This window comes from Scyliorhinus canicula, chromosome 24, assembly GCF_902713615.1.
Source record: "Scyliorhinus canicula chromosome 24, sScyCan1.1, whole genome shotgun sequence".
In the NCBI taxonomy this organism is placed as follows: Eukaryota; Metazoa; Chordata; class Chondrichthyes; order Carcharhiniformes; family Scyliorhinidae; genus Scyliorhinus; species Scyliorhinus canicula.
Genome location: NC_052169.1, coordinates 12,146,368 through 12,723,083, shown reverse-complemented (window position 1 = coordinate 12,723,083; position 576,716 = coordinate 12,146,368). Strand labels below are relative to the sequence as shown.

The 576,716-nt window shown below is 48.2% G+C and overlaps 2 protein-coding genes and 1 pseudogene across 2 annotated transcripts; all 3 read left to right on the top strand.

The window, feature by feature from the left end:
- The first annotated feature begins 36,574 nt into the window (after window positions 1–36,574).
- On the top strand, window positions 36,575–36,764 carry LOC119956966 (annotated as a pseudogene).
- A 50,185-nt stretch (window positions 36,765–86,949) lies between these two features.
- LOC119956723 (dual oxidase 2-like) lies at window positions 86,950–193,977 on the top strand. The gene is made up of 34 exons (XM_038784060.1): window positions 86,950–86,972; window positions 91,725–91,869; window positions 95,636–95,713; window positions 100,649–100,813; window positions 104,550–104,737; window positions 111,888–112,089; window positions 119,506–119,672; window positions 123,288–123,348; window positions 123,470–123,566; window positions 125,231–125,318; window positions 126,885–126,987; window positions 128,767–128,939; window positions 131,744–131,919; window positions 132,744–132,862; window positions 138,192–138,329; window positions 140,939–141,052; window positions 142,403–142,605; window positions 144,950–145,135; window positions 146,065–146,290; window positions 150,173–150,266; window positions 151,010–151,185; window positions 154,142–154,205; window positions 158,090–158,188; window positions 159,728–159,906; window positions 161,761–161,982; window positions 162,682–162,781; window positions 165,868–165,917; window positions 167,227–167,354; window positions 169,630–169,783; window positions 172,917–173,149; window positions 181,658–181,816; window positions 190,242–190,397; window positions 191,819–191,947; window positions 193,772–193,977. The coding sequence occupies exons 2-34, from the start codon at window positions 91,794–91,796 to the stop codon at window positions 193,892–193,894; spliced, it is 4,626 nt and encodes a 1,541-aa protein (XP_038639988.1). The 5' UTR covers window positions 86,950–86,972; window positions 91,725–91,793; the 3' UTR covers window positions 193,895–193,977.
- Window positions 193,978–224,211: 30,234 nt separating this feature from the next.
- hcn4 (hyperpolarization activated cyclic nucleotide-gated potassium channel 4) lies at window positions 224,212–554,179 on the top strand. Its single transcript, XM_038784491.1, has 8 exons — window positions 224,212–225,002; window positions 292,249–292,672; window positions 369,127–369,288; window positions 430,058–430,276; window positions 491,892–492,038; window positions 498,157–498,397; window positions 504,816–504,980; window positions 552,495–554,179. Exons 1-8 carry the CDS (start codon window positions 224,308–224,310, stop codon window positions 554,057–554,059), a joined length of 3,618 nt encoding a protein of 1,205 aa, XP_038640419.1. The 5' UTR covers window positions 224,212–224,307; the 3' UTR covers window positions 554,060–554,179.
- The last annotated feature ends 22,537 nt before the right edge of the window (window positions 554,180–576,716 follow it).

The window sequence follows — 576,716 nt, the reverse complement described above, 5'->3', positions numbered from 1 at the left end:
ATTGATCGGCAGACAGTTTGGCTGAATTGAATGAATTATAAATTAGTTAAAGCCAATTGGATGTGAAAGGATGGCGAGACCATAAAATAATAATATCTTAAGAATCACTTGCCGGGATGGAAAAATTTATTCCGGAATCAATCTATCTTTTTCTAAAACCTATTTCCTTGCTGCTTTGCTAAGTCGCCATCTTTCTTTTGTTTAAATCACTTTATTCTGTGTATTAAGATTTGAAGAATTACCACAATCTCTATTTTAAAACGTAACCACTGTATTCGTTAAAGACAATCAATCTGACGAGCTTGCTAAAGGGCTAGTCGGAACTCTCTAAATGTTATATTGAAAATAAAGTTACCAGTGGGCACTACAGCTGACAAATAAAGTTCCAGTGAACTTTGCCAAAAATCACAGACTTGACCTCTGTTATTTGGAAACTGAGAAGGGATAACGGATATCCAGGGTTCCGAATAGACACAGAGACCCATCACCTTCCCTCCCTCCAGGTAACCAGTGCCAGCTGCTCTGGGTGTCTGAATACACCTCCATTCCTGCTCCTCTTGGATTTAATTGAAGTGTAGGTCCTGTGGCAGTACCTCTCAGCCAGAAGTTCAGGGTTTGAATCCCACCTCAAGATTTGATGGTCATGGAGGTTGTGCAGGTAATGTGGCAAGCAGGTTGATTGTCAACCTATAAATTACTCTGGTCACTGTAAATCCTTCTGATACACTAAACCGCAGCTGGTAAGTGGGGGAGAGTTTCCTCGTCAGAACCATGTGGTAGCTGCAGCACTACAGCCTTCCCACACTAAAAGACTCCGGATGCAAGCTCTTGCTTTGGGCTCAATGATGAGTATCCAAGGGCCTGATATATGTGGAGAGAGAGCTTTATTGGACAGGAAACTCATCTTCGCATCAATTAAGAGCTTTCCCCTCTGTAAATCTGAACTTCACTTAGTTTCCCACCATAGATCAGTTCCTGGCACAAAAACAGACCTTTGTTCTGTTTCCCACCTCCATTGAAAAGAATCAGCCCCAGTACTTGCTGTTTAGTCGGTAAGAAAAGGGGTAGCTAAGAGTCAACCACAATACTGTGGGTCTGGAGTCACATGTAGGCCAGTCCAGGTAAGGGTGACAGATTTCCCCCCCTAAAGGAGATTAGTGAGCCACATGGTTTTTTACAAGAATTGATGGCAGTTTCATGACTACCATTACTGAGGCACGCTTTCTATTCCAGATTTAGTAATTGAATTTGAATTCCACCAGCTGCAATGACGGAATGCAAACCCTTGTGACCAGGGCATTCGCTGAGATCTGAATTACTATTTGGGTGACGCTACCGTCTGCCCACAACTACTGGAAATTATATACACAGATACAGTAAAGGTCCATGCTAGAAGCTGTCTCCATGCTTGCTTCTATACCCAGCTCTGTCCAATATTGTGCTGCTCTCCTGCGCTGCTCTCCATATGACATTGGGGTAGCATTGGTGGGACGATGGCATGGTAAGGCCGATGGCCTACATGTCCAGAATCCTGGCTGATGTGGGACCGCCGTTTGTGCAGATTGAACAGGAAGGTATGGCCGTTACTTTTTCAGTTAAGAAATTCCATCAGTACATCTAACGGGCATCATTTTATTGTAATCACGGACCGTAAACCCCCTGCTCAGTCTATACAAGGAGGATAAACTGATACCGGCGATAGCTTTGGCCAGGTTTCAAGGGTGGCTTTGCTGCTGGCGGCATGCGAATACATGTTTGAATATCGTCCAGCCACACAGATTGTGCATGCAGTAGCAGTTAGCTGACTCCCGCTGCCTGTAAGCCCGCCGTCCCTGCCAATAGCGGACACAGTAGTGTTTCATGGACATTTTACCGGTCACGGTTGCTCAGATCTGTGCGTGGACCCAAAAGGACCCTACACTGGCAAATCCACGCCATCTCGTCCAACATGGCAGATTGCAGGGGAAGCTCACTTGGAAACTGTGGGCTTGCGTGACAAAACAGTGTGGAGGTTGACATCATCCTGTGTGGAGCCCATGTGGTCAGCGAACTACCTTGCAGGACTTGCAGAACAGACACCGAGGAGTTTCTAAAATAAAGATGCTCGTCAGGATTTACGTGTGGTGGCCAGGGCTCGACGGCGACACAGAGCGACTGGTGCAGCAATGCGCGGCTTTCCAGCCGCACCAGAAACTCCCTTCATCAGCCTCTCCCGTGGGAGTGGCCTGAATGCCACTGGGTGCGACTGCACGCTGACTTCGCTCCTGATTGGCGGCCACACAACATGGATGGACGTGCACCGAATGACTTCCATCACTTTGCGTGCCACCGTAGGGAGGTTGCGCCAGTCCTGAGCACCCACTGGGTTCCAGAGGTGATTGTCACTGGTGCCCGAGAGACCTTCGGACATTGGGGGTGGAACGTAATAACCCTCAAGTGACCCATGGGTCACCCCAAAATGAGATGCTCCGTTAGTGGATGGAGGCTCGTGGAAACCGCCTTATAAACGGCAGTCGAGTTTGGGACCATGGAACAATAAGCCACATTGCAGCCTTTACTTTTGTTGTCGAATTGAACCTCTTTTGGATTTCCCTTCTCGGGCCTACTGAGCTTTTACACGAAGGCAGCAATCAATAGATTTTTGAACACAAAGGAAATTTAGGGATTTGGGTTTAGTGGCGGAAGGGAGAGTTGATGCAGAAGGTCAGCGACGATTTGTTTGAATGGCGGAGAGGACCTGAAGGGCAGAATGGCCGACGCCAGCTCCGTTTTCATATATTCTTACGAGTATGCGCCCGAACAAAACTTAACGCAATAGGAGAAGGTTGAAAACTTCTTTTTAAAGAAGAAGATCGTTTCTCATCTCCGCAAGCTTGACCTGAGTTTAGCTGTGATCTACTGTTTCAATCAAGAAATTTAATTAACATTCCAGTAAACATCAAACTGCTCTTGGATTATGCCAAGATGACAGTGTTATGTGGGTCAGGAAAAACACAGCAGAGCAGAGACCCAAAGCAATTAATATACATCCATGTTCTTTGACAATCGTAGACGCCATGTTGGGAAAATACCTTCACTTGATCTTTCACTCATTGATTTCTTTTTAATTTGTGCAAAATAACAAAGCTTTTTACTTTAATTTCTGCATTCCATAGCTTAAAGATATCCAGGAAATTAGTTAAAAGTATTTCAATGTGAATCGATCTGTTTTAACAGATATCTTTAATTAAAATGAATTCCTGTCAGGAAATTTTTTTTACTGTTAAACTTACTACAAAGAATGTACAGCGCAGAAGCAGGATTTTCACCTAAACCAGTCCAATGTTTGTGCTCCCCTCAAGTCTTCTCATGCCTCTTTTCATCATTATGTTCTTCTATCCCTTTCTCCTTCATTCTGTTTTCTATCTTTCGTAGAATGTGAGTGTCACTGACGAGACCAGCATTTTGTGCCCATCCCTAATTGCTCTTGAGAACATGGTGGTGGGCCGCTGACTCGAGCCGCTGCAGGTCATCTGGGGCAGGTGCATCCACAGTGCTGTTTGGAAGGGAGTTCGAGGAATACTGACCCAGTGACAATGAAGGAATCATAGAATTCCTGCAGTGCAGAAGGAGGCCATTCGGCCCACCAGGCCTGCACCGACCCTCTGAAAGAGCACCCGACCCAGGTCCACCTCCTCTTCCCTATCCCTGTTACCCTGTAACTGGGTGCTCCGGCTTTTGAGAGATTGCAGAATGTTGAGATGTAGCGGGATCTGGGTGTCCGAGTGCACAAATCTAAAATCTCAAAGGGTCAATATACAGCAATCAGGAAAGCTAATAGAATGTTATTGTTTATTAAATAAATACATATATATATTTATTTATTTTAAAAAAAAATTGTTATTGTTATTGTTTATTGTGAGGGGAATTGGATACAAGAGTAGGGACGTTACGCTTCAGTTATACAGTGTATTGGTGAGACCACATCTGAAGTACTGTGTAAAGTATTGGGGCGCGATTCTCCGCTCCCCACGCCGGGTGGGAGAATCGCGGGAGGGCCGGGCGACTCACGACAGGCCGCCCTGGCACTCCCAGCGATTCTCCCACCCCCGCTGGGAGAATCGCCGCTCGCCAAGCGACCTGACGTTCCCAACCTGTTCACGCCGGCGGCAACCACACCTCGTCGCTGCCGTCGTGAACATGGCGCCAAAGGTTCATTTGTGGCTTGTGGGGGGCGGAGAGGGGAGTGAGGACCACGGACGTGCTTGGGAGGGGACTGGCCCGCGATCGGTGCCCACCGATCATCGGGCCGGCGTCTCCAAGAGACGCACTCTTTGCCCTCCACCGCCCCGCAAGATCAAGCCGCCACGTCTTGCGGGGCAGCGGAGGGGAAGACAGCAACCGCGCATGCGCGGGTTGGAGCCGGCCAACCTGCGCATGAGCGGCTGACGTCACTTAGGCACCGCCGTCGTGTCATTCTCGGCGCACCCTCTTGACACAGCCGATATTTATGGAGCGCCGCTCCCAGCCCCCTGGGGAGGGGGGGGGGGGGATACGGTGCGAGGAGCGGCCTCTGAGGCCGGGCGGGAGCGGAGAATTCCGCCCTTGATCTCTTTATTTAAGAAAGGATGTAAAAGTGTTGGGAGCAGTACAGGGAAGCTTTATTAGACTAATACCTGGAATGGGGGGCTTGTCATCTAAGGAAAGATTGAACAGACTAGGTTTGTATCAGCTGAAGTTTAGAAGAGGAAGAGGTGACTTGATTGAAACACAAGACCCTGAGGAGCCTTGACAGGGGAATGTGGAGAGGATGATTCTTCTTGTAGGAAAATCTAGAACTGGAAGTCACTGTTCAAAAATAAGAGATCGCCCATTTGAAAGAGATGAGGAGAAATGTTTTTGCTCCGAACTTTCTCCCTCAGAAGGCGGTGTAAGCAGAGTTTTTGAATATTTTTGAGACAAAGATGGATAGATTCTTGACAAGCAAGGTGAAAGGGTTTCCGGGGGTCGGCAAGAATGAGGAGATGAAGTTAAAATCAGATCAGCAATGATCTTGTTGAATGGCGAGGTAGGCTGAAGGGGCCGAATGGCCTACCCCAGCTCCTAATTCATGTGTTTGCATAGACATCAATGTGAAAGTGACCAGAACACGTGTTTCAGTGTTGGTTGTGGGATAGGTATTGGCTTGAATACTGGCTGAACTCCCGTGTTCCTCTTTGAATTCTGAAATGGGACTCCTCGTGTGCAATGTGGGAGTTCAGGGACGCGGCCGATGCCCCTGACTTCTTCATGTGCGGGAAGTGTGTCCAGCTGCAGCTCCTGTTAGACTGCATGATGGCTCTGGAGCTGCGGATGGACTCACTTTGGAGCATCCGCGATGCTGAGGAGGTCGTGGATAGCACGTTCAGTGAGTTGGTCACACCGCAGATTAGGATTGGTGACGGAAACAGGGAATGGGTGACCAAAAGGCAGAGAAAGAGCAGGAAGGCAGTGCAGGTGTCCCCTGCGGTCATCTCCCTCCAAAACAGGTATACCGTTTTGGATACTATTGGGGGAGATCTTACCAGGGGAAGGCAGTAGTAGCCAGGCTCATGGCACCGTGGCTAGCTCTGCTGCACAGAAGGGTGGGAAAAAGACTGGCAGGGCTACAGTCATAGGGGATTCAATTGTAAGGGGAGTAGACAGGCATTTCTGTGGTCGAAAACGAGACTCCCGAATGGTATGTTGCCTCCCGGGTGCTCGGGTCAGGGATGTCTCCGATCGGCTGCAGGACATACTGAAGAGGGAGGGTGAACAGCCAGTTGTCGTGGTGCATATAGGCACCAACGATATAGGTAAAAAAAGGGATGAGGTCCTACAATCAGAATTTAGGGAGTTAGGAGATAAGTTAAAAAGTAGGACCTCAAAGGTAGTAATCTCAGGATTGCTACCAGTGCCACGGGACAGTCAGAGTAGAAATTCAAGAATAGTCAGAATGAATACGTGGCTTGAGAGATGGTGCAGGAGGGAAGGGTTCAGATTTTTGGGACATTGAAACCGGTTCTGGGGGCGGTGGGGCCATTACAAACCGGATGGTCTACACCTGGGCAGGACTGGAACCAATGTCCTAGGGGGTGCTTTTGCTAACACTGTTGGGGTGGTTTTAAACTAATGTGGCAGGGGGATGGGAACCAGATCAGGAAGTTAGAGGTCAGTAAAGAAGCAGCAACTAAAGCCAGTAAGGTACGAGACAATAAACTCAATGTGACTAAGGGGAAGAGTAGACAGGGAAGAGATGATGAACGCAAAGGTGGTCTGAGGTGCATTTGTTTTAATGTGAGAAGTGTAGCAGGTAAGGCAGATGAACTTAGGGCTTGGATCAGTACCTGGGAATATGATGTTATTGGTATTACTGAGACTTGGTTGAGGGAAGGGCAGGACTGGCAACTGAATATCCCAGGGTATAGATGCTACAGGAGGGATAGAGAGGGAGGTAGAAGGGGTGGAGGAGTTGCATTACTCGTCAAAGATGATATCATAGCTGTGATTAAGGAGGACATGATGGAGGATTCGAGCACTGAGGCAATATGAGTGGAGATGAGAAATAGTCAGGGTGCAGTAACATTGTTGGGACTTTACTACAGGCCTCCCAAAAGCGAGCATGAAGTAGAGGTACAAATATGCAGACAGATTATAGAAAAATGTAGGAGCAATAGGGTTGTTGTGATGGGAGATTTTAACTTCCCCAACATTGAATGGGATTCGTGTAGTGTTGGAGGCATAGATGGAACAGAGTTTGTAAGGAGCATCCAGGAGAGTTTTTTAGAGCAGTATGTAAATAGTCCAACTCGGGAAGGGGCCATACTGGACCTGGTATTGGGGAATGATCCCGGCCAGGTGGTTGATGTTTCAGTCGGTGATTACTTTGGGAATAGCGATCACAATTCCGTAAGTTTTAGAATATTCATGGACAAGGACAAGAGGGGTCCGAAAGGAAGAGTACTAAATTGGGGAAAGGCAGAGTATAACAAAATTCGGCAGGAGCTAGGGAATGTGGATTGGAAGCAGCTGTTTAAGGGTAAATCCACATTTGAATTGTGGAAGTCTTTTAAGGAGAGGTTGATTAGAGTGCAGGACAGACATGTTCCTGTGAAAATGAAAGATAAAAATGGCAAGATTAGGGAACCATGGATGACGGGTGAAATTGTGAGACTAGCTAAGATGAAAAAGGAAGCATACATAGGATCGAGGCAACTCAAAACTGATGAAGCTTTGGAGGAATATCGGGAAAGTAGGACGAATCTCAAACGCGCAATAAAGAGGGCTAAAAGGGGTAATGAAATATCTTTGGCTAACAGGGTTAAGGAAAATCCCAAAGCATTTTATTTGTATGTAAGGAGCAAGAGGGTAACTAGAGAAAGGATTGGCCCACTTAAAGACAAAAGAGGGAATTTATGCGTGGACTCAAAGGAAATGGGTGAGATTCTTAATGAGTACTTTGCATCGGTATTCACAAAGGAGAGGGACAAGATGGATGTTGAGGCTAGGGATGGATGTTTAAATACTCTCGGTCAAGTTGTCATACGGAAGGGGGAAGTTTTGGATATTCTGAAAGACATTAAGGTGGACAAGTCCCCAGGACTGGATGGGATCTATCCCAGGTTACTGAGGGAAGCGAGGGTCAAAATAGCTGGGGCCTTAACAGATATCTTTGCAGCATCCTTGAGCACGGTGAGGTCCCGGAGGACTGGAGAATTGCTAATGTTGTCCCTTTGTTTAAGAAGGGTAGCAGGGATAATCCAGGGAATAATAGACCTGTGAGCTTGACGTCAGTGGTAGGCAAACTGTTGGAGAAGATTACATAGAATTTACAGTGTAGAAGGAGGCCATTCAGCCCATCGAGTCTGCACCGGCTCTTGGAAAGAGCACCCTACCCCAAGGTTAACACCTCCACCCTATCCCCATAACTCAGTAACCCCACACTAAGGGAAATTTTGGACACTAAGGGTAATTTTGGACACTAAGGGAAATTTATCATGGCCAATCCACCTAACCCGTACATCTTTGGACTGTGGGAGGAAACCGGAGCACCCAGAGGAAACCCACGCACACACGGGGAGGATGTGCAGACTCCGCACAGGAAGCGACCCAAGCCGGAATCGAACCTGTGACCCTGGAGCTGTGAAGCGATTGTGCTATCCACAATGCTACCGTGCTGCCCCTGAGATACTGAGGGATAGGATCTATTCACATCTGGAAGAAAATAGACTTATCAGTGATAGGCAGCATGGTTTTGTGCAGGGAAGGTCATGTCTTACAAACCTAATAGAATTCTTTGAGGAAGTGACAAAGTTAATTGATGAGGGAAGGGCTGTAGATGTCGTATACATGGACTTTAGTAAGGTGTTTGATAAGGTTTCCCATGGCAGGTTTATGGAAAAAGTGACGTTGTATGGGGTTCAGGGTGTACTAGCTAGATGGATAAAGAACTGGCTGGGCAACAGGAGACAGAGAGTAGTGGTGGAAGGGAATGTCTCAAAATGGAGATGGGTGACTAGTGGTGTTCCACAGGGATCCGTGCTCGGACCACTGCTGTTTGTGATCTACATAAATGACCTGGAGGAAGGTATAGGTGGTCTGATTAGCAAGTTTGCAGATGATACTAAGATTGGTGGAGTTGCAGATAGCGAGGAGGACTGTCAGAGAATACAACAAAATATAGATAGATTGGAGAGTTGGGCAGAGAAATGGCAGATGGAGTTCAATCCAGGCAAATGCGAGGTGATGCATGTTGGAAGATCAAATTCAAGAGCGGACTATATGGTCAATGGAAGGGTCTTGGGGAAAATTGATGTGCAGAGAGATCTGGGAGTTAGGTCCATTGTACCCTGAAGGTGGCAACGCAGGTTGATAGAGTGGTCAAGAAGGCATACACCATGCTTGCCTTCATCGGACGGGGTATTGAGTACAAGAATTGGCAGGTCATGTTACAGTTGTATAGGACTTTGGTTCGGCCACATTTGGAATACTGCGTGCAGTTCTGGTCGCCACATTACCAGAAGGATGTGGATGCCTTGGAGAGGGTGCAGAGGAGGTTCACCAGGATGTTGCCTGGTATGGAGGGTGCTAGCTATGAAGAAAGGTGAGTAGATTAGGATTGTTTTCACTGGAAAGACGGAGGTTAAGGGGGGACCTGATTGAGGTCTACAAAATTATGAGAGGTATGGACTGGGTGGATAGCAACAAGCTTTTCCCAAGAGTGGGGGTGTCAGTTACAAGGGGTCATGATTTCAAGGTGAGAGGGGGAATGTTTAAGGGAGATGTGTGTCGAAAGCTTTTTACGCAGAGGGTGGTGGGTGCCTGGAACGCTTTACCAGCGGAGGTGGTAGAGGCGGGCACGATAGCATCATTTAAGAAGCATCTAGACAGGTATGTGAATGGGTGGGAACAGAGGGAAGTAGACCTTGGAAAATAGGAGACAGGTTTAGATAAAGGATCTGGATCGGCGCAGGCTGGGAGGGCCGAAGGGCCTGTTCCTGTGCTGTAATTTTCTTTGTTCTTTGTTTACATTCACCTGAGAAGGCAGGCAGCAACTTGGTTTAGCATCTCATTTGGAATTAAAAAATAAGTTGTGATAGCGCAGTAGCTGATTCGGTGGTCAGGTCTCTGGAGTGAAATTGGATTCTCTGACTTATTTGTTGTTTATATTAGTGATTTAGATGTGAATTTAGGAGGCTTGGTTAGTAAGTTTGCAGATGACACCAGGATTGCTGCATGGTGGACAGTGAAGGAGGTTATCTCGGGTTGCAATGGGATCTTGATCAATTGGGCCAGTGGGCTGATAAATGGCAGATGGAGTTTAATTTATATAAATGTGAGGGGATGCGTTTTGTTAGATCGAATCGGGGAAGGATCTACTCAGTTAATGGTAGTGAGTTGGGGAGAGTTATAGAACAAAGAGATCTAGGAATACAGGTTCATAGCTCCTTGAAAGTGAAGTCACAGGTGGACAGGGTGGTGAAGAAGTCATTCAGCATGCTTGTTTTCATTGGTCAGAACATTGAATACATGAGTTGGGTCTTGCTGAAGACTGGAATACTGTGTACAGTTATGGTCACCCTATTATAAGAAAGATATTGTTAAACTAGAAAGAGAGCAGAAAAGAAACTGGGATGCCACTGGAAGTGAGTTACAGGGAGAGATTGGATAGACTGGGACGTTTTTCCCTGGAGCATAGGAGGCTTAGGGCTGATCTTATAGAGGTTGATAAAATAATGAGGAGCACAGATGAGGTAGATAGTCAACATCTTTTCCCAAAGGTAGGGGAGTCTAAAACTCGAGGGCACAGATTTAAGGTGAGAGGGGGAGAGATACAAAAGGGTCCAGAGGGGCAATTGTTTCACCCAGAGGGTGGTGAGTGTCTGAAATGAGCTGAGGCTCATAGAGGCGGGTACAATTGTGTCTTCCAGAAAGCATTTAGACAGTTATATGGGAAAGATGGGTATAGAGGGCCTCATGCGGGCAATTGGGACGAGCATAGTGGTTAAAAACTGGGCGGCGTGGACAAGTTGGGCCGAAGGGTCTGTTTTCATGCTGTAAACCTCTATGACTCCGAGGTGAGTGTGCGACCACTGGGCCAGGATTGACGCCTTTTTATGACAATGTGCTCAGTGGCAGAAGAGGGGACCTGATGAGCGAGAAGCCAAATCCTCACTGAAAGTTTGATAGAATGAGAGTGACAGACAGAGGACTGATGTGCTGCCAGAGAGATAACATTAGTATGTTGCGAAAGGAAGAAGGTGAGTAGGCAGATAGACATTTGCATTTGGGCTTTGAAATCTGATGTCCAATCCCACTGTATTGAATTATTGGAAAGGATTATGCTGCTGAGTTGAAGATGCACCGATTTTAATCCAGAACAGCGATTCCACAGTCATTTTTAGAATGACCTGTGTTCAAGTGCTCACTGATTCTTCTTCAGGTCCCGGGACAGAATCTGGAACAGAGTGAACAACATGCAACCTTTAGCATAGTAACACAATGCACAGAGCTTCACTGGAGTGCTTTTTAATCGGGTTGTGGATGTTGCTGCATTGTATTGTCTATTCCGAATGTTTAAGGTGGTTGAAGGTGTGACAGTCAGCTTTGTCCCGGATGGTGTTGACCTTCCCGAGTGTTGTTGGAGCCGGGCAAATGGAGAGTATTCCATCACGCCTCTGATTTTTGCCCTCTAGGTAGTGGAAAAGCTTTGGGGGCGGACAGGGCCAGTGAGGTGAGTGACTCGCCACAGAATAACCTGACCTCTGACCCGCACTTGCAGTCAAAGTACTTATGTGGCTCGGCTGGTCCAGTTATGTTTCTGGTCAGTGGTAATCCACAGGATACAGATGGAGGCAGATTTAGTGACAGTAATGCTGTTGAATGTCAAGGGAAGGCGGTTAGACTATTGTTGCCAGTGATACTTAATCTGAAATTGAAGAGAAAAAGATTGACGACGAGCCGACCAAAAGCTTTGGTCAGGAGATTGGTTTTGAAGAACATTGTTAAAGGAAGGGAGTGAGGTGGAGAAGTGCAGAGAGGATATTCCAGAGCTTAAGCCTAATGCCTTTTGGGGATGAAATAGGTCATCATTATCTGGCCTGGCCTACATGTGACTCCTGACCCATAGCGATGCGGTTGTCTCTTGAATATACAACCTGCAGTACAGTGCTGTCAGAAAGCTATCATTAAATGAGCACAAAGTGATTCCATGTTTTACATTGTGTAAATGCTTTATAAACTGGATTCAGTCCAATTTGGTAAACAATCTCTCTCTCAGGAGTCACATGTAGGCCAGGCCAGATAATGATGACCTATTTCATCCCCAAAAGGCATTAGGCTTAAGCTCTGGAATATCCTCTCTGCACTTCTCCACCTCACTCCCTTCCTTTAACAACGTTCTTCAAAACCAATCTCCTGACCAAAGCTTTTGGTCGGCTCGGCGTCAATCTTTTTCTCTTCAATTTCAGATTAAGTATCACTGGCAACAATAGTCTAACCGCCTTCCCTTGACATTCAACAGCATTACTGTCACTAAATCTGCCTCCATCTGTATCCTGTGGATTACCACTGACCAGAAACGTAACTGGACCAGCCGAGCCACATAAATACTTTGACTGCAAGTGCGGGTCAGAGGTCAGGTTATTCTGTGGCGAGTCACTCACCTCACTGGCCTTGAATATTCTCTGAACTGATAAATGCAGCACAGAGTGGGGACCATTCGGTCCATCTTGTCCATACCGACCCAAAGACGTCCTGATGCTTTTTCTAATCCTATCTTCCTGCACACAGCCTATAGCCCTGCATCTTACAGCACTTAAGGTGCAGATCCTGGTACTTTTTAGAAAAGTTTAGGGTCTCTGCCTCCACCACCACTTCGGGCAGCGAATTCCAGCCACTCACCACCCTCTGCGTGAAAATGTTTTCCCTCCTGTCCTCTCTAATCCATCTGCCGCTAAGCTTGAATCCGTGACCCCTGGGTTTTGAACTCTCTGCCAAGGGAAACAGGTTCCTCCAACCAACCAACCAACCCTATCTCTTACTCCTCACAATTCTGTGCACCTCAATCATGCCACTTGCTCAGCCTTCTCCGCTCCAGTCTGATCTAATTAGCCACTCAGTTCATCGGCAATTAGGCATGTGGGGAACCGAGGAATAAAATAATGTCAAAGTGTTCTGCTGCCAAAGCTTCAGGTGGGGGGAAATGGGGTCAGCAGAGAAAGATTGTTTACCAAATTGGACTGAATCCAGTTTATAAAGCATTTACACAATGTAAAACATGGAATCATTTTGTGCTCATTTAATGATAGCTTTCTGGCAGCTCTGTACTGCAGGTTGTACAATCTGCTTTCCATGTGACAGACTTTAAAATGCTGCGGCACTGAGGGACCCGAGTGACCTTGAACATGAATTCTTAAATGTTAACATGCAGGTACGGCAGGGAATCAGGACGGCCAATGGGATGTTGGCCTATATTCAGAGGAAGATGTAGTGTAAAAGCACGGATGTCTGGAAAGCGGGCAGCATAATCAAAGATCCCTCCCACCCGGCTTACTCACTCTTCCAACTTCTTCCATCGGGCAGGAGATACAAAAGGCTGAGAACACGCACTAACAGATTCAAAAACAGCTTCTTCCCCGCTGTTACCAGACTCCTAAACAACCCTCTTATGCACTTGTGGACTGATCTGATCTCTTCACACATCTTGTCAACTGAATAGTACAAGACGAGGTTCAGGAATTTCTTCAGCCAGAGGGTGGTGAATCTGTGGAACTATTGGCCGCTGAAGGCTATGGAGGCCAAATCACGGAGTGTCTTTGATAATAATCTTTTATTGTCACAAGTATGAAGTTAAAGGTAAGGGGTTGGAGTGAGTTATCGAACAAAGAGATCTAGGATTACAGGCACTTAGCTCCTTGAAAGTGGAGTCACAGGGTGGTGAAGAAGGCATTCGCCAAGCTTGGTTTTATTGGTCAGAACATTGAATACACGAGTTGGGACATCTTGCTGAAGTTGTACAAGACATTAGTAAGTCCACACTTTGAAAACCGTGTACAGTTCTGGTCACCCTATAATAAGGTTGGCAATTTAGACATTGTTTGCCCTTAAAAGTTATGAATTATAAATTAAATTATGAATTATCCAATAATCTGAATGATAGAAAGTCAATTCTAAGAAATGAAATTTCAAATCATTTTACTGAAGCGACTTTAAGTGTAGACACAAATATCTGACTCTTTGGTTTAGTTCCTTGATTGCATCACATTAGACTTTACTGATCCTGTCACTGATTGAAGACTGACGCAAAAAACACATTATTTCAATTTCCTTCGACAACCTACCTTCCTGGAGTGGAAGTTAAATTGCTACCTGTTCAATGTGTTATGGGCCAGGGTTTAGAAAACTCCAAAGTATATCATGGAGTTCACCTGAACTACAACTGGTTATCAAATTTGGCTAGGATGAGCACAAGAGCCTGCCTTTCAGGTGTTATTCAATGGAGGTCTATGGCGCTTTTAATAAAAAAAACTTTATTCTATAAATGTAGTTAACATTTGTAGAACCACACACATGCAAGAATTTTTATCAACTACAAACATAAATACCCGAGTAATCTATTTATAACCCTTAACAAATCTCCCTTAACTGTTCCAATTTAATAACAAGAACCAAATACAAACCAGAACCCCCTTTACAAAGATGTGGCCCAGTATATGGCGCTCTTACTGGTATAAGACTTGGTATCGATACTCTTGTTTCATTTCCAAACAGCAGGTTTTAATTCCTTCCAGAAAACAATTATTTCTTTTAAGTTATCAAACAGTCAGGAAATAGCTTTTAAAATGAAGATAGAGAAACCTTTATTTCAACCTGTGCAGTACAAACCAGTCCAAAGTCAAAGCGAAAGTCAAAAACACAAGTAAACTCAGAGCCACAGCCCAGCTCCACCCACACAATGACATCATTGAAGTCATGTGAAAAGACAAAACATTTCTTAAAGGGACATTCACATTACAAGTGTTCATAATGGGACCATAATTATACAACTTCAAGTTACTTTCCTCCGTTGTGCGAGCTGTTTCTCAGGTTGCAAGTTGAAGGCTATCAATTGTGACCCTTTTGAGAGAGGAAAACACGGATCTGCTACAAAACGCGGAATCTTACTCGATGAATATGGACCATATTCCTCAGGAAGACTGGCTCCCGTTCACAGGACTCTTCACTTGTGTATTATTGCAGAACTGAGAAAACGTCACACTCTACAATAGAATCCCTAAAGTGCAGGAGGAGGCCATTCGGCACATCGAGCTTGCCCCGACCCTCTGAAAGAGCACCCTATCTAGACCCACTCTCCCCACCCTATCCCCGTAACTCCACTTAACCTGTACACCCCTGGACTCTTCAGGAACAATTTAGCATGGCCAATCCACCTGCATGTCTTTGACTGTGGGAGGAAACTGGAGCATCAGGGGGAAACCACGTAGGCACGGGGAGAAAGTGCAAACGCCACACTGTCACCAAAAGGCAGAATTTAACCCGGGTCCCTGGTGCTGTGAGGCAGCAGTGCTAACCACTGTGCTGTTTGATTCTCACCTGAATCAAAGCGATGCGGACCCTGCAGTATTAGGGGTAACTGCATTGCTCTGTCCAATTTAATTAGAGTAATTAGGCTGGAAGCAATTTGTGAGCGATATCTTAATTAGCACAAGCTGCTGCAGGCTACTTTGCACATTAAGAATAGCATGTATCGCTCAGGCAACACAATTTCATTAAGTTCTGGCCTATTCGATGCTCCCCCCCCCCCCCCCCCCCCCCCCCCACCCCCTGCCCCCACTCCCAGTTTACAGATCCTTACAATTGAAAAGTAGCACCCAGGGGAGGCAAGTCAGATTTTCAGATTACACTACGAGATTGGTCACAACAGCGCCCTGTTATCTGTGCTCAATGGGATTCACCCCCCCCCCCCCCCCCCCCCCCCGGCTTCAGATCTAAATTCTGGTGCATCGCTCGTGTTGCTGCTGTAACAGTGAATATAATGATTGAAAATACTAGTGCTCAACTGTAGCTTCCACACGGGATTGGGATTGCACCTTCAGCATAGTACACCATCTCAATAATAAGAATCTAATAATAATGTTTATTATTGTCACAAGTAGGCTTATCTTAAGACTGCAATGAAGTTACTGTGAAAATCCCCAAGTTGCCATAATTCTGGTGTCTGTTCGGGTACACTGAGGGAGAATTCAGAATGTCCAATTCACCTAACAAGCATGTCTTTTGGGACTTGTGGAAGGAAACCGGAGCGCCCGGAGGAAACCAATGCAGGACACGGGGAGAACGTGCAAACTTCGCATAGACAGTGACCCAAGCCGGGAATCGAACGTGGGACCCTGGAGCTGTGAATTAACAGTGCTAACCATTGCGCTCCTGTGCCTCACCTGAGGTTTATCGAACAAAATCTTGGCACCGGACTTCATAAGGAAACCATTATGTCAGCTGACCAAATGCTGTTTCAAAGGGGTAGCTTTGAAGGAGCATCTTAAAGGCGGAGTGAGAGAGATGTGAAAGTGGATAATTTTAAGGCGGGAACGACAAGAGCTTAGAGCTTTGGCAACTGATGACGTGGCTGCCAGCGGTGGAGAGATTTAATAATCAGCGATGAGCAAGAAGCCAGAATTGGTGGGGGAGGATGGTCGGAGATTTTGGACGTTTGTAGGGTTGGGAAAGGGAACAGATGCAGGGAGTGGGTGAGGCTACGGAGGGATCTGAAAATAAGGATGGTGATTTTAAAATTGAAGCATTGCTTGACCAGGAGCTATGTCGGTTGGTGAGCACAGTGGACCAGCAAAGTCTCGGCATTAGTTACGATGCAGGCATTAAGCTTTGGAGGAGCAAGGGAGAGAAGATGGGAAGCTGGTGAATAGAATGTTGGAATTGTCACTCCTGGAGCTGACAAAGGCATGGCTGACAGCAGCAGCCGAGCAAAGGCAGGGAATAGAATGGAGAGCCAGGGACGCATGGAGGGCACCCGAGGATTCTTGAATTCATGGCCCCAAGCTGCTACCTGTAAAGTACAAGCCCCGAGCATTGCTTACAAGCATGGTCGTCCCCAGATCGAACTTCTCCGCCAACTGAGTGATGTGGACAGACACCAAGGGATTTTTATCAGTCTCCTCAACTTCACGGATGATGTCCTCCAGCCTCTCAAACTGCCTCTGTGTCCGAGTCACCCAGATGAAGTAGACCTGGAAATGGGGAAGTAGTAAAATGTGATTAAAGCAAAGCAAATGGATCTGCATTAATGTAGGAAGACCTGGAATTAACCCAGAGTCTCCAAGAAGGTGAAGCTTCATCCAGATCGCAAAGCCCTGAATATTTAATGCAGATGCAAGCCATGCACTCCATGAATATTGCTAAGGGTTATGTTCCCTCCTTTGGATAACCTCCATACAATAGCTCAGGAGATCAAAGGTGATTCAAACGGAGATTTGTTCTCACAAGAAAAGGCCCTAATGCAGCGTACAGCATGTAGATCCTAATCGGGACGACCAATCATTTAAAAAAATATAAATTTAGAGTACCCAATTAATTGTTCCCAATTAAGGACCAATTTAGCATGGCCAATCCATCTACTCTGCACATCTTTGGGTTGTGGGGGTGAAACCCACGCAAACACAAGAAGAATGTGCAAACTCCACACGGACAGTGACCCGGCCTGGCATCGAACCTGGGACCTCAGCGTCGTGAGGCAGGAGTGCTAACCACTACACCAACGTGTTGCCCTGGGCGACCAATCATCCGGTCCCAATCAAGGATGGCGTTTAAGGGTTGATTCGGGATCACTGGTCATCCCTGGGGGCAGTCAGTGAAATCTCAGATCCAATAAATACTGTCCAGAAACCCGCTTCATGTCACTAAATGTGAAAGCAGTTCAAAGTTCCCAAGACAACACAGCCTCCAACCAGTGCCAGGAAATCAAGAGGAATCTTTTTTTTTCACAATGCGTTCGCTACTTTTGGATTCTTGGAACACAGATTGTCAGCGTTATCGTGAATCGCCTCCAGCTAACCAGCTAGGAGTGACTAATGTTCCTCAGATGCCACAGCACGCAAAACAGAAGGATTGATCCCCGCCTCGCCTTTGAATAAAAATAAAACTAGTCAGGTTTGTTGGAAAGATTGCCCTATTAGTCAAGGTGATCGATCATCATGTAAGTTCTCAAGGACGTTGCTGAACACAAGAGTGTTCAAATAAATGTCATTATAAAATTTATTGCTTCCTTGTTTCCTGAAAACATCTTTAATATGATATATGCATGAGGAACATGAAAATGATGTTGTACTTGGCTCTACTCGTTCAACTGGATTTGTTAAACAAAGACCACATTGTGATGTGGGCCCTCCATAGTTAGATTATTCTCTCCCTTTGTGACTTGACTGAGTGCTCTGTTGGTGTGATACAGATCTAAAGACCAGAAGGTCCCTCATTCGATCCACAGTTCAAGCGACAGGAGCTAATCACTGCCGCTGCAGAATTTTCTTTCCTCATTCACATTTCTAGCAAAGTAGGCACACCATGGAAAATTCACCACAATACTGTAGTTTCTGCATCGCCATTACTGATAATGGATTTATTTAATTCCTCTAAATTGCCATGGTAGGATTTGAACTTGTGTCTCCCGATCATTAATTAACGTCTCTGGAATGCTAGTCCAATAACATGACCACTCGGCTCCCATTCCCCCATAACTGACTCCATTGTATCGAGACGAGAGGAAGGCAACAGAAAAAACTTCCATTTAATCCACTCTGGAGATCTTTCCCAAGTCCTTTGTTGTGAAACTTGCGGGTGGTGCATGAACCCACAGCTGGACTCAATTGCTGACCTCTGTGGTCGAATAGCACATTGCCGCTCTCTATACAGGCAAACACATGATAGTCACATGGGTTCCGTACCATGGGACTGCCAACGCCCATGTTGATAAGAGTCAGGGGGAGAAGGGGACGGAATCTGGGGTAAAAGATGCTTGGGAACGGACCAGGACTATGTGAGAGCAGGTTTACCTTTTTACACAGTATTTTGTTGTTGATAATCGACTTGAAGACAAGATCTTTGAGGATCGACGCGAAAAGTGTGACACCAATCCCTCCTCCCACTAGAATGGACACCTCGAACTTGTTCCACTCTTGGTGTCCCTCACCAAATGGCCCGTCCAGGTAAATCTGAGGAAAACAATTTGGTGTTTCAGCCTTTGGTCACAGACACTGTGTTACTGTTACGTTTGTGGTTTGAATGCTCATGGGAAGTGTTCAGTCAGCTGTCCCAATATCTCCTGAGGCGGCTCACCGTCAAATTCAGTTTGGTAACATTTCTCAGAAGTGTTTTTACTGCATTAAAGCCACTAAATAAATACAAGTTGGTGTTGTGGTGGAAAATAATTTGACTCCAGTGAACTGAGGGTTGTTTTCTTTTTTTTCATTCATTCATGGGGTTTGGTCACGGGCCAGCAATTAACGGCCATTTCTAATTGCCCCTGAGAAGGTGGTGTTGAGGGGCCTTCTTGAACCACAGACATTCACGTGGCGTTGGGGAGTGCTAACGGTGATGTTAGGGAGGGGGTTCCAGCTTCCATAGTCACCACTCTCCACATGAGAGCGGCGGCGTGGTACCCTGACTCATCACAATGCACATCTCTCTCCACACGCACCCTACCCTGTCCAGCCCGCACCATGGAAATACTGATCTGTGTTTTCAGAAATGCATTTCACAACGTAGTGACCACAGGAACTCTTTTCCCCGCCCCTCACCCACACCATTGCAAGACCAGCAAATCTGAAATTCTCCAGGCCTGCTGTCATTTATAAACCCTAATAAAAATTATTGTTTATATGCACCAAATTTAAGTTGCTATACCCTTTTCATTTCACATTGCCATTCTAACTCTTTGGGTGAGAGCAGAGATTTTCCTTATTTGGTCATGGGTGGGAAAATCACTGAGCAGGCCATCGTCAAATGGCCATCGGTTCGATTCCCGGCTTGGGTCACTGTCTGCGCGGAGTCTGCACATTCTCCTCGTGTCTGCGTGGGTTTGTTCCGGGTACTCCAGTTTCCTCCCACAGTCTAAAGATGTGCAGGTTAGGTGGATTGGCCATGCTTAAGTGCCCTTAGTGTCCAAAAAAAAAAGGTTAGGTGGGGTGACTGGGATACAGGGATCGGTTGGAAGTGTGGGCTTAAGTGGGGTGCTCTTTTCAAGGACCGGTGCAGACTTGATGGGCCGAATGGCCTCCTTCTGCACTGTAAATTCTATGATTCTATGAACCAGGTTCCCTGGAACTGTGAGACAGCGATGCTAACTGATGCTCCACTGTGCTGCCCTTTATGATGTCAAAGATATTGTCCAAATGTAATTTGTTACTGTAGATTTACTGATCCAACTAAGTAGTAAATATAGTATCATACTTCTGACATGAGTATTGTGGATGGCGAATGAGAGTTGGCGGGTTAGGGGGTGAGCCACTTATCAAAGGCCACCCAGACTGCCTTCTTTTTCCAAATAAGGGGCAATTTTAGCGTGGCCAATCCACCTACCCTGCACATCTTTGCGTTGTGGGGGTGAGATCCACGCAGACACGGGGAGAATGTGCAAACTCCACATGGATAGTGACCCAGGGTCGGGATCGAACCCCAGTCCTCGGCGCAGTGAGGCAACAGTGCTAACCACTGTGCCACCCACATTTCTTCATTTTCTTCATTTTTTTTTAAAATAATTTTTATTGAAGAGATATTTTACATGAAAATACTTACCCCCCTAACCAAAGACTATTACACAATATTCCCTCTTAACAGATATTCCCCCCCCGCCCGACCCCCGCGCGCACTGTCCCTCCCCCCCCCTCCCCCCCCCCCAAAACCAAACAGAGCAACAATTAACATCAAACATGAACTGCAAACAAATTTGTCCGCATTACAACCTTAAATAACCCACCACCCCCGTTGTTGCAACCCCCCCCCCTCCCCCACCCCCCCCCCCCCCCCCCCCCCGGGTTGCTGCTGTTGCGACCTCTGCACCCTATCTTTGAGCCAAAAAGTCGAGGAAAGGCTGCCACCGCCTGAAGAACCCTTGTACCGAGCCTCTCAGGGCGAATTTGACCCTTTCCAACTGGATAAAGCTTGCTATGTCATTAATCCAAGTTTCCACGCTTGGAGGCCTCGCATCCTTCCACTGTATCAGTATCCTTCTTCGTGCAACTAGGGACGCAAAGGCCAGTATTCCGGCCTCTCTCGCCTCCTGTACCCCCGGCTCCACCCCAACCCCAAAGATCGCTAGTCCCCATCCTGGTTTGACCCTGGATCCCACCACCCTCGACACCGTCCTTGCCACCCCCTTCCAGAACTCCTCCAGTGCCGGACATGCCCAAAACATATGGACATGGTTCGCTGGGCTTCCCGAACACCTGACACATCTGTCCTCACCCCCAAAGAACTGACTCATCCTTGTCCCCGTCATATGGGCTCTATGTAGCACCTTAAATTGAATGAGGCTAAGCCTCGCACACGAGGAGGCAGAATTAACCCTCTCCAGGGCATCAGCCCATGTCCCATCCTCTATCTGCTCTCCCAGCTCCCCCTCCCACTTGGCCTTCAACTCCTCTACTGATGCCTCCTCAGCCTCCTGCATTACTTTGTATATGTCCGATATCCTCCCCCCTCTGACCCAGACCCCCGATAGCACCCTATTGCTCGGCCCCCTGCTGGGGAGCAAGGGGAACCCTTCCACCTGGCGGCTAGCAAATGCCTTCACCTGCAAATGTCGAAACACGTTTCCCGGGGGAAGCCCGAATTTCTCCTCCAGCTCTCTCAGGCTCGCAAACCTCCCATCTACAAACAGATCCTTCAGCTACCTGATGCCCACCCTGTGCCAGCTCTGAAATCCCCCGTCCATGCTCCCCGGGATGAATCTATGGTTCCCTCTTAACGGTGCCTCCATCAGACCTCCCACTTCCCCCCTGTGTCGCCTCCACTGCCCCCAGATCTTGAGGGTGGCCGCCACCACCGGGCTCGTGGTGTACCTCGTGGGAGGGAGCAGCCATGGCGCCGTTACTAGGGCCCCCAGGCTTATGTTGCCACAGGACGCCCTCTCCATTCGTTTCCAAGCTGCCCCCTCCCCTTCCATCATCCACTTGCGCACCATCGACACATTAGCCGCCCAGTAATACCCCAAAAGGTTGGGTAATGCCAGCCCTCCACTCTCCCTACTCCGCTCCAAGAAGACCCTCCTCACCCTTGGGGCGCCGTGCGCCCACACGTAGCTCATGATGCTGCTCGTCACCTTTTTGAAGAAGGCCCTAGGGAGGAAGATGGGCAAGCACTGAAATAAAAACAAAAACCTTGGGAGGACCGTCATTTTAACGGACTGCACTCTGCCCGCCAGCGACAGCGGCACCATGTCCCACCTTTTAAATTCCTCCTCCATCTTTTCCACTAGCCTAGAGAAGTTCAACTTGTGGAGAGTCCCCCAGTTCCTTGCCACCTGCACCCCTAAATATCTAAAACTCTTTCCTGCTCTCTTCAACGGGAGTCTCCCGATTCCCTCTTCCTGGTCCCCTGGGTGTATCACAAATACCTCACTCTTACCCAAGTTTAGCTTGTACCCCGAAAAGTCCCCGAATTCTGCTAGCAGTTCCATCACCTCCGGCATTCCCCCTTCTGGGTCTGCCACGTATAGCAGCAGGTCGTCCTCGTATAACGATACCCGGTGCTCCTCCCCACCCCTTATCAGCCCTCTCCACCTCCCTGAGCCCCTTAGTGCCATCGCCAACGGTTCAATTGCCAGTGCGAAGAGCAGGGGGGACAAGGGGCACCCCTGTCTGGTCCCCCGGTGGAGCCCAAAATACTCCGATCTCCTACCATTCGTCACTACACTTGCCGTCGGGGCCGAATATAGCAGCTTCACCCATTTAATAAATCCCTCCCCAAATCCAAACCGCTCCAGCGTCTCCCACAGGTACTTCCACTCCACCCTATCAAATGCTTTCTCCGCGTCCAATGCCACCACTATCTCCGCCTCCCCCTCCACTGCCGGCATCATGATGACGTTTAGCAGTCTCCGCACGTTCGTATTAAGCTGCCGCCCTTTCACAAAATCCGTCTGGTCCTCGTGTATCACCCCTGGCACACAATCCTCTATCCTGGTAGCCAGGATCTTTGCCAGCAGCTTGGCGTCCACATTCAGGAGCGAGATAGGCCTATATGACCCACACTGCACGGGGTCCTTGTCCCGCTTCAAGATCAGAGAGATCAGTGCCTGCGACTTTGTCGGGGGCAGAGCCCCCCCCTCCCATGCCTCGTTGAAGGCTCGCACCAGCACAGGGCCCACCAAATCCGCATATTTTTTGTAAAATTCCACCGGGAACCCGTCTGGCCCCGGCGCCTTCCCCGACTGCATATACCCAATCCCCTTGACTAGCTCCTCTAACCCTATCTACGCCCCCAGCCCCTCTACCAGCTCCTCTTGGACCTTGGGGAACCTCAGTTTGTTCAAGAAGCCCTCCATCCCCCCTCCCCTCGTCGGCGGCTCTGACCGATACAGCTCCTTATAGAAGTCTCTGAAAACCCCATTTACTTCTGGCCCCTTCTGCACTATGTTCCCACCCCTCTCCCTTACTCCCCCAATTTCTCTAGCCGCATCCCGCTTGCGGAGCTGATGCGCCAGCATCCTACTCGCCTTCTCCCCATACTCATAAACCGCGCCCTGCGCCCTTCTCCACTGTGTCTCCGCCTTTCTGGTGGTCAACAGGTCAAACTTAGCCTGCAAACTACGCCGTTCCCCCAGCAGTCCCTCCTATGGTGCCTCCGCATATTTCCTATCCACGTCCAGAAGCTCCCCCACCAGCCTCTCCCTCTCCTGTCTCTCCCTCCTTTCCCTATGTGCCCGTATGGAGATCAGCTCCCCCCGGATCACCGCCTTCAGGGCCTCCCATACCATCCCCACCTGCACCTCCCCCGTGTCATTAATGTCCAGATATCTCTCAATGCTCTTCCGGACCCTCTTACACACCTCCTCATCCGCCAGCAACCCCACATCCAGACGCCACAGCGGACGCTGGTCTCGCACCTCTCCCATTTCCAAATCTACCCAGTGTGGCGCGTGGTCTGAGACCGCTATGGCCGAGTACTCCACTTCCCGTACTTTCGGGATCAGTCCCCTGCTCAATACAAAGAAGTCAATTCTAGAATAGACTCTGTGGACGTGGGAGAAAAAGGAATACTCCCTCGCCCTCGGCCTCCCAAACCTCCAGGGATCTACCCCTCCCATCTGCTCCATAAACCCCTTTAACACTTCTGCCGCTGCCGGCCTCCTACTCGTCCTTGAACTCGATCTGTCCAGCACGGGGTCCAGCACTGTGTTGAAGTCCCCCCCCATGATCAGGCCCCCTGCCTCCAGGTCCGGAATGAGGCCCAGTAGGCGCCTCATGAAGCCCGCGTCGTCCCAGTTCGGGGCATACACGTTAACTATCACCACTTTCTCCCCCTGCAGCCTACCCTTCACCATGACATATCTACCCTCTTTATCCGCCACCACCTCTGCCGCCACGAACGACACCCTCTTCCCTACCAGGATCGCCACCCCTCGGTTCTTTACGTCCAGTCCTGAGTGGAACACTTGTCCCACCCACCCCCTTCTCAGGCGGACCTGGTCCGCCACCTTCAAATGGGTCTCTTGTAGCATTGCTACATCCGCCTTCAGCCCCTTCAAATGCGAGATTACTCTCGTTCTCTTGACCGGCCCATTCAGCCCCCTCACATTCCAAGTGATCAGCCGGGTCGAAGGGCAGCCCGCCCCTTTCCCCCGCCGACTAGCCATATCCTGTCACCTGCTCGCCCCGAGTCAGCCCTCCCTTTATGACCCGCTCCCCATGGCGATGGCGCCCCCCCCCCCCCCCCACCCCTCCAGTCCTCAACTTCTCCTCCCTGGCCTTTTCAGCAGCAACCCGGTGGCCCCCCTTCCCCCCTCCCCCCCCCCCCCACCCCCCTCCCCCCCCCCCCCCCCACCCCCCTCCCCCCCCCCCAGACTAGGACCCTTCCTAGCCGCGACGCACCCTCCATAGTACTTCCGTGAGTCAGCTGGTTTACGCTGACCCGGCTGCCCCTGCCACACTCCGGCTCCTCCCGGCATGGGGGACGTCCCCCCCCCTTACCACCCCTCCTTGACCCCGCTCCAGCGCGGGAAAGGGAGCCATTGCTGACCACGCCCCTTACTCCCACCCCCCTCCCTCCTCTGCCCCGTGCGCGGGAAACCAGAGGAAAGCCCGCGCTTTCGCCCTGCCCCTCCCCGCCCCTCCATCTTCAGTTCCACCCCCGTCCCCGATCTCCCACCGATAAATACAAAACAACCAAAAACCCCACAAGAAACACATACCCCCGGCACACCCCGCCCTCCCACCATAACATTATAAATAACAGGAAAAAGAGAGAAAAAACTGGTATAGAGAACAAAAAGGGTCCAAAAATACGGCCAAGTGAAAATCCAACCAACAGAAAGCCACGTGTCCAGCTTAAAGTACCAGAGCGGCAACGACCGCCAAGTATCCCCTGGTTCTAGTTCGAGTCCAGCTTTTCTTCCTGAACAAAGGCCCACACCTCCTCCGGGGACTCGAAATAGTGGTGCTGGTCCTTGTAGGTCACCCACAAGCGCGCTGGCTGCAGCATCCCGAATCTAATTCTCTTGGCATGCAGCACCGCCTTCGTCCGGTTGAACCGGGCCCGCCGCTTTGCCACCTCCGCACTCCAGTCCTGAAAGATCCTCACCGTCGAGTTCTCCCATTTGCTGCTCCTCTCTCTCTTGGCCCACCTCAGCACCCTCTCCCGGTCACTGAATCGCTGGAACCGAACCAGCACCGCCCTCGGGGGTTCGTTTGCTCTTGGCTTCCTGGCCATTACTCTGTAGGCCTCCTCCAATTCCAGGGGCGAAGGGACGGCCCCTGCCCCCATCAGTGAGCCCAGCATTTCTGCCACATACCCCTGGAGGTCCGACCCTTCCAGCCCTTCTGCCAGGCCCAGGATCCTCAGGTTTTTCCGCCTCATGCGGGTATCCATCTCCTCCAATCGGTTTTGCCATCTCAGGTGGAGTGCCTCGTGCACCTCCACCTTTCCCACGAGGACCGTGGCCTCCTCCTCCCTCACAGTCATCTCCTGCTGCAGCTCCCGAATTGACGCCTCTTGGGTCGCCTGTGCCCCCATCAGCCTGGTGGTCGTCGCGTTCATCGACTCCAGCAGCTCCACTTTCAGCTCTGTGAAGAAGCGCAGGAGAGCGGCCTGCTGCTCCTCCGCCCATTTCCTCCAGTCCTCGGGTGCGCCGCCGGCCGCCATTTTGGATTTCTTCCCCCGCTTTTTTCGGGGAGCTGCTGCCGCTTTTTTTCCTGCCCCACTTCGGGTGACGACCATAAATTTGACGGGGTTCTCCTCTGGGAACCTTCCCCCACCGGGAATTGCCGTTCCAGCGCCGTTAGGGGCCCTCCAATCGGCCCGAAAACACCTTCCTAACAGGAGCAGCCAAACGTGCGACTTAGCTGGTCATAGCCGCAACCGGAAGTCCCTCATTTTCTTCATTTGAAGCCTACTCGTGACAATAAGCGATTTTCACTTTTTTCACTTTCACCCTGTCGCCCAGCACCCAGACTGACCTGCACTATAACCATGGCTGCCCTAGTTCAGCTTCAACATCGTATTTTTCAACTTGTGGCATGGTTAAGAAAGACGGGCTGGCATTTATATAGCACCTCTCACAACTACCGGACATCCCAAAGGGCTTTACAGTGAATGAAACACTTTTTTAAAGCGCAGTACATTGCCGTAAAGTCAGAAATGCAAAAGCCAATTGACGAACAGTAAGGTCACACAACCAGCAACGTGATAATGTCCAGATTACCTATGTTTGCACATTGATTTGAGGGACAAATATTAGGCAGGAGATCTCCCCAGCTCTTCTTCAAGGTCATGCCTGGGGTCTTTGGCATCCACTCAAGAGGGGGCTGCAGTTGAGCATCTCTACCCCACCCCCTCCACAAAAAAAACAGCACCTCTGGGAGTGCAGCATTCTCTCAGTCCAGCACCGGATCATCTTTGATTTTCTTTGTGCTCAATTCTTGGAGCGGGACTGGAACCCGGGACCTTACAACCCAGACACAGCAGAGCCACCGACTGAGCCACGAGCGAAAAGTAGGAGCAAGCCTGGCAAAATGTCACGGTTCCAGCCCACAATTGTGTCAACAGGTGGAAAATAACAGCTGGAAATTCAGAATTTAGGGAAAAGTGGAGTCTTGGTTTCACTTAATATAAAAGGAAAACAAAGTAAATTTTATCTGGTCTCGACAGTTAAATCACTCATTGGCGAGATCTCAGACGGTGACAGCGTGGCCCACTGCAGCTGATCCATCAGCTTAGTCACATATCTGAATTGTCTGTGAAGACATTCCTGCGTCTTTATCAATTGCTGTCTATTGGCGATCAATGAGCCAAGTTGCAGGACAAAAGTATAAAAGGCCATGCTAGAATTTTGAGGAGCGCTGGAGCTGAAAATAAACTTAATGATGATTGAAATAACTGGTATTTCACAAAGTCCTGTTGAATCGAACGGTACAGAGCAAAAATCAGTTCCATTTGCAAGTGGACCAACTTGTACATTTCAGCAGTTTTAAAAGTTTCCTCGACCTGGTAATACAGGCCAATAATTGCACCATTCTCTATCGATTCTATGTTGATACTTTAAAAAAGCGGTATCTGTGGAGTTATGGGGAAAGAACAGGGAAGTGGGACTAATTGGATCACTCTTTCAGAGGGTTGACACATGCATGATGGGCCAAATGGCCTCTTTCCAATGCTGTCTCATTCTTTGGCCTGGAGGGAAGCAGTTTCTAACATACCGAGAAGGTCACATTGACTCCAGTGCAAGCAGAACAATCGTCTCTGAATAAAACAAATTGTCCATGGTGTGCCAATGCTGAAATGATCATTAGTGTGGAGAGGGTACTTTGGACATGGTACATTCTCCTCACTTTCCAGCTCGATAATGTGGCCCACAGAGTGGCATCGTCTGTGCAGTCAAACCCCAGAATTGCAATTGCAGTGGTGATACTCGGGGACTGCATGGCCCTGATACTAAAACCCAAAGACGGATGGGCAGATCGTGAGACAAAGGAAGAACTTGCATTTTGACATCGCCAATTATCCCTTTACCGCAAACCACTTTTCACCTATTGAATTGTTTATGAAATGCAGTCACTGTTGACGTACAGGCAATTTGCTCAGTAGTCATCGTTATGTGCAAATGGCTGGTGATAGATATTATGGCTATTGATTTCGAGAGATGCATTATCCAGAACAATAGAAAAATTATTTGCTCTCCTTCTACTGCACCTTGATATCTTTCACATCTCCCTGAACAAGCAGATGGGGGTCCTCAGTATTTCACCTCGTCTGAAAGGTGGCACCTCCAGCAACGCAGTGCTCAGTACTCCATTGAGGTGACAGCCTAGTTTAGCTGATGACGTTTTTAACGTGGGGCTTGAACGGGCAACCTTCAGATACAAAGGTGAAGGCACTGCCAACTGAGCCGGCTGTAACTGAAAATGGTGGGAAAAGAGCAGAAACCATAATGCCACAATTGACAGGAAATTTTCTTTCTGATGTTGGTGATAGCTTACGATAAAGATGTCAACTGTATAAATAGATCCTTTAACAAGTACAATTGTCCGCGTGTGTGGGATGTTAAGGTTCCACTCGCCGCCAGGGCTGGCCAGACCCGTCAAACTTCAATGGACATTTGGCTGGGCCGTCAAGTCTCCCGCGGCGGGTTCCGCCATGACTGTGCCGGAAAATCCCAGTCCGGTCAGTAATACGTTATGGATGTGAAGCTTGAAACATCAGGAGAGAGGGAGGGAGAGGAAGAAACGAAAACAGCTTTGAAATGCGGGGCTTAGGAAGAATCTGGAATCTGAAGAGTAAATTGGACGGAGGTGCCAAGTGGGAAGAACAAGAGATGTCTTAAACAATATCGAAAGACGAGCTCCCCTGTATCTCCAGACATGTTGGCTGAAATCCTCTGTCCTCGTCCACGGCTGGGACTTTCCGGTGCCGAGAGCGAATGGAGCTTTGGCTGGAACGCCAAATTTTCCGTTTTCGCACACAAAGGGTCCCGCCAAGGGAGAGTCACACCCTTACCTGTGCCGAAGAATTTGGAGTACCTAATAACCATGGACGAAGAGCAAGAGGCCAACAGTTAAGGAAGCAGCTAGACAACATTTAAGACTGGCTTTACCAGAACTCTAACAAGGTTATCCACTGTTGCTATAATCAAAACGTTTGGCACACGATAGTTGCATCCGCCACTTGCTTTGGCAATGGCAAACTAGTAAAATAAATTTATTGCTGATAGATGGAAATCTCTATACTTTCCTTACATTTGGGTATTTACCTAGGGCCGATATATTTTCCTGAGAGTATATTTCCCGCAATCGGGTTGTCCATGATCCCACTGCCCGGATGTGAAGACTGAGGGTGTCTTCATGTGGAGCTGAAGTCAAGGTGAAAGGATGATACTCATTTGTCCCCAACAGAAGGTTGGTAATGTGTACCCACTGGCCAGACTTGTAGTCAAAATCTTGGGGACGTTCAAATTCAAGGGGCTGAATTCTCCGCTCCCCACCTGGCGTGGGAGAATCGTGGGAGGGCCTCCCGACATTTTTTACGCCCCCCTGGCGCCCCCAGCGATTTCCCCCCCCCCCGGCCCGATGGGCCGAGCGGCTGGCCATTCACGCCCGTTTTACCATGGCAGCAACCACACCTGGTCGCTGCATTCATGAAACGGGTGCCAGATGCCCGTTTGGGGCATCTAGGGGCCCGATTGGCACGGGAGCACCACGACTGTGCTCGGGAGGGGACAGGCCAGCGATTGGTGCCCACCGATCATCGGGCCAGCGTCCAAAACGGACGCACTCTTTCCCCTCCGTCGCCTGGCAAGATCAAGCCGCCACGTCTTGCCGGGCGGTTGAGGAGAAAGACGGCCACCGCGCATGCATGGTTCGCGCCGTCTGCGCGATGAGGTAATCCGCGCATGCACGGGTTGGAACCGGCAACCCGCGCATGTGCAGATGACCTCACAAATGCTCCGTTTTGCGCGTCATTTCCAGCGCAACGAGGTCGCGGCCGGGAAAGACGGAGGCCCGCTCTTAGCCCCCCGGGTGGGGTGAATTAGGTGCGGGGAGCGGGCCCCGAGGCCGTCGTGAACCTCGGCCGATTTTCACGATGGCCATCCCGATTTTTATCGGGAGCGGAGGATACCGCCCAAGGTGGGTGACACCTGAAAAATAAAAGCAACGGTTTATTCACTTGTGCCTTCTTCATATGCAAAAGCCTGGCTTTTATTGTAACTATAGCAACAGGCTTGTTTGGACAATAAAACCTTTGGAGTAAATTTAATTCAGATGTCTCAACACAGATCGCGGCCGTAACTGACGAATCTCAGCCAGAGAAGCCACATTTGGTGAATTCAGAATTCTAAATGTTCTCAGTAGTGAATGTAAACCTAATGTGCTTCTGTTAAAAGGTGTTTCTTTTGTCTCAGGATGTTGTTTGGGAAGTTATTAAGGATTACTTAGTGTTGTATTCTTTGGGGGTTGTATTTGAATTGATGGTTGCTAAGATGTTCACGGTATGTTTTGAAAAGGTTAACTATAGTTCATAGAATAAACATTGTTTTGCTTTAAAAAAAATACGTTTCCATTTCTGCCGTACCACACCTGTAGAGTGGGCCGTGTGCTCCCCATACCACAATCTATTAAAAGTTGTGGGTCAGGTGAACTCCATGATACACTTTGGGGTTCTCTAAACCCTGGCCCATAACATATATATATATATATATATATATATATGCAGATCACTACATACCCCCTTCTTTCTTTTACATATTTTCTGTACAGTGTTAAAGAAAATTGTACAAAACAGTTAGATTAATTATGATATGTATATCTGTCCAAGTTGTGATGATATTGGTTATTATACAAGTCAATTAATATTTATGAGTCCAATCTGAATAAAAATATTTATGAGTCAAACTTTATGAATTTATTTGGTTGAGGCTATTTTCCTTTCTTCTGTTGTTGACGTGGTGATGTAGATATTGTAATTTTTTTTGAATTTCGTCAGTTTTCTGTTTTTAAATAGCCAAGAAGTAATCACGAGGTGTTTGAATGGTCGAACCACTGATGTTGACTGACGTGGACTTTTTTCTGTGCTTATGGTATCGATTTAGTGTGTCATCTGCCTTGAAAGCTGGTGTACTCGTTTGTTCTGGAGCCAATGGGAATTCATTAGATTAGTTGTCATGCCAAGGTATTCTGATGGCGTCACCTATTGTCAGTGGCTTGAGTGGAATCGCATGTTGATCGTTGTATAGTTTTTGTTTGGAGCATAGTGCCCGCATGTCGGTGAGAACCGGTGCGTTGCCGGGGTCTCTAAATTGCTTTGCCGGTGGGGTTGTCCGGATATCTCTGCCGAAGAGCATTTGCGCTGGTGACAGTTCTGAGCTCAATGGGGTTGCTCGGTATGATAACAGAGCTAGGTTGATGTCGGAACGTGACTTGGCTGCTTTGCAGATGAGTCGTTTAATGATGTGGACACCTTTTCCCCCTGTTCCATTTGATTGCGGGTAGCGATTCTGTGTCGCACCATTACCTGACCTCGCATTTTTCCTGTGTTTGTGGTATTGATTCTGTATGTCATCGTTCGTGAGAGCTGTTTTGCTTGTTTGTTCTGGAACAGATGTGAATTCATGAGATTCTTTATCATGCCATGGCATTTTTGTAGTCTTGTCATTGTTTTGGAGTGTGCTGTTGCATTGTCCTCCATGTGCAGAGTTGTACCATGTTGTACAGGTCATTGTTTCATTGTTTTTTCTGTCGTTTATGTCTTTGTTGTTTTTGTTGTCATTCTGGTTGTTGTTTTTGTTGTGCTTGTTTCTGTTTTTGTTGTTGTCGCTGTTCTTGTTCTTTTTGTGCTTGTTGTTGCTGCTGTTGTCTTTGTTATGCTTCTTGTTGTTCTTTTTGTTGTTGTCTTGTAGTTTTTCTTGTTGTTCTTGTGCTTCTTGTTGTCTTTGTTGTTGCTGTTGCTCTTGTTTCTGTTGTGTTTATTCTGGTTTTTGTTGTCCTTGTGCTCAATGACTGTTCCATGTGGATAATTTGAGTAATTCTCAAACTTATTGGTGTCAGTGTCCTTTGTGGTATCTGATGTTTCATTGAGCATTTCTTCTTGATGTTTGTTAGAATGATCTGATGTTGCATTGATCTTGGCGACATCAGTCATTTGTGGTTGATTTGATTCCTCTTTGCTTCCTTGGTGCTCTCCTTCTGGAGCCATTTCTGATTGATCTGATTCACCTCTGATCTCTCTGTGCTCCTCTTCTGGAGTCATTTCTGGTTCATTTGCATCATCTTTGGTTTCTTGGTGCTCCTTTTTTGGAGTCAAAACCTTCAAGATTTCATTTTCTTGTGTGTAGTTTAGAGTAGATGAGATTTCAATTGACATGGTCTCACTGGACTCATGAGTAGCCCTACTCTGATTGTTGAGTGCTTCAGTACAGCTGAGCTGAGATCTGTCAGTCTCACTGTGATCATGCACATCTTGTATGTCGATTGTGATCACATTGTCACTTGTTTCACATACAGTGGGTAGACTTACATTGTCTTATTGTTGTGCATGTGAGCTTGGTAGACTTTCATAGTCTGCTTCTGGTTGCTTAGATACGGTGGGTAGACCTTCACGGTCTTGATCATGCATGGCGTTCGCTATGGAGTGTTTAATTGCTTCCATTTTGGAGTCTGTCAATGAGCTCCTTGTGGAAGCTTGTGTCGCTCTCTCTGTGGAGTCTTTCATCGCTCTGTGTGGAGTCATGCAGTGTACTCTCTGTGGAGTCGATCTGTGCTCTCGCAACACAGTCGTTCAGTACTCTCTGAGTGGTGTCCTGTTCTTCTTGGGTATTTGACACGTTGCTGTCATCCAATGTATCGACGATCTGCCATTGCATCATGGTATTGGATTAATCTACCATGAGTAGAGTCGTGTTGAGCTTTTCAACCGTGTTGTTGATGCTATGATTAGCATATCCGAATAACTCAGCCATGTCTGAGTAGTATTTTTCAATAACCAAGTCATCTTTTGTTGTTTTGGATTTGTTATTGTGCTCTTCATGTTCAATGAACAAATCATCTTCTTTGGTTTTGGGTTTGTCACTGTGCTCTTCACTTTGAGTGGTGCAAACTGCTTGTTCCAGGGTGATGTGGAAGATATGTTCAACTGCTGGTAGAAGTTCAGGCGATGTTGTACCTTTTTGAGGTTGATTGTTTTGATTTTGTGCCTTTAAGAGTCTTGTTTGTAATTTTCAGGCATTTCCCCTTTAAGTGGGCGTGGTCTGAGTCTTCTGACGTCATGACGCTCGTGACGTAAAGCGTAGGAATCGATTGGACATGCGCAAATCGATTTTCCTTTACTGTACGCTTTTTCTTTAACAGATCCATCTTGGAACTGTGCGCTCTCTTTGTCCAACTGCGCATCCGCTTTTTTAGAATAAATTTAGAGTACCCAAGTAAGGGGCAATTTAGCGTGGCCAATCCACCTAACCTGAACATCTTTGGGTTGTGGGTGTGAAACCCAGGCAGACACGGGGAGAATGTGCAAACTCCGCACAGACTGTGACCCAGGGCCGGGATCGAACCTGGAACCTCAGTGCCGTCGACAGCAGTGCTAACCACTGCACCACCGTGCCCCCCTATACGGGCTTTCCTTGACTGGAGATAAATGTTAGGTGTCAGTGTTTCATTTAACTGGTAATTGTTAGCTATTTTATTTGTGATGTTAAAGTTCGCAATGCTGTGTTAGTAATACGTTTGTTTTAATATACCATAGCCCTATTTGTGAGTGGAGTCACTCCTGGAGTGAAGTATTCTTTCCTCACAGTCTTACAAATTAAATAAAATACTGGGGTTTCTGTCTAATATCCTGGCAACTGTTGGGGTCTGGTCCCTGATCATAACACGATTTGTCTCAATTAGGTATTTTTACTCAAATGCCAATCGTCACTTTCCTGAGTTTATTTTGCAAGGCATTTAAAACAAATTAAATTCATTCATGGGATGTGGGCATCACTGGCATTTGTTGCCCATCCCTGATTTCCCTTGAACTAAGTGGCTTGTGAGGCAATTTTAGAGGGCATTTAAGTGCCAACCATATTTCTGATCTGGAGTCACATGTAGGCCAGATCAGGTAAGGATGACAGATTTCCCTCCCTAAGGGACATTATTGAACCAGATGGGTTTATACGACAATCGACAAAGGGTTTCTGGGCATCATTAGACTTTTATTGCAGATTTTTAAATTAAATTCAAATTTCACTGGCGGGATTCGAACCCAGATCTCAAGAGCATTACGCTGGGTCTCTGAATTACTAGTCCAGAGAAACCACCACAGCCTCCCCCCCGCCATCCCCTTGACCTGGGAAGATGCAGGAATTCTGCAGAAGTCCCCAAGATTCAATCCAGTTTACCAAAGTAAACAAACAGCACCATCCTGTTTCTGTCACACGGTATTCCCGATAATCCCCGCATTGCCACATTGCTGATTCTCCGGGGGTTGGGTAGCTCTGGTTCCTGTATAGCTTTGAGCACTCCATCAGCATAATTAGCAGGAAGCAGACGTACAAAGGGGGCACCTAGACGGAATGCAGCAAGACAAAATATTTTTGACAAAAGCCATCAAACCATCTCACATAAAACTTTAGCCGGCATGGCACCAGAACTGAGAGGCTACAACTAAAAGGAAGAACTGAACAGGTTAAAACAGAAGATTAATCGGCAATTTTTAAAGGTCTTTAAAATTATGAGAGAGCCTGAACAGGTAGATGTAGAGATGTATTCCCTTTGGGCGGCATGGTAGCACAGTGGTTAGCACTGCTGCCTCACAGCACCAGGGAGCCGGACTCGATTCCGGCCTCGGCTGATTGGCTGTGTGGAATTTTCACATTGTCTCCGTACCTGTGTGGGTTTCCTCCGAGTGCTCCAGTTTCCTCTCACAGTCCAAGTGGATTGGCCATGATCAATGCACGAGGTTACGGGGATGGGGTGGGCGAGCGGTCCTGGGTGGAGTGCTGTTTCAGAGGGTCGTTGCAGACTCAAGGGGCTGAATGGTCTTCTTCTGCACTGTAGAGTTTCAATTTAAGACCCAAACTTGGAGCCATACATGTATAGTCATCACTAATAAAACTAATGGGGAACTTAAGAGAAATGTTGTTCCCCAGAGAGTCATTAGAATGTGGAACTATCTACCATGTGGGGTAGTTAAAGCAAACAGTATAAGTGGAGGCGACATAAGGACAAGAGGGAGCAAGGAATAGAGGGACATGCTGGTAGGGTGAGATGAAGTAGGGTAGGAGGAGGCCCATGTGGTGCATTGACCAGTTGGGCCCAATGACCTATTTCTGTGTTGTAAAATTCGATGTAAAACCTTTTACTATGGAGTGGTTAGCTCAGTTGGCTCGATGGCTGGTTCATGATGCAGGTGGCGACAACAGTGTGGGTTTGATTCCCGTACCGGCTGAGATTATTCATGACGCCTCCCTTCTCAAACTTACTCCTCACCCGAGGTGTGGTGGCCCGCAGGTTAAATCACCACCAGTTATCTCTCCCTCAAAGGAGAGAGCAGCCTATGGTCCTCTGGGACTGTGGCAACATTTACTCCTTCACCTCACCTATATTTTCACAAATTTTAAAAAAAAAATTCCAATTAAGGGGCAATTTAGCACGGCCAATCCACCTACCCTGCGCATCTTTAGGTTGTGGGGGTGAGACCCACGCAGACATGGGACAAATGTGTAAACTCCACACAAACAGTGACCCGGGGCTGAGATCGAACCTGGGCCCCCCGCATAGTGAGGCAGCAGTGTTCTTGGGAAGCACACAGTCCGTGTAAACCAACAGGCCAACTGTGGTCAGACCATCCCCACCCAGAAACCAGGATGTAGATGCCACCCAATATAGCTTCAGTGGTTTTCTCTTCAATTCCCCCCGGATGTTCATCCCACGGTGAGCCAATTGGTCTCAGGGGAACCTGACTTCTAATCGGCCATTTCCAAACTCCCCTCTCCTTGGAATCTTCTCCTTAAGAACGCTTCCTTTCCGATGCCTCCAACAAAGATCCGCTTCCAGGATTTCCATCTCTCCTATCATTATTCCTCTCCTTGGATTTCCATGTGTATTCAAACTTCCACACAATCTCTCTGGTACCCGGCCATGTCAGCAGAACACCACTGCCTCACAGGCTGCATAAAGTTGTCACCTATCGAAGTGTTACTTCAGATGTTTGGTTTCCCACTTTAAATCTGGTTACTGCCGCTGTCTCTTTAACATAGAGCACCCTCTCAGTTTGTTACTTTATCTTCACCCATCAGGACCTTCTTCAACTGCTTGTGGATTGTTCCCTTGACTTAACTGTCTTCCTGAGGCATTTATCTTGTTCCAATTCCCATGTTGTCTGGACATTGTCTCGTACTTCTGGGAAGTCTGCATTTCCCCGCAGCTCCTTTGTCCTGTCCAGCTTCTTCGGGCTCCAGCTTAAAACTCAACTCAAAAGTTCTTTCTAACCCATGGTGGCCCCTGGTTGCTAAGCAACAGCCTCGTGTTTCTGTAGGCCTGTTTACTTTCACGTCGTAAACCCTTTCATCGCAATGCAGCCACGGTTCGAAATGAAACCAAAAACCACAGACCTGTGGCCTAGTGGTTAGCACAACCGCTTCACGGCGCTGAGGTCCCAGGTTCGATCCCGGCTCTGGGTCACTGTCCATGTGGAGTTTGCACATTCTCCCCCTGTCTGCGTGGGTTTCGCCCCCACAACCCAAAAATGTGCAGAGTAGGTGGATTGGCGACTCTAAAAATTGCCCCTTAATTGGAAAAAATAATTGGGTAAACTAAATTTAAAAAAAAAAAAACCACAGACCTGCAGGTACCTTTGTACTCACTTCACACCCAAAAATACAAACAGAGATTACTTGAAACTACCTCTGTTTCTTGACAAGCGTTAAAGTAAGAGCACTTCTCCAATTAAAGGTGTTTGAGTCATTGGCGTGTCAAAGTAATATACCTGCACGGTAACCCCTTGTTCTGTCGTGAATAAACTGTTACTTCAGGCTGTTTTTGACATTAGGATTTCGCTGCTGTGTGGAGCATGTTTGTCATAAAATTCATCTGGTTTAAATCTTGCAATGAAGGGTGCGGTGTAACGGAAACATTTCTAAGTGTCATTTGTGGCGGGCGTTGCTAGGAGTTTCCAGAACTGGCGAGTTCCCCACCGCTATCTAACGATGCATTTTGGGCCTTGGGGAGTTTCTCACTGCCTGAGCCCACACATGGAATTATTTTTATCACTGGGGAGCTGAACTCAGAGGTCGGGCTGCCATTTTCAAAGGGTGTCTCGCTCCTCAAGTGATATCATGGGCACTGTCTTCCCCCCCACCCAAAGCAGGGGCATTACCCCACCCCCACCCCCCCCCATCTGCCCAAGTGAGGACACCCCACTATGGGGTCCCTGGGAGGGGGGGTCCCTGTGAGGGGGGCTCCCCTCTTCAGGCCTCCCCCACACCCCCTTCCAAGACCCCCTTCCAGACACCCACCCGATACCCGTCCACCAGTAGATCACAGGTCAGTGGCCTTGGTATGTTTAAGGCCTACTTCTGCAGGCGTGGCTTGGTCCTGCCCATTGCAGGCAAGTTCCTGATCCCGCAAGTTGCAGCGACTGTCTGATCCAACTTCTTTGTGTACGTTAGTGCTGTCCATTGTTCCATACTGGGCTTTGGCTCTTGGGTCAGCAAGCATCGAAGAATAATTGCGACAATTAAAAACAAAGGAACAGCACTTTGGTCGTGTATGCTCTGCCCAAAGGCAGGTCCTTAGCACATTGGCAGCTCAAACTGTTTTCTTGTCAGCTTTTGGCACTGGTGGTTTGCCAATGCCTTCCACCGTCAGGGACACGGTGAGGAGGCAGGTCCTCGATCTACCTCGGCCAGAATGGAAACTGAACCCACACTTTTGGCATTAATCGAACCACGCGCCGGCCAGCTGGGCCAACAGGCAGCTCCAGGAGACTATAGGGGCGAGAATGATCTGGTGAGAGGCTCTTAAGTCAACTGGTTTTGCAACCACAGCCAATCTTCTTCCCACTGGAGTTCACAGGACTATAGCTCAGACTCTTTTCACAGAGATTTGTTTCCTTGTCTCACTGCCGCTTTTAAGTGGATGGAAAGTAAATAATTCCTGGCAATATCTTCCAAGGCAAAATAAAGTTAAAAAACTGGCCTCGTGGAAAACCAGCCTACTTTCCGCTGTTGGCACAGACTAGTTTCATTCCCTATGAACCCATTGGAGCTCGCTAGTGCTCCCTCCATTGAAATCAGCAGATTGAGTAAAAATCCGGGGGTGAAACTAGAACTCTTCCTCACCTGCGTGATTTGGTGACAGACAGCTCAACCCTATTATGGAGTGAAACAGCATGGAAGGCCATTTGGCCATCGTGCCTGTGCTGGGATTTCTACTTATTGTCAGTGTATGTTTTCACAAATGTTTCCAAGAAAATTACAATTTGGGTGTGTTACAATTGGATGTGCTTCAAATTTCACTGTGATCAAAGGAATCCTTTCTCACAGTCGCGCATGAAGATGACAGTGATTAGACAAGCCTGGCCTACCAAACATTTTCTCCCTGACTAACATAGGACCAAAAAAAAATCTCTTACCCACGGTGCCCCTGCTGTGATATGCGAGATTGTTGTACCATCCATCGTAACGCTGAATCTCCCAGTTCAACACAGCACCTAAACCAAAACGAGACAGCCCAATTAAAGGTGCATAGAGCGTCTTCATTAATACGTTGCTCAATTTTCATTGTCAATCATAGAATTTACAGTGCAAAAGGGAAGCCATTTGGCCCATTGAGTCTGCACCGGCCGTTGCAAAGAGCACCCTACCTAAGCCCACAGCTCCACCCTAACCTCATAACCCAGTAACCCCACATATCCTTTTTGGACACGAAGAGCAATCAATCCACATAACCTGCACATCTTTGAACTATGGAAGGAAAACGGAGCACCCGGAGGAAACCCACGCTAACATGGGGAGAACGTGCAAACTCCAGAGAGTGACCCAAGCCAGGAATTTAACCGGGGACCCTGGAGCTGTGAATCAACAGCGCTAACCACTGTGCTACCATGCCGCCCTTATACTAAATGAAAACATAAAATGGTAGTATTTCAAACAATATAGGAAGATCACACTGAAATATTATAAAAGATATAGCAGGACTTGTATTTATATGACGTCTTTCACAATCATCGGCCACTCTTAGAAACCCCACAGTTCAGAAGGAGGCGACTCGGCTCATTGAGTCGGCACCGACCCATCAGAAGAGGATCTCTCCGCATCCATAATAATAATCGCTGTGTCACAAGTAGGCTTCAATGAAGTTACTGTGAAAAACCTTTGGTCGCCTTGTTCTGCATTACAAGCCAGCTGTTTAGCCCACAGTGCTAAATCAGCCCCTAACCCTATCCCTGTAACCTCATCTAACCTGCATATCTTTGGACTGTGGGAGGAAACCGGAGCACCCGAAGGAAACCCCACGCAGACATGAGGAGAATGTGTAAACGCCACACAGAAAGTCACCCAAAGCCAGAATTGAACCCGGGTCCCTGGCACTTTGAGGCAACAGTGCTAAGCACTGTGCCACCCCCAGCAGGAAATCCCCAACTTGTGAACTTCTTAGGAGAAGACGGACGAATGAAGAGATCTCTGTCAGGTCAAATTTCACCAGATGTGTTCCATACACACGTATCACATCCTCATCTGTGGGCAGAGATGCACATACATGTCAATAAACAAATGAGAAAAACCATTTTTTTTTCATTCTGTCACGAGACGTGGGCATTCCTGGGCATTTGTTGCCGCCGATTCCTTCATTGCCCTTGAACTGAGTTGCTCATTAGGGCCATTACAGAGGGGCAGTTAAGAGTTAAACACATTGCTGTTTATTCAAAGTCACATGTGGGCCAGACGAGGGAAGGATGGCACATTTCCTTCCCTAAGGGACATCAGTGAATCGGGTGCATTTCTATGATGATCGATGATTGTTGCCATGGGTCACGATGGCCAAGGCTAACTTTCAATTCCAGATTTAGCAATTGAATTTAAAATCCACCAGCTGCCGTGAGGGATTTGAACCCATGTCCCCAGGGCTTTACCCTGGGCCTCAGGATTACCAGTCCAGTGCCATTACCACAACGCAGTCATCGCCCCCACCATCGCTGCAGAAACGTGTGTCAGTGAAATTCAAGCCCCTTCCTATTAGTCTGTCCGAATTTCTATTATCTTTCATTTCTTGACATTTTAATCTCAAGCAGTCATTTTAAATTTAGGGGGGTTAAATTTCGAATGAAAATTCCGAAGAGCGCTTTGCATCACTGCAGTTTCCTGTCGCCAAAACTTTGAGAGCTGCTTGAAAATCCGGTCAGCATTTCGGGGTCACGATTCTGTGCGTCAACAAGCTGCGTTTCTGTTAAATTATATGCGCAACTTTCTGTTGCCCCCAACACAGGGTTAACTTCCCTGCAGATGTACAGATTTGCACCTGGAACTACGAATACTTATGACCTGGTGACAGCGCTATTCGGATTGGGTTTGGATAGGTTCCGAGCCATTTAGGACAGGATTCGGCAAGTTCACAAAAATCGCCCCTCAAACATCTAATTGTTCATGTGCTTTACAAAGAACAAAGGGAAGTACAGCACAGGAACAGCCCCTTCGGCCCGACAAGCCTGTGTCGATCATGATGCATTAACTAAAAACAAAACCTTCTCCCTTACTCGGTCCGTATCCCTCTATATCCTCCCTATTCATGTACCCATCCAGATACCTCTTAGATGTTGTTAATGTGCCAACTTCCACCACATCCTCTGGCAGTGCGTTCCAGACACCTTCTCTTTGCATGAAAAACGTACCCTGTATATCTCCCTTAAACCTTCCCCCTCTCACCTTGAACCTGTGCCCCCATTGTAACTGACACTTCCACCCTTGGAAAAAGCCTCCGACTATCCACCCTGTTTGTGCCTTATGTTATTCCCTAAGTCTGAATAAAGATTGTAGACTTCCAGTTCACACAAATACTTTATTCTGTTTATTCTGTTTCCAGAGCTTAACTAGAAATAATACAGTCAAGAGGTCTTACCAGTGAAGCTAAGGTAAGCTGCCTATGCTGAACATCTCTCTGTGTGCTGCTGCTCACTTGCCCTGTGCTTCTAAAGTAGGCGGATCCTGCCTTGGGCTCGACCCTTTATACCCGACTCTGATGCTGCCCTCTAGTGGTGCTGTGGCTGTTACATCTGTGCTGCAGTCCCTGGTGTATGTGCAGATAGATGTACAGGTCACTACATCTGCCCCCTTTTGATTTGATATGTTTTCTAGATTGGCCGCAAGAAAACTGTACAGAACAAGTGGTGAGAATAAGCAAATCTGCACATTGCGAAAATGATAAAGTAATACAGAAATAATAAACAGTGTTATGATTCCATCGTGAGAAATGTTCATATTCGTCTTGTGGTTGTGTTGAATTGTCATTACAAATCTATTGGTCGGGTGCCTTACGGCTTCTGCTGGAGCGTCTTAACGGTGGTAGTAGGGATGATGGTTTAATGTCATCAAGAGCCCTGTCTGGCGTTGTGTGGCGAGGAACGTCCTGTGGAAAAATGGACTCGGTCAAGTCCAGTGTGGGAAATACTGCCATTGTAGGTCGAATCTCGAATAGATCCCGGCGGTTGCGGCAAAAATGTACTCCCGCAAACGATTTGACAATGTAGGACCGCGGTACCTCCTGCCTGATCACCGTAGCTGACTCATACCATCCGCCTTCTGGGTCCCTTATTCTGATGGCGTCACCTATTGTCAGTGGCTTGCGTGGAATCGCATGTTGATCGTAGTATAGTTTTTGTTTGGAGCATAGTGCCCGCATGTCGTCGAGAACCAGTCCGTTGCCGGGGTCTCGAAATTTCTTTGCCGGTTGGGTTGTCCGGATGTCTCTGCCGAAGAGCATTTGCGCTGGTGACAGTTCTGAGCTCAATGGGGTTGCTCGGTATGATAACAGAGCTAGGTTGATGTCGGAACGTGACTCGGCTGCTTTGCAAATGAGTCGTTTAATGATGTGGACACCTTTTCCCCCTGTTCCATTTGATTGCGGGTAGCGATTCAGTGTCGCACCATTGTCTGACCTCGACTTTTTCCTGTGTTTGTGGTATTGATTCTGTATGTCATCGTTCTTGAGAGCTGTTTTGCTTGTTTGTTCTGGAACAGATGTGAATTCATGAGATTCTTTATCATGCCATGGCATTTTTGTAGTCTTGTCATTGTTTCGCAGTGCGCTGTGGCATTGTCCTTCACGTGCAGAGTTGTACCATGGTGTACAGGTCGTTTTTTCATTGTTGTTTCTGTCGTTTCTGTCTTTGTTGTTTTCATTGTCGTTCTTGTTGTTTTTGTCGTTTCTGTCTTGGTTGTTTGCGTTGGCATTCTTGTTGCTGTCATTCTTGTTCTTTTTGTCGCGCTTGTTGATTCTGTTGTCGTTGTTTTCGCTTTTATTCTTGTTCTTGTCGTGCTTGTTGTTTCTGGGATGCTTCTTGTTGCTTTTGTCGATCTTGTTGCGCTGCATGTTGTTTTTGTTGTTGCTGTTCTTCTTGTTTCTGCTGTGCTTCTTGTGGTTTTGGTTGTTCTTGTTGTGCTCAATGAGTGTGCCATGTGGATGATTTGAGTCATTGTCACAGTTATTGGTGTCAGTGTCCTTTGCGGTATCTGCTACATTGAGCGTTTCTTCTTGAGAATTGTGAGAATGATTTGATGTTGCATTGATGTTGGTGACATCAGTCATTTGTGGTGGATTCGATTCCTCTTCTTTGCTTACTTGGTACTCCTCTTCAAGAGTCATTTCTGGTTCACTTGAATCATCATTGATTTCTAGGTGCTCCTCTTTTGGAGTCATTTCCGGTTCACTTGAATTATCATTGAGTTCTTGGTGCTCCTCTTTTGGAGTCATTTCAGGTTCATTTGAATAATCTTTGATCTCTTTGTGCTCCTTTTCTGGAGTCAAAATCTTCACGATTTCATTTTGTTGTGGGTTGCGGTGCTCCTTTTCTGCATCAAAATCTTCAAGATTTCTATTAACATGGTCTCTCTGGACTCTTGGTGCTCCTCTTCTGGAGTCAAAATCTTCAAGGTTTCAATTGACGTGGTCTCTCTGGACTCATGGGTGGCCGTACTCTGATTATTGAGTGCTTCTGTGCAGACAAGCTGAGATATATCAGTCTCGCTGTGATCCTGCGCATCCTGTATGGGAATTGTGATTTCTTCGTCACTTGTCTCACATACAGTGGGTAGACATTCAGTGTCTTCTTCTGGTGGCTCAAATAAGCTTGATAGATCTTCAGAGTCTTGTACATGCATGGCGTTCGCTGTGGAGTGTTTGCTTGCTTCCATTTTTGAGTCTGTCACCGAGCTGTCTGTGGAGGCATACGTCACTCTCTTTGTGGAGGCTTCGTCGCTCTCTTTGTGGAGTCCTTCATCGCTCTCTCTGTGGAGTTTGTCATCACTCTCCCTGTGGAGTCTGTCATTGCTCTCTCTGTGGTGTCTGTCATCGCTCTCTCTGTGGTGTCTGTCATCGCTCTCTCTGGAGTCAGTCATCGCTCTCTTTGTGGAGTCGTGCAGTGTTCTAGCTGTAGAGTCGATCTGTGCTCTCTCAAAGGAGTTGTTCTGTGCTCTCTGTGTAGCGTCATCTTCATCTTGTGTATTGCTGTCATCCAATGTACCGACGATCTGCCATGGCATCATGGTATTGGATTCATCTACCATGAGAAGAGGATCTACGAATAACTCAGCCATGTCTGAGCAGTATTGTGTGTCTTGTTCATTGGAAAAATCATTGCTTTTTGTTTCGGAGTTGTGATCTTTCTCTTCATGTTCAATGAACAAATCATCTTGTGTGGAGGCTGGGACCCTTCGTGGTGCATAGGCCACTCTCTGTTTCTTGGCATCAGGCCACAGCATAATCCTGCACTCTCGAGTCGGGATGTCATATATGCTGGGCTGAAGATTCCCCATTCCGAAGAACTCATCGTCGGGTCTTCACGGTACAACACCTCTAGTTGCAGTTTAGATTTGGTACTGGGTAGCTATCTCCCAAGATGAAATCTTTGTCTGAGTTGTAGTCTACAAGGACCATATCATCTTCTAGGGCGGTGCTAACTGCTTGTTCCAGGGTGTTGTGGAAGTAATTTTCAACTGCTTGTGTAAGTTCGGGCATTGTTCTGTCTTTTGAGGCAAGACAATTGGGTTTTGCAGCTTTAAATTACGTTTTGTTCATTTTCGTGCATTTCCCTTTTAAGTGGGCATGGTCCTGGTCCTCTGACGTCATGCTCGTGACGTCATGCGTAGGACTCGATTGCCCATGCGCACACAGAGTTTCCTGTGCTATGCCCTCTTTTCGCAACTGAGCATGTGCGGCTCCTTTCCCAAGATGGCTGTCACTCAGAACCTCCGTTTCCACCTCGTGGTGAGTGTTCGTGCCATTTTTACCGATTTTGTTTTCTAAATGATGATTCTGTGTTTGTAGAGACTCAAAGTCCTGATTTAGTTTTTGTTCATAAGCAAGGCATTTTTGTATAGCGATTTCTAGATACTTATTTCGTGAAAGTTCTTCCTTCAAATTTTTATCAGATAGTCCAGAAATTAATTGATGCATTATCACAGTGTCTCTGAAATCAGCACAATCACAACCTTGTGGTATTAACTTGAGATTTGTAATAAAATCAGAGATGGGCCCTCCGTTTCTCTGACAAGAGTTACATCTTTCCAGCATCTCACCAGCCTGACTGTTACAGCGTTTAGCAAATTTTTTGAGTATGACGTCTAATTTGGTGTTGTCCTCACCTTCGAAGTAATTAAAGCAATTATAGATTTCTCCAGCTTCATGCCACTGCTGATAAAGAGAATCAAAACACCTGTGCTGTTTATGGATTGGTGGCGAGGAGATTAGCGCTGTTTAAAATAACCTCCCCCCCATCATAACAGTGGTAATATAATCACATGTGGTACACAATCCGTACAAAGCAAAGCCTTACAAACGGCAACAAGAAAATCTATTTTGTTTTTTGTTGGTTGAAGGATTAGCAGGGGCTTAGCCAAAATGTGGCACATCTGGCAATGCAACATTCCTTCAGTCTTGCACTCAAATATCTCAAGCATGTGCTCAAGTCCTGGCTGTGGCTTAGAGGTGAGAATGCTGCCACTGCACCGGGGCTGTCGCTATGTTGTGGGTTTTCAACTCACAGTCTGAGTATTAAAACTGGAGATCAGCTGTCCACTATGGAAACTGCCTGTTTGTCATTGAGATCAAACTAAATGAAAATCGAGTGATTATCACATCAAGCGGCTGGTTTAGAATGCCAGTTCGCCACCTGGGTAGTGAGTTTATGTTTGCAAGACCGGTCCCCACCATAAACTCTCACCGCCCATTTACTCCCACTGAAATGAGAAAACAAGAAAAAACAACATTCGGCCCATTGTTCCAACACCGTTCAACCAGGGTCTGACTGCATAATCCCGTTTTATAGTCAGAGAGACAGAAGGGAATGGAAAATGAAGAGCAGCAAAGTGTAGCGGAAAACAAGTGCTGAAATAGCGGAAGCATGTGATTGGGGATAATGGAAATCAGCAACAGAACAGCAGCTCATGAGGTGTTACAGATGAGGGGAGAGAGAGAGATAGAAAATAAAACGAATAAGATGAAAAAATTAACCGAATCATCCTGAACATTGTTCTGCATTCTATATCTTATACAGCATTAACAATGTCAGTTTATGAATGAAAATATTGATTTCCATTCGTACCTACTATATATATATATATATATATATATATATATATATATAGTGCTACTTTTGATATTCATTAAAATGTTTTTAGATTATTATAAATTGTTTTGATGTATGTAACTTTTACATTGCATGTGAATTTCAGACGTTGCTCTTCATTTACGTAAAAGGTAAAGAAATAAATAATGGAATCAAAAATGTTGTAAAGTAGATGCTAAAGGAGACAAGAACATACCTTTGTGAAAACTTGCATGCCATCTGTTATACATACAGTCTCACAATCAACGGACGGCTAGATCACCTATGCTGATTGGCTACACACCGCTTGCTTCAAAGTCGATAAAGAACAATTTGGTCTGGGCTGATTTATATTCCTTCCAAAGAGGCTCAGGAGGAACGATTTGGGATCGCGTGAAATCTGTGACGACCGCATTGTGACATATACTGCAAAGGAACACTCATTTAAAGGTGCCACTCAAGTCACTGTTGAAATGATTTCTGAAATGATTTTTAAATGACGTAACAAAAGTATGCATCAAATATTTTAAACTAGTTTTATTTCACTCACTTTCTCCTTCCTACACTGTCTTTCACTCTCTTTTTCCTTCCTACACTCTCTTTCACTCTCTTTCCCCTTACTACACTCTCTTTCTTGTTCCTACACTCTCTTTCACTCTCTTTCTCCTTCCTACACTGTCTTTCACTCTCTTTCTCCTTCCTACACTCTCTTTCACTCTCTTTCTCCTTCCTACACTCTCTTTCTTGTTCCTACACTCTCTTTCACTCTCTTTCTCCGTCCTACGCTCTATATCTCCTTGCCACAATCTCTTTCACTCTCTTTCTCCTTCCTACACTCTCTTTCACTCTCTTTCACCTTCCTACACTCTCTTTCACTCGCTTTCTCCTTCCTACACTCACTTTCAATCTCTTTCTCCTTCCTACACTCTCTTTCACTCTCTTTCTCCTTCCTACACTCTATTTCACTCTCTTTCTCCTTCCTACACTCTCTTTCTTGTTCCTACACTCTCTTTCACTCTCTTTCTCCGTCCTACGCTCTATATCTCCTTCCCACAATCTCTTTCACTCTCTTTCTCCTTCCTACACTCTCTTTCACTCTCTTCTCCTTCCTACACTCTCTTTCACTCTCTTTCTCCTTCCTACACTCTCTTTCAATCGCCTTCTCCTTCCTACACTGTCTCTTTCACTGTCTTTCTCCTTCCGAGACTCTCTTTCACTCTCCTTCTCCTTCCTACACTCTCTTTCACTCTCTTTCTCCTTCCTAGACTCTCTTCACTCTCTTTCTCCTTCCTACACTCTCTTTCACTCTCTTTCTACTTCCTACACTCTCTTTCACACTCTTTCTCCTTCCTACACTGTCTTTCACTCTCTTTCTCCTTCCTACACTCTCTTTCACCTTCCTGCACTCTCTTTCAATCTCTTTCTCCTTCCTACACTCTCTTACACTCTCTTTCTCCTTCTTACACTCTCTTTCACTCTCGTTCTCCTTCCTACACTATATTTCACTCTCTTTCTCCTTCCTACACTCTCCTTCACTCACTTTCTCCTTCCTACACTCTCTTTCACTCTCTTTCTCCGTCCTACACTCTCTTTCACTCTCTTTCCCCTTCCTACACTTCCTTTCACTCTTTCTCCTTCCTACACCTCTTTCACTCTCTTCTCCTTCCTACACTCCTTTCACTCTCTTTCTCCTTCCTACATCTCTTTACTTCTTCTCTTCTCACTCTCTTTCCTCCCTTCCTATACTCTCTTCACTCTCTTTCTCCTTCCTACACTCTCTTCACTCTCTTTCTCCTTCCTACACTCTCTTTCACTCTCTTTCCTCTTCCTACCCTCTCCTTCACTCTCTTTCTCCTTCCTACACTCTCTTTCACTCTCTTTCGCCTCCTACACTCTCTTTCACTCTCTTTCTCCACCCCTCACGCTCTTTCACTCTCTTTCTCTTCCTACACTCTCTTCCACTCTCTTTCTCCTTCCTACACTCTCTTTCACTCTCTTCTCCTTACTAAACTCTCTTCACTCTCTCCTTCGTACACTCTCTTTCACTCGCCTTCTCCTTCCTACAGTCTCTTTCACTCTCTTTCTCCTTCCTACACTCTCTTTCACTCTCTTTCACCTTCCTAGACTCTCTTCACTCTCTTTCTCCTTCCTACACTCTCTTTCACTCTCTTTCTCCTTCCTACACTCTCTTTCACTCTCTTTCTCCTTCCTACACTCTCGTTCACTCTCTTTCTCCTTCCTACACTCTCTTTCACTCTCTTTCTCCTTCCTACACTCTCTTTCCCTCTCTTTCTCCTTCCTACACTCTCTTTCACTCTCTTTCTCCTTCCTACACTCTCTTTCACTCTCTTTCTCCTTCCTACACTCTCTTTCACTCTCTTTCTCCTTCCTACACTCTCTTTCACTCTCTTTCTCCTTCCTACACTCTCTTTCACTCTCTTTCTCTTCTACACTCTCTTTCACTCTCTTTCTCCTTCCTACACTCTCTTTCTCCTTCCTACACTCTCTTTCACTCTCTTTCTCCTTCCTACACTCTCTTTCACTCTCTTTCTCTTTCCTACACTCTCTTTCACTCTCTTTCTCCTTCCTACACTCTATTTCACTCTCTTTCTCCTTCCTACACTCTCTTTCCCCTTCCTACACTCAATTTCACTCTCTTTCTCCTTCCTACACTCCGTTTCACTCTCTTTCTCCTTCCTTCACTCTCTTTCACATTCCTGCACTCTCTTTCACTCTCTTTTTCCTGCCTGCACTCTCTTTCACTTTCTTTCTCCTTCCTACTCTTTCTTTCACTCTCTTTCTCCTTCCTACACTCTCTTTCACTCTCATAGAACAGTACAGCACAGAACAGGCCCTTCGGCCCTCAATGTTGTGCCGAGCCATGATTACACTACTCAAACCCACGTATCCACCCTATACCCGTAACCCAACAACCCCCCCTTAACCTTACTTTTTTATTAGGACACTACGGGCAATTTAGCATGGCCAATCCACCTAACCCGCACATCTTTGGACTGTGGGAGGAAACCGGAGCACCCGGAGGAAACCCACGCACACAGGGGGAGGACGTGCAGACTCCACACAGACAGTGACCCAGCCGGGAATTGAACCTGGGACCCTGGAGCTGTGAAGCATTTATGCTAACCACCATGCTACCCTGCTGCCCCAATAAAGAAGTTACTGTGAAAAGCCCCTCTCATTCTTCTTCCTACAATCTCTTTCACTCTCTTGCACCTTCCTACACTCTCTTTGTCCTTCCTGCACTCTCTTTCACTCTCTTTCTACTTCCTACACTCTCTTTCACTCCCTTTCTCCTCCCTACACACTCTTTCACTCTCTTTCTCCTTCCTACACTCTCTTTCACTCTCTTTCTCTTTCCTATACTTTCTTTCACTCTCTTTCTCCTTCCTACACTCTCTTTCTCCTTCCAAGGAGAAAGAGAGGAGAAAGTGGAAGAAGTACATGGGCCACGGTTTTCCAATCCCCACGCCGGGGGGGTGAATCGTGGGTGGGCCGTGCCAATCATGCCACGCCGCCCTGGCACCCCCCACAATTCTCCCACCTCCCCCCCCCCCCAAAATTGTGTGTCGCGTATTGCGACACGCCGCTCGGAGAATCGCCGCTCGCCGCTTTTCCCGTCGACCGGCGATTCTCCGGCCCAAGTGGGCTGAGCAGCCTGACTACCCCAACCGGTTCACGCCGGCAGCAACCACACCTGGTCGCTGCCGGCATGAACAGCGCACGACAGGTAAGTGTGGGGCCTGTGGGGGGCGGAGAGAGGATCGAGCAACACGGGCGTGCTCATCAGATGTCTGGCCCGCGATCGGTGCCCACCGATCGTCGGGCCGGCGTCTCTAAGAGACGCACTCTTTTCCCTCCGCCGCCCCGCAATATCAGGCCGCCATGTCTTGCAGGGCAGCGGAGGGGAAGACGGCAACCGCGCATGCACGGGTTGGAGCCAGCCAACCTGCGCATGCGCGGCTGACGTCACTTAGGCACCGCCGGCCGCGTCATTCTTGGCGCGCCGCTTTGACGCAAGCGTCAAGGTTCGGACGCCCAAGGTTCATGCAATGCCGCTCCTAATCCCCAGGGGAGGAGAATAGGGGGCGAGGAGCGGCCTCCGACGCCGGAGTGAAACACTCTGGGTTTCACTCCGGCGTCGGCTATTTCTCTCCGTTTCGGAGAATCGCGCCCAAGGTATAGTTTGAGATGGTTTCCTCATTGATTCAGTGATTATTTCCTCGGGAGGATGTAGCTGTTACAAGGGGACATAACTATAAGGTTCAGGGTGGGAGATACAGGAGGGATGTCCGAGGTAGGTTCTTTACTCAGAGAGTGGAATGGACTGTCTGCTCTGATAGTGGAGTCGGACACTTTAGGAAATTTCAAGCGGTTATTGGATGGAGCACACCAGAATGGCGGGGAGTGGGATAGCTTGATCTTGGTTTCGGACAAGGCTTGGCACAACATCGAGGGCCGAATGGCCTGTTTTGTGCTGTACTGTTCCATGTTCTACGATTGAAATGTAGCTTTGACTCGCACGGTGGGCGGAATCTTATAATTTCTCCAGCTGCACAGACTAGTTTTCCAGAGAATCCTTTGAAGCCCTTCCAGTGCAGAAGGAGGCCATTCAGCCCATCAAGTCTGCACCGACCCTCTGAAAGAGTTTTTGACGCTAAAGGGACATTTGAGCAGGGCCAATCCACCTAACCACATCTTTGGACTGTGGGTGGAAACATAGAACATAGAACATAGAACATAGAAGAGTACAGAACAGGCCCTTCAGCCCTCAATGTTGTGCCGAGCCATGGTCACCCTACTCAAACTCACGTATCTACCCTATACCCGTAACCCTTAACCTTACTTTTATTACTAAACCGGAGCGCCCGGAGGACCCAACACAGTCAGAGGGAGAACGTGCAAATACCACACCCCTCACCCCCTGTTCAGAGTCAAATCCGGATCCCTGGCGCTGTGAGGCAGGAGTGCTAACTGCCACTCCAGATCTTGGGCCTTTCTGAGTGTGTGTGGTTTATGTCGTTACCTTGGCAGAACGGAGCCTGATAGAGGTGGCAAGGCCGGCTCCACAGCGATCGAGTGCCATATTTAAAGGACACCCCGTTCAGCACAAAATCTGAACGGCCCCAGTCTTCCCCAACCATAAATATTAGGACCCCCCCCACTCACAAAAATCGCTCCCCCCCAATCGCAGAAGAAGCCACGAGGCTCTCACCCCACAGAACAGCAATATGGGGGGGCACCACACCGCCACTTGTAAACATCGGGGCAACTGCCCTATCCTCCCCCCACACTTACCACCACATTCTTAGAGTCTCACCCTCCCTCCCCCCTCCCCCTTCACAGGCCCTCTCCAACAGACGTAAGGGCCAGGGTGCTTACCGGGCTTGTCCCTTCCCCCCCGGGGCTTGTGCCCTCTGACTGAACCTCCTTTTTCAAAACATCACGGTTTGAATATTTAGTTTGGTGGGGAGGGAAATCATGTGAAGGGGCTGGTTAATATTAAAATGCGTGCAAAATCATTAACATTAGGTTCCAGGCCTTTGTGAGCATCAACCTCGTGACGTCACCCGCAAGGGGCGTGGAAAATCAGGAAACGAGATCTCGTTTAGCGATTCTCTCCGGATTTTCCTCCTGCGTCTGCGATTCGCGGACCGCTAATGCGGGCTCAAATTCGCCCCCAGTATCTGCTACCTGCAAGTTATTCACACAGGAGCTCCTTGATTCTGAGAGAAACTTGCAATTCCGCACTTGGGAGATAACCTTATCCAAGCAGTATTGTGAAATGTTTATGAACTAACACAACTCTCTGATCTGCAGTCTGTAGATGCTTTAAATGGGGAGAAAAAAGGACTTGGCTCAGTGCATTTTACATAAAGAGCAGTCCTTTGTTGTGACATTCTTCTACCTATAAGAAGAACTACATCGACCTTCAGAAACCAGAATGATCATCGCTACCACACATTCATTAAAAGAATGTAAACTTTTGCCATGACAAGACCATTGCGGAGATGCCTGCATTTGTGGGCCTCTCATGCCCTCTTCTGTTCAATGATGCAATCTGCAACACCAGTTTACTTACTGTCCAGAAGGCAGAATGATTTCGGAGTGTTTCCGGCTATATTGTGCTGCGGCACACTGAGTGGCCGCCATTAAGATGACAGTACAGGTTAACGGGCATCCATCAAAGATGGAGCTCGATACAGACGCCACCGTTTCCATTGTGGGCAAGCAGACCTTTGATAAGATAAAATCGGGGCTACGACACTTGGACCTGAGAGACGCTGGCGTTAGGCTGGCAACTTGCACGGTCCAAACATGTGCAGGTTAGGTGGGTTGGCCATGATTAATTATCCCTTACTGTTCAAAGGTTAGGGGGGGTTACAGAGATGGGACAGGGGAGTGGGCCTGTGTAGGTTGCTCGTTCAGAGGGTCGTGGCAGACTCAATGGGCCACATGGCCTCCTTCTGGACTGCAGGTATTCTGTGATTCTATTCTATGATTCTAGGTAAGCCATTGGTCATTGCTGGGAAAACCATGACCTCAGTAGTTTACGTAACCAGTCAGTGTGCCTTCCATTAATTGTGGTCAAGGGACGTGGCCCCAGCTTGCTAGGCCGTGATTGGCTGAAGCGCCTGCATTTGGCAAGGCAACAGATTTTTCAGATGGGGCCCCGGGGCCTCTGTGAAATATCCCAAAGTTTTTCCACCCGGGTTGGGAAAAATAAAAGGAACCGTGACGAAGATCCACGTCAATCTGGATGCCCACCGCAGATACTTCAGAACTCGCCCAGTTCGCTACGCTCTATTGACAAGAGTGGAAGCTGAGATTAGCAGGCTCGAGGGCCTAGGGATCATCAGAACGGTGCACTTTTCCGACTGGCCGGAGCCAGTGGTCCCAGTTCTCAAACCAGATAAGTTAGTCAGGTTATGTGGGGACTAGTTAACCAGGCTTCCCGTCTAAAACACTACCCCGATGCCCCTCAAAGAGGACGTCAATGCAAAGTTGGCCGGTGGACACTCAACACCAAGCTCAATATGAGCAATGTGCATTTCAATTAGAATTGGATCTGGCCACCCGCAAATACGTCGCCATCAACACTGATCAAGGCCTGTTACGAATATACCAGGCTGACATGGGCCTGCATCAATTTCAGCGGGTGGTATAAAATAAATGACAATTACCGTGAGTGGCTGTATATTTGGATGACGTGCTGGTCACAGGAGTGACCGAGCAGGAGAATTTGAGTAATTTGGACAAAGAACTCTGTCGCTTTTCAGAAGCAGGTGTTCGCCTACAGAGAGGGAAGTGTGTTTTCCATGCGAGGGAAGTGGTGTATCTGGGCTACCGGGTGGACCAAGAGGGATCACAGCCGGTTGCAGAAAACGTTCGGGCCATTCAACAGGCCCCTACCCCTACAAATGCCACGGAACTAAGTTCTCTCCTGGGGTTGCTAGGCTATTATGGCACGTTCATCCCCAGCCTCGTGATAATGTTAGCCTCCTTGCATATCCTCTTGAAAAAAGAATCGGGAATGGGCATGGAAAAAGCAGCAGGAAGCAGTTGACGTCTTCCGGGTTATGGACGCACTACGATTCCACCAAACCTCTGATCATCATGTTTGATGCATCACCATATGGCATTGGCGCATTTTATGGCATCAAATGAAAGGTAGAAGAGAGAGGCCGATCGCTTTTGCCTCCTGGACTTTGGCAATTGCCGGGCGTAACAACATGCAAATTGAAGAAGGTCTGGCAGCCATCTTTGCCGTAAACAAGTTCCATCAGTACATGTATGGTCGAAGATTCACAATTATTGCGGACCACAAGCCACTCCTGTGTCTTTTTACAGAAGACTAGGCTATCCCGGCCATCGCTTCTGGATGATCTAACATTGGGCCCTCCTGCTGGCTGCCTGCGAGTACACATTTGAGCATTGCCCTGGTACCCAGAACATAAACTCGGATGCGTTGAGCAGACTGCCCTTGCCGGCGTGTCCGCCTTCTCCTACTCCCAGGGCAGATGAGGTTGTGGCCACGCTCAACTCCATGAACTCCTTACCGGTGACAGTATCCCAAATCCGAGAGTATACTCAGACCGACCCGACCCAGTTCTATCAAAAGTTCAGCACGTAGTCCAATGCGGGGGTGGGGGGTCAACATAGACGCATAGACGTCTCCCAGGTGAATTGAGGGCATTCACGAATAAGATGTCTGGGTTCAATGTAGAGGACGGCATCTTCCTGTAGGGGGACGTGCATCGTTGTCCCAGAAGAAGAGCCAGGAATGAATCTTGCCCGATCTGCATAATGGGACACCCAGAGGTATTGAAAATGAAAATGATAACCAGGCCTGTATGCTGATATTTGTAATGTAGCCCTGTCATGCGGCGTATATTAGGAGCATCAGAAACTTCCACCAGCCGCAGACCTTCACCCGTGGGAATGGCCAGGACGACTGCGGGCACGGTTACACACCGACTCTGCGGGAGCATTTCAAGGCTCAATGTTTTTCATCCGCATCGATGCCCACCCAAAATGGATAGGCGTTCATAGGATTATGGGTACCACTTTCAGCACCACCAAAGAGACGTTGAGTCTGATTTTCAGTACCCATGGCAAACCTGAGATGTTGGTTACTGATAATGGTAAAACATTCACAAGTGAAGAGCTCTCGTTTCTTGGAGAATAACGGGGTGCGTCACTTTCGTACGGCTTGGTGTCATCCAGCCACCAGCGGACTGGCAGAAAAGATTGTTCAGACGTGGATTCAAAAAGCAAACACCATGGTCGATTGAGATGTGGCTGGCTCAGTTGTTGGTTTGCGACAGGACCACTCCACACGCTGTGACGGAAGTAGTGCCAGCTGAATTGCTCATTGGCTGGAGGCTTCGCACTCGTCTTAGTTTAGTCTTCCCTGATATAGATGGGAAAGTGCAGCACAGCAAGGAGCTGCAAGGACGTTGCCCATTTAACCGCCGAGATCCTTCCTTACTAGTGATTCAGTCTATGTCAGAAACTTTGTAGACAGTGCCCAGTGGATCTTGTGATGATATGCATCACTGTAAGTACACAAGGAGTTAATGTAAATACACGTAGACTAGATAGACACTAGAGAGTACCAGAGACATGACACACAGACATTCAACCAATAGGTCAGTAAGATAGGATACAACCAATGGGCATTCACGACACACACAGAGGTGACACTACCACAGGAGGGCATTACACCAACCTATATAAAAGGACACAGCACACATGATCTTCCTCTTTCCAGTGGAGACATTCAGTGAGTACAGACACAGGGTTGATTGAATATCACACCTACCATGAGGATTGTAGCAGACTGGTTCGTCAGTCTCAGTCGCTATAGAAAGATTAACAGTAGAGTCGAATCCAAGTAGGAGAATTGTTAATAGTTCAATAAACGTGTTGAAGCTATCTCCACGTCTGAACCTTCCTTTGTCAGAGTGCACATCAAGGAAGCAGCTTATGCTACGCCAAGAGCATAACAAAACATGGTACCAGTGAGTGACTGTTTCAATCCATATAGTTACAACTCAGCAAACAGTGACAACCAGCAACAACACCCAGGCAAGATGATTGAGATTCCGGTTCCACAGCGGCTCAAGTGCCACGGCAATCTCTGCGAAAACTAGCCTGCATTCAGGCAAAGGTTTGAGGAATTTCTGGTAGCAGCCGACCTACAAGACGTGGCCGATACTGAAAAGACAGAGCTTCTGCTCACCATCAGCGGTGCCAGAGCAGAAGAAATCTTCAAAACATTCAAGTTCTCCAAAGGGCAAAACAGGTGTGACTTTCAGGCAGTCCTGGACAAATTCAAACAATACTGTGAGGACAACACAAACAAACCAACAGAAAACGGTAAGAGAGGCACCAGTACTTACCACGAGGCCGAGGTCCTGGAGCAGAGAACGACAATTTTGATCGGCGGCCATCTTGGTAAAGGTGCTGCACATGCGCAGTTGAGAAAAAGGCCCCAAGTAAGGGAACGCCGATCTGAGCATGGCCAATCGCTTCCTACGAACCACGTCACACACATCATGACTTCAGAAGCCCCAGACCACGCCCACTTATAGGGGACATGCCCCAAAACACAAAAAAAAAATTAAAGTCGTAAAAGCTGATTCTTTCACCTGGAACGACAGCACAATGCCTGAAATTCGACCAGTAGCTGAAAGCAACCTCCGCAGAACCCTGTAACAAGCAGTTAGCACCGCCCAAAGAGATGATACCATCCTTGAAGACTATGACTCAAACCTTGAATTCTTCTTTGGACATCGCGAGCCCAATGCCAGCTCCGACACCAAACGTGAAGATATAGTCATGGAAAACAATGACTCGGACGAAGGTTTCACCTTGGGAGGTGGCTACCCCAGTACCAAATCTGAACCGAAACTAGACATGTTGTACATTCACGACCCTGACGATGAGTTCTTCGGATTGGGGAATCTTCAGCCCAGCATATATGACATCCCGACTCATGCGTGCAGGATTATGCTGCGGCCTGATGCCAAGAGACAGAGAGCAGTACAAGCCCACACAGAGCAGCCTGCTGCCCCACAGAGAGTGGTCCGCGCACCGCAAAGAGTCCCCGACTCCACACAGAGAGTGGTCCACGCACCGCAAAGAGTCCCCGACTCCACACAGAGAGTGCTCCATGCACCATAAAGGGTCCCAGCCTCTACACAGAAAGCGATGAAAGACTCCACAGCGAGACAACTGCATGTCTCCATACAAGAAGTGACTCCAGTGACACAAGCCTCCACAGCGAGCTCGTGGACAGACTCCACGATAGAAGCAATGCAAGACTCCACAGCACAGTCCTTGCATGAACAAGAAGTGACTCGAGTGACACAAGCCTCCACAGCGAGCTCATGGACAGCCTCCACGATAGAAGCAACGCAAGACTCCAAAGCGCAGTCCTTGCATGAACAAGACCATGAGGATCTAGCAACCTCCTCTGAGCAACCAGCAACAGACAATGCAAGTCTGCCACGCTCAAGTGAACTACAGAAAGACTATGACAGTCTGCCATGCTCAACTACACAGCAAGAAGACTATGACAGTCTACAACGCTCCAGTGCACAGCAATAAGACTGTGACAGTCTACCATGCTCCAGTGAACAACAAAGCAACTATAACAGTCCACCCAGATTGTTTGAGCCACAAGAAGAAGACTCTGACAGTCTCCCCAGCTCAAGTGACCACAAGAAGCTACTGAGGTTCTACCCACTGTATGTGCGACAAGTGACGACGGCATCCCACTTCCCATACAAGATGTGCAATATGACAGACCTCAGCTAGTGTGTACAGAGGCACTCAACAATCACAGTGAGACTACTGGTGACTCCGGTGACACCACGTTACTTCAAACCTCATTCGCTCGAGCCTCTCCACAAGCAAATGCATTCCTGAACGTTTTGACTCCGGACGTGGAGCATCAAAAACCTTAGCTGACTCAAGTGAACCTGAAATGACACCGGACAGGGAGCATCAAGAAACCTCAGCTGACACAGCTATACCTGAAAGGGCTCCAGACGGGGAGCATCGACAAACCAAAACTGACTCAGGTGAAACAGACCAGACTCCGGACGGAGAATTAACAAGCCAAAGCTGATTCAAGAAAGCCGGACATGACTCCAGACAGGGAGCACCACAAACTCAGTGACGGCACACTCAAGAAAACAACAGATGCCACAAAGCACGCTGACACGTGTAACTGTGTGAAGGACTCGTATTATCCACAGAGTGTGGTCCTTGAGCACAGCAAACACGGCAACAAAACCAACCGACACAACAACACAACCTATGAAAACCATATCAAAGACAACGACACGACGCGTACCAAAGGCAACATCGTCGACAGCAAGCACGACAAAGACTACACCAATGGAACTACGACTGCTACGACATGGTACAACACTGCCCATGAGGGACACTGTTACTGCTCAGCTCAGTACAATGACAGACCATGGCAGGACAGTGCATCTTTCCACTTCACATTTGCTGCACTACCAACAGGCAACCTGGCTTTCAGGACAGATGCCATCCAACATCGCTACCACAAGCATCGGAAGAAAAAAATACTCCAAACCAGACAACAAAGTGATTTGACCACTTCTTGGTTCCTCCAAGAGGAACAGAAACAAGGATGGCGTTTACAATGCAATGCCACCATCAACATCACCACCTCACCAACCCAATAAGAAAGACATTCGACCATGATAGTTGATGAGTTTTGGACTAATGAATATGATTTAGACTTATTGTTTAATGATCACTGCGATCATAACTTGTACAGAGCATCACTTATCTACCTGTTTTTGTTAAATTTTCTTTAACAGTGCACAGAAAATATGTAACACAAAAAAAAGGGGATGTGGTGATATGCATCACTGTAAATACACAAGGAGTTAATGTAAATACACGTAGACTAGATAGACACTAGAGGGAGCACTAGAGACATGACACACAGACATTCAACCAATAGGTCAGTAAGATAGGACACGACCAATGGGCATTCACGATACACACAGAGGTGACACTACCACAGGGGGGCATTACACCAACCCATATATAAAGGACACAGCACACATGATCTTCCTCTTTCCAGTGGAGACACTCAGTGAGTACAGACACAGGGTTGATTCAACATCACACCCACCACGTGGATTGTAGCAGACTGGTTCGTCAGTCTGAGTAGCAATGAAGGATTAACAGTAGAGTTGAATCTAAGTAGGAGAATTGTTAATAGTTTAATAAACGTGTTGAAGTTCTCTCCACGTCTGAACTTTCCTTTGTCAGAGTGCACATCAAGGAAGCAGCTTATGCTACGCCAAGAGCATAACAAAACAGATCTCTGGGACAATCATCCGCTAGACAGGGCCTGTCCCTTATCTAGTACAAGGTCGAATCATGCCTGAAGCACTTCGAACATGTTCGGTCCAGACACCCAGTTCTTTGCAAAGTACTCGAGAGGAAAGCTATCGTCAAAACACATCCAATGCCTGAGGAGGCCGCGGCATTACCGCTAGGGCAGGGAAAGGCAAGAGTCGGGGGTCTCCGATGGGGAGCAAGCGGTGCAGCGGCCTCAGCCAGTGAATCCATCATGATGTGTCCCATCCAGGGACACACCGGCAGATCCAGATACGTGGATGCATGATGCACACTGCATGTGAAGAGAGTCCGATGCCCTCCTACTTTGCAGTCGTCAGAGGAATCGTCGGACTTTGGAGGTGGAAGGAGGGATGTTAAAACCCGTACGAGGCTTACCGAGTTGGCAAATCCGTGTCTCTGTGAACCTCGCAGAATACGAGCTCCCCTGATCACTTGGGGGTTGAGATCAATGTAAAATTGGGCAGAATGTGTACTGACCAGACAGACACGGCAGTGTAAATGCTGTTGCACATAATAAAATACATTCTGTTTGAAGCAACTCGGTCCAGACCCGTTTGTGGGCTCCAAAAACTCCATCGACTGCAAAACACTTTGGGACGTTGTGAAGTCCGTGAAAGGTGCTATATAAATGCAAGTCTTTTCAATGCCTTTTTCCAGCTGGAAGAATCCAAACGGGCTCCCTCATTTGTAATTATCCTGTCATCTTTGATAAATTACCATGGTGGATAATTAAAAATATCCAGTTCGCTATAAGCTGACGTTATTCAAACATTTTGTTTAAAGGGGGTGGGGGTATGGGGGGGGGGGGGGGGGGGGGGTATAACATAAGCCATTACAAATGTAAATGAATCTGACTTGTTATTCTTGGTGCGAGAGTTCTGGAATAACAGAACATTTTGATGTGCGCAGTACAGGAAAATAATGGTGACCGCTGTAGTGACAGCGAGGGCTGATTTTTATTGAAACAGAAATGACCTGTGTTGAAGAAGGAAGAATTTAACACCAGGTTAAATTCCAGCAGGTTTATTTGAAATCACGAGCTTTTGGAGCGCGGCCACTTCACCCGATGAAGGAGCGACTTTAACCTGGTGTTTGTGAGACTTCTTACCGTGCCCACTCCAGTCCAACACCGGCATTTCAACCTTGTGTGTTAAATAAGACCTTAAGTTTGAGCATTAATTTTTTTATTTAGTAGGAGAAAAGACTCGGACTGAAATGTAACAATGCAGCAGAGTCCCTGAAAGATGAGAAATGATGAGACTGGGAATCACGTGTGTATGTTCCATTCCCGCTGCACGCCAGTGTTCCGTTCCCACGAACTCTCGCAAACTATAAAATCGCAAACGGTGAACTTGCGCAGGTGTAACGACGCCGTTTGCACTGTGCGCGGTCTCGACGTAGGTACAACACGGGAAAGGTGAGAGATTAACGTTCTAAAGTTGAGGTTTTGGGTCCGCGCACCACGATGACAGTAGAACCACACTCATGCAGGTAAACATACATAGATACATGGAACATACAGTGCAGAAGGAGGCCATTCAGCCCATCGAGTCTGCACCGACCCACTTAAACCCTCACTGCCACCCTATCCCCGTAGGCAATTTAGCATGGCCAATCCACCTAACCTGCACATCTTTGGACTGTGGGAGGAAACCGGAGCACCCGGAGGAAACCCACGCACACACGGGGAGAACGTGCAGACTCCACACAGACAGTGACCCAGCGGGGAATGGAACTGAGACCCTGGCGCTGTGAAGCCACAGTGCTATCCACTTGTGCTACCTTGCTGCCCATATTTGCGATGTGGTGGGGGGAGGGGGGGGGGGGGGGGTCACGAACGGTGGAAGTTGACTGTAATTAGTATCTGGCGAAATCTAATGTAGGGTGGAGGTAACAATGGTCTGCACTGAACACGGCTACATAACAACCCGTCTCACAAGGATAGTCAGCTGACCAGGAGAACAGCACTGATAACTGCAGTTGGCTGGACAGCTGGTTTGTGATGCACGGCAAAGTCCACTGTGCAAGTTCAATCCCCGTACCGCCTGAGGTGTGGTGATCCTCAGGAAAAATCACCGCCAGTCAGCTCGTCCCCTTAAAGGGGTAAGCAGTCTAAGGTCTTCTGGGACCCCGACGACTTTACGTGCATTACTTATGCCTTCCAGGCTGGGAAGCCTGCATGTTTTTGTTAATCCAAGCTCTGCTCAGTAGTATGCACAGTTATTTTAAAATGATTTATCAGTAAGAAATAATAGCATCCTGTGCATATTCATGAAATCTTGCATAATAATAAGGGAAGCTGTGCACATCACATGGATAATCTGTATTCCTATCAGCGTGCCACGCTTGAAGTAAATAAATTAGTTATTCTTTCTCTGATCAGTCAAGCAGGAGAGTAAAAATCAGTTCATGCATAGCATGTCCGTTAATGAAAGTGTTCTTTCACGTCTTCCCAGAAAAGTCTTCCGCAGTCCAGTTTCCCAAATTTGCTAACTGCTTATGACTTTGAGGGGGAGAGCTGACTGGCGGTGATTTTTCCTGAGGATCACCGCACCTCAGGCGGTACGGGGATTGAACCTGCGCAGTGGACTTTGCTGTGCATCACAAATCAGCTGTCCAGACTAATGGGAGGTGTGGAATGCGGGCATGAGGACGCTCGCTTTGGGAGCATGTCAGAGATCCTGAAGACCAGTCACGCGATTGAAATCTCGCGCAATGCTAACTTTGCACCGAATATTGTACTGATGTCCTTAATTTTTCAGGAAGGATTATCCTTGATTGAGGGTCACAAATGGTGGAAAGCTGTACGTAGAGCAGATTGTGTGCTCTTCGGATCCAAAGTTACTGTAAGAAGTTTCAGGTAATTTTTTTTCCCCAAACCAATGGGCCCCACCCTATTCCAGCTTTTGTTTTAATTTTAAGCTTGATTGCCTCTGACTAATGTAAGTATTTTCACATTCTTTGCTTCTCTTTGCTGTTGAATTTCCATTGTCTGGTACAATGTTTCTCGCACAGGGATTCCCACTGGGACTTCCTCTCTTTTCTTTTTCTTCCCCTTTCCACTTAATCTGGTACTATTGCAGTCTTTAAATTTTTCACTTCACCGCCACCAAGCGACACGGCAGCACAATAGTTAGCACTGTTGCTTCACAGCATCAGGGTCCCAGGTTCAGTACCCGGCTTGGGTCACTCTTTATGCAGAGTCTGCACTTTCTCCCTGTGCCTGCGTGGGTTTCCTCTGGGTGCTCCGGCTTCCTCGCATAAGTCCCGAAAGACGTGCTTGTTAGATGAATTGGACATTCTGAATTCTCCCTCCGTGTACCCGAACAGGCGGCGGAGTGTGGTGACTCGGGGCTTTTCTCACTAACTTCATTGCGGTGTCAATGTAAGCCTACTTGTGACAGTAATAAAGATTATAAAGTGCAGCATTACATGACCAGCGACTCAATTTTCCTTGACTATAACCTGCCTTGAATTTACCTCAATGGAAGTTTTATTTTACATTGTGGTACAGAAGTTAATAAGTCTTTTATTCAAGCTCAGTATCAAATAAATGAATTCACCAAATCGCAAAATTGTTACAACAGAGTAGGAGGCCATTCAGCCCATCGTGGCTGCACTGATCCTCTGAAGTGAGTTAGTGCCATTTGCCCGCCTTCTCCCCGTAACCCGGCACATTCTTCCTTTTTAGATAATCTCATTGCCTTTTGAAAGCCTGGTTTGAACCTGTCTCCACCATTGCCTCGGATAGCGCATTCCAGATCCTACATGGAAATGTTTATCCTCGGGTCTCCATTGCTTCTTTTGCCAATTACCTTAAATCGGTGCCTCCTCGTTCTCGGTGGGAACAGTTCCTCCTGACCTACTCTTGTCTTGACTCCCCCCCTGATTTTGAGTCTCTCTATTGAATCGTGTTTCAGCTAGTCTTCTCCAACAGAAACAATTCCAATCTCCCTGGAACCAATCTCGTGAATCTCTTCATTTTGTCCAATGCATTCTCATCTTTCTGAATGTATGGCACGTATAATTGGTTGCAATAGTCCAGTTGAGGCCAAACTATTGTTTTCTGCAAGATAACAGCCCGCTCACCGGGGGCCTCCTTACCCTTGTGCACTGTGGTCCTGTCAATAAAGCCGAGGAAGCTATATGCTTCATTAATCATGCTTTTAACTTATCCTCATACCTACAGTGACATAGTTACATGTATATCCTGGGGTCCATCTGCCCCTGACCCCTTCTCGAATTGTATCTTTTACTTTATATTGTACCTCCATGCTCTTCCTACCAGAATGTATCGCTTCACAATTTTATGCATTGACGTTCATCTGCCATTTGTCCCCCAACTTGTCTATGTCCTTTTGAAGTTCTGTGCTATCCTCATAGTTCTCAATGCTTCCAAATCTTGTACCATCCACAAATGTTAAAATTGTACTCTGGACACCAGGGTTTTGGTCTATCAGGAAGAGCAAAAGTGTCAACATTGACCCCTGGGGAACTCCACTACAAACCTTCCTCCCATCCAAAAAACATCCATTCACCTGGACTCGCTGTTTTCGATGTCCATCTTGCTCTTGTCCCTTTTATTCCATTCACTTCCATTATATTTTGATATAACTATAGAACTTTACAACTTGGAACAAGACCATTTGTGCTAATGCGGTCAAAATTCAACTATGGCATTTGCAGAATCCAATAATGGATTGGTCACCAGTTATACCCCATTTTGAGGGATTTATATTTGTATTGTAAACATTAGAAATAAGGTAGAGCTTTAAGTGGGTTTAATTTAATGTTTCTGTAACTGGAAGGGTAAAACTTATCGTTAGATTAATGCCGCTGGACAAAGGTATTTGTATGTGTAGGGTTGGTTTCAGTTCCAACCATGATTCGGTTGTGCTCAGAGAGGGCTACAACGTGAAGAGTAAATAAACCAGCAGTGGCTGCTCAGCAACTGGGATCTTATATGGTCGAGACGCTTTTAAGTTTTGGTTTGGCAAGTTTGATTGTAGTTGGCGATAGGTAGTGAGGGAGAAGGCAGCTTTCACAGCTCTCCGAGAAGCAATTGGTTTTTGAAGACTAAAGAGGGAACATCTGTCTCAGCCTTGCGAGAAGAAAAGCCATACCATGGAGTAATGTTTAAGAAAACAGATGCTGCAAATCTGAAGTCCAGCTTGTTCAGGAAACTAGAGAAATGAAGAAAAGTGTCCAAGACATCTGGAGTTAAGTGGGGCGGCACGGTGGCGCAGTGGTTAGCACTGCTGCCTACGGCGCTGAGGACCCGGGTTTATCCTGGCCCCAGGTCACTGTCTGTGTGGAGTTTGCACATTCTCCCCGTGTCTGCGTGGGTTTCACCCCCACAGCACAAAGATGTGCAGGTTAGGTGGATTGGCCACGTTAAATTGCCCCTTATTTGGAAAAAAAATAATTAGGTATTCTAAGTGTAGTTTAAAAAAGTCTGGAGTTAAGTGAATAGAAACCAAGGTATTGTTGGAAGAATTCGGGGAAGTGTGAATGAAGGGTGAAAGAGGCAATGCAGTAACTGGATTTAAAGTAGGACAACAGGCACCTGAGGTTTTAATGCAGCCTGGGAATTGAAAGTTAAATCAATTGTGAGCAGTTTGCACAGCAGGCAACACAAAGAAATCTCAAAAGGGTTAGTGCAAAATCCCGGATTGGATTTGCTATTAAGTGGAGCAGAGGCTTTGTTTAAAAGTGTAATTTGAAGAATGGGATGGGATTCTCCATTAATGGTGCTATGTCCCCACGCCCATGCGAAACCAGGCGCGAATCACTCCGGACTTTTTTCTAGAAAGTCCGGAGTGATTCTCTGTTTTTAAGGGATCTGGCAGGGCCCTGGAGTGCTCCATGCAGCTCCAGCTGCCGATACGGGGTCCTGCACTTCCGGCCGCTGGTCCGCTCATGCGCGTGGCAGCCGCCTGCAGAACCGGCCCCCGCGCGACATGGCAGACCCACACAGCGGGCTGGCGCTGAAGAAGTAGCACCCCCCCCCCCCCCCCCCCCAGCCAGATAGAGCCTGCCGATCGGCGTCCCCCGGTCGCGTGCCTGGTGCCGTGGAGGCCCCCCTCCCCCGCACCCCGGTGATGGATCTCCCCCCACCCCCACCAGGACGGCCAATGCAGCCACGACTCCGAGCTCCAGCCAGGTGGAACCATACGTGAACCACGCTGGCGGGAACTCGGTCAGTTGTATGCAGAGAATCGCCGCGGGCGCCTCTTTCAATGACCCCGACCAGTGCCGTATCGACTGCACGCACACGACTGGCGGCGATTCTCCGGTCGCCGGAGAATCGCGGGAATGCGTCGAACCCCCGATTGGGGGCCTGACACCCCATTCTCCACCCCCGTTCTGGGCGCAATTGCGGCGCAGTGGCTGAGAGAATCCCAGCGCCGATCTGCATTTTGCAGTGCAAATCACTGGGGGATAGCATACTTGGATTGGATTTGTTTATTGTCACATGTAACGAGCAGCTCAAACAGATCACGAAATACATGAAAATAAAATAAAAGAAAAAACATAATGGGGCAACACAAGGTACACAATGTATATACATAAGACACCAGCATCAGCTGAAGCATTCAGGAGTGTAGTATTAATCAGGAGAGTCCATAAGAAGGGTTGTTTAGGAGTCTGGTAACAGCGGCGAAGCAGCTGTTTTTTTTATAAATGTTTTTTATTGAGTTTTCATGTTTTATATTGAACAAATTACAAATTATTAGAGAGAGATAAAAAAAAACGCAAAAATTAACATATATATTTACAGGTAAGCATCTTCGTAATAACAACTGTGGCCGCCCCCCCTTTAGCCGGCATACATATTTTACATTCCCCAATATGGCCGAGGCACATGTTTATAGGCATTTATTTACAGTTTGGTTTTGGGCCTTAGCTAGCCATCAAACCCCCATAACGAACCCGTAGCCCTCCCCCCCCCCCCCCCCCCCCCCACTCCACCGGCCACCTTCCCCTGATTCCCGTCCATTTTCCCCTGATTCTTGGCCACTCGACTATTCTTCCTCTTGTACGTTGGCCACAAACAGGTCCCGGAACAATTGCATGAATGGCTCCCACGTTCTGTGGAAGCCGTCGTCTGACCCTTGGATGGCGAATTTGATTTTCTCCATTTGGAGAGATTCCGAGAGGTCGGACAGCCAGTCAGCAGCTCTGGGCAGTGCTGCTGACCGCCAGCCAAACAGGATTCTACGGCGGGCGATCAGGGAGGCAAAGGCAAGGGCGTCCGCCCTCCTCCCCAGGAATAGATCTGGCTGGTCTGAAACCCCGAAGACCGCCACTATCGAGCATGGCTCCACCCTCACCCCCACCACTTTGGACATAGCCTCGAAGAAGGCTGTCCAGTAATCCACAAGTCTGGGGCAAGACCAGAACATGTGGGCGTGGTTGGCCGGGCCTCTTTGGCACCGTTCACATCTGTCCTCCACCTCAGGGAAGAACCTACTCATAGGGTTTCTCGTTAAGTGGGCTCTATGTACCACTTTTAGTTGCGTCAGGCTGAGCCTTGCGCACGTGGAGGTGGAGTTGACCCTATGCAGTGCTTCGCTCCAGAGTCCCCACCCTATCTCCATCCCCAGGTCGTCCTCCCATTTCCTTCTTGTTGCATCCAGCACGGTGTCGTCCCTTTCTACCAGTCGGTCATACATGTCGCTACAGTTCCCTTTCTCTAGGATACTTGCGTCCAGTAGGTCTTCCAGTAGTGTCTGTCGTGGCGGTTGTGGGTATGTCCTTGTCTCCTTTCGTAGAAAGTTTTTGAGCTGCAGGTACCGTAGCTCGTTCCCCCCAGCTAGCTGAAATTTCCCTGTCAGTTCGTCCAGTGTTGCGATCCTGTCGTCCGTGTATAGGTCCCTGACTGTCAGTGTCCCCCCGTCCTGCCTCCACCTTTTGAAGGTGGCATCAGTCAGTGCTGGTGTGAACCTATGGTTGTTGCAGATGGGAGCCTTGTCCGACATTTTGGTCAGGCCAAATTGCTGCCGCAGTTGGTTCCAGGATTGGAGGGTGGCTGTCACCACTGGGCTGCTGGAGTGTTTTTTGGGTGGGGATGGGAGTGCTGCCGTGGCGAGGGCCCGGAGGGAGGTCCCCATGCAGGAGGCCTCCTCCGCACACACCCAGTCAGCTTCTGGCTCCTGGATCCATCCCCTTACTCGCTCGGCTGTTGCCGCCCAGTGGTAGAATTGTAGAGTGGAGATGGAGTTGACCTTTTGTAGTGCTTCGCTCCAGAGTCCCCACCCTATCTCAGTCCCCAGGTCGTCCTCCCACTTCCTTCTTGTTGCGTCCAGTACGGTGTCGTTCCTTTCTACCAGTCAGTCATACATGTCGCTACAGTTCTCTTGCTCTAGGATACTTGCATCCAGTAGGTCTTCCAGTAGTGTCTGTCGTGGCGGTTGTGGGTACGTCCTGGTCTCCTTTCGTAGGAAGTTTTTGAGCTAGAGGTACCGTAGCTCGTTCCCCCCAGCTAGCTGAAATTTCTCTGTCAGTTCGTCCAGTGTTGCGATCCTGTCGTCCGTGTATAGGTCCCTGACTGTCAGTGTCCCCCCGTCAGGGCCCGGAGGGAGGTCCCCATGCAGAAGGCCTCCTCCGCACGCACCCACTCGGCTTCTGGCTCCTGGATCCATCCCCTTACTCGCTCGGCTGTTGCCACCCAGTGGTAGAATTGTAGATTCCGGAGAGCTAGCCCCCCCCCTGGATTTTGTTTTTTGTAGGACCTTCTTTGGGATCCTAGCATTTTTAACCCCCCCCCCCCCCCCCCCCCATACGAACGCCATGATAAGTTTGTCCAGCACTTTGAAAAAGGCCTTGGGGTTGTAGATCGGAATGGATCTAAACAGGAAGAGGAACCTGGGCAGTACGTTCATTTTGATCATCTGGACTCTCCCCGCGAGGGAGAGTGGGAGTGTGTTCCATCTTTGCAGGTCCTTTTTTACTTCTTCCGTCAGGCTGGTGAGGTTCCATTTGTGGATCCCTTTCCAGTCATGGGCTATTTGGATCCCCAGGTAGAGGAATTTATGTCGGGCTTGTTTGAACGGCAGCCCCTTTAGTGCTGCCCCCCCCCCCCCCCCCCCCCCCCCCCCCCTTGCTGGTGTACTGGGAAGATCTCGCTTTTGCTCATGTTGAGTTTGTAGCCCAAGAAGGCTCCAAACTCTTTCAGGAGCGCGATGATTACGTCCATGCTGCTTTGTGGGTCCGAGATGTAGAGGAGCAGATCATCTGCATAGAGTGAGACTCTGTGCTCTCTGCCTCCCCTTCGGATCCCCCTCCAATTGTTTGCTGCCCTGAGCGCGATTGCTAGCGGTTCGATTGCTAGTGCGAACAGCAGCGGGGACAGTGGGCATCCTTGTCTGGTGCCCCTGTGCAGCTGGAAGTATTGGGAGTTGGTATTGTTGGTCCGTACACTTGCCATAGGAGCTTTACCCAAGCGGTGAACCCTGTTCCAAGCCCAAACCGCTCCAGTACCTCTATGAGGTATTTCCATTCGACTCTGTCGAAGGCCTTTTCTGCGTCCAGGGAGACGATCACCTCTTGTGTTCTCTCCCCGGAGGGGGTGAAGCAGCTGTTTTTGAGGGAATATGAGAGAAGATCTGAAAGCATGCTTTTCGGAGTGGAGATTGGAAACTCTAATGTGATGATTATCTGGGGGATTTTGAGGAGAAATCCACAGACAATAATTTGGATTCAGAGCGGAGTGTGTATTTGACCACAGTCATTTTGTGTGCTTAAAAGGGACGTTTTGTGTTAATGAGACCATTGTAGCTTTAGATGTATTTTGTAGTCATGTTAATCTTTAAATCGGTGTGGATTTGTGAAGTGAAGGGAGGAGTATTGCATTATAATCCAATTTTTTAGTGGCAATAAATATTTTCTTCTTGTTGTTGAAATTAATTAACAATCCTGTGACTCTGTTCCTCCACATTTTATAAAGAAAATCAAAAGTTATGGTCTTTTGAGCCAGGGTACCATTCTGGGATCTTCCCATCCAGTTATAACATCAACTGGGATTGTTACAATACACAGGATAATAATGGTAGAGGTGCCAACTTCCTTCTATCACATGACTGACCAAGAACAGCCCCTGCACTTACCACCTGCCATTGATGCAGTCGCAGGTTGATAATCAACCTGTTGTGGCCACATTATGACCACACCTTCCTTGGCCATCAAGTCTTGGGGTGGAACCCACACCTGGAGCTTTGACTCAGGCTTTCTGCAGTTGGTGAAAGAGAAAGTGAGAGCGCTTAGCATTGTTGAAGTGGCCAGCAGCTGTCAGTCAGAACAAGAATGTTTATAAACATTGCAGTTAGGATTGATAGAGGATACGTCAGATGGGTTCAAGCGGGAAGGGAAAGATAAATGAACAAACCTTCCTGGCAGTTGCGTTTAAACCTGATGGTCAACTAAAGGCTAGTTAAAGGTACTGCACTGTGAAATTGAATGCGAGGCATTTCAAAGGATCTAGGCAGATTTCAAGGCTTTTCAAGAGATGTGGGCTTTCTCGGAAGGCTCTGACACTTGAAAAAGCAGCAGTTAATAGAATCATCATAGAATTTACAGTGCATAATTTACAGTTGAACAGCATTGGGTTGGGGGAGCAGATGTGAGGCAGGAAAAGTATTCCTGGCTTGCATCCTCAATGAACCGTCTGATCTGCTCATTAGCCGTCTTATCTCATAATAATGATCTTTATTGTCACAAGTAGGCTCACATTTACACTGCAATGAAGATACTGTGAAAAGCCCCTAGTCGCCACATACCGGTGCATGTTCGGGCACACGGAGGGAGAATTCAGAATGTCCAATTCACCTAACAAGCAAGTCTTTCGGGACTTGTGGGAGGAAACCGGAGCACGCAGATGAAACCCACGCAGACAAGGGGGGAACGTGTTGACTCCGCACAGACAGTGACCCAAGCCAGGAATCAAACCTGGGACCCTGGCGCTGTGAAGCAACATTGCTACCCACTGTGCTACTGTGCCACCCAGCTGTCAGGCAGAGCAGTTCAGAGTGAGAAGGTCACTTCAGAGTTTAAGCAGGTTAGATAAGGATGACGATTTTGAACAGAGGGAGGGATTGCCTGTGATTACCATGCCGAGAGTGATCTTCAGGTTGCCCAGGACTGGAAGGGGCAGACCAAACACTGGTCCCCCACCCCAGGGAGAGTCCCGGGGTCAATTCCTTATCCACAGCCCGGACTCACCCAACCCCTGGTCCCGAGGTGCGTCCTCCCTCTGCAGCCTGGCTGATGTAGAGGGGCACTTAAGTAATGGGCTTTATCCCTCCTTGGTGTCCAGCAAGCCAGGACAGCGCACGTTAATGCTTGCACCAAGACCTGCCCGGTGCAGCTCGGAGCATAACAAGGCAGGTGAATCGGACTTCCAGCATGTTAATCACATTCTAATCAATAAATAGCTGTTTGCATGCTCCCACTATTCCTGCTTTGCGTGAATAAGGATTTGGGTTGTGTTTCATGGGTTGAGCTCGTCTACGGTAAATATCTGGCTGGATTTTGGGTTTTTTCCGAAGTTGTCACCATTTGGCAGATCCCACATGTAAAATTTTCAGTCACAATGCCTGCATGCAAGGCATTGACATCGGCATCTGTCCTTGGGACAGAACTTCTTGGGTGTTGATTTTCTCTGTTGAACATACTTAGTGGTGAGCATTCCATCTTGCACCTGGCCTGAGTACTGTAGACAGTGAAGAGATTTTGGGGGCCACAAGATGACCATCAAGACCATCGTTGCCTGGCACTTGTGTCACGCCAGTGTTACCTATCGCCCGTCAGCTCAGGTTGGCATGCCGCCGAGGTCCTGCTGGAGAGAATGACACAATGTCATGAATCCCACTTTTTCCAAACTTCTTCCCGCCCTCTTTTATCCAGCATTTCTCCCATTCTCTCTCTTTCCCCGCGGTCTGATAAACTGTTGATGTTCCAGCTGCTTCCACCTACCTGCCTACTGTCGCCGAGAGAAAGCGCAAGATTGAAATTAAAGCAGGATTTGATAGTAGTTGCGAAAAATCCCTTTTAGATCAGCAGGCCCTATTATTTAAATGGAGGGATTTTGTTATTGCCTTACATGACGGCATAGCCCCGTCTACAGAGAGATCTCCTCTGCTGGGAGAGCTCAAAATGCCACAAAACTCAGAGACACGTAGTTGGCAGGTGGGAGGAGGGCAGGGCAAAGGTAGCCGAGTTGACGAACCTGCATGTTCTCGTTTTTTCTATGTTGGAAAACACACCTAAGAATTCATCTTTCAGACTTGCTTTTGTTTCAGGAAAGTAATAAATACGAACGAGTGACTAATAATTCCCTGCGTAATCTGGAACATGATCAGGGATTATATATGTTGGATAACGAGGAAGCTGAAAATCTAAAAACATCTCCAATACATAATTTAATTCATCCAGCTGAACTGAATACTTGTTCCTTTGCATCTCCTTGAAATAAAAAAGAATCCATTCCCATTGAAGTCAGAATGAGTGGATATACATGCAAAACAGACATTTATAGGCAGGAGCAGCTCACTGGCTTTTTCCATGATTGGGTAGTAATTACAAGGCAATTTTACCATCAGTTTTATTCAAGGTATTCCCCCTGGAGATATGAATTATTCAAAGCCATGATAACATTGGCATTTACAGTGAGTGGCCTGAATGTGTCGATGTACAGTGCATAAAAAGTAGTTAGCACTGGGTTCAGGCTGCCTGATCCTCGGAGGCCCCAGTGTCAGTTGTGCTGGTGGGAGGAGGCAGCAGCCTTGCTGACGTCCACAGGAGAGGGAAAGCCAGAAAGAGAATCACCTCTCAATTTCTCGTGTGGCTTGTTTGTGATCTGCACAGGCAGCCCACCTGCCGTAAGGCGAACTCTGGTTTAAAGCCGCTAACAATTGCAACAGTTATCACACAGGTACTGCTGAGATTAGCTCTGTGCGCACAGATGCTAACTACACAGTAGCTACAAAGCTTTGATTTGACATTTGCCACACGGCACTCCTCCTTGAGGCGATTCTGTCATCAGCTTTAGCATTTTAACATTCTGACTCCTAATCTTTTAGTCACAGGGACGAGGCCTGGAGGTGGGGCAAATAGAAGCACAAAGTACCCTTCTTGAGGGTAGGGTATCTATCAAACAACTAGCAAAGGTATGTAGGAGCAACCAACCTCCTTCAACTATGTGCAAAATCTGCAACTAGAATCAAGTCCTCTTCTAATTTTTGTAAATCAGTCCAGACGGAAGGTACTCGGAATGGATGCTGGGTCGATTTCATGCTGTGTGAACCTCCTTGTTCCAATGGCGTTACGGCATTTCCAGACCAGGAGGGTGATTAAAATTGCTTTTGAAAGCCAAATGTGGTCTTCTGACTCGCGGCTCAACTCTAAATGATGAATTTGGGCTCAAGCTCAGTCTGGGTGGTTCATGAAAGATTCGGGAGCCGAATATGAAAGTCACCCAGATGTTCTTAAAAAGTTTATCTTATTTTTGCCATTTGGTATCTTCCTCTGTGTCATATTTCACTGCACACCAGCAGTGAAAAACGTTTAGAAGGGTTTCGATTTTAAGCAATTTAGGAGACCTAGTGTATTTTGTTTTATTTGTTCTCGGGAAGTTGGCGTCGGAGGCTGGGCCAGCACTTTTTGTCCATCCCTAACTGCCCTTGAGGGAGCATTTAAGTGTCAACCACATTGCTGTGGGTCTGGAGTCACATGTGGGCCAGACCAGGTAAGGTAAGGACCACAGATTTCCTTCCCTAAAGGACATTAGTGAACCAGATGGGCTTTTACGACAATCAACAATGGTCATCAATGGTCTATGCATGCGCATTGTGTATTTATTGTATGTCCTATGTTTTTCCATGTCTGGACCAATCTTCCTGGACTGTACGCTGAACAATACATTTCACTGTACCTCGGCATACATGACAATAAATCAAATCCGATGCAATATTTTGATTCAACACTTTGCAGCTTTTGGACTCGGCCTCGAGTTTGCCAATTTCAGACTGTAAACTCCCTTCACATGGGCAAGTCTTAATCTTATTTTTCACGTTTTTGTTTTCAGACACAACTGTCGATTAACCTGCCATGCAGACCCACTTTGGGCAAATCTTATGACAGTCGTTGCCACTCCATTTGCCCTTTTGTACCATGAAATCTTCAGATAATTAATCCCTCCACCCTATAACAGACTTTCCGTTTTGTTTGCCCCTTCCTCACCCCCTTCACTCGCACCTATTACATTTCTCCCTTCGGTTCTGTAAACAGGCCCTTGGCCTGTAACGTTAACTCTATTTCTCACTCACAGATGCTGTCTCACGAGGTGAGAAGTTACCAGTTGATCTTCCTTCAACTTCAAGTTGAAAAGCAGAGTTAATTTGGGAGTTTTATTGATATAGATACTGCATTCCGGTAAAAGCTATGGAAGCTTGAGAGAGCATAATTGAATGACAAAATATTTAGATCTGTTAAAATAGTTTCAATTCTGTAACCTGGGCTTTTCTTCCCTAGTCCATGCTGGGAGCGACATCGCCTGAGCTGCCATTGGCCTATCAGCAATCAACATTGAACGTGGATGAGTTGGGTCCTTTCCTGTGACTCTGTCTTCTGGATCAGGGTTTCCCAGAATTTGTGGAACAGGTGGAGCAGGAAATTTAAAAATTGATAGACGCGTGACCAGGAATACATTCGGCTTTTCTCCAGTTCGTGAAGAACAAGATCCAGCTGGAAAAAGAGCTTACTTCAAATTGCATTCAGCTTTTTTAATTCATCCCGTGTTTGAATTTCTTCTGGACAATGGGCGAAATTCTCCCATCGGGAGGCTACGGCGGAATTCTCCGCTCCCGGGAAAAATCGGGAGGGCCGTCGTGAACTCGGCTGAACTCCCCGCGGCCGAGATTTACAGATGGCAGTGACCAGGTGTGGTTGCCGCCGCCGTGCAACGGTCGCGAACGGCAGGCCGCTCGGCCCATCCGGGTCGGAGAATCGCCGGTCGCCGTCAAAAAAAGGCGACCAGCAATTCTTCCGAGCTGGGGGGGGGGGGGGGGGGCGGAGAGAAGAATTGCGGGGGGCGCGAGGGGGGCGTGAAATTTGTCGGGGGGCCCTCCCGCGATTCTTCCACACGGTGTGGGGCGCGGAGAAACGCGCCCTAAGTCCCGACGCCGTAGTGAAAACCGGAGTGTTTCACTCTGGAGTCGGAGGCCACTCCTCACCCCATATTCTCCCACCCCCGGGGGGCTAGGAGTGGCGCCACGTCATTTATGCGTGCAGGGCCTTGGCGCCGCATAAAAGCGGCGCCGCATAAATTACGTAAATGACATCACCCGCGCATGCGCAGGTTGGCGTCCTCCCCGTGGCCGCCCCACAAGAAATGTCGGATGGATCTTGCGGGGTGGCGGAGGAAAGGAGGTTCTCATTCAGAGAGGTGGGCACCGATTGCGGACCAGACCCCTTTTGAGGCCCACCGGTGCAAGAACCACCCTCCCCCTCCCACAGGCTACCCCCCCAGCATTGCCGCGCTGTTCCCGCTGGCAGTGACCAGGTGTGGAGGGTACCGGCAGGAACCCGTCGTATTGGGCAGGCTGCTCGGCCCATCCGGGCCGGAGAAGAATCGCCGCTCGCCCATTACAAACGGCAAGCGGCGATTCTCCCAGCGGCCAGCCGTAAATCTCGCCGCGCCGGTTTGGGGGGGTGGGAGAATCACGTGAGGGTGCCGGAGCGGCGTGGCGGGACTCATGCGGCGCCCCAGCGATTCTCCATCCCGGCGTGGGGGGGGGGGGGGAGAATTCTGCCCAATGTATCTGTGGCAGCACCGTCTCTATTTAGTTTAAACCTTGGCCTGACCTCTCCAGCCGTTGGGGTTCTCTTTTCCCACTGGCAGCGCACCCCCGGCGGCGTGGGGTGGCTTTAGTGGGAAATCCCCATTCGCCAGCGGCGGAAAGAAAGAATCCTGGCGAACAGCGAGCCGCGGAAAAACACATCACTGGGAGACCTGAGAATTCAGCCCATTTTTATTTCTGAACCATATTTTGCCAGAGCGTTAAACAATAATAAATTATTTAACCGACTTCAGCCTTTATTTATTTGTTTTCAAGAAGTCAAATTCAATCACTTTGTTAAGGTTTTCAAAACTCGTGTGAGTAAGTTGTTTAGGGATGTGTCGCACCTTAATTCCGGCTGTAGGTTTCTCATTTCTATCTGGTGCTGCTGCTTTTCCCCTGCGGGCTGGCCCAGGAGGTGGAGACACAGCCTGCGGCAGCAAAGGCTGCAAATTCAGCTCATTTATTAGTGCCACCAGGAGGCTTACATTAACGCTGCAATGAAGTTACTGTGAAAATACCCTTGTCGCCACACTCCGCCGCTTGTTCAGGTACACTGAGGGAGAATTCGGAATGTCCAATTCACCGAACAAGCACGTCCTTCGGGACTTGTGGGAGAAAACCGGAGCACCCGGAGGAAACCCACGCAGACACGGGGAGAACGTACCGACTCCTCACAGACAGTGAACCAAGCCGGGAATCAAACCCGGGTCCCTGGCGCTGTGAATTGCGCTTAGGTGAACATTAAATGCCTCCTGAATTTCCAGTTGGATCATTGTCATTGGTCTCAATGTCCCAGGATGATGTGAGAAAACAATGAATCAGGCTTCCCAAGTTCTAAACCTGAAAGTGTGTTGCTGTGTTTTAAGTAGCCGACTGAACCTCGCTCTCGAGGGGTTGCGTGTGAAGTTCTGCCCACTGGCTGAAAGCTTAAGAGTGGAAACCAAGGGATCAGATGGGGAACAAAAACAAGAAAGCAAATCAACTTTATTCAAATCAATGTCTGAATTTAAGGAGTCGTGGGAATAAACACCTGGAGGCAGTGTTGCACAAAGATGCCTTAAGGTTTGAAGATTTGTACAACTTTTAGAGAAATGTTTTTCATCTGTCTAAAAGTAACATTGATAAATTTCCAAAGCCTATTGAACGAGAACCTTTCAACAACTTTTTTTTGATATTGCGTACGAGGAAGAATATCAATTGCTCTGCATTATGTAAAAGGAGGAGGAAATGTAATTACTGTGGAATTTAGCAATTCTTCCTTGTCGCTGGCATCGACGTGTAGAGTTCAGCCAGACAAAGACATGTTGTCATCATCCTTGTCGCATTCATTGCTCGCAGGCATATTCCTGACCGATTGTTTGGCAGTGACACCGGCCAGAAATTGCTGTAATGGTGGGTTTGGTGGTAGGCAGTGTTAATTGGTTATTTCCACTCAACACTAATGTCAAACAGTATTTGCAGCGCACCTCGCTGGAACACTGAAGCAGAGCAATGAATGTCATGGGGCCAGAGTTTGGTGAGAAGGCAGAACTGTGGACCATTGACGGTAATTTGGCTTTCCCCCGAACTGCGCGTCAAATGTTTTTGCTGCGAATCGCTAGGATGCTGAACTAGCAATGCTGAAATGACGGGGGAGGAGGGAGGGCTCAGTTGTAGGGGAAAAACCCAATTTAAATGAGGAGGTGAGAGTGCAGGTTAGCAATGTGGTGGATGGTTCCCAGAAAATTAAAGTGAGGTACAGAACAGGTGAATGTCTTTATACAGCAAGGAATTATGGAAGAGTAGGGGAGAGTGCGTCTCATGTTTTTGCTGCAAATCGCTAGGATGTTGAAATAGCAATGCTGAAATGACGGGGGAGGAGGGAGGCTATACACCTATGACTGTGTAGCCAAATTCGCAATCAACTCGATTTTCAATTTTACGGATGACACCACCGTAGCAGGTCGGATTTCAAACAATGATGAGACAGAGTACAGGAGTGAGATAGAGAACCTGGTGAACTGGTGCGACAACAATAATCTCTCCCTCAATGTCAACAAAACGAAGGAGTTTGTCATCAACTTCAGGAAACGTAGTGGAGTACATGCCCCTGTCTACATCAATGGGAACGATGTAGAAAGGGTCGAGAGCTTCAAGTTTTTAGGTGCACAGATCACCAACAGCCTGTCCTGGTCTCCCCATGCTGACACTAAGAAAGCCCACCAACAACTCTACTTTCTCAGAAGACTAAGGAAATTCGGCATGTCAGCTACAACCCTCACCAACTTCTGCAGATGCACCATAGAAAGCATTCTTTCTGGTTGTATCACAGCTTGGTATGGAGCCTGCTCTGCCCAAGACCGCAGGAAACTACAAAAGGTTGTGAATGTCGCCCAGTCCATCACGCAAACCAGCCTCCCATCCATTGACTCTATCTATAATTCTTGCTGCCTCAGAAAGGCAGCCAGCATAATTAAGGACCCCACGCATCTGGGACATACCCTCTTCCACCTTCTTCCATCAGGAAAAAGATACCAAAGTTTGAGGTCACGTTCCAACCGACTCAAGAACAGCTTCTTCCCTGCTGCCATCAGACTTTGGAATGGATCTACCTCGTATTAAGTTGATCTTTTCTCTTCACCTTGCTATAACTGTAACATTATATTCTGCAGTCTCTCCTTCCTTTCCTATGTACGGTATGCATTGTTTGTACAGCATGCAAGAAACAATACTTTTCACTGTATACTAATACATGTGACAATAATAAATCAAATCAAACCAAACGGTTCCGTTGTAGGGGAAATTAGAAAACCCAATTTAAATGAGGAGGTGAGAGTGCAGGTTAGCGATGTGGTGGATGGTTCCCAGAAAATTAAAGTGAGGGACAGAACAGGTGAATGCCTTTATGCAGCAAGGAATTATAGAGAGTAGGGAAATCTAACATTCAAACAAATTTAAAAGCTTTGTATTGAGATGCAAAACGCATCCGTAACAAACTTAATGAGATGATGACGCAAATGGCGGCACAAGAGCACAGTGGCTAGCACTGTTGCTTCACAGCGCCAGGGTCCCAGATTTGATGCCGAGCTTGGTCCCTGTCTGTGCGGAGTCGCCTGTTCTCCCCGTGTCTGCGTGGGTTTCCTCCAGGCGCTCCGGTTTCTTCCCACAAGTCCCGAAAGACATGCTTGTTCGGTGAATTGGACATCCTGAATTCTCCCTCAGTGTACCCGGACAGGCGGCGGAGTGTGGCGTCTAAATGATTTTTCAGTAACTTCACTGCAGTGTTAATGTAAGCCTACCTGTGACACTAATAAAGATTATTATCATTATTAAATATAAACAAAGGTGGGGATCACTGAAACGTGGTCACAGGGAGACCAGGTTGGGGAATAGAGTATCCAAGGGTACACAGTATTTCGGAAAGATAGGGTGAAAGGAAAATGAGGTGGCATACCCCTGCTGGTGAGGAAAGGGATTGGTGAAATGACATAAGGACTGGAGATCAAGGAGTTGAATCAGTCTGGGTAGAAATAAGAAATAAGAAAGGGAAGAAGCCGTTGGTAGGAGTAATCTATAGGTCCTAAACAGTAGTTCCGCAGTGAGGCACAGTATAGGCCAGGAAATACTGGGGTACGGCAATAATAATGGGTGATTTTAATATGCACAGAAACTGGAGGAATCAAATTAGCAAGGGTAACCTGGAGCCAGAGTTCATTGAATGTATTAGAGATTATATCCTGGAGCAGTATGTTGGGGAACAAACCAGGGAGGAGGCTACTCTTAATTTCGTATTCTGTAATGAGGAGGGATTAATTAATGACCTCATAATTAAGGATCTACTCGGGAGTAGTGACCATAGTATGTTAGAATTCAAGATTCAGTTTTGGGGTGAGAAAATGGAATCCCACACTAGTGTTCTGGAATTAAACAAAGGAAGTTACATAAGTCTGACGACAGACCTGGCCCATATAGACTGGGCGGGAAAGCTAAAAGGGAGGTCAGCTGATGAGCAGTGACAGTTGTTTCAGGAGATACTCAATTCCTCACAACTAAAATATATCCCAGTGAGGAAGAAAGATGGGAAGAGAGGTAAAAATAAACATGCATTACTAAACAGGGAGGTCATGGTCATTATAAAGACAGAAACTGGGGGCAGCATGTGGCACAATGGTTAGCTTTGCTGCCTACGGCACTGAGGACCCGGGTTCGAATCCCGGCCCTGGGTCACGGTCCATGTGGAGTTTGCACATTGTCTGCGTGGGTTTCACCCCCATAACCCAAAGATGTGCAGGTTAGATGGATTGGCCACGCTAAATTGCTCCTTAATTGGAAAAAAAAAATTGGGTACTCTAAATTTATATATTAATAAAATAAAGACAGAAACTGAGTAATATCATATTGCAAAGGCCAGTGGCAGGCTGGAAGATTGGGAAACGTTCAAACATAAACAAAGGGGTGCTAAAAAAGTAATAAGAGTTAAGGTAGATTACGAAAAACAACAAGCTCAGAATATTAAAAAGGGTACAAAAGCTTCTCCAGGTATTTAAAAGGGAAGAGAGTCACTTAGGTGAAGGTTGGCCCCTTGGAAGATGAAACTGGCCAAGAACACGGAAATGGCAGCGATTATAAATAAATACTTTGACTCAGTTTTCACGATGGAGGACACTAATTCCAATGGGAACGGGCAATTCAGAGGTAATAGGGTGGAACTTGGAACAATCAGCATCACTAGGGGAACGGGACTCAACAAACTCTTGAGATTGAGGGCAGACAAGTCCCCAGGGCCTGATGGCCTACATCCTTGGGTGTTAAAGGAAGTGGCAGCAGAGATAGTGGATCCATTGGTTATGATATTCCAAAATTCCATGGACATGGGGAAGGTTTTAGTGGATTGGAAAAATGATAACGTTATTCAAAAAGGGAGGGAGGCAGAACGTGGGAAATTACAGACCTGTTAGTTAAACATCTGGTGTCGGAAAATTGTTAGAATCAATTACCAAGGACTTAATATCAGGACATTTGGAAAGCTAAAGTGCTATCCATCAGAGGCAGCATGGTTTTATGAAGGGCAAATCATGTTTGACTAATTTGCTTGAATTCTTCGAAGATGTAACAAGCAAAGTGGATAAGGGGAATACTGTAAATGTAATATATCTGGACTTCCGAAAGGCGTTTGATAAGGTGCCACACAGAAGGTTAATTCACAAGCTGAGATCACATGGGATTAGGGATAACGTATTCGCTTGGTTAGAAGACTGGCTGACGGACAGGCGACAGAGTCAGGATAAAAGAGTCTTTTTCTGGATGGCAAGTTGCAAGTAGTGGGGTGTCACAGGGTTCGGCCCCAGCTATTTGCAGTCTATATTAACGACTTGGATACAGGGATAGAAGGTTCTATAGCCAAATTCGCAGATGACACAAAAATAGGCCAGGCAGTAAACTGCAATGAGGATATAAGAACCTTTCAAATGGATATAGATAGTTTAGGAGAGTGGGCCAAAATGTGGCAGATGGAGTTTAACATGGATAAATGTGAGGTCATGCATTTTGATCGAAAACATGGAAAGGCAACTTATTATCTAAATGGGGAGAGACTTCGGGGCGCTCCAATGCAGAGGGATCTGGGTGTCCTTGTGCATGAGTCACAGAAAACGAGCATGCAGGTGCGGCAGGTAATAAAGAAAGTGAATGGAATGTTGGCATTTATAGCAAAAGAAATTGGGTATAAAGATAAGGAAGTGTTGTTGCAACTATACAAGACATTGGTAAGACCGCACCTGGAGTATTGTGCACAGTTTTGGTCCCCTTATTTGAGGAAAGATGTAGTGGCATTGGAGGCAGTTCAGAGAAGGTTCACTGGGTTGTTTCCAGAGATGAGGGGTTTAGGCCTATACTCTCTAGAGTTTAGAAGAATGAGGGGAGATCAAATCGAGGTATACAAGATGCTAAAAGGTCTGGATAAAGGAGACATGGAGCAGATGCTTCCTCTTGTGGCGCATTCTAAAATGAAAGGACATAAACTTGGAAGAAGAGGTAGCAACTTTAAAACAGATTTGAGGAGAAACTACTTCTCCCTAAGGGTTGTGGATCTGTGGAATTCGCTACCCCAGAGGACGGTGGATGCAGGGACAGTGAGTAAAGAAAGGAGGAGTTAGATTTTTAATTGGTAATGGGTTGAAGGGTTATGGAGATCAGGCAGGAATGTGAAGTTGTGGCCTGGATGGGATCAGCCATGATCACATTGAGGGTGTTCGGCTCAGGAGGCTAAATTGCCGACTCCCACTCCGAGGTCATGTGTTCTAGGTAGGAGATGCTCTGGCTGATTTTGCAATCCAGCTCTTGCAGTGTGATGTTGCAGATGGTACACACGGCTGCCACTGTTCACCGGTGGTAGAGGGTTTGAATGTTTGTGGAAGAGAGAGCAATCAAGCGGGCTGCTTTGTCCTGGATGGTGTTGAGCTTTTTAAGTTTTGTAGGAGCTGCACTCATCCAGGCAAGTGGAGAGTAGTCCATCACACTCCTGATTTGTGCCTTGGAGATGGACAGACTTTGGGGAGTCAGGAGGTGAGTTATTCTCTGTAGGATTCCTAGCCTTTGAACTGCACTTGCAGCCATAGTATTTATATAGCTAGTCCAGTTCAGTTTCTGATCAATAGTTAACCCCAGGATGTTGATAATGGAGGAATCAGCAATGGTAATGCCATTGAATGTCAATTGGCAACCAGACCTGGACAGCATTCAGGCTTGAAAGATCTTGGACAATTGGTTCTCTGGTGGTTATTCCTCTGGAAAGAATGCTAGTATTGTCTCATGATTTGGCACTTTGATGAGATCTACAGCACTGTGGGTGTACCCACACCACATGGACTGCAGCGGTTCAAGAAGGCAGCTCACCACCACCCTCTCAAGGGCAACTAGGGATGGGCAATAAAAAAGCACGCCATCACGGGACTTCTTCAGTATCTGATCTCTGTAATTCAACCCATGTTAGACCCCAAACTCCAATGAGGCCTGAGGCAAAGTTGAATCCAAAGTGGGGGGGTGGGGGGGGGGTTAGGCTACATTGTTTTTAGGGTGAGCAGGATGAGCGAAAGATGGAGAGATGTTGTTTGCACTATGTTTATATTTGAATTTGTACCGTTTAATGTTATAAAATTATAAATGCCAAAATAAAATGTTTAAAAAAAAAACACAAACAATGCAGGTCATCTTATCCATTGAGCTAGTGGTGCCCAGTCCAACTGCACCCCCGACAATAATGAGCTGGAGCTTCAGCCTCGCATTTTGCCCTCCAAAGTTTCTTCAGCTGGTCTTCGAACCCAGAATCTTCTGATTGTGAAGCAGTAGTGAGTGGGAGTGTGTGTGTGTGCGTGTGTGTGCGCACTGAGCTGCAACAACAACTGGATTGTTATAGCAACCCTTCACACAAAGTATCACAGATAGATAGATAGAGATAAAGATAGAGAAATACAGCACAGAACAGGCCCTTCGGCCCACGATGTTGTGCCGAACTTTTGTTCTAGGTTAATCATAGAATTTTGGATACTAAGGGCAATTTATCATGGCCAATCCACCCAACCTGCACATCTTTGGACTGTGGGAGGAAACCAGAGACTCCAAACAGACAGTGACCAAAGTCAAAATCGAACTTGGGACCCTGGAGCTGTGAAGCAATTGTGCTATCCACAATGCTACCGTGCTGCCCTTAAGAAGAAGTTAATCTACACTCCATTATTCTACCCTAATCCATGTACCTATCCAATAGCCGCTTGAAGGTCCCTAACGTTTCCGACTCAACTACTTCCACAGGCAGTGCATTCCATGCCCCCACTACTCTCTGGATAAATAACCTACCTCTGACATCCCCTCTATATCTTCCACCATTTATCTTAAATTTATGTCCCCTTGCAATGGTGTGTTCCACCCAGGGAAAAAGTCTCTGACTGTCTACTCTATCTATTCCCCTGATCATCTTATAAACCTCTATCAAGTCGCCCCTCATCCTTCTCCGTTCTAATGAGAAAAGGCCTAGCACCCTCAACCTTTCCTCGTATGACCTACTCTCCATTCCAGGCAACATCCTGGTAAATCTCCTTTGCACCTTTTCCAAAGCTTCCACATCCTTCCTAAAATGAGGCGACCAGAACTGCACACAGTACTCCAAATGTGGCCTGACCAAGGTTTTGTACAGCTGCATCATCACCTCACGGCTCTTAAATTCAATCCCTCTGCTCATGAATACCAGCACACCATAGGCCTTCTTCACAGCTCTATCCACTTGAGTGGCATCTTTCAAAGATCTATGAACATAGACCCCAAGATCTCTCTGCTCCTCTACATTGCCAAGAACCCTACCGTTAACCATGTATTCCGCATTCATATTTGTCCTTCCAAAATGGACAACCTCACACTTGTCAGGGTTAAACTCCATCTGCCACTTCTCAGCCCAGCTCTGCATCCTATCTATGTCTCTTTGAAGCCGACAACAGCCCTCCTCACAATCCACAACTCCACCAATCTTCGTATCATCTGCAAATTTACTGACCCACCCTTCAACTCCCTCATCCAAGTCGTTAATGAAAATCACAACAGCAGAGGACCCAGAACTGATCCCTGCTGTACGCCACTGGTAACTGAGCTCCAGGCTGAATATTTGCCATCCACCACCACTCTCTGTCTTCTATCGGTTAGCCAGTTTGTTATCCAACTGGCCAAATTTCCCACTATCCTATGCCACCTTACTTTCTGCACAAGCCTACAATGGGGAACCTTATCGAATGCATTACTAAAATCCATGTACACTACATCCACTGCTTTACCTTCATCCACATGCTTGGTCACCTCCTCAAAGAAGTCAATAAGACTTGTAAGGCAAGACCTACCCCTCATAAATCTGTGCTGACTATCCCTAATCAAGCAGTGTCTTTCCAGATGCTCAGAAATTCTATCCCTCAGTACCCTTTCCATTACTTTGCCTACCACCGAAGTAAGACTAACTGGCCTGTAATTCCCAGGGTTATCCCTATTCCCTTTTTTGAACAGGGGCACGACATTTGCCACTCTCCAATCCTCTGGTACCACCCTGTTGACAGTGAGGACGAAAAGATCATTGCCAACGGCTCTGCAATTTCATTTCTTGCTTCCCATAGAAGCCTTGCATATATCTCGTCAGGCCCGGAGGACTTGTCTATCGTCAAGTTTTTCAAAACGCCCAACACATCTTCCTTCCTAACAAGTATCTCCTCGAGCTTATCAGTCTGTTTCACACTGTCCTCGCCAACAATATGCCCCCTCTTGTTTGTAAATACTGAAGAAAAATACTTGTTCAAGACCTCCCCTATCGCTTCAGACTCAATAACAATCTCCTGCTACTGTCCTTGATCGGACCTACCCTCGCTCTAGTCTTTCTCATATTTCTCACATATGTGTAAAAGGCCTTGGGGTTTTCCTTGATCCTGCCCACCAAAGATTTTTCATGCCCTCTCTTAGCTCTCCTAATCCCTTTCTTCAGTTCCCTCCTGGCTATCTTGTATCCCTCCAGCGCCCTGTCTGAACCTTGTTCCTTCAGCCTTACATAAGTCTCCTTCTTCCTCTTAACAAGACATTCAACCTCTCTTGTCAAGCATGGTTCATTCACTCGACCGTCTCTTCCCTGCCTGACAGGGACATACATATCAAAGACACGCAATACCTGTTCCTTGAACAAGTTCCACATTTCACTTGTGTCCTTCCCTGACAGCCTATGTTCCCAACTTCTGCACTTCAATTCTTGTCTGACAGCATTGTATTTACCCTTCCCCCAATTGTAAACCTTGCCCTGTTACACGCACCTATCCCTCTCCATAACTAAAGTGAAAGTCACAGAATTGTGGGTCACTACCTCCAAAATGCTCCCCCACTAACAAATCTATCACCTGCCCTGGTTCATTACCAAGTACTAAATCCAATATGGCCTCCCCTCTGGTCGGACAATCTACATACTATGTTAGAAAAGCTTCCTGGACACACTGCACAAACACTACCCCATCCAAACTATTTGATCTAAAGAGTTTCCACTCAATGTTTGGGAAGTTGAAGTCACCCATGTCTACTACCCTGTGACTTCTGCACCTTTCCAAAATATGTTTCCCAATCTGTTCCTCCACATCTCTGCTGCTATTGGGGGGCCTATAGAAAACTCCCAACAAGGTGACTGCTCCTTTCCTATTTCTGACTTCAACCCATATTACCTCAGTAGGCAGATCCCACTCGAACTGCCTTTCTGCAGCTGTTATACTATCTCTAATTAACAATGCCACCCCCCCCCCCCCCCACCTCTTTTACCATCCTCCCTAATCTTGTTGAAACATCTATAACCAGGGACCTCCAACAACCATTTCTGCCCCTCTTCTATCCAAGTTTCCGTGATGGCCACCACATCGTAGTCCCAAGTACCGATCCATGCCTTAAGTTCACCCACCTTATTCCTGATGCTTCTTGCATTAAAGTATACACACTTCAACCCATCTCCTTGCCTGCAAGTACTCTCCTTTGTCAGTGTTACCTTCCCCACTGCATCACTACGTGTTTTGGCGTCCTGAATATCGGCTTCCTTAGTTGCTGGACTATCCGGTTCCCATTCCCCTGCCAAATTAGTTTAAACCCTCCCGAAGAGTACTAGAAAACCTCCCCCCCAGGATATTGGTGCCCCTCTGGTTCAGATGCAACCCATCCTGCTTGTACAGGTCCCACCTTCCCCAGAATGCGCTCCAATTATCCAAATATCTGAAGCCCTCCCTCCCCATTCCTGCAGCCACGTGTTCAACTGCACTCTCCCCCTATTCCCAGCCTCGTTATCACGTGGCACCGGCAACAAACCAGAGATGACAACTCTGTCTGTCCTGGCCTTTAACTTCCAGCCTAACTCCCTAAACTTGTTTATTACCTCCACACCCTTTTTCCTACCTACGTCGTTGGTACCAATGTGCACCACGACTTCTGGCTACTCACACTCCCCCTTCAGGATCCTGAAGACACGATCCGAGACTTCCCTGGCCCTGGCACCCGGGAGGCAACATACCTTTCGGGAGTCTCGCTCGCGACCACAAAATCTCCTATCTATTCGCCTAAACATTGAATCTCCTATTACTATTGCTATTCTATGCTCCCCCCTTCCCTTCTGAGCCCCAGAGCCAGACTCAGTGCCAGAGACCTGGCCGCTGGGGCCTTTCCCTGGTAGGTCATCCCCCCCAACAGCATCCAAAACGGTATACTTGTTTTGAAGGGGAACGGCCACGAGGGATCCCTGCACTGTCTGCCTGCTAGTTTTCTTTCCCCTGACTGTAACCCAGCTACTCTTGTCCTGTACCTTGGGTGTGGCTACCACCCTGTAACTCTTCTTGATAACCCTCTCTGCCTCCCTGGTGATCCAAAGTTCATCCCGCTCCAGCTCCAGTTCCTTAAAACGGTCTCTGAGGAGCTGGAGTTGGGTGCACTTCCCGCAGGTATAGTCAGCGGGAACACCAATGGTATTCCTCACCACCCACATCCTACAGGAGGAGCATGCAACTGCCCTAGCCTCCATCCCCTCTTACTTTACAGAATTCGCTGCCCCGTGGACCAACTGGACCTCCGCCCTCCGACTCTGCTTCCAGTCAGCTGTACTCTAAACTCCTGGCTCCCTTCACGCTCTTTGATAAATATAGGAAATTAAACGTAAGGAGCAACTTACTCGCTCCTCACCTAACTCCCTCAGTCACCAAACTCTCACTGTAGCACTCAAATGCCACAAGCTCAGCACTCCAGTGCAAACTAAGTCTGCACTTTAACTAGCTCCGATTTATACTGTGAATCTAGCCTCTGAAAACTGGCCTAATCCAAGTAACTAATTAACAAGCTCCAGCTGCAAGTAAGTACAAGTAGAACCTTGTTTAAAGCTGATTCAAAATTCACCTTTTTATAGACCAAACAGCAACTTTTAAGTTAATTAACTTAATAAAAGAAATACTAGACTTTAAATAAAAATGAACCCTTATACTCCCTCAGTCACCAAACTCTCACTGTGGCACTCAAATGCAACAAGCTCAGCACTCCAGTGCAAACAATGTGAAATTCAGTCATTATTCAAACAGACAGAAACTGCAGCGGGATCCCCTCAGGAGCAATGAGATGCCAGATCAAATAATCCGAGTATTTGTTTTTGGTGTCCTGGACAGTGGGGATAATATTTGAGCACCAGGAGAATACTCTGCCCTAATTTGAAATCCAGCCCCGAATGTTGGTATGAAATGGGTTGCGGTATTGATTCAGATAAGCGGAAAATCTACTATTGCAGAAAATCAAAGGGGAAACAGGATTGAAAATATTTTTATTTGGCAGGACGTTTTTGACTTCGAGACAATCATTTTGGTGGCAGGAGAGGATTCACAAAATAAAACTGGTTTAAAATATTTGATGCATACTTTTGTTACGTCATTTAAAAATAATTTCAGGAATCATTTCAACTGTGACTCGAGTAACACCTTTAAAGGAGTGTTCCTTTGCAGTATATGTCACAATCCCAAATCGGTCCTCCTGAGCCTCTATCAAAGGAATATAAATCAGCCCAGACCAAATTGTTCTTTATCGACTTTAAAGCAAGCGCTGTGCAGCAAATCAGCAGGGGTGATCTAGCCATCCGTTGATTGTGAGACAGTATCTATAACAGATAGCAAGCAAGTTTTCACAAAGGTATGTTCTTGTCTCCTTTTGAGGCTACTTTACAATATTTTTGATTCCATTATTTAATTTTTTTACCTTTTACGTTGTAAACGAAGAGCAAAGTCTGAAATTCACATGCAATGTAAAAGTTACATACATCAAATCAATTTATAATAATCTAAAAACATTTTCATGCACAGCAAAGGTAGCACTATATATGTAGAGTCGGTACGAATGGAAATCAATTTTTTCATTCCTAAACTGACATTGTTAATGCTGTGTAAGATATAGAATGCAGAACAATGTTCAGGATGATTCAGTGAATTTTTTTGTCTCATTCATTTTATTTTCTATCTCTCTCTCTCCCCTCGTCTGTAACATCTCATGAGCTGGTGTTCTGTTGCTGATTTTCATTATTCCCAATCAAATGCTTCTGCTATTTCAGAATTTGTTTTCCGCTACACTTTGCTGCTCTTCATTTTCTCTGTCTTTCCCTTCCTTTCCTCTGCTTGGTTTTAAAATGCTGTTTACTTGAGGTTAAATAAATCTTTCCGTACTCATGACTGTGAGAACAGAGTTCCGGGCAAACGATGAAGAGCGAAAAGTAAAATATACACAGCAAAAAAGATAAAATAGAGGAGAATACATTAGAATTTGTAACTGGGGTGATGGACACAACTCTGCTACTGGACAATTTCTCAGGTATATGGCTTGAGACTGAAATCTGTGTCTCTCTGATCTTCACCCTCCTGTTTACAAGAGCCAAATTCTCTCTCCTCTGAATTCACAGTAATACCCTACCTCTGACTGAGATTTGGTTTGTTTATGGGATATGGTTGTCCGTAGCAAGGCCGGCATTTATTACCCATCGCGAATTGCGTACGGGAAGGTGGTGGTGACTGCCTTCTTGAACCGCTGCAGACTGTAAGGTGTAGGGGCACCTACAGTGCTGTGAGGGAGGGAGTTCCAGGATGTGAGGGGCGACCTGATAGAGGTCCACAAAATTATGAGGGGCTTTGACAGGGTGGATAGTCAGAGACTTTTTCCCAGGGTAGACGGGTCAATTAGGGGGCATAGGTTTAAGGTGCAAGGGGCAAGGTTTAGAGGAGATGTACGAGGCAAGTTCGTTTACACAGAGGGTAGTGGGTGCCTGGAACTCGCTGCCGGAGGAGGTGGTGGAAACAGGGACGATAGTGATGTTTAAGGGGCATCTTGACAAATACATGAATAGGAGGCAAATAGAGGGACACGTCCCCAGAAGTGCAGAAGATTTTAGTTTAGATGGGCAGCATGGTCGGCGCAGGCTTGGAGGGCTGTCGTTTTCTTTGTTCTTTGTTTGTTCTGTCTCTCTGACTGGAAGACAGGAATAGTGTAGTCAGATCCTGGTTGAATGGCATGGAAACAATGGGTCGAATGGCCATCTCTTGTGTTCTTTTTTCTTGTTTTCTCATTTCGGTGGGAGTTAATGGGCAGTGGGACTTCATGGTGGGGACCGGTCTGGCAAACATAAACTCACTACCCGGGCGCCGAACTGGCATCGTAAACCAGCCGCTTGATATGATAATCACTTGATTTTCATTTAGTTTGATCTCAATGACGAACAGGCAGTTTCCATAGTGGACAGCTGATCTCCAGTTTTAATACTCAGACTGTGAGTTGAAAACCCACAACATAGCGACAGTCCCGGTGCAGTGGCAGCATTCTCACCTCTAAGCCACAGCCAGGACTTGAGCACATACTTGAGATATTTGAGTCCAGGACTGAGGGAATGTTGCATTGCCAGATGTGCTACCTTTTGGCTAAGCCCCTGTTAATCCTTCAACCAACAATATAGATTTGCTTGTTGCCGTTTGTAAGGCTTTGCTTTGTACGGATTGTGTACCACATGTGAATATATTACAACTGTTATGATGGGGGGGGGGGGGGTTTATTTTAAACGGCACTAATCTCCTAGCCACCAATCCATAAACAGCAAAGGTGTTTTGATTCTCTTTATCAGCAGTGATATATTTCTCAACCCCTTTGTTTTGATGTGGTCCACTTCTCTACTAATAACCACACAGCAAACTTCGGATAGGATGAACTTAAAGGGTTAGTTTATTTCCAAATACTCGGTTGGCTGGATGGCTGGTTTGTAATGTGGGAGCAATGCCAACAGCATAGGTTCAATTCCTGTCTGGACTGAGGTTATTCATGAAGGCCCTGCCTTCTCAATTTTGCCCCTTGCCCTGATGTCAGCTCTCAAAAGGGGAGAGCGGACTGTGGTTATATTTACATTTTTATGAATTGTGGATAGACATGTTAAATATTGTGTTGTTTCTGGTGGGTCACGGCTGGTTAAGTGCAACTGTAAGCAGCAGTAAGACAAGGACGGATGCTGGATGAATCTGTTTTCGAGAGCAGCATTTTGGGGGGAACGACGGCCGTAAGTAGCTCTGACATGATTCAACAGCCAGGAAAACCTCATCATCTATTGTCAGGAGTAATACACAGAGAAAATGTATGATAGGGATTCTGAGGAATGAAAACTATTGGTTGCAGATGAGTTTGAACCATGAGTGAATGGACCTCATAATGGGCTTTGGATCCAACTTCCCACAGAGAAGACACTGGTTTGAATAACTGCAAGGGTATAATCATAGAATTTACAGTGCAGAAGGAGGCCATTCGGCCCATCGAGTCTGCACCGGCTCTTGGAAAGAGCATCCTACCCAAGGTCAACACCTCCACCCTATCACCACAACCCAGTAACCCCACCCAACACTAAGGGCAATTTTGTACACTAAGGGCAATTTAGCATGGCCAATCCACCTAACCTGCATATCTTTGGATTGTGGGAGGAAACTGGAACACCCGGAGGAAACCCACGCACACACGGGGAGAATGTGCAGACTCTGCACAGACAGTGACCCAAGCTGGGAATCGAACCTGGGACCCTGGAGCTGTGAAGCAATTGTGCTATCCACAATGCTACCGTGCTGCCTCACGGCAGCGAGGACCCAGGTTCGATAAAGGCAAAATATGATGGTCAACTTATTAAAACAAAGTGGTGTAAATTCCTTATTTATGTTAACCTTTAAACGTGAATATTACTCTGTTGCTTCGAGATGGGACTTCTCAGGGTGACACCGGTAATGAGTGATAAAAACTGCTGGGAAACACTGAATGGGCAGGGCCCTTTTCTCTGGCAAGAAAGCGGCTCAGGATAACCTAATCACAGTGTTTAAAATCATAAATGGATTTGATTTGAGTAGAATCAGAGGAGGGGGCTAAAAAACAAGGGACCATCAAAATCAGATGGTCACCAATAAATCCACGCGGGAAATTGACAATGTTAGAAATGGTGGTCCCTGGGCGGCACAATGGTTAGAATTGCTGCCTCGCAGCGGCGAGGACCCGGGTTCGATCCCGGCACTGGGTCACTGTCCATCTGGAGTTTGCACATTCTCCCCATGTCTGTGTGGGTCTCACGCCCACAACCCAGAGATGTGCAGGGGAGGTGGATTGGCCACGCTTAATTGCCCCTTAATTGGAAAAAAATGAATTGGATACTTTAAATTTATTGATAAAATAAATGGTGGTCCCTGTCAGAGTGAACCAGGACTAGCTTCAGAGAGGAAAATGAGAGCAGGTGATGCCCCACTGATGTAGGAGCTGGCTTTTCCCCCCAGTAGGCGCGTCACATTTTGGACAGGGAGCGGATCCAGAAGGGTAGAGTGGAAAGCAGTGTTTGTCCTCAATTATCACCATAAAACAGTTGTAAACCACCAGAAGGTCTCCTGCTGCCTAATTTGGTAGATTGGATATTCAGCTGTTTGACAGAAATAAGGAGAAATTTCCTTCCCCAGAATGGTTAGAATGTATGGGGACTGAAATAAATGCCAAATATGTCTTCAGGGGGAAGTTAGATGAGTGCGTGTAGAACAGAAAGAAATGGAAGATTATAGAGATAAGGTTACATGAATTGGGCTGGGAGAAGGTTAATGTAGAACATTAATCTGATGAGCTGACAGCCTGTTCTGCTACTTCTCTTATCATGTTATGTCACCGATATTGAATGGTACACCCATACTATCTGATTTCCAAGAAATACAACATCTAAAAACACTGAAGCCTGTGTTGTTTGAAGAGGGAATGCCTTCTTTAACCTTAGATCGTCACAATCTTGCCGAGGTATTGGTCACCAGCAAGTGACAAACAGCGGTAGGCGATGGGTTTTTGTGATCACTTCACATAATTTAGTCCAACGCGCATGCTGCAGAAATAGGCCATGTGGCCCAGGTGGTTTGTGCCTCCTCATCCCACTTCATCAGTCCTAATGCATCAATATTATTTTCCTCTCCAGGGAAAGTATTTCCTCCTGAATTCTCAAGTTGGATTTATTGGTGACTATCTCCTATGTATGTTCCCTGGGTTGGAATTGCATGCCCTCACAAATGAAGCAACTATCAAACGCTTTCATCATTTTAGAGAGCTTCTTACCAGTTCACACCTGATTGTCTTTTTTTACCCAAAGAACCCCAGTCTGGTCAATCTTTGCTAACAGTCATTAGTTGACAACTCTGGTGTCATCTTTGTCATTTCCTTTCTGGCATCTTCGCCAGCGTTTCTCTGTACCGTCCATCACAGTTGTGGTAACTGCCCCCCACCCCCTCCCACCCCCCCACCCCACCCCGTGACTGCATCAATTGAATTGCACCGGCGTCAGATTTCATGTCATTGCATTTAAAAGAGTAACAGCGAGTTCCACACAGGTTACAACATTAACACTTTCTTTTTCAGGTCCGTTTCTTTTGACAGATGCGGGCGGTGACACCAAATTCCACAGGACTAAACCTTTGAACTTGGAAGATGGAGAAAGTAACGAATAATTTAATACCACGGGCCATTTCCTGGACTCTGTTCCTGTGTTGCTCTCCATTTACCAGTAAGTTGCTACTCCCAATGCATTTTGGGAGATGGAACATGAGCAATAGAAATGGTGGCATTTATTGCTGCCATCCTTTCAAAAAAAGGAGGCCCAAAGAAGAAGGTATTTGCGCCTGATTAAATAAGGCATATGGTATGCTTACCTTCATCAGCAGGGGCATTGAGTACAAGAGTTGGGAAATCATGTTGCAGCTGGATAAGACCTTGGTGAGGCCACATTTGGAGTATTGCGTGCAGTTCTGATCACCACATTATCAGAAGGAAGTGGAAGCTTTGGAGAGAGTGCAAAGAAGGTTCACCAGGATGTTGCCTGGTCTCGAGGGTGTTGGTTGAATAAACTAGGATTGTTTTCACTGGAAAGACAGAGGATGAAGGGAGACCTGACAGAGGTCTACAAAATGATGAGAGGCATAGACAGGAGGCTTTTTCCAAAGGGTGGAAGTGTCAGTTACAATGGGGGAACAGGTTCAAGGTGAGTGGGGGAAGGTTTAAGGGAGATATGCAGGGTACGTTCATGCAAAGAGTGGTGGATGCCTGGAACGCACTGCCAGAGGATGTGGTGGAAGCAGGCACATTAACAATATCTAAGAGGCATCTGGATGGGTGCATGGGGGCAGCACAGTAGCATTGTGGATAGCACAATCGCTTCACAGCTCCAGGGTCCCAGGTTCGATTCCGGCTTGGGTCACTGTCTGTGAGGAGTCTGCACATCCTCCCCGTGTGCGCGTGGGTTTCCTCCGGGTGCTCCGGTTTCCTCCCACAAGTCCTGAAAGACGTGCTGTTAGGCAATTTGGACATCCTGAATTCTTCCTCTGTGTACCCGAACAGGTGCCGGAGTGTGACGACTAGGGGATTTTCACAGTAACCTCATTGCAGTGTTAATGTAAGCCTACTTGTGACAATAAAGACTATTATTATTACCAATCCAGCGACGATACAACTACGTCACCACCTCCCCTATGCGCCAAGCTAACGAAGTTGCCTACTCCAAGATACATCACCGAGCAACAGTGGACGTTTGACATGTGACAGGAACATGACAATCAGCACTGATGGGGTAGCCTTGGCTGAATATAAGATCTATGTAATCACCCCCATCAACCCAGTGCCTGAAGTATACAGTGTCTGTGCCTGTTCAGCCAACCAGTAATTGGATGGGAAAATCCCGTGGAAGTAGCAACTGTCAAAGATTGAGTTATTTTCCAGAAATTAGAGGAATGCGAGCACATATCCCCGTGTGTGCGTGGGTTTCCTCAGGGTGCTCCGGTTTCCTCCCACAGTCCAAAGATGTGCAGGTTAGGTGGATTGGCCATGATAAATTGCCCTTAGTGTCCAAAATTGCCCTTAGTGTTGGGTGGGGTTACTGGGTTATGGGGTTACTGGGTTATGGGGATAGGGTGGAGGTGTTAACCTTGGGTAGGGTGCTCTTTCCAGGAGCCGGTGGAGACTCGATGGGTCGAATGGCCTCCTTCTGCACTGTAAATTCTATGAATAGGGAGGAAATAGAGGTATACGGACCAAATAAGGGAGAAGGTTTTATTTTTAGTTAGGGCATCAAGATCGGCACAGGCTTGTCGGGCCGAAGGGGCTGTTCCTGTGCTGTACTTCTCTTTGTTCTTTGTAAAACACATGAACAATTATATGTTTGAGGGGCGATTTTTGTGAACTTGCCGAATCCTGTCGTAAATGGCTCGGAACCTATCCGAACCCAATCCGAATAGCCCTGTCTCCAGGTCATAAGTATTCATAGTTCCAGGTGCAAATTTGTACATCTGCAGGGAAGTTAACCCTGTGTTGGGGGCAACAGAAAGATGCGCATAAAATTTAACAGATACACAGCTAGTTGACGCACAGAATCGTGACCCCGAAATGCTGACGGATTTTCAAGCAGCTCTCAAAGTTTTGGCGACAGGAAACTGCAGTGATGCAAAGCGCTCTTCGGAATTTTCATTCGAAATTTAACCCCCCTAAATTTAGAATGACTGCTTGAGATTAAAATGTCAAGAAATGAAAGATGATAGAAATTCGGACAGACTAATAGGAAGGGGCTTGAATTTCACTGACACATGTTTCTGCAGCGATGGTGGGGGCGATGACTGCGTTGTGGTCATGGCACTGGACTGGTAATCCTGAGGCCCAAGGTAAAGCCCTGGGGACATGGGTTCAAATCCCTCTAGGCAGCTGGTGGATTTTAAATTCAATTGCTAAATCTGGAATTGAAAGTTAGTCTTGGTCATCGTGACCCATGGCAACTATCATCGATCATCATAGAAATGCACCTGATTCACTGATGTCCCTTAGGGAAGGAAATATGCCGTCCTTCCCTCGTCTGGCCCACATGTGACTTTGAACAAACAGCAATGTGTTTAACTCTTAACTCCCCTCTGTAATGGCCCTAATGAGCAACTCAGTTCAAGGGCAATGAAGAAATCAGCGACAAATGCCCAGGAATGCCCACATCCCGTGACAGAAGAATGAAAAAAATATACTTTTTTTCTAATTTGTTTATTGACATGTCTGTGCACCTCTGCCCACAGATGAGGATGTGATACGTGTGTATGAAATGAAATGAAATGAAAATTGCTTATAGTCACGAGTAGGCTTCAATGAAGTTACTGTGAAAAGCCCCTAGTCGCCACATTCCGGTGCCTGTCAGGGGAGGCTGGTCCGGGAATCGAACCGTGCTGCTGGCCTGCTTGGTCTGCTTTAAAAGCCAGCGATTTAGCCCAGTGAGCTAAACCACGGAACACATCAGGTGAAATTTGACCTGACAGAGATCTCTTCATTCGTCCGTCTTTTCCTAAGAAGTTCATAAGTTGGGGATTTCCTGCTGGGGGTGGCACAGTACTTTGCAGTGTTGACTCACAGTGCCAGGGACCTGGGTTCAATTCTGGTTTTGGGTGACTTTCTGTGTGGCGTTTACACATTCTCCTCATGTCTGCGTGGGGTTTCCTCCGGGTGCTCCGGTTTCCTCCCACAGTCGAAAGATGTGCAGGTTAGGTGAGGTTACAGGGATAGGGTTAGGGGCTGATTTAGCACTGTGGGCTAAACAGCTGGCTTGCATTGCAGAACAAGGCGACCAAAGGCTTTTCACAGTAACTTCATTGAAGCCTACTTGTGACACAGCGATTATTATTATTATGGATGGGGAGAGGTCCTCTTCTGAAGTGTCGGTGCCGGTTCGATGAGCCGAGTGACCTCCCTCTGCACTGTAGGGATTCCATGGCTGACCGAAGATTGTGAAAGGCGTTATATAAATGCAAGTCCTTCTATATCTTTTATCATATTTCAGTGTGATCTTCCTATATTGTTTGAAATGTCACCCTTTTATGTGTTCATTTCAATATAAGGCGGCATGGCAGTACAGTGGTTAGCACTGTTACTTTACAGCTCCAGGGTCCCAGGTTCAATTCCCGGCTTGGGTCACTGTCTGTGCGGATCTGCATGTTCTCCCCATATCTGCGTGGGTTTCCTCCGGGTGCTCTGTTTTCCTCCCACAGTCCAAAGATGTGCAGGTTTGGTGGACTGGCCATGCTAAATTGCTCTTAGTGTCCAAAAAGGATAAGGTAGGGTTACTGGGTTACAAGGTTAGGGTGGAACTGTGGGCTTAGGTCGGGTGTTCTTTCCAACGGCCAGTGCAGACCCGATGGGCCGAATGGCCTCCCTTTGGCACTGTAAATTCTATGATTGACAATGAAAATTGAGCAACGTATTAATGAATACGATCTATTCACCTATAATCGGGCTGTCTCTTTTTGGTTTAGGTGCTGTGTTGAACTGGGAGATTCAGCGTTACGATGGATGGTACAACAATCTCGCACATCACAGCAGGGGCACCGTGGGTAAGAGATGTTTTTTTGGTCCCTATGTTAGTCAGGGAGAAAATGTTTGGTAGGCCAGGCTTGTCTAATCACTGTCATCTTCATGCGCGACTGTGAGAAAGGATTCCTTTGATCACAGTGAAATTTGAAGTACATCCAATTGTAACACACCCAAATTGTAATTTTCTTGGAAACATTTGTGAAAACAGTAGTTTCACGCTGACAATAAGCAGAAATCCCAGCACAGGCACGACGGCCAAATTGCCTTCCATGCTGTTTCACTCCATAATAGGGTTGAGCTGTCTGTCACCAAATCACGCAGGTAAGGAAGAGTTCTAGTTTCACACCCGGATTTTTACTCAATCTGTTGATTTCAATGGAGGGAGCACTAGCGAGCTCCAATGGGTTCATAGGGAATGAAACTAGTCTGTGCCAACAGCAGAAAGTAGGCTGGTTGCTAATTGGCAGCCTGTTTTCCACTAGGCCGTTTTTTTAAACTTTATTTTGCCTTGCAAGATATTGCCAGGAATTATTTACTTTCCATCCACTTAAAAGCGGCAGTGAGACTAGGAAACAAATCTCTGTGAAAAGAGTCTGAGCTATAGATGTATTGGGGCAGCACGGTAGCATAGTGGTTAGCATAAATGCTTCACAGCTCCAGGGTCCCAGGTTCGATTCCCGGCTGGGTCACTGTCTGTGCGGAGTCTGCACGTCCTCCCCGTGTGTGCGTGGGTTTTCTCCGGGTGCTCCGGTTTCCTCCCACAGTCCAAAGATGTGCGGGTTAGGTGGATTGGCCATGCTAAATTGCCCGTAGTGTAAGGTTAATGGGGGGGATTGTCGGGTTACGGGTATAGGGTGGATACGTGGGTTTGAGTAGGGTGATCATTGCTCGGCTCAACATCGAGGGCCGAAGGGCCTGTACTGTGCTGTACTGTTCTATGTTCTATGTTCTATAGTCCTGTGAACTCCAGTGGGAAGAAGATTGGCTGTGATTGAAAAACCAGTTGACTTAAGAGCCTCTCACTAAATCATTCTCGCCCCTATAGTCTCCTGGAGCTGCCTGTTGGCCCAGCTGGCCGGCGCGTGGTTCGATTAATGCCAAAAGCGTAGGTTCAGTTTCCATTCTGGCTGAGGTAGATCGAGGACCTGCCTCCTCACCGTGTCCCTGATGGTGGAAGGTATTGGCAAACCACCAACGCCAAAAACAGACAAGAAAATAGTTCGAGCTGCCAATGTGCCAAGAACATAGAACATAGAACATTACAGCGCAGTACGGGCCCTTCGGCCCTCGATGTTGCGCCGACCTGTGAAACCATCTGAAGCCTATCTGACCTACACTATTCCATTTTCATCCATATGTCTATCCAGTGACCACTTAAATGCCCTTAAAGTTGGCGAGTCTACTACTGTTGCAGGCAGGGCGTTCCACACCCCTACTACTCTCTGAGTAAAGAAACTGCCTCTGACATCTGTCCTATATCTACCACCCCTCAATTTAAAGCTATGTCCCCTCGTGTTGGTCATCACCATCTGAGGAAAAAGACTCTCACTGTCCACCCTATCTAACCCTCTGACTATCTTATATGTCTCTATTAAGTCACCTCTCAGCCTTCTCCTCTCTAACGAAAACAACTTCAAGTCCTTGAGCCTTTCCTCGTAAGACCTTCCCTCCATACCAGGCAACATCCTAGTAAATCTCCTCTGAACCTTTTCCAAAGCTTCCACATCCTTCCTATAATGTGGTGACCAGAACTGCACGCAGTGCTCCAGGTGCGGCCGCACCAGAGTTATATACAGCTGCAGCATGACCTTGTGGCTCCGAAACTCAATCCCCCTGCTGATAAAGGCTAGCACACCATATGCCTTCTTAACAGCCCTATTACCCTGGGTGGCAACTTTCAGGGATTTATGGACCTGGATGCCGAGATCTCTCTGTTCATCTACACTACCAAGAATCTTGCCATTAGCCCAGTACTCTGCATTCCTGTTACTCCTTCCAAAGTGAACCACCTCACACTTTTCCGCATTAAACTCCATCTGCCACCTCTCAGCCCAGCTCTGCAGCTTATCTATGTCCCTCTGTATCCTATAACATCCTTCAGCACTATCCACAACTCCACCGACCTTCGTGTCATCTGCAAATTTACTAACCCATCCTTCTACACCCTCTTCCAGGTCATTTATAAAAAATGACAAACAGCAGTGGCCCCAAAACAGATCCTTGCGGTACACCACTAGTAACTGAACTCCAGGATGAACATTTGCTATCAACCACCACCCTCTGTCTTCTTTCAGCTAGCCAATTACTGATCCAAACCGCTAAAACACCTTCAATCCCATACTTCCTTATTTTCTGCAATAGCCTACCGTGAGGAACCTTATCAAATGCCTTACTGAAATCCATATACACCACATCAACCACTTTACCCTCATCCACTTGTTTGGTCACCTTCTCAAAAAACTCAAAAAGGTTTGTGAGGCATGACCTACCCTTCACAAAACAGTGTTGACTATCGCTAATCAACTTGTTCTTTTCAAGATGATTATAAACCCTATCTCTTATAACCTTTTCAAACATTTTACCCACAACCGAAGTAAGGCTTACAGGTTTATAAGGATCTGCCTTTGAGCAGAGCATACACGAGCAAAGTGCTGTTCCGTTTTTTTGATTGTCGCAAATATTCTTTAATGCTTGCTGACCCAACAGGCAAAGCCCAGTATGGAACAACCGACAGCACTAACATTTACAAAGAAGTTCTCTTGGTTCAGACAGTCACTGCACCTTGCAGGATCAGGAACCCACCTACAATTGGCAGGACCAAGCCACACTCACAGAAGTAGGCCTTAATCATACTGAGGCCACATACCCGCGATCTACCGGCGTCCCCTAATGCCTCCACAGGGAGTCACCAGCCGGGTGCCGTTCAGTACTGGCCCACACTAACGTGGACCCGGCAGAACAGAACCCAAAGGGTTGACAGGCCATCGGAGACCCCTGGTTGGCCAAGGATAGTGCATGGTGGCCCCCTGACCAACCCCCTGGAACATGGACAACTTGGCACTGCCAAGGAGATTTGGTGGCACTGACACGCTGGCAGGAGCACTGCCAGGGTTCCTGGGTGGCAGTGCACGGGGTCCCGGGTGGCACTGCCAAGGGCCAGTGCCCAAGGAGGGGAGGGGGGGCATATCCACAAAGGAGGGTGGGGGGAGGTATGAAGGGTGGGGAGGTGCAGGGCAGGTAATGAGGGGCCTCTGGAAATTTGAGGAGGGGTAATGGGTGTGTGACTGGGAGGGGGTCCTGAAAGGGGGTGTGGGGGAGGCCTGAAGAGGGGAGCCCCCCTCCTGGGGACCCCCCTCCTGGGGACCCCATAGTGGGGTGTCCTCACTTGGGGAAATGGGGGACATGGGGGTGGGGTAATGCCCCTGCGTGCGGGGGGATGGGGGGGGTTTGACAATGCCCACTATGCCGAGGGCCCAGAACAAGGGGTTACCGTGCAGATATATTACTTTGATACGCCAATGACTCAAACACCTTTGACTGGAGAAGTGCTCTTACTTTAACACTTGTCATGAAAAAGAGGAAGTTTTAAGCGGTCAGACCACAGTTGGCCTGTTGGTTTACAAGGACTGTGTACTTACCAAGAACATTACACAGTACAGGATATATTTTGTAATTTGTGTCACCCTTAAAAAAAAAATCTGTGAAGTGGCGCAGTGGTTAGCACCGCTGCCTCACTATGCCAAGGGCCCAGGTTCGATCACAGCCCCGGGTCACTGTTTGTGTGGACTTTACATATTCGTCCCATGTCTGCATGGGTGTCACCCCCACAACCTAAAGATGCACAGGGTAGGTGGATTGGCCATGCTAAATTGCCCCTTAATTGGAATTTCTTTTTTAATTTGTGAAAATATAGGTGAGGTGAAGGAGTAAATGTCGCCACAGTCCCAGAGGACCATAGGCTGCTCTCTCCTTTGAGGGAGAGATAACTGATGGTGAATTTGGCCTGCGGGCCACCACACCTCGGGTGAGGAGTAAGTTTGTGAAGGGACGTGTCATGAATAATCTCAGCCGGTGCGGGAATCAAACCCACATGGTTGTCGCCACCTGCATCATGAACCAGCCATCGAGCCAACTGAGCTAACCACTCTATAGTAAAAAGTTTTACATTGAATTTTCAGCACAGAAATAGGTCATTGGGCCCAACTGGTCAATGCACCACATGGGCCTCCTCCTACCCTACTTCATCTCACCCTACCAGCATGTCCCTCTATTCCTTGCTCCCTCTTGTCCTTATGTCGCCTCCACTTATATTGTTTGCTTTAACTACCCCACATGGTAGATAGTTCCACATTCTAATGACTCTCAGGGGAACAACATTTCTCTTAAGTTCCCCATTAGTTTTATTAGTGAGGACTCTACATGTATGGCTCCAAGTTTGGGTCTTCTATCGAAACCCTACAGTGCAGAAGGAGTCCATTTGGCCCCTTGAGTCTGCACCGACCCTCTGAAACAGCACTCTACCCAGGACCGCTCCCCCACCCCATCCCCGTAACCCCGTGCATTGACCACGGCCAATCCACTTGGACTGTGAGAGGAAACTGGAGCACTCGGAGGAAACCCACACAGATACGGAAACAATGTGAAAATTCCACACAGCCAAACACCCGAGGCCGGAATCGAGTCTGGCTCCCTGGTGCTGCGAGGCAGCAGTGCTAACCACTGTGCTACCATGCCGCCCAAAGGAGTTACATCTCTACATCTAGCTGTTCAGGCTCTCTCATAATTTTAAAGACCTCTAAAAATTGCCTATTAATCTTCTGTTTTAACCTGTTTTCTTCTGGTTCCTTCCTTTTAGTTGTAGCCTCTCAGTTCTGGTGCCATGCTGGCCAAAGTTTTATGTGAGGTGTTTTGATGGCTTTTGTCAAAACCATTTTGTCTTGCTGCATTCCGTCTAGGTGCCCCCTTTGTACGTCTGCTTCCTGCTAATTATGCTGATGGAGTGCTCGAAGCTATACAGGAACCAGAGCTACCCAACCCCCGGAGAATCAGCAATGTGGCAATGCGGGGATTATCGGGAATACCGTGTGACAGAAACAGGACGGTGCTGTTTGTTTACTTTGGTAAGCTGGATTAAATCCTGGGGACTTCCGCAGAATTCCTGCATCTTCCCAGGTCAAGGGGATGGGGGAGGCAGTGGTGGTTTCTCTGGACAAGTAATGCTCTGCAGATCTGGGTTCGAATCCCACCATGGCAGACAGTGAAATTTGAATTTAATAAAAAAATCTGCAATAAAAGTCTAATGATGCCCAGAAACCCTTTGTCGATTGTTGTATAAACCCACCAGGTTCATTAATGTCAGAGAAGGAAATCTGTCATCCATAACCATTCTGGCCTTCAGTGTGACTCTAGGTCAGAAATATGGTTGGCACTTATGTGGGCACGGGGAGGACCGATTCTGGCCCCCACAGGGGGCCAGCATGGCGCTGGAGTGGTTCACGCCGCTCTAGCCTCCCTTCCCGACGCCAAATGAGTGCCGCGCCAACCCGCGCATGCGCAGTTGGGCTGCCTCAACCTGCGCATGCGCGGGGGACTTCTTACGTTCGCCGGCTCCAACTCAACATGGCGTCAGTGTTCAGGAGCCGGCCGCGCAGGAAAGTAGGTCCGGTGGGGGGGGGGGAGAGGCCGGCCCGCCGATTGGTGGGCCCCAATTGCGGGCCGGACCCCATCGGAGGCCGGATGGATCCCCCCTCCCCCCACCACAGGCCGCACCCTGGGCCTTCGCACGGGGTTCCCGCTGGCAGTGACCAGGGGTGAACGGCGCCGGCGGGACTCTGTCGTATCCACATGGCCACTCGGCCCATCCGGGTCGGAGAATCGGCGACATCGCCGATTCCAGTGGTCCACGGCCGGCGCCGCGTCAAACGAGCCGGTGCCAATGGCGCCGATTCTCCGCACCTCAGAGAATCGCGCGCCGGCATCGGGGTGTCGTGGCGCGGTTGTGGCGATTCTCCAGCCCAGCGCTCGGAGAATCGCCCCCATCGTGTTATGATCCCAGACCAGACCTCAACAGTTGCTCAGATGTTAGACAGAAACCCTAGTATTTAATTTAATTTGTAAGACTGTGAAGAAAGAATACTTCGCTCCAGGAGTGATTGACTCCACAGAGAGAACACTGCACGACTCCACACAGGGAGTGATGAAAGACTCCACAGAGAGAGTGACGCAAGCCTTCACAGAGAGCACATTGACAGACTCCAAAATGGAAGCAATTAAACACTCCATAGCGAACGCCATGCATGATCAAGACCATGAAGGTCTATCCACCATATCTGAGCAACCAGAAGCAGACTATGAAAGTGTACCAAGCTCACATGAAACAGAAGACAATGTAAGTCTACCCTCTGTATGTGAGACAAGTGACAATGTGATCACAATCGACATACAAGATGTGCAAGATCACGGCGAGACTGACAGATCTCAGCTCGTCTGTACAGAAGCACTCAACAATCAGAGTTGGGCTACTCATGAGTCCAGTGAGACCACATCTATTGAAATCTCATCTACTCTAAACTACCCACAAGAAAATGAAATCTTGAAGATTTTGACTCCAGAAGAGGAGCACCAAGAAACCAAAGATGATGCAAATGAACCAGAAATGACTCCAGAAGAGGAGCCCCAAGAGATCAGAGGTGAAGCAGATCAACCAGAAATGACTCCAGAAGAGGAGCACCAAGGAAGCAAAGAGGAATCAAATCAACCACAAATGACTGATGTCACCAAGATCAATGCAACATCAGGTCATTCTCGCAAACATCAAGAATAAACACTCAATGAAACATCAGATAACTCAAAGGGCATTGACACCAATAACTTTGAGAATTACTCAAATTATCCACATGGAACAGTCATTGAGCGTAACAAGGACAACAAAAACCATAAGAAGCACACCAAGAACAACAATAAAAACTACAAGCACAACGACAATAACTACAAGAACAACAAAACTACAAGAACAACAATAGGAAGCATAACAAAGACAACAACAGCAACAACAAGTACAAAAAGATCAACAAGAACAATGAAAACAACAAAAACAGAAACAACAAGCACGAAAAAACAACAACAAGAACGACAACGAAAACAACAGACAGAACCGACAGAAACAACAACAATGAAACAACGACCTGTACAACATGGTACAACTCTGCACATGAAGGACAATGCAACAGCACACTCCAAAGCAATGACAAGACTACAAACATACCTTGGCATGTCAACGAATCTAAAGAATTCACATTTTCTCCAGAACAAACATGCACACCAGCTTTCAAGGCAGATACCATGAGCACAGAAAAACGTCCACGTCAGTCAACATCAGTGGTTCGACCATTCGAACAACTCATGATGACTTGTTGGTTATTTAAAAAAAAGAAAACTGATGACATTCAAAAAAAATTACAATATCAACATCACCTCGTCAACAACAGAAGGAAAAAAAACTGAACCAAATAAGTTCATAAAGTTGGACTCATAAATGTTTTTATTAAGATTGGACTCATAAATATTAATTGGCTTTGGATAATAACCAATAGCATCAGAACTTGTACAGATATACATATCATAATTAATCTAATTGTTTTGTACAATTTTCTTCAACACTGTACAGAAAATATGTAAAAGAAGAAAGCGGGCATGTCTGTACATATACAAGGGGTCAATGTAAATGCACTACAACTAAGCAATCACTACAGGGAGGACAGGAGATGTATAAATATAGACAGACAGGAAGTCAGAGGCACTCTTCACAGGAACAGCAGTTGATGAGCAGGACACAGAGAGGCAGCTAAGATGTAACATATAGTATAAGCGCTGGAGAGAGAACAAACTCACACAAATAAAGCATCTACTTCAACTGTAAGACAATGAACTTTATTCAGACACAAGGAATAATACAAGATAAGAGCATAAAATGTTTCTGTGGCAAAGTATGAAATCTCGCATGTGTTGCTTCTACTGTCCTTGAAACAGCAGGAGTGTTCAATTAATCATTTTCTACTATATCTCCGAACACTACTTTCCCATGAGGAGAATGCTGGGAACTAAAGACAACTGGCAGTCATGGAGAAATTCAAGAGATTGTTACAAATAAGTATTGATAACACAGGGGTTATGTGGGGCATGCAGTATGTCGCCAAAAAACAGCTCAAGCATGATTCATTTTATTAAATCGTGCAAGGTAGCAGATTTTCTAATTAAAAGGGCGGGCATACCTTTGCACAAAATCAAAGTGCACCAAAATAAATAACCAATTTACGGATCCATGCCCTAAGCAAGTTAAATACTCATGTCGGATGAAGAAAACGTCTGGAATTTTATTCTTGTCATATTCCTGGCGGCATGGCGGCACAGTGGGTAGCACTGTTGCTTCACAGCTCCTGGATCCCACGTTCAATTCCCGGTTGGGTCACTGACTGTGCGGAGTCTGCACGTTCTACCTGTGTCTGTGTGGATTTCCTCCGGGTGCTCCGGCTTCATCCCACAGTCCAAAGATGTGAGGGTTAGATGGATTGGCCACGCTAAAATTAACCCCTCGTGATTATGTTGTGGGGATATGATGGTAGGGTGGGGTGGACAGGAGAGTGGAGACAGGTAGAGTGCTCTTTCGAAGGGTCGGTGCAGACTCGATGGGCAGAATGGCCATCTTTTGCGCTATAGGGATTCTATGGCTCTACGAACTGGCTCCAGAGGGAGACAGTGGATGAACTCAATATTGATCCCTCAAGTTAGTTAAGATTTTCTTTTAAAAATTCCTGAACTTTGACAATGAATGTTCTCCACCTTGTTTGAACCTTTCAGGGTTTCACGTCATTGACGAAATTTTGGAAGTAACAGGGTCCGGTTGTCCACCTGAATTCCTAAACATTCATATTCCTTCCGGAGACCCGGTTTTTGATCCTAACAACACAGGGAATGTTCAGTTGCCATTCCAGCGAAGCCAGTGGACAACAAGGTCAGGCCAAAGTCCAAACAACCCCCGACTGCAGGTACGTTTCGCCACGAGATGCTGCACCCTCATTGCTCTGATGAATAATGCATTTTTCTAATTTTTCAAGTTCACAGGTAACAGAACTGCTAGAATGAGGTGCACTTTCCCAGTTCTCAACTTCCCCATCTCGACCCTTTTTGCTTCGGTAAGGGGCGGGACAAGGGTGGGTTCAGTGTCGGGGAGGAGAAAAATCACTTTTTGCTGCTCATCGCCACCACCTAGTGGCTGCACATGAATCAGCAGATGGAAAGAGCCTGTCAGCAACATTCCTTACAGAATGGAACCTCTTCAATGCAGAAGGAGGCCATTGGGCCCATCAGGCCTGCAGCGACCCTCTGAAAGACCACACTACCTAGGCACACCCCCCGCCCTAACCCTGTAATCTCCACCTAACCTGTACAACCCTGGACACTAAGGGCCAATTTATCATGGCCAATCCACCTAACCTGAACAAAGAACAAAGAAAAAGTACAGCACAGGAACAGGCCCTTCGGCCCTCCATGCCTGTGCCGACCATGCTTCCCCGTCTAAACTAAAATCTTCTACACTATCGTCCCTGCTTCCACCACCTCCTCCGGCAGCGAGTTCCAGGCACCCACTACCCTCTGTGTAAAACACTTGCCTCGTACACCTCCTCTCAATCTTGCCCCTCGAACCTTAAACCTATGCCCCTGAGTAATTGACCCCTCTACCCTGGGAAAATGCCTCTGACTATCCACTCTGTCTATGCCCCTCATAATTTTGTAGACCTCCATCAGATCGCCCCTCAACCTCTGTCGTTCTAGTGAGAACAAACCGAGTTTACTCAACCTCTCCTCATAGCTAATGCCCTCCATACCAGGCAACATCCTGGTAAATCTCTTCTGCACCCTCTCTAAAGGGAATCTATGTGTGGAGCCAGAGGAAGTGGGCGAGGCACTAAATGAATACTTTGCATCAGCATTCACCAAAGAGAAGGAATTGTTGGATGTTAAGTCTGGAGAAGGGTGTGTAGATAGCCTGGGTCTCATTGAGATCCAAAAAGATGAGGTGTTGGGCATCTTGAAAAATATTAAGGTAGATAAGTCCCCAGGACCTGATAGGATCTACGCCAGAATACTGAAGGAGGCTAGAGAGGAAATTGCTGAGGCCTTGACAAAAATCTTTGGATCCTCACTGTCTTCAGGTGATATCCCGGAGGACTGGAGAATAGCCAATGTTGTTCCTTTGTTTAAGAAGGGTAGCAAGGATAATCCAGGGAACTACAGGCCTGTGAGCCTTACGTCAGTGGTAGGGAAATTACTGGAGAGAATTTTTCGAGCCAGGGTCTACTCCCATTTGGAAGCAAATGGACGTATTAGTGAGAGGCAGCTTGGTTTTGTCAAGGGGAGGTCGTGTCTCACTAACTTGATAGAGTTTTTCAAAGAGGTCACAAAGATGATTGATGCTGGTAGGGCAATGGATGTTGTCTATATGGACTTCAGTAAGGCCTTTGACAAGGTCCCTCATGGTAAACTGGTACAAAAGGTGAAGTCAGAGATCAGAGCTGAGCTGACAAGATGGATACAGAACTGGCTAGGTCATAAAGTAGCAATGGAAGGGTGCTTTTCTAATTGGAGGGCTGTGACCAGTGGTGTTCGACAGGGATCAGGGACCTTTGCTGTTCATAGTATATATAAATGATTTGGAGAAAAATGTAACTGGTCTGATTAGTAAATTTGCAGACAACACAATGGTTGGTGGAATTGCGGATAGCGATGAGGACTGTCAGAGGATACAGCATGATTTAGATTATTTAGAGTCATGGGCGGAGAGATGGCAGATGCCGTTTAATCCGGACAAATGAGAGGTAATGTATTTTGGAAGGTCTAATGCAGGTAGGGGATATACAGTGAATGTTAGAACCCTCAAGAGTATTGAAAGTCAGAGAGATCTAGGTGTACAGGGCCACAGGTCACTAAAAGGGGCAACACAGGTGGAGAAGGTAGTCAAGAAGGCATATGGCATGCTTGCCTTCATTGGCTGGGGCATTGAGAATAAGAATTGGTAAGTCATATTGCAGCTGTGTAGAACCATAGTTAGGCCACACTGGGATAATTGAACACTATACTCCCAGTGTGGCCTAACTATGGTTCTACACAGCTGCAATATGACTTACCAATTCTTATACTCAATGCCCCAGCCAATGAAGGCAAGCATACCATATGCCTTCTTGCCTTTTACGTACGTGTAGAAAGCCTTGGGATTTTCCTTAACCGATTTGCCAATGACTTTTCATGTCCCCTTCTGGCCCTCCTGACTCCTTGCTTAAGTTTCTTCCCACTTTCCTTATATTCCACACAGGCTTCGTCTGTTCCCAGCCTTCTAGCCCTGACAAATCCCTCCTTTTTCTTTTTGACGAGGCCCACAATATCTCTCGTTATCCAAGGTTCCCGATGTTTGCCGTATTTATCCTTCCGCACAGGATCATGCCGGTCCTGAATTCCTTTCAACTGACATTTGAAAGCCTCGCACATGTCAGATGTTGATTTATCCTCAAACATCCGCCCCCAACCTGGGTTCTTCAGTTCCCGCCTAATATTGTTATAATTAGCCATCCCCCAATTGAGCACATTCACCCTAGGACCACTCTTATCCTTGACCACCAGCTCTTTAAAACTTACTGAATTGTGGTCACTGTTCCCGAAATGCTCCCCTACTGAAACGTCTACCACCTGGCCGGGCTCATTCCCCAATACCAGGTCCAGTACAGCCCCTTCCCTAGTTGGACTATGTACATATTGCTTTAAGAAGCCCTTCTGGATGCTACTTACAAACTCTGCCCCGTCAACGCCCCTAGCACTAAGTGAGTCCCAGTCAATATTGGGGAAGTTGAAGTCTCCCATCACAACAACCCTGTTGTTTATACTCGTTTCCAAAATCTGTCTACCTTTCTGCTCCTCTATCTCCTGCTGGCTGTTGGTTGGCCTGTAGTAAACCCCCAACATTGTGACTCCACCCTTCTTATTCCTGATCTCTACCCATATAGCCTCGCTGCCCTCTGAGGTGTCCTCGCGTAGTACAGCTGTGATATTCTCCCTAACCAGTAGTGCAATTCCGCCACCCCTTTTACATCCCCCTCTATCCCACCTGAAACATCTCAATCCTGGAACGTTTAGCTACCAATCCTGTCCTTCCCTCAACCAGGTCCCTGTAATGACAACAACATCATAGTTCCAAGTACTAATCCAAGCTCTAAGTTCATCTGCCTTATCCGTAATACTTCTTGCATTAGAACATATGCACTTCAGGCCACCAGACCCGCTGTTTTCCGGAAACATCTCCCTGTCTGCTCTTAGTAAGAAGTCTTAGAACACCAGGTTAATGTCCAACAGGTTTGTTTCAAACACGAGCTTTCAGAGCATTGCTCCTTCCTCAGGTGAATGGAGAGGTATGTTCCAGAATCATTTATATAGACAAAATCAGAGATGCCAGACAATGCTTGGAATGCATTTGCGGGTAATCAAATCATTACGATCCAGAGATAGGGGTAATCCCAGGTTAAAGGGGTGTGAATTGTCTCAAGCCAGGACAGTTGGTAGGATTTTGCAAGTCCAGGCCAGATGGTGGGGGGTGAATGGAATGCCACATCAATCCCAGGTCCCAGTTGAGGCTGCACTCATGTGTGCGGAATTTAGCTATAAGTTTTTGCTCGACACTGCTGCGTTGTCGCGTGTCCTGAAGACAAATCAGACACTAAGCTACACACTGCCCTTTGGACTGAAAAACAGCAGAATTAGACAAACCACTTACCTTTCATGATTACCTGCATATCTTTGGACTGTGGGAGGAAATCAGAACGCCCGGAGGAAACCCACACAGCATATAATTGTGTCTTAAATAATTAAGTAGTTTTTTTGTCTCCAATACACATCTTACAGTCTATTTAATGTCGATACTCTTGTTTGAAGAAGGACCTCCTGAACTCTGCCTTTCCATTTTTGCTGTTTACGCCAATGTCCCTCTCCTATCCTGTTTACTGTACTTGGAAATCATGTTCTAAATAATCTTTTGGTCACTTGTTGTCTTGTTTGCTTTGCTTGACTTCGTCACTTCATTTCAAGGGTAAAGGGACCAGGTTTCTTTCGACTTTGCTGATAACTACATTAAGCATCAAGCTCATTACTGTTTACTGTATTATCTCTAGGTGCGTTAATGTCTCTAGTTAAGGTCCTGGACGAGACCCCAACATTTTTCAGGATACCGTATATGAACCCCAAATATATTTTATTTATATTTTAAAACTGTGAGGAGAGGATACTTCGATCGAGGAGTGATTCCACTGACCAATTTGAAAAATGAAATGAAAATCGCTTATTGTCACGAGTAGGTTTCAATGAAGTTACTGTGAAAAGCCCCTAGCTTTACATTAAAGCAAACTTTATTCCTGACACAGGATTAAACACATTAACATCACAAAATATAGCCTTCAATTAACAATTAACAATTCTTAAAATAAAAGGAAAATTAAACCCTTTTTACTCCTGACTTATACCTTCTCTATCTCCAATTAAGCAAAACCCATCACAGGTCAAAGGCCACTTATAAATAAAGTTAGCGAACACAGGGTGCTCGCTGTCCACTTCTAGTGATTTATTGGAAAGACTGCTTGAAGAGAGTGAGGTTGTACCTTGCAGGAAACAGCCTGCAGATACTTCTGCCTATGTCAGACCACTGCTCAACCTGACGGCATTTCGCAAGAGCTGCTGCTCAACTTAAAACTCCCAGCAGACAGCCAAACCTATAATCAAACTGCAATACTACAGACAGACCTGGCTCCTCACATTAATTACATTACCTTTATCCAACTCACCTAAATCTAAATATCTGCTCACCAAAATCGAAATACAATGCCTCAAAATATCCACCCTCGAGGGAATATCCAGCAAATATAAAATTGCATTGGGCCTCTCTTTGTAAACAATTATGAGTTGGAATGAATGACGATGTTACTTTTACGACATCTTAATTGCACATTTTTCAGACACACCACCTGCCTGTGTGTTAAACCAGGATTTATTACAAATATTACTGCAAAAAGATACATATTATAAATAATGTGATCTATATAAAAAAATTCTACACTCATCACACTTTCCTGTATTTGAATCAGTTACCAAAACTTGACATAATGTACATGTGCAGCCCTACTATAGTGCTGTTATGGTGGTATCATGACTAATTCCTTATTATCAGGCTACAGCTGTGGTTCAGTTGTTGGCACTCTTGTCTCTGGGTCGGAATGTTGAGCATCCCCCCCCCCCAACCCGGGTCTGAAGGTTATGGGTTCAATATCCCACCCTGGGATCGGAAGGTTAAAATTTCAGCCACCCCCTCCGTCTCTGGGGTCAGAGGTTATAGGTTCAGCAGCACCCGCCACCCTCCCCGGGGTCAGCAGGATATAGGTACATCCTCCCCTGGGGGTCAGACGGTTATAGATTCAGAGTCCCACCTGGGGTCGGAAGGTTATAGATTCAGCATCCCCCCCTCCCTCCCCCCTCTCCCGGGGTCATAAGGTTATAGGCTCAGCATTTTGCCATGAAAACCTAGGCTGACACTTCAGTGCAGTACTGAAGGTGTACTGCACTGTCACTGGCACAACTTTTAACACCATTGATAATGTACATTTAAATATAACTAAGTAAATATTTAGCAGGCTGAAAGTAGATACACGCGCCATCATAAATGAACCTAAATGCACATGCTTTTTTTTCATGTTCAGCTCCTGAGACGGGGCATCTACGCTTCAGGGGTATCTATTTTTGGTGATGGTGTTTAGGAAGGAACGTGGGGAGGCTACCAGACCTTCTTCAAGTCAAGCCAGGGAATTATCTTTGATGGGACATACCCCATCCCTAACAGCACTGTGGATGTACCTACACCACAGGGACCGCAGTGGTTCAAGAAGGTGGCTCACCACCACCTTCTCAAGGGCAGTAAGGGATGGGTAACAAATGCTGGCCTGGCCAGCGAAACCTACACCCATAAAAACTGATTTTTTTAAAAAATGATTTCACACCTATTTTGAACCTCCACTGTTACAATAATAATTACAAAAAAATAGAGGCTAAGATTGAGGTACACCACAGAAATGATTCAGATTGTAACCAAGTTGTGTTGTCTGATGGAAAACATTGTCTTATTATTGGATGCAGTAGATGGCTACACATTATAAACACGAAAAAATACATCCAAAACAATTGGTGGAGATGTGTGTGGTGCTCTGCTCGCTGAGTGACAATCGCTCCCAGTCAAGCAAATTCTCATCCTTGTTTTCAAATCTCTTCATGGCATTGCCCCTCCCTATCTCTGCAAGCCCCTCCAGCCCCACAACTCTCCAAAATATTTGCGCGCCTTCAATTCTGAAATCGCGCACGCCACTGATTTCACTCCAGCTGACTGGGACCCAAGATCTGGGATTTGCTCCCTGCACACAAGGCTACGCATCAACTGCTGGAATATGCGATTCGAACTGATAGGTGCTTGATGGCCGGCACAGGAACGATGGGCTGAATGGCCTCTTTCTATGCTGTAAAGCTCTGACTCTAAGGCATCGCCGCCTCTCTATCTCGCTTTTCCCCTTTAAGGTACTCTTTAAGACCATATCATAGAATCGCAACAGTGCAGAAGGAGGCCATTCGGCCCCTCGGGTCTGCACCGACCCTCTGAAAGTGCACCTACTTAGGCCCTCTCCCCCACCCTATCCCTTTACCCCTGTAAATTCACCGAACCATTGGACAATAAGGGGCAATTTAGCGTAGCCAATGCACCTAACCTGCACATCTTTGGACTGTGGGAGGAATCCGGAGCACTCGGAGGAATCTCAGGCAGATTCTGGCAGAATGTGCACACGCCACACAGACAGTCATCCAAAGGCCGGAATCGAACCTGGGACCCTGGAGCTGAGAGACAGCAGTGCATACCACTGTGCCGCCGTGCTGCCTCTAATGTACCTCTGATCAAACATTTGGTCCTCTGACTAACAATTTCCTTATGTCGGTTTGTTTTATCCTTTGTTTTTCCATGCTCCTGCCTAAGGGTTCTCTGAAGTGTTGCATGTGCCACTGGAATGTAAATTGCTGCTGTTGTTGTTGATAACTTGCATCTGTCTTGTTGTTGATGTCATCCAGATAAACCACGCCACTACATGGATCGATGGGAGCTCTATCTATGGGTCGTCCCATTCCTGGAGTGACGCCCTGCGTACCTTTTCTGACGGCCTTTTGGCTTCTGGCCCAGACAAACTGTTACCGAGGCAAACTACCGGCTTGATTCGTTTGTGGAAAATGGCAGATCCTGCATCCAGGAGACATGGACTACAGGGACTTTTTGGTAACCACCTTGTCTCCTCAGCATGTCTTGTTTGGTGATCGCGTCGCTGAGGCATTACTTTTTAAAAAATTTTTGAGTACCCAATCATTTTTTTTCCAATTAATGGGCAATTTAGCGTGGCCAATCCACCGAACCTGCACATCTTTTGGGTTGTGGGATGAAACCCACGCAGACACGGGAAGAATGTGCAAACTCCACACGGACAGTGACCCGGGGCCGGGATCGACCCCGGGCCCTCAGCGCTGTAGGCAGCAGTGCTAACCACTGCACCACCGTGTCACCCCATCAATGAGGAATTACAACTGACGTCCGCTAATACTTCCAATTTTTGCTCCAAAGGTGAAGCTAAAATTGGCACTCGTAGAGAATCACAAATGAGCTTATTCGCCAGAAAAATCTGAATGGAGTGTCCAGATGGAAAGTTGGGGCTTCCAATTTGGCTGCACACGACAATATCTGTCTTTTTTTCTCTTAGTCTCTGTTATGTGTGCGCTACTTTTGGCAAATACCGAGGAGAAAGCAAGTTGTGGTCCCTCTGAAAATATTTTAAATGCAATGCAAAAAAAGCCCTGTAAATTTGAGGCATCGGTGTGCATCCATTCTACTGAGGAAATGTAAAAGTAACAGCTCGATAGATGACAAAGATTTGGCGCAGTTTAGCGGGCCTGTTAACCAGAGGCCGAATCCCGTCACGGCTACAAAATCTCACAAGGGGCCAAAAGCAGGATTTGGCCGGCGAGATTTCAGAACACAATCCTCCCCGGCCCTCCCCGATGACTCAATCAGGCTCACGCCCAGGAAGTGAGTGAACCTTATTTGCATCAATATACTCAGCGTGGTTAAAGTCGCATTTTCAGCCCTCACTGAATCAGCCCACATCCCAGGCGAGAAGTCAGATTGCCGCGAATTACTACAACTTTTTAATGATAATAATCTTTACTGTCACAAGTCGACTTTCATTAACACTGCAATAACGTTACCGTGAAAATCCCCCAGTCGCCACACTCTGGTGCCTGTGCGGGTACACAGAGGGAGAACTCAGAAAGTCCAATTCACCTAACAAGCACGTCTTTTGGGACTTGTGGGAGCAAACCGGTGCACCCGGAGGAAACCCACACACACACAGCGAGAATATTCAGACTCTGCACAGACAGTGAGCCACGCTGGGAATCGATCCTGGGACCCTGGTGCTGTGAAGCAACAGTACTAAACACTGTGCTATCATACAAACAGGAGCCAGTCGGCATGACCTCTGAGAGGGAGGAAGGAAGTGAGCATCACTGTCTCCAAGGGGCTAGAGACTGCTGGCCAGCTACAAAGAAGGGTTTGGGGGTGTCCCGAGCGGGGGATAACTGGGATGGTGGTCATGGCTCGTGTGGGTAGCCGTGAGGTCTACTGCGCTGTTTTAAAGCTCTTAGAGGACGGTGTCACTCTGCTGTCTGTGGCACCGGGAATTGGGGCAGCTGTGGCAGTGCGCCACATGGGGTGGGGTGTGATGAGAGTCAAGGAGGGCGAGCCTTATGGGCTGGGCGGATGAGACCCTGAAAGAGAAGGCAAAATGGTGCTCAGCCTGGATGAGCCGTCCGGGAGTCTTAAGTGTTGTGGCATGACAGCAATGAGATCTCCGAATGATGTAAGAAGGGTGCCTATTAGCTTTGCCTATCCCTGATGCAGAAAGCAATTGTACCCTCAAACATTCCAGACATTCATGCTCGTCAAACTAATTGGTCGACAAGAGTTAACTCTTTATCAATTTCAGCTGTCAAGAGGTACAAACTTGAGGAATATTCAGAGGAGTTCAAACTCGAGGAATGGAGTCACGGCTCTTGGACACATAGGATCGAGTGGCATATCCTCTCTTTGCTCTCCAAATTGTTTTCTCATTTTGTTCTCCAATTAAGGCGCCATTTAACGTGGCCAATCCACCTACCCATGCACATCGTTTTGTGTTGTGGGGGTGAGACCCACGCAGACATGGGGAGAATGTGCAAACTCCACATGGATAGTGACCCAAGGGCGGGGATCAAACCCGGGTCCTCAGCGCCGTAGTCCCAGTGCTAACCACTGCACTGCATGCCACCTCTAATTATTTTCTTAAGTTCCCCCCTGCACTCTCTGTACTCCACTATGACTTCTTCCCTTTGTACGTGCAAAAAGCCTCTCTTTTCTTTCTTATCCAGTTCTGAATATTCTTTGGCATCCAGGCTTCTACATAGAACATAGAACGATACAGCGCAGTACAGGCCCTTCGGCCCTCGATGTTGCACCGATATGGAAAAAAACTAATGGCCATCTAACCGACACTATGCCCTTATCATAAATATGCTTATCCAATAAACTTTTAAATGCCCTCAATGTTGGCGAGTTCACTACTGTTGCAGGTAGGGCATTCCACGGCCTCACCACTCTTTGCGTAAAAAACCCACCTCTGACCTCTGTCCTATATCTATTACCCCTCAATTTAAGGCTATGTCCCCTCGTGCTAGCCACCTCCATCCGCGGGAGAAGGCTCTTGCTGTCCACCCTATCTAACCCTCTGATCATTTTGTATGCCTCTATTGAGTCACCTCTTAACCTTCTTCTCTCTAACGAAAACAACCTCAAGTCCATCAGCATTTCCTCATAAGATTTTCCCTCCATACCAGGCAACATCCAGGTAAATCTCCTCTGCACCCGTTCCAAAGCTTCCACGTCCTTCCTATAATGAGGCGACCAGAACTGTACGCAATACTCCAAATGCGGCCGTACTAGAGTTTTGTACAACTGCAACATGACCTCATGGCTCCGGAACTCAATCCCTCTACCAATAAAGGCCAACACACCATAGGCCTTCTTCACAACCCTATCAACCTGGGTGGCAACTTTCAGGGATCTATGTACATGGACACCGAGATCCCTCTGCTCATCCACACTACCAAGAATTTTACCATGAGCCAAATATTCCGCATTCCTGTTATTCTTTCCAAAGTGAATCACCTCACACTTCTCCACATTAAACTCCATTTGCCACCTCTCAGCCCAGCTCTGCAGCTTATCTATGTCCCTCTGTAACCTGCAACATCCTTCCGCACTGTCTACAACTCCACCGACTTTAGTGTCGTCTGCAAATTTACTCACCCATCCTTCTGCGCCCTCCTCTAGGTCATTTATAAAAATGACAAACAGCAACGGCCCCAGAACAGATCCTTGTGGTACGCCACTCGTAACTGAACTCCATTCTGAACATTTCCCATCAACTACCACTCTGTCTTCTTTCAACTAGCCAATTTCTGATCCACATCTCTAAATCACCCTCAATCCCCAGCCTCCGTATTTTCTGCAATAGCCGACCGTGGGGAACCTTATCAAACGCTTTACTGAAATCCATATACACCACATCAACTGCTCTACCCTCGTTTACCTGTTCAGTCACCTTCTCAAAGAACTCAATAAGGTTTGTGAGGCATGACCTACCCTTCAAAAAAACCATGCTGACTATCCCTAATCATATTATTCCTATCTAGATGATTATAAATCATATCTTTTATAATCCTCTCCAAGACTTTACCCACCACAGACGTTAGGCTCACCGGCCTATAGTTACCGGGGTTATCTCTACTCCCCTGGGAGTAGAGATAAGCTCCTCTGGGTTTGTTGCTCCTATGCTTCATCCTAAAGCTTGCTGGGCCTGTACTCTCCCCATTTCCCCTTTGAACCTCCCCAACCAATGCTCTCATAGATTTTCCCACAAGAAGCTGTTTCCAGTCTACTTTGACCAGATCCTGCTTTATTTTAATAAAATCAGCCTTCCCCAAATCCAAAACATTTTTTTTCCAGACCATCATTTTCCTTTTCCATAACAAACTTAAATCGTACTGTGTTGTGATCGCTGTCACTAAAATGCTCCCACACTGTAACCTCGAACACCGGACTGTCTTCATTCTCCAGAATTCGATCCAGCACTGCGCCATTCCTTCTTGGACCTTCTATAGATTGACATAAAAAGTTCTCCTGAATACATTTCATGAGATCCACACATCTGAACCTTTGATACCACGATTATCCCAATCCAGGTTGAAGTTGAAATCCCCGAATATAATTACCCTATTATTATTATTTTTATACACCTCAGTGAATTCTCTACATATATGCTTCTCATTTGCCTGCTGAGTGTGTGGGGGGCTATAATACATTTCCAGCAATGTGACCACCCCCTCCTTATCCCTAATGTTTACCCACAAAGCCTCATTTGAAGACCTTGCCAAGATATCGTTACTCACCCAATCAGCTGCTTCCTCTTGCCCTTCGCCACTTTCTGAATCCTGACGTCACCTCAGGAATTCCACCTCGGGATTCAGTGGCGGTTCACTGTGCTGCTCTTTTTAAAGTGCGTCACTCCGATGTGCTGCTCCCCACCAGGATCGCTCTCTCTCTTTCTCCGGCCTCCGGTGCATTGGGACTCTTCCATCCAGCCTCGCAGTCACAGGAATGGTACTGACACCCTCTCCTGGTATTCCCGGCTCTGCGATTTGCATCTCCAGCAGCTGCAGGGCGGACATGTCCAGGGGCACGGCACCTGGCTGGGGCACAGCAGAGTCCTGGGATCCAGGAGTCCTCTGACTGCCCGATCGCTGGGACCTTCCTGAATCCACCTGATGTGCATCAGAAGCAGTGTGGTGCTCACCGGATAGTGACTCAGAAGCCTGTCTACGAAGTTCACCAACCAAAGTTTCATTCGATGTGATGGTGGATGTTGCAGGTGATAGCTGTGACACCTCAGCTGTATCCTCCTCCGAGATCTCTTCCGAGATGGTGTTGAGGATGGGGGTGGAATACAGCTCGTAGATGGTCCAGTCTCTTTGGTTGATGTGCCTGCAAGGTTCATGGTTTTAGTACATGGCCTGGTCAACGGTTTGAACTACACAGAACTCATTTGAGCCTGATCATCTGGATGAAGGTTCAGTCGCCCCTTGCTTTTCTCTTGCAGGCCCACCTCAGTCTCAGTGCTGGCTGAGACCTGCTGCTCCTCCCCTGCAAGCTGCATGGCCCTCACATCGTACAGAGTCAGGATCCTCATTTCAAGCATCCCACCACCTTTCAACTCACTCGTGGCGGTTGTGGGCAAGCCTCTCCTGCAGGAACACAAATGATGGGGGGGAGGGGGGGGTGGTCAGCACTGCTACCTCATGGTGCCGAAGACCGGGATTCGATCCCAGCCTCGGGTCACTGTCCGTGTGGGGTTTGCACACGTGTACTGGGGTCCTGTGAGGTGGCGGCTTGTGGGTTAACGGTGACATTCCGGAGGGGTGACGGAAGGGTAGCGTGCAGAGAAGAGACAAGGAGCACCTGGATAGCAGGCGTACAGTTCGTCACATATTGAGTAGCTCCTTACTCAATAGTAATTAATACTAGTTAATCATAGTTATTTGTATTTAGCCATTGAATCCAACTGTACTCATACTTCACTAATGTTTAGTTTGGCGATATATAGTTCTGTTCTTTAACAAAGCCTTATGTTCCTGTTTCATTCAGCCACAAAGATATCGTCATCCGTGAATATAGAGAACATTACACTCCCCCATCATTTAATTGCTCAGATACTCCCCTCCCCCCTCCAACGCGGGCGAATCAGGCCCTTCACACCTCAGGTGCGGTGTTTTTCATGTGGGGAAATATTTTAGTTTCAAAGTGCCTGAAAATTGTGGTGCAGACCGCCAATTTTCTTGCCGGGGGCTGGGGGGGGGGGGGGGGGGGGAATTCCGTTCCTCGCGGCACATGTTCCAGGTATAGTTTTTCCCGTTCCTATCCTGATACAGTTAACTTCCTTCCTCCCCCTATCCCAATAACCCAGGGCAATTTTGGACACTAAGGGCAATTTATCATGGCCAATCCACCTAACCTGCACATCTTTGGACTGTGGGAGGAAACTGGAGCACCCGGAGGAAACCCACGCACACACGGGGAGGATGTGCAGACTCCGCACAGACAGTGACCCAAGCCAGAATCGAACCTGGGGCCCTGGAGCTGTGAAGCCATTGTGCTATCCACAATGCTACCGTGTTGCCCGTAAATCATGGCCGGGATTCTCCCTTACCCGGCAGGACGGGGGGTCCCGGCGTACCGGAGTGGCGAGATCCACTCCGGCGTCGGGCCTCCCCAAAGGTTCGGAATTCTCCGCACCTTTAGGGCTAGGCCCGCGCCGGAGTGGCTCCCACTCCGCCGGCCATCGCCAACGACCTTTGGCACCCGGCCGACTGGCGGCGGGGCTGGCCGAAAGGCCTTCGCCGGTCGGCATGAGTCTGCGCATGTGCCGGAGCGTCAGCGGTCGCTGACGTCACCACCGGCGCATGCGCGCTGGGGGATTCTCTTCCGCCTCTGCCATGGTGGAGGCCGTGGCGGTGGCGGGAGAAAAAGAGTGCCCCCCACGGCACAGGCCTGCCCGCCGATTGGTGGGCCCCTGGGGTCCGATAACCCCGCGCACTCCCCTAGGATCCTGGGGCCTGCTCGCGCCACCTGCTCCTGCCAGCACCAGAGGTGGTTTAAACCACGTCGGCGGGAGATGCCTGACAGCGGCAAGACACCGTCAATTCCTGGGTGGCGGGATTTACGAAGGCCCCGGGCGATTCCCCGACCCTGCGGGAGGGTCGGAGAATTCCGCCCCATGTGTGCTGTATTCTTTTATATGGGTTGGTGTAATGCCCTCCTGTGGCAGTGTCACCTCTGTGTGTGTCATGATTGCCCATTGGTTGTGTCCTATCTTACTGACGTATTGGTTGAATGTCTGTGTGTCCTGTCTCTGGTGCTCCCTCTCGTGTCTAGCTAGTCTACGTGTACTTACATTAACCCCTTGTGTATTTACAGTAATGCATATCACCACAGGTGGGGGGAAGGTTTGGGATATTAGCTTCATCGTTAGGTTGGAGAGGCTGGGGTGAGGGGGAGTGAGGATTTTATGGAGGTACACAAGATTCGGGCAGGTTGAACTGAGGTAGGCGAAGACGAACTGTTTGCGCGGAAGGAAATAGCCTTGCAGGGGCTCTGGGGATAGAGTGGGGAAAATGGGACGACGCTACAGCGAGCCGGCGTGGACTCGATGGGCTGAATGGCCCCATTCTTTGTCTGTACGCCGCAAGCTGGGAGGGATTTAAGAAGAGAATTCCGGAGTATGGAGTGGGGGGTGGATCGGATGTGGGATTGGCAGGGTGGGGAAGGGGTCAGAAATTCCTGCATTTCCCAACCGGCTACTGGCAATTGCTTCTCCAAACTGGAGGAAACCCATATACAGAATTGTGGCAGCTCATGCGCTTATAACATGTGCTTTTTCATAAATATAGATAAGCTTTGAGAGAGGGAAAAATGCAATGCTGATTGAAAATGTGAACAATAAATTCCACCAAATCTTCACAATGTTCTTTTTTTTTCATGACCCGCTAAAAGATTTTGGAAATGCAAGGGCAAACGAGAGTCCCTTCCTGCAAGCGGAAAGTATCATCTGGTTCAGATACCACAACTACCTGGCTGGCCAGCTTAAGTCCCAGAACCCCACGTGGACCGATGAAGAGTTATTCCAGAATGCTCGGAAGCGAGTCATTGCCACCTTCCAGGTAACGTCAAATCGCGGAATTGCTGCTCATTTATATTCCTGTGGCTCATTTGCTGGGATAGATTGGGAACATTCTTCATCGACTCCGTTGGCTATTGAGGTCGAATTAATTCACCTGAGGAAGGAGCTGCCGCTCTTTGCCAAGTATTATCATGAACCAATCCAATGGAAGCTCATGGTCACCAATGCCATTTTTGGGCCTGGCAGCTCAAAAAAGGAGACATGTAGAAACATGAGGATTCACTTAAAGAAGAGACATTCAATAATAATCATAATCTTTATTGTCACAAGTAGGCTTACATTGCAATAAAGTTACTGTGAAAAGCCCCTAGTCGCCACATTCCGTCGTCTGTCCGGGTACACAGAGGGAGAATTCAGAATGTCCAATTCACCGAACAAGTACACCTTTCGTAAACTTGTGGGAGGAAACCGGAGCACCCGGAGCTAACCCACGCAGACACAGGGAGAAGGTGCAGACTCCGCACAGACAGTAACCCAAGCCAGGAATCAAACCTGGGACACTGGCGCTGTGAAGCCACAGTGCTAACCACTGTGCTACCATGCTGCCCATGAAAGCCGATAACAGACAATCCCAGGGGTGTAAGTACATAATTTGCTGAGAGTGCATGTCCGAAGTGATAAAACGAGGAGCACCTTTGCCTCGAGACGTACGCCCTGTTTTAGAAAGGATATCAAAACTATCACGATGTTAGTGCTACTACTATTTGTTTGGTAGTTGGAGTGAGGACCAGTGTTCAATCCAATTATTTTACTTGGACAACTTGTTATTCTTTCTCCCTTTCAGATCCTGGGTGGGATTCTTTCACCCTGGGGCCGGGCCGGAGAATCGTTGGGACCGGCGCGACTCGCGGCACGCCGCCACGGCCCGGTCCGCCGATTCCTGGAGAGCGGAGAATCAGCATCATTGACACTGGCGCAGTCGGTGTGGCGCCGGTCGGGGACCGCTCTACGGGCTCCCCCCCCCCCCCCCCCGGCAATTCTCCGCCTGGGATGGCCACGCAAAAAAAACGAGACCCGCCGGCACCATTCATACCTGCTCTTACCCGGCGGGACCTCGGTGTGGATGCATCCGGTGGCGGCCTGGGGAGGGGGGGGGGGGGGGGGGGGGGCGGGCCTCCGTTGTGGCCTGGCTCTCGAACGGGGCCAACCGATTGACGGGACGGCACGTCGGGCTGGGGACCTCTTTTGTTCCACGCCGGCCCCTGTATCCCTTCACCATGTTGCGTCGGGGCTGGCGCGGAGATGGAGGCACAGCGCATGGGCGCATTGTCGCCGGTCCCACTGCGCAGGCACAGACCCGCGGTGCCCATCTGACGCTGGCAATCGGCACCTGGAGCGGCGTGAGTCGCTCCTGTGCCGTGCTGGCCCCCTGTAGGGGTCAGAATCGCTGCTCCTGAGGCCGTGTTGATGCCGTTGAGAAACGCGACGGCATCAACACTTAGCCTCAGGATCAAAAAATCCCGTCCTCAATATTAAAAAAAAAACATGTGGGTGCTGATACTCTATAATACAAACATCAAATGTTGAAAAAATATGGCAGGCCAGTGAGGAGAATTGAACTCGCGGGTTACCTCAAAGAAACAAAAACGACTTACTGCAGATGCCGAAAGTCTGAAATAAAAATGAAAAGAAAGTATTCGAGAAGAATCTCTGGAGAGGAACAGAGTTAATGGGCGCGATTCTCCGTTGCAATGCACTCAGACGGAGCACAACACGTCCAAAGTATCGCGGGAGAGCCCTCCAGCAGACCTACCAACAGCCTGTGCGCCTCGTGAGAGTCAGAACTCCGCCCAAAATAGGCGGGACCAAATGATGCTTACGGAAGAAGGTCGTATACTTACTTACAAACTACCTTCCCGGGATCCACCGGCCTCTGTCAATTCTCCGGATAAAAAAAAATTTGAAGTGTGGGCAGCACGTTAGCACAAGTGGATAATGCTGTGGCTTCACAGTGCCAGGGTCCCAGGTTCGATTCCCTGCTGGGTCACTGTCTGTGCGGAATCTGCATGTTCTCCCCATGTCTGCGTGGGTTTCCACTGTCTGCGGAATCTGCACGTTCTCCTCATGTCTGCGTGGGTTTCCTCCAGGTGCTCCGGTTTCCTCCTACAGTCCAAAGACGTGCAGGTTAGGTGGATTGGCCATGATAAATTGCCCTTAATAACCAAAAAAGGTTAGGAGGGGTTATTGGGGTACGAGGGAAGGGTGGAAGTGAGGGCTTAAGTCGGTCGGTGCAGACTCGATGGGCTGAATGGCCTCCTTCTGCACTGTATGTTCCATTTCTAAATCAGTGACAAACTCCCCAGGGCTCCAAGAAGTGACTAAGTGTCATTGAATAGCGGCTGGGAACTCGCCAGCCGAGCCGACGGGAAACCCCCTGAAAATCCCACCACAAATTAACTTCGAAATTTTACCGGTGAATCGCTTCCAGTGGCCGGGATTTTCTGGTCCCCACCCACCATGGGATTGGGAATTCACACCCAACGTCAACAGACCTCTGGCTGGTCCACTGAATTTTCCATCCTGCCCACAGGAATTCCTGTCGCAGTCGGGATTCGAAAACCCCAGCCATCATTTCAGGTCGAGATGACCTTTCATCAGATTCCGATGAAACTTCCAGGAACTCTGGTGTTTTCCTCAGAGCTCCGTCACAGATAAAGGTCATTTGTGCTGTTTGCCAAATTGATCACTATCCATAGAAACCACTGAATTACTACAGTGCAGAAGGAGGCCATTCAGCCCGTCGACTCTACACTGGCCTGCCAAAAGAGCACTCCATCAAGGCCCACTTCCTTGCCATAACCACATAGCCCACCAAACCCTCCTAACATCTTTGGACATGAAGGGGCAATTTAGCCTGGCCAATCCACCTAATCTGCATATCTTTGGACTATCGTTGTATTCAATCGCAAGTGAATATGCATAATGAGGGCCCAACATTCCTACTTGGTTGAAGATTGTGACTTGGCTTGTTTGGAAAGAATTTTTACTGATGTTACAAAAACCCTGCAAAGTACGTACTGTTGCAGCTTTTCATCTTGCACTCATCAGGGTAGCTGCTCAAGATAAACCAACAGTAAAGGGAACAACAATTTATACTGTATGAGAAGAGAGTGCTGATTAGTTGGCAACGGACTCTGATAGCTACAGGTATTGCCTTGGAGAATGCAGCAGAGCACAGTTAACTGCCACAAAGTATTCCTCATGGTGATTTTGAGATAAATTAGGTTACTCCAGGGCTGCATAACTTGGACTTCTTTAAAATAGGTTCTTTGCTGGTTTCCAAACTATATTTTATTCACATTTGAAAACAGGTTCAGTTAATACAGGAGTGAGAAACTGGCCCAATCATTCTTCCCTTACATGCTAGATTAAATTGAAAGGCTCATTACTGGTTAAATGTATCAGAATAATGGGCTGGAACTTGATCCAGGTGACGGGGGCCTTGCTGTTTGGAGAGCTGACAAGAGACCCCCTTTGAGGAAGGCAAGCTGTATTAAGTGCCAATTAGACACGTATATAGTCAACGGTGGGATCGAGCACGTCGCATTTTCACACTGAGGAAATCTCGGCTGACACTGTTTTCTTACCCTTGCAGCGCATCATACTTTACGAGTGGCTGCCGGCCTTCATTGGACAGAATGTGAGCACATATGGAGGTCAGTGTGGTTTATGCTTTCACAGCAACTCCATTGTGGCAAGTTAAAACAAGCAACTCACAAACGTTTCCTGAAAGTGATGAAAGTCGCATTTCCTACTGGCTTTCTGTTTTTTTTTCAGGCTACCAGAAACAAGTAGATCCGGGTATCTCACCTGAATTTCAGTCGGCGGCTATTAGAATAATCAACTCCCTGGTTCCACCAGGCATCTACAGGAGGTAGAGACGAGGATTACGCTGGCTTAATATTTCTCTGCATTTTTATGGGTGACCCAGTGTGCTCGCTTGGCTTCTATTGCTTTGCTGGAATCTTTAATTCAGTGTGTAGTATAAGGGCATGGTAGATAAAGGGTGCGATCCAACGGCCATGCTGTACCCGAAAAGCAATCCCCTCCCCCCCCACCTCCTGCCCTCCCAGCTCCAAGGATCAACCCGGCAAGCGTTGCGATATGAATCCCACTCGCAATGGGGGGCGGGATCATTTTTGGCAAATCTGCGTATTAGAGTGAGGCAGTAAGCCTCATTCTAATGTTCAGATTCCCGAGGAACCTGAGACTTTGGCATTCAACCCCTTCACCTCAGAGGCCTCGGGCGAGCGCCGTTTGGTAATGATCCCCACAGAGAGGGACCAATAGGAACGGCACTCATGGGGGTCTCCCAAGGGATCAGAGGCCCCCAGCTGCATGCCCTTTGGGCAGGGCAGTGCCCTGGCAATGCTGGTGCCACCTGGTCACCCTGGCAGTGCCAGCCTGGCACCTGGACAGTGCCACCTGGGTGTTAGCCTGGCACTGCCAAGGTGCCCAGGTGGCATTGCCAGCTGGCCCGGGCACTGCCAGGGTGCCAGGTTGGCAATGCCAATGTGTCAAGCTGGCATATTTTGCACCTGAATGATCGGACCTGGGTTGCCTGGCATGGATGTAGCGTGGGGGGGGGGGTCTGGTGGTGGCTGCGAGGGGGCGGGGGGGGGCAGGGACTCTCCTATACTGTGTTCAGGCTGTTGGGGATCATTTTGGGGGCCTCGGAGATCAGGACCCATTTAAAAATGGCGCCCCGATCTCTCGCTACAATGGGGAGTTCTGGCGAGCGAAGCTCCCCACTGTACAAAATGGGGCGATGCGCGGCCTCGACTGCGCGTTTTCCATTCAGGCCCCCTATTCAATATGAGTCGTGGACAATGGCGGGACAAACAATGCGCACTCGGGCAGGCATGGAAAATCCCACCCAATGTGTCTACATTTCTCTAAATAACACCAGTAACTCAACTTCAAGATCAATTCACAGAATTATAGAATCCCTACAGTGCAGAAGGAGGCCATTCAGCCCATTGAGTCAACACTGACCCTCTGAAAAAGCACCTGAACCTAGACTCACTCCCCCACCCCATTCCCACAACCTCGCCTCACCCTTGGACACGAAGGGACAATTTATCCTGGCCAAACCACCTAACCTACACATCTTTGGACTGTGGGAGGAAACCGGAGCGCCTGGAGAAATCCCACGCAGACACAGGGAGAGCGTGCAAATGACATACTCACAGTCCCCCAAAGCCGGAATCGAACCCAGGTCCCCGATGCTGCGTGGCAGCAGTGCGAACCAGTGTGCCACCATGCCGATAATCTATGAAACGCTTTTTGACATTTCTCATGTGTGGGGATGTTGTAAACCAGTTGATAGAGATTGCTTGATTTGACTAGTAATGAACCCCATTAACACTGAACGATGTGTTGCCAGAATAATAAGACGAACTCGCTCGGACCGTGTTTTATTTCTGCATCGAGAAATTCCTAAATTCTAATTGCTTCGCAACTGGATGCAAGTGAAATGCATAAACTGTTCTGAAATTGAGTGAAATGCCAATACTATCTCCTATTTGGCTCTTCCAGGACCAAAGAGTGCCAGTTTCAAAATGTTATGAATGTTAACAGAGAAGATCGAGCTTTTCGAGTGTGTAATAACTTCTGGAGCAGAGAGGTACGATGATGTAATGGTCACAGGACAGAATGGGAAATTGAAATGGCGTGACTTTAAATACACATCATAGCAAGTTGTGAACTGGAGATTAATAAACCTGCTTATCGGAGGAATGGTAACAGAAAGAGAAAACGTATCCCGATGCAGATGGAATACCATGTGGCAGGCGCTATCTAATTTGGTCTGAGAGATTTAAAAATAGAAAACAGATCATTTTGAAGGTTGAGATACTGGAAAGTGTTTGCACGTGGAGGGACCTGGGTGTCCTCGTACATGAATGGCCGAAAGTTACATTCAGGTGCAGCAAGCAATTAGGATGGCAAATGGTGGGTTAGCATTCGTCACCAAGAGCTGGATTTTACTGCATGCCATTTTTCCCACCCACACCCCCTTCCCCCACCCAGACTAAAAACTGGGTAGTGGATTGCCCGCCCCCACAAAGGCCGACGGCCGGACGGCCATTTTACGAAATGGAAGCAGAATTAATTGTCGAGAGGGCCAATGTCCCACCTCAGAGAGCTGTCTGCCAATCTGATTGGCCGGCAGCTGCGTATCGCAGAAATGTTACGGCCCAGAAGGAAGCCATCGGCCCATCGTGTCTGCACCGGCTCTCCAAGCGAGCACCGTGACTTAGTGCCATTCCCCTGTGATTTCCCCAGTACCCCGGCACATTGTTTCTATTCAAGTGATCATCCAATGCCCTCTTGAATGCCTCGATTGAACCCTCCTCCCTCACACTTCCAGGCCGTGCGTCCCCGACCCGAAACTCTCTCAACAAAGTTTCTTCTTTTGCAAAGCACTTTAAACCTGTGCCCCCTCGTTCATGATCCTTTTACGAGCGGGGAGCAGTTTCTTCCCGTCTACTCTGTCCAGCCCCTTCATGATTTAAAACATATCGATCGACCCCCCCCTCTTGGTTGTCTTCTCTCCCAGGAGAACAGTCCCAACCTCTCCAATCTATCCTCATCACTGAAGTTTCTCATCCCTGGAACCACTACCTCTTCTGCACTCTCTCCAATGCGTTCACATCCTTCACTGTGGTGAACTATAGTTTCTTGGAGGGTCGAAGGGCCTGTTCCTGTGCTGTATAGTCCCAGCAGTGCGAGACTCACTAGCATCTTTTCCTGGGCAACTAGGTGAATAATAACTCTGGCCTTGCCAGCGACGCCCACATCCCGTGGAATAATCTTTAAAAAGGCCCACAGCAATGTTGTTGACTCTCAACTTCCCTCTGAAATATTTGCCACCTCTTGGCTGCCACCAGCATCCTCTAAAGGGCAATTAGGGATGGGCATTATAGAGTGATGGCCTTACCAGCAAAGCCCACATCCTGAAAATAAATACCAATGTCACCCTCTCATTTTAGGTTAATATTATGAAGGGCAAGATCAGAGCAGTAATAAAAGTTTGCGGCACTTTTTGCTGATGTGTAAATCAAAATACAATCAATACACGTTCTTACAACTGTTAATCTACTTCAAGGATATTTATTTGCGGCACATAATCGTTACTGGTTGATATTTCTCACCCATTTACTTGCAAGCTTTGTTATTTTCTTGCTGCTAGAATCCGAATTTCAAAGGACCACAGGACATAGATGACGTGATTCTGGGGATGGCTTCTCAAATTGCAGAACGGGAGGACAATATTGTGGTGTCAGATCTAAGAGGTAAAAATCTTTGAATCAGGGTTTAAAGAAAGTTGACGGGTTTAATTCGAGAGATGCCAGAAATTAACTGGGGCCCTTTGAGGGCCGAAAGCAAGTTAAAGATGTGCATGGAATCCCTTGGGACATGCAAATTGGACCTACCTATTTTAGTCATATTTGTGTGTCAGTAAACAGAATGTGTGTTAACTGCAACAGCAACTGGCTGCTGCGGCAATTGGTGGTTCACTGAGGTGCTCTCCTTCCTGGTACAAAGCGCATTAAACAGATACCCCAGAAAGCCCTATAATGCTTTTTAAATGTTGCGTGATGCAAGCATTATTTAGCGTTGAACGATAAAGGTTCTATGTTACTTCAAAATATTTAAGCTTCACGCACCCGCGGTCAAGCTGTATCAAGTGGAAAGAAATGGGTTATAATGACTGAAAATGCTGTCTGCTTAAATCGGACACAAATGAGGGCAATTCCCCGACCACATTGTGCCCAAAGCAAATCCCGCTATGTTGGGAGAATTGCGGGAGAGCCCCAAAATGGGATTTGCGCCGCGCTCAAATCAGTTCTCTCAGCCGTTCCAGCTGACGTGATCAGGATGCTGCCCAGAACCCGATCACAGCTCATTTCCATTTATTTTAATCTCTTCAACGAGATTAAAGTTTAATCCTGGTATTCACCTCCCCCCACCCCACATCCCCCCCCCCCCCCCACCGCCCACAAGCGAGAATTGACCCGGGCGTGATTTATGACTGGACCCTAAAAGTGGGGACCAGGCACCAGGGACACTGTGGAACAAGGAGGTGAGTACCCTCTCTATATTTACCTCCAGGGTGCAGAGGTGGGGGTCTTGGGCTGGCTTTAGCGGCTCAGGCCGAGGGTCTTTCCCGGGAATGGGGGCCTTGTGGCAAGGCTTTCCTCTATAGCCTTGAAAACTATTAAACTCTCTTCTAGAAAGTCAATTTAAATGATCTGTTGGATGAAGGTAAAAGTCTTCCTTCTGTAGCCTTCAAACCTTTGTCTCTTCCAGCATGTCAATATCAATGCTCTGTCAGATGAAGGTAAAGGTCTTGCTTTTGATGTGTTATAAACCTTTGAAGTGTTTTTTTCACATTCAATTCCATTCCCCTTTAACGTTTTCAAGCCTTTGGGCATACTGAGAAACCTAAAATCTTTGAACTGCATTATGTACATTCAATTTCACAGTCCATTGCCTTTTGGCAGCCTCTTGATTGACAGGTATAGGCTATTTCAAAGGAAGTATGGGCTTTGTTTGCTTTTATCTCTCTTCATAGTCCATAAACTCTGAAGTGCTTCCCCTTTTGAGCAGATGCTGTTTCTAACTGCAGTTTATTTCTGCTGGGGTTTCCTCTGTTCTGAAATCCTTCCTAGAAAGACCAGGTGTTTTGACTGAGTCCTTCCCCCTCACACACAGGCAGTGTCAAATTGGCAGTGCCAACCTGGTGACAACAGTGCCCTGGTATATTCTCCATGGCAACATCTCAGCCAATCAGAAGCAACTAATCAACCATTCAGCGCCTTTTTCTCATGCAGTGCATATGCTGTTTCTTCTGAAATCTTCTGAAATCTGACATTGTTGCCTCTGTCCTGCTAAGTGCAAGATGAAAAGCTTCGACAGCGTATCTCTTTATTCATCAATATTAAAATCTGACCAGTTTTCATTCTTTTTTTGCACTGTTGTATTGGTGTGGAAACTACTGTTCTTCTCTTGTTATTTGGCTTTTTAAAATAGTATGTAGTCTTGCTAATTGAGGTATTTACCTATTACAGATTACATGTATGGACCTCTGAGGTTTACAAGATCAGACTTGGTTGCTCTCGATATCCAGAGTGGGAGAGACAGTGGTCTTCAAAGTTACAACCAAGCTCGTCGACTGTTTGATCTCCGGCCGATTACAAACTGGTCAAATATCGACACACGCCTCCACAGTGAGAATCCAGAGGTTAGATTACTGCTGTCCCCTGTCTTGAAAAGAATAAACGTTGCTTAATGTAAAGCAATGTGCCTGTTTTAAAATACAATTCTCCACAGAGTCAAAAGCACCAGTGATTTATAATAATAATCTTTATTATTATCACAAGTAGCCTTACATTAACACTGTGAAATTACATTAGTTACTGTGAAAAGCCCCTACTCGCCCCTACATTCCGGCACCTGTTCAGGTACACGGAGGGAGAATTCAGAATGTTCAAGTTACCTAATAGCATGTCTTTTGGGACTTGTGGAAGGAAACTGGAGCACCCGGAGGAAACCCATGCAGACACAGGGAGAACATACAGACTCCGCACAGACAGTAACCCAAACCAGGAATTGAACCTGGGACCCTGGTGCTGTGAAGCCACAGTGGTAACCACTGTGCTACTGTGCTGCCCACTTAATGTCCACTTAATGCCCACTTAAATCTGCCTCTTAATGCAATAATTGTCCAAAATATTCCACCACTACATCAATTTGAAGTGCACGGGGCAATTCCACCTTTCCTAGGATCTCAAAATAACAAATGCATCATCCTCCTTTGCCTCTGCTATCATCAAATGTTGCCTCATGAAGGCCATTCAGCCCATTGTGCCTATGCTAGCCCTTTGAAAGAGCTGTTAAATTAGCCACATTCCCTCACTCCCCATCGCCCTGCAATATTTTCCATTTCCAGTACATATTCAATTTGTTCTTGAAAGTTTTTATAAATTAAGGGGGAATTTAGTGTGGCCAAATCCACCGATCCTGCATGTCTTTGGGTTGTGGGGGGTGGGGTGGGTGGGGGGGGGGGGGGTGAAGGCCCAGCTAGACACGTGGAGAATGTGCAAACTCCACGCGGACAGAGACCCGGGGGCCGGGATCGAACCCAGGTCCTTGGCCTCGTGCTAACCACTGCGCCACCGTGCCGCCCTCTGTTCTTGAAAGTTGCTGTTGAATCCAGATGATCACCCCTCAGTGTTAAATAAAGATTGTTGCCATCTCCCCTCTGGTTCTTTCATCAATGTTGTGACTTCTGATTATTAACACAACAAGCAGTGGAAAAAGTTTTTCCCTAATTACTGTAGTAAAACTCCACGTAATTTTGAAGACCTCTATTAAATCACCCCTTAACTGCCTTTGCTATAACGAGAACAATCCCAACTCCTTTCTTTTCTGCACCACACTGATATTATTTTGGCAAATCTCCTCCACACACCAGTCAAATTCTTGACATCCAGAACAGGACACTAAGTTGAGGATTAAACAGTAATTTAGAAATGTTTAGCATAATTTCCCTGTTTTTATACTCCACAAACTATTAAAACTGAACCTTGGCACCACTAACCAAGATTTTCGACCTGCGGTCTGGTGCACAGAGTCGGGGAATTTCACGGCTCGACTAACCCAAGCTAAAAAGGCCTGTACATCAGATTTTCAATCGGGGGGGGGGGGGGGGGGGGGGGGTGGGGTTGGGGGGGGGGGGGGGGGTGCGTGGCAGGAACCAGTGAGGAGGCTGCCTGGTGTGGGGCAGGCTGGGCAGAAGATCTGCCTTTATGCTCTGGCACAATGTTTGAATTAATTTTGAAAAAGAATAAAACAAAAAAAAAATCCTTCAAGTTCTCACTCCTCTCACTTTCCCACGCTCACCCCATGCCCCATCTATGCCAACTCATAGCTCCTGACCACCTTCCCATGGTTCCAGGTACACCCATGCCAACTTAGTGGCAGCACATGTGGCATGCACCTCCCCCCCTCCCATCTTTTTCCCTTACCCCCGCGATGTCAACTCACCCAGCATGCTTGGATACTTCCTTGACAGCTTCCACACTTCCTTGACAGCTTTGACACTTCCTTGACAGTTTCAGAAACTGAACAGTCCTTTAACTTGGGTTTGTGCATAAACGGTGCATCATCTGTTTATTTGTAACAATCCGAAAGGGTGCTTTACTTCTCACAAAGCGGTCCTGGGACCCTATCCAAAGAGGTACTTTACAATTCCAAAAGAATACCTGGCTATCCAAATGAGTGCAGCAAGTTCAGATCTCTCCTTATCTGGTCTAATCTTCACACTCTGGGTTTCACACTCCTGGCCTACCAAAATCGTATTGGAGGCAGCGGCGAACGGTGCTTGTCCAACACCTGGCCCAACTCCCCCTTCTGCCCCTGCGAAGGTGGGAAATGTCAGATTAGGGGGTGGTTCCTATAAATTTTGGCCATTTTGGGGCCGAAGACTTCCTGATTTACTTTGCTTTCAGCTCCTATTGTCTACGCCCGCAATGCTGTTCCACATCATGCCCGTAGGCCACTTCATCAAGGCTCCTCAGCAGAAAAGGCAGACCACCAGCAGAATCGTGCCCCCCAAAGCAGAAAAATGAAGAAAATGAATGAGTGAACAGAGGGAGGGAAGCTATTTCCATTTGTGTCAGCTCTAGCTCCATGGTGGTTCTTCTGAAGCAGAAATCCATGAGTTAAGTTCCAATCCAGGGAATTGACCACAGACTCCAGGATGTCACTGAATCTGGCGCAGTACTGAGGGAGTGCTGCACTGTCTATGGGAGTGGAGGGGGGGTGCGGGGGAGTTCAGATCAGGTGTTAAAATGAAGCCTCATCTGCTCCCTCTGATGGGAGATCCCATGGCATTTTAGGAGATCCCATGGCATTTTAGGAGATCCCGTGGCATTTTAGGTTCCTACGTAAATAGCATTCATATATTCAGACTCTTGGGTATGTAACAAATGAATCATTTTGCTGATCTTCCTTGACTGATGTATTGTCTCTCCTGTACCCCAGCTCTTCAACCAGTTGGCAGCACTGTACAAGAACGATATTTCCAAACTGGAGATGCTGGTTGGAGGCTTTCTAGAAAGTGGTGGCGACTCCGAGCGACTCTTCCCCACCCTCATCAGAGACCAGTTTGAACGCTTACGGGACGGAGATAGATTCTGGTTCGAAAATACCAAGAATGGGTGAGCAGCGGCCACGTTTGTTTATTCTTCCCGCTTGGAAATTAGTGAGGGCTGTTAGTAAGTCGTGACAAATTTTCCTATAGCCCACTCTGGAGAGAAAGCTGCAGTCTGGGAGGACTATTGACATTGCTCCAGTTGAGCTGTTTTTAAAGAAAACGACGTGGTCATCAGGGTGCCCTCTGGTGCCGCTGTCTTTAAAGGTGGTGGAAAATCTAGATAAGGATGTTAATTCTGACACTCTCCTCAGGAATCACCTTACTCCCCAACAATCCAGCAGCCTAATCTTGAACTCGAGAAAGGAGTTTCTGCCTGGTTGATGTTGGTCTTTTAAAAAAAATCAGTAAACAGTCTTTCGCACTCCAGCCCTTGAAGGAATACATTGATAAAGTACAGAATGTGACATTTTGACGAGTGCTTTTGACAAGTGACACATTAATTCGTTCCCCGTAGGCTACTGTGTATTTTTCTTTGACAAGAGCTTTTTACTATATTTAATGCCTATTATAATCCACACGCTACTTTCAAGGAATAGCATTTTTGCTTGAGAGCCAGTGGTTGAATTAGGGAGCATTTGCTGTAACTGAGAGATTTGGCTACATGCACAGCTTGAACATTTACACTCTGCATAACAGACGCAATTATGAACAGATCCTATTACCAGGCATATCTATCCATACATCTGGCATCAATTGGAGGAGGGGGTCTTAAACAGGGGGCTGGTAAAAAATAAAAGTGTAGGTGTAGGACTGGAAGCACAATCTCAGTGACAATTAAAAGGAGTGCTCATTGACTGGCTGATAACCTATAAATTGCATCTCCTCTAGACTTTTCACACCAAGTGAACTTGAAGATATTTGGAATACCAAATATGCTGATGTGTTACTGGTGACAACAAATGCAGAGCCTCAGCATATTCAGCGTGACGTTTTCTACTTGAAGGACGGTAAGCAGCATGCGCCGAAGCAAAGCAGTCCTTCAGCAATAATGTTAATTTAAATATCTAACAATAGTTAGACTCTGGAGTCTTTTAAATAGAAAGGCAAAACTGAGATGGGCAGCACGGTAGCATAGTGGTTAGCACAATTGCTTCACAGCTCCAGGGCCCCAGGTTGCATTCCCGGCTTGGGTCACTTTCTGTGTGGGGTCTGCATGTTCTCCCCGTGTCTGCGTGAGTTTCCTCCGGGTGCTCCGGTTTCCTCCCACAGTCCAAAGATGTGCAGGTTAGGTGACTTGGCCATACTAAGTTGCACTTAGTGTCCAAAATTTCCCTTAGTGTTGGGTGGGGTTGTTGGGTGATGGGGATAGGGTGGAGGTGTGGGCTTGGGTAGGGTGTACTTTCCAAGAGCTGGTGCAGACTCAATGGGCCAAATGGCCTCCTTCTGCACTGCAAATCCTATGATCTGTTGCGAAGTCTAGGTTAGTCCCAGAAATGGCAACATTTCCTCTTCAGTTGTCTGGAAATGTGCAGCTCCAACAACACTCAATGAGCTCGCACCACCCAGGACAAAGCACGCCGCTTAATTGGCACCCCATCCACCATCTTGAACATTCGGCCCCTCTGCTGTCCGTGTACCATTAATCACTGTATATGGCAATCGCAAGTAAAACGCGTGACATTGATTATCCTATCAAGGGCTGAGTGGCGGCGCAGTGGTTAGCACTACAGACTCGCGGCGCTGAGGACCCAGGTTCAATCCCGGCCCTGGGTCACTGCTCATGTGGAGTTTGCCCATTCTCTCCGTGTCAGGGTAGGTGGATTGGCCACACTAAATTGCCCCTTAATTGGAAAAAAAAGAATTGGCTACTCTAAATTTATAAAAAGAAAAGATTATCCTATCACTGCAGACAGCTGGAACACCTTGGTGTGAGTGATTCTTGTGAATTAGTAGCTGCGAGGGAGTGTCTTACAATAAACCTGAACCTGAAAGACCAGTCTGGATTGCTTCTTCAACCTTGGGCCCTGGTTGTAAGTAACAAAGGGGCTGGTTTAGCACACTGGGCTAAATAGCTGGCTTTTAAAGCAGACCAAGGCAGGCCAGCAGCACGGTTCAATTCCTGTACCAGCCTCCCTGAACAGGCGCCGGAACGTGGCGACTCGGGGCTTTTCACAATAACATTGTTTGAAACCTACTTATGACAATAAGCGATTTTCATTTAATTTCAATGATAGTGGAGGATGAACTTTAAGCTTGATGATTGACTACTGTATATGAAACCTTTTGTCTCAATCCTCTGAGGAAAAGCAAATGTGCTGTTGCTGACAATGCAAGTCACGGAGTGGCGGAAGTACGGTGCAGGATTGCAAGTTTGTGACTGTCCAGCTGTTATTTTCTGACTCTGAACCATGTCAGCGATGGAAAGCTGAAGTTGAAATGTGGACGTGGGTCACTTCCGTAAGCCTGAAAGAAGCAGTGTATGAAATTCGCATTATCGTTACCAGCCAAACGTAAGATCAGGAGTAAAGTATTTTGAGAGTGAAAAGTGGATGATCTGTCAGGGGACTGAGCATAAACTCCAGTCGGACAGTGAACCGGATGCAGACCTGAGGGAGTGCTGCACTGTCTGGGCAAGGGGTTCAGATCAGCTGAACCTTCTGTAACAATTTTTGGATACATTTAACAAAGAGGACGAGTTACTTGAAGCAGACGAAACCTGGTAATCTTCGATGGGTTTAGGAAATCAGAGCATCAGTCCATGGAAAAACATGTCATGGATTTTGATAAATGTTACAGGAGACGACAGAGATGTGCACTTGAAAATCCAGAATCCGAATTAAATTCCTGGGTCATGCCCGGATTTTCCATGTTTGTAGTGGAGTTCCCTAGGGGTCAGTGTTGGCACTCTTGCTCTTCCAGATACGACCTAGACCTTGGTGTGCGTGGCAGAATTTAAACATTTGTGGATGGTACAAGATTTGGAAGCATTGCGAACTGTGAGGATAGCACAGAACTTCAAAAGGACATAGGCAAGGGGTGGCACGTGGCATGTTGGTTAGCACTGCTGCCTAAGGCACTGAGGACCCGTTTTCGAATCCCGGCCCCGGGTCACTGTCCGTGTGGAGTTTGCATATATTCTCCCCGTGTCTGTGTGGGTTTCATCCCCACAACCCAAAGATGAGCAGGTTAGGTGGATTGGACACGCTAAATTGCCCCTTAATTGGAAAAAAGATAATTGGATACTCTACATTTATAAAAAATAAGGAAATAGGCAAGTTTGGGGACAAATGGAAGATGAACGTCAATGCAGAGCAGTGATGCATTCTGGTAGGAAGAACACGGAGGGTCAATATAAAGTAAAAGGTGCCATTCGAAAGGCGTACAGGGGCAGAGAGACCAGGATATAGAACATACAGTGCAGAAGGAGGCCATTCGGCCCATCAAGTCTGCACCAACCCACTTAAGCTCTCTCTTCCACCCGATCCCAGTAACCAATAACACCTAACCTTTTGGACACTTAGGGCAATTTATCATGGCTAATCCACCTAATCTTTGGACTGTGGGAGGAAACCGGAGCACCCGGAGGAAACCCACGTAGACACGGGGAGAACGTGCAGACTATGCACAGAAAGTGTGCCAGCGGGGAATCGAACCTGGGACTCTGGTGCTGTGAAGACACAGTGCTAGTCACTTGTGCTACTGTGCTGGCCTGTATATATACGTAACTAAGTCACTATTGGTGTCTGGATAAGTTAAAAGCATGCTTAATGAAGCTTTCTAGCTCCCTCGGCTTTGTTGACAGGGGCATAGTGCACAAGGGTAAGGAGGCCCCCAGTGAGGAGGCTGTTATCTTGCAGAAAACAATAGTTTGGCCTCAAACGGACTATTGCAACCATTTATACGTGCCATACATTCAGAAAGATGTGAATGCATTGGACAAAATGAAGAGATTCGCGAGATTGATTCCAGGGAGATTGGAATTGTTTCTGTTGGAGAAGACAAGCTGAAAGGCGATTCAATAGAGAGACTCAAAATCAGGAGGGGGTCTAGACAAGAGTAGGTAAGTAAGAACTGTTCCCACCGAGAATGAGGAGGCACCGATTTAAGGTAATTGGCAAAAGAAGCAATGGCGACATGCGGAAAAACATTTCCATGTAGCAAGTGTTTAGGATCTGGGATGCGCTGCCCCAGAGCACTGGTGGAGGCAGGTTCGAACCAGGCTTTCAAAAGGGAATGAGATTGTTATGCAAAAAGGAAGAATGTGCAAGGGTCATGGGGAGAAGGCATTTTATGTTAAAATGATGAGGGGGAAATAATTTCTGTTTCTTTCACAATGGCTTATGTATATTTGGTGAAGGAATTGTGGGATTCATAGGTATGCAAATGTGGGTTAATTTATTTCTGTTTCGATTCAAAAGAATGTTCTTTGATTTATTTTCCTTCGAAATTCAAGGAATAGCGGGAATCTGTCAATGTCCTGTTAATCATTGTGTGCACCAAATACCTTGTTAAGGGAACGGATAGTTAAACACGTGACATTGATTATCCTATAAATACAGATATTTGGAACACTTTGGCTGAAGAGTGTCTTGTGGGTTAGTAGTTGTGAGGACGTGATTTACAATAAACCAGCTTGAACCTGAAAGAGCTGTATGAATTGATTCTTCCACCATCTCCCCGGGTGTAAGTAACATCCACCACCGATGCACAATGGCAGCCACGTGTGCACTCGACACAATGTGCTGCAGCAACTAACCAAGGCACCTTTGACAACACCTTCCAAATGTGTGACCTCTACCACTTAGAAGGATGCAGGTGCCTGGGAACCCCTCTATCTGCAAGTTCCCCTCTGTAATACATACCCTTCCAAAATACACACCATCCTAACTTGGAAACATAAGACCATAAGATATAGGAGCAGAATTAGGCCACTCAGCCCATCATGTCAACTCCGCCATTCAATCATGGCTGATATTTTTCTCATCCCCATTCTCCTGCCTTCTCCCCATTACCCCTGATCCCCTTATTAATCAAGAAACTATCCATCTTTGTCTTAAAGACACTCCGTGATTTGGCCTCCACAGCTTTCTGCGGCAAAGAGTTCCACAGATTCACCACTCTCTGGTTAAAGAAATTCCACCTCATCTATGTTTCAAAGGATCGTCCCTTTAGAGTTAGATTGTATCCTCTGGTACTGGTTTTTCCTACGACTGGAAACATCCTCTCCACATTCCCCTATCCAGGTCTCGTAGTATCCTGTAAGTTTCAATAAGATCCCCCCTTATCCTTCTCAACTCCAATGAATACAGACCCAGAATCCTGAACCATTCCTCTTACGACAAGTTCTTCATTCTAGGGATCATTCTTGTGAACCTCCTCTGGACCCTTTCCAAGACCAGCACATCCTTCCTTAGATACAGGGCACAAAACTTCTCACAGTACTCCAAATGGGGTCAGACCAGAGCCCTTCCAGCCTCAGAAGTACATCCCTGCTCTTGTACTCTAGCCCTCTTGACATGAATGCCAACATTGCATTTGCCTTCCGAGCTGCCGACTGAACCTGCACGTTAACCTTGAGAGAATCTTGAACAAGGACTCCCAAGTCACTTTGTACTTCTGATTTCCTCAGCACTTCCCCATTTAGAAAATAGTCTATGCCTCCATTCCTCCTTCCAAAGTGCATGACCTCACACTTTTCCACATTGTATTCCACCTGCCACTTCTTTGCCCACTCTCCTAGCCTGTTAAAGTCCTTCTGCAGCCCCCCCCCCCCGCTTCCTCAATCCTCACTGTCCCTCTACATATCCCTGTATCAATGTCGATGTTCCTTCACTGTCGCTGGGCGAAAAGCCTGGATCTCCCTCCCTAACAGCACAGCGGGTGTACCTACACCTCATGAAGTGCAGCGGTTCAAGAATTCAGCTCACCACCTCCTCTTCACGGGAAATTAGGGATGGGCAATAAAATGCTGGCCTGGCCAGCACTGCCCACTTCTCGTGAAAGAATAAAAATAACATTTTCTATTTGCATATCGTCATGTCCAATGTTTCAAAGAAAAACAAGTCCAGACATTGTGTCATATCATCAGTACTCTAATCTTTAAGATGCAAGAATACACATGAATGCAGAGTTCATTTACCAAGAAATTCTCCAACTATTCGATTGTGTAACCGTTTTATTTTTATTTTGATACTCTCAACAGATAACATTTAGAAAAGTGATCCTCACGCTCGTCCGTCTGAATATTTTGAAAAATCAAAGCAATTCCTGCGTTGGTATGTTTAAGAAGTGTTTCATCGCAATTCCCTTACTCATTCTTATTTTTTATGCCTGCAGGTGACCCATGTGTTCAACCCAAGCAGTTGGATGACACTGACCTGGAGCCCTGTGTAAAAGTCAGCACAATGCATTATTTTGAAGGCAGCGGAGCAGGCTTTGGAATCCTTATTGTGGCACTTTGTTGCTTCCCCTTAGGTTTGTACATGTGGGGCTGGATTATTCGTTTGGGAGGCTAAGTGCTGATGCCAGCGGAGCATGTGTGGTCTTTTACCACCGAAAAATAGGCGTGAAACCCTCACCGTTTCCAGTGGTACCGGTGAGGGGTTAGCACCGGCGCCGACTGAAACCCCCGGCGCACGTGCCGAAAACGGCCGGAGAATGGCCGTATCCCGGGACGTGCATGAGCACGGCTGACGACCTGCACCGGTCGTGCCGTACCAAATGGCGTCAGCCATGCGTGACCCCAGCCCACCAACTGCGAGCCCATAGCCCACCCCTCTGGACACCCCCCCAGTGCCTCAGCCCAGGAAGAAGCCCCCTCCCCCCCGGCCAGCGGCATGGATTCACTGCCGAGTGTGGCGGTGCTGGACACATTCCCGCAGCCTTCACGCCGGGTCCCCGCAGGATTGGGACCACCCGTGGCCCGCACCGTCGGGAATTCCACCCATCGGGGACGGCGCATCGTGTGTGGGCTGGCCGAAGACATCCAACGCCATTGAAATGGAGCGCAGCGTGTGTCACGATGATGCTAGTTTGGAGGGGGCAGAGCATGGCGGACTGGAGTCAACCCGGCGCCGGCCCCAATTTTGTCGCAAAAATCCTTTCTCCGCCCGATCGCCACAGACGATTTCATCATCGGGCTACAGAGAATCCAGCCCAATATCTTTATATGACAGAGAAGTGGACACGCCATGTATGTTCATTGTAGATTGTGAGCTCTGATTACTGCATCCAATGCTGGATGAGCAGAAACTTTTTCTGACCATGTATTGGAAAGAGCAAAGTCATTGGCTTCAGACCTTGCCACCAACTCTAGCACTCTCCCTAGCAGCTGTCTGAAGCTGAACCAGACTGTTTACGACCTTGGAGTCACATTTGACCCTGAGTCCAGCGACAACGCCATCAGAACTGTGTATTTCCATCTCCGTAACTCCACCTCACCTCACCTCGTCTCCTCCTCAAACCCTCATTTGCTACCACCAGACTTGAACAATCAAACACACACCTAGCAGGTATCCTATCTTCAGCCCTCCATGAACTTGAGATGATGCAAAACTCTACTGGCCCTGTCCTTACTCGCACCAAGTTCCGCTCCCTGTCACCCCGGTGCTCGCTGACCTACTCCATCTTTCAGTCGAGCATCGCCTCGATTTTAAAATTCTCATCCTTGCATTCAGATCCCTTGCTTCCCCCCACCCCCCACATCTCTGCAATTTCCTCCAGCTCTACAACATTCCCAAGTATCTGCGCTCCCATAATTCAGCAAATCCCAGATTTTAATCGTTCCACCGTTGGTGGCCATGCCTTCGGCTGCCAAGACCCTAAGTGCTGGGACATCGCTGCAGGAGTTCCTTAGGGTAGTGTCCCAGGAACACCTGTCTCACCGATGACTTTCCCTCCATTATGAAGGCAGAGAATGTTGCTGCCAGCTGGCACAAGAGCAAACCATCCCATCATTCTGTCGAGATTTGAATGAGAGTTCCAGAGGTGGCAGACCAGAAGACAACTTCGTCCCAAAGTCTCGCATCCATCTCCTGATTCATTTTACACTCTGTGGTGCCTTGAATGCGTTCCGGGTTCTCGCAACATCGGGCTAAACCTGTACTTTGTAATGAAGAATTCTGAATCTCAACACAGTGCGTGTGAATTCAGAACTTCGCTTTTTGGATGTTTGGCCCCAACAGGTTTGATTCACAATTTTATAATTATAGTAATTCCAGGTGCCTCACCTGTTCCACATTCAATGCTACCCCTTAAGTTTTGAGCTATTGGGCGTGATTCTCCATTGCCCCAGTCGCGTTTCCCGGTAGCGCCACGATTCTCTACTCCCGCTGAAGTCACCCCACGGCACCTGGAAACCCCGGGTCGTGCGGGTGCATTGCCAGCGGGAACTGGGAATCCCAATGGCCGGAGAATCCCAGCCAATAAGTCTGTCTAGATTCGGAACAGTCCAACTTAGGTCGCATTGGATTCGAAAAGAACTTTACAATTCATAGTTCTAATCCAGAAAACCAGGAGCTGAAGAGTGGGACTGAAGCCAACCTTTACACATTTTGAGCTTTTGCTTACAGAGATATATTTGACATAGAACACAGAATTTACAGTGCAGAAGGAGGCTATTCGGCCCATCGAGTCTGCACTGGCTCTTGGAAAGAGCACCATACTTTGGCCCACGCTGCCACTCTATCCCCGCAACCCAGTAACGACACCTAACCTTTTTATTGGACACCAAGGGAAATTTATCACGGCCAATCCACCTAACCTGCACATCTTTGGACTGTGGGAGGAAACCAACCCAGACAGGAGGAGAAGGTGTAGACTCCGCACAGACAGTGCCCCAAGCCGGGAATCGAACCTGGGTCCCTGGAGCTGTGAAGCAACCGTGCTGACCACTGTGCTACCGTGACAAGCATGCACCTCCAAACCCAACAACCACATTTTCTGTCTCCTGCCTGTGTATAGGAGCACAAGTGAATCCCGAATTAAAGTCCGCTACCGTACCACACTGAAATACTCAATAACTATGCAATTAGTATTGATCTCTGCTTTAATACAACATAATAAATTATGTTTTTTATCACCAGCGGCATTGTTACTGGCTTTCTCTGTAGCTGCTGTTCAAAAGAATGAAAGTAATAAGTTGCGGAAAAAGAAAGTTTTTGTGAAGTCATCAACAGATTCGGAAAATAAAATCCGAGGTATTACTTATAAAATTGCAAAATAAAATATTTTATGTGGTAGAGTTGCAACTTTGATTGCTGACTAGACCTTCTCGTTGCTAATCATGGATGACCGGTTTCACCCCACTTTTGAATTTATTCGAGGCAGAGCTGGACAGCGTTTTCTGGTGGACGAGGGGTCAACGGCTGTGGAGCGGGCAGGCAGGAAAGAGGAATCAAACTGATCAGCCATGCTCTTATTGAATGGCGGAGCAGGCTCGAAGGGCTGAATGGCCTTCCCCCTCACCGAAGTCCTGCGTTCCATTTAATGGAGGCAGTTCCCCGAAATATTGCAAACGTTTTGAGATGCCAGATGGGTGCGAACTGAAAGCACGCCACGTTGTCGGGAAACCTGTGGGCGGGGGATGTGCTGCCGGCGGGGCCAGAGAATGCCGCCGTCAGCGTACGGCCTGAGTATTCCGGCCCATATATGTCATATTTTCCGCGGATCATTCAAACTTGTCATCCAATAAGTGTTTCAGGACTTTGGCATTTGTGCGAGGTGGTGGGCATTCGTTGGAATTTCATTTGAGAGCATATAAATTAAGGCCTATTGATTCAGTGGGGTGGTTGGGTTCGGAGGCTCAGGCGTATAATATTTGACCCTGTAAATAAATGTAAGACTGAGTAAATATTGACCATGAGTTACACATTAACAAAACTCTACTGTTTTCTTCAACATAGCTCTGTGGAGAACCTCTTGCATTTTTCATGTTGAATGGCATTGCCAAGTTACAGATGACATGTGTCAGCACCCACCACTGAAAACCATGTTCCCTTCACTTGAAAACATTCATGTCAGCAGAAAGACCTGAAGAGACATTGACTTGGCCTGAGAAATGAAAGGACTGCATTTCCCAACCCTTATGTATTATAAACCTTAAACTACTAAACTTTCACCAAAATAGGTTACTGTTTTTAGGCATTTTGAAGGTGGGCCCTGCATCTTGAGTAAATATAGGAAAAGGGGGCAGGCTAGGAGTGTATGACCCTAAAACATTCTTATGTTCCAACAAAGCTTTTCTGGTTGTCCATTAATTTGCGTTGACAGAAAAACCGGGAGGCATCTTCACTGGGAGGCATCTTAACTGGGAGGCATCTTCACTGGGATTATGTTCCTCCTTGCTTACTCTTCCCCAATTCACTAAATCCCCCCCCCCCCCCCAGCTACCCAATAACTCACAAGTACATGGAAAGGAATACTCTATCCTCACTTATTTTGGGACACGATTCCATGTTCCATAATCTCGACGTTGACATTGTTAAGGGGATCTTCTGTTATCGTCTGTAATCTTCCTCACCTGATGTATGTTCTCACATTACATTTAGTTTCTGAGTGGCAAGGACCCAAAGAGCCACTCCGGCCTGTCACCGTTATCTTTGACACCGAGAAGTGCATTAAAGTCATGGACAGCAAACGGGCTCTTATCCGAAACATCAACCTGTGTAACGGGGGCTTCACTGATATTATTCAATCCACCAATAATGGAGAAAAAGCGTTGATGCTGAAGGTTCCCAAGGAATATGATCTGGTAAGCAAGATCTCAGCCTTGCAGTGCACTTGTTTGTCTCTGAATGTTGTTTTCAGTCTTCAAGAGCTCCCGCCTCTCCGTTGTGGTTCGGATGCGCGCTACCAACGGTTACACAACTGGGCGTTCCAAGATTTGATTTGCCTGCTGACCTGCATTGTGCTCAGATCGCTTCAAGGCCTCACCCTTTCCGATCTCTGTAACGGCCTCGAGATCTTCAACTCTCCGAGGACTCCTGCCATTTTTAAATCCTGGTTTCTCGTGCATCCTCAATTTACTTTGTTGGCCTGAGAAATGAAAGGACGGCAAGGTTACTGGTTACCTTGTTCCTAAGCTCTAGAATTCCTTCCTTAAAACTTTTCATCTCCTCATCTCTCTCTTCTTTAGGATGCTCATTAAAACTTACATCTCCCGAACTCCCCCCCCCCCCCCCCCCCCCCCCCCATTCCCCGCCCCATCCTAATATATCCTTATAAGACTCAGGGCTGGATTTTCCGGCGCACTGCGGCCTGTTTTCCGATAGATGAGGCGGCCTGCCATTGGGCTCCAGCAGGATTTTCCGTCACGCCGTTGTCGAAAGTGTTTTGTGTGGTTCACATCCCCCGCTGCTGGGGAACTGACGTGGCGGGAGGTGTTGGGGGGGGGGGGGGGCCGGGGGGGGGGGGGGGGGGAGACAGGAAGATCCCGCTGGTGGGAAAGGCTGGCAACCTGAGCAATCGGTGTCAAAATTTGGTTGAGCGTTCTGCTTGGAAGCATCTTGGGGTTTTCAACTGCGTTTCTAGGCTTCGTATAATTGAAAATTGTTGGTCAAGTTCGACCCTGACGAGTCTCAAACAGGTTGCATTAAAGAGGGCATCAGTACGGTCCTATATCCTCATTGCCTTCCAATGAACCTGGTTGAAGATCTATATGGGATGGTACAGATAGCTTTAAGAGTCTGCAAGTCAGGAACAGTAAACAGGTCGCTATCGTAAAAACAGGAAATGGGGGCTGAGGTGGACCACTCGGCCCCTCGAGCCTGCCCCACAATTCGATATGGTAATGGCTGATACTTCACCTCAACTCCACTTTCCCATTCACCACCCCCATCATCCCTTGATTCCCTGGAGAGACCAATAATCTATTATCATGCTCAACGTTATCCACAACATGCTGAGATAGGCAACCCAAAGGTTCACAACCAGAAATTATTGTTAAAAATGCCGACAAGTCAAAGCTGAATGAAGTCAAAATTATTCTCAACGGCCACACCTTCCAGCTTGAGCAGCTGATTACCAATCAACCCAAGGCCATAATACCAACATGCTCACTGTGCTTAGGCTCTGTAGCTCAGAAAGGGCCACTTTCTTGCGGGAATGCGTGGTAAAGAGAACAATAGCATGCAACTAGAACACAGGGTTTAATAAGCATTGAAGTTCCAAGGGTTCGCCCAGACGGCCCATGGTTGTATCTTATTGAACTTTGTCATTTATCTTGGTAGCAAATACTACTCATTAATTGATTAGGGACCAGTCCTGCCTCTGGGAATCAATCTGGCCAATCGGCTTGCTTTGCTGAGCTCCATACAATGCTGAATGACAGCTTATTTTTATAACTGATAAGCCATTGATACTGCGGTGTCTTTGAACTTCTAGAGGGCCAAAAAGAAAAGGTAATGTTGACTTCATGCTTGACTTCTCGCATGTTCAAAGCTGCTCCAGCTTACAACTGGTGTGTCTTACACAGAATGGATTCACCAACTCACAAAGGAGTTGCCCAACTGGTTTTGGGCCGGTTTCCGCATTCATTCGCCAACAATGGATGTCAAAACTGAAAATTTATTTTAAGTCCGTTTTTAAAACGTATCTATTCATTTGTGGGAATTGGGGGTCGTTGAAAAGGGTTGAGCTATAATTGTTTAATAGACCACACTTATTGTTTGATCGACTGCACTTAAATATGAAGGGGACACAGGTGGCACTGTGGAGTTGGAGGAGAAGTGATTGTACAACACAATAAAACTGGAGCTGATGAAGACAAGGCTTCCTTTCTAGTTCTTACTACAGAGATACCATCGGACCTTAACACCACTGTCCCCCAGGGAAGAGAATTCCACAGTCTAACAGCCCTCGTAGAGAAAGAAAATTCTCATCTTGGTCTTAAAAATGAGGCCCTCTTATTTTTAAAATACCCAAGCGCCCGCCCCCTAGTTCTAGTATACTTCACAAGTGAAAACATTCTCCTGATATCGACCCTGTCAAGTCCCCTCAGGATCTTAAATACTTAATGCATCTGCCTCAATGTTTTTGGTAATATATAAAATGTGGCATCCCATGAACCTGATCTGAATGTGACGTCTTGTACGCAGGTGTTGATGTTTGAAGGGGCAGAAGATCGTAGCGCCTTTGTGGAAGATTTTAAAGCACATATAGACATGCATGGCATAAGTCTGATGATCCAGGAAGTGAAAGAGCGTACACTTTTGAAAGAAGCCGTGACAAAGCAGCAGCGGATTAAGATCTTGGATACATTTTTCCGCCATGTGTTTGCACAGGTATAGTTGCAGTTGCATCGATTTTGACGTTCGTCTTGTGCATGCGTACTGACCAATTTGTTTCAGTTTAATATTGCAAAGATATGGATGTGCAGTGTTACCCCAGTTGTGATTAGAATTTCATGTGCTGAAAGCTGTGATAAATTACAGTTAAAGGTCTCGATGGGTGGCACGGTAGAACAGTGGTTAGCACTGTTGTGCAAACCCTGACTGAAATGGAAATAGCATTCGGGGCACCACCCAATTTATTTGAATTCAATAAAAATCTAGAATTAAAAGTTAAAATGATGACCATGAAACCATTGTCGATTATCGTAAAAACCCATCTGGTTCACTCATGTCCTTTAGGGAAGGAAATCTGCCGTCCTTACCTGGTCTGGCCTACATGTGACTCCAGACCCACAGTAATGTGGTTGACTCTTAAATGACCCCCTCAAGGGCAATTAGGGATGGGCAATAAATGCTGGCACAGCCTGCGACGCCCCCATGATCGAAAAAAAAATGTAAATGGGTGTTGGGATCCGTCAACCCTGGTAGAAGTACGGAGGCTCCCAGGTGTGGAAGGGGACGGGATGGAAGACTTGCCTTTGTGGTACAGGGTTCAAGATGTTCATCAAAGCCGTAGAGTAAAAAGGAAGCCTGACAGCTCTCCCCTCCTCCACACTGCCCATGTCTTAGCCATTCCAGTCCAGGCCACCGCAATTAACCTATTTGTAATATATTCTTCTGCTTGTCATTTCAAAGCAGGTTAAGTTTATTTTAACAGTTTAATGCTTCCAGCAAAAACAGCCAAATAAATGCGAGGCAAACGTTGATTTGCTAATATTGTCGACAATAATAACCAGCTTATATTTAAATGCCTTTACGCGATGAACAGTCCCAAATGATTACTGTGTACCATTTATTTCTGTGCTGGTCGCCACCTTTAGGTCCTGGAGATTGACGGGTCAAACGCTGGTGACCTTGACAGTGAATTGTCGAAGAAGGCGAAGGAGACTCTGAAATGCGAGCTGACGCGCGCGGAGTTTGCTGATGCGCTGGGACTAAAGGAGGGCTCCATGTTTGTGGAGCAGATGTTTTCGTTGGCTGACCAGGATGGAAACGGCTACCTCTCATTCCGGGAGTTCCTCGACATCTTTGTCGTCCTGATGAAAGGTAATTCCGAGCTGGGGACATGAGGGCGGGCTGTAACTCCGCTGGACGTTTGCTGTGGCTTAGAGACTGACCAGTAGGGGTGCCAGTGACAAAGATTGGAAACCGGCAGAGTAGCCTATGGTATTATCGTAACTATCAGCATTACAAGGGTTAATGTAGTGTTGAGAGTCGCCACTAGAGGGAGATGGAGATACAACTATATAAGGCAGTGATGCTAGACCTTAGGGAAGGAGTGTATGCAGGAGGTAGCGAGTGAAGGTCATGAGAGCAGATAGTGTGAGCAAGGTTAGAGTATAGTTTATACCAGTAGTGAGATTAGCAATAGGTGAGTATAGTTAGATGTTATTGATCAGTTGTGTATTCTTAAGGACTGTGGGCGCGATTCTCCCAAACAGGGAGAAATCGTAAGGCTGGCGTCAAAAACGGGCGGGTTTGACGCCAGCCGCCCCCCCCCCCCCCCCCCCCCCCCCCCGGACCGGGAACCGATTCTGGGCCCCGGTCGGAGCTAGCATGCCGCGGCCGTGAACTTCGGCATCACGGGCTTAACGAATTTCGTTAAGCCCACTTGTCAGAGTTTGCGACGACTGACGCGTCACATGACGTCAGCCGCGCATGCGCGGATTGGAAGACTCCAACCCGCGCATGCGCGGATGACGTCATCGCGCATTTGCGCGAAACCCGCGCATGCGCGGGCCGGGATGCCCCTCAGCCGCCCCGCGAATGGATACAGCGGGGCGGCGGAAGGACAAAGAGTGCGCGGGAATCTGACCCGCTGCCCGCGATTGGTGCACACCGATCGCGGGCCCATGGCACCCTTGGCACGGCCGTGGTACTGCCGTGCCAATCGGTGCCATGGTTGCCAAGATCCAAACTTTACGGCCGTTTTTACGAACGGTCAGACCAGGTGTGTTTGACGTTCGTAAAAACGGCCGTAAAGGGCTTGGACTTCGGCCCATCAGCCAGCTGAGAATCGCTGCTCGCCGTAAAAAAACGGCGGCAGCGATTCGTGTCGGGAGTCGGGCGTGGGGGGGGGGGGAGAATAGCGGGAGGGAGTCAGACTAGCGTGGCCATAAACATTTACGACCCCCGCTATTCTCCGCACCGTCGTGAGTGCGGAGAATTGCGCCCTAAGTGTCAAATCCCTGTTTAGTAGTGTAAATAAAATCATAGCTTTGTTCAAGTTAAAAGTGATTCTGTGCTCTTTGTGAACACTACGCCAAATATCCTGAAATAAGCAACACAAAGAACACCACACAGCCCTGTGATATAGTGGACCTACTTGACTCTCTGTCCTCAATATATTCATGATGTGGAGATGCCGGTGTTGGACTGGGGTGAGCACAGTAAGAAGTCTTACAACACCAGGTTAAAGTCCAACAGGTTTGTTTCAAACACTAGCTTTCGGAGCAGTGCTGGACTTTAACCTGGTGTTGTAAGACTTCTTACTGTGCTCAATATATTCATTGCTGTTTTTTGGGAGATGAATCTCATCTATTTTGTCTTGTCTTAAATCTCATAGTTGCTGTCGGGTCAGGGAACCATTAAGTTGAGAGGCAGTACAAGAACCATGGGCAGGTGGTGTATGTATCTCAACGCCAAAGATTAACTAATGTGGATTGCTAGGGAATACAGTCCCTGATGGAGATGAGGACACATTATCAACGATAGTTACACATGTGATATGAAGGTGATCCACTAACTTCCCTTGATTCTCAACAGTTTAGCCAATATATTTTTAACCTCCTGATTTTTAATGTTCCATCAGTCCCACTGATTGCAGATGATGTGGCGTGTTGTGCTCTAACTCAGTCCATCTTTACATAGAAACCACACAGTACAGAAGGAGGCCGTTCGGCCCATCGAGCCTGCACCAACCCTCCGAAAGATCACCCTACCAAGGCTCACTCCCCCACCCTATCCCCTAACCCCATCTAACCTGCACATCCTTGGACTCTAAGGGGCAATTTTAGCCTGGCCATCCACCTAACCTGCGCATTTTTTGGACTGTGGGAGGAAACCGAAGAACCCGGATGAAACCCGCGCATGTGGTATTATAACTATCAGCATTGCAAGAGTTAATGTAGTGTCAAGAGTAGCCACTAGCGGGAGCTAGTTACAACTATATAAGGCAGTGATGCTAGACCTTTGGGGAGGAGCACATGCAGGAGGTAGCTAGTGAAGGTTAGAAGAGCAGAAAGTGTAAGTGAGTGTAGATCATAGTCTAAACCAGTAGTGAGATCAGCTGTAAATGTTATTAATCAACTGTGTATTCTTAAAGAGTCGGGGTCGAATCCAGGTTAGAAGTGTAAATAAATTAATAGCTTTGTTTAATTTAAAGCTATTTTGTGATCTTTCTGAACACTACACCAATCATCCTGAATGAAGCAATACAAAGAACAGCACAGTGCAGACACTGGGAGAACGTGCAAACTCCGCACAGTTACCCAAGGCTGGAATTGAACCCGGATCTCTGGCGCTGCGAGGCAGCAGTGCTAACCACTGTGCTACCGTGCCGCCCTTTGTTTGCAGTGATCTTTGAAAACATTGGAAACAAAGGTCCTGCCGTGATTGGAGGGTAGGCAGTTGGGTAGATCAGCTACAGTAATGACATCAGTCACAGCAGGAACAAGTGTGTTTTCCAAAACAGTTTTTGCAGGGACCACTCAGCAGAAGGCTGAGAACATATTTACAGTCCAACGATGGGGTAGTGGTCGACTGAAAGCATTAAAACATTTCGGCATTGATTGTTTGGGCGTCACTGGAGCCAGTGCAGGTGGTTTAATAAGCAATTACTTATTAATTAAATTGCACGGCTCACAATTTGGTACGGATATTTCTCGTGCTTCAAGTATGCCTGGCCACTGAATCAAGGAGTTCATTTGCAGCATGTTATTCTGGCACCACAATGTGCTTGACCCAAAACCCCAGGTGTTTAATTTACAAGCTGCCCGCATTTGTAACTCGTGGCCACTTCTCCGTTTCCCTTGGGTAAATTGACTAGTGCAATACAAGTCAGTGTTTCCGTATAAACTTAGGTCGATGGATATCCTGGTAGACCCTCTTTTCTTGGATCAAGTGACCAAATCGGTTCTCCATTCCTGATTAGCTGGCCCCTATCGAAGGGGTAGTGGATCAAACAGTCTAACTTTGTCCACAAGACCATTGCCCTTTGCACCGACTGTACCCAGGAAATCAGCTAGTATTGAAAAAAGACTGACCATTCGTGTTTTGTTTGAAACTCTACCTCAGAAGGTTGTACAGAACTTGAAGTTTTGATTTATTGCATAACGCCCTCTACCGCATCACTATATTACTGAACTGGATGTAAATAATGATGCATATAGATGACACTCTTTTTAAAAAATATATTCTATGTGGGCGTGACTGCTGAGGTAAACATTTATCTTCCATTTCCAATTGCACTTTAGAAGGTGAGTTGCTGCCTTGAACGGCTGCCATACCATGGGATGTAGGCACACCCACAGTGCTGCTAGGTAGAGAATTCCAGAGTTTTGACCCAGTAGTGATGGGACGGCGATTTGGTGCCAAGTCAGGATGGTGAGTGGCTTGGAGGGGGAACTTGCAGGCGGTGGTTGTTCCCATGCATCTGCTGCCCTTGTCTTTCTTTGGTGGCGGGGTTTGTGGGTTTGGGAAGTGCCGCTGAAGAATTAATGAGTTGCACATTGGGTCAGAATGAATAAATGGGATAGCGCACTTCCCGTACGCTGGCATTGAACTGTTTTTTTTCAATTTAAGAAGTGCCAGTCAGAGAGTTTCACTCTGCCCCCGAGACATTCAACTGGTATCGGAGGTCAGCCTCCTGTCACAGATACTGTTGCATTTTTTGGAACAATGAAAAATATCCCATTTGTCTTTGTGCAGGTTCCCCCGAGGCAAAATCCAAGCTCATGTTTACAATGTATGATGTAGATGGGAACGGCTCCATGTCGAAGGACGAATTCTCACAACTACTAAGGTACACCAATTGAACTTCACTTGCATTACTTTGATACATTATAGTACCATGGTTCTCTCTGCAGTCTGTAGAAGTCGGCAGTTCAGCCCTTTGAGCCTGCTCCGCCATTCAATCAGATCATGGCTGATCTCTTCCTGGTCTCAAATTCACCTTCCTGCCTGTTCCCCATACCCCTTTAACCCGTTTTATATGCAGAAATATATCTACCTCCTTCTTGAAACCATTTAATGACTCAGACTCCACCCCACTTTGGGGCAGCCAGTTCCACAAATTCACCAACCTCTGCAAAAAGTAGTTCCTCCTCATCTCAGTTCTTAATCTATCATCTCTCAACCTATACTTCTCATTCTGGATTGCCCCACAAGGGGAAACACTTGGTCCATATTTACTTCACCAATCCCTCTTAGTATTTTATATAGGGGAGAGAGTTGGGGAATGGCACAAGGTCCATGGCTGGTTCAGAGAGATGGGGCCCTTCTGTAATGTAGCCATTCTGTGACGGTTTTAGAGTCATCGAACAAATCTTTCAATCTTTACATCTTTCAGATGTAAAAGGATTTTTTTGCAATAGCTTCGACAGTGCTGTCTACAGATAGCAGCTCGGTGGAGAATGGTGACTCCTTGGTACTCAAGCATGTCCAAGCTGTAACTGACCTAATTGTCTTCAGTGGCCAACTTGTAATTACTGAAGAGCCTTGTTTCATTTGATTTAAGCAAGAACTCTTTACCCTCTAATGTTTTAGGTCTTTCATTGAGATCTCGAACAACTGCTTGCCAAAGGAACAGATACAGAATGTGATAGAGTCAATGTTCAAAGATGCAGGATTTGAAGACAAAGAGGAGTTAATGTGGGAGGATTTCCACTACTTGTTCCGGGATCACTACCATGAGTTGGAGCTAGCTCAGCTGAATCTGAAAGGTCAGTAAAATATTCAACCATTAAGAACTATTAAAGAGTGGACGTTCAGAGACTATTTTCTCGGGTGGATGTAGCTGTTACAAGGAGGCATAACTATAAGATTCAGGGTGGGCGATATAGGAGGGATATCCAAGGTAGGTTCTTTACTCAGAGAGTGGTTAGGGTGTGGAATGGACTGCCTGCTGTGATAGTGGAGTCGGACACTTTAGGAACTTTCAAGTGGTTATTGGATAGGCACATGGAACACACCAGAATGGCAGGGAGTGGGATAGCTTAATCTTAGTTTCGGACAATGCTCAGCACAACATCGAGGGCTGAAGGGCCTGTTCTGTGCTGTACTGTTCTATGTTCTATTGTATTTCAAAATAGCAAATGCAAACAAGGAATTGCCATTATAATCAGGATCTACAGCTTTTTAATTTTGAGGATGGAATCTGTTGTCTCACTCACCAAATCAATGATCTGACATCTCTTCTTTCAATCTTCACAATGTTGACTTATCCCTCCCATGATTTTCCATCCATAGAACAGTTGGGCACTCGAATCAGAAGTAGATGCTTAGTTTGTGGTAGTATCTGTGAAGGTGAGAAACAGTTTAGCGTTTCAGGTCAATGATCTTTCAGCAGAAACGTTAATGCTATTTCTTTCACCATGAATCCCCCCAGTACTTCTTTTTGAAATTTGTTCATGGGGACTAAGCGTCGCTCGCAAGGCCAGCATTCATTGCCCGTCCCTGCTTGCCTTTGTGAAAGAGGTGGTGAGCCGCCTTCTTGAACCGTTGCAGTCCAATGTGGTGTAGGTACACCCACCATGCTGTCAGGGAGGGGGGTTCCAGGATATTAAACCCAGGATGATAAAGAAACCGCCGACAAGGACAGGTCAGGAGTTTGTTTTTTTTGCTGCAGGTTAACTCGCCTCCTGACTCCCCAAAGCTTATCCAACCATCTGCAAGGCGCAAGCCAGGAGTGTGATGACAGACACGCCTCTTGCCTGGAGGAGTGAAACTCCAACAACACCCGAGAAGCTTGACATCAACCAGGGCAAAGACGTCCGCTTGATCGACTGCCCATTCACCACCTTAAACATTAAATTCCCTCTACCACCTGCAGTGTATACCATCTACATGATGCACTGCAGCAACACACCACGGCTCCTTCGACAACACCCGTGACCTCTACCACCGAGAAGGACCACGGCACTGACATGGAACTATATCTCCATTTCATCACTGTTGTTGCCCTCACTAAACACCACAGTGGGTGTGACTGAATGGAGAGCAGACATTAAAGACGATAGTTCACCTCCATCTACTCAAGAGCAATTAGGGAGCTGGGTAATACATTGGTGCCCACAACCTATGAACAAATTTTAAAAAGACAGTCAGATTTCCAGTGGAATGCGCATCAATGGATAATTGGGCAGTACAAAATATTTGAGACAATTTCCTATATCTGCTATGAGAAACTGATAACGATGAATCAATTATCTCTTGATTACGTGCAGAAGGTTCTGCATGTGCTAAACCTATTTCCGAAATTATTTTTGGCCGTACTAAACAGTTCTTAATGTGGGCGATGGGGAGACGGGTGTAGGGGCAAGTCTTGGGAGTTTTTTGACAAGGTAAATGTTAAAAGGTCTTTCTCCTTGTTGTGGAGTCCAATACCATGGATCAATATACGACGGTCACTAATGTAACGATTAAGCTCCGGCTGGTTCGTTACACAGAACGGGGCCAACAGCACAGGTTCAATTTCCGTACCAGTTGCTGTTATTCATGAAGCCCCCCATCCCCCACCACCCCCCCCCCCCCCCCCCTCCTTGCCCCTTCTCAACCTGGATCCTCGCCTGAGGTGTGGTGACATTCTGAATACTCCCTCCGTGTACCCAAGCAGGCGCCGGAATATGGCGACTTGGCGGCGTTTTGCACAGTAACTTCATTGCAGTGTTTATCTAAGCCTACTTGTGACAATAAAGATTATTATTATTATCCTCAGGTTAAACCACCACCCTATGGCCATCTGGAACTATGGTGATATGGTGATTTTACTTTGATGAAGGTCCAATGCTGTGAGAGACATGTACTATTTTATTCTGATTACTTTCTGTGTCAGTTTTTGACTGGGCAGGAAGTGTTACTTTACCGGCCTCAGTAGCATGGCACAGTAGCACAGTGGTTAGCACTGTTGCTTCACAGCACCCAGGGTCCCAGGTTTGATTCCCGTTTGGGTCACTGTCTGTGCGGAGTCTGCACGTTCCGTGCCTGCGTGGGGGTCCTCTGGGTGCTCCGGTTTCCTCCCACAAGTCCCGAAAGACAAGCTTGTTAGGTGTATTAGACATTCTGAAATCTCCCTCTGTGTCCTCGAACAGGCGCCGGGCTGTGGCGACTGGGGGATTTTCACAGTAACTTCATTGCAGTGTTAATGTCAGCCTACTTGTGACAACAAAGATTATGGTGTTTATTATAAATCCACCATAGAATCGCTACCTTACAGGAGGAGCCCATTCGGCCCATTGAGTCTCCACTGACCTTCCAAAAGAGCACCTGTTAATATGAGCCTACTTGTGACAATAATAAAGATTACTATTATTTTTATTATTTTAGTGGTGGGTTTCTGAGCTCTTGGTTACCTTGTATCAATATCTGCTGGCTTTGGACTGATTAAGAATTGTATTGGTTCGACCTGTGGTAATTTAGCTAGTAGGTTTAGTGTGTGCGCAATCTTCTGCACTGAATCAAGAAAGAAGTGTTCATTATTTTGGGAGAGACGGTGGTGTCATGGTGTAGGAGATCAGTAATGTTAATGCTCCGGGGACAGAGGGTTCAACTGATGGCGAAGCAGCTGGTCACGCTATCCTAAATGCTGAAGTTATGTTAGGGGGGAGAGTATGACAATGGGCGCTTTTATTAAGCTGCAGCCTGGTAGATTGGCTACTGACCATTTGTTTATTGTTCCAGGTATTGAAGGACAGAAACGGGGAACGGCAACCCGGGTTTCATGCATAGTTCGTAAAAAAGAGGAGTAAGTAACCCACAGGCGATTGGTCCAATTATGCAGCGGTTCGTTAGGGTGGACACAGAGACGATGCTTCCAACAGGGATGGTGGGGGTGGGGGGGGGGGGATGCTTCCAACAGGGATGGTGGGGGGGGGAGGGGTCATGGGATGGCATCCAAAACTGTTGAACTCACTGACACTAAGTGGTTGCGAGGAATGGCGTAGGTGCACTGAAGGGGAGGTTAGGTAAATATGTGAAGAAATAGGAGAAACGTTGATCAGATCAGAAGAAGGGAGGAGGCTCAGGAATAGCACAAATACCAACACGTACCTGCTGTGCCAACTTCCCTGTTTCTATATAGTAAATTATGTGCATTCCAGGGCAGCACGGTGGCACAGTGGTTAGCATTGCTGCCTCCGGCGCTGAGGACCCGGCTTCGAATCCCGGTCCTGGGTCACTGTCCGTGTGGAGTTTGCACATTCTCCCCGTGTCTGCGTGGTTTCACCCCCACAACCCAAAGATGTGCAATATAGGTAGATTGGCCACTCTAAATTGCCCCTTAATTGGAAAAAATAATTGGATACTCTAAATTTTTTTTTTTTTTAATTATGTGCATTCCCTATATGTGGGAGGTGTATCGTCACTGGACTAGTAACCTCTGGGACCTGGGTTCGTTCCCACCTCAGAAAAATTCATTGAAAGTTCAATGATGGCCATGAAACTATTGTAAAAATCTCCCCCTCTGGGAGAGGAAACCTTTTGTCCTACATGTGACTCAGGAAACACACCAGAAATATGGTTGACTCTTAAATGGCCAAGCCAGCCACACTCGCTAGGGATGGGCAATTAATTCTGGCTTCCCGGGCAATGGCCACAATCAACAAATGAAAAAATATATATAACTGATAACAAAGCAGAAAACAAAGTGTCATAGAGCAGACTTCCATCTAAATTGTGGGCCATCAGTAGTGTGGGTAGGTGAACCTCCCCTCATACTCTTAACTAGAGAGTCTGACCTGAACCCATCCAACTGAATAAGAAGAGAACGGTCAAGGTTGTATTCCTCGTGTTAATCTGAGATCTGTACCCGGCACATTTGCCGAAATTTTGAAATTCCCGCAAAATTGGCTTAATTTGGCTGCCTCTCAGCCAGCAGTGATTCTCACCTCCATTGGGGCTGAAAACTCCCTTGACGTGGCGAAGGGAAGTGGACAGAATAATTGTCCTTTCCCCGGCCCGATTGGAAAAATTGCACAAACAGAAGGTCTCCAGATAGAGCCTGTTCTTGCCATAGTCTCAGGTGTGTTGGCCAATATTCCAGCCATGACCAGATCAGAATTTTAGATCCCAAGATTGAAATGTGATTAGATTTATTGATTAAAACTGATATTTATTTTTTAAAATGTTAGCAAGGCATTTGTGGCTCCGCAATCTCCCCTGTCAATGTGCTAATTTGAGGTATCAAAGGGCCTGTTGTTCTCACCATTCATTCTCCCGTCGCTGAGGTATGCCTTGTCTAAGTGCGCCAAGAATCTGGGCAATTTTCAGCACCTAAGAGACTGGCACATACCCCTCTTATCAAGATTGGCTTCTATCCATGGGCATTTTCAAAAACTGGTTTCCACCGGAGTCCGTCTGTGTACTTGGTGGAAGGAAGCCATGCAGAGTTGTGAAGCTTTTCGAGGGAGGGAGGCAGAAATGTGCAATATACAAGTGTCCCATTTTTGTCCTCCCACACACAAACTTCGATAACGACCCCTTTCACCTTTCCCAAAGTAAACAGTTTTTTAACTGCGTCATTTGTTTCCTGACATCCAGCAAGTTTGTTTTCAGTTCATATTCCACAGAATCCAAAGAATCCCTACAGAGCAGAAGGAGGCCTTTTGGCCCATCAAGCCTGCAGCGATCCCCCCATGAAAGAGCACCCTACCCCAAGCCCGCTCGCCTGCCCTGTCACCATAATCCTGCACATTCATCATGGTCAATCCAGCTGACATGCACACCCTTTAGGTGCAATTTCGCGTGGCCAATCAACCTCACCTGCACATCTTTGGACACTTTCCAAGGGCCGGTGCAGACTCAAGGGGCCAAATGACCTCCTTCTGCACTGTAAATTTGATGACTAAGGGGTAATTTAGCATGGCCAATCCACCTAACCTTTGTGTTCACATCTTTGGACACTATGGGGCAATTTAGTATGGTCAATCCACCTGCCCTTCATATTTTTGGGCATTAAGGGACAATTTAGCATGGCCAGTCCATCTAACCTGCACATCTTTGGACTGTGGGAGGAAACCGGAGCAGCCGAAGGAAACCCACCAGACAGGGGGAAAACGTGCAAACTCCACACAGTCACCCAAGGTCGGAATCAAACCCGGGTCCCTGGCGCTGTGAGACAGCAGTGCTAACCGCTATGCCATCCCTAAATAATAGCTGCCCACTAGCTTCATATTCCAGATTTTTAGAAGTAAATTGAACCCCTGTTGCCGGAGCATTTGCCTGGGCCTCTGCATTTCCCCGTGATGTTACCATTACAATACTACCATGGCATTAATTTTCCAAATATACATATGTATAAATTTCAGAGGTTCCTGGTTTAATCCTGGCCTTGAGACTATTTAATGTTTGGTGTTTCTTATATTTCTCATCACACTGTATCGCTTACTCATAACAGGATCAGGTGGAGTTTGAACATGATTTTGTGAGAGTACGGAAATTTACTAAAATAAAGCCACAGACGTCTCCTTGTCTGCGTGAACCTTGGGATCAATAGATAATTTTGAAAATACCATTGATTATTATGTTAGTTTTAGGGTTTTTCCAAAATGAGTTACTCGAAGGGCATTTTACAGGAATGTGTTGCATTGTTTCTCTGTCACAGGGCAGATCAGAATCTGTTACAGCGAGGGATTAATAGCCCTCTCACCTTTGAGGAGCAGTTCAAGCCCTTCCCACAGCTTGAAAGGGCTGTTCCATCAGTGCAGTACTGAAGGACTGCTGCACTGGCAGAGGTGCCATATTTGGATAAAGTTGTTAATGAGGCTTTATTTGACAGTTTAAGAGGGGGTGAAAAAGATCCACCAGTGCTATTCCACGTGTACAGACCGGCGTCCAGCTCTCAAGCAGATGGTAGGCCAAATGTCATAGTGGCAATGTCATTGGATTCGTATTCCAGAGGCACAGCTAAATACCTGAGAGACATGTGTTCATATCTCGCCAGGGAAGCTGTTGAACTCTGATTTCAGTTCATTAAAATCAGTTAGGGCAACTGTAAAACTATCATTTATTGGTGTCAAAAAAAAACCTCATCTGATTCACTAATGTTACTTACCTGATATGTGACTCCAGATCCAGCGCCATGTGGTTGACCTTTAACTGCCCTGTGAAATGGGTGAGGAAGCCACTCAGTTGCAGGGCAATGAGGGATGGCAACAAATGTTGGCCCTCCCAAGCGCATGGCCAAGGCAGAGTGCTCTGTCAGAGAGTCGGTGAAGACTCGATGGGCCGAATGGCCTCCCTCCATCAACACTGTCGGGATTCTATGAAAGAATAAAGTCAAATTAACGCCACCAAATTGGATTAATCGACGGTTCATCATCATTGCTGCATTTCTGCGAGCACGCTTTGCATGAATTCAGCTTCCATATATGCCTGTACAGCAACTGTACTTGAATTTATTAGCTGTGAATCACTGCGGGAGGTTTTGAGATTGTGGAGGGTGCTACTATAAATGTAAATTTGTTATTTCTATTGCACAATTTTGTGTGTCCTACTTGTTCGCTATCTCCCTGTATAAAGCTGCTAAAGCTTGTTTAGGCAGTAGCTGGGGAAGCAGCTCAGGCGTGGGGAGCTGGGTCAGGCTACGTTTTCCTTTAAACCTGACACACATCATTCTCTGACATTTTTCAGAGCGCCAAGGAGTGAAGCAAACCAACTAGAACCCAGCCCACAAAAGACCAGCCCACAGGAAACCTCAGGCCTGGATTTGCGCAAGCGGTTTGGCAAGAAGTAAGTCTGATGTCAGCTGTATAACAAAGCCTCAGAAATATCCATGCCCCGATCTGCCGATGTGGGGAACGGCAGTACCTGTATCCTCTGCAAACGTCTCCAATGCTGAGCTTGACGCAGAGACTTTGGACAGTTCAGCCGTCTTTACCGGGATAGTTACCCAGGGAATGTTGGACAGATCCCAGTCACGTGGTTATCTGCAGAACTGACCCCCAGTCATTCATGATGATCCGCCCATCCAAACTTCCCCTTAACCCTCTACCTCCATTACCCCGGACTCCCTTGCTACCTGACTAACCCCGTGACCAGCCAGTTATCCACCTTGACAGTGCCCTGGACACCCAACTACCCACAACCCACCGGGCTAAACCAACTACTGCCCCCGCGCCCCCAACCTACTTGCCACATTTCCCACCGACCATGCCACCCTCCGCCACCTGCCACCTACAGACCTGCCATCCTATTACCACACCCACCTGCCATCCCCTTGACCTGCCATCTGAACCACCGCTGTACCAATCAATCACCTCACCCAGCTCCCACTCTACCCACCTACTCCCTCACCCATGCCACCCACTTGGCCTCGCCCACTTGCCACCCTACCCACTCACTCACTTCCTAATCCACCCACCCATTCACTAACGTCCACACTGGACTTTAAAATTCACTTTTTGGCAGCTTGTGCGGTGAAAAAGGAGGCTTATCCTGTACCCCCTTCCCCCCCCCCCCGCCTCCCCCCACCCCGCACCCCCGCCCCGCCCCGCCCCTTCCGATTCTACTGCTCTGGTTTTCCGGGTTCAGAAGAGCCAGTGAGGAATGCGGGAGCAGTGCCGAGGTGGGAGAAAGTTTGAGGTGGAGGGGCCATCGATGGGGTAGGCATCTGGGCCATGGTGTTGTTGGATCGAGCTGACGTTACAAATAGCTGTTGGTTCAGAACCAAATCGTCACCAAAGTTCAGACTGGGGAGAAGAGGAAATTTGCAGGACTCTGAAAACTCTGGGGTAACCATTTTCTTTTCCTCTTACAAGATGTACACATAATTCCAATTCATCTTTTTTATTTCATGATTTCGCTGCACAAAACTTTTAGACTTGCTCAATGTCTCTCAGATCATAGACCAAAGAAGTGAAAGCCCAAGGGATCTGCTTTAATAGTTTCATAAAAGGTCTTTTTAGATCCGTTGATTTGAAACATATTTTTCCTCGAAGTATGTCATCTTGGGCGAAAATAACGAAGTGTCGCCTTGATGAGGCAACATTAAAGCCAAGACCTCTCAGGTTATGGCCTATTTTGAAGACGGGTAGGGTAGTTCTCCAGCTGTCCTGGCCAATATTTATTCATCAGTCAATGTTACTAAAGAAGTAAATTATTTAGTCATTATCTGATTGCTGCTTGTGGGAGCTTGCTGTCCACAAATTGGTTGTCACTTTAACGACTTTATTCCCTTCCCTGTGAAGTGTGCGGGACATACTAAAGTCACAAAAGCCACTATTGTTTCTATTCTGTGAGTGTTGCTTTCTTCTCTTTTTATCTTTCAAGATCTTCTCAAGGCGTGAGTAAAGTCTTCGCAGAACCAAAGCGGGATAAGTATACCAAAAACAAATTTCAACAGAAATACAACGAGTGCAGGCAATATATTCAAAACCATCAACGACATATATTCTGTGGCATCATTTTCTTTGGGATTACTGCGGGCGTCTTTGTTGAGCGTGCCTATTGTAAGTACACATTGTACAGTCGCTCGTTCTTGAATTAAAAACCATGGGCAGAATTCTCTGGTCCGGTAGCCCCGTTTTCCTTCGTGGCGCGCCGCTCACGGGATTCTCCGTTCTCGCAGACGGCCAATGGCGTTTCCCCTTCACCTCACTCCATCGGGAAACGCATGGGCATGGGTGCATTGGCGGCGGGCCGGAAGATCCCGCCATTGGAGAATTCCACTGCATGTTACGACAAGAGCATAGCAACAGAAAGAGGGTGGGCGTGATTCTCTGCACCTGGGAGAAATCGTGAGGCTGGCGTCAAAAATGGGCGGGTTTGACGCCAGCCTCCGGCCCCCGACCGGGAACCGATTCTGGTCCCCGGTCGGGGCTAGCATCCCGCGGCCGTGAACTCCGGCATCGCGGGCTTAACGAATTTCGTTAAGCCCACTAGCCAGAGTTTGCGATGGCTGACGCGTCACATGACGTCAGCCGCGCATGCGCGGATTGGAAGACTCCAACCCGCGCATGCGCGGATGACGTCATCACGCATTTGCGTGAAACCCGCGCATGCGCGGGTCAGTATGCCCCTCAGCCGCCCCGCGAATGGATACAGCGGGGCGGCGGAAGGATAAAGAGTGCACGGGGTAAGTACCCGCTGCCCGCGATCGGTGGGCACCGATCGCGGGCCCATGGCACCCTTGGCACGGCCGTGGTACTGCCAGATCAGGACTTTACGGCCGTTTTTATGAATGGTCAGACCAGATGTGTTTGACGTTCATAAAAATGGTCGTAAAGGCCTTGGAATTCGGCCCATCGGCCAGCTGAGAATCGCTGCTCGCCGTAAAAAAACGGCAGGCAGCGATTTGTGTCGGGAGGCGGGCGTGGGGGGGGGAGAATAGCGGGAGGGCGTCAGACCAGCGTGGCCGTAAAAATTTACGACGCCCACTATTCTCCGCACCGTCGTGAGTGCGGAGAATTGCGCCTGGTATTTTTCTTGCATTCGATTAAATTGTGGCTTATTTTTGCCTTAATTCCATTTATCCATCACCTTGATCCTATATCCGTTTATACCCTTACTCAACAGAAAGCTATCAATCTGAAATTTTCAACCCCCGCCCCAGCCTCAGGAACTTTTGAGGGAGAAAATCCAGATTTCCAAAACTCCTTATGCGAAGAAGTAGCTTCCAGTACACAGAAATGGACCACAACTGCAGACCCAACTGACAATCTTAAATTACTAATTTTTAGTACATATCTCAATACACAGGGTTGTGTTCTTTGCAGACAGAAATATTACGTACGTAAACTGCATCTGTTTCAGCTAAACAAAACAAGTGATGGCTGTGGCGCTGAGGACCTGGGTTCGATCCCGGCTTTAGCTCATGATCTGTACTCTAAATTTATTTTTTTTTATATGAGAAATAAATTTATCATGTGATGGCCACTTTCTGGTTCACTCTTCAGGGCATTGCCTCAAGAAATCAGAGTCAAGCTGCCTGGTTTAAGTTTCAAACAATACTTGGCAGTTAACGGTCAGTCAACAGGTGCATTGTCAATAGCAATGCTTCAATCAATCAGAGTCCATTTGTCAATCAATTAATACCCTTCTCATACAGTATAAATTTGTTGATTCCCTTTGATTTGTATTCTTATAGACCTGATGAGTATAAGATGAAAAGTTTCAACACAAAATTGGCTCTTGTTTTCAGGAATACTCAAGTTCTGTATTACCAAATGTTCAAAATTACCTATTAATTACCTATGTTCACAATTATGAACAGATTACATATTCTGGACATGTTGAACTGGGGTAAATAAATTCAATGTTTGTGACAAGCTAATAAATGCACTCTTTCTCTTCTGTCTATGCAGTATTGAGCGAGCACTCAGGAGTGCCTCAGACCACAAGAGTTGGTATCATCATTGCCCGCGGATCTGCAGCTGCTGTCTCCTTCTTGTACTCGTACATCCTTCTCACCATGTGTCGGAACCTCATCACAATCCTGCGGGAGACATTCCTCAATAATTTCATTCCTTTTGATTCGGCCGTGGATTTCCACCGTTGGATTGCGATGGCTGCTGCCTGTTTCTCAGGTGAGAGGTGGGGGGGGGGTGTACCGGCCCATCCTGCTGACGACAGCCGCTGCTTAAAACGGCTCCGCGCCACCCGGCCGTGGCTCAGTTGGTCGCGCTCTCGCCCCCGAGTCACCACGTTCTGGGTTCATCTCCCACTCCAGAACAAAACTCAAGCTGGCATTCCAGCGGGTACGCACTGCGGCCCCACACGCCTCCCGCGGCACCACTGCGAAGGGAATAACCTTAAGAGAACCCAATTTGTTTTTTCCCCCTAATTAAGGAGTAATTTAGCGTGGCCAATCCATCTACCCTGCACATCTTTGTGGGCTGTGGGAGTGATACTCACGCAGACACGGAGGAATGTGCAAACTCCACACGGACAGAGACCGGGGGCCAGGATCAAACCCAGGTCCTCAATGCCGTGAGGCAGCAGTGCTAACCGCTGCGCCGCCTTGCCGCCCTGAATCGTGCCATAATAATAGATTTGGGAATCAGTGCAATCCCAGTAACTGAGTGAATTCCCCAGCCTAATAGTAACCGATAAACCGAGGAAACCCTAGTCTCAGCAGTCTGGCTTCGATTTTAATTCAGGTCAGTGGTGAGAGGCATCTGTTTAATCCACCGCACCGCTACACCTCAATTGTTTATGGATTGCGGCACTCTGAATTGTCTTGCACTTCATCATGCATCCTATTCATCTGACTTTTATTTTCACAGCACTCCACAGTGCAGCTCACGCGGTCAATATTTACGCTTTCTCTGTCAGCCCACTCAGCATTCTAGCCTGCCTATTCCCTGAGGCAGTCCATGATGATGGGTAAGTTGAACTATTACTAAATAAGGAAGCATTTAAGAGCATAAGATACAGGAGCAAAGGGTCCTCGGGCCTGCTCCACCATTCGGTACCACCGTGGCTGATTGGATTGATAATAAAACAATCTGGAATTGAAAGTTAGTGCCATGAAACTTCATCGATTGTTGTAAAAACAGATCTGCTTTATGAATCCCCTCGAGTGATGAAAATCTGCCTCATTTACCTGGTATGGCCAACATCTGACTCCAGTCCCACAGTAATATGGTTGACTCTTAATTGCCCTCTGAAAAATGCTCAGTTCAAGGCCAATTGGGAACGGGCAACAAAGGCTGGCCTTGTCAATGATGTCCAGATTCCATGGAAAAATGAAAAGAAGTTCAGAGCTCCCTTAGTTAATTTAACAAGCTACTGGCTCCTCTTGAGCTTTCTGAGGCACTTCACCAGCAAACAGGATATTGTTATGGGGAGAGGTGTTTTCAGAACCCCAAAATGTATCATGGAGTTCAACCAACCCCCACCTTTAATAGATTGTTGCTTTTGAAGCACACAGCTTCTTCCCCAGGTGTGGTATTACAATTATAGACACATGATTTTTAAAACAAAACAATGTTTATTCCATGAACTCAAATTAACCTTTTAAATAAACATTGGATCTCTTAACACCCCTTACTTCAAAGATAACCCCAAAAATAATACAACACTACCCAATCCTGCAAACTGTTCCTTTACACATCCAAAAGACTTAACAAATCCTTCAAACAGAAGCACATTAGATTTATATTCAATACTGAGATCTTTTTACAATTCCAATTTCATCAAAGGATTAAGAGATAGTCCTTCCTGGCAGAGATCACCAGCAATGCAGCTCACAGCCACACCCAAGCTTTCTTCAAACTGAAACTAAAACTCCCAAAAAGCAGAAGTGAGCTCAGCTCCCCCCTGTGACATCACTTCAGTAATATGATCAGCTTCATTTCTTAAAGATCAAATTCTTAAAGGCACTCTCAGATGACAATATCAATACTGAGCAAGCAGTTGCTGAGTTGGCATCAGCCTTCGGACAGATCCTGGCTAGCGGAAGAGAGGGCTGCGTGAGAGTCGGCCATGTAAGGGGAAGGAGATTTCGGGGGAGGATTTGAGGGAAGTATTTTTCACCTAGAGGGTGGTGAGAATCTGGAACTCGCTGCTTGAAAAGGGTGATGGAGGTGAGAACCCTCACAACATTTAATAAACATTTAGACGAACATTTGAAATGCCACAGCATACAAGGCTGTGGACCAAATGCTGGAAATTGGGATGAGAGTAGGTAGCTGCTTGATGGGCCGGCGCAGACATGGCGGGCTGAAGGGCCTCTTTCCGTACGGTAAAACTCTATGTTCTTTGGGATAAATGTGGGACTGGGGAGAACAGGGTTCCCCACATTCAGTATTTCCTTCAAACCTTAACTTTTTCTCGATGGTGGTCTGTCTTTAACAGTCTAAGCAGGGCTGGCAGTATCTGTGCAGAGAGAAACAGTTAATGTGTCGAGTCCATATGACTCTTCCTCAGTGCCAAGAGCTCGAGTCATATGTGTCAATGTACCATTAATCACGGAGTATCTCAATTACTTTGTTACGTGAATTGCAAGTTAAACATGTGCCATTGATTATCCAATGAATACAGATAGCTGGGGCACTTTGGTGTGAGAGCTTATTGTGGGTTAGCCGTTGTGTGGAAGTGTCTCACAATAAACCAAGGTTGAACCTATAAAGATCACAGTAAGAAGTCTTACAACACCAGGTTACAGTCCAACAGGTTTATTTGGAATCGCGAGCTTTTGGAGCACTGCTCCTTCATCAGACGAGTCATCAGGTGAGTCCTGATGAAGGAGCTACGCTCCGAAAGCTCATGATTCCAAACAAACCTGTTGGACTTTAACCGGGTGTTGTAAGACTTCTTACTGTGCCCACCCCAGTCCAATGCCAGCATCTCCACATCATGGCTAAAAAGATCAGACTGGATTGATTCTTCCACCATAACCCCTGGTTGTGAGCAACAATACGGACTGGCTCTCTCCACAACCAGACCTGCTGAGTTTTCCCAGCATGTTGTTTGTTGTTATTTCAGATTTCCGGCATTCGCAGTATTTTGTTTTTATTGAAGGATCTCCGCCGCTGCCGCATGTGGACCTGATCATCCCGAACATAGCCGGCTCGTTGTGGGGTCAGGCCTTCCCAATTTTGGGAAGGAGTCCCAAACCAGACATTGGGATTAAAGCAAAATTACTGAAACAATAGCAGAAAATGCTGGAGAATCTCACCAGGTCTGACGGCACCCATGGAGAGAGAGAGCAGAGCTAACGTTCTGACTCTGGATGAATCTTTGTCAGGCATTAGTGTGGTGTTCTTTGTGATTCTTATTATTAGGATGGCTGTCGTAGTGTTCACAAAGACCACAGAAGCTACGTTCAATAACAAAGCTAACTTTTATTTACACTACTTATTAAACTTTGACCACTTACTCTTCTAGCAAGCAATAATCTAGTAATCTGCACTCTACTAACACTATTCTCGACACTCTATCTGTAACTGTACTCTGCACTCTCTAGACCTCTCCTCTGCACTCTCTCCAGTCCTCTCCCTGAAGCTGAGTGTCAGTGCTTTATACAGTTCTGCATCTAGCTCCATCTAGTGGTCAATTAAGATATTACATTAACCCTTTTTATTCTAGACATTCCACATAATGTCACAATTAGGATCCTTTATTTGTAAATGGAAAGTCCGTCATGAGGCCTGGACCACCTGCTGGAGGCTTTATTGATATGACAGGGGGCACACTTTCGGTGTTGAATGTGCACATGTACATCACCCACCATAGTGGACAGCGAGGTGCCAATTTTTGGACTTGTACAAATGAGCAATGCAAACTAATTTCGAGGCTGGGGAGTGATTAACATTAGCCTACCTGTATTGCTTCGCACCTGGAGTGGTATTAGGATGGTTGTAATGGTTCATTAAACCATTGGTCGGGATGACAATGTGTCCGACTACAACAACACCTTTGATGAACCCTTGCCACATTTCATCACTGATGATGTCTTTTCCTCGTAGGTCTGAGATTCCTCTCACGTATTACTGGTGGTTCTTTCATAATATTACAGGTACTCGTATCGTTCCTCAAGCTGAACTTTATAAAGTGAGATTTGCGTTCAAAGTAATTGGCTTGCGATACCACGTAATGTCTTCAGTTGGGCCAGCTCATTTTCACCCAAGTGACCATCGCAGGGCACTGAGTGTTGACGCCTCTTTCTCTGGGTGGGGGAAGGGAGCATTACAACCAAGTGTGTCTTGACCGCAAACTCACTTATCCTGGCTAACAATCTGGAGTGCAACTCCTAGTTCATTTTCTATCTCCCCCCCCCCCCCCGGCTTCCTCCCGCATGGACTGCTGTTAGCTTTCAGGCAGGGGTGACTAAAAGGGATCTCTGATGGGGGAGTTCAGTGGGGGGGGGGGTTGGGTACTCTCATCCATGAGTGCTGGGGGGCGGGGTCGCCCATTATTCCTGTGGTGGGGGCGGGGGGAGGCTGCCCCTACTTGTCAGCGGAGGTTGGGGAGGGGGGGCGATAAAAATCCAGCGGGCTCGCCACCATCCATACACTTGCACAGTTAAGGAGAGAGAGAGACTCGCACCAGGGCCCCTGCACCCAGCACCAGCAGAGACCAGCCCCCATCCTCCACTGGTCGGAACACTTCAACTCCAGAACGGAGAATCCCGGCCCAGATACCTCACGATTCAGTGAAACCTCGGAAAAGCCCTCAAATTTGTGGTGTTACCGATCACTCAGGGAGCCTGGGTTTCGGTGGCAACATGCACTTTTGCATGCATGCTGTAACCTGAAGCTGTGGTGGAAACTCCAGCCTACTTTGCGAGGTGCAGCAAGCCAGAAATCGTCCCCACCTTTGGCCACCTGCCGTCGGTGTGTGTTGGAAGGATTTGCAGATTGACACTCAAACCTGTTTGGCCACTTAGTGCAGGCTCCTTCCTTGGCCACCAAGTCCTGGAGTGGGACTGGAACCGCGAGCTTCTGCTTCAGAAGCAGGGGTCACCCACTCCGCGAAAAGACCTCCTGAACTTAAAACAGTGTAACAGGAGTAAATTCATCTCTCGTCAAGTTGCATTGGACCGTAGACCCCCGCCTATTGGAAATTTGATAAAATTAACCCAAAGCCATTGAATTTGTAACCATAGCATTAATAGGGGAAAAGGTGGAGCTCTTGGCTGTGAACTTGGACTGGATTCAGCTCCCAGTATTTTGTTGCGTTGCTCAACCTGATGACTATCAATGTTTCCTCTTGAATCCCAAAGACTGGCAAAGAAATGTCAGCTTTTTCTCAGCCATGCATTAGTGAAGAGTAATCCGTCAGGCAGAACTTTAATCCGTGGTCATGATATGTCTTTTGTTTTTCAGGGATGACGGGAGTTCTTCTAATTTTTGTCCTTTCTATTCTTCACGTCTTTGCCTTGCACTATTTCCGCCGCATTAGCTTCAAAGCATTCTGGATGTCCCATCACCTCTACTTGGCAACATACATCCTGGTAAGGTGACATCTTTACTGATTCATAACCTCTAGTCAAAATCCAGGTGGGAACCAAAGATTAGATTAATGTAGATGTAATTATCTGAAAGCGTTTGGGCAGCAGTGTATTTTTCCCACTGCCAGTGTATTTTTCCCACTGCCGGTGTATTTTTCCCACTGCCAGTGTATTTTGCCCACTATCGGTGTATGTGTATGATGCAGTATTAAAGCCATTGTGGTGCTAAAACACCAATCCAGAGACGGGGGAAAGTTGATATGTTTGACCAGTTCATTGTAGAATCCCTACAGTGCAAACGGAGGCCATTCGGCCCATCGCGTCTGCACCGATCCTCCGAAAGAGCACCCTACCGAGGCCCACTCCCCACCCTAACCCTAATTTTGGACGCTAAGGGGAAATTTAACATGTCCAATCCACCTAATCTTCAATGTCTTTGGACTGTGGGAGGAAACCAGAGCATCCGGAGGAAACCCATGCAGACACAGGAAGAATGAGCAAACTCCACACAGACAGCTACCCAAGGCTGGAATTGAACCATGGTTCCGAAGCTCTCTGAGGCAGCAATGCTAACCACTGTGCCACCGTGCCGTCCGATGGGTTGGAATTTAGGGAGAGATTGACAAAGGTATCATGGATGTGAGATAAAGCAGGTGTTAATGGTGGCACTAAAGATTGATAGTGCTAATTGGTTGTATGAATGAATTACTCACACCACTCCCTTCCCTTGGGGAGATTCCTTTTATCATTTCATAGACGGGACTATTGCCCGGAAATGATCTTGCATCAACTAGCAAGGTGACTGTACAAACACAGTTTTGTTTTTTTAACAACTCGTAATCTGCTTCTTCTTTTATTAGCCACGTGGGTAATTTTTCAACTGACTTGATTAGAATTGATTAGAATTATTGTGCGCGAGCAATAAGTGAAATTGCAAATGCCCCGATAGCGAGGAAATTTACTATGGATTCACGCCGATCGTCCCCCACTTAATCGGTTTCTTTTAATGGATTGGTGCTAATTAGCAGGAACTAAATGACTGGTATTTCATTTCAGTTTGACTAGTATTGATTTCTGTGCCAGACTTTGTGAGCTGAAAACAGACAAAAAGGTTTACTCAGTCAAAGAAGAACTTTCTCGAACTTTGGGTAACAATCCAGTGGATTCCTGAAACTGCAGTCAAAACTTCAAGATCTTCTGGTTTACGTATAGCTACATTGACATCTTGCATCACAAAGGACAGCTTTTGACATATAATTAAATACTCCTGCATTGCAATATCTAACAAATCAACCCACGATCACAGAATAAGCTGAATAATACTGGAGCTGAATAATACTAAAGCTCAGTTAAACCCCGGCTCTGGGTCACTGTCCGTGTGGAGTTTGCACATTCTCCCCGTGTCTGTGTGGGTCTTATCCCCACAACCCAAAGATGTGCAGGGATTAGCCACTCTGAATTGCCCCTTAATTGGAAAAGAAAATTGGGTACTCTAAATTTTAAAAAAAGACATTCAAAGACTCTGCTTCCATCGCCGATTCAGGAAGAGAGTTGAAAAGACTCGCAACCCTCAGTGAAAGATTTTTGCCTCATCTCCGTTTTAAATGGGTGACCCCTTATTTTTAAACCATGACCCCAAGTTATGGGTTCTCCCACAAGAGGAAACACCCTCTCCACGTCCACCCTGTGAAGACCCCCCTCAGGCTCTTGTGCGTTTCAGTCAAGTCCCCCCTTTACTCTTCTAAACTCGAACTGATGCAAGTCTAGCCTGTCCAAACTTTCCTCGAAAAACAATCCACCTTTTCCAGGTATTAGTCTGGTGGAACATTCTCTGAACTGCTACCAGCACATTCTAACATTCTTCCTTAAATAAGGTGACCAATAGCGCACACAGTACTCCAGATGTGGCCTCACGGCATTTTGCTCACCGATGCAAGAGCGTAAATGGGAATATTGCGACCCTTGTGGAAAATCTCAGCCCACTTCTGAAGGAATGTCAGCTGCAGTTTAAGAACACATCTACAATTGGTTCAACTATTTGGCAACTCTTAATGAAAATGGAGTTCACTGAACTTAAAGCTCTGCAACTCCTGGTACAACAAAGATGTCTAGGTTGTGGGATATTGCGGTGGGGGGCACGCGGAGTGATCCTATGTACGGTGCCCTTTCAGAGGCTGGGTGCAGACTCGATGGGCCAAATGGCCTCCTTCTGCACTATAAGAATTCTATGGTTCGGAGAAAGCAAATTAACTTGAGTGTTTATGTCATTTTGAAACAGTTGATTTTACACGGCAGCGCTGCCCTTATTCAGCTACAGAGATTCCACCTGTATTTCATCATCCCCACCCTGATCTTTGTTGGAGACAAATGCATCAGCTACAGCAGGAGGAAAATCGAAATTGCAGTCGTCAAGGCTGAGCTCTTGCCGTCAGGTAGGATGGTAGCTACATTCATGTGACATTCCGAAGCAATCCTATTCGCCTGATTTTTTTCTTTTTCTTTTGACTGTATTATGGCCAGAGTTTGGAGAACACCAGAGTATATCATGGAGTTCACATGACCGACAACGTTTAATAGATTTTGGTTATGGGGAGCACAAAGGCCCACTTTCCAGGTGTTATGCAACAGAGATCTAAAGTATTGATAAACAAAAACTATGTTTATTGTATGAATCCAGTTAACATTTTATAAACACACAGTAACCATCTTGTCAACTATCAACACTGATACCCCCCAAATATACAGTACTCTATAGGTAACCCTTAGTAATTTTCCTAACAACATCCATAAGTCAATGACAATATTTAACAAAGACAATAGGTTTGCATTCCTTACAGAAATAGGCATTACTTTGAAATCATCAAGTGAACTAGAGACATTCTTTAACATGCAGAGAGAGAGAGAGACCAAAATACACCTTCTTGGTTTGAATGCAACTCTCCAACTGAAAACAAAACTAAAACTCAGAGCCAAAACAGCTTCCAGCTCAAAACGAAAGTTAAAAAGCAGAGCCAGAGCCCACCTCTACCCACACAATGACATCACTGTAGCCACTTGAGAAGACAAACATTTCTTAAAGTGACATTCCCATGACAACTGTTTTTTTTCCAATTCGGTGCAACATTTACCAGATTATTATAGAATCATAGAATTTACAGTGCAGAAGGAGGCCATTTAGCCCATCGAGTCTGCACCGGCTCTTGGAAAGAACACCCTAACCAAGCCCACACCGCCACCCCATCCCCATAACCCAATAACCCCACCCAACACTAAGGGCAATTCTGGACACTCAGGGCAATTTAGCATAGCTGATCCACCTAACCTGCACATCTTTGGACTGTGGGAGGAAACCGGAGCACCCGGAGGAAACCCACGCAGACACAGGGAGAACGTGCAGACTCTGCACAGACAGTGACCCATGCCAGGAATCAAACCTGGGACCTTGGAGCTGTGAAGCAATTGTGCTGACCACAATGATACTGTGCTGCCCACGTCAAGTGTCAGCCTGGCTCAGCTCGAGTTGGAAGGCAGCGTGTTATCACGACAAATGTTCCCTTCAATCCCTGTGCATGCACCGCTGTGCCGCAGTCATGAAGGCAGCGTCCCCTCCAAAATAAACACCCACGCACTGCCACAAAAACTTTTTTTTCTTTTTGAAGGCTTTGTGGATTGAAATGAGCAGCGTGCGTGCACGCACGGCAGAGAAAATGTGAAGAGGCCAAATTTTCCCAGAAACAGGTTGGCAAGTTAGGAGGCAGGAAAAGCAACATGATTAGGTGTTCCAACCCTTTCACACAGATAACATGTCCGAAGAACTCCATTTGTCTTCTTTTGTTCTTCTGACCTCAATCGATAATTCTTCATTTAGTAATTTTCTCTACCGGCTTGCCCTCGGGATCCTTATTAAGACCCTATTTGCGGAGGTCTTTATTTTCATTCCTAATGTTACGAGCTTGACATATATAACTCACGACTGGCCAACATAACGTTTTAGTACAATCTTTACCAGTTTAAAGGAGCTATTTGTACAGTGGAGCAGTTTTGCGGTAAAGCATCGCCAACATCAGGACAAAATTCCCATCGCCGATTGATGGCATTTAATACCAAATTCAGGGTAATTTTTGATGATCGCCATAATTTCGTTGGAGGTGGCTTCCTGCCCTGTGGGGAGGCCGCCATCTTAACAGAGGTGACGTCCCTGTGGCAGTCCAGAGGGCCATCGGAGACGGCGGCTCCGGCCTCCAAAGGTGGTGGCGCCAGCGGGAAGCGCCGAGCCATGGCCTCAATGTTGTCGCTGGAGGGGCCTGTAAGTGGATTAACGCCTCCGGAACACCCCGGCTGCCTTGGCCGTTTTGCTTTCGAAGGCACCTCCATTTTGAGGTGGCAGAAGGGGGAGGCAGGGGTGGAGGGAAATGAAAGGGGGAGGGGAGGGAAGGGGGCGCTGTCCATTGTCCATCATTAGCCGGCAAGCTTAGGGGCAGCCAATTAGAAATCGTATCCAGGAATATTGCTGAGCTGGTCTCCCTCTGGGTAAGTGAGGGTTTGGGACCATCAGTGGGCTGGGGGGGTGGGGAATTCCAGAAGGCAGTGGAAAAAACAGGCCTCAGTGTCGGATTTAAATAAAAGCTGGCCAAACGGAGTACCATACACAGAATCCCTACAGTGCAGAGGGAGGCCATTCGGCCCATCAGGTCTGCATTGCACCTTCAAAAGAACACCCTACCTCGGCCCACGCTTCCCTGTAACTTCACCCGATGCGCACAACCAAGGGGCAATTTTGCATGGCCAATCCACCTAACGCAGCAGGGTAGCATGGTGATTAGCATAAGTGCTTCACAGCTCCAGGGTCCCAGGTTCGATTCCCGGCTGGGTCACTGTCTGTGTGGAGTCTGCACGTCCTCCCCCTGTGTGCGTGGGTTTCCTCCGGGTGCTCTGGTTTCCTCCCACAGTCCAAAGATGTGCGGGTTAGGTGGATTGGCCATGTTAAATTGCCCGTAGTGTCCTAATAAAAGTAAGGTTAAGGGGGGGGGGGGGGTTGTTGGGTTACGGGTATAGGGTGGATACGTGGGTTTGAGTAGGGTGATCATGGCTCGGCACAACATTGAGGGCCGAAGGGCCTGTTCTGTGCTGTACTGTTCTATGTTCTATAATGTGCACATCTTTGGGCTGTGGGAGGAAGCCAGAGCACCCGGAGGAAACCCACGCACACACAGGGAGAACATACAAAATTCACACGGTCACCCAAGGCCAGAATTGAACCCGGTTTCTGGTGCTGTGACACTGCAGTGGGATGTCGATGGAAGCTCCCTGTACCCTGCAGGATTCTTGAAAGAACTTTCCCAGCAGAGCCAGTGCACCAATTTTACCCACCTTAATCCAGCCAGCCTGAGGCTTCTCTGGCTGAGATTTGTCAGTTACGGCCGGGATCTAGGTTGAGACATCTGAATTAAATTTACTCCAAAGGTTTCATTGTCCAAACAAGCCTGTTGCTATAGTTACAATAAAAGCCAGGCTTTTGCGTCTGAAGGAGACCCCAGCGAATAAACCATTGCTTTTATTTTTCAGGTGTCACCCATCTTGAATTTAAACGTCCCCAAGATTTTGATTACAAGTCTGGCCAGTGGGTACGTATTGCCAACCTTCTGTTGGGGACAAATGAGTATCATCCTTTCACCTTGACTTCAGCTCCACATGAAGACACCCTCAGTCTTCACATCCGGGCCGTGGGACCATGGACAACCCGATTGCGGGAAATATACTCTCAGGAAAATATATCGGCCCTTGGTAAATACCCAAAGGTAAGGAAAGTATAGAGATTTCCATCTATCAGCAATCAATTTCATTTTACGAGTTTGTAATTGCCTAAGTGCCAAAGCAAGTGGCATAGCAACTATGGTGTGCCAAACGCTTTGCTCACAGCAACAGTGGATAACACTGTTGGAGTTCTGGTAAAGCCAGTCTTAAATGTTGTCTAGCTGCTTCCTTAACTGTTGGCCTCTTGCTCTTCGTCCATGGTTATTAGGTACACCAAATTCTTCGGCACAGGTAAGGTTGTGACTCTCCCTTGGCGGGACCCTGTGTGAGCGAAAACGGAAAATTTGGCGTTCCAGCCAAAGCTCCATTCGCTCTCGGCACCGGAAAGTCCCAGCCGCGGACGAGGACAGAGGATTTCGGCCAACATGTCTGGAGATACAGGGGAGCTCGTCTTTCGATATTGTTTAAGACTTCTCTTGTTCTTCCCACCTCACTCGCCACCTCCGTCCAATTTACTCTTCAGATTCTTCCTAAGCCCCGCATTTCGAAGCTGCGGGAGACTTGGCGGCCCAGCCAAATGTCCATTGACTTTAGGCAGGACTGGACCTTAAAATCGCACCCACGCGTACAATTGGAGGCAGCACGGTAGCATTGTGGATAGCATAATTGCTTCACAGCTCCAGGGTCCCAGGTTCGATTCCGGCTTGGGTCACTGTCTGTGCGGAGTCTGCACATCCTCCCCGTGTGTGCGTGGGTTTCCTCTGGGTGCTCCGGTTTCCTCCCATAGTCCAAAGATGTGGAGGGTAGGTGGATTGGCCATGATAAATTGCTCTTAGTGTCCAAAATTGCCCTTAGTGTTGGGTGGGGTTGCTGGGTTATGGAGATAGGGTGGAAATGTTGACTTTGGGTAGGGTGCTCTTTCCAAGAGCGGGTGCAGACTCGATGGGCCGAATGGCCTCCTTCTGCACTGTAAATTCTATGGCTATGGTAATTGTACTTGTTAAAGGATCTATTTATACAGTTGAGCATCTTTATCATAAGGTATCGCCAACATCAGAAAGAAAATTTCCTATCAATTGTGCCATTATGGTTTCTGCTCTTTTCTCATCATTTTCAGTGACAGCCTGGCTCAGTTGGCAGTGCCTTCACCTTTGTGTCCGAAGGTTGTGCATTCAAGCCCCACGTTAAAAACGTCATCAGCCAGGCTGTCACCTCAATGGAGTACTGAACACTGCGTTGCTGGAGGTGCCACCTTTCAGACGAGGTGAAATACTGAGGACCCCATCTGCTTGTTCAGGGAGATGTGAAAGATATCAAGGTGCAGTAGAAGGAGAGGAAATAATTTTTCCATTGTTCTAGATAATGCATCTCTCGAAATTTACAGCCATAAAATCTATCACCAGCCATTTGCACTTAACGATGACTACTGTGCAAATCGCCTGTACATTTGTCTGTACGTCAACAGTGACTGCATTTCATAGGCCATTCACTCGGTGAAAAATGGTTTGCAGCATCCTTAAAGGCATGATTGGCGATGTCAAAATGCAAGTTCTTCCTTTGTCTCTCGATCTGCCTATCCGTCTTTGGGTTTTAGTATCAGGGCCATGCAGTCCCTGAGTATCACCACTACAATTCTGGGGTTTGACTGCACAGACGATGCCACTCTGTGGGCCACATTATCCAGCTGGAAAGTGAGGGGAATGTACAAAGTCCAAAGTACCCTCTCCACACTAACGATCATTTCAGCATTGGCACACCATGGACAATTCGTTTTATCCAGAGACGATTGTTCTGCTTGCACTGGAGTCAATGTGACCTTCTCGGTATGTTAGAAACCGCTTCCCTCCAGGCCAAAGAATGAGACAGCATTGGAAAGAGGCCATTTGGCCCATCATGCATGTGTCAACCCTCTGAAAGAGCAATCCAATTAATCCCACTTCTCTGTTCTTTCCCCATAACTCCACTGATACCGCTTTTTTAAAGTATCTGTGGTGACATGCATCACTGTAAATACACAAGGGGTTAATGTAAATACACGTCGACTAGATAGACACTAGAGAGAGTACCAGAGACATGACACGCAGACATTCGACCAATAGGTCAGTAAAATAGGACACGACCAATGGGCATTCACGACACACAGAGAGGTGACACTACCACAGGAGGGCATTACACCAACCCATATAACAGGACACAGCACACATGATCTTCTTCTTTCCAGTGGAGACACTCAGTGAGTACACAGGGTTAATTTGAAACACATCACACCCACCACGTGGATTGTAGCAGACTGGTTCGTCAGTCTGAGTAGCTATAGCAGGATTAACAGGAGAGTTGAATCCAAGTAGGAGAATTGTCAACAGTTTAAATAAATGTGTTAAAGCTATCTCCAAGTCTGAACCTTCCTTTGTCAGAGTGCACATCAAGTAAGCAGCTTATGCTACATCAAGAGCATAACAAAACAGTATCAGCATAGAATCGAAAGAGAATGGTGCAATTATTGTCCAGACCTGTATTGCCAGGTCCGGGAAACTTTTAAAACTGCTGAAATGTACAAGTTGGTCCACTTACAAGTGGAATTGAGTTTTGCTCTGTCCCATTCAATTCAATAGGACTTTGTGAAATACCGGTTATTTCAATCATCATTAAGTTTATTTTCAGCTCCAGCGCTCCTCAAAATTCTAGCATGGCCTTTAGTCCTTTTGTCCTGCAACTTGGCTCATTGATCGCCAATAGACAGCAATTGATAAAGACGTGGGAATGTCTTCACAGACAATTCAGATATGTGACTAAGCTGATGGATCAGCTGCAGTGGGCCACGCTGTCATCGTCTGAGATCTCGCCAATGAGTGATTTAACTGTCGAGACCAAATAAAATTTACTTTGTTTTCCTTTTATATTAAGTGAAATCAAGACTCCATTTTTCCCTCAATTCTGCATTTCCAGCTTTTATTTTCCACCTGTTGACACAATTGTGGGCTGGAACCGTGACTTTTTCCCAGGCTTACTCCTACTTTTCGCTCGTGGCTCAGTCGGTGGCTCTGCTGTGTCTGGGTTGTAAGGTCCCGGGTTTCTGTCCCACTCCAGGACTTCAGCACAAATTGAAGATGACCCGGTGCTGTACTGAGAGAATGCTGCACTCCCAGAGGAGCTGTTTTTTTTGTGTGGGGGGGGGGGAAATATGTTAAACTGCTGCCCCCTCTTGAGTGGATGCCAAAGACCCCAGACATGACCTTGAATAAGAGCTGGGGAGATTTCCTGCCTAACAATTATCCCTCAAATCAATGTGCAAACATAGGTAATCTGGACATTATCACATTGCTGGTTGTGTGAGCTTGCTGTTCGTAAATTGGCTTTTGCATTTCTGACTTTACGGCAATGCACTGCACTTTTAAAAAGTGTTTCATTCGCTGTAAAGCCCTTTGGGATGTCCGGTAGTTGTGAGAGGTGCTATATAAATGCAAGCCCTTCTTTCTTAACCATGCCACAAGTTGAAAAATACCATGTTGAAGCAGAACTAGGGCAGCCATGGTTATGGTGCAGGTCAGTCTGGGTGCTGGGCCACAGGGTAGCACAGTGGTTAGCACTGTTGCCTCACGGCACCGAAGACCAGGGTTCGATCCCGGCCCAGGGTCACTATCCATGTGGAGTTTGCACATTCTCCCCGTGTCTGCGTGGATCTCACCCCCACAACGCAAAGATGTGCAGGGTAGGTGGATTGGCCACGCTAAAATTGCCCCTTATTTGGAAACAAAAGTCAGTTCGGATCGCCTTTGATAAGTGGCTCACCCCCTAACCCGCCAACTCTCATTCGCCATCCACAATACTCATGTCAGAAGTGTGATACTATATTCACCACTTAGTTAGATCAGTAAACCTACAATAACAAATTATATTTGTACAGTATCTTTAACATCATAAAGGGCAGCACAGTGGAGCATCAGTTAGCACTGCTGTCTCACAGTTCCAGGAACCAAGGTTCATAGAATAATAGAATTTACAGTGCAGAAGGAGGCCATTCGGCCCATCGAGTCTGCACCGTTCCTTGGGAAGAACACCCCACTTAGGCCCACACTTCCAACCTATCCCTGTAACCCAGTAACCCCACCTATCCTTTTTTTTGGACACTGAGAGCAATTTAGCATGGCCAATCTACCTGACCTGCACATCTTTAGACTGTGGGAGGAAACCGGAGCATCCGGAGGAAACCCACGCGGACACAGGGAGAACGTGCAGACTCTGCACAGACAGTGACCCAAGCCGGGAATCGAACCTGGGACCTTGGAGCTGTGAAGCAACTGTGCTAACCACTGTGCTACTGGTTCAGTTCCGGTCTCGGGTCTGTCTGTGCGGAGTTTGGACATCCCGCTGTGTCTGCGTGGGGTTCCACCGGGTCCTCCCACAGAATAAGACATGCAGGTTAGGTAGATTCGCCGTGATAAATTGCCCTCTTAGTTTGCCTGCGTGTGAGTGTGGCTATGCTTAATGTGCTGTAACGCCCCTCACACGATAAACTCCTGGAGACAGACTAGCGTGTCAGGGAAAAATCTGGAAAGTTGGACCTATGCACCATCAGGGGGCAGAAAGGTTGAGAGAGAGGGAACTTTATAAAAGTTCCAAAAACGTTTCACAGGAGGATCGTAAAACAAAGTATGACACCAAGCCACGTAAGGAGGTATTAAGCCAGATAATCAAATTCTTGGTAGTTTTTAAGGAATGTCTTCAAGGAGAAAAGCGGGGTAGGAAGTGGAGAGATGTAGGAAGATACATCTCAGGGCCAAGGCTATGGAAGGCACAGGGCAAAGGAATTAAAATCAGAAATGTTCAAAAGCCCTGAATTAAGCAAGTGCAGATACTGTGGGCAGGATTCTCCGTTTCTGAGACTAAGGGCGGAATTCTCCGCTCCCGGAAAAAATCGGGAGGGCCGTCGTGAACTCGGCCGCTCCTCACCCCATATTCTCCCCTCCCGGCGGGGCTAGGAGCGGCGCTCCGTAACTCTCGGCCGCGGGAGCGTCGCACCAAGAATGATGTGGCCGGCGCGCCTAATGACGTCAGCCGTGCATGCACAGGTTGGCCGGCTCCAACCCGCGCATGCGCGGCTGACGTCATGACGCTGACGGCACGAACCCGCGCATGCGCGGTGGCCGTCTTTCCCCTCAGCCGCCCCGCAAGACGTGGCGACTTGATCTTGCGGGGCGGAGGGGAAATAGTGCGTCCGATTTGGTGGGCACTGATCGCGGGCCTGTCCCCTCCCGAGCACAGTCGTGGTGCTCTTTCCTTGCTAGGCCACCTACAAGCCCCAATCGCGGGGGGACACCAGGGGGGCGTGAAATTTGTCGGGGGGCCCTCCCGCAATTCTCCCACCCAGTGTGGGGAGAGGAGAATCGCGCCCTAAGTGTTGACGCCAAAGCAGAATTCGTGGACTTTCACGACAGAAAGACTGGCGCCTCAGCTGGACCGATTCAGCTACTACGAAGGGGCTAGTACCGGTGCCGCCTGGAACACAATCGATTCCAATGAAAAACGCTGCAGGATTCGCCGGGTCCATGATTTACACTCGGGAAGCTGACAAGCTGCAGCCGCACACACACATTACACTCCCCACGCACACTCATCCCAGCCAACAAGATGGCGCTGGTTGTGCTGGAGTGCGCCCTTAAAACTGATGGCTCAGCTGGGGACAGAGGGCAGCCCCTGGGGGAGGCCGTTCACCCCGACCCCACAGCCCACCGCCTGCCCACCCCTCACTACTCCCCTCGGCCCTGTCAGGAGCCCCCCAGCCAGCTGCACAACTGTCGGTAAACTATGGTGATGTTGGATACATTCCGTACCCCGTCTCTCTCCCTCAGCAGCCGCCACACCGGTTTCACAACTTTTAAAAGCACAAGTAAACCGTGCTGTCAGCAACTCGGACCATCGGAGGCGAAGAATTGCGGAGTTCCCGGAGAATATCGGGTTGGGCCGCCCGATTATTTGAAAATGGCGTCTATTGTACGGGGCGTTCCGGAATGCATTGGCGGCACTGGAGAGCATTGCGATTTTGGCATCGGAACAGACTCTCCGCCCAATCACCTTTCCCGATTTCGGCGTCGGCTAATGGAGAATCTCGTCCTGTATCTCAGAGAGGTTTGAGGCTGGAGGAGATTACAGAGACTGAGAGGGACAAGAAGGCCAGGTTGGGATCTGAAAACAAATGTGAGAATTTTTGAAATCAAGGTGTTGTCAGACCGGGAACCAATGCGGGTCAGCGAGCACAGGGAAGGAGAAGGTGGAATAGGGGAGAGGTGTACCAGTCTTAAGACGGCAGCAGACTTTGGATATTCTCAAGCCGATGGCGGGTCGAATGTGGGAGACCTGCCAGGAGCTGGAATAGTTGAGTCGAGAGGTAACAAGGGCATGAATGAGGCGGAGGGGGTTACCACTGACCAGAAGCTTAACTGGACCAACACGACAAATACTGTGGCTCAAAGAGCAGGTTGGCGACTCGGAATCCTGTGACAACTCGCCTCTTAACTCCGAAGAGTTTTCCACCGCTTACAAAGCACAAGTCAGGAGAGTGATGGAGAATTATTCACTGGCTTGAGCAGAGCTCCAGCTATAGGAGCTTGACACCATCCAGCTAAAAAAAAAGCCTGCTTGATCGGCACCCTATCCACCACCTTAAACATTGGCTTTCCCTCACCACCGACGCATTGTTCGCCATCTACAAGTTCACTGCAGCAACTCGCCAAGGCTCCTTCGACAGCACCTTCTAAGCCGACACGTTCTGTACCAGCTGGAGGAACAGAGACAACAGGCACTTGCGGCCAGCACCACCTCCAAGCCACAAACCATCCTGACTCACAACCATGGGGCAGTCTTCCCAAAACGGAACAAAGTTCCCGAGCGAGCGCGGTCAGCTGCGTGTTTACTGTCACTCTCAGTGCCGGGAACCACGTGGCTATTCAACGCGACTCTCTTTGAATAAGAGGCCTGAACAGGGGCCATGGCCGCACATAGCCCCGTTTTTTAACCCACTCGCCGGAACTCCCCGTTGCAACGAGACATCAGGACGCTATTTTTAAATGGGGTCCCAATCTTCGAGGCCCACAAAATAAATTCTTAACCTCCCCAGCCCGAACGCAACATGGGAGGGGCTCCCAGCCCCCCACGCACTCCCCTATACCCACGCTGGGCAGCCCCGGCCTGATCACGTGCGCACAACAAATGCCAGCATGGCACCTTGGCAGTGTCAACCTGGCTGTACCCCTGCCAGTTGGCAACAGCAGTGCCAGGGCACCACCCTGCCCAAAGGGCATGCAGCTGGGAGCCTCTGATCCCCTTGGCGACCTCCGTGGGTGCCGTTCCATCTGATCCCCGTTTGTGGGGACCAGTAACAAACGGCGCTCACTCGAGGTCCTCAAGGCGAAGGGATTGAATCCCAAAGCCTCAGGTACTTGGGGAATCTGCACATTAGAGTGAGGCTTACTGCTTCGCCAAAAACTGATCCCGCCCAGTGTGCGGTCTCCCGGCTTTCACGGGCCATGCTGCGCTGCGGCGAGATTCTTTTCCGGCGTAGCGTGGCCGGATGATCAAGCCCAATATCTCCAATCCTTCAGTGTTAAAGTCCTGGAATTCCCTTCCCAATAGCACTGCTGGTGTACCTGCACCGGATGGGCTGCAGTGATTCAAGAAGGTGGTTCACAACCTCAGGGGGTAATTAAAGATAGCCATTTGACGCTGGCCTGGTCAGTGATACTCACACTCAAGACCAAATAAAGCTCTCACCCAAAGAGTTAGAATGGCAATGTGAAATGAAAAGGGGACACAAATTTAAATTTGGAGCAGATAAATTAATCATTTGGGTTTATAAACGACAGCAGGCCTGGAGAATTTCAGATTTGCTGGTCATGCAATGGTGTGGATGAGGGGCGGGGTAAAGAGTTCCTGTGGTCACTACGTTGTGAAATGCGTTTCTGAAAACACAGCAGATCAGTATTTCCATGGTGCGGGCTGGGCAGGGTAGGGTGCGTGTGGACAGAGATGTGCACTGTGATGAGTCAGGGTACCACGCCGCCGCTCTCATGTGGAGAGTGGTGACTGTGGAACCTGGAACCCCCTCCCTAACGTCACTGTCAGCACTCCCCAACGCCACGTGAATGTCTGTGGTTCAAGAAGGCAGCTCAACACCACCTTCTCAGGGGCAATTTGAGATGGCCATTAAATGCTGGCCCGTGACCAAACCCCATGAATGATTGAAAAAAATAGAAAACAACCCTCAGTTCACAGGCGTCAAGTTATTTTCCACCACAACACCAACTTGTATTTATTTAGTGACTTTAATGCAGTAAAAACACTTCTGAGGAGTGTTACCAAACTGAATTTGATAGTGAGCCGCCTCAGGAGATATTAGGACAGCTGACTGAACACTTAATCAAAGTGGTCGGTTTTAAAAATCGTCCTGGATTGTGAAAGACATAAACAGCTCAATTCCCCCAAGCATTCAAACCACAAACGTAACAGTAACACAGTGTCTGTGACCAAAGGCTGAAACACCAAATTGTTTTCCTCAGATTTACCTGGACGGGCCATTTGGTGAGGGACACCAAGAGTGGAACAAGTTCGAGGTGTCCATTCTGGTGGGAGGAGGGATTGGTGTCACACCTTTCGCGTCGATCCTCAAAGATCTTGTCTTCAAGTCGACTATCAACAGCAAAATACTGTGTAAAAAGGTAAATCTGCTCTCACATAGTCCTGGTCCGTTCCCAAGCATCTTTTACCCCAGATTCCGTCCCCCTTCTCCCCCTGAAGGTGCCTGACTCTTATCAACATTGGCGTTGGCAGTCCCATGGCACGGAACCCATGTGGCTATCATCTGTTTGCCTATATAGAGAGCGTCAACGTGCAATTCGACCGCTGAGGTCAGCACTTGAGTCCAGCTGTAGGTTCATGCACCACCCACAAGCTTAACAACAAAGGACTTGGGAAAGCTCTCCAGAATGGATTAAATGGATGTTTTCCTGGTGCCTTCCTCTCGTCCCGATACAATGGAGTCAGTTATGGGGGAATGGGAGCCTAGTGGTCATGTTATTGGACTAGCATTCCAGAGACGTTAATTAATGATCGGGAGACACAAGTCAAAATCCGACCATGGCAATTTGGAGGAATTAAATAAATCTATTATCAGTAATGGCGATCCAGAAACTACTGTATTGTGGTGACCACCTGGTTCTGTAACTGTCTTTCGGGATGGAAATCTGCCAACATTACCTGGTCTGGCTGAGATGGCGGTGGCATGGTGGCACAATGGTTAGCACTACTGTCTCACGGTGCCTGGGATCCGGGTTCGACTCTGACCTCGGGTGACTGCCTGTGTAGAGTTTGCATGTTCTTGCCATGTCCACGTGGGTTTCCTCCGGGTGCTCTGGTTTCCTCCCACAGTCCAAAGATGTGCAGGTTAGGTGGAATGGCCACGCTCAATTGACCCGTTTGTGTCCAAAACGTTAGGTGGGGTTACGGGGCTGGGGTGGAGGATTGGGCCCAGGCGGGGTGCTCTTTTGGAGGGTCGGTGCTGACTGGATGGGCAGAATGGCCTCCTTGTGCAGTGTAGGGATCTTATATGTGTCTCCAAGCTCACAACAATATGGTTGACTCTTAACTGCCCTCTGAGTTTGCCTAGCAAACCCACTCAGTTGTATTCAAGAATGTGGCTCATTACCCACCCCCTCCAGGGCAATTAGGGATGGGCAATAAAGGCTAGCTTTGCTAGCAATGCGACTGAGGAAATAAAATTCTGCTGTAGCTGTGATTACCTCCTGTAGCCTGAACCGTGGATCGAATGAGGGATCTTGTGGTCTTTAGATCTGTATCACACCAACAGAGCACTCAGTCAAGTCACAAAGGGAGAGAATAATGTAATTATGGAGGGCCATATCACAATGTGGTCTTTGTTTAACCAATCCAGTTGAACGAGTCGAGCCAAGTACATCATTTTCATGTTCCTCATGCATATATAATATTAAAGGTGTTTTCAGGAAACAAGGAAGCAATAAATTTTATAATGACATTTATTTGAACACTCTTGTGTTCAGCCACGTCCTTGAGAACTTGCATGATGATCAATTGTCATAAGATCCACTCATGTATATAATGAGGTGCAGACAGGCAGTGATTGACACATTGGATGATGAAAACACAACACAGAACAACCAATCACCAGACAGGACACCACCACTATAAAGCCCACAAGGCATTAAGACTCTCCCACTCTCAGGGCCCAGCTACTGAGACAGTCAGAGTGCACAAGCTAGTGAGCACTATCACCATGCGGTAGCTAGTAAGTCTGGTCAAGCCAGTAAGAGGTCATCAGTAGGATTAGTAGAGTGTCAACCCACAGCTGGACATGTACAGCTGTTCATAGTTAAATAAAACAGTGTTGGATCATCTCCGGTGTCAGACGTTTGTTTCCAGCTTCCCTGCATCCAGTTGCAGTCAACGTCGAACCAACCTGCCGAAGACATCATGGTACCAGAGTGCTATTAATTCTGCCGAACCTACCTCGAGTGAATCTGCAACGGCCAGCAAGCAGCCATCCAGTGAAATGGAAAACATCCAGCCCCCTCCGCAGCACCGCATCTCCGGCAACCTCATCGCCAATTGGAAAATCTTCAAGCAAAAGTTCCTCCTGTATATCGAGGCCTCTGACCTCGAGGCAGCATCGGATGCCAGGAAGATCATGAAAAATGAATGAAAATCGCTTATTGTCATGAGTAGGCTACAATGAAGTTACTGTGAACAGTCCCTAGTCGCCACATTCCGGCACCTGTCCAGGGAGGCTGGTACGGGAATCAAACCGTGCTGCTGGCCTGCTTGGTCTGCTTTAAAAGCCAGCGATTTAGCCCAGTGAGCTAAACCAGCCCCTCATGCTATCGTGCTATTCCTGTCGACTGTGGGGGATCACGCCATCCATATCTACAACTCGCTTACATTTGCCGATGGTGAAGACAAGACAAAGTTCAAGACAGTTCTACTAAAATTCGACAGCCACTGCGACATTGAGGTGAATGAGAGCTTTGAACCGTACATCTTCCAACAGAGGCTTCAGAGTAAGGATGAACCTTTTCAGTCCAGCCTGACCCATCTCCGCATCCTAGCGCAGTCATGTAACTATGATTCAATGGCTGATTCCATAATCCGGGATCAGATCGTTTTCGGGGTCCACTCCGACTCCCTGCGGCAGCAGCTCCTCAAAATCAAATAGTTGACCCTCTCTGTCGCTATTGAGACGTGCGTAGTCCATGAGCATGCCAAGAATTGTTACTCCCACATCAGGGCGGCATAAACTGCAAACCTGGCCTCCCATGAGGCAGAACGGGTGCAGGACATTGCAAAAATGCCAAGCCTGACCATCAAGGAGAATGACTGTTTCGCGTGCTTTTCCCGGGTCCCTACACATGCGCACCACAACCGGGTGGACAACGAGGCCGAAAACCCTAACCCGTAGGTGCGTATGTCGGCCGACCGCACTGCGCATGCGCGATAGTGCACGGAACGCGCTGATGTCAGCGTCATAACGTGTCCGAATTGTAGCTCCGCCCATTTAAAGCAGCAATGTCCAGCCAAAGGACGGCGATGTATACAGTGTGGGAAGCCTGGCCATTAGGTGGCCTTCTGCAGGTCCGCTCCACCGATCATCAGCCAGCGATCCCAGGTGAGACCCAGAAGTGTCCGCTCGGTACAACAAGGCATGCAAGATTCTGATCCCGACAGCCCAACAGACCCCGATGCTGACTGCCTCGAGTGTCCATATCGGGTGGGCATCATAACCACACGCGAACTGGTCTCCACTGCACCTGCAACCTGCCTTCCGATCCTCAGTGTGGATCTCGACGACGGGTGGTGTGCTGTCTTCACAGTCAACCAGGCTCGCATCCGATTTAAACTAGATATCGGCCCGTCTGTGCACCTCGTATCACAGTCAAATCTCGACAGCATCCGTGACCAACCAAGCATTCTTCCACCAGCCTGCCAACTCCTTGACTACAATGGCAATGCCATAGCCACCAGTGTATCATGTCAGCTGGGGGTACCTCACAAGGCAATCAAGGCAACATTACGATTCAAGATCGTCCAGCCTGACAGGACGTCCCTGCTCAGTGCTCACGCCTACAAGCTCCTGAAACTGTTCCAGCGAGTTAACACCATGTCCTCGACACCGGCGACTGCCTCACCTGATGTGAATCTTCAGGCCGAAATAGATGACATTTTCATACAATACCACAACATGTTTGATGGAATGGGCATGCTCCCATATCGCCAGAAGAAATTGCTCAAGCCGAACGCCACCCCAGTGCACTACGCCTGGTGCCAGCTCCTCTCAAGACTCGTCTGAAAAAGCAGCTACAAGACCTCCACGACCAGGGCATCATCTCAAAGGTCACGGAACCAACAGACTGGGTCAGCTCCGTACGTAAAAAAAACCCTCTGGTGAACTCGCATTTGCATTGATCCCAACTGAACCGCAATATCATGCGAAAGCACTACCCGATCCCAAAGCGTGAAGAGTTAACCAGTGAGATGGCTCATGTCAAATTCTTTACCAAGCTGGACGCCTCCCGTGGCTTCTGGCAAATACAGCTGGACACGTCGAGTCGGAAGCTGTGCACATTTAACAGTCTGTTCGGCCGCTATTGGGGCTGGTTTAGCACACTGGGCTAAATCGCTGGCTTTGAAAGCAGACCCAGGCAGGCCAGCAGCACGGTCCAATTCCCATACCAGCCTCCCCGAACAGGCACCGGAATGTGGCGACTAGGGGCTTTTCACAGTAACTTCATTGAAGCCTGCTTGTGACAATAAGCGATTTTCATTCATTTTCATTTTCATTCATTTCATATTGCTACAACCGCATGCCTTTGGGTATCATATCAGCTTCCGAAGTATTTCATCGTCGAATGGAGCAAATGATGGAGAGCATCGAGGGGGTGCGAGTCTATGTGGACGACGTGATCATCTGGTCGACAACGACCGAGGATCACATTGCCCGCCTCAAACAAGTTTTCCTGCGGTTTCATGAAAATGGCCTCCAGCTCAACAGGGCCAAATGCTCATTTGGTCGGTCCGCTATCAAGTTTCTGGGTGACCACATTTCACAGCAGGGTGTGCATCCTGACGCCGGCAAGGTGCTGGCAATCAACGCCATGAAGACCCCGGAGGACAAGAAGGCGGTCCTCCGCATCCTCAGGATGGTAAATTTCTCAGGAAATTCATTCCCAATATAACAGCCCACACCACGGCCCCCCGGCATCTCGTAAAGAACTCAACAGTGTTCCAGTGGCTGCCCCCACATGAAAAGGAGTGGCTGGAGCTGAAGGCGAAGCTCACCACAACCCCAGTACTGGCATTCTTTGACCCAACCAGGGCCACCAAGATATCTACTGACGCTAGCCAGGACGGCATTGGGGCGGTGCTCCTCCAGCGAGACGACTCCTCATCCTGGGCTCCAGTGGCATATGCCTCCAGGGCCATGACGTCAATCGAGCAACGGTATGCCCAGATCGAAAAGGAGTGCTTGGGTCTCCTGACAGGAATAGTCAAGTTTCATGACTACGTATGCGGCCTGCCGAAGTTCACGGTGGAAACAGACCACAGGCCTTTAGTCCACATAATCCAGAAGGATTTAAATGACATGACACCTCGGCTACAGCGAATTCTTCTTCGTCTCCGCCGATATGACTTTGAACTCGTCTGCACATCGGGTAAGAAGCTGATCTTTACGGATGCTCTATCCCGATCCATCACCACGCCGTGTTAACAGGACGACTTCCTCTGCCACGTAGAGGCACAGGTGCAGTTGTATGTAGCAACTTAACAGCCACCGATGAACGAGTGGTCCAAGTACGTGAAGGATCCTCTACTGCAGCGCGTGATGCAACACATCGCTCATGGCTGGCAAAAGAAGCAATGTCCCCAGTTCTTTAACGCATAGGACGAGTTAACGGTCATTTGCGGGAATCCTTCACAACCTGCCAGAAGTTTCAACCGGCTCAGCCCAAGGAAGCACTGCAACAGCACGAGATTGTGACCTCTCCGTGGTCTAAAGTGGCTGGGCAGCACGGTGGCCTAGTGGTTAGCACAACCGCCTCACGGCGCTGAGGTCCCAGGTTCGATCCCGGCTCTGGGTCACTGTCTGTGTGGAGTTTGCACATTCTCCCCGTGTCTGCGTGGGTTTCACCCCCACAACCCAAAAATGTGCAGAGTAGGTGGATTGACCACGCTAAATTGCCCCTTAATAGAAAAAATAATTGGGTAATCTAAATTTAAAAAAAATAAACAATAAAAAATAAAGTGGGGATGGACCTCTTTCATGCCAATGGCCGTGACTACATGCTCTTGGTCGACAACTTCTCCAGTTAACCGGAAGTGGTGAAATTGTTGGACCTCACGTCCAAGTCAGTCATCAAAGCCTGCAAAGAGACGTTTGCCAGGCATGGGATACCACTCACAGTAATGAGTGACAACGGTCCATGTTTCTACAACCAAGAGTGGTTCGACTTTGCATGATCCTACAACGTCAGTCATATCACCTCCAGTCCCCATTACCTGCAATCAAACAGAAAGGCCGAAAAAGGGGTTATTGTCAAGCTATTGTTGTGCAAGGCTGCAGATTCAGCCTCCGATTTCAACTTGGCGCTGCTGGCCTACAGGGCAACCCCTCTGTCGACTGGTTTGTCTCTGGCACAGATGCTCATGAACAGCAACCTGAGGACGACTGTTCCAGCCATTCATATTCCAGACCTTGACCACCTCACGGTGCTGCAAAAGGTACATCAGTCCAGGGACCAGCAGAAGGTCACGTATGATGCTCATGCCACGGATCTGCCTGAGCTGGCTCCAACAGATGTTGTTCACATCCAGTTGCCTGAAGGAGGTTGGTCAGCCCCAGCTGTTGTTGTCAGGAAGGCCGCCCCAAAGTCTTTCATTGTTCAAGTTGGCTGACGGCTCCATTCTCCGGCGCAGCAGGAGGACGCTGCAGAGAGATCCCCGCCCATCATCTGACCACATTGCTCCGCCGGTGATCATGCTTCCTCCGGACGTCTCCTGCCATGAGGCCACCGATCTGCCAGTGATCCCGCCTGTCGACGAAACCACTGCAATGGGAGCAATTCGCCTGTTCAAGTGCCGGCGTCTCCTGCTCCACCTCCGCGGTGATCGACAAGAATTTGTCGCCCGCCTCAACGACTGAATCCACAGATTTAACTCTTGTACATTTTGTTCAGTTTGCTCTGTATCTGCACGATAGACACCTTCCCATGTATATATGTTCATTAACTCACCACTTGTACATAGTCACGTATGTATATACCTCCACGTTCCAAAATTTATTTTTAAAAAAGGGGAGATGTCATAATATCCATTCATGTATCTAATAAGATGCAGACAGGCAGTGATTGACACACAGGGTGACCAATGAACACACACGACACAGAACAACCAATCACCAGACAGGACACCACCACTATAAAGCCCACAGGGCATTAAGAATCTCCCACTCTCAGGACCTAGCTACTGAGACAGTCAGAGTGCACAAGCTAGTGAGAATTATTACCATGCGGTAGCTAGTAAGTCTGGTCAAGCTAGTAAGTGGTCATCAGTTAGATTAGTAGAGTGTAAACATGTACAGCAGTCCACCAGTTACATAAAACAGCGTTGGATCATCTCCTGTGTCAGACGTCTGCTTCACTGCATCCAGTTGCCGTCAACGTCGAACCAACCTGCCTCACACATCATCGGTGACCTTGACTAATGGGGAATTCCTTCCAACAACCTTGACTATTTTTATTTTTTGCAAGATGAGGCGGGAATCATTCCTTCAGTATCGCGTGCTGTGGCATCTGAGGAACATTAGTCACTCCAAGCTGGTTAACTGGTGACGATTCACGATAATGCTGTGAATCTGTGTTCCAAGAATCCAAAAGTTGCGAACGCATTGTGAAAAAAAAGATTCCTCTTGATTTCCTGGCACTGGTTCGGAGGCTGTGTTGTCTTGGGAACTTTGAACTGCGTTCCCATCTAGTAACATGAAGTGGGTTTCTAGAAAATATTTATTGGATCTGAGATTTCACTTACTGCCCCCAGGGATGACCAGTGGTTCCAGATTGTAAATATGTCATGTGATTAAGGGCTGGGCATTCCCTCTGACTGGTCTAGCCACCCTCCCCACACAGCCCTGCACATTCCTCCCCACTGCAAGCTCGATCTCTACCCATGATTTTCCGCCCTTTCGTTCCAAAGACCGACGATGGCTACAAGCCCCGTGCAACTTCCTGATGTGATAAGGGCACCACGGTCACACAGTGGTTAGCACAATTGCTTCACAGCTCCAGGGTCCCAGGTTCGATTCCCGGCTTGGGACACTGTCTGTGCGGAGTCTGCACTTTCTCCCCGTGTCTGCGTGGGTTTCCTCCGGGTGCTCGGGTTTCCTCCCACAGTCCAAAAATGTGCAGGTTAGGTCACTTGGCCATGCTACATTGCCTATAGTGTCCAATAAAGGTTAGATGGGGTTACGGGAATAGGGTGGAGGTGTGGGCATAGGTAGGGTGTTCTTTCTAAGGGCCAGTGCAGACTCGATGGCCAGATGGCCTTCTGCATTGTAAATTCTATCTATTCTATCAGCGAGCAGGAGAGTCATTTTGCTTGTGTAGTAACCCTCACCAAACCCATGGGGATGACCTGATTGATCACCCTGTGAGGTGCATGGAATACGAGCTTCCCCACTGACGGGCGGAGGCCCAGAAGCTGGGGGCTCATGGAATCAACCCTTAAAAACCAGCCAGGATTGGGACCGGCATGATTGGTAGACCCGGTTGGGAACTACGTGCTGTACGCCACTTTGCAGCCTTTTTTAGTTACAAACAAATGTCTGTTTGAGTCGGCTTTGATCTCCTGAGCTTTTGTATGGTGGTTACGCAAAGGAGGGAACATAACCCTTGGCAGTATTCATGGAGTGCATGACTTGCATCTGCATTAAATATTCAGGGCTTTGCGATCTGGAGGAAACTTCACCTTCTTCGAGGCTCTGGGCTAATTCCAGGTCTTCCTACATTTGCACGGATCTATTTGCTTTGCTTTAATCACGTTTTACTACTCCCCCATTTCCAGATCTACTTCATCTGGGTGACTCGGACACAGAGGCAGTTTGAATGGATGGAGGACGTCATCCGTGAAGTTGAGGAGACTGATAAAAATTCCTTGGTGTCTGTCCACATCTACATCACTCAGTTGGCGGAGAAGTTCGATCTGAGGACGACCATGCTTGTAAGCAATGCTCGGGGTTTGCACTTTACAGGTAGCAGCTTGGGGCCATGAATTCAAGAATCCTCGGGTGCCCTCCATGCGTCCCTGGCTCTCCATTCTATTCCCTGCCTTTGCTCGGCTGCTGCTGTCAGCCATGCCTTTGTCAGCTCCAGGAGTGACTATTCCAACATTCTATTCACCAGCTTCCCATCTTCTCCCGCTTGCTCCTCCAAAGTTTAATGCCTGCATCATAACTAATGCCGAGAGTTTGCTGGTCACCTGTGCTCGCCAACCTACATAGCTCCCGGTCAAGCAATGCTTCAATTTTAAAATCACCATCCTTGTTTTCAGATCCCTCCGTAGCCTCACCCACTCCCTACATATGTTCCCTTTCCCAACCCTACAGACGTCCAAAATCTCCGACCACCCTCCCCCACCAATTCTGGCTTCTTGCACATCGCTGATTTTTAAATCACTCCACCGCTGGCAGCCACACTATCGGCTGCCAAAGCTCTAAGCTCTTGTCATTACTGCCCTAAAATTATCCACTTTCACCTCTCTCTCACTCCGCCTTTAAGATGCTCCTTCAAAGCTACCCCTTTGAAACAGCATTTGATCAGCTGCCATAATGGTTTCCTTAAGAAGTCCGGTGCCACGTTTTTGTTCGATAAACCTCAGGTGAGGCACAGGAGCACAGGGCTTAGCACTGTTAATTCACAGCTCCAGGGTCCCAGGTTTGATCCCCGGCTTGGGTCACTGTCTGTGGGGTGTTTGCACGCGCTCCCCGTGTCTGCGTGAGTTTCCTCCGGGCGCTCCGGTTTCCTCCCACAAGTCCCAAAAGACGTGCTTGTTAAGGTGAATTGGACATTCTGAATTCTCCCTCAGTGTACCCGAACAGGCGCCGGAATATGGCGACTAGGGGCTTTTCACAGTAACTTCATTGCATTTTTAAGGTAAGCCTACTTGTGACAATAATAAACATTATTATTAGATTCTTATTATTGAGATGGTGTACTATGCTGAAGGTGCAATCCCGTGTGGAAGCTGCAGCTGAGCGCCAGTGTTTCCATTCATTATGTTCGCCGTTACCGCAACAACACGAGCGATGCACCAGAATTTAGATCTGAAGGGGAGGGGGTGAATGTTGGTTTTGCTTGAATGGGTTTTTCACACACGGCTATCCTAACCTTGTCGTGACCAAGTGTAGTTGGCCTGTACCAACATTAGGGAAGTCCCACGGTCAAAACGACAGCCCCGCAATGCTCTTTAGAATAAATGTGAATGCACACGGGGTTCTGGGCGTACACAGTTGACCTGGCATCGAAGAACCTGCTCTGATTATCAATGGAGCGCGGTCAGCGCTAAGCGGATCCGTTACTTGTTGAACTTTCCTCCCCCCCTGCCCTTCCGTGAATGATTCGGTGTCTTGTTTCCTGCTCTAGTACATTTGCGAACGTCACTTCCAGAAGGTGTCAAACCGGAGCTTGTTCACCGGACTTCGCTCCATCACCCACTTCGGACGCCCCCAGTTTGTCCCCTTCTTCAACTCGCTGATGGAAGTACACCCTGAGGTGAGTGCTGCCATTGCGGAAGCTCAACTATATTTAACGCTGTTGATACTTCACCGTGAGCAACTTGATCACCTCCCTTCAACTTGGGATGGTGGTGATGTTGGAATGGAAGTATTTGGATAGATTTATAAATTTGTTACAGTTTGAGACCGCCCCCCCCCCCCCCCCCCCTCCCCATCCCCTCACCAAGTTGAGAACCTATAATGGGTGCCTCAGAATTTAGAGTGTAAGCTTTCATACTTTTGTAGGTTTGAGTGGCTGAGTTGGCAGCACTCTTGCCTTTGAGTTATGAGGTTCAGGTTCCAGTCCCCACTCCATGGTTTGAGCAGACAGACCAGTGCTGTACCGAGGGAGTGCTGCACTATCGGGGGGTGCTGTCTTTCAGATGAGATGCTGAACCTGCCTGTACAGATGGATGTGAAAGACCCCTTGCCAAAAGAGCAATGTATCTTGGCCAATATTTACCCCTCAATCAACATTACAAGATGATGGAACCATCAATTCACGAGGCACGTGCTTTAAGATATGAACAGTGGTTTTAATCTACTTACTACAGAGCCAGCCTGTTACCCGTTGAACTCTCGATGAACTGCAGGCTGGCTCTGGACAGCTCTGTTATTTATACAGCAGTCAACGGGGAGGAGTCGTGGGCGGAGCCAAGGGTGGAGCCCTGTACAAACTCCTGAGCATTCCCAGAGCTACTCCCCCTAGTGGTCGGATAACACTACTGCGCTTACAATAGTATTGGTAAATACAGTGTGAATTACTACGTTACATTCACCACACAAGAGAAAAAAAAACCTGTTTGATCTGTATTTGCGTTTAGGTGGTTAGCCCTTCTGCCCCCATCCCACCTCCAGGAAAGTGGCCAGGGAATGTGCTGGGAATCGAGCACACCAGCGACGTGGGCATTCGCGCCTGCTGCCCATTTTTACTTGTCCCATTGAGGGGTGAAAATTGAGCCATTGATGCCAACACAGTGATTGGTTATGCAGGAAGAAGAAAAGGCATGTAGGGTGGTCAAATAATCACTTGGTAATACGGAACTTGAGTCTTGGTGAGAAAAGAGACGGCTGTCGAAGCTTTTCATCTTGTACACATCAGGATGGACTCAAGAATGCCAAATTTCAAAGGTAGAGACAACTGACACTGCACTATTGTTTGAACAATAAACTATTCTTGTTGACAGTTGAATAGTTCATTGTACATTGATTTTTTTTAGTTTTTATAAATTTAGAGTCCCCAATTTTTTTTTTCCAATTAAGGGGCAATCTAGCGTGGCCAATCCACCTAACCAGCACATCTTTGGGTTGTGGGGGTGAAACCCACGCAGACTAGGGGAGAATATGAAAACTCCACACGGACAGTGACCCAATGCCAGGATTCGAACCCGGGTCCGCAGCGCTGTAGTCCCAGTGCTAACCACTACGCCATCGTGCTGCCCCATTGGACATTGATAATAGTGTACTCTTCATGGGAACGCCTCAACCAGAGTCAATTGCCAATTAACCGGCACCCTTTGCTCATGCTGCATAACCTTTTGTTCCCTTTGAAATTTGGCATTCTTGAGTGAGTTCCAAGATAAAAAGCTTTAACGACGTGTCTCTCTCTTCAGCAGTTCTCACGTCAAACATGCCTTAGGACCTTTAGGGTGTCAAGGTTTGGATGAACACCAGGCTCCATGGATAAAACGGGGCCAAAAAGGGTTCAATAGGAGGCACACAGAGAGAAAGATTGACAATCATTCTGTTTCCTGCTCAGCGTCGGGCGAGGGAGCCCTGAATTCCGGTCAGGAGTGAACTAATCTTTTGTCCGTTTGAACAGGTTACGAAGGTTGGAGTGTTCAGCTGTGGGCCCCCTGGAATGACCATAAACGTGGAAAAGGCTTGCAAACAGATGAGCAAGCGGCACGCGATCCAATTTAGCCACCACTATGAGAACTTCTAGACCCGTGACAGATTATGAAACTGCCCGCTCGCATTTCGCAATGTCCAATTTTGTAACTTTTTCTTCCATTGACAGATAATTTTTTTTGATGAATCGTGAAAATGTTTTGTCTCTTTCCCATTGAGCACAGATAACAGGGTGCTGGCTAATTGTGACCAATCTCATAGTGTGATCTGAAAATCTGACTTGCCTCCGCTGGGTGTTATTTTTCAATTGTAAGGATCTGTAAACTGTGGGGTGGGGGTGGGGGAAGCATCTAATAGGCAAGAACTTGATGAAGGTGTATTGCCTGAGCGATACATGCTGTTCTTAATGTGCAAAGTAGCCAGCAGCAGCTTATGCTAAGTAAGATATCGCTCACGAATTGCCTCCAGCCTAATTACTGTAATTAAACTGGGCAGAGCAATGCAGTTACCCCTAATGCTGCAGGGTCCACATCGCATTGATTCAGGTGAGAATCAGACAGCACAGTGGTTAGCACTGCTGCCTCACAGCACCAGGGACCCGGGGTCAATTCCGGCTTTTGGTGACAGTGTGGCATTTGCGCTTTCTCCCCGTGCCTACGTGGTTTCCCCCTGATGCTCCGGTTTCCTCCCACAGTCCAAAGACGTGCAGGTGGATTGGCCACGATAAATTGCTCCTTAAGAGTCCAGGGATAAGAGTCCAGGTTAAGTGGGGTTACGGGGATAGGTTGGGGAGAGTGGGCCTGGGTAGGGTGCTCTTTCAGAGGGTCGGGGCTGGCTCGATGGGCCGAATGGCCTCCTCCTGCACTTTAGGGATTCTATTGTAGAGTGTGACGTTTTCTCAGTTCCGCGATAATACACAAGCGGAGAGCTGTGAACGGGAGCCAGTCTTCCTAAGGAATATGGTCCATATTCATCGAGCAAGATCCCGCATTTTGTAGCAGATCCGTGTTTTCCTCTCTCAAAAGGGTCACAATTGATAGCCTTCAACTTGCAACCTGAGAAACAGCTCGCACAACGGAGGAAAGTAACTTGAAGTTGTATAATTATGGTCTCATTATGAACACTTGTAATGTGAATGTCCCTTTAAGAAATGTTTTGTCTTTTCAAATGACTTCAATGATGTCATTGTGTGGGCGGAGCTGGGCTGTGGCTCTGAGTTTACTTTTGTTTTTGACTTTTACTTTCGCTTTGACTTTGGACTGGTTTGTACTGCACAGGTTGAAATAAAGGTTTCTCTATCTTCACTTTAAAAGCTATTTCCTGACTGTTTGATAACTTAAAAGAAATAATTGTTTTCTGGAAGGAATTCAAACCTGCTGTTTGGAAATGAAACAAGGGTATCGATACCAAGTCTTATACCAGTAAGAGCGCCATATGCTGGGCCACATCTTTGTAAAGGGGGCCGGGATTCTCCCCTACCCGGCGGGGCGGGGGGTCCCGGTGTGATGGAATGGCATGAACCACTCCTGCGTTGGGCTGTCCCAAAGGTGGGAACGGCCTTTGGCGCCACGCCAGCCGAGGCCGAAGGGACTTCGCCGGCTGGCGGAAGTCCGCTCTTGCGCCGAAGCATCAGCGACTGCTGACGTCAACCCCGTGCATGCGCAGGGGAGGGGTCACTTCCGCCTCCGCCATCGTGAAGACCATGGTGAAGGCAGAAGGAAAAGAGAGCCCGCACGGCACAGGCCCGCCCGCCGATCGGTGGGCCCCGATCGCGGGCCAGGCCACCGTGGGGGGCACACCCCGGGGCCAGATCGCCCCCCCCCCCCCCCCCCCCCCAGGACCCACGTTTGATCCACGCCAGTGGGACGAGCATGACAGCGGCGGGACTTCGGCCCATCGCGGGCCGGAGAATCACGGGGGAGGGGGGGGCGCCGACTGGCGCAGCGCAATTCCCGCCCCCGGCGAATCTCCGGTGTCGGAGACTTCGGGACACGGAGGTGTCGGGATTGACGCCGGCCACCGGCGATTCTCCGACCCGGCGGGGAGCCGGAGAATCCCGCCCGGGGGGTTCTGGTTTTTATCTGGATCTTGTTAATAAATTGGAACAGTTAAGGGGGATTCATTAATGGTTATAAATAGATTACTGGGGTATTTATGTTTGTAGTTGATAAAAATTCTTGCATGTGTGTGGTTCTACAAATGTTATCTAAATTTGTAGAATAAAGTTTGTTTTTTTGATTAAAAGTACCAAAGACCTCCGTTGAATAACACCTGAAAGGCAGGCTCTTGTACTCATTTGAGTCAAATTTGATAACCAGTTGTAGTTCAGGTGAACTCCATGATATACTTTTGAGTTTTCTAAACCCTGGCCCATAACACATTGAACAGGTAGCAATTTAACTTCTGTTCCAGGAAGGTAGGTTGTCGAAGGAAATGGAAATAATGTGTTTTTTGCATCAATCTTCAATCAGTGACAGGATCAGCAAAGTCTAATATGATGCAATCAAGGAACTAAATCAAAGAGTCGGATATTTGTATCTACACTTAAAGTCGCTTCAGTAAAATGATTTGAGAATGCATTTCTTAGAAGTAGTAACATTGCTGTGTTTTTGACCTTCTTTCATTCAGATTATTGGATAATTCATAATCTAATTAATAATTCAAAACTTTGTAGGGCAAACAATGTCTAAATTGCCAACCGTACAATAGGGTGACCAGAACCGTACACGGTTTTCCAAGTGTGAACTTACTAATGTCTTGTACAACTTCAGCAAGATGTCCCAACTCATGTATTCAATGTTCTGACCAATAAAACCAAGCTTGGCGAATGCCTTCTTCACCACCCTGTGACTCCACTTTCAAGGAGCTATGAGCCTGTACTCCTAGATCTCTTTGATCTATAACTCACTCCAACCCCCTACCATTAACTTCATACTTGTGACAATTAAAAGACACTCAGTGATTTGGCCTCCACAGCCTTCAGCGGTCAATAGTTCCACAGATTCACTACCCTCTGGCTGAAGAAATTCCTGAAGCACGTCTTGTACTACTCAGTTGACAAGATGTGCGAAGAGATCAGATCAGTCCACAAGAGGGTCATTTAGGAGTCTGGTAACAGCGGGGAAGAAGCTGTTTTTGAATCTGTTAGTGCGTGTTCTCAGACTTATGTATCTCCTGCCCGATGGAAGAAGTTGGAAGAGTGAGGAAGCCATGTGGGAGGGATCTTTGATTATGCTGCCCGCTTTCCAGTCATCCATGCTTTTACACTCCATCTTCCTCTGAATATAGGCCAACATCCCATTAGCCTTCCTGATTCCCTGCCATACCTGCGCGTTAGCATTTAAGAATTCATGTTCAAGGTCACTCGGGTCCCTCAGTGCCGCAGCATTTTAAAGTCTGTCACATGGAAAGCAGATTGTACAACCTGCAGTACAGATCTGCCAGAAAGCTATCATTAAATGAGCACAAAGTGATTCCATGTTTTGCATTGTGTAAATGCTTTATAAACTGGATTCAGACCAGTTTGGTAAACAATCTCTCTCTTTCTGCTGACCCCATTTCCCCCCACCTGAAGCTTTGGCAGCAGAACACTTTTACATTATTTATTTCCTCGGTTCCCCACATGCCTAATTGCCGATGAACTGAGTGGCTAATTAGATCAGACTGGAGCGCAGAAGGCTGAGTAAGTGGCATGATTGAGGTGCACAAAATTGTGAGGGGTAAGATGTGTGAGGCAGGTTGGTTCGACGCTGACTGCAACTGGATGCAGTGAAACTAGAAACAGACGTCTGACAGAGGAGATGATCCAACACTGTTTTCTTTAACTAGTACATGTACATGTTCAGCTGTGGACACTCTACTAATCTAACTGATGACCTCTTACTGGCTTGACCAGACTTACTAGCTACCGCATGGTGATAGTGCTCACTAGCTTGTGCACTCTGACTGTCTCAGTAGCTGGGTCCTGAGAGAGGGAGAGTCTTAATGCCCTGTGGGCTTTATAGTGGTGCTGTCCTGTCTGGTGATTGGTTGTTCTGTGTTGTGGTATTCATTGGTCATCCTGTGTGTCAATCACTGCCTGTCTGCACCTCATTATATAAATGAGTGGATAGTATGACAAGGTAGAGATGAGGTTGGTTGTTTGGAGGAACCTGTTTTACTTGGCAGAGAGTTCAAAACCCAGGGGTCACAGATTCAAGCTTAGCGGCAGATGGATTAGAGGGGACAGGAGGGAAAACATTTTCACGCAGAGGGTGGTGAGTGGCTGGAATTCGCTGACGAGTTGGTGGTGGAGGCAGAGACCCTAAACTCTTCTAAAAAGTACCTGGATCTGCACCTTAAGTGCTGTAAGCAGCAGGGCTATGGGCTGTGTGCAAGAAGATGGGATTAGAAAAAGCATCAGGGCGTCTTTGGGTCGGTATAGACAAGATGGACCAAATGGTCCCCACTCTGTGCTGCATTTATCAGTTCAGAGAATATTCAAGAGACAATCGCATAGCTATGGGTCAGGAGTCACATGTAGGCCAGGCCAGATAATGATGACCTATTTCATCCCCAAAGGGCATTAGTCCTAAGCTCTGGAATTCCCTCTCTGAACCTCTCCGCCTCGCTCCCTTCCTTTAACAATGTTCTTCAAAACCAATCTCCAGACCAAAGCTTTTGGTCAGCTCAACGTCAATCTTTTTCTCTTCAATTTCAGATTAAGTATCATTGGCAACAATAGTCTAACCGCCTTCCCTTGACATTCAACAGCATTACTGTCACTAAATTTCCCTCCATCTGTATCCTGTGGATTACCACTGACCAGAAACGTAACTGGACCAGCCGAGCCACATAAGTACTTTAATTACAAGAGCGGGTCAGAGGTCAGGTTATTCTGTGGCAAGTCACTCACCTCACTGGCCCTGTCCGCCCCCAAAGCTTTTCCACTACCTAGAGGGCAAAAATCAGAGGCGTGATGGAATACTCTCCATTTGCCCGGCTCCAACAACACCCGGGAAGGTCAACATCATCCGGGACAAAGCTGACTGTCACCCCTTCAACCACCTTAAGCATTCGGAATAGACAATACAATGCAGCAACATCCACAACCCGATTAAAAAGCACTCCAGTGAAGCTCTGTGCATTGTTTTACTATGATAAAGGTTGCATGTTGTTCACTGTGTTCCAGATTCTGTCCCGGGACCTGAAGAAGAATCAGTGAGCACTTGAACACAGGTCATTCTAAAAATGACTGTGGAATCGCTGTTCTGGATTAAAATAGGTGCATCTTCAACTCAGCAGCATAATCCTTTTCAATAATTCAGTACAGTGGGATTGGACATCTGATTTCAAAGCCCAAATGGAAATGTCTATCTGCCTACTCATCTTCTTCCTTGAGCAACATACTAATGTTACCTCTCTGGCAGCACCTCAGTCCTCTGTCACTCTCATTCTATCAAACTTTCAGTGAGTATTTGGCTTCTCGCTCATCAGGTCCCCTCTTCTGCCACTGAGCACATTGTCATAAAAAGGCGTCAATCCTGGCCCTGTGGTCGCACACTCACCTCGGAGTCATAGAGGTTTACAGCATGAAAACAGACCCTTCGGCCCAACTTGTCCACGCCGCCCAGTTTTTAACCACTAAGCTCGTCTCTATACCCATATTTCCCATATAACTATCTAAATGCTTTCTGAAAGACAAAATTGTACCCGCCTCTATGAGCCTCAGCTCCATAGAGGCTGGTTTAGCTCACTAGGCTAAATCGCTGGCTTTTAAAGCAGACAAAGCAGACCAGCAGCACGGTTCGATTCCCGTACCAACCTCCCCGGACAGGCGCCGGAATGTGGCGACTAGGGGCTTTTCACAGTGACTTCATTGAAGCCTACTCGTGACAATAAAGCGATTTTCATTTAATTTCATTCCAGACACTCACCACCTTCTGGGTGAAACAATTGCCCCTCTGGACCCTTTTGTATCTCTCCCCCTCTCGTCTTAAATCTATGCCCTCTAGTTTTAGACTCCCCTACCTTTGGGAAAAGATGTTGACTATCTACCTCATCTGTGCCCCTCATTATTTTATCAACCTCTATAAGATCACCCCTAAGCCTCCTATGCTCCAGGGAAAAATGTCCCAGTCTATCCAATCTCTCCCTATAACTCAGTTCCGGTGGCATCCTAGTTTCTTTTCTGCTCTCTTTCTAGTTTAATAATATATTTTCTATAATAGTGTGACCAGAACTGTACACAGTATTCCAGTCTTCGGCAAGACATCCCAACTCGTGTATTCAATGTTCAATGAAAACAAGCATGAGATGCAAGCCTTCTTTACCACCCTGTCCACCTGTGACTTCACTTGCAAGGAGCTATGAACCTGTATTCCTAGATCTCTTTGTTCTATAACTCTCCCCAACTCACTACCATTAACTGAGTAGACCCTTCCCCGATTCGATCTACCAAAACGCATCCCCTCACATTTATATAAATTAAACTCCATCTGCCATTTATCAGCCCACTGGCCCAATTGATCAAGATCCCATTGCAACCCGAGATAACCTCCTTCACTGTCCACCATGCACCAATCCTGGTGTCATCTGCAAATTTACTAACCATGCCTCCTAACTTCTCATCTAAATCACTAATACAAACAACAAATAAGTCATAGGATCCAATTTTGCTTCTGAGATCTGACCACCGAATCAGCTACTGCGCGATCACAACTTATTTTTTAATTCCAAATGAGATGCTAAACCAAGTTGCTGCCTGCCCTCTCAGGTGAATGTTAAAGATCCCATTTCAGAATTCAAAGAAGAACAGGGGAGTTCAGTCAGTATTCAAGCCAATACCTATCCCACAACCAACACTGAAACACGTGTTCTGGTCACTTTCACAGTGATGTCTATGCAAACACATGAATTAGGAGCGGGGTTAGGCCATTCGGCCCCTCCAGCCTGCCTCACCATTCAATAAGATCATGGCTGATCTGATTTTAACTTCATCTCCTCATTCTTGCCTACGCCCGGAAACCCTTTCACCTTGCTTGTCAAGGATCTATCCATCTTTGACGCAAAAATATTCAAAGACTCTGCTCCCACCGCCTTCTGAGGGAGAAAGTTCGGAGCGAAAACATTTCTCCTCATCTCTTTCAAATGGGCGATCTCTTATTTTTGAACAGTGACTTCCAGTTCTAGATTCTCCTACAAGAAGAAACATCCTCTCCACATTCCACCACGTCAAGGCCCCTCAGGGCCTTGTGTTTCAATCAAGTCACCTCTTCCTCTTCTAAACTCCAGCTGATACAAACCTAGTCTGTTCAATCTTTCCTTCGTTGACAAGGCCCCCATTCCAGGTATTAGTCTAATAAAGCTTCCCTGTACTGCTTCCAACAATTTTACATCCTTTCTCAAATAAAGTGACCAATACTTTACACAGTACTTCAGATGTGGTCTCACCAATACACTGTATAACTGAAGCATAACTTCCCTACTTTTGTTTTCCCCTCACAATAAACAGTAACAATATTTTTTTTAAAAATAAATATATAATATGTATTTATTTAATAAACAATAACATTCTATTAGCTTTCCTGATTGCTGTACCTGCATACTGACCTTTTGAGATTTGTGCACTACGACACCCAGATCCCTCTACATCTCAGAGTTCTGCAATCTCTCAAAACTTACACAATATACTAATTATTTTACTCTTCCTGACAAAATGGACAATTTCACATTTTCCCACATTATCCGCCATTTGCCAGATCTCTGGCCACTTACTCAACTTATCTATATCCCTGTGTAGCCTCCTTATGTCCCCTTCACAACTTGTTATCCTACATACCTATGTCTCATCGGAAAATTTAGCAACCACAGTCTGGAGTTTGTGTTTTGCCAAGTTTGAATTTCTCATTGGCTTGGTTTTGAGATTCTAAGGCACTGTGTTAATTGTTTTCCACCAGCCACATATCTGTCTGACTTTAAAAACTGTTAATATTATCAATGCTGGCGGCTAACTTAGGTAAGCAAGACACAAAGCATGTATCCACGTATCCATTGATTAATTTAAGGGGAAGCTTGATCACAGAATTGTGACGGTGCAGAAGGAGGCCATTCAGCCCATCATGACTGCACCGGCTCTCCAAATAAGCATTCTGACTCAGTGCCATTTCTCCTGCCTTTTCCCCACAACCTTTCACATTGTTCCTACATAAATAATGTCCTCTTGAATGCCTCAGTCGAGCCCCATCTCCAGCGCACTTCAAGCCGTGCAGCAGATAAACAGATCACACCATCCTGACTTGAAACTCTACTGCTGTTTGTGGGCGGCACAGTGGCAGTGTCAGGGACCCGGGTTCAATTCCAGCCTTGGGTGACTGTCTAGTGTGGAGTTTGCACGTTCTCCCCTTATCTGCGTGCGTTTTCTCCGGGTGCTCCAGTCCCCCCCCCCCCCCCCCCCACAGTCCAAAGATGTGCAGGTTAGACGGATTGGCCATGATAAAATTGAGCCTTAGTATCCAAGGATGTGGAGGTTAGGTGGGGGTTTTTTTCATAGAATTTACAGTGCAGAAGGAGGCCATTTGGCCCATCGAGTCTGCACCAGCTCTTGGAAAGAGCACCCCACCCAACCCCACGCCTCCACCCTATCCTCATAATCCAGTTACCCCCACCCAACACTAAGGGCAATTTTAGGCACTAAGGGCAATTTAGCATGGCCAATCCACCTAACCTGCACATCTTTGGACAGTGGGAGGAAACCGGAGCACCCGGTCATAGGGTAACAGGGATAGGGAGGAGGAGGTGGACCTGGGTCGGGTGCTCTTTCAGAGGGTCGGTGCAGGCCCGCTGGGCCGAATGGCCTCCTTCTTCTGCGCTGCAGGAATTCTATGATTCCTTCATTGTCGCTGGGTCAGTATTCCTCGAACTCCCTTCCAAACAGCACTGTGGATGCACCTGCCCCAGATGACCTGCAGCGGCTCAAGGCAGTGGCCCACCACCACGTTCTCAAGAGCAATTAGGGATGGGCACAAAATGCTGGTCTCGTCAGTGACACTCACATTCCACGAAAGATAGAAAACAGAATGAAGGAGAAAGGGATAGAAGAACATAATGATGAAAAGAGGCATGAGAAGACTTGAGGGGAGCACAAACATTGGACTGGTTTAGGTGAAAATCCTGCTTCTGCGCTGTACATTCTTTGTAGTAAGTTTAACAGTAAAAATTGAATAATCTTTTTTCCTGACAGGAATTCATTTTAATTAAATATCTTTGTTAAAAACAGATCAATTCTCATCGAAATACTTTGAACTCACTCCCTGGATATCTTTAAACTATGGAATGCAGAAATTAAAATAAAAAGCTTTATTATTTTGCATAAATTAAAAAGAAATCAGTGAGTGAAAGATCAACTTGTCAAGTGAAGGTATTTTCCCATCATGGCTTCTACCAATGAATTATTAAAGAACATGGATGTAAATTAATTGCTTTGGTTCTCTGCTCTGCTGGGTTTTCCCTGCCCCACATAACACTGTCATTTTAACATAATCCAAGAGCAGTTTGATGTTTACTGGGATGTTAATTAAATTTCTTGATTGAAACAGTAGATCACAGCTAAACTCAGGTAAAGCCTGCGGAGGTGAGAAACTATCTTCTTTAAAAAGAAGCTTTCTACCTTCTCCTATTGCGTTAAGCTTTGTTCGGGCGCATACTCGTAAGAATCTAAGAAATCGGAGCTGGAGTCAGCCATTTTGCCCTTCAGGTCCTCTCCGCCATTCAAACAGATCGTCGCTGACCTTCTGCATCAACTCTCCCTTCCGCCACTAAACCCAAATCCCTAAATTTCCTTTGTGTTCAAAAATCTGTTGATTGCTGCCTTCGTGTAAAAGCTCAGGAGGCCCGAGAAGGGAAATCCAAAAGAGGTTCAATTCGACAACAAAGGTACCAGCCGCAATGTGGCTTATAGTTCCAAGGTCCCAAATGCAACTGCCGTTTATAAGGCGATTTCCACGAGCCTCCATCCACTAACGGAGCATCTCGTTTTGGAGTGACCCATGGGTCACTTGACGGTTATTATGTTCCACCCCCAAGGTCCGAAGGTCTCTCGGGTGCCAGTTGCAGAAGGGGTCTCCTTCGCCGTTTTGCCCATGACCGTGCTACTTACAACTGTGGGGACGGGTCGAGGGTGTGTGTCGTGTCGGGAGCGCCTTTTTCACGCCGAAAGTCAAGGGGGCCCCGTTGGAGGTCCGTATCCGACCATAATGTTGACTGAAAGTACTGAGGATTTCTCCATATCAGGCGCTGAGTCGCATGCATCCTGCTGGCCTGGGCACAGGTCCCTGGTGAGGAGTGTCCCTTGGTTCGGGGATGGCAAAGGGTGGGGTGCGAGGGACCGATTCATCTGGCGTGGATTGCTCTGGGGCAGGCTCCCGGCCTTTGAGGTGGTCATCAAGCTTGCGCACGGTTTTGACCGTGTAAGAGATTGGTCCTGTTCTCTTCACTGTGGTCCCTGGGGCCCACCGGGCATCGTCCCCGCAATTCCCAACGTGGGCCGCACCCCACCCCCTCCCCCAGTTTAAATCCTCTGTCGTACGGTCGATGATCGTGGTACTTCCTCTGAAGTCCCTGCTTCTTTACCACCTTCCTGCCAAGGTTCATGAACGTCAAACATAGGCGGGTCCAGAGGCACGGCCCGTCAGCAGCTCTGGCGGCGCTACACCGGTTGTAGCATGTGGCATAGTCCGGTAAGTAAACAGGAGTCATGCCAGATATGTATCATTGTATTCTTCAGTCTGCTTTTTTATGCCCCATTTAAATGTCTGTGAACTGCCCGTTCTGCCAGACCATTGGAAGATGGGTGATATGGCGCAGTTCTGATATCTTTCACCGCATTAGTGTGTATAAATCCTTGAAATGCCTTAATGGTGAAAGGGGTCCCCCATTGCCAGTGACAATCACCTCTGGAACCCAGTGGGTGCTCAGGACTGGCACAACCTCTCTAAGGTGGCACACAAAGTGATGGACGTCATTCGGTGCACGTCCATCCGTGTTGTGTGGCCGCCAATCAGGAGCGAAGTCAGCGTGCAGTCGCACCCAGTGGCATTCCGGCCACTCTCACGGGAGAGGCTGATGAAGGGAGTTTGTGGTGCGGCTGGAAAGCCGCGCATTGCTGCACCAGTCGCTCTGTGTCGCCGTCGAGCCCAGGCCACCACACGTAACTCCTGCCGAGCATCTTTACTTTAGAAACTCCTGGGTGTCTGTTCTGCAAGTCCTGCAAGGTAGTTCGCTGACCACATGGGCTCCACACAGGATGATGTCGACCTCCGCACTGTTTTGTCACGCAGGCCCGCAGCTTCTCCGGGAGCTTCCCCCGCAATCTGTCATGTTGGCTCCATGCACGTATTTGAGCAACCGTGACCGGTAAAGTGTCCATAAAACACTACTGTGGTCCGCTATTGGCGGGGACGGCGGGCTTACAGGCAGCGGGAGTCGGCTAACTGCTTCCGCATGCACAATCTGTGCGGCTGGACGATATTCAAACATGTATTCTCATGCCGCCAGCAGCAAAGCCACCCTTGAAACCTGGCCAAAGCTATCGGCGGTATCAGTTTATCCTCCTTGTATCGACTGAGCAGGGGGTTTACGGTCCGTGATTACAATAAAATGATGCCCGTTAGATGTACTGATGGAATTTCTTAACTGAAAAAGTAACGGCCATACCTTCCTGTTCAATCTGCACATAACGGCGGTCCCACATCAGCCAGGATTCTGGACGTGTAGGCCATCGGCCTTACCATGCCATCGTCCCACCAATGCTACCCCAATGCCATATGAAGAGAGAGTTGAGCAGCGCAATATTGGACAGAGCTGGGTATAGAAGCAAGCATGGAGACAGCTTCTAGCATGGACCTTTACTGTATCTGTGTATATAATTTCCAGTAGTTGTGGGCAGACGGTAGCGTCACTCAACTAGTAATTCAGATCTCAGCGAATGCCCTGGTCACAAGGGTTTGCATTCCGTCATTGCAGCTGGTGGAATTCAAATTCAATTACTAAATCTGGAATAGAAAGCGTGCCTCAGTAATGGTAGTCATGACACTGCCATCAATTCTTGTAAAAAACCATGTGGCTCACTAATCTCCTTTAGGGGGGGGAAATCTGTCACCCTTACCTGGACTGGCCTACATGTGACTCCAGACCCACAGTATTGTGGTTGACTCTTAGCTACCCCTTTTACCGACTAAACAGCCAGTACGGGGCTGATTCTTTTCAATGGAGGTGGGAAACAGAACAAAGGTCTTTTTTTGTGCCAGGAACTGATCTATGGTGGGAAACTAAGTGAAGTTCAGATTTTCATAGGGGAAAGCTCTTAATTGATACGAAGATGAGTTTCCTGCCCAATAAAGCTCTCTCTCCACGTCTATCAGTCCCTTGGATGCTCGTCATAGAGCCCATAGCAAGAGCTTGCACCCGGAGTTAAGGGACAATTTAGCGTGGCCAATCCACCTACCCTGCACATCTTTGGGTTGTGGGGGTGAAACCCACACAAACACGGCGAGAATGTGCAAACTCCGCACGGACAGTGACCCAGAGCTGGGATCGAACCTGGGACCTCGGCGCCGTGAGACTGCAGTGCTACCACTGTGCCACCGTGCTGCCCCCCCAGAGTCTTTTAATGTGGGAAGGCTGCAGCTACCACATGATTCTTGCTGAAGAGGAAACTCTCCCCCTCTTACCAGCTGCGGTTTAGTGTATCAGAAGGATTTACAGGGACCAGAGTAATTTACAGCTTGACAATCAACCTGCTTGCCATATTACCAATGCAACCTCCATGACCATCAAATCTTGAGGTGGGATTCGAACCTTGAATTTCTGGCTGAGAGGTACTGCCACAGGACCTACACTTCAATTAAATCCAAGAGGAGCAGGAATGGAGGTGGATTCAGAAACCCAGAGCAGCTGTCACTGTCGCCACTGGTGACCTGGAGGGAGGGAAGGTGATGGATCTCTGTGTCTATTCGGAACCCTGGATATCCGTTATCCCTTCTCAGTTCCCAAATAACAGAGGTCAAGTCTGTCCTTTTTGGCAAAGTCCACTGGAACTTTATTCGGCAGCTGTAGTGCCCACTGGTAACTTTATTTTCAATATAACATTTGGAGAGTTCCGACTAGCCCTTTAGCAAGCTCGTCAGTTGAATGCCTTTAGTGAATACAGTGGTTGAGTTTTAAAATAGAGATTGTGGTAATTCTTCAAATCTTAATACACAGAATAAAATGACAGTGTGATTTAAACAAAAGAAAGATGGCGATTTTGCAAAATCAGCACGGAAATACGTTTTAGAAAAAGATAGATTGATTCGGGAATGAAATTTTCCATCCCGGCAAGTGATTCTTAAGGAGATTATTATCTTAAGGTCTCGCCTTCTTTTCACCCCTGATTGGCTTTAACTAATTTATAATTCACTCAATTCGGCCAAACTGTCAAGCGATATATGTATTTAAATATCTTGGTGCGACTTTCCCATACCATCGCTTGCCAATTTTCGTTCAGAAAGTATCTCTCGACTAGCTGTTTCCATAGAACCGGAACTACTTGTGCTGTCCAACAATGGGGCCTTTTAGCTAGTTGACCTCACTGTAGTTTCAAGCTGCTTGCAAGATGTAAAACGAAATAAATGAGAGAGTGTTATCTGGATTAACCCTTAGTGGGTTCTCAGCCATTTATTGCACTGATGTACTGCCTAATATGATTATATATTTTTTTTCATCAATTTAGAGTATCCAATTTTTTTTCCAATTAAGGGGCAATTTAGCGTGGCCAATCCACCGACACTGCACATCTTGTGTTGTGGGGGCGAAACCCACACAAACACGGGGACAATGTGCAAACTCCACACGGACAGTGACCCAGGGCCGGGATCGAACCTGGGACCTCGGCGCCGTGAGGCAGCAGTGCTAATCTCTGCGCCACCGTGCTGCCCTGTTAATTTCTTCCTCATGAGTTCTCATTTAAACCTCTTACATCTGACTAGAAAAGTCAATTTCTATCAGAAGGTTTGTGCCAAAGCCGGCCCCTACACCACAGGGAAGCAAGATAGCACAGTGGAGCCAGAGATCTGTCATCCATGCGGGAGAGTAGCGGTGCCTCCTTCCCAGCAGTTAGCATGAAGAGGCCAAATTATCAGGCAGCAGGAACACGTGTCTGTTCAGCGCCATATCCCTCTGTCTCTATTTCAAGCTTTCTTACCTTCTTGCTCCTCCCCCAGTCAGCTGATCCCTTCGAAGGTCGTGGCATCCTCAAGGTTCTTGGTCATGTTATTGGAGACCGCAGCAGAACACTAGAATGACAGAGAGGCTTTACAAGGCACCGATATTCCCAATATTCCAATATTCCACTGCACGATGCCTTACAATTGGTAATCAGCTGAAATTATTCAAGATGTACAGCTCTTATCATGAGAAACAGGCACTTGACTTATGTAAATGTGTCTACAGCTTGCAGGTCTCTGTAAAGGGCACAAAGCAGCAATGAAAGTCAAGATGTCTTATTCCAGCAAAACTGTTTGTTTAAGAAAGACGTGGAACAACTTCAAAAATATTTTTAATCAGCAGAGCATTGGAGAATTGTCCAACACCCACAAACGTCAAAAGACCTCGATCATCATTTCCTGAAACTTGAGCAAAATATCTCAAGCTGCAACATGTGCAAAGGACTCCAAGAAGCCTTGGACAAAATTCTCCGACCCCCCCGCAGGGTCGGAGAATCGCCCGGGACCGGCGAAAATCCCGCCCCCGCCGTGACCGGAATTCTCCGCCACCCGGGTATTGGCGGGGGAGGGAATCACGCCCCGCCGATCGGCGTGCACTCTGCGGCGATTCTCCGGCCCGCGATGGACCAAAGTCCCGCCGCTGAGAGGTCTCTCCCGCCGCCGTGGTTTGAAGCACCTCTGGTGGCGGTGAGATCGGCGGCGCGAGCGGGCCCCCGGCGTCCTGGGGGGGGGGGGGCGCGGGGCGATCGGAACCCGGGGGGTGCCCCCACGGTGGCCAGGCCCACAATCGGGGCCCACCGATCGGCGGGCGGGCCAGTGCCGTGGGGGCACTCTTTTTCTTCCACAGCCGCCACGGCCTCCACCATGGCGGAAGCGGAAGAGAATCCCCCTACCGCGCATGCGCCGGTGGTGACGTCAGCGGCAGCTGACGCACCGCCGCATTCGCGAACCGGCAAAGGCCTTTCGGCCAGCCCCGATGCTGAGGGGCAGGCGCCAAAGGCCGTTGGCGCCGGTTTTGGCGCCAGTCAGTGTAGCTCAACCACTCCGGCGTGGGCCTAGCCCGCACCTTTGGGGAGGCCCGACGCCGGAGTGATTGGCGCCACTCCGCTACGCCGGGACCCACCGCCCCGCCGGGTAGGGCAGAATCCCGCCCCTTGTTAGTAACTCCAAGGGCCGGTGCAGACTCAGACTGAATGGCCTTCTTCTACTTTGTAAGTTCTACGATTCTATGACAGATGCTCATTTTATTTTAATTAACAGGGTTTCCCTCTTGAAATAAAGAACTAGTTTTCTCGATGGTGAAGGCATGCAAGCAATTAACTGGGAAAACCATTTAGAATAGTGGAACGGTGACAGCACCCAAGGAGGCCGTTTGCCCACTGTGTCTGTGCTGGCCCTCTGGAGGAGCAATTCACCTCGTGCTTTTCCCCCCATAGCTTTGAAAATTTATCCTTTTCAGACAATGGTCCAATTTCCTGAAAGTCTTGATTGACCCTGCCTCCCCCACACACTCAGGCAGTGCCTTCCAGATCCTAACCACCCGCTGCACTAAAAGCTTTACCTCGTGAATATTGCTTCTCTAGCTGAACACCTTAAATCCGTGACCTCTGGTTTTTAATCCTTTAACCGATGGGAGGCTTCTCCCCATCTGCTATTGTCATAATATACACCAGTATATCATGGTGCAGACACACACTGATGGACACACAAAGGGACCAATCAACATGTACAAACACCGCAGCCAATCACCAGTTAGAATACACACACTATAAAGGCAGAGGGCACCATGGTTCCCGCTCATTCTTGAGTGCTGCCTCTCAGTGTAACAAGAACTCATCCAGCCCAGCACAGACTTACAACACGTGCTGTGAGAATCAACTGGTTCGGACAAGGCTTAGGTCTCCAGTTTAAATTAGCGTCATTAAGACCCCCAGTCATCGTGTGTTAGTTAGTTAGAAGTAGTTAATAAAATTGAGTTGAATCTTCATCAGTATTGGAACTGTCTGTTCATCTCTCAAGTCTACACTAGCCAACACTTCAGCTATGTCCAGACCGCTCATGTTTTGAATATTCCCATCAAATCTCTCCTCAGCCTTCTCTCCTGCAAGGAAAACAGTCCCGACTTCTCAAATCTTCAAACGCAACTCAGGTCCCTTATCCCTGGAAACCTTTGCTACATTCTTGCCAATACCCTCACATCCCTCTGAAAGTGTGGCGCTGCCCAGAACTGCAAGCGATACTGCAGTTGCGGCTGAGCTAATGTTCCAAACCGGTTTAACGTAACTTCTTTGCTTAGCACTGCTGCCTCACGTCGCCACGGACCCGGGTTCGCTCCCAGCCCCGGCTCACTGTCCGTGTGAAGTTTGCACATTCTCTCCGTGACTGCGTGGGTCTCACCCCCACAACTCAAAGATGTGGAGGGTCGGTGGATTGGCCACCGTGCTGCCTTTCAGAGGGTCAGTGCAGATTTGATGGGCCAAATGGCCTTCTTCTGCACTGTACAAATGTTATGGTTCTAATAGCAAAGCAGCATGTTATTTAAATGGCAAGAGATTACAGATCTCTGTGGTAGAGGGGGATTTGGGTGTCCTGGTAAATGACTAATCTGCGTGATTAGGAAGGAAGGCAAACAAGATGTTGTTGGTTGCGCAGGGAATGGTAAAAGTAGGAATATTTTCTACCAGGTCTGGTGTGCAATTTAGATCGTCTTATTCAAGAAAGCATATAATTCCATTGAAAGCAGAGTGAACATTCACCCGGCAGATTGCTGGGATGAAAGGGTTGGCTTATGAGAAAAGGTTGGGCCTTTTTCCATTGGCGTTTGGAAGAATGAAAAGCGATCTTATTGAAACATACAAGGTCCTGATGGGGCTTGGCAGGGTAACCGCTGAATGAATGTTCTCTCAGAGACCAGAACGAGGGGACACAGATCAAAAAAAGGGTCACCCATGAGACATAGATATGAGGAGAATATTCTTCTCTCAGAGACTACGTGGAATTCTTCGTAGAGTGGTGGAGGCAGAGTCAATGTATATTGTATATTTGTAAGACTGAGTTTATAGATTATTGACTCACAAGGAAGTCATGGGGAATTTGGGGGGGGGGGGGCAGGAAAGTAGAGGCCACAATCAGATCAACCGCGATCTCATCAAATGGCAGAGTGGATTCAAGAGATCCAAGTAGGTGGGTCTGTATGTATACCGCAGCCCCCAATATAGCCCTCCCACTTGACGTTCCCCCATGGTGGCACAGTGGTTAGCGCTGCTGCCTCACAGCACCAGGGACCGGGGTTCAATTCCGGCCTTGTGCGACTGTCTGTATGGAGTTTGCACATTCTCCCTGTGTCTGTGTACGTTTCCTTCGGGTGCTCTGGTTTTCTCCAACAGTTCAAAGATGTGGTGAGATGGATTGACCATGCTAGATTTCCCCTTAGCATCCAAAGGCTCTTTCAGAGGGTCAGTACTGACTCGATGAACCGAATGGTCTCCTTGTGACTGTGGGGATTCTACGAATACATCCATTCCTCCCCTACAGCCCTCAAATATATCTTCTACCAAACATTTTCCTCCCCTCTCAAAATGTTCACACCTGAACCAGCTCCGCCCAAAATGTCCCTCACTGCCCAACGCCCCCAAAATACCCCACCCCACAAAAACTCCGACACCACACCCCCTCCCAATAAACACCTACCCCACAGCCTGAAAATATTCCCTCCTACCCCAAACCCCCACCAAATATCCCTTGCTACCCCACACAACCCCAATATCCCTTCCTAGTGATACCAATCAATCCAATCGAAACGGTAGTTAACAAGAACTGTGGTTTTAATCAGCTAGAATGTGCCCACCAGTAGCTCCTCCCACACTGAGAGGCTGTCCCGGATCAATGGATTATATACCTTCTCAGAGGGGGGGAGCCACAGGCGAAGCCAACAACATCAACACAACAACAGTAACAGTGAGTAAATACAATAATATATACATCAGCCATACGTGGCTCACCACACACACACCAATAATGTAGGTGAGGGCTTGGGGAAGATGGGGAAGGCGGTAGGAGGGACAGAGTTGGGGTAGAAGGAGGTATATTGGGTGTGAGAGGTATATTGGAGTGTGGGGATAGGAGGAGGTACATTGAGTGGGGAGTATATGAGGAGGTATATTGGGTGTAAGTTATATAGGGTGTGGGGAGTATGTTGAGGGGATTTATTGGGTGTGAGGTATATAGGGTGTGCGGGTAGGAGGAGGTATATTGGGTCGGGTTGTATGAGGGTGAATTGGATGTGAGGTATATAGGGTGTGCGGGTAGGAGGGGGTGTATTGGGTGTGAGGTATATAAGGTATGGGGAAGGAGGGGGTATATTGGGTCGGGGTGTATGAGGGGGTGTATTGGGTCTGAGGTATATAGGGTTGTGGGGGTAGGAGGAGGTATATTGGGTCGGGTTGTATGAGGGTGAATTGGATGTGAGGTATATAAGGTGTGGGGGTAGGAGGGGGTATATTGGGTTGGGGTGTATGAGGGGGTGTATTGGGTGTGAGGTATATAGGGTGTGGGGGTAGGAGGGGGTATATTGGGTGTGAGGTATATTGGGTGTGCGGGTAGGAGGAGGTATATTGGGTCGGGTTGTATGAGGGTGAATTGGATGTGAGGTATATAAGGTGTGGGGGTAGGAGGGGGTATATTGGGTCGGGGTGTATGAGGGGGTGTATTGGGTCTGAGGTATATAGGGTCGTGGGGGTAGGAGGAGGTATATTGGGTCGGGTTGTATGAGGGTGAATTGGATGTGAGGTATATAAGGTGTGGGGGTAGGAGGGGTTATATTGGGTTGGGGTGTATGAGGGTGTGTATTGGGTGTGAGGCATATAGGGTGTGGGGGTAGGAGGGGGTATATTGGGTTGGGGTGTATGAGGGGGTGTATTGGGTGTGAGGTATATAGGGTGTGGGGGTAGGAGGGGGTATATTGGGTCGGGGTGTATGAGGAGGTGTATTGGGTCTGAGGTATACGGGTGTGGGGGTAGGAGGGTTATATTGGGTGCGAGGGGTATATTGGAGCATGGGGGTTATATTAAGGTGTGGGGTTAGGAGGGGGTTTATTGGAGTGTGATGTTAGATGGGATTATATTGGGTGTGGGGGTATATTGGAGTGTGGGGCTAGGAGCAGACCTATTAGGGCGGGGTATATACGGGAGTCTGGGGCTAGATGGGGCATATTGGGTTTGCGGGTAGGAAAGAGAATATTGGGGCATCAGGGCTATATTAGGGTGTGAGGGTGGTGGGGTATATTTGAATATGGGTAGGAGTGGTATATTGGGGTGAAAGGTAGGTGGGCTATAGTGGGGTGTGGGAGTTAAGAGGAGACATATTGCAAAGATGTGGAGTAGGTAGGATATATATTGGTATGTGGGATAAAAGGGAGATTTAAAAAACTTTTCACAGCCAATCAGCCCCCTTCGCAGGGTAACTGGCATAAAAGATCAGATTGTGTCCAATGCAAATCAAGTTTCTGCCATCTTTTGTGTTACTCTATAAAAGATAGTGCGACAAACCAACCCCTCCTGCAAGCTGAACACATTTCCCGGGTGAAATAATCGGCATTTCAATGTTGCGGCTAATTGTGCTCATTTGCAAACCTTCCAAGAAGCTTTAAAAATTAAGCTTCTTTTAGACAAGGGCATTAATGCAAGGTTTCAAAGCGCTTTGATTTTTAAAAAATTTAGAATGCCACTAAATATTAGATATCAATATAACTAACAGGTGTTCAGTATATTTTTAAAATTAATTTCTGGCTGTTTAAAATCAACTACTTCACAGTTGGTGAATTGGCTGAATAAAATAGCTAATGTTTTCTTATAGACCTGTGATGAATCTATTTTCAGATATATTAATCGAACTGCACCTCTCCTAAATTTATATCAAGGGCCATTTTTATCACTCCTAAATTTATATTGAGGACTATTTCTAAAGCAATTTTTTTTTATAGAAAAGATACATGTTGATGCTTTTCACCTGCAGTAATCAGGACAGATGCAAGAATGTCAAATTTCAAAGGGTACAACAATTTATGTGCATATCGCTGAAAAAAGGTGAAGTGAAAAAGTGAAAATTGCTTATTGTCACGAGTAGGCTTTATATGAAGTTACTGTGAAAAGACCCTAGTCGCCGCATTCCGGCGCCTGTTCGGGGAGGCTGTTATGGGAATCGAACCGCGCTGCTGGCCTGCTTGGTCTGCTTTCAAAGCCAGCGATTTATCCCTATGCTAAACAGCCCCAGGTTGCATGTTGACAAAGATTTTTGAATCACACTCATCAGGGCAATTTGCACGAATACCAAAGGCACAATGCGTTCAACTAAACAAAACAGGCAACAGCCATTCCCGGGTTCATTCCCCAGGCAATGCCTTGACCAATCAGATTCAACCAGCCTGGTTAGAATTTGAACATAGCTTGGCATTTAACTGTCAGTCATGAGTTAGCTGATGCATTCTCCCATGTCAGTGCCTCGACCAATCAGAGTCCATTTGCCAATCAATCAGCACTCTCTCCTCATGCAGTACAAATTGTTGGCATTCCTGTGAATTGTCTTGATTAGTGCAAGATGTGAAACTTCAATATTGTGCGCTCATTGTGTGCCTTCCTAACTGCCGACTGAATCTGCACGTTAACCTTAAGAGAATCGTGAACAGGGACTCCCAAGTTCCTTTGTGCTTCTGATTCCCTAAGCATTTCCCCTATTTAGAAAATAATCTATGCCTCCATTCCTCCTTCCAAAGTGCACAACCTCACTTTCCCACATTGTATTCCACCTGCCACTTCTTTGCCCACTCTCCTAGCCTGTTCAAGTCCTTCTGCAGTCCCCCTGCTTCCGCAATACTAACTGTCCCCTACAGAGGGTGTAAATATCCTTATTCCACAACTTTTCTTATTCTTCAACTTTCATAAACTTTGTTTTTTCCCTTTGATGAACGGAATGGGATTTTAACTTACCAAGAAGGAATTTCCACTTCAAGATACTCTAACTAATCAAAGAACAGTTTTGTTAATTATACCCTTTCTCGGGTGTTTTGCAAATACATAGACTGTAGGAACTGGAGATCCTGGAAAAAGCAACTCATTGGCACTCTGCTGGTTTGCAAATTAAACAGTAATAACACAAAGCTCAAATAGTCAGTAAAAATAAAACCAATAGTGTAAACGCCTTACATGTGTGATATACAAAATCTGTCATTCCTTATGATATTTTATACCAACATATCTTTCTGTTTATGTAGTGAAATCAACATTTCAACTGGGGGTTACCATTGATCAGAAACTGAACTGGACTAGCCATAACAATACTGCGGCTACCCGGGCAATTTAAAGGCTAGGAATCCACTGCTGTAAATCACCTCCTGATCCCCCCCAAAGTCTGTCCATCATCTCCAAGGCACAAGTCAGGAGTGTGATGGAATATTCTCCATTTGCTTGGATGAGTACAGCTCCACCAACATTCAAGATACTCAACACCATCAAAGACAAAACAGCCCGCTTGATTGCTCCCCTTTACATAAACACTCACTCCCTCCACCACCGACGAACAGTGGCAGCCGTGTGTACCATCTACAAGATGCAGTGCAGCAATTCACCAAGGTTCCTCAGACAGCACCTTGCAAACCCATGACCACTACCATCCAGAAGGACAAGAGCAGCAGATACCTGGGAAACCCATCTCCTAAAGGTCCCCTGCAAGTCACCCACTACCCTGACTTGGAAATATATCACCGTTCCTTCACTGTCGCTGGAACAAAATCCTGGAACTCCCTCCCTAACAGAACTGTGGGTATATCTACACCTCAGCGACTGCAGCGGTTCAAGAAGGCGGCTCACCACCACCTTCTGAAGGGCAACTAGGGATGGGCAATAAATTATGGCCTCACCCATAAATACATTTTTTTAAAAGAAATTGCTTGATTGAAAATACTATTGAAACATTTGAAAGTATGAGCATATCGATCGCCTGTACTCTGCACATTTAAACTTAATTAAAGATGGCCGGGTCCGATTGAGGAAATCTTCACAAGGCAACCTTGACAACCAGCCACACCCCCGTTACCATGTCGGAAAGGTTCGCCCTACAGTCTGAGCCTTGCGATAGCTATTTATCGCAATGACAAAAGAGCTGAAAAATGAAGTGCCCACTCTGAAGGTAGCAAAAGCTGGGATTAAGCTGACTGCAATTTTGCCTCTCCCTCACAGGGGATTTAAGGGCAGCGAGCTGATTGTAAAAATAATACCAGAAAGACACTCCTGTCCTCAAGTCCCTGATAAAGTACAGGTTGTATTTATTATTGATTTAAGGGAAAGAAACCTAACAGCAGCTTGTGCAGACAAAAAGTCCTTATACAGCTTGTAGGGCCAAATAACCTGTTTCTGTACTGTTCTATGATTGTGTGTTGAAAGCACTTCTCCAATATCTATTTTGCTCAAGTGACATTCTTTTGTCCATTATGTTAATACAGGCATTAATTGTTTATTTCAATGGGTTGATGCTTCCACTAAAAACTGGAGACAAAAGAATGTCATTTGATCCATTAAGATGATCAAAAGTCACTTCTGGGCTAAAATGTAACTGCAATGCCTAAATGATGAGATGATATTCAACCCCGTGTCCTGTTATACGGAACCTGTTTGGGAATGATGAATGCAGTGATTTAAAAGACCTTTTAAATACATTATCGATGGCACATGGTCGATGAATACATGAGTAGTTTTGGATCACAGCAATCGGATCTTTGCAGGAAATTGAAGAAACTTGATAAATCTCTTTGAGGAATCAGCTTATTAAATGTAAAAGATGGATGACTGTCACTGAGTCATGAAGAGAAATGAAAGCATGACAGTAAATCTCACTGTTATTGCAACTAATCCACATGGGCATTGGGAGAATCACGATAATTACTAGGTGCGATTATAGTACTTGTCTTGTAATCTCCACAAGTATTAGAAAAGTAGCGATCATGCTGAATAGTTCAATGCCACAGGGGTCAACGTAAGCAGGTGGGGTTTCAGGATCAATCACTATATATAATTAAACTTGCAGGTGAATTGTATTTTGATGTTTGGGGTGAGTGCAAAAGGATAGGTGAAAATCATTTTCTAAATTCGGGTGATGATATTGGTTCTTGGTTGGGCTAAGGGAGAATTATTTCCCGAATTATGGAAAGATAGGCAGGATTCTCCGGATCCCCAGCCGCAAGTTTCTCAGCGGCGCGGCGTCCGCTGGTGCCGGTATTCTATCTTCCCGTCACTCGTCATTGAGATTTCCGATTGAGGCCACCCCATCCTGCCTGGACACCCACGGGCAGGGGTGCGCTGTGGGCAGGAAAAATGAATCGCAAAGGCCAGGAGAATTGGGGCCAACATTTTTAATAATCCTTATTATTGTCACAACTGGACTTACATTAACACTGCAGTGAAGTTACTGTGAAAGTCCTCTAGTCGCCACACTCCGGCTCCAGTTCGGGTACACGGATGGAGAATTCAGAACGTCCAAATTACCTAACAAGCACGTCTTTCGGGACTGTGGGAGGAAACTGGAGCACCCGGAGGAAAGTCACGCAGACACGGGGAGAACGTGCAGATTCCGCACAGACAGTGACCCAAGCCAGGAATCGAACCTGGGATCCTAGGGCTGTCAAGCAACAGTGCTACCATGCCGTCCATGCTATGTTGTTCAACAACGTGCCAGTACATTGTTCAACAACATGCTGGAGGGCTGATTCTCTGTTATAACCTGACCGGACCCTATTGGCTTGGGACAATTGGTTACCCCGTGACTCTTTTTTAAAATTTAGAATACCCAATTCATTTTCTCCAATTAAGGGGCAATTTAATGTGGCCAATTGACCTACCCTGCACATCTTTGGGTTGTGGGGGCGAAACCCACGCAGACACGGGGAGAATGTGCAAACTCCACACGGAGAGTGACCCAGAGCCGGGATCGAACCTGGGACCTCGGCGCCGTGAGGCAGCAGGGCTAACCCACTGCGCCACCGTGCTGCCCACCCCGTGACTCTTGAGGAATATGAACTCCCCCAATGAGGGGAGCGGGGCAATCATTTACCTTTCATTTGTGTAAATAGAGCTGGCCAGTGTGGTACTGGCTAGAGAGAGAAAACCAGCCGTGAACTACTGGTGCTGTGTAAACATTGTTGTAAATAAAAGTTACTTTCCATTTGACTCTACAAAATCATGCTAGACTCTTTGCAGCCGTCACAAAACTCTGGCAACTTAGAAAATGGCATGTGCGGTAAAAATGTTGCACATCACGAATGAGGAACTGGCTTCACTGGATTCAGCAAGGCCAGCTCATTTTAATAGTTATTATTTGAATAACTCCATGAGCACCAGGCGGCACTCTGGCTAAACGTCAACATGATTGAAAAGGGTACATGGAACATACAGTGCAGAAGGAGGCCATTTGGCCCATCGAATCTGCATCGACCCACTTAAGCCCTCCCTTCCACCCTATCCCCGTAACCCAATAACCCCACCCAAGCCTTTTGGTCACAAAGGGCAATTTATCATGGCCAATCCACCTAACTTGCACGTCTTTGGACTGTGGGAGGAAACCGGAGCACCCGGAGGAAACCCATGCAGTCACGGGGAGAACGTGCAGACACCGCACATACAGTGACTCAGCAGGGAATCAAACCTGGGACCCTGGAGCTGGGTAGCAGTTCTTAAAGCAGTGCTGCTCATTTAAAATTAGTCTGTTATTCTGTGATAATGCGAAGCACTGAGGACAGAACTGACCTCGTCAATGTAAAGGTTTTAGATGTGAATGCAAGCGAGGCACTAGGGTAGGGGAGGGGGCGACTGATATTGGATCAGAATGACACAACCCTTCTTTTTGTCTCTTTTTAAAGGTAAAGGTGACCAACAGATGAAGAGCGGGGGGAAAAAATGATTAAAATTCATATAACATCTCTAATATAGCAAAAATGACTCCAAGCACTTTACAGGAGGAATATTAAACAAAACAGGATACAGCGCCACCTAAAGACATATTAGAACACCTGACCAAAAACTTGGTCAAAGAGGAGGTTTTAAGCAGCGAGTTAATGGAAGAGAGAGATATAATGAGGCAGAGAGTTAAGAGAGGGAATGGAAAAGGTAAGGACCTAGGTAGCTGAAGGTGTGGTCAGCAATGTCAGGGCCTAAGAAATTGGGGATGCACAAAGAGGACAGAATTGGAGGCGGGCAATAATTTCGGGAGGTTTTAGGAGGTATCAAAGAAAGGGAAGGGAGAGGACATAGTGGAATTTGAGCACAAGGGCGAGACTATAAAATTCAAGCATTCCCAGTCTGGATCCAACAAACGAGAGCAAGAACCAGGACAATGGGTGAAAGCAAGGGGTTGGTGCATATCAAGAAATGGGCAGAGTTTCCTGTGAAACACAGGCTGTGAGTGGCTGAATTTCACCACTGACACAATTTCAACTTCAATGACGAGGTTGGTACCAACTGGTTTTGTGTCAATACCGGTGAGGGGCAAAATGGGTGTGTTTAGTCCTGAAGTGGTGGGTAAATCACAGCGGCATTTTTATAGACAATTATTTTAATTCTATCCCGTAAATGTGATGACGTTTATTTTCGCCAATGGTGAAGGCCTGATAGGGCGCTGCACAAATGGGACGCATTTAAAAGTTGTGATCCGTCGCATGATTCTGGTCTTACTTGCCCATTATGCTGGTTATGGAGACGGGGGTGCAGAACAAAGAACAAAGAACAAAGAAAAGTATAGCACAGGAACAGGCCCTTCGGCCCTCCAAGCCTGCACCGACCATGCTGCCCGCCTAAACTAAAATCTTCTACACTTCCAGGGTCCGTATCCCTCTATTCCCATCGTATTCATGTATTTGTCAAGATGCCCCTTAAAGGTCACTATCATCCCTGCTTCCACCACCTCCTCTGGCAGCGAGTTCCAGGTACCCACTCCCCTCTGTGTAAAAACCTTGCCTCGCACATCTCCTCTAAAGCTTGCCCCTCTCACCTTAAACCTATGCCTCCTAGTAATTGACCCCTCTACCCTTGGAAAAAGCCTCTGACTATCCACTCTGTCTATGCCCCTCATAATTCTGTAGACCTCTATCAGGTCGCCCCTCAACCTCCGAGTTTATTCAACCTATCCTCATAGCTAATGCCCGCCATCCCAGACAAGATCCTGGTAAATCTCTTTTGGTGTGGGGCAACGGAGAATCCCGCCCAGGATCTATAAAGCCAGGTTGCATCCTGGAATCTGATTTTCCCAGTAGCAGCATCAACTGGGATTGGAACGCAGTGCACCGTGCAAATGGTACAAACGGCTGCAACTATGCCTTGGTGTTGGAGGTAGTGAATGTTTGTGGGGGGGCAGGGGGGTGCTGAACAAGCTGGGCTGCTTTGTGTCAGATAGTGTCAAGTATCTTGAGTGTTTTTGGAGCCTCACTCATCCAGGCAAGTGGAGAGTATTCCATCACACTCACGATTTGTGCATAATAGATTGTGGACAGGCTTTGGGGAGTCAGGAGGTGAATACTCACCACAGGATTCCTCGCCCTCTGACCTGCTCTCATAGCCACAGAAATCAGATGAGGGAATAGGATGTTCTCCTAATAGGGTGAAACGAAGAGGAATTTGGGGTGGGGGTTGGGGAGAATGAATAGCAGCTGGAACCAGTTGTCTGCTCTGCAACTTCGAAGTGCTTTCAGCACCAATCTTAAAGAAAACCACTACGTGCTGGAAATTCTCAGCAGCAACTATAGAGAGAGAAAAAGAGAGTGAACGTTTCAAGTTGAATATGTCTCTCAGAGTTGACTTCAAACATTAACTCTGATTCTCTCTCCACACATGCTGAGTTTATCCAGCATTTTCTGTTTTCTCTTCCAGAATCGCCAGTATATTATGTTTATACCCATTTTAAACTCTTATTTTTGGAAACAGATGTACCACTTGATATAACCTGTTAGGGTCTCAGGGGTAGGGACGATCCACTACCTCGAGGAGTTTTCAGAATACGGGCTCCCCCGGTAAGGGGTGAGGGACCCTCAACTGAGACATTGTGGCCGAAATTCTCCCAAAGGGAGACTAAGTGCCGACGCCGGAGTGAAAACCAGTGTGTTTCACTCCGGCATCGGAAGCCGCTCCTGGCCCCCTATTCTCCCACCCCCAGGGGGCTAGGAGGGGCGCCGCGTCAATTACGCGCACCGGGCCTTGGTGCCACTTGAAAGCGGTGCCAGGTACATTACGCGGCCGGCGTCGCGTAAATTACATCACCCGCACATGCACAGTTGCCGCCCTCCCCGCGGGCACCCCGCAAGACATGGAGGATTGATCTAGTGGGGCGGCGGAGGAAAAGAGTGCGTCCTTTAAAGACGCCGGCCCGACAATCGGTGGGCACCGATCGCGGGCCAGACCCCTACTGAGCGCCCCCCTGGTGCTCGATCCTCCCTCCCCCCCCCCCCCCACAGGCTGCACACACAGCGTTCGCGCACTGTTCACGCCAGCAATGACCTGGTTGGTGCCGGCGTGAACCCATTGGATTGGTCAGGCCGCTCGGCCCATCCGGCCGGAGAATCGCCTCTCACCTGCTACAAACGGCGAGCGCCGATTCTCCGAGCGCCCTGTCGTGAAACGCAGCACGCCGTTTTGGGGGGGGGGGAGATTCGCGTGCGGGTGCCAGAGTGGCATGGCGGGAATCGCCCTGCACTCCCGCGATTCTCCCACCCGGCATGGAGGTTGGAGAATTACGCCCTGTGACTTTGTAAAACAGAACAGGCCAGTCAGGCACCATAGAGCAGACCCAACAGGGAACTACTGGAGATGTGAATATAGTTCCCGTGTTAAATAAAAATAAGTTTGCTTCTCTCGACAACCCTTTCGTTACCCCTTACAAAACCACTTTTCCCCCTTAGAGAAGGATAGCCAAGGCGCATAGAGTTAAGGTAAGGGGCAGGCGATCATAAAATCTGCAGTGCAGAAGGAGGCTATTCGGCCCATTGAGTCTGCATCAGAAAGAGCCCATACCTCCACCCTATCCCTGTAATCCAGTACCTACCTAACCTTTTTTGGACACTAAAGGGCAATTTAGCAATGGCCAATCCACCTAACCTGCACATCTTTGGACTGGGGGAGGAAACCGGAGCACTCGGAGGAAACCCCACACAGACAGGGGGAGAACATGCAGACTCTGCACAGATAGTGACCCAAGCCCGGAATCGAACCTGAGATCCTGGAGCTGTGAAGCAACAGTGCTAACCACTGTGCTGCCGTGGGGCCCAGATTTGAGAGGGGGAAAAATTCACCCATAGGATGGTGGGAATCTGGAATTCGGCAGAGGGAGGGAGCCCACACGACATTTAAGAAGCAACGAGATAAGCATTTGAAGCTAAGGAGCAGACAAGGCTGAGGGGAGCTAGTGCTGGGAAATGGGATTAGAATAGATCGGTGCTTGATGGCCGCCCCAGGCACGATGGGCCGAAGGGACTCGTTCCGTGCTGTAAAATGTAAAATATGAAGTTTAACAGTGAGGGAGAAAGTTCAGTCCCGGGCAGGGGACAAATCTGTCTCTGATCACCTCAATGCAAAGAGGCCAGTAATAATGCTAGTCTAATGAGTGGTGTTTCAGGCAGGGTGGGAAAGGGGGGCTTCTGCTTTGACTAGTTATCCTGTAACTCGTGCTACATTCAAGCCAGCTCCATGGTTTGAGCTGGTAGAATCTGGCGTGAGTGTATCACTGGCGAGGAAGCGCTCCATGGTTACTGTGGTGCCTTCAATAACACATCAGACGGAGGCGCTGTCACTTTAACCATTCCGCTGTTCCTCAGCCCCGACAATAACATCAACCTACACCAACCGGCTCATTGCTATCTGTGGGATCTCCCTGTGCGCAAAAAACAGCCCACCTCTAAAGCGGTGCATTTGACATGTTTTGAGGCGTTTCTGACAGAATGAAGGTGTTCCACCCCACACATCTTTTCAATGCCAATTACATTTCTCCCAGTTCGCACCGTGTTCATGTTATTTTACTGATTAGGACGGATATGCCCTCGGCTTAAGAACCCCTCCAAGGTCGGACTTTATGGCAGAACAGTCCAAAGGTGTGCAGGTTAGGTGGATTGGTCGTGCTAAATTGCCCCTTAGTGTCCAAAATGTCAGATGGGGTTGACAGGGATGGGGGGGGGTGGGGGTCTAGGTAGGAATGCTCCTTCGGAGGATCGCGTGCAGACTCGATGGGCCGAACGGCCTCCTTCTGACTGCAGCGATTCTGTGGATTGTGCGAATATTTTAGCTGCTGAACAATTGCAGTGGGGGACGGCAGGAATGTTACTGAGGCAGATTTGATTGTTTTTTTTTAAACTTGGGAAGCTTCAATCCAAGTTGGGTAGAAAATTGTACAATGGTTGAGGATTATGCCCCCCTGCCCCCCCCCCCCCCCCCACACACACACACACAACAGACACAAACCCTCACACCTTCCCCTGTCAAGCTATGTTCCTGGACTGTTGCAACAACTACTTCACCTGGGGAGTAGGCAGACAGCAGCATTCCCTGTGGATGGGTGCAATGCCAGTTTATAACACAGGTGGGTGGGTATGAAAGGTGGATATGAGCGGAGGGGAGTGCCTCACACAGAGACACACACACACACATACACACAGACAAGGGGCTAGCTCCTATGACAACCCAATGGATCGTGTTTGCTGACACAGTGAGCCCAGCCTGCGTGTGAGAAAGTGTGCAGACAGCTGGCTCCTCCATGGCAAAGGAAGACTTCCTCCGGCTCCGCGTTCATTTTTACTTGTTTTTTATTTTGCTTTGCAACCTCACCCAGCGCTGGAAAGGCTCGGGAGAGCTGGGATGGAGTCGCGCAGTCGGGCAAGGACACCAGAGACAGGCTCGGTGCTCTAAAGGATGAACGTCTCCTGATTTCTTCCCTCACTGCATCTCAATCTTTCGGCATGAGCTTTGTTCTTCATCTGATTCCAGACTCGCCTCTTGCTTCCCAACTTAATAAGTAGTTGGGGGGGGGGGGGGGGGGGAGAGGAGAACATCAGGATTACGATAGAGGGGCAGAGGAGGGGAGGGTGGGTGAGGGGGGAAGGGGGTGGGGAGGGGAGGGGGGGTGAAGATGAGTTGTTTGCTGGATGCATCACTGAGTGGGGTTAGGATGTGCTGTGGAATTGAGACCCTGTGGCTGAGATGCCCGTGACAGCTCCACACTCTGCACATCAGACGCCACCCGGAGCTGGATGCTGGAGGAGGGGGAGACGTTTGGGGCTGGGGCCATGGACAAGCTGCCCTCCTCGATGAGGAAGAGGCTGTACAGCCTGCCCCAGCAGATGGGGGCCAAAGGCGGCATGCTGGAGGAGGAGGAAGACGCTGGGGACGCGGCCAGGAGGAGCATTAAGCTGAGACCCCTGCCCTCGCCCCCGGGGCTGAGCGGGGACGCCAGGGCGGCTGGAGAGGGCTACACGGCGGAGACCGAGGCGGGCAGCCGGCCCCTGAAGACCAGCACCAACGGCGACTTGCGGCGCTTCCGAGGGAGCCTCTCCTCGGCGGGCAGCAGGCACCTCCCCGACCCGGGGGACATGGCGGAGGAGAAGCGGCTGATCGTGGAGGGCCAGTCCACCCCCAGCGAGGACACCAACCCCAGCAGTTCGGCGTCCGACCAGAGCAGCGAACTGGACACCAAACAGGGGGCAGCAGGCGAGCGGGAGCCCAACCTGGCTTATCTCAAAGTGGACGGCACCGAGCAGATCTTCCTGGATGAGGATCTGCGGGCCAGCCAAGCGGGCTTCATGCAAAGACAGTTTGGGGCCATGCTGCAGCCGGGAGTTAACAAGTTTTCCCTCAGGATGTTTGGCAGCCAAAAGGCAGTGGAGAGGGAGCAGGAGCGCGTGAAATCAGCTGGATTCTGGATAATCCACCCATACAGCGACTTCAGGTACTGTCTCCTCACTGCCCCTATCTCTCACTTCTGTCAAAAGTTCTTATTTTCTCTGCATGTCAGTGAACGGCTCATAATATCATTTAGAAACAGTTTAGCCCTCAAGTTCCAGGCAGAAACACGACTGTCAGCCAAACCCCCAGAGAAAGGTTGCATCAAATGGACTCTGTTGACGGGGCAAGATAGCTGCATGCAATCTAATCTCAGTTTACTTTGCAACGATTTCCAAAGTTTTACGGTTTTACTTAAGTGCTGGGTAAGATTTGCTAGATGTCTGATTGGATGTCATGAAAACTTGTGGCGTGTGTATACTGTGGGCGATGCCCTGTACATGACCAGGGGGAGTTCATATCTGCCCCTGCCTCCTGCACCCCACAAATCTGCCCACTTTCCAATCTGCCACAAAGTCACAGATTAGTGTTTATTGTCATGAGGGCGGCTGGCTTAAGCGTCTTAACGGATCTATGGGAATTCAGTCATTTTCCATTTTGCAAGAGCCCTTTAGTTCCCCTGTTCTTTTCAACACACAGATGAACCACATGCCCCCTCCTCCCCACCCAAATCAGGCGTTATTCCCTTTTGGATTTGCATTTTGTTTATTGTCACGTGTACCGAGGTGCAGTGAAAAGTATTTTTCTGTGAGCAGCTCAACAGATCATTAAAAGGAAATAAAAGAAAATACATAATAGGGCAATACAAGGTACACAATGGAACTGCATAACACCGGCATCGGGTGAAGCATACAGGGTGTAGTGTTAATGAGGTCAGTCCATAAGAGGATCGTTTTGGAGTCTGGTAACAGTGGGGAAGAAGCTTTTTTTGAATCTGTTCCTGCCTGTTCTCAGACTTTTGTATTTCCTGCCCGATGGAAGAAGTTGGAAGAGTGAGTAAGCCGGGTGGGAGGGGTCTTTGATTATGCTGCCCGCTTTTCCCAGGCAGCAGGAGGTGTAGATGGAGTCAATGGATGTGAGGCAGGTTGGTGTGATGGACTGGGCTGTGTTCACAGCTCTCGGAAGTTTCTTGCAGTCTTGGGCCCTGCAGTTGCCATACCAGGCTATGATACAGCCAGATAGGATGTTTTCTATGGTGCATCTATAAAAGTTGGTAAGAGTTAATGTGGACATGCCGAATTTCCTTAGTTTCCTGAGGAAGTATAGGCCCTTTGTGTGTCTATGTGCGTAGATCGACTGCCAAGTTTCCTTGCAAAGTTTGGTTCAATTATCCACCGCCCATGCTGCTCCCGATCTCTCCCCTCTCCTGTTCCCATTCACCCAGAAGTAAGCCCCCAGGGTGCAGGGAGAGATGAGAGAATGCAGAGAATGCTGGGGGAGTATGTGTGTGTGATTCCATTAAAGCTCTGGGATCCAGCCAACCAATTTCACACGTTTCAAAAGGTGTCAGCTAGCTTAGGGAAGGGAGGGGAGGTTGGATGAGCTGTTGGACAAGCTCATCCAACAATCACTGAATCCCAAAATGTGCGTTTGAAAGCAAAATGGGGTGGGGGTGGGGGCAAGGAGGTGTTGGAGGAGAGGATTCTGAAAGCTTTGAGCTCAGGAATGCAGGATTTGGAACCTGTAGCTGGGTATTTGCCGCCTTGCGGCTGGCGGCTGCTGTCCGAGGTGCTGAAAGTTTTCTTAAATCTCTGCCTCGCCGGCTCAGCCCAAGGCTTGCGTGGCAAACATGCGCCTTGGGAGTTGAATACTTGGTGCATTGAACCGAGATCATTAACTCAAGTAACTGCCCCATTGCAGAGACAGGCGGACTGGAGAGGGGTATTCCACACTCGGGCACCATCAGTTCATTCAGCGGCAATACTAAAGTCAGCATTAAAATGCAAACAAACAATTGCGGAGGTGGGGAGAAATCGCCAATTTAAACCTGACGATGCAATTTGACTTTTTTTGTCCATGTTTAGATGTGTAAAAGCTCAGCACCGTAGAACTTAAACAACGTGAACCCGAGACTCATATTTAGTCCTATCTGCCTCTCATAACATGCACGGATATTTCTACTCCTTGCAGTCAGCTGTAGATTACCACCTTAGAAACTTGCACCGATTCCCTCGCAATTACTTAATCTTCGACAGAACCCCTCATTCAAGGCCATCACGGACTGCAGAGACAGCTTGCCACTGGCAATGTCTGCATTGCTTTTTCTTCAGACTGATGCCAGAGGTAGGTTCTTTACCCAGAGAGTAGTGGGGGCATGGAATGCACTGCCTGTGGAACTAGTTGAGTCAGAAACGTTAGGGACCTTCAAGCAGCTATTGGATAGGTACATGGATTAAGGTAGAATGATGGGGTGCAGATTAATTTGTTCTTAATCTAGGTCAGAAGTTCGGCACAACATCATGGGCCGAAGGGCCTGTTCTGTGCTGTATTTTTCTATGTTCTATGTTCACATAAATGGGTGAATAGCAGCGATTACAAGACTATAATATTGCCCATTTGTTCAGGTGGCCAAGTAGCAATAATGTACAACTGTCAGCTGGGACCTTGGATGAGATTCCATCCGTGTGATCGCTCCCATTATTCTATAAAGCAGAGTTCAAAAGATGACACCATGTCACATTCGCCCAATGTTCTCACACGAAATTGACGCGCCCGCTTTGTTAACGGAGGCATCGAGCCACTTATTAACTACTGTCTTTAATTTCCATCTTATTATTCCATAATAATTATTGTCTTTAATTCCCATCCTTGCAAACACATGATTACCGAGTATCTGGTTTATAAACTGACTGTGTCAAACACACGATACAATCCCAATATCCATCATCATGCTTATCACAGAACAAGTCACGGTGAGGAAAAGGATCACATTTCCGCCGGCACCTGACACACCGATTAGAAATACGGATGAAAACGATTCAATTCGCCAGCAGAGAAGGGCTATTTCTCGTCAGGCTGCCTGAATTACCCAGTGTTGACTTTGTCACTTGTATGCCATCCAATCAAACATTGCATGCAGAGATATTGGTCGTATCATTATGGCAGGCCTTTAATCGATTTAATAAGTAGTGGTTACTGCTCATTAAGTAGCATAAAGGAGTAGCTCGTTTGTAATTAAATAGTGAGCAGTAATCCTTGAATAATGAGAACGTCCAGTAATATTCTATAAAGATATTAAGGACGAGCTTATGTTTCTGCAGCTCGATTCACATTTTGTCATATTGTCTTTGCGTAACCCGATGTCACAATTGAAATCTGATTAAGTTTATTGCAAACACAATTAATGGCTTGCTGAAGTTTAAATCATTCTGGATGTTGAAGTGTGTGAGCAGACGAGGATGTTGCCTTGGAACGTGTTGTGACAGTTTCGGTGTAAAAATATATTATTCTTTCAATCATTGAAACCTGCCCCAGCTGATGAAACATTAAATGTTCCGAACAACGCCGATTGTAAAGCTCGGCTGTGGTTTTTTCTTTAATAAGTCACAGACAATTTCAATGTGATACCTTTCCTCACCTCCTCTTCATGTTTAGTACACTGCAGGGTGTGTAGCATGTGAGAAGCACTGCCGTTTCATTGCTGTAAGTGAGAGGCAGTTTTGCTTCACTCGTCCCGAGCGTGTGAATGGAAAAGCTTCGGCAATGCGTCTGGTTTAAGTTAAGGAGCAAAATCACCAAGTCTCAATTTAGAGTGATGCTCCGCTGCAGTACTGAGGGAGTGCTGCAGTACTGGAGGAGTGCTGCAGTATTGAGGGAGTGCTGCAGTACTGAGGGAGCGCTGCAGTCCTGGGGGAGTGCGGCAGTACGGAGGGAGTGTTGCAGCATTGAGGGAGTGCTGCAGTACTGAGGGAGTGCTGCAGTACCGAGGGAGTGCGGCAGTACAGAGGGACTGTTGCAGTATTGAGGGAGTGCAGCAGCATTGAGGGAGTGCTGCAGTACTGAGGGAGTGTGGTACTGAGGGAGTGCGGCAGCGTTGAGGGAGTGCTGCAGCATTGAGGGCGTGCTGCAGTACTGAGGGAGTGCTGCAGTACCGAGGGAGTGCGGCAGTACAGAGGGAGTGCGGCAGCATTGAGGGAGTGCTGCAGCATTGAGGGAGTGCTGCAGTACTGAGGGAGTGCGGCAGTACTGAGGGAGTGCGGCAGCATTGAGGGAGTGCTGCAGTACTGAGGGTGTGCGGCAGTACTGAGGGAGTGCGGCAGTACTGAGGGAGTGCGGCAGTACTGAGGGAGTACGGCAGTACTGAGGGAGTACGGCAGTACTGAGGCAGTGCGGCAGTACTGAGGGAGTGCTGCAGTACTGAGGGAGTGCGGCAGCGTTGAGGGAGTGCTGCAGCATTGAGGGCGTGCTGCAGTACTGAGGGAGTGCTGCAGTACCGAGGGAGTGCGGCAGTACAGAGGGAGTACGGCAGCATTGAGGGAGTGCTGCAGCATTGAGGGAGTGCTGCAGTACTGAGGGAGTGCTGCAGTACCGAGGGAGTTCGGCAGCATTGAGGGAGTGCTGCAGTACTGAGGGTGTGCGGCAGTACTGAGGGAGTGCGGCAGTACTGAGGGAGTACGGCAGTACTGAGGGAGTGCGGCAGTACTGAGGGAGTGCGGCAGTACTGAGGGAGTGCGGCAGTACTGAGGGAGTACGGCAGTACTGAGGGAGTGCTGCACTCCCGGAGATATCCACTTTCGGACGATGACACACCAGCAGTTAACAAAACAACCTTTGGTGCTGTTCCTGTTTTACTCCCTTTATTCCGAGAATAATATTTCTGTCAGCATATTGGAATTGGACCAGTTTATTGTCACGTGTACGGAGGTACAGTGAAAAGTATTTTTCAACATACAGCTCAAACAGATCATTAAGTACATGAAAAGAAAATACGCAATAGCACAACACAAGGTACACAATGTAAATACGTAGCCACAGGCATGGGGTGAAGCATACAGGAGTGCAGTATTAATCAGATCAGTCCATTTAGGAGTCTGGTAACAGCTGGGAAGAAGCTGTTTTTGAATCTATTTGTGCGTGTTCTCGGACTTTTTAATCTCCTGTCCGATGGAAGAGTGAGTATGCTGGATGGGTGAAGTCTTTGATTTTGCAGCCCGCTTTCCCAAGGCAGTGGGAGGTGTAGGCAGAGTCAATGGATGGGAGGCGTGTTCGTGTGATGGACTGGGCTGTGTTCATGACTGTCTGGAGTTTCTTGCGGTCTTGGGCCAAGCAGTTGCCATAACCAGGCTGCGATGCAGCCAGAAATGATGCTTTCTACGGTGTCCCTGTTAATTACTTTATCATTAATTCCCTCCCTAAACGTGTTGATTTTTTTGGTGAGTAGGGGTAGAGTTCCATAGGCACCAGTCTCTGGTACAGCATCCCAAGTGGCAATTATTCATATAAAAATGAAGAAATAATTGCATTCATGTGATTCTTCTCCTGCACACTGGAGGTCTCAATGTTAAAATGAGATGCCCCCTGCTCCAAAAGGTGGATGGAACAAATCCCATGGGGCATTTTTGAAGAAAAGCAGGAGACTACTCACATTAGTCTGGTCCATATTATCTGGTCACTATCTCATTCCTATTTAGGGATTTTACTCTTTTAAAATTGTTTGCTGCATCGTAACAGTGAGTGAAAAAAAAATCAAAAAGGTACTTAGTGTGCTGTAAAAGGCTTTGGGATATCTTACGGGTACGCAACGCACTGTATATATGTAAACTAATTTTCTATTTTGAAGGCATGACAAAGGGTAGGATAGGTCGTTGAGTGAGGTTCATGATTCCAACATGCTATTTTTCAGATCTCTACACAGTGAGAGGTCGAGTGAAAGGAAAGATACATTTCTGTCGGGAGGAAGGGAAAACAAGCAGAGCATTCACTCTGGACTGTAGCTCTTAATGGTGGGAAGCAAAACAGCATTAGAAGAGACTGACATGTGGTCAGCCGTCTGGGCTTGGACGGGACACAGTGGTTAGCACTGCCGCCCCACAGCGCAAGGGACCCGGGTTCGATTCCGACCTTGGGTGACTTTCTGTGTGGAGTTTGCACTTTCTCCCCATGTCTGTGTGGGTTTCCTCCGGGTGCTCTGGTTTAATCTTTATTATTGTCATGAGTAGGTTGACATGAACACTGCAATGAAGTTACTGTGAAAATCCTCTAGCCGCCACACTCTGGCGCCTGTTCGGGTACACTGAGGGAGAATTCAAAATGTCCAATTCACCTGACAAGCACGTCTTTCGGGACTTGTGGTAGGAAACCTGAGCACCTGGCGGAAACCCGGAAGGCTTGAGACCAGATGAAAAGATCCTTAGTGCATGCCCTAACTTCCGCGGGATTGGAAGAGGAATGGGGTGACTGACAGGAGGAGGTGGAGAATGATGGGCAACCAAATTTTTGGTGACCCTGAGGAAAATGAGGGATGCCGGGAGATGGGGGGAAAAAAGATCATATCATAGCTCATTAAAACACCTTCAGAATAAGAACGTATGGAGATGTGATTTTCTAACGTTAAGAAATCCAAGGCAATCTGTCTCTAACTCTGGGATCAGTAATAATTTACCCTCAATGTCCAGTGGCTCTGTTCCCAGTTGCTGAATGAGATAGGAGTGTGCAGGATTGGGGGGGGGGGGGGGGGGGGGGGGGTGGAAATATTTTCAGCTGGACATGAGTGGAAAGAGGATCCCAACCAGCAAGTCAATTCAGGAATGGAACTTAAAACCTGCTTTTAGAGATGGATGCAGTGTTAAAATGCGGATGGACCCAAGTGTATCAAAATGAAACATACTTTCAAATGCAAGCTGTGAATGAAATGCTGGTCTTGGAACGCTGGACAGGTTGTTGGTGCCAGGGATGTCAATCCAATGTTGCCAAATGGAATACAGCTTTTAAAATTTAAAGAACAAAATAACTTGAAAAAATATTTATGTGGACAATTACAGAGTAAAATGAACACTAAATAACAAGTGACGGAACAGCATAAATGAACAAAATAGAGAGGAGTCTTTACTTTCTTTATTTACCAACTTTATTCCAAGAAGAATATTTCTGTCAACACATATATTCTCTTTACCATCAATTCTCTCCCTTCACATCCTGAATGCATTCATTCCTGTTGGGTTAGAGCTCCATAGGCACCACTTATTTGCCAGTTGAACACCCCAAGTGGCAATTATTCATATTACAAAAAGGAAGAAAAACTGGCATTTATGCATTTTTTTCATGTATACTAGACGTCCGAAAGTACTTTACAGCTAATGAGGAAACACGGCAGCCAATTTGTAAACTTTCACAAATAGCAATGTGATAAAGGCCAGTTAATCTGCTTTTTGTGATGCTTAATGAAGAATACGTATGGCCAGGGCACCAAGGGGAATTCCCTGCTCTTCTTCAAGATAATGCAATGGGATCTTTTACATCCACCCAACAGGCAAACCAGGCCTTTATTTCCTCAGCTAAGTGACAGTACCTCCAATAGGGTAGTGCTCCCATAGTATTGCACTGAAGTAGAAAATTGAGTTTCGTTTTTGTACTTGAGCCACGGGGTGGGACCTAAACCTGGAACCTTGTGATTCAGAGGCGAAAATGTGACCAACTGAGCCCACAGGTGACACAGTATGCAAGTGCATTTTATTCAAAACAAAACCAGAAAATGCTGGACAATCTCAGCAGGTCTGGCAGCATCTGTGGAGAGAGAAGGGAGCTAACATTTTGAGTCTGGATGACTCTGTGTCAAAGCTGGGGAGAACTGGAAATAGGATGATATTTATACTGTTGTGCGGGGGATGTGGAGGGCGGATGTGAAATAGTGAGGCTCGATTGAGGGCCAGCGATAGGTGTAGATTAACAAAGGTGCCGTGGACAAAAAGACAAAGGAAATGTACATGGTGGTGATCATGGCTAAGAAGAGTGTTGATAATGGCACATTAAGAGATCATAATGTGTTAATGGCAGAACAGAGGGGCAATTTATTGGTGAGTTTCAATCTTGGGGACATTGGTGCCAAGCTCAATCCTGTCCTTGCCCAACATCCATAGACCCTTTGAATGAGGCTCAGTAATTGCTGCTCTGGTCAACTTTCACCTTCTTAATTGTTACTGGGGATAATTATAACCCTGTTACTAACACTCTGGCCAAGATCAGCCAGGTAGTATACACCAGGGATCAAACCTTTAACTTGTTCCTCATGGCTCAGCATCTCCTATTATTTCACTGTATAAGGCTATACGTGTCCTTACTTGAAATGTCAAAATAGTATCTTTTAACAATAGTGCAGGTAGGCTTACATTAACATGGCAATGAAGTTACTGTGAAAAGCCCCGAGTCGCCACACTCCGGCGCCTGTTCACGTACACAGAGGGAGAATTTGAATGTCCAATTAACTAACAGCACGCGTTTCGGGACCTGAGAGAGGAAACTGGAGCACCCGGAGAAAACCCACACAGATATAGGGGAACTCCGCACAGACAGTGACCCAAGCCGGGAATCGAAGCTGGGACCCTGACTCTGTGAAGCAACAGTGATGACTACTGTGCTACCCTGCCACCCATTGTTACAGCACAGGAGGCCATTTAGCCCATTGTCTACAGCGACCCTCCAAGTATTAGAATCATAGAATCATAGAATTTACAGTGCAGAAGGAGGCCATTCGGCCCATCGAGTCTGCATCGGCTCTTTGAAAGAGCACCCTACCCAAGCCCACACCTCCACCCTATCCCCATAACCCAGTAACCCCACCCAACACTAAGGACACTTTTGGACACTAAGGCAATTTAGCATGACCAATCCACCTAACCTGCACATCTTTGGACTGTGGGAGGAAACCAAGTCGTGACTGTCCTGCCATTTCCCCCTAACCTTGCACATTGTTTTGATAGAAATAGTCATCTCATGCCCTCTTGAATACCTCAGTTGAACCTGCCTCCACCACAGTTCCAGTTAGTGCATTCCAGACCCCAATCACTCGCTTTATCAAAACAAAATTTGGACATCACATTTGCATTCAGTGTTAGAATACTGAAAGAGGATAATGAAATGCAAAGCATAGATGCAGAAAGCATAATTTTAAAAAAAGGGAAATAAAGTTCTCGGGTGTGTTAAACGCATTTATGCCGAAGTTCCACACCTTGAGTATTGTGTGCAGTTTAGGTCTCCTCGTTTGAGGAAGGACATCCCGGGCTGTCCAGCGAAGGTTCACCAGACTAATTCCCGGGATGGCAGGAATGACAGATGAAGAAAGACTGGATCAACTGGGCTTGTACTCACTGGAATTTAGAAGAATGAGAAGGTTCTCATAGAAACATATAAAATCCTGATGGGACTGGACAGGCCAGACGCGGGAAGAATGTTCCCGATGTTGGGGACATCCAGAACTAGGAGTCACAGCCTTAGAATAAGGGGTAAGCCATTCAGGACTGAGATGAGGAAGGCCTTCTTCTCTCAGAGAGTTGCAAACTTGTAGAATTCTCTACCACAGAAAGCTGTTGGGGCCAGTGCATTGGATGTATTCAAGAGAGAGCTGGACGTGGCCCTTGTGGCTAAAGTGATCAAGGGGTATGGAGAGAAAGTGGGAGTGGATACTGAATTTGCATGATCAGCCATGATCATATTGAACGGTGGTGCAGGGCCGAATGGCCTATTCCTGCACCTATTCTCTATGTTCCTATGTTGTCCTCCCCTGTGTTTTCCTGTGTCACGAGTCGACCACTCAGCAGTGAGGGAAAATCGGAATGTCTGTCACTTACTTCCCCTCTGAAACCAGCCTGTAAAATGCTTAGAAGAGTTTCCCAGGATTAGTCTTCCTCCTCAGGGTTATGCCTGAAATTGGGACCTCACTCCTGGGAAACCTCAGGAATAAGCCGGAATCTGCGCTTGGACATTACTGAGGGATACAGAATTCTCCACGAGCTGGCAATCAGGTGCTTTCTCTCGTCACTATACCCTTCAAGTGTTGTCTTCTCAAAGCTGTCATCTGCTTCAGACTGATAGTTCAGCAACCTCCGGTGTCTGATACAGAGGGCAACGCGGGGCCATCGCGAGGAACTGTTATAAACAACATAAATTCATCCCATTTGTCCACTGCAAAACCCCAGCAGTAAAAGTGCCGAGTCAGAGAAATCTCACTCAAAGTTATTGGATCGGATGCATTCTGATGGAGTTGTAGTGCATTTGTACTCTACAACCTATGGCAGTGAAGCAACTGAGAATCTGGACCTTAGAGTATAACTTGTGACACTGAACAAACAGCACACCATGATTGATAACTCATCTAGCAGATGTTTTTGGTTGATGTGCAAAGTTAGATTGATGTTGTTTGTGTACGAGTGACTCTCACATTGTTCCACATGGCCAGCGGAGATGTTGCACTCCCCAGTCACAGTATATTATCAAACCAGTGGAAATCCATGGCGACAGTGACTACAGTAAAGAAAGTGTTAAAATTATGATTGGATTTTGTAAATGTAGTTCAGACATTTTTTTCCACCCAACCATTGCTGCCCCCTGCCCTCTGGTTTGGTAGTTATTTTGGCCGTGGTTTGCACTCCCGTTCGGCGTGAGCACAAATGTCGCAAGACTCGGAAAAGGCGAATCTCACCGGCAACATCTCGTACTTTGATTCTCCCCGTCCTTCCTCACTGGTGATGTCATGAGGTTCCCACCCAGGAAGATCAGAGAACTCATTTAAATACTTTTCGGTATGATTAGCGGTCTTCCACTCCATCCATCCACACTTGAAATTTCCCCCTTGCCGACGTGATGTCAGGGATGTTTACAAACTGCTTTTTAAAAATGGGGACTAGAGGAAGGGAACACATTGGAGGCGCACAGGAAGGCATCAACCCTGGGGGGAGAGGGACATGCTTGTACAGTACCCTGGCAATGTTCCCTAGCACTTCCCCTTGACATTGTCCACTAGTACTACCTTCGACATCCTGGAAATGCCTCCTGTGCCAAGGTGGATTGGACATGCCAAATTGGCCCTTAATTGGAAAAATTAAACAAAAGTAAAAATATAGAGCACAACAGATAATGGGGAGATGAGGAGAACTTTGAAAATGGGCGGCAGGGTGACACAGTGGTTAACGGGCAACGCCATCTGGGCTGTTTAGCACACTGGGCTAAATCGCTGGCTTTGAAAGCAGACCAAGGCAGGCCAGCAGCATGGTTCGATTCCTGTAACAGCCTCCCCGAACAGGCGCCGGGATGTGGCAACTAGGGGCTTTTCACAGTAACTTCATTGAAGCCTACTCGTGACAATAAGTGATTTTCATTTCATTTCACTTTCATAGTGTCAGGGGATAGTGCCTACACACAGACGGTCACCTGACATCGAAACCGAACCCGGGTCCCTGGCTCTGTGAGGCAGCAGTGCTAACAACTGTGTCACCCTGCCGCCCATTTTCAAAGTTCTCCTCATCTCCTCATTATCTGCTGTGCTCTTTATTTTTACTTTTATTTAATTTTTCCAATTAAGGGTCAATTTAGCATGGCCAATCCACCTACCCTGCACATCTTTGGGTTGTGGGGGTGAGATCCACGCAGGCACGGGGAGAATGTGCAAACTCCACACGGACAGTGACCCAGGGCCGGGATTGAACCCGGGTCCTTGGCGACGTGAGGCAGCAGCGCTAACCACTGTGCCACCATGCTGCCCGGAGATGTGGTCTCACCACCGCCCTACAGAACTGAGGTAAAAACCTCACCTTCCACAATTGTGCAAATGAATGGGGAAAAAACACAGTTCAGTGAATTGACCTGTACATTTTCCCATTTAACTGTACCATTGTGGGAACTTCAGGAAAGAGGGGCTTCACCCACATCCCGGGATTCGAATCTCCTCGTTAAGAATTCACTTCTAATCATTTGTAATTTATATCCAAAGGAATGGATGCACAGGTTATGTGAATTCTCACTTACAAAAGTTAACAATAAGACAATTAATATTTTATCTGAGATTAATGAGTTGAAGTTACCTGATACATAATTAATTTGTTTCGAGTGGAATTCTTAATGTGGAAGCTGTGAAGGGCAGGAAAGCCAATAAAACAATCCGTGAGGGTACATATTATTGAATTAATTGTGCAATAAGATCTTTTTGTGAGCATTAAAACAACTTTTGCAGTTTGACATACCAAAGAGGTTCATCCCTATGTTTGTCCTAAACACATATATGTTTTGTAAAATCCCCATTATAATTCCTGTTGATAAAATGAATGATAAATTGCAATTTAACCATTCATCTTACCTTCGATCAACTTTCATTCCTCAGGTATTAATATTACAGAATATGAAAGAACTGTGAACCTGCAAAATAATGGTTTTGTTTAGATGGAAGAAAATTGAGATTCCCTCTTCTTAGCGTTAAACGTTAAATTGTTTATGGTTAAATTCTGTCTCTCTGGATGAGCCATGTTTCCTATTTCACGCTTTCTGCAGCTGAAATAAATATTAACCTTGCAAGATCAAATCTACTCAAATGTCAAAATAGATGTGTTCCCGCAATATTAACTATACACTACCAATATCAAAACAACATATAACTTATGATGAATTTTACTTGTTGACACCCATTCTTTTGTTCTACCAATCCACATTGCTTCATCTTATCCTCTCTCAATTTTTATCTCCACTTCTTATCTGAATACTTTACTGCATTTTAAATACATTTTCCTGTTACCTTTAACGTGTCACAGTTTTTAAACTTAATCCGTAGAATCCCTCCTATGCAGAAGGAGGTCATTCAGTCCATCGAGTCTGCACTGGCCCTCTGAAAGAGCATCCTACCTAGGCACAGTCCCCTGCCCTATCCCCGTAACCCCACCTAATGCGCGCGTCTTTGGACTGTGGGTGCAAACGGGAGTACCCGGAGGAATACCAGGCAGATATGGGAAGGAAATGCAAACTACACAGACAGTCACCCAAGGCGGAATGCAATGGATCTCCCATGCTGTGTGGCAGCAGTGCTAACCACTGTGCCAACTTGCCACCCATTTAAAAAATATATAAATTTAGAGTACCCAATTCATTTTTTCCACTTAATGGGCAATTTAGCGTGGCCAATCCACCTACCCTGCACATCTTTGGGGGTGAAACCCACCGAAACACGGGGAGAATGTGCAAACTCCACATGGACAGTGACCCGAGGCCAGGATCGAACCTGGATCCTCGGCGCCGTGAGACAACAGTCTTAACCACTGCGTCATCGTGCCGCCTCTTTTTGTATTTTAACAAGATTAATGATGCATAAAAATGATTATCCAATATAATAAATGACAATATTTTAACGTATGGTGCATGGAACTCACTGCCTGGGAGGGTGGCAGAGGTGGGTTGCATCACATCCTTTAAAAAGTACCTGGATGGGTTTTTGCGCATGTTGGATTCTCTGGTGCTTAAAATGTTAAAATTATAAATGCCTCAATAAAATATTTTCTAAAAAAAAAAGTACCTGGATGAACACTTGGCACATCTTAACATTCGAGGCAATGGGCCAAGTGCTGGCAAATGGGATTAGGATTGGCAGATCAGGTGCCTTTCATAGAAGTTACAGTGCAGAAGGAGGCCATTCGGCCCATCGAGTCTGCACCGGCTCTCGGAAAGAGCACCCTATCCAAGCCCACACCTCCACCCTATCCCCAGTAATCCAGTAACCCCACCCAACACTAAGGGCAATTTTGGACACGAAGGGCAATACAGCATGGCTAATCCACCTAACCTGCACATCTTTGGACTGTGGGAGGAAACCGCAGCACCAGGAGGAAACCCACACACTCACGGGGAGAACATGCAGACTCCGCACAGACAGTGACCCAAGTTGGGAATCGAACCTGGGACACTGGAGCTGTGAAGCAATTGTGCTAACCACTAGGCTACCATGCTGCCCTTTCATGTGGCGTTGCAGACCCGATGGGCCGAAGGGCCTTTTCTGCACTGTTTTTTTGTTGTGATTCTGTGATAAGGTGGCTGTTAGTCAGTTGTGAGATTGTCATTCAGTCTTGATGTTCTGCATGTATTTTTTTCTCGGAATTCCTTGCCTTATGAGAGTAACAGCATTTAACCCCAGTCTTATGTCTCTGACCTTCATGTATTCATCAATTTGTGTCATACAGGGCAACATATGTTATTATGTACCAGATACAAACTTGTTTATTCATTCATGGCTGTGGGGGGTCAACATTTATTACCCATCTCTAATTGCCCTGGAGAAGGTAGTGATGAATTGCTTCCCTGAGTACAATGCAATGGTCCACTGGGCCATTTCGGAGTGCAGCTAAGAATCAACGACGTTGCTGTCGGACTGGAGTTAGATATAGGTCAGACTGGGTAAGTATGGCAAATTTCATTCCCTGAAAGAGATTACTGAGCCAGATTGGTTTTACAACAATCCAATTGTTTCATGGTCACCATTCTGAGCTTTTTATTAAAGATTTGTTTCATTAATTGTATTTAAATTTCCCAGCTGCCATAATAGATTGAACCCATGTCTCTGGATTAGTAGTGCAAGCCTTTGAATGAAGGGCATGTAATGTAACCACTGTGCCACCATATCTGAATAGCACTGCACCAAACCAGATGAAAATGAGATATGGATATTTCCACACCCATTTTACTTCTGTTAGGGACTATATTTCTTGCATTTGCCAAGAGCGTTCATTTTTTTTTTGCGTTCATTCTTTTTTTAAATACCCAATTTTTTTTCCCAATTAAGTGGCAATTTAGCGTGGCCAATCCACCCGCTCTGCACGTTTTTGGGTTGTGGGATGAGACCCACAAAGGGGAGAATGTGCAAACTGCACGTGGACAGTGACCCGAAGCCGGGATCGAACCTGAGTCCGCGGCGCCACAAGGCAGCAGTGCTAACCACTGTGCCACCATGCCACCCATACAATGTGGTTGACGCTTAACTGGCATCTGTGATTGCCTTGTAAGCCACTCAGTTTGAGGACAATTAGGGATGGGCAACGTATGCCAGTCTTGGCAGTATGGCCTACACCCCAGAAAAGAACAAAATACTTTGGGGGACTGTTGCAATTATGGCAGGGGGAAATGATCTTTGAATTTTTAAGCCATTTCCTTTACATCATGATACAAATTTGAAGTCACATAAATCGACAGTGAAAAGCGCATTTTTGTTTTGTAAGAGTTATCAATGCAGCCAGATTAAATAACGTTTTATTGTTATGACATCAGCGTTTTTATCTTATAATCTTATTATTGTCACAAGCAGGCTTACATTAACACTGCAATGAAGTTACAGTGAAAATCCCCTAGCCGCCACACTCCAGCGCCTGTTCAGGTACACAGAGGGAGAATTCAGAATATCCAATTCACCCAACAAGCACGTCTTTCGGGGCTTGTGGGAGGAAACCGGAGCACCTGGAGGAAACCCATGCAGACATGGGGAGACTCCGCACAGACAGTGACTCAAGCCGGGAATCGAACCGAGGACCCTGGAGTTGTGAAACAACAGTGCTACCCACTGTGCTACCATGTTGCCACTGTCCTTGGTGGGAACAGGGTGCTGATCAACTAAGTAGACTACACTTCCAGTTTGAGCCTTGCCCCAGTCCTTCGCCTGTGGTTTGCAGTCCAACTGTAGTTAACCTGTTGAATCCTCTATCACAAAAGAATGTGGAAGCCAAGCCTCTGAATATATTTAAGAAGGAAATAGATTTCTTTCGCTGGACCCTAAAGGCTGCAAGGGATATGGGTGGAGAATGGGAGTATGCCGTTGAGACAGAAGATCAGACAAGATCATATTAGATTTGGATTTGATTTATTGTCACGTGTACCCAGGTACAGTGAAAAGTATTGTTCTGTGTACAGCACAGACCGATCGTTCCATGCATGAAAAAACATAGGACATACATAAATACACAATGTAAATATATAGGCACAGACATCGGGTGAAGCATGCGGAGTGTAGTACTACTCAGTAATGTAGATGTGTGAAGAGATCAGTTCAATACATAAGAAGGTCATTCAGGAGTATTGAATGGCAGAGCAGGCTCGAGGGGCCGAATGGCCGACTCGTGCTCCTATGTTTCTATACTCCATAAGCATACCAGTTTTGTCATATGAGTAGAGACTAAATCGGTTAGGATTATATTCATTGGAGTTTAGAGAGTGAGAGGGGATCTCATAGAAATGTATACAATTCTAACTGGTTTAGACAGGGCAGATTCAGAAAAAATCTTCCCGGTGGTGGGAGAGTCCAGAACTAGGGGTCATAGTTTGAGGATAGGGGTTTTAGGACTGAGGTGAGGAGAAATGTCTTCACCCAGAGAGTGGTGAATCTGTGGAATTCGCGACTACAGAAAGTAGTTGAGGCCAAAACGTGCAATTTCATGAAGGAGGTAGCCATCGCTCCAGGGGTTAAAAGGATCAAGGGATATGTGATGTGGGGTAAGGTGGGATCAGGGTATTGAACTTGATGATCAGGGTATTGATCATGAATGGGGGAGCAAGCTCAAAGGGCTGAATGGCCTCCTCCTGTTTCTATTTTCTATGTTTCTCTTATACGTCTTTACTAATGGTTGAGTATGGATCAGCAAGGCCAATTTAGCAATTAGCTCCTTCTTAACCCCCTAAACACAGAATGTCACTCACTGGAGAACACTAGGCTTGCTCACCTAATGTTCCCATCTTTTTTGAACACAAAATAAGCTCCAAGGAAGCAGTGGGGATCGGCCACCCCCAACCTGGCAACATGGATTAATAGTTGGAATAACATGCAGCACAGTGACGCAGTAGTTAGCACTGCTGCCTCACCGCGCCAGGGACCCAGGTTCAATTCCGGCCTTGGATCACTGTCTATGCGGAGTTTGCACGTTCTCCCTGTGTCTGCGTGGGTTTCCTGCGGGTGCACCGGTTTCGTCCCACAGTCCACGGATGTGCAGGTCAGGTGGATTGGCCATGCTAAATTGCCCCTCAGTGTCCAAGAAAATGTCCATGTTAGATTAAGGGGTTAATGGGATAGGATGGGGGGTGAGTGTGTTGAAGTACCCTTTCAGAGGGTCGGTGTAGACACGATGGACCGAATGGCCTCCTTCTACACTGTAGCAATTCTATGCTTCTAATTGAAAAACCATTTGAACTGAGCTCAGAAGCAAAGTTTGCTATGAGCGCTATGAGCAAGTAGAAGGAAAATGTCAGAGGCCTTTGCACCTTTTTTACTGCATTTCTTCCAAATAATGGTGATCACAGCAAGAGATACCGCCCACAGTTTCTATTCACACTCTGGCAAACAGCTAGGCAGCATACAAAGACTTTCAGCCCAGAGACAGTCCTGCAAATTACAGTCTTTATTATTAATGTCGACCCACTGATGATTACTCTTAACAGGAAAATACACTAGCGAGCCACTCATTAATAGTCCATCAAATCTGTATCATTTGAGTGCTTTTCACAACTTCCAACATCCGCATTAGGGCTCGACACCGGTTGGAGGTGAAGCTACATTTTGCATCATCTCAGGAGGGAGGTGAGTAACATTTTCAATTAGACAAAATGAGTTATCCTGTTGTGAACGAGACAACATGAAATTGGCATGCAGCCACAGGACAAAGACTCCCCAACACAAAGACTTAAGTCATTCTTTTTTTTAAAGTCAGGTATCTTTCATCCAGCTAATATCACAGAAAATGAAGGCAAAAAAGTCCAGGAGAAAACAGTCTTCAACGAAAATACTTGTGCCACCAGGGAAGCATGGTTTTAAATATGATATGGTTCTGTTGCAAAAAAAAACTTTTCCAAAATCTATTTGAATTTTACAGATGAGACAATCTGGGAAACCAGGAACAAAAATTGAATATTTATTTTCTGTCTGATTTTAGAATCCGTAACTTAAGTTTGGTATTCTATCTCAAAGTGGGAATGAGCATGACTCCCAACTTTGCAGTTTTATTGAGGGGGATAGGGGTGAGACAGGCTAACTTTTTGCTGCACCCGTAAAGGACCTTGGAAGCAGTAAGCAAGGGTCACAAACTGGCAATACTAGCTGACTTGCCAGCCGAGCAGGTAACTGCACTTGTTCCACAGCAGTTATGACAGCTTTCGGCACAGTCTCAAGCCAGTCTGGTCGTCAATATAAACATTTTTGCAAAATGGGCACTGCCACTAAAACTGATCATCAGGTGTAGAAGTCAGGTATTTTAAATACACTTAATATAGGTAAGAAGACTGTTTAAGACAGAAATATTAAATCCCAGTTTTAAAATGAAAGAAATATACAACTTCCAAACTCAGACATGTGTTTGGGAAAAACAGAACCACTGATAAAAACATCACATTCTTTCAAGGGCAGCAGCGAAATCCCATGGGTTTTAAGGTGGTATAATCAAAGGATCCATTGTTCTGATTTCTGGCCACTTGTGATAACAGCCTGAACCACATTCCATAACGTATGCAAGCTGAAACATTTTAGACTGTGTCAAAATACAGTTTCATATATATTTTCGAAATAATAGCATGATGAGATGACATAATGTCTTAATTGTTGCAGATAAGCAACAATTGGAAGTGGCGTTGCATTGGGAGGATGGATGGCTTGTTATCAAATCAAATGTGTTTTGAATATAGCTTAAACCAATTAGGATTATATTGGGGTGTGATCGGATCGCTTAAGACAGATATGAAAGAGTATATCCATGGATGATCTGGCCACCATTTTAGACAAGAAGACAGACAAGAAGAAAGAAGAAAGAAAGACAGAAGAAAGAAAGACAGAAAGACACAGAGAGAAAGAGACAGGAAAGAGACAAAGAGAACAAGACAGAGACAGAGAGAGAGAGAGAAAGTAAAGGAAGAGAATTAGAAAAGAGTTCTGTATTCCTATTTCATTTTCATACTTTGACTTCAGCCTTTGACTTTTAAAGTTGTGTTCAGGCTATTGTCTCAGAAGATAATTCCTGTGATTCTTTGAAGAAAATCAAATTATCTACAAACTACCTTTTAAATCATTTTCAAGTTGTAACCAATGAACTTCAATAAAACAATTCTTATTTGCACCTGACAAGTTTTTAACTTGAATTTCTACTGAGTTTCAGCAATGTCTCAACAACAACCGGCAACCGTAAATTAAACAAAACTTCATCAAATTCTAAGATACTACATCAGGTCAATATCACATTGCCGCTTGTTGCAGCTTACTGCGTGCAAATTGACTCCCTAATTTCCTAAGTTACGACAATGAATATGCTTCTAAAGTGTTGCTCTGGTGGTAAAGTCTACTGGAATGTCTTCGGGTTGTGAAAGTCTCTGTATAAACGTCGTTTTCTTAAATTTTGTGATTGCTACCTCCCCCGCTCCCCCAAGATTGTCTACTTTCATTTCAAATGTCAGCCCATGGTGTCTGCATATATCGTCTTCAGCAATCAGTTTTGCCTGGCGGGAAGCTCAGTTGAGACTTTGCTGTCATTATTCTCATTGTGTGGAGATGCCGGCGTTGGACTGGGGTGGGCACAGTAAGAAGTCTTATAACACCAGGTTAAAGTCCAACAGGTTTATTTGGAATCACGAGCTTTCGGAGCGTAGCTCCTTCATTTGGTGAGTGAAGAGATAGGTGACAAAAACACAGCAAATGTAGATGAAGCCAACGATGCAAGATGATACTTTGAATGCGAGTCTTTGAAGGTAATTAAGTCAATTAAGTCAATTAATCACCTGCAATGACTCGCATTCAAAGTATCATCTTGCATTGTTGGCTTTTCCTATGTATGCTGTATTGGTGTAACCGACCTCTTTACTCACCCGACAAAGGAGCTATGCTCCGAAGGTTCGTGATTCCAAATCAACCTGTTGGATCTTAACCTGGTGTTGCAAGACATCTTATCATTCTCATTGGTATAAACTTGTAAATTGCTCAAATTCATATTTTGGTTCACTTAGTCTAAGCTTTGGGTATAGATTTGTTAGTGGAGACAGGAAAGAAAGCAGTTTGTAAATTCATAGAATCCTAGCATCATAGAATTTACAGTGCAGAAAGAGGCCATTCGGCCCATCAAGTCTGCACCGGCCCTTGGAAAGAGCAACCTACTCAAGCCCACATATCTACCCTATCCCCGCAACCCAGTAACCCCACCTACCCTGTATTTTGAGCACTAAGTGCAATTTATCATGGCCAATCCACCTAACCTGCACATATTTGGATTAGATTCTAGGATTCTGAGATATGAAGAGATATTTTGAAAATATGCAGCAGCATAGCCAGTAACTAATGAATGGATGGAAGGTTAACGATGTTTTGAAAAGGGTCATTCGTCAGAACTGATGAATAAGTTAAAGGGAAAAGTACTGCTCAAACGATTTCAGTCATCTCAAAGACATAATGCCTTTTCCTTGTTTCTTTAGTGTGAGTGCGGCAAAAACATGTTCCACGGCTTTATGAATAAAGATCAGTTGATAAGAGCTAAACCCAAGGGAATCCCTTACTCAGGAGCCTCTTTGACTGACTCTGCATACTTACAAATCTCTCATGATTACAGCACTAGCCTGCACCAGGCTGACAATTTCTGTCGAGAAGATTTCCAATACTTCCAGATGAATTCACAGTGCCTGGTTAATGCTTTCAGTACCCAGGACAAACTCATTATTTTTTCCTGTCCTTTGCTATTTCACAATTTCATTTTGTGATGCTGGGATTTGCTCGATGATTCACTTGATTGATGTTTCAGCCATGCATTATTTTACAGGGGAGTGTGCTGTATTTACATGTGGGGTGGCGTGGGCTGTATTGATGGGGGGAGGGGGGGGGGGGCGGTGCTGTATTTACAGGGGGTTATGTGCTGTATTTACATGGGGTGGTGGGCATGTGCTGCATTTACAGTGGCGTAGGGCATGTGGTGTATTTACAGGGATTTGTTGTAATGACATACCAGGCCTTTGAGATTGGCCAATTGGAATAGGAGTTCCCTGATTAGTGGGCCAATCAGGGATCCTCTTCTTCGCATATAACAGGGAGGATACACATCTCCAAAATTCTGTCCTGTTCCACCCATGTCGACGCTACCACCAAGCCAGCACAACAGCGCCTATACTTCCTCAGGAAACGAAGGAAATTCGGCATGTCCACATTAACTCTTCCCTACCTTTACAGATGCAGTATAGAAAGCATCCTATCGGGCTGCATCACAGCCTGGTATGGCAACTGTTCGGCTCAAGGCCGCAAGAAACTTCAGAGTTGTGAACACAGCCCAGTCCATCGCATGAACCTGCCTCCCATCCATTGACTCCATCTACACCTCCCGCTGCCTGGGGAAAGCGAGCAGCATAATCAAAGGCCCTCCCACCCGGCTTACTCACTCTTCCAACTTCTTCCATTGGGTAGGAGATACAAAAGTCTGAGAACACGCATGAACAGACTCAAAAACAGCTTCTACCCACTGTTACCAGACTCCTAAACAACCCTTTTATGGACTGATGTCATTAACTCTACACCCCTGTATGCTTCATCCGATGCCGGTGCTTATGTAGTTACATTGTATACCTTGTGTTGCCCTATTATGTATTTTCTTTTTTTTCCTTTTCTTTTCATGTGCTTAATGATCTGTTGAGCTGCTCGCGGAAAAATACTTTTCACTGTACCTCGGTACATGTGACAATAAACAAATCCAAATCCGAGTGTCAGATCCTCTGCACTCCCAGTGTGGATAGCAAGCAGAATGCACATGGCCATACTGCTGTTGGTTTCGTTAATAAAAGGTATTCTGGTGAAGCGACGTCTGCCTTCGTGGGCTTTTACAGTTGTGCTGTATTTACATGGGGTGGAGGGCATGTGGTGTATTTACAGAGGGTGTGCTGTTTTTACATGGGGTTGGGGACATGTGGTGTATTTACGGGGGGGGGGGGGATATTTATATAGGGGGTGACGTGCTGTATTTACAGGGGTGTGTGCTGTATTTACATGGGGGTGGGGGGCATGTGGTGTATTTACATGAGGGTGTGCTGTGTTTACAGGATAGGGTGCTGTGTTGTTGGAGGTGTGCTGAATTTCTGGAGCAGCCCGTTGATTTTCTTTGGGGGGGGGGGGTGGTGGTGCTAGGGTTTGCTGTAATTGCTGGGTGTGTTGTACTGACAAGGAAGTGTGCTATACGTATAGGGGTGTGTGATAAAAGTTGAGGGTGTGTGATCTATTCACAGGTGTGTGTGATGTATTTACAGGATGGTGCGCTGTACTATGATGGTGCGCTGCATTTTTTAATGATGTGGCCATCGTATGTCTGGCCCTATTTTTATGGTGCGTCATTAGTATTTTTGGCTGTATTTTTTGTGATGTTTCCATTGTATCGTTGGGTGAGGTGATGAATCTTTGGGGCAATCTGCAGTTTTTATTTGGAGGGGGTGAGTTCCTGTATGAACTGGGCCTGCTATACTTACAGGGATGTGTGCTATATTCACAGGGGTGTGTTGGGCTGTAATTACAGAAATTGCTGTAATTACAGGGTAGTGTGACATTTTTACAGGAGACTGTGCGGCACATATCTGCTTGATGTCCATAACCTTCCAAGTTCCTCATGCTTGTCTCTATGAAAATTAATTGTGGCATCAGTTTCCACCCTCTTTTCAACGTGGGCAAGCCCCAATAACTCTCTGTGTGAAAATATCCTCCTCCTCCCCTTTCAAGATCATTTGCCAATTTAAAAAAATTCTTCCATGGGGAGGGTAATGCTGGCTTGATCGGCATTTTTATTGCCCTTCCTTAATTGCCAGTGAGAAGGTGGTGGGTGAGCTGCCTTCTTGAACCGCTGCAGTCGGTGAGCTGCCTTCTTGAACCGCTGCAGTCCATGTGGGGTAGGAACACCGACAGTGCTGTTAGGGAGGGAGTTCCGGGATTTTGGCCCAGCGACAGTGAAGGAATGGCCGATTTATTTCCAAGTCAGGATGGTGAGTGGCTTGGAGGGGAACTTGCAGGTAGCGGTGTTCCCATGTCTCTGCTGCCCTTGTCCTTCTCGATGGTAAAGGTTGTCAAAGAGCCTTGGTGAGTTGCGACAATGCATCTTGTAGATGGTATGCACAGCTGCCATTATGTGTCTGCGGTGGACAGAGTAAATGCTGGAAATTGTGGAAGGGGTGCCAATCAAGCGGAGTGCTTTGTCCTGGATGCTGTCGAGCTTCTTGATCATTGTTGGAGCTGCACTCATCCAGGCAGGTGGGCAGTATTCCATCACATTCCTGATCTGTGCCTTGTAGATGGTGGTCAGGCTTTGGAAAGTCAGGAGGTGAGTTACTCTGCACAGAATTTTCAGCCTCTGACCTGCTCCTGTAGCCACAGTATTTAAACGGCTGGTCTAGTTCCATTTCTGGTCAATAGTAACTCCCTGGGTGTTGATACTGGGTTTACCATTGATCATTTAATCTCTGATCTCGAGTTATTGACCTATTTGTCAGAGGGAATAGTTCATTTTATCTGCAGTTGTCATTTTATTTTGCTAATTTAATTAGTAAAATGAAACAATAAAACCTGTTGATACTGCAACTTTGATTGTAAACTACGAGACAAAGAGAGACATGCTGTCAAAGTTTTTCATCTTGCACTCATCAGGGCTAACACAAGAATGCCAAATTTCAAACAATCACACCAATTTATATTAAGTAGAAAAGGGTGTTGATTGGTTGGCAACTCCACTCTTTAAAAAAAATTTTTTTAATTAAGGGGCAATTTACCTAGCCAGCACATCTTTTGGGTTGAGGGGGTGAAACACACGCAGACACGGGGAGAATGTGCAAACTCCACACGGACAGTGACCCAGAGCCGGGATCGAACCTGAGACCACGGCGTCGTGAGGCAGCAGGGCTAACCATCTGCGCCACCGTGCTGCCCTGGCAAATCCACTCTGATTGGATGAAGTGTTGCTATAGAGGAAGCAATGGGGAATTATAGGCTCCCAAAGCTCCTGGGTAATCTAAAGAAAATTGAGAGAACATATTTCTCTTGTTTGCAGAGAATGGGTCCTTGCGTATGACTGTGTGTCACTTCAAGCAAGTATAGATTAGCCACATCACAAGCTCGACTGATTATCTTAAATTGGTTGTCAGTGTCGCTGTTAGACAGGTTTATTTAACATTAATCATGTAGAGGAATGGCTGCTAGAGAAAACAATTGGGTTTCCAGTAATGATTTGGAAAATCAAAGTCACTTGTCCAGTGCTAGCACTCCGTATAGCAATAAACTATAACCTTCACATGCCTGGCTTTAACCCAGGGCAGGAATTGAGTATGTCAGTGTGGGGGCAGCCAAAAGGCAAGGCCCGGGCTTTGGCTTCTGGCCTGGGTGGCATGTGTACTGCCGAATCTGGAAGCCTTGCCTGGATCGTGTCCTTTGGCCACACCTGCAGCAATCTTGCGGCTGACACTTTAGACCTCCGGGGAGGCTTTCCTGGGGGCTGGTTTAGCTCAGTGGGCTAGACAGCTGGCTTGTGATGCCAAGCGAGGCCAGCAGCGCGGGTTCGATTCCCGTACCGGCTGAGGTTATTCAGGAAGGCCCCGCCTTCTCAACCTTACTCCTCGCCTGAGGTGTGGTGACCCTCAGGTTAAACCGCCACCAGTCAGTTCTCCCCCCTCGAAGGAGAAAGCAGCCTATAGTCATCTGGGACTATGCCGACTTTACCTTCCAATTACTTCTAGGAATATCCGGTCATCTTTTGTGATGCCAAAATGTCCTGGCTGAATGTTGTGTAGATGGTGGGTGAAGCTCGTGGGCGATTTCACTGGGAATGCTGGATTATCTGTGTGAAAGTCCTTCCCCAGCCTGGGAATGTTACTGTCCATCATTCCTTGGAGTTCTTGGGTCCCTTACTCGGCATTCTCCAAGGGTAATGCTAATTTTATAGCCCTTTTGAGGTCTCGGATGTGATGTGTCAACAGTTCTTTCTGTATTGTGCCATTATTTTTTTTTTTAAATTTAGAGTACCCAATTCATTTTTTCCAATTAAGGGGCAATTTAGCGTGTTCAATCCACCTACCCTGCACACCTTTGGGTTGTGGGGGCGAAACCACACGGGGAGAATGTGAAAACCTTTTGGTGTCCAAAAGGTTAAGTGGGGTTACTGGGTTACGGGAATAGGGTGGAGGCATGGGCTTAGCTAGGGGGCTCTTTCCAAGGACCAGTGCAGACTCGATGGGCCGAATGCCCTCCTTCTGCACCGTAAATTCTATGATTCTGGATGTGACTGTCACTGGCTAGTCCAACATTTGTTGTCCATCCCTAATTGCCTACGAGACGGTGGTATGAGCCACTATCTTGAACTGCTGCAGTCCATGGGGTGTGGTTGAAACCAGAGTGCTATCGTTATGCTGTGGTTTGATAGAGTTGAGTGGCCATTTCAGAGGATGCTTAAGAGTCAACCACATTGCTGTGGATTTGTGTCACGTGTAGGCCAGATGAGGTGAGGAAGGCGGGTTTCCTTCCCAAAGGATATTAGTGAACCAGACGTATTTTTCCAAAAATCCGCCTGTTTGACAGTCATCATTGCCGATACTAACTTTTTATTTCAGATTTATTAATTAATTGAACTCAAATCCTGGGAGCCGCCATAGTGGGATTTGAACTTGTATCTCCGGCGCATGAGTCCAGGTCTTGGAAGTGTCCAGAAACCATGCTACAATTATCAGTGCTGAGCGTGGAGGAATACTTGTGGATGAAAGGCTGTAAATAATAATGGTAATCGCTTATTGTCACAAGTAGGCTTCAATGAAGTTACTGTGAAAAGCCCCTAGTCGCCACATTCCGGCGCCTGTTCGGGAATTGAACCCACGCTGCTGGCCTTGTTCTGCATTGCAAGCCAGCTGTTTAGCCCACTGTGCTAAACCAGCCTAAGGGCACCATACTGGCTCTTGAGCATTGATGGCAACAAGACAAGGACTTCAACAAGTGAGGCTGTCCGTGGAAGCTAATACTAGGTTTGCCCACTGGGGGACATGAAGAGCAAGCGCTGGGAATGACAATTATGTGCATTAACGTGACCTGCACAATTAAAGATTGGGGTGACAATCAGGATAGGGTGTCAAAAATTCTGTAAACCTTTGAAATATGCTCGTACCTAATGCACAAATCCTGCAGATTGAACCCAGGTTTCGATGTTTGAGATGGGATATTCCAGTCCTGACCTTTCTCACCTCCATCAACGCAAATTGCAACACCGTGGAGCTACCCGGTTTCTGGAAATAGAAATCCGTTTGCGTAGAAATACTGAATGGACATTATTGCGTCAGATGCCTCCACATTTGAAAGAAAGGGTGGGGTTTTTCGCACCCCCCTCGTGGTGTGTTTTGCGGCAGCCCGTCATTGGCCGACAGGTAGGATCTTCCGGAGACGCCGCCGTCAACGGGCTTTCCCATTTCTCGCACCCTCCGCTGCCGGGGAATCCACGGTGAGGGTTCGCTGTTGGTGGGACAGAAGATACTGCCGGCGGGAACGAATGGGATAAAGTTCAGCCAAAGGTTTGCATTTACATGGCGCCTTTCATGACCTCAGGCTATCCAGAAAGGCTTTACCACCATACTTTTGAAAGGAAATCACTGTTGGAATGTCGGAAACATGGTGCCAATTTGCACACAGGAAGATCCAATGAACATCAATGGGATAATGACAAGATCATCTTTTGTATTTGGTGATGCTGACTGAGGGATAAATATTGGCCACAGCACCCAAAGACAACCCCCCCTGCTCTTTTTCAAAACAATTTCATGGTCCACTTATGCCAGCCTGAGGGATTTATTGGTTCAAGGTCTTATCTGAAAGAAGACACCACTGATGCAGCACTCCCTCACTCAATGCTGCACTGGAGTGCCAGCCTGCATTGTAAGTAAGTCAGGGCTCAGCTACTGCACCAGAGGTTAAAGCAGCACCCCAGCGGCCTCGTATATAACCTACGCTGTCCTTCAACTTGGTGGAGCATTGCTGACGGAGATCTCAGTATGCAACCCTTTCAAATGACCATTTGACATTGCCATGGCACTGTTGGAAGAAATGCAGGAAGTCCGCCCAGTGCCCTGGCTAGCATGCCAGCCAAAACAAAAGCCTAGCGGATTGTAAACGTTTTAATGGTGCCTGGCTGTGGTTGGGGGCGATGGGGTAGTGGTATTATCAGGGGACTAGTAACCCAGGGACCCAGGGTAATGGTCTGGGGACCTGGGTGTGAATCCCATCCACAGAAATATGAATTCAATAGGAACCTGAAATTAACAACCTCATGGTGACCATCTAGCTATTGTCATAAAAACCCCAACTGGTTTGCTTCGGCAAGGGAAGTCTGCCATCCTTACCTGGGTCTTACCTGCACATGATTCCACACACACAGAAATAGAACATAGAACAGTACAGCACAGAACAGGCCCTTCGGCCCTCGATGTTGTGCCGAGCAATGATCACCCTACTCAAACCCACGTATCCACCCTATACCCGTAACCCAACAACACACACACACCCCCCCCAACCTTACTTTTTCGGACACTACGGGCAATTTAGCATGGCCAATCCACCTAACCCGCACATCTTTGGACTGTGGGAGGAAACCGGAGCACCCGGAGGAAACCCAAGCACACACGGGGAGGACGTGCAGACTCCGCACAGACAGTGACCCAGCCGGGAATCGAACCTGGGACCCTGGAGCTGTGAAGCATTGATGCTAACCACCATGCTACCGTGCTGCCCTGTGGCTGACTCGTGGACAAAGGGTCACCTGGACTCGAAACGTTCGCTCTTTCCTCTCCCTACAGATGCTGCCGGACCTGCTGAGATTCTCCAGCATTTTCTCTTTGGTTTCAGATTCCAGCATCCGCAGTATTTGCTTTTATCCAGTGGTTGACTCTTGAATGCCCTCTGGAAGGGCAGTTAAGGATGGGCAAGAAATGCTGGTCCAGCCAATGATGCCCACATCCTGTGAATGAATGGGGGGGGGAAAAACCAAGTTGCCGTGTTTTTAAGCAGCAGCTGTGACTGTACGTTATTGTATTTGAAGTGTTTTTAGGTCCTTTGGAGAAATGCAATGTTTGAATGCAAATTTTTCCTCTCTTTCATCCTATTTAATCGAAACAAACAACAGCTGAGTTTATGTTTAGCTCTTATTCGCTACTATGAATGTCACACATTAAAAGAGCTTAATTACACAAAACCTGCTTATTTTGGGGTGTTTCCAAGAATCGCAGGACCCTGAAGTGAATTTTGCCTTGCTGCCACTGCACAGTAACGCTGCACACGGAATTGCAGTCGGTCAACACCATGGCTGCCACCAGCATGACTGACTGAAGTCTTTTCCACCGCCACAGGACAGTTTTATGGAGTATGGCTGCTCCCCTACCAACAAACTGGAGGGAAGGTTGAAAGCTAATTGTGAATTGCGTTGAGGTGAAAAAGGAAATTGGTGGAGGCCCATCGACCAATCTCCGGATTTGTTTTTCTCTCTCCGTTGAAGTTGGCACACATGCCCTGTCTGCTCCTGTCCCAGATGGCAATCAGAGACCTATTTATTGCTATTTATGTATTTATGTTAAAAGCCGTCTATTGTCTGGAATGGGCAGGTGCTTTGGCTCCCTGTCAGCGGCGCCCAGTGCCAACCAGATGCTAATTGGATAAATGAAGCTTTCAAAGCTTTGTTTCTGCCAGATGCAGGCAAATTGACCCCAAAGAGGCCCCACTGGGGAATGTCGGGCCTACTATTAGTTTGGTGCGCCTCGGTGGAATGTGAATGGGTTAAAACCTCTCCTGCGATGCTTGGAATAGAATCGATGGGCGAATGGCATTTTTGAAAGTGGTACGATTAAAGGACTTGATGGGATAGATGCAGAGCAACTATTTCCTCTAGTGAGTGGTGGGGGAGCCCTGAACACGGGTGGCGGGGGGGGGGGGGGGGGGGGGGGGGGGGGGGGAATTACCTTAAAATTAGAACTAGTTCATCCAGGGTGGGTCACTCCGCGCACAAGTTTGCAAAAATGAGGGACGTCCTTCCCCTAAAAGGTTATGGAGGCTGGGGGCCAATTGAAGATATCTAAAGTAAGGTTGAAAGATCTTTATTAGGCAAAGGTATACAGGGTTACTGTACCATGGTGGGTAGATAGAATTAATTCCGTCTTGGGGAGAGGGTGGCATTGTGGAAATGTCACAGACCCCCCCCACCAGCAATGTGTTTTCGGCAATGGTAGTGGATCGCCATTGGTCACCGGCATGATATTCCAGTTCCGCCAATGTCCGCGATGATTTATGCGCACCCCCCCTCCCCCCCCCCCGGAGGGGTCGCCTTCAGTGGGGTCAGGAGATCCCACCGATGGGTTGGGTTGGAAAATCCTGCCCTCTGTTTCTCTCACCATAGATGCTGTCAGGCCTGCTGAGATTTTCCAGCGCTTCCTGTTTTTATTTATCAATGTTCTGGGGACATTGGTTCAAGTCCCACCACAAATACATCTGGAATTGAAAGCTCTTCTCGATAATGATGGCCACGAAACTATCATTGATGGTCGTAAAAACCCATCTGGTTCACCCCTTTAGGAAGCAAATCAGACATCCTTATTGGACAGGCCTACATGTGACTCCAGGTTCACAGCAATGTGGTTCAATCTTAACTGCCATTAGTTCTGAGGCAATCAATAATGGGTAATACATGTGATGCACATTTCCCATGAAAGAATAAAGAAACATACATGACGTGATGTAATGAAACAAACAAGGGGACACGACCTGACCAAACTTGAAGACAGCTCCGAGAAACTCGACACCATCAATCGGGACACTATTTCAAATTGGGGTCCCAGCAAGAATCGACCAGTCAAGGCCACATTTAGTCCCATTTCCTGCACTGAGCAGCTCCGCTCGCTGGAACTCCTCAGTGCAGGAAGAGATGGGACCCAATTTTAAATGCAGCCCCAATCTTTCATCTCCCCCTCGGTATCCCCACCAGGGCCTCTGGACCACTCCACTGCCCAATGTACCTCTCAAGCCCCCCCTCACCTGACCTCTTAAGGGCACGGCAACCTGGGGCACGATCCCTGGCACGGGCAACCTAGCACCTGGGCACCTTGGCATTGCTAGCCTGACATCCTGGCTGAGGCCCCTCCAGGTGCCGTTATGCCTGGTCCACATGTGGGTCAGTGCTAAGCAGCGCCATGGCAGGGTCTCCCAGCCATGGGCGTTCGTTGTCGGGCCTCGGGAGAATCTGGGGCGGGATTTTCCCTTACCCGGCGAGGCGGGGGGTCCCGGCGCCCAGGAGTGGCGTGAACCACTCCGGCGTCGGGCCGCCCCAATGGTGCGGAATCCTCCGCACCTTCAGTGACTAGGCCGGCGCCGGAGTGGTTTGCGCCGCACCGGCTGGCGGGGAAGGGGCTTGGCGCCACTCCAACCAGCGCCCAAGGGCCTCCGCCGGCCAGCGCGAGTTGGCGCATGCGCGGGAGTGCCAGCGTGTGCTGGTGTCATTCCAGCGCATGCGCATGGGGGGTTGATCTCCGCGTCAGCCATCGCGGAGGACCACAGTGGCCGCCGCGGAACAATGGAGTGCCCCCACGGCACAGGCCCGCCTGCGGATCGGTGGGCCCTGACCGCGGGCCAGGCCACCGTGAGGGCACCCCCTCCAATACCCCGGAGGCCGCCTGTGCAGCCAGCTCCTGCCGGCAAATACCTGGTGTAACATACACCGGCGGGACTGGCCGAAAACGGGCGGCCACTCCGCCCATCGCGGGCCGGAGAATCACCAGGGGTGGGGGGGGCGCTGCCAGCGGCCGCTGACCGGCGCAACGCGATTCCCGCCCCCCCCGCCACAAATCCCCGGCACCGGAGAATTCAGCAGTCGGCAGAGGCAGGATTCACGCTGCCCCCCGGCGATTCTCCGACCCGGCGGGGGGTCGGAGAATCCCGCCCCTGGTGTCGGCGTATTTAAATTAGCCTATTGGCTCATTTGAATATGTTAATTTGAATCTTACCCAGCGAGGGTGAGATCCAGATAGCGGCGTCGCCTGAGCTCTCGTTCGAACTCGTGGGGCGTTCGAATGTCGCAAATTTTCCCAGAGACCTCTGGCAGTGTTAAATACTCTTGTCAGCTCGCCAAGATGGTGAGAGGGGTTAAACAATTGTTGGGACTTGCTTTAAAGCTGAACTGTGACAAATAGAACTTAATTCTGCCTTTAACCAAACAACACTGAAATGCTTTTGACCATTTTTCTACTTGACAGGCATTAATTGCAAATTGCTGCTGTAACAACTGATCCATGAAAGCACCGTGCATACAAAAGGCCAAATTGACAACATTGTGAAAATATTTTAACGAGCGTTGCCGAGTTGTTTTTTCAGCTCTTGTAGGTGGGAAACAAAAAACATCCCCTCCGGTTTCAGCACTTACTCTGAATCAATAAATCTACAGGACCAATTTTGACTCTTGGGCCTATCAGCCACTGTCCTGAGATGGATGGGGAAACCATTGTTTCAGCAAGAGAGAGACCATGAGGTGAATGACCGGTTAGTAGAATGTCTCATTACTGATGGAGATTATTGACTCGGGGAGATTTGAGCTCATTCACAAGATGGGCTCATGAAGCTTGTATCATGTCTAATGAAACTAACTGAGGATGTAACTAGTTGAGGGAATGCCTGTGAGCATACTTTATGTGGACTTCTAGAAGACATTCAATATTGATCAGGTTACAAGATTGGTCGGGTGTTAGAAAACAGAGGGATGGGGCAGGATACTCCGTTTCAGCAGCTGTGCCGGCTCGAATGGAGAATATGCGGGAAGTTTACTATAAGACCATAAGACATAGGAGCAGAATTAGACCACTCAGCCTATCGAGTCTGCTCTGCCTTTCAATCATGGCTGATATTTTCGCATCCCCATTCTCCTGCCTTCTCCCCATAACCCCTGATCCCCTTATTAATCAAGAACCTATCTATCTCTGTCTTAAAGACACTCAGTAAATTGGCCTCCACAGGCTTCTGTGGCAAAGAGTTCCATAGATTCCCCACCCTCTGGCTGAAGAAATTCCTCCTCATCTCTGTTTTAAAGGAGCGTCCCTTTAGTCTGAGATGGTGTCCTCTGGTTACTGTTTTTCCTACAAGTGGAAACATCCTCTCCACATCCACTCTATCCAGGCTTCGCAGTATCCTGCAAGTTTCAATAAGATCCACCCTCATCCTTCTGAACTCCAACGAGTACAGACCCAGAGTCCTCAACCGTTCCTCATACGACAACTTCTTCATTCCAGGGATCATTCTTGTGAACCTCCTCTGGACCCTTTCCAAGGCCAGCACATCCTTCCTTAGATACAGGGCCCAAAACTGCTCACAATACTCCAAATGGGGTCTAACCAGAGCCTTATACAGCCTTAGAAGTGCATCCCTGGTTTTGTATTCTAGTCCGCTTATGATGGAACAATCGGCACCGACCCCTCACCGATTCCAGACCCGTGGTAGCAGCAGCGCCAGGTGAAACTCCCGGCGCCCATGCCAAAAACGGCTGGAGAATGGCTGGGTCCCTTGCGCACAAGCAACCGGCGTACAACATGGCACCGGCTGTGCGTGGACTCGGCTCGCCATCCGCGACCCCACAGGCCAGCCCCTGGCCACAACCCACCAGTTCCCCCAGCCCTCGCAAAAGCCCCCCCCACCACCCCGGCCAGCGGCACAGATCCCGGCCAGGTGTGGAGGCGCTCGACACATTCCGCAGCCTCAACGCCCGGGTTCCCGACCGCTGAGACCACACGTGTCACGCTCTGTCGGGGACTCAGCCCATCATGGGCGGAGCATCACGGGAGGACTGGCTGTTGACGCCCCAACGCTGTTGCAGCGGCACGCGACAGGGTGACGCCATTTTTGAGAGGGCAGAGCATAGCTGATTGACGTCAAACCGGCGCCGGCCACGATTTGGGCATCGGAGTCAATTCTACGCCCGATCGCCAATTATGATATTGCCATCGGGCAATAGAGAATCCCGCCCATGGACGTTTCTGTGAGATTGAGAAATGGAGGTTGTGGCTATTTCCAGCTCCCAAAGAACCCACTCTCCCGGCCATGGGGGAACAATCACTCATTCGGACTGTTACAAAGGTGCCTGGTAATTTGCTTGCGGACAGGTTTTCCATCCAATGGAGGGCAGCGAGTGAGCTTTCAAAGCTGGACGACCAATCAAAGTCTATCCAGCTTGCTGCATTGGAATGTATGTATGTATGGGAATCGCTGGGGGCGTGATTCCCTACTCCTGCCGCTTGTCAATGGGATTTCCCATTGTAACCACTCCAAGCCGTCAGGAACCCCACGGGCGGGAAGGCACTGCCAGTGGGAAAAGCGAATCGCAACAACCGGAGAATTCCTGTTTGTAATGTTGCAGCCCCGCCACACCACCCCGCCCACTCGCAACTATCCCGCGGTCGTGCTGGAATCTGGAGGTCGAGTGGAAAATTCCTTTTGGCGTCCATTAATTGGACACAATCGGGCATTTATAATCATAATAACTGCTTATTGTCACAAGTAGGCTTCAGTGAAGTTACTGTGAAAAGCCCCTGGCGCCTGTTCGGGGAGGCCGGTACGGGAATTGAACCCGCGCTGCTGCCTTGTTCTGCATTACAAGCCAACTGTTTAGCCCCCTGTGCTCAACCAGCCCCTCTGTACTAAACCAGCCCCAAACAATTTAGCATTTAACCCAGCATTTAACAAGCTGGGTTGGCTACTCTTGCAGGTGGGCAGTCCTGTCCGACCTGATCCTGCCTCTTTAAAAGTGGCCGGGAAGTGAGATTGAACAGGTGAATTAGCACGCCAGCTCTCAGACCACGCGTTGTCCCCGCGTGCATCCGACTTTGGCATGGCACTGAAAATCCAGCTCAGAGAGTAGGGACAATGGATAAGGACTTGAATTTGAAACAAGAAGGGCGGCACGGTGGCGCAGTGGTTAGCACTGCTGCCTCACAGCGCCGAGGACCCGGGTTCGATCCCGGCCCCGGGTTACTGTCCGTGTGGTGTTAGCACATTATCCCCGTGCCTGCGTGGGTCTCACCCAACAACCCAAAGTTGTGGAGGGTAGGTAGATTGGCCATACTAAATTGCCCCTTAATTGGAAAAATGAAAAAGAAATAGAAAATTGAAGCAAGTGATTAGTGATTTCCCAAAAGCACCTGAGCTGGGTCCTGAACTATTCGCTACATTTATTAATGACTTCCAGAACACTGCAGGGAGCCATACATCCAAGTTAGTTGATGGCACAAGAATTGATGATCTCTTAAGTAGTGTAGACGGAAGTATAATGTTACCAAGAGATAATCATAGATTAAGTGAATAGGACAAGTTGCAGCAGGGGTCACCATTTTGGACCAGGAAATGGATAGATTTAAGTTTTATTTAAATAATGGAGGTTGAAGGAAATGTAAGGGCCATGTACACGGATGACTGAAACTGAAAAAGGCACGGTACCACAGTGGTTAGCCCTGTTATTTCACAGCATCAGGGTCCCAGGTTCAATTCCCGGCTTGGGTCTCCGTCTGTGCGGAGTCTGCACCTTCTCCCTGTGTCTGCGTGGGTTTCCTCCGGGGGCTCCAGTTTCCTCCCACACATCCCCAAAGACGTGCTTGTGAGGTGAATTGGACATTCTGAATTCTCCCTCAGTGTACCCAAACAGGTGCCGGAATGTGGCGACTAGGGGCTTTTCACAGTAACTTCATTGCAGTGTTAATGTAAGTCTAATTGTGACAACAATAAAGATAAAATTAAACTAATAGAGCGTTAATCTTGCTAAGTAGAGGGCTGGAATATAAAGATAATGATACCAAGCTGTAAGCCTTTGTTAGGCAGCATCTAGAGTGATATGCACAGTTGTGAAAAAGTTGCATTTAATCCTCAGAATAGCGAAGGCCAAGTTGTTATTTAACTGAGCTTTTACGGATCTTTAAAGGAATTAATGGGGTAGAGAGGGAGAGAAACGTTTTAGATTCCACCGCTGGGGGAGTAAAGGACAAGTGGACAAAATCTTAAAACCATTGCCAAGCCATTCACGCGAGACATTGGATGGCACGGCCTCTTCCAATTGTACCGTAAGTTTGGAACTACTTCCCGTGAAAGGTTATGAATGCTCACTCAATTAATAGCCACCAGGGGCTGATTGGCCTACTCCTCTTCTGATGTTCCTAACATTAGGGCGGCACGGTAACACGGTGGTTAGCACTGTTGCTTCACAGTACCAGGGTCCCAGGTTCGATTCCCGGCTTGGGTCACTGTCTGTGCGGAGTCTGCACGTTCTCCCCGTGTCTGTGTGAGTTTCCTCCGGGTACTCCGGTTTCCTCCCACAAAGTCCCGAAAGACGTGCTATTGGGTAATTTGGACATTTTGAATTTGCCCTCAGTGTGCCCGAATAGGTGCCTGAGTGTGGCGACTAGGGGCTTTCCACAGCAACTTCATTGCAGTGTTAATGTAAGCCTGCTTGTGACACTATTAAAGGTGATTTTCTGTGAGGATGTTTCCACTTGTGGAACAGACTGGAACGAGGGGGGAACACAGTTCAGGATGAAGAGATCTACTGCTTCAGACGGTGATGGGGAGAAATATTTTCTCTCAAAGGGACGTTAGCGTGTGGAATTCTTTCCCCAGGGAGCAGTGGAGTCCGGGTCATTGAATCAAGAAGAGCTACAGATTTTTGATAGACGGGGGAGTCAAGGGCTAATGGGGGATAGACAGCAAAGTGGAGTTGAGACCTCAGTCAGATCGTTCAAGGTCCTGTTGAATGGTAGTGCAGGCGCGAAGGGCCGAGTGGCCTACTCCTGCTCCTCAATGCACTGTTCCAAATATTACTCCCCATTCCGTATGAATCCCACTTTATACTGGCCGAGCTGTGCGAAGCAGTCACAAAGCCTCTTGTGTTGGACAATGAGTTGACATGTTGGCCGTGATTGGCTACTGGACTTTCTGTCAGTCATAAAGCATCCAAACTCCAAAAGGCACGCTGATTAAATTTGTCCCTTCCTGTAACTGCACTGAAAAAAAAATAGGAAAAAGTTTATTAAAAATGACGTAAACCCTGCTGTTTATTCCTAGAGAGAGAACGCTTTGAACGTCATGCTAGGAACTTGAATCATTGGCGGTCTCCCTGTCAAAAGGATAGATTTATTGAACCCATTGACCTTCTCCATAAAATAGTTCTGGCCTTATAATTTTAATGTTATCTGTGCGCCAAATTGAATGATGAAATTGACAAGCTTTTGATTATCTTATCCATTTTATTTTGTGTTCCTTTTACGTTGAATGAGAACTAAATGCTTTTATATGGTCAGATTTGTCTGGGATCCAACGAATTATGTTGGCATAAAGTCTGTTCCTTTTCTTACAGGGTGCGAACAATGGGTAACCCCATAGACAGTGGCGGGACTGGAAGCTTCTTCTGCCGGCCAATGGCAGGGTGTGTTTGTGGGGGTGGGGGTGGGGTTTGGGAGATTCCGCACTTCGTTCCAGTTAGCATCTTAGTTGTTGATAGGTTCTGTTGGACAGTAATCCATAGAATCCCTACAGTGCAGAAGGAGGCCACTCGGCCCATTGAGCCTGCACCAACCCTCCAAAAGTTCACCCTGCCTCGGTCCATGCCCCCACCCTCTCTCCGTAACCCTATAACCCCAGCTAACCAGCACATCCTTTTGGTCACTAATGGGCAATTTAACCTGGCCATCCACCTAACCTGCACATCTTTGGTCTGTGGGAGGAAACCGGAGCGCCCGGAGGAAACCCACGCACACACGGGGAGAACGTGCAGACTCCGCACAGACATTCACTCAAAGTCGGAATCGAACCCGGGTCCCTGTGCTGTGAGGCAGAAGTGCTAACCACTGTGCCGCCGTGCCACCCCGAATAATATGAACAAGAACTTGCATTTATATTGCACCTTTCATTTAAAATGTCCCAAGGGTGTTATTGGATAAAAAATAGCCGTATAAGAATGATGAGGACAGGTAGCCAAAGGTTTGGACAAAAAGCTAGGTTATAAAAATAATTTTCAAGGACAGAGAGGTGGAGAGGCTTAGAGAAGTAATTATGTACCTTTGTTCATCTTTAGTGCAAGGTGAATGGAATATAAGGATAAACAAGTCCTACTACAATTGTAACAGGTCTTGGTGAGACCACATCTGGAATACTGTGTGCAGCTTTCGTCTCTGTATTTAAGGAAGGATATAATTGAAATGGCAGCGGTAAAGCGAGCGTTTTCTAAATTAGTCCTTGGATGAGGGGGTTCTAATATGATAGGAGGATGAGGAAGATGAGCCTATATTCTCTGGAGTTGACATGAATGAGGAACGATCTCATTAAAATGTTCAAGATGCCGAAGGGGCTTGATAGGCCAAATGCTGAGAGATTGTTTCCATGGGTCAGGAAATATAAACCACACAGACCATTGTTAATCTCTTGGCAATGACATTGTCAAGGTTAAAAGAAATCGATCGTAGAATTTACAGTGCAGAAGGAAGCCATTCGGCCCATTGAGTTTGCAGTGGCCCTTGCAAAGAGCACCCCACTTAAGCCCACCACTCCATCCCATCCCCGAAATCTAGAAACCCCACCTAACCTTTTTGGACACGAAGGGCAATTTAGCATGGGCAATCCACCTGACCTGCACAACTTTGGACTTGTGGGAGGAAACCGGAGCGCCCGGAGGAAACCCACGCAGACACGGGGAGAACGTGCAGACTCCGCACGGACAGTGATCCGAGCCCGGAATCGAGCTGTGAAACAACAGTGCTAACCACTGTGCTACCGTGCCGCCCAGATGATGGGTATTAATTGTCTTATAAATAGGGGCTGGCTGGGGCACTGGGTTGAGCGGGATGAGAGCTGTGAGACTGAACACGTCAATAAACTCTCCCGTTAAAGAAGAGCTCGTTACCTTTGGTATTGGTTTCAGCAATCAGCTTCGACCCTATTAACAACACAGTCTTCGGTTGAAGGCCGATCATTTATGACTGAGATAAGGAGAAATTACTTCGCCAAGGGTTGTCAATCTTTGGACTTCTCCTCCCCAGAGGGTGTTAAATGCTCCATTGTTGAATAAGTTTAAGGCTGGGAGAGACAGAATTTTGATCTGTCATGGATCAAATGATACGGGGAGCGGGCGGAAAAGCAGAGTTGAAACCGAAGATCAACCCTGATCGTATTGAACCATGGAGGAGACTCAGCCGTATGATTTCCTATTTCGTATGTTCTTGGGATCAGGCTGCTGAATGCACGGCCGCCAATCGTAGAGTTAAGGAAATGGGTGATGGCTGAGAATATGGAGCTGGAGGAGTGCGGAGATCCTGGGGGTGTGGGGCTCAGGATTGGGGGAGGGAGGGTAAGGCTGTGGGAATCTAGGCTGTAAGACCGGAGGATGTTACAAAGACAATTTTCTGGCCCCTCCCTGCGACGGGATTTTCCAATCCCGCTGAAGGCGACCCCCACCCCACGGTGGGATGGGCGAGCCACACTAAAGGCATTAGACATCAGCGGGACTGGAAGATCCCGCCCCTGGCCAATGGTGAGCCGCTGGGGGTGGGGGAACGGGAAATGGTTTGGAAAATCCCACCCAATATTAGTCAGATTAGAACAAGCTAAGCTAAGTGTGGTAGTCGGTATTAGGGGTATTACGGTACCTAGGTTGGAGGTACCCGATGCTGTAAGATCATTGGTGTGGGAGGTACCTGATACTGTAAGACCATTGGTGAAGCCTGCCTGCTGGTTCCGCCCAGTAAGGCGGAGTATAACAGTCTGTGTCTCCCTAGCTGCTGCATTCTGTACCTGCGCTGCTGGGGGAAACATCTAGTCCAATAAAGCCTTCAATTGTCTTCCAATCTCGCTTCTGGAGTCATTGATCGAGCATCACTAAGGTGCCAGCAAAACAACAAGATCTGGATGATATCTCGGGTAAGGTGAAGCTGAGCAATACGAGATGGAAAATCAGAATCTATGGGAAGTCTTAACCATGGGGCGTGCAGCGGCACGGTGGCACAGCGATTAGCGCTGCTGCCTCACGGCACCAGGGACCCGGGTTCAATTCCAGCCTCGGGTGACTGTGTGGAGTTTGCACGTTCTCGCGTGTCTGCGTGGGTTTCCTCCGGGTGCTCCGCGTTCTCCCACAGTCCAAAGATGTGCAGGTTAGGTGGATTAGCCATGCTAAATTGACCAAAGGTTATGTCGGGTTACGAGGATAGGGGGGGGGTGGGGGGGGGGGGGGGGGGGACCTACGTAGGGTGCTCTTTCAGAGGGTTGGTGCAGATTCGATCGGCTGAATGGCCTCCGTCTGCACAGTATGGATCCTATGAATTCTATGAATAATTGTTCGGAAAGCTTCAAAATAATCTCCGAGTAAAATCTTTCTCATGAGGCGTTGCTGTGAATGTCATGATGGACTGCCATTTCCACAATTTCGTTCAGTTATAGCCTTGATAGAGTAATGCCAAGTTAGCAGCTGCTTCAGAAGCAGTGTAAATTACATCACCTGAGTCACAATCAACATGTCACAGAGCACAGATTTATCATTTGGAGGCGTGAAAATTCATCTGAGGAGTCCAAGTGAGTTCCTCGGACTTCCACAGATGCTGATAGTTAATAATGTTTTACAGACATAGATAACTCATAGCTATTGAGAGTAAATCACAGAATCACAGAATGTACAGTGCAGAAGGAGGCCATTCGGCCCATTCTGTCTGCACCAGCCCTTGGAAGGAGCTCCTGAATTAAGCCCACCATCCTATCCTCGTAACCCAGTAACCATGCCTAACCTTTTGAGGGGCAATATGGCCTATCCATCTAATCTGCACACCTTCGGACTGTGGACTGTGGGAGGAAACCGGAGCAGTCGGAGGAAACCCCCGCAGAGATGGGGAGAATGTACAAACTCCACACGGGCAGTGGCCCAAGCCGGGAATCGAAGCCAGGTCCCTGGAGCTGTGACGCAGCAGAGCTAACCACTGTGCCGCCGCGCCCTAAACATCAAGTTGATAGCCGAAGTTGACCAGGTCTGCTGCAAAGAGAAAAACCAATTAAGGGCGAGCAATCATTGCTCAGGAATCCCACTCAATTCATTAGTGGGATCGGATTTTCAAGATAGCCGGGCCTGTCTTCATCCATCACCTCAGGACCTTGCTCGCTTGTCACAGACTTATCCAGGATCATCTCCTGAAAGGCACAAAGCTCCGGCTTGACTGGTGCCTGCCTCAGTTGGATACAGAGTGCTGCGATGATCATACGATTGCAAAGAGACAGCAAAAATCTGACAGCCTCCTTGCGGGAAGGATAAAGGTGACACAGGAAGAGGAGATCATTGTGCATAATTCTGCAGAGTCGGCTTCTGCAGGGCAATCAAAACTTTGTTTCCAAAGTCACAGTCACTGACGGGGTGAATGAATACCATTAACTGTGCGCAAGGTCCGCACCGCACACGTTTAGCATCCAGCAACTAACTTTGCCGCAAATCATTACACACTCATAAAAACAACACGTACCCTGAGATATAGGCCATAGCAAGCTCTTGCCCCCACTCCTCCCCAATACCATGAAACCTCGCTGGTCGTTTTAATCCCCCGAGGCGGGGAATGGCTCATTGAATGTTCCCACCCAAAAGACTTAAGTGATTACGGCACATGGAATTAAAAGGCATGTGGGCCTCACAGGAAACGGCGTGTTTGGAGGGCAGGAAAGGAACATTGACGCAAAAGGACACTTCTTGAAATGGGAAGGGGGAGTTAACTTCTTCCGCAGGATTCAAGACAAACATATGAATTAGGAGCAAGAGTAGGCCACTCGGCCCCTCGAGCCTGCTCCACCATTCAGTAAGATCGCGACGGATCTGCTTGTAACTTCAATCCCACATACCTGCCCACCCCCTATAGCCTTTCACTCCTTGTTGGTCAAGATTCCATTCAGCGCAGCTTTACAAATATTCAACCATCCTGCTTCCACTGCCTTTTTAAAGAATCCCTACAGTGCAGAAGGAGGCCATTCGGCCCATTGAGTCTGCACCGTCCCTTGGAAAGAGCACCCTACTTCAACCCACGCCTCCACCCTATCCCTGTAACCCCACCTAACCTTTTTTGGACACTAAGAGGTAACTCAGCGTGGTCAATCCACCTAACCTGCACATCTTTGGACTGTGGGAGGAAACCGGAGCATCCAGAGCAAACCCAAGCATACAAAGGGAGAAGATGCAGACTCCACACAGATAGTGGCCCATGGGTCCCTGGAGCTGTGAGGCAGCAGTGCTAACCACCGTGCCACCGTGCCACCCACTTTGAGTGTGAGAATTCCAGAGATTCACAGTCCTCTGAGAGAAAACAATTCTCATCTCTGTCTCAAAAGAGCGACCCCCTTTATTTTTAAACAGTTCTAAAAATTCCAACAAGAGGAAATATCCTCTCCACATCCACCCTGTCAATACCTCTCAGGGTCTTAAAGGTTTCGATCAAGTCGCCTCTCACTCTTCTAAACTCTAGTGGATACAAAGCTTACCTCTCCATTGTTCCCTCAAAAGACAACCCGGCCATTTTCCGCTACTTATCCAAATCATCTGGATTTAGTAACATCAAATTGGCAGTACGGCAACTGTGGTGCAAATGGTGCAAGTTTGGAGATCATTGCAAGATGGACAGATAGGTGGGCAATGTTGCTCAAAGCATAATAAAGTGCACTTTGGACATAGAAAGAGGCCAAGAAAAGACACATTGACTGTTGAAAGACTTTTTAAAAATCTAAATTTTGAGCACCCAATTCTTTTTTCCAATTATGGGGCAATTTAACGTGGCCAATCCACCTATCCGGCACATCTTTTTGCGTTGTGAGGGTGAGACCCACGCACACACGGGGAGAATGTGCAAACTCCACACGGACAGTGACCCGGGGCTGGCATCGAACCCGGGTTCCTCGGTGCCGTGAGGCAGCAGTGCTAACCACTGCACCACTGTGCCGCCCCGACTTTTAAAACACTTTACATGGAATATAGAAGCAAAGCGACTTTAGTTCGGAGATGACAGGCCCTGAAATGTGGCAGCACAAGTAAATAGGACATTAAAATGGCCATTAAAACCCTCAGCTTTGAATTCCGGGGATCTGGAAAACGTAAGCATAGAAATAATGCTGAATGGGTTTCTGACCTTGGAGAATTGTGAGCGTTTTTTTGAGCGGTCCATTTCGTAAAGGACGTCAACCCAATGGAAAAGGTAGAGTGCCGATTTGCTGGGATATTATCTGGGATGAGCAACGGCAATTCTGAAGAGAAAGTGGAGATATAGATTTTCTCACTGAAGTGGAAAGGGCCTGATAGAGTTTACGGTAAAATAACTGCTGATAGATCATTTCTCCTAGTTGATAACCTTAAACCAAGAAAGCTGGCATTTTGGATAATAGATCCTCAGGTTCAGAGTGGTTGCAGACGAGACAGAATGGGTGTGTGAGGATCTTGTAAGACAGGCATACCCCGACCTCAGGTCTCCAGGTGGGAGCAGCTACAAACGGGAGCTACAGAACTCAAGGGTGTGGTTCGAAGAAACACTTGTTATCCAGCTGTCGATAGAATGTTGATTTTTCTGCCTCAAACTGCTCCGAAATTAGAGCTCCCCTTTACATTCCTCGAAAAGGGAATTCGATAGTAGCTTGCGAAAAAGGAATATCAATGGGATTTAAGTACCGGGCAGCAGGATGAAATTAAACAAGGTAGATTGGATTTTACTCCAGTACAGTGCGCACACCCTTTGGTGAGGTTTACCCATGGGGGCGGCACAGTGGCGCAGTGGTTAGCACAGCCGCCTCACGCCGCGGAGGACCCGGGTTTGATCCCGGCCCCGGGTCACTGTCCGTGAGGAGTTTGCACATTCTCCCTATCTCTGCCTGGGTCTCACCCCCACAAAGCCAAAGATGTGCAGCGTAGGTAGAAAAAACTGAATTGGGTACTGTAAATTAAAAAAAAGAAGTTTATCCCCCCCACCGCCCCACCTCAGCTCTCGTTCTAGCCCTATTACCTTCCCCTTGGTCCTGCTCACACCACCAGCACTGGCCACACCAGTACACGTTTTCTTTATTCGTTCATGGGATGTGGGCATCACTGGTAAGGCCGGCGCGTGCTGCCCATCCCTAATTGCCCTTGAAGTGAGTGGCATGCTGCACCACTTCAGAGGGAAGTTCAGAGTCAACCACATTTAAAAAAAATATTTTGCCCCCCCTCCTGTGCTTCACCTTTCCCTCCTCTTAGGTTTAGCTGTCCCCCCCCCCCCCCCCCCCCCCCCCCCCCCTTCCAGGTCTATCTCACCCTATCAACCACATTTTTACGAGATAAAAGCTAATTACTGCGGACGCTGAAATCTGAAACAAAAACAGAAAATACTGGACAATCCCAGCAGGTCCGACAGCATCTGTGGAGAGAGACGAGGGCAGCACAGTGGCGCAGTGGGTTAGCCCTGCTGCCTCACGGCGCCGAGGTCCCAGGTTCGATCCCGGCTCTGGGCCACTGTCCGTGTGGAGTTTGCACATTCTTCCCGTGTTTGCATGGGTTTCGCCCCACAACCCAAAGATGCGCAGGCTGCCTGGATTGGTCACGCTAAATTGCCCCTTAATCGGAACAAAATGAATTGTGTCTAAAGTTAAAAAAAGAAAAATCTGTGGAGGGAGGAAAGAGATAACCTTTCTAGTCTGGATGACTCTTTGTCAAAGCCGATTATTGTCAGCCTGAACTGGCATGTTGGCCAGGCTGGGCAAAGTTAGCAGACTTTCTTCCCTAAAGGACATTAGTGAACCAGATCGCTTTTAACGACAATCAGAGGTAGTTTCATCGGGTGGGATTTTCTGACAGTGGAGTTGGTTCATCTGTCGTAATATGACCAGGGAGATCATATTACCTTAGAACCAAGCTGCCATTGGTACAGCAGTCTCGCTGCCCATTGGCCCAGGCAAGTCATGTGCCTCTCCGCCAATTGGCTGTGGCTAGTCATGTGCCTCTCCGCCAATTGGCTGTGGCTAGTCATGTGACTCCCCGCCGATTCACTGAGAGGTTGGTAGCTCCGCCCACAAGGCGGAGTATAAGAACTCGTACCGGCTGGCAGTCGGCCGTTCTCTGTATGACCACTGCCGGGCTCACATCTAGCGTATTAAAGCCTGTCGTTTGGAACTTCACTATGACTCGAGTCCAATTGATGGTGCATCATCATCATTGGCCACCAGTGGGATCTTCCCATTCCGACTTATACGTGGCTCGCCCATCGCACCACTGGGGAACCCATGCAGAGGTGGGGGGGGGGGGGGGGGGGGGGAGTTGTCTTCAGCTGTACCTTTGGAAGGAATGGCCGGAAAATCCCGTCCAAAGTCACGATCGCTGGGACTGACCTTCAATCCCAGATTGTTAATGAATTCAAATTCAATCATGAACTCCATTTCTCCAGAGCATTTATAAGTGGCCCACCATTGTAAATGCCAGCAATGGGAAAGGACTTGGCTCGCCACCCTGTTCTGATGCCATTTTCACCTTGGTTCATACCTAAAAAAAAATCTCTGACTTCTCTTCAGAATTCTTCCATCCATCCATCCAGGTCCGCCTCTTCTGGGAATGCACTAGTGGTCCGGTGGTTGGACTATCTGTGTTACACAAGGATCTTCCTGGGATTTGTGCCTTGTCTAAGTGTACAGTTTCCATCTTGGAAAATGGGTTTTGATAGGTAGAAATTCCACCCCACCACAACATCTGTGAAGACAGGATTCCAGTACAGCATGGACTGTATGAAATGAAATGAAAATCGCTTATTGTCACGAGTAGGCTTCAATGAAGTTACTGTGAAAAGCCCCTAGTCGCCACATTCCGGCGCCTGTTCGGGGAGGCTGTTACGGGTATTGAACCGTGCTGCTGGCCTGCCTTGGTCTGCTTTCAAAGCCAGCGACTTAGCCCAGTGTGCTAAACAGCCCCTAACCTATATGACTGTATGTACCAAATGAAAGGGTTTGAGCCCCCCCCCCCAAAAGAAAAACTGCATTACATAGCATCTTTCAGGATGACAGGGACCGCCAAATCACTTTATAACCAATGAGTACTTGCAAAGTTTTGGAACTGTGGTAATGCAGGAAGCAGAGCCGCTCAAGATACTAGTTAGGCCTCAGTTGTGTACAGTTCTGGGCAGCACATTCGAGGAAGGATGTGAAGGTATTGGAGAGAGTGCAGAAGAGGTTTACAGGAATGGATGAGAAACTTCAGTTATGAGAGTAGATTGGAGAGGTTGGGACTGTTCTCCTTGGGGGGGAAGAAGGCTAAGAGGAGATTTGATAGGTTCAAAATCATGAGGGCACTGGACCTGGACAGAGTAGACGGGGAGAAACTGTTACCGCTCGTGAAAATGAGAGCCAACAGATTTAAGGTGATTTGCAAAAGATGAAAATGTGATGTGAGGAAAAACCTTTTCACACGGTGGGGGCTTCAGGTCTGGAATGCACGGCCTGGAAGTTGATGTGTTAGGCAGGGTGGGTCAACGTGGACCGCACTTGATGCAGTGTAGTGAGAGACAGACCTCTAACACTTGATAAGATGCAACACAATTTTATTTAACGTCTTAACTAATATACATGTTCAACTGTGGGTTGACACTATACTGACTTGACTGGAGACCTGATACTAGCCTGACCAGATTTACTAGCTACCACATGGTGTTTACACTGGCTAGCTCACGCACTCTGACTGTCTCAGAGGCTGGATCCCGAGAGAGCGGGAAAGCTAATGCCCTCTGGCTTTATAGTGATAGTGTCCTGTCTGGTGATTGGCTGCTGTGTTCTGTGTGCTCACTGGTCATCCTGTGTGTCAATCACTGCCTGTCTGCACTCCATCATATACCTGGATGTATATTATAACAGAAGTGTGGTGAAGGCACGTTCAAGACAGGCAGTCAAGAGGTCATTGGATGATTATTTGAATAGAAGCAATATTCTGGGATACGGGGAACAGGCAGAGATATGGCACTACGTCATGATGCTCATTTGGAGGGCCGGTGAAGACACGATGGGCCAAACGATCTCCTTCTGCGCCCTGATAATTCTGATAGACGGTTCAGGTCAGGAAAATAAATTGTTGAAATGGTGGCAGGCATCTCGGGGGTGACTCTCCCAAATGGAGCCCAAGTGTTTGCGCCATTGTGAATGCCGTTGCGTTTGCCGACGGCGCGAATCGGGCCCAGGTACGACCGATTCTGTCCCCCACAGGGGGCCAGCTCGGCGCTGGAGCAGTTCATGCCGGTCCAGCCTCCCTTCCCGGTGCCAAATGGGCGCCGCGTCAACCCGCGCCTGCGCAGATGGGCCGCACCAACATGCGCATGCGCGGGGGACTTTGTCCGCTCGCCGGCCCCGACTCAACATGGCGTCGGTGTTCAGGGGCCGGCAGCGCAGAAAGGTAGGCCCGGGGGGGGGGGGTGAGGGTGAGGTCAGACCGCCGATCAGTGGGCCCCGATCGCGGGCCAGACCACATCGGAGGCGTCCCCCCCGGGGCCGGAGTTCCCCTCCCCTCCCCCCACAGGCCGTCCCCCGACCCTTCGCGCAGAGTTCCCGCCGGCAGTGACCGGGGGCTCTGCCGTATCTGCGCGGCTGCTTGGCCCATCCAGGCTGGAGAATTGGCGGCCCCGCCGATTCCAGCGGCCCGCTGCCAGCGCCGTGCCAACCGCGCCGGCGCAAATGGCGCCGATTCTCTGCACCTCGGAGAATCATGCGCCGGCGTAGGGGCGTCGTGGCGCTGTTCCGGCGATTCTCCGGCCCGGCGCGGGGCTCGGTGAATCGCCCCCCACCAATGTAAGTGGGAAGTGACTGGACATAAGGGGAGAAAAGAGAAAGTCAAGGTCAGAAGATCCAAGATCAGTGGGACAGGAACAGGCTGAAATGATGGATCCACCAGGAGAATCCTCTTTGTAGATTTTGGGAAGGTGTTATAAGCGGGCTGTGTCTTGTTGGGAGACAATAAAATTGGAGGCTACAGAAGAACAATCTCTGGAGAAGCTGAGGGCAGTGACAGTCCTGAAAACAATGGCTTGATGTTCGGTGAATGGGTCATGGTCCAGGGGGAGCTACGATGAAGTATCCGCGATGTGGCACCTCTGAAAGGTGGAGGTCAGTCTGCCAGACAGCGACTCAACAACTCTGTCCACCATGTTTAATTCTTTTATTTTGCCACAAGTGCCGGTTTGATTCTTGTTTTTCATGTTTGCGTTTTCGGGCTGAGGTATTCATTATTCTGTCATTTACACCCAATCTGGACAAATGCTTTGTCTCTTTACTGCAAACATTACCACTCCCTTTGCCTTTGTTGCATGACATGTTTGTCATTTAATCTCTCCTGCACTCGGCCCAATCCCACACCTCTTTTGTTCTTCCTCCCATCTCCACTTTAGTGGCATAAAACCCATCACATTTCTATCCGACTCCCGTTCTGGAGGAAAGTCAAATTTGTCTCGAAACGTTAACTCTGCTCCTCTCTCCGCAGACCTTTCCAGACATTATGAATATTTCCAGCGCTTTCTGTATCAGTCCTGATTTCTGCTATCTGCAGTATTACATCTGTTTTAGGTGTTCGTTGAGGGATATATTTTGGGCAGTGACTGAAAGAATTCCCTTGGTGTTCGGTACTTTGCTTTCATTCATTCACGGTATGTGGGCTGCGCTGGTACGGCCATCCTTTATTGCCCACCCCCCAAATTGCGTTTGAGAAGGTGCTGGCGAGCTGCCGTCTTGAACCGCTGCAGTCCATTGAGTGTCGGTACACCCACTGTGCTGTTAGGGAGGGATTACCAAGGATTTTGACACAGAGACTGTGAAGGGTCGGCCGATATATTTCGAAGTCAGGATGGTGAGTGACTTGGAGGGGAACTTCCATTTGCTGGGGTTCCCATGTATCTGCTGCCCTTGTCCTTCTAGACTGTAGTGGCTTTTGTGGGTTTGGAAGGTGCTGCCTAAGGAATCTTGGTGAGTTGCTGCGGTGCATCTTGTAGATGGGACACACGGCTGCTTCTGGCGTCGGTTGATGAGGGAATGAATGTTTGCGGATGGGGGGGGGGCAATCAAACGGGGCTGCTTTGTCCTGGATGGTGTTGAGCTTCTTAAGTGTTATTGGAGCTGCACTCATCCAGGCAAGTGGAGAGTATTCCATCACATTCCTGACTTGAGCCTTGTCGGTGTTGGACAGTCTTTGAAGAGTCAGGCAGTGCGTTACCTGCTACATGATTCCTAGCCTCTAACCTGCTCTTGTAGCCACAGTATTTATTTGGCTAGTTCAGTTTCTAGACAATGTTAACCCCCAGGATGTTGATTGTGGGGGATTCAGCGGTGGTGATGTCATTGAATGTCAAGTGGCGACAGTTAGATTCTCTCTTGTTGAAGAAGGTCATTGCCTGGCACTTGTATTGCACAAATCGTGGGTGGGATTCTCCGATCCTGAGGCTAAGTGTCGACGCTGTCGTAAATGCCATCGCGTTTCACGACGGCGTCAACATGCCCTCAGGAGCAGCTATTCCGAGCCCTACAGGGGGCCAGCACAGCACTGGAGTGACCCACGCTGTTCCAGCTGCCGATCCCGGCGTCAGATGGGCGCCGCGGGTCTGCGCATGTGCAGTGCGACCGACGCCAATGCACACATGTGCGGTGGGACCAGCGCGGTTGTCGCGCATGCGCAGTGGCTCCCTTCCCCTCACCGGCCCCAATGCAACATGGCGTAGGGCTGCAGGGGCTGGCACGGTAGGCCCCGATCGCGGGCCAGGCCACAGCGGTGGGTCCCCCCGGGGTCGGACCACCCCCCCCCCCTCCCACCTGCCCCCTCCCCAGGCTGCCCCGGATGAATGCACGGCGAAGTCCCGCCAGGTAAGACCACGGTGCGGTCGGGACCCTCAAGCTGCGACTCCTCCACGCTCGGGTGAGCCATCGAATCTCAGTAATAATCGAGAAAGCGGCCACGTATGAGGCGGCAGTCGCAACCCTCAAGGCACATTTCGTGAAGCCCGTAAACGAGGTGTTCGCCCGACACCTCCTCACTACTCGCCGTCAACGCGCCGGAGAATCGCTGGATGAGTACCTGGAAACCTTGACTCTACGCGCGAGGAACTGCAGCTATCAAGATGAACTTACAGATCCGGGACACCTACGTGGCTGGGGTCCGCTCGAACTACATCAGGCAGTGCCTGTTGTAAAATGGGACCTCTGACCTGCGGGACACGGTAAAGCTAGCTACCTTGTTAGAGATGGCCTACCAGAGCCTCAGTGCGTTCCCCTCGGGCCCGGAGAACCCCTCGTGGACACTATCGCCGCGGCCCCCGTCGGACCCGACTACATCACAGACCCGCACCGCGCACCTGCCAGCCCAGCCCGGGGAACCGCAGTGCTACTTCTGCAACCAGGGTCAACACCCCCGGCAGCGTTGCCCAGCCCGCACAGTGACGTGCAGTGACTGTGGGAAAAAGGGACACTTCACCAGAGTCTGTCTGGGCCGACCTAAGGCCCAGAAATCAAAAACTCACCAGGCCCGACCTATGGACTCGCTGGCCCACAGACCCCGTAATGTGGCAGCGTGCCTGTCCGGAACGCCGCTTCAGACACGTCATCAGCCTCCTGTGACTCCTGGGGGCCGCCATCTTGGCCGCCGGCACCAACACCGACCGACACGTGCGACCGATGGGGGTGGCCATCTTGGTCACCATCGTCGCCCCAGCCCGACACGTGCGACTCATGGGGGCCGCCATCTTGTGATTTCACCAACCACACAGGCTACCCGCAGCTGGGCGCAGTCACCCTCGACAAGTCGCAGCCAAAACAGCTGAAAAACTCAATGATGGTCTTCCGAGTCAACGGGCACGGGACCCCCTGTCTTTTCGACTCTGGGAGCACGGAGAGCTTATCCACCCCGACACGGGGCTGGTTTAGCTCACTGGGCTAAATCGCTGGCTTTTAAAGCAGACCAAGCAGGCCAGCAGCACGGTTCGATTCCCGTACCAGCCTCCCCGGACAGGCGCCGGAATGTGGCAACTAGGGACTTTTCACAGTAACTTCCTTGAAGCCTACTCGTGACAATAAGCGATTTTCATTTCATTTCACGGTAAGGCGCTGCCCCCTCCACACCTACCCAGCCTCCCAAACAACCTCCCTTGCCTCCGGTTCCCATTCGGTTCAGATCCGGGGGTACTGTGTCGCCAATCTCGAGATGCAGGGCGCAGAGTACGCTCGTTTTAAACTCTACGTCCTCCCACACCTCTGTGCCCCCCTACTGCTTGGATTGGACTTCCAATGTAATCACCGAAGCCTGACCCTACAGTTCGCGGACCCTTGCACCCCCTCACGGTATGCAGCCTCGCGACCCACAAGGTCTCCCCCCCCTTCGCTCTTTGCGAACCTCACTCCCGACTGTAAGCCCATCGCCACCAGGAGCAGGCGGTACAGTTTGCTAGACATGACTTTTATCAAGTCGGAGGTCCAGCGACTGTTGAGTGAAGGGATCATCGAGGCCATCAACAGCCCCTGGAGAGCACAAGTGGTGGTCGTCCGGACTGGGAAAAAGAATCAGATGGTTGTGGACTACAGCCAGACAATTAACGCAGCTGGATGCGTACCCCCTCCCCCGCATAGCGGAGATGGTCAACCAGATTGCGCAGTACCGTGTGTTCTCAACGGTCGATCTGAAGTTGGCCTATGACCAGCTCCTAATTCGCCTGGAAGAGCGCCACTACACTGCCTTTTAGCAGCCGGCCGACTCTTCCACTTCCTCAGAGTCCCCTTCGGTGTCACTAACGGGGTCTCGATCTTTCAGAGAATGATGGACCGAATGGTGGACCAGTACGGTTTGCGGGCTACATACCCGTACTTGGACAATGTGACCATCTGCTGCCATGATCAGCAGCACCATGACGCCAACCTTCAGAGATTCCTCCAGTCCGCCCAATCCCTCAACCTCACATACAACAAAGAAAAGGACTACCCGACTGGCCATCCTCGGCTACGTCGTGGAGAACGGAGTCCTAGGGCCCGACCCCGACCGTATGCACTCCCTCACAGAACTCCCCCCTCCCCACAGCCTCAAGGCCCTAAAACGATGCCTGGGGCTGTTCTCCTACTACGCCCAGTGGGTCCCCAACTATGCGGACAAAGCCCACCCTGTTATTCAAACCACCATTTTTCCCTTGACGGATGAGGCCCTCTCGGCCTCCAGCCGCATCAAGGCCGACATCACCAAGGCCGCAATGCATGCGGTGGACGAGTCCATCCCCTTGCAGGTAGACAGCGATGAGTCAGACGTCGCACTGGCCACCACACTCAACCTGGCGGGCAGGTCAGTAGCCTTCTTCTCTACGACCCTCCACGCTTCCGGAATTCACCACTCCTTGGTCGAGAAGGAAGCACAAGCCATAGTGGAAACCGTGCCGCACTGGAGGCACTACCTAGCCGGTAGGAGGTTCACCCTCGTCACCGACCAGCGATCGGTTGCCTTCATGTTTGACAACGCACAACGGGGCAAAATAAAAAATGACAAAATCTTGAGGTGGCAGATCGAACTCTCCACCTACAATTACGATATCAACGAGCCCCCAGATGCCCTGTCGCTCGGCACATGCGCCAGCGCGCAAGATGACTGACTTCGGGCTATCCATGATGACCTCTGCCACCCGGGGGTCACCCGGATTACCCACTTCATTAAGGTCCGCAATCTGCCCTTCTCCACCGAGAAGGTCAAGGCAATGACCAGGGACTGCCAAGTCTGTGCAAAGTGCAAACCGCACTTCTACAGGCCAGACAAGACCCGCCTGGTAAAGGCCTCCCGGCCCTTTGAGCGCTTAAGCATTGACTTCAAAGGGCTCCTCCCCTCCACCAACCGTGATATATACTTTCTCACCGTCATCGATGAGTACTCCCGCTTCCCCTTCGCCGTCCCCTGCCCCGACATGACCTCAGCCACTGTAATAAAGGCACTGCACAGCATCTTCACATTGTTCGGTTTCCCTGCCTACGTCCACAGCGACCGGGGCACATCGTTCATGAGCGATGAGCTACATCAGTACCTGCTCAGCAAAAGCATCGCCTCGAGCAGGACTATGAGCTACAACCCGCAGGGAAAAGGCAGGTGGAGAGGGAGACGCGACGATATGGAAGGCCGTTCTTCTGGCCCTCAGGTCTAGAAGTCTCCCGACCCCTCTCTGGCAGGGGATCCTCCCCGACGCCCTCTCCATTATACTCCTCTGCACAGCCACGAACGAGACCCCTCACGATCGTTTGTTTGTTTTCCCCAGGAAGTCCATCTCCGGGGTCTCGCTTCCATCTTAGCTGAAAACTCCGGGACCAGTCCTTCTCCGGAGGCACATGAGGAGCCATAAGACCAGCCCCCTGGTTGAGAGGGTCCAGCTGCTGCACGCTAACCCCCAGTACGCTTACATCACGCACCAGGACGGACGGCAAGATACGGTCTCCTTACGAGACCTGGTGCCAGCTGGTTCCCCTGCCAACGCGCTCCCCCCTCTGCTGCCCACTGCCACCCCCAGCTCCCCGTAAATCCCCCTGGGTCTCCTGTATTGTCCCGTGCCGGCACTGCTGCCACCCACCACCCCCTGCCTACCCCTACCACCAACCGTCTCCGACACGCTGGACTGAGGCTCAAGCTCCAGACACAACGCCCCTGGAGTCACCATCTGCAACAACTGTGTCCGCCGCACCGCCAGAGCTGAGGAGGTCTCAGAGAACGATCCAGCCACCAGATAGACTGAATATGTAATGACCCCACGTCACCCCCACTGGACTTGATTTTTTAACAGGGGGTGAATGTGGTGAATGTATTCACCTAATGCATGAGCTGTCTGTATGATACTGTAACCTATGACCTGGAAGTGGTGATACTGGCTACTTCCAGGTATTGTACTGTAATCCCGGTGGGCTCCGACTCTGGCTCCGCCCTCACCGGGGCCATATATGGACAGGCCACCTGTGGGCAGCACTCATCTGTACAACCGACTCTGGCTAGGCAAGTTCATGATGAATAAAGCCTAGTGTTCGCTCACTCTCTCAGTCTCTCGGTCAATTGACGGTACATCATCAGCCTAAGAGAATCCCGCCCCTTATTTGCCACTTCTCAGCCAAAGATTGGATATTATCCAGGCCTTGGACATGGACTGCTTAATCTATCTGAGGAGGTGCGAATTGTGCTGCACATTGTGCAATCATCAATGAACATTCCCACTTCTGATCTTACGATGAAGGAAGATCATTGATGAAGAAGCTGAGTTACCCAAGGCTTGAATTGAATCCGGGTCCCTGGTGCTGTGAGGCAGCAGTGCTAAACACTGTGCCAACTCCAGTTGTGATGGACCGGAAGATCCCTCTGGCGACTACCCCCCCCACCCCCCGCCAGTAAACACGCCATGGTAGGAGTAGGGGAGGGGGAAGGGGTCATGGAAAATCCCAGCCTACATTTCTAAGACTGGGATTCACCGGCAATTTGAAACAAATGAAGCTGTCACTGAACAGATGATCGAGGAAGCCAATGCAATATTATTACTGAGACAATACTCATAGATTTACAGTACAGAAGGAGGCCGCTCGGCCCATCAAGTCTGTACCGGCCCTTGGAAAGAGCTCCCTACCTAAGCCCATGCCTCCACCCTCTCCCCGTAACCCAGTAGCCTCGCCTAGCCTTTTCTGGAGACTGAGGGCAATTTAACGTGGCCAACCCACCTAATCTGCACATCTTCGGACCGTGGGAGGAAACCGGAGCGCCCGGAGGAAACCCACGCACACACGGGGAGAACGTGCAGACTGCGCGCAGACAGTAACCCAGCCGGGAATCGAACCTGGGCTCCTGCCGCGGTGAAGCAACAGTGCTAACCACTGTGCTGCTGTGCCACCCCATGCCACCGTGCCACCCATACTCTACAGATGACACTCCAAGATGAAGGAAAGGGTGCGTAATCTAAGTCATTTCCCAAGTACTAATCCTTTAACACTTAGAAGCTCGCATAACCAAACATTATTTGATTTTTTTTTTACTAATGAAAACTGCGTTTAAATATTTGTACTGGAAATCCACAATATCCACTTTTCTGTGGGGGAAAAATATTTTTTTCAAACACGAGTCTTAAGTCTTGGCAATTCTGAATTCATTGTTGTATTTCAATAACTTTAAGAGTTAAATGACATACATGCAGGATATTGGATACTTATCTGGGGATTATAAAGCAATATCATTTAGCTTGTGTAAGGCACCTTAGACAATGACAGCAACAGAATGTTTGTAACCATCATCTAAGCTTGCTGGCAAGTTTCCCAGGTACATCTAGAGTTTCCTGATATTTACCTAGCAACCTTCTCTGGTAGCCTGGCTCTCGGGGTTGACATCTCATCGCGCTGTAGCAGAGCTATTATCTGACCACGCCCTCTTGTACCTCTAGCATTCACGGGGATTTACCAAGATTGTCTCCTCTTAGCATATTCACTGAAGTACGTACAATCGCCAGTCAGTTGCTGATTCGGGTCAGATCATTGGAATTCAAGATGGCAAGGCTACTTCTTGCAAGCTGTGCCCAGCATACCCTCTAATTCTTTCTTTTACTCTCGTTCTATGCTTCTAAAACGTCATTCTACCACTTTTAAACTCTCTAACAATGTTAACATTATATTCTGCAGTCTCTCCTTCCTTCCCTATGTACGGTATGCATTGTTTGTACAGCATGCAAGAAACAGTAGTTTTCACTGGATACTAATACATGTGACAATAATAAATCGAATCAAATCAAATCAAAGATCAAGTGACGGTACATCTTTAGAAAGTCTGACATCCTCTTCCTGGAGTAGCATAGTGGCCTCAACGTTATCAACGCCTGAAATGAAAGAGGGAGACAAAGGTTAGCTTTTAGCTTGAAGGGGAAATTAGAGATTTACATCTGGCTGCTGAAAATAGCTGCCATTTGTCATATTGGGTGTGTGGTGTACGACAAAAGCCAGAGAAGAAGATAAGATATGAAATAGCTTATCAAGACAGACGTTGAGGGGGCGGCAAGATGCTGCCTCAAGGCCGAGGACGCAGGTTCGGCCCCGGCCCCGGGTCACTGTCCGTGTGGAGTTTGCACATTCTCCCCGTGTTTGTGTCGGTCTCGCCCCCACAACCCAAAGATGTGCAGGGGAGGTGGATTGGCCACGCTAAATTGCCCCTTGATTGGGGGAAAAAAAGACAGACGTTGATAGAAATTTGGTGTTGAGAGAATCAAAGCATATGGGGATAGAGCAGTGTTGTGAGCATCTAGTTCATAATTCATGCACATCTTGTAGTATCTGCTCTGCCTTTTGGCTCAGATCTGGTATGTCTCTCTTGTGGGGACCATGAATTGGATTCAATTTGAATTTGAATTGGTTTTTGGAGCAGGCAAGGAACTGGGTTAGGGGTTCACCCCTGTCCACACTCTGAGCCCTAGCTTTGTAACTCAGAAAAAGTACTAAAAAAAAATTATAACTTTTAGTTTTTGGCATCAAAGCGTTAAGTGTAGAAAATGGGGGAATCTGGTTAATAAAATGGATTAAAATAATTCTGATATAAGTATTATTCATACAAGCCAGAGTGTATTACTTAAAGGTGTTTGTCTTGCATAGACAGAGTTGATAGTCAAGACACTTGCACAATGCTGCCTCACAGGGGGCTGGTTTAGCTCACTGGGCTAAATTGCTCGCTTTTAAAGCAAACCAAGCAGGCTAGCAGCACGGTTCGATTCCCGTACCAGCCTCCCCGGACAGGCGCCGGAATGTGGCGACTAGGGACTTTTCACAGTAATTTCATTGAAGCCTACTCGTGACAATAAGCAATTTTCATTTTCATTTTTCAATGCCAGGGAAAAGGGTCCAGTTCCGACCTTGAGTGACTGTCTGTGTGGAGTTTGCACACTCGCCCAGTGTCTGCATGGGTTTCCTCCAGGCGCTCCAGTTTCCTCCCACAGTTCAAAGATGTGCAGGTTAGGTGGATTGCTAAATTGCCGTGCAGTGTCAAAAACTGTTAGGTGAGGTTAATGGGTTACAGGGAGAGGGTGGAGGTATGGGCTTAGGTAGGGTGCTCTTGCAGAGGGTTGGTGCAGACTTGATGGGCTGAATGGCCTCCTTCTGAACTTTGGTGATTCTCTGAATGCATGATACATCTCTTGGACTGTAATGGAGGTAGGGGAATCTGGAAAGAGGGCAATCACATGCATTGACAGTACAATTTATTAATTTGGGTCACAGAATCAAAGAGTTGTGTTGAAGTTAAAATTATTTGTTTGCATTTCTGTTTGAATCTTCCCAAAGCATGCCAAGTTGTCATAAAGATAGTGATTCAGAGTGGAGCCTTAGTTAGCATTTTCATTTGTTCATTTAATTTATCTGTGTGCATTTGTTGACAGCTGCAGACAGTGCAGTTTGGATTTCATGAAGGAATAGCAGCTGGAAGATTTATTCTTGTCATCCATCATCCAATTGAATAATGGAATAAGTTCAGAAGGCCAAATAGCCTGCTACTATTCCCATTTCTTACATTCCAAATTTTATGCAAAGTTTCCTTTTGGCCCAGTGCTTACCGTGGCTTCCATAGATAACACCATTTTTACAATAGATACGGACATAGAGCCATCGAAATGCTGAGGCATGGGTATTACTTTTACATCAACTGTGTTTAGTTATATGTCGGCGGAGGGAATTAATTGGGGTTATACTTTGAGCAAATATGAAACTGATATGGTTCAGTTAGGAGATGTATGCATGTAATGTTTAATTCTGCAAATAAATATAAGACTGAATAACTACTGACTCTGGTAACATCCTTCTCCAACTGGGGCCTGGACTCTCCAAGCCTCCACGCCGCAGTCGCACTCGGCGGGGGGGGGGTGGAAAATGGGCGTCAGACCCGTGATTGGGTCCGATGCCGCTCCTGCGATTCTCCGGGGAACAGAGAATCGCCGCCAATCGCTCATGCGTAGTCGACGCAGCACTAGCCGGGGGCCATTGAAAGAGGCCCCTGTGCTGATTCTCCACCGACAACTGGCCGAGTTCCCGCCGGCGGGTTCATTCATGGTTCCACCCAGCGGGACCTTGGAGTGGCGGCTGCGGACTCGGTCTGCGGCCGCCCTGGTGCCGAGGCGGGGGTATCTGTCACCGGGGGGGGGGGGGGGGGGGGGGGCTCCAGGACAGCCAGGCGCACGATTGGGGGCCAATGATTGGAGGGCTCGCGCGATCTGGGGGAGACATATTGTCGGGGCCAGCCCACGGTGTGGGTGCGCCATCTTGCGCTGGGCCGCCGCTACGCGCATCCGCAGCCGGAAGTGCAGGGCCCGGTATCAGCAGCCGGAGCTGCGAGGAGCACTCCGGGGCTCTGCTAGCCGCCTTCAAAACGGTGAATCACTCTGGACTTTCTCCAGGAAAGTCCAGAGTGATTCGCGCCCGTTTTCTCGCGGGCGTGGGGTCATAGCCCCATTATCAGAGAATCCCGCTCAGGGTTTCCAGACCAGAACTCAGATCTGTCTTTCTTTTGACTGCAGTGAGAAGTCTAACAACACCAGGTTCAAGTCCAACAGGTTTGTTTCAAATCACTAGCTTTCAGAGCACCGCTCCTTCCTCGAGCAGAAGCTCGAGCTTCCTCCGAAAGCTAGTGATTTGAAACAAACCTGTTGGACTTTAGCCCGGTGTTGTAAGACTTCTTATTGTGCTCACCCCAGTCCAACGCCGGCATCTCCACATCATTTCTTTTGACTGGCATTTATATAGTGCCTTTCATATCCTCAGGATGCCCCAGGAACATTTTACAGCTAATTCGACCCTTTTTTGGGCGAGCGTAATGTGCCAAATATGGTTTTCATCTGCATGCAGCAATCTCCCAAAACCAGCAATGTGATCAGATGATCTGGTTTGGTGAAAGTGGATGAGGGATAGCTAGTGACCAGAGGAACTCCTCTGCTCCCCTTCAGAGTACAGCATAGCAGTTTTTATATCCACCAGAGACATCAGACAGGTTTAACTGTGTACCTGAAAGCATCAGCAACAGTGTAGGTTTCCCTCAGCACTCACGTATTGTTTTGGCTACGTGCTCAAGTCTTTGGTGTGGGAATTGAACTGTTAACCTTCTGAGCGACAGGTGACAACGCTTCCAACTGAGCCACAGATGGGACCTGCAGGGCAGCGGGCGGACGAACAAGTCATTCTGCTGCATCAGACTGTCTCTGGGCAACTGGGGATAAGCAATAAATGTGAGTCTTGTCAGCAAGGCCCAGGAGGAAGTAAAACTAATGGGTTAACACCTCTACTGACATGGTGAAAAGAAGGAGATTGTGAAAGTGCATGATGTATTCCGCTACTGATGTTGGCAACAATAATTCCTTGGCTGATGTTTTGAAAGAAAAACCCTGTAAATTCAGAGGATGCAACGTTTACCTTTATTGTTCTTGTGAAAATGAAAATGAAATGAAAATCGCTTATTGTCACGAGTAGGCTTCAATGAAGTTACTGTGAAAAGCCCCTAGTCGCCACATTCCGGCGCCTGTCCGGGAGGCTGGTACGGGAAGGCTGTCCGGGAGGCTGGAACGGGAAGGCTGTCCGGGAGGCTGGAACGGGAAGGCTGTCCGGGGAGGCTGGTTCTGGGGTAGAATCTTCTGAGTTATTTTTACATGAGTCTTCCACAGTGCTCTAGTTGGAGATCGACAATTTGACTACATTTGAGATGGCTAATTTCATGAAAGCACCCACACCACCAATCAAACTGACTCCCATCCGATTGTGGGGTTGACTGGATTGCCGACAATGAATTATCAATTTACACTATGCTAAATCGCTGCTTTTTAATCTTGCTCTTGACTTACTGATTTCTCTTGGCAGAATAGGACAACATTATTGAAAGGGTGCGTAATGTGACTTGTACGTTATTGAGGGAGGCATAAAATGCGTCTTTTGAGGTAACACTGAACTGGTGATTAATTTTGTATTGTCGCATTGCTGTTACCTAATCTGCAAGTCTAATTGACATTTCCAGGTAGGTGACATCGTAATATTAGGGATTCATTGTATAACTATGACTTCTTTTAACGTATCAAGAAATCATAGTCAGAGAACTACACGATTTTAAGGTAAAGAAATAAATATTGGCATTTGCACATCATCTCAATGTGCTTCAGAAATAATGAATTACTTTGAAGCTTACTGCCCATTATTTTGGAAGTGAATCTAAAAACAGCAAATATTCTTCATGCAACAAAGTCTCAAACAGCACTGAGTTGACTGTTAAGTATATCTCTTTAAGGCGTTGCCCATTGAGGGTAGAATGTGGGGCCAAGATAGCAAGTTGACTCCTTGCGTTTCCTTGAATTGAAGACAGAGGGAAGGATTCCCCCCCCCCCCCCCCCCCCTGACAACAGGGTTTCCCATTTCAGGAACATATGAGCAGAAGTAGGCCATTCAGCCCCTTGAGCCTGTCTCGCCATTCGGTGAGATCATGGCTGATCTGCGATCTAACTCCATTGGCCCATATCCCTTAATATTTTGTGCTTAACAAAAATCTCTCTATCTCAGATTTAAAATTAACAACTGATCTAGCTTTGCACCTTCCGCTGCCTGGGGAACTTGTGATGAGGGGAGGGGGTGTGGTCTTAGGTGGGACCAGAAGATGCCACCAGCGGGAAAGGCTGGACAATCCTGCCCTCAGAATCTTTAACATCTACCATAGCTACCTCAAAAGTGAGTTAGGGCCTTTCCTTAATGCTTTATCCAAAGAACAACACTTCCAACAGTGTGGGGTTCCATTACCACTGTATTGAAATGGAACTCAAAAGCAGCAATCCTGGGTCAGTTGATAGGTCTCACATAAACTGATGTAGGAGGTTATGATTCCAAGAAGGCTCACAATTACCTTCTCAAGCGCAATGAAGGATGGGCAATAAATGCTGGTCTAATCTGCGACACCCACAACCCATTGATGGATTAAAAAACAGCCCCCTGTTGCGTATTTGATGTGTTTGGGCAGCACGGTAGCATTGTGGATAGCACAATTGCTTTACAGCTCCAGGGTCCCAGGTTCGATTCCTACTTGGGTCACTGTCTGTGCAGAGTCTGCACATCCTCCCCGTGTGTGCGTGGGTTTCCTCCGGGTGCTCCAGTTTCCTCCCACAGTCCAAAGATGTGCAGGTTAGGTGGATTGGCCATGATAAATTGCCCTTAGTGTCCAAAATTGCCCTTAGTGTTGGGTGGGGTTACTGGGTTATGGGGATAGGGTGGAGGTGTTGACCTTGGGTAGGGTGCTCTTTCCAAGAGCCGGTGCAGACTCGATGGGCCGAATGGCCTCCTGTAAATTCTATGATAATCTATGATTCACCTCAGAACAATGCATTGATGATGCTAGTTTCCAAATGTGCAAGAACTTTTCTTGCAGAGTTTTATATAATGCTTTAAATTATCTGCACCATCATTCCAGTTTAGCTTCTCGCAGCTTCTATCGTGTCTGTTAACCATGCTCTGGTTCTACGTCCAGACTTAAGCAACCAATCACAGTGAGCATAGATTAGTTACCAGACTCACATAATTAAATGCAGAATAATAGAACCATTGAACTTGGCACCATGCCAGGAGCTGGTGTGAAATCAGGCCTGGCATTTCTATTTAGTCTTTAATGCAGGGGCTGATTATGTTGAACGTGCAGTCTTGCAGATGAGATGTTAAACTGAGATTCCTGCTGCCCATCAAGCAGATCCTGTGGCACTATTTTTTTAGTCGTCACTGGGTTAAAATGCTGAAACCTCCTAGCTGAGAGCATCGTGGGAGGGCCTTCGCCACACGGACTGCACTGGCTTAGGAAGCATGTCCATCTGCACCTTATCGAGGATTGGATTGGATTGGATTTATTTATTGTCACATGTACCGAGGTACAGTGAAAAGTATTTTTCTGCGAGCAGCTCAACACATCATTAAGTACATGGGAAGAAAAGGGAATAAAAGAAAATACATAATAGGGCAACACAAGGTACATAATGTAACTTTATAAGCACCAGCATCGGATGAAGCATACAGGGTGTAGTGTTAATGAGGTCAGTCCATAAGAGGGTCATTTAGGAGTCTGGTAACAGCGGGGAAGAAGCTGTTTTTGAGTCTGTTCGTGCGTGTTCTCAGACTTCTGTATCTCCTGCCCGATGGAAGAAGTTGGAAGAGTGAATAAGCCGGGTGGGAGGGATCTTTGATTATGCTGCCCGCTTTCCCCAGGCAGCGGGAGGTGTAGATGGAGTCAATGGATGGGAGGCTGGTTCGTGTGATGGACTGGGCGGTATTCACGACTCTCTGAAGTTTCTTACGGTCCTGGGCCGAGCAGTTGCCATACCAGGCTGTGATGCAGCCAGATAGGATGCTTTCTATGGTGCATCTGTAAAAGTTGGTAAGGGTTAACGTGGACATGCCGAATTTCCTTAGTTTCCTGAGGAAGTATAGGCGCTGTTGTGCTTTCTTGGTGGTAGCGTCGACGTGGGTGGACCAGGACAGATGTTTGGAGATGTGCACCCCTAGGAATTTGAAACTGCTCACCATCTCTACCTCAGCCCCGTTGATGCTGACAGGGGTGTGTGACAACCAGGGATGAGCATTAAATACGAGCCTTCCTAGTGGGTGTGCATACCCTTAGGATGAATCATTCCCACCCCGTAAGCCCCGTGCGGGATATGAGAGACATGTCTCTGTAACAATAGCAACTACACTTCAAAATTAATTAATTCACTGTGAAGCCTTTTGAAGCTCTGGGAGGATGTAGTGATGGCGCTGGATGGATGCAAGTTCTTTCTTTCAATGAGGAGAATTGGCTACGTCATCCCAACACCTTGCTTTCTCGGCATTCCAGTTCGCTTGTTTTAAAAACCCCATAAAACTGGCAGCACAACCCTGTCAAACTGGCAGAATGGCTTGTATTGTAGATCTCAATTGACGATAATAAATTGTTCTGGATCGGTGTTAAGTAAACAGCAGGAGGGTGGTTGTACTTGCAATAGTAACCCACCAAGTGGAATTATGGTCTATTTGTTTCGATCACAAGTCGGATTATTTGTGTAGACAACAACGAGAAAGCCATCTGCTCTTCTTGTGCCTCATGCTGCTTGAGGTGTCGGAATGAGAAAACCAACATATTAATCATCTGACATGTTAGTGGGTAAGCCATGTCCCTGTTGGCGCATTAATACACGGTGCCACAAAGTATTATTGCATTTCCCAGAAGGTGGTATCTGATCGCAGACTATCTCTCAGTCTGTCTTGGAAAGGTGTCCAGAAGGGGAAATATCTTTTAAAGAGAGACCAGGAAAGGGATTGGGACGCCGTGGTTCCTTGCACGTGTTCTGGCAATAGGTAGGCCTGAAACTAAGGTGTTAGCTGGGCGATCAGTGGCTGGAATTCTGATGCATCACTTGTTCGCCCACATCCTCTGCCATTTTCAGATATTTGCTGCCAGAAGTGGCCCCTTGAACATTGAACATTGAACACGTTGAAGGGCTGAAGTGGGTCAGTGCAGACACGATGGGCCGAATGGCCTCCTTCTGCACTCTATGTTCTATATCGGCTTCTTTCTGAATACATCAATGGGGGAATATGCCATTGAACATTATTCCAATTATTAAGGCTTAAGTAATATGGGGCATCTAGAATGATATTGAATTCAGCATCTGTTTTTATTCATTCATGAGATGGGGCCATAGCTGGTTGGGTCAGCATTTGTTACCCATCCTTAATTGCCCTTTAAGTGGCACGGCCACTTAAGGGTTAACCACATTACTATTTGCCTGCTGTCAAATGTAGGCCAGACCAGGTAAGAATGGCAGATTTCCACCCTTAAAGGAAAACCCAGATGTGTTTTCATTTTTCAAAAAATGTTATTGAAAGATTTTCATTTTATAAGAAACAAACGTATCACACACACAATCCGACTGTACAGTTGCTTCTACCAAAATAACACGTGTTTTATGACAATCGAAAATGTTTCAAAGACATCATTTGATATTTAATCCCAGATTTTAAGGACTTCACCATCTGCCGTGGTGGGATTTGAACTCAGGTGCCCAAAAGCATTACCCTGCATTTCTGGATTACTAGCCCAGTGACAGTAGCACTACGTCACTGCCTTCCCCTATCTAGTGCGGCATAGTGAAATTCAAAGGGTCATCTTGTCTAGTGCAATCTAAAAAAAGATCCCCCAAAATAATCCTTTTCTAGTCCGAGATGCAGCGATTTCGATCTCCCCCGAACCTGCAAGGCGAGCGACGTACACCTTGTCAAAAGAAGACAACCGGAGCTAACCCAAAAAAATTGGGTTCTCCAAGGAGATTCATTAGGATCAGGCACAAATCCAACTGGTCCATGCCTTTCAAAAGAGAGAAAAATCATGTATGCTGTCCGTCTTGCCTAGTAGGGGGGTGGGGTGGTAACAATCAGATAAGCAATAGTGCTGGTGCTGTTACAGAAAGTCCACGTTGCTGTGGTAACATAGTGATGGTAGAGGTTCCAACTATCTTTCCATCCCGTGTTTGATCATGAATCTCTCCCGCTCCTACCACCTGCCGTGGGCGTGAGTTGGAAAGATTTCCAGGTTGATAGCCTGTTTGGCCATATTATGGAGACACATTTATGGCCCATCAAGTCCTGGGGTGGATCCTGTTTCAGAGGGAGGTTTGCTCCTTGCTGCACCACAAGACCTCCTTTTCGTAACTGTGGAATAATAGAACCACATGGCAGGCATTCAGATCATTGTATATGAGCCAGCAAAATCCAAAATGAATCCCACTGCCATGTCCTCACTGAATTGCTCTAAAATCCCCTTTTACATCAAATATTGATCCAGTTTTCGACTGAAAGATCTAATTGCCGCCACCTCAGCCATTCCATATAGCAAAGCACCCCATATTCTAATAACCTACTGCTTGAAGAAATGCGTCCTCTTTTTCAATGCATCTTTAATTGATCACCTCTTGACCTCAACTCAAATCAGATGGTCTTTCTCAACAAGCCCTTAACTATTTGTAAACGTTCATTGAGCCTTTTCCTGGACTTATCTAATAGAAGGAAGCCATGATGTGGAGATGCCGGCGTTGGACTGGGTTGAGCAGAGTTAGAAGACTTACAACACCAGGTTAAAGTCCAACAGGTTTGTTTCGAATCACGAGCTTTCGGAGCACTGCTCTCTTCCTCAGGTGAATCAACCTGAGGAAGGAGCTGTGCTCCGAAAGCTAGTGATTTGAAACAAACTTGTTGGATTTAACCTGGTGTTGTAAGACTTCTTACTAATCGAAGGAGTTTGGGAATCTGGGTGGCACGGTAGCACAGTGGTTAGCATTGTTGCTTCACAGCGCCGGGGACCCGGGTTTGATTCCCGGCTTGGGTCACTGTGTGCCGAGTCTGCACGTTCTCCCCGTGTCTGCGTGAGTTCCCTCCGGGTGCTCTGGTTTTCTCCCCCAAGTCCCGAAAGACGTGCTTGTTGGGTGAATTGGACATTCTGAATTCTCCCTCTGTGAGCTCGAACAGGCGGCGGAGTGTGGCGACTAGGGGCTTTTCACAGTAACTTCATTGCAGAGTTAATATAAGTCTACTTGTGACAATAATCAAGATTATTGACATCGTTCCTCATAACTAGTTTCTCACTTCTGGTAATGTCAGATGTACTTGACGAGCAAAATGAAGAAAAAGGCAGGTTCCATGCAGAAGAAAAGTAAAGTTGTTTCCGACTAACTCCGCCTGCACAGGATCTTTAAACTGGTTTAGCCACCATCAATTCACAATGGTAGCCATGATGTACCATCTACAGGATGAACTGCAGGAATTGACCAATGTTCCTTCGGCAGCACCTTCCAAACCCAAGGCCACTACTATCTAGGACAAGGGCAGCAGACACATTGGATAGGAACACCACCACGTGCAAGTTCCCCTCCAAGACATTCAACACCCTGACTCGGAAATCGCCATTCCTTCACTGTCACTGGGTCAAAATCCTGGAATTCCCTCCCTAACAGCACCATGGATGTACCTACACCCCATGGACTGCAGTTGTTCAAGAAGGCCGAACATTAGGAGAGGGATTGAATTTAAGAGCCGTGAGGTGATGATGCAGCTGTACAAAACCTTGGTCAGGCCACATTTGGAGTACTGTGTGCGGTTCTGGTCGCCACATTTTAGGAAGGATGTGGAAGCTTTGAAAAAGGTGCAAAGGAGATTTACCAGGATGTTGCCTGGAATGGAGAGTAGGTCTTACGAGGAAAGGTTGAGGGTGCTAGACCTTTTCTCATTAGAACGGAGAAGGATGAGGCACAACTTGATAGAGGTTTATAAGATGATCGGGGAATAGATAGAGCAGACAGTCAGAGACTTTTTCCCCGGGTGGAACAAACCATTACAAGGGGACATAAATTTAAGGTGAATGGTGGAAGATATAGGGGGGGATATCAGAGGTAGGGTCTTTACCCAGAGAGTAGTGGGGGCATGGAATGCACTGCCTGTGGAAGTAGTTGAGTCGGAAACATTAGGGACCTTCAAGCGGCTATTGGATAGGTACATGGATTATGGTAGAATGATGGGGTGTAGATTAATTTGTTCTTAAACTAGTACAAAAGTTCGGCACAACATCGTGGGCCGAAAGGCCTGTTCTGTGCTGTATTTTTCTATGTTCTATGTTCTAAGGCAGCTCACCACTAGCTTCTCATGTGCAATTGGGGATGGGCAATTAATGCTGGTTTAACCAGTGATGCCCACATCCAACGAATTAATAAATATACAGTCCAGTCACTCACTCGTAAATGTTGTCCAGGTCACTTTCTTGCCATCGCCACCATTGCTAGGCTTGTCCTTCCAAACTGATGCTGGGTTTCAGGTTATTTTTAAGGTGGACTAATATTTCCACTTGTCTTTGGATCTTCCTGGATGGATGCTTGCAAATTTCTTAGAAGTTGTTCACTAATTTAAGGTCACGTTTTCAGTCGGAACAGACTGCGAGTCTGGTTTGAGGCAATCTGCTGAATTAATCGCAAGTCTTTCATTTGGTGATGAAAGTTGAGACAACGTGTTGTGTTACTGGTTTAACCACCCTGCTAAAGGGGCGAGGTTTTATGTGTGAAACTGGTGGAATTTGTTAAAATATAAATAGATGTAGCAGCTTGCTCGCATAACTATTCTCAGAACGTGTTATTACAGAAAATCACCACTCTTTTGTCACGGGTTCTAAGAAAGTAACCTTTCCCTTTCAAAGCCTTTTCGTTCAGGCCTCACCATCATATTGTCATTGTGTGCGAGACCTTTAGCGCTTTTCGAAAAGAAGGGTATCACTCTCAGGAAAAATCAATCTAGTTGACCATCGTCCCTATTCTACCTCGTACCTTGACTGTGAAGCATCCAGCGATGCCTCTATGTTGATGGTATTGAATAAAGCATGAACCTTCAATGAGGTGTAGGCTGTGGGGGATTGCAACGGTGGCAGCATGGTAGCATAAGTGGCTAGCACTGTGGCTTCACAGCGCCAGGGTCCCGGGTTCGATTCCCCACTGGGTCACTGTCTGTGTGGGGTCTGCACGTTCTCCCCGTGTCTGCGTGGGTTTCCTCCGTGTTTTCCTCCAGGTGCTCCGGTTTACTCTCACAGTCCAAAGACGTGCAGGTTAGGTAGATTGGCCGTGATAAATTGCCCTAAGTGTCAGCACGGTAGCATTGTGGATAGCAGAATTGCTTCACAGCTCCAGGGTCCCAGGTTCGATTCCAGCTTGGGTCACTGTCTGTGTCGAGTCTAAACATCCTCCCCGTGTGTGCGTGGGTTTCCTCCCACAGTCCAACGATGTGCAGGTTAGGTGGATTGGCCATGATAAATTGCCCTTAGTGTCCAAAATTGCCCTTAGTGTTGGGTGGGGTTACTGGGTTATGGGGATAGGGTGGAGGTGTTGACCTTGGGTAGGGTGCTCTTTCCAAGAGCCGGTGGAGACTCGATGGGCCGAATGGCCTCCTTCTGCTCTGTCAATTCTATGATATCAATTATAGTTAGAGGTAAAGTGATGAGAGGCTCTTTGCATGAAGTATGGGTCTGCTATGGACTAGTTGGGCTGTGCGTTCTTTCTATGCGTACCTTCTGCATAATTGTATTGGCTGGGTTTTCCATACCTCCCCACCGTATGCTTTCCGCCGGCTAACGTGGCTCGCCATTGGTTGCCGGCAGGATCTTCCAGTCTCATCGAAGTCTGCAGCATTATACGTGGTTCTCCCGTCCCGTCGCTGGGGATCCCGCTACGGCGGGTGTGGGCTGCCACCTTCGGTGGAACCGGAACATCCCTCCGGTGGGTAAAGACCGGGGAGTCACGGCCCTCAGTAACATTAAAGTGCTTTCACTTTTTAATTCAGTGACGTTTGAAACTAAAAATTGCTGTATTTCCCCTGACAGGTTCTACTGGGACCTGGCTATGCTCCTCCTCATGGTGGGAAATCTGATCATTATTCCTGTGGGGATCACCTTCTTCAAGGACGAAAACACCACCCCCTGGATAGTCTTCAACGTCTTGTCGGACACCTTCTTTCTTGTCGATCTAGTGTTGAATTTCAGAACTGGGATTGTTGTGGAGGACAACACGGAGATCATTTTAGACCCGCAGATGATCAAGATGAAGTACTTAAAAAGTTGGTTTGTGGTAGACTTCATATCTTCCATCCCAGTGGACTATATTTTTCTAATAGTTGAAACGAGGATCGACTCGGAGGTTTATAAGACTGCCAGGGCGTTGCGAATCGTAAGGTTCACCAAAATTCTCAGTCTTCTCCGGCTGTTGCGGTTATCCAGACTGATTCGTTACATCCATCAATGGGAAGAGGTAAGCCTTTACTTCTTTATCTAAGCCTTTGTCTTGAGTCTTGAGGGAGTCTGGGCATTTTCAACCCAGGCTAAGAATTGCAAGTGGCTGGAAATGGTTTGCGGTGCCGAATCGGGGAATTAATCTGTATTATGCAATGTGGACTGGAATTCTCCTTCACGGTCAAGGCAAAAAGAAAAAAAAAATGACAGGATATCACAGGTTGTGAAGCTTCCCGATTGGGAATTCCTGATCTTCGCCTCTTCCCCACATGCAAATTATTGGCAAGTCTGTTACATGTACTGGATTTCCTCACATCCATCCTGTCATTGCCACTTTTGGACCACCCTGAGGAAGGTGGCGGTGGGTTCGGTGAGGCCTTTGTAACTTGCCTCCCCGCTGTCAGGGACAAGGCCATGTGGTGGCCACCTTCTCCTTCCATACCAATCACAGCCATTTGCTTGCATGGTCCTCGGTCTCTGTTGAGGTCTCCAGATCTTCAGTCCTTTAGTTTCTAATCCTGAAGCACTGCGAGCATTTCTTTTAGCGTCTATGGTGGGTGCCATATGAATAAAGGCAGGCTTGTGCTCATACAGCACCTGTCGTGACCTGCAGATGTCCCAAGGAGGCTTAGATGTAGTGCATGTGGAGAGGATTTTTCCACCAGTCGGAAAACTAGAACCCGAGAGCACAGCCTCAGGCTGGAGCTACGATCTTTTATAACAGAGATCAGGAGGAATTTCTTCAGCCAGAGGATAGTGAATCTGTGGAACTCTTTGCCGCAGAAGGCAGTGGAGGCCAAATCACTGAGTGTCTTTAAGACTGAGATAGATAGGTTGTTGATTAATAAGGCGATCAGGGGTTATGGGGAGTAGGCTGGAGAATGGGGATGAGAAAGATATCAGCCATAATTGAATGGTGGAGCAGACTCGATGGGCTGAATGGCCTAATTCTGCTCCTGTATCTTACGGTCTTACAAAGCGCGTTACAGCCGGTGATGTATGCTGCACGTGCAGCCTGTTTGAATGGAAGAAATGTGACAGCTAGCTTCCGCACAGGAAGATCCCACAAACAACTACGATCAGATCATCTGTTTTCGAGCTGTTGTTTCAGAGGTACATGCTGTCAGTGGGACACTGAGGAGAATTGCCCTGTTCTTCTTGCAATAGAGCCTTTTAGATCTGTGCGTATGTTTACAATGTAGGCAACCCCCTCAGTCTAATATCTTATCCCGAAAGATGCAGGAGCTCTGACGGTGCAGCACTACCCCCAGTTATTGGTTGTTGGGACATCAACCTCGAATATGCACTCAAGCCCCAGAGCCTACTGAACCAGAGGTGAGAACCCTTTGAGACACCTCTCTGGAGAATGGAACATTGTTCTAGAGCTGTGACATGCAATGATAATAAGTTTGAACTGTTGAATTGGGGCAGTAATAGTGAGCCATGTTAAAGTCTGTCCACTGTAGCTTTCCCCAAAGCCAGAGAAGTGGCAGGAAAGGAATATTTTCCTGATAAAGATACTCATTAGATTAAATAAAATTGATGTATTGGTTATGGAGGAAGTTTTGAGGACGGTATTATTTTTAGCAAGCTGGTTAATGTGCGTGTATGCTGTTAACGAAGTCATTAATCCAAACAGACAGTTTTATTTGGTTTTAATTGTGGATACAAGATTAATTAGTGCACCGATATTTAAGGGTAAAGGTGGAATGATGAGTCACACAGAGTGAAGAGAAAGGAAAGCTTGCATTGATGTAGCGCCTGTCATGACCACTGGATGCCCCAAAGCGCCTTGAGGGCAGCGGAGTACTTTTGAAATGCAGTCACTATTGTGATGACCTCCCCCCCGCCTTCCGCCAAGGATTTTTGATCAGATCATTCCCAATTTCCATCTCCAAAAGCAACTCCTTCCTAACACTGGGAAAGGCTAATCAGGGAAGATCCCAAAGTTATCAGGCAGGGCCGAAACACGCCGATGAGCCATCAATTGCACGAGAGACGAGTTGCTTTACAAAAGTTAGGCTTTAATAAGCTAGAACTTAGCCCTGCGGTTGTCTTCAATAAAATGGACGACCACCGGGCGTTTCGACTATTTATACCTCGGTAAGGAGGCGTGGTTAACGCAGCCTCTCGACCAATCGGAGAGCTGTCACATGACTGGTCTCAACCAATCGGTCGAGAGGCACGTGACTGACCAGGGCCAATGGTAAGCCGGTGTTCTGCCCCAATGGCAGACAGCTATGCAAATCATATCACCACACACACATGGGTTGCGGGCATCGCTGGCAGGGGACCAGCCTTTTTGTGGGTCAACCACATTGCTATGGATCTGCAGTCACATTTGACCAGATTGGGTAAGGATGGCAGATTTCTTGCCTGAAAGGGCATTTGTGAACAGATGTTTTTTTTAACGACAATCGACATGGTCATTACTTAGACTTGGTAATTCCGGATTTGTAGTGGATTCAAGTTGCACCATTGACCATGAGGGATTTGAACCGGGTTCCCGGAGCTTTACCCTGGGTCACTGGATTACTGGTCTAGTGACAATACCAGCACGCCAGTGCCTCCCCGTTAATTTGCTCCTGTAGACCTTTCCTATGGAGTTTTACACTCCGACACTGATACCAACATTATTCAGACACGCCAAGTTAGCAAAATTAACTGTTATTATAAACTGTTATTATAAACCAACATTCTGTATCAGATGCAAACCAATATTAGCCAATATTATTCTGATTCCAAGTTCGTACCTGCTCCGATTTGCTTAAGAAAGGATATGATTCTAATTGAAGCTGTTTGGAGGAGGTATACCGGACTGAATGCTGGGATGAGGTGGCTATCTCCTGAGGGAAGGTTGAACAGGTTGGGCCGGTTAGAGTTTAGAAGAATGAACGGTGATCTTAGTGAAATAAAAAGGGCTGGATTCTCCGTCGGCGGGATCCCCCCGTTTCGCTGACAGCTTGGAGGTGCCCAGAATGGGGATCCGTATTGACCGGCTGTGCCGGGATAGAGAGTACCGCTGCCCAGGCTGGGAGTGGGGGGAGGGGCTGTACCAGAAGACTGGTGCGATGGGATGGAGAATCCGCCCATAAGATCGTGAGGTGACTTGACAAAGCGGATACTGAGAGGATGTTTCCTCCTTGGAAGAGGGTAGAATGGAGGGGGGGTGCTGTGCAGGTGTGTGGGGGGGGAGGGGGGGGGTGGGGGGGGGGGGGGGGGGGGCACAGTTTAAAATGAAGTGTCTCCCATTTAAGACGGAGGTGAGGAGAACTTTATTTTCTCTCAGAGGGCTGTTGGTCTGTTGGATTCTCTTCCTCAGACATCATTGAATACTTTTAAGGCTGAGTTAGATTCTTGATCGACAGTGGAGTCAAAAGGCTATGGAGGGCAAGACGGATGTTGACGTTGGATGAAGCCCAAACACAGGTCAGCCATGATCTTATCAAATGACAGAGTAGGCTTGGGGGGCTGGAGGTGTGGAGACGGGGGGAGGGTGAAAAATCCCACCTCCCAATTTGCAAGCATTTATTGTCCATTTAGTTTCCACGGTAATTGCTTGGGAATCCAGAACAATGTTGTGGTGCATTTTCCCGTCTTGTTGGCTTCACTCTGGGAGAAAGGTAGGCCGGTCTGAGGTGAGGAACAAGTACCGAAATTTCAACTCAGCGGCTGTTGCCGTTTTTTGTTTTGAAACATACTTTCGATGACCGTCCCCATTAACAGCAGCACATGAAAAACATGCAAATACTCGAACGGAAAAAAAATCCTTTGAAATATATGTCTAACCAAACCGTTTGATGCACTGAGTTCTAAACTATGACATGGAAATAATACTGCAATTATTAGATACACGCAGTCGATACGAGCCAGCGACACGCGATATAATCCGCATTTGACACCTTGGTTGAAATTTTCACAATAGCGCCACTTGCCCGGATTATCATTAATCATTTTAAGAGGGTTGAAAACAAATGCCTGAATGAGTACACTGCATCACTTTGCACTGTACCAGAGGTGGATTGAGAAGTTTGATCTATCAGTGTCTCGCCTTGCCATGAAGAATATGTCTTCACTTACCCCAATTGTCGAAAGTCACCCCTGATGAACGATTGAATAATGCCCTACGCTCCCCAGCAACTCCATCCATCAATTCAGTCTTCCCTCAGCGGGAGCTCAACCATGCAGAACAGAAAGATCCCAGATTAGAGCCCGAATCGGTGTTGACTTTGCTGCTAAGCTGCGTCTCAATATTATTAAAAAAGAGACATAAAAAGTGATGAACTCTTGATTCAACTAGACATTGGCGAGACCAAACCTTTCTTTTTTATTCATTCACGGTGTGTGGGTCTCGCTGGTTCGACCAGTATTTATTGCCCATTGGTCAGTTGAAAATTGAGAAAACAGGACTTGGTGGGAGAAACAGTTTTTGGTCACCGAGACACGGTGTCCCCTCTATTGAAGTTAATTTGTAAAGGGGGTTTTGTCTGATTATTTGTCGAGCTGGTTTCAATAAGCTCACAAACGTTTGTTCGATGGTTCTCTCATTGTATCTGGAGGACGTGGTGGGGTATTTGCTGGTTGAATTTCTCTAGCTCTAGTTTCACTGCAGCGACAGGAGTGTGCTGACAACAACTGCTTCGTCCACTTGAACTTTTGTTGACTCATGCAAGTCTTTGTTGCCTAACATTCTCTGCCGTACTTTGGAGAAGCCTGAGCCAGTGCAGCTGATCCCATGTTGGATCGCCTCATCATCTCCATCAATTATCGCCTTGACATGCCGATATGTTTCGACAATACTTTGAGTAATGCATCCGGGGTTCCCTTCTTCTGGTCGAGCCATGCATGGCAGCAACATCAGGGGTTGGTACCAGACAAAGTGCCATCTTAAAGTTTCTGAAAGGCAGAAGAGGCAAAGGGAGACAAGGCAAAGGAAGACTGTACACCTCCTGTTCGCGAAGGTGGCTGCAGTGGGTTGAAATCTGAGTACATAGGTTCATAGGAATTAAGAGCAGAAGTAGGCAATTCAGATCTTCGAGCTTGCTCTGCCATTCAGTCAGATCATGGCTTATCTCTACCAACTCATCAAGCTCATGCGGACAATGATGGTGACTCCAAGGTCCACGCGTTAACCAAAATCATGTGCAGACTTCTACCAGGGTCCATTTGCCAAGGCCCATCGATGTGGCGAATTGACAACAGGGACAGGGCTTTGAACCGTGGCTTCCCTAGTGAAGAATCTGCGCACAAGTGACATATGCATGGGTATCTTTGGTAAACAATGTCTGGTAAGCATGGATGGCATGGTAGCACAATGGTTAGCAGGTCCCAGGTTCGATTCCTGGCTTGGGCCACTGTCTGTGCGGAGTCTGCACGTTCTCTCCGTGTCTGCGTGGGTCTTCTCGAGGTGCTCCGGTTTATCCACAGGTCCCGAAAGACGTGCTTGTTAGGTGAATTGGACATTCTGAATTCTCCCTCAGTGTACCCGACCAGGTTCCGGAATGTGGCGACTAGGGGGGTTTTACAGAAACATCACTGCAGTGATAATGCAAGCCTACTTGTGACAAGAATAAAGATTATTATGGTCACAATGCCCTCTGCTCACCTCATATGGGGAAGGGGCTAGAAAGAACACCTTAGACAAAGGCTGTCCCATTTTCTCTGGGCTGGGGATCCATGCCCAGTGGAATCACTGACTTTGCGGGCAAAGGAAACTTTCAATTTTGCAACTTAGCATGTTAAGAGCCCTCATGGGTAATCGCAACTGTGACGGCCCAGATAGAAGAACCGGAGAAGCGGGCTGCCAGGCCATTAGTCAACTTCCCCCAGTGAGGGGGAGGTTAGAAAGGAAGGCAGGGGGAATAAAAGGAACATGCAAAACACTTTCACTGAAATAGGTAGTGCTATCTCCTGGAACAGCAAGCTATAAATGCTCCATTCAAACAGCACTCTGACAAAGCACACAATGCTATATTTAGTGATACGTCCAGATGCTGATATAACTGTGCTAACCTTCTGCTTGTAAAAATAAGCCTGCGTTTCTCCTTTGAGTGAGTTGCTCTCTGTGTGATTATTGCTGCCAGTATCTAACCCTGATAAAAGTCAGCTGTGCTTCCATATTTCACTTTGTGGAGATAAATGTTTATGGCCGTACTTTCCGTTTGATTTTTGCGCCTTTGAGAGCCGAGAAGCTGGGTTCGGTTTCCTTAGAGCAAAGGAGAAAGATTAAGGGGAGATTTAATTGAGGTGTTCAAAACGATGAAGGGTTTTGACAAGAGTGAATCGGGCAAAATTGTTTCCACTGGCTGAACCATCAGTAACCAGAGGATCCCGGTTTAATGTGATTGGCAAAAGTATCAGAGGAAGAGATGGTGGGCACTGTATTTACGCAGTGGGTTGATGTGATCTGGAAATCAGGCACTGAAAGGGAGCTGGAAGTAGATTCAATGGTAACTTTCCAAAGGGAGCAGGTAAAAGATGCAGGAGGGAGGAAAGAGCAAATTAGAATTAGGCTTGTGGTGATATGCATCACTGTAGATACACAAGGGGTTAATGTAAGTACACGTAGACTAGCTAGACACTAGAGGGAGCACCAGAGACATGACACACAGACACTCAACCAATAGGTCAGTAAGATAGGACACAACCAATGGGCATTCACGATACACACAGAGGTGACTCTACCACAGGAGGGCATTACACCAACCCATACATAAAGGACACAGCACACATGATCTTCCTCTTTCTAGTGGGGACACTCAGTGAGTACAGACACAGGGTTGATTCAACATCACACCCACCACGTGGATTGTAGCAGACTGGTTCGTCAGTCTCAGTAGCTATAAAAGGATTAACAGTAGTGGCGAATCCGAGTAGGAGAATTGTAAATAGTTTAATAAATGTGTTGACGTTATCTCCATGTCTGAACCTTCCTTTGTCAGAGTGCACATCAAGGAAGCAGCTTGTGCTACGCCAAGAGCATAACAAGACAAGGTTAATTGGCTAGTTCTGTCAAATAGACCGCACAGGGGCGATGGGCAGAATGGCTTCTTTCTGTTCACTGCGTAATTACCACTTTTGCTTTACTATGGCACAAAGAATGGAAAAGACAAATCTGATCAGCAGGGTTATCACATTACAGCTGATGCCACCCGACAATGCTTTCTTTGTGAAGGAGCTTTGAAATCGTGAAAGAACAGTTTCATTTTTAATTGAATCATTCTTTGGTGGTAAGGTCAGCATCAGTTTCTCCCAAATTGCCTTTGAACTGTGTTTCAGAGAGGGGTCCAACGTCAACCACATTGCTGCGGATCTGGAGTCCCATGTAATAATCTTTATTAGTGTCACAAGTAGGTTTACATTAGCAATGAAGTTACTGTGAGCATCCCCTAGTCGCCACACTCTGGCGCCTGTTCGGGTACACGGAGGGAGAATTCAGAATGTCCAATTCACCTAACAAGCACGTTTTTCGGTACTTGTGGGATGAAACCGGAGCACCCGGAGGAAACCTATGCAGACATGGGGAGAACGTGCAGATTCCGCACAGGCAGTAGACCCAAGCCGGGAATTGAACCAGGGACCCTGGCGCTATGAAGCCACAGTGCGACACAGTGCTACCAGACTGTCCGAGTAGGCCAGACCGGGTAAGACTTCCTTCCCTGAAAGTCATTAGTGAACCAGGTGGGTGTTTACAGCAATGGCTCCATGCCATTACTGAGAGTCACTTTATTGTCCACATTTATTAATTGAATTCAAACTCCACCAGCTGCCGCGGCGGGATTTGAACCCACGGACGGGATGTTCTCCGATATCGGCAAAGGCTGATGTCGGATGGGGAAAGGTTCGCTGAGGCCTCCTCTGACAATGGCGGCTTTTGAGGCCGTATAGTCAGGTATTTGGAGAAGTGAATTTGCAGTCGCGGGTTCCCCGACGGCTCGTTGGTGGGCGGCCTCTGACCCACCTGGCCCAGCATCAAATCAGCCACTCGAAGATCCAGGCGACGTTTTTGAAGGCCGGGCCCAGGGCCACAGCTAGACAAGGAGGATACAATCTTCACACAGTTGCACACCCCTGGCATCCCCTGACTCCTCCTGGCATCAGGCTGGCACTATCCTGGCATTGATCTGGAACTACTATTGGCTCCACCCTGGCACGACCTTCTCCCCCGCTGAGTGCTGCACTCACCTCTGAGCTCCCCTGGGAATACTGTTTCCCAGGTGCATGTCTCCTGAGGCCAGTCACGCCTCATGCCGTTCTGACAGTGCGTTGCTCGCAGTGGATGGAACTTTCGATGTGTGAGTTGGTTCTGGCGTATGGGCCTGATAATTGCAAGCAATTGCAATGATGTTCCCGGTGTTGAACGTTGGGAAAAGCAACCCATCACTGATGGGGGTGGGGGGGGGGAGAGGATAATAATTTAATTGGGTGGAGAAAGGACGCCATACTCGCTAATTGGCAATCCCTGCGATGCAGGGTCGGGACCTGGAAATCCACCTTGCGTCGTAGTTACTATCCCAGAACAAACGTTCTGCCCAATATGTTGCAAATAGTTTTAGTCCTTTGCTTTTATAGAGGCAGGGTGAAGAATATAAGGGTCATTTCGAAGGAGAAAAGAGAGGGAGGCTTTGAGTGGATCAGGTTGACCGCCCTTTATAGAATCTCACATTAAAGTCGATATAATATTTTGGGTGATTGAAAATGTTGTACAATCTCAGTATACATTTACGGGTTACAGGTGTCATTGGGTGGGATTCTCCCCCCCCCCCCCCCCCTCCCCCCCACCCCGGGGTCGGAGAATCGCTGGGGGCAGCGTGAATCCCGCCCCGCCACCCTGACGCCGGCTGCCGGATTCTCCGTCACCGGTTTTTCGGCAGGGGCGGGAATCGCATTGCGCTGGTCGGGGGCCGTTGGCAATGCCCCCCCCCCCCCCCCCCCCCCCGCCGTTTTAGGCCAGTCCCACCAGCGTAAATCAAACAAGATCCTTACGGGCGTGACCAGGCTCTGTGGGCGGGATGCGGAGTACTCGCAGGGGGGCGTGGGGGATCTGGCCCTGAGGGGGGAGGGCCCACGGTGGCCTGGCCCGTGATCATTCCCTCCCCGCCGGCTACTGTAACGGTCCACTATGGCCGGCGCGGAGAAGAACCATCCTGCGCATGCGCTGGGATCACACCAGAACACGCTGGCGCTCCCGTGCATGCGCCAACTCGCACCGGCCAGCGGAGGCCCTTCGGTGCCGGTTGGTGCCGGTACGGCCAGCCGGTACAGCCCGACCCGCTGGAATGCGGAGAATCCCGGCCATTGTATGTGGAATTTAGGTTAGATAGAGTGGGCCTGGCATAGGTCTGTTTTCCTGGAGTTCCTTCCCGCATTGGTGGGTTTTTACGACAATCACTTTTCATGGTCTTTTTTTTTCTGGTGCCAGCCCACACATTAATGGGGCAGCACAGTGGTTAGCACTGCTGCCTCACAGCGCCAGGGATCCTGGTTCGAATCCAGCCTTCAGTCACTGTGTGTGTGGAGTTTGCACGTTCTCCCTGCGTGGGTTTCCTCTGGGTCCCTCCGGTTGCCTCCCACAGTCCAAAGATGTGCAGGTTAGGTGGATTGGCCGTGATGCGCAGCGTTACGGGGCTTAGGCAGGGGAGTGGGCCTTTCGGAAAGTTGGTGTAGACTCTATGGGCCAAATGGCCTCCTTCGGCACTGTAGGGATTCTATGGATTCTGTGGATTTAGTGGGCTGGATTCTCCCATTCGGTGGCAGAGTGTCCACGCCGTCAGAAACGGCGTCGCGTTTCACGACGGCGTGAACATGCCGATAGGAGAACCGATTCTGGCCCCTACAGGGGGCTAGCACGGCGCGAACTGGGCACCGCGGGATCTACTCATGTGCAGTGGCGCCGGCGCCAACCCGCGCATGCACGGTGGCCTCCCTCAACACGCCGGCCCCGACGCAACATGGCGCGGGGGTTCAGGGGCCAGCGCGGAAGAAAATAGGCCCGGGGAGCGAGAGGCCGGCCCCATCGGAGGCCCCCCCCCCCCCCCGGCGTCGAAGCTCCCCTCTACCCACCCCCCACCCCCCACCCCCCACCCCCGAGGCCACATCCCCGACCCTGCGCGCAGAGTTCCCGCCGGCTGTGACCAGGTGTGGACAGCGCCGGTGGAACTCTGCCTTTTTAGAGCGGCCGCTCGGCCTATCCGGGCTGGAGAATCGGCTGCCCGGCACTGCGGAGAATTGCGTGCCGGCGTCGGGGCGGCGTGGTCCAGTTGTGGGGATTCTTCGGCCTGGCCCAGTGTTGGGATAATCCCGCCCAGTGACATAGATCTCACGTTTGAACTCGCTGTGTCCAGGTTATTAGTCCAGTGATGAAGTAACGAGACTCCAGAATCCATCAGATACATGAATACCACCTTCTCGTCTTAAAAATAGCGTGCAAGATTTGGCAGCAGATAGTCCGCAGGTTTTAAAAGCTAAAGGCAACTAATAAGTGCTTTCACAAACACTTAATGGGTGCGTAACAAATTTGGACACAGATTACAGACATCACAAAGCTACAACTGAGTGATGCAAGTTACCCAGTGTGAGCCTCACACCCTCTTAAAGATAAGTGGGTGTATTTGAAAGCAGGTCGAGGAAAGAAAAAGTCAAACGTTTCATTACAATCCCTGTGAACAGACATTTGTGGTTCAAACACTCACATTAAATTGGGAAAACATTAATTTGGCTCTGTGCAGACAAAATGTAAGAGGGTGGCAAAGTGGAGAACGGAGAAATCATGAGGAAAAGCTTGTTTTACCCTACGTTCAATTCCTAGGCTTTTCCGGGTTCTCTAATTTCAGTTCATCTTGCTGCAGATGTTCTACAATTGATCCCAGTGCTCTTGCCGTTGGGAAGAAGAAAAGTAACCGGGAATTTACCTTCGGTTGTATTCCGGACGTTTTCTTTTTGTTCCTATGCAACTCCCCTCCCCCACTGGTCCATCTGTCACTTGTTCTTACGTTTATCCACCTTTGTTGCAATCTCTCCCAGCTCCCACCAATCAGTGGTCCGGCTGCTCCACCCCTTATATATAATCACATTTTTCCCTCTCTTCGGTTCTGAAGAAGGGCCATGCGGACTCGAAACATTAACACTTGTTTTTGCTCCCTACGGTTGCTGCCAGGCTCGATCAGTTCTTCCAGCTTTCGCTGTTCTTGTTATACAAAATAGGGTTAGGTAAAAAGGCCACGCAGGCCCTCCATTCTTCTATCTCAATTTCACTTCCCTATCCCCATATTCCTTGATTCCTTTATCCGTACAATAGAATCCATAGAATCCCTACAGCGCAGAAGGAGGCCATTCAGCCCATCGAGTCTGCATCGATCCTTTGAAAGAGCACTCTATCTAGACCCACTCCCCAGCCCTATGCCCTCTCATTGATCACGGCCGATTCACCTAATCTGCACATCTTTGGACTGTGGGAGGAAACTGGAGCACCCGGAGGAAACCCACGCAGACGCGGGAAGAACGTACAAACTCCACACAGTCACCCAAGGCCGGAATCTAACCCGGGTCCCTGGCGCTGTGAGGCAGCAGTGCTAACCACTGTGCCCCCGTCTGCCTTTAGTGTTCAAGTACCTCTCACTCTTAAATATACTGAACAACAGCACTTTAGTGTTGCTCCAACACTGCAGGGGTTCAAGACGGCAGCTCACTTACCAAGGGCAATAAGGGATGGGCAATAGATGCTGACCTCGATAGCGACGGCCACATTCCCTGAATGAATACATTAAAAAAAAATAAGTGGGCATATTTGGGATACAGCATTCCAAAGACCTTCAACCGCATAAAAATGATTCCAAAAATATAGCATTCACAAGTGATCCATGACCATCGTGGAGTCATAGAGGAATAGAGTGGTTACAGCACGGAAGGAGGCCATTCTGCCTGTCATGTCCGTGTTGCCTCTCTGCAGGAGCAACCCACCCAAACCCGCTTCTCCACCTTAACCCTGTCTTTCCCTCTGGCTAATTATCCAGTTCTCTTTTGAAAGTCGCCTCGGACCTGCATCCACCACATTCTCGGGGAATGTATTCCAGATCCTAAACGCTCGCCGAGGAGGAGGGGGAAAAAACCTTTCCTCGCATCACTTTTGCCTCTTTTTGCTAATCATGCGCCCTCTGATTCTGGATCCTTCTGCCGACGGGAATTGTTTCTTCCTGTCTGCTCTGCCCAGGCCCCTCATGATTTTGAACATCTCTATCCAATCTCCTCTTGCTCTCCTCTTCTTCAGCAAGAACAGCCCTATTTGGGCAGCACGGTAGCTCAAGTCGATAGCCACTGTGGCCTCACAGCGCCAGGGTTCCAGGTTCGATTCCAGCCTTCAGTCACTGTCTGTGCGGAGTTTGCACGTTCTCCCCGTGTCTGTGTGGGTTTCCTCCGGGTTCTCCGGTTTCCTCCCACAGTCCAAAGACATACAGGTTAGGTGGATTGGCCATGTTAACTTGCCCTTAGTGTCCAAAAAGGTTCGGAGGGGTTATTGGGCTACGGGGCTGGTTTAGCACACTTGGCTAAATCGCTGGCTTTGAAAGCAGACCGAAGCAGGCCAGCAGCATGGTTCAATCCCCGAACAAGCGCCGGAATGTGGCGACTAGGGGCTTTTCACAGTAACTTCATTGAAGCCTACTCGTGACAATAAGCGATTTGCGTTTCATTTCGATAGGGTGGATGTGAGGGCTTAAGTGGGTTGGTGCAGATTCGATGGGCCAAATGGCCTCCTCCTCCATTGTACGTTCTATGTTCTATCCCCTTAACTGGAGTTCTCCATCCCTCCATCACGAAAATCACGGACTGAAATCATCACGTACTTCCGAAATCGGCTGAGGTACAAGAGGGCAGAGGTCACCAATGAAACCATGTGCAAACCAGCGCCTGCAGGAACGAAAACCAAAGCGTGACGTTTTTCTTTCATTTGCCATTTAATTTTAGATAATTTGGTGCAAGAGCCCGAGTGGAAAGATTTGCGTAAGCTCCATGTTAGAACCTGCGTTGAGGATTTGCATAAGCTCTATGTTCATATTGTTTCGTAGAACAGCATGCAAATAATTCCTTGCAGTACATCTCTCGTACAATTCCATTTACAAGCTCAAAACTGTAACAAAATAGACTCACCCTAGGACACAACAAGATCAAATGCCCTGGTTTAAATTGCAACATCATTGAACATGTACTTTATGAATCCCTGGTTATATATAACTTACACAGATTTCTAAATGCAACATCTGTGTTTCTTTTTTAGTTTCCAGCCATGTCAAGCATTTAATGCTGTTGACTTTTCATTATGTGAGCGGTGAGCTGTGCATCCTGTCAATTAGTGTTAGATTAAGGAAATTATACAGAATGTGTTTACATTAAGAAAGAACGCTATATTATTAGATTGTTCAATTTTCCCTAAATATCCCAGAGAAGGCATTAGTGAAATTACTAATTTACTGAAAGGTTCTATTCTTGGACAGGAATACAAGTAAGAGCTGCAGTTTTGAATACAATTAAGTGGCTTGCTATGCTACGCAATAGGGCAGTTCAGAGTCAACCTCATTCCTGTGGGTCTGGAGTCACATACAGACGGGACAGGTGAAGAATAACAGACCGCCTTCCCTGAAGGACATTCGCTAATCGGAGGGTTTTCAAGATAAACTGATAGTACCGTGGTCACCGTTCCTCACACTAGCCTCTTATTCCAAGTTTATATAATTAACAGTATTCAATTTCCCAAACTGTCCTGGTGGGATTTGATCTCACAGGCTGGATCTTCTTCTCCCAGTAGAGGTGGGAATTGGGTCGCCATAACGGTGACCATAATCCATTTGTTGCTAAAAAGACAATCGTGCTGCGCCTTTCCGATCCGACGCCATTTCCATCTGGCCTTTTTGTGGGTCCCGAAGGCCTTCGGGTTGCAGACTGCGCACACAACTCTTCTGAGGTTGGGGATCCCCATTGGGAGGACCAGGCGAAAAATGTTTTGTGCTGTGATTTAAATGACTGACCGCTCTGGTCGTTCAACAAATTATTGCTTTTGAAAGTTGAAAGAAATCTCTGCACCTGCTGCGCTGTGTTTACTGACAGGCACTCTGCTTTGGAATAGAAATGTGGCACCATTTTGCCATGTCAGTTTCAGTCAATGTACATACAAGAATTTGCTGTGGCATCTGTAGCCAATATTAATGCTTGGCTGTGTTTCAACATCTGCTAATGGCTTCATCTCAGCAGGTGACCTATTGATCCAGGAACGATTGAAACTTTTTAAGAGGCTGTAATAACAGAATATGCCTTTGATCTGATTTCTTGATTCATCACAAATATAACAAGCAGTTAACGATTATATTTGTTTGCCCTGGCATATTTCCCCCCTCCCCCCCAATATCATTGATAATGTCGAAATTTCTCGCTTTAAGTTTTTCCAATTATTTTCAAATAATTCCCAGGCTTCTAAGGATTGCATGTTTTTCCTACTGGCTAGGCAAGATACATGATGTGGGTTCATGCAGTGGCACACGGGACCTGAAGAAACACAGGGTGGCATGGGAATGGGTGGAGGAGGGGTGGAGTTGGGGTGAGGCTGTATGTATTGGCTTGGAGTGATGTGAGGGGCATGGGGTGAGATGGAGGTGGGTGAGTAAGGGGGCTTCAGGGTGACCTGGGGGGGTTATGAAGTGGTATGGGGTATGGTTGGTGGGGTGAGGGGTAATGTTCAGGTGATCAGTAAATAACATTAAGAGCTGGGCCTGCTTTTCTGAACTGGTCTACCTCTACGCCCACACTACCCACTCCTCACAAACCCCAGTGTGGCTTGCAAAATTCACTGCACACCCCGGTGAAGTCACACGAGGGTAGCGCGTGCATTTTGGAAGATGCATAAAGTGCAGAGGTTGACTCTTCCTGAGCCTACAGGTTAACCATCCCTCTGTCACTAGATTATTAGCACTGCCTATGGTAGTGGAGTCGGACACTTTAGGAACTTTCAAACGGTTAATTGATAGGCATATGGAGTGCACTAGAATGATTGGGAGTAGGTTGATTTGATTTTAGTTTCACACTAGTTGGGCACAACATCGTGGGCCGAAGGGCCTGTACTGTGCTGTACAGTTCTATGTTCTAGGCTTCTGGAATATGAGGCCAGGAGCACAACCACTATTTCCTGATAAAATGACTGCGGTAGGGGAGTAGATTTTGAACATGCTGTGGTGGGATTTGAACCTGGGTCCTCAGCACATAACACTGGGTTTCTGGAGTGCAAGTCCAGTGACAACACCACTACGCCACTGCCTCCCCATAAGGGCCTCACTGGACTGGGAGGTAGGCGACCAGCCTGATGCTTTTGTTCGTCCACCGTAACATGGGAAATAGGTCAGGGTGGGGGAAAAGGCAGCGGGAATCAGCTTTATCTTATAATGCCGCCTCCGACCCCTTCCAAACTTTCAAATACATGCGTGGGCGAATAGTAAAATTCACGTGTCCGGATCTTTGTCAGTCCTTTTTGGTTTGTCAATAGAATGTTCAAAAATAATGATTGCGGACAATCTTTGCATGGCAATCACAGTTGTGATTACTGCAGGGCATGTAGCTTGGCTTCTCTATCTTGTTCTCCCTTTGCCTTTGAAATAAAGCCATGATGTGGAGATGCCGGCGTTGGACTGGGGTGAGCACAGTAAGAAGTCTTACAACACCAGGTTAAAGTCCAACAGGTTTGTTTCAAACACGAGCTTTCGGAGCACGGCTCCTTCTTCAGGTGAATGGAAAGGCTTGTTCCAGAAATGTTTATATAGACACAGTCAGACTCTGACTGTGTCTATATAAACATTTCTGGAACAAGCCTTTCCATTCACCTGAAGAAGGAGCCGTGCTCCGAAAGCTCGTGTTTGAAACAAACCTGTTGGACTTTAACCTGGTGTTGTAAGACTTCTTACTTTGAAATAAAGAATAGTGGTTTCGATAGACAGGATAGATCTGAAACTTTATCTGAAAAAACCTTCAAAATTAGTTCTTTAAATGACTCCTCACATACTCTGACTCACAGCCTTGTCGTCATCTTAGAAAATGTTGACGATATTAATTGTGTAAACATTTGCCTCAGATAAGTGTCTCAACATTAATCATTCACAATCATTAGGAGCGTTTTTATTCAAGAAACCAGAATGTTAGCAAAACTGTTGCAAGCGGTCAGGGTGGGAGAGGAATGAGAAATGATCCCACTGATAGATCCAGAACATTTTTGAAGGGTTTGATAGAGTAAATACTGAGAGGCTGTCTCACCTGGCTGGGGGTGGGGGGTTAGGGTGCGCCCAGTTCTTTGGGGTGGGTGGGGTGGTGGTGACAATCTCAGAATTAGGGATGAGCCATCTTGGAATGAGATGAGGAGAGGTTTCATCACTCAAACTTCTGAGGGACGGAATTAATCTCCACTTGGAGAGGCAAGGATTATTCAAGGATAGTCAACATGGCTTTGTCGAGGGATGATCACGTCTATCAAATTTGACTGAATTTTCCGCGTAGGTGACGAGGCATGTAGATGAGGGTGTGCAGTTGATGTAGTCGACATGGAATATTTCCGCAGCCAAACTTACAAACATAGGATTTACTGTGCAGAAGGAGGCCATTCAGCCCATTGAGTCTGCACCGGCCCTTGGAAAAAGCACCCTACTCAAGCCCACACCTCCACCCTATCCACGTAGCCCAGTAACCCCACCTTATCTTTTTGGACACTAAGGGGCAATTTATCATGGCCAATCCACATAACCTGCACATCTTTGGATTGTGGGAGAAAACCGGAGCACCTGGAGGAAACCTACGCAGACAGGGAGAACGTGCAGATCCGCAGAGATAGTGACCCAAGCTGGGAATCGAACCTGGGACCCTGACGGTGTCAACTGTGCTAATCACTGTGCTACCTTACCGCCTTATTTTTAATTAATTCATGGGTTGTGGGTCTCGCTGGCTGGGACAGCATTTATTGACCATTCTTAACAGCCCTTGAGAAGGTGGTGGTGAGCTGCCACATTGAACCATGTGGTGTAGGGAGACCCACAGTGCTGTTAGGAAGGCAGTTTCAGGATTTTCACCCAGCGACAGTGAAGGAGCGATTAAATATTTCCATGTCAGGATGGTGTATGACCTGGAGGGGAACTTGCAGATGGTGGTGTTCGCAAGCATCCGCCCTTCCCCTTCTAAGTGGTAGAGGTTGCAGGTTTGGAAGGTGCTTTTGAAGGAGCTTTGGGGTGCAAATCAAGCGGGCCGCTTTGCGTTGGATGGCTATTGGAGCTGCGTTCATCTGGGAAAGTGGAAAGTATTCCATCGTACTCTTTACTTTGCCTTGTAGATGATGTAAGAAGTCTTACAACACCGGGTTAAAGTCCAACAGGTTTATTTGGGATCACTAGCTTTCGGAGCGCAGCTACCTTCATCAGGGCTCAGAAAGAGTCAGAAGGTGAGTTACATTGACATCAGTTTTGCTTGAGCTCCTTGTTGTTTCTATAATTCTGAGCGATAAAAGCGGTTAACAATAGATATTGGCTTAGTTTGGAGCACTGCAGAAAAGAAGTTTAGCACTGCCAAAGTGGAAAACAAATCTGTTTGGGTAACTAAATAAATACAATCATTAACAAAAGCACCTTCAGACTGGAATTAAGAAATAACAAAACATTTCTCCTGTTATGCTATTCGAAGTGAAACCATTAGCACATTCTTCCTAATTTCATGTGGTAAAGGTAGCATGCTTTGGAGAAACCAATGTCCTTGGACCTATGAGGCGGGATTCTCTGACCCCCCCGCCGGGTCGGAGAATCGCCGGGGGGGGGGCGGCGTGAATCCCGCCCCGACGCAGGCTGCCGAATTCTCCTGCGCCGGGGTTTTGGCAGGGGGGGAATCGCGCCGCCCCGGTTGGGGGCCGTCGGTGGCGGACACCCTGGCGATTCTCCGACCTGTGATGGGCCGAGCAGCCACCCGTTTTTGGCCGGTCCCGCCGGCGTAAATCAAACCAGGTCCGTACCGGCGTGACCTGGCTCTGCGGCTGGCCTGCGGAGTCCTTGGGGGGAGGGGTGCGGGGGGGGGGTATCTGACCCCGGAGGGAGTGGGGGGGCAACCGTGGCCTGGCCCGCAGTCAGGGACCACCGATCCGTGGCTGGGCCTGTGCCATGGAGGCACTCTTTCACCCCTCGCCGGCTGCTGTCAATGCCCGCCATGTCCGGCATGGAGAAGAACCCCCCTGCGCATGCGCTGGGATGACGCCAGCACTCTCTGGCTCTCCCGCGCAGGTGCCAACTCACGCCGGCCGGTGGAGGCCCTTTGGAGCCAGTTGGCACGGTGCCAAGTCCTTCCACGCTGGCTGGCGTGCGCCAATTCCGCCGGTGTCAGCCTAGGCATCCTCCGCACCTTCCGGGTGGCCCAACGCCGGAGTGGTTCACTCCACTCCTCAGCGCCGGTATGGCCCGCCCCACCGGGTAGGGGAGAATCCCGCCCATGGTTCTCGAAACATTCTATGACTCAGTGTTTTCCTACCCTCCAGTCGGGGTCTGTTGCAGATTAATGAATAGGAACTGATTACCAAGCTTAATTAACAGCTCCATTAGCATCATGCAACCAACAGCCTGTGGGCAAACTGGAGATAAATTGGTCTTTATCACTAAGAGTTCCTATATGTTCCCAAGCTCATTGCAGGTCAGGAAGGAGACGCGGAAACCATCCTCCTGTTCCGACTCCATGCAAGTTGTTTCCAGCATTGCTTGGCAAAGCAAAGAAAATACTTCTGTTCTGATAAAGATAAAATAACTGCCCACTGACATACTATTAAATAAATGTTTTTGCAGTTAAATATACATCAATATATGTATATCAGTAAGAGTATTAAAAGGAAACGTGCATATGTAGCCTGAGTGGGGAGGTGTATTTAGTGGGGACCGGTTTAGCTCAATTGGCTTGTCAGGTGGTTTGTAATGCAGAGCTGAGGTCAGCACCGTGAGTTCAATTCCTGTACAGGCTGAGGTTATTCATGAAGGCCCTGCCTTCTCAACCTTGCCCCCCGGTGTGGTGACCCTCAGGTTGAATCATTACCAATCAGCTCTCCCCCTCAAAGCAATCTGGGGCTATGGTGACTTTACCTCACGCTGGCCAGGATTTTACCATGCTCAGGCGGGCATGCGCCCAACCCAGAAGCATGGAAAATCACATGAGAAGATGTCGGGCGTGTGTCTACTCATATTTTTGTCAGCGGGCGCGTGTGAGAGTCAAAGGCGTGTCCAACGCCAATCGTGTATGCCCATTTAGGGGGCAATTGAATGCAACTTTACGTGGCCCATCTGCTTTTAAGGTTGGCGGGTGGTGAGATTCTCCAGGTGGCCATAACGTTTTATCTGCCACCTCCATTCAGGGCAGGGTGAACTTGTCCCAGCTGAAATAAAGTCAAAAAAGGGTATCTGGGGACTGAGGTTGAGTGTGTTGCCTAGTTTTTCTATCGTCATTCATTTTTTACATGTATGCAGCTACCTGAGACACCTCCGCAGTGGCTGCCCCCCACTCCCCCTGAGGGAGGACATTAGAAGTGTCAGCCTGCACCCTCCTATTTTTCCATGCCCACCCCTTTGCTCACCCTCCCTGGCAGTGGTCAACCTTTCCTAACGCACATTTCACACTGGCTTCACATTAATTGGCCAGCCAGCGTGAAATCGCGTTCAGGGGCCAAATGTGGTCAGAAGCGAATTTGGCGCTCGCTTTAGCGGTCACTGAGTGCACCCATCCAATGGACGACAAATTCAGGCCACTACACTATTTCTTTACTAACTGAGGTGCTCAGGAACTTGCTGTGTTTTTAAAAAATTATTTTTATTGAAAACTTTTCCATTTTTTCAAGGGCGGCACGGTGGCACCATGATCTGTACTGCTGCTTCACAGGGACCCGGGTTCAATTCCCATCACGGGTGTCTGCCTGTGTGGAGTCTGCACTTTTTCCCAGTGTCTGCGTGGGTTTCCTCCAGGTGCTCCGGTTTCCTCCCACAGTCCAAAGATGTGCAGGTTAGGTGGATTGGCTGTGCCAAAATTGCCCCCTTGTGTCCAAAGGGTAGGTGGGGTTCCATGGATCAGGTAGGGGTGCGAGCCTAGGTAGGGTGGTCTTTTGTAGGGTCGGTGCAGACTCGATGGGCCGAATGGCCTCCTTCTGCACTGTAGGGATTCTATGATTTATAACAAATAACAATATAATATAAAACGGACCTACAAGTTACAATATAAAATGAACACAGTCAATAGTTTAGAATTCATCCAACATCTAACCCCCAACTATAAACTACAATCCCGCCTAACACCTGATGGGTAACTAACTCCTTAAAAAAGAAAATATATGACTACCATCTTAGGTAGAATCCTTCTACTGACCCCCAAGTGGTGTATTTGACCTTCCCCAAAAGTAAAAAAATTCCATGTGGTCACCCAACCTGGTCCAGGCACTGGGCAGATTAGGAGACCTCCACCAATCAGAATTCACCGCCGGGCTATTAACGAGGTCAATGTGAGGACGTCTGTCTTCACCCCCGTCTGCAGCACCGGCAAGACTGATACCTCGAAAATGGCCCCCCACGTCCATGGCTCCAGGCGCAAAAACCTAACAACTTGCGACACGACCTGAACGTATGACCATGATTAGCGAGCCTCCGAGAACATCGCTCACACCTGTCGCACACCCCCGGAAAAAAAACACTCATCCTCGCCCTGGCCAGATGAACCCTGTGCACCGCCTTGAACCGGATCAGACTAAGCCATGCACGGGAGGAGGTGGAGTTGACCCCATGGGGCCTCGCTCCAGCCTTCCTCATCCAAAATAGGTCCCAATTCACGCTCCCACTTTGCCTTCACCTCATCCACGAGGACTGATTCCGCTGATAGGGTCTGACCATAGATATCCGGCCAAAGATAAAATCCTCCTCAGCAAAGAGGACAATGGTGTCAGGGGGAATGAAGCAAAAGTCTTTCCCCAAAAAAATCATGAATCTGGAAATATCGAAACAGATTAATCCCAGGGAGTTGAAAGTTTACCGACAGCTCCCCAAAAGTGGCAAATCATCCCTCCACGAACAAGTCCCCAAACCTTTCTTGACCCCTCCCCTCCCATTCGGCCCATTGAGTCCACTCTACCATTCAATGAGATTATGGCTGATCCGATATGATCCTCAACTCCACTTTCCCGCCTAATCCCCATAACCCTTGATTCCCTCACTGATTAAATATCTATCTATTTTTCCTGTATTCCTTGGATATATTAGTAATTCTTTAATAAATTTAGCCCCTAGATTTGGCCTCCAATATAGCTGGAAATATTTTCTCTACATCTATCCTATCAAACCCTTTCATAATCGATCAGGCCACTTGGCATCAGCAATATTGTTGTGCAGATAGATGAGAAAACCTTTGGATTAAACAGGTAGTCCTCAGACGTATCACACAATTGGTCCGTGAAACCATCGTGGGCGGGATTCTCCGAGCCAAAATCAGAATAGCCGCGGGGGTGGAGAATGGGCATGAATCACGAAATCCGGTCCGACGCTGCTCCCGCGATTCTCGGAGAATCGCCGCAAATCGCGCAGGCGCGATCAAGCATAGCGGCTAGGGCGAAATTTACAGAGGCCCCCCGCGGTGATCCTGCCAGGAAAACTGGTTGAGTTCCCGACCTCGTGGTTCTAACCGCATTTTGTCTGTCGGGAACGGCCGGTGGCAGCTGCGGAGTCATTCCGCGGCCGTCCATGTGTGGGGGCTGGAGGATCCTTCACTGAGGGGAGCGGGGGGGGCCTCACAGACGGCCAGGCTAGCGATCGGGGGCCACCGATCCGCGGGCGTGCACATTCTCGTGGGGGGGGGGCGGCTATATTTTTAGGGCCGGTCCACAGTGTGAGTCCGCCATGTCGCATGGGGCGGCCGTCGTAGGACTCCCGACCGGAGGTGCAGGGCCCCGTATCGTCAGCCAGAGCCGCGAAGGTTACTCCGGGGCTCTGCTAGCCCCCTTCAGGTAGGAGAATCCTGAAGAAAGTCCAGAGTGAAACGCCCACATTTTGACGTTGGAGTGGGGACATTTGCCCCGTAATTGGAGAATCCCGCCCAACTTTGAACTGATTTTCCCTCAGGAACAGTGGTGTAAATGGGCATTGTTTCCTGAACCAAGGCAAGAAATCACTCATGGGGGGCTCTCTTAAATGCTCTCAAATGTTGCCCTGTCAAGCCGCTGAGGCGACTCTTGATGTCTGAATGCCTCAACACAAGTTCCTCGGTTAGTGTGGAGCATATAATGAAGGCATTTGATCACTGTCAGTTGCCTGTTTAATCTTGAACTTCTGCCAGTCTGAGCGCATATTAAATATAACATAAGCGTATAAATGCATTAAAATCATGATGGTTGTCCCAAAAAAATAAATCACAGAATTGTTTCGAAACTTTGCTTCCATCCGAATAAAGATGGTTCAACCTGTCCAACCATAGACATAGAATTTATAGTGCAGAAGGAGGCCATTCGGCCCATCGAGTCTGCACCGGCTCCTGGAAAGAGCACCCTACCCAAGGTTAACACCTCCACCCTATCGCCATAACCCAGTCCAACACTAAGGACAATTTTGGACACGAAGGGCAATTTATCATGGCCAATCCACCTAACCTGCACATCTTTGGACTGTGGGAGGAAACCGGAGCACCCGGAGGAAACCCACGCACACACGGGGAGGACGTGCAGACTCCACACAGTGACCCAAGCCGGAATCGAACCTGGGACCCTGGAGCTGTGAAGCGATTGTGCTATCCACAATGCTACCGTACTGCCCGTACAGATGGGCTGGATGGAATATCAGTGCACATGTATGAATGTGCTTTTATGGTGTTGTTAAAGACGTCAAAGCAGAAGTAGGCCACTTGGCACATTGAGCTTCCTCCGCCATTCGATGAGATCATGGCTGATCTGATATGATTCTCAACTCCCCTTTCCCACCTTATCCCCATAACACTTGACTCCCTCATTGATTAAAAATCTGCCCATCTCAACCTTTGATATACTTAACCACCCTCCACGATGAAGAATTCCACAGATTCACTACCCAATGAGAGAAGTAATTCGTCCTCATCTCTGTCTTAAATGGGTGACCCTTGACCCTGAGATTATGAGGTTCGTAGGTCAAACTGAGGTGTCAATTTTGGGAAAAAAAATGGTCAGTGCGGTTTGTCGTAACTCGAATGTTGAAAAATCGAGGACTGCCTGCATTCCTTATTTTTTTTACAAATTATCCGGAATCCGTCCTGTTGTTGTGGACCCTGAAGTAGTCAAGGATTCCCCAAAAATGAATTTTCTACCCCAGCCATACTTCTGTGGTCCAGGGACCAGCCGCTTTGTGAATGGTGGCTGAGAAACATCAGATTTCAGCCACTTCTTACGCTGTACAACCTACTAATGCCCCCGTTGCTGACAGGATCTGTTCGCCCAATGCAAAAGCAAGACGGAGAAACCGTAGCTGAGGCAGAAAATAAGGTGCCATGAAAGGAATTTAAATATTAAAATGTAAAGAAGGGAGGCCTTGGGTTTCTAGCGCACCTTTCGAATGCACGTTACAGGAGGTACATTTGAAGTGTGGTTATCGCTGTAATGTAGTAAACGTGTGAGCCAACTAGCGCGCTGCAAACCCTTACAAAGTGCAATGTGCTGATCAGCAAATAATCTGTTTCTCGATGTTGATTGAGAAATATATATTGGCCAGGACACCGGAGCCAACATGATGGCCCAGCATAAGTGTAGCAAATAATTTGGAAGAAAATGTAGCGGGTCTGATTAGTAAGTTTCCGGATGATACGAAGATTGCAGGAGTTGCGGATAGTGATGAAGATTGTCAGAGGATAAAGACAAGCTGCAAAATTGGGTAGAGAAATGGCAGATGGAATTTAACCCAGACAAATGTGAGGTGATGCATTTTGGTAGATCCAATTCAGGTGGGAGCTATAAAATAAATGGCAGAACCATCATAGAGACAGAGAGACACAGAGAGATCTGGGTGTGCAGGTTCACAGATCCTTAAAAGTGCCAGCACAGGTGGAAATGGTGGTAAAGAAAGCATATATGCACGCCCTCAGAGGGCGGGGTATCGAGTATAAAAGCTCAAAAATTATGTTACAATTTTATAGAACGTTGGATCGGCCATAATTCGTAAACTGTGTCCAAGTCTGGTCACTGCACTACCAGGAGGATGTGGAGGCTTTGGAGAGAGTGCAGAAAAGGTTTACCAGGATGTTGCCTGGTATTAGCTATGAGGAGAGATTGAATAAACTGGGATTGTTCTCCCTTGAGAGACGGAGGCTGAGGGGCGACCTGATAGAAGTTTATAAAATTATTAGGGGTATAGATAGGGTGAACATTTGGAGGGTTTTCCCCAGGGCGGAAATGACAATTACAAATAGGGCACAAGTTCAAGGTGAGGGGGGAATGGTTCAGTGGAGATGTACAGGGGAAGTTTTTGACACAGAAGGCGGTGGTGGCCTGGAATGCACTGCCAAGTGAGGTGGCTGAGGCAGATAAGTTAGTGACCTTTAAGTCTTATCTGGATCGGCACATGAACAGACGGGGAACAGAAAAATACAGGCAGTTGGTCTAGATCGGACACATGATCGGCGCAGGCTTGGAGGGCCAAAGGATCTGTTCCTGTGCTGTATTGTTCTTTGTTCTTTGATTTTGGTAACTAAAAATAGTTGGAACTGCAATGGCTGAAATAACAATCTATTTGATTGGCACAACTTGGATATGCAATTCAAGGATTCGATTGGATTGGATTTGTTTATTGTCACGTGTACCAAGGTACAGTAAAGGGTATTGTTCTGCGTACAGCTCAGACAGATCATTCCGTACATGAAAAGAAAATAGTAAGAAGTCTTTCAACACCAGGTTAAAGTCCAACAGGTTTATTTGGAATCACTAGCTTTCGGAGCGCAGCTCCTTCATCAGGTGAGCACTTACAGCTCCAGGATCCCAGATTCGATTCCTGGCTTGGGTCTCTGTCTGTGTGGAGTCTGCACGTTTTCCCCGTGTCTGCGTGGGTTTCCTCCGGGTGCTCCGTTTTCCTCCCACAGTCGAAAGATGTGCCGTTTTGGTCGAATGGCCATGCTAAATTGCCCTTTGTGTCCAAAGGGTTGGGTGGGATTATGGGGAGAGGGTGAAGGTTTGGGCTTAAGTAGGGTACTCTGTCCAGGGGCTGGTGCAGACCCGATGGGCCGAATGGCCTCCTTCTGCACTGTAAGTTCGATGATCCTAGTAGAGAAGATGTGTGGAGAGATCAGTTCAGTCCAAAAGAGGGTCGTTCAAGAGTTTGGTAACAGCGGGGAAGAAGTTGTTTTTGAATCTGTTAGTGCGTGTTCTCAGACTTTTGTATCCCCTGCTCGAAGTTGGAAGAGTGAGTAAGCTGGGTGGGAGCAGCTCTTTGATTATGCTGCCCGCTTTCCCCAGGCAGCGGGAGGTGTAGATGGAGCCACTGAATGGGAGGCGGGTTTGTGTGATGGACTGGGTGGTGTTCACGACCCTCTGTAGTTTCTTACGGTCTTGGGCCGAGCAGTTACCATACCAGGCTGTAATGCAGCCAGATAGGATACAGATAGGGCAGCAAGGGATTTGTGACACCTATGTGAGTGAACACGTGGGGCCTCGGCTTAACATCACCTGAATGCAATAGCCCACATGGAGCATCCGGGTGGGAATCTACCGGGCAGTGATAAATATCGTATGTAAATAAAGCTAAGGTTCTTTATTTTGCTCAGTGTGGATTCCCCGTGTCCTTAGTAAAGACAGCACCCCCGACACTGCAGCACTCCCTCAGTACTGCGCTGGCATGTCAACCTTGGCTCGTGTGCTCAAATCCTAGAGCGGGGCTTGAACTCAGATGCAAGAGCTCTGCTAACTGAGGCGCAGTCTGACAGTTTTAGATGCGGCAAACCTGCATTTCCTGTTTTGAGACCAATTTGGTTACAATTACTGAACCAACACCTCAAGGTAACATCCGCAAGTGGGAAGACAGCAACGATCATTATCAAGCAATCACCATCTCGTCAAACAGTGACGTCTTATTCTGATTTTAATAAGGCCACTGAGATCACTCCTGATGTAACCCAGTGCATTAATGAATTATTTTTATTCAGCGAAGTCATTTTTTTTTTGGCAACTAAATCTTGCTCATAATCAGTAACTTCCACAGGTTGGTGCTGCAGCCAGATTAAGAATGAAATGTTGACAACTGTATGAATCTCTATTGGTGGTGTTTATTGTACACAGATTTTTGATCCCTGTATTTTTAAGCCATGGTCTAAATCTCCTTCCAGGATCCAGTGCAATTTGCTGAAAGCTCAGTTGAATTACATGATTATTCACCATTAATTGGTTCTGATAATTCTGTTGTCTCCCTGGTGGCTCCCAGATCACACATCTAAGGCCGAGGAACTTGTCCATTTGCCAGTCTACTTACTGCTTTGCAATTCCTCTAGATAGTGTCAAGCAAGCCTGACAGAATGAAATGTTGCTGGTGGTCATAGAATCAGAGAATCCCTACAGTGCAGAAGGAGGCCATTCGGCCCATCAAGCCTGTGCTGGCCCTCTGAAAGGGCATCCTAACTAGGCAAACTCTCCCGCCCTATCTCCATAAATCCACCTAACCTGTACATCTTTGGACAGTGGGAGGAAACCGGAGCACCCGGAGGAAACCCACGCAGACACGGAGAATGAGTGAGTCAGGAAGGATGCTATCATGGGTGAAACATCAGGGCCAACCTCGTGAAATCACGGCCTATCGAGTAATAATGAGCAAGGCAAAGGAATGCTCCGTACAAATCAAATATCGACTCCATGTTTCACAGGCTGGGTTCTGAACTAATTGCTCAAAGAAACTTCCATCAAATGACCAAGAATAGCCAAGAATGTTTACTTTAGAAAGTGCAATCTCAACACATCATGGACACCAAACAGAAATATTCATTTTCACGACAATGGACCAGGTGATGTGACAGGAAAAAGAAAACTTCATTGTCATAATATACACCAATATATCATGGTGCAGACACACACTGACGGACACACACAGGGACCAATCAACATGTACAAACACCGCAGTCAATCACCAGTTAGAATACACACTATAAAGGCAGAGGGCACCACGGTTCCCGCTCATTCTGGGTGCTGCCTCTGAGTGTAACAGGAACTCATTCAGCCCAGCACAGACTTACAACACGGGCTGAGAGAATCAACTGGTTCGGACTAGGCTTAGGTCTCTGTTCAAGTTAGCATTATTTAGACCCACAGTCATCGTGTGTTAGTTAGAAGTAGTTAATAAAATTGAGTTGAACCTTCATCAGTGTTGGAAGTGTCTGTTCATCTCTCAAGCCTACACTAGCCAACACATCATTCATTGCACCTGAAGAATTATTTTGTACAAAAGTTTTCACTTCCTCATTTCGCAAGTTTAGCTATTTTTTAGAAGCACCTCAATGGGAGAGAGAAATAAGGCTCAGCCTTTCAGACAGTCTGCAACACATCGAGTTGTCAAGGCTGGAGAGGATTGTCCAACATGTGTATACATGATCTGCCTCAGGATGTGTTAACCCAGCTCGTTTCTCCACTCCTCATGGTCTTGCACCTTCCCTTCAGTTGCTCACAGGAGCCTCCCGCTCTCATTTTCAAGTTGTCTAACTTCATCACTCTCTTTCTCCCTCTTGGTTTACATCCCTTTAATCTTCCTTCAATCACCAGCTTCACCAAGTTCTCAAGTCTAATAATATGGCCAATCCAGCCCTGCCGCCTTGTCTCGATGGTATTCGTTAACAATCTTTCCTTCTTCAACATCCTGAGGACTTTTTCATTGCTCGTGTGTTCTCTCCAACTGACCTGCTCCAATCTTCTCCAGAACTTAATTTCACAACTAGGGCAGCACGGTAGCACAGTGGTTGATGCACAATCAATTGCACAAAGACTTGACTTGGGTACAACTGAGGCTTTATTGCTCTCAGATGTGTGGCCTCCCACAGCAGCTGGCGAAATGGCTGCAGCATGGGGGACACACATATTCATACTCCGCCTTCTGGGCGGAGCCAGCAGGCAGGGACTACCAACGTACCTCTAGTACAGGTCCTACCATACATCACCTAATAGAGGTGCAACAGTGGTTTACCACAGTGGTTAGCACTGTTGCTTCACAGCTCCAGGGTCCCAGGTTCGATTCCCGGCTTGGGTCATGATCTGTCTGCATGTTCTGCATGTTCCCCCGAGCCTGCTCCGGTTTCTTCCCACAGTCCAAAGATGTGCAGGTTAGGTGGATCGGCGCTGCTGAATTTCCCTTAGTGTCCATAAAGGTTAGGTGGGGTGACTGGGTTACAGGGATAGGGTGAAGAATAGGCTTAAGTAGGGTGCTCTTTCCAAGGGCCGGTGCAGACATGATGGGCTGAATGGCCTCCTTCTGCACTGTAAATTCTCTGATAATTCTATGACAACTCCCTTATCTGTGGATTTCTTTTTAAATTTAGGGTACCCAATTATTTTTTTCCAATTAAGGGGCAATTTAGCATGGCCAATCCAGTTACCCTGCACCTATGGGTTGTGGGGGTGAGACTCAAGCAGAAACAGGGAGAATATGCAAACTTCACACAGACAGTGACCCGGGGCCGGGATCGAACCTGGGTCCTCGGCGGCGTGAGACAGCAGTGCTAACCACTGCGTCACCATGCCGGCCTACTCTTGCCTTTGGATGTCTGCTTTTCTCAAGGTCCACTTTTCAGCGCTGCATGATAAGGCAAAGCCTTGATAATTGTTTCTTGAGGTCTCTACCCATTCCCAAGCTGAGCCATTCTTTGATATTCTTCCCAAAATTGGCCTGACCTTTTAATTTCTTTTTCACCTCTCCCAGGAATCACATGATTTCAGGTGGGCTGGCGATATATACGGTGTGTGCAATGTGCTGGATGGGTTGTTTCCTAACCCTAATTGTTAGTGCGTTTGTAACTAGACACTTTTTGCTACAACAGGGACCACGTGGTGATTGTATCACTTGTAGGAAGCAACCATTTTTTGGGGGGGCTGTCATAGTATATACCAATATATCATGGTGCAGACACACACTGATGGACACACACAGGGACCAATCAACATGTACAAACACCGCAGCCAATCACCAGTTAGAATACGCACACTATAAAGGCAGAGGGCACCACGGTTCCCGCTTATTCTGGGAGCTGCCTCTGAGTGTAACAGGAACTTATTCACCCCAGCACAGACTCACACCACGTGCTGAGAGAATCAACTGGTTCAAACAAGGCTTAGGTCGCTAGTTCAAGTTAGCATTATTTAGACCCACAGTCATCGTGTGTTAGTTAGTTAGAAGTAGTTAATAAAATTGAGTTGAACCTTCATCTGTGTTGGAAGTGTCTGTTCATCTCTCAAGCCTACACAACAGAGGGCATAAGCATTGTCTACAAAGAAATGAAGGATCTGCATTTCTGTAGCTCCCTCCGTTGTGGTTCCAGGATGTCTCAAAATTTTCATTTCATTTTCATTCGTTTCATTTCATTTTCAAATGCTTCGCAGCCAACAAAGTACTGTTGATAAAAAGCAAAATACTGCGGATGTTGGAAGTTTGAAATACAAACAGAAAATGCTGGGAAAACGCAGCTGGTCTGGCTGGAGAGTTAATGGCCAGAGTTCTCCGGCCGTTGCGATTCACTCTTCCTACCGGCATCGCGCCCCCACCTCTGGATTTCAATGGGAAATCCCATTTACAGGCGTAGGGAAGATAGAATTCTGCCGCCAGCGGACGGCGTGCAGCGGAGAAACACACGGCTGGGGGAAGCGGAAATCCAGCCCGATGTTACGAGTCCAATATGACTTCATCATAGAATTTACAGTGCAGAAGGAGGCCATTCGGCCCATCGAGTCTGCACCCGCTCTTGAAAAGAGCACCCTACCCAAGCCCACACCTCCACCCTATCCCCATAACCCAGTAACCCCAACCAACACGAAGGGCAATTTTGGACACTAAGGGCAATTTAGCATGGCCAAACCACCTAGCCTGCACATTTTTGGATGGGGAACTGGGGAGAGATAGAAATGGATGAAAAACATGAGAATGAGGTGCTTTACTTTCAGACAGTGCTGACCCTTTTTCTGCTAGTGACAGTTATCAGATGGTGCTGACGGCACAGTGGCACAGTGGTTAGCACTGCTACCTCACAGTGCCAGGGACCCGGGTTCGATCCCGATCTTGGGTGACTGTCTGTGCGGAGTTTGCACGTTCTCCCCGTGTCTGCGTGAATTTCCTCTGGGTGCTCCGGTTTCCTCCCACAGTCCAAAGATGTGCCGGTTAGGTGGACTGACCATGTTAAATTTCCCCTGAGTGTCCAAAAAACGAGGTGGGGTTACTGCGTTAACAGAAATAGGTAGGGTGCTTTTTCAGAGGGCCGGTGCAGACTCAATGGGCCGAATTGCCTCCTTCTGCACAGTAGTGATTCTATGATTCTATATTCCGCTTTTAATACCTAAAATAGTCTTTAATACCATCATTACCTCTCCCTTTGTCTTGTGCTTCATGATATCTTTGTACGTTAATCTCTCCTGACTTCGTACCTATCTCTGGCCTTATGGTCTGTTCCACCAGATCCCCTCCTGCCTTTTACAATAGCAGAAAACCCATTGCATATCTATCCCTTCCCATTTCTAATTGAAAAAAACTATAGCCATGGTTGTAATTTAGAGAAAGACGAGGGCGGCAGCAATTCTTTCCATGCAAACTTTAAAAGAGAGTGTTGTGGGCTGTTTTGTTTTGATAAACAATTTTATTGAGGCATTTTGGCATAGTATACAACAACAATACACAACAGTGTGCAAAGAACAATCAACATAGTGCAAAAACCAGCTCCCCTCCTACAAGGACCCGCCTAATTAACCCCCTAATCTACACTGCCCTAAGCCCCCCTCCCCCCCACCCCACTGATGATTAGTTTTCCACGAAGAAATCGATAAATGGTCGCCACCTCCGGGCGAACCCTGACAGTGACCATCTCAGAGCGAACTTAAATTTCTCCAGACCGAGAAAGCTCGCCATATCCGATCGCCAGGCCTCCGACTTCAGGGGCTTTGAGTCCCTCCATGCCAGCAGAATGCGTCGCCGGGCTACCAGGGAAGTCTAGGGGGAAGAGCAGGTGGCGGGGTGAGTCGGGGCATTGAAGAGCACTCCAGTATCTGTGCTGTTTTCCAACTTCAGATTTTGAGTTGATCTTTTTTCGACTGAGCTGCAAAGTCTGTTCCTCAGTTTAGGGTGTCTTGGGCTGGGTGGTGGATACGTGCAGAGGAGGAGAATGTCAGCCTGCGAAAGTGCAGAGAAATCTTTCTCACCGTGCTGCCCCTTTTCCTCGCTCTCTCTATGGGCTCTGGCTGAGTGGCTGCTAGTTGAGGCATAAGCCACAGCAATAAAGCCAGGTCTCGCCTTCTTTAATCAAAAAAAAAAATTAGCTGCCAGCTGGCTGCCTAGTGGGGAACATCTGATTCCTGGCAGTATAATTCACATCCATTTTACAGCAATCTAATTAGGGGAGCAGGAGGCAGCACACATTTTCAAATGGTGTGATGGTGAGCATACATTAAATCATCCTGATAATGTTGCTAGGCTGTCTGGTCGGTTTGGCTTCTGCATCGGCATCAGCGGGAGGTCTTGTTGCGCAGTGGGGAGTATCCCTGCCTCGGAGCCAGGACCTCCGCGTCTCACCCCAGGACTTGATGGCCGAGGAAGGTGGGTACATAACCTGACCAAAAAAGGTTGGGTATCACCCTGCAAATCCATCCAATTCACAGCAATGGCAGGTGGTAACAATGGGAGAGATTTCTGGTCAGATATGTGATGGAAAGAAAGTTGGAGCCTCCACCATCACTATCCATAGCTCTGGACCACAGTGTGCATGTAAAAGCTGCCACAGCAACTTGGACCCTTTGGGGAGCCAGTTGACTCAGTTGGCTGGGTGGTTGGCTGGTCTGGATCAGATTGATGTGAACAACATGGGCTTTGATACCCATTCTGGCTGGGGGTGTTAAAGTCCAACAGGTTTGTTTCAAACACTAGCTTTCGGAGCACTGCTCCTTCCTCAGGTGAGGAATGTGAGGCCCTGAGGAAGGAGCAGTGCTCTGAAAGCTAGTGTTTGAAACAAACCTGTTGGACTTTAACCTGGTGTTGTAAGACTTCTTACTGTGCTCACCCCAGTCCAATGCCAGCATCTCCACATCTTTCAAACCAGTGGTAACATTTGCAATCCTCCAGAACGCTGACACCTTCCCCTTGTCCATGGACGATTGAGATTTCTGTAATTCCCATCTTTACTTCTCTTGGGATTCTGGGATCCAGATGACGTGGGCTTCTGTGGGCAGTCAATCCCTTTAAGTCCCACCTCTTTATGAATTTTTATCCATCTTTTTTCGCCACCACAAAATTGGTGGTGTCCTTTTCTCTAGTGAAGGCGGATGCTGAGGAGCCATTCAGCCCTTCAGCCCTACCCTCTCCCTTCGCAAGATGATCCCTATTTTAGTCCCTAATCAGCTCCACTCTCCCTTTGGCTACCCTTTAACTCACCCTCCTTAAGGCACCATACTCTTGTGACCACTGGTGACCATGGACTCATGTTGAATTACGCTTGGCAAATTGCTGCAGTGGTACGCCATTGTCTCCTGCGGCTTGGTTCACCAGGAAAATCTCCCGCGCTTCACTACCTGCCATTGGAAGAATTGGAAGAATTTGCAGGCTAATAATAAACCTGTCTGGCCAGGTAATGCACGCACCTTCCTTTGGCCATCAAGTCCTGAACTGGAAGCTTCGACCCCAGATGGAGAGACAGTTCCCTCCACCACTTTTACCATTTATATGTTTATAAAGGATTTTTGGGTTACCTCCTTTGTTGGCTACTAATCTATTCTCATACGCCAATAGCAGCTGAGCCCATCAGTGAGAGTTCTGCATTGCAATCACTCCCTGGGTATCCATTATCCACTATGTAATTACCAGTGCTTTGCAGACACAGACAAGTATCAACAATCGGCCTTTAAATAACAGTCAGCAGTATAATTTGGATAAGTGTGAGGTTATTCACTTTGGAAGCAAAACAGGAAGGCAGATTACTACCTAAATGGTTGTAAATTGGGAGAGGGGAGTGTGCAGCGGAACCTGGGTGTCCCAGTCGCTGAAGGTAAGCATGCAGGTGTAGCAGGCGGTAAAGAAGGCTAATGGTATGTTGGCTTTCATTGCGAGAGGTTTTGAGTATGGAAACAGGGATGTGTTGCTGAAATTGTACAGGGCCTTGGTGAGGCCACACCTGGAGTATTGTGTGCAGTTTTGGTCTCCTTCTCTGAGGAAGGGTGTTCTTGCTCTCGAGGGAGTGCAGCGAAAGTTTACCAGACTGATTCCAGGGATGGCGGGACTGTCATATGAGGAGAGATTGACTAGGTTGGGATTGTTCTCGCTGGAGTTCAGAAGAATGAGGGGGGATCTCATAGAGACTGATAGAATTCTAACAGGACTGGCGCAAGGAAGTTGTTTCCAATGATGGGTGTGTCCAGAACCAAGGGTCACAGTCTGAGGATTCAGGGGAAACCATTTAGGACAGATATAAGGAGACATTTCTTCACCCAAAGAGTGGTGAGCCTGTGGAATTCATTACCACAGGAAGTAGTTGCTGCTAAAACTTTGAACGTACTCAAGAGACGGCTGGATATAGCACTTGGGGATAATGGGATCAAAGGCTGAGGGGAGAAAGCAAGATTAGGCTATTGAGTTGGATGGTCAGCCATGATCGTGATGAATGGTGGAGCAGGCTCGGAAGGGCCGAATAGCCTCCTCCTGCTCCTATATCTATGTATCTATGTATAACTAGAGAGTAGCTGAATGCAGTGCTGAATTCTGCATAATCAGAGTTACAAACATGGCAACAGCAGGTGGCCATTCGCTCCCTTGGGCTTGCACACCCATTCTCCTGGAACAAGGGGCTGGTTTAGCACACTGGGCTAAATCGCTGTCTTTTAAAGCAGACCAAGCAGGCCAAGCAGCACGGTTCGATTCCTGTACCAGCATCCCCGGACAGGCGCCGGAATGTGGCGAGTAGGGACTTTTCACAGTGACTTCATTGAAGCCTACGCGTGACAATAAGCGATTTTCATTTCATTTCAAGTGCATCATCTATACCTCCCTTACAGTGTCTGGGCGGGATTCTCCGCCCGCCAGCCAAGCTTTCTGGCACGGCGCACCCCCTCCGGCAGCGGGATTCTCCATCCCGGCAGCCGGCCAATGGGGTTTCCCATTGTGCGGGAAACCCGCGGGCGTGGGTACGCTGCCGGCAAAGTGGAGAATCCCGCTGACGGAGAATCCCGCAGCCTAACTTTGGATCTTATTTCTTAACATCCATACTGAACTAACATCTACCTATTTCAGCCCAGAAAGCTCCAATTGTTGATTCGCTTCCATAAACAGAAATCCCAGATTTCTATTCACTTCTCTTGCAAAAAAAAAAGTGCGTCCTGATTTCACAGAATCATAAAATTATTCCAAGGCACAAGGGGGCCACTCGGCCCACCTTGTCTGCACCAGCTCCCTCAAGGAGCAATTCATTTAGTGCTATTCTCCCATTTCCAGCTGTTACCCTGCACATTCTTCCTTTGCAGATAACTGTCTAATCCCCTCTGGAAAGCTTTGCTTGAGCCTGCCTCCACCACACTCTGAGGCAGGGCATTCCAAACCTTAACCACTCACTGAGTGGAAAGGTTTTTCCTCAGGCCACTTTTGCTTCTTTTGCCATTTCTAGCACCTCTCACGCCTGGTCCTTTCACGACCAGGAATAGTTCCTCCGATCTAAACCGTCCAGACCCTTCATGCTTTTGGATCTCCGACCAAATCACCTCTCACCCTCCAAGAAAAGCAATTCTAACTAATTGGATATTCTGAAATCTCCCTGTGTGTACCCAAACAGACGCCACAGTGTGACGACTAGGGGATTTTCATAGTAACTTCATTGCAGTGTTAATGTAAGTCTACTTGTGACAATAAAGATTGTTATGAATAAACTGGCAGATTCTCGGCCTGTAGTTGCTGGACTTAAATTGACATCCTTTTTCCAACAAGAGTGTTACATTTGCAGTTTTCCAGTCCTCTGGCACTACCCCAAGCCGAAGGAATACTGAAAGGTTCTGGCCAGTTATGGCTGCGATTTCCACTCTCACATCCCTCAATCCCTTGGATGCATCTCTTATGGTCCTGTTACCTTGTGAACTTATAAAGGTACTGACAGTATACCCGATAACCCCTCCAGATCAATTTTAAACTGTTCTCATGTCTGAGTTAGAATTATAGAATTTACAGTGCTGAAGAAGGCCATTCAGCCCATCGAGTCTGCAGCTGCACTTGGAAAGCGAACCCTACTTAAGCCCACGCCTCCATCTCATCTCTGTAACCCAGTAACCCCACTTAACCTTTTTGGACACTAAGGGCAATTTTGGATGGCCAATCCACCTAACCCGGACACTTGTGGGAGGAAACCGGAGCACCCGGAGGAAACCTACGCAGACACCGGGAGAACATGCAGACTCCGCACAGTGATACAAGCCGTGAATAGAACCTGTGACCCTGGAACTGTGAAGCAACTGTGCTAACCACTGTACTACCGTGCTGCTTCCCTTTCACTGGGTAGAATCTTCTTGGTAAAGACGGATGCAAAGGTAGCCCATTGTTCGGCCACCTGTTTTCCTGCCAACCTTTGACTACAATTTATCCAGCCCAGATCTATTCTTAACCCATTGAAGTTGGCTTTCCCCCAGTTCTTACTCTGGAATGTCCTTTGTCCTTTTCCACTGTCAGCCTGATCCTTTTGAAGCAATGATCAATGTTCCCTAAATGTTCTCCTACTGACACTCGGTCCTCCTCATTCCCAGGTCTCACAGTGCCTCCTTTCCCGTTGGACTGGAAACACACTGCTTTTGAAAGTGTTCCTGAACGCACTCTCGGAACTATTGCCAATCTCTGCCTTTATATTGATTTATTATTGTCACATGTCACAATGAAAAGTATTGTTTCTTGCATGCTATACAGACAACACACACCGTACATAGGGAAGGAAGGAGAGACTATAGAATGTAATGTTACAGTTATAACTCGGGTGCAGAAAAAAGATCAACTTAATACGAGGTAGGTCCATTCAAAAGTCTGATGGCAGTAGGGAAGAAGATGTTCTTGAGTCGGTTGGTACGTGACCTCAAACTTTGGTATCTTTTTCCTGACGGAAGAAGGTGGAAGAGGGTATGTCCCGGGTGCGTGGGGTCCTTAATTATGCTGGCTGCCTTTCCGAGGCAGCGGGAATTATAGATAGAGTCAGTGGATGGGAGGTTGGTTTGCGTGATGGACTGTACCCTGATGGACTGTACATCCTTCAGCCTGTTACAATCCCAGTCTGTGTTCAAGCAATTAACGTCCCCCATTTATCATACTCTCTAACGTTTGCACCTTTCTGTAATTTCCTCACAAATTTACTGCTCTCTGTTGCTCAATTAATTGGTGGTCTATAGACTACATTGAGCAATGCAATTAGTTACTCCTTTATTGTCCCCTACCTCTGGCCAAACAAATTCTGTCCTCCACTCCTCTGGGCCATCCTCTTTCCCCTTTTTCTTCTGGTTCTGAATGGGCTGGCACTAATTTTGAAGCCTGGTTCCCTTGTTCATGGTTCCCCCACTGAAGGACAGGAGTCTCTGAGTAACTACCCTATCGAATCCATTTTGCATCTTAAACAGCTCGAGCTCCCACTGGCAGCCAGCAGCAGCGGACAATTTTCTGTCTCGGCCTTGATGAATTAAACAGGAAAAGGCTGACTGGAGTAACCTCTGAAATTGGAGATGATGATACCAGTCACCAAAATAGCACACAGTGGTATCTGTGTTCACAGATGCAATCCTCCTGTCTGCAATTCGTCACAATCTGACGTCGGTATGGCTCACTCTGACTTCTTTTCGAATGCGGCAGCCGATAAGACAGTTCAAATACAGGAAAACAAATTAACGAAGAACAAATTACCACGGACTAAGGTCGCGCTCGGTGGCAGTATACTTCATCAGTTAGCTAGCTATACGCAGGGGGCATTAGACATAAACACAAACAGATCCACGTGCTGGTTTTAACACTAGATAAGATAGCAACTTAATATCTATGCTCCATAAATACTCTTTTCAGCTGGGCAGCAAAGATGGTTCTGTGAAAATGTTAAAACTCACACCATTGTTTTCAAACTCATCGATAGTCTCACCCTCCGTGGTTTTGTAGCTACTGCCAGCCCGACTAGCCTCCATTTCCACCCACATGAGCATCCATGATTTTCATTGTTCCACCTTCCAAGGAATACAGGAATTTCCGCCATAAACAACTGTCTCTCTTGTTTTCTCTCTCTCTCTCTCTCTCTCTCTCACCTTCTCTAAAAGTCACCTTCCACAATAACTCCTGATCATAGAATTTACAGTGCAGAAGGAGGCCATTTGGCCCATCAAGTCAGCATCAGCCCTTGGAAAGTGCGCCCTGCCCACATCTCCATAACCCAGCAACCCCACTGAAACTTTTTGGACACAGAGGGCAATTTAGCATGGCCAATCCACCTAACCTGCACATCTTTGGACTGTGGGAAGAAACCGGAGCACCCGGAGGAAATCCATGGGGAGAAAGTGCAAACTCCACACAGACAGTCACCCGAGGCCAGAATTGAACCTGGGACCCTCGAGCTGTGTGGGAGCAGTGCTAACCACTGTGCCACCCCATGATGTAGATTAGTGTTCAATTTAATTTGATAATCCCTCCGGTGAAGGAGCTTGGGACGTTTGACTGGGTTAAGGTGCTTTGTAAATGCAAGTTGGTGTTGCTTAAGTGCACAGTGCCATAAGGACCAGCAATCATCACTGGCTTTATGCACAGGCAGTGAAGATGACATTATCACATTGCAGGGTTTCTTAAACTTGCTTTGGAGAGGCTACAGTGAATGTTTGCTAGATTGAAATGAAATGAAAATCGCTTATTGTCACGAGTAGGCTTCAATGAAGTTACTGTGAAAAGCCCCTAGTCGCCACATTCCGGCGCCTGTCCGGGGAGGCTGGTACGGGAATCGAACCATGCTGCTGGCCTGCTTGGTCTGCTTTAAAAGCCAGCGATTAGCCCTGTGAGCTAAACCAGCCCCTTGGGGCCTTGGGTCTTGGGATGATATGGCTCTCTTATGACTGATTAAATTTGGCTTATACTCTCTGAGGTTTAGAAGAATGAAATACATTCTTATTGAAGAATACAAGATTCTTTATTGGTGTCACAAATAGGCTTACATTAACACTGCAATGAAGTTGCTGTGTCTGAAGGAGTTTGTCAGAATAGATTGAGACCAGGATTTTCGTGGAGTTGGGAACTTGCCAAAATGGTGCACAGGACCCAGATATGAAAGTCCTACCCCTATTTCTGACAGATCCCATTTCCGCTAGGGGTGATGTTGGGGGGGAGGGGGGGGGGGGGTTAGTGGGATGAAACATGGAGGGGCGGATATGGTTGGGAAGTGGCTCATGTGGCGGGAATCCCAATCTGAGCAAGGCCATATGTAGTTCAATCAGACATTATGCTCGCTGGAGCAAGGGTGATCATCTGGATTATGTGAGTAACAAGTCTTTGGACAAGTAGTAAAGACTTTTGCAGGGTGGATAAAGTCTACAGAACAGTCAGACTGTCAAGTTGCTTAAATGGCTATCCCTTTAAAAATTGAAGGCAACTACCTGCTTGCGTCTGGGTGAGTTGCAAAACATATTTTCTCACAGTTTCAATAGCTGGTTATTGACATCACCTGAAGTGCTATCATTATAGCATTATTAATGATTAGTTGCTTTCCACAATCTATCCATCACAGTGGCATGGAGTTGTGGGGTGTGTGACTTCTATTTATTGATAGTTCAGAGAGATTATTAAAGGATTAGCCCTCCTTCTATGGGATTATAAATACATGACTGTTTGTTTTTATATGGGATTAAGTACGTGAGAGGATTTAAATATGTTAAGTGTGATTTCATGAATGGGACTGTTTCTATATGGCTAGCTCTGTAATAGCTATTTAATCTTGATTTTATCACGTCTCAGCATGGCTCCTGAGGTCTACCCACGGATACTGGGTGAGTTGGCATGGAGAGTGTAAGGACAATGGGTAGTGGGTGCGCAATCAGGAGTTGGCATTAAGCTGGCAGGGGTACAAGGGGGTGGATGGATTTGTCATAAGCTGGGCAAAGCTGGTATTAAAGAATTGCAACTGGTCAGCACTGAGTTGGTATAGTGGCTATAAAGAGCCATTGTAGGTGAATGAGGGCATGGTCTGGCATGATTTGGCATGAATAGACATGAGAGAGTGAGTGGGATGGTGAAGGGTGTGAGGGCAGCAGGGTAGGACAGTCGTTAGCACTGTTGCTTCACAGCACCATGGTCCCAAGTTCGATTCCCGGCTTGAGTCACTGTGCGGAGACTGCACGTTCTCCCTGTGTCTGCGTGGGTTCCCTCTGGGTGCTCCGGTTTCCTCCCACAAGTCCCGAAAGACATGCTGTTAGGTAATTTCGACATTCTGAATTCTCCCTCCGTGCACCCGAACAGGCGCCGGAATGTGGCGACTAGGGAATTTTCACAGTAACTTCATCGCAGTGTTAATGTAAGTCTACCTGTGACAATAAAGATTATATATATGTATTAGAGGACCTACTGTTTAAGAAAATAACTGGGATGAGTCCCAGGGGACGAAGTTGGGGCTTTTAACCAGCCTTCCTCGGCATTCGGCAGCCAATGTGACCCCCTCGAATATGCAGACAGGGGCCATGGGCCCAATTCCATCCCGTCCCCACTTCCCCCCACCCACCCACCTCCCCACAAAAACCACTATTTTGGGCGTTTTTTCAATGTAAATCCAAGGCTGGAACGAGCAGAATTTTAATCTCTCAGGGAATCAGAAATATGGGGAGCTTTTTGAAATAATCGCGCTCCCCCCCCTCCACTCCGCACCACCCCAGTCACTAAAATTACTCCCATGAAAGGCAGATGAATCAGACTCACAAGAAGGGACACCAGAAGGAAAAAAACATTGGGGAGGGGGTGGGGGGGGGGTGGTGTTCGAAACATAATTACTACCATGGTGAGAGAGCTATTATTTTTCTCAGCAAGACTGTGCTTTGAAAATTAATTGAAGAAGAACAATTTGCTTTGAGTCAGGCAGCACAGTATCATTTCCTCCACCTGACACGAGTGACAACTGGTTCAGTGCCCATTCTTCACCGTGCCCGATCTCAAACTTTGTCTTCACTTACTGGTGAGCATGACATGCCTACCAAATTGAGTGCTGGTCAATCCCAAAAGCAAACCCCCCTCGCCACAGGCTCAAGCGGCAGAACAGGTCTGTTCCTGAGCCTATGAAAGCAACGTTGCAACAGGCGAAAGAAACATCAATGTGTAGTTTTGGACAGATCCCCAAGATTCACTTCATTTGTATGAGACGTTGAACTGCCCTCTCGGATGAATGTGTAAGTTTAAGGAAGGCAAGGGGTTTCCTCCTGGTGTCCTGGTCACAATTTACCCTCAACCAAATCTCACTAAAATAGCCCCCATATTATCTGGACATTTTCTTCATAACTGTTCGTGGGAGCTTGCTGTGTGCATTTGTTTTTTTTTACATTACAACTGTGACTAGACTTCAAAGTATTCCATTGTTTTCTAAAGTGCTTTGGGACATCATGAGGTGTTGAATCAGTGCAATTTAAATACGGGTCTTTTTCTTTTCTATGTTCCGACTGAGTGGTTGACATAAACGTGATGCGTTTAAGATGCATCGGGCGCGATTCTCCCAACGGGAGACTAAGTGCTGACGCCGGAGTGAAACCCGGAGTGTTTCACTCAGGCGCCGGAGGCCGCTCCTCGCGCCCTATTCTCCTACCCTCAGGGGGCTAGGAGCGGCGCTGCGCCAATTTCGCGTGCCGGGCCTTGGCGCCCGGGTCAAAACGGCGCCGCCTAAATGACGCGGCCGGCAGTGCCTAAATGATGTCACCCGCGCATGCGCGGTTGCCGTCCTCCCCTCGGGCGCCCCGCAAAACATGGAGCATTGATCTTGCGGGGCAGCGGAGGGAAAAGAGTGCATCTTTTAGAGACGCTGGCCCGCCGATCGGTAGGCACCGATCGCAGGCCAGACCCCCACTGAGAACCCCCCCGGTGCTCGATCCTCCCCTCCACCCCCCCCCCCCCCCCACAGGCCGCACATGCAGCGTTCGCGCTGTTCACGCCGGCAGCGACCAGGTGTCGTTGGCGCCGGCGTGAACCGGTCATATTGGGCAGGTCGCTCGGCCCATCCAGGCCGGAGAATCGCCGCTCGACCGTTAGAAACGGCGAGCGGCGATTCTCCGAGCGGCCTGTCGTAAAACGCGACACGCCATTTTGGGGGGGGGGGGTGGGGGAATCACGTGCGGCAGGGCGGCGTGGCGGGAATCGCCTGGCACTCCCGCGATTCTCCCACCCGGCGTGGGGGTAGGAGATTCGGGCTCATAATGTTAACATTATGACAACTTTACTTCTGTATTGCCAAAACAAACCTTACTGTCGAAGTTTTCCATTTTGCCCTCCCATGCTTCCCTGGGTCATTCCCCATGGCAATGCCCTGACCAATCAGAGTCGACTTTTCTGGTTTGATAGTCTTGCAAATCTGACCTGATGAGTGCAAGACAAAAAGCTTCAACAGCATGTTTCTTTTTCCAGCAATGCTTAAGTTGGACACTACCAGGTGACTGTTTTACTTCCATTTCCCGTATACGGTAACCTTTCTTGTGCTAGTGCTGGATACATGTATGCCACTTGGAATACATTGCACTGGAGTCGGAGTTTGGGACTGACGGTTTATAATGATGCAGAGGTTGAGCAGGGCTGGGGTGGCTGGGGAACTTGATGGATTATTTTTTTCATTCTTTCACAGGATATGGGTGTCGCTGGCAAGCCCAGCGTTTGTTATCTTAATTGCGTTTGAGGAGGTGGTGGTGAGCCACCTCCTTGAACCGCTGCAGTCCATGTGGTGTAGGTACATCCACAGTGCTGTCAGGGAGGGAGTTCCAGGAATTCGACCAAGTTGGCGCACCCGGTGGAATCGCTTAACTATAACCGTCTTGCGAAGATCCATGACCTTTTTTGAGGCTGATTCTCCTTCTCTTCCCAAATGCATGGAGGTCCCTCATCCCTCCCTATCCCCCGCAACTAGCTGGTTGTTTTAAAATAACAAGAGGAGGGACAGGAAAAGTGCCCTTTTGCAGACTGTTCAACAGACTCTAAATAGACTCCGCAGCATGTTTTGTGCGGTCCCCTGGATGTCAGCAGAGGATCTGAATGCTTCATGTCATTTTGGAGCCATACTCCACACAGTGCCAGGCCCCAGTAATGTGAGAGAAACTCCCTCAGGGCTTCTAATGCCACCTGCGTCTAGTGCCTTTGAAAATCAGAACTGGATCTGATTGTGGAGTTTGGCTACCATTATTGATTTGAACCTAAATTATACTGCAAAAGTAACAGTATAAATGGCCATCAGTGGTCAGCTCTGATGCTGACAACCTGGTATGTATCATAGCATTATTAATTCATTAAATCTGCCTTGAAGTATGGTATTAGGATTTGTTTTAATAAAGTTGTATTACCTGATATATAGGTACAATTTCCTCACTTTTGTTTCAGTGCCAGTATGCATAACAGAGCTGAAAGATTGTTAAACTCGATATATTTTTGAGTTTATTATGAATAAAATGTATATTAAATGACTCGAAAATTTTATTTCCAGCACTGGTGCCTGCCCAGTGAAAGAAAAATATGCCCGTGCGTACTTGAATCACAATCTATTTCTTTCAGGTTTTTCCAATTGAGGGGCAATTTAGCGTGGCCAATCCACCTACCCTGCACATCTTTGCATTGTGTGGGGTGAGACCCACGCAGAAACAGGGAGAATGTATGAACCCCATACGGAGAGTGACCCAGGGCCAGGATCGAACCCGGGTCCTAGGCACCGTAAAGCAGTAATGCTAACCACTGCGCTGCCGCGCCGCCCCTTGGATCATATTCTTAATAACAACCCTGCAAGACGTGCTGTACAAGTTTGTATCATTATCATAGAATTTACAGTGCAGAAGGTGGCCATTCGGCCCATCGAGTCTGCACCGGCTCTTGGAAAGAGCACCCTACCCAAGGTCAACACCTCCTCCACCCTATCCCCATAACCCCACCCAACACTAAGGGCAATTTTGGACACTAAAGGCAATTTATCATGGCCAATCCACCTAACCTGCACATTTTTGGACTGTGGGAGGAAACCGGAGCACCCGGAGGAAACCCACACACACACGGGGAGGATGTGCAGACTCCGCACAGACAGTGACCCAAGCAGGAATCGAACCTGGGACCCCTGGAGCTGTGAAGCAATTGTGCTAACCACAATGCCACCGTCATGCACGGGTATGGAAGAGGTAAATCCTGAGTTCCATTGTGTGCACAACCCTGCTCCTCCAGATTAAATTCTAAGACCCCCCCATGACAATTAAATGGAGAGCAACAGGCCTTCCATGTGCGCAAGCTTCGCCTTGCAAACTTTAACATTCCAATCAATATTCCATCCAGGAACTGTTCAATTCCTTAGTGCAAGCTTTGATTTTACTGGATCAGTAATAACTGAAACATCTCCGCCAGATTTCGATTTTAAAAAATCAATGCAGGATGTAAATAAAATCAGTTTTAAATTGGCCTATGTGATCATATTCGAATGAGGTCCTTTCCATAAACCATTCACATTTGCATATGTTTGTGAAAATTGTGTTTTCCTGTGTGAGTTAAAAATGATGCAAGTAATTTTAGAAGATGAAGATGACATGGATTAAGAGCAATCCCAGACATACAAAGCTTCTGTGATTGATTAAATCAATGGTGTTACAGGAAGTCTGCAGTGCAGTTCAGAGAATCATAGAATCCCTGCAGTGCAGAAGGAGGCCATTCGGCCCATCGGTTCAGCACCGACCCTCCGAAAGAGCACCCTACTTAGGCCCAAACCCCTGTCCTATCGCTATAACCCTGCCTAACCTTTGGATGCTAAGAGGCAATTTAGCATGGCCAATCCACCTAACCTGCTATCTTTGGACTGGGAGAGGAAACCGGAGCATCCGGAGGAACCCCATGCAGACACTTGTGGAGAATGCTTAAATTCAAAGTTTAACTTCTTTGAAATGCAATCCAGTTGAATGCCATCTTTGTAACTGGGCTAATGGTCAGTGAAATGGCTTAGCCTTAGATGTCTAGCATATTTCACTTTTTTTTCTTTTCTCAAATAAATTTAGAGTGCCCAATTCATTTTTTCCAATCAAGGGGCAATTTAGCGTGGCCAATCCACCTAGCCTCCACATCTTTGGGCGGTGGGGCCGAAGCCCACGCAAACACGGGGAGAATGTGCAAACTCCACACGGACAGTGACCCAGAGCCGTGATCGAACCTGGGAGCTCGGCTCCGTGAGTCAGCAGGGCTAACCCACTGTGCTACCGTGCTGCCCTGTCTAGCATATTTCATAAACTCCACAGTAAAGGCTCAAATCGAAAATAGGAAGGATGAAGAGATGGTTTAACTGGAGGATGGGAAATATATTGAATGGATTATCAGGGCAGACATTGATGAAGGAAAGCGTGGAAAGATTTGAGTGGGAACTGGATAGATTTCTAACAGTAGGAGCATGAAGAATAAGAACATAAGAGCACGGTGGCGCAGTGGTTACCACTGCTGCCTCAATGCGCCGAGGACCCAAGTTCGATCCCGGTCCCGGGTCACTGTCCGTGTAGAGTTTGCACATTCTCCCTGTGTCTGCGTGGGTTTCACCCCACAACCCAAAGATATGCAGAGTAGATGGATTGGCCACACTAAATTGCCCCTTACTTGGAAAAAATGACTTGGGTACTCTAAATTTATTTAAAAAAAGAATAAGAAGATAAGAACTAGGAGCAGGAGTAGGCCATCTGACCCCTCGGGCCTGCACCGCCATTCAGTAAGATCATGGCTGATCTTCTTGTGGAGTCAGCCCCACTAACCCGCCCACTCACCCTTAATTCCTTTAGTGTTCAAAAATCTATCTTTGCCTTAAAAGCATTCAATGAGGTAGCCTCAACTGCCTCACTGGGCAGGGAATTCCACTGATGTACAACCCTTTGGGTGGATAGGTTCCTCCTCAACACAGTCCTAAATCTTATATAATGCATAAGATTGATCTTCCTGAGAAGGTGTTGGAAGCCGGTTCGATAATGGTACTCAAAGAAGAATTTTATTCTGAAAAGAAAGAACATGCAACATCATAGGGGTAAGGCAGGGGAGTGGGATTAGGTAGGATGTTCTTTCAGCGAACCAGTACAGACTCGATGGGCTGAATGGCCCCCTCTGCTTTAGCTATGAGGAGCGGTTGAATAAACTCGGTTTGTTCTCACTGGAACGACGGAGGTTGAGGGGCGACCTGATAGAGGTCTGCAAAATTATGAGGGGCCTAGACAGAGTGGATAGTCAGAGGCTTTTCCCCAGGGTAGAGGGGTCAATTACTAGGGGGCATAGGTTTAAGGTGCGAGGGGCAAGGTTTAGAGGAGATGTACGAGGCAAGTTTTTTTACACGGGGGTAGTGGGTGCCTGGAACTCGCTGCCGGAGGAGGTGGTGTAAGCAGGGACGATAATGACATTTAAGGGGCTTCTTGACAAATACATGAATAGGATGGGAATAGAGGCATACGGACCCAGGAAGTGTAGAAGATTATAATTTAGTCGGGCAGCATGGTCGGCATGGGCTTGGAGGGCCGAAGGGCCTGTTTCTGTGCTGTACTTTTCTTTGTTCTTTGTTCTGCACTGAAAAGTCTCCGTGAATCTGTGAGAGACGATGCAAAGCAATTTCTCATGGGCAAATGGCTCACTTTAGTTGCTTTTAGTTCGGTGATATTCCTGTTTTCCCTTGGACTTGCATTCAGATAAGGCCAATGACTTCCTTCAACTACACCTTAGGTTCTCTGCCGTGCCAAATGTATTGTGACATTTGAGTAGTTCACATTCAGCTCAGGCTCTTCAAGTTTTCGCTTCCACGTCAACTCAGTCATAGCTTGTGGCAGCAGTGTTACTTCGAAGTCAGAACTTTGATGCTTCAAACCCTATTGCAGCACTTCACTTGCCTTCAGTGTCTTCCAATATCTTTCAGATGAGGTGTGAAACCAAGCCTATTCAAGTGGATATAAATTATCCAACAACACGATTTGAAGAGCAGGGATGATGTCCCTGTCAGTCGGGTTACCGACTCACTCATAATATTCTACCCTTCGGGAACCAGAGTTAATGCCGTGGAAACCGTTGCGAGCAGTCTGTGAGACATATGACCCCATAATCGCTTTATTATCTGAATTTATCTACTGCATTTAGCAGTGTCCGCAATTCACCAAATTATATTTAAAGGTAAATGGTTCGCCTCGATACTTACGCTTGTAGGTTAACAGTTAGAAATCTAAAAGATTGCTTGTGAATGTTAACATAGGAACGGAGGAAGTAGGAGCAGGAATAGGGGCGAGCGTGGTGGCGCAGTGGTTAGCACTGCTGTTTCACGGCATCGGAGAACCCAGGTTCGATCCCGGCCTCGGGTCACTGTCCGTGTGAAGGTTGCACATTGTTTGCGTGGGTCTCAGCCCCCACAACCCAACGGTGTGCAGGGTAGGTGGATTGGCCACGCTAAATGGCCCCTTAATTGGGGAAATATTTTTTTTTAAAGAAAGCAGGAATAAGCCATTTGGTCCATTGAGCTTGCACAGCCCTTCAAACAAATCATCTACCTCTTACGCCACTTGTCCCGACTATCACCCGATTGTCATCAGCTTCCATAAATACATTGATTTCTTTTGTGAACATAACCTAAAGTTCTCTCTGCTGCAGCAAAATATCTGACGGGGCGGCAATAAAAAACAAAGACAGCCGACAATGAGACTCAACCAAGGCCAAAATGACCCGACACCAGTGGTAAGGACCTAAAATGATTAAACACTAAAAGCATTTTCCTCGGATTTTTACACTTTACAGTATTTGCTCTTCCCTCAACACCATTGTGCTGACACACTTCCAGAATTTCCCTGTCCTGCGGTTTGCAAGGGAGTGCTGTTCTTGCAGGAAACAGCTTCTTTATTTCTGCACTTACTTGGTCAATACATACTGAAAAAAACTCATCTGACGGACTCTGTGGAATCTGTAGGTGACTTGAAAACATAGGTTTTAACATTCACAGCATTCTTCACGACAAACACAGCTCCTTTAGCATAATAAAATGTCTCGCATCACGTCACAGGAGCATTATAAAACAAAGTACGGCACTGAGACACAAAAGGCGATATTCGGTCAGATGATCAAAAGTGTAGGCAACAAGGTTGGTAATAAGTAATGTCCTGAAGGAGCAAAGCGACGTGGAGAGCAATAGGGAGGAAATTCCATTGTTGCGAACACCTTTTTCCTTTAGTGATCAATTTAACGCTGACCTCATGTTATGTAGGTCCTCATGTCCATAGAATCAAAGAATTTACAGTGTAGAAGGAGGCCATGCAGCCCATCGAGGCCGCACCGGCCCTTGGAAAGAGCACCCAATTTAAGCCCACGCCGTCATCCTATCCTGTAACCCAGTAACCCCACCTCACCTTTTTGAGACACTAAGGGCAATTTACCATGGCCAATCCACATACCTGCACATCTTTGGTCTCTGGGAGGAAACCGGAGGAAACCCACGCAGACACGGGGAGAACGTGCAGACTCCGCACAGAAAGTGACCCAAGCCCGGAACTGAACCTGGGACCCTGGAGCTGTGAAGCAACTGTGCTAACCACTGTGCTACCGTGCTGCCCTTGCCCTTAAAAGGATTGCAATGAAAACTTGGGCCGAGATTTTCTGGCCCTTCCTGCAGGAAAAATCTCCTGCTCCTGATCATGGCCACCAGCTCCCCAACCCATGTTCCCCGGTGGCGGAGGGTGCGGGGTATGCAAAACCCCTTAGACAATGGCGGGACTGGAACATCTCGCCAACCAAGGGTGGGCTTCCTCTGCTGTTGGAAGATACGCCGCGGGTGAAAAATCCCACCCTTGAATTGAGTATCCAAATAACGCCAACCAAATAGATTTTTATTTTAGCCAATGCAGTCCCAACTATTTTTAGTTCTCAAAATTTTTTCCTTCACTTATGCTGAGGTGGAAAAATCTCAACCCGCAACTAGGGGGTAGGCGTTGGAGCAGATTCTCTTCCAATGTCTTGGCTATGGAAGGGTTAGGGAAAAGGGAAGCAGAGTTAAGGAAAAACATTACTAAAACTTAACTGAAAAATAGTTCTGAAAAAGCTGCAATTTGTTTCTTAGATGCAATTAGGCGGAGGGAAGATAAATGTAGGGAAGCTTTGCTACAGCTGTAGGCCATTGATGAGACAGCATCTGCAGCACTGCATACAGTTATGGCCTCTTGACTTAACGGAGGGTATACTTGCATTGGAAGCGGAAAAGGTTTGCCCGGCTGATTCTTAGGATCAAGGAATTGTTTTATGAGGAAAGATTGAGCGAGTTCGGCCGAATGGCACGGTAACACAGTATTTAGCACTTCTGCCTCACAGCACCGTGGACCCCGGTTCAAATCCGGCCTTGCCTGTGTGGAGTCTGTACATTCTCCCCGTGTCTGGGTTTCCACCACGTGCTCCGGTTTCCTCCCACAGTCCAAAGATGTGCGGGTTGTAGTGATCTGTACATGTGAATGTATGTAAAGGGTTAACATCCATAAGCAAGTGTTAGATAACCACTAGATGGCAGCAGCTGATATATGTATATAAGATAAACTCAGAGAGAGTTCCCGCCTCTTCGTATCAGGAGTGACTCGTAAACAGAGATAGAGATATAGCTTAGTGTGCAGGTGTAGTTAATCATTATATATATATTTAATCTTAATAATCTAATCTATAGTTATAGTTATTGAAGAGTGAACAAACTCATAGTTAATTTATAATCGTTACTCAATAAACAGTATTTGAAATCAAATGAAAATCACTTATTGTCACAAGTAGGCTTCAAATGAAGTTACTGTGAAAAGCCCCTAGTCGCCACATTCCGGCGCCTGTTCGGGGAGGCTGGTACGGGAATCAAACCGTGCTGCTGACCTGCATTTGATTTCAAATACTGTTTATTGAGTAACGATTATAAATTAACTATGAGTTTGTTCACTCTTCAATAACTATAACTATAGATTAGATTATTAAGATTAAACATATATATAATGATTAACTACACCTGCACACTAAGCTATATCTCTATTCACGAGTCACTCCTGATACGAAGAGGCGGGAACTCTCTCTGAGTTTATCTTATATACATATATCAACTGCTGCCATCTAGTGGTTATCTAGCACTTGCTTATGGATGTTAACCCTTTACATACATTCACATGTACAGATCACTACAACCCGCACATCTTTGGACTGTGGGAGGAAACCGGAGCACGTGGTGGAAAACCACACAGACACAGGGAGAACGTACAGACTCCACACAGACAAGGCCGGATTTGAACCGGGGTCCCCTTGGTCTGCTTTCAAAGCCAGCGATTTAGCCTTGTGCTAAATCAGCCCCATTGCTTTATTTGAAGACTTCGAGTGTTACTGAACATCAAGCATACGACAATTCTGGCAGTAATGAGTGACAAGATATTACTAAACGTAATATAACACGGGTTAGGTGGATTGGTCATGCTAAATTTGTCCTTTAGTGTCCAGAGATGTGCAGGTTAGGTTACGGAGAGAGACTGGGCAGGGGAGTGGACCTAGATAGAGTGCTTTAATGGAGGGTCGGTAGAGACTTGATGAGCTTAATGGTCTCCTCCTGCACTGTCGGGATTCTATGAATATTCTCTGGGGTTTAGAAGAATGATTGAGTGATTGATATTTATTGTCACATGTACCGAAGTACAGTGAAAAGTATTTTCTGCGGCCAAGGGAATGTACACAGTACGTACATAGTAGACAAAAGAATAATCGGCAGAGTACATTGATAAATGGTACATCGACAAATAGTGATTGGTTCCAGTGCGGAACAAGGGCCAAACAAGCAAATACATATAAGATCTGAAGGGGATAGGGATGTTGAGAGGATGTTTCCCTTTCTGAGAGAATTTAGAACTAGTGGACACAGTTTAAAAATAGGGGGTCTCCCACTTAAGACAGAGATGAGGAGGGATTTCTTCTCCCGGAGGTTTTTTGCCTTTGGAATTTTCTCAGCCAGAGAGCAGGAGAGTCTGGATCATTAAACACCATCAAGGCTGAGGTAGATTTTTGATCTGAAAGGGAGCTGGGGCCATAATCATCTCAGCCACACCTTACTGAATGACAGAACAGGCTCCAGAAGCCAAATGGTCTACTTTTGCTCCAATTTCTTATGATCTTACATGGAGATGCACAGAAACAGGTTATTTGGCCCAATGGATCTAGCTGATCTTTTTGGTGCCATATTAAGTTAAACATGGACTATTAAGTTTACTTTTCTTTATTTCTCCTAATCTTCTTCTCTGTTAAGGCTCAGTGTCATTTCATCCTATTATTCCTCGGTGGAAAATAGACCCTGTGGATATTCATTGAGTGGTTTCACTTTGAGGGTATTGTCAGTGGATAAATGGTTTGCTGGATTGGAATGTATTATGAGTGACTGTGGTCAACAAGAGTTTGCTTGACTTCTTAAAATCAGATCGGTCATGATCTTAGTGAAAGGCGGAGTAGGCTCAAAGGGGCCGAGTGGCCTACTCCTGCTCCTAATTCATACGCTTCGGGATGATGGCGAGGAAATTCCAGCAATTTTCCTGAATTGACTGCAGGCTTTTACATTTTCTTTTTCAATTTCTCCCCTGGCAAAAGCATTATTTGAAGAGTAGGAGGCTGAGGTTAGACTGCCTGCGAGATGGGGAGGGTTTAAGTCTAATGTTCTCCGCTCTCCATTTGTGCTCATCGGCATGTGCACATGCATCTTGAAAGAGGGACCCAATGTTATCCTAGCCTCCTCATCCCACCCCAAACAAAGCTGGCTGGAACTCCAAGATTCAGTTGGGAGGCTAAATGTAAATATTATCGATGGCTTAACTTTCCTAGGTTCAAGGCCCGACACTCCAGAATCTCAGAGCTACTATTTCACCCTACGTTATTCCGACTGTGAATAATCACGGGCTGGAATCTCCGTTTCAGTGGCTAAGTGATGGTTCAAACGGAGAATACGCGCGAGTTCTGCGATGAAATAATCGGTGACGAACCTTCACCGATTCCGGGACCGGTGATGGGTTAGCAGCAGCGCCGCGTGAAACTCCCGGCTCCCACGTCGGAAACGGCTTGAGAATGGCAAGGTCCGTGGCCGTGCACGCGCACGGCTGATGGCCTGCAGCGATCGCGCCGTACAACATGGCGCACGCCATCCCGACCCGCCATCTGCGACCCCACGGGCCGACCCCTGGCCACCCCCCACCAGCACACACCCCCCCCCCAGCCCTCATGGAAGCCTACCCTGTCAGTGGCATGGACCCCGGCCGTGTGTGGCGGCGTGGGACACAGTCCGCTGCCACCACGCCGGGTTCCTGACCTCTGAGACCACACGTGTCCCGCGTCTTCGGGAACTCAGCCTACTGGGGGCGGAGCATTGCGGGAGGGCCTTGGATGATGCGCCAAGGGCGTTGTGCAACGCGATGATGCCATTTCAGAGGCGGCAGAGCATGCCGGTCACCCATGATCTGCCGCTCTCTGAAACGGCATCTTCGCGCAGGCACCGATTTGGGCGTCGGAGCCCATTCTCCGCCCGATCGCCGATTACAATATCGGCGTCGGGCAATGGAAAATCCAGCCCCACATCTCTGGTCAGTAGGATTACCATTCACACATTTAAAATGAGATGTTGTTTTTGATTTTGGCATTATACAAACGAGACATGTCCACGAGGATAAAGCAAATTTATAGTGCAGCATCATTGGCATAAATGCTATTTTAATAAGAAGGTGGTTTTGTCGAACACCAACACTTGCAATCTGCATTTTATATAATAACATGTTAAGTGTTTCTAAGCAGGGATTTGCTTATTAATAGTAAGTGAGATATTTCCTTAGACATCATCAGGCTTGATCATGTGAGAGCACCTTTAATGTCTCCTGTTCAGAGGAAGCTTTCAATGTCTTTGTTGTGCAGATTCATCCAAAGCTACTGATTAAGCAGCAAAATTCAGCATCGACTAAAATACGCAGCGCTAGAGGAGCATTCAGTGTTTAAGAAGCCCATCTAACCATCAGTCCTTTGAACGATTAAAATCTTGCTACCAATAGCCCATTGATGGCAGATTTAAGATCTGCCTTGCTACGAGCTCCAAGAGCACAGTGCTTATTGTATTTGGCCTTTATCAGAACTGAACGTAACATGGCTGCTTCCAGTCAGTGCCCCGTGGCAGAGGTTACATGACCATGGAAAGCCACCTTCAGTACACAATCGCGTTTCAATCCAAACACCCGCTTTTTCATCGCGAGCAAAGTACTAATTTGTATGCATTGTGAGTTACCCAATTTGCCCAACTATACCCAACTATTCACATTCAATAAGAAAAACTGTTCATTATTATAGTCAGTCTCTACATGTGCATTGCACACGCAGTCATTAAGTAGGTCTCTTAATTGTAGGCATGTGCATTTTCATTGGCTGTTCGTCTGGGTAATGTGTCCTTTCCAGGAAGTGCCGTTAGAAAGAAAGAAACATAGAAAAAATAGGAGCAGGAAGAAGGCCATTCGGCCCTTCAAGCCCGCTCCACCATTCAATATGATCATTGTGATCAATAGCCTAATCCTGCTTTCCCCCGTGTCCTTTGATCCCCTTTGCCCTCAGTACAATGTCTAACTGCTTCTTGAAACTATACAATATTTTGGACTCAACTACTTCCTGTGGTAACGAATTCTACAGGTTCGCTACTCTCTCCTCAAATTTCTCCTAATCTCTGTCCTAAATGGTCTACCCTGTATCCTCAGGCTGTGCCACCTGGCTCTGGGCACACCCACCATCGGGAACATCCTTCCTGCATCTACCCTGTCCAGTCCTGTTAGAATTTTAGAGGTTTCTATGAGATTCCCCCCCTCATTCTTCCGAACTCCAACGAATACAATCCTAACCGATTCAATGTCTCCTTGTACATGTTTCTGCCGTGGTAACTGTTGATGCTGTTCCATTTCCGTTGTTGGGGATTGGTGGACCTCTGGGATTGATGGCCATTCTGTACTCCGTGTAGTTAGTGGAGATCTCAAGTTCCTGATCGGTCGGCTGCAGTGAAGGACCAGCTTCTCTAGCTGCCTAACAACACCTGTGATTGTGCCAGTGTCTTTGGTCATTCACATCCACTGCATGCAACTGATATGATAACCATTCTAAGCATGTCCCAAACCGTCATGTGAGCTGACATCTGTTAAGAATGTTTAAGGTCTTTATCATAGAATTACAGTGCAGAAGGAGGCCATTCGGCCCATCGAGTCTGCACCGGCTCTTGGAAAGAGCACCCTACCCAAGGTCAACATCTCCACCCTATCCCCACTATTGCCCACTAAGGGCAATTTATCATGGCCAATCCACCTAACCTGTCTTTAATCTGACTTGTCAGTAGTTTTTTTTTTACTATTGGAAGAGTAGTTTGGTTGTGGTGTGACATTAATCTTTGGACTGGAATTCAATTAATAAATGGAATTGAAAAGTTGGTCTCAGTAATGTTGACCATGAAACCATTGTTGAATGCTGTAAAAACCCATCTGGTTCACTCATGGCCTTTCGGGAAGGAAATCTGCCATCCTTACCTGGTCTGGACCACTTGTGACTCCAGACCCACAGTAATCCAGTTGGGGCAGCACAGTAGCATTGTGGATAGCACAATCGCTCCAAAGCTCCAGGGTCCCAAGTTCGATTCCGGCTTGGGTCACTGTCTGTGCGGAGTCTGCGTGGGTTTCCTCCGGGTGCTCCGGTTTCCTCCCACAGTCCAAAGATGTGCAGGTTAGGTGGATTGGCCTTGATAAATTGCCCTTAGTGTCCAAAATTGCCCTTAGTGTTGGGTGGGGTTACTGGGTTATGGGGATAGGGTGGAGGTGCTAATCTTGGGTAGGGTGCTCTTTCCAGGAGCCGGTGCAGACTCGATGGGTCGAATGGCCTCCTTCTGCACTGTAACTTCTATGTAAAAAAATCTATGTAAAAAAAAGCACAAAAAAGGCCCTTCAGCCCATTGTGTCTGCGCCGGTTAGAAACAATCACCTAACTATTCGAAACTAATTTTCCAGTGTGTGGCCCTGTTCTGGGCCAGGGTTTAGAGAACCCCATAGTGTGTCATGGAGTTCCCCTGACCCACAACTTTTAATAGATTGTGGTATGGGGAGCACACAGCCCACTCTGCAGGTGTGGTACAGCAGAAAGGAAAAAGTATTTTTTAAAAGCAAAACAATGTTTATTCTATGAACTCAAGTTAACCTTTTTAAAACATACAGTGAACATCTCAGCAACCATTAATTCAAATACAACCCCCAAAGAATACAACACTAAGTAATCCTTTAAGCTTTCCTTTTAACATCCATAAGACTTAAAACACCTTTTACCAGAAACACATCAGGTTAAAGTCACTACTGTTATTAGTTTTAAATCACCAGGATTGATTTACAGTCTTTAGATTACAGAGAGAGATTCATACACCTTCTGGCTGTGACTGCAGCTATCCAGCTCTGAAAACGAAACTAAAACACACCCTACAACCTGTTCAAAAACAAAAGTAAAAAGCTGACAGACAGCCCAGCTCCACCCACTCTCTGACATCACTGCAGTAGTAAACACCCATTTCTTAAAGGTACTCTCACTACAGATATTTATATACACACCCATTTATAAACACCCATTTCTTAAAGGTACTCTCACATGACAGCCCATAGCCTTGTCTGCCTTGGGATCATAAGTGCACATCTAAATATTTCTTAAATGTTATGAGGGTCTTTGCCTCCACCCCCCTTTCAGGCAGCGAGTTCCAAACTCCCAATGCCCGCTGGGTAAAAAAGCTTTTCCTCAGATCTCCTCTAAACTTCCTGTCCCTCACTTTAAATCTATGCCGCCTGGTCATTGATCCCTTCACCAAGAGGAAAAGTCTCTTCCTGTCTCCTCTATCTGTGCCACTCCAAATTTTATACATCTCAATCATGTGCCCCCTCAGTCTCCTCTGCTCCAAGGAAAACAACCCCAATCTACCCAATCTCTCTTCTTAACAAAAACTCTCCAGCCCAGGCAACATCCTGGTAAACCTCCTCCATACCCTCTCCAGTGCTGTCACATCCCTCCTGTAATGTGGATTCCAGAACTGCACATAATACTCTCGCTGTGGCCTAACCAATGTTTTATACAGCTCCAGCATAACCTCCCTACTCTTAAATTCTATGCCTCGGCTATTAAAGGCGAGTGTATCATATGCCTTCTTAACCACTGTGTTCACCTGCTCTGCTACCTTAAGGGGCGGGTGTACATGCACACCAAGGTCCCTCTGATCCTCGGTGCTTCCCAGGGCCCTGCTGTTTATCATGTATTCCCTTGCTGTGTTTGTCCTGCCCGAGTGCATCATCTCACACTTATCCCGATTGAATTCCCTTTGCCATTGATCAGCCCATCTGACCAGCCCGCCTATATCCCCCTGTAGTTGAATTCACTAGTTACCATCCCACCAATTTTCGTTCATCCGCAAACTTATTGATCAACCTTCCTGCATCCATATCTAAATGATTAATATAAACCACAAACAGCAAGGGCCCCAACACTGAACCCCGTGGGACCCCAGGGGACACAGGCTTCCAGTCAGAAAAACATCCCTCGACCATCACCCTCTGCTTCCTGCCACTCAGCCAATTCTGGATCCAATCTGCCAAATTTCCTTGGATCCCCTGGGCTCTTCATTCGTTATCATTCCCCCATGTGGGACCTTATCGAAAGCCTTGCTGAAGTCCAAATAGACTATGACAAATGTATTTCTCTCATCGAACCTACATGGTCACTTCTTTGAAAAATTCAATCAAGTTGGTCAGACATGACCTCCCCTAAACAAAACCGTGCTGCTTGTTCTTGATTAATCTCTGCTTGTCCAAATGCAGATTAATTCTATCTCACAGAATTGCTTCCAATAGTTTTGCCCACCACTGCGACTGGCCTGTAGTTTTCTGATTTAACTCTTCCTCCCTTCGTGAACAATGGTACCACATTGGCTATCCACCAGTCCTCCATCACTTCTCCTTTGGTTAGAGAGGAATTGAAAGTTATTGGCAACGTGGTTGATCTTAGCTACCCTCTGAAATGGTGTGGCAAGCCATTCAGTTCAAGGGCATTGGGTCACATTTTCTGGTCTTGCCGATGGCGCACAGATCTCATGAAAAACAAATTGTTTCGGGTGACGTATCGGGCGCGATTCTCCCAAATGAAGAGTTGGACTTTTTCCTGGGATGAGGGTCGTTTGGCTGCTCTTCCCATCTGCAGCCTTCAAACCCTTTAAACAGGCTGTCAGCATGGCACTCCATCCAAGCACAAGCCACACCCACCCCCCCCCCCCTCACACTCCCCCCCACCGCCTCACACTTCCCGATTCCCATCTCCCATGAAGGCACCATGGAGGCAACAGTAGGGAGGGTACTCACCTCCTTGCCACCCCTCAGACTGCAAGCCGCCAGGTCCCTGTTGCTGAGGACTTGCACCAATTCACAACACTGGGACCCCCAGCTGTGGTGGGGGGGTGGGGGTGGTGGTCTGCAGCACCCCAGAAGGCCGGTGGATCAGGCATCCTGTCCTTAAATAAGATTCAAATTCAGGACAATGATGTATTTGCATGTTCCTGGTGGGGCCTGGGTAGGAACATTGCCGGGACCCTGGTTGGGGCTGGCGGAATGGGCCAGCGAACTCACAGTGAGTTCCATGTCCAATTCACCGGGCCGTCACGATTCCCGCCATTAGCTGGCGGTCCCCGGAGAATCCCCCCCCCCATCATTTACTGAGTTAATCTTAAACGTCAGTGTCAAATAGTGCAAGAAGTTGAATTCACTAAAATAGTTCGTAGAATGTTGAACTTGAGGGTGGAATTGATTGCGCGCCCCTGAGGTGAGTTTGGAGGTGTGTGTGGGGGGGGGATTCAATTAGGCAGGAGGATGTTGGTTGGGAATCTTGCTGTCTTCCTGACTCTTACCTGTTGATGTCTGAGGTGGTAACGCTTACTTACAATGAATGCCTGCGGAAGCCCTCATCCCGCCACAGCTGTCATTCAGCCAGCAGCGGGTGGGGCAGTCACCAGGTGGGAAACTTGAACAACAGGCCGTGTCGTCGCTCCTTGTAGACTTCCTGGGGGGGTTCGTCTTTTAAAGGCATTCCAGGAATGGGGACCCATCGAAAGCCGGCTCAGTTGCAGCTTCAACCCCTCACTACCTCTCCCCCATGTCCTGCCACCCCACAATCCCCATTTCCCGCCGCCTGCAAACCTCCCTCCCTCACCCTGCCCACCCAGTCGCCTGTGTCCCTCGGTGATGCCCGCTGGGTGCATTAACTGGCAACTGCCACCCCTCCCCCACTGGTGCCTCCTGAACAACCACCAGCCTCTGATTGGTCAGCAACCCAATGGGGATTTCCACCCCTGGGCTCCGTGGTCCTGCGTAAGGCCCACTGCTGGCCACGTAAGTGCCTGATGGTACTTAATCTTCGACGGGCTTTCCTCTCAGGGCATGACATGGGGCACTTGCTGGCAATCCAGCCAACTGGCAAGACCCCTGGCGCCTCTATTAAACGCTGCCCGTGGTATCAGCTGAGGCTCATTTGGCATGACCTTTGTCTCTGAGTCACGAGGCTTTGAGTTCATGTCACACTCCAGGAGCTGAGTACATAAAAGCGAGGTTGTCATGCCAGTGTGGTACTGAGGGAGTGCTGCATTGACAGAAGTCTTATTCGGATGAGATGTTTAACCTCAATGACATTTTTTTTGGCCGGGGTGGGGGGGGGGGGGGGGGGGGGGGATGTAAAAGATCCCACAGCTTTACTTTTGAAGAAAAGTCTCTTTCGGCGTCTTGACCAATATTTACCCTCAATAAATACCACAAAAACAGGGCCGTAATCGCATTGTTTTTTGCTTGCCTGCAATTTGGCCAAATATAGTTTTTAATTTAAAAATTTTTTTTGAGTACCCAATTCTTTTGTTTCCAATTAAGGGGTAAATTTTTTGTGTGGCCAATCCACCAACCCCCATCTTTTGGACAGTGGGGGTGAGATCCACGCAGACACAGGAAGAATGTGCAAACTCCACACGGACGGTGACCCAGGGCCAGGATCGAACCCAGGTCCTTGGCGGCGTGAGGCAGCAGTGATAACCACTGCACCACCGTGTCGCCCTGTGTTTCCTACATTATAATACTGACGAACACTGAATTAGCTGTGAAGAGCTTTAAGACATGGGCGGTCATAAAAAGCGCAATAAAAATGCAAACACTTTTATCTTTCTTTAACATGTGTCATGGAGATGACAGGATCATGGAAGTCCCCGAGGTGAATGGTTCTACGCACCCCCCCCCTGACATTAATTCAGTTTCCCAACACAGTCACAGTCAACTTCAGCGCTGTCCCTTGTAAGCTTTCCTCCTGATTAAAAATAAATTGGTCACCGTTGGCAAGGCCAGCATTTGTTGCCCATCCCAAATTGCCCTTGAGCTGATTTGCTGGGGCTTGCTGGGCCATTTCAGAGGGTAGTTAAGAGTCAGTCACATGTGGAACCGGAGTCACGCGGAGGCCAGGTGGCCTTCTTGAAACTGTGGTGGTGAAGCAGATGAGGTTCTAGACAATTGAAATCAGTTTGAAGGTCACCATCACTGAGACTTTCAGCTCAGATTCACTGGTATTCATTGAATTTGAATGCCGGCAGCCGCCATGGTCAGGGCCGGCTCAAGGCACCGGCAACTCGGGCAGTCGCCCGGGGCGCCATGTGCTAGGGGGCGCCAGACTCGGGTCCCGCGCATGCGCAGTTGGGCCGGTTCCAACCAGCGCATGCGCGGTGGCCGCCCGCCCCCCCAGCTCGGTCCGCCCCCCCGCTCGGTCCGCTCCCCCGCCCCCTCCTCGGGTCCGTCCCCTCCTCGGGTCCGCCCCCTCCTCGGGTCCGCCCCCCCCGCGGGTCCGCCGCCCCCCGCCCCCTCCTCGGGTCCGCCACCCCCCCGCCCCCTCCTCGGGTCCGCCCCCCCCCCGCCCCCTCCTCGGGTCCGCCCCCCCCGCCCCCTCCTCGGGTCCGCCCCCCCCGCCCCCTCCTCGGGTCCGCCCCCCCCGCCCCCCCCCCGGGTCCGCCCCCCCCGCCCCCTCCTCGGGCCCGCCCCCCCCGCCCCCCCCGCGGGCCCGCCCCCCCCGCCCCCTCCTCGGGTCCGCCTCCCCCCGCCCCCTCCTCGGGTCCGCCCCCCCCGCCCCCTCCTCGGGTCCGCCCCCCCGCCCCCTCCTCGGCCCCGCCCCCCCCCCTCCTCGCCCCCCCCTCCTCGGCCCCGGCCCCCCCCCCGGCCCCGGCCCCGGCCCCGCCCCCCCCTCACCGCCCCCCCCTCCTCGGCCCCACCCCTCGGCCCTGCCCCCCCTCGGCCCCCCCTCGGACCCGCCCCCCCCTCGACCCCGCCCCCCCTCGGCCCCGCCCCCTCCTCGCCCCCCCCCCTCGCCCCCCCCCCCTCGGCCCCGCCCCCCCAAGGGCGCCGAAGTTCTGCTTGCCCGGGGCGCCCGCAACCCTAGGGCCGGCGCTGGCCATGGTGTGATTTGAACCCGTGCCCCCCCCAGACCATTAAGCTGGACCGCTGGATCACGAGGACAGTGACATCACCATCATGCCCCTCTCTCACCCCCAGACACCAGCGTTCATCTTTGAAGTAAAACATCCACAAAGCCTGAAGAAACAGATATGGGTTGGGGTTGGGGTGAGGAATAAAGGATCATTCAATTCTTTTCCGTGATGGTTTGATTTGTAAAAAAGACTCAATGGCGGTGGGGATTCATTTCTGAAGAACTTGCTGCAGTGGACTGTTCCGCCTTTTCCAACTGATTTTCCCCAAAGTGCTGCAGCAATCTTTGTCACTTCAACGATGTGCCTTCATTTGATTATTTCCTCTCAGAGCAAGATGATACTGTAAAGTGCCTGAGAACCCCAAAGAGCAGGAGAATAATAAATTAAATAACAATGATTATCGAGCACATCGTGTACCTGCAAAGGAGGCAACTTTGATGCTTGTTTATCAAATGCAATGATTAATAATGATTGCAGCACCTTTTCAGCTGATTTGCTTTTGTGATCCTCAGTAAGGCAGACTACAAGGCTCGAAAATTAAATACTTTGACGTGTCGCAAACAAAAGGCCAGTCTTTTATGCTCTTGGCATGAGCCTCATTTATCCAGGGCATACATGTAGAAATCGAACGTATGCCTAATATCTGGTCCCAGCTGATAAGGAGCGTGGAAACATTTACCCATTTTACTGTCAACAAGGGGGCGGCACGGTAGCACAGTGGTTAGCGCTGTTGCTTCTCAGCTCCAGGGTCCTAGGTTCGATTCCTGGCTTGGGTCACTGTCCATGCGGAGTCTACACATTCTCCCCGTGTCTGTGTGGGTTTCCTCCGAGTGCTCCGGTTTCCTCCCACAATCCAAAGATGTGCAGATTAGGTGGATTGGCCATTCTAAATTGCCCCTTGGTGTCCAAAGATTGTGCAGGTTAGCTGGATTGGCCATTCTAAATTGCCCTTAATGTCCAAAAAGGTTAGGTGGAGTTACTGGGTTACGGGGATAGGCTGGAGGCTTAAGGAGGATGCTCTTTCCACGGGTTGGTGCAGGTACAATGGGCCAAATGGCCTCCTTCTGCACCGTAAATTCTATGATTCTATGAACTCCTGAGCACTCCCACATCAGATGCATGCAGGGTCTTCAGAGCAACGGTCTCTTTTAATTATTTCGATACAGGACGAGGAGTAGCTGTGTCAGTGTTTTCTCTCGTTCGCATCGATATTGAAGTATATTGAAAAAAGCAGTTTTAAAAATTATATTGTGGTGTATGGACATCGCTGGCAAGGTTGTTGCCCGTCTCCAATTGCTCCCTGAACTGAGTGTCTCACTTGCAGAGGGCATTTAACTGTCAACCACATTGCTGTGGGATTGAAGTCACATGTGGGCCAGACCTGGGTAGAATATCGGATTTCCCACCCGAAAGGGCACTGGCGAACCAGAGGGGTTTTTACAACAATCAACATTGTTAGACTTTTAATTCCAGATATCTATTGAACTCAATTTCCACCGTCTGCCATAGTGGGATTCAAACCCAGGTCACCATAGCATTACCTTGGGTCCACTGCGGTGTTTTTTGTGGTTCTAATCCTAGGATGGTTGGCGTAGTGTTCACAAAGACCACAACGAGCTTTTATATTAAACAAAGCTAAAGATTTATTTACACTACTTAATTGGATTCAACACTTACTCCTATGTGATAAACAGTTGATAATAAACATACAATTTACACTCATCTACTACTAATCTCTGCACTAATACAATAACTATGATCTGCTCTCACTCACACTATCTTTCCCACAGTCTGCCCTCTAGCCTTCTCCTCAGCACTCTCTCTCCCAGACGGCTTAGCATTGATGCCTTATATAGTTCTGCACCTAGCTCCCTCGAGTGGTTGATTTGGACATAACATTAACCTTTACAATTCTGTTCATTTATCATAATGTCACAGCCACTACGCCACCACCTTCCCTAAACGTAAGTACAGTGTCACTCAGAAACCCTTATTTTACGTGATTTAAATCCAACTTCAAACTCATCAGTATTGAATGAGATGACACTTCCATTTCAAACACCAAGCACACTATGTCTTTGCGGTAGATGTAAGTTTAGTGCTATAATATGAAAAATGAAAAAATGAAAATCGCTTATTGTCACGAGTAGGCTTCGATGAAGTTACTGTGAAAAGCCCCTAGTCGCCACATTCCGGCGCCTGTTCGGGGAGGCTGGTACGGGAATCGAACCGTGCTGCTGGCCTGCTTGGTCTGTTTTAAAAGCCAGCGATTTAGCCCAGTGAGCTAAGCCAGCCCCTTGAGCTAAACCAGCCCCTAGCTAAACCAGCCCCTGACTCTTAATGCAGTGGCCTCATATCTACTCGCAATGGACATGCGGAGCTCAGTTTATTTAATTTAGTTCTTTTCCCCAGAAAGTAATGTAAGATGTTTATTGAATCCACCCTGATGGTAATGTGTCCTATATTTGTTCCTCAAGCAGCCACCCTTGGAGCTCTTTAAGCTGTTGATCCATGGCCATTGAAATGCGGCTTCAGGTTTTCTCAACATACTTCCATTTTATTCACTCATCCTTTGTAAGTTCATGAGATGTAGGAGCAGAACTAGGCCATTTGGCCCACCGAGTCTGTTCCGCTATTCGATCATGGCTGATCTCATCTTGGCCTTAACTCCACCGTCCTGCCCGTTCTTCAACTCATTACAAATTAATTAATTACCAATCAGATTGGATTTGTACCTTCTAAACCCAGGTTTCCCTCACTCAATGCCACTGGCACCATCGTTGTCCATCGTTACTGTGTCTTTGGCCCCTTTGCCCCAATAAGAAGTCTTATAACACCAGGTTAAAGTCCAACAGGTTTGTTTCAAATCACTAGCTTTCAGAGCACTGCTCCTTCCTCAGGTGAATGAAGAGGTGGGTTCCAGAAACAGTTATACAGACAAAGTCAAAGATGCAATACAATACTTTGAATGCGAGACTCTGCAGGTAATTAAGTCTTTACAGGTCCACACGGAGCAACTGGAGAGAGGGATAATCACAGGTTAAAGAGATGTGAATTGTCTCAAGCCAGGACAGTTGGTCGGATTTCGCAAGCCCAGGCCAGATGGTGGGGGGTGAATGTAATGCAACATGAATCCAAGGTCTCGGTTGAGGCCGTATTCATGTGTGCGGAACTTTTGTTTTCCTTAAAATACAGCACAGAACAGGCTTTTCGGCCCACGATGTTGTGCCGAACCTTTGTCTTAGATTAATCATAGATAATATAGAATTTACAGTGAAGGAGGCCATTCAGCCCATCGAGTCTGCACCAGCTCTTGGAAAGAGCACCCTACCCAAGGTCAACACCTCCACCCTATCCCCTTAACCCAGTAACCCCACCCAACACTAAGGGCAATTTTGGACACTAAGGGCAATTTAGCATGGCCAATCCACCTAACCTGCACATCTTTGGGCTGTGGGAGGAAACCAGAGCACCCGGAGGAAACCTACGCACACACGGGGAGGATGTGCAGACTCCGCACAGACAGTGACCCAAGCCGTAATCGAACCTGGGACCCTGGAGCTGTGAAGCAATTGTGCTATCCACAATGCTACCGTGCTGCCCTTAACTTGGCTATAAGTTTCTACTCACCAATTTTGCGTTGTCGCAAGTCCTGAAGGCCGCCTTGGAGAACATTTACCCGGTGATTAGAGGCTGAATGCCCTTGACTGCTGAAGTGCTCCCCGAATGGAAGGGGACATTCCTCGCTGACGATCCAGCAGAGGGCAGCAGAGCAGAGCTCCTGATCAGCTGTTCTGGGGAAATTTGCATACGTGCAGTGCGGTCAGCCTAAGTTGAAGGTGGTTTGTGGAGGGGCTGTTGTCAAGTGACAGTTAAACCCGAAACACTTCGTGAGTGTTTCCCACCCTACCTCCTCCTCTAACCAACCCCCCCACCCCACGGTGGTTGGGAAGCGGGAGCAGGGGCCTGTCATGAAGGTGAGTGAGTGCCTTTAAATTTGCTTACCTTTCAGCGGGAGCAGGGTTTGAGGTAATATCAGGTAAGCTCTTCCTTTCTTTTTCTTTTTCTTGTTTTTTTTTAAATCTAGAGGTGATGTCAGGGAAGGCAGTACAATGCTCCTCCTGCAGAATGTTTCAGGTGAGGGACGCCGTCAGTGTCCCTGCTGATTTCATCTGTGGGAAGTGCACCCAACTCCAGCTCCTCAAAAACCGTGTTAGGGACCTGGAGCTTGAGCTGGATGAACTTCGGATCATTCGGGAGGCAGAGGGGGTCATAGATAGGAGCTTCAGGGAAGTAGTTACACCAAAGACTGGAGATAGATGGGTAACTGTAAGAGGGACTGGGAAGAAGCAGTCAGTGCAGGGACCCCCTGCGGTCGTTCCCCTGAGTAACAAGTATACCGTTTTGGATACTTGTGGGGGGGACGACTTACCAGGGGTAAGCCATGGGGTACGGGCCTCTGGCACGGAGTCTGTCCCTGTTGCTCAGAAGGGAAGGGGGAAAAGGAGTAGAACATTAGTAATTGGGGACTCAATAGTCAGGGGCACAGATAGGAGATTTTGTGGGAGCGAGAGAGACTCACGTTTGGTATGTTGCCTCCCATGTGCAAGGGTACGTGATGTCTCGGATCGTGTTTTCCGGGTCCTTAAGAGGGAGGGGGAGCAGCCCCAAGTCGTAGTCCACATTGGCACTAACGACATAGGTAGGAAAGGGGACAAGGATGTCAGGCAGGCCTTTAGGGAGCTAGGATGGAAGCTCAGAGCGAGAACAAACAGAGTTGTTATCTCTGGGTTGTTGCCCGTGCCACGTGATAGTGAGATGAGGAATAAGGAGAGAGAGCAATTAAACACGTGGCTACAGGGATGGTGCAGGCGGGAGGGATTCAGATTTCTGGATAACTGGGGCTCTTTCTGGGGAAGGTGGGACCTCTATAGACAGGATGGTCTACATCTGAACCTGAGGGGCACCAATATCCTGGGGGGGGAGATTTGTTAGTGCTCTTTGGGGGAGGTTTAAACTAATTCAGCAGGGGCATGGGAACCTGGATTGTAGTTTTGGGGTACGGGCGATTGAGAGTATAGAGGTCAGGGGCACAGATTTGACTTCGCAGGAGGGTGCCAGTGTTCAGGTAGGTGGTTTGAAGTGTGTCTACTTCAATGCCAGGAGTATACGAAATAAGGTAGGGGAACTGGCAGCATGGGTTGGTACCTGGGACTTCGATGTTGTGGCCATTTCAGAGACATGGATAGAGCAGGGACAGGAATGGTTGTTGCAGGTTCCGGGGTTTAGGTGTTTTAGTAAGCTCAGAGAAGGGGGCAAAAGAGGGGGAGGTGTGGCGCTGCTAGTCAAGGACAGTATTACGGTGGCGGAATGGATGCTAGATGGGGACTCTTCTTCCGAGGTAGTATGGGCTGAGGTTAGAAACAGGAAAGGAGAGGTCACCCTGTTGGGAGTTTTCTATAGGCCACCTAATAGTTCGAGGGATGTAGAGGAAAGGATGGCGAAGATGATTCTGGAAAAGAGCGAAAGTAACAGGGTAGTTGTTATGGGAGACTTTAACTTTCCAAATATTGACTGGAAAAGATATAGTTCGAGTACATTAGATGGGTCGTTCTTTGTACAATGTGTGCAGGATGGTTTCCTGACACAATATGTTGACAGGCCAACAAGAGGCGAGGCCACATTGGATTTGGTTTTGGGTAATGAACCAGGCCAGGTGTTAGATCTGGAGGTAGGTGAGCACTTTGGAAACAGTGACCACAATTCGGTGACCTTTACGTTAGTGATGGAAAGGGATAAGTATACCCCGCAGGGCAAGAATTATAGCTGGGGGAAGGGCAATTATGATGCCATTAGACATGACTTAGGATGTGTAGGTTGGAGAAGTAGGCTGCAAGGGTTGGGCACACTGGATATGTGGAGCTTGTTCAAGGAACAGCTATTGCATGTTCTTGATAAGTACGTACCAGTCAGGCAGGGAGGAAGGGGTCGAGCGAGGGAACCGTGGTTTACCAAAGAAGTGGAATCTCTTGTTAAGAGGAAGAAGGAGGCCTATGTGAAGATGAGGCGTGAAGTTTCAGTTGGGGCGCTTGATAGTTACAAGGAAGCGAGGAAGGATCTAAAGAGAGAGCTGAGACGAGCAAGGAGGGGACATGAGAAGTCTTTGGCGGGTAGGATCAAGGAAAACCCAAAAGCTTTCTATAGGTATGTCAGGAATAAAAGAATGACCAGGATAAGAGTAGGGCCAGTCAAGGACAGTGGTGGGAAGTTGTGTGTGGAGGCTGAGGAGATAAGCGAGATACTAAATGAATACTTTTCATCAGTATTCACTCAAGAAAAAGATAATATTGTGGAGGAGAATGCTGAGACCCAGGCTATTAGAATAGATGGCATTGAGGTGCGTAGGGAAGAAGTGTTGGCAATTCTGGACAAGGTGAAAATAGATAAGTCCCCTGGGCCTGATGGGATTTATCCTAGGATTCTCTGGGAAGCCAGGGAAGAGATTGCTGAGCCTTTGGCTTTGATTTTTAGGTCATCATTGGCTACAGGAATAGTGCCAGAGGACTGGAGGATAGCAAATGTGGTCCCTTTGTTCAAGAAGGGGAGTAGAGATAACCCTGGTAACTATAGGCCGGTGAGCCTAACGTCTGTGGTGGGTAAAGTCTTGGAGAGGATTATAAAAGATACGATTTATAATCATCTAGATAGGAATAATATGATTAGGGATAGTCAGCATGGTTTTGTGAAGGGTAGGTCATGCCTCACAAACCTTATCGAGTTCTTTGAGAAGGTGACTGAACAGGTAGACGGGGGTAGAGTAGTTGATGTGGTGTATATGGATTTCAGTAAAGCGTTTGATAAGGTTCCCCACGGTCGGCTATTGCAGAAAATACGGAGGCTGGGGATTGAGGGTGATTTAGAGATGTGGATCAGAAATTGGCTAGTTGAAAGAAGACAGAGAGTGGTGGTTGATGGAAAATGTTCAGAATGGAGTTCAGTTACGAGTGGCGTACCACAAGGATCTGTTCTGGGGCCGTTGCTGTTTGTCATTTTTATAAATGACCTAGAGGAGGGCGCAGAAGGATGGGTGAGTAAATTTGCAGACGACACTAAAGTCGGTGGAGTTGTAGACAGTGCGGAAGGATGTTGCAGGTTACAGAGGGACATAGATAAGCTGCAGAGCTGGGCTGAGAGGTGGCAAATGGAGTTTAATGTGGAGAAGTGTGAGGTGATTCACTTTGGAAAGAATAACAGGAATGCGGAATATTTGGCTAATGGTAAAATTCTTGGTAGTGTGGATGAGCAGAGGGATCTCGGTGTCCATGTACATAGATCCCTGAAAGTTGCCACCCAGGTTGATAGGGTTGTGAAGAAGGCCTATGGTGTGTTGGCCTTTATTGGTAGAGGGATTGAGTTCCGGAGCCATGAGGTCATGTTGCAGTTGTACAAAACTCTAGTACGGCCGCATTTAGAGTATTGCGTACAGTTCTGGTCGCCTCATTATAGGAAGGACGTGGAAGCTTTGGAACGGGTGCAGAGGAGATTTACCAGGATGTTGCCTGGTACGGAGGGAAAATCTTATGAGGAAAGGCTGATGGACTTGAGGTTGTTTTCGTTAGAGAGAAGAAGGTTAAGAGGTGACTTAATAGAGGCATACAAAATGATCAGAGGGTTAGATAGGGTGGACAGCGAGAGCCTTCTCCCGCGGATGGAGGTGGCTAGCACGAGGGGACATAGCCTTAAATTGAGGGGTAATAGATATAGGACAGAGGTCAGAGGTGGGTTTTTTATGCAGAGTGGTGAGGCCGTGGAATGCCCTACCTGCAACAGTAGTGAACTCGCCAACATTGAGGGCATTTAAAAGTTTATTGGATAAGCATATGGATGATAAGGGCATAGTGTAGGTTAGATGGCCTTTAGTTTTTTTCCATGTCGGTGCAACATTGAGGGCCGAAGGGCCTGTACTGCGCTGTATCGTTCTATGTTCTATGATTGTCCGCGATGTCCGTTCATCCGTTGTCGCAGCGCCTGCATGGTCCTGCCAATGTACCACGCTTCAGGACATCCTTTCCTGCACTGTGTGACATGGACAACGTTGGCCGAGTCGCACGAGTATGTACCGCGTACCTCATGTGTAATGGTATTACCCATGTCGATGATCTGGCACGTCTTGCAGAGATTGCCATGGCTGGTTCAAAGTATTGTATTGCATCTTGGACTTTGTCTATATATATATGTTTCCGGAACCCACCTCTTCATTCACCTGAGGAAGGAGCAGTGCTCCGGAAGCTAGTGATTCCAAACAAACCTGTTGGTCTTTAACCTGATGTTGCAAGACTTCTTACTGTGCTCACCCCAGTCCAACGCCGGCATTTCCACATCATGGCTACCATCTTTTTCCCCAGTTCTGGCCTCTTGCGCATTACCTCGATTTTTGAATTCTTCTTCTTGATTTCAGATACCTACATGGCCTCACCCTCTGCGACTCCACCCCCCCCCCCCCCAATCCTGTTACTCTCTAAGACAGGAGACAAGTTGAAAGTTGTGTTCCCCAGGGCTCAGTACTGGGACCCTTGCGTTTTCTGATTTATGTAAATGATTTAGAGATGGGTGTTGAGGGCAAAATCTCTAAGTTTGCAGATGATACTAAGCTTGGGAGAACATTCAATTGTGAGGATGACAGAGTGATTATGAGGGACATTGACAGGTTTGCCAAATGGGCGGACACCTGCCAGATGAAGTTCAAAGCAGCGAAATGTGAGTTGATGCATTTTGGTAGAAGAAACATGGGAGACAATACAGGCTCAATGGTACAACTTTGAGGGGAGTACAGGAGCAGAGGGACCTCAGGTTCAAGTATATAATTCTCTAAAGGTGGCCAAGCAAGTTGAAACAGTTGGTAAGAAGGCTGTTGTGTTCTATGTTTTAGTTCTTTCAGGATGGTGAAGGTTGTAGTGCTAACAAAGATCAGCAAGATGTGTTTAATAAACAAAGCTAATTTATTACACTACACTGAAATAGTTTTGAATTTATCACTAAGCAATTAGTTAAGTAAAGATTACATTGCACATCTACACTATTAACTATACTATTAGTGGAACTATCTCACAACTACTTTGAGGGCAGAACGGCAGCATAGTGGTTAGAACTGTGGCTTCACTGCACCAGGGTCCCAGGTTCGATTCCCTGCTGGGTCACTGTCTGTGCGGAGTCTGCAGGTTCTCCCCGTGTGTGCGTGGGTTTCTTCCGGGTGCTCCGGTTTCCTCCCATAGTCCAAAGACGGGCAGGTTAGGCGGATTGGCCACGCTAATTTGCCCTTAGTGACCAAAAAGGTTAGGAGGGGTTAGGGGGATAGGGTGGAAGTGAGGGTTTAAGTGGGTCGACGTAGACTCGATGGGCCGAATGGCCTCCTTCTGCACTCTGTTCTATGTACTCTGTCTTGCTCTCTTCCACTCTCACTAGCTATCTTCATCTATCTCCATCAAGGAGGTATGTGGGTCGGGATTCTCCAAAACCGCGGCTAAGTATTGAAGCCGGGATAAACACCGGAGTGTTTCATGCCGGCATCAACGGGCCTCTTGGCCAGCGATTCAGTAGCCCACAGGGGGCCAGCATGCGCCAGAGTGCTCCGCGCTGCTCCAGCTGCCAGACGCGGCCCTGCACTGTTGGCCACAGGTCTGCAAATGCGCGTGGCGGCTGGCCGCGGGTCCGCGCATGCGCGCGGAGGCTATTTCCGAGCCAACGCTGCGCAACATGGCGGAGCCACACAGCGGGCTGGCGCGGAAGAAGGTAGGCCCCCACCAGATCACGCGTGCCCGCTGATTGGTGGTCCCCGATCGCGGGCCTGGCCGTCGTGGAGACTCGCCCCCGGAGACTGATCCCCCCCATCCCCCACCAGGACGGCGACTGCAGTCGCGACGCTGAGCTCCCACCGGGTGGAACCATACGTGAACCACGCCGGCGAGAACTCGGCCGATCGACCACGGAGAATCGCCGTGGGGGCCTCTCGGCGCATCGACCACGCACGCGTTACTGGTGCCGATTCTCCAGTCACCGGATAATCATGTCCCGGCGTCGGACCCGATCTCTAGTCTGAGACCCCATTCTCTGCCCCCACGCCAGGTGCCATTTTGGCACGGAGGCTCAGAGAACCCTACAGCACCATCTAGTGACTAGAATAGTAACATTACATTAACCCTTTATGTGCGTTACGTATTGTGACAAAAGCTTATAGCATTCTTGGGTTTATAAATAGAGGCATAGAGTATAAAAGCAAAGAAGTGATGCTACACCGCTACAAGTCATTGGTCAGACCACATTTGGTGTGTTGTGTTCAGTTCTGGGCATCTTATTTAAGAAAGGATGTTAAACCCCTTGAGATAGCTGAAGAGATTTACTAGCATGATACCAGGAATGAAAATTTTACAACGAACCATTGGAGAAATTGGGCTTGTTCTTCTGGAGCAGAGAAGATTAAGAGGCGACCTTATTGGGGTGTTCAATATTCTGAACCATTCTGACAGGGGAAAGAAGGATATTCTGTTTCCACTCGTTGGTATATCAGTGGCAATTACAAGATGGTCAGCGAGAGAGCTGGGAGTGAGATGTGGAGAAACTGTGTTACTCAAAAGAGTTTCTGAGGTTTGTAATGCGCTGCCTGGGAAAGTGGTGGAGGTGCATTTCATAGGAGATTTCAAAAGAGAGCTGGATATATTAGGGCAGCACGGTAGCATTGTGGTTACCACAATTGCTTCACAGCTCCAGGGTCCCAGGTTCGATTCCCGGCTTGGGTCACTGTCTGTGCGGAGTCTGCACATTCTCCCCGTGTGTGCGTGGGTTTCCTCCGGGTGCTCCGGTTTCCTCCCACAGTCCAAAGATGTGCAGGTTAGGGGGATTGGCCATGCTAAATTGCCCTTAGTGTCCAAAATTGCCGTGGGTTGCTGGGTTACGGGGATAGGGTGGAGGTGTGGACCTTCGGTAGGGTGCTCTTTCCAAGAGCCGGAGCAGACTCGATGGGCCGAATGGCCTCCTTCTGCACTGTAAATTCTATATAATCTATATAAAAAATATATATTTGAAAGTGATGAAGTTAGAGGGTTGCGGAGATAGGGCTAGGGAATGGGACTAGCTAGGTTGCTGTTTTGGGAGCTGGTGCAGACACGATGGGCCGATGGCCTCCTTTTGTGCTGTAAATAACAAACAAACAGACACACCTCTGCGCCCCACTTCTTGTCCAACTCATTCCACCATGGGTGGGGTGTGGGGGCCATACTACATAGACCCAAAGCTCTAGAATTCCTTGGCTCTCCTCCTTTAAGATACTTCTGAGTGGTACAACGGTGCAGTGGTTCGAACTACTGCCTCATGGCTCCGAGGACTCGGGTTCGATCCCGGGGTGGAGTTTGCACATTCTCCCCGTGTCTGCGTGGGTCTCACTACCACAGCCCAAAAAGATGTGCAGACGTGGACTGGCCACGCTAAATTGCCCCAGAATTTTTTTTTAAATACTTCTTAAAACATATCTTTTTGCCTTAAATTTATGGACAGATATCCATAAATTTGATGCCTTATGTAGCTTGGCATCAAATGTAGTTTGAGAATGCTCCTGCAAAGTGCCTCGGAACAGTTGCAACATAAAAGGTGCAATATAAAGGCAAGTTGTTGTTGGCTTTTTCAATTTCCTTTCTCCACACAGTTCGATGCCAATCGGTCCGGTCGTGCTTTGCGAGAAAGTCATTTCCCAGAACATTCAGATCATTTGATAGAAGCATCATTGGCCCTTACTAAATAAAGTAGGTTGGTTGGAGCTGTACAGTTTCAAAAGAAATAAGATTATGGGAGAGTTCTGTTTACTCGGAAAGATCACAAGGATTAGGCAAATCAAACAGTGATTTCCTGCAGGGTTGAAGTGTCTGGTGCTTTCTGATTTGTCCCTGTTTTGTTGCTGTTTCTATAGTAACAGCAGGCAACAGCGAAAGCCGTGAACCTACAGACAGTAGCATCTTTGCAATAATATGTACAGCCACAGTCACAAAGACCAGAATAAAAATTGATAGAGGCGCCTATGATAGAATCAAGGTCTGATTTTTATAATAAGTTAATAAACTGCCGGTGAAATGACATTTTAGTACAGAAAGGAGTCTGTAAATCACCTCACTTAGCGTGCAGTGGCGCACGGTTTTATATTTTCCATATTTTGGCTGGGAATTCCCATTTGCGAATCAGGACCGCATGGGCCGTATCTAGCGTGATGGGCATGAATCCAACATCAGCACGCCAGCTTCCCTTAACGTGGTCGGCTGAGGTGCCAAATACGGCGGCATTTAAAAAAAGAAAATCACTTGTCAGCGATTGAACTTGCTAACGAGGCAATTGATCCAAATATTATATTGTCCCCACCACAAAGTGTTTGCAGTGGGCAATAGGGTGGTGGGGAGGGGGACTTGGCAAGAGTGCGGAGTCCGCTTTTCCACCTGTCATAACATCCACTCATGTACATAATGAGGTGCAGACAGGCAGTGATTGACACACAGGATGACCAGTAAGCACACAACACAGTTTCCCGCTCTCTCTGGACCCAGCCACTGAGACAGTCAGAGTCCACGAGCTAGCCAGTGCGAAAACCATGCGATAGCTAGTAAGTCTGGTCAGGCTACTACTAGGTCTCCAGTCAGATCAGTATAGTGTCGACCCACAGCTGAATATGTTTATCAGTTCTATCGTTGAATAAAACAGTGTTGGATTTTCTCCAGTGTTAGACGTCTGTTTCTAGCTTCCCTTGCATCGAGTGCAGTCCACATCAAACCAACCTGCCTAACACATCACCACCATCTGATGTGAAAAAGCGGGAAGGAAAGGGGGATTACGTTCTTTCAGGGTGGGGAGACGAGGGGTTTTCTGGGTTGATCGGGGGCGGTGCCCTCGCCCAGGTGATTTCCCCTACCCCTTTGTGCCTCGCCGCCTGGCCTCCAAAGCCTGCACCCCCTCACCAGCTCCCTAGGGTGCCTGATTAATTCACACCCCACAATTTCCGGACATAGCTGAGCCTAGGATCTATTGCTGTTTTCTCCGTGGGTTTGCTTGCAGTTCCAGTGCTGCCCACTCATGAGTGGTGGCGCTACTGAAACTGCGAGAGTTTTTGGCCAATCGAAATGGCTGGCAGCTCTTGAGGCTGTGAATTCCTCCCACTGAGGGGTTGATTGAGGCTTCCGGCAGTGTGTTATCGCCAAGAGGTGGACAGCAGATCATTAAAACTGATCAGTTCTTGACCGACTTTTGCAATGGTAGTGCGGGGAACGCGCTGACCCATAAAATTCATCCCTTTATATTCTCGCTATTCATTAGTCTTTCCACCATATTTACGTAGAACTCTCCCACAAAAAGCAGTGGATCCTACCTCAATTAAGTATTTTAAATCTGCGATCAATGGATTTTAGCCCATCAAGGGTATCAAACAACATGCAATCAAGGTAGCAGAATGTAGTTAATATACAAATCAGCCTGCTACAATTGGATTGGATTGATTTGTTTATTGTCACATGTACCAAGATAGAGTGAAAAGTATTTTTCTGCGAGCAGCTCAACAGATCATTAAGTACATGGGAAGAAAAGCGAATAAAAGAAAATACATAATAGGGCAACACAAGGTATACAATGTAACTACATAAGCACCGGCATCGGATGAAGCATACAGGGTGTAGTGTTAATGAGGTCAGTCCATAAGAGGGTCATTTAGGAGTCTGGTGATAGTGGGGAAGAAGCTGTTTTTGAGTCTGTTCGTGCACGTTCTCAGACTTCTGTATCTCCTGCCCGATGGAAGAAGTTGGAAGAGTGAGTAAGCCGGGTGGGAGGGATCTTTGATTATGCTGCCTGCTTTCCCCAGGCAGCGGGAGGTGTAGATGGACTCAATGGATGGGAGGCAGGTTTGTGTGATGGACTGGGCGGTGTTCACGACTCTCTGAAGTTTCTTGCAGTCCTGGGCCGAGCAGTTGCCATACCAGGCTGTGATGCAGCCAGATAGGATGCTTTCTATGGTGCATCTGTAAAAGTTGGTAAGGGTTAATGTGGACATGCCGAATTTTCTTAGTTTCCTGAGGAAGTATAGGTGCTGTTGTGCTTTCTTGGTGGTAACGTCGACGTGGGTGGACCAGGACAGATTTTTGGAGATGTGCACCCCTAGGAATTTGAAACTGCTAACCATCCCCACCTCGGCCCCGTTGATGCTGACAGGGGTGTGTACAGTACTTTGCTTCCTGAAGTCAATGACCAGCTCTTTAGTTTTGCTGGCATTCAGGAATAGATTGTTGTCGCTGCACCTCTCCACTAGGTTCTCTATCTCCCTCCTGTATTCTGACTCGTCGTTATTCGAGATCCGGCCCACTCTGGTCGTATCGTCAGCAAACTTGTAGATAGAGTTGAAACCAAATTTTGACCCCCAGTCGTGTGTATACAGTGAGTAGAGTAGGGGGCTGTGTATGCAGCCTTGCGGGGCCACGGTATTGAGGACTATTGTGGAGGAGGTGTTGTTGTTCATTCTTACTGATTGTGGTCTGTTGGTCAGAAAATTGAGGATCCTGTTCCAGAGGGCCAGGGAAATGGCGACTGCTGTGGACTGGTTGTGATGGTATGCAAATTGCAGTGGATCAAGGCGTTCTGGGAGTGTGGAGGTGATGCGCTTCATGATCAACCTCTCGAAGCACTTCATTACGACTGAAGTCAGGGCCACCGGACAGTAGTCATTGAGACACGTTGCCTGGTTCTTCTTGGGTATGAGGGTGGTCTTCCTGAAGCAGGTGGTGACCTCGGAATGGAGCAGGGACAGGTTAAAGATGTCCGCGATTACCTCTGCTAGCTGGTCCGCGCAGGCTCTAAGTGCACGACCAGGGATCCCGTCCGGGCCCTGAAAGGTGGAGCAACCTTGGGGGACTGAATGGCCTTCTCCTGTTCCTGTGTTTCCACAGGCTGGATTTTACATGAGGGGGTTGTAGTCCTTCCCCCCATGGGTGATATCTGGGGTCAAGCCCACCTCCGTTCACGGGCTTGCCCAGCAGGCATTTAATTGGCCATCAATTGACTTGAGGCAGGACGTCTGCTCCTCAGAAACAGGAAGCCTCAGAGAACTGCCGGCCAATCAGAGGAAAGTAATCAATGTCAGGAAAGTAGGGGTCACACTTCTCTGGAAAAATAGTACTGAGGGGTGACCTAAACCGGGCGGCACAGTGGTTAGCACTATGGCTTCACAGTGCCAGGGTCCCAGGTTCGATTCCCGGCTTGGGTCACCATCTGTGTGGAGTCTGTGTGGAGTCTGCATGTTCTCCTCGTGTCTGCGTGGGTTTCCTCGGGGGTGCTCCGGTTTCCTCCCACAAGCCCCGAAAGACGTGCTTGTTAGGTGAATTGGACATTCTGAATTCTCCCTCCATGTACCCGAACAGGCGCCAGAGTGTGACAACTAGGGGATTTGCGGCGTTAATGTCAGCCTACTTGTGACAATAATAAAGATTATTATTATGTTGGAGGTCATTAAAATGATGGAATGTTTTGAGAGAGTGAATAAGTTTCACCTTGTGGGGAAGAACGTAACTGGACGCCATCAATCTAAGATAGCCAGCAAGAAATCCATGAGGGAATTCAGAAGGAACGTCTTCAACCCAAATGGAAATGTGGAAACCGTTAAGGCAGGCAGTGGCTGAAGTGAATAATATAGATGCATTCACAGGGAAAGTAAACAAGGATATGAGGGAGAAGAGGAATAGAGTGTTACGATGATTTAGATCAAGAAAGATGGGAGGAAACCCGAATCAAAAAGGAACATGGCCATGCAGTGATGGGGCTGAATGGCCTGATTTGGTGCTGTATATCTCATTTGACCTTAATTAATAATGCTGCTGTGACTATGTGAATGATGTGCCACAATAAGTACTTGGTTCGTGAATATTGGTGGGGTAAAGTGTGAACAGTAAGAGTGGTGAGTGCTTCATGCTTTTCCATGCACTGCTTAAGAGATAGAAACACAGATAGATAAACAGATTAAGCATCCTGCTGTTTGCCTCCTTACCAATGGTCTCTTGTTTACGTTGACAGAATGGGCTACCCCGAATTGCATTAGATAATTCACTGATGGATCTCCTTGTGCCTCACTGCCCATGCTAAAGGTTCCCAAGCATAACCCAGGATAGCATCGTAACTCTGACATTATACATGACCAAAAGGCAGAACCAACCCTCAGGGCTAAACATAAGCGAATGTTAATGGTGTCACAGGCATCGTCAGAGATTCCAATCAATCGATGACATCCTTGAAATCCTTGCACCTTTGAACCCAAAAGGTCATTCTCTTTTTCTTGACCCGATACGCTGAATGCCAGTGGACTGAATCGAATTGAATTAGACAAACGGATTTAATAAAAAGAGGATGTTGAATTGTTTCTTGCACTGAAATTGGTTTCTCCTGCAAGTGTATAACCATTCATTGATCTTCCAATCAATAAAGGCCTATCTCAACAGAAACTAACAAATTGTGTTTTTTTTTCTGATTGGACAGATCTTCCACATGACCTACGACCTGGCAAGTGCAGTGGTGCGGATTGTTAACCTCATTGGGATGATGCTGTTGCTATGTCATTGGGATGGCTGCCTGCAGTTCCTAGTACCCATGCTGCAGGAATTCCCAACTGACTGCTGGGTGTCTCTCAACAACATGGTGGTGAGTAGCCCTCGCGACACAAGGGAAAATAGGCGTCGATCCTACGCAGTCCTATCTCGAGCCTTGGGTACGCCAGGCGGGCCAATTGTCGTACGTAGCCAGTTGCCCCAGGTGAAGGCATTTGTGATGGTGGAGGAGGGGGGAAAGATTCACGAGATTGGTTCCGGGGATGATGAACCTCGATGACATTTAAAGAATCGAGAGGTTGGGCCAGGAAAAACTGCGGCACTGGTGTCAGGTTTGAGAACGAGAGGGCACAGATTTAAGGGGCTCTTAAAACCATACAATCCCTACAGTGCAGATGGAGGCCATTAGGCCCATCGAGTCTACACTGACCCTCTGAAAGAGCACTCTACCTCGGCCCGCACCCCCATCCTATTCCCGTAACCCCACCTAACCTGCACATCCCTGGACACCAAGTTAAGCCTGGCCAGTCCACCTAACCCATCCATCTTTGGACTGTGGAAGGAAACCAAAGCAAACGCAGGCACACATGGGGCGAATGTACAAACTTCACACAGACAGTCACCAAGGCCGGGATTGAGCCTGGGCCTTCGGCGCTGTGAGGGAGCAGTGCTAACCGCTGTGCCACCGTGCCTATTTACCGTGGAGAAGAGAAGAATTGGGTGAGATTTGACAGATATTCAAAAGCATGAGAGGTCTGGACCGGGTAAATCTGTACGGCACTGGTGGCGAGGTTGAGAACGAGAGGCCACAGATTTAAGGTATTTGGCAAAAAAGCTACATTGGAGACACGAGGAGGAATGTTTTCACTCAGGGAGCAGTCAAGATCAATGCCTGAGAGCGTGGAGGCTTTCAAGGCGGAATTGGATTGTTGCCTGAAACGAAAGAATGTGTGAGGAGTGGCACTAAGTGAATTGCTCATTTTGAGAGCTGGTGCAGACACAATGGGCCGAGTGGCCCTCCTCCTCTGCTTGTAGCCATTCTGCGTGCAATCAGTTTATTAGCAGACAGAGAAATGCTGTTCAAACATGTTGAGCATCCTTATGCTCAAGTCTGTGACAATGGTTTCTAGCTGACGATAACAACCGTGACTCATCCTGACATTGGGTAAGACCTGAATGCATCTCTGTCTCACTGCCTTGGGTAAATGATGCTGTTCGAATTTCATTTCATAAGGTGGGAGGTCAATTTGACATTTTGAAGTTGCTACAAAATATTGGCGTGCAAAATGGAGAAATGAAACGCAAAGTATTTTTGGACAGGAAAAGGTTACTGGGAATGAATTTGATGCCCTCCCTCCTAAAGTAAGCAAGGGGGTGGTAGTATCTGATTAAACTACGTCTGTTGATTGCTTTACAGGCAGCACAGAAACTTGGTGCTGCACACTCATTATAATAATTCCTGCTGCAGGCATTGCAAACTGTGCACTTGAGTGGCAGAGTGCTTCAGCAGGGGGGCACCCCAAAAGAGATACCTGCTAGCGCTACTCAAAGCTAGCCCGCAGTGCTTAAAGCTAGTCTTCATCACTTAAAGGGATGGTGCATTGTGGCTGGAACAAGCACTGCCTGACATTCTGTCTGACCTCCGATGCGGTGAAGAATGGCACAACATGGGAGACGTCCAGGTTTTGCAGATGCTGGACTGGGTGCCTGGGTTGCGGCACGTAAACGAGATGTCCCACATTCGCAAAGGATCAGCTGGTCTTCCATGTGCACAGACAATAGGGAAACAGAACAGATAGCAATGGAGTTTAATGGCAAGAGTCAAACGCTGTGGACTTGAATGCGGTGCCATAAGAAGCTCAATGACCTTACATGAGTTGTCAAGGTCAGTGACCTCATCTTCAAATTTCAGATTGCTGGAGATTATTCTCTCCACCACCGACACACAGTGGCAGCAGTGTGCACCATCTTCAAGAAGCACTGCAGCAAATCACCAAGGCTCCTTTGACTTAGGGCAGCACGATAGCACAGTGGTTAGCACAATTGCTTCACAGCTCCAGGGTCCCAGGTTCGATCCCTGGCCTGGGTCACTGTCTGTGCGGAGTCTGCACGTTCTCCCCGTGTGTGCGTGGGTTTCCTCCGGGTGCTCCGGTTTCCTCCCACAGTCCAAAGATGTGCAGGTTAGGTGGATTGGCCATGATAAATTGCCCTTAGTGTCCAAAATTGCCCTCAGTGTTGGATAGGGTTACTGGGTTATGGGGATAGGGTGGAAGTGTGGGGTTGGGTAAGGTGCTCTTGCCAAGAGCCGGTGGAGACTCGATGGGCCGAATGGCCTCCTTCTGCACTGTAAATTCTAAAACTAAAACTAAAAGACAGCACTTTCCAAACCAACAATCTCTACCAACCTGGAACGACACAGGGGTAACATCATCACCTAGAAGTTCCCCTCCAAGCTCCACACCAGAGTTGGAAATATACCTCCGTCCCTTCACAGTTTCTGGCTTAAAACCCTGGAACTCCGTCCCTCACAGCGCTGTGGCTGTATCTACACTACATAGACTGCAGCGGTTCAAGGAGGTGGCTCACCTCCACCTTCTCAAGGGCAATTAGAGATGGGTAACAAATTCCGGCCCAGCCAGCGTACCCACAACCTGCAAATGATTTTTTAAAAATTCTACCAATGACAGCATCAGCCTAACAAACTGCTTAATTCTCTTCACCTCCATCACTTATCTACCAGCTATCCCGTTCACTCAGGACTCAAACTCACCATCATACATTCAACACTGCTGGTCACGTCAGACTCAAAACCATCAGACTTCACGGGCGGGATTCTGTGATCCTGAGGCTAAGTGTTGACACCGTCGGAAACACCGTCGCGTTTCTCGACAGCACCAACACGGCCTCAGGATCAGCAATTCTGGCCCCTACAGGGGGCCAGCACTGCCCTGGAGCGGTTCACGCCACCCATTCCCGACCGGCGCCGCGCCAACCACGCCGGCGCCAATGGCGTAGATTCTCCACTCTGCGGAGAATCACGTGCCTGAGTCGGGGCGGTGTGGCGCGATCCGTGCCGGTCCCGGGGATTCTCCGGCTCGGTCCCGGGCTGAGAATCCCGCCCCACATATTTCCCACTACTCAACCAAGACAGACACATCAGCCAAACACATTGCTCCACATTCACTGGCACACTTTAGATTTATTTTGCAGGACAAGTTGGCACAGAACTAGAGGCAGCAGGAGCCAGCCAGAGGAACAGTGGCATGTGTGCATGTCCTAAACCAGGGCAATGCTGGCCATTATTTGAATGGGGCTGAATCAATGGAAGATGTTGGTGCCCCCACACCTAATCCTCCTTCTAGTCCACTTCCACCTGATATCGTAATCCCTTCTGACAGACAAGCTGCAGATGGTATAAGCAGGGTCCACTCACTTCCCCACCCCACTCCCATCCTCCACACTCCCCACCTCTCTTTAGCAGAACCCTATCCAAGAAAGGCAATCTGTTCAGGCAGTGAGGAAACAGCAAATAGATGGCAAAGGTGAAGATACTCTGTCACTCAGTTTCACAAGCACAGCCCACCAGCTCAGATACTGACGCGGCACGTAATCTCGAGCATAGCATTGAGTAGGGGTATGCACCTGATGTGACATCGGACATGAATGATCTGCAGCTAGAGTAGACAGTAAGGATAGTGAGGGTGCTAATTCGCAGGTGGGTGATAGCGCACACCTCCGCTGCTCCAGAGGACTCGAATGAGGACTTCGGTGGGGCAGGCTACAGGTGAAAGCTGATGAGCGTGAATACTAAAATGCTTGGTGCATTGGGAAACCTGCCAGAAAGCCTGCTGGTCTTTGGCAGGGGAGAAGAAATGTAATCGGCTTTCTTTGAACAAAGTGCCTCAGTGACCTTCCTTCTACAACAGTGGGTGGCAAATCTGAAATGATGTGAAATCTCCAGCTCCAGCCAGGAAGGAGTTAGACGCAGAAAGGTTCATTTTCAGGGCTCGCCTGCACGGGCCACTGGCAATCCTGTCCTTTCCCTGCTTCGGGTTTGCAGCTATGGCTGTAGCAGGTGGCAGATTTAAGTCCCCATGTCCTTACTGAAGCGTAGGTGGCTGACACAATATTCCTCACTGAGGTTTAGGTAGGTGAGCTGTTCCCCTGAACACCCTATTTAGCCTCCTCCTCCTCCACCCTCTTCCAGCAACTTGTCCTACTTTATGTGACCTCTGACACTCTCCCGGATAGGCTGTATTTCACAGGGCTTACACATGTCTCTGTGCTTGCAAGCAGCTGGTTTGTGCAGAAGGCGAGAAGTCCTTGAAGTCAGGAGAAATCCTTTAGCACCTGTCACATCACTCCCTTTGGAGACTTGCAAGTTGAAACAGCTATGGAAAGCTGCATGCACTTGTAGAATCTCATCAACACCCAGAATAAATCAGTTAGCACCTAAACTGTAAGTAGTTGACGGTCCATATGAATAGTTCTTTTCAGGCTGTCCCTCAGGATTGAGGATGGCTTGCTTCCACTCCAGCTTGATGGGTTCTGACTAAGCTATGAAGTCCAATACACAGTCTACAAACTTTGCCACATGTGGGGCGGGACGTCCTTGTTGCGTTGGGTAGATGAGTTGTTTGGAGGTTCGTGCGCTCCTTCCGATGCCTCGACTTCAGCCCTGCGCGTTCCTGATGATCCTGCAACGCGATTGGTGGGCTTCCTGCATGATCCTTCCCCATTTTGTTCGGTCACAAGCCCGTGTTTCCCATGGGTCGACGGGGGGGGGGGGGGGGGGGGGGGGGGGGGGGGGTCTGAGATGGGGGAGGGGTGGGGGGGAAGGCAGGTGTGTGGGGCAGGGGCCGATCTGTAGCCGAACGTGTGTTTGGCCGTGCAAGGTTAACAGAGGGAAGAGCATCAGACTCAAAAATGGCTGCAGTGGTTCCGAAACAGTGTCGCAATCTGCCCGGCTTGCGTGCCTTCGACAGATCGTTAGCCAATCGCTGGCTAGCACATCTACCGCTACGATGTCACGCACGATTCGTGGGCCGAGGCGGTTGCAGCGCGCCAAACTATGGGTGCTGGCACGGCAAGTTTCACAGTAAGTGCCCTTCCAGCATTTAACACTCTGCACTAGCCTGCGTGGCAATGTTTAAATGCAGTTGCTGATTAGGGCACTATCAGGCACTGAGATTCCTTGAAAGCTCTCCAATTAATCCCATTCACGCTGAAGCCCATTAGCTGTGCAGGCACTGTGACATTAACCAAACTGCCCCGATAACGATCTTGTTATTCACTCCTCTGCCCTGGCAGCCTTCATATGTTTTCACTCGTCTTTCTGCCAGAATCCGATAAGAACAGGCATAAAGTGAAGGAGATAATGGCCGTGACAGACTGCCATTTTACACTCAGCACCTTCAGCGGGTGAACATGGGCACTTCCCGTGACACTCAATCAATCCTACATGCCGTCACTCTTATCAATACATTAAGTACATCTTCAAGGTGTTAGGAGTTTTTAAGAATACAAAATCTAAGTGCCGCAGTAACACCTTCTGGACATTGAACGCAACACGATCAGAACGTTATGTAGCGGGGCAGGTTTTATCTTCTCCCAGATAGTGGACTTGAGTTTTGTATCACCGCACACATTATTTATCCGCCAACGTCACTGAACACAGTTTATCGGAGCCAGAACGTTCACGGTCGCACAGTGAGTAGCACTGTTGCTTCACAGCGCCAAGGTCCCAGGTTCGATTGCCGGTTTGGGTCACTGTCTGTGCAGAGTCTGTATGTTCTCCCCGTGCCTGCTTGAGTTTCCTCCGGGTGCTCCGGTTTCCTCTCATAAGTCCCGAAGGACGCGCTTGTTAGTTGGACATTCTGAATTCTCCCTCTGTGTACCCGAACAGGCACCGGAATATAGCGACTAGGGGATTTTCACAGTAACTTCATTACTGTGTTAATGTAGGCCAACGTGTGACAATAAAGATTATTATTATTGTTATTAAGTTATGGCTTCAGGCTCACGGACCCCAGCACAAATTCTCGTCGGCCGCCTCCTGTGCAGTGCTGAGGAAGTGCCGCACTGCCGGCAGGTGTGCCTTTTGAATGGGATGTTAAGCCGTGACCTCACTAGCTCACTCGGACAGCACAATTCCGAAGGGGAGCGAGCTAGATATTATCCCCGGTGCCCTGGCCAATATTTATCCCTCGACCGACTTCACTGAAAACAAAATAGCTGCCCAAGGTCACATTGCTGCTTGCGGGCTCTTGCTGTGTGCAATTTTGTTGTCCCGTTTCCTACTTTAGAACAGTGATTACACTTCAAAAAATACTTCAGTGGCTGTAAAGCGCTTTGGGGTATTCCTGAGGATGTGGAAGTCTTTGCAAGTCTTTCTTTACAGGCAGAAAGATGTCTGGTAAAGTATACAGTGCAGCTAAAGTATTCTTGTCAGGGTATTGCTAATGTAGGGAAGGAAGGTTAAAACCTAATTATGTCCTGTGTATTTGTGGCGATTAAGAATCAACAACATGTCCGTGTGGAGTTTGCACTTTCTCCCCGTGGCTGCGTGGGTCTCACCCCCACAATCCAAAAAGATGTGCAGGGAAGGTGAATTGACCACGCTAAATTGCCCGTTCATTGGGAAAAAAAAGAATTGGTGACTCTAAATTTATTAAAAAAAGAAAGAATCAACAACACACAAGCATATTACTTCATGTTCTTTTTGTGTCATGTTTTGTCATGTATCTAACTTTCAGTGTCCTTGTGACATCCAAGGGTTTGATGTCAGTCATTGAAGTTTGAAAGTGAGGAAAAAGATGTTAAACTGTGCAAGGGAGCCAAAATAAGATAGCAAGGACAGCTGTGATGGATGGGTGGGACAGAATAGGGGCAGGGGCGACTTCATGAGGTAAGTTGCGGTTTATTGAGTAGGTTTGCTGGCAAAAGGAAAAATCCTGTGACCTCCAAAACACCTACTTCCTTGATGGACAAGGACATCAGGTGTGTGGGACCTTCTCCTAAAACTCATAAACCATTCTGACTTGAACAAATATTGATGACTGTACTAATTGGGTGTTTAATTGTATTTTGGTTTACAGGCCTGAGATTATAAGTGCATACAGATCATAAAAGATACCAGAGGGGCAGGCCAATCGGCCCATCGCCCCTGCGACACCATTCAATAGGAGAATCCGCGGGAGTTTCTCGACGGGAATATCGTCGTGAATGCCTCACCGATTCTGGTACCGGTGAGGGGCTAGCACCGGCGCCGCGTGTAACACCCGCGGAAGAGGGCCGGAGAATCGCCGGGTCCCAGGCTGCGCATGCACAGGGTTGACGGCCTGCACCTGCCTCACCAGAAAATATGGCGCCGGCTGTGCTGGAACCCTAACCCGCCAACCCCGACCCCATACCCCACCTCCTGTCCACCCCCCACCACTCCCACAGTCCCAGCAGACCCCCCCCCCCCCCCCCCCCCCCCCCCCCCCGGCCAGCAACACAGATCCCGGATGAGTGTGGTGGTGCTGGACACTGTCCGCAGCTGGCACGCAGGGCTCCTGACCGCTGGGAGCACACGTGGCCCGCACCGTCGGGAACTCGGCCCATCGGGGGGGCGGAGCATCGCGGGTGGGCCAGCTGATGACACGCCAGCAGCACTCCAACTGCGTACGGGGCGGTTTGGAGGGGACAGAGTATCGTGGAACGGTATCAAACCGGCGTCTGCCTCAATTCCAGCTTCGGAAGCCAATCTCTGCCCGATCGCCGATCCTAATTTCGGCGTTGGGCTACGGAGAATCCCGCCCAAAACCTTTGAACGATACCCCCCGATCTCGATCCTCTAGTGAGAGGAAGCATTCTCCCAGTTTCTGCCCTGTCAACCCCTAATCTATCAGGACACACCAAAACTGTAGTCATTGTACTGGAGGTGCACAACATGTAACGTGCGTCTCTGTAAATAAAAGCTTTTTAAGTGTCAAAGGCCTAGGCTCCAGTTACATCCTCCACCATCTGCCTATCTGCATTATAATGTTTATCGATGTTCCTTCATCATCGCTGGAACAAACTCCTTTCATTTTCAATCAAACAACATTCTCGAAGTCCCTTCGCCACAAGGACTCCAGTGGCTCAAGAAGAGAACATCTTCTTCTCAAGGGCAGCAAGAAAAGAGCAATAAATGCCCGTCTTTGCCAAATCCCCAGAATTATTTTTTTTAAAAAAGCATAATGCGGTTCTGCGGAGGGTTGAGGGAGGGGTGGAGCGAGGTAGTGGGGAAGACAAGCCACTCCGGATGGGCTAGATATAGGGTGTGAGGCTCAGGACTGTTTGTACTAGTGCCAGCATTTACTCTGGCACGCCTCTGCCAGAGTATGCGGCTGATGAAGGGCACACGGAGTGTCGTTTTCATGAGCCGCCACAAACAATCACCGCCACCTGCCCGATGCACGGTTGAAGAAAGTGGTGACTCATCCCTAATAGCACAAAGGCAACTGGGAGGTCAAAAGAGAGGGGACGGAGGGAGAGCCAGTTGTCGTCAGCAAGCAGGTGCAAGCTGATCCTGTGCATAGAGATGATTTCACTGAGGGGAAACAGGCAGGTGAGAAAGAGGAGAAGGCCAACAATAGATCCTCCAGCAATTGTAACGGCCGCAGTACAGGGGTGAAAACATAAGGCTTTGTTGAAAGCGAACTAACATCAAAAAAAATAGCGCACAGAGCGATTTCATGCAAACCTGTTTGCGACTGAGGTCGCCTAGTGGAATCTTTACTTGAAGGTCATTAAAAGACAATCCTTGTGCTGCTTCTTTCCTCACTCAGAGGCACAACAGAAAGATAACCTTCGACTAACATCAGGAAATGTCTAAGAGCAATCTGTAATACCCCTCACGGGACCTATGGGGTGGGTCTAATTATCTTCCCTCTGGTCCTCACAGAGTAGGAGCTCCCACACTCGGGGCAGCCGAACTCTGATTGACCCAAGGTTGGCCACTAAATCACCAACCAGAACAGGACCCGGTCGGGACCTACAGGGAACCGTCCATATCGTGGATTCTCCGTTTCTGAGGTTAAATGCTGACGCCAACGGAGGATACGTGGAGTTCCACATCAGAACAACCGGCGCCACACCCGCCCCGATTCCGCTACCGGCGAGGGGCTAGCACCGGCGCCGCGTGGAACACCTGCGGAAACGCCGGGCACGGGATGAACAGGCGCAGGGCTGACAAGCTGCAGCCACGCGTACACTATACATCCCCCCCCCCCTCTGAGAATTCAGAATGCCCAATTCACCTAACAAGCACGTCTTTCGGGACTTGTGGGAGGAAACCGGAGCACCCGGAGGAAACCCACGCAGACAACGGGGAGAACGTGCAGACTCCGCACAGACAGTGACCCAAGCCCGGGAATCGAACCTGGAACCCTGGAGCTGTGAAGCCACAGTGCTACCCACTGCGCTCTTGTGCCTGCAAGGAACCGGCTCGTTAATGCTTCGGCTGGCTTTTCCGTGACCCCCATCACTGACCCCCACGGGGATCTTCTGGTCCTTCTGTTAGCACCCCCCCGTTGCCGAGCAACACAGCAGAAAGGGCTCACCATCTGCCAGGATAAGAAGAAACCGGGGAAATTTCGGTCTGGTCAGCTTGCGTCCAGCAGTAGAATAATACATTGGACGTGACCTTTCACAAGAAAACAGGCCCCAGTTTACCATGAGCAACACCGACTGAGGTCCACTTCAACCATTGTATCACTTCAGTGCCGGATGAAGTGAGAGACTATTATTTAATGCCTTGAAATTCGAGGAACATAATCCATTATGTCAGAGTATAAATTCATCAGTTTACTGTATTTAGAGACTTCTTGCCCACTTGTCAAATTAAGATGTAACTGCGAGGAAATATACGTAATATGTGCAGAGGACACACATCCGAAGGCAGTTTGCACAAAAGTGATAAATATTAAAGTGGAAAATGATAATTAATATCATAAAGGATTTGACAGAGTACTGGCTTTACAGAAAATTTATGACCTCCGCTTTAGGCAGCACCATGTACTGTGCGGTACAGTAAAAAATGCAGTGGGCGGGAAGCCAGAAAATGGTTTCAATAAATCAACACGTTTGCAAAACTCTTTACATCTGTCCAAGGAACTGCTCAATGCTTTACTCACAACGGTAACTGCCGACAGGAGTTCGGGGCTGAAATGAAAAATCAAATGAAATGAAAATGAAAATCTCTTATTGTCACGAGTAGGCTTCAATGAAGTTACTATGAAAAGCCCCCAGTCGCCACATTCCGGCGAGGCTGTTACGGGAATTGAACCGTGCTGCTGGCCTGCCTTGGTCTGCTTTAAAAGCCAGCGATTTAGCCCAGTGTGCTAAACCAGCCTGAGGTGGGTAAGGTGTCAAGGGGCGTGTGGTGTTGAGATAGACTCGAAGGGCCGAATGGCCTACTCCTCGCTCCTATGTTATGTGTTTCTATCAGCTCCGAAGAAGCTTTGGGTACTTATTTCGTAACAATCACACCTGTCAACACCGCTTAGAATTCCCTTGGTGCTTCCCTTGGCATTCTCCAAAGGGATCACCATGGTACCCATGCCCATTTCCTTATGTGTGCCAAACCCCATTGGCCTCATCCTCCTCTCTGGTTGACTTTGCCAACCAGTGCATCCACTGGGGCCTTCAACCTGCCGCACCAACTTCGGGCACCCCTCAACCCCTCAACTGGCCAAAGTCTTTGTGTTGCACATTGGCACAAGTGGGGCCTTGCAGGGAACCCTGACGGCACCTGTGGTGTGCCCCAATCAATGGCACATCATTGAAGGCTGCCCCTTGACAAAATTCAGCGGAGGGCTCTGATTGTTCCATTGAGCCACTATCGCTTGGCTTTGTGACCACTGCGAACACATAATAATACTGAGGCCTGGGCTGACCAGCCCCCTTCCCCAACTCGGACCCTGCAACAATCAAAATCCTCTCTCCAATGAAGAATACTGGTTCAGCTTCCTCCTGAGTTATTATGAGAGTAACTTGTTTATGGGACTTTGTCGTCTTATTTACACAAGCAAATGCGGATTTTGCCCATTGGGTCGGAACCTCAAAGTCAGGGCCAAACGGGCGGTCATAACGTCGTACTGTGTGGGGAACAGCCCTCCGGGAGCGATTTTCCCCAAAGGTGACGGGTGGTGGCCAGAGGGTGGAAAATTCAAGTCAAGCCTCCGACCAGTAGCTCATAATTGCCCCATAATTCCCCTTACTTGTTTTCCTACCGCTTATGGTCCGATAGACCTGTCGCAAAGATGAACAACTCTCACAGAATAAACTAGGGTGGGGGGCTTTGGTGGAGGTGGCGGATGTGGCCATTAAAGCTTAGGAGGAGTTGGAATGCGTGAGATGGAGGGGGGGGGTCCTAAGGCTATAATAGCTGTTGGGGGGGGGGGGGGTCAAAACCCTTTAAAATTTACTTGGCGGGATTCTCGACCCCCGCCGGGTCGGAGAATCATTGGAGGGCGGCGTGAATCCCGCCCCGCCGCTCCGACGCCGGCTGCCAAATTCTCCGGCGCCGGTTTTTTTGGCTGGGGCGGAGATCGGACCGCACGAGTCGGGGGCGGTTGGCAGTGGCCCCCCCACCCCCATTTCAAATAAGTTATGGCGGGGAGGAGGCTCCAAAAAACCTTGCAGGCCCAGGTACTCCCATTGTCTAGAGAAGCTGCAAATGCTCTCCCATAATTCTGGAAAGCCCGCATCCATGAACTTAATCGCCTTCCCTTAACGTCTTTTGATTTTGCACCACCCTTTTGAAAGTATTTCACTGGTTGTCAAGCACTCAGTGACAGCCTGATGTTGTGAAAGGCGTTATAGAAATGTAAGTTTCTAATTTTTTCGAAGAACTCCAGTGCGCTGCAGGGGCTGGTTGAGCACACTGGGCTAAATCGCTTACTTTGAAAGCAGACCAAGCAGGCCAGCAGCATGGTTCAATTCCCGTACCAGCCTCCCCGAACAGGCGCCGGAATGTGGCAGCTGGGGGCTTTTCACAGTAACTCAATTTGAAGCCTACTTGTGACAATAAGCGATTTGCATTTCATTTAATTTTCGTTGGGATGAACGGGAGCTCCCTGTGTATGAGTAGCACCCCCCCCCCCCCCCCCCCCCACCCCATGGACCTGGGTCCTGTCAGCCCCTGACTGCCTGTGAAATCTCCACTCCTGAAAGAAAACAAATAAAATTGTGAAAAGTCAAACTTTGAAACACTACACACGCAGAATCCTTAAAGAAAAGGCAGAGAAAAAAATAGGTGAGGCTCTGGGTAATATTTTGAGAAGCTTGTTAACAAAGGCTTTTTTTATTCAAAATAGCTCACCTTATGCCTTTTATTCAAAGAACAAACTGATTGTTTCTTTGAGCCTTTTTTAAAATTCATTTATGGGATGTGGGCGTTGCTGGCTGGACCATTGTTTCTGCAAAGTGAAAAGAATGGCTTTGTTCAATTGTGAAGATCTTGTTTGGCCAACAGAGATCTGTGCAGTGTTTATTTCTCCCTGGACAGCTGCCACTCTATGTGTTATCCAGTGTTCAATTCTATGAAACGTTGGCAAAAGTGTCTGGGAAACTCGACGTGTTTTGCTTCGGCTGAAGTGTTGGTTTCGCGATTTGAGGAGTTCAAATGAGCTTGAAGCCACGTGAAAATCCAGTCAAATCTGCGCTGGAAACTTTCACTTTGGGGTTTTTTCCCCCCCCCCCCCACGCTGCCCGGCTAACTTCAGAAATAAACTGCATTTCCGTCAACGTTAAGGTGCCGCCAGGGTTACAGAATAAGCCCTGTAGAATTTCCCTCAGCTGGTCTTGGATGAGAACAGACGTCTCAGGTTTCACTCTTTGCACGCTTGAATGCCCTCCCGCGACCCGACGTGTTCACATGAGCTCATTTTAAATGCCGATATCCCTCCTTGTGCCAAGTTCTGTGCATCCTTCGCCTTGCCCTGTTGCCCTGCATTGGCTCATGGTCCCAGCAACATCTCTAATTGAAAACTCTCCTCCTCCTCTTCAGTTGTCTCAATTTTGCCTCCACCTCGCTCTTTTTAAAAATTCTTCCATGGGATGTGGGAGTCGCTGGCAAGGCCAGCATTTGTTGGCCACCGTTGGCTAAACTTGAACTGAGTGGCTTGCTAGGCCGCTGTCGAGCAATTAGTCCACCATCTTGTGGGGAAGAAAACAGATCTGCTCACCTGCGATGGAGGAGGATTAATGAACCTATATATTTTTTACATCAATCAATGACAGCTGTCAAGGTCGCCACTCCTGAAACTAGTTTTACAACGCTAGATTCATCAATTGGATTCAAATTCCACCGGTTGCTATGGCACGATTTGAATCCATGGTCCCCAAGACATTAGCCCGGGCCTTTGGCTTACGGGCCAAGTAACATTGGATTTGGATTTGATTTCTGGCATTATTACCCGTATGCCAAGTTTCCAACCAGGCCATACTATCAATGCGATCCTCTGGAGGATCACGGATGACGAGGTGACACGTTCCCAAGCAAACGGAAGGGAACGACAAAGGGACGTGTGGGATTCACTATGACCAGAGTCGGCAGGATCAGGAGTGATTGATGTGTGCAGGATGTCATGTCCCTGTGCTCAGACCCGTAGGAACGATGCACAATAGAACATCTAGTTCTTAACTAGTTACAGTAATTTATTAGAAAATAAATGCGTGGTAAAGATAACTGTAAGAAATATATTACAAACTACTAATACTGATACATTATTCTAGAGCTACTGCAAGTATGACTATCCGCCAACACAACTAAAAACAACTCCTCGAGTTACAGAGTCACATGGTAGATTTACACTGCCACCTGCTGGTCGGAGGTCGTGTATATCATTATATACATTATAGCTTATGCATATCATCACATAGGACAGGAAGGAGGTTGGCAACATTAGACCCCAGTGGGTGTGCTCTTTAAAGGCACACAGTTCTTGATCGAGCAACTAGGCATTGGGAAGCGGGGGTTCCTGGGTGATATCCCCTGCACTTTCTGCCAAAGCCCTCCCCTGTCCTGTGACCCTCCCCTCCTCTCCCGCTATCACTCACCTGTGGCTGAGTCCCTTCTCAAACCGAAGGCTCTTTGGATCGGGGGGAGTACCAAGAGGAGTCACCACCTCCCCATTGGCACCGCTCAGTATAGAAGAGGCGTCCGATTCGTCGCCAATTCTGGGCGCGCGGGAATTTTGTCCCTGGGATCCTTGATTCCGGGGCCGGTCTGCCGCTGGCCTGCTCTGTGCCTGAGTGGCAGGAGGTGCAGTACGCCCTCCCCAACAGAGGCAATGGGGAGGGAGGAGGGTAGGGGGGGGGGGGGAGGGGTTCTCGCTGCTTCACTGTGGTCTGTAAAAGTATGCAACCATTGGCACTAAACTGAATCAGTCATTGGTCAAAAGCTTTAAGTAACCTTTAGCATGGAATAGGCAAAAGATTTGGGTTTGCCTATTGACTATTAGTCTCATTATATCTCAGTGTGCGTCAAGTGGGTCAGGCACTGGGAACAGTGGCATGGTAGTCACATTAGTAGCTGAATAATCCAGTGGTTTGGACAAATGGCCTGTAGACATGAGTTTCAAAGCCACCAGGACAATTAAATTTAAATATGTAATGTAATAAAAAGCTAGCATTAGTAATGAAGCTGCTGTCTAGTGTCACAAAAACCCATCTGGGTGGCATGGAGGCGCAGTGGTTAGCACTGGTGACTCACGGCGCCGAGGTCCCAGGTTCGATCCCGGCCCCGGGTCACTGTCCGCGTGGAGTTTGCACATTCTCCCCATGTCTGCGTGGGTTTCACCCCCACAACCCAAAGATGCATAGGGGAAGGTGGATCAGCCACGCTAAATTGCCCCTTAATTGGAATTGTTTTTTAAAAAAAAACATTAAAAAGCTATCTGGTTCACTAACGCCCTTTAGGGAAGGAAATCTGTCGTCCTTACCCAGTTTGGCTGACATGTGAGTCCAGACCCGCAGCAATGTGGTTGACTCCTGGCAGCCCTCTGCAATGGCCGAGGAAGCCACTCAGTTGTATATAACCACTGTGCTTGCAGTGGTTCCCGATGGCAGCTTCCCACCACTTTCTCAAGGGAAACTGGGGTAATAATAGTGACAACCAGCAATGCCGGTGTCTCTGGATGAATTTTTAAAATTTAATCGATGTTGGGAGTTGGATTTTCTTGCTCCTGGGCACGGAGCTGTTGAGTGCCAGGAATGTAGACAACTCGAGTGTGGAGGAGCTCATGCGCGTGCAAATGTCAAATAAATGCAAATTATTGTTGCGTACCACGCAAGGCTCCCAAAACCATACCTCTCCCCCCCCCCCCCCCCCCCCCCCCAGCCACTCCACGTCACCTCACGTACCACAATTCCACCTGACATTCGTTGCATGCCACCTTACACTCCCCTGCCACCTTACACTCCCCTATGCCACCTTACACTCCCCTATGTCATCTCACACTCCATGCCACCTCACACACCCCATGTCAATTCAAACTCCCCATTCCACCTCACACTTCCCTATTCCACCACACATACCCCATGCCACCTGGCATTCCCCTGTGCCAACTCACACTCTCCCATGCTACCCCATATTCCCCTATTCAACCTCACACTTCCCTTTCCACCTCGCATTCCACCATTCCACCTCACATTCCCCCATGCCAACCTAATCCCCCTCCTAATCCCCATCTCACCCCATGCCACCTCACATTCCCCCATAGAACAGTACAGCACAGAACAGGCCCTTCGGCCCTCCATGTTGTGCCGAGCTTTGTCCGAAACCAAGATCAAGCTAGCCCACTCCCAGTCATTCTGGTGTGCTCCATGTGCCTATCCAATAACCGCTTGAAAGTCCCTCAAGTGTCCGACTCCACTATCACCGCAGGCAGTCCATTCCGCACTCTAACCACTCTCTGAGCAAAGAACCTACCTCGGACATCCCTCCTATATCTCCCAACCCGAACCTTATAGTTATGCATCCACCCAAGGAAATAGTCTCTGAGCATCCACTCTATCTTTCCCCTCATGCCATGAAGTTACTGTGAAAAGCTCCGAGTCGTCACACTCCGGCGCCTGTTCGGGTATACAGAGGCAGAATTCAGAATGTCCAAATTACCTAACAACACGTCTTTCGGGACTTGTGAGAGGAAACCAGAGCACCCGGAGGAAACCCACGCAGACACGGGGAGAACGTGGAGACAGCAGCGACAGTGACCCAAACCGGGAACCGAACCCGGGACCCTGGCGCTGTGAAGCAACAATGCTAACCACTGTGCTAATGTGCTGCCCAAGGTAATTTGGACACTCTGGGCAGAATTCTGTGATCCTGAGGCCAAGTGTTGACACCGTCGTAAACGCCGTCGCGTTTCTCGATGGCATCAGCATGCCCTCTGGAGCAGATATCCTGACCACTACAGGTGGTCAGCACGGCACTGGAGCGATGGCACCGGCGCCAACGTGCACATGCGCAGTGGGACTGGGGCGATTGCCAGGCATGCGCAGTGGGACTGGGGCGATTGCCAGGCATGCGCAGTGGCTCCCTTCCCCACGCCGGACCCGATGCAACATGGCGTAGAGCCACAGGGGCCGGCGTGGAACAAAAGAGGCCCCCAGCCCGAGAGGCCGGCCCGCCGATTGGTAGGCCCCGATCGTGGGCCAGGCCACACCGGAGCCCTCCGCGCCCCCGGGTGTCGGACCCCCCCACCCCACCAGGCCGCCCCCGGACGCAGCCACGCCGAGGTCCCGCTGGCTAAGAGCAGATGTGAACGGTGCCGGCGGGACTCGGCTTTTTTGGCGAAGCCGCTCGGCCCATCCCGGGCTGAGAATCGCCTGGGGGGGGGGGGGGGGGGGGGGGGGGGCCTGTAGAGCGGACCCCAACCATCGCCGCGCCTACTGCATCAGCGGCAATAGCACCGATTCTCCGCTCTCCGGAGAATCGACGGACCGGCGTCGGGGCAGCGTGGCGCGATTCGCGCCTGTCCCGGCGATTCTCCGGCCCGGCCGCGGGGTGAGAGAATCCCGCCCTCTGAATTCTCCCCCTGTGTCGCCGAACAGGCAGCGGAATGTGGCAACCAGGGGATTCTCACAGTAACCTCATTACAGTGTTAATGTAAGCCTACTTATGACAATAAAGATTGTTATTATTAAAATAAAATCGAAAGCAATGCTGCACGTGCACTGAAATGCGCCTCAGCACCCAGCCGAAAAATCTGACTCAGTGAAGCTGAAGCAATTTTTATTATATTTCAGACATGGTCAATGCACCAGCCTTTCTTTCTCTATAAACTTTTTGTAGCATGAGCGGTAACTCCAACGAAGATTACTAATGTTTCAGTTGCCTGTGCTTGATCAGCAATACGTGACCATGTGAAATCTGTCATGCAGCCTCACACAGTGTTGGGGAGAGATCAAAGGATGAGGGATTGACTATCTCCAGTCTCTGAAATGCAAATACTTCAAATCAGTGGTGAAAGTGATGTGTGGCAGGCGATCGCAGTCAGTTCTATGAATTCCCGACAGCCATGAGCAGACTGCTGGGCACTTCTGCTCCTGAGGAGGGACTCCCACTGCCTGCACTGCATGCACCTTGTAACAGTTCCAGCGGGTGTCAACCAAATAATCCTCAGTAAATCCCGGCTGCAGTCGAGTAAATCTGCTGGAACAAGAAGCAAAAGATCAAATCAACTTACATTTACTTAACTCACATTTCCCAGTTCAAGACCTTTTCAAGGGCGATTAAGGATGGGGATCAAATACTAGCCTGATGCTCCCGCCTCAGGAGAGGATATTTTAAAAAAGGATGTCCAAAAGCACGTTGCAGCCAATGAGGTACTCTTGAAGTGTAGATGCTGTTCTAATGAAGAAGGTCAGCATCTAATTTGCACTCAGCAAACTCACGTGTGAAGGCAATTCGGCAATGGTAAGATAATTTGTTTTATAATTGTTAGTTGAGGGATAAATCAGAGACTCACGACAGTGTAGAAGGAGGCCATTCGGCCCATCAGCTCTGCACCAACCCTCTGAAAGAGCAAACTACCTATGCCCATACCCCAACCCATCTCCCATAACCCAGTAACCCCACCTAATCTTTTGGACACTAAAGGGCAATTTATCATGGCCAATCCACCTTTGGACATCTTTGGACTGTGGGAGGAAACCAGAGCACCCGGAGGAAATCCCCGCAGATACAGGGAGAAAGTGCAAACTCCACACAGGCAGTGACCCAAGGCCAGAATTGAATCCAGATCCCTGGCGCTGAGATGCAGCAGTGCTAACCACTGTGCCACCGTGCCGCCCAAATAAATATTGACTAGGAAGTCTCCTTATTTGAAAAGTGTTGTTGGGCAGCACGGTAGCACAAGTGGATAGCGCTGTGCTGTGCCTTCACAGTGTCAGGGTCCCAGGTTCGATTCCCCGCTGGGTCACTGTCTGTGCGGAGTCTGCACGTTCTCCCCGTGTCTGCGTGGGTTTCCTCCGGGTGCTCCGGTTTCCTCCCACAGTCCAAAGACGTGCAGGTTAGGTGGATTGGCCTTGCGAAATTGCCCCTTAGTGTCCAAAAAGGTTAGGAAGGGTTGTTGGGTTACGGGGATAGGGTGGAAGTGAGGGCTTAAGTGGATTGGTGCAGACCCAATGGGCTGAATGGCCCCCTTCTGCACTGTATGTTCTATGTTCTCTGATCTTTGGCATTCACCTGAGGGGCTTTGGTTTAATGACGGCACCACCAACATGGGGGCAGTACCCCTCCCAGTGCGGCACTAGAACATCAGCTCAATATCTTTGCACCAGAAACAAAATAAACGTAAACACAAAGTTGATGAGGGGAGTGGGCATAATATTTTCTCAGACTTGCTGCACTTTATTTGTGGTGGGATTCATCGAAAGACATCTGACAGTGCAGCACGCGTTGCAAGTGTTAACCTAGGGCCTATATTTAAGCCTTTGGAGTGGGACTAAAATTCGCCCCCATCTGACCAAAGGACGATTGTGCTCCCCACTGCGACATGGCTGATACCTGCCTCAAACCTGTCGCTCTGATCAAAAGTTGCCCGCTCTTCGGTTTTCAGACTATCCCAAATCTTGAGCACAAGGGTATTTATTGAAATGTGGTCATATAAACTGGAGACCAGGGGGATATGAAAAGCAGCTTTTAAAACTAAAACTCACGAGCGAGACTTGGAAGTGGGGAAGGAGAGGATGAGGCAGACTGCTGTTGTTTGGGGATCGAGGAATTCAGTTCGGACCGGGATTAAAGCTGGACTTCTTCCTTTGTTTCAAATGTGGAGCCAATTGGGCGGGATTCTGCGAAAATGGGGCCATGTCCCCACGCCAGCGGGAAAACCGGTGCCAACCACTCCGGCGTCAACTGCCCCCGAAAGTGAGGAATTCTCCAAGTTTTCGGGGGCTAGTTTGGCGCCGGAGTGGTTGGTGCCGCTCCAGCCAGTGCCAAAGGGCCGGTGCGAGGTCGCGCATGCGCGGAACGGCCGGCCTGATCTCGTGCATTCACGGACTGGCCGGCGAATTTCCGCACATGCGCGGGGGTTCTCTTCTCTGCACCGCTCCCGGGCAATATGGCAGAGCCCTACAGGGGCCCTGCGCGGAGGAAAGAAGGACCCCCACGGAACCAGCCCATCCACAGACCGGTAGGCCCCCCTGGGTCGGATTCCCCCGCCCCCCCCCCCGCCCCCCCTCCCCCCCCCCCGCCCCCCCCGCCCCCCCCAGGACCGCCCCCGCACTCTTACCTGCCAGGTCCCGCCGTGTGTGAGGTGAGTAATTCACGCCGGCGTGACTGGCCAAAACTGGACGGCCACTCGTCGGCCCATCGAGCCTCGGAGAATCGCTGGGTGGGGTCCCCCGACTGGCATGGTGGGAATCACTCTGGCCCCTAAAAAACGCGCCGGAGAATAGGGCAGCCGCTGACGGGGCGGCGGGGTGGGATTCACGCCTCCCCCCCGGGGATTATCCAACCCGGCGCAGTGACGGAGAAGCCTGGCCAAGGAGGGAACAGTTGTCCTGTCCACCACCAAACGTCAAGACAAACTAATTGGCCATTTGCCATTTGTATGACCGCGTTCAGCACAAATTGGTAACCATGTTTTCACACACAGCAATAACGAGTGTTCTTCCGGAATACTTTATTGATTGCCAGGCACTTTGGGAGTTCTGAGGGCTCAGCAGTAAACGTAAGTGAGTTTTATCCTTCGTGCTTTAATTATCGGACTCGATTACAAACTAACTAAGCTGCTGGAGGCTCTCACTAGGCATATACTTTCTAACTGCTGGTCGGTGTTTTGGAGCCTATTCTTCAAAATAGTCTTCAGGAAAAGTGCATGGCAAAACTTCTTACATGCCTGGAAGAAGAAAGGATGACTTGCATTTATATAGCACCCATCACAACCTCAGCATGTACCAAATCCAAAGCTACAGCCAATTAGGTACTTTTGGAGAACGGTGACAGCTGTAACATGGGATACAAGGCAGCCAATTTGCACACCGCAATCTCCCACAAACGGCAAAGTGATAATAACCGGACACCCGTTTTGGCGATGTTAATGAAGTGAAAAGGGCAGCACGGTGGCGCAGTGGTTAGCACTGCTGCCTTACAGAGCGGAAGACCCAGGTTCGATCCCGGCCTCTGGTCACTCCCCGTGTGGGGTTTGCACATTCTCCCCGTGTCTGCGTGGGTCACAACCCCCACCAACCCAAAGATCTGCAGGCTAGGTGAATTGGCCACGCTAAATTGCCCCTTAATTGGAAAAAAAAGAATTGGGTACTGTAAATGTATTTAAAAGCAAGTTAATTAAGTGATAAACTTAATTAGCCGAAGCAATGGGAAGAATCAACCCCTCCCCCACCTCGTTCTGTTTCAAAATAGAGTCTTCTCCATTCTCCAAGAGAGCTTCAGTTTAATGCCTCATCTGTAAGACAGCACCCCTGACAGTGCAGTACTCGCCTGGTACTGCACTGTAGCGTTAGCATGCTTTCTGTGCTGAAGTATCTCTGAGCAGGACTTAAACCCAGACCCTCTGCTGAAGGGAGAAGTGTGTCCGTGGCTGGCACCTGCATCAAAATGGCCACACAGACCCCAAGTTTTCTCAATTTTCCCGTTTGCCCTTTATTTTCTCCCGAAGAGGAAAATCATGGAGTGGTGATGCCGGAATGCAAAGCACGGGCCACTGAGTGTAAGTGCCGCCATGACCCCTGTTCAGGCAATCATTGCGGTTTTACGAACTTGCAAATGTGAGAATAGGAAGATTTCGATACAAAGACGGTATTCCTTTAAGACCATTTTAAACCTTCATTGCACGGAACTAGAAGAACATTTCATAAACCATTGGTGCTCTGTTCTGACGCACTTGTAGGTGCAAATGAAGAACTGAACTTTTCAGATTTTCAATATTGTAAATGCTCCCAATCCATTGACCCACAGTGAAAATAGTCCGGACCATTTATATTGATAGGAAACATGTTGAGTTCTCTCCCACTGATTGCTCAATCTAGCATCTGTCACTGTCTGACAGTCACCACAGGGGATGTTAAGCTCTGATGGTAACTATATAATAAGAGCTAGGAAGCAAGTCTTGATTTCTTCGGCTCCCAAGTTTCTTGTGTTCAGTAATATCTTCTCCCGCAATGAACCAGTGCCACCTGCATCCCCTTTATAGGACGGCAGCACGGTAGCACAGCGGGGGCAGCACGGTAGCACAGTGGTTAGCACAGTTGCTTCACAGCTCCAGGGTCCCAGGTTCGATTCGCGGCTTGGGTCACTGCCTCTGCGGAGTCTGCACATTCTTCCCGTGTGTACGTGGGTTTCCTCTGGGTGTTCCAATTTCCTCCCACAGTCCAAAGATGTGCAGGTTAGGTGGATTGGCCGTGCTAAATTGCCCTTAGTGTCCAAAATGGTTGGGTGGGGTTACTAGGTTACGTGGATAGGATGGAGGTGTGGGCTTGGGTAGGGTGCTCTTTTCAAGGGCTGGTGCAGACTCAATGGACCAAATGGCCACCTTCTGTACTGTAAATTCTACGATTCTATAATTCTATACACCAATGTAGTCCATTGAACAATAAGTGCAATCTATTAAACAATTAAAACCCTAGTTCTAACATTGGAAGTATTAGAAAACAATAATTCATTCCTAACAGATACCCCTCTCAAATGAAAACAAATTAATCTTTAATTTTGACGTAAATTACAATAGGTCCATGCAGACTCAATCAGCTCAATGGCCTCCTTCTGCACTGTTGATCTATCTGTCTCGATCTACTAAAACACAAATGTATATATAATTTTTCTTCTTCAATACATGAAGCCTATCCTTCCCCCTTTTTGTCTTTTTTCGTTTTCACTCACGTATCTCTTCCTTATCGTGCAAGAGGTCCCCCTTTAATGACTTGTGATAGCTTCATAGAGCTAGCCCCACTTTTCATCAAACAGTCCGATATTTGGTAATTGACGTCAACCCACGATCTTGTGAATTTCCCTGTTCGCGAGCATTTATTTTAGGCTCACTTTACCAGTCCGTAGTCTCTTTTCATTGACGCATTTTATCGAGTGGACATTTTCTCAAAGGGACTTACTGACTATGTGACATTCTATAGGTACACTCCCAAAATCCCTGTTCTATTTAAAATTACCGTCATGGTTCTGGATACAGAAAATGCCACATCTACTGCCTCCACAGGGGCAAGTGTCTCCGCTGCCAATGTATTTTTAGACCGCTCTTAGCTTCCTATTCCATGGGGCAACATTTACCTCTCTCCCCCAGGAGAAAAACTATGAATCCTCTCGCATACGAAAACCCATCACAGAGATTAGCATAAGATATGTCACTATAAACAACCTGTTTCAGGTGGACAATATCACCCAAGATGGGAATTTCAAAAGACAAATCTCCAATTTTAATTCCGCCAATGTTTTGTTTGCTCTAATGATTTATTCAACCTCGCAATTGTTCATTTTAGTGCTTTGTTCTAAAACATTAAAACTGATGTCCGGTCAAGTTTGCCTACCGAACCAATTCAGCTGCCCGATTAAACTTTGGAGTTGCTCTTTTTCAATTTTCGAAGCTGCCGCATCCTTTTGCGAGGCCCTGCCACGAATAATTGCTATAGGGTTAATATTCTCCAAGTAAGGATGCTGATGTAAAGTAAGATGCAACCCACTCTGCCCGCCTTCTAACCACTATGTATTTCAGTATGCCTGACTCCAATCTTGAAATCAGTTCTAAGCCGGTAATAACAATATTTTCAAATTCATTGCTCGCTCCCCACAAAAAAATCATCTACACGCATCATGACGATGCTCAAAGGTTTCCCTCTATGGTGCCAATAAATATCGCAGGGTCTTCTTTCCACTGAAGGCAAGCCAACTTTACCAAAACTGCCCTCACTGAGAAATACCAAACCCTGGCGATGTCATTCAATGCGTATACACATTTATTTAACTACCCTTTCTGTCTTTGCCGCCTCTCTTAGGGGACAAAGAAAAATTGATCTTTCAAGCTGATGTCCCTCTAAGAAAGAAACTTTAATATCGCTCGATCTGCATTCCTAAGCATTTGTGGAGAACAGAGTCAAAAAGATCTTCAAAGTAACCCTTCCTACCGTTGGTGAATCTACCCTCATATCTTGGTCGCTCAAGGTTTGTTCAAAGCCGTGAACCACCAGCCTGGCTTTGGCCTTGTTAATTCCATCAAGAAGTACCTTTTCCGTGCATATCCAATATATACCAATATATCATGGTGCAGACACACACTGATGGACACACACAGGGACCAATCAACATGTACAAACACCGCAGCCAATCACCAGTTAGAATACACACACTATAAAGGCAGAGGGTACCACGGTTCCCGCTCACTCTGGGAGCTGCCTCTGAGTGTAACAGGAACTTATTCAGCCCAGCACAGACTCCCAACACGTGCTGAGAGAATCAACTGGTTCGGACAAGGCTTAGTTCTCTAGTTCAAGTTAGCATTATTTAGACCCACAGTCATCGTGTGTAAGTTAGTTAGAAGTAGTTAATAAAATTGAGTTGAACCTTTGTCAGTGTTGGAAGTGTCTGTTCATCTCTCCAGCCTACACAAGCCGACACATCATCCATCATTGAGATAGAATTCAGTGTCCCCTATCTGGGACCTCTGCCTACACCCCAAATTCCTTCCAACTTTGCAGTTCTTGCTTTTTTGCATCTTTTGTTAATTTATCATCTAATTTTTTGGAAGCTACTAAGACCTCTCGATCATACTGCTCCTTGTACCATTCCAGGTCTGTACCTTATTTGTTTAGTGCCAACTTTTAGCAGTTGTCCTTTGGGACAAATAGCCTCATCCGATCTGTTGGAATGACTCCGTCTCTCTTCAGATATCCTGGCAATTTCCGCGATCTGGACCTCATAATTCTGTAACATCTGTGTGTGAGAAGTACCTGCTTCCTCAGCATGTTCAATAACCCATTTCGAATCTGCAAATTTGTAATCTGTGCCCACTAATCTCGACTGGTGTACCCAAATAGTCTGGTTTCCATGCTGCAAGACAGTTGTTTTACCATCTGTACCTATAGCCGTTCCTGGACCTTTCTACTTGTTAAATCCATCTCATTTATAGTATGCCAAATCTCCCTGTTTGAAAATCGTTTCTGATGGCCGTACATTCTGTCTCAAAGCTCTCCGAATTCTTTGAGATTTCTGCTGTAAGGAATGCTCTCCTGCCTGCATACCTTGCATTTAAATGCTCAGTATAAGTAAAGCTAATCATAGTCCCCTCCCAAACTAGAGGGCGATCATTCGTGTCATAGGAATTTTGGGATTTTTCCAAAAAACCAACTGACATGGACTGTCGCCCCCAACCATCTTTAGTGGATTTTTTTACATGGACGGCCTATACTAAAGCCAAACCTAATTTCCAATTTGGCCCATCTACCAAAATTTTACGAAGCGTTTAATCTATCACAGCATGATTTTTCTCACGCAGCCCATTGCTAAATGGGCTTCCTGCAGCTGTATTCACAACTATTATGTTCATGTTTTCACATATTCATCATCAGCAAATTCCGCCCCCCACCCCAGCCACTATGAGTGAGGAACTTTGCCGATGGCCCTACTCCGGTCCCTATCCATTATCTGCTCCACAATTATTTTCTTTTCTTTACCGTGTGTTATCGTCGACTGACAAAACCTCATCGCCAAGTCTTCAAGTTGTAAAATGAAAATGTTCTTTTGTTTATCCCACACCTTGAGACTCATAACCACTATTTCATTTAAATTTGGCACGTGGGTTATACCCACTATGGATCACAATGGTGTTCTTTTATATTTCTTACATATATCATGGGCTGGATTCTCCATTATTCAGACTATGTCCTCACACCATAGAAACGGTGGAGTTTTATTCCTGAAATTCCTGCAAAAAAGTGAAATGAATTGATAGCCCTGCCGGGGGCTAGTAGGGACCCGAAGTGAATCTCGCAGCTTTTGCTGCAAATACGGCCCCCGTACTTCGGGGTCAGAGGTTGCACATGCGCACAGCGGCGTCCTCCAGTGGCCCCGCCGTGCTCCATAGCGGACTCGGACCGTGGAGCCAGACTGAAGAAAGAGACCTGCTGATTTACCGCGTGTCTGAGCCTCAACCCCCGCACGTTAATGCCCCAGCCGCCTATAAGCCCCCCCCCCCCGATCTCTGATCCACCCGCCGCGGACCAGGGCGGCCACAGACTGAGTCCGCAGCCGCCACACGAGCATCCCGACCGGCAATAGATGGTTAGTTCTACACCGTCGGGAACTCGGCCAGTTGGGAGCGGAGGTTTGCTGAGCGGGCTTCTGCAATGGTCCCCCAGCGGCATGGCCTACTCCGCGGTGATGCCGATTTTCGGTGTCTGGAGAACCGGCAAACCAGCGTCGGGTCTGATTACGTCGTCAAACTGGATTTTCTGCCCCGGCGCCAGCCGCGATTTTGCCGCTGGCCTTCAGAAAATCCAGCCCCATGTTGATTGATTGATTTGATTTATTGCCACATGTACTGAAGTACAGTGAAAAGTATTTTTCTGCGGCCGAGGGAAGTAAAACAGTACATACGTAGTAGACAAAAGAACAATCAACAGACAACATTGACAAATGGTACATCGGCAAACAGCGATTTGTTCCAGTACGGAACAAGGGGCCAAACAAAGTAAGTATATGCGCAAGAGCAGCATAGGGCATTGTGAATAGTGTTCTTACAAGGAACAGATCAGTTTGAGGGGGAGTCGTTGAGGAGTGTAGTAGCTGTGGGGAAGAAGCTGTTCCTATGTCTGGATGTGCGAGTCTTCAGACCTCTGTATAGGTGTATACAGAATCAATGGGAGGGTGGCAAGCTTGTGTGATGCGTTGGGCTGAGTTCACCACACTCTGCATTTCTTGCAATCTTGGGCCGAGCAGTCGCCATACCAGGCTGGGATGCAGCCGGATAAGATGCTCACTATCGCGCATCTGTATAAATTTGTGAGAGTCGACGCAGACATGCCAAATTTCTTTAGCTTCCGCAGGAAGTAGAGACGTTGTTGGGCTTTCTTGACTGTTGCATCAACGTGAGTGGACCAGGACAGACTGTTGGTGATGGTGACCCCCAGGAACCTAAAGCTATCGACCATCTCACTTCGGAGCCATTAATGCAGACGGGAGTGTGTGTCGTGCTGCGCTTCCTGAAGTCGATGATCAGATCCTTGGTCTTTCCAACATTTAGAGAGAGGTTGTTTTCGGTACACCATGCAACCAAGTGATTTAGTTCCCTCCTACCGCTTATCTGCTCTATAAGCTTGGTGTACTGGTCATCTCTTACATCCGCATCCCTGAGAACATTTTTGATTCTTGAGAAGACAGATGGGTAAATTGTTGGTGCAACTTTAACAACTTTTTGTTTTCTAGATTCCCGTTCCCTGATGCTAACAGTACTTCCTTAGTTTCTTTGTAAGGATGAAATAATGACCAGACTGTGTAAATTATAAGTCCACAATTTTTCCAAATGTGACGGCCTTGTCATTTTCCATGTCAAGTTTCATGTGTGCCTTCTTCATTGATAGTCAATTATAAAGGCATGTCGCTGGATGCGGCTTCCCTGCTAATAAAGTGATTCATCTGGTGATTTTACAAGGAATCACTACTCTTTTCAGTAATTTATGGGTATTGCCATCCGCAAATCTGAAACTTGGGGAACTTCCAAATTTCTTCACCTTGTTCCGATCTTTGTCACGTAAAGAGTCCAGGTAACATTTGTTATGGGAGCGGCGTTTTCAGAACCCCAAAATGTATCATGGAGTTCAACCAACCCCCACTTTAATGTATTGTTGCTTTTGAAGCACACGGCTTGTTCTCCAGGTGTGGTACTACAATTATGGACACGTGGGTTTTTAAACACAAAACAATGTTTATTCCATGAACTCAAATTAACCTTCTTAAATAAACATTGGATCCCTGTATGTGCGGCTGCAGCTTGTCAGCCTCCCGAGTGTCAATCACGGACCCGGCGAATCCAGCACCATTTCCCATTGGAATCGATTGTGTTCCACGTGGTGACAGTGCTAGACACTCAACGGTCGCTGAATCGGTTCAGGTTCAGCGGCAGTTTTGCTGTCGTGGAAGTCCATGAATCCTGCCTCAGCGTCAACACTTAGTCACAGGAACGGAAAATCCCCCCCACATGCTTCCTTCTCCCACATTTATCATTGTTGTTTTGCCGTGAATCACTGGCCGCCGTGACATTAAAGTCAGAGCGCCTCTGCATATTTAAACATCACCATAATAACTATCTGCTTCGCTTGTCAGATTTAATACAAGTGGTAAGGGTTTGACAAATGAGAGGACATCTGTAATTGTAACCAGGCACCGTTTGTGCATTGCGTCACAGAATGCTTTTGATCTCAGGGGAGAAAAGGCTCCTGGAAGATTAAACCCTGGGCGGAATTTTCCAGAAAATGGCAAAGTGTAATTTTCGGCATGGGAATTGGTGCCAATCCTGCCGGCCCCGATGGCGCAATCGTGATCATAATCTTCACTTTGAAAAAAAAAAGTTTCCCCATGTAGAAAATGCAGTGCCTGAGGTGCAAAACATCTGATTCCGCCCGTCCCGGGAGTTATATCTGAGCTCTCCAATCAACGGGACGCTGAATTTAAACAGCTCCAGAAGGCAGCGAGAAGACCAGCTCCATGATTTTCGGAAGGGGCCCTCACTCGATTGTTGGATGCTGTGGAGGAGAGATGGGCCATGGGTCGGTAAGAGGCCCCCCCAAACCCCCCCACCCCCCCACTGGGGGTTCGAACTGGCTATTTTCATAGTTATCATAGAATTTACAGGGCAGAACGAGGCCATTCGGTCCAGCGAGTCTGCACCAACCCTTGGAAAGCGCACCCTACTTAAGGCCATGCCTCCGCCCTATCCCTGTAACCCAGTAATCCCACCTAACCTTTTGGACACTAAGGAGCAATTTAGCGTGGCCATTCCACCTAACCTGCACAACTTTGGACTGTGGCAGGAAAACGGAGCACCCGGAGGAAACCCACGCACACACGGGGAGGAGGTTCAAACTTCGCACAGAGAGTGACCAGAGGCCGGAATCAAACCCGGGTCCCTGACGCTGTGAGGCAGCAGTGCTAACCACTGTGCCGCCGTGCCACAGTGTCGAAGGTGAAGGTGAGAGTTGCGAACAGAGACGGTAACTTGACGTGGGGAGCCTGGAGACTGTGTCAGTGACTAATACAGTTGGGTTGTTAAATCAGTGCATGCGATAATCCTGCTCAGGAGCCCAAACCTGACACATGCTGTGATAATCACAACGCCTGAAATATAAATGTCAATCTATTTGATATTGACATCTCTGCTAATTACTGCAGATCTGCATGAAAGCTGATTTGGAAATTCCTCCGATCTAACTTTGGTTCACCGGGATAGTTTAAAGGATTAATCTTTATCGGCTGTTCGCCCTCCATTGCAACAAATAACACTGATGGATGGAGGCTGCAAGGGCACAGTTTTGCACGCCTGGACAGAGCACCTTTCTGTGGGAGAAGGGGCAAACATGCATGTGTGTTTTGTTCCTTTATTTAACCTTTATTCAGCCAGGTAAGTTGAAGCAGCGGAAGGAGAATTGCCAGTTCAGCAATCACAAGTATCGGTCAAAGAGCTTTAACCCTTGTGCCCAGGGTAATGAAGTTAGTTGGCTTCAGCTTTAGTTTTACCTCGTTCCAGTCATTGGCAGCCGCAAATTGAAATTAACCGTGACCAAAACCTGTGCCCACTCTCGGAGTGAACGATTTGATCAAATCACATGGCCTCAGATTATTTTTATATATATTTTTTTTAAATTCCAATGAAGGGGCAATTCACCTACCCTGCAATACTTTGGGTTGCGGGGCTGAGCTCCACTCAGACACGGGGAGAATGTGCAAACTCCACACAGATTGTGATCCGGGGCTGGGATCGAACCCGGGTCCTCGGCACCGTGAGGTTAGCAGTGCTAACCACTCCACGCCCCTCCCTCCATGCTGCCCTCGCTGATAAGGCGGCAATAAAATGCAACAAACCTTTTCAAATAGGGAGGTGTTTCCCCCAGCAAGTTTCGATAAATCAACAAACCAGTGGAGTTGGCACCTTGTGTGCATGAGAGCCATTTAATCGGGGGGGGGGGGAAGTTGCCTCCCCATAGTGGGGACACGGTTGTGCAATGGTTAGCACTGCTGCCTCAAGATGCCAGAGACCCGGGTTCAGTTTCGGCCTCGGGTGACTGTGTGGAGTCTGCACGTTCTCCCCGTGTCTGCGTGGGTTTCCTCCGGGTGCTCCGGTTTCCTCCCACAGTCCAAAGATGTGCAGGTTAGGTGGGTTGGCCATGATAAATTGTCCCTCAGTGTCTAGGGATGTGTAGGTCAGGTTAAGGGGTTATAGAAATAGGGGGCAGGATTCTCTCAGCCCGGCCCCGACGCCGGCACGCGATTCTCGAATCGGTGCCATTGGCGCCAGCGTGGTTGGCGCGGCGCCGGTCGGGGGCCACTCTTCGTGAACAGCCGGCCGATTCTCGGGCCGGGATGGGCGGAGCGGCCGTCGTAAAAACGGCGAGTCCCGCTGGCGCCATCCACACCTGCTCTTAGCCGGCGGAACCTCGCCGTTGAAGGGTCCGGGGGCGGCCTGTGGGGTGGGGGGGGGGGGGGGGGGGGCGGCGGGCCGGCCTCTCTGGCTGGGGGCCTTGTTTCTTCCACACCGGCCCCTGTAGTCCTGCGCCATGTTGCGTCGGGGCCGGCGCGTTGAAGGAAGCCACTGCGCATGTGCGCGTTGGCGCCGGTACCACTTTGCATGCGCAGATCCCGCGGCGCCCATTTGACGACGGGATCAGCAGCTACAGCGGCGTGAACCGCTCCAGTGACGTGCTGGCCCCCTGTAGGGGCCAGAATTGCTGATGTCGAGGCCGTTTTGACGCCGTCGAGAAACGCAACGGCGTTTCCGACGATATCAACACTTCGCCTGAGGATCACAGAATCCCGCCCCGGGTGGGGAAGCGATCTTGGGTGAAGTGCTTTTTCAGAGCGTCGCTGCAGACCCGATGGGCTGAATGGTCTCCTTCTGCACTGTAGAGATTCTATGATTCTGTGAATGTAAATTTATGTGTTTGCAGTTTTGGGAAGCTCAGCAACGCATTAGGAACTGCAATGTCTAAACATTTGCAAATGCCACTGAGTCTGAGAAAGACTTGCATTGATAATTAATCGCTGCAGGAGTGCCTCAGGGTAGTGTCTGAGACCCAACCATCTCCAGCTACTTCATCAATGACCTTCCTTCCATCATAAGGTCAGAAGTGGGAATATTCGCTGATGATTACACAATGTTCTGCGCCATTCGTGACTCCTCAGATACTGAAGCAGTCCCGTGTCTATACATAGCAAGACCTGGACAACATTCAGTTTTGAATTGACAAGTCAAGGAACATTTGCACTACACAAGTGCCAGACAATGATCGTCTCCAGCAAGAAGGAAATTAACCATCACCCGTTGACATTCACTGGCAATACCATTGCTGAATCCCCCACTAACTTCCTGGGGTTACCATTGACCAAATTGTGGCTAACCACAAAAATAGTGTGGCAGCAAGAACAGGTCAGAGGCTGGCAGTTCTGTGGTGAGTACTTCACCTCCTGACACTCAAAACCTGACTGACATCAGGAGTGTGATGGAATACTCTCCACTTGTCTGGATGGATGCAACTCCAACAGCATTCAAGAGGCTCAACAACATCCAGGACACAGAAGCCCTGCTCGATTGGCACCCCATCCGCAAATATTCACTCCCTCCACCACCGATGCACAGTAGCAGCCGTGTGCACCATCTACAGGACTGCAGGACCATACCAAGGGCTCCTTCGCCAGTATCTTCCAGACCAGCTACCATCTTGAAGGACAAGGTCAGCAGATGCATGGGAAAACTAGCATTTGAAAGTTCCCCTTCCTGTTCGGGCGCACTGAGGGACAATTCGGAATGTCCAATTCACCCAACAAGCACGTCTTTCGGGACTTGTGGGAGGAAACCGGAGCTCCCGGAGGAAACCCACGCAGACACAGGGAAAACGTGCAGACTCCGCACAGACAGTGACCCAAGCCGGGAATCGAACCCGGGTCCCCGGAGCTGTGAAGCAACAGTGTTAACCACTGTGGTACCATGCCGCCCCGTTCGACCGTAGCTCCAAACCAGACTGGAGAGGGGATTAATTTTTTCTTTCATGCGATTTTGGCTTTGCCGGTAGGGTCAACATTTATTGCCAGTCCCCAACTGCCCTTGGATTGACTTTGTCGGAAGACAGTTGACGTCTGATCAGCCACATGTGGACCTGCCAAGCCAAGGCAAGGACGGCAGGATGTCCCTTCATTACCGAACCAGATTGATGATTGCTCTCTTGGTCACCAATACCGATGTTCCAGATTTTATTAACTTTACTTCAATTCCACCGAGGTGGGATTTGAACCCATGTTCCCTGACCATGAGCCAGGACCTCTGGATTACTAGTCCAGCGACATTATCACGACCATCTACCCAATGTGAAGGCTACCACCGTGGCACACACATGGAGAACGTGCAGACTCCGCACAGACAGTGACCCAAGCCTGGAATTGAACCCGGGTCCCTGGGGCTGTGAAGCAACAGTGCTTCCACTGTGCGACCGTGCTGCACATATCTTCAACAAGAGGAAACTGGAAACATCCTCTCCACATCAGGCATCATGGACTTTCATTCCCTCGTTATTAATGTCTCAAACTTTTCCTTTTTCTTTTTTGGAGGATTCTTCTTCGGCAGTCAGTGCCAATGTTTTTCCAGAGGAGGAGGTTTGGATGAGCTGGTGAGCCTGACAGCCAAACTGAAGCTCAGTGGAAAGAGACAGTCGTTAACCAAGTGATTGATTCAACATTTTAATCCAGGCCTACCGTGCTGTCAGTAACTTCCAGCATTGCCCTCAGAGTCACTGCTTAAATGGGGGGGGGAGAAAAAAACATTTAAAACAATCTGGGCGGAAAAAAAACAACAAAAGGATTTCAAATAATCGACAATTGTGATTTTCTTTTCAAATTTTCTTTTTGACAAAGGGAACACTGCAGGCGACGGTACCTCCTTAACTGATAAAAATGATTGAGGGCCTGTACAATGAGTGCTGGATGACATGAGGTAAATTGTCAGGCTAATCCGTTATTTATTATTCAAGCTTTTCAACGGTATTACAATAACGTTGACCAAATTCGTTTGAATGTGTCAGAGATGCTGACATTGTCGTCCACCTTTCATCAATCCCTCTTCTCCCATATTTTCCAGCCCCGCTCTTGCTGAAACAAGTTGTTTGGCTCAGAGATTTTTGTCCCCTGGGTTGGAGAATCCAGCCACCCAACTTCTTTCAGACAGGTTTGCTCATGACTTCCAGCTAACTGAAGTGAGCCTCTGTCTGTGCCATTTCTTTTAAGGGGCTGCTTAGCACAGTGCTAAATTGCTGGCTTTGAAAGCAGACCAAGGCAGGCCAGCAGCACGGTTCGATTCCTGTGACAGCCTCCCCGAACAGGCGCCGGAATGTGGCGACTAGGGGCTTGTCACAGTAACTTAATTTTAAGCCTACTCGTGACAATAAGCGATTTTCATTTAATTTTATTACTGAAAGTCTGACCACTGCCAGTTCAACATAGATACATAGAAGATAGGAGCAGGAGGAGGCCTTTTGGCCCTTCGAGACTGCTCCGCCATTTATCACGATCATGGCTGATCATCCAACTCAATAGCCTAATCCTGCTTCCTCCCCATAGCCTTTGATCCCATTCTCACCAAGTGCGATATTTAGCCATCTCTTGAATATATTCAAAGTTTTAGCATCAATTGCTTCCTGAGGTAATGAATTCCACAGGCTCACCACTCGTTGGGTGAAGGAATGTCTCCTCATCTCTGTCTTAAATTGTTTACTCTGAATCCTCAGACTGTGACCCCTGGTTCTGGACACACCCAACATTGGGAACATCTTCCCTGCATCTACCCTGTCTAGTCCTGTTAGAATTTTATAAGTCTCTGTGAGATCCCCCCTCATTCTTCTGAGCTCCAGCGAGAACAATCCAACCTAGTCAATCTCTCCTCATATGACAGTCCTGCCATCCCTGGAATCAGTCTGGTAAACCTTCACTGCACTCTCTAGAGAGCAAAAACATCGGGCGCGATTCTCCGCAAATGCGGCGAGTCGTAAAGGCTGCCGTGAAAGTGGCCGTGTTTCACGGCAGCCTCCGCGCCCCCTCCCAGGACCCGATTCTCCACCCCGGGCGGGGCTAGCAGCGCGGCCCCGTGTAGCACGGCATCGCGGGCTTAGCGACGGTCGCTAAGCCCGCACGCCAAGCGTCACGGCAGCTGACGCGCACGATGACGTCAGCCGCGCATGCGCGGGTTGGACGGCTCCAACCCGCGCATGCGTGGATGACGTCATCACGCAGACGCGTCAAACCCGTGCATGCGCGGGCCGTCATGCCCCTCAGCCGCCCCGCGGACTGATCCTGAGGGGCGGCAGAGGAACAAATAGTGGGCGGGTATCGGACCCGCTGCCCGCGATCGGTGCCCACCGATCGCAGGCCCATGCCACCCTTGGCACGGCCGTGGTGCGGCCATGCCAATCGGTGCCATGGTTGTCCGGGACGGTACTTTGCGGCCGTTTTCACAAACGGTGAGAGCAGGTGTGATTGCGTTCGTGAAAACGGCCATAAAGGCCTGGGAACTCGGCCCATCGGCCTGGGGAGAATCGCTGTTCGCTGTAAAAACCGGCGAGCAGCGATTCGTGTTGTGGGGCGGCCGTGGGGGGGGGGGGGGGGGGGGGGGGGGCGGGGAGGGGGAGAATAGCGGGAGGGCGGGAAAAATGTCGGGAAGGCCCTCCCGCTATTCTCTGACCCATCGTGGGCAGCGGAGAATCGCGCCCATCCTTCCTCAGAAAAGGAGACCAAAACTGCACACAATACTCCAGGTGTGGCCCCATCAAGGCCCTGTACAATTGCAGCAACACATCCCTGCTTCTGTACTCTTTTAAAGTTGGGACGATATCACCACCACCCCTTTCAAATAGATTTTTATTTGGTCTGTTTCTTTTAGTCCCACCATTTCTTAAAGAGAAAATCTTGTTGTATCTTCAAAAGAAAATTTGTTCACTTTTTTTTTCCAATTTCTCTTGACAGATCCCGATCCCGGCAGGGTAGCATGGTGGTTAGCATAAATGCTTCACAGCTCCAGGGTCCCAGGTTCGATTCCCGGCTGGGTCACTGTCTGTGTGGAGTCTGCACGTCCTCCCCCTGTGTGCGTGGGTTTCCTCCGGGTGCTCCGGTTTCCTCCCACAGTCCAAAGATGTGCGGGTTAGGTGGATTGGCCATGCTAAATTGCCCGTAGTGTCCTAATAAAAGTAAGGTTAAGGGGGGGGGTTGTTGGGGTTACGGGTATAGGGTGGATACGTGGGTTTGAGTAGGGTGATCATGGCTCGGCACAACATTGAGGGCCGAAGGGCCTGTTCTGTGCTGTACTGTTCTATGTTCTATGTTCTAACTCTATTTTTTTGAAGAGTCCTCACCACTTTCATCCATTAAAAGATGACATTTCCACATCTCAGTGCTCTCCTAAGAGGTCTCCCACATTGTACCCTCCGTGAACTTGAGCCTGTGGCACCAAGACCCATCCACCTATGGGGGTTTGGGAGTTTTATGGTGGTGACAGGAGTCCGACCAGACAGCCAGCAAAAGACCCACGTTGCCTACTCGGGGGGGGGGGGGGGGGGGAGGCCTGCTGAAACAAGGGCCATGCAGGCATCTAATCGGCCTCCAGAGGACCTTCCACACCATCAGGACCCTGGTGGCAAGAAGTCCCGCCCGCCGAGTCCTGCCAGCCAATCAAAGGCCGCCAGCTCTTCTGCTCACCAGCGTCACTGGGGAAGTTAGTGGCTGCTGCTGGAACGGCACCCACTGGAGGTCCAGGGTCGAGCAGCAACTCAGGCCAGAATGAAGCGATGGCAGGAGGGTTTTTGTGTGGTGGGGAACGCGGGAGGGGGGGTCAGGGACAAAGTGTAGGTGGTTTGAAATCAAGGGTAGGGTGTGGCGCACTTTCCCGATGCTGGGTCCCTCGCTCAGGTACTGAGGCTGGTTTAGCTCAGTTGTCTGGACGGCTGGTTTGTGATGCAGAGCGAGGCCAACAGCGCGGGTTCAATTCCAGCACCAGGTGAGGTTATTCAGGGGAGGCAGTGACTTAGTAGTATTGTCACTGGGCTAGTAAATCCAGCACAATGCTCTGCGAGTCCTGTGTTCGAATCCCACCATGGCAGATGGTGAAATTTGAATTTGATAAAAATCTGAATTAAAAGTTTAATGATGACCATGAAACCATTGTTGATTGTCATAAAAACCCATCTGGTTCACCAATGTCCTTAGGGAAAGAAATTTGCCATCCAAACCCAGTATGGTCTACATGTGACTCCAAAACTCCAAACCTCCACAGCAATGCAGTTGACTCTTGACTGACCCCACTGAAATGGAGGTCACTCAGTTCAAGGGCAATTAGGGATGGGCAACAAATGCTGGCCAGCCAGCGACACTCGCATCCCGAGAACAAATTTTTAAAAAAATTTCAGGAAGGCCTTGCCTTCTCAACCTTTCCCCTTGCTTGAGGTTAAATCACCACCAGCCAGCTCTCCCCCTCAAAGGGGAAAGCAGCTTATCGTCATCCGGGACAATGGTGAGTTCACATTGCCTTTGAATAATAGACCCACCTGCCCCCTCCCTCCACATCCCTGAGAGCACAAGCAACCTCGCACATGTTTGCACCCTGAAGTGAATGTTAATTGTCCACTGAAGGGTCTCAGAGGCAGGGAGACGTTGAGCTCCCCTCACATCCCTCTCCCACCCGATTAAATCGCCTCGCTGCCTCAATTCTAGCCTCCAGGGAGGGCATAAAATACACCCCCCCCCCCCACATGCCCCCACTCACTGATCTACGATGGCTGTAGGTCCAACAATCCCTTTCTCAAGTTTCCGCCATGGCCTCGCCTCTCTGAACATTCCTAATTCTTTCCAGCTCTACAGCCTTCTGCAATGCCCCCAGCTCTGGCCTTCTATGTTGGCCCAATTTTAATCACTGGCCACCCATTGGTGACCATTCTTTCTGCTGCCTGAGCTCTGGGAACCCTCTGCCTCCAAGACCTTCAAAATCCTACCTTTTCCGTGATCTCCCAATCTCCTGATGTGGCTCGGTTGAACATAGTTTGATGGAAGTCCTGCGAAGTGCCTTGGAACACTTAATTACATTAATGGCGTCAGTTATTGCTGTTGAAGAGGTCATTTTTCATTTCCACTCGAGGGAAAAGGAGCAATGAAAATATTGGCGCTGTGCTATCTCCAAAGAGAAGTTTCACCAGAAAGAGAACGTCAAGCATAACAACAAATTGTATGCAAGAGATTTTGGACATGATTTAATGGAAAGGTTTCGAAGTGTCATTTGGGCTCGATTGGCGGGTGTGTTTCTCGAGGGCCGTGTTGGCGAGATTCCAGCTCGTGTTTAACGGCACTTAGTGCCGGAAAGGAGTCCCCACGATTTTCTCGCCATTACGGGCTGTCTCGCCGGCTGATTCGCCAGATTCGTGCCTCAGCAGCTCGTCACTAACGAGAGGGAGCTGCTTTTAAACGCTCCCTCACCACTCACTCCCAGTCAACACACAAGCATGGCTGGCAGCGCGCAGACCTGCTCCTTGCTTTGGCTATGATGACCTGGCAAAGCTTCTGGACGCAGTGGACGCTAGACGGTGTTGTGTTATGTAATTTGGAATAACACAAGCTGATGCAGTTTTGAGTAAAAGATGCTTCAGACTTTGAAGTGAGTTCATTGTGTTTTATTGAACTATTGGCACAGTTCTCAATGAGTTCGACTCTCGGCTAATCTAAATGGAGTAACTCAGTCTGACTGAACCAGCCTCGCTCTAAGCCACGTGCTGGGGTGTGATGATGAGGGTACACCCTGTCTCACTCTGTAGATGTTGGTCTGTGGAAAGAGGTGGTGTGTGAGTGCCTCATCCTTTTTATAGTGAGATACCACCTGTTGTATCTTACACCACCCCTGAGTGTCCTGACTGCTCATTGGCCGTGTCCTATTCTATGTGTTCATTAGCTGCATGTTTGCTTACCTCCTCTGTTCTCTTCAGCAGCCGTTGCGCCAGCTTCACGTTTCTAAAAAGGAACACTCAGCGACGGCCGCGGGATTTCTCACTGGGGAGCCGTTTAATTCCTGGGAGGCCGTTACGTTTAACTTCAGTCTTGCTAATGAGATTGAAATTAATGCAAAGTGGGGTTAATGATATGCTCCCCATATTTGGGCGAGATCCGGAACATGCCACCCGGTGAGGGCCGGTTTGATGGCAAACTGAACCATGCCCGGTAAGAATCTCGATTTTGGCCTTTCCTGGTATTTAACCGGCACGCCTATATCCGCGCGGGGCGCAACACGGCGGTTAAATCGCGCCCTTTGACTCTGAACATAATCAATCCAAAAGCGAATTATGAGGAGATAAAGTTGAAAGCAGCCACCATTTACTTCAGAGTTGAGTCGGAAACGTTAGGGACCTTCAAGCGGCTATTGGATAGGTACATGGATTAGGGTAGAATAATGGAGTGTAGATTAATTTCTTCTTAAGGGCAGCACGGTAGCATTGTGGATAGCGCAATTGCTTCACAGCTCCAGGGTCCCAGGTTCGATTCTGGCTTGGGTCACTGTCTGTGTGGAGTCTGCACATCCTCCCCGTGTGTGCGTGGGTTTCCTCCGGGTGCTCCGGTTTCCTCCCACAGTCCAAAGATGTGCAGGTTGGGTGGATTGGCCAAGATAAATTGCCCTTAGTGTCCAAAATTCTATGATTAACCTAGGACGAAAGTTCGGCACAACATTGTGGGCTGAAGGGCCTGTTCTGTGCTGTATTTCTCTATCATCCTGGACAATTCATCATATCATATCGTGACCTTTCCAGCCTATAATAGCGCGTAAACAGGACTTGTGTTCTGTGACTGATCGATTTATTTAATGGCAGAAAGATTGTACAGATTGCTGATCCTGGACTCCTGATTTTCAGTCAAACTTGTTTGAATGTCTCGACAGCCATGCCCCTTTAAAAACAAAACCAGCCCTGGAATAGAAAACACCTACCTCAAACAAACTGCCTTCTCATTCCACGTGTTAATGCCGAGGGACATTGATTGATGATGTTGTTTCCGCAGCGGACTTCAACTCTCTCACCTCCATTTTACCACTCGAGATCGCAGCGTGTCTCCGTTTCTCAGGATTCTGTCAGCGCCCAGCCAATTGCCCAGATATTGTCAGCACGTCAACGAACGGTATAATTAATTAACCTGAGTCAAATAAAGGTAGCGACTGATTCCTTGGGGGAAACAGAGCCTGCGTGTAATGAAGCTGTTGATGCTTACAGTGCAGCTTTTAGTGAGTGCTCTCTCAATATGAGCTAAGGTCCATGTCCAGCTCTTGTCAAGTTTGAAAGATTAGCAAAATGCTTCACTGAATCAGTGGCCACTTGTCGCCAATGTTTACACATGTTGCCAGCAAAAACAAACAGCATCCGCTTGTAACAAAGTCACTTAGACCTCAAATTCCTTTGCCCGCACCATTGGAATTTGTGCCTTCAACCTCCTGTGATGATACGCATAAAGCAAGTTTGTACATAATGTTATGCATGACCTCTGACCGCGAGGTAGCAGGGTAAACCCACCACGTGAGTGTAGTCTGGGAGTTGGGAGTAGGTTGTGCTGGAGGATAGATGTATTTTGCCATAGCTCTACTATAGTTGATTACTGTTCGTAGTTTATTATTTTATTTATCCAAGTTATCTTTATCACGCAGTTGTTCCATAATTTATTATTTAAACTAGATGTTCTGTAGTTCAACACTCACTTTGACCAGTCTGCAGAACATGACACCTATCCACCACTCCACCTCTCTTTAATCCTATCTCTCCATCTTGCTTCAAAGCCTAGGGCAGGATTTTTCAGCCCTTCCCACCAGCGGGAAATTCTGGTCCCATCAAAACCGATCCCCCCCCCCCCCCCCCCCCTCCTCCCCACCAACCCCACACCACCTCCGCAGTTGATTCCCCGGCAGCGGGTGTGGCGAGCCACGCAAAACTTCGCAGACATCAGCAGGACCGAAAGATCCCTGCATGGTGGCACAGTGGTTAGCACTGCTGTCTCACGACGCCGGGGACCAGGGTTCGATTCCGGCCTCGGGTGACCGTCTGTGTGGAGTTTGCACCTTTTTCCCGGGTCTGCGTGGGTTTCCTTCGGGTGATCCGGTTTCCTCCCCCTTTCTGAAGACGTGCAGGTTGGGTGGATTGACCACGCTACGGGGATAGGGTGGGGGTTGGGCCTAGATAGGCTGCTCTTTCAGCGGATCGGTGCAGACCCGATGGGCCGAATAGCCTCCTTCTGCACTGTCTATGGACCCATTGGCGGCCGGCGGCCCACCTTCGCAGGTGAGGGTGGGTTGGGGGGGGGGGGGGGCAGAAAAATGCCACCCCTAGATTTTGGTCACTGGTACGATATGTTGGATCATACTTTGCAGAAAGAGGTCATTCTGCCCGGCATACCTGTGCTGTTTCTTTCCCCGTTTCCCCGCTTTCAACCCACAGCCCCATCTAACCTTCTCCTTTTCTGATACTCATCCAATTCCTTGCTGAAGGTTACCATTGAATCTGACACCACGATTCGTTCAGAGGTTGCAATCCAGATCATAATAACATGCTGAACATGTCTTTGAGTGGCTGCTAATTTTTACCTGATTGCATTCCTGCACAATGCATTGCAATGTTCTACTGTGTGAGAGGTGCTATAAAAATGTACGTTGCTATTGCTTCATTAACCCATGACTGTTAGTGCCCAGAGTCTTCTAGAGTAAGCAGCATGTGCTGCAAGTAATTTAAGTTTTCTGTAGGATTTAATTTTGCATATTGGCTTAATTTATTTGTATTGGAAGATATGGAACTATTTTTTAAATTCATTTTTGGGATGTGGGCTTCACTGGTGAGGCCAGCATTTATTTATTTATTTATGTATTTCCCTTTTCTAATTGCCCTTGAGAAGATGATGGTAAGCTGCCTTCTTGAACCGCTGCAATCCATGTCCAAAGGGAGTCAGTCCAAAGATGTGCAGATTTACATAGAATTTTACATAGAATTTACAGTGCAGAAGGAGGCCATTCGGCCCATCGAGTCTGCACCGGCTCTTGTAAAGAGCACCCTACCCACTACCCATGGTCAACACCTCCACCCTATCCCCAAAACTCAGTAACCCCACCCAACACTAAGGGTAATTTTGGACACTAAGGGCAATTTATCATGGCCAATCCACCTAACCCGCACATCTTTGGACTGTGGGAGGAAACCGGAGCTCCCGGAGGAAACCCACGCACACACGGGGAGGATGTGCAGACTCCACACAGACAGTGACCCAAGCCGGAATCGAACCTGGGACCCTGGAGCTGTGAAGCGATTGTGCTATCCACAATGCTACCGTGGATTGTCCATGATAAATTGCCCTTAGTGTCCAAAATTGCCCTTAGTGTTGGGTGGGGTTACTGGGTTATTCGGATAGGGGGAGGTGTTGACCTTGGGTAGTGTGCTCTTTCCAAGAGCTGGTGCAGACTCGATGGGCCGAATGGCCTCCTTCTGCACTGTAAATTCTATGTGGTGTAGGTGCACCTACAGTGCTGTTAGGGAGGGAGTTCCAGGATTTTGACCCAGCGACAGTGAATGAGCGACGATATACTTCCAAGTCAGGAGTGTGTGCCTTGGAGGGGAACCTCCAAGTGGTGGTGTTCCCATGTGTCTGTTGCCCTTGGAAGTCTAAGTAGTAGTGGTCGTGGGTTTGGAAGATGCTATCTAAGGTATCTTGGTGAGGTTCTCGAAGCACATCCTGTCGACGGTGCACACTCTGCACACTGTGCATCGGAGGTGAAGGGAGTGAATGTCTGTGGATGGGGTGCCCATCAAATGGGCTGCTTTGTCCTGAATGATGTTGAGCTTCTTCAGTGCGTCGGAGCTGCACTCATCCAGGCAAGTGGAGAGCTTCCATCAGCACTCCCGACTTGTGCCATGTTGGTTCATAGAGATTATCATAGAATTTACAGTGCAGAAGGAGGCCATTCGGCCCATCGGGTCTGCACCGGCTCTTGGAAAGAGCACCCTGCCTAAAGTCAACACCTCCACCCTATCCCCATAACCCAGTAACTCCACCCAACACTAAGGGCAATTTTGGACACTAAGGGCAATTTATCATGGCCAGTCCACCTAACCTGCACATCTTTGGACTGTGGGAGGAAACCGGAGCACCCGGAGGAAATCCACACACACACACGGGGAGGATGTGCAGACTCCGCACAGACAGTGTCCCAAGCCGGAATCGAACCTGGGACCCTGGAGCTGTGAAGAAATTGTGCTATCCACAATGCTACCGTGCTGGATAGGCTTTGAGGAGTCCGGAGGTGAGTTACCCACTGCAGGACTCCCAGCCGGTGATCTGCTCTTGTAGCCACAGTATTCATAAGGTGATTGTTTGAAATTTGGCAGTTAATATTTATCTCCTGGGATAAGACATATCTGACCAATAAATCATTGATCAATCATTGGACTGGTTACATCCTTAGGGTTAGCCTCACACACCAACGTAATGTTTTCCCTTGAGCCAAAGGAAGATTTGGTAGCATTATGGATGAAGAAATAGCTTCACCACTGATTCCTGGACCAGGGTTTGTGCAATACAATCTAATTGGATAAACGGAAGATCTATCCTTTCTGTAGCCTGTGAGAATTCTAAATTGAAGCTAATTTGAATAATCCAACCCAGGTTTATGGAGAGCAATCAATTTTAACACAGGAGTCACCATCATCAATCACAAGGTTGTCAGCAGCGCCCAGCAAGGCTTTAGAAACTCTGGGTGTGAAATGTCATGGCAGAGAGCATTCTTCTGTGGTCGCATCTGAAGCATGTTTGGTGCAAAGACGTGACAATCTGACCCTGCATTTGACCAGGGGTTACTCAAAATGACCATGTCTTCGTCTCCTTGAGCATAAAACTCCGTGACTCCCTCCCCGAGCCTACCTGCTTCTCTGCCTCTCTGCTCTCATTTAATTCGCCCTTTAACACCTATCTCGTTGATTAAGATCTCGCTCACCTGCCTGAACATTTCTTTATGTGGCTTGGCGCCAAATTGGGCTTGCTAACGGCTCCTCTGCTATGCCGTGCCACTTTAATGCTACATCAATGCATTGTGTTGTTATTGGAGCCTGCATTGGATTCCATTTTTGCAGCTAAGCAGCTGCACTGGAATTGTCCATGGATCCACCGACCTGTGCTTTTCTGTGGCCAAACTTTTTCCGACCATCCAGTCTTGCCAATGGCGTTGCATTCCCAGTGGTGGAGGGTGCGGGCCATGCAAAACCTCATGGACATCGGCAGGACCGGAAGATTGCAGAATATGCTGCGGCAGTGGGGGGTTGGGGGGGGAGAAATCCTGCCTACAGTCTAAACATAACTGAATAACTTAACGCTCCTGTGTTCTAAACTCTCCATTGAAAGGAAACAACCTTGGTTATCTGGTCCAAATGCAAGGTGTTAAGTTGCAGCATTCTGCCCCATCCAGAAATACTTTATTAATTCAAAGGATTTGTGCATCGCTTGAAAGGCCATAATTTATTGTCCGTCCCTAATTGCCCTTGGCGGTGAGCTGCAGTCCATGTGGTGTAGGTACACCCACAGTGCTGTTAGGGAGGGCGTTCCAGGATGTTGCCCCAGCGACAGTGAAGGAACGGCTGATATATTTCCAAGTCGGGGTGGTGTGTGGCTTGGAGGGAATCTATAGATGGTGGTGTTCCCATGTGTGAATTATGCTTGTCCTCCTAGATGGTAGTGGTCATGGGTTTGGAAGGTCCAAGGAGACTACAGTGCACCTTGTAATTGGTACACATGGCTGCCACTGTGCCTCAGTGCTGGCGGAGGGAATATTCAGAGATTTAAAAAAAAAAAATTTAGGGTGCCCAATTCATTTTTTCCAATTAAGGGGCAATTTAGCCTGGCCAATCTACCTACCCTGCACATCTTTGGGTTGTGGGGGCAAAACCCACACAGACACGGGGAGAATGTGCAAACTCCACACGAACAGTGACCCAGAATCGAACCTGGGACCTCGGCGCCGTGAGGCAGCAGGGCTAACCCACTGTGCCACCGCGCTGCCCTGGGAATATTCAGAGATGGGGTACCAATCAAACGGGCTGCTTTGTCACGGATGGTGTTGAGCTTCTTGAATATTGTTGGAGCTGCACTCATCCAGGCAAGTGGAAAGGACCTCGGGATTTAATTTTACAGACCCTTCAAGTACCTGGACAGGTTAGGGAAGCCCCAGTTTTGTCATCTCCTCCTTACCAGACAGGCAAAAAACTGTTCCATCTTGTATTCATTTGTTATTGTTCATCCTCGGGGTCACCATCACTGCCAAGGCCAGTATTTGTTGCTCACCTGTAGAAAACTGCGTGATTTCCTCGCACATTTAAGAGTCATTCACAATGAACCAATACAGCCCCATTTTTTTGACAGGATCCGGAAACATGGGGCGCCATGTGTTTCCATTTCTGTTGTACGCATTTCGTCTCAGTAGGAATCTCCTGCAAACACAATTGACTGTGTGCTTTCAATGATTTTCCAAAGCAAATGCATTTCTTTATCATCTTTACAAAGTTGCAGAGGCACCAATTCCACCTTGCATGTTAATGCTTTCCATCTTACACGTTCTGTATGTCAATGGTTGGAATATTACATTTATCTCTACATTTAATTTTATTTACAATTCTCACCCTCCACACTTAATTATCTTAGATTCCTTTGAATGGCATCAATCTCTATCTTACTCGTCGATGTGGCGACTGAATTTCTTTTAACATGGAAACCATTTTACAAAATTATGCTTCCGTCAGGGAGTGTTTCCAGGTTGAATTATACATTAAACATTCAGGTGTGTGCTTCCAATGAATTTCCTGCGATGTTCGGGTAAAATAATGGGAGGGCCGACCTCAAATTTCACTCCGTGACAGCAGTGAGCAGGTTTGTAAGGTAGGATTATGAGATTGTAGACATCTCGCATGTTCCCGGAGCTAAACGTAAGAAATAGGAACTCTATAGCCCTTTCAGCCTGCTCTGCAATTCAAGAAGTTCATGGATGATCCTTAATTTCAATCCCACTTTCCCCTCTGTTCGAATCTGAAGATCAATTCCTCAATAACTGGACATCTACAGCCCCCTGGGGAAGAGAACCTTCTGCGTGAAGAAATGTCTCCTCACTTCGCGCCAAAATGGCCGACCCCTTATCCTGAGACAGGACCCCCAGATCGTGACCTTCCGGCCAGGGAGGGGAAATAGAATTGGTCTAAATGCAAGGTATTAAGTTGTAGCAGTGTTAATAATAGCAGTTTTGGAATAGATTGTAAAATATATGTGTAGGCCGATGCTGGATTTTATAACAGTGGAAAGTGAGTAATAGCGGAAATGGACCCTTAACCAATTATAGTGCTTGCAAACCTCGATAGCTCATTTCGGAAATGCTGAGTTTGTAAATCATTTCATGACAATTCAAATCATTATGATTTTCTTTTCATATCAGTAAGATGCAGGTTCCTCAGCTCCTCCAGCACCTCAATTATAATTCACTGCAGATAAATGGCCAACATGATTGTTTACCGCTCGTCCAGTAAGAGAGAGGTATGAAGTGACTAGCAAAGGCAGATAGCAACAATTACAATAATATTGTGTCGATTTGCACAACCTCATAAACTGGGACATCATTTCGCTGTTCCCTTTCTCTATTGACCTCTATTATCTGACGTGGGTGGCACAGTGGTTAGCACAGTGCCAGGGACCCTAGTTTAATCCCGGCCCTGGGTGACTGTCTGTATGGAGTTTGCGCGTTCTCCCTGTGTCTGCGTGGGTTTCCTCCGGGTGCTCCGGTTTCCTCCCCCAGTCCAAAGATGTGCAGGTTAGGAGGATTGACCACTTAGTGTCCAAAAGGTTTGGAGGGGTTACTGAGTTGCGGGGATAGGGTCAGGACGTGTGCCCAGGTAGGGTGCTCTTTCTAAAGGTTGGTGCAGACGTGATGGGCTGAATGGCCTCATTCTGTTCTGTGAGATACTATGACTTTGGGAACCTTGTGAATTTCTTTATAAGTCCTAGTTTCTGAATTGTCTTCTGGCCTGTCTTAGCTCTTTCTTTCGCCAACCAAAGAGGCAAGTTTGTCTTCATCAATTCACACACGCATAGAAGCATGATGGAATAAGAAAAGGTCACTCAGCTTAGGAAGTTTGTTCCTTTCACAGGCTTGTCGGACGGGAAAGGGCAACAGACATTTTATGAGAATAATTCTTCAGGGTTTTCAAGATCGTGTGAGAGAAGGTCATAAAATATGTTCAAATAACGTCATAAGATCATGAGAAAAAGGAGCAGTTGTGGTCGATTTAGGACTCCCTGAACCGAATGATTAATTTATTAAATAATAATTGAATAAAGAATCTTTATTATTGTCACAAGTATGCTAATACTGCAATGACGTTATTGTGAAAAGCCCCTAGTCACCACACTCCGGCACCTGTTCAGGTACACAGAGGGAGAATTCAGAACGTCCAATTCACCGAACAGCCATTTTGTTTACGTGTTTGCGGCCATTTTGAAGGCCACTTTGAAGGCGTTATTAACAGCTGGCTGCTGCGGCTGTAGTGCGTAGATTTGCGCGATCGGGTGCGCTGCGGCAGATGGCTCCGCGACCCTCCCTACACCCACCCGCGGGTCACGCCTCCGAATTTGACAATGCCTGATCTAAGACATCCTAAATGAGCATAAAACCTATTCAAAGTAAAAATATACAGTTTGTTTTTTGTGGAATTCTATTATAAAAACATTTTAGATTATAAAACAAGTTACAGAGCCTTTCAAATGTAAATCTGCTAACAGTCCTTTGTTCTCTGCTAACAGATTAACTTCTTATAGAGAAGGATATATTTAAACGTGGAAATGCGAAAGTATCTATCAAACATTTACCTGATACATTTCTCAACAAAGTAATAGGTTTCTACTCACATAGCCTCAAGGGGCTTTGTTCGATGAAACAGGCATTTGAACAGAGCTATGACTGGACTCCTGCAGGAGAAGAGTGAGTGTTTAGCTCTGCAAATTTGTCTATCTTCATACATTTTCCTTTCTGTCGCTGATGCAGCCCGTTTGGTGTCTTATCTTTGTAACGAGCGCTTTCTTTACAATTTTGTAGGTTGACCAGCTCTGATTGACTGTCTATCAGAAGCTGATTAATGCTTTTTTTAATATTGGGTTGAGTCTCAAACGTTTCAACATCTATTCAGTTAGCAGGTCATTCTAAGAGTGACTTCATTTTGTTATCTCTCAGGTGTCAAGCGTTTTCAAAAATATAATTGAACAGAAGGTTACTTCATTAGTTTTATTGGTGGAAAGTTTATTTGGGCAGCATGGTAGCACAAGGAGATAGCACTATGGCTTCACAGCGCCAGGGTCCCAGGTTCGATTCCCCGCTGGGTCACTGTGCGGATTCTGCACGTTCTCCCCGTGTGTGCGTGGGTTTCCTCCGGGTGCTCTAGTTTCCTCCCACAGTCCAAAGACGTGCAGGTTAGGTGGATTGGCCGTGATAAATTGCCCTTAGTGGCCAAAAAGGTTAGGAGGGGTTATTGGGTTACGGGGACAGGGTGGAAGCGAGGGCTTAAGTGGGTCAGTGCAGACTCGATGGGCTGAATGGCCTTCTGCACTGTATGAAAATGAAATGAAAATGATATGAAAATCGCTTATTGTCACAAGTAGGCTTCAAATGAAGTTACTGTAAAAAGCTGTGAATGTTCTATGTAAGTCTCTCTCTCTCATAGAACATAGCACAGTACAGGCCCTTCAGCCCACGATGTTGTGCCGACCATTTATCCTAATCTAAGGTCAACCTAACCTACACCCCTTCAATTTACTGCTGTCCATGTGCCTGTCCAAGAGTCGCTTAAATGTCCCTAATGACTCTGACTCCACCACCTCTGCTGGCAGTGCATTCCACATACCCACTACTCTCTGTGTAAAGAACCGACCTCTGACATCTCCCCTGTACCTTTCTCCAATCACCTTAAAATGATGTCCCCTTGTGACAGCCATTTCCACCCTGGGGAAAAGTCTCTGCCTATCCACTCTATCCATGCCTCTCATCACCTTGTACGCCTCTATCAAGTCACCTCTGCCTTCTTCGCTCCTGTGAGAAAAGCCCTAGCTCCCTCAACCTTTCTTCATAAGACATGCCCTCCAGTCCAGGCAGCATCCTGGTAAATCTCCTCTGTACCCCTTCAAAGCATCCACATCCTTCCTATAATGAGGCAACGAGAACTGGACACAATATTCCAAGTGTGGTCTAACCAGTGTTTTATAAAGCTGCAGCAAAACCTCGCGGCTCTAAAACTCAATCCCCCTGTTCATGAAAGCCAACACACCATACGCCTTCTTAATAACCCAATCAGCCTGGGTGGCAACTTTGAGGGATCTATGTACGTGGACCCCAAGATCCCTCTGTTCCACCACACTTCCAAGAATCCTGCCTTTAACCTTGTATTCAAATTCAACCTTCCAAAAGGAATCACTTCACATTTATCAAGGTTGAACTCTGTCTGCCACTTCTCAGCCCAGCTCTGCATCCTGTCAATGTCCTGTTGTAACTTGCAACAACCCTTAACACTATCTACAACTCCCCCAACATTCGTGTCATCAGCAATCTTGCTAACCTACCCTTCCACTTCCTCATCCTAGTCATTTATAAAAACCACAAAGAGCAGAGGTCCCAGAGCAGATCCTTGCGGGACACCGCTGGTCACCGACCTCCAGGCGGAATACTTTCCATCTACTACCACTCTCTCATTACGTTTTCTGGCCACAGTTTCAAGTGAGTAATTAAAAGGGATTTATGTTCTGTCAACCCAAGGATCCTCAGCACCTTGTTTGTTCGAGGTGACTTAATTAGTCTAAGAGTGATATCCAGGTGGATTCTCCTGTGACTAATGGCTTCTAAAAAGACATGTCTGCTGTGATTATTTTGTTCTACTTGGGTTCAACACATAGGACTGGGTTCTCTGTTCCTGAGACTAATTGTTGATGCCAGTGCAGGATTCATTGTCTTCCATGACAGCAAAACTGGTGCCACACCTGGACGGGTTCAGCGACTGTAGAGGGGCTAGCACCGGCGCCAGGTGGAACACAATCGATTCCAATGGGAAAAGGTGCGGGATGCATCAGGTCCGTGATTGACACTCAGGAGGCTGAGAAGCTGCAGCCGCACATACACATTACACGCCCCACACACACTCATCCCAGCCAACAAGATGGCACTGGTTGGGCTGCAACACGCCCATCCCGTTGATGGGTTGGCTAGACCAGAGGGCACCTGGGCGGGTGCCCTGGGGGGGCACCCATATGACCCCGTGGCGCTAAGTTCACAGTGGGCAGTCGGCGGAGTGCACAGCTGCATGGCTGCCTCGCAGGCCACGGCAATGGTGTTTCATGCCCGTCCACCCTGACTCCACAGCCCACCTGCTGGCCACCCCCCCACTACTACCCCTGGCCCTGACAGAAGCCCCCCCCTGGCCAGCGGCACAGCTGTCAGCAAACTATGGCAATGTTGGACACTTTCCGTACTCCCTCACACTCCCTCGGCAGCCATGGCGCCTGTTTCATGATTTTTAAAAGCACAAGTGAACCACGATGTCACAAATTCACCCCAGTGGAGGCGGAGAATTACGGAGGCTCCGGAGAATACCGGGTCGGGCCCACTAATGATATGCCAACGCCGTTTACTGTACCTGCAGAGTGGAACGCATTGACGTCGTCTCACTCTGTCCTGAATATATTCTGTGTCCCGGCTCCTGGGGAAGAGAGTTCCAAGGAATCTCTGAGAGAGGAAATTCTTTCTCATCCTTGTCTTGAATGGAAGATCTCGAGGGCAGGATTCTCCACTGGCGGGATTATCCGTTGCGCCGACAACCCACCCACGCTCGGGGATTTTCCAAAGCGTGGGGCTGCTCACAATGGGAAATGCCATTGACTGGCTGGCGGGACAGAGAATCCCGCTGATGTCCGCGGGGGGGGGGGGGGGGGGGGGGGGTGCACCGCAGTGGAAAACTGGTGCAGCAGGATGGAGAATTAGCCCGTTATTTTTAAACTGAGCCCCGTGAGTTCAGATTCTCCCACAAGTGACAACATCCACTCAGCATTCACCCTGTCATGTTTCCTCTGAACCCTACATGTGTCAATAAGGTCAAAATCTTACCCTTCTGTGCCCCAATGAGCATAGACCCAACATGCTGAATCTTAGCTCACGAAATCCGAAATATTTGCCCAGGCTCATGTTGTAATACTGAGTGCTATTTGATTTTAGCACCATGGGCACAACTTTTACTTGTGCCAGTAGCAGGAATCGGAGTGGGCGGAGGCACTTAATTTGGCGGGAGACAATATCATCTGTTTCCCAAAGCGTAATAAACTGTTGGAAAAATCTACCAAGATAGGAAAGTGGATGCTTTTGGTACCAGATGTCCCTGACGGAACATGGGCATGGTTAATCTTGTTGAGGTAACACCACACAAGCAGAGTACTGTTTGCAGCGAGTGTGGACCAGGACACGATGGATGCACATAAAGATTGATGGGCAGAGGTATATAATACCTCGACAATGCACCGAGTGCTCCGGTTTCCTCCCACAGTCCAAAGACGTGCAGGTTAGGTGGATTGACCATGAAAGATTGCCCTGAGTGATCAAAAAGATTAGGCGGGGGGGGGGTTATTGGATTGCGGGGATAGGGTGGAAGTGAGGGCTTAAGTGTGTTATGGGCCAAGGTTTGGAGAACCCCAACGTGTATCATGGGGTTCACCTGACCCACAACTTTTAATAGATTGTGGTATGGGGAGCATACGGCCCACTCTACAGGTGTGGTACAGCAGAAATGGAAAAGTATTTTTTAAAGCAAAACAAAGTTTATTCTATGAACTCAAGTTAACCTTTTTAAAACATACAGTGAACATCTTAGCAACCATCAATTCAAATACAACCCCCAAAGACTACAACACTAAGTAATCCGTAAGCTATCCTTTTAAGACCCAGAAGACTTAAGAAACCCCTTTTAACAGAAGCGCATTAGGTTCACATTCACTGCTGAGAACATTTATAATTCTGAATTCACCAAATGATCAAGAGATAGTCTTTTCATGGCAGAGAGATCAACAGTACACCTGCTGTCTGGCTTCAGCTCCAACACTGAAAACGAAACTATAACACACCCTGCAGCAAACAGCCTAAAACAAAAGTAAAAATCTGACAGACAGCCCAGCTCCACCCACACTCTGACATCACTGATAAACACCCATTTCTTAAAGGTACATTTCTTAAACACCCATTTCTTTAAGGTACTCTCACATGACAAGTGGATCAGTGCAGACTCGATGAGCCAAATGGCCTCTTTCTGCATTGTATGTTCTATGTTCTAATGCAGCCGGATCGCGTGGAACAGACCCCAGAAATACCAGGGAGGAGGGATCGTGAAGAAGATGGAGGGGGTGATGGGAGAGTCTCCGATTGAGGCACGGCTCTTGAGAGGTTTATCCCTCACCCACATTGACGCAGGCATCGGTGGGGAGCCACTCTGCCTCGTGCTGGTGCCACCCTTGCTCGGTTCTTGGCAGCTTACCGTCTCATGAGGCTGTGCTGTGGCACAGGAGCCCCCCACGCCCCGCCCACGGCATTCTCCACTGCACCTGCTGCAGAGGAAGACAGCGGGCTGAGAAGGTGCATGATTCGCTGGCCTCTGTTTTCTCTGGGCACTCCCTTTGGCCAACAGAACTTTTTGCTCCTCCTCGCCTTGCCCAATGCTCCTTCAAACAATCAGTCTCCAGAGGTCACAGAGCCAGAAACCGCCTCCCATTGGTCAGTGTCAATGTCCGCCATCTTCATATTTCATTTTTAGGTGTCCTTGTGGCACAGGTTGAGATGTCCAGCAGGTCATGACCCAGTGGCCAATTCACAGTACAAAAGGTCCTTTGGGTAGACCGCTGTCATCCATCCCTTCTGCACTTATTGAAAGACACAAACAATGATGCACATTACGGAGGTAAAACAAAGTCAGACCTGACCATAGGCTGCTTCCCCCTTTGAGGGGGGAGAGCTGAGTGGGGATAGTTGGGAAGGCGGAGGCCTTCATGAACGGTACGGGAATTGAACCCTCACCCTGCATCACAAACCAGCTGCTCAGCCTACTGAGCTAAACCTGTGTCTGTTGCGGTGTCCCCTCCAAAGACTAAATGGTGGACTAATCATCTTAAACTCCGCATATGAGGAGGTGGTTGCTTGCCTTAGGGGATCTGCAATAACTGGACAACAATAAAATATTTTTTCTGGGTCCCAGCTACCAGTGTTCTTGGGACTGGAGCATGCCCCAATCACAGAGCTGGAAGGAAGAACTGTTCAGAATGATCATAGCGTGCAGCAGTACAATACATTCTGAACCAGAAGAAGGAAAAAAAGATGTTTTAATATGGAACAAACCGATTGAGTTGGCGTGAGTGTTCATTAAAATATTTCACGCAAGTAATTTGGTTGGAAATTGATTTTTGAGGTAACAAAGTCATTGTCATGTAAAGTCCTAGATCGTACAGTGTGCAGGGGACAGACAAGTGCTTCATAGAAAATAATGTTTTGCTTTGCTCATTATCTGAACCACTTACAGAATTGGATGGAGACAGTCTTTCTGCGAGGGGCTCTGCCGCCAAAGCTCTCTCAGAGCTCCTTGAGCTTCCTTGAGTCATTCCTCCGCTCGCATCGTGCAGTAATTTCCCAGCTACTCCAGAAGTCTATCTCATTTACTGTTAAATTGGTTTTGTGCCTCGCCGGGAGAACCGTACAGCTCTAATTGAAAGTCATGTGGAATTGCAATGTGCGATCTATTTGGCAAGCAGGCACGCCACGCATGGCTGAGGCAGTGCGGATATAGCCGCGGCCAAGGTAGTTCGCTCAGTGACTCCAAACGCCAAATACAAAACCACCCACTTGGCGGACAGTTCAAAAAGATGGAAGGGTTGCTTCAATACCAATCTGAAATTAAATGTGACATTTCAGCTGATCCATGGTAATAATGTGGGTGGAATCTTACCAGAATTTGGCAGAGTCAAGTTCAGAGTGAAACGTTCCAGCAGCACAGTCTCCAGATATTGGGCCTCCTTAAGGGGGTTTGCACCATCAGGGGCGGGATAGAGCCGGCAACCGGCTCCACAGAGATCGGGTTGCCATCTCTGGTGGGTGCTCTGATCAGCGATGAGACCTAATGGCCCCCAGACCCCACCACAGATGTAACGGGGACTCTCCCCTACTGACCCTGACAGCTATCATCGGCATTCGCCTGCCCCCCCGCCCCCCCCCCCCCCCCCCCCCCGGCCGACTGACAATTATCGCTGGCATTTCCCTCCCCCTCCATCCTCACAATCATTGACAGCATTCCCTTCATCGCCATCCCCCCACCCAACCCCGACAATCATCACTGGTATACCCTGCCCCCATACCAACGCAGAAATATCACCGGCAATCATACCCTCTTCTGTGCCCACACTCAATCCCCCCCCCAGCCCCCCACAACCCCCTTACCTCTCCACATGGGTCTTCCACTAGGGCCCGTCCCCTGCACTGCTCACTTCCAGTGCCAACCTTGCCGGGGGGCAGTGCCAGGGCATTTCTTGGGCATATCCCTCTCTCCCATGGGGGGGGGGGGGGGGGGGCTATATTAACATTTGCATCTCCGTTAGGATCCCCTTAACAGATTATTATTTGGCCAAACCTGTTGTAAACATCGTCGATGAGGTAGAAATATTTAGTGAGTGGGGATAATATGTCGGGGGACCCGATAAAGATATTTAGATACATTAATATGCGTTCAAATGAGAGCGTGAAACTCATGGTGCCACTGACGATGGGGGGGGGGGAGAGGAGAATCGGGAAATACAGTATGTCCAGGGAGAATCAGAGTTCCCGATTCTCTCCGGGTTTTCCGCCACAGAGCAGATCCCACGCACGGCTAGTACGTCTCAAAACCGTCCCCGAGGTTTCTGCCAGACAAAGTGGCAAAGGGTGATGGGCACTAAACAAAGCATATATTCAACGTGTGGTGGTAGCAGACTGCTCGCCAATAAACAAACGTACTTACATTACAGATCTTGCAATGTTCGATCAACATTGTCAATAATGGCTCAGTGAGTTGCACTTTTAAAAAATCCTTCCATGGTGCGGTCTTCTTTATGTTGCTAAATTCAGGATGGTTGGCATAGAGTTCACAAAGACCACAAAAATTGCTTTAACTTGAACAAAGCTAGAAATTTATGAACACTACTAATTTGGATTTGACGCGTACTCCTAAATAATACACAGTTGATAATAAACATATAATCTACACTCATCTACAACTAATCTCTACACTGTAATAAACTATGATCTGCTCTTACTCACACTACCTTTCCTTCAGTCTGTACTCTTGCTAACTCCTTCAGTTTGCTCTCCCACGAGGCTTAGCATCAATGTCTTATATACTTGCAACTCTAGCTCCCTCTATTGGCAGATCTAGACATTTCATTAACCCTTGCAGTTCATACATTGATGATAATACCACACAAGGGATGTGGTCGTCGCTGGAAAAGCCATCCCTAATTGCCCTTGAACTGACTGGCTTGCTCGGTCATTTCAGGCAGTGATTTTAAATTGAAATTCCATCAGCTGACAGGGCAGGGTTGAAACCCATGTCACAAGAGCAACTTTTTCTCTGGTAAGTGAAAAATGAGCCAGTAGGCTGATTTAAATACACGCTTGCCAGATTTCCCCGGGGCCTGGGATTCACCAGCCGTGTGCCTGGGGGACCTCACCAACGTGGACCAGTCAAAATGGCACCTGGGAGGGGGGGGTGTAGGTGGGTCCTCCCAGGTCTTTGGAGACCTCTGAGAGGTCGGGTATGGGGCAGTGTGGCACCCTGGAACCTCTGACACCTGGGCGCTTTGGTACTGTCAGCCTGGCACATTTGCATTGCCACCCAGGCACCCTGGAAGTGCCATGTATGCCCAACTGGTGCTGAGAGACAGGCAGTGACAACATGCCCAGTGCCAGTTTGCCCATGCCAGGGGTCGATCCCAGGGGTGCCATGCCCATAAGAGGTGGGGTGCGGGTAGGGCTCGAGGACCCCAGAAGATTTAAGTTGGGTGAAGTGAGGGTGGAGTCCTCCTAAAGGTGCGTCCTCAACGGAGAATTCCACGCTAAGGCCAGAGAAGCAACGGTAGCATTGTGGAGAGCACAATCGCTTCACAGCTCCAGGGTCCTATGTTCAATTCCGGCCTGGGTTACTGTCTGTGTGGAGTCTGCACGTTCTCCCCGTGTGTGCGTGGGTTTCCTCCGGGTGCTCCGCTTTCCTCCCACAGTCCAAAGATGTGCAGGTTAGGTGGATTGGCCATGCTAAATTGCCCTTAGTGTCCAAAATTGCCCTTACTGTTGGGTGGGGTTACTGGGTTATGGGGATAGGGTGGAGGTGTTGACCTTGGGTAGGGTGCTCTTTCCAAGAGCAGGTGCAGACTCGATGGGCCGAATGGCCTCCTTCTGCACTGAAAATTCTATTAAAAATTCTATGAAAAACCAGCAAAGCGTCGTTAACTAGCAACCTGCTAAACGCGCCCAAAACCGGACACAGGATTATTTTTTGGTTTGAGGTATGGGGCGGGATTCTCCGTTAGCTGACGCTAAAATCAAGAAATGCTATCGGGCGGAGAATAGGTTCCTGCGCCAAAATCATGGAAGGTGCCAATTTGACGGCAAACCGCAATTCCCCGTCACCTCGAAAACGGCGTCAATGCGTTTCACTCCGCACATACTCTAGGCGCTGTTCACATATCATAGAACATAGAACAGTACAGCACAGAACAGGCCCTTCGGCCCTCAATGTTGTGCCGAGCCATGATCACCCTACTCAAACCCACGTATCCACCCTATACCCGTAACCCAACAATCCCCCCCTTAACCTTACTTTAATTAGGACACTACGGGCAATTTAGCATGGCCAATCCACCTAACCCGCACATCTTTGCACTGTAGGAGGAAACCGGAGCACCCGGAGGAAACCCACGCACACAGGGGGAGGACGTGCAGACTCCACACAGACAGTGACCCAGCCGGGAATCGAACCTGGGACCCTGGAGCTGTGAAGCATTTATGCTAACCACCATGCTACCCTGCTGCCCCTTGCTACCCTGCTGCCCCCCATGCTACCCTGCTGCCCCCCATGCTACCCTGCTGCCCCATTGGCAGACATGACCCGGTATTCTCCAGGTCCTCCGCAACTCACTGCCTTTGATGGGGCGAGTTCCCGGCGGCGTGGTTCACTTGTGCTCATAAAAATCGTGAAATGGGAGTGGCGGCTGATGAGGGAGACAAAAGTAGGGGGTACGGAAAGTGTCCAACATCGCCATAGTTTGTTGTCAATTGTGCCACTGGCCGGGGGGGGGGGGATTCTGCCAGGGCTGAGGGGAGTAGTGAGGGGTGGGCAGGAGGTGGGCTGTGAGGTTGGGGTGGACGAGCACAGCGCTCCATTGCCGAAGCCGGCGAGGCAGCCGTGCAGCTGCGCACACCGCTAACAGCCACTTTGAACGGGGTGCTTTGGGTCGTGTAGGTGTCTCCACAGGACGCCCTTTGGGTGCCCTCTGGCCCCAGACGACCCATCAGCACAATCAGTGCCATCCTTTTGGCTGGGGTAAGTGTGTGTGGGGAGTGTAATGTGTATGTGCGGCTGCAGCTTGTCAGCCTCCCGAGTGTTGATCACACCTGGCAAATCCCGCACTGCTTTTCATTGGAATGGATTGTGTTCCACGCGGCCCCATTGCTAGCTCCTTAATGGTAGTGGAATCAGTCCAGGTGTGCTGCTGGGTTTTCTGCAGTAAAAGTCCATGGATTCTCCTTTGGCGCCAACACTTCGGGCGGGATTCTCCGATTGCCGACGCCGAAATTGCATTTGCCGATTGGCCGGAGAATCCCTTTTGAAATCGGGGGTGGCGCCTGTTTAGGATGGCACGGCATGGGTGGCATGGGCCTGCGATCGGTGGGCACCGCGCACTATTTGTTCTTCTGCCGCCCCGCAGGATCAGTCTGTGGGGCGGCTGAGGGGCATGACGGCCCGCGCATGCGCAGTTTTAACGCGTCTGCGTGATGACGTCATCCGCGCATGCGCGGGTTGGAGCGCGTCAGCCGCCGTGACTCTTGGCGGGCGGAGTTAGCGATGTTCGCTAACTCCGCTTCGCCGTGATTCCCCGGGCCCCGATACTAGCCCCGCCCGGGGGGGGGAGAATCGGGTCCCGGGACGGAGCTCCGAGGCTGGCGTGAAACACGGCCAGTTTCACGCCAGCCTTCACGGCACGCCGGATTTGCGGAGAATCGCGCCCACGGTCCGGAGTCATAGCCGGGATTCTCCGACGCTGTGCCTCCTGCTTTCAGTGTTCGTGTGATCGCGGCCGTGAAAACGGCCGTAAACTCCGCAGTATTCGGCCCATTGGCCTGCGGAGAATCGCTGTTCGCCGTAAAAAACGGCGAGCAGCGATTCGTGTCGGGGGCGGCCGGAGGGGAGGTAGAATAGCAGGAGGCCGTGAAAATTGTCGGGAAGGCCATCCCGCTATTCTCCGACCCATCGTGGCAGCGGATAATCGCGCCCATAGTCTCAAAATCGGAGAATCCAGCCCTTAGTCTCAGAAACGGAGAATCCTGTCCATGTGTGAGGAGGAGTGTCCCATTGAAACATAAATGTTTTATTATGGTCCTTGCAAAGCAGAACATTCTCTCACTTATAGCTTGAGAAACGATATAGGAGATTTACTGGTGAAGGATGTAAGATGACCAAAACTGACAGTTTTGCCACTGAACCATAAATCATTTGCAAATCCAGCTGGTACTCGAATAATTAGGCAAACTGGTTGACCTTTACTTTGAATGTGATAAAATGCCAGAAATTTGCCTCCTGAACTTTAAGCAATGGCAGGGGGCTCTGAAATCATGGCCACAGGCAAATTGCAGTTTGGATTATTTTATTTTGTTTTTACAGCCATGGCTTAACATGTCCACCTGCAAGACAAGAGATGGTCTTGTGTCAGAGACCTGACCGTGATTTTGTGGGAAAGCCGACTCTCATGTATTTAAGAATTTGTTAACAGGAGGAATGTTACCTCTGCATTAATCATCCATGGATCAAAATGATAACGGCAAAACAAAAATGGGAATCATTCGGGAAGTACCCTACACAAAATAAAAAGGCAATGCTTTCCTTCAGCTCCAAAATAATCATTTCTGAGGATGCTATCTTAAATGCAGTCATTGCATTTATGCAGATTGCACAACATTGTTAGGTATTGATTCTTTCAGAATGGACTGGATTCTATGAGCCTCTGCTCTGAAATCGCGTTTGGCGCGGGGGGTGAAGAATGGGCGTCAACCCGAAATTTCGGACCGGCACCGCTCCCGCGATTCGCGTGCACGGTCTATGCAGTAGGGGGTAGGGGGCCATTGACAGAGTCCCACCCCGCGATTCACTGAGGGTAACTGGCCGAGTTCCCGACGGTGTGGTTCTAACCACGTTTTGCCTGTCGGGAACGACCGGTGGCGGCTGCGGACTCAGCCCGTGCCTGCTCTGTTGGGGGGGCAGGGGGATCCTTCACTGGGGGGAGGGGGGGGGGGGTGGGGGGGCGCCTCATGGATGGCCAGGCAAGCAATCGGGTGGCACTGATCACTGATCCCCGAGCGCGCGCAATCTCGGAGGGACCTACTTCGTTCATCATGGTCCGCAGATTGAGCCTGCCATGTCGCACAGGGCAGAAGCCGCCGTGCACATCCACGGACTCCCAACCAGAAGTGCAGGGGCCCGTATCCGCAGCCAGAGCTGCGAGGAGCCCTCCGGGACCCTGCCAGCCCCCTGCAGGTCGGAGAATCACTCTGTACTTTCTTAAGGAAAGTCCAGAATGAAACGCCAGCGTTTTGACACTGGCGTGGGGACATAGCCCCATTATTGGAGGATCTGCAGAGAAAATTCATTTTAAGCAGCTGCACAGAGCCATAATGAATAGGGACTGAAAGATTCTGTCTCACCTTCTGGCTGGATGTCAGTGTGCATCCTTCTTTCATCAGCCAATGGTTTCCTGTTTTCAGTTTCCCTGTCATCGCAGAGCGTTAAGAATTTCCCAACAAGGAATGAGGGAGAGTCCGGGATGAGCAACCCAGCCCGCCCTTTCTTGCCGCCCAATTGGCATCGGACCAGCATGAATAATAATGGACCAGGAACCTGTCCAGTGAACCATATGGAGGTCGGGAGAATGGATACAATAACTCGAAACTGAGGAGACATGTGCCAAACAAGTGGGGCAGCACGGTAGCACATTGGTTAGCACAGTTGCTTCACGTCTCCAGGGTCCCAGGTTTGATTCCTGGCTTGGTTCACTGTCTGTGTGGAGTCTGCATGTTCTCCCCGTGTCTGCGTGGGTTTCCTCCGGGGGCTCCGGTTTCCTCCCACAGTCCAAAGATGTGCAGGTTAGGTGGATTGGCCATTGTAAATTGCCAATTTTGTGTCCAAAAAGGTTAGGTTGGGTTACGGGGATAAAGGGGATGGGGGGAGCGTGGGGATAGGTAGAGTGCTCTATCCAAGGGCCGGTGAAGACCGATGGGCTGAATGGCCTCCTTCTGCACTGTAAATTCTATGATTGAAACAGTATCAAATTTAATTTATGAATACAGGTTCTCTGACAGCTCAATTAAGCGCCACGTTTCGGAAAGGTCCCAAGTTTGATCTCAGCATGGTGGGGGTAATTCGCAAACTCTAGCCTCTTGCATGTCTCCTCTTTCATTTGTCCCATTGACAGCTGTGTCCCTACATCCCCATCCTAAACACTTCCATATTTCTCACTCTCGTCACTTTTATGTCACCCCTTCAAATCTACCCCTTTGTCCAAGCTATTGTTCATCTGCCCTGATATGTCACTGGGTGTCAAGGTTTGTTTGATAATGCGCCTGAAGTAATTTGTAACATCTTGCCATATAAAAGGGCTACATAAATGCAGGTTGTTGTTGTTGAATTATATTTTGACATGTATCAGGGCCTGTACTCTTTGGAGTTTAGAAGAATGAGAGGTGACCTTATTGGGGCATAAAGGATTCTCAGGGGGTTTGACAGGGTAGATGCTGAGAGGTTGGTTCCCCTTGTGGGTGAGTCTAGGACCAGAAGCATAATCTCATTTAATCTAATTTAAGACAGAGTTGAGGAGTAATTTCTTCTCTCCTGAGGTAGTGAATCTGTTGAATTCTTTCCTGCAGAGGGCTGTAGAGGCTGGGTTGTTAAGTATGTTCAAGGCTGAGACAGAGAGATTTTTAATGGGGAAGGGAATCAAGGGTTATGGGGATAAGGCGGGGAAGGGGAGTTCAGGATTATCACATCAGATCAGTCATGACCTCATTGGATGGCAGAGCAAGACTCGATAGGCCGAAAGCCCTACTTCACTCCTGGGTCTTTTTCACCTTCGCATTTTCTTCAGAATGGGTGCAGGGGGAAGAGGAGATTGATGAAGAGGAAGGGAAAGAGGAAAGAAAAAAACATCATTATTTCCGTTTCCTCAAATATGCTGCTTGTTCTCTGCTCTACCTTCACAGAGCATAGCTGCTTGACCATTGCAGAAATGGTCGGGCAGCACGGTAGCACATTGGCTAGCACTATGGCTTCACAGCGCCAGGGTCCCGGGTTCGATTCCCGGCTTGGGTCACTGTCTGTGCGGAGTCTGCACGTTCTCCCCGTGTCTGCGTGCGTTTCCTCCGGGTGCTCCGGTTTCCTCCCACAAGTCCCCGAAAGACGTGCAGGTTAGGTAATTTGGACACTCTGAATTCTCCCTCAGTGTACCCAAACAGGCACCAGTGTGTGGCGACTAGGGGCTTATCACAGTAACTTCATTGCAGTGTCAATGTACTACTTGTGACAATAAAGATTATTATTATCAAAGGCTGGGGAATACAGTGTCGAGCATTATTTGGACCAGGCTCCTTTTTCAGGTTCAACTGACGAGGAGGCAACTGCACATTCCTTGGCTCTATTGAGGCCACTGCCGCATTTTCCTACGTCATGTTCACCGCTCCAGCGTCAATGTCCTTGTCACAACTCTGACCGTTTGTTCTCCTTCGCAGGATGTCTCCTGGTCGAAGCAGTACTCCTACGCACTGTTCAAGGCAATGAGTCACATGCTGTGCATCGGATACGGGAAGCAAGCCCCGGTCGGAATGTCTGACGTCTGGTTGACCATGCTGAGCATGATCGTCGGAGCGACCTGCTACGCCATGTTCATCGGCCACGCCACGGCCCTCATCCAGTCGTTGGACTCTTCTCGGCGACAGTATCAAGAGAAGGTAAGAGTCCGCCAGCACCACACCTCCACCCACATCTTAATCGATAAACTCATCTTGCAGGAGGCGCTGGACGTATCACTGGACAGCAGGGTCCTGCTGGGGAGACGGGCCACCTGAAACAGATGCCGTCCTGTTTATTCGAGAAAGATTCCTTATTCAGGAACCTGCAATATTGTGGTGAATAATAGATACCCGAGAGGGAATACAAGGCTGAAATCTAATCGAGGGTTCCATTCTTGTCATAAACTGTGAGAACACTTAGGTGTGTCACCTGAACTCGGAGATTGTATTGCTCTTTTTAAACTGCTCCAAGCTATTTGTGTCGAACACAACACTATTAATTCAATAGAAGCATGTTGCCGCTTAACTTTGGAAGAATTTATTTGTGTTGTGCACTGCTGATCGATGATGGCGCTGATCTGAAGGCTTAATGATTACAATGAAGTTTTGCTCAGGAATGTATTCAGTCAAGAACATGTGGAATTGATCCATACATGTTATTCATATGTGCTATGGCAGTTTGGTAGTACAGAAATTGAATATTGCTGAGAAAAAGAGACGTTGTCTTTTTCAAATGAGTGAAACCTTGGGGGACAGCCATTCGTTTCCCATGGCAATGTCTTAACCAATCAGAGCCGACCTGCCTGGTTTGAATTCGAACAAAAGCTTGGCAGTTAACTGTTTCCTGGTGCATTGTCCATGGCAACGCCTCAGCCAATCATTTCCATTTGCCAACCAATCAGTGCTATCTCTGCATGCAGTATAAATGAAGGGGGTGGTGGTGTGAAGCCGCATAGGAGGGAATAAGTATATGGGTATTAGAGTTTTGAACACAGTTTGAGTTGATAGAGAGCAATGGGAAGAGAGAACTGGGGCAATGGAATCTGGGCAGAACAAATGTTCTGGTCACCCTATTACAGGAAGGATATTGTTGAACTAGAAAGAGTGCAGAAGAGATTTACGAGGATGCCACCAGGACTTGATGGTCTGAGTTACTAGGAGAGGCTGGACAGGCTGGGACTTTTTTCCCTGGAGCGTAGGAGTCTTACGGGTGATCTTATAGAGGTCTATAAAATAATGAGGGGGATAGATAAGGTAGATAGTCGACATCTTTTCCCAAAGATGGAGGGGTCTAGAACTGGAGGGCATAGGTCTAAGATGAGAGGGGAGAGATACAAAAAAGACCAGAGGGGAGATGTTTTCACACAGAGGGTGGTGAGCATCTGGAACGGGCTGCCAGAGGCAGTGGTAGAGGCGGGTACAATTTGTTTTGTTTAAAAAAAGAGTTGGACAGTTACATGGGCAGGGTGGGTATAGAGGGATATGGGCCAAATGCGGGCAAGTGGGACCAGCTTAGTGATAGAAACTGGGCGGCATGGACAAGCTGGCCCGAAGGGCCTGTTTCCATGCTGTAAACATCTATGACTCTATCTATGTGTCAAAGACACTCAACGGTAAAGCAGGAAATTTAAGTTTTGGAAATGTTCTCCAAGCTCCTCCTTTATCTTGTTTGCATCCCAGTAAAATCATTGTGTGCTTGCTTTCAAGTGAGTCCTTCCTCATCCTCAATGTTCATGCGTAAACTTACTGTCCCTCCAAAGGTTGTTGACTAATGCTGGATCCAGACCCCACAGCCTTCCAGTAATTTACTCTAAGTTAGGGTTAGGGTTAGGGTTAGGGCTAGGGTTAACTTTCCTATGTGCATGGCTGGGCGCCAGGCTATTCAACGGAGATGTTTCATTCAGGGCTGACCTCATGCTCAGCCATCTTGGCCTGACATGTCACAGAGAATCTGGGGTTTAAAAAAAACCAACAATGAGATTCGTATCCTTTGACTGCAGCAGCTGCACTGTCGGAATCCTGCTTACCTTCTCTACTTTCGTTATTTATAATGATAATCAGCGGAACACAGCTGAACGTGAGCACTGCTGAGAGGACAACGCTGAGTCACGGGGGTTCGAGGAGGTTAAAGCAAATGCTTCCTTTGCGCTGTCAAGGGCTGTGGTCATTAACGTTTGAACAGTTTGACAAAGAGGCAGGGTTGCCGACCCCTGCCACATCTCAAACACCAGACGGCCGATGCTGAGATGTTACAGATGAGGCTCCATCGATGTTGTTGTCAAGATCCTCATCGTTGCTCACAGTTGGAGAGAGAGGGAGAGGCCTCCTTGATGAGGCCAAATTAAATAATTTCAACTCTTGCCCATAGTTTCCGATTTGTTTGAACAATAAAGTTAGGAAAAGAGAATAACGTAGCCTTAAATAGCGTTCCTAGTTCAGGTACTACTCAACTAGCAACTCACCAAGGCTCCTTTGGCAGCACCTTCCAAACCCTCTATCACTTGAAAGGGCACATGCATGGGAACAGCACTTCAATAAGGACACGGAAGGCCACACCGAGTAAACTAAAGAAACATTGTTTTTATTTACACACGATATTTACCCTGCCCAGTAGATCCCTACCGGGTTCCTCTCTGGACGATGCCCTACTGCCTGACCTTTTACACAGAGGTTAATAGACATCCCTCACCCCAAGCGGGGTGCCCGTACTCCGCAAGAACCTCGGAGAAGATAATAATTCCCACCCTGTAGGCTCTGTGCAGAGCTATTACAACCACCAGCTGCAAGTTCCCTTCCAAGCCACTCGCTACCCTGAGGAGGAACTATATCGCCGTTCCTTTACTGTCGCTGGGTCAAAGTACGGGTGCTCCTCCCTTTAACAATGCCATGGACTGTACTCATGACACAAGGACTGCAGCGGTTCAAGAAAGCGACTTACTACCATCCTCTCAAGGGCGATTAGAAATGGGCAACAAATGTTGGTGGCACGGTGGTCAGCACAGTTGCTTCACAGCTCCAGGGTTCCAGGTTCGATTCCCGGCTTGGGTCACTGTCTGTGCGGAGTCTGCACGTTCTCCCCGTGTCTGCGTGGGTTTCCTCCGGGTGCTGCGGTTTCCTCCCAGAGTCCAAAGATGTGGAGGTTAGGTGGATCGGCCATGATAAATTAGTGTCCAGAAATGTTAGGTGGGGTTACTGGGTTGCAGGGACAGGGTGGTGGTAGGGGGTGCTCTTTCCAAGGGCCAGGTCAGACTCAATGGGCCGAATGGCCTCCTTCTGCACTGTAAGTTCTTTGTCTAAATGTTGGCCCAACCCGTGTTTTGTAAGGGGAACGGAGAGTCCACACTGAGTAGGCCGAAACAAAAAGTAACTTTATTTTACAATTACTATTATACAGAGCTCCAGTAGTTCCCTACTGGGTCTCCACTAGTCGGCGCCTTACTGGCCGCCTCTATTTATAAAAAGCCAAGTATTGGTAAGGGTCCCCCGCTCCCTTATCGGGGGGGGGGGGGGGGGGGATCTCGTATTCTACAAACTCCGCAGGGTAGTTAATCATCCCTACCCTGTGAGGGTCATAACATCGTGACACCCACATCTCATTAAAGAATAAAAAGGTGCTGGAATTCAGGGGCATAGATCGATCTGCAAAGAATGAGAAAAGAAGAGGAGAAATGGGGAGAAGTTTGTAACTCAACCTGAAAAGGCGGTGTAAGCTGTTTCCATAATATTTTTAAAAAGGGAGATGGACAAGTTCTTGAGGATGGGGAACCTACAGGGTTATGGACAACAAGAAGGAATGTGGGACTGTGCATCGTGATTGTTTCAAAGAGCGAGTGCAAGCTTGATGGGCCAAATGCCCTCCTTCTGTGCCATTATTCTATGATTCTATCAAAGAACAATACAGCACAGGAAAAGGCCCTTCGGTCCTCCAAGCCTGTACAGGCCATGATCCTGTCATGTGAGAGTACCCTCAAGAAATGGGTGTTTAAGAAATGTACCTTTAAGAAATGGAGCTGCTCATGTTACTGGAGTGATGTCAGAGTGTGGGTGGAGCTGAGCTCTACTTCTGCTTTTTAGTTTTAATTTGAGAAAAAGCTTGGGTGTGTCTGTGTTTTTCAGTGAGCTGCATCTGAAGTAGAGCTGTACTGTTGATCTCTGCCATCCAAAGACTATGGGCGCGATTCTCCACCCCCCACGACGGGTCGGAGAATAGCGGGAGGGCCTTCCCGACATTTTTCCCGACCTCCCGCTATTCTCCCCGCCCACGGCCGCCCCCCGACACGAATCACTGCTCGCCATTTTTTACGGAGAGCAGCGATTCTCCCCTTGCCGATGGGCCGATTTCCCAGGCCTTTACGGCCGTTTTCACGAACGGCAACACACCTGCTCTCACCGTTCATGAAAACGGCCGCAAAGTGCCGTTCTGGGGAACCATGGCACCGATTGGCACGGCCGCACCACGGCCGTGCCAAGGGTGCCATGGGCCCGCGATCGGTGGGCACCGATCGCGGGCAGCGGGTCCGAACCCCACGCACTCTTTGTTCCTCCGCCGCCCCGCTGGATCAGTCCGTGGGGCGGCTGAGGGGCATAACGGCCCGCGCATGCGTTGGTTTCACGCATATGCGTGATGATGTCATCCGCGCATGCGTGGGTTGGAGCTGTCCAATCTGCGCATGCGCGGCTGATGTCATCATTTGCGTCAGCCGCCGTTAACTTTGGCGCGCGGGCTTAGCGGAATTCGCTAAACCCGCGATGCCGACGATCACGGGGCCCGAGGAGGGGGCGTGGAGGCTGCTGTGAAACACGGCCGGTTTCACGGCAGCCTTCACGACTCTCCGCATTTGCGGAGAATCGCGCCCTATCTCTTAATCATTTGGTGAATTCAGAAGAATTATAAATGTTTTCAGTAGTGACTGTAAACTCTGATGTACTTATGTTTAAAGGTTTGTTAAGTCTTCTTGGTGTTAAAAGGACAGCATACAGGTCTGTGGAAACATATGTACTGTACACATGCTTAATGTCTAACTTGGACGGTCCATCATGTCACTATAACAGTCTTGTTGTTTGTTTCTATGACGCAACAATTATTCTAGTTATACACTACTGAGCAGGTTGGTCTTATACTCACTGGAGTTTAAAAGAATGAGAGGTGATCTTATTGAAACATACAAGATTCGGAAAAGGCTTAATAGGATAGATGCCGTGAGCTTGTTTTCTCTCCGGGGGATAACTAGAACTGAGATGCTGAGTTTCAGAACAAGGCACCTCCTTTCTAAGATGGAAAGAAGAAGTCATTTCTTCTCCCAGTGGATCGGCAGTGTTTGCAATTCTCTCTCCCAGCCAGCAGTCGAGACTGGCTGAGACAGATTTTCGACCTGGAAGGAGGTTAAGAGCTATGGGGGCCGGCAGGACAATGCCGTTGGTCAAATCAGCCACAGGCTTGTTTGGAAGCAGAGGAGGCTCGAGAGGTTGAATGGTTCGGTGTTTCTACTATTGTTTATGTTTTCATTTGAATAGCGTCTCCCCCGTGCTAATGCTTGCAATGAGGAATGACACAAGTTGGTCATATGTTAGCCTGCTCAGATCCAAATCATACAAACAAGATTTCAAGCACCATCCATGTTGAATCTAGGACGTTATTCAGTGGCAATAGTCTGCAGGAATGGGCGAACTGTCTGGTTCAATTGCATTCAATGAGGGAGGTGGCATGCAGGTCAAGTGGAGCAGAAACGCGATTTAACGGGGAAAAACAGAGTCCTGTTTTGGGCGGGTTTCGGGGTTGGTTCAAGGCAACGCCGAGAACGGCCCCGCTATCAAACGGGACTCTGTTTTTTTTTAGGGCCTAATGCCCCACCAAGGCTGCACTTACCTTCATTTCCTGTATAGGAAAAGATTGGGGCAGCATTTAAAATGACGCCCTGATCTCCCGATCTCCTACCGCGGCCTCTGGAGCCCCGCCAATGCCCCAACTTACTTCATAGAACCCCTACAGTGCAGAAGGAGGCCAATTGGCCCATCGAGTCTGCACCGACCCTCCCCATCCCTCATCCCATCCCCGTCACCCCATCTAACCTTTGGAGGGTAAGGGGCAATTTATCATGGCCAATCAACCTAACCTGCACATCCTTGGGCTGTGGCGGGAAACCGGAGCACCCGGAGGTAACCCGCGTAGATACAGGGAGAACATGCAAACTCCACATGGACAGTCGCCTGAGGTTGGATTCGAATCCGGGTCCCTGCCGCTGTGAGGAAGCAGGGCTAACCACCGTGCCGCCATACCTGTTAGGAGGTCCTCCAGCACCACCCCACCTCAAAAGTACAGGGTACCCCTGGGCCCTATCCCTGGCACAGGCCACCTGCCATCCGGGCACCTTGGCACTGCCAGACTGGCACCCTGGCAGTCTGTTGGTGGGGTAGACTCTCTCACAGGAGGTTAGCCTCATCAACGCGAATCTCCTAATTGCCGTGTCATTAAAGATGCGGCGGGAGCATCATCGGAAGCTGCGCACCTCCTTGCTTACCCTCTGTTGCCAGTACACGCGTGAGTCATCACGAGTTGCTCACGGCTCACCCGCACACACTCCAGACATTTTAAGCTCACACTGCGAGGCCACACTTGGGGGGGGGGGGGGGGGGGGCAGCGATTCAGGACCATCTCCCCCCCCACCCCCCCCCCCCTCAAGAGCAGGAGTGGCCACTCGCGTCAGCCTCACCGCTGCCCAGTCAGAGATCCGGAAACTCCGGGACAGACTGGGGAATTCAACCTGGCATCATCTGACTTGACAGCTTAATGCACACAGCCGCTGAACCGCCTGTGGAGTCACATTGGCTTTATTGAGAACTATTCATCGTTTTAAATGGCTATTCTTCCAAAGGACAGCCGCTTTCACAAATAAACAGCAATTAAGCCACATTTTCGGTAATTTTCTCAGCTGGAGGAGCAATTTTGTCTGTTCGCCGGCATTATCGTTAATCCACATGAATTTTTGTCTGACGGATAATCTATTTCTCCTCTTCATTTATCCTCCACCATCTCTCTGTGCGATACTGATGCTGATAATAGATGTAATTCACCATTCTGAAAATACTGGAATCATCATGCATGACCCAACAGCCTTCGACTAATAGGGGCAAACTGAGGACTGGAGATTTTAACATGACCGAACCACTCGTTTTTTTTCAAATTGCAACCATCGTTTGATTTTACTCCTCTGCGTCTGTAATAATGAAATGAATGAAGATTGCCATAGTCCCCAAGAACCACAGGCTGCTTTCCCCTTTCGAGAGAGGGCCGACTGGTGGTGATTTAACCTGAGGGTCACCACACCTCAGGCGAGGGGCAAGATTGAGAAGGCGGGGCCTTAATGGGTAACCTCAGCCGGTACAGCGATTGAACCCGCGCTGTTCGCTCCGCATCACAAACCAGCCGACCAGCCAACTGGGCTAACCGACCCCCAAATCAGCAGATTTTTAAATAATCTTTATTAGCGTCACAAGTAGGCTTAAGTTAACACTGCAATGTAGTTACTGTGAAAAGCCCCTAGTCGCCACACTCCGGCGACTGTTCGGGTACACAGAGGGAGAATTTAGAATGTCCAATTCACGTCTTGCGGGACTTGTGGGAGGAAACCGGAGCGCCCGGAGGAAACCCACAGGGAGAACGTGCAGACTGCGCACAGACAGCGACTCAAGCCGGGAATCGAACCTGGGACCCTGGAGTTGTGAAGCAACAGTGCTACTGGATTTAAGGCGCTGCTGTTTCTGTTTAAACAAGGGATGAATTACGTGACAAATATGTTTGAATGCGAGGAAACCTACTTGCAGTACAAGGGTGGCGTATACAGGGCTATGGAACAAGAACTGGAAAGCAGGAACAAATTGGGGGGGCCTCTATTTTTGCAAGCACGTACATGATGGGCCAAATGGCCTCCTTCCGCACCGTGAATCATTTTGCATTTCTAACCGTTGCATTGCCACTGCTCTGTGAAGGGTGCATTGGCAACTTCATTCCGAGTGAATCGAGCGAAAGCCAAACTAAAGCGTGAAATCTGTCAGGCAGCTAACACTCTCATTGCCTGACTACAATATGGATGAAAGGATTCCCTGGTCTTCAGTCTCTGCATCTGTGAAAATCCAGCTTTGATACTTGTAGCATCTATATTCAGATGTCAAAAGCATTTGCTTTCTGAGTGGCTCCCTTGTTAGAAATCTCCATCAAATGATACTGCTGCCTTTGAAGGGAGGCAAAGTGGTTTTGTTACATTTAAAGTTGCAATATAACTTGGGACAGTATGACTTACATTGACACCAAACCAGCAGATCTAAAACCCACTCCAGGAAACAGAAATGTTTGATCATTGCAGTAACTCAGACATCATTTAATGCAGTACCTAGTCTATATTAGAACTCAACTTTCAATATTTCTAATGCTCGGAGGAAGAAAACCAGAAATTAGTCTCTGAGAGGTAACTAGCGATTTCCACTAAAACACTTATCAATCCCTTTGTCGCTTCTGTCCCACAGCGACCTTCATTTGTCATTCTCCCTGTCTCTCTTTCGCCTTGAGTTAAGCCCCCCAGGGTCCCACCCCTCCCTATCGCTTATTGAGCGTAAATCAGACAGCAAACTCCAGGAGTCAACATATGTGCAGCTACACATGGAAGTATACATTCTGAGTTAACATTGAATTATACTGTAGCTCAAAAATAGGCTCGGCATTTAGATAGACGCAACGGATTGAAGTTGGTGGAATCAACAAGCTACCCAGAAAAAGTTAAGGCTGATGCATTCAGGAATTTTTAACAACGTGATAAGGTATAATTACTGGCAAACAACCCTGAAAATTTCATTTTACAAGTGTGGAGGATCATTCCTTTGTGTGCTAATTCATGTGGGAGATTGTGAACGAATTTTCATGAACATGCTTTGTCTGTCTCTTTTATTTTCCCCTCATAATCCCATCTATCTTTTAAAATCTTAATTTCACTGATTTCCCCTTCCTAGTTTAAACATTGCATTTTCAGTGAGAATTTTCAACATGACTGGTCGCACAGCGAAGTTCCCGGCTCGCACATGCCACAGGTTCTCTGTAGGGGGCACCATGTTGGGTTAGACAGCTGATCAGGCTAAGCCTTTGCTCAAAATCCCACAGTAGTTAGTGGGAAAGCTGTCAGCGAAGTGAACCTCACTGCTGACCGCAAAGACCCGGCCAATAGTTTAGCCGAAAATGTTAAAAGCCGAACAGATCGATTTACAATTCAGCAGCGAGAGGCGAGAGGCTTGTGATAGAAAGGCAAAAGATGGATGGAAAAAAAGGAGTATCAGATTTGACCTTGAATCACGACTTGGATGGGAAACAAAGAGGATGGACTGAATTTGTGCTTTGCACACATGCAGCTGCCTGCTGCCAAAACAATTTCACTCATAAATGCTTACGTACAACACTGAGGCACTGTAACACTGTCATTTTTCAGACGGAAAGTTAAACCAAGATTCCATCTGTCCTCTTCCGCAACGTTGAGTCTACCACCAAGAAAGCACACCAGCACCTATACTTCCTCAGGAAACTTAGGAAATTCGGCATGTCCACATTGAATCTTATCAATTTTTACAGGTGCACCATAGAAAGCATCCTATTTGACTGTATCACAGCCTGGTATGGCAACTGCTCGGCCCATGACCGCAACAAACTTCAGAGAGTCGTGAACACAGCCCAGTCCATCACATGGACTGTCTCTGTCAGGGAGACAGAACCTGTCTCCCATCCATTGACTCCATCTACACGTCCTGCTGCCTGGGGAAAGCGGGCAGCATAATCGACGACCCCTCCCACCCGGCTTACTCATTCTTCCAACTTCTTCCATCGGGCAGGCGATACAGAAGTCGAGAACACGCACGAACAGACTCAAAAACAGCTTCTTCCCTGTTGTTACTAGACTCCTAAATGACCCTCTTTTGGACTACCTGATTATCACTACACCCCAGTATGCTTCACCCGATGCCGGTATTTATTTAGTTACATTGTAATAATAATATTGCTTACTGTCACAAGTAGGTTTCAATTAAGTTCGTGTGAAAAGCCCCTGGTCACCACATTCCTGTTTGGGGAGGCTGGTACGGGAATTGAACCCGCGCTGCTGGCATTGTTCTGCATTACAAGTCAGCCGTTTAGCCAACTGAGCATTGTGGACCTTGTGTTGCCCTATTATGTATTTTCTTTTTATTTTATTTTCTTTCATGTACTTAATAATCTGTTGAGTTGCTCGCAGAAAAATACTTTTCACTGTACCTCGGTACACGTGGCAATAAACCAATCCAATCCATCTGCTGGTAAAGGAAAGCTCATCCAAAAGTGCCCTCTCGGCCTCCTGGCCAACATTCTACCCTCAGCTAACATCGGCAAAAGCACAGATTATCCATCCCATTTGCTGTCTGTGTGCAAATCGACCGTCACAGTTCCCTGCCTCCTAATGAACACACTTCAGAAATAAAACATTGCCGATGAAACGCGAGGAGGTTAATATGACTGAATAAAAGTTTTTTTAAAATAGGGCATAAAACCTCAATGCACTGGAAGAAATCACATTGAATGCTCTCAGGCGGGTAGAAAAAGCAATCTTGTAAAACAGAATGAGTTTTCTTTTGTAATTTTCATAATTAACCTCACAAGTAAAACCAAAAAAAAAATGTTTCAGACCACAAAACAATCGGAGGGCAACAGGTGACAATTGCAAAGCAATTGTACCTCTCAAACATATCTTGGCACCTAAGCTTCGCTATGAATATGCAAAAGCCTCTTCCTTTGTGACTAAAAATGATCTGCGTTAAGAATAATCTTCTGTCTTCAATATAGTTTAAATATATCAAATATATATGAAAACCAGAAAGTACCTGTCTCTTTCTTTCAGGGAGTCCAAGAGTCACACAGCGTTGAAGGAGGCCATTCAGCCTATCTTGTCTGTGCAAGCACTTTGGAAGTGCTCTAAATTAGTCCCACTTCCCCACTCTCTATTTTAATGTACTCTTTCACGGGATGTGGGGCAGGCCTTCTTGCCAACTTGTTGAACCACTGCAGTCCACTTGATGGAGGTGCACCCACAGTGCCTTGAGAGAGGGATTTTAACTCAGTGACATTGAAGGAATGGAGTCGTATTTCCAAGTCAGGATGATGTGTGGCTTGGAGGGGCACCTGCAGGCGGTGGCGTTCCCATGCGTCTGCTGCCCTTGTCCTTCCGGGTGGCAGCGGTTGTGGGTTTGGAAGTCGCTGTCGAAGAAACCTTGCTGCAGTGCCTATGTAGGTGGCACACTCCGCTGCCCCTGCACTTCAGTGGTGGAGGGAGCGAATTTTGAAGCTTGAAAATGGGATGCCAATCAACCTTGTGCTGGATGGTGTCATGTTTCTTGAGTGTTGTTGGAGCTGCACTCATCCAGGGAGATGGAGGGTATTCCATTACACTTCTGACTTCTTGGTGGTGGATTGTGCTTGAGACTAGGAACATTTGAGTGGATATAGAAATCTGGAAACAAGTAAATGAGCAGGATACATAATGCGGCACATTTGGACTGAAGTGATGGTGGGCTTGGTGAGATTGCAGGGCCTGTAGTGAGACATGGTGGACAATATTGAGACCATCTACAACCAAAATAGAAAATAGCTTCTAATTTATTTTCCGACATAGAGCTTTGGTCCCACTCACAACTAAAAATAATTTATTAAACGGATCACTCTCACCAAACTTGCCAAATACTTTTTGTTGGAACTAATTTTCACCAGATGACTGTCGAGTTAAATCAAGTACAATAACTTTAAAAAATGACTTTGAATTTTTTTTTCAGATGAGTCTAGCTAGTCTTGTTCTTCACATGAGGTAATTGTAAAGTCGCCATCGTCTAATCTCCCCTGTGGTAGAGAGAGAGAGAGAGAGAGAGAGAGAGTTGACTGGTGGTGATTAAACCTGAGAGTTAGCACAACTCAGGCAAGGGGCAAGGATGGATAACCTCAGCCGGTACGGGAATTGAACCCACGCTGTTGGCGCCGCTCCACATCTCAAACCAGCCGTCCAGCCAACTGAGCTAACCGACCTCCGGTAAAATGCTACCGGGTTGACTCATGGTTTTGTTTTCTTTCGGTTTCCCTGTTTTGCTGCTTCTGGGGACTGCCTCCTCCATCAGTTCTGAAAAAGAGTAATATTTGACTCAAAACGTTGGCCGGGGATTTCTGGCCACCCCGCCAGCGAGCCATTGGCCGCCAGCGGGATCTTCAGGCCCCGCCAAATTCTACCGTCTTTTTTGTGGCTCACCCGCCCCGCCGAGAGGTTGGCTTCGGCGCGACCTGAATATCCAGCCGAAAAGAAGGGCTGGAAAATCGCTCTAACCCCCGCTCTCCTCTTCCCACGTACTCTGAGATATCTGCCGAGCATTTGCCGCATTTTCTGCCATTTCATCCGAACAAAAATGGCACAAGTTTGGTTTGCTGGGGCTACACACGACACAAATCGTCCTTCGTTACCGTGTAAGTATCAGCAGATCACCCGTGGCATTGCTCATGGCTTCCAGAGGTCACAGTGGAGCTACAATGCCACCTGGTGGGCTACGTCTGCTACTACAGAATCACCAAATCCTGTTTACATTGAGAATCCCGTCGATAAATAATCGCCTCGGGATTATCAATGTTAAATGTTAACATAAAAAGTGTGACCAAAAACAGTGACAACTGGTGGTGATATTTCGGGACAGAAAGAGTTTAACCTCATACGCAGGGATCAGGTGACCCACTTGGCTGATCTGTATTGGTGTGCCTCGGTCAGCAGCAAAGTAAAGCATAGCATTTTCTTCCCCAAAATCATATTGACACATTAATGTTAGATGCAGAAATGTGATTAGCCCACAGTGTAATCACCAGCCTTTGATGAGAAAGAGAAAGCATTGCCCAGTCTCATGTCACATGAGTCGTGCTGGTAAATGTGCATCCGCCATTGGCTCAGCGGGTAGCATTCTCACCTCCACTTTGGAGGTCATGGGTTCAAATCCTGTATCTGGACCCAGAGGATGCCATGTTTGAAAGAACAAACTAGGGCCTTGTCTGCCCTCTTCAGTGACTGTAAAATATCCTAGAATAGGGAGGCTATTCCTAACGTCTTGGCCAATATTAATCCCTCAGTTAACATCATAATTATCATCACATTGTTGCTTGTAGGCACTCGGAAAGCAGAGAAACACCACAGCCATTTGGGTAGAGGGAGGGCCTCATGGGGAATGTGCGGTCAAGACTGTACTTAGTCTTTTCTGCAGGAGTCTGCCTGCCGGAACTCCTCAGTGGAGGCCATCACAATCTCTTGGCCCCACCACCCCTCCCAACGCGACCCCCAAATCCCCCCACTGCACCTGCGCAGGGCACCCCCAGGCCTGATCCCCATCACGTGACAAATGTCAGCTTGGCACCATGGCAGTGCCCTGCCAGGTGGCACCAACAGTGCCACCATGCCCAGAGGGCAAACACCTGGAGGCCTCCAATCCCCTGAGAGACCCCCCCCAAGTGCCATTCCATCTGGTCCCATTTTGTGGAGACCAGCACTGAACGTTGCTCGCCCGAGGTACCCGAGGCAAGGGAGTTAGATCACACGCCTTGGTTAGATCGCGAGAACGCATTGTTGAGTGAGTCTCGCTCTCGCACTCTAATATGCAGATTTGCCAGAAAATAACCCCGCTCACAATGGGCAGGATTCACATCACGAAGTCTCGCGAGATCGCGTTAATCTCACGAGGCAGGGCAAGCCATGTAGATCCCGCAAGAGGGTTCTCCCGGCATCTACCGCACTGCTTTTCGGGCATGACACGGCCAGTCGACCTCGCCCCCCCTATTGTACAAAGGCAGATTTTCATCTGTTTCCATGGTTAGTAATTCCTGGAGCAGGTCACTGGTCTGCCGTCAGAGTCTTATAGCTTGAGAGGCAACACTCCACGTCAAACGTGGCTGCCCAGAAATCTCTTCTGCTCTTCTCCCACTCTTACCTCCAGCCATTGGCGCGTTTGGAAGGATTTTGCAGGTTGACTCACTCAACCTGTTTGGCCGTGCTATAAACCCACCTTCTTTGGCCGTCAAGTCCTGGGGAGGGACTCGAACCGAGGAACCTCTGGCTCAGAGGCAGGGATGCTAACCCCTCGCGCCGCTGTGGAAGTTTGCTGTGTGCTGTGTCCCTACATTATAACTGTGCCTCCACTTTGAAAGCACTGATGAACCATCAATCGAACGCGAGACGAGTTGCTGTACAAAAGTTAGGCTTTAATAAGCTAGAAGTTAGCCCTGCGGTCGACTACAGTAAATGGCCGACCGCCGGGCGTTCTAGGTATTTATACCTCGCTCTGAGGCGGGGTTAACTCAGCCTCTCGACCAATCGGGGAGCCGTCACATGACTGGTCTCAACCAATCGGTCGAGAGGCACATGACCGACCAGGGCCAATGGTAAGCCAGTGTTCTGCACCAATGGCAGACAGCTATGCAAATCATACCATCACAAGCACGTCATTGGCTGCAAAGGTCTTTGGATCGTCATGAAAGGCGCTCGATGTAAGCCTGTCTTCCTTTTGCATGTAACAAGCTCTGATTTGGATTTCATTGCCTGGAGGGCTGGCAGAAGCAGATTCAGTTGTAGCTTTCCAATGGAAGTTGGATCTCAACTTAAATAGGAAACATTTGTCAGAGCCAAGAGGCGAGAGCAGGAGAGTGGGACTAATTAGATAACTCTCTCTATTACAACCTCCATACCCTCAACACATTCCAAAGTGCGTGGTAGTCAATGAAGTGCTGTAACTGTTGTTTCGTCGATAAACGCTGCAGCCAATTGGCACACAGCTAGCTCCCACAGTTAGCAAGGGATAAATGGCCACCTGATCAATTCTGCTGGTGTTGATTAATGATTCTGGGTCGGGAACCCTTTTACTAAAACCGTTGTGAGATCCTGCACAGGCAGATAATTCCCCCGTTTGGCCTCTCGTCGGGGTAAGAGACAGCCCTCTTGTTGACCCTACTGCATTGAAATGTGGCCCAGCATTCTGTGCTCGAACCCTGGATCGGGAGTTTCAAAGCACTATACAGCCAAATAAATCATTTCTGAAGTATAGCCACTGGTGTAAACCTGGAAGCAAAGCAGCCAATTTGCGCACAGCATGCGCGCTACAAGCAACAGCACCCGTTCCTTCACTGTCGTTGGATCAAACTCCTGGAGCTCCTTCATTAATAGCGCTGTTGGTGTACACTTCAGGGAATGTAGCGGTTCAAGAAGGCAGCGCGCCATCACCTTCTCAAGGACAATTATCGATGGGCAATAAATGCTGGCCAAGCCAGCGAAGCCCACATCCCGCAAATTCATGGTGTTGATTGAGGGATAAATATTGCCTAATACACCCGCCATAACCCCCCCCCCCCCCCCCCCCCCCCCCCCCATCCCCCACCCCCCAGTCAACAAGGCTTTAGTTAATTTTGTTCCACAGCAATGTGGCACCTCTGGCAGCGCAGCACTCTCTCCAAGAACAAATGGCAATGAAAAGTACAGCACAGGAACAGGCCCTTCGGCCCTCCGAACCTGTGCCGACCATGCTACCGTCTAGCCTAAAACCTTTTACACTTCCGGGGTCCGTATCCATCTATTTCCATCCTACTCATGCCTTTGTCAAGGCGCCCCTTATACGTCACTATCATCCCTGCCTCCATCATCTCCTCCGGCAGTGAGTTCCAGGCACCCACTACCCTCTGTGTAAAAAAGTTACCTTTCACATCTCTAAACCTCGCCCCTCGCACCTTAAACCGATGTCCACTAGTAATTCACTCTTCCACCCTGGGAAAAAACTTATGACCATCCACTCTGTCTGTGCCCCTCATAATTTTGTCGACCTCGATCAGGTCGCCCCTCAACCTCCATCGTTCCAGTGAGAACAAACCGAGTTTATCCAACCTCTCCTCATAGCTGATACCCTCCATACCCATAGGATATTCCTCACACAGCCAGTGGAGTGTCGTGAGCGTTGTTCTTGTGGGCCCCTGTGTGCACAGCAAGATTCCACAAATAGCTTTCTAACACAGAGGAGAGCGTGCTACCACCATGCCAAGTTCGCACTAGTCCCTAAGGAGGAAGCATCTTTCTGAAAGACAAAAAGCTTAAAAACTGTACATTATCCCCATCACAATAAGGTCACACAGATTGCAAGGCTCGTTATTCCCTATGCACTGTGGAATAAGATTTCCCCTGCCTGTTGAATTGAGCAATATTTCAAATGCATTGGGGAAGAGTTTCTTTAATCACTTTTCACAATGAAATCATAAATGCAGGCATTGCGATATTATGAAAAGCACTGGCACTTTCATCGTGGCCTGTGCGTAGGTCAGATTCGAAGAGATCAATGTTGATGAATCTGCACATTACAGAACCTGGATCCTGGTGGTTGTACTTCTAAGGAATTCCTTTAGAGTTCTGTACCTCTGGGGGCTGTACTGGCTCAGTCATGGAGCATATTCAGGACTGAGATCACGAGGTTCTTAGGCACTAAGGGGATCAAAGCATATCCGGAGGGGGCTGCGATGTTCAGGGGACAGAATCAGCTGTATATTCAGCCAGCAACGTTTAAAATCCGCACTGCAGGAAATTATAGGCCAGTGAGCTTAACTTCGGTAGTAGGGAAGATGCTGGAATCTTTCATCAAGGAAGAAATAGCGAGGCATCTGGATAGAAATTGTCCCATTGGGCAGACACAGCATGGGTTCATAAAGGGCAGGTCGTGCCTAACTAATTTAGTGGAATTTTTTGAGGACATTACCAGTGCAGTAGATAACGGGGAGCCAATGGATGTGGTATATCTGGATTTCCAGAAAGCCTTTGACAAGGTGCCACACAAAAGGTTGCTGCATGAGATAAAGATGCATGGCATTAAGGGTAAAGTAGTAGCATGGATAGAGGATTGGTTAATTAATAGAAAACAAAGAGTGGGGATTAATGGGTGTTTCTCTGGTTGGCAATCAGTAGCTAGTGGTGTCCCTCAGGGATCCGTGTCTAGCATCCTAAGCCTGTAATCTAAGCTGACACTCTGAGGGAGTGCTGCGCTGTTGGAGGTGCTGTCTTTCTGATCAACCAGCAAACAGTCAGCTGGTTGTAAAAGGGTCCCATGGTACAGTTTTCCAAAAAGAGCTGAGGCATTCTCCCCATGCCTTGGCCATTCTATGGGATTTTCACAATAACTTCATTGCAATGTTAATGTAAGCCTACTTGTGACACTAATAAAGATTATTATTATTAATCTCTCATCAATATAATTTATAACGATCCCAGACCAGACACCAACAGTGGCTAAGATACTGGACCGAAACTCCAATATTTTATTTTAGTGAGACTGTGCGGAAAAAATATTTCACTCCAAGAGCGAATATTAAACTATTTAACATTCCCATACCAGTCTCCCTGAACAGGCGCCGGAATGTGGGGACTAGGGGCTTTACACAGTAACTTCATTAAAACCTACTCGTGACAATAAGCAATTTTTATTTCATTTCATTCATCTCTCCTGAAAATAGCTTACAGTTACCACTTAAACAATACTACTCAATACGGTAAATACAATACCCTTAATTACTGTCACTATTCCCAATTAAACAGCAAGGGAAAAATACAGCTCTTAATCCATTCTACATTCCAATGGCACGGATTGATACTTAATAATAATAATCGCTATTGTCACAAGTAGGCTTCAATGAAGTTACTGTGAAAAGCCTCTAGTCGCCACATTCCGGCGCCTGTTCGGGGAGGCCAGTACGGGAATCGAACCTGCGCTCCTGGCATTATTCTGCATTACAAGCTGTTTAGCCCACTGTGCTAAACCAGCCCCTCTTTCCAGAACAGATTTGGCTCCTGTCAGAACCCCTGCAGACTCTGGCTGGATGTTTTCAAAAAGCTGTTTGAACTGGTTTGTTTCAGCTTTCCCCTTGTCCTCAGACAAATCTGCTCTGCTTTAAATACTGTTACACTTTTAACTATCCTTCTGTGAGAGCAAAAGGCTGTTCTTGTGGTCTAAAAGGGTAGCCAGATTAGAACTCAACTCAAATTATTTTCTCAAAGCGTCTGACTACGTTAGCTCCACCCAGCAATGGCATCATACTCCCAAGCTGAAAACACATTGACTCCACATGGACACCTCAAGTCAAACAACATTGCATTAGCCCAGTCTGAAAACACATTTCTCTGGCCAACTTCACCTCTGGCTCCTAAAAGCTTTCTGGTCTTGCAAAACAAGATTATTTTAAAAACATGACTACTGCAGTCAAACACACTCCAACCCAGGTTAAGTTACCTTAAGTTACCAAATGTTTACAGTGCAATATCTCTAAAATCCTGCATTTGTCACAAATTGAAAATACAATGATCTAGTCATTATCATATTGTTTTTGGTAGGAGCTTTCTACAGGTAAATTGGCAGTTGGGTTTCCTGCCTTATAATAATAATTATATTTCAAAAGTATGTCTTGGGCTGCAAAGCATTTTGAGGGTGGTCATGAGGCACAGTGGGTAGCACCCCCTACCTCTGGACTAGAAGCTCTGGCTTCAGGTCCAACAGCAGGAATTATTGGCCGTGTAAGGAGTGTTCCTGACATGGTACAATGGGCTGATAATCAGCTTGGGGACCTTTCCAGCACATCCCTGTGATGATATGCATAAAGCAATCCTGTACATCATGTTATGCATGACCTCCAACCACTAGATGGCAGAGTAAACCCACCATGTGACCCGGTGGCCGGGGAGTTGGGAGTAGGTCATGCTGGAGAATAGACATATTTTGCAGTAGCTCTACAATAGTCTATAGGACATGACATTCCCCACTATTCCTCAAAGGGAAAGTCAGTGTGGGTGTGAAGGTACGCTTTAAAAAAAAAGCTCTTTATGATATCCCATGGTCACGTAAGTTCTCGGCTTCAGCATTCATGGGATACTGTGGAGGATGCATTGAGAATACTGGTCTGGAAGATTTGTTTCTGGTGTGAATAATGAGCAGAAGGTCACAAGGCACACCTATCAGGCATGGTAATCTCCAAACTCGAATTGAACACAGAAGGAGGCCATTCAACCGATCACACCTCTTCCAGTTGTTCGAAAGAGCTAGCCAATTGGTCTCATGCCCCTTCTCTAACCTCGTAGCCCTGACAATTAATTTATTTTTCAAATATTCGGTCACTATATACCTTACCCCATCCCTGGATTGATCAAAGAACGGAGGAACATACTTGGAAATGCACGACGACAATTTTACTTCAAAAGATGTGTTGCAGTATTTATCATGTACGCCATACCCATTGAGATACCTGAGGCTAGATTTGTAAATCCTTGTATTCCAAATGTTCAAACAGGCGAACCGAATGTCATTTAATCTTATTTATTTTAAGAGAATCTTCCCATGCTTCTTTTTGAAAACGTCGAAACCCAAGGAGGCATCTATCGAGTTTGAAGGCCAGAGTGCGACTTAGTGTTCTGGCCGCACCTGCAGGGTAACCTGGTTTCCCAGGCAACGGGTGATTCAATGGGCTAACACAGCAGGCTTGCGATCACTGTCTGTCACCTGCAGACCGGCGCAGTGGAAGGCAACGCTGACTAAGCCAAAGACTCCTCACCTTAATCTTACTCACACCTGAGTAAAAGGGCAGTTGCCGTGCCGATGAGGTGATGCAGCACTTCCCGACGGCTCGAAATGTAGCCAAACAAAATTTCCATGATGCTTTTTTTCCAGTAAAAGCCTGACATTCATCAGCGTTAATCATTTATGCTCAACGCGCTGTCTGGACTGTCACTTTTAAATTGTAGTGCATATATTGCTAACACATCAATGTTCTTCAAACCACACACTGGATTTAACTCGCCTCAGCTTAACTGGTGATTGGCTCCACTTTGCCACCATGATGTCCTACCGCAACGATCTCCTGCATTGTACTGTGGTGACACGGTAGCATTGTGGATAGCACAATGGCTTCACAGCTCCAGGGTCCCAGGTTTGAATCCGGCTTGGGCCACTGTCTGTGCGGAGTCTGCACATCCTCCCCGTGTGTGCGTGGGTTTCCTCCGGGTGCTCCGGTTTCCTCCCACAGTCCAAAGATGTGCAGGTTAGGTGGATTGGCCATGATAAATTGCCTTAGTGTCCAAAATTGCCCTTAGTGTTGGGTGGGGTTATTGGGATAGGGTGGAGGTGTTGACCTTGGGTAGGGTGCTCTTTCCAAAGGCCGGTGCAGACTTGATGGGCCGAATGGCCTCCTTCTGCACTGTAAATTCTATGATCTATAACCCCCTCTAGGGATCCCTTGTAAGGATGTCTTGCTGCAAATATAGGCCTTGGGAGAGACCAAAACGAGAGGAATATTTCTGGGATCAATGATTGACCCGAGGAGAGATCTCGTCAACTGACCCTTCGTACCCTCCACCCTGGAAGAGCAAGGCAGACTTATTGAAACATATGGGGCTTGAGAGGGCGGATGGCGAGAGATTGTTTTCCCCTCACTGCAGAGTCTACATCTCAGGGTCACTCTGAGGAGAACGGGCCGGTCAGTCAGGACTGAGATCGGGAGGAATTACTTCACTGAGAGGGTTGTGAATCTTTGCAATTTTCTAACCCAGCAGCAGTTATGGATGATCAGTCATTGAATATTTTAAAGGTTGAGGTCATAGATTCTGGTGTCACATAGAACTTACAGTGCAAAAGGAGGCCATTCGGCCCATTGAGTCTGCATCGACCCACTTAAGCACTCACTTCCACCCTATCCCCGTAACTCAATAATCCCTCCTAACCTTTTTTTTGGTCACTAAGGACAATTTATCATGGCCAGTCCACCTAACCTGCATGTCTTTGGACTGTGGGAGGAAACCGGAGGACCCGAAGGAAACCCACACAGACGCGGAGAGAAGGTGCAGATTCCACACAGACAGTGACCCAGCGGGGAATCGAACCTGGGACCCTGGCGCGGTGAAGTCACAGTGCCATCCACTTGTGCTACCGTGCTGCCTGTTACAATTCCAGCTGGTGCTGTAAATGGACGGGAAGATCCCAGAATGGAATCTTGACTCAAAGGACCGTGGGCGAGATTCTCCGTCCTGCCAGACCCGTTTTCTGGCGTGGCACGCCCCTGCCGGCAGTGAGATCCTCCATTCCGGCAGCCAGTCAATGGGGTTTTCCATTGTGGCCACTCCACGCCGTCGGGAAATCCACGGTCCTGAGTGTGCTGCCGGAAAAGCGGAGGATCCCGCCCCATCACTTTTACTTTTCTTAAATAAAATATGGAGGAACAAGGTCACAGGACCACAAATTAGTTTGAACAGAAAAAAAACATTGATTGAACATGTAAAATTGATTACTATACAATACCCCTTTACTCCCCCTTATCTTAACAAATACACACAGATTTTAAGAATAACATAGATTACAAAGTACAATTTAAGTTACAATCACCTCATTAACACAAAGTCTCTTTGAAGCACAGAGATTGGCTGTGGCCAAATACTGCATTCCGTTCTGAAGACAAGTTAGCGTGTGGATTTCTCCTCCGATGATTGTCACCTTGAGAGCTTCTAACTCCACTCCCAAAGACACACTTTAACATCTTCTCTCATAATAATGTTTTCCCTTGGTAGTTTATACGCCAGTCCAAGTTTTACAAATGACTCTTTTAAACAAAGCTCCACTCCATTTTTAACAGTGAGTCCAGTCCAGGATTTTGCATCACCCCATTAGGATCTCTGCCTTGACATCTTCAAAAACTGTTCACAATTGCTTTAACTCTCGATTATTGAAACGGCATCAGACGTTTGATTTACCTTTGAAGGGAGCAGCACATTGGCACGGTGGCTAGCACTGCTGCCTCACAGCGCCAGGGACCTGGTTTCAATTCCGGCCTTGGGTGTGGCGTTTGCACTTTCTGCATGGCTTTCCTCCGGATGCTCCGGTTTCTTCCCACAATCCAAAATTGTGCAGGAAAGGTGGATTGGTCATGCTGAAATTGTTGGTTAGTGTCAAAAGATGTGCAGGTTAGGTGAGGTTACAGGGATAGGGCAGAGAAGTGGGCCTGGGTAGGATACTGTTTCATAAAATTATGCAGACTCAATGGGCTGAATGGCCTCCTTCTGTGCTGTTGGGATTCTATGATTCTATGAAGTCCGCTGTCCCACATTAAATCTGGTTACTACAATTGTTTCTTTAACTCAGAACACTTTGTTACGCTTCCTTGCTTTCTTATGAACAATACCTTGGTCTCTGTTCTTTTCATTTTAATCATCTGAAACATTATTTCAGTTCCATATTCCTGGTTATCTGGACAGCAACTGGTGCTCTAAGAAGCCTACCATTTTGGAGCCTCCTTCCAATCCAGCCTTTCACTGGTAGGGTTGAGAGATATTCACACCCCAATATCCTATCGCCAACTGCAGTATATCCAGCTATATCTTAAAAGCTATTTTACCTTACAAGTGTCTCCAGTTGTGAAGCAATATCCACATAGCTCTGCTGGCCTATTTATTATTCATGGTGTAGCCCTCTCTCAGCATCATAGAAACACAGTTGGAACTTATCCAACCCACACACATGCACAAACCTTTGTCCAGCATGAACCTAACTATAGGTTCTGTGCTTCCGGGCATAGAAACATTAAATTAAACACAGGTAAAACTATGCCTTATTTGTAATGTTTACAATATAAATATGATTCCCTTAAAACTACCTTTGTTTTCCTAACACTGGGCCCCAGAGGGAATCAAAGGGGTAGGGGGATCTGGCAGGAATGTAGAGTCGATTTTGAGATTTGGGCATGACCTTAAATGGTAACGCAAACTCGAATGTCATATGACTTTATATTTCTCCTGCTTTTGTACTTCACTTCATATCACAATACACATCCCTCCTCTAACACCAGGGTTCTCCTGAGCTCTCAGACCCTCCGCCCATCAGTGACATTCAGCTCCTGCACATTGGAAATCTCTGCCAAGTTCCCTTGGCCTTGACGCCCCTTCTTCAAAATTCTCCTCTTTAAGTTCATTGTTTTATTCTAATCTGTCCATTCCTGCTGCCCCTTCTCCAATGGACTGTGTCCAGTGTGCCCCATTCCTCCTTATTGTAACATTATTAGAGCCATAATAATGATAATAATATTTATTTGTGTCACAAGTAGGCTTACATTAACACTGCAATGAAGTTACTGTGAAAATCCCCGAGTCGCTCCAGCACCTGTTCAGGTACACGGAGGGAGAATTCAGAACGTACAATTCACCTAGCAAGCACGTCTTTCAGGGCTTGTGGGAGTAAACCGGAGCACCTGGAGGAAACTCACGCAGATACGGGGAGAACGTGCAGATTAGGCACAGACAGTGACCCAAGCCAGGAATTGAACCTGGGTCCCTGGCGCTGTGAAGCAACAGTGCATCGGGAGACTGCTGTATTAAATGCAGCTGGATTCTGTCTTTAAACGACATTAAGTCCTCCGTTAAGGTTATGGGTTGCGTTCCTGAAAATGGAAACTTTAAGTGAAATTTTTTTTAATGAGAATAGCATTTTCCCATCAAAGCAAATGCTAGAGCAGCATGGTGGCGCAGTGGTTAGCATTGCTGCCTCACGGTGTCGAGGTCTCGGGTTCGATCCCGGCTCAGGGTCACTGTCCGTGTGTGGAATTTGCACATTCTCCCCATCTCTGTGTGGGATTCACCCCCACAACCCAAAGATGTGCAGGAGTGGTGGATTGGCCACGCTAAATTGCCCCTTAATTGGAAAAAATACATTAATTGAGTGCTCTAAATTATATTAAAACAAACAAATGTAAAAGTTGTAGCTAGGTTCTGTCAGACATTCCTCATCAGAAAATTAAGTTGAAATTCTTGACATGAAATATTGTTAGTTGAAATACTTGACATTGCCAACTTCCTATGTTGATGGATGAAATAGCTTTTAAAATAAAATGGCACAGAAAACAAATTAAACAGATATGCTGGGAGCGACTCAGCGGGCTCAAGTTAAAGTCCGCTGAAGAGTTCGAATAGTGGGATGTTTCTCGGCGGCTATAGCGGTGACAAATACCCTGCTACCTAATAGAACTGTGATGGGTTTGTTTGGCCTTGGAGAGATTCTGCCCACTGAGGCCACACTCAGAGAGATTTCTTCGCTGATTGGGGCGCCATTTTGGCAAAGTGCATGGATCTCCCCCCCACGCCATTTCAGGCACCCTTCCCACTCTGCTAATTTGCCCACCCCCCCCACCAATCTTGTGGAGGCCCCCGGGAACCCCAAATCACCGCCCCCACCTCACCCTAGCTGGGAAGGACCCCCCCCAACCCCCGGCCCGAGCCCTCGCAGTGCAAATCTGGCACCTGGGTACCCTGGCACTGACAGCCTGGCATCCTGTAAGTGCCCTGTCATCCTTGCATAACACTCAGTCACCGCCAGGGCAGCACGGTAGCACAAGTGGATAGTACTGTGGCTTCACAGCGCCAGGGTCCCAGGTTCGGTTTCCCCGCTGGGTCACTGTCTGTGCGGAGTCTGCACGTTCTCCCCCCTGTGTGCGTGGGTTTCCCCCGGGTGCTCCGATTTCCTCCCACAGTCCAAAGACATGCAGGTTAGGTAGATTGGCCATGATAAATTTCCCTTAATGACCAAAAAGGTTAGGAGGGGTTATTGGGTTACGGGGATAGGGTGGAAGTGAGTGCTTAAGTGGGTCGGTGCAGACTCGATGGGCCGAATGGCCTCCTTCTGCACTGTATGTTCTATGTTCAGGGTGTCAATTGTTGTTGAACAGGGCGATGTCGTATCCATAGGATCATAGAATTTGGAATTTCTCTCTTCACCTGGATTTGTTCAGTAAAAGCTTTGCAGTATGTGGGACTGAAGCCATATACAACAATGGGGGAGGCAGTGGTGTAGTGGTGTTGTCGCTGGACTAGAAACCGGAAACCCAGAGTAATGCTCTTTCAACTGGGTTAGAATCCCACCACGGCAGATGGTGAAATTTTAATTCAATAAAAATCTGGAATTAAAAATCTAACGGTGACCATGAAACCATTACCGATGACGTAAAAACCCAATCTGGTTCACTAATGTCCTTTGGGGAAGGAAATCTGCTGTCCTTTCCCGGTCTGGCCTACAAGTGACTCCACTCCCACACAGCAATGCAGTTGACTCTTAACTGTCCCCCACTGAAATGGCCGAGCAAGCCACTCAGGTCAAGAGCAATTAGGGATGGGCAACAAATGCTGGCCCAGCCAGAGACGCCCACATCGCAAGAACGAATAGAATAAAAAATGCAGTTTTGGCAAGTGGCAACTTCCTACAATTGTATTTCTCATTAACGTGTATATCAGAACTACTTAAAAATAGAGGACATATGCAAGGTTGTGCTGTAGAGGGCTTACTTATAGCCATCTTAAATATGGAGTGTATAAACTTGACATTCAATCATTGCTGTGCACATCTGTTTGATGCTGCCAGTCCATAGCTTGACATTAAGATCGCTGGCTTAAAAATATCAAAGCAGAAATCCAAGTAAGTTGTTTTTTTTTTAATCAGCTGTGCTCCTTGACCTACACTGGCCTTGATTTAAAAATTCTCAGCCTTGCTTTCAAATTCTTCCGCGGCCTCAAACCTCCCTGTCTTTGTCATCACCCCCAACCCTCTTGCCCACTGAGATATCTGCGCTGTTCCAACTCTGGCCTCTCAAACACCCCCCCCCCCCCCCCCACCGATTTTTTATTGATCCGTCATTGGCGGCCATGTTTTCAGCTGCCTGGATGTCCCCTCGCTGGGTCACTCCACTTTGCCACCTCACTCATCTCCTTTGCGACTCGCCCTCGAAACGTATCGGTGGAACCAAGCTTTTGGTCACCTTATGGCTGTGGTGAGGGAGGGAGGGGCATGCGGCAGCATTGAATTCTGTGACAACACTCCTGTGAACTGGCCTGGGGAGTTTTGCCACATAAATGGTGTGTTTTTGTTGTTAAATATATGATTAAAGAAGGGGCACAACCCTCCGGCCACGCTGCGGCGGAAAAGCAGCTCACCGCGGCGCAACCTGGCCGTTGAAAGGCGGGTGACCCCACTCCCAGCACCTACCCAGCTCGCAATGCCTCACGAGATCTAACGCGATGGGCGGGATCGCTTTTTTTGGCAAATCCGCACATTAGAGCGAGGCAGTAAGCCTATGTGCCGATTCCTGAGGTACCTGAGGCTTTGGGATTCAATCCCTTTGCCTCGGCGATCTTGAGCGAGGGCCGTTTAGCACAGGTCCCCGGGACCTGATGGAACGGCACTTGGGGGGGGGGGGGGGTCTCCCAGTGAATTGGAGGCCCCCAGCTGCATGCCCTTTGGGCAGGGTGGTGCCCTGGCACTGCTGGTGATAGGCTGGCACCCAATTGGTAGTGCCAACCGGGCATAGCCACAGTGCCCAGGTGGCTCTTCCAGGTTGGCACTGCCAAGGTGCCAAGCTGGCATTTTTTACACGCGTGCGATCGGGCATTGGTTGCCCGGCGTGGATGTTGGGCATCCCGATCTCTCGCTACAATGGGGAGTCCCGGAGAGAGGAGTTCCCCATTGTAAAGAAGGGTGCGATGTGCGCCCATGGCCACGCGTTCCCCGTTCAGGCCCCTTACTCAACACGAGTCGTTCTGCGAGTGCCAGGAACAGGGCAGCTAAATGCGCTCGCTCGGGGACTTTGTTCCCTTTTGGGAAGATGGCGCCCATAATCTTTCAAAAGCCAGTGCCTGAAAATGGCCATTGACTATTTGAATAGCCTTCAGAATATGGAAGTAGGAGATGCAGTTGTCTCATCAAATTAAGGCTAGATTGACTGATTAAAAATTCCATCAGTCTCCCACCATATCCATTCCCCCTCCAAGGAGATACATGAAAAGTCCATTACTGCTGCTCAGCCACCTTAATGGATTCTGCAAGGCATTATCCTTTCCTGCATAACTTTTATCTCCTTAAAGCTGGACCATTCTACTGTGTGCTGCTGTTGCAAGTTGGCCTTAAGAGATCATATTCTGAGCAATGGTATCCGTTAAGAGGATGGACAGCAGAACCACTCTTAAACATATTGCATTTTGTCACCAATATTGAACAACTTTCTCCCAAGCTATGTGTTCCTGAACCTCCTCCAAACACCAATCAGGGAGCAAAGTAGTCAAGGTCCTTTTCCAGCATACTTACACACCAATGTTTCCTCTATTTCTGGCCTCTTAATCATCCCTGATTTTAATCTCTCCACCACTGGTAGTCACATCTTCAGTTGTCTAGTCCCTGAGCCCTGGAATGCCTTCGCGTACATCTCTCCATCTCGTTGCCTTCCTTTCCCCCTTTTGAAATGCGCCTCAAAACCTACCTCTTGGACAAAGAACTTGGTCACCTCACCTAATATCACCTTCTCTGGCTCGGTGTGATATTTTTGTTTTATAATGCCGCTGTCAGGGCATTGTTACGTTCAAGGTGCTTTACAAATATAAGTTGTTGGTGTGGATGCAAGACTGGACAAGAATAGGTCTCCAGAATATTGCCCACCACTCTTCTCTTGAGGACTTTTGCTTTGGGATACTCCTGAACCAGCACCAAGATTTGTACGGGACACAATGCGAGACACACGAGACACACTAACCTGAGAAGCATCAGGGACAAAATGACATTTTGAGACCAGTGTTAAGTCAGTTGGATTTGGATTTGGGTTTTTTGTCACTTGTACTGAGGTACAGTGAAAAGTATTGTTCTGCGTACAGTCCAGGCATATGAAAAATGAAAATCGCTTATTGTCACGAGTAGGCTTCAATGAAGCTACTGTGAAAAGACCCTAGTCGCCACATTCCGGCGCCTGTCCGGGGAGGCTGATGCGGGAATCGAACCGTGCTGCTGGCCTGCTTGGTCTGCTTTAACAGCCAGCGATTTAGCCCAGTGAGCTAAACCAGCCCCTATCGTTCCAGACATGAAAAACATAGGACACACAATAGATACACCATGTAAATATATTGACACAGAAATCGGGGGAAGCATACAGAGTGTAATGCTACACAGTAGAGTGTAATGTTCTTTGATTATGCTGATGTTGAATCTTGATGTGATAGTGTTAACAAAGAACACTAGACTTTGTTTTACAACAAAACTATTTATGACTAACACTACTCTAAAGGATAACTGTAATGTCTAATATTAATACAGTTGGAAATAATGGTCTAACACTAACTTATACTACTACAGAGCTACTCTAATATGCGACTAGGGACTTTTCACAGTAACTTCATTGAAGCCTACTCGTGACAATAAGCGATTTTCATTTCATTTCAACTGCTATCAACTCCTTACTAACACCTTGTCCTGGAACACATGGTGTGCCCGGGTCACGTGCCTGCATACTTGCATCACCTGCTGATCGGATGCTAGAACTGCAACAGTAAAACATAAAACTTATGATACACATGCAGATGATGATGATCTACTCAATATTATGTACAGATGATAGTCTACCTATCATCACATAGAGAAGATAGGTGGAGACATCAGTTCAGTCCATAAGAGGGTCATTCAGGAGTCTGGTAACAGCAGGGAAGAAGCTGTTTTTGAATCTGTCGGTGCGTGTTAGTGTTAGTGTGTGTTACTGCGCTAGGTATTTATCAGTCACTAAACCTGTGTCAGGCCAAGGCAGATTAGCATTTTCCCACCATAACGCATGAATTCTGACAAAATGGTAGGACCCCTACTTACACTTAACTCCAGATGTACTCGTACCGTGAGAACTCAACACCCCCACTTTAAAATAAGCAGCCTCACTGAACCGTTTTAGTGGAAAGAAATCCGCGGCTGAAGACAGTAATGCGTTGGAATTAGCTTGAGAGGTCAGGGCAGTGTCACAGTGTGCAGCCAGCCCTGTTGTGGTGGGCTGATATCCAGATGGCTGCAGTTATGATATGAACCTGCTCACAAATCTTGGGAGAGATAAAAGGCCACTGAGCTCTTGGTGTTCAAGGAGATGTGACACATGTCACCAGAAACTGCAGGTTCTTGCCTGCTCTAGATCATCAAGTGCGCGACTGTATATCAGAGTGCTGTCACACTCTTCAAGACACCAGCCGCTAACACTACCAAGGAGATTGGCATCTCCAGACGCGATCTATAAGGAAATAATTACAGGCACCTTGCAACAGCTGAGGCCCTGACAGAAAGATTTTAAAAGGGAGGTGGGTCTTAAAGGACTTCTTAGACTAACACTACATACAAGGCCACATTATTAGGTTAAAGCATTGGGATACATTAAATGAAAATGATCAGGCCAACGCAGACTGAATTTTAGATATTTGAAAATTGAACAAACACAATTATTTAAGTTTAATTTAATCTTGCATCATCATCACAGATTTCGGAATTTTACGCCGCTGCTGCATTGTCAACACATTTCATCAGGGCAAGCAGCATTATTTTGTCAGCAAAATGGGACAGAAGCTGCAGGGGATCTCCGGCAAAGGAGTGACACAAAACCAGTCATTGAGTCAAAAGCAACTTACTGCGGATGCTGGAATCTGAAACAGAAAGAGAGAGTGCTGGACCATCACAGCAGGTCTGGCAACATCTGCGGAGAGGGAAGGGAGCGAACGTTTCGAGTCTGGATGACTTTGACAAAGAGTCACCCAGACTCGAAACGTTTGCATCCTTCTCGCGTGACAACTGCTGCGTTGTCGCAACTGCTGTGATTTTCCAGCGTTTTCTGTTTTTGAGTCATTGAGTCAAGCTGGGCGACTGAGTCAAGCACTGTTCCTAAGCACCTGCTGCTCCCCCAGCCTCTTCTGCTCCTCTAGACTTCTTCCCTCAGCCTCTGCTACCCTCAGCCTCTCCTTCTCCAGCCTCTCCTCCCCCAGACTTTCCTGCCTCAGCCTTTCCCCCCACCCCCCAACCCTGCAGCTTTAAGCAGCGGCCGGAACCAGCGGTCTAAAGACCCGGCATTAATTTCCAGGCACCCTGCATAACGGCATGGTGGCACAGCGGTTAGCACTGCTGCCTCACAGTGCCAGGGGCCCGGCTTCGATTCCGACTTATGTGGAGTTTGCACGTTCTCCCCTTGTCGGTGTGGCTTTCTTCCAACAGTCACAGATTTGCAGGTCAGGTGGATTGGCCATGCTAAAATTGGTCCCTTAGTGTCCAAAGGTTGAGTCGGGTTACAGAGATAGGGCAGGCATGTGGCCCTAGATAGGGTGCTCTTTCTTAGGGTCGGTGCAGACTCAATGGGCTGAATGGTCTCCTTCTGCACTGTCGGCATGCTACTTCATACCTGCTTTATACCAGTCCTTGCCCCAGTGAGCTCACCCTCACAGGGAATTCCGGTGTGAAGATCATTAGCGGGTGCAAAGAAATGAAAATCACTTATGTAGGCTTCAAATGAAGTTACTGTGAAAAGCCCCTAGTCGCCACATTCCGGCGCCTGTTCGGGTAGGCAGATACAGGAATTGAACTGTGCTGCTGGCCTGCCTAGGTCTGCTTTAAAAGCCAGCGATTTAGCTCAGTGTGCTAAACTAGCCCCTGTTTTCTATTGGTGTAAAAGTGGTGCAACACACCACGTGGAATTTTGGTGTGAGTTACATGAGGAAGGATTGTGTGCGCTGTGACCTCGGTGCATGATGAAGTAGACGTTGAATGATTTTTATGTCCACTATGCCCCATAAGAACTGGTGTAAGCGTGGAGTTACAGATCCATCAAAGAGACTCATTATAGCCATTTTTATCGCGCTAATCTCATACGTGCCAGGTTCAGTATCTCCTTCTGTTCAACTGGCGTAGAAAACCTACACAGGTGGGAACATAATTCAAATATTAAAATGATAATCGATGACATCACACCCTGCTGCCTACTATTTGTTGAAGGAGGCCCAATGTCACAGGGACATCTGAAGTTCTAAATATCTTTTGTTGAAGGGTTCTGTAGATTTTATCAGGGTAAACCACATGTTTTCAGAGGCGAAAAGGGGGCACGATCTGCGGTGGATCTCCCAGGAAGAAATGGCACAAAAACAGCCATCGAGTCAAGCTGGCAGACTGAGCCAAGTACTGTTCCTAAGCACCAGCTGCTCCTCTGTGCCTTGAACCCTCCCTAGTCTCTGGTTCCCCCAATCTCGGGTCCCCCCACCCTCCTGCCCCCAATCCTCTAGTCCTCCCAGTCTCTGGTTCCCTCAGTATCTTGTTCCCCACCCTGCTGCTCCCTAATCCTCTGGTTCCCCTAAACCTCTGGTTCCTCGAAACCTCTGGTTTCCCCCCAGTTTCTGGGTTCCCCTCCAGCTCCTGGTCCCCCAATCTTCTCGTCAGAATTCAGAACATCTTCAGAAGCACCCAATCGCAGCATGTCGTTTACATTGATATCGCGTGAAAAGTGATCAAGTTGGGAAACAGACAGAAAACGTCCAGCAAGATGTCCCCTCCAAGTGCAAAGGATTACATGAAATAAATGGCACAGAACAAGGCTATTTGTCCCCCCCGAGCCCATCTTAGTGTTTTATGTATTCTATCTGAGGATTTGGACTGCCTCCAATGTGGTGGTTGCAGAAGTCGGCAGGATTGCTGGTAGATCGGTGGCAGAATGCTTGGTCTGACGCGGATGGTGTCGAGGTCAGATTTTGAAATCAGGTTCGCTGAAGCGCTGGTGTCCAGCTTGAAACGGATGCGAGCCTTGTTAACTGTAAGGATAGCACACCATTTGTCGTCCGGATCAACGCTCAGGATTGGGAGGTGTTTCACCACCTTTGAGAAAGGCAGCGCATGCTTAGTAATGATGCCCACCCGGAATGGGGATTTCAGGCACTTGGCGTCAGGATCTGGTGGGCTGTCGGGATCGGAGTCTGTCACGGCCTGCTGTACAGGACGGACGCTTCTGCGCCGTGGCTGGGATCGCTGGATGCTGGGCAGTGGAGCAGATCTGCAAAGGGCTGCGTAGTGGCCAAGTTTGCCACACTGGAGACAGCGTCGTGATTTTGCCGGACATTGCCGCTTTAAATGGGCGGAGCCACAATTCGGTCACGTCATGATGCCAACATCAGCGCGTTCCGTGTGCCAACGCGCATGCACAGTGTGGTCGAATGACGTATGCACCTGCGCAGGCTGGTCGTCGGTCTTGCTGTCCCCTCGGTCGAAGCGCGCATGCGCTGGAGCCCGGGAAAACGTGCAAAATGACCGCTCTCATCAAGACTCAGGCCCTGCATTTGTGTGATGGCCTGCACCCGTTCTGCCTCGTGGGGGTTTAGCTTTGCCGCTTCTGCCGCCCTGATGTAGGAGTACCGGTTGTGAGCATGCTCGTGGAGAACGCACGTTTCGATGGCGATGGTGAGGGTGAGCTGCTTGACTTTCAGGAGCTGCCGGCGAAGGGAATCGGAGTGGACCCCGAAAACGATCTGATCCCGGATCATGGAATCAGTTGTCGAGTCATAGTTACATGACTGCGCGAGGATGCAGAGATGGGTCAAAAAGGACTGAAAGGGTTCATCCTTACCTTGAAGCCTCTGCTGGAAAACGTAGCGTTCAAAGCTCTCATTCACCTCGATGTTGCAGAGGCTGTTGAACTTCAGCAAGACTGTTTTAAATTTTGTCTTGTCTTCGCCTTCAGCGAATGTAAGGGAGTTGTAGATGTGGATGGCGTGGTCACCGGCTGTAGAAAGGAATAGTGCGATCTTCCTGGCATCTGATGCGGCCTCGAGGTCGGTGGCTTCAAGGTAGAGTTGGAACTTCTGTTTGAAAATCTTCCAGTTTGCACCGAGGTTACCGGCGATGCGGAGCTGCGGAGGAGGACAGACGCTGTCCATGTTACCGGATGGCTGATTGCTGGTCAACGCAGATTACTTCAACGTGAGTCCGTCAATTCTCAGCATACAGACCTGGTACCATGATATGTTGGGTAGGCTGGGTCTATGTGGACAGTGTTTGATGCAGTGTAGAGAGAGACAGGCTTCCAACACTTGATGAGCTGCAACACAATTTTATTTAACATCTAACTACATTACATGCTTAACCATGGGTTGACACTGTGCTGACTTTACTGGAGACGTGAGGCTAGCCTGACCAGACTGACTACCACATGGTGTTTGCACTGGCTGCTGCTCACAAGCTCTGACTGTCTCAGAGGCTGGATCCCGAGAGAGCGGGAAAACTGGTGCCCTCTGGCTTTATAGTGGTTGTGTCCTGTCTGGTGATTGGCTGCTGTGTTCTGTGTGTTCACTGGTCATCCTGTGTGTCAATCACTGCCTGTCTGCACTCCATTATATACATAGATGTATAGTATGACAATCATTAGTGAATATCGCCACTGTAATGGGGGCAAAGTCATTGATGAAGCAGCTGAAGATGGTTGGGCATAGCACACTACACTGAGGAACTCCTAGAGCAAGGTTGTGGGGCTGATCTTGGCCTCCCACATGCATAACAATCTACTAGGTGTGACTCCGGCCAGTGGAGAGTCCTTACCTGACTTCTGTTGGCTCCAGCTTGGCTAAGGCTCCTTGATGCCACACTCGGTCAAAATTTGCTTTCATGTTGGGGACTGTCACTCTCGCCTAACCTGTTGAACTTATGAATGAAATGAAAATGAAAATCGCTTATTGTCATGAGTAGGCTTCAAATGAAGTTACTGTGAAAAGCCCCTAGTCGCTACATTCCGGCACCTGTTCGGGGAGGCTGATACGGGAATCGAACCGTGCTGCTGGCCTGCCTTGGTCTGCTTTCAAAGCCAGCAATTTAGCCCAGTGCTAAACAACCCCACTTATCGCCATTGTCCGCGTTTGGAGCAAGGTTGTAATGACGTCAGAAGTTAAATAGCCCAACTGATCATCAGTGAGCAAATTGTTATTGAGTCTGCATCATCGAGTCTGCACCGACCCTTTGAAAAAGCACCATACCTAGGCCCATCCCCCTCCCTCCCCCTATAACCCAGTCAAACCTGCACATCTTTGGACACCAAGGGCAATTTAGTATGGCCAAACCACCTAATCTGCACATCTTTGGAATGTGGGAGGAAACCGGAGCACCCAGAGGAAACCCACGCAGACACGGGGAGAAAGTGCAAACTCCGCACAGACAGTCACCCAACACCAGAGTTGGACCCAGGTCCCTGGCGCTATGAGGCAGCAATGCTAACCACCGTGCCACCGTGTCACCCCGTTTTGTCTTGCCTTTTATGGACAGGATATAACTGGTTAATTTTCCATATTTTTCCACATTGCAGCTTCAGACAGATCAATTGAACTAGCAGCTACTGCTTTTTATGGTTCCACACATTGCAATGGATTTGTTTATTGTCATGTGTACCGAAGTTCAGTGAAAAGTATTTTTCCGCGAGCAGCTGAAACAGATCATTTAGTCAATGAAAGTGAAATAAAATAAAAAGAAAGTACAAAATCGGGCAACACAAGGTACACAATGTAAATACATAGACACTGGCATCGGGTGAAGCATACAGGAGTATAGTATTAATTAGGTCAGTCCATAAGAGGGTCGTTTAGGAGTCTGATAATAGTGGGGAAGAAGCTGTTTTTGAATCTGTTTATGCGTGTTATCAGACTTTTGTATCTCCTGCCCGATGGAAGAAGTTGTAAGAGTGAGTAAGCTGGGTGGGGGGGGGGGTCTTTGATTATGCTGCCTGCTTTCCCCAGGCAGCGGGAGGTATAGATAGAGTTTGGATGGGAGACAGGTTTGTGTAATGGACTGGGCTGTGTTCACAACTCTCTGAAGTTTCTTGCGGTCTTGGGCCGAGCAGTTGCCATACCAGGCTATGATGTAGCCAGATGTGATACTTTCTATGGTGCATCTGTAGAAGTTACTAAGACAGTGTGGACATGCCGAATTTCCTTAGTTTCCTGAGGAAGTATAGGCACTGTTGTGCTTGGTGGTAGCATCGACGTGGGTGAAGCAGGGCAGATATTTGGTGATGTGCACCCCTAGGAATTTGAAGCTGCTAACCATCTCCACCTCGGCCCCGTTGATGCTGACAGGGGTGTGTACAGTACTTTGCTTCCTGAAGTCAATGACCAGCTCTTTAGTTTTGCTGGCATTGAGGGATAGATTGTTGTCGCTGCACCACTCCACTCGGTTCTCTATCTCCCTCCTGTATTCTGACTCGTCGTTATTCGAGATCCGGCCCACTATGGTCGTGTCGTCAGCAAATGTGTAGATGGAGTTGGAATCAAATTTTGCCACGCAGTCGTGTATGTACAGTGAGTATAGTTGGGGACTAAGTATGCAGCCTTGCGAGGCCTCGGTATTGAGGATATTGTGGAGGAAGTGTTGTTGTTTTGCATTCTTTGTACGAAGAAGTGTTTCCCCTGTTTGCTCTGGACTTTCCTGGGTGCTGGCATCAAGGTTATACCGCCCTTGTCCTCGACCTCACACCAATTGAATAAAAAACTTCTCCGTGCTCCCATATGCACCTCAATCTCCACTTCTGTAACCATCATTCCATTGGGAACTCCATCCCATGTTATGAACACCTGTTGGACAAAGAATGATTTCTTGAGTTCACTCTTTACTTCTGCTTTTATTAATTCGCGCTATTGTAACAGTGGCTACATTTCAAGATCAATTCATTGCCTGTGAAGTGCTTTGGGATAACCTCAGGTCATAAAAGTGCTGCATAAATACAGCTATTTCTTTCTTTGAACCCACGTTGCCTTGTCCTCCGCCCATAATCTAATTTAACAGAATATTCCACCTTCACTTTTTCCATTCCCTTGATCATACCATTTCAAGATCAGCTCTGAAAAGCCTCCTAACCAGGCTGCCAAGTCCAAGTACCTCCAGTCATTTATCATAACTCCGTATCTTGACAGTAAGGATGTTACACTCCAGCAATTCAGCTGGGATTCTGCAAACTCGTAGCCGTTCCATTAAAATAAAACGCTAGATTTCTCTTCACCTTCCTGTTACATGACAAATAACAGCCATGTTCTTGAGAGAGCGGCAACCCACTTCAACAAGCGAAAGGCGTGATTAATTTCTGAAGGAGTGTGAAGGGGCGCAATTCTCCGCTGCCCACGACGGGTCGGAGAATAGCGGGAGGGCCGACCCAACATTTTTCCCGCCCTCCCGTTATTCTCCCCCCCCCCCCCCCACGGCCGCCCCACAACACGAATCGCTGCTCGCCGTTTTTTACGGCGAACAGCGATTCTACCCAGGCCGATGGGCCGAGTTCCCAGGCCTTTACGGGCGTTTTCACGAACGCAAACACACCTGCTCTCACCGTTCGTGAAAACGGCCACAAAGTGCCGTCCCGGACAACCATGGCACCAATTGGCACGGCCGCACCACGGCCGTGCCAAGGGTGGCATGGGCCTGCGATCGGTGGGCACCGATCGCAGGCAGCGGGTCCGATACCCGTGCACTATTTGTTCCTCCGCCGCCCCGCAGGATCAGTCCGCGGGGTGGCTGAGGGGCATGACGGCCCGCGCATGCGCGGGTTTGACGCATCTGCGTGATGACATCATCCGCGCATGCGTGGCTGACGTCATCGTGCGCGTCAGCCGCCGTGACGCTTGGCGCGTGGGCTTAGTGACCGTCGCTAAGCCCGCGATGCCGTGCTTCACGGGGCTGCGCTGCTAGCCCTGCCCGGGGGGGGAGAATCGGGTCCTGGGTGGGGGCGCGGAGGCTGCCGTGAAACACGGCCAGTTTCACGCAGCCTTTACGACTCGCCGCATTTGCGGAGAATTGCACCCAAGGTTTTGTCACAATTTCGGGCTGACTCAGTTGTCACGGGGCCACTCACCGAGCAGAAACTTCCTGGTCCCGCGGTGGCCGGCCCGGAGGTAAGGGGCGGGATTCTTCCATTCGGCGGCAGAGTTTCCACGTCGTCGGAAACGCCGTCGCGTTTCACGACGGCGTGAACGAGCCGCTGGGAGCACCGAAGGGGTCAGCACGGCGCGGTTCACACCGCTCCGGCCTCCCACCCCGGCATGAACTGTGTGCCGCGGGATCCGCGCATGCGCAGTGGCACTGGCACCAACCCGCGCATGCTCGGTGGCCTCCCTCAACGCGCCGGCCCCGACGCAACACGACGCAGGAGTCCAGGGGCCAACGCGAGAGAAAATAGGCCCAGGAAGCGAGAGGCATCAGGTCATCAGGTTTCTTCTCAATTGCCTTCCTACTTTCAAAGGTCTAACTCTTCACACGTGCACCTCTCAGCATCTCCCTTCACTCTCTTTCCTTTGATCACTCATTCCTTCCCTCACTTGGCGGCACCGTTTCCATCACTTTATTACCTCTGAGCTTCTGTGTCGAGTTGCTGCTGGCTTTGCTGCCCGCCTCACACCCAGTCGCCCCCACCTCTCACTGGATCAATGGCCATGTCTGCCAATCCCCTTGAGAAAGATTGAAAGTGGGCAAAAATGCCGACATGGCATTGACTTAACACAGTATTTCACAGGACCCTGAATAAACATAAAACACAATTATAGCATTGTTTCATGCCATTAAATATTCATTTAATACGTTAAACCAATCAATAGGATATTTGATTATCCGAATAATTGGTTGCCACAGACTTAAATTAAAGTTACAAAATCTGTGCTCCTAATCCCATGAACTATAATTAACTCATTCTAAAAGATTTATGAATTTAATCAAGTTTACATATACACAGTCCTAATACACAGGAAACATCTTCACTGATTATGGGGGAGAGGGGAGGGCTGGGTGGGGTAGGGGTTTGGGGGGGTGCCAGGATAGATCTGTTTTTTTCTTCATTGTTCATACTTCGTGACCGGCACATTCATCTAGTATCATCGTACGACCTTCAGGACTAGCAAATAGGGTAGCACAGTGATTAGCACTGTTGCTTCACAGCGCCAGGGTCCCAGGTTCGATTCCCAGTTTGGGTCAATGTAAGCCTACTTGCGACAATAATAAAGATTATTATGATTACTAATCTTGCCCACATTTCTAAATAAAAGACCAAGATGGATAAAACAAGAGAAAAAAAAGGACTTTCTTAAATACAGGACACCGCAAAGCACAGCGCTGCGCAATAAAATACTTTTGAAGTGTCGTCACCATCATCCCCGAGGACCATAGGCTGCTCTCCCCTTTTGAAAGAGAGCTGACTGGCGGTGGTTTAACCTGAGGGTCACAGCACCTCAGGCGAGGGGCGAGGTGGAGAAGGAAGGACTTTCATGGATCGTCTCAACCAATACGGGAATTGAACCCACACTGTTGGCATCGCTCTGCGTCACAAACCAGCCGTCAGGCCAACTGAGCTAACCGACCTCCAGTCACCATTTCAATATAGGAAACGCAGCAACCAATTTGTACGCAGCAAGCTGCCTCAGACATCAATGAGATCATAGCCAGATAATCGTCAACAGACAAACTATACATTCATGATTTGGACGAAGGAATTGCATGCAATATATCCAAATTTGTAGACGACACTGCGCTGGGTGACAGTGCGGGCTGTGAGGAGGATGCAAAGAGGCTACAGGGTGACTTGGACAGGCTGGCTGAGTGGGCAAATGCAATATAACATGGGTAAATGTGAGGTTATCCACTTTGGTGGCAAAAAACAGGAAGGGAGATTATTATCTGAATTGTGGCAGTTTAGGAAAAGGGGAAGTGTAACGGGACCTGGGTATCACGGTGGAACAGTCGCTGAAGGTTGGCATGCAGGTACTGCAGGCGGTGAAGAAAGCTAATGGCATGCTGCCTTCCTATCAAGAGGATTTGAGTAGTGATAGAAGTAGGGATTTTTCTGCAGTTATACAGGGCCTTGGTGAGGCCACACCTTGAGTATTGTGTGCAGTTTTGGTCTCCTAGTTTGAGGAAGGACATTCCTGCTATTGAGGGTGTCCAGCGAAGGTTCACCAGACGAATTGCCGGGATGGCAGGACTGACATATGTAGAAATACTAGATTGACTGGGCGTGTACTCACTGGGGTTTAGAAGAATGAGAGGGGATCGCAGAGAAACATACAAAATCGTGATGGGACTGGGCAGGCTGGATGCGGGAAGAATGTTCCCCGATGTTGGGGACGTCCAGAACTAGGGGTTCACAGCCTAAGAATAAGGGGTAAGCCATTCAGTACTGAGATGAGGAAGAACTTCTTCTATCAGAGAGTTGCGAACTTGTAGAATTCTCTACTACAGAAAGCTGTTGGGGCCAGTTCGTTGGAAATATTCAAGAGGGAGCTGGACGTGGCCCTTGCAGCTAAAGGGATCAAGGGATATGGAGAGAAAGCGGGAATGGGATACTGAATTTGCACGATCAGCCATGATCATATTGAATCATGGTGCAGGCTCGAAGGGCCGAATGGCCTACTCCTGTACCTATTTTCTGTTTCTAATATTGGCCGGATCACATTTACACTCCAATCTGATAACATACAATCCAATCAGATCACATATACACTACAATCGATTATATACAATCCAATAAAATGACATATACACTCCAATCAGATTATACACAATTCAATCAGATCACATATACACGACAATCGGATCATATACAATCCAATCAGGTCGCATATACACTACAACCAGATCATATACAATCCAATCAGGTCGCATATACACTACAACCAGATCATATACAATCCAATCAGGTCGCATATACACTACAACCAGATCATATACAATCCAATCAGGTCACATAAACACTCCAATCTGATTATATACAATTCAATCAGATCGCATATACACTACAACCAGATCATATATATACAATCCGATCACATATACACTCCAAGCAGATTATATACAATTCAATCACATGTACAATCCAATCACATCACATTTAACTCCAGTCAGATCACATTTACACTCCAATCAGATTGCATACAAGTGCAAACACTGCAGTTGCTAGAGCGTAAGATGATGGTAAATAGAAGCAGGAGTCAGCTGTACTGCTCGTGGCTGATCTGAACTTGGACACAACTCCACTTTCCTGCATATTTCCAATAATGCTTGACTCCCGATTAGCTCAACAATCCGGTTAACTCAGCCCTGATTATATTCAATGACGAGGATCACTGCGATAGGGAATGCCAACGATCTATGACCTTCTGGGAGAAGAAAGCCCTCCCCACATCTCCTTCAAATGGGTGATCCCGTTTCTGAAACCATCTCCCTTAGTTCTAGATTTCCTCTTCATGGGAGGGGGGGGGTGATAGAGATGGGGCGAGAGTGGGGGGGAGAGTGGTCATCCCACTTGAACTCACCCCACCAGCAATTTTTATTTGAATAAAATAAATTAAAAATAGAAACACCTTCCAACCCCCCCGAACACATCTCCCACCCCACTCAGACCCCGCCTCCCCCATGAAACCCCCCCCCCCCCCCCCCATGGCACTGCCCTCTGCCACCTGAACTCCTCTGGCGGGTTCTGCGAGTCAGATGCACACCCTGGGAGACCTGGCCTGATTCGGTGCGCTGATATGATTGGAAAATCTAATGGAGGAGGGGGGGGGGGGGGGGATTATTAGGTATACAGGTCTGTTCAACGTCGGGGTTCCCATTACATCATTGGTGGGAGGGCAAATACAATTCCAATGGGAAATCCTGCCAATGTGAACCATGTTTCGGGACACCCGTGGAATTTCCCGCTCCCGCTGTCAACCCCCCCCCCCCACCCACCCACTCACCAATAAAGATAGTGGTAAATCTCCACCAGAATTCACGTTTTAAGTCCGCCACTTTGCATCACATAATCACTGTGCATCCGATTTCAACGGCCTGAATTTCAGGATGACAGGGGCGTGCCCCACCACCCAACTGAGCTTGGGGTTCGGCCCCTGTCGCCCGAGGAGCCGGCGGAATCTCCATCAGGCCCGATACCTCTTCATGCTCCAGCGAGTGTCGGTGAGCAGAAGGTGGGACTTTTGCGCCTGGAGAGCTGTCGACCCTCCAGTCAGTACAGGAACAGCTCTGCAGTGGTGGAGGAGGCACTGCAGTTAGCTGCCTAGAACTAAGTGTCGTCAGGAAAGTTACCATGGCAGGGGGTCAAGGTACGGAAGGCCTGGAGAATCACGCAGGTGAGATAGGAATGTTAAGGGATAGGTCGGGGGGGGGGAGAGGGAGGTCCAAAGATACCCTAAAGGAGGGCACCCCCAGTTCCCACCTGAGATCGACTTTGTTCAATTTCGGGTCTCCCCCCCCCACAATCTATCAGGCGTCTTCGAGCTAAAGATTAAGGTTGGGTGGGAAACGGGAATTATGGATCTTAAAATAATCTTCAGAATAATCTTTATTGTCATAAGTAGGCTTACATTAACACTGCAATGAAGTTACTGTGAAAATCCCCTCGTCGCCACATTCCGGCACCTGTTCGGGTGCACCATCCATTCAGGATGTCCAATTCACCTAACAAGCACATCTTTCAGGACTTGCGGGAGGAAACCGGAGCGCCCGGAGGAAACCCACGCAGACACGGGGAGAGTGTGCAGACTCCGCATAGACAGTGACCCAGCGGGGAATCGAACCTGGGACCCTGGTGCTGTGAAGCAACAGTGCTAACCACCGTGCTACCGTGCCGCCCATGTTTGGGACATGGACGAGCTTCCCATCCAAAGCCCTGGCAGCCCCACTGTCAAATCACAGCCAGCTCGCTCTTCCTCCCTCCCTCAGACCCCGCCGGGCGTGAGCATAAAAGTCTGGCCACAGACTATGTTTTAAATTCAGAAGATATATCAAACGTTGTTATGATCCACTTTGGCAGTTTCTGTAAAATTAGACCAAGAGAAAACGCCATTGAATTTTAATGAAATTATAAATTGCTCTTCATGCGAGTATTAAGCTGGTGGACTGAGGAAACAGCCCTCTGCCCAACCTTAGCACTCCGGGTTTTGGTAATCATCATAATTTTTAAAAAAATAAATTGCGGCTGTCTCTGCAGACATTTGCATAATCCTGAGAGTTTCAGGCCCTAATTAACTTCCAGTCTGCTCCCTCTGGTGCAAACTTCATTATTTACAACCCTGCTCACTGACTGCCGGAGCTCGTGGGACATCTGTCAGGACCACAGCGAAAGAAATAAGAGGAGCCGGGCGACTCGAATGCTTGAATTGTCTGGATAGGATAGGGATTGACCAAAACGCACATTAACCAGTCAGGAAAATTGACTTTGTGTGGGGGAAGCATGACAGCATTGTTGAGGACCTTGTTTGACCATGCAACACTTCAATACAGCAGCTGACAGTGTAAGTGGACATATGTATCAGGAACCCTCTGAGCAACAGTGACAATTTGCAGGGCAGTCTATGCCTGTTGCAAGCATGGTAAAACCCAAATCTTCCATCCCCTGTGTGACACGTTGATCATTACGGATGGATTCTAGACGGGAAGGCAGCGGTGTGGTTTCCTATTGTCCAAGGTCTCTTTCTTCCCAGGCAGTCCCTCAGGATCGAGGATGACTTACACCTATTCTGAATCGAGGGGGGTCCTGAGATGGTTGCTAAGTCCAAAGGGTGATCTGTGGACTCTGCCACATGTGGGGCAGGTGATGCTCGGAGGGGCGGAGTTTGGAAGTTTGGGCGATCTCGCCAACGCCTCAGCTCTGTGTGTTCCCGACTCTCTCTGAGCGTTCAATGCCTTCCCGAACGCAGCTTCTCCATTTTGACCAGTTACAATCCACCGACTCCCATGAGTCGACATCTTCAGGGATGACTCGTCCTCCTGAGAGTCGCCTGTCAGAGTGGAGCGATTGCTTCAGGAGAATGGTGTCCTGCCCAGCAGAGCTGGTTCTGAACCATTGAATTGAATCATTGAAGAATCATTGAATCCCTACAGTTCAGAAGGAGGCCACAGAAACAGAAAATAGAAGGAGGAGGGAGCCATTCGGCCCTTCTAGCCTGCCCCTCCGTTCATTGTGACCAAGGCTAATCATTAAGTTCAATAGATCCCGCCTTCCACCCGCATCTAGGGCTGGTTTAGCTCAGTGGGCTGGACAGCTGGTTTGTGATGCAGAACAAGGCCAGCAGCATGGGTTCAATTCCCGTGCCAGCTTACCCAAACAGGCGCCGGAATGTGGCGACTGGGGGCTTTTCACAGTAACTTCATATGTGTGACAATAAAGGGTTATTATTATTATATCTCTTGATCCCTTTAGCCCCAAGAGCTATATCCAATTCCTTCTTGAAATTACACAACGTTTTGGCCTCAACTACTTTCTGTGGAAGTGAATTCCACAGATTCACCACTCTCTGGGTGAAGAAATTTCTCCTCACCTCAGTCTTAGAAGGACATATCCTCAAACCCCTTATCCTCAAATTATGACCCCTAGTTCTGGACTCCCCCACCATCGGAAACATTCTTTCTGAATCAACCCTGTCTAATCCTGTTAGAATTCTGTAAGTTTCTATGAGATCCCCTCTCACTCTTCTAAACTCCAGTGAATATAATCTTAACCGACTTAGTCTCTCCTCATACGACAGTCCCACCACCCCAGGAATCAGCCTGGTAAACCTTTGCTGCACTCCCTCCATAGCAAGAACATCCTTCCTCAGAAAAGGACACCAAAACTGCACACAATACTCCAGGTGTGGCCTCACCAATGTCTCATACAATTGCTGTAATACATTTATTTTCCTATACTCAAATCCTCCCACTATGAAGGCTAACATACCATTTGCCTTCTTTACAGCCTGCTGTACCTGCGCGCTTACTTTCAGTGATTGATGCACAAGGACACCAAGGTCTCGCTGAGTATCTACCTCTCTCAATTTACACCCATTCAAACAATAAGGGACAGCACGGTGGCAGTGGTTAGCATTGTTGCTTCACAGCTCTAGGGTCCCAGGTTCGATTCCCGGCTTGGGTCACTGTCTGTGTGGAGAGTGCAAGTTCTCCCCGTGTCTGTGTGAGTTTCCTCCGGGTGCTCCGGTTTCCTCTCACAAGTCCCGAAAGACATGCTGTTAGGTAATTTGGACATTCTGAATTCTCCCGCTGTGTACCTGAACAGGCGCCGGAATGTGGCGACTAAGGGCTTTTCACAGTAACTTGATTGCAGTGTTAATGTGAGCCTACTTGTGACAATAAAGATTATTATTAATCTACCTTCCTATTTTTGCAACTGAAGCGGATAACCTCACATTTATCCACATTATACTGCATCTAGCATGCGTGTGCCCACTCACTCAGCCTGCCCAAATCCCGCTGAAGCATCTCTGCATCCTCCTAATAAAAGCAAATTACTGCGGATGCTGGAATCTGAAACGAAAGAGAAAATGCTGGAAAATCTCAGCAGGTCTTACAGAATCTGCAGGGAGAGAAAAGAGCTAATGTTTCTCTCTCTACAGATGCTGCCAGACCTGCTGAGATTTTCCAGCATTTTCGCTTCTGCATCCTCCTCACAGCTCACCCTCCCACCCAACTCTGTATCATCTGCAAATCTGGAGACAATCATAGAATCATAGAATTTACAGTGCAGAAGGAGGCCATTCGGCCCATCGAATCTGCACTGGCTCTTGGAAAGAGCACCCTACCCAAGGTCAACACCTCCACCCTATCCCCATAACCCAGCAACCCCACCCAACACTAAGGGCAATTTTGGACACTAAGGGCAATTTATCATGGCTAATCCACCTAACCTGCACATCTTTGTGACTGTGGGAGGAAACCGGAGCACCCGGAGGAAACCCACGCACACACGGGGAGGATGTGCAGACTCCGCACAGACAGTGACCCAAGCCGGAATCGAACCTGGGACCCTGGAGCTGTGAAGCGATTGTGCTATCCACAATGCTACCGTGCTGCCCTAAATGGCCGGAATTTTTTGCTGGCGTGATTCTCCATTATGCTGGCGCCCGGGGGTTCTCCGATGCCATGGGGCTGCCCCACAATGGGAAACCGCATTTCTGTCAGGGCAGAAATGTGACGCGGCGGGGCGGAGAATCCCGCCCAATACATTTAGTTCCCTCGTCCAAATCATTAATATTTAACTTGAATAGTTGGGGTCCTAGCACAGATCTCTGCAGTACCCCAGTAGTCAAAGTCTGCCAATCGGAAAAAGATCCATTTATTACAATGTTTTGCTTCATTTCTGCTAACCAGCTTTCTATCCATCTCAGGACACTACCATAATCCTATGTGCTATAACTTTACATATTAATCTGCTATATGAAATCTTGTCGAAAGCCTTCTGAAAGTCTAAATAAACCACATCTACTGGTTCTCCCTGGTCAACATGAATTACATCTTCACAGAATTCTAGTAGATTTGTCAAACACAATTTTTCTTTCGTAAATCCATGCTGACTTTGTCTGATTACACCACTGCTTTCCAAATGCTGTGCTTGCTATGAATTCCTTGATAATGGACTCCAGAAACTTCCACATTAGGCTCACTGGTCTATAGTTCCCTGTTTTCTCTCCGCCTATCTCATCATTCACCTGATAATAGAGCTGCGCTCCGAAAGCTAGTGATTTGAAACAAACCTGTTGGACCTTAACCTGGTGTTGTAAAACTTCTTACTGTGCCCACCCCAGTCCAACGTCGGTGTCTCCACATCATGCCTACCTTTTTGAATAGCGGGGTTACATTCCAACCAATCTGTAGGAACCATTCCAGAGTCCAAAGAGTTTTGGCAGATGACCACCAATGGATCTACTATTTCCAGGGCCACTTCCTTAAATACTCTGGCATGAAGATTATCAAGCCCTGGAGATTTGTCCACCTTCAACCCCATTAATTTCCCCGAAACCATTTCTTTACTAATATGAAATTCCTTCAGTTTCTCATTGGTCAAGCCACCTAACCTGCACATCTTTGGACTGAGGGAGGAAACTGGAGCACCCGGAGGAAACCCACGCACACACGGGGAGAACGTGCAAACCCCACACAGTCAACCAAGGACGGAATCAAAATCGTGGCCCTGGCACTGTGAGGCAGCAGTGATAACCATCATGCCATGATACTTCAGCCAAATGTTTTGGCCTAGGCTAATTTTGTTGATTGGTGACTGAGTGTTGGTGATATTTATTCTATTCTTATTTCTCTCGGTTGTTCAGCAATCCTGAAGCTTGCTCTCTTGCAGCACTGTGGGTGTACCTACACCAGATGGATTGCAGCGGCCCAAGAAGGCGGATCACCACCACCTTCTCAAGGGTAGTTAGGGATGGGCAACAAATGCTGGCCTAGCCAGCGACACCTTCATAACGCAAAGGATTACAAATAAAAACACCCTTTAAGCTTAGTGGATTCAGTGACCAGCCCCTTAACTGTCTCTTTGGTTGATGTGGCCTTGATAATCGTTTTTGGGAATATATTTTATAATTTCGCAATTCGGTGAATGGAAAGATACCCTTCAACTCCCTCGTTAATGCATCACGGACCTTTCAAACAGTCAAATCTAGAGCATAAGTGTCAGAGGTCCAGGCTCAAGCTGTCTCTGTGCAAAGTGAAGGAAAAATAACTTAATAAAAAAAAGATACAGGAGGATTAACAGAGCTGTGCACATCCCTAACAAAATCATTCTGACTTTTACAAAGACAATAATCATGATGACATTGTATTGTGTGTGGGAATACAATATTTTTACTCTGGGCATTTAGAAGTCAAGCACATGAAAATGAAAATTGCTTTATTGTCACGAATAGGCTTCAATGAAGTTACTGTGAAAAGCCCCTAGTCGCCACATTCCGGCGCCTGTCCGGGGAGGCTGGAATCGAACCGTGCTGCTGGCCTGCTTGGTCTGCTTTAAAAGCCAGCGATTTAGCCCAATGAGCTATGCTGTGGGACTGGAGTCACATACAGGCCAGGCTGGGTAAAAACATTGGGCGGGATTCAACGTTCCCCGACGCCGATTTCGTAATCGGCGATCGGGAGGAGAATCCCTCCTGAAGCCCCTGATGGGCCGAGTTCCTGGCCGTGCGGTTGACCTGTGATGTCAGCGGTCAGAAACCTGGCGTGGCGGCTGCGGACTGTGTGGAAGATCCCGCCAGCATGCAAGGCCGGAAAATCCTGCCCATTTCTGCGAGTGGGAGCTTGCTGTGCATCAATTGGTTGCTGCATTTACTATGTTACAACCGTGACTACACTTTGATGGTGATTCTGACTTTGGGTTGCAAAAGGCTCCAAATAAGGTCACAGGAAATAGGATCAAGATTAATTCAGCCCGTCGAGCCTGCCGTACATTTATATAAGATCATGGCTGAAATGATTGTAGCCGTCATGCCCATTTCCTTGCATGTTTACCACAATCCTTCACTTCTATATTGATCAAATATCTGTCTAATTCAGCCTTGAATATATTCAATGGCCCACAGCCCCTACTGCCCTCTAGTGAAGAGAATTCCAAAGACAAATGACCCTCTGAGAGGAAAAATCCTCCTCACCTGCGTCTTAAATGGGAGACCCCCATTGGCTGGGATTTACTGGTCCGGTCATAAGAGGGCCTACCAAAGGGATTCGTCAGCCCAACCAAAAGACCATTGACCTTTGATGAGGCCGGCCAATCACGTGGCAGGTGGCGCCAGAGGATACCACCCCTTATCTATAAATTGTGACCCTGAGTTCTACATCCCCCCACGAGAGGAGACGTCCTCTCAAACCGACTCTGTCAAGACCCCCCCTCAAAACCTCACATATTTATGTAAGATCAGGGGCGGGATTCTACGTTGACCGACGCCAAAATCGTGTTCGGTAATCGGGCGGAAAATGGGCTCCAATGCCACAATCGGGGGTGGGGGGGGTAGCGCCGGTTTGATGCCGTTCTGCCTTGCTCCGCCCCCTCCAAACTGACGTCACGGCGTTGCGCGCTATTGCAACAACCATTTTGAGGTTGTAAAAGACCACACATGCTCCGCTGGCACCGGCACCTGCTGAAATGGAGAATCCAGCCCCAATTCTTTCTTTCATATTTCAACCAATCTGACCCGTTGGCTAACAGTGAGTTAACTACCCCCTCCCTCGCTAATTGTTTTCTGACTGCGAAATCCTCAGTCAGTGAGCTGTAAACCGGACTGGAGTGAGTTAAAGGGGTGACTGGTTTGTATCATAGAAACCAATAAATTGAGCTGGCCGCAGCTCAATGCTGAAATGAGAGAAATGCCTAAATGAGATGTCTGGGTCTGCTGACCGTGGTTGGTATTGGAAATTGGCAGGCGTGAGGGACGGCTCAGAAATCAGCAGGGAGCACCTCTCACAACCCAGCGCAAAATTAAGTGGGCAGAACTTTACCTTCTGGAAAGTTCTGATGAATCGTTGCTGGCTTTCAGAATTCACTATGTTCACGGTGACACAAACCAAGAGCAAAATATTACTGGAGAGGGGGGGAGGCAGGATGACTCGCAACCCCCAATCCCCTCCCCCACACCCCTCCCCCCAATCCACTCCCCCACACCCCACCCCCCAATCCCCTCCCCCACACCCCTCCCCCCAATCCCCTCCCCCACACCCCACCCCCCAATCCCCTCCCCCACACCCCACCCCTACCCCCCACCCTAGAAGCAAAGTTGGTTTGGAACCGACCTGCTCCACTCCAGCCCCATTCACAGCCATAATGCACTGGTAGTGGGCTAATGAGCTAAATAATCTGCCAGTGGGACTATTAACCCATCACTGGGGGGGGGGGGGGGGGAGGTCCCGGACTCAGAAGGCTGCCAGCCAAGTCCATCAGTCACTGTAGAAATCTAGAGCACATCAGTAAGCGCTCCCGACATACAGCCCGGATGAAGTAGGAGGACCATTGGACCCCAGAGACAGCAAAGTCCCTGGTCTTAGGCAGGGAGGGTTTGGGCAGATTAGACTGGTGGTGATGGGGGAGGGAGAAGGGGGATGGGTGACAGGGATGTTAATGCTGTGGGTGAGTAGGCAGAAAGGGTGGGGGGAGCTGAACCTCCCCCCCCTCCTCCACGATCATCAAAGGGCAGCTCCCCAATGTTCGTATCCCCCCCCTTCCAACCCACCTTTGAAATTGTGGGGTTTTCATTCGACTGTAATAGGCTGGCTACTCTCGGCCGCCTGACCATGCCACTCTCGGCCGCCTGACCATGCCACTCTCGGCCGCCTGACCACGCCACTCTCGGCCGCCTGACCATGCCACTCTCGGCCGCCTGACCACGCCACTCTCGGCCGCCTGACCATGCCACTCTCGGCCGCCTGACCATGCCACTCTCGGCCGCCTGACCATGCCACTCTCGGCCGCCTGGCCACGCCACTCTCGGCCGCCTGGCCACGCCACTCTCGGCCGACTGACCATGCCACTCGCGGCTGCCTGACCAAGCCATTCTCGGCCGCCTGGCTAAGCCACTCTCGGCCGACTGACCATGCTACTCTCAGCCGCCTGACCATGCCACTCTCGGCCGCCTGACCATGCCACTCTCGACCGACTGACCACTCCACGCTCGGCCGACTGACCATGCCACTCACGGCCGACTGACCACTCCACTCTCGGCCGACTGACCATGCCACTCTCGGCCGACTGACCATGCCACTCTCGGCCGCCTGACCATGCCACTCTCAGCCGCCTGACCATGCCACTCTCGGCCGCCTGACCACGCTACTCTCAGCCGTCTGGCCACGCCACTCTCGGCCGCCTGACCACGCCACTCTCGGCCGACTGACCACGCCACTCTCGGCCGCCTGACCACGCCACTCTCGGCCGCCTGACCACGCCACTCCCGGCCGCCTGACCATGCCACTCTCGGCCGACTGACCATGCCACTCTCGACCGACTGACCACTCCACTCTCGGCCGACTGACCATGCCACTCTCGACCGACTGACCACTCCACTCACGGCCGACTGACCACTCCACTCTCGGCCGACTGACCACGCCACTCACGGCCGACTGACCACTCCACTCTCGGCCGACTGACCATGCCACTCTCGGCCGACTGACCACGCCACTCACGGCCGACTGACCACTCCACTCTCGGCCGACTGACCATGCCACTCACGGCCGACTGACCACGCCAACAGTTTTGTGGCATTGTCAGTGTTTTGACAGGTTAATTGGCTTAATAACAAGCCAAAATCAGCCCCTTCTCCCCCTGGGTGCGATTCTCTGAGCCCCGGCTTGGCACGGCGCCGGCTGCGGGCCGCTGGAATCGCCGATACAACAGAGACCCGCCGGTGCCGTTCATCCCTGGTCGCTGCCGGGGGGAACTCTGCGCGACCGATAACGGGGCGGCATTTGGGGGGGGGGGGGTGGTGGGGGGGGTCTCCTTCACCAGGGGGGCCTCCGATGGTGTCTGGTCCGCGATCGGGGCCCACCGATCGGCGGGCTAACCTCTCCCCCCGGGCCTATTTTCTGGCACGCCCGGCCCCTGAACACCGACGCCATGTTGAGTCGGGGCCGGCACGCTAAAGAAGTCCTCCGTGCATGCGCAGGTTGGTGCATCCAACTGCGCATGGGCGGGTTGGCACGGCGCCAGTTTGGTGCCGTGAAATGAGGCTGCAGCCGTGCAGAATCGGTCATACCCGGGTCCGGTCGTACTTGGGCTCCATGTTGGAGAATCGCCCTCCTATCTCCCTTATTATTGGGCTGGGTGGGAAGATGGTGGGCTTGGCACCCACCGAGTCCCATTCCCCTCTCACCCCTGTGTTCGCTGACTGACATTGACTCGCGGTCAAGCGGCACCTTGATTTGAAAATTCTCAACCTTGATTTCAAACCCCTCCATAACCTTCACCCTCCCTATCTCCCCCGACCCTGCGCGCAGAGCGGACCGGCCGCGGACAGGGCCCACGTCCGGCGCCACGCCAAACGCGCCGGTGCAAATGGCGCCGATTCTCCGCTCCACGGAGGATTGCATGCCGGCGTCGGGGTGGCGTGGCGCGGTTGCGGCGATTCTCCGGCCCGGGGCCCTGTGTATGTTGTTTTTGTTTCCAATCACACTCCGATGATGGTCACTTGGGCAAGACACAGAAGATTGTCGGTGGGACTATACATCGGTGATTATTAGAACATAGAACATACATAGAACATCCAGTGCAGGAGGAGGCCATTCGGCCCATCGAGACTGCACCCACCCACTTAAACCCTATCCCCGTAACCCAATAACCCCTCCTAACCTTTTTGGTCACTAAGGGCAATTTATCATGGCCAACCCACCTAACCTGCACATCTTTGGGTTGTGGGAGGAAACCGGAGCACCCGGAGGAAACCCATGCAGACACGGGGAGAACGTGCAGACTCCGCACAGACAGTCACCCAGCAGGGAATCGAACCTGGGACCCTGGCGCTGTGAAGCCACAGTGCTAACCACTTGTGCTACCGTTGATTGTTACCTGATGTTTTTAATTTAGAAAACTGACAGGCTCATTGAATGAGATCTTTGGAAGCTTTCAGCTCATGCACCACAGGTTATGGTAATGTAGTCATTATGTTAATTGGCCGGTAATCCCCAGAACATGAGTTCAATTCCCACCATGACAGTTTGAAAATTGAGGAAATTAAAAGCTGGGTTTGGTGTAAAGCAGCCCGGTTCTCGTTGACGACTGTGCTTTAAGGAGACTTGGTATCCTTACCCATACTGGTTTATATGTGACTCCAGTGTGGTTGTTTCTTAACTATTCTTATTCCTGTTTGTATGTACCCTCTGTTGCCTCGCAAACCTTCCCCCCCCCCACTGCATATCCGGTAGGACCCCTTAACCGACCCCCCTAATGGTGTAACTTTCTCCAGCTACAAGAATTCCATTAGTCACCCAACCATACGCTGGGCGGCTTAGAGGGTCTCCACCCCAGTGGAACTCGCCTCCAGTCAATCAACGAGGCGAAGGTGAGGAGATCTGCCTTCACCCCTCCTTGCAGCCCCAGCGAGGCCAACACCCCAAAAATGGCCACCAGAGGACATGACGCCAGCTCAATACTGGGAATCGCTGACATGGTGCTGAGGAAGGAGAACCAGCACCTTACCGGTTTGGGACAGGACCAGAACCTGTGCGTGTGGTTGGCCGGACCCCCGGAACACCACGCGCACCAGTCCTCTACCTCCAGAAAGCGGCCATTCAGCTGAGCTTTGGTCAGGTGCGCCCTACGCACCATCTTGAGCTGGATCAGACCACGCCGCCACATGAAGACGTGGAGTTCACCCTTAGAGGGGCCATCTTCCATACCTCATCATCCAGTATACGCCCCAACTCTCTCTCCCACTGCTCCTCATCCAACGGGGTCCGAATACTCCAATAGAATCCGTTCAAAAATTATAGACATGCTACCCTCCTCCAACCCCGCCAGCGAAAGGATCCTCCCCATTAAGGACATCAGCGGTGCCACGGGAAATGTCGGGTAGGGTATAAAATTCCTTATCTGGAGGTAGCTGAATGAGTTCCACCCCGAAAGCCCAAACTTCATCAATAATTCCGCCAAGCTGGAAAACCATCCCCTCACAAAGCAAATCCCCAAATCTCTCAAGTCCTTTCCCTCTCCACACCCCAAACGTGGCGCCTAATCGCTCAAATAGGTGATTGGCGCAAAGAGGGGCCATTCTCACTATGGATCCAAGCTTAAAGTGCTGCCTGAATTGCCTCAATATCCTTAAAGTGGACACGACCACCGCATTCGAGGAGTACCTAGTCGGAGAAAGCGGAAGCAAAGCCGTCACTAGTGCACCAAGACGAGATCCCCTACACGACCTCACCTCCATCTGTCCCCTTTTTAGTTTTATCACTGTCCCCATATAGACTCCAACGAGGCTCCCTTCCCACCACGATTCATGGTCCTGCTTGGCCTACTTCAGGACCCGCTCCTTCTCCTCAAAGCTACGGAATCTGACGATAACAGCTCGTGGTGCCTTTTTCGCCCAACACTTGGGGGTGTTCGATCGCCCTGTCCAGCTCTGCAGGGCACGTCAGTCCATCCTCCCCCATTATCTGACCGAACATCTGCGAGAAATACGCCGTCGGATTCAGGCCCTGCTCCCACAACCCCAAGACCCCAAAGTTTTGCCTCCCTGACCGATTCTCCAGGTGGCCCTCAGACTCTTATTTTCCTCTGTCGCAGCCTCCATAGAGGCAATTTGCTCGCTGCGCCTCGACCGAGCCGTCTCCACCCCCCTCAACACCTCACCCTGCTCCTTCACAGCTTCCGACGTTCTCTCCAACCTTTCCCGCTCATCCCCGCGCCTCCTCAATCAATTTACGGAGTGGTTTCAAACGTCACTCTCCATTGCTCGCAAAATGCTTGTCAAATTCAGTATCCCGGTTAGCATTGTCTGCCGTGATCGGGACCTCCTCAACCTCCAGAGTCACCGCCGCTATCTTCCCTGCTGTGATGCCATGCGAAACCTCCGAGTCAGCCAAAGAACGTCCGCCCGCAAACTTCTTAGTTCCAGCCTTTGGTGATACTCTTCAACAATACGCTCCTTCTACTTTCATATGGGTAGAATTTATCCACCAAAAAAACCCCAGCGCGCCAAGCAAAAAAGGGCCAAAATCAAGTGCCCTGGCGGGAGCTATCTAGTGCGCGACCTCCTCCTACATGTCGCCACCGGAACTCCCGCAGCAATGGCAGTTACCAGTACTGTCCAGCAGCAGAATCAATTTCCCGGAACAATTCGACAAGATTTTATTTCGCTTTGAATGAAGCAAGGCGCTGCAGGAAGCGTGCATTTGAAACTTTAGGATCAAATCTCCAATAAAAGCAAAAGGTCAGGCCATTGTTTGGTCTCAAATAACAAGACTCAATAGTGGCAGTTCAGAGTAAACTTTAGAGTGTGTAGTCGTGCAAACTGTGTGCATTAGTCGGTGCCTGTGTTTTGTAGCTGACTCAGTCCCTTGTCTCTGTTGATTTTTTCTCTGTAGAATATACAGACCATTCGGCCCAACTGGCTAATACTGGTCTTTATGCTCCATATAAGTCTCCTCCCACCCCTCTTCATCTGAAATGGAAATGAAATGAAATGAAAATAGCTTATTGTCACAAGTAGGCTTCAATGAAGTTACTGTGAAAAGCCCCTCGTCATCTGATTAACCAACCCTTTCACCATGAATAATAACAATAATAATCTTTATTATTGTCACAAGTAGGCTTGCATTAACAGTGCAATGAAGTTATTGTGAAAATCCGCTCGTTGCTGGTTCTGGACACATCCACCATTGGGAACATGTTCCCTGCATCTACTTTGACCAGCCCTGTTAGAATTCTATGAGATTTCTCCTCATTCTTCTGAACTCCAGCGACAACAATCCTAACCTAGTCGATCTCTCCTCATATGACAGTCCCACCATCCCTGAAATCAATCTGTCCAGCGAAAGTACATGGGGAATATCGAGCCTCACTTTAATCCTTTGAAGCTGGTAATTTCATTTCTTGCCCAATACCTTTTCGCACTCCACATCAAAAAAATGTGTTCTGCCAAAGTGCTTTAGTTGCTGGATATATTGCAGCGGGGCCATTGGGGGTGATGACTGTTTACAATAACAGCGCGTTATGTCTGTAGATTTGTCTTCCCTCAGGTGAAAAATCGAAAAGCACAGTGATTATCCGAGCACTTGTAGTTAGACAAAAATGACCCCTCGCAGCATCGGTGGGAGAGGTGCGTTTTGATTTTGGTTTCATGTTCACATCGCCTTTATGAAGCTTTTTGCTCAAACAAGTAGTGAGTTGACAAAGCGATAGCTCAATTGCAATCTACAGCACTTAAGTCTTTTGGGGCGATGGTGGTTGAGTGGTAATATTGTGGTAATATACAGCAAAGTTGTGGGCAGCGCGGTAGCATAGTGGTTAGCACAATTGCTTCACAGCTCCAGGGTCCCAGGTTCGATTCCCGGCTTGGGTCACTGTCTGTGAGGAGTCTGCACATCCTCCCCGTGTGTGCGTGGGTTTGCTTCGGTTTCCTCCCACAGTCCAAAGATGTGCAGGTTAGGTCGACTGACGATGATAAATTGCCCTTTTTAATGTCCAAAAAAGTTAGGTGGGGTTGCTGGGTTACGGGGATAGGGTGGATGTGTGGGCTTAAGTGGGGTGCTCATTCCTAAGGGCCGGTGCAGACTCGATGGGCGAAATGGCCTCCTTCTGCACTGTAAATTCTATGATTGCTAGCCTAATTGCTAGAAGCCCAGCCTAATGCTTTGGTGACACGGGTTCAAAACCCACCACGGCAGTTGGGGGAATTTAAATTTAATTAATAACTCTGGAACATGAAGCCAGTATTCGTAATGGTGACGTACGAAACGTGGCAATTAATTGTTTTTAAAACCCATTTGCTCCTTTACGAAAACAAATCTGCCATCCTTCGCTGGCCAGGCATACATGTAACTACAGTTCCGAGGCATTGTGGTTGACTCTTAACTGCCCTCTGAAAAGGCCGAGCAGGCTACTTATTTCAAGGGTAATTAGGTTGATTTGATTTAATTTATTGTCACATGTACCGAAGTACAGTGAAAAGTATTTTTCTGCGGCCGAGGGAACGTACACAGTAAATACATACTAGACAAAAAAATAATAATTGACAGAGTACATTGACAAATATACTCTGGGCAGCAGGGTAGCATGGGCAGCAGGGTAGCATGGTGGTTAGCATAAATGCTTCACAGCTCCAGGGTCCCAGGTTCGATTCCCGGCTGGGTCACTGTCTGTGTGGAGTCTGCACGTCCTCCCCCTGTGTGCGTGGATTTCCTCCGGGTGCTCCGGTTTCCTCCCACAGTCCAAAGATGAGCGGGTTAGGTGGATTGGCCATGCTAAATTGCCCGTAGTGTCCTAATAGTAAGGTTAAGGGGGGGGTGTTGGGTTACGGGTATAGGGTGGATACGTGGGTTTGAGTAGGGCGATCATGGCTCGGCACAACATTGAGGGCCGAAGGGCCTGTTCTGTGCTGTACTGTTCTATGTTCTAAATGGTTATTAGTTACAGTGCATTGGAACAAGGGGCCATTTATTGACAGTTAATGTTAATAAATCGTTTATAATTTTGGGCAGCAAATACATGAGCAAGAGCAGCATAGAACGTTGTGAATAGTGTTCTTACAGGGAACATATCAGTCTGAGGGAGAGTCATTGAGCAGTTGTCATGTGAGAGTGCCTTTAAGAAATGGATGCTTATCAAATAGCTGTAGTGGATGTACTGTTAAGAAATGGGTGTTTATCAAATAGCTGCAGTGATGTCAGTGTGTGGGTGGAGCTGATCTGTGACTCTGCTTTTACTTTCGCTTTGAGCTAGCAGCTACAGAGTGTGTTTTAGTTTCATTTTGCAGATTGGGAGCTGCATCCAGAGAAACATGGTGTAATTCTGGTCTCTCTCTGTATGAAAGGAATGTCTTCAGATCACTTTCTAATTTAATTGAGATAACTGCTCTCAGTAGAGAATTTAACCCCGCTGTCTTTCTGTAAAAATTGTCTTTTTTCTTATGGATGTTGTAAGGAAAGATTAAGTGTTACTTATAGAGTACTGTATTCTACGGGGAGGGGGGGGTGTGAGATGATAGTTGCTAAGATGTTTACTGTGTGTGTTTAAAGATGTTAACTGGATTCATAGAATAAACATTATTTTTGTTTAAACGTACTTTAGCTCTCTGTTGCATCACACCTGTGAAGTGGGCCCTTGTGCTCCCCGTAACCAAAATCTATTTAAAGTTGTGGGTCAGGTGAACTCCATGGTACACTTTGGGGTTCTCTAAACCCTGGCCCGTAATAGAGTCCAGTAGCTCCACTTTGCTCGTTATCTCTCCTCCTTTATGATCCAAGCCATTTTCTCCAAGATTTTGGTTATCTCTGCATATATCTCTTTGTCTGACTCTGATAACGCCCGCATGAAGTTGCTTGGGATGTTTTGCTATGTTACAGCTGCTATATACATGCAAGCTGTCATTGCTGCAATGCCAAAGGAGGTCGGTTGGGGCCAGAGTTAGTCTTGGTTGAGGTGCCCTCGCAGTCCATTTGCCTATTATGTGACCCAAAGCATTGGAGTCAAGATCTCCTGGTAAATCTGAACTGTATGTCAGCAAGCTGCAATGCCTTAAATTAGGTACAGAGAGTGGAGAAGTTGGGATTGTTTTCCTTGGAAAGGAGAAGTTTGAGAGGAGATTTGGACAGAGGTGTGGTGATATCATGGTTGTGTTGTAATTCACTGACTGACCACTCGGAGTCTCACTAGTATATAAGTGGATGTTAGAGTCAGGTGACCCCTCAGACTGGCTGGAGGAAGCTGGAGAAAGATTGCTTGTGCTTGATCTTACTGCTATTCCTCTGTTGATTTGTATATAGTTTATCCACAGTTAATGTCAATAAATCGTTTATAGCTTTAGCTAGAAGTGTTCTTGTAATATAAATCAGGCCATCCGACAAGAAGGTTATAGGAGGTGTTCAAAATCATGAGGGTCTTGAGAAGAATAGATAGGGGGCAAGCTGTTCCCACTGAGGGAAGGATCGAGAATGAGGGAGCACAGATTTAAAGTGATTGGCAAAAGAAACGAGGAGACACGAGGAGAAACTTAGTGAGTGGTTAGGATCAGGAATGTGCTGGGAGTGCGGTAGAGGATGGTACAATCAAGGCAGTCAAGAGGATGTTGGATTGTAATCTGAAAAGGAAGAATGTAAAGGGTTGGGGCGAGAAGGAGGGGGAGTGGCACTTATTGAGTTGTGCACTCGGAGAACCAGATGGACAGAATGGTCTCCATCTGTATGGGGACAATTCTGTGAATCAGAGATGGAGAGGAGCTAGAAAAGGTTGTCAAGGATAATATTAACAGTGCTCTCCCAAATGTTGCTCACGCCAATTCCATCGATGTGCACAAGGATTTCTTAGATTTAGTGAACCAAAGTCAATCACTTAGGCATGGGAAACTGGGTCCCGTTCATTGTGGATGGACCTAGCTCGTGAGGCTTAATGGCCATCGGGAATCCCAGGGGTGGCCTCTGCCGGGATCTACTGACTGCGTCCCACCGCGATTCTGGCGTGAAGCTGTCGGTAGATTGTGCCCAACATTTTGAGTCCAATTTCACTCACTTCACTACCATGGTGCAGATCTGCAATATATAGGACCTATTCAGCAAGGAGTTACTAACAGAACTGCACTCAAAATGGCGATTGAGCTTGAAAAGAGATATTTCTGCACAAATGTGAAAAATGGTGGATGTCTGCATGAAATATGATTGATTTTCCCAGTCACGGGTTTGAGATTCTGCACCGAGAACGTTTTCCCAGAGTATCTTAGAGTGACGCATCTCTCACATCTGTTTGCAGGGTGACCTGCCATCAGTAACAGCAGTAGAAAGTCCCACAAATCTGTCAGTAGGCACGAGCCATCCGTGCGATTCCAAGGTGCAAAATCTTCTTATCATTGTGCTCCCAGGCTATTGACTGACTATGAGTCAATAGGCATTTTTTGCCTTGGCTTCTGAGTGGATAATGGTCTCTGACTGTCCCTGCAGAGATTGAACAGAAATCTGAGGATAAAAGTCATGGCAGGAAATCCATTTTGTTTTTTAATGCCCCATTGTTTTAATACTACAACAGACACGGGTAATTATCTTCCCACTAATTTGCAACTCCCTCAAGTTAAGCACAAAATTAAACAGGCCCAATCAAATGAATAAAAAGCAGAAACACAAATAGGGCGACTGGTCTGGGAATTTGAGAGTCTCTATGATGAGTTTCGGGATGTGTGGAACCCAGAGGCTGGATATTCAACATTAAGAGGCACTTAAGAGTTAAGCACATTGCTGTGGGTCTGGACATGTAGGCCAGACCAGGTAAGGATGACAGATCTCCTTCCCTAAAGGGCATTAGTGAACCAGATGGGTTTTTACAACAATGGTTTCATGGTCACCCATTCACACAGTTAATTCCAAACTTTGATTGTATTCACATTTCATCATTTGTCGGGGGTGGGGATTTGAACCCGGATCCCTCAAGCATGACTCTGGGTCTCAGGATTACGACTACTACACCACTGCCTCCTGGTTGCGCTCATGGGACACCCGTTCATGACTTAACTGTGATCATATCCTGACCACTTGAGTTAAATATGGGCTCCTAAAAGAAAAAGCTGCATTTGTGCAGAAATAACTCTTTGCAAGCTCAATCGCCATTTTGACTGCAGTTCTGTTAGTAACTCCTTGCTGAATAGGTCCTATATATTGCAGATCTGTACCACGGTAGTGAAGTGAGTGAAATTGGACTCAAAATGTTGGGCGCAATCTACCGGCAGCTTCACGCCAGAATCGCGGTGGGACGCAGTCAGTAGATCCCGGCAGAGGCCACCCCTGGGATTCCCGATGGCCGTTAAGCCTCGCGAGCGAGGCCCATCCACAATGAACGGGACCCAGTTTCCCATGCCGAAGTAAGTTTGAGAACCCGCTTAGCCATGCTGACGCCAGAGTGAATGCCCACCTGGCATCTATTGGCCTTGCCAAGGGGCACCCCAGGCCCCCAAAAACAGGAACCCTGCAGAACAGCACTTGGGTGGGGTCTCCCAGGCGATCAGAGGCCCCAGGGTGGTTGGTGTCTGGTCAGGGTGGCATCTTGGCACTGCTCGTGCCATCTGGACACCTTGGCACTGCTCATGCCACCTGGGCACTGTGTTTATTTCAGATTTCCAACCTCCGCAATTCATAGAACAGTACAGCACAGAACAGGCCCTTCGGCCCTCAATGTTGTGCCGAGCCATGATCACCCTACTCAAACCCACATATCCACCCTATACCCATAACCCAACAACCCCCTTAACCTTACTTTTTAGGACACTACGGGCAATTTAGCATGGCCAATCCACCTAACCCGCACATCTTTGGACTATGGGAGGAAACCGGAGCACCCGGAGGAAACCCACGCACACAGGGGGAGGACGTGCAGACTCCACACAGACAGTGACCCAGCCGGGAATCGAACCTGGGACCCTGGAGCTGTGAAGCATTTATGCTAACCACCATGCTACCCTGCTGCCAGTACCTTTACTTTTCTTTACTTCTCTTTACTTTTATTTGAGGGGCCTGGTCACGAACAGCCTGAGTTCATTCTCGCCAGGCCGAGTGGTTCATCTTATCTCCCGCTGGGCTAAGATTATGCCAAGCTCCCGGCAGAGAATAAAGCCGTAACTTTAAAATGTGTGTTTGCATGTAGTTGTTCGGGTGTGTCCCCATTTTTCCGAATGCTGCTGCGGGCTCACATCTTCCTGTGGATCCTACCCAGCAGTACAACTGGGAAATTCCACAGGAGTCAGAGTTCTAGGCCACTGGTTCCCAACCTTCTATATGTCATGGTTTAATTTTCTCTGACTTCTTCTCTTACTGGAACTTTGGGCGGGATTCTCCGACCCCCCGGCAGGTCGGAGAATCGCCGGGGGGGCGGCATGAATCCCGGAGATTCGGCGGGGGTGGGTATTGCGCCGCGCCGCTCAGCGGCCGCTCGCAGCGGCCCCCCTAGCGATTCTCCGACCCGCGATGGCCCAAAGTCCCGTTGTTTTTTTTGCCAGGCGTAGATTAGACTAGGTCCCTTACTGGCGGGACCTGGCAGCGCGGGCGATGCTCTGGGGTCCTGGGGGGGGAGGTGCGCGGCGCGATCTGGCCCTAAGGGTTGCCCCAACGATGGCCTGGCCCCCGATCGGGGCCCACCAATCCGCGGGTGGGCCTGTGCCGTCAACCGTGTCAGCTTCCGCGATGGCCGACGCGTAGGTGAACCCCCCCCCACGCATGCGTGGGATGACATCAGCAGCCGCTGATGCTCCAGCGCATGCGCGGACTCGCGCCAGCCGAGGAGGCCCTACAGCCCCGGCTGGTGTGGCGCCAAAGGCCTTCCACGCCAGCCGGTGGGGCGCAAACCACTGTGGCGCCGACCTAGACCCTGCCTTTGGGGCAGGCTGCTGCCGGAGTGGTTCACGCCACTCCGTCCCGCCGGGACCCCCCGCCTCGCCAGGACCCCCCGCCCCGCCGGGTACGGGAGAATCCCGCCCCTTATTTTTAACTCCTCCCTGTCCCCTCTACTATTGTTCTTTACCTCTCCCTGTCTCCCTGTCACTCTCATTTCTCCCAAGGTTTCTGCGCCCATTTGAGCCTTCCCCTTTGAGGAGGTGCATGGGGTCCTTTGTCTTCAGTTACAAACCCCATTGGCCATTGCCGTGGGCCCGGCCAACACAAATAAATTAAACCACACATGTGTCACTCATTCTCAGCTGGCGCATGTGCGGGAGACCCAATGTTCCTCGGGTCTTGGAGGTGGCAAACACAGAGCTCAAGACAAAGGTTGGTTTTAGTTTGATTACACAATCTCTATTTAGCGGCACAGTCAGGGGGGCCTTTACGTCATACTGTTTGGGACCCACTGCCCTAGGCATTAACACTTTCAAACACTTCTGCAATGTAAGTCGATGCCAAAGCATACCTCACAATTCTTCGCCATTATGGATCAGGTTTGCTAGGAATCAGGGTAGCACAGTGGTTAGCACTGCTGCCTCACGGCGCCGAGGTTCAAGGTTCGATCCCGGCCCCGGGTCACTGTCCGTATGGAATTTGCACATTCTCCCCGTGTCTACGTGGGTTTCACCCCCACAACCCAAAGGTGTGTCGGTTAGGTGGACTGGCCGCGCGAAATTGGCCTTTAATTGGAAAATAAATAATTAGGTACTCCAAATGTTTTAAAAATGTTTGCTCAGAGTCATGGAGAATGCAATGGCTCACGCAGTGCAGTCATTGGGTTGTTTCAATGTACTACCATTATAACTTAATTCTGGTGGTAACAAACTGGATATTTTGGGTCTAGCCCTTCAGTCTCCGATTCTCTGAAGATTTCTTGGTCCAGCCATTCTGAGCATGGTCACCATCATTGGCACAGTGTACAGGCCATCAAACGTTCTCTTCGCCTTGCACCAGCGACTGAGTAATCGATGTTCAGTAACTTACCTTTTCTCTCCTTCCTCCGCAGTACAAACAAGTGGAGCAGTATATGTCTTTCCACAAGCTGCCAGCTGACATGCGACAGCGGATCCACGATTATTACGAGCATCGATTTCAGGGCAAGATGTTTGATGAGGATAGCATACTTGGAGAGCTGAGTGATCCGCTACGTGAGGTGAGGAGCAAAAAAAAAGATATTTCTCTTGGTTTTAGGCGTAACTTTAAAAAATATTTTCACCAACTTGGCTCGTAAGGGTTTCAGGTGATTGGGGTCAGACCTTCATGATTCACGCCTATCCAAAACCATTCACAGACTTGGTTTGCACGATTAATCGATCCCCGTTGCACTTTCCGTGGCCCCTTCCGAGGCGGAAGTGTAAGTTGGTATATATTAGAGATGGAAGGAAGGTCAAACTTTAGAATGCAAATCTGGGGCGGGATTCTCCGACCCCCCGCCAGGTCAGAGAATCGACGGGGGGGGGGGGGGGGGGGGGGGGGGGGCGGGGGGGGGGGGTGAATCCTTCCCCGACGCTGGCTGAATTCTCCGGCACCGGAGTTTTGGTAGGGGCGGGAATCGCACCGTGCCGGTCGGCGGCCGCTAGCAGCGGTGACTCCTGCCGATTCTCCGCCCTGCGATGGGCCGAGCGGCCGCCCGTTTTCGGCCAGTCCCCTCGGCGTAAATCAAACCAGGTCAGTACCGGCAGAACCTGGCTCTGCGGGCGTCCGGCAGAGTCCTCAGCAGGACCCGGAGGGATCTGGCCCGGGGGGGTGCCCGCATGGTGGCCTGGCCCGCGATCGGGTCTCGCCGATCTGCGGGCAGGCCTGTGCCACGGGGGCACTCTATCCCTCCGCACCGGCCGCTGTAATGGTCCGCCATGGCCAGCGCAGAGATGAATCTCCCTGCGTCTGTGCCGTGATCACACCAGAACACGCTGGCGCTCCCGCGCATGTGCCAAGTTGCGCTGGCCGGCGGAGGCCCTTCAGCGCCGGTTGGCGTAGCGCCAAACACTCCGGCGCCGTCCTAGTCCATGAAGGTGCGGAGGATTCCGCACCTTCCGGGCGGCCCGACGCCGGAGTGGTTCATACCACTCCTCGGCGCCGGTGTGTCCCGCCCTGCTGGTTAGGCAGGATCCTGCCCCAGAGCTTGGAAGGAACTTCCTTCATGAGGGGCTCAGGAATTTTGATGTAGACACACAGGGCGCGATTCTCAGACCCCCACGCCGGGTGGGAGAATCGCGGGAGGGCCGGGCGAATCACGCCACGCCGCCCTGGCACCCCCACGTGATTCTCCCACCCCCCACCCCAAAATGGCGTGTCGTGTTTTGTGACAGGCCGCTCGGAGAATCGCCGCCTGCCGTTTCTAAACGAGCGGCCTGCCAAACCCAACCCGTTCACGCCGGCGCCAACCACACCTGGTCGCTGCTGGCGTGAACAGCGCGCGACCGCTGTGTGTGGGGCCTGTGGGGGGGGGGGGGCGGAGGGATGATCGAGCACCACGGACGTGCTCAGGAGGTGTCTGGCCCGCGATCGGTGCCCACCGATCGTCGGGCCGGCGTCTCTAAGAGACGCACTCTTTTCCCTCCACCGCCCCGCAAGATCAAGCCGCCATATCTTGCGGGGCAGCGGAGGGGAAGACGACAACCGCGCATGCACGGGTTGGCACCGGCCAACCTCCGCATGCGCGGCTGACGTCACTTAGGCGCCACCGGCCGCGTCATTCCGGGCCGCGCCGCTTTGACGCAAGCGTCAAGGCTGGGCGCTCAAAAATCACGTGCCGCCACTCCTAGCCCCCTGGGGGGAGGAGAATAGGGGGCGAGGAGCGGCCTCCGATGCCGGAGTGAAACACTCCGGGTTTCCCTCCGGCGTCGGCTGTTTGTCTCCCTTTGGGAGAATCGCGCCCACATTTTTTCATGATCCATTCACAAGGTGTGACAAATGATCCCACACTGGTTGTGGCCTTCCACTGTCCTTGTGAGTTGAGAGTTTGCAACATGTATTCACCATTGCCTTTGACAGCAGCATTTGCTTACTGGGCAAGGAAAGATAGCATCACTTAGGCTGCTGGCTTTCCCTCCGGAGATCTTATGTGGGCCCCCAAAGCCCATGAGTAATATATTGCTGTCGGCAATGACGCCGTAGGGTATTAATGCTATTTAACATCAACAATGGCAGCACGGTAGCATTGTGGATAGCACAATCGCTTCACAGCTCCAGGGTCTCAGGTTCGATTCCGGCTTGGGTCACTGTCTGTGTGGAGTCTGCACATCCTCCCCGTGTGTGCGTGGGTTTCCTCCGGGTGCTCCGGTTTCCTCCCACAGTCCAAAGATGTGCGGGTTAGGTGGATTGGCCATGATAAAATTGCCCTTAGTGTACAAAATTGCCCTTAGTGTTGAGTGGGGTTACTGAGTTATGGGGATAGGGTGGAGGTGTTGACCTTGGGTAGGTGGTAGGGTGCTCTTTCCAAGAGCCGGTGCAGACTCGATGGGCCGAATGGCCTCCTTCTGCACTGTAAATTCTATGATTCGATGATGTGCCTGCCTCGGGCTGCATTTTGCAAGTCAATCCCTGTGGCTTCTGATGCAAACACACTCTGATTTCACAGCGACCAGCCACAAGATAGAATACCATCAGTACACAAACGGGAGAGCTGCTCGGTGGAATACCTTGCGACAGTGAGAGCAGCCTTATCACAGAAATGAAAAAGGGACACAAAGATACGTCCCTCCTGCTGAAAGCGTATCTCCCATCAGCACAAAACTGCGGGCATTAGCATCAAAATGACTCACTTAGCTTCACCCTGACCCTTGCAGCGAGAAGCAACCTTTTGCAAAGCTGAAGAGGGGGCTGACATTTTAAAGAGCCTTCTGCCACTTCAGACATCAGACTCCTAAGAAAGGAAAAAAAAACAATCTAACCCTCCCCTTCTAATGCCTGGATTTGCCATTTTCTTTTCTTTTTTTTGCTGCTATTTTCGGGCATTTCTGATGAAGTAACTTTGATAGCGTCCACGGAGGAGACGGCCTGAGGCATTTCTGAGCTCCATACTTTCAACCGCAGTCAAAATTATATTAGTGGCTACTTTCTGTTTGTGACCTGGGGGGGTGGCGGGGGGGTGAGTCAGTTTGAGCTGTGCTGTGTGGCAGCTGTGGGTAACTCGCCCCATTTTTTAAAGAATCTTTATTGTCACGGGTAAGCTTACATTAACACCGCAATGAAGTTACCGTGAAAAGCCCCGAGTCGCCACATTCCGGCGCCTGTTCGGGTACACGGAGGGAGAATTCAGAATGTGCAAATTACCTAACAGCACGTCTTTCGGGACTTGTGGGAGGAAACCGGAGCACTCGGAGGAAACCCGCGCAGGCACGGAGAGAACGTGCAGACTCCACGCGGACAGTGACCCTGGGGCCCTGGTGCTGTGAAGCAACAGTGCTAACCACTGTGCTACCGTGCTGCCCATTATGCCATAGAATATAGAACATACAGAACGGGGCTGGTTTAGCTCACTCAGCTAAATCGCTGGCTTTTAAAGCAGACCAAGCAGGCCAGCAGCACGGTTCGATTCCCGTACCAGCCTCCCCGGACAGGCGCCGGAATGTGGCGACTAGGGGCTTTTCACAGTAACTTCATTGAAGCCTACTCGTGACAATAAGCGATTTTCATTTTCATTTCATTTCATTTCATTTTCAGTGCTGAAGGAGGCCATTCGGCCCGTCGAGTCTGCGCCGACCCAATTAAGCCCTCACTTTCACCCTATCCCCGTAACCAAATAACCCCTCCTGACCTTTTTTGGTTACTGAGGGCAACCTAGCATTTCCAACCCGCCCAACCCACGGTGCAAAGACACTCTGTCAATTAAGAGCCAACAAAAGGAGGTTAATGCCGCCGATAATTCTCAGGAGCTGAGTTTTTTAGCCTCAGAGGGGTTCGGGGGGATGGCAGAGGCTCTAACGCGCCGTGCCTCCGATCTGGGAAGTGGGTAAACATCCTTGCTCAGTTGTGCCGCCATGGGGAAGGCTCTGTAGGCAGAGAGGGGGGGGGGGGGGGCGGGAAGTGCACCCACCAGTCGCCCTGTGCCACGTGTGACCAATCGCAACAGCCTCTGAGACAGGAGGAATGAATTGAGAGTAGATTTCCAGCCTCCCACCTGAAGCTTAAAAGAAACGTAACAAAGGTAGAGTTAAGAAAGAAAGACAAGAGCCGAAGATTGACAAAAGTGATTTTCGAGTCATGCTCTCAGTTCAAAGATCTGAATCAAGCTCCAACAGAATTTGGGAGATAAAAGAACCATCTAATTTAGTACTGACCAGAGGGATTTTCCAGTACTTTCCACCGGTGACATCTTCCCGCCCCGCCACGGGTGACCCTCCGTTCCCCGTGGCGGGTTCCCGGTGGCAGGGCAGACGAGCCATACAAAATGGCGGAGACCTTGGCGGGTCTCAAAATTCCCACTGGTGGCCAATGGCAAACCTAATCCGCTGCTGGAAAACACGCCGCCGGGGAATGGGGCAGGTTGGAAAATTCCGACCCAGGATTAATCTCAGCAACCCAGTTGAGAAATAATCTGCACAGGCCAGGGATAAGATTTTGCAGTCCTTTCCACTGGTGACGCCCTCCAGTCCCACTGGAAGTGATCACCCCCCCCCCCCCCCCCCCTCCCCGGCAGGTTCCCCAGTAGCAGGACAGGCGAGACATAGAAAACGGCATTGATCTCGGCGGGACTGAAAAATCCCGGCGACGGCCAATGGCGAGCCTCGTCCACTACCGGAAAACACGCCCAGAGTCTTTGGGAAAGCGGAGAGGAGGTTTAAAAAAAAATCAGGGAAAGAAGTTTTTTCACAGCTTCCCAAAGCATTTAATGAGAACGGGGTAGGAGCGGAGAGCCATTACCTTAACAGCTATTAGTTCGAGGGCTCTGATCAACCACACAAGATCTTTCTGAGATGCCATTACCAGGCCTTCAGCAGTTCAGCCACCATTGTCTCCAGCACTTGAGATTCGCCCCGTCCCTTCACAAGTGAATTTGGAATATTGCCTTATTTCTCGATCAGGTGCTCCCAGCCAAGGATGAAACTCACAGGATGGATGCTACGTCACGCGTGCCAGGTCTACAAATTCCTGACCCGCTTTCCTCTGCGAGTTCTGTCCCTCGCCGTGTCGGCAGAAGGTCACAGAATCAGCCCTAATAACTGCATTGACCCGGCCTCAATCCAGTCGAGACAATTCTCTGGCTTGGGGGAGGTGGGGCCATTCATTGGAGGCACATATTCGGGACAGGATGAAATGAAATGAAAATGAAAATGGCTTATTGTCACGAGTGGGCTTCAATTAAGTTACTGTGAAAAGCCCCTGGTCGCCACATTCCGGCGCCTGTCCGGGGAGGCTGGTACGGGAATCAAACCGTGCTGCTGGCCTGCTTGGTCTGTTGTAAAAGCCAGCGATTTAGCTGAGTGAGCTACACCAGCCCCTTGAAAGACTGCAGTTCCCAAATCTCTGAACTGCAACCCGACCTCCTCTGCAGTGTCAAATTGGGAAAAAACTCACTTTCCCAAACGTTTATACCTGTTGTACCCTGCTGCGAATCCTTTCGTTCAGCTAAACACTTGGCCAGAGGTGAGACCGCAAGCCACATGATGGAACACCTTTTCCACTTTGCTTACTTAAAATAGGCTCACATGCATCCTGCCACCATCTCCTTGAGTCTCTCAATGCCTTCTCCCAGCGTAGTTTTGGATCTGGAATGTGAAGGTGATATCTGTGGTTGCCAGGTAACAAATGGACAGCAGAGGTATACACCAGTCTCAGTAACCTTTGATCCTTGCCACAGGAATAAAGCCACCGTTTATAATGACAAATGAAGCCAGATCAAAGTCAAACAAGCCAGGGACAGCACGTTGGCGCAGTGGTTAGCACTGCAGCTTCAAGATGCCGAGGTCCCAGGTTCGATCCCGGCTCTGGGTCACTGTCCGTGTGGAGTTTTCACATTCTCCCCGTCTCTGTGTGGGTTGCGCCCCCACCACCCAAAGATGTGCAGGGTAGGTGGAATGGCCCTTAATTGGAACAAAATGAATTGGTTACTCTTAAATTCATTTTAAAAACGTCAAACAAACCGGCAGCAATAATTATTTCTTTGCTATCCTCTAATTCAGAAACAGAAAACGTCCGCCATTATTCGGGTTTTTGCAACTCAGATCAATTGTCTGTTGCTCAGATTTGACTCTGTTCTTCCCCCCCCCCCCCCCCCCCCCCCCCCCCCCCCCCCCCACCCCCCTTTCATTTATCCTTCTGTGTGATAGGAAATCATAAACTTTAACTGCAGGAAGCTGGTGGCCTCCATGCCTCTCTTTGCCAATGCGGATCCCAACTTTGTCACGTCCATGCTAACGAAGCTGCTCTTCGAGGTCTTCCAACCCGGCGACTACATTATCCGTGAGGGGACGATAGGGAAGAAGATGTTCTTCATTCAGCACGGGATTGTCAGTGTCCTTACAAAAGGCAACAAGGAGACTAAACTGTCGGATGGGTCCTATTTTGGAGGTGAGGAAATCTTTATTTGACAAAAGACTTGGAAAGGAGTGGAAGGCCATGAGCCCTGATGTGTTGGGTAATCTGGATCAGTGGAGACTGCGTTTACTTTAGCAGTAACATATACAGGCTACCAACACTTGAAATAGTACAACACTATTTTATTAAGCTGAACGTACTTGCACTGTGGGTCGACACTATGTTAGATTAAACTGAAGACCTATGCCTATCCTGACCAGGCTAAACTGTTAGCACATGGTGAAGATCTGTGCTACAAGCTGCGAGCTCTGTCCTTCTCAGAGGCTGCATCCCGAATGAGCGGGAAAACTGATGCCTTCTTTCTTTATAGTGAGTGTGCTCTAACTGGTGATTGGCTGCTGTATTGTGTGTGTTGATTGGTCTTGCAGTGTGTCAGTCAGTGTGTGTTTGCACCATTATATACTAATGTGTATATTATGACAAGCCCTTGAATGGATTCGGGAGGATTGCTGCAAAACGAGACACATTGCCAAAACTTTTACTTTTGTACTCATCAAGACGAACGCAGCAATGCCAAATTTCGAACAATCTCAACAACTTAGATGAACGGAGAAAATTGTGCTGATTGGTTGACAACGATTGGCTGGGGGGGTTGCCATGGAGGAGAAAACGGGGAACCAACCAACATCCTTTTCTCCTGTGGCACAGTTTGTTGCGATCGTTTGAAATTTTGTATTCCTGCATTTGTCCCGATGCAACATCATCCATTTTACACGGTCACACAAAGGCAAGGCACCATTGCATTCGAAAAAATACGAACGGGCCACTTGGCCCCTCGCACCTGCTCCACCATTCAATAAAATCGTGACTGATCGGATTGTAACCTCAATCCCACATTCTTGCCTAATCCCAATAACCCTTCACCCCTTTGCTTATGAAGAATCTAACTACCTCTGCCTTAAAGATATTCAAAGACAGTTTCCACTACCTTCTGAGGAGAGAGTTCCAAAATTTCAGGACCTTTGAAATTAAGAAATTCTCCCAATCTCTCGTAAATGGGTGACCCCTTATTTTTAAATAGTGACCCCCAAGTTTTAGATTCTCCCACAAGAGGAAACTGCCTCTCCGCACCCACCCTGTCAACACCTCTCAGGATACTATACGTTTCAATCAAGTCATCTCCTACTCTTCTCAACCCCTCCGCAAGTAGACAGAGGTTGTGGTGTTTTGCATTTTACTCGGAGGACTGGTTGCTGCGATGACGTGCACCATTTTTTTAGCACCCATGTTTCTTTGGATCTATGAATATTGATTGGTCGAGGCTCCAATTTGCCTATCCTTCAAATGGCTGGCCAGGAATCTCCCCCCAGCAGGCACTCTTTCCCAGGGTTGAGGGGTCAGTCACCAGGGGGGGCATAGGTTTAAGGTCCAGGAGGCAAAGTTTAGAGGAGATGTGCGAGGCAGGTTTTTTACACAGAGGGTGGTGAGTGCCTGGAACGCGATGCCAGGGGAGGTTGTGGAAGCAGATACATTACCGGCGTTCAAAAGGCATCTCAACAAATAATGGATAGGATGGGTATAGAGGATACGGCACAAGGAAGTGCTGAGTGTTTTGGCCAAGGTCGGTATCATGACCGGTACAGGCTTGGAGGGCCGAAGGGCCTGTTCCTGTGCTGTATTGTTCTTTGTTCTTACCACCTCATCGAGAAGGATTTATGGATGGATAATCAACCTGGTTGGCCACATTATGAACACAACTTCCTTGGCCATTAAGTCCTGGGGCGCGATTCTCCGCTCCCGCGCGGCATCAAGAGGGCCGTCGTGAACTCGGCCGAGTTTCACGACGGCGTCGGAGGCCGCTCCTCGCACTCTATTAACCCCCCCTCCCCCCCCCCCCCCAGGGGGCTAGGAGCGCCGTTGTGAGAAACTCGGCCGCCGGGCCTTGATGCTTGCGTCAAAGCGGCGTGCCGAGAATGACGCAATGGCGGTGCCTAAGTGACGTCAGCCGCGCATGCGCAGGTTGGCTGGCTCCAACCCGCGCATGCGCGGTTGCTGTCTTCCCCTCCGCTGTCCCGCAAGACGTGGCGGCTTGATCTTGCGGGGCGGCAGAGGGGAAAGAGCGCGTCTCTTGGAGACGCCGGCCTGATGATCGGTGGGCACCGATCGCGGGCCAGTCCCCTCCCGAGCACGGCCGTGGTGCTCAATCCCCTCTCCGTCCCACACAGGCACTAAACTTACCTTTTGCGCTATGTTCACGCCGGCAGCGACCAGGTGTGGTTGCCGCCGGCGTGAACAGGTTGGGAACGTCAGGCCACTCGGCCCATCCGTGCCGGAGAATCGCCGATCGCCGTGAAATACAGCGAGCGGCGATTCCGCGACACGCCATTTTGGGGGGGGGGTGGGAAAATCGCGGGGGGTGCCAGGGCGGCGTGTCGTGATTCGCCCGGCCCTCCCGCGATTCTCCCACCCGGCGTGGGGAGCGGAGAATCGCGCCCCTGGAGTGGGACTTGAACCCAGCGTCAACACTTAGTCTCAGGACCGAGAATCCAGCCTCTGCAGTTTCATATTGATCATTCCCTAACAGATCATTGATTGAACTGGTCTATTCTTAGCCTCTCTTCAACCTGTGGACATGGGTTCGTACCTTCCTTCTCTTCACTTCAATCTTAGAATGTTTCCCTTCCTTTATCCTCACTTTGAATCTACATTATCCCCCATTGAACCTTTTTCTCAGTGGTTTGTCTTCATAATACAACCATTTCTTTCTTTGGTCATGCAGTCTTATCTTGTCATTCTCTGTGGTAGAGTCACTGAACGTATTTAAGAAGGAAATAGATTTCTGTACTCTAAAGGTGTCAAGGGGTGTGGGGAGAGCTTGGGAGTATGGTGTTGAGATAGAGTATCAGCCATCATCATACTGAATGGCTGAGCAGGCAAAAATGGCCTACTCCTGCTCCTATTTTCTATGTTTTATGTATCCTACTTAGCTGCGTGCTTCAATCCCTCTCTGAAGGTACTTAAATCCATCGTCCAACCACACTGCTGTTCACATTAGCTTGCCCAGCCCGCCCCGTCTCTGAAGATGGGCTCTCCGCTTTCTTTGAGTGGGCTGACGTGCTTTCCTCCAGCCCAATTAACAGGCAGTGGCAGAGGAGTCCGTTTTTATTACACGGCGCGAATTGCAATCATTTCTTACAGCTGCAGTTTTGTCCGAACATGTTCTCAGAGAGAAGGAATCGAGTATCCAGCAGCACAGTGTAACATCTGATTAGGTTTGCACCTGCCGGCCGACGTAGGGGGGTTGGAATGAAGATGTACTCCGGTGAAGAACTTGTCGTCCAGTCTGGAGCGGAATATTCTGGAATAATCATGCCTTGCGAACTTGTCCATTTGCCGGCGGGATAATATTAGCGTGATGCCCCCATCATTAAAATTGGCAGTCTAACAATAATTTGCATTTATATAACACCTTCAGTGTAACAAAACACCCCAAGGTGCTCCACAATAGTGTTAAGAAACAGGATTTGACTTCATGAAGAGATATCGGGGCGGGGTTTTCCAGACATTCCCGCTGACAGGATTTTCCAGTCCCGCCGACCATGACCTCCCCCGCCTGTGGGTTCCCCTGTGGTGGAGGGTGTGAACAACAGGAAATCCCATTGATGGTGTCGGGACCAGAAGATCCTGCCTCTGCTGTTGCAAAACAAGCCGTGAGGAGATGTTGGGAGTGGAAAATCCCATTAGGTGACTAAAGGTTTGAGCAAAGAGCTAGGTTTTGAAAGGGCGTCATAAAAGGATGAAAGAGACAGAGAGAGGCAGAATGTTTGCGGGGGGGGGGGGGGGGGGGGGGGGTGAGCGGGATTCAAAATCTTAGGGCCCAGGCAGCTGAAGGCACAGATAATGAAGGTGGAGCGATTAAAATCGAGGATGCACGACAGAGCAGAGTTGGGAGGAGTGCATATATCTTGGAGGGTTGTGGGGCTGGAGGGGGTACAGAGACAGGAAGGTGTGAAGCCATGGAGCAATTTGAAAATTAGGGTAATCAGTTTAAAATTGAAAACCTTTATGCCCCCAGCCTTGCCGGGTACTCTATCACACTCCACCGCATATTCTTCCTAAATATTGGGGCCACTGGTTGTGATGCACTTTGTGACAACCTAAGAACACAGAAGGAGCTAAATAAGTACAAAGACAATTTAAGATTATCTGTCCGGCTTGCAATGTGCCTTACTTACACTTGCTGGAAGATACATATGTTCAATATAGGAACCTGTCCTCTGCAAGAAAAAGTAACATGTCCAGGCATTGCACCTTTCTCGAATTAAGCAAAAGCACGGGGAAACAATAGTTCTCTGGTGCATTCCCCATGACAACACCTCAAACAATCAGTCATCTTATCAACTAGTCAGCCCCTTTTCTTATGCAATATAAATCATTGCTTCCTTTGAAATTTGGTACTCTTGCACCTCTCCTGATGAAGCAAGATGAAACGTTTGGGCAGCAGTATCTCTTTTTTTTTGAACAATGCACAAGTACAAGGACCCGTCTTTTTCAGTAAGGGCGATCCCGCCATGGAACCCAAAGTTGCTTGTCACTAGTAAGTAGCCATCAACACTTGGATAAAGCCCGGACCCTCTCAGTTCGGTTGGCGTTTCACTCAGGGGTGGTTTTGTTTCGGCTAATGAAAAGTAAAAGATTTATCTCAGCCTTCTGCCGCTTCTGACATGAGATCATCAATTTGCCCCATCCCTCACTTTTATGGTCCCTTGCGCCGAATGCTATCTTCTTTAATATTGACATGTGGGGGAGAGGAGTGCAGAACATGCAGTAAACACCGCATTACAAAATGATTCACTACATTTAAGTTGATTGGAATTATCCAACCTAGTTATAATGCTGATCTGTAAAGCAATGCGTTATAAATGAACCATGGGTGGCATTTGTTATCTGTAGTAAACCACATTCTACAATGTTCAAAACAATGCTTGTGGGGAGGCTAGCAATGATGTGATTCAGCTAAACACAGTAAATATATGACAGGGGTGTCAAAATACTTTTGTTCAGAGCAGGAATTACACAAAGCACGCATTTTTTTAAAAAAACAGTGGGGGGTAAATTGACTTAATTATTTGTTCAGCAGATCAATGTAAATCGAAACAGAAGAGAGGAGATATTCGGATAAAGGTAATTAATTGCGCTTCACAAAGTGAGGTCTGGCACTAGGTTAACTTAATATGTACTCTGTACTTTAGTAACAGTGGATAATTGGAGTGTATTAGATTGTATGCAATGAGAATGAAGAAGATATTGGTGATTTCCATGCATAAATGAGGACATGAATAGGATATGTTTTAATCCGTGGTTTGGTCCATAAGCAGTCATTGTCATGACAATGAATAAAGGAATGGCTTTGGACTCCTGAGATTCTGTACGGTGTGAATAAATGTGAAGTGCCTTATTCAGTGAGACCATGGTTTGAATGAATAGATAATAGGCCGGTGGATTGGGATCCCTTTATCTGCATCAGAGTCAACAATGAATAAAACTGTGGAATCTATTGTACTTAAGCGCTGGTCCAAGTCAGGCAGAGCCCAAGGCATGTGTTGCTGAAAAACACTTGAGTTATTAAGAGTTTGAACGAAGAAGAAAGTGGTTCTGTTACATATTAAGTGCTATTCTATCTAATCCTTGTTAGTTCGCTAAAATCTCACCGATGATTGATCCATCATGAGCAAAGTAGTCAACGGGAACATTTTTCTAAAGGTTAGTGTGCTGAGTGACTTCGAATATTTGCTTTCAGTTCGCAGTGATCATGTAGCCTTCAACCCCGATCTTCAAATAATGGCACACTTTAAACTTTGTGTGTTTCGGACTTTGTATCAAGCCAAAATCGGGCGTGAAGCTGAAGGGTAGTCAGAATTTCAGACATTCCTATGCTGCTTCACTCCAGCGGTCCAGACAAGGCCCCTTTCAAGGATGGAAGGATGAGGAGGAACGACTTCTCGCAGAGGGTGATGAACCTGTGGAACTCGCAGCCCCATAGTGCGGTGGAATCTGAGTCATTAAATGGTTTCAAGAAGGAGATAGATATATTTCTGATTTTTAAGAAACGGGTTAAAGGGATATGGGGAACACAGAAGAAGGTGGATTTGAGAACAGGAAGAGATCAGCCATGATCTAATTAAATGGCAGAGTAGGCCTGAGGGGGCTGAATTTCCTATTTCTGTTTCTAATTCCTTTGTTCACCAGGAGAGCGGTGTTGTTAAACAGCGAAGGTACTTCACATTGAGATTACAATTGCAGTGCGAATGCTTCACAAGTTCCGATTTTAACCGAATGATTGGGTTTCGGCCCAATTCAGATTCGGACAATGCCTTGCTGGGCACTGAGACAGGAGTGTGAAGCCATTGACCTTGTTAATCGATTACTCTTTCTTTCTCTCTCTCGGTAGAAATCTGCTTGCTGACCCGTGGCCGTCGGACAGCGAGTGTGCGAGCCGACACTTACTGCAGGCTGTACTCCCTCTCTGTAGACCACTTCAATGAAGTGCTGGAGGAGTATCCAATGATGAGGCGCGCCTTCGAAACAGTGGCTCTCGACCGACTCGACAGGATAGGTATATCTCCTTTTTATTCTATTTGAGCGGTGGGCACCCCTTTTCATCCATAGCTGTTGTGGTCTCTCACCTTAACGTCCGTAAGGACAGCGAGGAAAGTGATAGAGATCCACCGGATCCTTAGATGCTGCACAGTTAATGAATTGATGCAGCTTCCATTCAGGAAATCTGGAACATTGCACTGCAAACTGTGAATTCGCAAGCTTATAAAGTACATCCACCAGCTGGTGTGACGCTATGCTTAGACAAGAAGGTTTGTGCTGAGCGAACTAATGTCCGTGAAGAAAAGAATGAATTTCTATGGCGCCTGTCACGATCTCAGGACAACCCAAAGCACTTTCAAGGTTTTAGCCTTTTGAAATGTGGTCACTGTTGTAAGATAGCATAGCAGCCAATTTGCGTACAGCAAGATCCCTCAAACAGCAGTGTGTGTGGTAATTATCATAGAATTTACAGTGCAGAAGGAGGCCATTCTTCCCATCGAGTCTGCACCTGCTCTTGGAAAGAGCACCTGACCCAAGCCCACATCTCCACCCTATCCCCATAACCCAGTAACCCCACCCAACAATAAGGCCAACTTTGGACACTAAAGGCAATTTATCATGGCCAATCCACCTAACCTGCACATCTTTGGATTGTGGGAGGAAACTGGAGCACCTGGTGGAAACCCACACACACACGGGGAGGACGTGCAGACTCCGCACAGACAGTGACCCAAGCCGGAATCGAACCTGGGACCCTGGAGCTGTGAAGCAATTGTGCTATCCACAATGCTACCGTGCTACCGGAATGACTAACCAAATAGTCTGTTTCAGTGATATTTATCAAGGGTTAGATATTGGTCAGAGCATGGGGAAATAGCTTCCCTTCCCTTCTGCGGAATGGTGCCGTAGGATCTTTGACTTCACCTGAGAGAGCTGGCATGGGGGTAAGGGGCGGGAAAGTGGTCAAATATCACAATTGGCCAACTTGGCCAATTTCAGGTACGATGATTCATACAGTGTGGTAGACTGTCAACATCTGGTGCCCCGTAAAGATTGTCTCTTTCTTTCTTTCATGGGGCACAGGCATCGCTGGCAAGGCCAAAAAGCATTTGCTGCCCATCCCAAATACCTTGAGTGAAATGCCTGGCCATTTCAGAGGGCAGTTTTCGAGTCAACCACATCGCTGTGGGCTCTGGAGTCTCATGTAGGCCAGACCGTGTAAGGACGGCAGGATTCCCTCCCTAAAGGACATTAGTGAACCGAGATGAGGTTTTACAACAATCAACGGCAGCTTTGTGGTCACCGTGGCTGAGAGGAGCTTTCAATTCAGGATTTCTTTATTAATCCTTGGTGGGATTCGAACCGGCAGTCCTAGACCATTAGCCTGGGTCTCTAGATTACTAGCCCGGTTACATCACCGAGGCACCACCTTTGCCATTATGGAGTAGAGGCATCAAGGCTACCATACCCCATCAAGAGAGGAGGCAGGGAATTGCAAGTTGACGAATGGAAGGTAAAAAGAAAGCATATGAACTTTTCATGATCTTCACACCGTATAGGGTGCGCAGTAGCATCCGCGACACTTCCAAACACAGCGCAGACTATGTAAAAAACCACAAAGGGCCGCACGGTGGCGCAACGGTTAGCATTGCTGCCTCACGGCACCGAGGTCCCAGGTTCGATCCCGGCTCTGGGTTACCGCCCGTGTGGAGTTTGCACATTCTCCCCGTGTATGCGAGGGTTTCGCCCCCACAACCCAAAGATGTGCAGGCTAGGTGGATTGGCCATGCTAAATTGCCCCTTAATTGGAAAAAATGAATTGGGCACTCTAAATTTATTTTTAAAATACGCAGGTCGCAATGACAAGAATTGACAAAAGCGTAAATCTTTTCTTCAAAAATTACAATATCAATTTAAGGCGGCCAGTTAATGAGAGCCTTTTATAATCAATGAACTGTAATTTCAAAAACTTTAAATCCACAACCTACCGTCTGTTCAATTCAGGCACGTTCAAAGGTCAGCGAACTTGAATGCAGACCTTTCATTTTTTAATTGCCAAAATTATGTTGCTCTTTGCTTTTTTTGTTGACTGAATGAAGTAATGGGTTGAATAGATAATGGAAGGATGACTGAGAGTCAGCCTGTGACCTAATCAGCAGAACAGCCCTTTGAGAGCAGGAGGAAGCCATGGAAATTTGACAGTATAATTGAAATCTCAGAACATTATAATTTTAATAACTAATCTGTTACTTGTCAGATTTTCGGAATATGCTTACTGCGATTTAGCAGGGGTTCTTATTGTGAAAAACATTCTTGCTGCACTTCAGTGAGCATTTTTTTTTAAATGCGGAGATTACTGAGGTAACTGCAATCATTGACTTTGAAGCAAAAAAAAATATCGCTGAGGTAAAATGCTATTTTTAAACACCTAAGGGCAGCGGACACCTTCTTGGGCGACGGGTTTCTGCATCAGTGTTAAATTTTGTGATCGTCGGAAAGCAAAAATGCTGCAGATGCTGGAAATCCGAAATAAAATCAGAAAATGCTGGAAATATCCAGTCAGGATCATGTGGGCGGCACGACAGCACAGTGGTTAGCACTGTTGCTTCACAGCTCCAGGGTCCCAGGTTCGATTTCCGGCTTGGGTCACTGTCTGTGCGGAGTCTGCACGTCCTCCCCGTGTCTGCATGGGTTTCCTCTGAGCGCTCCGGTTTCCTCCCACAAGTCCCAAAAGACGTGCGGTTAGGTGAATTGGACATGCTAAATTGCCCCTTAGTGTCCAGGAGGTTAGGTGGGGTTGCTGGGTTCCAGGGATAGGGTGGAGGTTTGGGCTTAAGTGGGGTGCTCTTTCCAAGGGCTGGTGCAGACTCGATGGAAAATCCCACCCAGCGTATCCCTCAGTGCTACATTCCTGGGATAAAGGGGCAACCTTATGAGGAATGGGTTAAGTTCCGTGTTGTGGATGTGGTACAGATGCACACAGATCATCTAGATCTTTAACTAGTAAGATAGTTTATTAACAAAATGAACACGTGGAAAGATAAGTAACAAACTATAATACAAATGGAAATGAATAAGTGATTTCTCCTGGAGCTACTTATAATTCGACTGTCCTCTAGTACGACTTACTGCTGATCTATGGAGGCACATGGTGGATCACCGTCCCTACCTGCTGGTCAGAGGTCATACATTCAACTATCAACGTTGTTATGCATATGCATATCGCCACAGAATGGTTGAGCAGGTTGGCCTATTCCCATGAGAATTTAGAAGAATGAGATGTCATCTGATTGAAACGTATAAGATCCTGAGAGGGTGGATACTGAGGGGATGCTTCCTCCTGTGGTAAAGGTTAGAATGAGGGGACACGATTTAAAAATAAGGTGCCTCATATTTAAGATTGAGATAAAGGCCGGAATTCTGCGACTGTTGGGATTCACTTTTCCCGCTTCAGCGCACCTTCACCACCGGAGACGTGGAATGGTTTCAATGGGAAATCCCAGTAACAGGCAGCGGGAGGACATAAACCCGCCGGTGCACAGCTGAGAAAGACGCAGCTGGGGGACCGGAGACTCCTGCCAAGGCTTTTTCTTCCTCGGGTGTCATCGGGCTGTGGGAATTTGCTTCTCCGGAGAGCAGTGAATGCTGGGTTATGGAATATAACCAAGGCTGAGTTAATAACATTTTGGGTCAGCAAGGGAGTCAAGGGTTATGAGGCGGGGGGGGGGGGGGGGGTATGGGTAGGAGCGGGAGCGTGGAATGAAGGCCGTATTCGGATCAGCCATGATCTTACCGAATGCTTTGATTAACTCTTGTGCTCTTGTGAGAATCAGCCTTGATTATTCTGCTCAATTAAGCCTGGAAGCTAAAGACTCTAAGGCAACTAAGCCACGACTGACAATAACGCAACTGGATGGTAGAGGCGTTGCCTGGAGAATGCACCAGTTAACTGATAACTGACAGTTAACTGCCAAGCTTTGTTTAAATTCAAACCAAGAGGTTTGCTCTGATTGGTGAATGCACTGCCCCAGGGAACGACCCAAGTTAACTGATGCATTCCCATGGCAAAGCCTCCTCCGCTCAGAGTCCACTTGCTAAGCAATCAGCACTCTCTTCTCATGAAATATAAATTGTTGTCCCCTTGATATTTGGTGGACGTCTTGTGAGGTAACAGATAGCGTCGCTGCCTCTGAGCTAGAAGCTCCATGTTTGAGTCCCATCCCAGGACTTGACGGCCAAGGAAGGTGCGTTCATAACAGAGGTCAAAAAGGTTGAGTGTGCCAACCTGCAAATCCTTTCAAACACGCCAATAGCTGGCGGTAAGAGCGGGAGAGACTCCTGGTCAGCCACACTTGATATGGAGAGGTGCCCCTCAAGATCAAATCGTTTCGGGCAGCATGGTGGCGCAGTGGGTTAGCCCTGATGCCTCACGGCGCCGAGGTCCCAGGTTCGATCCCGACTCTGGGTCACCGTCCGTGTGGAGTTTGCACATTCTCCCCGTGTTTGCGTGGGTCTCGCCCCCACAACCCAAAGATGTGCAGCGTGGGTGCATTGGCCACGCTAAATTGCCCCTTAATTGGAAAAAAATAATTGGGTACTCTAAATTTATTTTATAAAAAAAGAAGATATAATCATTTCTTCAACTACATATCTGTGCAAAGTGTAGAACAATGAGAATGTGCACACAGTATCGTTTTCTCCTTTCTCATGTAAAATAAATTTGTAATGATAAATGCAGAATTTCAATTCATGCTGATGCACAATATTCACTTTTGAAAGTTAAATGTGGGGCAGGGCAGGGAGAACACAAGGCTGAATATTCTCCTCGGGCATCCAATACCAGCCCTGAACAGTTGCCAACAATGTCGCAAAGGCTAACGCAGTAGAACTGAATCACTAACTACAGTTAGAATCCTGCAGCCAATATGCCATCAATGCAACAAAATGAATTTGGAACGGAAACTCAGCTTGTTTTTAATATCTCTTTAACACTCGTCAAAGCATTCACAGTTGCACTTGCCTGATCCTTATTTGCTCCAAAATGACAGATACATCCGCCTCAGTAGAACAGACTGTAGCTGAGAAACTACTGTTAATGACATGAGTGAGCGAACACTTGACGTGTTCAAGTTGTCCACTATTTCCATAGAGAAGTTAGCACATTTAAAACGAAAGGATTAAACACTGCCATTCAAAGCAGAACGAGGGGCGGCAGGCGTTTGTGTTTAACCATGTGTTGGCCTTTATTTACCAACAATGCTTTCTGGGCCTGTGTTCCCTGTCGATTTTCTGTATAAAAATGTTTTCCTAATGGTGACAACATATTGCCAGAGGTTTAGATCTCACATCCTGAAGGAACGATGACAGAAACACAGGAAGACAAATGCTGCTTCCCCCAGGCTAATTAGAACCCTTCAGAATGTTAAGCCTTATTAAAACACTATGTATAGCATCCGTTTGTAAGGCTGTTTTGACTAAATACCTTCGTGTTCTGCTGGCAAACAGGGAACTGAAAATCATTGCCCCAAATTCGCAGAATGGAATTGTTCTATCAATGGACGCACTACCAAATGATTCACCTCTGACCTCTGGGGCGAAATTCTCCAACCCCACGCAGGGTCGGAGAATCGCCCGGGGGCGCCGATAATCCCGCTCCCGCCATGTTCAAAATTCTCCCACCCGCCATAAAACGGCGTTCTTCAAATCCCGCCGCCCGCCTCTGAGAACGGCTGGGGCCGGCGGGATGCCATTGTTTTTTGAGGCTTAATTATTCTCCGGCCCAGATGGGCCGAAATCCCGCCGACGTGGCCACGGGTCACGTCGGCGAAAATCAAAGTTGGTTTATAACGGCGTCGACCATTCATGATGGTTGACGCCGTTCAGCTTGGAGGTGGGTGACAGGCCGGGGAGAAAGATAAATTACCTACTTCGAGTGCGGGGGGTGCCGGGGGGTAGTGGGGGGGGGGGGGGGTGTGTAGTGGTGGTGGGGGGGTTGGTTGGGGTGGGGGGGAGTGGTTGGGGTAGGGGTGGGTGGAGAGGGGTGGGGGGTGGGGGTTGGGTGGGGGGGGCGGGGGCGCTATTTATATCATGTTTCGCCGGGCGGCATTGATGATGTCGCCCGACGTCAAACGACGCGCCACTTCCGCAGCGGGTGAAACTGACGCGTACAGCGTCACTCCGCTGCTGGCCCTTTCGGGACGGGAGATTTCGTGCTGATAAGCGGGCCCCGACGCCTGAGTCACCAGCGCCGTTTTTGCCCGCCGGTCAAGGGCGTCACGATGGACTTTGGTGAATTTCGCCCCTGATCTCTAAACCAACTCTCTCCATCTTTCTTTATCATCCGGATTCAATCCTGGACATTGGATTCTTGCGAGTCTCCTAAACTCTGCGTATATTTTTCTCGTTTGTTCTTGCTTCTCTCGATATCCTCGCATGTGTGGTTGGGTGGATTGGCCGTGATAAATTGCCCTTAGTGTCCAAAATTCGATGATCTGTGATTAACCTCGGACAAACGTTCGGCACAACATCGTGGGCCGAAGGGCCTGTTCTGCGCTGTATTTCTCTATGTGTGGAATTAGAGTCTCTTTACAACGTCTTAGATCATAGAATTTGCAGTGCAGAAGGAGGCCATTTGGCCCATCGAGTCTGCACCGGCTCTTGGAAAGAGCACCCTACCCAAGGTCAACACCTCCACCCGATCCCCTTAACCCAGTAACCCCACCCAACACTAAGGGCAATTTTGTGGGAAACCGGAGCACCCGGAGGAAACCCACGCACACACGGGGAGGATGTGCAGACCCAACACAGACTGTGACCCAAGCCGGAATCGAACCTGGGACCCTGGAGCTGTGAAGCGATTGTGCTATCCACAATGCTACCGTCTTCTCTGGTAGATTCTCAGGGTACTGAAACGGTGCCTTTGCCAGAAACTTTTAAAGTCTCGTTTGTGAAGAAGCACAATCTAGAACGGCTGACTCAAAAATTTCTGAATCCAAATTTTCACGTTGCTTCATGGAAATGGTCGGAGAAGTGGATTTTTTTCAAAGGGGTGATATAATTTTAAATTATAAGGTTGTGCTAAACCACCAAGCCGTGAAATTTTAGACTCCGGTCACCGTAACATAGGACCTTGACCAAAGATTTCAACTCCCCATCCATAATAGGGGCTGGTTTAGCACAGGGCTAAATCGCTGGCTTTGAAAGCAGACCAAGGCAGGCCAGCAGCACGGTTCAATTCCCGTACCAGCCTCCCCGAACAGGCGCCGGAATGTGGCGACTAGGGGCTTTTCACAGTAACTTCATTTGAAGCCTACTCGTGACAATAAGCGATTTTCATTTTTTTTTTCCTGTTTTTTTTCATTCTATGATCTCATGCCTGCAACATCTAGACATTGATATGTACTTTTTCACAGTCACCAAATAGCAATCAGCAATTCATCAATTTTGATCTTGGTGTCGATTAGAGTCTGGTGGGGTTTTGTTTTTCAAATCTACAAATGTAAAATTCCCTCTATTAATATGGGTCATGGGATATTTCCAAAATGTATCCATCCCCCAGCTACCCCCTCTGCCCCCTCCACTCCCCTTACCCCCTTCCACCAACCTGCACGCCCAACTGCAGGATCCCTCACCGTGGATTATGCAGTTGGGACCCGAGAAGAAGCAGGAAACCAGATGGAGCCCAGAAAAGGTTACGTACCTTTAATTCTAATAATCCTTATTATTGTTACAAGTGGGTTGACATTAACACTGCAAATTAAGTTACTGTGAAAATCCCCTCGTCGCCACACTCCGGCGCCTGTTCGGGTACACAGAGGGAGAATTCAGAATGTCCAATTCACCTAACAAGCACGTCTTTCGGGACTTGTGGGAGGAAACCGGAGCCTCCGGAGGAAACCCACGCAGACACGGGGGAGGACGTGCAGACTCCGCACAGACAGTGACCCAAGTGAGAATTGAACTCGGCACTGTGAAGCAACAGTGCTAACCACTGTGCTATCGTGCCACCCTTTACTTTACAGTAGTGTCTTTTTACGGTCTGATCCCACCAGAGTGAAAGTCTGGGGTAGGGAGGGGGTGGGGGGGTTAGGAGAGCTGCTGAGGTGAGTGGGAGGGGTGGGGAGGTGTGGTGGGTGGAGGTTCCTGCTCTTGAGCAGGGGGTGAGCTTCGGTTCTTGACCAATGGTGGTGGAGCAGGAGCTCAGCATTGGGGAAGTTGAAGGGAAATCAACACCGACCGCTCACAAGTTTTTTAATGCAGCACGGACCGTAAAAAACATCCGGGAATTGAAAGTGGTGTTCCCCAGGGCTCAGTGTTGCTTTTTTCTAATTTATATCAATAATTTAGAAGTGGGTATTGAGGGCACAATCTCTAAATTTGCAGATGATACTCAGCTAGGGAGAACAGTAGAATCGTTAGGATGACGCTGAGCGACGTCAGAGAGACATTGGCAAGTTGGCCAAATGGGCAGACAGCTGGCAGATGAATTTCAATGCAGAGAAATGTGAGGGAATGCATTTTGGGAGAAGAAACATGGGGAGACACTACAGGCTCAATAGTACAACTTTGAGGGGAGTACAGGAGCAGAGGGACCTCAGGGTTCAAGTACATGGGGCGCAATTCTCCGACCCCCACGGCGGGTGGGAGAATCGCGGGAGTGCCGGGCGATTCCCGCCACACCGCCCGCACGCGATTCTCTCCCCCACCCCCCCCCCCAAAACGGCGTGCCGCGTTTCACGACAGGCCGCTCGGAGAATCGTCGCTCGCCGTTTCTAATGGTCGGGCGGCGATTCTCCGAGGCCGATGGGCCGAGCGGCCGGGCCTTCACGCCTGTTTCAACACGGCAGCAAACACACCTGCTCGCTGCCGTCATGAAACGGGCGCCAGATGCCCGTTTGGGGGCCCAATTGGCACAGCAGTACCACGGCCGTGCCAAGGGGGGCATAGGCCCGCGATCGGTGCCCACGTCTTGTGTGGCGGCTGAGGGAAAAGACGGCAACTGCGCATGTCGGCCGCGTCAGCCGGCGTGACGCTTGACGTGCGGCCTTGACGACCGTCGTCAAGGCCGCGCCGCCGTGACGCAAGGAGCCGCGCTCCTAGCCCCGCCCGGGGGGGAGAATCGGCCCCGGAAATGAGCGTGAAGGCTGCCGTGGGTCACGGCCTGTCCCACGGCAGCCTTTACGATTCTCCGCATTTGCAGAAAATCTCGCCCTTAGTCTCCCGATGGCAGAATTTCGCCCATAATTCTCTTAAGGTGGCCAAGCAAGTTCAAACATTTGGTAAGAAGGCTTATAGCATCCTTGTGTTTATAAATAGAGGCATAGAGTTTAAAAGCAAGGAGGTGATGTTACACCGCTGCAAGTCATTGGTCAGATCACATTTGGGATATTGGGCACGATATTCCGACCATCCCGCCGCGTGTTTTTCGGCGATAGAGGCGGCCCGCCAGTGGGATCACCAACCCCGCTGTCAACAGGATTTCCCGGTGGCCTCCAATTGTGCTGTAAAATTCTATGACTATCTTTAGGCAACACCTGCCAATGGAAAAAAGAGATAATTTGATGGAGCCCAGCAGCTGCCAGATCTCCGCCTGAACTCCAGGGAGCCATTGCTGCCTCGGCGCACGGGACTTCAAAATTGCACCTTGTGACCCCCTCCCCGCGCCCCCCCCCCCCCCCCCCCCCCCATTGGGGAATCGCGACCCACCATTTGGGAAGTTGCATTTTATACTGAGGCAAAATGCTACCTCGCATTTCGGGATCCAAGGACAGTAGCTGGTAATTCCCCACCCCCCCTCTCCCCCCCCCCCCCACCTCCCCCCCACCCCCGCCCTCGCTTCCCAGGTAGTGATCATTGGGTAGCACTCGCCGTGATTCACTTGGTCGTACTCTGCGGCTCAGCTGATGACCCACTTACCTTTGAGTCCCACGGTTCACATCCCACTCCAGGGCTGACACTCTTGCGCAGTACTGCGGGAGTGCTGCACTGCCGGGGGTGCCGTCTTCCAGACGAAACGTTGAACCTGCTCGGGTGGCTGAGAAAGATCCCACAGCACACTATTATGAAGAGGGGCAGGGGAGTCTCTCTGGTCTCCTGGCCAATATGTATCCCTCAACCAACATCTCAAAAACACATTACCTGGCCATTATCACGATGCTGTTTGTGGGAGCTTGGTGTACACCAATTAGCTGCTCCGTTTCCTACATTACAACAGTGACTACACTTTACAAGTGCTTCATTGACCATAGAGTGCATTGGGACGTGAAAAGTGGCATTATATCGCAAGGCTTTCTTCTTCACAATGTGGGATCGACAATGACTGAACAACAGTGGAAACATTTTAATTCCCCATTATGAACAACCTTCAACTCAATGGGACTGGTATTTAAAATTAAACTAGATAGGAAATGGTATACGCAGTTTGGCTGTGCAGTGTTCTAGATTTTTATAGACTTATTCCCCTTTCCTTGAGAAGGCACAAATTAATAACGATAGCCTACTTTCTTGACAGTAATACCATCTAGGGACCAATGCAGTCTGCGCTGGATACAGGTCGTTAGTTATGTAAATACCTACCGTCACTACAGCAACGCTCCAGTCATTGTACCATTGCTGATCTCCATTACCTTTTCGACCGTGCAATAGAAGGGGGGAAGACTAGCATAAAGCCGTTTTCTTGACACTCATCAAATTCCGTTAAGCAAGTGAATCTCCATTTACCGACTGAGGCAGCAGAAGACATTCCGATGATTCACGGAGTTTTATTGGGAAAGTATCGTTCTGGAACCCCTCCCTGTTCAGCAGCAAGTTCAGTCCAAGTTCCATTGAGAATCATCCGCTCTCAATTCACCCCTGAAGCAAGGTTTGTTCTTAATAGGGCGGCGTGATGGCACAGTGGTTGGTACCGCTGCCTCACTGCACCAGGGGCCCGGGATCGATTCCGGCCTCGGGTGACAGTCTGTGTGGAGTTTGCACGTTCTCCCCGTGTCTGCGTGGGTTTCCTCCGGGGTGCTCCGGTTTCCTCCCCATCATCCAAAGATGTGCAGGTTAGGTGGATTGGCCAGGCTAATTTGCCCCTGAGTGTCAAAGGATGTGCAGGTTAGGTAGGGTTACAGGGATAGGGTGGGGGAATAGGCCTAGTTGGGCGCACTTTCAGAGGGTCGGTGCAGACTCGATGGGCCAAATGGCCTCCTTCTGCACTGTGGGAATTTTGTGGATTCTGCATTTCTAACATTGCCAAACTTCCAAGTTTAAATCTCCCTCCAGCTGATTAGATGTGTATGTTGGAATACAAACATACAAATTATGAACAGGACGAGCTACTCAACCCCTCAAGCTTGCACCGCCATTAAGTAAGATCATGGCGATCTGAGTGTGACTGCCGCTCTACATTCCTGCCTACCGCCCGAAATCCTTTGAAATACAACGGGAAGAAAGAAAGAGCTTGCATTTGTGTAGCGCCTTCCACATCCTCAGGAGACCCCGAGTGCTTTCCAGTGAATTAAATACTTCTGAAGCGTTGTCACTGCTGTCATGGTAACACAACAAACAATTTGTGGACAGCAACCCTCCCCCAACCCCCTCCCCCCAATCTGCAGTGCGATAATGAATACACTAAATTCAGAATGGCATCTGGCAGAAGCCAGACCAAATTCTGATTGATTGCTAACTATTCAAATGGATTACCTGTCTCCCTTGAAGAGAGGATTGTGTAACAAATCTCATCATTAGATTCTTCATTCTCACAGTATCATGAGTCGAATAATGTGACACAGTGGCTAGCACTGTTGCTTCACAGCTTCAGGGTCCCAGGTTCGATTCCCGGCTTGGGTCACTGTCTGTGCCGGGGTCTGCACGTTCTCCCCGTGTCTGCGTGGGTTTCCTCCGGCTGCTCCGGTTTCCTCCCACAAGTCCCGAAAGACGTGTTGTTAGGTGAATTGGTCATTCTGAATTCTCGCTCTGTGTACCCGAACAGGCGCCAGAATGTGGCGACTAGGGGCTTTTTGCAATAACTTCATTGCAGTGTTAATGTAAGCCTACTTGTGACAATAAAGATTATTATTATGTGCTTTACATTGAGAGCCTAATGTGAAAAGCTGCCGAGACTCTGAGCTGAATTTTACTTGTGCCAAGATGGTGGGGATGATTGGAGTGGCAGGAAAACAGTAGATAATGAGGAGGCATGTCAGAATGACTCATCATCACTGTCTTGCTACTGGAGAAGTTTCCAAGTGACAGGCAGGAGATGCGCGACGAGGTAGATTGGCTGCCCGCTCTTGTGTTTTGTGCCCTGGGGATATGTAGAGATGACACACCTCAGGTTATTAGGCTGAACAGGAGTTTTATTCAATAATTTTAAATGCCCACTCTCATGGCTTCCAGTTGCTCACCTTGGTTCAGTTTCTCAGTCAGCACTTAGCGAATGACGCAGAGAACTGAGAGGAGTCAGACACGCACATAATTTAACATGAACAGTTGAACACTACACACCCCATGACCATTTTCTGGGGCCTCTGGCATTTTAGAGATGATGGATCAACCCCCTGCTGCAATGGGAAGCTGCTGGCCTTGTGGAGTCGGCCTACCTCCGGGGTTTCTGGAGCGCCATTGGACACTGAGGCGCCATGGCTCAAAAAGGAGACCTCAGGCATAGACAGCTGACCCCATAGCACCAACAGTCCCCCTAGAGAGTTTTAGCCTCTGCCTGATATCCTTGACCTCCTAAATTTCTATTTTTGTTTACTCGTTTGGGGGCACCTCCACTGTTCAGGTGCCTTCAAGCTCTCCTACCTGCCCAGTGGAACCCACCTCTCTTGGTGGTTCTGCTGAAGCTTCCGAACTACCAGTCCCCTCATTGGCTAGACAATATCAGGAGCCCACCCATGATCCTTAGTTGGGCAGTGGACCCACTGGCGACCAATCCGGAGGCCGCCTGTGATAAAATGACTGCGCTGGTCTCGTTGTCGCCAAGTGAATGCTTGGTGCCACTTTCCATCCTAATGTCAAGGCCCTGAAGTCCATGGTAAAATTAATCTCACTAGTTTGATAACTTGGATTTACCCCCGTTGTTCTCATGTGATTAGCTGACTGAACTATGGTATTATGGTAGCATATAGTGGTAATATCGCTGGACTAGTAATCTAGTGGCCAAGCTAAATACCTGCGGACACGGGTTCAAATCTCACCACGGCAGCTGGTGGAATGTAAACTCAATTAATAAAAATCTGGAATTAAAAGCTTGTCTCAGTAATGTTGACCAAAAACCCATCTTGTTCACTAATGTCCTTTCAGGCAAACCTGGTATGGCCTCCACGTAACCAGACCCACAGTAATGTGGTTGACTCGTTTTTTAAAATTTAGAGTACCCAATTCACTTTTTCCAATTAAAGGGCAATTTGGCGTGGCCAATCCACCCATCCTGCACATCTTTGTGATGTGGGGGCGAAACCCACACAAACAGGGGGAGAATGTGCAAACTCCACACGGACAGTGACCCAGAGCCGGGATCGAATCTGGGACCTGGGCGCCATGAGGCAGCAGTGCTAACCCACTGCGCCACCGCGCTGCCACGTTGTGGTTGACTCTTAACTGGCCTCGCAAATGGCCACTGAGGGATGGGCAGCAACTGTAGGCCTTGAGCGATGGCCACATCCCGTGAACGAATTTAAAAAAGATACCTCTGAAAATGACTCCATTGATCAAGTCGCCAGCCAATTAAAATTATGCACAGTTTAAGGATGTTGGTTGACTCATGGAATTCAAATGGTCTCTCCGGGGGGGTTCCTCAGATCTCTCCTTGAGGTTCTGCTCAATTATATCCCCAGAAGGTTTTATTTTGAGACCCCACCTTGCGTTTTCATTTGAAGAGAAGCGGCTACTTTTACATGGCAGATTCATGTCGGCAGGGGACAGTGCTGAGAGAGTTGCGGCCTCACCCGGACGGAGGGATGGAGAATCACCAGTCACTGCAGATGGTTATCCAGCTCCTTGGAATGGCATTGACAGAGCAGGTTGTATGGCTTTTCTCTTGACCAGGAATCACAAGCCAGCGTTTGCTGGAAAAGTAGCATTAGTAATTAGTGCGTTAAAAGATCGGGCATTGAAGAGATGTGGCTTGAGCTGGGAATCGTCACAAATTTACTCTGCATTAATAGCTTTGCCTAAACCCGTAGCTTGCATTGACCTCTCTGTGATTGGCACAATTTGCTGCATTCTATGCTCCCAGCAGTAAGTTAGAACACTCTTTCACTGTGTGGTCACCTTGATCATCGTCCGCCAGTTGCACACCCCACAAAGACCCCATTGCACTACTCAAAAGATAAGCAAACATTAATTCTTCCGCTAACATCACCAAATAGGCCAACTGGACATTTACCTCTCCTGTTTTGTAAGACATTGCCGCGCCTGCAATATTTCCTAACAAAATGGCGGTGTCATGGCTGGCACAGGCTTGGAGGGCCAAAGGGCCTGTTCCTGTGCTGTAGTGTTCTTTATTCTTTGAAACTACACTCCAGCAGTGGGGACAGGAAATGTACCAAATGCAAAATGTGTGTCACACTTTATTGTTCCACATTTTGCTGGGGGGGTGGGGGTGGAAAATGTCACATTTACCCCCCAAAAAGAGGAAATGTTTTTATAAAGTGACATACTTCCTGGTTAGTTTCTGCTAATTTTGATCATCTAATTGCTCTCCAAGAGAAGGAGTTGGGGTTTATAATCATCTGTCAACCTGTGGCATTGAGACCAACAAACCATTATTTTCTGTTGACTTAGAGAAGTGTTCGCACTGCACCAAGTAGTGTTTCGTAGAATTAGAGAATGATTAAGCACAGAAGGAGGCCATTAGGTCTGTCATGTCCGTGCCAGCTCACTACAAGATCAATTCAACGAGTCTCACAGCCCTTGTCTGCACATTCTTTAACTTCAGATAATTATCCAGTTTCCTTTTGAAAGCCACAATTGAATCTGCCTCCACCATACTCTCAGACAGTGCATTCCAGGCCTGAAACATTCACTTTATAGAAACGTTTTTCCTCACGTCGACTTTGGTCATTTTGATATTCGCCTCAAATGAGTGTCCTCTGCTTTGTGACCCTGACAAAACAGAAATGAAGTCTCAAATTGACTTCATTACGTGGTTACTTCGAGATTTTCTTCACAAGGCCCAGATAAGGATGCGGTTGCCCCGGTTACGTTCATGGCCTTAAAAGAGAAGGCCAATTTCAACACCTTAGCAACACTCAGCTCCCCTCAGGCGGAGGGCTGAGAGTTATTTGGAAAGGGCCATCAGGACACTTGCCTCAATTTGACCCGCTAAATGGTCAATGCCTCAATAGATTGGCCCTGCGGAGTCAGGATCTGAGGCACTTATTTGAGGGGAAAGGTTTATGAGGAGGGCGGGGGAGGTGTTCGGAAAGGAGGTGGGGCAGAAAGGGGAGGGAGAGCAGGGGAGAGGAGGTGAGGAGTGGATAGAAAGGGGAGACGATGAAGGAGAGGAAGGGGAGAAGAATAATGGCAAGGAGAAGGTGGTAGATGAGAACAAGAAGAAGGGAGAACTTTCAGAGACGCAGAAGAAGAAGAAGAGGAATGGGGTGAGGTAAGGAAAGAGGTGATGGAGTGAACTGAGGCAAAAAGGGCGAGGATAACGGATGGTGAGTGCGAGAGAGGACAGGGATTAGAGGAGAGAATGGAATGATTAGAAAAAGGGGTGAAGAGAGATAATATGCACAGGTAACACCTGGCGTAATTCTCACCAGTGAGATAGCAGATAATTGAGGATTGAGAGAAAATTGGCACTATAATAATAATAATAATCTCTTACTGTAATGAAGTTTGGGGTAAGGTAGAGGGGAAAAAGAAAGCAATTAGCTGAGATTCAGTGAAAATGAGGGTAAAAGGTGAATAAATCTTGGGCGGGATGCTCCTTTGCCCGACGCTGATATCGTAATTGGCGATCGGGCAGAGAATCCCTTCCAATGGGGGTGGTGCCGGTTTGGTGCCGGTTCTTGAGTCTCCGCCCCCTCTGATATGGCGTCATCGCGTTGCGTGACGCATGCCGTTGGAAAGGCGTTGGTGTGGCAATGGAAACCTCTCCCCCGATGCCCCAACCCAACGGGCCGAGTTCCCGACGGCGCGGAACATTTATACAATTTTTTTTTTGTCGACCCCGTGTGGCGGCTGCAGACTTTGTCCAGTGTCGCCACAGTCGGGTGGTGGGGAGGGGATGCCGTGCCGCTGACCAGGGGGGCTTCGGCGAGGGCTTCGGGGACTGGTGGGGGTGGTCCGGGGGTTGTGAGGGGGGGTCATTATTTGGCAGGTTGGGTCCGCGTGCAGCCGCTGCCATGTTGCATGGCGCCGTGCACATGCCCAGCCGTTCTCCAGCCGTGTTTGGCGTGGGGGCCGGGAGCTTTACCCAGCGTGGTTGCTAGCCCCCCAACGGTCCCGGAATCAATGCAGCTGTTGCGACATTTCTTCTGGCTCAAAACGCCGATGTTCCCACTCCGGCGTCAGCCTGGAAATCGGGGAATCCAGCCCACTATCTCTGAGGAGCTGATGCTATGGCCAAAAATCTCATTTCTCGTTCGCGGCTGGAATTGCCGCTGAAAGTGAATGGAGTTTTAGTTTGTCCTCTACGGATGAGACAGGAGAATCCCGCCCAACGTCTTCGACCTAGGTTTCTGGTGCTGGTGGCTATTTTGGCCTCAGCTGAATAGAAGGGTCGAGTGGCCACTTTTTTCCTCACGGTTGGAAAAATGAAGGTGGGGGTGGGGATCAGGGGGAGGGACAAGAGGGAGTTGTAGAGCAGATCAGAGCAGTGGGAAGCAAAAGGATGGTGGTGAAAATAATGAGAGAGAGGGAGTGTGACAGGGGAGGGAGTTCGGTCGGAACAGAGGTGGAGGCCAGAAATTGTCCCTTAATTGGAAAAAAATAATTGGGTAATCTAAATTTATGAAAAGAAACCCTGGTCAGAGTGAGAGGTGGGGAAGAACGGAGGAAAGGGGAGGGAAGGAATGGGTGAGCTGAGGAACGCAGGATGGCGACGAATGAGGGAGGAAAGAGATGGGAGTGGGATAACTTGAATTAGAGAATATAGAAAGGAGAAGAAGAGGAATGGAATAGAGCAGAGAGTGGGCCTAATAGAGGAGTGTGCAGGAACAGAATTGGTGAGAGAGGCAGAATGGTGGGAGGGGAGAGGCAGAACAAGGGAAAGAGACAATTTTGACCACAATCAATGAAGGGTTTTGGTCTAATATCTGATGAACTAGAGAGGGAGGTGGTTTGAGGAGATGGTCACCAAATGAATTCAACCTCGCAAAATAAAAGAGCTTGTTGATATTCACAGTTTAAACGCAATCATGAATATTGAATTTCCCTGGGAGGATCATGTTGAAGGCCCCGTCATTGCTTTCCTTCATACAATCCTTTAGCACTACTGAGTGTTGAGCATAGAGATGGAAACCCAATATTTTCACTGTGTCACATGGTGTTTACAGCACAACATTTTCAATACATAATAGATTGCAAAATGCTTCTGTGCTTTGGGCACCAGAGGTTCACTGGGCAATGCGACTGTGGTCAGACAGTATCATTTAGAAAATGTTAATCTGGAATGTGTTCTGGCTTATCCATTCTTATAAGATCGGGATATGGGCAATCTGGTTCTCCCGCCATGGTACAATGGGTGTCCAAATCTATCCATCAACAGCCTGTCAGAGAAATAGCCGAGCTGTTAAAAAGCAGAAGGGGCGACTCCAGTCTGCGTTTGTTGACCGAGAAACAAGTGGCAGTAACCCGGCTCCTGTCGGCCTCTATACCGCTGGGTTCGGAATGTGTGTGTGTTGTGGTGTTCTTTCGTGTTGCTAATACTCAGGTGGATTATGGACGTAGTTTATACAAAGACCACAAAGCTAAGTTAAATTGACAAAGCTAAATTTTATTACACTACTTATTATACAGATCGCTATTCCTAAAGCTAGCAATTACAATCTGCACAATACTAACACCCATCTCACACACGCTATCTCTACTTGTTCTCTGCTCCCCTCCTACGCTCCCTAACCTTCTCCCACCTTCTCCCAGAAGTCTGAGAGGCATTCCTTTTTATAGGTCTGCACCCCAGCTCCATCTGGTGGTAAGATAAAATATTACATTAACCCTTAATGTGCTAGACATGGAACATAATGTCATGTGTGTGTGGATGGGTTGGAAGGGGTGTAGGAGTTGGCATGGGCCACCACTCCTGCTCACTGTTCTGGTCAGGGGCTGGTTTAGCACAGGGCTAAATCGCTGGCTTTGAAAGCAGACCAAGGCAGGCCAACAGCACGGTTCAATTCCCGTACCAGCCTCCCCGAACAGGCGCTGGAATGTGGCGACTAGGGGCTTTTCACAGTAACTTCATTTGAAGCCTACTTGTGACAATAAGCGATTTTCATTTCATGTGGATTTTGGGCGCGGTAGGTTTGGGCTCAACTGTGACCAATTCGCAATTGAAGTTTGCATGAAGGCACGTATATTGAACAATACTCATTCTGGGTGAGGTAGCAGATGGACCAGTGTGGTATCCAAGATCCCGACAAAGTATCAACGGAGTAGGCTTTATACAGCGACAGCATCGAGGGCCAATCTCACAATGAGGACCTGTCATAAGCCCATACATATTCAGCTCTATCAAAGTCAATGGAAGTGACAATAAGGCCAATGTGTCACAGAGAGATGAATGCAATACCATCTGTTTTGTGTTGCATTCAAAGATGTGAGTCTACCCTTGGATTGCAGCTGACAGTAAAATGATTTTTAAACAAATTACAGGAGAAAGGAATCGTTTCACGCCCTTGTAATATGTTTAATTTGGAGTTGGTTCTGATAAATATTAATTCACCTTCCATTTTTTTAGTTCTACTTGGCTAATTCCACTATGCTGTCCACGTTGACTAATCTAAATGTATTTTTGCTCTGAAATTCAGTGCAGCTCTGCTTGAACCAACAACTATGTTGAATATTGAGCTGCATTACATTCTGTATTCATGTGGATATTTGATCGTTGATGTAATATTCTCTGTGTGCAAGGATGGAGGGGTCTTTGTAGTTGAAGTGATCAGAGAACATACGGCTTTGTAAATGAACAAAACTGTTCATTAATTAACTAAAACATGAAAGGGTTTCCATGATGTCTACTAAGATTACAGTTGAATACGATGGCTAAATACAAATAACTATGATTAACTATTATTAATTACGTTGACAGAGGAGCAACTCGATCTGTTACTGCAGTCTGTGCCTACTGTCCAGCTTGTGTCTCTGTGCTGTCTCACAAGTGGGTGTCTTCCAGTGACCTTCTCCTCTCGTCACACCACCTTGGTCGGGTGCGAGAATTGTAATCTAGCATTCAGGCCCTAATGTTTATATACAGTTTGGTATTATGTTATATACACAAATGACATTCTACATATCATCACAGTTGAGTATATTTGAGGCTGGAGTTTGGCCTGCCAGGACATTCAAGGGATATGGGGACCAGGCCTTAAAGTCAAGCCTAAGATTAGCTTGAATAGTGGATCAGGCTCATTGGGCCATGTGGTTTACTCCTGCTCCTATCTATTATGTTCTTATGTTCTTGTAACAGAGGCACCAAAGTCATCAACCAAGTAAGATGGACTGGTGGTTGTATCTTAAGTGGAGCGTCGCTGCTTTCTTGTATGAAGAATTTACTTCAAATCAGCGTCTTGTAGATTAACTGTTGTGATTAAGAACAAAGAACAATACAGCACAGGAACAGGCCCTTCGGCCCTCCAAACCTGTACTGGTCATGATACCACCCTTGGCCAAATCCCTCAGCGCTTCCGAGTGCCATATCGCTCTAAAGAAGAAAGAACAATGTTATTATGATATTGTGATATGATCACAGGATGTAGGAGCCACAAGTAGGCCATTCAGCCCATCAAGTCTGCTCCACCATTCAATGAGATCATGATTGATCCGACATGATCCTCAACTCCATTTTCCCGCCTTATCCCCATAATCCTTGATTCCCTCACTGATTAAAAATCTGTCTCTCTCAGCCTTGAACATCTTAACGACCCAGCCTCTACAGCTCTCTGTGGTCAAGAATTCCACAGGTACACTACCCTCTGAGACAAGACATTACCCCCCCCCCCCCCCCCCATCTCTGTCTTAAATGGGCGATCTCTTACTCTGACTCCTTTGGTCCTAGAATCTCCCACAAACTTGTGGCATGAATAAATATTATTATTATTAAGAGGAAACATCCTCTCAGGATCGAGACCTTGCCAAGCCCCCGGGAATCCTATGTGTCTCAATAAGGTCCCCTCCCTCATTCAGTGATAACCCCTGTGCTGCCCTTTTTTTATAAGGTAAAGATGAAAGAGAAATTAGATTTCCCATTTTCCCGCAGTTCCAGGAATTCTGGGAATTCTGTGGGGACTAACTCACTTCATAACCCCTCCAAAGCCCGTCCACCGTCTACAAGGCACAAGTCAGGAGTGTGATGGAAGAGTCTCCACTTGCCTGGATGAGCGCAGCTCCAACAACACTCAAGAAGCTCAACACCATCCAGGACAAAAGCAGCCCCGCTTGACTGCTCCCCCTCCACCATCTTAAGCATTCACTCCGTTCACCACCAGTGCACAATGGCAGCAGTGTGTAGTACACAGAGCTCCGACATTACCTTCTAAACTTGAACTTTACCACATGGAAGGGCAAAGGCAGCCAACGCCTGGGAATACTGTCATCCGGCAAGACCTCTCCAAACCGCACGTATTCCCAACTTGGAACAATATTGTCGTTCCTTCATTGTTGTGGATCGAAATCCTGGGACTTCCTCTCTAACAACACTGTGGGAGTACCTGCACCAGATGGACGTCAGCGGCTCAAGAAGGCATCTAACCACCACCTTCTCAAGGGGCAATTAAGAATGGGCAACAAATCTTGGGCTTTTCAGTGTCGCTCACATTCCATGATAGAATAAAACCATAAAGAACCCACAATTTAATTCTTCTATCCTTTTCTCCCTCATATTCTTTTTAAATATAAATTTAGAGTACCCAATTCTTATTTTTCCAATTAAGGGGCAATGTAGCATGGCCAATCCACCTACACTGCACATCTTTTTGGGTTGTGGGGGCGAGACCCACGCAGACGTGGGGAGAATGTGCAAACTCCACACAGACAGTGATCCGGGGTCATGATCGAACCCGGGTCCTCAGCGCCATGAGGCAGCCACTGACTACCGTGCCGCCCTCTCCCCCATATTCTTATCTAGCGTCCCCTTCAATGCATCCATGTCATTCATCTCAACTACTGTTTGCGATAGCAAGTTCGACATTTTAACCACTTGCTAAAGAGGTTTCTCCTAAATGCCCTCTTTGATTTATTAGCAATCATCTTATATTGATCGCCCCGAGATCTGGGCCGGAGGTCTCCGGCCATCGGGGTTCACTCTTCCCGCTGGCAGCGCACCCCTGCCAGCGGGTTTTGCTGCGTCGTGGGGTGGTTTCAATGGGAAATCCCATTGACAAGCGGCGGAAAGGTAGAACCCCGGAAACACGGCACCACCGACAAACACGTGGCAGGGGCACCTGAAACTCCCGCCCCCCGGTCTCATCTGCAAGTGAGACCATCCTCTCTATTTTTGCGTCCAATAGTTGAAAGAAGACACGGGGCGCGCTTCTCTGGCCTTCCGTGGTGTGTTTCTCAGCCGCGGAAGATGACCCGCCGTTGGCCGGTGGTGGTCCCGCTACTGTTAATGGGATTTCCCATTGATTCCACCCCACGCCGCCGGGCAATCCGCGGTGGGGGTTGCACCATCGGCCGGACAGGAAGATCCCATTGCCGTGAACAGCTGGAAGATCTCGCCCATATAAAGCCTTATCCGACCTCTTCAAAATACATTACAAAAGAATCACTTTTGGATGCTGTGTTTTTTGGTTCTCATATGTAGCTCAACAGAGACTGGAGATTGAACCGTGGACCTGCCTGATGTGTACTGGTCGATGCTACACTGGATAGTCTGTTAGTCAACCCTTCAGATATGTGCATTAATATGTCTAGACCAACAAACTTTTGGCACTGGAAATAATAATCTTTATTAGTGTCACAAGTAGGCTTACATTAACACTGCAATGAAGTCACTGTGAAAATCCCTCAGTCACCACATTCCGGCATCTGTTTGGGTACACTGAGGGAGAATTCAGAATGTCCAATTCACCTAACAAGCATGCCTTTTGGGAAGAAACAGGCCGCCCGAGGAAACCCCACGCAGACGCGGGGAGAATGCGCAGACTCAGCCAGTGACCCAAGCCGGGAATCGAACCCAAGTCCCTGGCGCTGTGAATCAATAGTGATACCCACTGTGATACCGTGCCGGCCTTTCGAGGAATAACAGAAATATGTCACAGAAGCCACTTACTCGATCCCCCGAGACTTGGGTAAAATCAATACTGACCGTTTAATGCGATGCTCCACCATTTTGTTGGCTGTGGTAGAATTTAGAATTTAGAACAGTACAGCACAGAACAGGCCCTTCGGCCCTCGATGTTGTGCCGAGCAATGATCACCCCACTCAAACCCACGCAACCCGTATCCCAACAATCCCCCCATTAACCTTACACTACGGGCAATTTAGCATGGCCAATCCACCTAACCCGCACATCTTTGGACTGTGGGAGGAAACCGGAGCACCCAGAGGAAACCCACGCACACACGGGGAGGACGTGCAGACTCCACACAGACAGTGACCCAGCCGGGAATCGAACCTGGGACCTGGGACCCTGGAGCTGTGAAGCAGTGATGCTAACCACCATGCTACCGTGAGGCCCCCATGCTACCGTGAGGCCCCCTGTGGTAGCTTAATTGTCTTTTTCCATCTCAAGGATGGGAAGTTAGAAAACCTACGCTCGCTGGAAATAAAAACGCAATTCTCCCTCGGGCGGGGAAGACTAGCTCCACCCTAATACAATGAAATGAAATCAAATGAAAATGAATGGAGAACGGGGATGAGATACATACCAGCCATGATTGCATGGCGGAGCAGACTCAATGGGCCGAATGGCCTAATTCTGCTCCCTTGTCTTTTGGGCTTATTAATGGTTGGATATTCATCAGAAGCCACGTTCCAAGAGTTAGGTGGAAGGTTCGACAGATTCCTCTTTCCGCACTTCTTCAAGCGCTTTTTAGTCCAGCTGAGATTGTGGTTGACAAAAAAGAACTGGGGAGAGAAAGAAAAATGCATGAGGATTACACAAGACATACAAAGGAAGCATAGCCGTGCCAAGAGGAGAAATCACGCAGAGATCTGTGAGAGCACTGAAACAGCTAATGGGCACCACAACGAGGATGTAGTTGTCTCTTCGATGGACAAGAGTGCAGTGTGTGAAGTGAGAGATGAGCGCGGTAATCATCACACAGAGAGGGAGCAAAGTAATGGAGGCGTTGGATTGAACATAAATTGTACAACCTTCCCAAAGCCCACCAACGCTAAGAGTCGCTCAGCGTCTCTTCGAACTGCCTGTGGAGGAAGCATCACTTCTGATCGAGAGAAAAGCGGAGAGCATTGTCACTGGGGAGACAACTGTTAAAAGCAGGGGGGGGAGAAGCAGCGCAGCTGATGCTTCAGATTAGCCTCAGCATGCGGATGCACCTGCCGGCTGGTGTAAAGCAATCACTGGTCCTTTGTGCCGAAAGAAAGATAAAAGAAGAGAGGTTGAACATATCGGCTATCAGGGACTAATTCTAAACCTTGTAAGCAGAGTGACTCTCAGAGAGTTACAATCTAGCATCAAAACGGTAGCCGGAAAGAAAACCTCGATTCAGAACGGCTGCAGAATGGTTGGCAGGCTCTTTGCATCTCATAGGTAAAGCTACAAAAGGCAGCGCGTCATAAATTCAGAAGTTCAAAGCAATGTTTGACACTCCCTTACAGGAAAAGCTGAAGGTATCTCTCAGGATCCAGTCAACATCGCACCCCGAATAATGTAATCTAAAGAGCGCAGTTACTGCAATTAATTGAAAGCTGACAGGTTTTTAAGCAACGCTGTAAGTTCTGAGGAGATTGCAGATGATTCAACACTTTCTTCTACGCCGGACGGGAAAGCAGCGGGAACGCCAATGATGGCCGAAACACCGAGCCAATTGGTGAGGAAAAAGTCACTCCCTGTTGATTTGATTTGCAAGAACGGAGGCAAAACCTTACTTGCTGTGAGGAGATGACTTGGCAGTGGACAGTGTTGATGACTAAGCTTACCAAATAATTCATCACAGCACGATCTGCAATGCTTGATGATTTACCACCAGTCGTAAAGAGTTGGGTGATTCCCACGAGTTCTTGTCTCTTAGCGGTGGTAGAAGGGTGAAATTAAAATGAAAATCGCTTATTGTCACAAGTAGACTTCAAATGAAGTTACTGTGAAAAGCCCCTAGTCGCCACATTCCGGCACCTGTTCGGGGAGGCTGGTACGGGAATTGAACCCGCGCTGCTGGCCTTGTTCTGCTTTACAAGCTGTTTTGTTACCTGTGTGGTAGGTAACATGTGCTACTCAATCCTCGGCTAATGAAGAGGTCTTCTGAATCTCAATGAAGAAGACTCAAACTCATCCAGTAGTGACAAAAGGTTTATTGAGTAACTATAACAGGGTAGAGGGGTCAATTACTAGGGGGCATAGGTTTAAGGTGCGAGCGGCAAGGTTTAGAGTAGATGTACGAGGAAAGTCTTTTACACAGAGGGTAGTGGGTGCCTGGAACTCGCTGCCGGTGGAGGTGGTGGAAGCAGGGACGATAGTGACATTTAAGGGGCATCTTGGCAAATACATGAATAGGATGGGAATAGAGGGATACGGACCCAGGAAGTGTAGAAGATTGTAGTTTAGTCGGGCAACATGGTCGGCACAGGCTTGGAGGGCCGAAGGGCCTGTTCCAGTGCTGTACTTTTCTTTGTTCTTTGTTCTTGTTCTTAATTGCATGAGTTCTTTCCTTTAACTTTGATACTAGTGATAAGGTTAACAAGACCTAACTACAGTAACTATACGTAACTCCACTAGCCATCTGAACTATTTTGGTATTGCCCTGGTCACAGTGCACCCCTGAGAGAGCCAGAGACCCAATGTGGTTGCCTATTATAACCCTGTTGGTCCGGCCCTCTAGTGATCATGTGGTGCTACTGATTACACATTAACCCCTTGTGTACATGCACATACAGAGATCACTACTCAAGACAGCTGTTTAGCCCACTGTGCTCAACCAGCCCCTTGTTGCTCTATAGAAAGGGAAAGCCAGGGCAGCACGATGGCGCAAGTGGTTCGCATAGTTGCCTCTCGGCGCCGAGGTCCCAGGTTCGATCCCGACTCTGCGTCACTGCCTGTGCGGAGTTTGCACGTTCTCCCGATGTCTGCGTGGGTTTCGCTCCCACAACCCAAATGATGTGCCGGGTAGGTGGATTGGCCACTCTAAATTGCCCCTTAATTGGAGAAAATGAATTGAATAGTCTAAATTTATTTTTTTTAAAGAAAGGAAAAGCCATGGCCTTGAGTTGGCAAGGCTGGGTGAATTGCTGAAGCAATGAAGTATCAAGACGGGAAAGGCAAAGCATCTGTAAAACAGAGATGAAGAAGGATTGATAATTGCTAATCCAATGCCGGTGTCTATGTATTTACATTGTGTACCTTGTGTTGTCCTATTATGTATTTTCTTTCTATTTTACTTTATTTTCATGTGCTAAGTGATTTGTTTGAGCTGCTCGAAGAAAAATACTTTTCACTGTACCTCGGTACACGTGACAATAAACAAATCCAAAATTATATTTTGAGTTGAATCTTGGTATAAAGGCAGCACGGTGGCGCAGTGGTTAGCACTGGGACTGCGGCGCTGAGGACTCGGGTTCGATCCCGGCCCCGGGTCACTGTCCGTGTGGAATTTGCACATTCTCCCTGTGTTTGCGTGGGTCTCACCCCCACAACTCAAAGATGTGCGGCGTAGGTGGATTGGCCAGGCTAAATTGGGGGAGGGGGGAAAAGAATTGGGTCCTCAAAATTTATTTTTAAAAAGAATGTTGGTGTAAGGAGAGATTGGCGAAGGAGTTGGGGATGAGAAGGGAGGAACAGATTTGGAGGGAAATGGAAAGATTTCAGGCAGGGTAGAGGAATGCATGTTTAATCAATAGGTGGAGAAAGCAACGCAAAGTCTTTTGGACGCGAGTGCTGGAGGACTGTGGGGAGAATGTGGTGCAGGGATTATGTCACTCCTTTGGTTGTATAAAGGTTAAGCTCTAGGGAAGCCAGTGGATTTGAAATTAAAATAATAAATCTGCAATTGAAAACTAGCCACACAAAATCAACATTGATTGTTGTAAGAACCTATCTTCAAAAGTTTATAAGATAAAGGAGCAGAATTAGGCCATTCGGCCCATCGAGTCTGCTCCGCCATTCTAACATGACTGATATGTTCTTCATCTGCTACCTACAATGTTACAGACCAAGAGCTGGTGATTGCGAAATCACAAATCTCGTATACTTCTCCAGATGGCCGGATGAGCCAATATCACCCTCTTTTACATCTTTCTATGGTCTGGCTTTCCCATCACAAGGTGTTTGATTCTTAACTGCCACTCTGAAATGGCCCAGCAAGCCGCTCAGTTCAAGGGCAATTAGGGACCGCCGACAAATGCTGACCCAAACAGCGACGCCCGCTTCCCCCGAAAGAATAACGAGAAACAACATGGCTGAAAGATTGTCAGCTGACGCTGGAGTTGATGCTGGGCGGGGACGAGCGCTGATGTGGAACCAGGGAAATGAAAGACTCGGGCTGTCAGAAGGTGTAGACAGGAGATTGTTGGAATTGGACGGGGCACAACAGTTAGGAGGCCATTCGGCCCATCGGGTCTGCATCGGCCCTTGCTCCGAAAGAGCACCTTACCTCGGCCCAATCCCCCACTTCTATCCCCGTAACCCCACCTAACCTTTGGGCAATACTAGCATGTCCAGTCCACCTAACCTGCACTTCTTTGGACTGTGGGAGGAAACCGGAGCAAACCCACGCAGACAAGGGGATACAATGTAACTCCATACCGACAGTCACCCAAGACTGGAATTGAAACTGGGTCCCTGGTGCTGTGAGGCAGCAGTGCTAACCACTGTGCCACCATGCCGCCCTCAATTCTTATGGCGCAGAAGGAGGCCATTTGGCCCATTGTGTCTGCACTATCTCTCCAAGCGAGCATCATGACTCAGTGCCAATCCCCTGCCTTTTCCCCCTTACCCCTGCACATTTCTTTTCAACGTCATCTAAAGTCATTCCCGTATCAGCCTCCCCGGACCGGCGCCGGAATGTGGCGACCAGGGGCTTTTCACAGTAACTTCATTGAAGCCTGCTCGTGACAATAAGCAATTTTCATTTTCATTTTTCATTTAAAGCCCTCTTGAATGCCTCGATTGAACCTGCCTTCACCACACTTCCAAGTCGTGCATTTCAGACCCAAACCACCCGCTGTGCAAACCTTCGCACCTTCCCCTTTGAGTTGATAGTCCATTTGAAAATGTCGACAGGTATCCCTAGCTGCAGATTCCCCTGTGCGACATGGGCAAATTGTGCGGCATCGCCGAAAGCATACGCGATCTGCCAAAGTTATCGAAACACGATGAGTGATACGCGAACCGTTTCCAGGTTGAAATCTCGATGCGATTCTGTGCAGCTCAAATTTAGCTTCCAGTCCAATTAATTTTGAAACAATGTCATTTGTGCTATTTCTGATTGTTCTCACAAATCCTGGTATTGCGTCTCCTTTGCAAGAAAGGATTCCTAGTTCGCACGTCTCGTATTCCTGATAATAAATGTCACCTCGGCAGGGAACAAAAATGAAGTATGAATTGTTCAGGAGTCTGCAAGGAGCAGCCGGTCTGATTAAATGTGTTGCAGGTAGATTGAATGGTTGTGATTTACTGTGTTGCCAGACCTCAGATGGATCTCAATGCATTTCAATAAGTCCTCAATGAAGCAAAGATGCTCAGATTAGCTTGGCTAACAATAGGAGTAGTCGATAGCAGTGCTGCTTAATTCAGTCGCAACCAGGCGCCGAGCACTTGGATTGCAATGTAGTGGTCTTTCATCAATTAACTCACAATTCGAGTTACAGAAACGAAAATAATTCCAACAATGACATTGAAGCATTAGTGTTACCTGTGCAAGTCTGGCAGGGGCAGTGAGAAGCTGTACCAAAACAGATTGATTACAGACTTTTAATGAACTGGAGATTAAGTTTCCTTTGATTGACAGAAGTTTTTAAAAAAATAATCAATTGTGTTAATACTGCTTAGCTTAAAAACAAATTAGTGCCTCCTCTCCAGAGATGTGATTCAGACGTCCGTGATGCATTGCTTTAAAGCCAGTGGTATCCCCCCTCAGGTGCCTTCTCCCTTGAGCCGTACAATTTATTTTCCCTTCAGATGCTGATCCAGTTCCTTTTGAAAGTCACAATTGAATCTGCCTCCAGCACCTCTTCAGATTCTAACTGAAAAATAAATGGCCATAGCCTCCGAACTCCAGGGCAACGCAACTGGGGGAGGGTGTGTCCCCAAAGATATACTGCGGAAACCCCACCCACCCTGGGAAGCCGCAGGTACGAATTGCATGGTAATTGCCCAGGAAGCCCCACTCTGGGAACCACCCGAGAGTGTATCACGAACCTCGGAAGTTTCTTACATCAATAGTTACCCAGGAAAAGTTAGAAGAATTAAAATCCCTTCACTATTCTTGGTACTGTACAGATCCACAATGACCCACACAATCTGTTTTCTGTCCCTCGGCCAGTTATATCGAGGCTCGCCATGAAAATGTTATTCGATGGTCTTGAACTCTATTGACAAACCTGTAATGTAGCACTTTATTAAATTACTTTTGGAAATACATGGACGTGATCTCAATCGCATTACCCTTTTCAATCCTCACTGTTACCTGATCAGAAAACTCAGTCGGGCCAGTTGAACGTGATTTGCTTTTAACAAATCCGAACTGGCATACCTTTATTAATCCACGCTTGCCCGAGGGAAAGGCATGTCTTTCTTTCCTTATGACAAAGAATGCACAAGCCACTGGTCAAAATGCACCCTCTTTCCAGCTGTGGCTGTGCAAAACAACTTCTGAGATCCAGTGGTTTGGCTAACAGAGGTGATCAGACCAACCTTCCTGGTAGCTAACATCTACCCAATGCCACGGCAATGCCCTAAAGACCACCAGAGCAAGAGGTCAAATCGCAATACCTTCATTCACAGAGAATGCAGGCAGCAAGGTGGCACAGTGGTTAGCACTGATGCCGCATGGCGCACAGGACCCTGGTTCAATTCCGGCCTTGGGTGACTGTGCGGAGTTTGCATGTTCTCCCCGGGTCCACGTGGGTTTCCTCCGGGTGCTTCGGATTCCTCCTGCAGTCCAAAGATGTGCAGGTGTGGTGGATTGGCCGTGCTGAAGTGCCCCTGAGTGGCGGGGATGGGGTGGTATGGGGAAAGGCTCGGGGGAAGTGGGCTAAGGTAGGGTGCTCTTTCGGAGGGTGGGTGCAGACTTGTTGGACTGAATGGCCTCCTTCTGCACTGCAGGGAGTCTACATCGTTCTACAGGGGGGAAAAGCATAGAAATCCCAGAATGCCACTTACAGTAGGACAGAAATGCAGACAGCTTAACCTATGAATGTTGCACCTCATTTAAAAGTGTATTAGCGAATATCTTGTGTGTGTTCCTCCTGGTGTCACAATCCTGGATTTGACATTGCAACCAAGAAAACCTTCTTCCAGTGATATCCAATGAGTGAAAAATATTCCGGTGTAATACCAAGTATTAGCAACGCAGGACTTTGGGACTATGAAATGGTGGCTTTCAAGGTTGTAGTGATAGAATAACCCCCTTTGCTAAGTAATAGTCTCAAGTGAGTTGTCCATGTCATTTTAAGTGGATCATGCTAACTTGTAACATCCAAATCATTTATTCCACTGTGGCTGATTGAACACCAGGGCCGGGATTCTCCGCTATCCGGCAGGGCGTGCCGTACCATTGCCGAGGAGTGGCGTGAACCACTCGGCACCGAAGGGCCTCCGCCGACCAGCGCGAGTTGGCGCGTGTGCGGGAAACCAGCATGCGCAGGGCGGTTCTTCTCCGCGACCATTATAGTGGCCAGCGCGGAGGGAAAGAGTGCCCCCACGGCACAGGCCCACCCGCAGATTGGTGGGCCCCGTTTGCAGGCCAGGCCACATTGGGCCCCACCCCCCGGGCGCCATATCCCCCTGCGCCACCCCGAGGGCTCTGCAGACCGCCCGCAGAGCCAGGTCCCGCCGGTAAGGACCTGGTTTGATTTACGCCGGCGGGAGTGGCCGAAAACGGGCGGCCACTCGGCCCATCGCGGAGCGGAGAATCGCTGGGGGGGGGGGGCCACTGCCAACAGCCCCCGACTGGCGCGACGCGATTCCCGCCCTTGCCGAAAAACCGCCGCCGGAGAATCCAGCAGCCGGCATCGGGGCGGCGGGCGGGATACACCCCCCCCCCAACCCCCCGGCGATTCTCCGGCCCAGCAGGGGTCGGAGAATCCTGCCCCAGGTCTCCAGTTTTGGTTCCACAATGGATTATTTGGAATTAAACTATTAAACGCCATGAACCGTTGGCATTTCTTATTTATTTGCAAAGTTAGCTGATAGGCCCATAATGCTGGACACCACTGAGATGTAAAATGAAAAGTAATCCCATAATTGTGAATTACTTGATACTCTTTCCAAGAGGCGGTGCAGACTCGATGGGCCAAATGGCCTCCTTCTGCACTGTAAATTCTATGAAATTCTATAATCACAGGAGATGGCACAGTGTCCACAACTGTTCTACCTCTGCACCATTATGGTATCATTTTTCAAATCTTTGTGCTCTTCTGGGTAAAATAGCTATGCTATTGGGCGTATGGGGTTAGAGATTAAGTTGAAATAAAGTCGCCGTAGACTCATTTGACCATAGGCTTTGAGGAGTTGAGCTGCCTGGTGGTGATTTAACCTGCGGGTCACCACACCTCAGGCAAGGGGCAAAGTTGAGAAGGCTTCAGGAATAATCACAGCCAGTACAGGAATTGAACCCACGTTGTTGGCCACGCTCTGCATCACAAACCGGCTGCCCAGCCCCCTGAGCTAAAGGTTGAGTAGTTAGAGATAGTTTGTGGCTTTTGTTTTAGTGATGGTGACACTGGTAATGTAACTGACCTGGTAATCCAATGGGTTCCAGGTTCTGAGCCCATAGGTTCAAATCACATTGTGAATTTAAATGTAACTCACAAATTTAGTCTCAGTATTTCTTTTTTAAATTCAATGCTTTTCACAGTTACAAAGCCGATGTGCAGGTTGACAGTTGCAACCCAGGGCGGCGCGCGTGCTGGCGGATCTGGCATCCTTGCTCCCGTGATTCCTCCGACAACAGGTGCAGCACCACTGTGAGTCCTCCTGGGGCTCGAGGAGATGTCTCGCCCGGCTGCAGAGACTCTTGCCCAACGGGCCTGGCCCCGACATTGCTCGTGCAGTGCCTCCAAATCATTTATATATACTACGAACAGCAAAGTTCCCAGCACTGATCCCTGCGGAACACCGGTAGTCCTACCTGTGGGAAAATGGTGGCATATATCCACTTTTTGGTTGCGGTAGAGTTCCTTGCCAGGACGTCTTGACCCTGGCAGGAGAACGCGTTTCATCTTATTCCTCCGCCATATGACCTAAGGCTGTTGCTTTATCTCAACAATTTATTTTGTCTTGTGTGGTTTTAGTGAATTGAGTGTTGTGCGGTGTTAATGACGAACCATTAGCAACGCCGGGGAAACTTGTGTTGTTGAGTGCGCAGTATTCCTGCATGTGAGCAGAAATTGGCTCAAGCATTTAGACAATGAACCCTGTCCTCTGGTTACCTTCAACGAATGTTTCATCATCTGTACAAAACTTTCTGTCAGCCGACTTGTGGCAGCACGGTAGCACAGTAGTTAGCTCAGTTGCTTCACAGCTCCAGGGTCCCAGGTTCGATTCCCGGCTTAGGTCACTGTCTGTGCGGAGTCTGCACGTTCTCCCCGTGTGTGCGTGGGTTTCCTCCGGGTGCTCTGGTTTCCTCCCACAGTCCAAAGATGTGCAGGTTAGGTGGATTGGCCGTGCTAAATTGGCCTTAAGGCCAAAAAAAAGTTAATTGGGGTTAAGGGAATGGGGTGGAGGTGGCGTGTGCTTGAGTGGGGTTCTCTTTCCAAGGGCCGGGGCAGATGATGGACCGAATGGCCTCTTTCTGCACTGTAAAGTATATGACACTATGATAGGACGAGGAGGAGTGGGCTGGATGTGTTGAACTCTGCTCTCCTTCACGCAGTGTAAGTGAGCTCCGAACAATTGCCACCAGGGTGCCGAGGGGGCTTACTTCATGGAAGGTGGGGTCAAGGGGACTTGCGTTGTGCTGGAGGGGCTCATGTTGGGGGCCCTTCCTGAAATGGGGCTCATTTGACTCCTTCCCCCATCTGCAGCGTTTAAATATATTCAGTCAGTGTGTAAAAATTAAAGTTTTCCTGTAGTAAACTGAACGTGCTTTCATCTGTACCCCTAGGCCATTTAAACAGTTACTCAGAGTTTCAGAAATAACATCCCTCGTAATAAAGTGAAAGCATTCTCATCTGCACCCTTTATAAAGTCAGTATGCTAATTTGAAAGGTCTGTGAGACGAAGGTAAAAGTTATCGCTTTAAAGTGGTGGAAACCTTTGAAGTGGTTTTCACTGTCAATTTCATTGCCCTTTAAAGTATAGAAGACAGTCGAGGCAGCTTCAAAAGGGAGACTGCCCCTGCACTTTCTAGGAAGCGCTTGGGAAGAAAGAGGCAGACTCATAAAAACAACTTCAGTTCGGAAAATACCTGCTCCCCTGAATTAATGGATCACTGCAGAGCTATAAAAGTAAACAATCTGATTCCCCCCCTTTGAAAATGCCTCGAAGAAGCTTTCAGCAAGCAATGGAGTGTGAAATTGAATGTACACTATACAGTTCAAAGCTTTCTAGCTATATGTACTGGAAACTTCTGTACTGGAGAGAGCAGCCAAACAAGCCCCATCCCGGAACCTGAGATCCTCCAGCCCAGCACAAACCCCCTGACTCCCACCTCCCATGAAGGACTCCCTGGTGGCAATTGTTGGGAGGGTACTTACCACTTTGCCACCCCTCGGAGTGCAAGCCGCCAGGTCCACGTTCTTCAGCATTTGCACCAATTCACGCCAGCGGGACTCCCAGCTGAGGGGGGGGGGGGGGGGCTGGAGCATCCCTGACTAATGCATGCCGCATCCCGCTTGTCAGTGACATGTAAAATAGCTCTAATGAGCCATTAGCATGGTCCCAGAGGGTCGGGGAGGGAAGCCCAGCAGGTAAATCGGGAAACCTGCTCTGGCCAGTGGGACAGGCTTGAAGACTGGCAACAGGTCTCTTGCCAGGCGTGAATCTTTATTTCAACCTGATGCGGGATTCCGTGGGCCATCGCAAATCCCGCTTACCATGGGACACTTCAATAAGATCATCTCTCATTCTTCTAAAGGTCAATGAGGATAGGCTCAACCTTTCCTTATAAGACACCACAGAAATCAGCCTAACGAACCTGAACCACGTCCAATGCAAGTCTGTTCCGCCTGAGTGACGGAATTCACAATTTAAATAAGGCGTTCGTTCCATAAAACCCTGCCAGCTATCATTTATTAACCCATGTTCTGCCAAGTGTTGAATCCAGTCGGCAGAACACATAGACGAAAGCAGAAATTACAGAACAACAGAACAAGGGCCAGGATTCTGCGAGCCGAAATCGCGTTCGGCACCGGGGCGGAGAATGGGGTCTCAGACCCGCGGTGCCGGGACGCGATTCTCTGCCAGAATCAGAATCAGAACCAGAATCGGCGCCAAGCCGCGCACGAGCGGTCAATGCAGGGCCGGTCGGGGGCCCTTGAAAGAGGCCCCCACGGCGATTCCCCGCGCTCGACCGGCCGAGTTCCCGCCGAGCTCCGCCGGCGTGGTTCCCGTATTGATTCCACCCGGCGGGATCTCGGACTCACGGCTGCACTGGCCGTCCTGCTTGGGGGGGGGGTGATCAGACTCCGGGGGGGGGGGGGGCAGTCTCCACGACGGACAGGCCCACGATCGGGGGCAACCGATTGGCGGGCACAAGCGGTCCGGGGGTGGCCTATCTTCCTCCGCACTGGCCCGCTGTGTGGCTCCGCCATGTTACGCGGGGGGCGGCGCGAAAACGGCCGCCGCGCGCATGCGCAGATCCGTGGCCGGAAGTGCAGGGCCTCGTATCGGCAGCAGGTGCTATCCCTCTTGAAATCAGAGAATCACTCCGGACTTTTGAAAACAGTCTGGAGTGACTCGTTCCCGTTTTCCGGAGGGCGTGGGGGTCATAGCCCCATTTTCGGAGAATCCCGGCCAAGGTTTATTTCGATACAATTTCAATTCTCTTCCCCTCCTCTAAGGGTCTCCTTCCCCGACCGACAGCTCATAGAATGTACAGTGCAGAAGGAGGCAATTCAGCCCATCGCGTCTGCATCGGCCCTTGATAAGAGCACCCTACCCAAGCCCACACCTCCACCCTATCCCCGCAACCCAACCAAATCTTTTTTTGGACACTAAGGGCAATTTATTTGATTTGATTTTTGATTTGATTTATTGTCACATATACCGAAGTACAGTATAAAGTATTTTTCTACGGCTGAGGGAACGTATACAGTTCGTACATAGCGGACAAAAGAATAATCAACAGAGAACATTGCCAAATGATACATCGACAAACGGTGATTGGTTACAGTGCAGAACAAGGGGCCAAACAAAGCAAATTCATGAGCAAGAGCAGCATAGGGCATCGTAAATAGCGTTCGTACAGGGAACAGATCAGTCCGAGGGGGAGTCATTGAGGAGTCTTGAAGCTGTGGGGAAGAAGCTGTTCCTATGTCTGGATGTGCGGGTCTTCAGACTTCTGTACCTTCTGCCTGATGGAAGGGTCTTAACGAAGGTAATGCCTGGGTGGGAGGGATGTCTGATAATGCTGTGGCCAATCTACCTAATCTGCACATCTTTGGACTGTGGGGAGAAACCGGAGCACCCGGAGGAAACCCTCGCTGACACAGGAAGAACGTGTAGACTCCGCACAGACAGTGACCCAAACGGAAATCGAACCTGGGACCCTGGAGCTAGGCCGGTGTTTTTTATACAACTGGGAATCTCCTTGTAAAAGGGAAACAACGTCCCCTTAAAGGGGAAGATCTGCCTGCCTTAAAGGGGAAGTCCATATTCTGGGGAGGTCATGGGAAATCGTATCGTCCTTATCCCTGGACCTCTATTGGGGTTGGAACACCAAATGACAGATCATTTTGTTTTGTATTATTACCACAAATATTCTTCCCGTCAGGAAGAGAATTTGACTTTCCTGCAGTTAGTGAACTTATCCCTCTTCCCTTGTTCGCAAGCTGCAGAGCGAATAAATGTATAAAAAATGCTGATTTTGTTTCTGGGTCAGGAAAGGTGGAATTTCATTAATATTAAACAGCATCAATCCCATTATTTTCTGTGAAGTAATATTTCTATATTATAATTTTAGAACAACATTCGAAGAGCAGAAAGGGAGATACAGAACAGTCTGTTTAATCAGTAGGCAGTGTTCTGAATTATTTGACGCTTGAACCCAAGTTCAATTTATTTTTAATAGGTATTTGAGCTAACGATGTAGGCATAATCCGAAATCTGGATGTTCACATACATTTACACACGGACAGGGTTCTTAATGTAATGTTGTCAATATTTTAGACTTCTGTGACTGGCTGGCCACTTTGAGTATTTCTTTTTCATCTGGAGGTATTTAAATAACAATCTGACTCACAATCCAAATATGGGCCAGAAGGAGGTTCATTAATATTAATCATTTGTATTTTGTGGAATAATAATTCTCAGCGCTGTTCGTTCCACTGAAATTTGGTGAAGAATTTCATACAGCTCATTGAAGCAGCAAGTATGGTGTCCAGGGTCCACATAATGGCCAGAGAGGGCATACATCGGCCTCCTCGAGGTAGGAGGTCAGCTAACGCTGGATCGCAATTCCGTTCATTAATGAGCCAATTGACTCCAAATTATCCCAGAGACCACCAGAATTTTGTGTTGGCTTCGGGATTAAAATGGGAGTCGCAAGGCTTTCCCATCCTTCCGGGTGGCCGGATGGCTATCCGCCAAACCTGCTGGGTTTGTCAGCGGGATCATAGAAGCATAGAATTTACTGTGCAGAAGGAGGCCATTTGGCATCAAGTCTGCTTCGGCCCCTGGAAGGAGCACCCCACTCAAGCCCACACCTCCACCCTATCCCCGTAACACAGTCACCCCAACAAAGCTTTTTGGACACGAAGGGTAGTTATTTAGCATGACCAATCCTGCACATCATTGGACTGTGGGAGGAAACCGGAACACCCGGAGGAAACCCACGCAGACACGGAGAGAACGTGCAGACTCCGCACAGACAGAGATCCCAGCCGGGAATCGAACCTGGGACCCTGGAACTGTGAAGCAACAGTGCTAACTATTGTGCTGCCGTGCTGCTCAATGATCTTGGGGGGGGGGGGGGGGGGGGCAGGGGGGGTTCCGGTGGGAGGGTCCTTCATTGGCAGGCACTCTGTGTCCAATCAAACGACCTGCCTGGCATCAGGAAGGGGGTTGCGCTGAAAGCCACCATGTTTCCTTGCAACTGACTCTCCCCCTCCTCCTAAACTCTCCCTGTGACAACCCCTCATCTCACCCTCATTCATCTGAGTCCAGGGATTCCACGGTGATCCTTGTTCTTGGTGGTTCAGACTGCTACGGGGAGCTGCTACCCCCTGATTGTTCGAGGGGGGCGAGATTTCCGCATCCAGGGTCCTGCACCCCAGAGAAGACCCAATGCTGCCCGGCGACAGGCACTTAATATGGTTCTGCGTCTCCCTCAGAAAAGACACGGGTTTCTCACCAGTTCTCCAACCGGTTAGTGGAGCCGCATCGGGAACATTAAATCCCACCCTTGATGATGACCTACATGCATTGTTGCCATTTTTCCTGATAAAAATGATTGCCTGTCCTGTCTTTCAATGACATCATGGCCAATCGGTTACCTAACTCCATTCACCTTCCTCTGCCCCATATCCTTTAAGACCTTTGGCTAACGGGAAATCTATCAATTTAAGATTTCATATGAATAATGGACAGGGTTGCTAACCCTCAAAGACTGGCCTGGAGTGTCCAATCATTCAAAGTCAATTCCCAAGACACAGCTCTGAGCAACTCCGGATTTTAAAAAAACACAGGGACGTTACATTGATTGTACTTTTTTGCCATTTTATTTGAACATTTCCCTTTACCAGATACAAAAATATTGGAAGTGGGAGTGGTTTGGCTGATAGTCAGTCAAGCATCGTACCTTGTGCTGCCCTATGATGTATTTTCTTTTATTCCCTTTTCTTCCCATGTACTTAATGATCTGTTGAGCTGCTCGCAGAAAAATCCTTTTCACTGTACCTCGGAACACGTGACACTAAACTAATCCAATCCAATTGGGCAATGGGCTATTTCTTTGCTTTCCAATTGTTGTTGGAAGACAGTGCGTCACAAGGCTCGATGTGTTGGTTGACGAATGGCTGGAGCCTGGGGGGGGGAGTCACGTGACGAAATCTCCGGCAAATACATTGAAACACACAGTTGGCAACCCGAACAATTGACCTGCAACAACTGCCACAGCTGCAAGGGAATTCCAAACCTTTTCCTGCCTTTTGCGAGCTGAAGTGTTTCCTGACTACATCCCTGAAAATCCCAGGGCCGGGATTCTCTGTCGCGAGTCCTCCCCGCCACCGTTGCCAGCGAGAACGGTGAATCTGGCGCTCTGCCAAAATTCCATTCACGGAGAATCCCGCCGGCGTGAACGAGCAGAATTCCTGCCTGTAGAATCCGTATAGAGTGACTGTTTTGTTCCCTGTAGAGATGGTAATCTGTGCTACTCAACTCAGTTACAGTAGACGCTCTGGAAGAAGGCTAGAAGTCGTCCAGAAGTTTGATAGAAGGTTTTTTGAGCAACGCAACATAAATAATTGCGTAAGCTCTTACTTAAAGAACTGCACTACTAAAAAGGTTACAACTTTTCTATGCTCTGCAACTAGGCCTGACCACACTAGCAGCCGTAAGCTAAATTTCTGTTCCTGTTCTCCTCACAATCGCATCAGCCAAAGAGAAGGGGAGGGCTATCTGCGTCTCACTTTTATACACGCCAGTGCTGCCCCCTGGTGGTCTTTCCATTACCCATCAGCCCCTTCTGTACATACCCATGTAAGGGTCACTACAGTGACCACAAGGAAACACTGGCTAGGATGCAAAGACTGGGTTTATAAACCTATGTAAACTGGATTACTCCGCTTCCCGAAGAGCTCACCCACCCAACCTTCACTTAGATTGGGGTTTTCATACTGTACAGGCTCACCTCATTAAGGGGAAGCCCCGCTCCCGTTATCGGGGACATTCGTACTCAGCAGTGGTCGTGGGTAACCTATTTTTTTAAATATAAATTTAGTGTACCCCATTCATTTTTTTCCTTTTAAGGTGGAATTTAGCGTGGCCAAGCCACCTACTCTGCACATCTTTGGGTTGTGGGGGCAAAACCCACGCAAACACGGGGAGGATGTGCAAACTCCACACAGACAGTAACCCGGAGCCGGGATCGACCTTGGGACCTCAGCGCCGTGAGGCAGCAGTGCTAACCACTGTGCCACCTTGCTGCCCCTGGTCACGGGTACCCTGATGGTCCACACCCCTTGACCTCCGTGGGGGTTGCAACACCACCCCCTGGTTTGTATTTCTGGGCCATGATCCTTCGTCCTGGACCCTGCAACCGGTGAAATTAGTTTCTCACTGTCAATCCTTAATAGCTTGAAAACCTTGATCAAATCACCCGTTAAATTCCGCTGAATTCCAGGGAGTAGTTTTTATAATCTCACCTCATAATTATCTATAGTATTTCTTGTGGTGCAGTGGTCGTGTCACAACCTCTGGACCAGAAGCTCTGGGTTCAAGTCCAATGCCAGGGCCTGTTCATCAATGGAAGAGCATCCATAACATGGTTCAACGAACTGACAACCAGCTCGGGACTCCTTCCACCACTATTTCCCCAGAGGGAAAATTGTACGTATGTGTGACGGTACAAAAGTTTATCCGTTGGAGTCTGAATATTGCTCTGGTGTATGCCGTCACGGACCAGCTGGTTAGGATGGTCTGTGCGTTAAATTCTATGTGATGAGCCTGCTTGAAGCACAGAATCACTCAATGTAGCCAACTGAGCTAATATCATAAAATGGCCAATGAATGGAAATAATCCTGTCCACTCAAGGTATTCACCACTCAGATGAATAATCTCAATGGAGTTCAAAAGCAACCCTAATGTGGCCCTTATTACTCAGTATGGATCATTTGGGATTATAGGCTACTTCTGAACATGATTTCCACTTACGGTATTAAAATTGTTTATAGGTTGTTCTGCAATCTCTGCTTAAGCTTTTCAGCGCATTTTGCTGTTCTTAAAAATCTGCACTTAAATATTGTCAAGTAGGGACAGGGCAGAGAAGGATCTCGCAACAAATAGGTTGTCAGATAAGTGTCTCACATTGAAGTGAGTCCCTGAATTCTACGCACAGGAGGAACCTTTCTCAATGCCTGTTTTACAGCGAAGATGGTCAGCTCAGACTTTGTGCAAAATGTGTCGTTTGAAGGAATTGGTTGTTCATTGACAGAGAACAGGTTTAAGGGAACTGGATTGTACAGAGGGACACAAGACAACCTAGAACAGGGGTGGGCAAACTTTTCTGTGCAAGGGCCACATTCAGAAATTCACAATTTTAAAGGGCCGCATAGTATATTAAGTAAAATAATTAATATTTAAAATAGCCAAAATAAAAGGCTTTTAAAGAAAAAAAAAGCAATTAATTTTTATTAATTAATATTTTAAAGTCGAAACTTTACATGAAACACATTTATTTGAAAAACAAAGTAACTCAGTTTAAAGAAAAAAAAGCAATTAATTTTTATTAATTAATATTTTAAAGTAGAAACTTCACATGAAACACATGTTGGGCTGAGCAATGATCACCCTACTCAAGTCAACGTATCCACCCTATACCAGTAACCCAACAGCCCCCCCATTAACCTTAATTTAAAAAAAAGAATTAAAAAAAAAAAAAAAAATTTCATTTGTATTTTTTTATTTTTTTTAATGACTTGATCTTGGTGGGCCGCATAAAGAAAGGCCCGCGGGCCGTAGTTTGCCCACCCCTGACCTAGAACATGTGTCTGAATCCAACATGAGCAAGTTACTGTAGTGGCCAGCACCCAGCCCAAACATGCTTGGCACTCTTAATGGATTGTTTTTTTGCATTAATTTACAGGATGCGGGCATGGCTGGCTCAGCCAGCATTTATTGCCCATCCCGAATTGCCGTTCAGAAAGTGGCAGTGAATCGCCTTCTCAAACTGCTGCAGTGTAGGTACACCCACTGTGCTGATAGGGAGATAGATCCAGGATTCTGCCCCAGCAACAATGAAAACGGCGATATATTTCCAAGTCAGGGTGGTGAGTGACTTGGAGTGGAACCTCCAGGTGGTGGGATTTCCAGGTCTCTGCTGCTCTTGTTCTTCTAAATGGTCGTGGTGATAGATTTGGAAGGTGCTGTCGAAGGAATCTTGGTGAGTTGCTGCAGTGCATCTTGTAGATGGTACACACGGCTGCCACTGTTCGTCGGTGGTGGAAGGTTTGAATGTTTGTGGAAGGGGGAGCAATCACGCGGGGCTGCTTTGGCCAGGATGGTGTCGACCTTCTTGAATGTTGCTGGACAAGTCAGGGGTGCAATGGAATACTCTCCACTTGCCTGGATCAGCGCAGCTCCAGCAACATTCAAGTAACTCAACACCATCCAGGACAAAGCAGCCCGCATGATTGCTTGTGCCTAGTAGATGGTGTACAGGATTTGGGGGGGTTCAGGAGGTGAGTTGCTCGCCATAGGATTCCTAGCCTTTGACCTGCTCTGATAGCCACAATATTAATATGGCTAGTCCAGTTCAGTTTCTGATCAATGGTAACCCCCAGGAAGTTGATTGTGGGGGATTCAGCGCTGGTAATGTAATTGAATGTCAAAGGGGCGGTGGTCATATCCTCTCTTGTAGGGGCTAGTCATTGCCTGGAGCTTGTGCGGTACCAATATAACTTGCCACTTGTCAGCCCAAGCCTGGATATTGCCCAGGTCTTGCTGCATTTGGACATGGACGGCTTCATTATCTGAGGAGTTGCAAATGGTGCTGAACATTGTGCAGTCATCTCTAAACATCCCCACTTCTGATGGTTGGGCCTGGGACACTACCCTGAGGAACTCCTGCAGTGATATCCTGGAGCTGAGATGATTGACATCCAACCACCACAACCATCTTGCATTGTTTCATCGTCCATTCCTTTGTTGCGTCACTTTGATGAGAAAGATGCTAAAAGCAGGTGCTGAAAATCTTTGTTCAACATTTGCTCTGAACATGTGGGAAGACTAAACTATGGCAATGGGTTTTCTTGATAAACCATTGCTGTCTTTGATCATAGATCATAGAATTTACAGTGCAGAAGGAGGCCATTCGGCCCATCGAGTCTGCACCGGCTCTTGGAAAGAGCACCCTACCCAAGGTCAACACCTCCACCCTATCCCAATAACCCAGTAACCCCACCCAACACTAAGGGCAATTTTGGACACTAAGGGCAATTTATCATGGCCAATCCACCTAACCTGCACATCTTTGGACTGTGGGAGGAAACCGGAGCACCCGGAGGAAACCCACGCACACACGGGAAGGATATGCAGGCTCCACACAGACAGTGACCCAAGCTGGAATCAAACCTGGGACCCTGGAGCTGTGAAGCCATTGTGCTATCCACAATGCTACCGTGCTGCCCTTTGTGCTCATGGTGTTGTCGTGATTGTGTTAGGGAGGAGATTCCAGGGTTTTGACCCAGTGACAATGATGGAATAGCAATATAATCCCATCAATCGGGATGATACTTGACTTGAAAAGCATTTTGGCGATGAAGACGCCATAATATTTTGTGGAAAAAGTGGAGTAAATAAGGGGCTGAAGGGTAGTCATGGCAGGAGAGCTTGAAACCTTTTTCTGGAAAACCAAGAAACTACAGGCCTCAGTCCAACCTCAGTAGTGCGGAAACTATTGGAAACGAGACAGAATTAATCTGCATTTGGAGAGGCCGGGATTAACCAAGAAGGGGCCAGGTTTTGTCAAGGGGAGGACACGTCTGAACAACTTTATTGAATTTTTTGAAGAGGTGCGTAAATGAGTGTAATGCATTTGATGGAGTCAGATTGAACTTCAACAAGGCTTTTGATAAGGTGCCAGATGGGAGACTGATAACCAAGGTAAGAGCCCAAGGTATTCAAGGAAATTTAGCAATTGGATCCAGAACTGGCTGAGCGGCAGGAAGCAGAGGATGATGGTCTAGGGGTTTCTAGCCAGTGGAATATCGCAGGGATCAGTCTTGGGGCCTTTTCTGTTTGTGGTTTATATAAATGATTTAGACAGAAGTGCTCAGTAATTTTGCAGATGATACAAAAATTGGTGGGATGGTCAATCGTGAAGAGGTTAGCCTTAAATTACAGGCGGATATAGATGGGCTGGTCAGATGGGCTGATCAGTGGCAAAAAGAATTCAATCCAGATAAGTGTGAGCTGATGCATTTGGGCAGGACAAACAAAGCACTAACCATCAGAGGGACCTTGGTGTGCATGTACATTGGTCCCTTAAAGTAACAGGGCAGGTAGATACAGTGGTTAAGAAGGCATATGGTATACTTGCCTTTATTGGCTGAGGTGTAGAGTTGAAGAGCAGGGAGGTTATGTATAAACTATTGGTTAGACCACAGGTTGAGTATTGTGTGCAGTTCTGGAATCCACATGGCAGGAGGGATGTGATAGCACTGGAAAGGGTGCAGAGGAGATTCACCAGGATGTCGCCTGGGCTGGAGGGTTTTAGCCATGGAGAGAGATTGGATGGACTGGAATTGTTTTCCTTGGAGCAGAGGAGACTGAAGCGGAACATGAATGAGGTGTATGAAATTATGAGTGGCACGGATAGAGGAGACATGAAAAGTTCCTCATTAATAAAACTTTAATTTACAGCAATGCTTTGCTATTTTCTGAAGATTCCATTATCATTGTCAACAGAAAGCATTGGCCAGATTCTCTGATTCTGAGGCTATGTGCGGACGATCCGTGGGGTTTTACGTGAAAAAAATCGGTGGCACTCCCTCACCAATGCTTCGACCGGTGAGGTGCTGGCCGCTCCGCCAAGTAAAAACTCCCAACATCAACGAAATAAACGGCTGGAGAATTGCCGAGTCCATGGCCGCGCACACGCATCGCAACGACCTGCAGTGGTCGTGGCGTACAGCATGACGCCGGCGGTGCGTGGACCCGACCTGCCAGATAGTGCCCTCCTGGACACCCCCCCACCAGTCCCCCCCAGCCCTCGCGGAAGTCCCCCCCACCCCGGACCAGCATGTCTCCCGCCCGACTGTATTTTTGTAGGCTGGACAGATTGGATTCACGGATGTAGTTTCCTCTCCCTGGAGCGGGGGCAGAGGGGGGGTGGGGGCAGAGTCTAGAACAAGGGGTCACCATCTCAGGATACGGGGTAGGCCATTTAGGGCAAAGATGAGGAAACACTTCACTCAGAGAGAGGGGAACCTGGAGAATTCTCAACCACACAAGACAGTGGAGGGCAAGTCACTGAATACATTTAAGCAGGAAATAGATTTCGAGACTTCAAAGGTATGCAGAGTGCGTGGGCGAATAATGTTAGATGATCAGGCATGATCAAATTGGTTTGATGGGCCGAATGGCCCACTCTTACTCCTATTTTCAAAGTTTCTAACATATCTCAAATGTCTGTCCAATGCTATGGTGGTCCCCTTGAACAAAGAATTGGCTAGAATGGAGAACTTCATTTTCTCAATCTTCTTTCCGCTCCTGAAGCATTATATACCCACAGGTGACAGTTGTTCCAATGTCACCTCATCCAAGAGATTCATGTGCGATTCCTGGCACTAATGGATTTTCCAACAGTTCTGTGGGGTGCTACTCATAATAAAGCCCAATGCTATCCTCACAATGTCACATCCACGCATGGACTTCCTGCAGACACATATGGCGGGATTTTCCCACCCCCTCAGCGGATTTTCTGACGGCAGAGGCAGACCACTGTTGACTAGTGGTTGGGAACATCTGGTCCCGCTGGTGGTTGGGAACATCCGGTCTATGGGGTTTCTGCGCTGGTGTCTACGGGGTTTAGAGTGCCGCGAATCAAGACGCCGCGGGTAAGCGGTGTGTCACCATCGGCGGGACCGGTAGACCCCCCCCCCCCCCCCCCCCATCTCAGCGAAAAGGGCCGGAAAGCCTTGACAGTAATCTTGACGGAAGACTGATTGTCTTTCCCTCATCCATGCATCAACACTGAAGCACATTCTTTCAATGGGGCAGAAACTGGAGATCAAAACCTCTTGAATATTTCGGCTCCAGTCACTAATTGGATCAAGCCATTAAGAATGAGTGAAACTTTGGAGGAAAGGGACTTTGCATAATTCTCTTTTCGCCCATTTCATGGCTGAAGGTAAAAAGCTCTATGGGGAATAAAGGATTTGCTAGCATGTTGCAAATAATTAGTAGATTAATGCCTCTTATACTAGCTAGTAGGATTACTGGAATTAATCCATTAATGCATGACAAAGCCTTATGATCCCTGAATGAGTTCACATTTAACACACAATTTAATCTGATTTGCCCTGGCTAACCTCAAGAAGTTACAGCGATAAAACCAGGTAATCATTATTACTTGGAATAAAAGTTTGTGTTCCTGATAGACATTGTAGGGAAGTATTTGAATCCAGCTGACTATTCAAAAGTATATTTAGGGAGAAATTATGAGTCAAATTCATTCTGATCGGGGCAGCACGGTGGCTTAGTGGGTTAGCCCTGCGGCCTCACGGCGCCGAGGTCCCATGTTCGATCCCGGCTCTGGGTCACTGTCCGTGTGGAGTCTGCACATTCTCCCCGTGTTTGCGTGGGTTTCGCCCCACAACCCAAAAATGTGCAGGGTAGGTGGATTAGCCACGCTAAATTTCCCTTTAATTGGAAAAAATGGATTGGTTTCTGATCTAGTTGCTGACAACCATCGCAAACCCCGCTGTTTCGTACTGGGTCCTAAGACTTTATTTTGTATATTAGTGCACTCTCCGCCCCTTTCTGTAATAAGGAAAAAACACACCTGTCTTTTCACCTTAACTGCACATTGCTGAACATTTACAGTTGATCCACAGATTATTTTTATTTTGACAAGTGTTTGGTCCTTAACCTCAACCCAAATGCACCTTCCAAAATTGTGCGACCCGCCTAAAGGTGTATCAGCCTGCCTCATAGACAAAGTAAGCTCTTTCCCAGGAGAAAAGATAATGGGTGGGATTTTCCGGCCCTTTCAGCTGGGCTGGCGGGATTGTCCAGTCCCACTGACGGCGACCCCCCCCTGCCTCGGTTTCCCCAGTGGCGGAGGGCGTGACCATCGGGAAACCCCGTTGCCAGTGGCGGGGCTGGATGATCCTTCCGCCGGCCAATCATGGGCCACCCCCTCCACCACAATAGGTCTGATTGAGGTGCTTACAGGAAAGTTTCAGCTCACTTATCATTAATGACAGGAAAAGAGGCCAGCTATCGTTTCGGATACGTGGAGAAGAAATGGAACAGGGCATGATGTGCAATTGGATTCTAAGGCGTGGATCATCATCGGGAGTGGGAAGGGTGTGGGCCTGCCCAGTATTGGGAAGACGAGTAATGCAGAAACTCTGTTGTGAAGTTCTTGGGACAGAATCCGTTACATAGTCAGCCAGAGACATTTTAGATGAGAACTGCTTGAACCGTTAAACATGGGTCCTTTAAACATTATTCACTAGCAGACTCCCTCTGCTGGTACATGTGTATATGGTGGTCTCAAGTGGGAAAAGTGCAATTTTCAATGCACTGCCGCTGTTGATTTTGACAGCAGAAACCTTATTTATCTAAGTAAATCTATGTAGAGTCCCATCTGACACTGGTCTCTCATTCAGGTTCGAGCTCAGGTTAAAGTTACAGATCGGGTACTGATGGCATCATAATTAAAGTAGCGCCCTTAGCGTGAAATATAAAAACAGATAGTAAGAGTTTCTACAGGTATTTAAAAAGAAAAAGAATAATTAAAGGGAGCATTGGTCCCCTAGAAAGTAAGAATGGAGGATTAATAATGGGAGATGATAGAATGTCAGAAATGTTGCACAGAAACTTTCGTCAGAATTCTCCGGCCATTGGGATTCTCTCTTCCCACCGGCAATGGAACCCATGGCTTCCTGGTGGCCTGGGGGTGGCTTCAATGGGAAGTCTCATTGACAAGCAGCGGGAGCAGAGAATTCTACCACCAGAGAATAGCATCCTGCGGCTGGGGTACCGGAGAACCCAGGCCTTTGTGTCTCTCTTCGCTATAAAAGGTACAAATTAACATCCCAGCAATATTTGTAAATCAGGAGGTGAACGAGAGGAAGGAACTCAAAATAATTACAATCGCCAGGGACGAGTACTGAGAAAACAATGAGAACTGACAAGTCTCAGAATTGGATGGCCTGTGTCCGCGGGTCTTTGAGAAGTGAAGACTGAGACAGTAGATGAATTGGTTTTAATTTTTCAAAATTCCCCAGATTCTGGAAGGTCCTATCAGGTTGGAAAATAGCAAATGGAGCTTGTCTACTCAAAAAAAGGAGGGAGACAGAAGTAGGTACCTACCATACAATTACAGAATTCCTGCAGTGCAGAAGGAGGCCATTCGGCCCATCGGGTCTGCACCGACCCTCTGAAAGAGCATGCTACCTCGGCCCACTCCCAAAAGGCTAACCTTTTGGACACGAAGGGGCAATTTAGCGCTGCCAATCCACCTAACCTGGCAACTCAGGCACGGCTGCCAATCTTCCAGCCATTTAAAATCAAGGAGTGTCCAAGAGGACAGAATTAGACGAGCGCAGAGATCTTGGATGGTTCTATGGCCAGAGGAGGTTGCAGAGAGAGGTGGTGGGGGGTTGTGGGGGGGGGGGGGGGGGGGGGGGGTGGGGGGGGTGGGGGGGGGGGGGGGAGGAGTGAGGCCATGGAGGGATTTGAAAATAAGCGTGAGAATTTTAAAATCAAGACTTTGCCTGGCCCACGTCGAATGTAGGTCAGCGAGCACAGGGGTGATGGGAGAAGGGGACGCGTGTTGCGAGTTTCCACACGGATAGCAGAGCGCTGTTTGACCTCGTGTTTGCGGAGCGCGCACGTTGACATAAAAACAAAACCTCTTCAACTTCTACTCTTTGGCCCATCGCCTTCAGTCGCCTTAAATAATCTAACGTGTTCCCACTTGCTGTCTCTGCAGGCAAGAAAAACTCTATTTTGCTCCATAAAGTGCAGCATGACCTGAACTCTGGTGCCTTGAACTATCAGGAGAATGAGATTATCCAGCAGATTGTACAGCACGACAGGGAGATGGCGGAGCACATCCAGAATAACCCAGTGGCCTCGGATTCCACGCCAGCACCAGTTATCTGGACACCCCTGGTTCAAGCTCCACTGCAAGCAGCAGCAGCGACCACCTCTGTGGCGATCGCCCTCACACATCACCACCCTCGCCTGCGGGGGAGTATGTTCCAACCCCCGGTGCCCGTTCTAAATTCCCTGGGGCAGCAGCAAGGCAGTCAAACGCCGAGGCAGTTCAAGCGGATGCAATGTTCTTCTCCGTCCATTGGGTCTCCATCCAGCACAGCGTCCCAGTTACAGACTCCCTGTGCCGAATCCCCCTCGGCCGCACTCTTTCAAACCCACCAGCTCAGGAGTGCCTCCAGCAGTCTGAGCCAGCTGCAGCAGCTGGCGAGCGGCTCGCCCACCGCCAGCCCGGTTCCCAGCCACTCGGGCGCGGCCTCGACCAGTTTGAGTCAAGTCCAGCTGTCCAGAGCAAGCTCACCTACATCCAGCCTGGGTCAACTCCAACAGTTCTTGAGCAACTCACCTGCATCTGCTGTCCAACCGTCTTCCCTAGGGTCGTCCTCCCCTGTCTTCACGCATCCCCACCAGCCTTCGTCTAGCCCAACCGCCAGTGGCTTGAGTCAATTCCAATCTGCTACCAAGACATCTCGATTGAGCACTGGCCACCTTCAGTTTCCGGGCAGTGCACAATCTACGGGACTAAAGCAGTTCTCTCATCTAACACTCAGCTCTCCCTCAGCTAGCCCATTTGGAACGGGTTCCCCTTCGCCCAGCTCAAGCCCCCTCCCTCAAGCAGCTTCCAGCTCCCGCTTCCAAGTGCCACAAGGTGGGCGAGGACAGCAGCCGAGCTCCGTGATCCAAATCCAGCCGGAGAAATCCAGCTATTCATCAGTAGATCCACCACAACACCCAGGCTCCACTTCTCTGTGCTGCACCCCTACTGTTCCCAGGCCTCCCATTCGAAGCCCAGTGACTAAAAGAACATTTCATTGTGCCCCGCCCGATGTCTCGGGCTCCCATTCCTCTCTCCTGATGCCGCAGTCCCCTACGGCCCTTCAACAGATCGGCACGCTAAAAAGCGCGCAGCCATCGCCAATCGGGCGCTTCACGCAGGACGTTAAGATGATCTCGGCCTCTCAGCCGTCCTTGCCCCAAGAGTTGGCACAAGCAACACATCGGAGCAGTCCTTCCTCAGTGAGAGAGTCAGCGGGCGGTGTGAGCACCTTTTCCAGACCCATGCGTCTGGGCAAACCTTGCAGCTCCATCCCTGAGCGCATGACTCTACCTAGGCAGACGTCATCAGCCTGTTTACCTCAGCCTCAAGGACAAGTATCTGGAGCATCTGCTGCTACTTTTCAAAGCCCATTATCTAAAGACAAAACTGTCCCTCAGCAAGGATCGGTAACCTTTGATTCTGACTTGGAACCTGTCCGGTCTAAACTCCCTTCCAACTTGTGAGGTTATATGAACACCTAAACAGGTCACAAGTAATCAAGTTTATTATATATATATAATTATCTTTTCTTCTGTATAACTGTGATTTGTTTTTTAGATAACAAGTTACTCTAGAGCTATAGTTTTGTGTCACATTATTTTATAAATTTTCATACAAAGGGAACTGTATAAACTACTGCCGATAAACATAGTATGGCCTCTTTCGCAGTATTAGAATTAATAGCAAAATGATATAAGGAGACTAAAATGTAATTTTTTTGAAAAAGAAAACATATTTAATGACTCTTGAAGCTTCATTAAAGGTCAGAAACAATTTAGCACCAACAAATAGTCCAGTAATGCATCCAGTTCAACTCATGTCCCACTCTATTCTACTGGATACACGAGTGGGAGAAGCCATTGCTCTCGGGTATCCAGAGCTCTCAAATGTTCTGGGCTGCAATGTTCATTGATATTCAAGATTTATATTCAGTAGGGTCGAGGCTGGGTGAATCGTTCCGTGGCATGTTGCTAAGGTGTTCTGCACACCAAACCAAGCAAAGTCTAATACAATTTGTAGGCGGCTAAAATTGGGTGTTTCAACCTCAGTGACATCATCGGGACATCCCTAGAGGGCAGCGCGGCGGCGCAGTGGTTAGCACTCCTGCCTCACGACGCAGAGGTTCCCAGGTTCGATCCCGGCTCTGGGTCACTGTCCGTGCTTGTGTGGGTTTCGCCCCCACAACCCAAAGATGTGGAGGGTAGGTGGATTGGCCACACAAAATTGCCCCTTAATTGGAAAAAATGAATTTGGTACTCTAAATTTTTTTTTTTTAATTCATGGTGCCATCCTTGATGCCAACAGGTGCATGTTATAAGCAACTTTTTCTCTTTACGTCCCATCAACACAACCTGCATTGATATAGAAGGTGTTTCAAAGGAGCGTCAACGAACAAACTTCAACACCAACTGACTTTAGGGAGACATTAGGTCAGGTAACCAAAAGCTTGGTCAAGGAGGCTTTGATTGTAAGAACATAGGAAATGGGAGCAAGAGTAGGCCTTTCAGCCCATCAAGACTGCTGCACCATTTGATAGGATCGTTGCAGATCTCATTGTGGTCTTCACTGTCCTGCCTGTCTTCCTTAAGTTCCTCGTCGACCAAAAACCCTGTCTAACCCAGCCTTGAAAATATTCAGTGACCCAGCTTCCACTATCCTCTGGGGAAGAGAACTCCAAAGGCTAATGACCTCCTGAGGGAATAAATTCCTCCTCATCTTCATCTTACATGGGACGTTCCTTATTTTCAAACTGTGCCCCATGGTTCTAGACACCTCCATGAGAGGAAGCATTCTCTCAACATCTATTCTCTCAAACCCCCTCAGCTTCTTCAATGTTTCTATAAGATCACCTCTCATCCTTGCAAACTCCAAGGACTATAGGCCCAATCTGTACAACCTTTCTTCATAAGCCACCTCTGTCATCCCAGAAGCCAGCCAAGTGAAACCTCTCTGAACTGCTTCCAATACAAGTAAATTCCTCCTTAAATAAAGAGGTTAAGATTATGCAGTATTCCAGGTGTGGCCTCGCTTATGCCATGTACTGTTGTTGCAAGTCTCCACTACGCTTATACTCCATCCCCTTTACAATAAAGACCAACATTCCATTTGCCTTCCAAATTACTTATTGTACCCGCATACTAACTTTTAGTGTTGTGTGTACAACCTCACATGTTCCCACATTACACTCCATTTGCCAACTTTGTCCTTTTACTTAACCTATCTATATCCTTTGCAAACTCTTTATCTTCCCCACAACTTATTTTCCTGCCTTTCTTGTATCATCGTCAATTTTAGGCATTAATTCAGTCTGTCCCTTCATCCAAGCTATTAATAAAAATTGTAGTATTTACAGTGCAGAAGGACGCCATTCGGCCCATCGAGTCTGCACGGGACTTTGGAAAGAGCACCCTACGTTTTTTTAATATAAATTTAGAGTGCCCAATTCATTTTTTCCAATTAAGGGGCAATTTAGCGTGGCCAATCCACCTACCCTGCACATCTTTGGGTTGTGGGGGCGAAACCCACACAAACACGGGGAGAATGTGCAAACTCCACACAGACAGTGACCCGAGCCGGGATTGAACCTGGGACCTCGGCGGCGTGAGGCAACAGGGCTAACCCACTGCGCCACCTTGCTGCCCCCAAGAGCACCCTACTTAAGCCTACAGCTCCACCCTATCCCCGTAACCCAGCAACCCCACCCAACCCAACACAACCTTTTGGACACTGAGGGGTAGTTTAGCATGGCCAATCCACCTCACCTGCACATCTTTGGACAGTGGGAGGAAACCGGAGCACCCGGAGGAAACCCACACAGACACGGGGAGAAAGTGCAAACTCTACACAGATAGTAACCCAAGGCCGGAATTGAACCCAGGTCCCTGACACTGTAAGGCAGCAATGCTAACCACTGTGCCACCGTTCCGCACACTGATCTTAGCCTTTGTGAACAGAGCTACTCCACCTCCTTTTCCTTTCTTCCACTCCTTCCAAAACATCAGATACCCTTGAATATCCAGGTCCCAGCCAGGGTCACTTTGACAATCAAGTCTCTGCAATGGCTATCATGGCACACTCATTTATTTCCACTGATGCTTCAAATTCAACCATCTTATTGTGAACGCTGCATGCATTCAGACTTAATTCTGTCTTTTCCCCACTCTGACTTTGTTTGCTGATGCACTCTTACATTTGTACACTCTGCCCCTTCCTGTAACACCTTGGTTATCATTCCCAGTATCGCTACCCTGCACTATTGCCTTGCCCTTGCACCTTTCAAATCTTCCCTCACGTGACCCCCCCCCCCCCCCCCCCCCCCACCACCCACCGCTCCACCACCACCAGCTTTGAAGAATAAAAGTAAAGATTCAAACACCAGCTCTTCCTGCCCCCTCTGTGCCAAATGCTCACGTTAGCGCTCACTGAACTCGAGGCACTCGGGCCTCGTCGCCACTCGTGTGCTCCCATTGACGTGCATCATAATTTTGGGGAGTGTCTTGAAGGAGGGGAGGATCGATCGCGGTTCTGTACGCTACGCCGCTAACAATGAGCTTCCTCCACCTGCCGGCTGAAAGCTGGGAACCTTGGCAAGCGTGATGGAATTTTAAAATGTTTTGTGCTAACAATGAGAAATGAAGGACTGCGAAGTCATTTAACACGTAACGCGGCCATCACTGCCAAAGAAGCTTCAAAGTATTCCATCATACTCATACACATTAACTGCTGATTGCGAAGAGCAAAGTCTTGGGAAGCAAATAGTATGTGGATATTATTTTAGTAGAATGACTCTTGGAATTTTTCAGTGAATTTGCTCAATGAATTATCGATTAAATGTGGACAACCAAAATTTCTCCCAATGATGTGCCAACACCTTATGAGGTAAGAAGGGCAGCACACGGCGGCACAGTGGTTAGCACTGCTGGCTCACAGTGCCAGGGACCCAGGATTGATTCCGGCCTCAGGGGATTGTCGGTATGGAGTTTGCAGGTTCTCTCCGTCTCTGCATGGGTTTCCTCCGGGTGCTCTGGTTTCCTCCCACAGTCCCAAAGATGTGTAGGTTAGGTGGATTGGCCACCATCAATGCACAGGGTTACAGGAGTAAGGCAGGAGAGGGCTCTTTTGGAGGGTTGGAGCAGATTCGATGGGCCAAACGGCCTCCTTCTGCACTGTGGGTATTCTGTGGATTCTAAGATTTTAAAATATCAGAGAGATTGGAGACAGGGCTAAGGAGCTCTTTCAGTGGCTTCATTCATGGTTCAGTGTGAAGCTGGACTGTGTAGCTTGCAATGATCCAGGTTCGATCCCAGGACTAGAATGAGCTCATAGAATCATAGAATGTACAGTGCAGAAAGAGGCCATTTGGCCCATCATGTCCACACCGCCCCTTGGAAAGAGCACCTTACCCAAGCCCACAACTCCACCCTATCCCTGCAACCCCACCCCAACATCCCCGGACACTAAGGGTAATTTATCATGGCTAATCTACCTAAACTGCATATCTTTGTACTGTGGGAGGAAACCGGAGCACCCGGAGGAAACCCACGCAGAGACGGGGAGAACGTGCAGACCCGGCACAGACAGTCATCCAAGCCGGGAATCGAACCTGTGACCCTGAAGCTGTGAAGCAACCGTACTAACCACTGAACCACTGTGCTACCATGCCACCCTAACTGATTAACTGTTTGTAGCCAAGAGAGCAGTTGAGGTTTTATAAATTTAATCAGCACCCTTGGTTTGAGATAAAATGATTCGACAGGTAGCCTTCTTGGCCTCTCTATCGAGTAGCTCACTGGGCTAAATCGCAGGCTTTGAAAGCAGACTAAGACAAGCCAGCAGCACGGTTCAATTCCCTGGACAGGTGCCGGAATGTGGCGACTAGGGGCTTTTCACAGTAACTTCGTTGAAGCCTACTCGTGATAATAAGCAATTTTCATTTTTCATTTCATTATCACATGCCACGTGTAGCTAGCAAGCGAGAGGAAAATCAGGCTTCGCTGTGACACTTCCATGTTGAAATAGCCTGTTTGTGCTGACTGTCTCGGCTGGCATATGAGGATCAGCCATTTTGGTTAAGTTCTGGAACATGGCGAGAGCCTTTTGGAGAACCATTATGTGTGTGTGTGTGTGTGTGTGCCTTCAGGGGAGAATATTGGAGTGCTCAGTAATTTTCAAAAATTATTTATTTTATTGATCATATTCAAATAGAATTTTGTCATTTATTTTGAACCGCAAAACTGGCCCTGAACCGTCAAAGGGAAATAAATAAAGGCTCATAATCAGTCTTCGAAGAGAACATTCTTTTTCAAGGTCTGTCAAAACGACACGTGCAAAAAGTGCAAGGGGTTTTATTTCATCCTTTCCCTGCTGAGATCCAGCCAAGTTCCTGTTTGCGCTGCGCTGGAGCAGTTGTGGACTTGTCTTCTTTGAATAGGTTTGAGTAGCACAGGTACGGGAGGTTGGAAACAGCAAAGGGAGACGTGGCTACCAAATGCCGAACCTGTGACTGCAGAATTATTGTAAAATCCCTCCCAACCCATTGGGCAGGCAGGTCGTGTGGGTGGAGAAGAAGATAACGCAGGCTGGCGTGGCCTAAAAGACCACCAACCCATTACATTGGGAAGGAGGAGCGAGCAGATTAAATGGGGGAATGATAAACTTTTATTTCCCCCCCCTCCCCATTTGAGGAATGGAAACTGCTGATTTTGTTTGCTGTTGATGCCATGAATCTGCATTAGATGGTCAATGGTGAGTACACTTGCATTAATAATAAATCTCAAAATGTGGGTTTTACTGGCAACTTATTGCCCATTCCTTAGTTGCCTCAGCTACAATTGAGTGGCTTGTGAGGCCAATTCAGAGGGCAGTTAAGAATCAACCGCATAATAATAATCTTTATTTGTGTCACACGTTGGCTTACATTAACGCTGCAATGAAGTTACTGTGAAAAGCCCTTAGTTGCCACATTCCGACGCATGTTCGGATACACAGAGGGAGAATTCAGAATGCCCAATTCACCAAACAAGCATGTCTTCCACACAGACAGTGATCCAAGTGGGAATTAAACTCGGGACCCTGGAGCTGTGAAGTAACAGTGCTAACCACTGTGCTACCGAATGTTTTGGAACTGGACGCACATATAGACCAGATGACAGGTAAAGGCAGCAGGCATAATCCTAGAGGGCATTGGTGAATCAGTTGGATTTTTATGACATTTTAATAGAGACTTTTACTTCTATCCTCTCATAATTTCCATATCCTGTTTTAAATTAGAATTCCCATCTGGGATTTGAATGTGAATTCTCAAAATTTCTAGTACAGCAACGTAACCATGACATGTCCATATCCCCCTGTGGTCAACTAAAGGAAAAAAATCAGTCAGGTCAATCAATGCTACATTAAATCTTGATGTCAAAACTTGAAAACATTCTTGTGTCAGTGTGCACCATGTCTCTATGTGGATTCCCACCATTCATCTCTGGGTGAGGCCATTTGGTGCAAGGTTAAAGTGACCCCAGATTGTGATTGGCTTCTTGGGCTGGATTCTCCCCTACCCAGCGGGGCGGGGGGTCCCCCCCCTTTACGCCTCCCCCTTCATGCCCCCCTTCATAGCACCCTCTCTCTTCCCCCATTTTGGGTCCTGCTCCCTTTCAGGTACCGCCCCATGGCAGTGCCAACATGGCACTGTCCCCTGGCACCCTGAACAAAGAACAAAGAAAACTACAGCACAGGAACAGGCCCTTCGGCCCTCCAAGCCCGTGCCGACCATGCAGCCCGTCTAAACTAAAATCTTCTACACTTCCTGGGTCTGTATCCCTCTATTCCCATCCTATTCATGTATTTGTCAAGATGCCTCTTAAATGTCAGTATCGTCCCTGCTTCCACCACCTCCTCCGGCAGCGAGTTCCAGGCACCTAGTAGCCTCTTTGTAAAAAACTTGCCTCATACATCTCCTCTAAATGCCCCTTTCACCTTAATCCTATGCCCCCTAGTAATTGACCCCTCTACCCTGGGGAAAAGCCTCTGACTATCCACTCTGTCTATGCCCCTCATAATTTTGTAGACCACTATCAGGTCGCCCCTCAACCTCCATCGTTCCAGTGAGAACAAACCAAGTTTATTCAACTGCTCCTCGTAGGTAATGCCCTCCATACCAGGCAACATCCTGGTAAATCTCTTCTGCACCTTCTCTAAAGCCTCCACATCCTCCTGGTAGTGTGGCGACCAGAATTGAACACTATACTCCAAGTGCGGCCTAACTAAGATTCTATACAGCTGCAACATGACTTGCTAATTCTTATACTCAATGCCTCGGCCCATGAAGGCACGCATGCCATATTCCTTCTTGACTACCTTCTCTACCTGTATTGCCCCTTTCAGTGACCTGTGGACCTGTACACCGAGATCTCTCTGACTTTCAATACCCTTGAGGGTTCTACCATTCACTGTATATTCCCGACCTGCATTAGACCTTCCAAAATGCATTACCTCACATTTGTCCGGATTAAACTCCACCTGCAATCTCTCCGCCCAAGTCTCCAAACGAACCAAATCCTGCTGTATCCTGTGACAGTCCTCATTGCTATCCACAACTCCACCTACCTTTGTGTTGTCCGCAAACTTACTAATCAGACCAGTTACATTTTCCTCCAAATCATTTATATATACTACGAACAGCAAAGGTCCCAGCACTGATCCCTGCGGAGCACCACTAGTCACAGCCCTCCAATTAGAAAAGCACTCTTCCATTGCTACTCTCTGCCTTCTATGACCCAGCCAGTTCTGTATCCACCTTGCCAGCTCACCCCTGATCCCGTGTGACTTCACCTTTTGTACCAGTCTACCATTAGCGAACTTGTCAAAGGCCTTACTGAAGTCCATATAGACAACATCCACTGCCCTACCTGCATCAATCATCTTTGTGACCTCTTCGAAAAACTCTATCAAGTTAGTGAGACACGACCTCCCGTTCACAAAACCATGCTGCCTCTCACTTATACGTCCATTTGCTTCCAAATGGGAGTAGATCCTGTTTTGAAGAATTGTCTCCAGTGATTTCCCTACCACTGACGTCAGGCTCACCGGCCTGTAGTTCCCTGGATTATCCTTGCTACCCTTCTTAAACAAAGGAACACCATTGGCTATTCTCCAGTCCTCCGGGACATGACCTAAAGACAGTGAGGATCCAAAGATTTCTGTCAAGGCCTCAGCCTCAGCTAGAGATTCTTCTCTAGCCTCCTTCGGTATTCTGGGGTAGACCACATCCGGCCCTGGGGACTTATCTACCTTAATATTTTTCAAGACGCCCAACACCTTGTCTTTTTGGATCTCAATGTGACCCAGGCTATCGACACACCCTTCTCCAGACTCAACATCCACCAATTCCTTCTCTTTGGTGAATACTGATGCAAAGTATTAATTTAGTGCCTCGCCCACTTCCTCTGGCTCCACACATAGATTCCCTTCTCTATCTTTCAGTGGGACAACCCTTTCCCTGGCTACCCTCTTGCTTTTTTTGCGCGTGCAAAAAGCCTTGGGATTTTCCTTAACCCGATTTGCCAATGACTTTTCGTGGCCTCTTCTAGCCCGCCTGACTCCTTGCTTAAGTTCCTTCCTACTTTCCTAATATTCCACACAGACTTCGTCTGTTCCCAGCCTTCTAGCCCTGACAAATGCCTCCTTTTTCTTTTTGACGAGGCCAACAATATCTCTCGTTATCCAAGGTTTCCGAAATTTGCCATATTTATCCTTCTTCCGCACAGGAACATGCCGGTCCTGAATTCTTTTCAACTGACATTTTATTAAAATAAATTTAGAATACCCAATTACTTTTTTCCAATTAAGGGTGTTCAATCCACCTACCTTGCACATCGTTGTGTTTTGGGGGTGAAACCCACGCAAATACGGGGAGAATGCGCAAACTCCACACCGACGGTGACCCAGAGCCGCGAACGAACCTGGAACCTCAGTGCCGTGAGACTGCAGTGCTACCACTGCGCCACCATGCTGCCCTTTTCAACTGACATTTGAAAGCCTCCCACATGTCAGATGTTGATTTGCCCTCAAACATCCGCCCCCAATCTAGGTTCTTCAGTTCCCGCCTAATATTGTTATAATTAGCCTTCCCCCAATTTAGCACATTCACCTTAGGATCACTCTTATCCTTGTCCACCAGCACTTTAAAACTTACTGAATTGTGGTCACTGTTCCCGAAATGCTCCCCGACTGAAACTTCTACCATCTGGCCGGACTCATTTCCCAATACCATGTCCAGTACAGCCCCTTCCCTAGTTGGACAGTCGACATATTGTTTTAAGAAGCCCTCCTGGATGCTCCTTACAAACTCTGCCCCGTCTAAGCCCCTGCACTAAGTGAGTCCCAGTCAATATTGGGGAAGTTGAAGTCTCCCATCACAACAACCCTGTTGTTTTTACTCTTTTCCAAAATCTGTCTACGTATTTGCTCTTCTATCTCCCGCTGGCTGTTGAGAGGCCTGTAGTAAACCCCCAACATTGTGACTGCACCCTTCTTATTCCTGATCTCTACCCATATAGCCTCACTGCCCTCTGAGGTATCCTCCCGTAGGACAGCTGTGATATTCTCCCTAACCAGTAGCGCAACTCCGCCACCCCTTTTACATCCCTCTCTATCCCGCCTGAAACATCTAAGTCCTGGAACGTTTAGCTGCCAATCCTGTCCTTCCCTCAACCAGATCTCTGTAATGGCAACAACATCATAGTTCCAAGTACTAATCCAAGCTCTCAGTTCATCTGGCTTACCCATAATACTCCTTGCATTAAAACATATGCACTTCAGGCCACCAGACCCGCAACATCTCCCTGTCTGCTCTTCCTCAGAGCCGTACTGGCCCTATTCCCTAGTTCTCCCTCAATGCTTTCATCTTCTGATCTATCGCTCTGGTGCCCACCCCCCCTGCCATACCAGTGGTGCCAAGTGCCATTTTGGCACTGCCTGGATGTGGCACTACCCTACCATGTCACCGACCACCTGGGTGCTACAATGTCCTCAGATCCCCCGGCATGGTCATCATGTGTCTGGTCTCCGGCAGACGGGGCGGTGATTCTCTCAAAAGTTGACTAAAGGCCGGGATTCTCCATTCTGGAGTCTATGCGTTCCCACCAGTGGAACATAATAATAAGAACATAAGAACTAGGAACAGGAGTAGGCCATCTGGCCCCTCGAGCCTGCTCCGCCATTCAATTAGATCATGGCTGATCTTTTGTGGATTCAGCTCCACTTTTCGGCCCGAACACCATAACCCTTAATCCCTTTATTCTTCAAAAAACTATCTATCTTTACCTTAAAAACATGTAATGAAGGAGCCTCAACTGCTTCACTGGGCAAGGAATTCCATAGATTCACAACCCTTTGGGTGAAGAAGTTCCTCCTAAACTCAGTCCTAAATCTACTTCCCCTTATTTTGAGGCTATGTCCCCTAGTTCTGCTGTCACCCGCCAGTGGAAACAACCTGCCCGCATCTATCCTATTTATTCCCTTCATAATTTTAAATGTTTCTATAAGATCCCCTCTCATCCTTCTAAATTCCAACGAGTACAGTCCCAGTCTACTCAACCTCTCCTTATAATCCAACCCCTTCAGCTCTGGGATTAACCTAGTGAATCTCCTCTGCACACCCTCCAGCGCCAGTACGTCCTTTCTCAAGTAAGGAGACCAAAACTGAACACAATACTCCAGGTGTGGCCGCACTAACACCTTATACAATTGCAACATAATCAGGACTGGTCCTCTCTGGCGCTAGGTGGTTGGCAGCACGGTAGCATTGTGGTTAGCACAATTGATTCACAGCTCCAGGGTCCCAGGTTCGATTCCTGGCTTGGGTCACTGTCTGTGCGGAGTCTGCACGTTCTCCCTGTGTGTGCGTGGGTTTCCTCCGGGTGCTCCGGTTTCCTCCCACAGTCCAAAGATGTGCAGGTTAGGTGGATTGGCCGTGATAAATTGCCCTTAGTGTCCAAAATTGCCCTTAGTGTTGGGTGGGGTTACTGGGTTATGAGGATAGGGTGGAAGTGTGGGCTTGAGTAGGGTGCTCTTTCCAAGAGCTGGAGCAGACTCGATGGGCCAAATGGCCTCTTTCTGCACTGTAAATTCTATGAAACAGGATTGTCGCCCGGATGGTGTTCCCATACCTTTGCCACACCACTTTGCCTTCCCGGTCTCGGCCCGCCATTTTAAATGGGAGCGCTGTTCCTGATGTTCAGCAGGAGGGAACACCTCCTCGCCAAAAGCACGGGAGAATGCAGTACCCCTCATCAAGGAGGAACATGCTCTCCCCTCCCCGCCCCACATACTAGGTCACCTTCCACACCAGGAAGCATGAAGGTGACCTAATCCACCCAGCTCCCCCAGTCAGCTCCCGCCTAGAACCCCCTCCTCCAAGAGCCCCACAGTCCCTGACATTGCCTCCTGACACCATGGCACCTGCACCCTGGCAGTGATACCATGGCGGTACATAATGGATTCTGAGGGGCATCAAGGAGGTGAGCCCATTGCTCCCATGCCTCTCGGCTGCTACCAGGCTGCAAAGGGAGGCTCCCCCAAGGGTCCTTGGTTTGGTTGGGCTTGGGCTGAGGTTAAGGGGTGGACCCCTGGACCAGTGTCTAAAATGCCCCTTCAGTGTTGGGCAACCTGAATATTACACTTGGCACGGTGATCTCAGGTAGACCTCTCTTCATATTATTCATCCTGCTCTGATTAAACGCTGAAGCAGCTTACTCACTCTGAATGCTCCGCCTGTCAGGTGATGAGCAGCTCAGAAACTTCATTGAAGATTCAAACCAGGAAGGTATCCCTTTTCCCTGAGCCCAATGTAAAACTGTTGCTTTATGATGTGTCAGACCCTTCCAAGAAAGCCCATATCACTTTAAAAGCCTGAAATGACTTGAGGTCCTTTGAAATGGTAAGCATGCATTCAATTTCATAGTCAGTACCTTTAACTAGCCCGTGATTTGCAGATTAATGGTTTGAACACAGCTGCCAGAGCGTTTGTTTATTTACCTTTCCCTTCATACTTGAATGCATCTCAAGTCTCCAATGATCCGAACCACAATGTTTATAAACACCCTTGTTATGATTGGCAGCTGCAGACCACTTCAATGCAGCTAAGTAGTTTCACTTCCTCTTTTGTAACTTATTCTCCCCCAACAAACCTCCCCCCCAGTCTCCTCCTTCACCCCCCTTCTCTAAAAATAATAAAGTGAAAGTCTCCCCATTTGCAGTCTTAACCACTTCACAGTCAGCATGCCACGTTCAAAGATACGTGAGATGAAGGTTAAAGTATTCCCTTTAATGTGTTGAAAACCTATGAAGTGTTTTTTTGCACAGCCAATTCCATTGCCCTTGAAAGCATTGAAGCCCCTCTGTAAGCTTAGAAGCCTAAAAGCTTTGAACTGCATTGTTTTTGTTCAATTTCAAGGGACATTGCCTTTTACAAGCCTGATGATTAACAGGTCCAGGCAGTTTCAAAGAAGGGTATACTGTTGTTTATTTATATAGTTCTACAGGAGTCCATTAACTCTGAGGAGTCGCTGTTTTTACAACTGAGATTTTATTTAAAGAGGCTGTCTCTTTGTTCTGAGTACTTAGAAGCTCTTGAAAATAAAGATTGCACTTTATTCTCAGAGAAATGTAATTTTGAGATGCCGACAGACTCTATAAAGGGTTTAAGGATGCAGATGGGAAAACTAGTCAATTGACCCTCATCCCATAAAAGACCCCAGAACTGATCATGTCCAAGTTAGGTGGGGTTACGGGAATAGGTCGGGGGCGTGGGCCTGGCTAGGGTGCTTTTTCAGAGGGTGGGTGCAGACTTGATGGGCCGAATGGCCTCCTTCCACACAGTATGAATTCTATCCTTTTTTTTCTGACCCCCCTCCAGCCCAACACAAGCCTCCTCCGACCACCACCTCCGATGAAGGACCTCTCTTGGCACCCTGGAGGCAAGTGTAGGGGGGATTCTCACGCCATTGCTCTCTTGGAGTATAAGCCACCTGGTCCACGTTTGTCAGGTCTTGCAGCAATTAACGCCAGAGGGACTCCTAACTCCGGGTGGGGGGGGGGGGGGGGAGGGAGGGGGCAGCTGGAGCATTCCAGGAGGAAGGTGGACTGGACGTCCTGCCCTTAAATTAGATTCAGATTAGGGATAATGACCTCTTTGCATGTTCCCGCCGGGTCTGGGCGAGAACCTCAATGGGGCAGATGGGGCTGGTCAGGGGACGCAATGGATTTCATGGCCGGTGTGAAATTTGTTTTTTTGCCCGACGTCCGAATCACCGGGCTTTCGGGATTCCTGCCACTGGCTGGTGTCCTGAGGAATCCGCCATCACGTTTCCTTTCCCAACGTACTGTGCTAAAATGTTGCTAATGGCATTATTTCACCAATCGATGGACACCAGCTCAGCTTGCTCCAAAACTTGCCTCTCCCAGTAAGAAGGAGGTCAGATGTTTATTATCTTCACTGAACCCATGCCATCTTGCTATGTTGCCGCACCTGAACTATTGAATAATAATAATAATCTTTATTGTCACAAGTAGGCTTACATTAACACTGCAATGAAGTTACTGTGAAATGCCCCTAGGTCGCCACATTCCGGTGCATGTTTGGGTACACAGAGGGCGAATTCAGAATGTTCAAATTACCTAACAGCGCGTCTTTCGGGACTTGTGGGAGGAAACCGGAGCACCCAGAGGAAACCCACGCAGACACGGGAAGACGGTGCAGACTTCGCACAGACAGTAACCCAAGCCCAGAATCGATCTGAAACCCAGGCGCTGTGTAATAACAGGCGCTACCCACTGCACTGCCGTGCCGCCCATGAATGACGAGTCTGTGAGTTGCTCAAACAATGTCTGGGCACCCTGGTGTTTTTGAATGATAGATTTCTGGACTGGAGAGATTACCGTGTACTGTCCGTTTATCAGAGCCCTCAGAAGGAAAATGTTACACCGAGGACACAAATGTAAAAGTTTCCCATTTTATCTTGAAATGCAAATGAGGAGGAATTTTAAAATTCAACATGGTACACGCGGGCACTAGAAAATAGCGGTTCAAATCTATTTCCTGTCACATTAACCTGGCACCAAGTGAGGTCACGCAGGAGCCGGATTGCTCATATCTGTGTGTAGCCAGGCACTGCATGATTGGACAAAGTATTCTGAGTCATACTTATTACCAGCTGATTCAACGTTGTGTCGCTCACAGTGACTATTTTATAATGGCAATATTATCAATGAAGCGTGCTGGCCAAAGTATGATGCTTTCGCAAAGCATGGTCTGTGTGTTTAGTTGCGTTTATAAGAATTGTTAAGGTGGATATCGAACTGACGTAGTAGTCCATTTTGTCCTAAAACCCCATTGTTAGTTGGCACCTGATTCCACTTTTTTCCAGAGATTTTTACAGATATTCTGGGAGATTGTTGACCTTTGCCATTGAGTTCCAAACTTTAGTGCAGTTTAGAAAATCAACTCTTACTGCTGCTAAATATTATACATCTATTCCTGTGTTTAACCCAATATCCACTCCCTCTTCCAAAGCACAACTTGAGTTTAGGAATCCAATAGGGTGACCTTGGCTCCAAAGGGTGAGTACAGAGCATGTAACATGTTACAGTTGAACAGGCTAGATTTTCCTAGGGTGGAATGGAGGTGGATTGCCAGGACAATGCTAGGGAGCCCAGCTTTGCTAAAGGTGATGATAGAAGTATCCAAGTGACCAGTGAAGGCAGATGGAAAGTCATTCCATTCTCAACTCACACTTTAATTTGTGTGAGGCCCAAAACCGAACTACATAATTGAGAGGATAACTTTGTTTTACCTGTAATTGGTTTATACTCCCCCCCCCCCACCACACAGCACCCCTCCCCGCCCCCCCCCCCTCCCCCCGCCCTCATGGGGTAGCAAAGAATCTGTTCCTTCATACCAGGTTTGGATTTTCCAGTCCCACCCACTGTGGGACTGGAAATGGCCACCTAAAGTCAACTCTACCAGCCAATCAGAACTCATCGGTGAGTCAGTGGCTGTTGCTAGAATCGTTCGGGTGTTCAACAAATCAATGGCAACGTTGAGCGACTCAGGCCGGAGGTAGGTGATGGTGGGGGTGCTTTCACGAGATGGGTGGGGGTCATAGAATCGGTACAGTGCAGAAGGAGGCCATTTGGCCCATCATGTCAGCACTGACCCTCTGAAAGAGCACCCTATCTAGGCCCACGTCCCTGCCCTATTCCTGTAATGCAGTAATACCACCTGACCTTTAAGACACTAAGGGGCATTTTAGCAAGGCCAATCCACCTAACCCGCACATCTTTGGACTGTGGGAGGAAACCGAAGCACCCGGAGGAAACCCACGCAGACAAGGGGAGAACATGCAAACTCCAAACAGTCATCCAAGGCCGGAATTGAACCGGGGTCCCTGGTGCTGTGAGGCATCAGAATTAACCACTGGGCCACCGTGCGGCCCCCTGTGAAGAGCGGGTAGGGGTTTGACAGCAAGGGCAGTGAGATGGCTCCCATTGCACCCTTCCCCACCCAAACGTCCTGATACTGGGTCCCTCGATAAGAAATAGAATGCGTTTGTCCGAACCCCCCCCCCCCGGCCCCACCCTCCCCCCAGTCTGGGAAGGTTGACAAAGATGGATCGGCCATGATAAATTGATCAAAAAGGTTAGGAGGGGTTATGGGGATAGGGTGGAAGTGAGGGCTTAAGTGGGTCGGTGCAGACTCGATGGACCGAATGGCCTCCTTCTGCACTGTATGTTCTATGGGCCATCCTGCCACAAACAATCCGCGTGGAGGCGGGAACGTGGCAAGGTCTCCAGCGATAGTTCTGTCCATTAATTAAATATCTTCCCCCATCTCCACACTCGCCCTGGGGAAAGGAATTAAATACTGTGGGGGGAGATCCAGAATACGAGGGGGAGTAAGCCGTAAATTTAGGGCAGGGTCATTCAGGGTTAAATTGAGATAGGTCTTCAAAACACAAATGGTCCTGTCGCCTTGAGACTCTCTTCCCCTCAAAAAACATTGTTGAGGTTGGGGGGTGGGGGGGGGGGGGGGGGGGGGGTCAACGGAAAATGTCAAAACCATGATGTAGGGTTAATATATTTGAAGACAGCAAATAAAATCAAGGTCCATGTTAGACATGATCTAACTGAATTTCAGGGCAGGCTGGAGGGGCTGCTCAGTCTATTCCTGATCCTAAGACAGGCATCCCAGATAATTCCTTTTAGACTGTGCTTTATTTTAAATTCTCAAATCCTCACTGGAGCCCTTATATATATATATTTTTAAAATTCATTTCTTCTCTGTCTTCTCAGTTTTAATCTTCAACTTCTCTTTCCGTCGCGATCAATGGTCCTTTATGTTTTTGTACAATATATTTGCCACAGAAGGCCAACCAGATTATTGCATGGCATCTTGACGAGCACATCATGCAGCTTAGCAGGAACATTCACTGTATTTCTTTCTTTTCACTTTTATCGATATAGCTATAACTCTTCCAAAGCATATATCTTGCGAAGCCCATCATGCACACGTCTTCCTCTTCTCTGTGACCTCACAGATCCATATCCAGACCAGAATTTTCCTTGTGCTGCATGTTAGCTTGGGAATGCACTGGGAATCCTGGTTACTGCCCTACTTCCGCTATACTTCCAATGGGATTCGCTGGAGTTCAGGAGAATGAACGGCCGGGGGTGATGGAACCTCATAGAAACCTAAACAATTTCGACAGGGTAGATGCAGGAAGGATGTTCTCGATGGCGTAGGGAGTCCAGAACCAAGGGTCACAGTCTGAAGAGACGGGATGGACCATTTAGGATTGAGATGAGGAGAAATTTCTTCACCCAGAGAGTGGAATTGTGGAATTCGCCACCACAGAAAGCAGCTGGGGCCAAAACATTTGTATGTTTTCAAGAAAGAGCAAGATTCAGCTCTTGGGGTGAACGGGATCAAAGGATATGGGGGGGGCAGGAACAGGGTATGGAGTTGGACGATCAGCCATGATCATAACGAATGGCGGAGCAGGCTCGAAGGGCCGAATGGCCTCCTACTGCTCCCAATTTCTATGTTTTTATGTTTCCAATATGACACCAGAAACTCCATGGAATTTCCTGACCCTTGACTCCACTGACAAACTCCTGCAGGATCTCAAAACTGGGGATTTATTTACCCTTTCAGTCTTCCGTTCCTGTTACAGTCAACAAAATGTTTAAAAGCTTAATGCTACACCGCGATTGACCTCACCCGCTACATCTTGATTTACTTCAATCGGCTCTTACTTCAGCGTCTTGTCTCAATTTCACCATTGGCAAACACACTTTAGTGTACAATTCCCGTACCAGCCTCCCCGAACAGGCGCCGGAATGTGGTGACTAGGGGCTTTGCACAGTAACTTCATTTGAAGCCTACTCGTGACAATAAGCGATTTTCATTTCATTTTCATTTCAATTGGTGACCCGTGAGGATGTAAACAAGAACAGTTGTATACTTTTTTTTTGCAAATAAAGACTTGGGGCGTGATTCTCCGACACCCCGCCGGGTAGGATAATGGCCAGGGGGCGGCGTGAATCCTGCCCACCGCCCCGACGCCGGCTGCCGTATTCTCCTGCCCCATTTTTCAGGCGGGGGTGGGATTCATGCCATGCCGGTCGAGGGCCGTTGGCAGCGGCCCCCCCGGCGATTCTCCGGGCCCCGATGGGCCGAGCGGCCGTCTGTTTTTGGCCCGTCCCGCCGGCGTGAATCACTCAACTTACATACCGGCGGGACCTAGCAGGTAAGTGGACGGGGGCGCTCGGGGAGGCACTGGGGTTCCGACCCCGGGAGGGGCCCCCACGGTGGCCTGGCCCATGATCGGGGCCCACCGATCTGCGGGTGGGCTTGTTCCGTGGGGGCACTCCTTTCTTCCACGCTGGCTCCTGTAGAGCTCCCCATGGCCAGTGCGGAGAAGAGAACCCCCTCCCGCACATACGCCAAAGTACGCCAGCCGGTCTGCGCATGCGCGGAACTATGCCGGCGATTCCGCGCATGCACGAGATCATGCCAGCCCTTTGGCGCATACACGATCTTGCGCCATCCCTTCAGCGATGGCTGGAGTGGCGCCAACCTCTCTATAGTCCACCTAGCCCCCAAGAGTGCGGAGAATTCCGGGGGGCTGTTGACGCTGGAGTGGTAGGCGCCGGTTCTCCAACTGGCGTGGGGACTAAGTTCCCAGAAGGGAGAATCCCGGCCTTTATCAGCAAAAGCTAATGAGGAAATTGACCTGTATAGTATTTTGTGATATTGTGCAAATATCGATGAAGTTACCAATGTTATATGCCTTGTTTTTCTTAATATGTAAATAACACCGTAGACCTTTTGCAATGCTATCTTTTGGAATATGAAAAACTAAATTATAAAGTTGGTACTTTATATGTTTTTTTTGCAAAGCGAAGCCAACAACTGTGTGTGTTATAGCAGGCACTGTAATATTGCATTCTAAACTATTTTCAAAATGAAACGAGTTGGGTTTTGCTGTATGTACATACAAATATATTACATGTACATATATATCTATATATATATAGATATGTATATATATGAAACAGTAACAGATTGCAAAAAAGCTAGTCCCATTTTCCCTTTTGGCATATGTTCCGGTCTCATTGTGAATGCTTTCATCATAGGGACCAATTTTGGTAACATTCAATGCAAAAGTTAATGCTGGATGAGTAATCTTTTATCACATGTCACCCCACGGAATTAGATATTACCAGGAATAAGTTGTGACTGAATATAGAAGAGTTTCGATATCCTGTGTGGATTTTCACAATCATTTGGTGGGAAAATCATGGATAATTGTATCGTCCTCCACATTCCGGCATAGTTTCAACAGACAATTCAAATCGTTTGAACTTTGGGCTTGAGGAAGAACCTCCATTTCGCCTACAATACATGTTTTAAGATATTGAGAAAGCAACCCTGAGACTATTTGGGGTCCATCGCTTTTGGGGCCTATCGTACCAGAAGCTATTTGGGGGTACATAGATCTTACAGTTTCCTAATTGGCTCTTGACAGACCCAAATCTCCTCACTGCTTTAAATAAGCAAAGAACTAAGAACAAAGAAAAGTACAGCACAGGAACAGGCCCTTCGGCCCTCCAAGCCTGTGCCGACCATGCTGCCCATCTGAACTAAAATCTTCGACACTTTCGGGGTCTGTATCTCTCTATTCCCATCCTATTCATGTATTTGTCAAGATGCCCCTTAAACGTCACTATCGACCCTGCTTCCACCACCTCCTCCGGCAGCGAGTTCCAGGCACCCAATACCCTCTGTGTAAAAAACTTGCCTCGTACATCTCCTCTAAATCTTGCCCCTCGCACCTTAAACCCATGCCCCCTAGTAATTGACCCCTCTACCCTGGGAAAAAGTCTCTGACTATCCATTCTGTCTATGCCCCTCATAATTTTGTAGACCTCTATCAGGTGGCCCCTCAACCTCCGTCGTTCCAGTGAGAACAAACCAAGTTTATTTAACCTCTCCTCATAGCTAATGTCCTCCATACCAGGCAACATCCTGGTAAATCTCTTCTGCACCCACTCTAAAGCCTCCACATCCTTCTGGTAGTGTGGCGACCAGAATTGAACACTATACTCCAAGTGTGGCCTAACTAAGGTTCTATACAGCTGCAACATGACTTGCCAATTTTTATACTCAATGCCCCGGCCAATGATGGCAAGCGTGCCGTATGCCTTCTTGACTACCTTCTCCACCTGTGGGGAGACCTTTTGTCCTCTCTGGGGACTGCCATTAGCACTCTTTCCCCTTGGTATCTGTGGCCATTAGCACCCGGTTTCCCTGGGTTTCTGTGGCTATGACTCATCTTTCATTCTCACTCCATAATATAAATATTTCCCACTCTCTCTGTCTGTTAGCTTTCATCGGACTCGAAACGTTAGCTCTTTTCTCTCCCTACAGATGCTGCCAGACTTGCTGAGATTTTCCAGTATTTTCCCTTTCGTTTCAGATCCCAGCATCCGCAGTAATTTGCTTTTCTCCACCTGTGTTGCCCCTTTCAGTGACGTGTGGACCTGTACACCAAGATCTCTCTGACTGTCAATACTACTGAGGGTTCTACCATTCACTATATATTCCCTAGCTCTATTAGACCTTCCAAAATGCATTACCTCACATTTCTCCTGATTAAACTCCATCTGCCATCTCACCGCCGAAGTCTCCAAATGATTTAAATCCTGCTGTATTTTCTGAGAGTTGTCATCACTATCCACAATTCCACCAACCTTTGTGTAGTCCGCAAACTTACTAATCAGACCAGTTACATTTTCCTCCAAATCATTGAATTATACTACAAACAGCAAAGGTCCCAACATTGATCCCTGCGGAACACCACTAGTCACAGCCCACCAATCAGAAAAGCACCCTTCCACCTGTTATCTGTTAGTCCCCTCCTTATCCTTGCTGCCTACAAAGGAAAGAGAGGCACCAGGCTTTGGAAGGTGGGGCCACCTCTATGTCCAACAATTAAGTGAAACGATCAGAGTAAAATTAGAACTATTGATCCAACAGTGGGAGTGTGCGACATCTGCATTCGGAGGTGGTTGACTAATAGCATGACCGAAGCACTAACACACTGTTGATAACCCTCGTGAGGATCATGAGGGATCACTCACTGATTCTTCCTGTGGGGCTCGTGGAGTACCAGTTCCCATGGTGAGGGGTTCAGGCCTAGCTGGGACTCGTTATTGAGCATTTGAAACGCTGTCCCATACCCGGACAGGGATTTCCCCTTCGTCCCGCGTTGCGACGCTAATGTGGCACACCACAGGCGCGGCTTTACTTTTGGGTTAAAATAAATTTGGTTTAACCTTTATCTTTGTGTCTCCTGGATTGCTACAGCACTTGATACAAGTGCAGAACTCTATGGTTCTTCATCCTTCAGAGTGACCCTCAGGGAGACTTGGTTGTGAGAGACCCTTAAAGGAAGACATTGCGGTTCTTGGCAAAATGTGAATGGGCAACCTTCCTTTGAAATAGTCCTGCACTGATATACATTGTTTCTCAGCTCTGTAACATATTCCTAGCCACCCATTATTACCGGTATATCTTTTACAATTATTAATAATAATAATCTTTATTGTCACAAGTAGGCTTACATTAACACTGCAATGAAGTTACCGTGAAAATCCCCTAGTCGCCACATTCCGGCGCCTGTTCGGGTACACAGAGGGAGAATTCAGAATGTCCAATTCACCTAACAGCACGTCTTTCAGGACTTGTGGGAGGAAACCGGCGCACCCGGAGGGAACCCACGCAGACACGGGGAGAACGTGCAGATTCCGCACAGACAGTGACCCAAGCCGGGAATCGAACCTGGAAACCTGGTGCCGTAAAGCGACAGTGCTACCCACTGTGCTACCATGCTGCCCATAAGGATTACTCATCAAGCATGCACCCGAACTAAAGGTAAAACTGGCAACTTACAGCACACGAGACAGAAATGTGACCAGGGAAAAACGTGATGAGAATCTAAGAGCCTGAATTTTCATTAAGACCGGGATTTACTTTACTTTATTGTAAATCAAACAGATGAATTGATCTCAAAAGATATACCTTGCAGTATTAGCTTTGTAGAATTTTCATATCATTAAGCCACCCTGCTTTGTACCTGCAAAACTGTGATGTCAATTTGCCCACGGGACTTCTACCCTGGCTGTCACAACGTTACAGGCAGAGTTGCCCCTGGCGACACAGTGCTGCCAGTTCAGTTCCTACTGTGTTTTTTCTGAAGAGAATTAAAATCAACTGCTCTTTGCGTTTCATCAATCTGGCCACTATGCTTCCTCTGTATGAGTGCACATCCCACTGGCACTGGGGAAGGGAGAATGATGGGTTTGGGGTGGGGGGTTGTTGTGGGGAAGGTTAAGGCTAGTCTTCATTTTTAATATCGCCTCACTGTTTTTTTTATTTACTTATCAAATGTAGAATAAAATGTATTCGAAAAATAAGAAAATGTAAATACTGAACTCATTTATTACAATAAATAACCAAATAAAATGCGCACCAAAGTGACTCATTTTCTCACTAATCATTCAGTGGAAGTTAAAACAGGCTGGGATTTCTATACAATAAATATAATAGAATCACTACAGGGCAGAAGGAGGTCATTCGGCCCATCAAATCTGCACTGGCCCTCTGAAAGAGCATCCTACCTAGGCCCACTCCCCCACGCTATCTTCGTAACTCAGTAACCCTACCTGAACTTTAGGACACTACGGGGCTATTTAGCATGCCCAATCCACCTAACCTGCATATCTTTGGATTGTGGGAGGAAAGTGGAGCACCCGGAGGAGACTCACGTAGACACGGAGAGAACATGCAAACTCCACACAGACAGTCATCCAAGACCGGAATCGAACCTGGGTCTGTGCCACCGTGCCGCCCTAATTACCTGTGTGTGTGTGTGTGTGTGTGTGTGTGGTATAAGTATGTGTGCGTGCCCATGTGCTGTGTGTGTGTCCGTGTGTTGTGTGTGTGTGAGTATGCTTGTGTGTGTGAGTATGTACGTGTGCGTGTATGTGCGCATGTGTGTTAGTGCCTATGTGTTTGTGTGTGCGTGCACGTGTGTGCATGCGCATGTGTGTGTTCGTGTGTATGTGTGTGTGTGTTGTGAGAAAGAATGTTTCTGATGTCATCCAGAACCTGGGAAGAAACGTTAATGCGGTCATCCTGTGACCTTTCCTCGGCTGCCTCATAATCATTCTGTCAGGTTTGGTGTCGATTGTGTGGCAGCGGACATGATGAGGACCCGCCCAACGTCTCCCTCATTCCAGAGTTTGAAAGCCAACCCCCCCAGGTGGAAGGCTTTGCAAAGAGGCCACAATTGCAGAAGGTGGACAAGGACACGGAAGCACTTTAATGACCTTGCCAGGTCAGGGTTGATGAGTACAACTGCACATTCACACACTCCTGCGATGCACATCACCCTTCCCACCTCACTCTGCTTGGTCAAGCCACGTCACTCCTTACACTTGGCTTGCAAGCGTCCAACATCCTTCACTGTATGCATTTCCTCACACCCCATATATCCATCTGCC

Bases quoted from the DNA above. Each gene is read 5' to 3' on its own strand.
- LOC119956723 (XM_038784060.1), top strand. From the start codon at position 91,794: ATGGAGAAAGTAACGAATAATTTAATACCACGGGCCATTTCCTGGACT. The intron at 125,319-126,884 runs GTACGATGATGT...TCTTGCTGCTAG, and splicing joins ATAACTTCTGGAGCAGAGAG to AATCCGAATTTCAAAGGACC. The intron at 181,817-190,241 runs GTAAATCTGCTC...CCCCATTTCCAG, and splicing joins GCAAAATACTGTGTAAAAAG to ATCTACTTCATCTGGGTGAC.
- hcn4 (XM_038784491.1), top strand. From the start codon at position 224,308: ATGCTGGAGGAGGGGGAGACGTTTGGGGCTGGGGCCATGGACAAGCTG. The intron at 225,003-292,248 runs GTACTGTCTCCT...TTCCCCTGACAG, and splicing joins CACCCATACAGCGACTTCAG to GTTCTACTGGGACCTGGCTA. The intron at 369,289-430,057 runs GTGAGTAGCCCT...TCTCCTTCGCAG, and splicing joins TGTCTCTCAACAACATGGTG to GATGTCTCCTGGTCGAAGCA.